At 43.4% G+C, this 576,716-nt stretch overlaps 2 protein-coding genes and 1 long non-coding RNA gene across 21 annotated transcripts; 2 read left to right on the plus strand and 1 right to left on the minus strand.

Moving 5' to 3' along the window:
• Positions 1–1,681: 1,681 nt before the first annotated feature.
• On the minus strand, positions 1,682–338,471 carry DOCK9 (dedicator of cytokinesis 9). Of its 15 annotated transcripts, none has more exons than XM_049853240.1 (55): positions 205,032–205,113; positions 196,370–196,538; positions 189,748–189,864; positions 164,882–164,971; positions 160,931–161,013; positions 158,759–158,828; positions 156,436–156,531; positions 155,283–155,417; positions 144,638–144,812; positions 143,267–143,334; positions 130,576–130,650; positions 129,659–129,799; positions 128,970–129,173; positions 128,440–128,562; positions 122,804–122,886; positions 122,117–122,239; positions 113,449–113,528; positions 113,176–113,363; positions 112,937–113,002; positions 111,055–111,147; positions 110,200–110,323; positions 109,757–109,878; positions 108,457–108,543; positions 108,020–108,109; positions 105,498–105,613; positions 105,163–105,232; positions 104,136–104,261; positions 103,206–103,277; positions 92,701–92,847; positions 92,308–92,391; positions 91,311–91,422; positions 87,573–87,751; positions 87,217–87,330; positions 85,360–85,480; positions 74,442–74,575; positions 72,308–72,422; positions 64,721–64,787; positions 63,454–63,501; positions 60,641–60,777; positions 50,963–51,078; positions 43,738–43,875; positions 43,423–43,605; positions 40,022–40,135; positions 39,687–39,902; positions 36,140–36,197; positions 35,110–35,184; positions 33,214–33,320; positions 24,593–24,715; positions 23,287–23,400; positions 21,612–21,758; positions 17,997–18,207; positions 14,631–14,821; positions 8,449–8,549; positions 8,200–8,338; positions 1,682–6,228 (listed from the first exon to the last, which is right to left on the minus strand). In XM_049853240.1, the coding sequence occupies exons 2-55, from the start codon at positions 196,508–196,510 to the stop codon at positions 6,106–6,108; spliced, it is 6,372 nt and encodes a 2,123-aa protein (XP_049709197.1). In that variant the 5' UTR covers positions 196,511–196,538; positions 205,032–205,113; the 3' UTR covers positions 1,682–6,105. The 15 variants fall into 15 exon arrangements, with proteins under 15 accessions (XP_049709197.1, XP_049709191.1, XP_049709189.1 ...); XM_049853232.1 differs by lacking the exon at positions 196,370–196,538 and adding an exon at positions 213,031–213,838 and having other exon boundaries at positions 1,684–6,228; positions 205,032–205,154; XM_049853235.1 differs by lacking the exons at positions 60,641–60,777; positions 196,370–196,538 and adding exons at positions 60,005–60,048; positions 213,031–213,837 and having other exon boundaries at positions 1,685–6,228; positions 205,032–205,154.
• Positions 89,401–92,314, plus strand: LOC126058261 (uncharacterized). 2 transcript variants are annotated; one of them, XR_007513154.1, is made up of 3 exons: positions 89,401–89,584; positions 90,916–91,040; positions 91,560–92,314. It is a non-coding gene; the product is annotated as an uncharacterized LOC126058261 (long non-coding RNA). The 2 variants fall into 2 exon arrangements; XR_007513155.1 differs by having other exon boundaries at positions 91,940–92,314.
• A 170,341-nt stretch (positions 338,472–508,812) lies between the features above and the next one.
• Positions 508,813–545,348, plus strand: LOC126058253 (zinc finger protein OZF-like). 4 transcript variants are annotated; one of them, XM_049853267.1, is made up of 5 exons: positions 508,813–508,870; positions 516,504–516,735; positions 541,172–541,298; positions 542,574–542,724; positions 543,334–545,348. In XM_049853267.1, exons 2-5 carry the CDS (start codon positions 516,733–516,735, stop codon positions 544,865–544,867), a joined length of 1,815 nt encoding a protein of 604 aa, XP_049709224.1. In that variant the 5' UTR covers positions 508,813–508,870; positions 516,504–516,732; the 3' UTR covers positions 544,868–545,348. The 4 variants fall into 4 exon arrangements, with proteins under 4 accessions (XP_049709224.1, XP_049709225.1, XP_049709223.1 ...); XM_049853268.1 differs by lacking the exon at positions 508,813–508,870 and adding an exon at positions 508,881–509,038 and having other exon boundaries at positions 532,945–541,298; XM_049853266.1 differs by lacking the exon at positions 508,813–508,870 and adding an exon at positions 508,881–509,038.
• The last annotated feature ends 31,368 nt before the right edge of the window (positions 545,349–576,716 follow it).

Here is a 576,716-nt window from a genome sequence, read left to right on the forward strand (position 1 = left end):
TTCAGGTCCTTTGCCCATTTTCAATTGGGTTGTTTACCTTTTTCTTGTTAAATTGTGGGAGTTTATATATTCTGGATATTAGACCCTTGTCTATTATATAGTTCCCCCCCCTCCAATTTTTTCCCATTCTGTAGGTTGTCTCTTCACTTTGTTACCAAAGTCCCTTGATGTACAGAAGTTTTTAATTTTGATGAGATCCCATTTATCTATTTTGTCTTTGTTGCCCATGCTTTGGTGTCATGTCTTAGAGCCAATATCTCTTTTAACAGCTTAGCTTCCAGGGGTCCCTGCAGGGCAATACCCAGGTATAGAGAATAGCGTTGCATTCAGGGAAGCTCAAAGATGGGGCTTCTCACCAGGTGTTTCAATTTACTCACCAACATCCCAGTCCAGAAGCCATTTCTCAATAAGAAGTCACGATTAACCATTACATTACAATATTGTCTGGTTACAGAGCTGACAACCTCCTTCATCCGGGTTCCAGAGAAATGGTTCTAGAATAGAAAACCAGGTTTAGGAAGGAGAAAGTGTTTTGTAATGCTTTACTCACTTTGGAAAGCACACTGATTACATGATTGTTGTTGGTGTTGAGTCTGTTGCTACTCCTAGCGGACCTTATATATAACAGAACGAAATGTGTCTGGTCCTGTGCCATCCTCGTAACCTTTGCTATGTTTGAGTTCACTGTTTCAGCCACTTTGTCAATCCATGTCATTGAGCGTTTCCTCACCTTCACTGACCCTTCACTTTACCAAACATGATGTCCATTTCCAGCAACTGGTTTTTCCTGGTAACGAGTCCAAAGTAAGTGAGTCCATCTTACCATTCTTGCTTCTAAAGAACATTTTGGTTGTATTTCTTCTAAGACTGATTTGTTTGTTCTTCTTACAGCCCACGGTATATTTAGTATTTTTCACAATACCACAATTGAAACGCATCAGTTCTTCTCTCTCTCTTTTTTATTGTCTAGCCTTCGCATGCATGTGAGGCTATTGAAAAGACTATGGCTTGGGCCAGGTGCCCTTAGTCCTCAAAGTGACATCTTTGCTTTTTAAAACTTTTGAGAGGTCTTTGGCAGATTTGCCCGATGCAGTGATCATCTGCATAAACGTATGATTGCACTTCTCCCTTTGTTCTGTTTAAGCTTTTCCCGAAGTGTGGTTTCTTCAACTGCGGTCTTCAGGCAAACATGTGACATGCTCCTTAAAGGGCCAGTTTTCTGGGCATCGCCCAGGACTCGCTGAATCAGATATCTGAGCTTGTGGCCCTGAAGTCTGAAATTCTAACAAGCTCTTCTCCAGGTGTGTCTGAGGTATGTTAGAGTTTGCAATTCTGCTGTAAAGGAAAAACATAATTGAAGTCATGCTGGAAAACTGGCATCCTAAGGATTTTAAAAGTATTTTTATTGTGGAAAGATACCAGGCATACACAGAAGTGGAAAGGACAGTGTAATGAGCCCCAGGCACCCTGACCCAGCTTCAGTAATTATCAGCTCCTGGCCAACCCCCTCACACTTTCACCTCCCCAGTTATTTTGAAGCAAATTCCTAATATTGTATCATTTTACTTGTACATATTTAAGTATGTATCACTAATAAAGACCAGTTTTAAAACACACAGCTATAATACCAATATCACACTCAAAAGTGAACATAATCCCTTAATATTCTCAAATGAAGCCATTATTCATACATCCCTGTAAGTATCGTATGTATGTGTTTTAACAGTTTGTTCAAACCAGGATCCAAATCAGGCCTATACAAGGCACCTGGTTGACATGTCTCAGGTCTTATTTTTTTTAATTAAAATTTTCATTCTGAGATAATTGCAGAGTCACAGGCAGTCGTAGTACAGAGATCCCATGTACCCTTTGCACAGTCTCCCCCAATGGCAACATAGTGCAAAGCTATAGGACAATATCAGGACCAGCATATTGACGTTGATACTGTCATAATAGAGCATTTCCATCCCAGAAAGGGTCCCTCATGTTGTCCTTTTATGACACCCACTTGCACCCTGCCCCTTTTCCCTACCGCAGCCCCTGGCAACCACTAATCTGTTCCCCATTTCTATAGTTCTGTACTTTCAAGAATGCTAAATGCTACGTAATGGAAAGGAGCCCTGTGATGTGATGGTTAAGCCAAAAGGTTGGCAGTTTGAACTCACCTAGTGGCTCTGCAGGAGAAGGACCGGGCAGTCTTCTTCTGTAAAGATTACAGCCTAGAAAACCCTGTGGGGAAGTTCTTCTCTGTCACATGGGGTTGCCATGAGTAGGAATCAATTTGACGGCACACAACAGTGTATAAATGGAATCATACAGTATGAACTCTTTTGGGATTGGCTTTTTTCACTCAGCACAATTCTGTGGAGATTCATCCAAGTGCTGTGTTGTTAGACGCCATCAAGTCAGTTCTGACTCACAGTGACCATATGTACAACAGAACAAAACAGTGCCCGCTCCTGTACTGTCCTCACTATTGTTGCTGTGTTTGAGCCCATCGTTGCAGCCACAGTGTCAATCCATCTTGTTGAGGGTCTTCCTCTCTTTTGCTGACCCTCTACTTTACCAATCATGGTGTCCTTCTCCAGGGACTGGTCCCTCCTGATAACAAGTTGTGTGTATCAATAATTTATGCCTTTTTATCACTGATGGTGTCCCACAGTATGGATACATGACAGTTTAACCATTCACCTACTGAAGGGCATCTGGGTTGTTTCCGGTTTGGGGCCACTATAAATATAACTGCTATGAATAGTCATGTAAATGTCATTCTTGGATGTGTCCTTGGATGAGTGCCCAGGATTGCAATTTTTTTTTTTTTTTTTTTTAATGAAATTAACCTGCTCATGACTAGAGAAGGAGCTTGGGATGGCTGTGTGCAACTGTTTTGACAGAGGTTCCCCTGGAATGGATCCTCCCTTTTTTTTTTCAGGGGACACCAACTAATCACAGTCACGTTTTTTGCACATTCTTATATATATATCAGGAGCCAAAGCAGAAGGCCAGCCTGCAAGCAGTGTGATGCTGATGAAGAAACAAATATTGAGCGTTTCTCCACTGAGTAGTTCTGTTCCGTGGTTAAACAGTCCCTCTGATGGTCTTTCTTCATTTGTAAGTTATCTTCCCATTTTGCTTCCCTCCTACTCGGCTGCCTTGTCCAGTGTAAGATGCTGCCTCAGTCTGTTTACTACCTGGACACAGGGTTTCATGAAGGTGGTGCAGGACTGAGCAACATTTTGTTCTGTTGTACATAAGGTCACCATGAGTCAGAGCCGACTTGATGGCAGGTAACAGCAGCTACAAGATCTAGACTTAATTTTTTCCGGGCAGGAAATGGCTCTTAATAAGGTACTGGCAAGAGTTTTAGTTCTGAAGCTACTTCAACGTAAGCTTTTCTCGAGGAACTGCCATCTGATTGTTACTTTATGTAGAAATTAAAAAACTCTACCTAAATTGAGTGGTTTTTAATTGATATAGATTTGCTTCATTGCAGGGTCAATAGTAGATGTCCTCAACTTAGAGATGGCTCCTTCCTCCACTGTTTTAACATGCGAGGGTTGGCCAATTTCCACACTTCATCTCGTCTGAGATGGCGTCTGTACAGCTGCTCTCCAGGTTCTATGATGAGATCAAGTTAGCTTTCTAGACTTAGATTTATCTTTCTACATGATGATGTATTCGATGGCTTTTCCATGAGGCATTTATCCAGTGCCGTCAATTCCAACTCATAGCAACCATATAGGACAGAGTAGAACTGCCCCATAGGGTTTCCAAGGCTGTAACCTTTATGGAAGCAGTGTGACACATCTCTCTGCCGAAGAGTGGCTGGTGGGTTCCAACTTTTGGTTAGTAGCTGAGAGCTTTAACTACTGTGCCACTAGGGCTCCTGTGAGACAGTTAAGACTAAGAAATCCAGCTCAGTGAACAGGAGGCAAACACTTATGCCCACCCTTGCTGATGTTACAGTTTAATACACTGGGCTGCGGTGTCAGAGACTCATGGTATAAGTCCATACAGAGAATTTTCTTAAGCCCTAAGTCCATATGGACCAATGAACGGCAGCTGGGCCAGCAACTCTGGTGAGTCACCTTGACCCACCACCAGGACGCTTCTCCATCTGTAAAGTACAGCCTGATTGTGGATGGAGAGAGGGTGTTTCCAAGGTGCCACAATACCCTTTGTTTCCGGGTGCTCAAGATGTTGGCACCATCACTCACACCTTTCTGAACTGGTTATGCAAAAACACAGCCTTTGAAACCCTTCTAGCAGGAAAACTAGCTACCCTATTTTTACGCAAATAACACATGCATTACATGTTTTTTTGCCAACTGTGCAGCCCCCCATATTATGCTGTGCGTTTTATGTGTGGGCATGTTACTTGTGAAAAATACCATGTTTCCTTTCTTATAGAAACACTCCTCCTGCTTCCATGACGAACTCAATGGGGCTAAATATCAAAGAACTGACTCACCTGCTGGGACCACCAGGTACATGAGAGCAGGACCAGCCCCTGCAACCTGAGCTGTCACCTGACCCAGGTATGATGTTTCTGAGGATGTGGGCTGACTAGGCATTGCTGGGAAAAATAACCACCTTCTCCCAGAGTATTCATCTCAAAAGCAGGTACCGCAGGGGATAAAGAAGGAAGCTTTGATACTGTCATGGAGGGAAAGCCAGAGGTAAAAGGCATCTCGGTGTCCTGGGGAATAACAGGGATGATTCAGAGCCAGACCACAGTGCTGCAAAACATTTACCCAAATCTGTCAAAAGATCTGACCCCTAGCCCTGCCTTTCGAAATTTGTATCACAGAAACACAAACATAGAAAAACTGGTATAATGGCTCTCCGTGTACCCAGCCTCAGCTTCAGAAATTACCAACATTTTGTCAATCTTGTTTCATCTACCCATCCCCTCTTTTTTTTGAGTATTTTAAAGGAAATCACAGACTGCATGTTATTTTGTCCCCAAATACTTCAGTAGCCTCCCCCTCTTAGGCTGCTAACAATAAATACCCAGCATCCACTACCAAGAATTCAGCCATGTTGTTTTTAATACAGACGTGGTACAGACTGTTTAATTACAGCAGGGCAGTGGTTCCAGTTAAATAAAATTAAAAACCTTTATTTCCCCAAATATAAAATTACTAATGTCTTCAAAGAAAATATAACATGGTGAAAGCGTCAACTATCCCACCGTTCACCACAGGATTTATGATTCACCGCTTACATACTCCATCACTTTGGCAAAAGGATGAAATTTTTAAAACAGTTTATAAACCTAACATAGCAAAGACTGTATACACCTCCGTATTGCACTTATTTATGTACAAGGATAAAACAGTAAAGTCAAATGTCTTTTGCATATACCGAGAACACCACAAATTCGTCACAAACTCAACACAAGCTGATGTACTACAGATGTATAGAAATGTAATACACGTCTGTACAGAATCCCCAGACTATTAACAAATGATATGTACATAACAATTTACTACCTTTTCATTTTTAGCATAGTAAAGTTTATTAATACAGGCCTTTGGTTCTAAACCGCTTGACTAGTTTTAAGCTCACATAGTTTCTTAAGCTTTCATAGTTTTTAAATGCAAGTAAATGAGTATAAAAGCACTAAACCTCCTGGCTCACCGGTACAAAAATTACATTGGTCAATTCCCTTAGTCATCAAAAACTAGTCACAAAAATAGTTCTCGTATTCAACCTGAATGTGCCACAGGAAAAAAAAAATATTTCAAGATTTTCCAGCTTAGCCTCAATTTCAGTGCTCCTGTAGCTGCTATGTACATTAACACCTGTGTTCTTTAGGCCATTTCTTTTACGATGACTCTGCACAGAAGGTAACATTTTACTCCAGCTGAGAGTGCCCACCACACACCTCTGCTAAGACACAATGAAAACAGATTTAAAAAAAATATGTGTACCCTCTTTTTACATCTATAGAGAAGCTGCTCTGAAATAACACAGTTCTGTGTCTTTCTCTCCCCTTGTGCTTAGCCTTCGTGTCTTGCACAATCGCACTGATTGGCATCGGAAATCATCCTGAGTTTGCAAATGATACAGTGAGTCCACACCCCAGTCCACGAGGCCTGGTCACACCACTGAAGAAGAGCTGGTCATCCCATGAACCGTCGTGCTTGTTGGAGTCCCGCTGATGGCGTTGAAGATGTGAAGTGAATTCGGTAGGACGCTTGACTTCTCCTCCAGGGGGCAGATCTCGAGACACAAACAGCACGACCAAAGCGTAGTGTCAAAAACAAACATTTCTCAGGCCAGTACCTTTAACGTAACATAGCTCATCAACCTGAGACTGCTCGGGTATTCTGTGGACAGAGGCTGTTACAGCTCGTCTAGTAAGTGGCTGTTTTTCAGAGCAGGACGAGGAGAAGTCCGACATGCTCTGTTCCCTTTATGGCAAGTGGAGAGCCTTTTAGGTTCATGGGAATTAAGGAATGAGAGTGAGATCTATCTTGCACGTACTTGATTTGGACAGGACTTAGCCTTGTGCCTCAATAAGTCTTTTAAAATGAATTTGGAGCATCTGTGTTTCTCTAAGAGAAATAAACAGAAAAACCAAACCCATTGCCATCGAGTCGATTCCGACTCATAGCAACCGTATAGGACAGAGGAGAACTGCCCCTAAGGGTTTCCAGGGAGCAGCTGGTGGACTCGAACTGCTGACCTTTTTGGTTAGTAGCCGAGCTCTTTACCACTCCTCCACTCAGGGTTTTACAGATTTCCATCCTGGGAAAGAGAGTAGCTACCACTCTGACCCTAAACAAGTATCTTTTCACACCCAGTGACTCCTGGGAGCAATCTGTGTGCAAGACTTCACCTCTGGCCAGATGGAAACTCAGAAGAACATACATTCTCAAAGGCTCTCCTTGGAAACAGAAAAAGCAAGTCTACCCCAGCTTCTGACCCTTTTTGCTTAATGGTTCAGAGGAGTTCAGTCCTCATGGTTGTTAAGATACTGGGAAGTTCACTAGAGCACAGCACTCTGTATTAAGTGCCCATAAATCTGATGGTTTAACATTTTCGGCCCATTAATTTTTTTTTTTTCCTGGTTCCATCCATCAAGCTCTCTGTTATACAGGAATCTGGGGGGGGGGGGGGGTCTCATGGGAAAGACCGTGAATTTCTCTAAACATCTCAAACACTTTTCTACTTTCCTCAATGTCTACAAGAGGGTTGCAGTCCTTGCCACATGCATTGCCATCATGCCAGTTGCTCAGACTCAGTAATAACTTGGTGTGAGTCACTTGATCAAAGTTCAGAAAAATAAAACTGAAAATGATATTACCATCCCATCTGAACATGGCAGCATGGAGGAGAAAAAAGCAAGTGAGTTAAAACTCAGATATTTCAGTTAGTTTCTTATAATAGAAATTTCCTAAATCATCACAGAATATGAAAACTGACCCAAATGGCTCTGGTTTCCATTTTACAGAACTGACAACAATGTAGGGAATATACAGAAGCAGTTACGTGTTATCAGGGTGCTAACATTAATGACAAAATCTGGCAGTGGCTTGGAAGAAGGCAGACTAGTTTATGGGGGATAGGCACCTCAAACAGCAGTAATGTGGGTTCTGCTCCCTGAAATTTACTTTGTCCCTGGCCCCCTCCCCCCATGACTACTGAGCCCCCGTATGGAAAGGAGTTAATGTAGGAAGGAGACGACAACACTGGAGCCATGAAAGATGCCCATAATGACAAGGAAATTAGAAGAAGCCATGAGTATACTGGGGCAACTAGGTCGGCTATGAACAGCCCTATTTTTTAAAATGGCAACAGAAATTCCTTAATCTAAGCTGGTAACCCCTATTCTTTCAAAGGACTGGATGACTAAAGACAGCTGTAAGATGAGTGTGGGTTTTTTTTTTTTTTCTTCTGAGTAAGGAGAGACAAAGTTTATGAAACACGGCCACCTGCTTCTGAGAGCAACAATGAGGCAGGTGGCACCTTCTAGTTACTCTAGATCATGACAGACTGAGGATTCATCAGCTATTTCCCAAGTAACCTGGGTAACACAGTAGCATGACTAGGGCACGCCGTATCACTTTTCAGAAATAAAAATTCTGGACGTTGAAAGGTCTAGATCATTATAGGGTGTACTGAAGACCCCAATTAATGCACGTCCCCTAAACGAGAACTCCAAGTTGCCAGAGCCAGTGGGGCACTCACCTGCTCATGCATAATTTCAGAAAGCTCTTTTGCCATTTCCCTGTAGTTGGCCTTCATTTCTTCCTGATACTCTAACTGGTCTTCTTTAATCAGACGTTCATTTACCGCTAAGGCTTGACCACAAGCTTCCACAAATTGCCTGAGATAAGGCATGTTGAGAACAAACAGTGAGTCCAGCTGATAGTTTCTCTTTTCTGAATGATCACAGGCATTATCAATACTTGAAAAGACACTTTCAGTGTGCTTTACCTGAAAACTTCCTTAAGCAACTTCACTTTATTGTCAGGGTATCTCTTTGTGTTTGTGTCATCTAAGAAAGCTCGGGCATATGCCAGTGGACCAGCGTTGACCTAGATAAAGAACCACGAGCATACGTTATGAAGAAAGTTACCATTATCGTTTATTCACGGGCTAAAAATGGCGTGCACGTGAATTAGTCATGACTCTTGCCCTTGAAGGACATACCACCTGAGAGGAAACCGTGAGTAAACCTTATATAGTTATGTCATTTGAATTTTATATCACCCTATGCTATATATATACAGCTCACTTTTGATGGTTCATTTTACATAACAAGAAATAAGTGCTTGGAAAACTGAAGGATCTGTTCAAGGCCAAACAGCTAACAAGCAAAAACATGTGGGATCAGAGCCCAAGTCTTCCCAACTGCACGTCAAGGACTCTGGCTACTGAAATCGGTGCCACACTACAGTGCGTGGATTACACCTCAACGTGAAGCAAACAAAAACCCTCACACCTAGACCAAAAAGCAACATCGTGATCAACGGAGAAAAGATTGAAGTGAAGTTGTCAAGGATTTTGTTTTACTTGGATCCACAATCAGTGCCCATGGAAGCAGAGGTCAAGAAATCAAACGACATATTGCACTGGGCAAATCTGCTGCAGAAGACCATTTTACAGTGTGAAAAAGCAGAGATGCCACTTTGAGGACTAAGGTGCTCCTGACCCAAGCCATGGCGTTTTCAATCGCCTCATATGCGTGCGAAAGCTGGACAATAAGGAAGACCGAAGGAGAAGTGACACATTTAAATGATGGTGCTGGCGAAGAATATTGAATATACCGTGGACTGCCAGAAGAATGAAAGAGACTGTCTTAGAAGAAGTACAGCCAGAACACTCCTTGGAAGCGAGAATGGTGAGACTTTGTCTCAGGTACTTTGGACATGTTATCAGACTCTGGAGAAGGACATCATGCTTAGTAGGGTACAGGGTCAGTGAAAAAGAGGAAGACCTTCAACGAAAGGGATTGACACAGTGGCTGTGACAGTGGGCTCAAGCATAGCAAAATTGTGAGGACGGCACAGGTCCGGGCTAGTGTTTTGTTCTGTTGTACACAGGGTCGCTGTGAGTCAGAATCAACTTGATGGTATCTAACAACACCACCACAGTGAACCAACACGTTGATCTGGTGAAGTCAGTGCTAAACTAAAACTAGTATATGTGCCAGTTTTTAAAAACCAATTGAATATATGAGACCAAACAAACAATTACTTTAAAACAAAGACCTTAGAATGTATGGCGGCAGGGAAGCTAGGCTAACGGAAGTGGAACAACCAGAACAGACATACTGAGAATGTTCACTTATTGTGAAGAATGTAATGAATGCCACTGAACAACTAGTATAGAAATTGTTGAATGGGAGCCTAAACTGCTATATAAACCTTTACTGAAAACAATGTTATTTAAAACAAACAAAAAACAGTTGAGGGGGAAATTGGTCTACAGTAAGTCAGACTTTAATCCACCACTTTTGATAATGGATAGAACACTGTTAACCAGGTAGATGTAACAGACACGTACAGAACCCTGCACCCAACGACAGCACAATACACATTCTCCTGCAGTGCACATGGACCATTCTCCAGGATAGACCATAGCTTAGGATACTAAGCAAGCCCCAAGAAATCATACAAAGTATCTTTTCTGATCAAAATGAAATGAAACTAAAAATTAGTAACAAACAAAAAAACCTGGAAAATATACAAATACGTGGAAACTAAACAATCATTTGGTCAAAGAAATCAAGAGAGAAATAAAAAATTGAGTTTAACAAGAATGAAAACACAACATACCAAAACCTGTGGGTTGCAGCAAAGGCAGTGCTCAGAGGGAAATTATAGCAATAAATGCCTACATTAAAAAGATACCAAATCAACAGCCTATCTCTACAACTCAAGGAACTAGAAAAGGCAGAGTGAACTAAGCCCAAAGCTACGGAAAGAAAGAAAATAATAAACATCAGAGCAGAAATAAATGAAAGTAAATAGAAAAATGTAATGAAACCAAAGTGAGTTTTAGGAAAAGATCAATAAAATCGACAAACGTCTGGCTAGACTGACAAAGAAAAAGAGATGTAAAGATCTAAAATTAGAAATGAAAGTGGGGACATTATAGCTGACCTACAGGAATAAAGATTGTAAGGGATACTGTGAACAGTTTTATACCAAAAATTAGATAAACAGGAAATTGACAAATTCCTTGAAACACAAACTCCCTAAATTGACTCAAAAAGAAATAGCAGATCCCAACAGAGCCATAACAAGTGAAGAGATTGATTTGGTGATCAAAAACTTCCCAATAAAAAAAACTCCTAGACCAGATGGCTTCACCGGAAAATCCTACCAAACATTTATAGAAGTAACTCTAATTCTACTTAAATTTTCCCATAAACCTTCCCAAAAACTAGAAGAAGAGGGAATACTTCTTAACTCATTCTATGAAGTGAACACTATCCTGATACCAAAGCCAAAGACACCACATGAAAACTACAGAGTAAGACCGCATGTGAATACAGATGCAGAAATAGTCAACAAAATACTAGCAAACCGAATCCAAACACACATTAAAAGGATTATAAGACATGATCAGGTGGGATTTATCCCAGGAATGCAAAGGTGGTTGAACACTAGAAAATCAGTGTAACACGCCACATTCAGAGAACAAAGGAACCACATGACCACCTCCGTTGACGCAGAAAAGGCATTTGACAAAATTCAACACCCATTCATGATTAAAAAAAAAAAAAAAAAATCAAGCTAGGAATAGAAAGGAAATTTCTCAATATAATATAGGGCATTTCTGAAAACCTCACAACTAACATCATACTCAGTGGATGAAGACCAGGAGCAGGACAAGGACGCCCACCCTCACCATTGCTATTCCGTGTCATCCTGAAGTTCCAGCCACAGGCAACAAACAAACAAACAAAGGTATCCAGACTGGGAAGGAGGATGTAAGACAGGATTATACAGAGAAAAACCCCGAAGATTTCACAAGAAAGCTATTGGAACTCATAAGGTCAATACACAAAAAATCACTTGGGTTTCTATACATCAGCAGTGAGCAAGCTGAAAATGAAATTAAGGAGACATACCATTTACAATAGCATCTAAAAGAATAAAGTACTTAGGAATAAATTTAACCTGGAAAGTGAAAGACTTGGACACAGAAAACTATAAAACATGACTAAAAGAAACTAAAGACGACCTAAATAAATAGGACATTCCATGTTCCTGGACTGGAAAGCTTAATATAGATGTCAGTATTATCCAAAACAGTTTATAAATTCAATGCCATCCTCATCAAAATTCCAATAGCCTTCTTTGCAGAAATAGAAAAACCAGGGCTCAAATTTATATGGTGAATGACATTTAGAAAAACGTCAAGCAACAACCCATGGTCCTTTAGTGTGGATCTTATGAAAAGGTGACCAAAAAGGACCGCCTTACATGTTACAATCTATATGTAACTTCCATGAACATACTCTTCTTAAGATTTCAGAAAAAGACAAGACCGTGATATAGGGAACTATCCAGAGCTCAGCTGCTAACCAAAAGGTTGGCAGTTCGAATCTACCAGCCACTCCTTGGAAACCCTATGGGACAGTTTTTACCCTGTCCAATGGTTTTACCCTGTCTGAATCGACTCGATGGCAACAGTTTTTATTTTTTTATGGGTGACAGAATTATTTATATACACTTAAAAATACCGATAAAGCAGAAGGCATACTGGTCACTGGAGGGAGGTGCTATAGCATTAACACTTACTGAGGAAACCATAGGACACCTTTTTAAAAACCTGCTCTTGAAGTTTATAATATACAAGCAGAAAGCAGATTACAGCTGATGAGTTTTCACAAACTGAGCATATCTGTGTAATGTGTACCCAGATCAAGGATGATCGTCTCAAAAAAAACAAAAACAAAACCAAACCCATTGCCATCAAGTCGATTCTGACTCATAGCAACCCTATAGGTCAGAGTAGAACTGCCCCATAGGGTTTCCAAGGAGTGCCTGGTGGATTCAAACTGCCAACCTTTTTGGATAGCAGCCGTAGCTCTTAGCCACTACGCCACCAGGGTTTCCTGTCAATAAATAAATGGTGAACACTAATTAGTACCCTGAGCCCTTTCTGACACCATACACAAAAATCAATTCCAGATGGACTGCAGATCTGAATGTCAGTGCTCAAGAAAGGAGGAAAACATAGGTAATCATCTCTGAGACCTCAGAAAAGGACAGATTTCTTGAGGGGACACAAAAATGCTAGCCATAAAGGAAACACGGATTAACGGGGCCATTATAAAGCAAAGAATTTAAACAAAAGATACTATTACGAGAGTGAAGCTTAAGGTGTTTTTTCAGATACAGTTTTCACAGAAACCAGAAAACTATTGTTTCATAAGACAATCTACTACTAGTCACACTTCATATTTAAAGGAGTCTCTGCTGCCAGTTAGGGACCTATACCCGTTGCCATCGAGTTGACTCTGACTTATTGTGACCCTACTGGAGCCCTGGTGGTGCAGTGGTTAAGAGTTCGGCTACTAATAAAAATGTCAGTAGTTGGAATCCACCAGCCCCTCCTTGGAAACCCTATGGGACAATTCTACTCTGTCCTGTGGGTCACTATGAGTCAGAAGTGGCTCAACGGCAGTGGGTTTTCATAGACCAGAGAGCTGCCCCACAGGGCTTCCAAGGCTGTCATCTTCACAGAAGCAGACTGCCACGTCTTTCTCCCACAGAACGGCTGGTGGGTTCAAACCACGGACCTTTCTGTTAACAGCCAAGCACTTAACAACTGCACCACCAGTGTTCCAATTAGGGACCTAAAAAAAAAAAAAAAAAATCCACTGCTGTTGAGTGGATTTCAACTCGTAGCAACCTGGACTTCCTTATTATTACTGAAAGATCAAGTTAGTAGACAGCTTGGTGAGAATGACACATCTTATAGGCAGGGCTGCCTGAGGTTCCCTAGGCCAACCCTCCCTCTGATTTAACTGTAAAGACACTGGGGGAGCCTACTGGGATTGAGGAGGTGGCGTCGTCACTCATTGGAGTAGGTGAATGGTGTGCCCAAAGCCGAGGGAGCAGAGTTGCTGTCCCAGTGGGCCTGGAGGCAGGGCTGAGGGGCCTCCACCGAGAATCTGAAGAGCACAGCCAACACCCAGAGTCTGGAGGGCAGATCCACTGCTCCGATGGTCCATGGGAATGGAGGATTATTTTCCAGCCTCGGGTGCTAATGTCATTTATTCTGCTGGGTTTTGGAATTGCTTGGTGCCTGTTATCCCTTCTTACCCTCCAATTTCTCCTATTTGTAATGGAAATGTCTACTCTGTGTTTGTTCCATTATTGTACTCTGGAACATAACCTGTATTCTAGATTTCCCAGGTTCACTGATGGAGAAGAATTTTGCCCCAGGAAGGAACATGCTCAGAGTCTCCACTGTAATTGATTTAGACGGTCCAGAAGATGAGGTTTTAGGGTTAGAATTGATGCTGGAATGGGATCAGGTTTGGGGATGATGTGAATGAGTTTTGTATGTGGGAAGAACATGAATTTTGGAGGGCCAAAGGGTAGTATGTTATGGATTGAACTGTGTCCCTCAAAAATGTGTTGTAAATCCTAACCCCTCTACTTGTGGATATAATCCCATTTGGGAATAGGGTTTCTTTGTCATGTTAATGAGGCCATATCCATGTATGGTGTGTATTAAACCAGTCATTGTTGAGATATAAAAAGACTGATGAGGCACAGAAAAAGGACACATAGATGGGGGAAGACAGATGCCACACCACATGAAGACTGCCTAGGAGCCAAGGAACAGAAGCTGAAAAGAGATAAGAACCTTCCCACAGAGCTGACAGATAAAGCTTTTCCCTGGAGTCGTGCCCTAAAGTCAGACTTCTAACCTCTTGAAATGTAAGAAAATAAATGTCTGTCCATTAAAGCCACTATATATATATATAAAAAAAAACAGATACTGGGGGAAGGTGACCTAGGAACCACCTGGGGAAACCCAGGATGGATCTATACTAGGCCTCACTGGTCTGAATGTCTGGAGATTTCCCAGGGTGCACAGGAGCCTCCCTGTCCATTGCCTGGGCTTGCCTCTTCCTGGGGGGCACTCACCTGAACGCTCACGCTGCCCTGCAGCTTAAGCTGCAGCTTGATCATGTCCACCTCGGCTGAGGCACACACTTGCCGGAGCTCAGCCACCTTCTTGCTCATCTCGTCGATGGCCACCTCGATGGGGTTCAGGTCGGTGTGGTGCTGGTACATGACGGGGATCCGCTTCTTCACGTAGGGGAAGCAGTGGATTGCTGCGGGGGCGGGTGCCAGAGTTACTCCCCAGTGTGCACAGTCTGTATAATCATAGCTGACGGCTGTAACCAAGCGCTTGCTAGGGACCAGACGCTGGGCTGAGTGCACTCTGGGTATTACTTCATTAATCCTCTCAGTAAAATTGTTAAGAAACTAATTATTCCTATTTTACAGATGAAGAACCTGAGGCCTGTGGTGGAAAAATGAAGCAAACTGACCCTGGAAGGTAGAAAACGCGCTGACTGAGCAAGCCACTGGGTTATTAGTAAATGGCCCACAGTGACCATCCTCGTCCTTCAGGAAGGAGAATCAGGGCAAAATGCCTGGTTAAGTCTGGGTGATTGTGTGGTCTGCTAAGATGGAACAGAAGATATGGGGCAGAAGGGTATTTCTAATTTGAGTCGCTGGCAAAAGATGGGAGTGTGGACCTGTCAAAGGCAGGCTTGGAATAGTGACTAGGAAGAAATGTCACGACAGACGTCCACGAAAGCAGGAAAGGAGAGCAACATGTTGGAGGCAGACCGAGAAATGTACATCTGAGGAGCCTGGAGGGTGATCACTTGGTTTTTCGAATGTTCACACAATTGCAGTTACTGGCTGTGAACTCCCCAGGAAAAGTGACCCTTGGCTGGGCGGGCCAGGGAGGGCGCTCCTGCAACTTAGAAGGCCAGAGGTCGGATTTGAAGCAATGCAATGAAGAAGAACTGGAGGGATTAATAACTTAAGGGAAAACTCTCAAGTTCAAAGTCTACAGAATGCCCTCATCTGCTTATATGGAACTAAAGGTTGATAGAGAGCCGACATGCCTTATTTTTAGTAGCACTTTAACACCCCCTTCTTCTCTAAGTTTGTATGCCGCATGGTAAAAACCCTACAGTAACATTAAGATCTTTCAGGGCAAAGACTGCACCTTGTCTGTGTTTTTTTGGTCCGTAACCCCCTTCGCTCACGTCAACCTCAAAGGGCAAGGAGCTCACGGTGCTGTTTGTTGTAGCTGCGGTTTGTTGTAGCTGCCATCGAGTCAGCCCTCAGCTCCCCATAAAGAAGGGGATCGGGGTGTGGTGGGCTACGGGGTTTTCTTTTAGTGGCCGACTTTTCAGAAGTAGACTGCCAGGGCCTTCTTCCTAGTCTAAGGCAGTCTGGAGGCTCCTCTGAAGCCTAACCAGCATCATAGCAACAAGCAAGCCTCTTCTGACAGTCAAACCAGGGTCTCCTGCACGAAGGTGAGAATTCTACCACTGAACCACAACTAGCAAAATGAAGACGTGCTTTCCCTTCCTGGTTATAATTTACAAATTATACAGTGCAGGCAGATGGGTACCATAACTATCATTTTACAGATGAGGAAACTGAGGCACAGTGAGGTTATGGGACCAGCCCAAGGTCACAGAGAGGATTTGAACCTAGGTCTGTGGGACTCTCCAGGCTCCTCACTGCCCCACACCGTGCCTTGTTGGCCTGTGGCTGCTTCCCTAAGCCAACAGCACGTGGCCCCCCTTGGCCTCTCTGTGGTGGACTTAGCCTTTGAACCCTTCTGTTCTGACACACAGAGTTCTGTTCACATCCTTTATCTAATCTGAAATACTGTACCAAAATAGTGAACAACAGCCCTCGGGGAAACCACCCTGTGGTAACTGTTGAAGAATCAGCATGTTACTATAACAGAATAATAAAAAATCCAGACCTTGACTCAGCAATGAACTAGGTTTATCTTAAGCAGCAGTTCTCAAACTTGAGCGCGCATCAGAATCACCTGGAAGGCCGAGCCCCACCCCCAGATTGATGATTCAGTAGGTCTGGGGTGAGGCTCGAGAATTTTCATTTCTTACGAGTTCCCGGGTGATGCCGTTGCTGTGGGTCCTGAGACAGCCCACTGATAATTAGCGACCGAGGAATCTGAAGTAAGGGCATCCCAGCTTATAGGAAGAGTGACAGCTTCCCTGGAATATGCTGTTCTGGGCTGAAGGGTCGCTATGAGTTGGAATCAACACAGTGGTAACGGGTTTGGTTTGCTTTTTTTCTGGGCTATTCTATAATTACATACATACATACATATATATATATTTTGCTAACAGCTTTATTGAGATGTAATTCACTCATGTAAAGTGAATCAATGGCCAGAGCTGAGCCTCCCCTGAAATCCAGCGTCGTGACAGTCTTCCTTTTGCTTACTTTGCCCAGGTGGCAACTCCTTAGCATGGACTCCCAGAGCAGCACCGGGAGCGTCCTGTTCTGCTTAACTAAGGCCATTCTTGGGAAACGTGCCTAAACAGTGGGTACTGACACACTCAGCCCTCCAGACAGGTTCTCGACCTATTTCTTCAACTCCACCCCAGGCACGCTGCTGACCTAAGTGTGGAGGGGTCAGGCTCCCTCAAGAAGGTAAAAATCACTCCTAGAGGGTTCTAGCCTGGTCAGGAGCTGGAAAGTGATGAAAAACACACTTCTGAGGATTGATCACCCATCGATAAACAGTGACAAAGAGACCAATTAAAACCCTTCAACAACTGAAGTGCCAAGCGCTGAATGCAGTGAGCTTCCTGGCATTGGAGGAATTCAAGCTGAAGTTGGCCAACCTTGATCAGCAATGAGGTAGAAGGGATCCAGCTTCCTGTGCCATTGGCTCCCTCAGCCTAAAATCACCAGACAGGCCCCAACCAGAGCCTGTGGGAGGCAGGGCTGTGTGCAGGGGCTTTTCACCTGGGGACCACAGCCCTACAGAGGGGACCACCTGAATTTCAGAGTGGTCTGTAAGTCACCTGAAATTGCGTGCAGAAGCTTTTGGGGAGAGACTGCACAGTTTTCATCAGGTTCTAAAAAGGGGAAGTGACTTAACATCTAGGACATGAACTTATAATCTAGTGGAAGAAAAAACTGTAAAATATTAAAAAAACAAAAAACAAAAATAAAACCAAGTGTTAAAAGATAAGCACTTGAGAAATTTGCAACGGAAATGGACAGGTGGGGGAAGCTGAGTGAGCCCTACGGCCCCTTCCAAATCTAAAAGCTTGTTCAGGCCTTACAGAGAAGGCTTTAGCACAGCGCCGCGTGAATGATGTCTGGATGTGACCCGAAAGGTCCAGCAGAGCTTCTCCTCAGGCCCTGAGCAAGTGTACCTGTAAGGATGCTCCTGAGTGAGCCAGTGCACCTGCGAGGACGCCCCAGCTTGCGTACCTGTGAGGACTGTGCGCCGCTTGCACTGCTCCGCGACGCCCCCCTGCCTCTTTCCTGTCTGCGTGAAGGGCATCTCGAACATGAAGCGACGGATGTTGTGCGATCTCTCAAAGTCGGTCTTCCTTTCTTGCAATTCTTTCTCGTCAAAGAACGGGGTCACATGAGTCACCTGTATATATGCGTACTTGGAATCCAGGTCCTTGGGGTTGACCTTCAAAGGAACGAGCAACACTGGAGACTGGTGCCACCTGAAGAAACCTTTTAAACCTGCATAAGGTGTGTTTGTTTCCAACTCTTTCCTAATAAAGGTTTTTGAAAAATTGAAAAAATAGAGCGAACATCTATATACCTACCACTTAGGTCAACAATTGCTACTCTTTTCCTACATGTTTCAAATACATATACACGTGTAATATACGCATATGTATACATGCTGGACTAGTTCAGAGTGGTCCACATCGTGACGTCTCAGCAGGCATCTCCTAAAAACACAGACATTCTCTACGTAACCCGAAAATCATCACTGTACCTAACAAAGTCAGCAACAATTCTCAAATATCACCCAACACTCAGTCTACATGAAAGTTTTGTCAAATGTCCCCAAATGTCACTCATAGCTATTTGTGTTCAGACCAGAAACTAATCCGTGATCACACTTTCCGTGTAGTTGTTGTATCTTTTTAGTTTCTCTTAATGTAGAAGTATCCCCCACTTTTTTTTTTCCACGACATTCATGCTTTTGAAGAAAGATTAATTTTCTTGTTTCTGGATTTCTGTTTCCTAAACTGCATTTTTATACGTTTCATTAAGAGAGCAAAATATTTTTTTAATAATAATATTATTTAGTAATAATATTATTATTTAATAATAATAATATTATTATTTAATAATGTTTGAAAACCAGGTCCCTTGATTATAATTCATATAGCTATAGATTAAATAATAAGGTACAGAGGCAAAGACTATAAAGTTAGTTCCTGATGAACAACACAGAAATGCTTTCAAAGCTACGTTTCAGGATAGAAGATAAACAGGCATTTTCATACAGAAACAAAAGCTAATTAATTTATTGGGGGGGCAGATAAATTTTGCACATCTGAATTATAGTTAACCTTTTTTTTTTTTGAGAGCAATACAAAGGGCCTTGAAGAAATGGCTGAGGAGAGAACGTAGAAGACTGTCGTGGCGAAGGGCAGGCAGATGAATGAGAATGTGACGGCTTAGTGGCCTCAAAGTAGCATGCACCTCTAGGCCCTTAGGAGATTTTTTTTTTTTTTTTGTGAAGAAAAAGGAAAAATAGATGTGAAGGTGCCTTAAACCTTAGGAAAATAAATGAAGTCATGAAGGTATTATTTCAATATTTAAAAAAGGCCATCTAGCTAACCATTATAACTTAAATTTCTTTAGCAGAAGCAATTTAAAAGCTGTGAGAATAAACGAAGTCATGAAGTTGCTATTAGAAAAAACTATCTAACCATTGTAACTCAAATTTCTTTAGCAGGTAACAGTTTAAACTCATTGAAATGAAACGTTCCTGCCTATTTCTCAGTGGTATTTCCTAGTCTTCATTTTCAAAGTAGTATGCATGTGTGAGTAGAAAGAAAGGACCTGTACATGGGGGAAGGAGAAAGTCTAGCTTCCTCTCTCAGCTGCTGTGTCCAGCGCCACACATGAAGGGGGGGGAGCAGAACGCGTGAGAACCTTGAGAGAAGGCTGTAATGGGGAAGCCCTGACTTGACTCGGACAAAAGTTTCAGTTTCAGAGCTAAAAAGACACATTGGACCTGCGTAATTTGGTCTAAGAATTAAGAAGGTCTTAAATAGGGTTGTGTTGAGTTTACCCTTAAAGATGGACCAGCAACATGTTTATTCCTTTTCAAAATGACCATAGAGAATTAACCCACAAGGACCCAGAAGAGAACAGGAGACAAAGTGAATGAGGGATTTCAGTGAATTTTTGGAAGACAGAGGCATGGAGGTGTGGTGCCTACTTGGCAGTGTGGAGAAGGTTACAAGCCATGTGCCCACCGAGACGGGTAACAACAAGCAGTGAGCTGGTTCACCCCTCAGATGCCTGGGAGGACCAGCATCTGCAGTTCCTAAGATAAATGCTGCTACGAGTCTGAAGTGACTAGATGGCAGTGGGTTTTTTTTTTTTTTTTTTGAAACCTAAAGCTGATGGGGTGAGGTGTGGGGCTGAAAACAGGGCAAGTGGCTGAGAGTCTCTATCCGGAGTGGTAAAACCCCAGCTTCCCTCCCTGAACCCCTACCCTATAAGAGAACAGAGTTTGTACTCTGGAGAAGTTGGTCTGGATGAGCTCGGAGTGGTCTCAGCAGAAAGGAGGGGCCGGGAATGAAGCCAACACAGGCAGTTCTGTGAGAGCTGCAGGCCGACATGGCACCATCAGGCCCTGCTCCTCTCTGGTGGCTGGAATCAGGTAGGCAGATGCCTGCCACCTTCCTTGTCCCCTTCCCTAGCTCCCTGTGCACTTGGATAGGACGCTGAAGAATTCTTCTCTGGAGAAAATAAGAGAGCCCTGAGGAAACATATTGCAGATACTGGGGACCCCAAAGCAGGGCACTTACAGTGGTGGAAGGCTGAGCAACAAGAGTATCTGTAATGTTCTCTCTGTGCCTGACTTTTCAGGGTAGAGGGGTGCCCAGCTGCCAGGAGAGGCTGAGGGGAGTGGGCCAGTGAACGTGCAGGAAAACGTGGGCTCAGAGGGGATCTTCATGAGCGTACAATACCGGGGGGCAGGGTCTCAGCATACAAAGAAGACCTCATCACACAAGTCTGCTAGCTAGTTAGTCCATTCCTTGGTCTGTCTGTCTGCCTATCCATCTGTTCTTCTGTCCATACATCCAACAACCAGTCCTACAGAGTGCCAGCGCTGTGCTAAGTACAGTAAGAGAACTGTCAAAGAAAGTGACACTGGGCACCATTCAGCAGGTAAGGATGACTTCACTTACAGGCTACTGCCAGAGGGGAGAGGCCAGAACTAGGTGTGAATTCAACTCTGCTGAGACAAAGGGCTGGGGTGAGCTAGGGGCAGATGACTGGAGGATCTTAAGGGGTTCATCAGGAAGATGGGCGAATGACTGGCTGAGTTTGCAGTTAGGGTCACAGGGCTCGGGGTGTTTTCTCTGTTGTGAATAGGCACCTGGATCCTGTAAGGGTAGAGGAGAGGGAGAGGAGACAAGGAACGCCTTAGGCCCCTGGGTAATGCAGGGCTGAGGAAGAGGCAGGGGGCCTAGTCAGAAAGTCTGTCTGAAGGTTTAGTCGGGCAATGAAAAAGCTGTCTTGGTCAGAGCCTGGGACCCTCTTACAGCGTTTCCAGATACCCAGAGTCAAAATGCTATCTGCTTTCAGACATCAATTATTTTGTGAAATAATCTCTTGAAAATTGTAAAGACTTGCTTAATGAAAGAATTTGGAAAACAGAGGAAGTTATTAAGAAAAAAAATAATCCTGCCACTGAAAGCCACCCTTAACTTTTTCCTGGGTCTTTTTTTTTTCCCCCTACACACACTTAGGAATAGATAATATATGACCAATCACACACAGTCAATTAAAAAATAAATAATTGCTACGGAACTTAGCCAAACACAGGCATACCTTGCCAGAGTCCTGTATCATCTTGACATTTTCAGAACCAAATTTGTCAGAGTAGAGTTTAAGAAGTCTCTGAGAAATTTCTGACAGAGGCGTGAGTTTGGGTTCTTTGTAAATATACTCCTTTCCGTCTTCATCTTCAAAGAATCCCTGCGACAGAAAGCACGGTCACAGCTGCCCTCAGACACTCGCCCGAAGCTTACCACCCAAGGAGGGTTCTTTTGTTATAAGACATACACACAAACAAGAGTGATTCTAAAATAAAATCCTACATAAACAGGCTTTCCTGATGGGAAGGAAAACGATAATTATGTGAAGTCTGGGTGGAAAATTAAGAACATAAAATGTCAAACTTATTCAACGACGTTGTCATTAAGTGTCGAGTGAAAGATTTCAGATTCAAGGCTGTGTTCTCTCGGTCAAGTCTAATGCAGGGATTCAGCCTGTTTCACGTTCCCAAGAAGCAGAACCCAACAAGACGATTTGGTAGCCTGCTGGAGGTGGGTCTCAGAAATGCCACAGGAACCCTTCTCCCGGACGGCACCCGTTTACACAGGGTTCTGACGGCACAAACTGAAGCGTTCAGGGCTGGAGGACTGTCAGCAGAAGTGAAGTCAAGTCTGTGAACTTCTGTTTGGTTGACTGATAAGAAAAGAAATTAAAGCCTGGTGGTACAATACCAGAAACTACTTTCATCCTCACCAGTCACCATCTGTTTTAGCACCAATCTTGTTTGAATACAACAAGGCTTAGAATTACGTGGGAAGTGAAAAAGGCTGAAAATTTACAAAATCCAGACCAGGGTTAATATTTGAAATACATTAAAAAAAAAAAAAAGTTCTCATCTAAAATGAAAGAAAGAAAATGGTGCCAAAAAAAAAAAAAAGGGCAAGCTAACATGAAACAGAAACACCCACATCAAACTGAGTTTAGATGCAGTCATTTCGCTCCGTTACTTGCTTTTTAGGCATTGACTGTAATTACCTCCACGTCTGTCTCACTGTCTGTAAACTGGTATTGCTATAAAGTTATAAAGACAATAACAGAATAAACTGAAGTTACATAGTGCTCACAGAAGACCACACGCTCTAAATAAATGGATTTTAATTTAATACCATTTAATCATGTTAGCGATTTGAAGGTTAAACTTGAAGTTAAATTTAAATGAACCCTTCCATACAGGGTTCTGAATTGTGACAATGGTAAATGTACTTGTGGAGATATTGTATTACACAGATAAAGCTGTACAGGCAAAGGAAACCAGGAAGTCTTAATTTTGGTTTAAAACATGCAGTACAGATGTTTAAGGAAACGGGTGATTCGCTTCTGTAAATAGAATAAGATGTTAATTTTTTTTTTTTTGGAGTTTGTAATGACTAGACAGATATACATACAGACTTGAAAAGGAAACTTGCAAACCACACTGAGGTATCAAAGATGCTGCTAAGACTGTCACACGGAGGGAGCACTTACCGCTGCCTTAAGAAAGTAATAAAGACGGAAGAAAAAAAAAAAAAAAAAGCAGAAAGTTTACTGAGGAAGATGAGAATCATACTAAATATGACAAGTTCATCAAATTCGCATTTATAGAAGTTAAAACAAAAAATTTATAAGATAACTTTATAGAATTTAACAAAAAAGAGGCACGCAGCTTACAGGGAGGAGAGGTGCAGCTCACCTGTCCGAAGAAGGCCACCCGGAAGTAGGTGCCCAGGAGCCTGCGGCCTGAGTGCATGACCTCGGTCACCTTGCTGTAAGCCCGGTGCAGCGTGTCATACAGGTGGGCCAATCTCTGGAAATGAGAACACCACCATGTCTTCCCATTTGCAGAAAAGTACAGTCGATTTTAAGATAATGTGATAAGGCCGGTAAAAATTCCTTCCCTGTTCCCATCGAGTCACAACAACCCTACAGGATAGAGTAGAACTGCCTCATAGGGTTTCCAAGGAGCGCCTGGTAGATTTGAGCTGCCGACCTTTTTTGGTTGGCAGCCGTAGCACTTAACCACTATGCCACCAGGGTTTCCAAAATTTCCTCAGATTCGAGTAAAAACATCAAGAATATATTTTTGACTGTGAAACTTGCAGCGATTTTTTTACATGTGGTAAATATATATGTAATAAAACATTTGCCATTTCAACATTTTTTACATGTATGATTCCCTGACGTTATGTTCATCATGTTGTTGAACCATTGCGACTGTTTCCAGAATTTTCTGTGGCCCTTACAGAAGCTTGCGCCCTAAGCAGCCAGCCCCCCTCTTCCCCCTCATGCCCAGCTGCCCCTGGCACCCACTAATAAACTTTGGTCTGTATATACCTGCCTATTCTAGATGCTTCATACAAGTGGAATCACACTAGATATTTCCTATAAGTGGACTCATGATATTTGCTTCTTTGTGACTGACTGACTTCATGTAGCATCATGTTTTCAAGGTTCATCCATGTTATAGCATGTATCAGGACTTCATTTCTCTTCATGGATAGCTGTATGTCTGTACCACATTTACCCATTCATCTATTGCTGGACATTTTAGGCTGCTTCCCCTTTGGTTATTGTGGAAGAAAAAAAAAAAAAACCAAACCCATTGCCATTGATTCCGTCTCATAGCAACCGTATAGGACAGAGTAGAACTGCCCCATAGGGTTTCCAAGGAGCACCTGGTGGATTCAAACTACTGACCTTTTGCTTAGCAGCCATAGCTCTTAACCACTAAGCCACCAGGATTTCTGGCTTTTGTGAAGGGTACTGCAAATGAGCACTGGTGTAAATTTGGGGTGATATTTTTGAATTATAATATTTCCCATCAAAGGTCCTGCCTGCATATGATGACCCGTCAACCCTGGGAGTGTGGTGGGACAGAGACCCCCTCCCTATTCATCACTGAACCGTGGTCTGCTTGCTCACTTTGCACAGAAGTACATCTGGAAGTGTGTGTCACTCCACTGTCCTCTCAAAGGGGAAAAAACAAATCCCTCAGGTACCTCAAAATCCCTCCGCTTCTCGTAAATGGGGATGATGAGTTTGTAGATGTCGGCAATCAGCTCGTAGCGCTCAGCCTTCCAGAGCCCGTCTGCACACTGTTCTAGAAGTTCCATCAGCACATCCTAATCACAGAGGAAGAGCGTTAGGAAGGCGGGGAGCTCAACAGCGGATTCCCTTCAGAATATATAACTTGTAAGGAGGCTGGGAAGATGATAAAAGTGGAAAATTTCAAAATATACAGTATTTTAAAACACTTAACATCCACACTTTTAAGAATTCATTATGTTCTTTTCTAAGGAGCCATTTTTTTAAGTTATGTTTACAAGTGAAAATAAAAAGGGGCCCCGTTACAATGACTGTTGAGGAGTGACTTTCAGGAACAAAAGCTGACATTTATACCTCCACACAGGCTCTCAATTAATCTTTAGTTCTCTTTTATGGAGGTCAATAGAAAAAAAATTTCTTTCTGAGGAACAGTGACCACGCTGACACATGCTTACTAAGCATATGACTTCAGCCCTAACTAGACAACTCACAGAAGTTTAGCGATGGAGAAGGCACTGTGCCTGCCGCCCCGCCCCGTTCCTAGGAAGTGCCCCCATTGAAGTTGGAGCTGCTACCCCGAGGGCATAAAGCCCTTGAACTTTTGAGGAAGCTAACACTACCCTTGGCTCAGGGGTTAAGACATAAAGGTTAAGACATGTGGCTCAGGTTTAAATTAATCAGTATGATCCTATTTCCTGACCACAGATGTTGCTTCCTCATGGGTGGGCCTGTGACCTACACTGGGCAAGCAGGGTGAACTCTAGGAGCTCAGAGCTTGGAAAGCTGGGACACAGTGCTTCCACCAGAGGGACAGCATGTGGCTGTGACGGGGGCTGGCACCCATCTCACGGTTGTCAGAGGGCTGGAGTGGAGAGGACAAACCCTCCTCCCCCCCACCCCCCACAAAAAGAAACTATTATCGATAACTTTTTAAACCTTTGGCTTCACCACCACTGATGTCCTTCTCTTTATGGAATCTCCTGATGGAACACCACATTCAACCTTTCTCGTTTAAGCCCTCTGAGTGAGGTTTCACTAATGATGAATAACTTTTCACGTGTTTGTCATCTGTATATCTTAGTGAAGTATCTGTTCAAATCTTTTGTTCATACTTCTATTGGGTTATTATTACTGGGTCTTGAGAGTTCTTTATTTATGTTGGATAAAAGTTCTTTATCATATATGGGCTTTGCAGATATTTTCTCCCAGTCTGTAGGTGGTCTCTGGATTTGCTTAATAGTGTCTTTTGAAGTGCAGTAGTTTTTAATTTTAACGAAGTCCAATTTATCAATTTTTATTTTGTGGATTCTGCTTTCTATACTATATCTAAGCAATCTTTATCCAACCCAAAGATTTTCCTGTGTTTTCTTCTAGAAGTTTTATGGTTTTACACTTAGTTTTTTGAATATGGCACAAAGTATGGGCTGCAGTGTTCTCTTTCTGCATATGGATGTCTGATTGTTCAGCACTGTCTGATGAAAGACTATCCTTTCTCCACTGACTGCCTTTCAACCTTCGTCAAAAAATCAGTTGACAAGGTATGTGTGGGTTTATTTCTGGCCTCTCAATTCTGTCTCACTGATCTGTGTGTCTATCCTAGTACCCATACCGCCCTGCCTTGATTGCTATTACAGCTTTACAGCAGTTTCTCTGCAGTGACTTGACATTTGAGCAGGGCGAGTCTTTGTTAGGCAGGGCTGTCCTGTGCACTGTAGAATGTTTAGCAGTATCTCTGGCTTCCACTGATCAGATGCCAGGAGCAGCCTCCTGCTCCCCCACATAGTGACAATCAAAAATACTTCCAAACATTGCCCAATGTCCCCCCTGGGGGGGCGGGTAGCAAAATTGTGTCCAGTTTAGAGAACCACTCATCAGGTAAGGTGAGTCTTAACTTTTTCAAACTTGTTTTGCCTATTCTGGTTCCTTTGCTTTTTCATGTAAATTTTTAGAATCAGTTCATCAGTTTCTATAAAAAGTCTAGGTGAAATTTTCATTGGGAGTGCTCTGCATCTATAAATCAATTTAGGGAGAACTGATCTGTTAACAATATTAAGTCTTCCAATTCATTTATTTAAGTCTTCTTTGATTTCTTTCATCAGTGTTTTAGTACATAATCTATGCAGATTTATACCGAAATATTTCACGTTTTCTGATGCTATTATAAATAGTGCTATTTTAAAATTTCTATTTTTTTTTTCAAGGAAAGAGTTTTGTTTTGAATGAGACTGAAAGTCATTCATCATATCTGTTCCTAGGAATTATACAAAATAATTATTAACAATACAGGGGAACTGTGGTACAAGAATCTCTTAAATGTGAAGACTGATTGATTTTTGTATATTGATCTTGTATCCTGTGACCCTGCTAAACTTATTAGATTTAGCAGCTTCTTTGACACATTTATTGGGATTTTCTATGTAGACAATTATGTCTTATGTCAATAGACAGTTCTGTTTCTTTTTCTTGCCTTATGACACCAGCTGGAAGCCCCAGGAGTGGTGGAAACAGACTTTTTTTGTCTTGTCCTTGATTTCAGGGTGAAAGCATTCAGTCTTATTAAGGTATTCTCTCTTTAGTTTAGGGTTTTTTAGGTGTTCTCTCTCTCTCTCTTTAGCAGTAGTTTTTTTGTAGATACTGTTTTTCAGGTTGAAGAAGTTCTTTTCTGTTCCTAGTTTGCAGAGATTTTTTATGATGAATGGATATTGACTTTTGTCAGATGCTTTTTTTTTTTTTTTGCATCTATTGAATGCTCATATGGTTTTTCTTTTTTACTCTGCTCATAGAGTGAATTATACTGATCGTTTCCAATGTCGACCAAACTGTGCATTCCTGGGATAAACCCCGCCTGGTCGTAATATATTTTTCTTTTTATATATTGCTAGATTCATTTTACTGATATTTTGTTAAGAGCATCATAGTTGCTTTTTAACATGTTTGTGTTCTCCCAACACAGGACCTGTGATTTATTCCTTACAGGCCTAATGCCTGTGGTTATTGGTCCGAAGAAAATAAACATTTTTAAAGCAGTTACAAATCATTTTACCAGAAAATATTGTCTAATTGACTTTAAAAAGCCATCTTTAAAGCAAGGCCATTTAACTCCTATGTCAGACTTACAATATACAAATCATAAAACTGTCATTTGTGTAACTGAACTCTGTACCAATGCTTACGAAAGGCGTACTAGTCATCTCCTGCTTTTGTTGGAGGGGCCGTTAAGTGAAGGCACCAGACAGACGGATGCAGCAGCCACCATAACAGCCACGGTCAGAGGTGGAATTAGAAAAGGTTCTAACACCATCTCCGGCCCTTGTGCACCTGTGTTCTGAAGATGCATCTCTTTCTCGGGTTCTACTTATTATTTACTTTGAATTCTCAGCAATCACTGCACCTGAAGACCAGAACTAATCCAGACAGTGGTCAAACAGTGACGACCTTGAAAGGTAATCCCTACCAGGCCTGAGGGTAAACACTTTCTGAACGGTCAATATATCCAGAGAACTGTAAGTAATAGCTGGTTAAAACAACAACCCCCCCGACTGACTTTATGTGTCCGGAAAGTACACATTTTATGATATTAGACTAGCCTTAAAAAGATCTCAGTGCACCAAGCTCAGAAGCCACCGAGGAACCTGATTCACACGGATTTAGCCACTTCCGTTTTTAAATGTGTCACGGCAACGCGATGGTGGGCGCTGAGCAGCTGTCTGCAGAATAGCACATGAGTGCTGTGTGTGAGTGTGCAGGAGAAAGCCCGTGTCTGTGTCTGCACAGGGTATTTTTAAAATTTTCACTTAAATGCCGTTTGCCCCATCTTAGAATTGACTAATCAACCTTAGTATGTGAAGCTAGGCATTGTATCTATCATCTTCCATTTGGGAATAACTGCAAATCTGTGTCCTGGCTTGGGCAAAAGTATAGTATCACGGCAGAATTCGGTGTTCCCACTGTATCGTCATTTCTCAAGATACAGCTGAGGACCACCTGCATCAGAATAGTCACCTGGGATGCTTGTTAAAATATAGATTCCTGGGCCCCCACACCCACCCAACTGAGTATGGCGTTGGGGGTGAGGGTGGGCAGCTATAAGAACGGGGCTCTATGTGTTAACAGGAATCCAAGTAACTGCTAAGTAGGCTAAGGTACGAGGATGACTGCACTAGGTGAAACTCAGGCAGGCACCTCACTTACGTATCCCCAAGCTAACACATGGTACACAGCTCATCTACAAAACGAAACACTCATGTTAGTACAGGAATTTCGAGATCACAAAGAGCTCAGCCAACTCCCAGCTCAGATTCTAAGGGACTGGGGAGGAAAGCCTGAGAAGCAGCGGGTTTGTCAGAGTAGAGACGACTTCTTGCTCACCATGTGTCTCCAGCACCTGGCTCAGCACCTAGCTCAGGAAGTATTTGCAAAAAGAAGCAGGGTGATGTGTCCCGGTATGAGGCAAAGGTAGAAGCGTTAGGCTAGCCTCCTACCCGTGCTGCTCTGGACAATCACTGTAATAGTGAACATGTGCCACGAATGTCTATGGCTCCAACAAGAGCACCTTCCATCAAGGAAAGACTGTCCAGTTAAAGATGATCTCCAAGGCCTGGATGAAATACCAACAGAGTCATCACTGAGTTAAATTCTCTTGACATCACTCTCTTGGGATGTTCCGTAGATGTAAACATTTTGCCTATTAACAGCAATTATTTCTTTGAATAGAAACGGTCTTGGCTAACAGAAGCCACAGACTTTCCCGGTTAACTCTGTGTAAGACACATTTGTATCAGACGTTAAACTCATGGTGATTTTGCAGCAGTGACAGCAGTTGCTCAGTAAAGCAACAGTTTACTGCACAAGGTATTTTCCATTTTCAGTGGAGATTCCCGCTCTGCCCTGCCCCCCACCCCCCGCCCCTGGCTCTGTGCTCTGCAAGGCCACCACACATGGGCTGCTGGGCTACGTGGTGGGCTCCCCTATCCTCTGGCTCCTGGCTCAGTTTGCCCCCTGGAAGGCACTGGTTAGAGATGGAAGGGCAGGAAGGGAGCAAGGATGGGCGGTGATTCACTTGGCTCCTCTCTGCCAGGATGATGTGTTCGACTGAGTCCTTTTCTAGAGCCCACAGGCCCTGTCAGGTGGCCCCCTCTATAGGGTTACTTTCTCTCCTTTGCTCCTTCAGGTTGAGGGGTGGCAACCCAGCTGTTACAAAGTTGGGGGTACTGTAACACCTCTTGTTGGTTTCCCTAAACCCTGACTACACTTCCTAAGAAGTTCCTTTATCAGACTTTATTCAATCCTAGCTTGAGTGTGCCCTGCATTTCCTTCCAGGTAAGATCTCAAAGCAGCATGGGCTGTGTGGAAAGGACTCAGAATTCAGTCTACACAGGCTCACACTGTGAAACAGAACTGTCTTCAGCAATCAGATGTTCCTCTTTGTCTAACCAAAAGCAGCTGGGAGGGTGTCTGCTCTTCAGATCAGAGCTGGAAAAGATGGATTGCTCCCAGTCAAAGCTTCTGAGGCCTGCTGCTAGGAAAACTGTGTGTTTTTATAGAAATCCTCTACAATCATTCTAGGAGAGCATCTAAGGCACTTAATTATATCTAATGAGGCCAGAATAAAAGGCGGTGATTTTAATTAAGCTAAACACTAACTCTTATTTCCACCAGCTTTTTCTAAAGCTCCTCCCTCTGCAAAAATGGTCATCGCCCATAGTGAAACACCCTGTTCCTTGAAAAAACCTTGTAGCTAAAGCAAAAACATACGTGGCAGTTTCTGGTTTCCCTTCTCCTAGAACACAAACATGCTGCTCTTCCTCTCCCCATTAGTTTCCTCTTGATGTGTGTGGCTTGCTGGTGCTTTCTAACCTGACTGTGTCACAGCCTAATCGTTACAGAGTGTCGTGGACCATGGACCTCATTAAAGATTTACCAGCTTTATGCTTCAAGGACAGGGCAGCAGAGCCATAGTCCGAAAATAACTGATAAAAGGGTCCTTGTCACGTGTTAGTTATTACTCAGAGTGGGTACCACTGAGAAACTTCCTTGACGTTCTCTGTGCTAGCTTTCACTGTCATAAATTCATTAGGCTGGAGGGAGTATTTCAGCCTATTACTTAATCAGATGAGCAAACTCAAGCTTCATTTTATCATCCCTGCAGGACAGATTACAGAAAAGTGATTACTTTAAAATCTTTAGTCACTCTTGACCGTCTTTCTTCCCTTACATAATTGCAAATAAAATGCTACACTCAGGAGGTCTGACTTGGTACATGGGTGCAAGGGTGGTTTCCCCAAGGAGGTGGTACAGCTGTACCTCTTCTCAGGGAGAAACCCAGTCAAAACTCACCTTGGAAGAAGTGAGGAGTTCAAAACCGGGTTACCCCAGCAATCAAAACACAGAACTACCCTCTGTCCAGGCATTTCACGGGGGAGCTACGACTGAACAGTTAATGCCATGTAAGAACCAACATGCTTTTTTTCTCCCCATGAGATAACTTAGAAACTTTTATCTATTGTGGATAAAATTATTTCAGCTTTAAACATGAAGCGCTAGCACTTGCCTGGTAATTTGTAGGCACGCCATGTACTGTCGGATTCTTCCTTTCTCATATTTAATTTTTAATTTCGAGGGTCATTTTAGGGCTAGGCAATTTATGGGGCAGTTCTCAACCTTTCTGGTCATAGGACCCCTTTAGATTCTTAAAAATTATTGAGGACCCCGAAGAACTTTATATGAGTTAGCTCTTTCAGTATATACCATGTTAGGAATTAAAACTGGAAAAAATGTAAAAATATTGATTAACTTAATTAAAAATTATTACGTTAACAAAAATATTTTACTTAAAAAAAAAAAACCAAAAAACTATATTTTCCAAAGAGAAATTAAAGAGTGGCACTGTTTTACATTCCTGCAGCTCTCTTTCTGTCTGGCTGAATAGAGGACAGCTTTAGTCTCAAGTCTGTCTCTGCATTCAGTCCGTGTGATTCATTGTTTTAGTTGATGTGTACAAAGAAAATCCAGCCTCAGGGATACTCAGCCACGCAGAAAAACTAGGGGCTGTTGAGCAATCCTGACTCTTGGTGACCCCATGTGTGCAGACTAGAGCCGCCCCATAGGGTTTTCAAGGCTATGATCTTGCAGAAGCAGGTTGCCAGGCCTGTCTTCTGAGGCACCCCTGGATGGACTGGAACTGCCAACCTTTTGGTTTGTAGCTGAGTGCTTAACTGTTCGTGCCACCAGGGACTCCTAGTTGGAAAAGGGAGGCCCTCAAAAACTTCCTGAAAGGGTCTTGGAGACCCCAGAGGTCCCTGGCCCACATTTTGGTGTTAGATGTTTGTGTGTGGGCCCTATGTCCTGAGAAGAAAATGGCTAAAAAGCCTTAATGTTAAGTCTCTGCCACCAAACCATTATGTCCTATACATGTCAACACAGAAACAAGTAAAAACAAGGCAGGAAATATTTTCCCCTTTCTTTTGTCACATGAAGAAACAGACAAGTTTATTTTTGCCTAGAAGATGGGAAGGGTTAACAAGCTTCCCCTTTCATGTTCCATTCTGCCCTGGACTGAGAGGGGGGCAGGCAGGCGTGAACAACTCTCCCTGGCAGATAGTCACGGAAATGGAAATACAGTCAACACCAGCAGGAAACTGGCATTTGGTCAAATTCCTAGCTTCATTTAAAAATTACAGATAAGTGGCTGCAAGATTATCTTGTTTTGGGAAGAAACATGCACAAATTGCTACTATTATTTAATGTCAAAATGTTTGGTCTCTATCAGGGGTGGGTAGAGTGGTCATATGTACTACAGGTGCCCAGAATGTGGGTGAAAACACACAGCGGGAGGTAGGGAGCAAAGGCATTGCACAGGGGCCACTCCAGCCATGAGTCTAGTCACACCTCTTGCGGCTTTGAGTGACTGGCTAGACTGGGGAGATGTTGAGAGTTAGAGACACTAGTTTAAAAACATTCACACAGCAATCAAACTCATGAACCAGAGAAATTAATTGCTGGAAAGAATGAGAAACCATATAGTCAATGCATTGTACCATTTATTAGAAACACTCGAGTGCTCAGCTGCACTTCACCACTCACTGGCCCCTCAAGCCCTTTCTCCAGAGAAAGGAGGAATTCCTAGACAGGGAGAATGGCTGAGGCTTTTGTCTGGAGAATGGGTGGTGCAAACGGCTTGTACTCAACTATTAACTGAAAGGCTGGTGGTTCGAATGCACCCAGCGGTACCACGGAAGAAAGGCCTGGAGATCTGCTTCTGTAAAGACTATAGCCAAGAATACCCTAGGAGGCACAGTTCTACTCTGGAGTACACAGGGTTGCCACGAGTCAGAATCGTGGCAGAGGCGTTTGGTTTTTCATTTTACTTACAGCACCTAGAAGACAATGTGAAGCGTGGTAATATTAAGAGATACATTAACTTTACCATGAGGGTCAAACAAGCTTACATTACAGTGTATTTGGAGATTGATCTTGGCAACAGCTAAGTGTGCAGCCACAGGGAGAAAAGGCCTGGTCTGCTGGCTGGCAAGACAAGCAGCAGCTCCGAGATGCCCAGGTACGGCCGCGTGCTTACCTCGTTGAAATGGACATCCTGCATGCCCACGTCTTCCATCATGGAGGCCTCCTCATCTATGTTTGGGGTAATTACCCTGAAGGCTGTACATCCTTGTCTAAACATACCTAGGAATTGAGAGATCAGAGAGGCAACGTCGTTAGCCTGAAAGTGGGTGAGGCTTGAGGGTTCTTCCTGCCTGTACACTTCTGCGCTGAAGGAAATAACCAACCCTGAACTCTGTCGTGCCTCAGGCCAGCATTCACAGGGGGTGGCCAGAACCACCATGTGCTTTTCTTCATCCCTACCCCACACCCATATCTAACCCTCCCCTCCCTCAATTTTTTTTTTGCCCACCTTTATTAAAACTTACATAAGAAATAAGTATGACATCAAATGAAAGGTAAAATGATAATAAACTATAATTGGATTTGGTGAGATGACCTGTGCGCAGACACCAAGAGAAGTAAAGAAGCCAAAGCCAACTAGGAAGAAATATGTGACTCAGAAGTAGCTCTGTTTCCTTCAAGCCCATCTCACCACTCGGGCTAGGGGTAACCCCACAACTCAAAACACGTCCCCCCTCCTTAATGAGCCCATCTATAAAATGAAGGTGTAACTCAAGGGCCCCAGCATGAACTGAGGGGTGCTGTCATTAGTTCCCATATCAGCTGCCTAGAGGGTAAGAGGAGTCCCTGAGTGGTGCACACGGTTAACGTGCTCGGCTGCTAACCAAAAGATTGGAGGGACCAGTCGACCCAGAGGTGCCTTGGAAGAAAGGCCTGGCAATCTACTTCTGAAGAATCAGCCACTGAAAACTCTGTGGAGCACAGTTCTACTCTGACACACATGGGGTCCACTGTGAGTAAAGGGTAAGAAGAGGCCTTTTCCTCCACCCAACTAAGGAGCTTGAACACGTCAGTGGCCTAGGCACCATGATTATCTAAGGAGATTCTCTAAGGCAAAGCAGGACGGTGTAAGGTTGGAGCTAGCATAAATGTTTGGGGTCAAATTCCTTAAACAATAACGGCCCATTCGCGGCATTCACTCATTTTGTAGTCACTAGGACAGAGTGTTTTAGGTCAACTGGACAATGTCAAAAATTATGCAGGAAAGGAGGCCCAGATACATTCTGCTACTCTATCTTGAGATGGCTGCTTACAGAAAAAAAAAAAAAAATTTTTTTTTTTGTTTTTTTTTTACAGAGGCCTGCTTGTAATAGAACCAACTGAGAGCCTGCTTATTTCAGGCAAAGAGAGGGACACAGAGCACTCTGAACTCAAGCTTTGAACAAGCAGACCTTTTAGTCAGAGACTTTTCTGCTGCATATAAGTCAAGGGTGACAAGCCAGTCCTGGGTTATCTAGCGTCTCTGCTACTGTCCTAGGCAAGCCTTGCTTTGTTACATGGAAACGGAAAATTTCCCGATGAAAAGCATTAATCTAGGAGCTTGAGGAAATGGTAAAAGCCAACCACCCAGGCTTTAGGCTACCTAAACCAAAAAATCAAACATGCGGCTGTTGAGTAGATTCCGATTCATAGTGACCCTACAGGACAGGGTAGAACTGTCCGACAGGTTTCTAAGGCTATAATCTCCATGGAGGCAGGCTGCCACATCTTCCTCCCGAGGAGCGGCTGGTGGGTTAGAATTGCTGACCTTTCGGTTAGCAGCCAAGCGCTTGACTCCTGTGCCACCAGGACTCCTTTAGGCCACCGAACTACATTTAAATAAAAAACTCGGCTCCTGTGGTGCCCTGAGCACCTTCCACTCATTGCCCACACAAACAGACTGCCAATGAATGGGAGAGCCCAGGAAAAGGAGGAGGCAGGAAAGTCAAGTCCATCCATGCCAAGTTGAGAGAGAAAATCCCTGCGCCACGAGGGGCATGTGAGGAGCGGTGTGGCGCTGGTGGCTCACCTCCCCGGCTCCTCCTCTGGCCGGTGCTGTGGCTGTGGGGGAGGGCTGGCTCCCGGCGCAGTGGTGTGTCTGCTTCTAAACACGAGGAAACACATTACCTGACGAGCGGGCTCCACGGGAATCAGTGCTGTGTTAACTGAGCCAAGACCCCGCCTTTAATGTCTTTCCGTTTAGGGCTCTGATAGGACAAACCCAACACCAAAAAAACCAAACCCGTTGATGTCGCATCGATTCCAACTCATAGCGACCCTACAGGACACTTTAACTGCCCCATAGGGTTTCCAAGGAGTAGCTGGTGGATTCCAACACAACCACCGCACCACCAGGGCCAGACACCCTTAAGATTCCAGCCTGAATGGTCTGATTTATCAGAGAGATACATTTCTTGGTCTTGGCCTTTGAGACTTTATAGCATGTCTCCCTTTTTACATGTACTCGTTAGCCCAGATCCAATGTGGCCGTTCTCCAGGACACATGCTCAGACCACCATGAGTTTGAAACGAGCGACTGATGTTTCATCAAAAGGAGCCCGTGAGAGAGTCCCGGGTCTGCTGATCTGGGGACAGATACGGAAGGTCCACGCGGCCTGCATTTTTCCTGCCTGCCTCCCGCCCGCCAGGCCGGCTTCTCACACAATACTGGCACATAGGCTGTGTCCCAGAAAGGCTGACTGGTAGTCTCCTGGTTGACAAACTGCTCCCCTGGGAAACAGCCTGGGTAAAAATCAGGTCTTTTCAGCTCTAGGTTGGCCCGTCAGGGACCCAGATGCAAAGCTCATTAACTAGTGCCTGCAGAATGAGCCGTCAGTAAGAGGTTATGTAACAACACGTCACCTACCTTTCTTCCCGGCATTTCTGCTGTGCCTACCACATCAAGTCAGGGAATAAATAAAACAATGAACCTAGTTCTCACTCAGACATGCAATCCCCGCCTCCAAATCTTCCCACTCACAGAGGGCCGCTCTGCCTCGCCTTGGCTGCTTTGCACAGTTTTCTATTCGTTTCACAAAACACAGGAAATCATTTCTTACCTTTGCGTGTGAGATATTCGGCCACCAGGGCTGTGACGTGGACGTAGCACATTGCTGCCTGCAATGAAAGACGCGTGCCTCAGAAGCGTCACTTATAACAGAATGTCAGGTACTCACAATTAGATGGAAATCTAATGAGTCTATGTACTTACATTAAATTTCAAGGCACCAATCAGTGTTTCTAAAAATTTAATGGCTGGTATCTTACCTTTTGAAGGGTAAGTTAAAAAAGGAAAATTGCTTTATGTCTGTGGAGGCTAAAATTTTACAACTAGTTGTTGGAAACAATGGCTGATAGGTTGAAAAAGGAAATTCAAAAGGTGTATCAATTAATTTCCAAAGGACCAACTTAGAAAAAGAAATCACAGAAAAAATGTATCACTGCAATGCCCTGTACTGTGTAATAAAAGGGCGGTCTTAACATAACTTGAAAAAAGTGAAGTAATTCATACAAACCGAAATTTTAATACAAATTTGGAATGTGACAAAAGGCAGTAAAATTTCTAAGGCTCATTTCTATTTAAATTCTCTATTAAATTTTAAAAGATAAAGGCTTTTTTTTTGTTAAAAGACCTGAGATTTCTACATCGTTTTTCTTAAAGTAAAAAGAGAACCATTTGAAAAGAAGGCACGCTCACTCCCAGAGTTTTGAGAGATTCGGATTTTCGGGTTCTAAAATATATATATTTTTTAATATGTTTTCTTACCTCGGCTTAAAAAAGGACGAAGTTGTAACTTTTTCCCAAACTAAGAATTCTGAATCACAAAATCCTAACTCAGTCTAAATCTCAATTTAGTCTTAATGTTAAAATTACCAATACCTTAAAAATAAAACATTAAAAAAGGTATTTTTTTTACCAAGTAGCCTTGGTATCACAAAGATCAGAAACAGCTGTTGGAGTGAACCCACTGTCAGGCTGTCGTGCAAGACCCTCGGCTGCTGTGGCTCTTGTCACCAGGGTCTGCCACCTCCCCCGCAGCGTCATGGCCGAGGTCTCGCCCTCAGGCGGCGGCCACCCCATGTGCGTACGTGTGAATCTTTAAGTTGTGGGCGTAACACTAGGACCTGTGCCTAACGCGTCCAGAGAAAAGGCTGCCTGGTGTATGGTTCCCCAGCCAGCTGTCCTCAGAGGCCGAGTCCACAGCTTACGTCCTTGTTTCTCCCCACAGTGCCCGTCAGTGAGGATGCACAAGACCCATAAAACCAAACCTGTTGCCATCAAGTGGATTCTGACTCATAATAACCCTATAGGACTGAGTAGAACTGCCCCATAGGGTTTCCAAGGAGGGACTGGTGGATTTGAACCACCGACCTTTTGGTTAGCAGCCTGAGCTCTTCACCAGTGTGCCACCAGGGCTCCTCCTGTACGCACAAAACAGGCACCCCAATATTTGAGTTATTGATCAGCGACACAAAACCACAGAGGGCTGAAGCTAAAAGAAACCCTGTGAATTATCAGCTTTAATCCCTTATTTCTGGAGGAATGACTCAAGCTCAGTTTTTGTTTGTTTTGGAGACCCCGGCCACCAAAACATTAAAAAAAAAAAAAATTCTGAGAGTGATAGAAAAATTACTCCTTCTAATACAGAATTCATTTTTATTCTGGTTAATGTACTGTTTACATGACACTTCAGGATAAACAGAACTAGGATGTGTGTAATTTCAGCACATTGGACCCCTTGTGTAATCAACAGGTAACAATGGTGACCTAAAGTTTTCAGACTTAGAACGTAATTTTACTGATTTCAACAAATACAGAAGTTTAAAGGTAAAGTATGCTTGCTTTAATAATCGTGTTACTACTTAAATGTCTTAGGAGCAAAGCCTGAGCAGTTCCTGTGGAAACACAGAGCCGACTTTACAGCTACTATCTTCCTTGGTTTTCTGTTTTACAGATGGTGGCACTGAGGCACTGAGCGGTGAAATGCTTGCCGCCTGTCCCCAGGTTAGTAAATCCTGGGTCTGGGATTCAAAGCCTGCCTCTGGAATCCACACACTCAACTCCAGGGCCGCCTGGTCTCCACAGACACATACACGCACGTCCCCTGTGTGCAAGAGGGAACGTTGAGTATCTACCCCGTCCACAAACGGAGAGGTCTACCTCATAAAGGGAAAGTGGTGCCTTATCATTAGTGACAGGAAAAATTTATTTTATCATTAAATAACTGAACTTTATAACTGGAGAGGAGTTTTGATGCAAAAACTGATGTGTACTTTAATTAGCAGGAAACTAGATGAATACCTGCAGCCCTGGTGGCACAGTGGGTAAGAGCTACAGCTGCTAACCAAAAGGTCAGCAGTTCAAATCCAACAGCCACTCTTTGGAAACGCTATGGGGCAGTTCTACTCTGTCCTACAGGGTTGCTATGGATTGCAATCGACTCGACAGCAACAGGTTTGATTTTTTTTTTTGGTTAGATGAGTATGTATACTTTTTAAGAGCTTTCAAACAATGTTCCTTTGTATCCCCTTACAATCTGTTTTAAATTACTGAAATGCTTTGTTGCTGTTGTTAGCTGCTGTGTAGTTGGCCCCTGACTCTCGGCGATCCCATGCACACGGGAACAAAACACTGCCCGGTCCGTGCCATCCGCATTATTGGTTGCAGATCAGACCATTGTGATCTATGAGGTTTTCACTGGCTGATCTTCAGAAGTAGATCTCCAGGCCTTTCTTCCTAGTCTTAGTCTGGAAGCTCGGCTGAAACCTGTTCAGCATCACAGCAGCACACAGCCTCCACGGACGGATGGGTGCAGCTGCGTGTGAGGTGCCCTGGCCGGGAATCAAACCTGGGTCTCTCTCACAGAAGGTGAGGATTCTACCACTGAACCACCACTGCCCCCTATTAAAACGCTTAGATAACTATAAAGTAACCCTGAGCCTAATGTGGAAGGGCCAAACATACCAAATGGGCTTCTTTTAACTAATGGGACAATTTTTCTCAAAATCGGCTTCTTTGAACTAATGGGACATAACTGGTGTTACGGACTGAACTCAGTGTCCCCCAAAATGTGTGTTAACTTGTCTAGGCCATGATTCCCAGTATTGTGTGATTGTCCACCATTTTGTCATCCGATGTGGTTTTCCTATGTGTTGTAAATCCTATCTCTATGATGTTAATGAGGCAGGATTAGAGGCAGTTATGTTAATATGGCAGGACTCAATCTACAAGATTAGGTTGTGTCTTGAGTCAATCTCTTTTGAGATCTAAAAGAGAGAAGTGAGCAGAGAGGAGAGGAACCTCATGCCACCAAGAAACCAGAGCCAGGAGTGGAGCGTGTCTTTTGGACCCAGGGTCCCTGTGCTGAGCAGCTCCTAGAGTAGGGGAAGATTGATGACAATGGCCTTCCCCCAGAGCCGACAGAGAGCGAAAGACTTCCCTTGGAGCTGACGTGCTGAATTCAGACTTCTAGCCTCCTACGCTGTGAGAGAATAAACTTCTGTTTGTTAAAGCCATCCACTTGTGGTATTTCTGTTACAGCAGCACTAGATGACTACGACAACCAGCTACTTCAAAAACCCAGATCAAGAGGCTCACAAGGCTACCTCTGAGAGATCCCCGTTTTTGACGTGGATTCTGGCCATGCTGTCAAGCCATGTCTTCCTGAGCTCAGGGGTGCTTGCGTAGGACTTGGCCAAGCTGTACTGGAGGTCCACTAGCATCTCCGGGTCGTTCTCGTGCTCCTTCATCTGAGCGGTGGCCATCAGGACTGTGCGTATCCTTTTGGTCAAATCCTTCACATCCGAGGAAAAGGTTGTGTGCTGCAAAATGGGTAGAAAAAGGACACTCGTCTTTCGTCTGCTTTCTGCCTGTACGCATACGCATCAGGACGCGAGTCAGAGTCTTGGGAGGAACACACACACCGGGCTGGGCCACCCACCTTAATAAGCCTGTCGCTGTTGGCACAGTTGTTGATGATAGACAAGGACTGCTGGAATCTGGTCCCCCCAATGCCAACAACGTCTGCTATCAGCTGGCTGACAGAGATGATGACCTTAGGGATACACAAACAGGGGAAAACCAGTGAACAGTCAAAGGGCTTCCCAGGCTGGTTTTCAGTTAGGACGTGTGTGAGGCCAGGGCAAAAGTGTGACGTTCTCAGGAGCGGTTACCGCAGCATAGCAAACGAGGCCTGAGTCATTCGTCTTTTTCACCTTTTAGGGGCTATTCCAGAAGCTGATTTTGCCATCTTTAAGTATTTCCTTCACAAAGTAAAAATGCTGATCAGGGGAACGCAGAAGAATGACTGATGGGCCTGCGTCACTTGGGTACTTACGTCTCCTTTCTCTTGGAAACCCCACAAGGCAGTTCTACTCTGTCCTGTAGGGTAGCTGTGAGTTGGAATCGACTCGACAGCAACAGGTTTGGTTTTTTTTGGGTTTTGCATTCTCTAATGAAAAGGAAGCCCTCATTATTTACCTCCTCAAGTGTTTGGTTTGAGCTTGTATGTATTAAGCATTCAACAGGTGGACTGTCCTTTGCATTTTTTATTTGAACATATACACATTAAATATGTAACCAGTAAAAACCAGCTGCTGCCAAGGTGACTCCGAGTCACGGCAACCCGGTGTTGAGTAGAACTGTGCTCCACAGGGTTTTCAGTGACTGTTTAATTTTTCAGATACAGATCACCAGGCCTTTCTTCTGAGGCATTTCTGGGTGGACCCAAACATCTAACCTTCCAGTTACCAGCTGAGAGCATTAACTGTGTGCACCACCCAGGGACTCTATGCAATGAGAGCTGGGTTTTTCAGGTCTGTGAACAGCACCATCACCACCCTGTGCTTCAGGCTAAAACCAGAGATGTCATCCTTGTTCCCTTGTTTTCCTTCACCACACCCAGCTACAGTCAGTACTGTCAACTCGGTTCCTCTTACTTCTAACCCACCATCCCTAGTCCAAGACATCATCGCTTCTGGCCTAGACCTGACCACAGTCTCCCCGAAAGGTCTCCCCAGCTAGGGTCTCCACTCCCTTCAGTGCATTGTCCATGTGGCGTCACATGGTGTCCAGGAGATCCCTGCAAATACCCCATGCTCCCCTCCCCAGCCGTACTCTAAGGAGCTTCTCCAGTTACCAGACGGGCCTTTCCATGGTGCACCCAAGGCCTGGAACATGCCTGCCACCTTCACCTGGTAACCCTTCTTGACCCTCACTTCCTCTGGGAAGCTCCTCCCCAGGCTCCCAGAGCCCCCAGCCAGATGTCCCTGCTCAGTGTTCCTATTGCACTCAACCCCCGCCCCAAAAGCCAGACCCACTGCCGTCAAGTTGATTCCAACTCATGGCAACCCCATGTGTTAAGGGGTAGAACTGCTCCATAGGGTCTTCTCGGCTGTAATCCTTACGGAAGCAGGTTGCCAGGCCTTTCTTCCGTGGTGCTGCTGGGTGGGTTCACTCCACCAACCTCAGGTTAGTAGTCGAGTGTAAACTGCTTGCGCCACACAAGGACCCTACTGTGCTCAGGTTCCTATGTGAGAGCTCTTGTTACTCTGCATCGTAGGAGCTTCAGTGTTTACCTGTGTCCTCCACTAGGCTGCACGTTCCATGAGGACCAGGGGATGGCTCAGTTTGTCTGTGGTTGTATCCATGAATCTTAACACACAGTGTGCAAACATTAAATACTTTTTTAAAAAAGAGGTTTTTTAAAATTCACTGATGGGGAAGAGACTGCTATCGTGCGTTTGTAGAAAAAGAGAGTCTACAAAAATGTACCAGACCCGTCACTATCTTGCCTGGGTTTCCAGGGCAGAGGATTTAGGGTGTTTTAACTCGGGAGCAACCGCAGGCCTGTCAGTAGATGAAGACAGAAAGGAAGAGCTCTGGGCTTTTTCCTTTCTTACCTGAGATGTTTACTGTTCTCACATAGGTACTAATATTTCTTGATTCAGTGGAGTTTCTGTTGGCCCAACTACACTGATTCAATATATTTAAATGGCAGCCGTCATGGATTGAACTATGTCCCCCCCCCCCAAAATATTTGTCAACTTGGCAAGGCTATGATTGCCAGTATTGTGTGGTGTCCTCCATTTTGTGATCTGATGGAATTATGTATTGTAAATCCTAATCTCTGCCTGTGGTTACTGAAGCAAGATTAGGGTATGTTAAAGAGGATTAGGGTGGGACACAACACTTACTTGGGTCACAGCCCTCATCCAATGTAAGGGAAGTTTCCCTTGGGTGTGCCTGCATAGCCTTTTATCTTAAAAAGGAGAGAGAAGCAAGCAGTGAGATGTGGACCTCATACCACCAAGAAAGAAGTGCCAGGAACAGTGTGTCCTTTGAACCCAGGGTCCCTGCGCTGAGAAGCTCCTAGACCAGGGGAAGATTGATGACAAGGACCTTCCCCTCAGAACTGACAGAGACAGGCTTCCCCTAGAATTCTAGCCTACTAGACTGTGATAGAATAAAGTTCTGTTCATTAAAGCCATCCACTTGTGATATTCCTGTTACAGCAGCACTAGGTGACTGAGATAGTAGTTTACCAATAGAACTGCATATTAGACCCAGATCTCATACCAGTAAATGTGACTTTCCAATTTTCCATCTTGGGGCCAGATCTTGTAGTATTTATGATGAGATAAATTAGTAAATGTGATAAAATTTTCCTGCTAAAACAGAATAACTTATGATAAACTTGTACTAAAAAGCTGTGGGACAAAGAACAAGAATCGGCCTTTTGTCTCTAGAAACCCCAAGGAATCAAAGTGCCTTTTGTTTTTCTAAAACAGCCAGGTGACACTTAAACTCATGCAAAGGCCTTGGGAGTCCTCAGGTCACCACCTGGCAACAGGCTTCAGAACAAACCACCTCCACCTCCTGAGTGGACAGGTGGGAAGAACTACATTGCACTCCATGTAGTCTGTCACGTAGGCTCTGGGGTGTAAGAAGGTTTGGGGGAGGAACTTTCCGGGTCCCTTGACTATGATGCCTGGTGGGAGCACGCGGAGCAGGTTTTTTCAGGCTGCCTGGGAGGAGACTGGCTGGAGGCAGGACCCCTTTGAGCTCCTCGCCTCCATTACCAGGTGGGGTACACATAAAAGATTCCCTCCTGGGAAACCGGCTTGGAAATGGGTCTGCACTTGGTTCTGGTGCGCTGCCTGCTTTTTTCTGTAAGTGATAAACTACTTTCCAGGTGCTAACACTCTGGGAGTGTCCGGTGTGTTCAGGCTCTGATTGGAAGGACGTGACATTTGTAGAGGAAACACTATTAGTGACCGGGGCCCTTCTGGTTATTTAGGAACCCGGGACAACCTGTGAGCCTCACAAAGCTAACCCGCACACCTGCAGGTGGGTCCGCACGAAGGACTTCTTCCCGGTGTAGTCGAAGTTGTTCCTCATGAGAAAGTAGAGCAGCTGGGAAGCCTCAGTTCTGACGGAGCTCAGCTTGGAGTTGCAGCACTTGAGGGTCTCATAGCACAGGGCAGCACACATGTCCGCTCTCCCTTCATAGAACGTCGACGGAAACTGGACGGAAGGAGAGAGGCAGACAGGCCCAAGGAGGGTCAGTGCTCGGGAAGGAGCTCGCCAATGCCAGGTGCAAAGAGACTGAAGGTGTACACACCATCTGTTGTTGTGACCACGGATGAAGGGACTCACCTTATAAATCAATGACCTTAAGGCAGTGAAGACATTCTTTAAAGCGGTTTCTGACTGATGTTTTTGAAGAAAACACAGGTAAACGTCAAAAACTTTTTTCATGAGAGGGTTATGTCCATGGTCAGCCAGGAGCTGGTTCTTAAAACACACAAAGATCGCTCAGTTAGTGCGACAGACCAGACACTCGTGATAGGTTTTAGACAATTTATAGGTTCAAAGGGTAAATATTTCATGCACTAAGACAACTTTTTAAACAAATTCTGCCCTGAATCCTCTAGGAAAGCACAAATTTTCTTACGTAGTACAGATAAACTTATCAGTAAATTTGTACTCTGACGCATTAATTTTTTTTTTCTAGCAAGGGAGGAACTACTTATAAAACGTCCCAGCAAACCATAATGTAGTTTAAAGCACCGCTGTCCTTTAGTACTGACAGAACTTGTATTTCTTTATGTTTTACTGCAGACCAACAACTGATAGAGAGGTGGCGTTTGTGGCATCTCAGCTCCAGTGAAGACACGCCATTACAGGTGCTAGCTAATTAATGGGTGGGGGAAAAACACTGAAATGAAGTATCTGAAACAGGCACTCTAAAAGTGAGGCAGCTTTTGTCTTTCAGGCTGATAAGACACTCTGCTAATCTACGAATAACCAGGTGGCGTGGGATGGTGGGAAACAGACAGGCTTTGAGGTGTGAATTTGCACAAGTTACTAAACTGAGGCTCAGCATTCTCGTCTGTAAAATGGGATGCTGAGCTTGCACAGCTACTGCGAGATGAAGCACAAAGTGTGTGACACTGACTTGATCCAGCTTAATAAGTGGCAGTGTGTAGGTACTTGAACAATTCATGAATTTTACTTCATAGAAAAAAACAAGGGAACCGCAATTAAGTGCTTCCCAACTTTGGTCAAGATTTTGTCACTCCAGTAGTCAGTCACACTAATCGAACACTCTGTATGCCTGGCTGGCAAAAAATTCACATGAATTGCTGAAGACACGGAGTTTACAGAGCATGGTGCAGCAAGAGGCCAGCGCGGAGCCTTCGAGTTTACGGGGGCATGGCACTGAAGAACACCGTCTCAGATACAGATAGGCCTGTTTAAATAAAACTGGGCGTTTGGGAAAGGACCACAAGTGCATTTTGCACAAATAGGGAAAAATGACTAAAGGAAAATGTCACAAGTCAAAAGGTATCTCAAAGCAAAAATTTATAATTTGGCCATCTGAACAAAGAACATAAGTTGATGTCCAAATAATTTTGTTAAATCACAGACTATGGTTGGAGCGATAGGTTCAGAGCAAGAATTACCTCATCTTATTGTTGGGGAAAATTTTTACCCAGGGGATAAGTTAAGTCCAGTGACTCTCAGATGTACTCACAGCTGGCGGCACATCTGGAATTCACAGTGCTCTTTAGGACCTACTGCCGTCGAGTCAATCCCGACTCATGAAATAGTGGTGTAGGGTACTGAATTCCACCATGTGAAGGAGAAGCAATTTAATAAGCAGAAAATATGACTTTGTTTAATGAATATGATACAATTCCCAACCATGAGCAGCTGTTTGTTCACCAGAAAAAGGCTGTCCCCCGTGTTTTGGGAGCTGCTCATGTGTTTTGTTGTCTGCAAACACTATTTTCCCAGGAGCCACAGCTTTTCACGTCTACTTTCCTAAATATGCTGGGAGTCCCTGGGTGGTGCAGTTAACACGTTCAGCTGCTAAACAAAAGGTTAGAGGTTTGAGTCCACCCAGAGGTACCTTGGAAGAAAGGGCTGGTGATTTACTTCCAAACTACAAGCCGCTGAAAATCCTGTGGAGTATAGTTCTACTCTGACACACACAGGGTCGCCACGAGTCAGGGTCAACTCAACAGTAATCTTTTTTTTCTTTAAGTGCTGAATGAATCTGAAAGTAGGCTTTTATTTTGCCAGCACTTTGCCAGAGCCATCCAGAAGGGAGCGTTTATGTAGAACCGCTGAGATGCCAGCCCTGCCGTGGGAACTGGCCCTCGTCTCCATGCTCTCACTCCCTCACTTCCTCCATTTTCCCTCCTTTTGCCCTCTCTGGAATTGACTCGACGGCAGTGGTTTTTTTTTTTTGGTCAAGCTTTTGCTTCCCGTTTTCAGAATATAGTCCTCTTGGGCTGTGATTGGTGGGTGTGTAGCTCAGCTCTGTAGCGCATGCTTTGCAAGTATGACGCCCGGGTTCGATCCCTGGCATCTCCAGAACTTTGGAAACCCTGGTGGTGTAGTGGTTAAGTGCTACGGCTGCTAGCCAAAGGGCCGGCAGTTCAAATCCGCCGGGCGCTCCTTGGAAACTCTATGGGGCAGTTCTACTCTGTCCTATAGGGTCGCTATGAGTCGGAATCGACTCGATGGCACTGGGTTTGGTTTTGGGCTGTGATCTCAAAACCAGCCTGTAAGAATGAAATTGAAACTCATTTACGCTAAGAGCTGCCCCTTTCAGTGACCACTCATCTTGGACCCTCCCTACTGTGCCTGCTGCCTTCCTTTATCTGCCTGTCTTCGCCATCTACTGCTGCTGCAACAGAAATACCCCAAATGGGTGCCTTTAACAAAGAGAAATTTATTTTTTCACAGTAAAGTAGGCTAAAAGTCCAAATTCAGGGTGTCAGCTCCAGGGGAAGGCTTTATTTCTCTGTCAGCCTTCTCATCAGTCTTCCCCTGGTCAAAGAGCCTCTTAGGCACAGGGACCCTGGGTCCAAAGGACATACTCCGCTCCTGGCACTGCTTTCTTGGTGGTATGAGGTCCCCCTGTCTCTCTGCTTGCTTCTGTCTTTTATCTCTCAAGAGATTGCCTCAAGACACAATCCAATCTTGTAGGTTGAGTCCTGCCTCACTAACACAACTGCTGCCCATCTTCCCTCATTAACATCACAGAGGCAGGATTTACAACATACAGGAAAATCACACAATACAGGGAATCAGGGCCCAGCCAAACTGATACACACATTTTGGGGGGGACATAATTCAATCCATGACACTGCCAGTCGAATCTCTTCCCCTCTCTCTCATTAAAGCAGTAATATACACTAAATAAAAAAAATGCTTCAACATTCAGAGATGCCTACAAGGGGAAAAAACAAACATCACCCTTAAACTCTCCACTCAGAAGTAAGTACAGGTGACATACGGTGTGTCTCATTTCCTCTTCTATAGGGTCTGACTGAGGGTAGGAAAATCTCACTCCGAAATAGAAAGAGGCATTAGAGTAGCGTGAAAGCCATGATTTATTTCTAGCAGTTACGTGGGGAGGAGGTCATCAGCAGTTCCCCAGGAGCTAAGTGTGGCGTGAGGTTCGACTGTTCTTACACAGTCTCGTAAGGGACTTATTAACCTGTGACCTGGGTCTTTCTGGGATGAACCCTCCACCATCAGTATTTGTTCAAGATCCAGGAACACAGGAAAAATACATTTAAACCTTGGGTGCCAAAATGAGATGTTTGGATCAATGTTATTTAAGAAAGCTAAGTCTTTAACAAGGACAAGGCGTTTATTTTTATTTACATGATGATTTAAAAATCACTTGAAATGTTCAGCGTAGAGAAGAGCTGTTCCCGCTTCGGACGCTCATCCATCACTAAGGTGACCTAAACCTAACACGTCTTTGCGGACCCGGCTCACTGGTTTGCAAACCAGCTCACACACTTCCTAGCAACGACTCTCAATTATCTAATTGATTTTGTAATTCATTTTGCCCCTTATTGATTAGGTATCAGTTCTCACAGCGCAGTTCACACTGAGAAAAGGCACTACGGAGAATTGCTACAAATGCGTCAGGTTAAATCTGTGTATACGTTAAGTATCGGATAAAATATTTAACGGCCAGCACTGGTTTGGGAGTGTGTTAATAATAGACATTGTAAAATGGCCAAAGAGTTATGTTTTTGTTCACGCATCTACCTTAAGTTTACAAAACACACCCTTTTATATGCTAAACAACATGCGTGAAGGCACCCAGCACAGTACCTGGGCCCTGATACAAAAGTGCCTGATAATTTTCTCGTTTTTCTTAACGAGAAATCAATCATTCAACCACCTTCATAGTCACTAAACTGACTATTACACACACACACACACACACACACACACACACACGGCTGCTTAGTGGAGAACGAGGGCTTTGGACAGGTCAGTTGTATAGGGATCTTGGGAGATCTCATCGTCTGTCTCAGCCTCAATTATTCTCATCTGTAAACAGGAGGATAAGACCTACCTAAGCAGGGTTTTGAGAAGATTACTGCCTGAAGCACAGGAAGTACTCAGTAAATAGCAGGAAGCTAATTTTTTTTTTTTTAATCTATTAATAACCAGAAGAGAAAATTCAGGGCTTAAATCTTTTGCAGCATTGTATCCTGTTAAGAAATTGTCTTCTGGGTTGTTCTGACAACTTAGACATGGTCAATTAAGAGAGTCAGTAACGATGGCGCTGTATCTGTGGAAGATGATTTTTCTGTCAGAATTACGTTAGCAAGCTTAGTATTATAATCTAATTTTTCTGATAAGCTCCAATTGATGCCTCGGTTGAGTAAATATTTGCAACAAAAGACCCCGGTGGCTGCTGAGCCAGTGTGCCTCATGAACTGTGGATCCAGGCCAGGTAAGCCTACTGCTTGGCACCACATCCCTTAATGACAGTGCACCCCAACAATTATCCCACCTTCTTCTTTATGGGGGGTGCTGAGCATTAAACAGCAAACACTTTTGCACACAGACCCAAAACCCTTTGCCCTCTAGTCAATTCCGACTCTCAGTGACCCTATAGGACAGAGTAGAACTGCCCCATAGGCTTTCCAAACCTGTAATCTTTATGGAAGCAGACTGCCACATGTTTCTCCCGCAGAGTGGCTGGTGGGTCCAACTGCCGACTTTCTGATCAGCAGCTGAGTGCGTAACCACTGTGCCACCAGGGCTCCTCTGTTATACATAAGCATGTAACTTGATCAGGGATCGTCTCAGCTCTAAAAAACCCCATTGCCGTCAAGTTGATTCCAGCTCATAGTAGAACTGCCCCTTAGAGTTTCCAAGGAGTGCCTGGTGGATTTGAACTGCCAACCTTTTGGTTAGCAGCCATAGCTGTTAACGACTACACCACTGGGGTTTCTGTCTCAGCTCTAGAGCTCTAAGTTGTTCCTTGTTGTCAGGAGATCAGATCCTCAGTCATAGATCAGGGAGGCATGAACACAGGTAAGTGTTTATTGCTAAACTACAGTCTACAATTGGACGCCTATTATGTGCCAGAGACGGGATAGGTGTTTTCGCGTACTTTGTATCAATCCATTCACACGACAACCTTACAAGGTAGGCATAATCACACGTTCTAGGTAAGGAAGTCAGGACTTAGGGACGTCAAGCAGCCCCAGGCCAGGGCTGAAAAACTGGCCGATGGTGGAGCTGGAATGTAGACTGGCAAATCCTTTCAAGAGTCATCTCATTTTAAAACTCACAACAGCACTGTGAAGTAGAATATTACTTTTTCCAATCTTATGAATGAGAAATCTTAGACCCAGAAACATTAATTTTCCCAAGGACACTCTGCCAATAAAGGTTAAAGTGAGCTTTCAACTTAGAAACCATGAGCTTTCTTTCTGGGAATCAGGACCTGACTGGTGACGAGACATTAGGAGATCTGGGGGCCTTGACAAATACTATTCTTTCACATCAGGCAAGGACTCTAAAGAGGGCTGAGTAAGCACTGTAGGCTGTTGCTGTTCTCATGGCGCCTCCCAGACCGTCACCTGTGGCCGTGTGTCTGCGCCTGCTCCGCCACCCCAGATTTCCTTATTTACACGGTGGGGAACAGGCAGCGTGCAGAAGAAACTTTACGACTACGGTTCTGAACTTAAGGGTTCACGTTTATCGCTGATGCAGGTATACAGGGCAATATTCATATCCAAAAATGTCACTGTCTGTTTACATAACGATTTTTAACTAAAAACATCCAGAAGAAAACAGAAAGGGGTTCCAAGCACGATTCTGGTGGAGCATCCAGGTCCCACCCCCAGAGTTCCAGAGTCTGTAGGTCTGCGGTGGGGACTGAGAACCTGCAGCCCTAACGTGTCCAGGTGCTGCTGCTGCCAACCACACTTTGAGAACTACTAGTAGAGGCTCCGTGTAACCAGACACTGCGCTGCCCCATGTTCATTTTATGTGTGTCTTCATTTGCTCACCTGCCACGTGGGTGCCAAGCTACCACGATTCATAGGGACAGAGTGGCATGGCTGCCCAGAAGAACACAGGTACACTACGTGATGTGCTATCAGGACAGCCATTGTTGCTCTAATGAGGAAACGTGCTTTGTGCGGAGTGCAGGTGAGTAAAGCAGAGAATGCTGGTAGTTTTCCAAAATACTCTTGAAAATAAACGCATTGTTTCAATGACCACTAACCTAATGTCCCCTTTTCCATCCTGGAGATGAAAGTGATCATTTAGCAGGAATGTGAAGCGGTGGAGCCTTGGTGACGCAATGGTTAAGAGTTCGATTGCTAACCAAAAGGCCAGCTGTTCGAATTCACCAGCAGCTCCTTGGAAACACTATGAGGTTGCTGTGAGTCTACAGCAACAGGTTGGTCGGGTTTTGCTGGGAAGTGTTGGTTTCCTAAAAGCTAGAACGTAGCTGAAGACTCCATCCACACCTGCCTGGACACTGCTTTCTAAACCTCAAAAACAAGACAAAAAAACCCTCCATTTTCTACCCCTGAAATTTCTTACATTTAATTTAAAAACAGAAAAAAGTATATATAAAAGAATGTGTGTGTACTGAATGTTCCTTTACATATAAAAATTTAAATTGCTACAACATTTGCATAGGCGTAAAGACATTATAGTCAGAAATGCCAGATTAGGTCTGCATGTTTATCACCCTCAAGGTAAACAAAGAAACATTTCCCCTGGTAAATAATGTCTTCTAGCCAAGGGTTTGAGCCAAGGGTTAGTGGCCTCCAGGGACCATGCTTCCACCATTTCCAAGCACCCGGCACATGCTAAAACCAGCTTAGCTTCATTATATTTCAGAGAATTCAAGTCACTAATTGTGGAACGGTTTCATTTAAAGAGTTTATGGATTAATGGTTTCCTTATGGGGCAAAAGCAGTCACTGAAGTGAATGAACAACACGGTAAGTTCCCCTTGCTGGCTGAGTTAAATAAGCGGAATGAATTTAAAAGGTAAAAATCTGACTGTACAAAGCTTATTCCATACGGACCTTAAATGCCAGTGTAAACAGGGAGAGCGTGTCGAGAGCCGTCAGGCAGACCTCAGTAGCGATGTTGGCTTCAAGTAAGGACTGGTGAAGAACATCCGCATCCGAGTGGCCATAGCCTGCGTGAAGGACAAGACAAGGTCACTGCCAAGCAGACACAGACAGGAGGGCTGGCGGGCCAGTACAGTCACAGTCCACTTTTGATTATTTAAGAAGGCCTACTTCGGGCCCTTGTCTCCCTATTTGCCTTGTTTTGGGCGCGTGCGTGTGTGTGGATATTAGTGATGTTTCCATTCCATTGTAACTCTTTTTCAACTCTGGAAAGGAAATAAAAGCAGCAAGTATTTATTGTGTGCTTGCTACGGAGCAGTTATGCCCTGTAACACATGATCACCACGAGGTGGCATCGCCTCAGTGGGCCACGGGCTCGGTTGGTATGTGCCGGCCACAATTCTATGAACTTTATATATATTACTTCATTTAATCCCTCAACAGCCCAGTGAGGCACATTTGTTATGAAGCCCTTTTTTACAGTTAAGGAAACGGGGTGGGGGTGGGAAGGCACAGAAAGGTTAAGCAACTTGTCTAAATTCACACAGTTAGCAGACAGAGGAGCCAGGGTTGCCATCCAGGCAGGAGTCCATCGGTTCGATGCGGTACTTGACCAAGGGTTAGAATGGCGGGGTGGGGAAGGCAGCTGAGATTTCTGAAGCTTCCCATGTCGCGAGGGTCAGCAGCACAGCATAGGGGTCAAGAGGATAAGCACGAGGGTCAGGCTGCTGGTTGCTGAATCCAGCTCTGCCACTTTCTAGCTGTGTGACCTTGGGCAAGTTACTTGACCTCTTTGTACTTCAGTTTCCTCATCTGTAAAATGGGTTTAATAACTGTCTACCTCAGAGGGTTGTGGTGAGCATTAAACTCATTAAAATATCTGTGATGCTTGTGGAATAGTGCCTGGGACTCAGTGAACACTCTGGAAGTGTTAATCCAAAACCTAACGACCAGTATAATCAAGAGTTGACTGCGCTGCTAACAGTATTCTAGCTGCTTTAATCAAAAGTTAGCAGCCACTCTGTCTGAAAGAAATGCTTAAGGAAAGGACAGGACTTTAAGAATCTGTCGTTTAGATTTAGCTTAACTGCACGTAATTTAAATCTGAACTGCCATCTTTTTTATGTGGCTACAAAATCAACTCAGTACTGATATAAAAAGTAGCTTGACATAAAAGTAGAGGTATTAAGTTATAAAATGATATGCGTTAGCGGAAATACTTATAGGGATGCAAAGATGTTAGCATCTTGATCTAGATTATAAAGAAAGATGGCACTGTAATAAAACACCAGGTAATGTCTTTCTCCAAGGAGCAAAAATAAACCAACACTGACTACTTGGCGATTTTCTCAATACTCCAGAGAGGAGGACATTTTGTATGTAGAACAGGAAAATGAAGAACAGAGAGCTGAGGGAATTTTCTTGAGACTAGTAACGGGCTAAAAACAGAATCTACACCCCAAGTTCCTTACGCAGGCCACTGTATCACAGGCAGTATTATCAGGGCACAATAAATTAACTAGCGTGAAATCTTTGTGATTTTAATAAATGTTACAACTACAGAATGACTTTTAAAAGACTGCAAAAAGTTTTTTAAAGCAACAGAACTGCTTTTTAAAATATGATAAAAGCATCATTGTGTGCTTTTATCCAACTGTGCTCTTTTTAAAAAGGCGGCTCTGAGGTTTTGTGTTTGTGGAATGCGTTACTTTCACCCTGCGAGCGATGCCTCTCGTTAGTGAGGATACGTCATACAATTTGGCATCATGCTAGTTCTATTTCTTTCTGCTTTTTTGGTAAGAAATCTCCCAGAGAAAAGAAAGATGGATTTTTTTTTTTTTTAATATTAACGTATCGCCTTTATAAGCACGTTATTCCTTTGTTCAGTGAGGCCTGTTTGGCAAGATACAGAGACAATGGAAGAGGAAAACCAGCAGGTCAATGATGACTGCTGAAGTGAACACAAACCATGGCAGGAGCGGGCAAAACAGATACAACACCTGTTATCAGACCAACCAAAATGATGACACGCAGGTCAAAAGGACCCTTTATTGAGGGCTGCCACTTACCCCAAGTCAGCTTCAGTCTGGGCTAGGCTTTACCAAGAAGCTTGCTTTGGTGACGGTTTTCAATTCTCTCTCTGCGCACACATCCATATCCATCTATCATCCCTCCATAGTTATCAATCTATGTCTCTCCACCATTATCTATCGACCCATCCATCATTATCTATCTACACTTCTCCACTATCTACCTGCCTACCTACCTACCTGTCATCTAGCTATCTACTATCTCCTTCTAGATAACCTACTGGATAAGTGTACTGCAGGTGATCGTTCTGAAGAGCTCCCACAGAGCTTACTGAGTCCTGGCTCCTGCCTGTCCCTGGAATGATTCAAGAATTAGAATTTGGCGGTGCATTGTTTTAGAAACCTATAATCAATGGGCCATGCGCTAACTCAGTTATTATACGATGATGTATACATGTGTGAAACGTGGGAATGACAACATTTCTCTGAGCTGTCACACCACCCGCAGTCATCATACCATCTATCTACTTTAGAGCAAGAGTCCGATTCAAATAGACCTCTGTCTGCCTTTGTCTGAATCATACAGGAATCTGGAAAAATTGGTCCCCTTAGCCACAAATTTTTATACTTGACTTTTCTTTACACTGTTTTATCTCAAAAACCACAGGATTCCTGAGCTAGAGTTGTTATTATTTTTCAATCCTTAAAAATAAATGACAGTCTGAGGAGGTACCCCGAGTCATGGAGGCTGCTTGGACAGTTCACCAAGTGATACCTCCGTGGGGACCCCGTGTTCAAGGCCTGGAAACAGAGCCGTGCCTCAGGGAACATTTTAAACAGCAGTCACCATGTCAGAGGCCAACGGAGGAAAATCAAACTGAGCTGCTAAGTCCAAGAAGGGTGTCTTAAGACACAGAGCTGAGAGTCAGCAATCTTTTGAAAGCAGCTCTGACCTGGGCAAGTGACGCGTGCGGTGTCAACCACACTGATTTCCACTAGGGGGCGGTGATGCCTGGAGCACAGGGCAGGGAGTCTCTGCACCCCTGCTGCTCGGGGGCTCAGGGGCAGGAACTTCTCAGAAGAGGCTTTAGCGTCCTTAGGATTCCCTGCTCAAATCTACAGCTTTCATTCTGCTGTCACTCTGATAAGAGGTTTATTCTAAAACCAAAAGTCTTTTAAACACTCAGGGCAAAACGACCAACAAGCAGACGTTTTTCTATTTTTCTACGAGTCATCTGCTATGCTTCGACTTAATTAACCTTACTCTAGCTAACAAATTCATGCTACCCGACAAGCTCGATTTAATAATGCTGAGTACGCCTGGGGACTATCCCTCTCTCCCTGCCACTCGGCATCAGTGGTGACGTGGTGGAGGACGGAAGTCCCACCCACAGCCACAGACCTTTGCTGAATGTCGGGACGTTTGGGATAGAAGAGTAAGTCACGTACATATTCTCATAGCAGCAAGTCCATTTTGAAAGCTGCCTTGATCCTTTATGAAGAAAAAAATGATGTTTTATGAGAAAATATAAATACTGAACATGGACTTTTCTAGCTAGAAGAAGTCCCCAAATAGAGAAGACCTGACTTTCCAGACCAATGAAGGCACGGTGTACGGCTTTACTGGCTGCAAACATTCAAGTAAAACATCAACCCACCCACACTCTATTATTCATCTTCATCTCATTTTTACTGCTAACTAGGTTTTCCTCACAGATGGAGTAGAAAGTGCAAAAAGATTGATATTCCATGGCAAAGATCAGATGACTCGCTATTGACTCTCTTCTCTTTCATTCAACCATGAAGAAAACAAATATGCTCAAAATGGTTTGCAGAAAGAGTCTATAATTTCAGAGTTTATTCCGCGGAAATGGTTATCACATCATCTGTTCTCCTCTCTCTTCAGATCACCTCAGCCTAATGTTTAGCTGTGTCTAAAAAACGGCACCTAGTATGGAAGATAAACCCAAAAGTGTGAAGACACTTGGGTTAAGCATACGATCCACTAAAACAAGTCCCCTTTAAAGACATTAAAATGGGCACTGAACCACACTTCCTCAGTTGTGAGACCCCCACCAATCAGTGACAGACCATTACGTCAGACAGGCAATCTAATTGTAAGACAGACCTTGATTTCAGAAATGCTAGCAAAGGTGCAAATCTGAGAAGCCAGGAAACATGGGTTCGAAAACATCTCATTTCTGTCTCGAGTATATATATTTAAAGCATTTGAGCACATTTTACCTATTTTTAAAGATATGCTATACACGCCTAGAAAATTTAGAAAAACATTAACTCAGAGAAGATATACATTCTCTATTTTTCATATTAATTCAATATTATATACTACGTTGTTGCTGGGTGCTAACAAGTCGATTCTGACTCATAGTGACCCCATGTGACAGAGTGGAACATAGGCTTTTCTAGGCTGTAATCTTTACTGAAGCAGATAGCCAGGTCTTTCTCCTGCAGAGCGGCTGGGTGGGTTTGAACCGCTGACCTTTTGGTTAGCAGCCTAGTGCTTAACCACTGCACCACAGGGCTCCTTATTATATACAATAAAATTATCTAGTTATCACCTATATTCACGTTCTTCCTTACACTTCATGGATATCAAAGCATTTCAGAGTGAGAAGGGGCCTTACAAGCCATCTAGCCCAGCTCTTCATGATGCTGAGGTGATGGACAGTGTCCCCAGTGGGCCTTCCTCCAGTCTGTATGATGCTGAGGTGACGGACAGTGTCCCCACTGGGCCGTCCTCCAGTCTGTATAATGGTGAGGTGACGGACAAGGTCCCCCAGTGGGCTGTCCTCCAGTCTGTATGATGCTGAGGTGATGGACACTGTCCCCAGTGGGCTGTCCTCCAGTCTGTATGATGCTGAGGTAATGGACAATGTCCCCACTGGGCCGTCCTCCAGTCTATATGATGCTGAGGTGATGGACAGTGTCCCCAGCAGGCTGTCCTCCAGTCTGTATGATGCTGAGGTGAATGGACAGTGTCCCCAGTGGGCCGTCCTCCAGTCTGTATGATGCTGAGGTAACAATGTCCTCACTGGGCCGTCCTCCAGTCTGTATGATGCCGAGGTGATGGACAGTGTCCCCAGCAGGCCATCCTCCAGTCTGTACGATGCTGAGGTGATGGACAGTGTCCCCAGCGGGCCGTCCTCCAGTCTGTATGATGCTGAGGTGATGGACAGTGTCCCCAGAAGGCCATCCTCCAGTCTGTATGATGCTGAAGTGACAGACAGTGTCCCCACTGGGCCGTCCTCCAGTCTGTATGATGCTGAGGTGATGGACAGCGTCCCCAGCGGGCCGTCCTCCAGTCTGTATGATGCTGAGGTGATGGACAGTGTCCCCAAAGGGCCATCCTCCAGTCTGTATGATGCTGAGGTGACGGACTGTGTCCCCACTGGGCCGTCCTCCAGTCTGTATGATGCTGAGGTGACGGACAGTGTCCCCAGCGGGCCGTCCTCCAGTCTGTATGATGCTGAGGTGATGGACAGCGTCCCCAGCGGGCCATCCTCCAGTCTGTATGATGCTGAGGTGACGGACTGTGTCCCCACTGGGCCGTCCTCCAGTCTGTATGATACTGAGGTGACGGACAGTGTCCCCAGCGGGCCGTCCTCCAGTCTGTATGATGCTGAGGTGACGGACAGTGTCCCCACTGGGCCGTCCTCCAGTCTGTATGATGCTGAGGTGACGGACAGTGTCCCCAGTGGGCTGTCCTCCAGTCTGTATGATGCTGAGGTGATGGAAAATGTCCTCAGTGGGCCGTCCTCCAGTCTGTATGATGCTGAGGTGATGGAAAATGTCCTCAGTGGGCCGTCCTCCAGTCTGTATGATGCTGAGGTGATGGACAGTGTCCCCAGCAGGCTGTCCTCCAGTCTGTATGATGCTGAGGTGAATGGACAGTGTCCCCAGTGGGCCGTCCTCCAGTCTGTATGATGCTGAGGTGATGGAAAATGTCCTCAGTGGGCCGTCCTCCAGTCTGTTTCACACTTGCAGTTGCAGATGCCAGGTTAGCCCTGGAGGCAGCTCTGCCCATTCCGCTTAGGGGCAGTTCAGTCAGAAAATGCTTTCCTGTACTGACCTGAAATCTAACTCTAACATAATCGGTGATCTTAAACTGCCTCTTAACTTTGATTTACATGAAATACAGGTTTTCTTCAAGTGCTTCTACCTCTTAGCTGGCTTTACCTCTGTGACATTAGTGGAAAACATGAATTATCATGCAGATGAATGTAAGATCTTCCTAGAGTAACACGTAACATCAAAGAAATACAAGGTGTTACTTTACCTTTTTTTTTTTTTTTTTGCAAATAGATGACTTATCTGCAAACACATCACTTAGCTTCCCTCCCATAATGTGCCTTATGTAAGATATCCTACGTGCAGCAAGCACCCTGAACTCTGTCATTTGACACAGTTCTTTTCTAAGGATACACAGTGGGTGCAAGTTATAGTCAATAGGTCCAGGTTCTAATGCTCTAAATGTTTCCTTTTCATACATGCCTGGGCAGTGACTCAAACAATAAACAACTTCCTTCAATGGCATATTTGAAATAGTTAAGACTGTTTTGCCATTTTCACTATTTCCTATCCAAATCCAACCCCACTAGAGCTACAAGCACAGTGCACATGACAACTTTTCCCACGTCCTAGTAGGTTACTGGGAGCTAGGGCTGGTGGGGACGGAGCAGCAACAGGCCCTACAAGGCACTGAGTTCCTCACAGTCCTCTGCTGCCCCCTGCTGGTCAGACTGAGGTCTGCCAAAGTCCTTCCTCTGACAGGATGAGGAAGTGAAAAACACAGTATTACAGAACTCTGCCTATTTCTAATCTTTCCTGAAATAAATTCATTGTGGACTGTGGGGTGTCCCTGGCAAGTCCCTCACATATTGGCTCTACATCATATTGGTTGGCCCAACAGAAGGTACTGTACTCATTGTTAAATAGGCATTTGGGGGTGGAGGGAGGGACAAATATGGCTACAAATTTCCCATAGAACACCTAGCTACAGACACAAAAAGGAAACCATGTGTGCATGTATACGTACATGTCCACACACGCACCTACATGTAGTAGGCACTCTGTCTGTGGCTTTGGACTGAGTTATGATTTAGTGCTCAACAGCTAGTAGAGGGAAAGGCTGAAGCCACCCAAGTCCAGAAGCAGAATCAGAGAGGTCAACGAAGGCTGTGTTCTAGGGGACGATGCGATGACTTGTGAGGCATCAGAACCCATTTGGGATGAGCAGGAATAGTGGGGAGACAGGTGGAGGCTGAAGATCATCTCCCCACTCTTACTGACAATGTAGAAGGGGAATTTGATCGGAGATGGTGTCAGCGAAAACTGACTGAAGCAAAAACTATCGGATGAAGGAGGTGACAGGCTGGAGGGGTGGGGCTCTCTGTGGGTAGCGGGAAGAGAGAACGGAAATCAACCACGCTGACAGTACAGCTTTGGCAGCAGAACACAGCCAGCTGTCTCTCCCCTCCAGTTCTAACCTCCACGCAAAATCCATCTGCACTGGGAGGGGCTACATCCCTTGGTGGGTTAAGGTTGTTTGTTCATGTGTCAATTATTCATTTTACTTTTGTTTCTTTTCTGTTTCTTAAATGATTATGTTTGGAGGTAGGGGCCTTTGTCTGCTTATGGTTTTTAAAAATGTACTTCAAAGTTCAAGCATTTATTTTAACTGATAGTGAATTATACTCATTGCCATTGAGTCAATTCCGATCGTAGCGATCCTATAAGACAGAGCAGAACTGCTCCATAGGGCTTCCAAGAAGTGGCTGGTGGATTCGAACTGCCGACCTTTTGGTTAGCAGCTGGGCCCTTAACCTCAGCAGCACCAGGGCTCCAATAGTGAATTAGTCTCATGTTTTTTGAAAGAAAGGTCTGGTGATCTACTTCTGAGAAATTGCCACTGGAAACCCTACGGAGCACAGTTGTACACTGATGCACATGGGGTCACCGCCAAGTCAGAATGACTCCAGGGAAGCTGTTTTAGTTTTTTTTTGTAATGTAAATTATCTGGACAAAGGGCGTCCAACAGGTCCTGCCTATTGGGTTTGCATATCATTAAAGGTTTAATTTCTGTATGCTAAAAGAGAAAAAAAGTAAAAATGACACTTTTTGTTTTATTTCAACCCCTTGTCTAAAGAGCTAGAAAAAGCCCTAACAGACACGGTGCTGAGAAGTCAAACATCTTGGCCTGTGTCACCAAAGCCTATTCTGCAGCTAAGTGCAGAGCCCGGAGTGGGCGTTTTAAGGCTGCTAATGCAGTGCGTGGCAGACTGACTGACGCTGAGTTACATTCAGCCCACGACCCTATAAAGACAGGCTATGCCAACGACGGTTAATGTTGTTGGGGTGGAAGCGTGGGAAGCTGTTGTATTTTGATTCCTCAACCTTCTTACTCTGAACTATTACCAACAGAAGGTGTTGGGAAGATTGCCTTTACTCTTAGCCTGTATTATGAAGTAGGTATGAAAGTCACAGTGGATGAATTCTTACGTTTAAAGATGATGGGAAGATACTAACAACCACGTATTAAAACAGTTCTTGGAATGAGAACAAAGAACATTCTAGATGAGACAGTAACATTCGCTATGTCAAGCCTGGAGAGGAGATGGAAGGACCCAGGGGATGCACCACTAACAGGGAAGGTGTTTGTTATAAATGGTCATGTTAGTTTTTAACATGTTGCATGGCTGATGTCTTTTGGGTTTTCTGCTTTGTTGAAGGTGATGAAACACACTTAAATTTCTAGAAAGCGCACTCAATGCCATGTCCCCCTGGTGACTGATAAAAGTAAATTAATAATATGCCCCCACGTTCTGGCAGAATCTCTATCGTGAAGTTAGAAAGCCCCGAAGTTAGGAAGGCAAGATGAACAAAAAGGTCTCGGTTTGCAAGTGAAGCGGCCTCATAAGCAGACTTCAACCTGATTAAATCTTACCATTGTCTACAGAAATTCCAAGCACACTTGATATCTTTCTCACGCTGAAAACAGAAAAAGTCACTTTGTTATTGGACGCTTTTCCACACCCTCACAAACTGATTCACGGGCTTTCTGTTTTCACAGTTGTTTAAGGATTCAGACACACTCAGAGCGGGAATGGCAGAATGTGGCCACGTGGTCAATTACACGCATGGTATCAGACAGCAATCTGCAACAGATGTTCTCAGGCGTCGCAGGGGGAAAACCAACACTGAGATCAATACGCTGAAAAGCTAAATATTCGCAAAGTACTGGCCACAGACAATGGACCCAAATAGTAATTAAAATACTGGAGAATGCTTGGCTATCCAACCTGCCAAATTTTGTCTTAAAGATACCAAGCAGAGGGGATGTGGCAAAGGGTCTAGACATTCGGGTTTGATGCCATAGTTGACCAGATACCACATTCTGTCACTCCCGCGTGCCGGGTCCTCTCCTCCAAGGAAGGAAACCATGCCACGAGCTCTTCACCCTACTTGCTTTGAGCTGGAAGAAAAAATCAAGTGGTGCCGTGGTCTGGTGTGGCCTGCGCTCGCCCCGCCTAGACGCCGGATGAGATGGCTGGCTGTCAGGCCGGAATGGCATGGGACTTACTGTGGTTAAAAGTGAGAGCGTTATCCAGGCTGCTCAGCTGCTGCAATCTGGCATGCATCATCCCTGCTCTGTTACGGGAAACGGGCAATGTCTGAGACTTTCGATCATGAACTATGGGTCCCAACCCCTCTTGGTTCCTGCAATGTGAGTGAAATGGGATAGAAGCAAAAGTTAGACTGGTTACACTGCAGCGAGACGGGGAGCGTTAGTAAAGCTGTCACAGCACAGGGGAGACTGGCCACGCAGGGACTGGGTGCGGCCCAGAGGCCTGCTTGGGGCCCCGGGAGGGCCAGGACAGAAACAGGCAGCAGCTCTAACGTATGAGCGCGCAGCAGAACATCTGACAGAGGAAAAGCAAAAACCAAGCCAAAGCAGAGCGACCTCGCCAGTTTGGAAAGTACTTTACAGAGAATACTTAAAAAAAAAAGGGAGCCACCACTTTTGTGGTGCTGAAGGCTAAGGTTCTGAAAACTGTCAAAACATCGCAAACCTTTTGGATTCTATGTGTCATAAAAGAGCAATTTTTTTTTTTTTTAAGTTAAAAAAATGCATTGGGAGGAACAGAGAACAAACATGCAACGGAAGGTGTTAGATGAGGCAGCTTTACCACCTTTGCTCTTACCCAGGCAGGAAGGAGAAGAGCCAGACCCTTTGTTAAACTTGTCAGCAATCAAGTGAAGAAAACAGAAAAGTGACCTGGGTTAGCAATCAGACAGCTAACTTCCTGCTGTGTACCATCACCAGAGCAGATGAAAAACGCCACCAGCGCTGGAGTCACACCTGTCCCCGCCCAGAGCCGACCGTTCCCCTGGCTGCGTTACTGTGTGGGGTATTATAGGACATGCGTGGATGGTCATCAGACAGCATGCTGCCGGGCGGTTTAAAGTGACGCGATGAGAGGCACAGTATTTACAAAACTGGACCACGTGGGTGGCAAACACTGGCAAAGGTTAAGAGTTCAGGCCTTTTGTTTTTTTCACATGCAGCAGAGACCACGGCAATTTTCCACAAAGCAGGACATATCTTTCCACCGTGCACAGAACAGAAGCACACCATCCTCACACCTGTCTTCCCATGATTATTTAATTCCAGGGCAGTCAGATGGTACGTACCTACATATGCAAATATATACAGGGTGCTAATGAAGGTTTGGATGGATGGTGCTAATGAAGCTAGCTGGAAGGTTTTCTTGAAAAACCTTACATTTATATCCACTGAAAAAATAAGCTAACCGTTTTGCAAAGCCCAATTCTAAAATATTTTGTTGGGACAGAATCTTCAGCTTCCCACAGTCACCATTTTAGGCTCTGAGGCATTTGATGCTATTGGCACTACTCTCCAAATGCCATCTTGTGACGCAGGCAGCAGTTACTGCAGAAAGGGTGTGAAGCTCACCCAGCACGCTGCTGTGGTCTGTTATAAAATAAGCTGCTCGCCGGTCTCCACGGGGTGAAGTCAATGAGAAGAAATTAAAGGAACGAGACAACGAGGGTCTAAGAACTCACTGTATACACTTGCATATGGTAATCATGTATCAAATATAAAAGTTTCTGTTACCATAACAAAGTACCACCAAATTTCAATAAACATTCGAAAATACACTTTAACAGGAGGAAAAAGCAAAATGTTTTCTCTAAAATTTGCTTTTCTTAAAAGAAAACACATATTTTTATTTCTTAATACAAAATGTAATTCTGAAAATTTCTCCAGTAACCCCAAAGAGAAGGCTAACATATAAAGCAAGTCTTCACGTTCAAATAGTGGAGCCTGTTAAAAATCTCTTTCCTATCCTCATTGTTATAAAACAAAATTAGAGATAAGATTAAAAAAACTCAATTACAATTAAATTTTAAAGCTTTTCTTAAACATAAATATAAGTTCACTTATAATTAAACTGTTAAAAACAAAACAGTAGAAAATAGGATACTTAGACCAACACCCATAAATAATACAGAGTGAATGGCTCACAACACAGAAAAAACAACAATAACAAACAAATACTGATACACAGAATGGCTACAAGGAGGGGCAGAAGTAAGAACTTGGCAATGGACAAGATGTACTCTGAGGAAATACTTCCAAAGAAAGGGCTGTTTGGGCACATATCGCCCAGGAGTTTCTAACTCTCCTTGAACTCAGGTAGAACCAAGGAAGTACATACGGTCTTGGAGAGGGAAGTGAGGCTTTATGACACTAAGCAGGGTTTTGGTTAGATAAGAAGATAGGGCATGTGGAGATTCCTAAGAATAAGGGGAGAAAGAGCTCCATTTTAGAGAAGGTTTTTGTGGAAGTCCAAACAACTCTGAGGTGGACTGAAAACATTCCTTCATTAAGAACGAAGTGGAAATGTTTAGGTGAGAAACCAGAGTCTTTGTAGTTGGGAGCAAGAATGTTAAAAACGACTCTTGAAAATGAAACACGGGAAGAGAAATCATTGAGGAAGGTGAAGAGAGAGAGAAACACAAGAGGAACTGGGGAGAGGAGGAAGAGAAGACGGAACTAACAGGATACGAGGAAGAATCTGGAAGGACTACAGAAGTACGGCAACAGGCCACTGCAGAATAGTGTTCCAGGAGAGACGTAGGAATTAAAACAAGACAGGAGGGATATAGGGATCCAGGAGGAAGATGCTACCAGATTTTTATGGTGACAATCCAAATGCCTGCCAACTGTCTTTCTTCACGGCTGTGTCTGTGAATTCCAACTGCCAATCACCAGAGATGACAATTTCCACACATTCAGATCCAAGTAATACAGAAGGGGGCGGGGGGGGACAAGCGACACAAGGTTTCAAACTAGAACGCCCACAGTACCTGGCTATGTATCGTTTTCCCATGTACTGGAACTGATGCAAGCAGACTCTGCAGAAGAGATGAAAAGGCATCGGGGAAATGTGAAGACAAAATCACCTTCAACGCATTGTCTTATTTAAACATATCAACAACAGCAAGTTCAATAAATTCTTATTTCTACCACTTACCTCTTACTTAAACAAACAAACAAACAAAAATCCTGTTGCCGTCGAGTCGATTCCGACCCTATAGGACAGGGTAGAACTGCCCCATAGCGTTTCTAAGGAACAGCTGGTGGATTCGAACTACTGACCTCTGGGTTAGCAGCTGACCTCTTAACCACTGCGCCACCAGGGCTCCAACTCTTACTTATACCCAGTGAAAAGTATTAACCTGGAGGGTTAATAGAGAAGGCCTCGTATTTCGCGACTATCGGTACTGTAGTGAATTGCTTGAGGATCACAAAAGAAAGGCCCGTGACCAATAGGATTTTCCATTTCCTCAGAATTGGGGTGTATACTCCATGGCAGTTGACCTTTGAAATCACGCTGGAAACCATATACACTGCTCTCAGTTGCTTAATTTTCATTCAAAGTTACACAGAGGAGCACTTTCTTTTGGCACAAATATGCGGACTGGTCCTTTACAGACATCAAATACGTAGTTTTTTGTTTTGTTGCTTTAATATATCCACACACAAAAAATGTTAAGTAATATGTTTTCTAAGTCATATATTTAATGAACCCTGGTGTCACAATGCTTAACCACTCAGCTGCTAACCGAAAGGTTGGTGGTTCAAACCCACCCTGGGGCTTAGTGAGAGAAAGACCTGGCAATCCACTCCCTTAAAGATTTATGCCAAGAAAATGCTATGGGGCAGTTCTACCCTGTGACATGGGGCCGCTAAGAGTCAGAATTGACTTGCTGGCACCCAAAAATCCACCAGTCACTCCTTGGAAACTCTAGAGGGCAGTTTTACTCTGTTCTATAGGATCGCTGTGAGTTGAAATAGACTCAACAGCAATGCATTTTTGGTTTTTTATACACATAAGTAATTATCTCTGGTTTATAACAACCACATATCTGCAACAATTTAAGGCTGGCCACAGCCCACTGGGTCATGAGCTGCTGAGAGTAGGGTCAGGGTCAAGGTCAGAAGCAGGAGAAAGAATGAGCTTAAGGAGCAGGTGAGGATGACAGTACTGTACACCCAGCTCAGTGAGGCAGCCTTCTTCACACTCTTACTCAGCAGAACGAATCAAAAGGCAACAAAGAAAAAACTACTTACTCAGATATCGTAAAAAAATCCATAAGTTCAGATGTTGAAGCCTTGTTCCAATAGGTAAATAAAGCATCTAGAAAACAAACATTTATTTGGTCAGAATCATGATGTATGTTTTGTATATCATGGAGAGCCGCCTATCATTACAATGGGAAGAGGACAGGCCACGGGCACTAATTAATACTGGATAACACACCCAACAGGCTTATTCAACTTAAAGAAGCTACATTTGAACATGTGACCTTCAATTTTATCACGTCATCATCTACACATAATGTGTTCTTAAATAGACCAGAAAATTCAAAGAATATGCTCTCTCTTCTACGACAGAAAACCTCTCTAGCAGAGGAATCTGTCAAGAATTCTTGTGTGTGTGTATAAATACATATACATATACATACACATACATATACATACACACATGTATACATATACACATATATACCCCGTTCCTAACACACACTGAAATGGAGGCATGTCTACTATACGTTTTACCGTTTGGGTATTTAATTCGATACAGCTTGGAGAAAGTTCTATGACAGCACATTTGGACCAGCCTCACACTTTGTCAAGCTGCGTAATATTCCACTCTATGGATGTACCATTACTGATTTAACTAGTTCCCTACTGACTGCCATCTAGTGTTCTTTTTTCCTCACCTTCTAATCATTATAAACTGTGTTTCAATGAATATTCCTTTATGTGGGCCTCTGTATGTATCTCTGAGTATATTAATAGAAAAATTCTTAGGAGGGAAATAGTTGTGTCAAATGATATCAGCATTTAAATTCTTGACAGGCCTTGTCAGACAGTCTTCCAACCAGGCAGTGTGTGAGAGCTCGCTCCTGCATCCTTATACTACGGCGGAATGTGCTCAGGGCTAACAACTCACGCCTGTTCTTAATCAAGAGCAACACGGCATATTTAAACCTAACATCTAAAAACGTACTCTCTGTGTACTCTCAGCCATTTAGTATTTTTAACATTTTATTGTGTTTTAGGTGAAAGTTTACATAGCAAATTAGTTTCCCACTCAACAATTCATACACAAATTGTTCCGTGACATTGGTTACTATCCCCGCAACATGTCAGCGCTCTCTCCATTTCCACCCTGCCTGCCCCGTTTCCATCCCTCCAGTTTTCCTGCCCCTCCTTGCCTTCTCATCTTTGCTTTTGGGCAAATGTTGCCCATTTGGTTTCTTATTGTAGATTGCTCTAAGGAGCACATTCTTCATTGGTGTTGTTGTTTATTTCATAGGCCTATCTATTACTTGGCTGAAAGGTGACCTCCAGGAGAGGCTTCAATTCCAGGTTAAAAGGGTGCCTTAGGGTGACAGTCTCGGGGGTTCCTCCAGTCTCTATCAGTCCAGTTAAATCTGGTCTTTACGAATCGAAGTTTTGTTCTACATTTTTCTCCCATTCTAACTGGGACCTTCTACTGCGTCCCTGGTCAGAACGGTCGGTACTGGTAGCTGGGCATCATCTAGTTCTTCTGGTACAACCATTTAGTTTTGCACAAAGGGTATTACCGCATTTAATAGTTTACACTGCATTTTAACATTTTACAATGATGTTGAGAAATAGGTAAAGAGATTTCTCTCAGGGAAAAAGAAATTTAGTCTTTGGGGCCTGACAGGAACTAGGGTACCAAAGAGTCGAGAGGGTGTCTGCTGAGGTGCCGACTTCCCCTCTACACTGCCAAGAACAGCCACAGGCAGGGGAGGAGGTGGGGTATTTACTGAGATCTGTTCTGCGCCGGGCCCTGTGCTAGGCGACCTCATGTTCTCACACGCACTGAGGCATTTACGCATCGCCATTACCCTGTGAGACAGATGTTGTGGTTGTGTGTCCTCGAGTCGATTCCAACTCACGGCGACCCTAGAGGACAGGGTAGAACTGTCCCACAGGGTTTCCCAGGCCGTAACCTTCATGGGAGCCAATCGCCAGGTCTTTTCTCCCGTGGAGCTGCTGGGTGGGTTTGAACTACTAACCTTTTGGTTAGCAGCCTAGCACTCAACCATTGCACCACCAGTGCTCCCATATTCAGTGTACCTAAATTTTAGTTTATTTTTCCTAGAAATATAATTTCTTATAAGTTTGGAAAAAACCAAACCCACTGCCACTTCCAACTCCTAGCGAACCTACAGGACAGGGCAGAACTGCCCCATAGGGTTCCCCAGGCTGTAATCTTTACGGAAGCAGATCACCTGGTCTCTTCTCCTGTGGAGTGGCTGGTGGGCTCGAATTGCCAACCTTTTGGGTAGAAGTGGAGCACTTTACCATTGTACCACCAGGGCGCTAAGCTTAGCAGGACAGAGAGATTCCCCGTTCACAGATGAGCTAACTGAGGCAAGAGAAGTTAATTCTCCCAATTACCACCCTAAAGAATCGTGGCTGAATGGGGCTTTAAATTCAAGTGCATCTGACCCTAAAAACCTTATTTGTCCTATTATACCAGAAATGAGTGGGTCAGGGAACATCCATTGTCCATTGTTTAGGAGCTTTGAGCTTAGAATCCACAGGAGCAGGTTCTGGTTACCTGAGGCTGGCTGGTCATCGGGTAAGGTGAGCACCCAGAGAGCCAAGTGAAAGCTGGAGAGCCTTGTGAGTCAGCTCCAGACACCTGTGGCCACACCACGCCACAGAATCCAGCCCCTGGGACACCTGTGGATATCCCACAGCACAGAATCCAGTTCCTGGGACACCTGTGGCCACACCACACCACAGAGTCCAGCCCCCAGGGCACCTGTGGCCATAGCACGCTACACAGAGTCCAGCCCCCAGGACACCTATGGCCACAGCACATTACATAGAGTCCAGCCCCAGGGACACCTGTGGCCACACCACACCACACCACAGAGTCCAGCCCCCAGGACACCTATGGCCACACCACATCACAGAGCCCAGCCCCAGGGACCACTGAGCCCACAGAGCAGCACTAAACCACCTTTCTCAGACTAGTGGCTGAGGTGAGTGGGGGACACAGCCCTAGACTCTGAGAAGCATGGAGGAGGTGCACGAAGACAGAGAGCGAGGTGCCTGGCCTGTAGAAGGTGCTCATGGGGTGTGTGATAAATGGGCAGCTAGGCCACAAAGAGTGGCTATAATGCTACAGATCTGAGAAGTCTGGTTGTTTGTCTGGTAAACTATCTCTGGAAGCAATGTCTCCCCCACCCATTCCACACACAGGAATCAATTACACCTAGATTTTTAGATCTAAAGGTAAAATAACAGAGATGTTAGAAAAAAAATACAGGAGAGTATCTTCATGACCTTGGGGGCAGGTAACGATTTCTTGAACAGGACACACACAAAAAGTCTAATCATAAAGGAAAGCATCAGTAACCTGAAGGCAATAATTAAAAAAAAAAAAAGATTTTGTGAAACTGTCCTGAAAAGATGGTTGCATTTTTAAAAGATGTGCGGTGCCTTCAAAGCAGCCGACTCTGAAGGGCAGCTCTTGCTTGGGTGTGGAAGTTCTGGTATATTCGTCTTTGAAAAGGCGTTACATCCTAGTTATGTATCATGTTCAATATTTAAAACAAAATATTCTTTAAACAAAGGAGAGATGGGGTTACAATGCTAGCTAACATTCACTGTCCTAAGACAAAATCTAGAACTTTTGACTTAAATGGGAAGACTTTCAATGTGATAATTCAAAATATCCAAATAAGTGCTCTATACTTCTGTATGTGGTCATCATTTGAGGAGAGTTTTGTTTAATTGCTCTTCTTTAAAAATAGGTATCTTAAAGTAATAAATTGACAGAAGAATAAAATGACGATTAACTTAAGCTCATGAAGGCCAGGCCTGCCGTTCCTGACACCCGAGCCACGAGGGCAGGCCTGCCATTCCTAACACCCGAGTCACGAGGGCAGGCCTGCCATTCCTAACACCCGAGCCACAAGGCCTGGGCTGCCGTTCCTAACACCCGAGCCACAAGGGCAGGGCTGCCATTCCTAACACCCGCGCCACAAGGGCAGGTCCGCCATCCCTAATACCCGAGCCACAAGGCCGGGGCTGCCGTCCCTAACACCTGCGCCACGAGGGTAGGGCTGCCGTTCCTAACACCCGAGTCACGAGGGCAGGCCTGCCATTCCTAACACCTGCGCCACGAGGGTAGGGCTGCCGTTCCTAACACCCGAGCCACGAGGGCAGGCCTGCCGTTCCTAACACCCGCGCCACGAGGGCAGGCCTGCCTTTCCTAACACCCGAGTCACGAGGGCAGGCCTGCCATTCCTAACACCCGAGCCACAAGGCCTGGGCAGCCGTTCCTAACACCCGAGCCACGAGGGCAGGGCTGCCGTTTCTAACACCCGAGCCACGAGGGCAGGCCTGCCTTTCCTAACACCCGAGTCACGAGGGCAGGCCTGCCATTCCTAACACCCGAGCCACAAGGCCTGGGCAGCCGTTCCTAACACCCAAGCCACAAGGGCAGGGCTGCCGTTTCTAACACCCGAGCCAGGAGGGCAGGCCTGCCTTTCCTAACACCCGAGTCACGAGGGCAGGCCTGCCATTTCTAACACCCACGCCACAAGGGCAGGTCCGCCATCCCTAACACCCGAGCCACAAGGCCGGGGCTGCCGTTCCTAACACCCGAGCCACAAGGGCAGGGCTGCCATTCCTAACACCCGCGCCACAAGGGCAGGTCCGCCATCCCTAATACCCGAGCCACAAGGCCGGGGCTGCCGTCCCTAACACCTGAGCCACAAGGGCAGGTCAGCCATCCCTAACACCCGAGCCACAAGGGCAGGGCTGCCGTCCCTAACACCCGAGCCACAAGGGCAGGGCTGCCATTCCTAACACCCGCGCCACGAGGGCAGGCCTGCCTTTCCTAACACCCGAGTCACGAGGGCAGGCCTGCCATTCCTAACACCCGAGCCACAAGGCCTGGGCAGCCGTTCCTAACACCCGAGCCACAAGGGCAGGGCTGCCGTTTCTAACACCCGAGCCACGAGGGCAGGCCTGCCTTTCCTAACACCCGAGTCACGAGGGCAGGCCTGCCATTCCTAACACCCGAGCCACAAGGCCTGGGCAGCCGTTCCTAACACCCGCGCCACAAGGGCAGGTCCGCCGTCCCTAACACCCGAGCCACAAGGCCTGGGCTGCCGTCCCTAACACCTGAGCCACAAGGGCAGGGCTGCCATTCCTAACACCCGCACCACAAGGGCAGGTCCGCCGTCCCTAACACCCCAGCCACAAGGCCGGGGCTGCCGTCCCTAACACCTGAGCCACAAGGGCAGGTCCGCCGTCCCTAACACCCGAGCCACAAGGGCAGATCCGCCGTCCCTAACACCCGAGCCACAAGGGCAGGGCTGCCGTCCCTGACACCCGAGCCACAAGGGCAGGTCTGCCGTCCCTGACACCCGAGCCACAAGGGCAAGCTGCCGTCCCTAACACCTGAGCCACAAGGGCAGGTCTGCCGTCCCTAACACCCGAGCCATGAGGGCAGGCTGCCGTCCCTAACACCTGAGACACGAGGGCAGGTCCGCCATCCCAAACACCCGAGCCACAAGGGCAGGCTGCCGTCCCTAACACCCGAGTCACGAGGGCAGGCCTGCCATTCCTAACACCCGAGCCACAAGGCCTGGGCAGCCGTTCCTAACACCCGAGCCACAAGGGCAGGTCTGCCGTCCCTAACACCCAAGCCACGAGGGCAGGCCCGCCGTCCCTAACACCCGAGCCACAAGGCCGGGGCTGCCATCCCTAACACCCGAGCCACAAGGGCAGGTCCGCCGTCCCTAACACCCGAGCCACAAGGGCAGGTCCGCCGTCCCTGACACCCGAGCCACAAGGGCAGGTCCGCCGTCCCTGACACCCGAGCCACAAGGGCAGGTCCGCCGTCCCTGACACCCGAGCCACGAGGGCAGGTCCGCCGTTCCTGACACCCGAGTCATGAGGGCAGGTCCGCCGTCCCTAACACCCGAGCCACAAGGCCGGGGCTGCCATTCCTAACACCCGAGCCACGAGGGCAGGTCCACCGTCCCTAACACCCAAGCCACAAGGGCAGGTGCGCCGTTCCAGACACCCGAGCCACGAGGGCAGGCTGCTAAAGCTGCTGAAACGGAAGGAAAACAAAAAAGAAACATGATTTGTAGGCAGAAATCCTTTCCACCGGATTTTGAATGCCCACATGTACGGACACTGAAGAACCGCAGCCAAAGAGGCCTTCAGGTTTGCAAAAAGCGAGATTTTGTTTTCAAAAGAGTTCATCTTAATTCAATGACCCTAATGAAGCTCATATACTACCTTATAATTTGTTGCAGGAAAAATGAGACAAAATTTTGACAGAGATAAGCACTTTGACCTTGTACTATGACAAACTGTATGTGACTGGCTACGCTACACATCAGAATTGCTACTCTCCTGCCATACATGCTTAAAAATGTTACGTGGTATGCACAAAGCATCAGTCTGTCATTTTTGTTGTTATTAATTGCCATCAAGTTCATTCTGACTCAGGGCAGCCCCATGTGTGTAGAGTAGAACTGCTCTGTAGGGTTTTCAAGTCTGTGGCCTTTTGGAAGCATAACACCAGGCCTGTCTTTCAAGGTGCTTCTGGATGGGTTTGAACCATCAAACCTTTGGGCTGGGAGTCGAACATTTAACTGTTTGCACCACCCAGGGACCCCCCCAAAGCATCAATAGCCAATTGCCATTGAGTTGATTCTGACTCACAGCGACTGCCCCATATGGTTTCCAAGGAGGGGCTGGTGGATTCCAACTGCTGACCTTTTGGTTAGCAGCCAAGCTCTTAACCACTGTGCCACCAGGACGGTTATTTCTATTAAAAAATATAATTGTCAAAACCTAAATCAGAAGCAATCTATCATGACACCACTATTTCTATTAGAAAATCTGAAGTGGCCTGCCCTCCTTCTGAGTAAGCCAGGACTGTCACACACGGTCTAAATGGAAGGAATGCGTAGGTCCCCAGACAATACAGTTTCTAATGTAAGAGACTGACCAATACAGTTATGCAAGCTGCAGTAAAGCTGAGGTTGTTTGGACACATAAAACCTATCTCTATTATCTACTTCTGTCCCCTTTAGCCAACATGGTAGGTTCAAGTTTACTATGAACTCAAAAAATAGGCCCATTCACATTTTAGACTTATTTTCTAGAATAAAATAATTAACAGAAGTATTTTCCTCCAAAAATTAAGGCTTTTATTTCTACTCTTGTTGTTAGTAATTAGCTGCCTGTCAAGCTGGCCCCCCGACCCATGGCGGCCCCAAGCACTACGCGGGCCAACCGTCGTGATCCGTGGGTTTTCACTGGCTGATTTTCTGGAAGTGGATGCCCAGGTCTTAGTCTGGAAGCTCCACTGAAACCTGTCCAGCATCCCAGCAACGTGCAAACCTCCACTGATAGACAGGTGGTGCTGCATGCGAGGTCCGCTGGCTGGGAATCAAGCCCGGGGCTCCTGTATGGACGGTGAGAATTCTACCACGGAACCACCACTGCCCCCTTCTACTTCTAGTACATTTAGTAACTGAACATGCACTTTAGAAAAAAAAGGGAGACAATTATTTTGAATCTTTGTAACCCTTCAAGAAGGAAAGTAAAACCGGAACCTCCATCCCCACCTACCATCAGACATGCTTTTTAGGATGTACAGGAAACACATCAACAGGCTCTTGATCTCAGACTGGTCAAGCTTGTCACACCGAACCACAGCATTTCCCAAAGTGCCACTTTGCTGGTGCTGAAAAGGAAACACAGGTGGTTTTCTCTTCAAGTACAAAAAAAAAAAAAAAAATTACAGCTTCACTTTTCTCCCCTGAAAGAAGGACTCTCAGGATTGAGACAAATCATATAAAGTAGAAGTCATAAGCAATTTATCAGCCATTAGAGTACAGACACCCTTCACCCGAACACACACAAGTGCCGTTTCACAGGAGCTCTGGCCTGTGCTCTTTGCCTACTTCCCTAAGGGACAAGCCAGAAGGCACAAACCTTTCAAACTGGAGAACCACAGTTTTGGTTATCAGCTTAGTTCTGAAATGCCAAATAAAACCTCATGCAAAAAGGGATGTGCTCTAGGGCCATACACAGAAAGGACGATCCAGAAGATACCGTAGAACTAACCATAACCTCAGGAAAACATGAGTGGCTGAAACGGCAAATACAAAGTTCAAGATGCTGCTGTGTATCGACCACAATTGCCGGGAGGTGAGTCACCGCCATTCAGTAGACATCACGGGGCACTCTTGGGCCATAACAGCCGGCATGTACCCGATAGGAACAGCTGGGGACACCTGAGCACAGCACTGCCAAAGACCCTAAGCGGATGAGGTCATGCCACCATCAGCTTAGCGCAACACTGCAAACGTCAGAAAGCTCAGGGCGGAGGGAGAGAGCGGTTTTGCCACCAAGCAATAGGTTCACAGGTTTAAAGGTTCACATTTTAAACAACAGAACAAGAATCTCCAGTTGTGATAAAACACACGAGATTTAAAAATCCTCCAAGTTATATTTCCAATTGAAATCAGAAACTTTTTGTTTTGCCAAACCATAAGCTAAAAGATCAGTGAAAAAAAGATGCCTCAGTCAAGGTGTTGGTGGGCCAGTGAAAAAACATACCTAGAAAACAGTCTCAACAACGAGCACCAATATTTTCCTTTAAGGAAGAAATGAAGGTGCGATTAGTGGCAAAACTGCAGCAGACCCGTTGCCTCGCCCTCCCAGCGGGCTGGACCACGAGGAGAACTCAGTACTTCTCGCAGTGAGAGGGAAGGGGCAGCATGCAGAGCTTCCTCGGGCAAAGATGGGTTTGTTAGAAGGGAGAAATCCACAGTGACCCGGTGGCTCCTGGCTGGCCGCCAGCTCTCCTCCTCCTCTGTGGTGCTGCGTAGGACGCAGGCAGAGTGCCTTCTGAGCAGCTTCTCCCTCTGCGTGGGAAGGCATGTCAGGACCAAGGGGAAAGTTAAAGGCATCACCCACAGCCAACCAGGAGGCTCGTGCCTCCACAGAACTGTGTCCACAAATCATCAGGTCAGTGTCAGCTGTGGAAACAGGTGTGGAAACAAGCCTGAGGCCGCAGGAAGGAGGCTTCCCCCACTTCTGAGAACTAGGAATACACCCCTGAATGGGTCACCCATTCACCGGTGAATTTGGGAAGTTGTGTGTGCTTACATGAAGCTTAAAATATCCTAACGGTACCCAAGATGATACCAATCTATCATGGATGCCAGGTTTAAGCCCAAGTCCTTATCGTTTCCTACAAAGTTCCTAACAGTCTGAGTCTTGGTCGTTTCAAGAAGACAGGCTGAATAGGAAGGTGGTGTGCTGGGGGAGGGGCAACATGAACTGAGCAATTTCAAATCAAGCTTTATCCCCGGAATCACCTACATGATCACTTCTCTTTTTTGGAGTTGACTTTTGACGTAACACACATTTGCCTAGGTAAGTGTGGCATAAATGGTGTTCTCCTGGCATAAAGGCTATGCTGGTTCTAAGTGAGTGGCATTTCGTTTTCCCTACCTGTCCAACCTGCCAGAACCGTTAACGCAACGCGTTCCGTGGTAAACGCTACTCTGATCCGAAATCCTGGAAACAAGATCAGGGAAATCCAGGAATGTGCCCCATCTTTCGATAATACTCTAACCATCTACTCCAGGTTAAATGACTTGGTTTTTAAAAAGGTCACACTTAAACATCAGAACATGTTTGAGTTAAATCCATTAGTGTAAAGAATCACTTGAGTTACCTGAAAACAAATTACCTTATCCAGGGAGTTGGTTTTTTCACTATTCCTTTCTGGAAGGCTGTTCCCCGAATCTGTGCTTATGAGGGAGCCTCTCGAGTCGGCGTTCCTTACACTACTGATATTTGGGGTTGAAGTCGTATATGGAGAAGCTGAAAGGGAATGAAGCCAAGACCATAACTTTAGTAAGACAGAACATAAAGATAAGCCCTGGACTTTAGGGGGAAAGGCTTATATGGCACTTAGTATTTTCTCTTAGGAAGCTGGTTCAAGACGTGCGTTCAACTACCTCACCTTTAAGGAATTAGGGCATAAAGAGATAAACTTTACTCTGAAACATTAAGACATAAACATGAACTCATTTATTAGAAAACTGAGATTGCTAAGACTAGAAGGGCGCACACTGGTGTAGAATGGAGACTTAAGAAATAAAAAAGATGAAGCCACCTACGATAACCAAATAAAAAAATTAACCCATACAATAAATTCACAGCACTCAAACTATGCTGAGGTGGCCTTGCCAACTCAGAGGTGCTGTGGGATATTTCTCAATTTCAAGGAAAAGAGAGACACTGACATCTGTCGACACTGCCGTTCCAACGTGAGATTCTGGCTACATTCTTTCTGATGACATCATGCTTTTATGAAGCTGGGTCGTTGGCGGCTGCTATAATTAAAAAAGGCAAGTGCTGGGCGAAATCACTGTGGGACAGGAAATGAAGGCGACGGTGTCTGATCTGACTCCAAACTTTGAGAAGGTGCACAGTGCCCAACAGGCAGATGAATCAAATGAGTAAATAACTATAATTATTTAAGACTGAAATAAAAAGATTTTTTAAATTTACGTGCATTTTTTCCTTTCAAATGGCTACTAAGTCACTGGGATATAAGTACTTACCAAGTTATGTGGACCTCAAAAAAAAAAAAAACCCTTTGCCTTTGAGTTGATTCCAACTCCTAGCAATCCTATAGGACAGAGTAGAACTGCCCCATAGGGCTTCCAAGGGGTGGGGCAGTTCTACTTTTGGTTAGCAGCCGAGCTCTTAACCACTGCGCTACCAGCACTCCTATTTGGACCTACCTGCCTAATAAACAGAACTGTAGGGTGTTTCTTTCATCTTAGGGAGCCATGGAAAAGTTACTGTGATGACTAAGGGTGCTGTGAATGGAAAGCATTTGGGAACCTCTGCAAGAAACAGTTCAGAGCAAAATGGAAATCTAATTTGGAAATAAAATTTGTGACGTCCGTGAAAAATAGCACTTGAAGGCAGATAACAGCCCCATCTCAGTACTATTAAACTTTTTAAGATTGATAGATCGGCTGCTTGCTCAGATAAGATTTAAGTAAATCACATAATTGAAAATGACTTTTCAGAACTGTACACTCTGTGCTGAGCCAGAAGAGGCATGCCTGCAGCTGAAGGGCCTGGCTGTTTTTACAAACAGCACAAGGAACCTTCTGGCACTGGCTCAGCAAGCTGTAAGCACGGCCTACCCTACCCCAGCTGAAGGCGCGCTCAGCCGGAACTGCACAACAGGCTGGTCCCTTTTTGGATTCCAGTAGGCAACGCAGCTGCCATGGACTGAAACAAGCACTCCGGGCTTCCACTCTAAAAAATAAATTATATGACTCGCTCTAGGTCACACCAAAAGTATCTTTTTAAGTCACTCCATCGTTTCATTTTTATTTGATGGATAATAACATAAATTTATCATTTCTCAGGCAACGGCAAGAAGTCTTTAACCTCAGAGGGAGACTTGCCACACCCTACCTAGCACTCACATTTATATCTACTGCCATCCCTGAAGCAGATTCAGTGCACGGGCGTCAATTTAAGATCAAGAAAAGAAGAGCCGGGGAACAGGCAAACCCCTGGGCCTTACTGTCGACCACAGGCTGACGGTGGTGGGGTGGACACTGCGGGACAGGTTAGAAACAGCGTTATAACCCAATTATAATCCTGGTAATAGGACCATAATTCATACTCGATGTGTAACACAGAACTTAGGAAAAAGGGGTCCTCGGTAAAGGAAAACTAGATCCTAAATTCTCAGAGTTTTAGGCCTGATTCCAGAACTAGGGTCCTGATCTAAGGCAAACAGATGGAAATGCAATCAATCAGAACCACCACGCTTAACAGAGCTATGTCGCTGTGTGTGTGTGTCTGTGCATGTGCGTGTGTGTGCGCGTGTGCATGCGTGTGTGTGTACGTGTATTTAAAATATCTGGCCCAGTGCATAACCTTTAAAAACCTTAAATAACATGTAAGTAAACTGAAAAGGAGCCCTGGTGGCTCACTGATTAAGCACTTGGCTACTAAGCCAAAGATCAGTGGTTCGAACCCACCCAGCTGCTTTGTGGGAGAAAAGACCTGGCGATCTGTGCCTGTAAAGATCACAGCCTAGGAAACCTTATGGGGCAGTTCTACTCTGTCATATGTGACGGGGTCCTCATGAGTCAGAATCTACTCAACGGCTCACAACAACTAACCTAATCTCAGAGTAGTTTTTATTCAGGTAATGAAGCAGTTTTAGAAAATCCTCATGTATCATATTTTCAAAGACATAGAAACAAATACAAAACCTATGCATGGAAATGGCATTTCTTCTAAACGGAGATGAAGAAGGATAAGCATTCTTGAAGGGTAAGTACGGGAAACACTTTGATGACAGAAAGTGGTTCCTAAAGGTGCCAGATAAGAGGTAGAAAACCTAGTTCAAACATAGGGCTTCCCCGGAAGGCAAATCTAAAAGGGAACAAGGATTTATATTTATTTTACAGTTTTATTTATTTTGTTGTTGTTGAGGCTATACAGAGCAAAACATACACCAATTCAACGAGGGTTTATATCTTTAAAGACAGGGAAGTACAGACAAAACCTGAGTATAAATAAGCCTGTGGTGGTGGAATCGTTTTGAAAAGTTGAACTGAATCTTGAAATTCAAGTAAAAAGGGACTGAATTAGTCTTGAGGACTTCTCATAACTCCACCACCAACGCAGAGCAACCAAAGGCCACCTGTCACATTCAGATCCTATGAAAGACACCTGGTGGCTTATTTCTAGGTTCCCAAAGAATCCCAAATCCTAAAACAAGGTAAATTCTGAGCTGGAGAAGAGAGTCAGATAGTGAAACCATCTGTTCATTCTAGTCTGATCATTTACACAAAGTCCTGACCGCTTTTCTGTGACATCTTTTCCTGCAGGGTGCTAGCCAGAGGGGATGGAGCTTTGTGATTCCCCAAGGATTCCTGGGCTTCAGGGCTCATCCAGCTGGTTTCCGAGAGTATGTCACAGAGCGTCAATAACGTCAGCGACCTATGCTTGTTAGGTTAGGTTCCATCAAGTCAGTTCCAAATCATACTGACCCTATAGGACAGAGCAGAACTGCCTGATAGGGTTTCTAAGGAATGGCTGGTTGGATTTGAACTGCTGACCTTTTTGGTTAGCAGCCATAGCTCTAAACCACTGTACCATCAGGGCTCCATGCCTGTTATAATGGTCATCAAATAATAATACTTGCTGTTGTTAGCTGCCATTGAGTTGGTTTCGACTCATAGCGACCCTATGTACAACATAACGGAACACTGCCAGTCCTGTGCCATCCTCACAATTGTTATGGTTGAGCCCATTGTTGCAGCCACTGTGTCAATCCATTTGGATAAGGGTCTTCCTCTTTTTTGCTGACCCTCTACTTCACCAAGTATGATGTCCTTCTCCAGGGACTGGTCCCTTCTGATAACATGTCCAAAGGACATGAGACAAAATCTCACCACCCTCACTGGTAAGGAACATATTGGTTGTGCTTCTTCCAAGACAGATTCCATTTGTTCCATCTCCGGACACTCCATGGTATATTCGATACTCTTCGCCAACACCACAATTCAAAGCCATCAATTTTTCTTCTGTCTTCCTTATTCACTGTTCAGCTTTTACATGCATATGAGGCAATGAAAACAGCATGGCTTGGGTCGGACGCATCTTAGTCCTTTAAGTAACATCTCTGCTTTTGAACACCTTAAAGAGGTTTTCTGCAGCAGATTTGCCCAATGCAATGTGTCCTTTGATTTCTTGACTGCTGCTTCCGTGGGCATTGATTGTGGATCCAAGTAAAATGAAATCCTAGAAAACTTCACTCTTTTCTTCGTTTACCATGATGTTGCTTATCAGTCCAGTTATGAAGATTTTTGTTTTTTTTATGTTGAGGTGTAGTCCGTACTGAAGGCTGTGGTCTTTGATCTTCATCAGTAAGCGCTTCAAGTCTTATTCACTTTCAGCAAGCAAGTTTGTGTCATCTCCATATTGAAGATTATTAATGAGTCTTCCTCCAGTACTGATGGCCCATTCTTCTTCACAGAGTCCAGCCTCTCGGATTATTTGCTCAGCATACAGACTGAATAAGTATGGTGAAACAATACAACCCTGACGCACACCTTTTCCTGACTTTAAACCACGCAGTATCTCCTTGTATTATTCAAATGGCTGCCCTTGGTCTAAGTACAGATTCCTCATGAGCACGATTACGTGTTCTGGAATTCCCATTCTTCACAATGTTATCCATAATTTGTTACGATCCACATAGTCAAATGCCTTTGCATTGTCAATAAAACACAGGTAAACATCTTCCTGGTATTCTCTGCTTTCAGCCAGGATCCATCTGACATCAGCAATGATATCCCTGGTTCCATGTTCTCTTCTGAATCCAGCTTGAGTTTCTGGTAGTTCCCTGTCAATGTACTACTGTTAACCGCTTTTGAAAGATCTTCAGCAAAGTTTTACTTGTGTGTGACATTAATGATATTGTTCAATGATATCTGCATTCTGTTGGGTTACCTTTCTTTGGAATGTGCACATATATGGATCTCTTCTAGTCAGTTGGCCAGGTAGCTGTCTTCCAAATTTCTTGGCATTGATAAGTGAATGCTTCAGCAGTGCATCCGTTTATTGAAACATTTCAATTGACATTCCATCAATTCCTGAAGCCTTGTTTTTCGCCAATGCCTTCAGTACAGCTTGGTCTTCTCCCTTCAGTACATTGGTTCTTGATCACATGCTACCTCCTGAAATGGTTGAATGTCAACTAATTCTTTTTGGAACACTTACTCTGTATGTTCCATCTTCTTTTAATCCTTCCTGCATCGTTTAATACTTTCTCCGTAGAATCCTTCAATATTCCAACTCGAGGCTTGAATTTTCTATTCAATTCTTTCAGCCTGAGAAAGGCCGATCGTGTTCTTCCCTTTTGGTTTTGTATCTTCAGGTCTTTGCACATGTCATTACAATATTTTGTCTTCTTGAGCCACCCTTGGAAATCTTCTGTTCAGCTCTTTCATCATTTCTTCCTTTTGCTTTAGCTACTCTACATTCAAGAGCAACTTTCAGGGTCTCTTCTGACATCCATTTTGGTCTTTTCTTTCTTTCCTGTCTTTTCAATGACCTTTTGCTTTCTTCCTGTATGATGTCCTTGATGTCATTCCACAACTCACCTGGTCTTCGGTCATAGTGTTTGAGTACTTAGTGTTTGAGTATTATTGGTACATATATGCAATAGTACTCAGCCACAAAGAGAAATGACATTCTCATATATGCTGCAACATAGATGAACCTTGAAAACATTATGCTGAGTGTAAGAAGTTAGTCACAAAAGGACAAATATTGTATGGTCTCTGATATGAACTACCTAGAATAAGCAAATATATAGAGAGATCAGAGTTTAATAGTGGTTACCAGGACAACAGGGAGGGTGGACGGTGGAATTACTGTTTAGGAAGAAGCACTGGGCTTTTGTTTATGGGGATGAAAACCTTCGCAAAGGACACTGGTGATGGTTGGACAACCTGACTGATGTAATTGATCAGCCTCATGAAACTGCATATGTAAAAAATGTTGAACTAGCAAATGCTGTGTTACCTATATTTTTACAACAATAAAAAAACACTGACTGCATGCCAAGCACTGTACACATCACAGCAGCTCTTTACCCCTCACAGTAACAACACTGGCTTTAGTGATGTAGACACAGAGGTTGGGGAAAATAAACTCCTTGCCACGGCAATGAGTGAACGGTGGAGTGTAGATTCAAAGCCACATCTGTCTGACATTAAGACCAGTGCCCTGAACTACTGCATACAAAAACTTCTGCAGATACAGTAGCCCCACAAAAGATAAAATACTTAGGGATAAATCTAACCAGAGACATAAAAGACCTATACCAAGAAAACTATAAGACATTACTGCAAGAAACCAAAAGAGACCTACATAAGTGGAAAAACATACCTTGCTCATAGATAGGAAGACTCAACATTGTAAAAAAGTCTATGCTACCAAAAGTGATCTATAGATACAATGCAATTCCGATTCAAATTCCAAAGATATTTTTTAATGAGATGGAGAAAGAAATTACCAACTTCATATGGAAGGGAAAGAGGCCCCGGATAAGTAAAGCACTACTGAAAAAGAAAAACAAAGTGGGAGGCCACACACTACCTGATTTTAGAACCTATTATACCACCATGCTAGTCAAAACAGCCTTGTACTGGCACAACAACAGACACGTAGATCAATGGAACAGAATTGAGAATCCAGGCATAAATCCACCCACATATCAGCAGCTGATATTTGACCAAGGCCCAAAGTCACTTAAATGGGGAAAAGACAGTCTCTTTAACAAATGGTGCTGGCGTAACTGGATATCCATCTACAAAAAAAAATGAAACAAGACCCATCTCACATCATGGACAAAAACTAACTCAAAATGGATCAAAGACCTAAATATAAAATCTAAAACGATAAAAATCATGGAAGAAAAAATAAGAACAATGCTAGGAGCCATAATGCATGGCATAAACAGTATACAAAACATTGCTAACAAAGCACAAATACCAGAAGAAGAACTAGATAACTGGGAGCTCCTAAAAATCAAATACCTATGCTCATCCAAACACTTCACCAAAATAGTAATAAGATTTCCTACAGACTAGGAAAAACTTTTTAGCTATGACATTTCCAGTCAGCATCTGATCTCTAAAATCTACATGATATGCAAAAACTCAACAACAAAAAGACAAATAACCCAATTAAAAAATGGGCAAAGATATTAACAGGCACTTCACCAAAGAAGACATTCAGGTAGCTAACAGATACATGAAGAAATGGTCACGATCATTAGCCAGTAGAGAAGGGCAAATCAAAACTACAATGAGATACTATCTCACTCCAGCAAGGCTGGCACTGATCGAAAAAACACAAAATAAATGCTAGAGAGGTTGTGGAGAGACTGGAACACTTACACACTGCTGGTGGGAATGTCAAATGGTACAACCACTTTGGAAATTGATTTGGCACTTTCTTAAAAAGCTAGAAATAGAACTACCACATGATCCAGCAATCCCACTCCTTGCAATATATCCTAGAGAAATAAGAGCCTTTATACGAACAGATATATGCACACCCATGTTCACTGCACTAGTGTTTACAATAGCAAATAGATGGAAGCAACCACGGTGCCCAACAACCAATGAATGGATAAATAAATTATGCTATATTCACAAAATAGAATACTACACATTGATAAAGAACAATGATGAATCTGTAAACATTTCATAACATGGAAGAATCTTGAAGGCATTATGCTGAGTGAAATTAGTCAGTTGCAAAAGGACAAATACTGTATGAGACAACTATTATAAGAACTCAAGAAATAGTTTAAACTTCGAAGGCCAGAGTAGCAGGGACAGGGGTCTGGGGACCATAGTTTCAGGAGGCATCTAAGTCAAATGGCATAATAAAATCTATTAAGAAAACATTCTGCATCCCACTTTGGTGAGTGGCTTCTGGGGTCTTAAACACTAGCAAGCAGCCATCCAAGATGCATCAATTGGTCTCAAACCACCTGCAGCAAAGGAGAATGAAAACTGGTGAAAAACATTGAAGATTCAAGGTAATTATGGGCCCAAGAGACAGTAAGGGCCACATAAACCAAAGACTACATCAGCCTGAGATTAGAAGAACTAGATGGTGCCCAGCTACAACCGATGACTGCCCTGACAGGGATCATAATAGAGGATCCCTGATGGAGCAGGAGAGCAGTGGGATGCAGACCTCAAATTCTCGTAAGACCAGACTTAATGGTCTGACTGATTCTAGAAGGACCCTGAAGGTTATAGTCCCCAGACCTTCTGTTAGCCCAAGACTGGAACCATTCCCAAAGCCAACTCTTCAGCAGGGACTGGACTGGACTATAAGACAGAAAATGATACTGGTGAGGAGTGAGCTTCTTGGCTGAAGTAGACACATGAGACTATGTGGGCCACTTCTGTCTGGAGGGGAGATGAGAAGGCAGAGGGGGACAGAAACTAGTTGAATGGACGCGGAGAATACAGGGTGGAGAGAAGGAGTGTGCTGTTTGATTGTAGGGAGAGCAACTAGGAATATATATAGCAAGGTGTATATAAATTTTTGTACGAGAGACTGACTTGATTTGTAAACTTTCACTTAAAACACAATAAAAATTAAGAAAAAAAAATAGCAATAGAAGATCTTGAAATACCCAATCAATTAAATTAAAGAAATAATCACGGAATTCTATGAGCAAGTTTGTAAAAACAAGAGAATGAAAGTATCATCAACAATTCCCTGTGGAGCAGCCAGAGTCCACGGACCTGCAGGGGCTGAAGCACCTGCCACCTTGCCTGCGACGGCCAGAGCAGAGCAGAATCTGGCTCTCCATGTGGCCAGGGGAGAGAGTCTTCAAAGCGGAGGTGCGTGAGGGGCCTGCCTTGTCAGAGGCTACATGTGCGTCTCGGGTGTTCCTTTAGGGGCTGGTGGGCCAGACAAGCAGGCTCCCAGCCCCTGTGTCCCGGAAAGCCAGTAAGGAAAAGCGAACCAACAAGTCCCCAGCAGGAAAGGCTGAGGCTGGTGCTCTGAGGTGGATACTAGCTCACGGCTTATACCTCACAGCCCGAGTTCATGCCATATTCTAAATGTGATCGACGATATAGTAGGGATAAAAAAAGACTAAAGAGGTTTATGCTCTGACTAGCCCATAAAATGTAACTGGACCCCAATTATTCTAATATTTGTGAAAGAGCTGATTCCTTTAAACTACTTCTCTCAGAAAATAAATAAATAAATAAATAAAACCTTTTGCAGGAGAGCCCGCTCCCTACTCCTCAAGTGGTGGGCAGGCACAGGGGCACAGAAGGGTGAAGGCTGGGAGAGGGGCAGATGGACACTCCCAACGGCGGCTAACACTGACCAAGTGTTTACCAAGTGTCAGGCTCTGCTCCCCAAGTTTTCCATGAATTAACTCCTTCAGTCTTTACAAGAGCCAAATGAGGCCGGGATGACATGAAATTAAGGGTTGATGCAGTAGGATAAATCTGGTTGTTAGCGTGGGGTTTCCAATTTTGTATACTCACCTATCTCATCACCTACATGAAACGGTACACTAACAACAACACAGAAGGTAAGGTGATAAACTCAAAGTGAAGGATAGTCCTGTGAATGAACTGATTAAAAGGACTGCCCTTTAAGCCACCCCATGAATTGGTCCCATTGTTGGGTAGTCTAAGCACTAGGTGGTGGTGTGTTAGCTGCTGGCCAGTCAATTCTGACTCACAGCAATCCCGTGTGACAGCATGGAGCTGCCCCGTAGGGTTTTCTCGGCTGTAATCTTTAGTGGAGGAGATTTCCAGGTCTTTCTCCCGTGGAGCCACTGGATGAGTTTGAACTGCCAATCTTTCAGTTAGCAGAAAAACTCAAAACCAAACCCATTGCCACTGAGTTGATTCTGACTCATAGAAACCCTACAGTAGTGAGCTCTCAGGTGTTGTGCCAGCAGGGCTCCTTTCTTAGGCGGAGCATGATGCTTCATTTCTTCCAAGTTTGGGAAAAGACAGTGAGAAATGAAAGCGGAAGATGCCTGGGAACGTCTATGACAACTCTGTCAAGGTATTTTTTTGTACCCTATCTTACAAAGGAGTGGGCACAGGGGCTCAGTTAGTCAGAATACTAATAAGGACATTTCTCAGGCATTTTCTTATGGAGAAACGACTCAGTTTCCGTTTTTATTTATGCGATCTGTTTTCCTCCCCCTCAGGGGAAGCTCTTACATTATTTCAGACAGAAAAAATATTCTAGGGGAAAGGAGATTTAAAAAAATTGATTTTAGGATTGGATTCTAACAACGAAACGCTTTCTCCTTCAGGCATTTCCCTCTCAAGTTTCATCTACGTCACTACCACCACAAATGAATCCTCTCTCCATCCCCACCTTTCTAAAAGCATAGACAATCCAATTTGAAGATTTAAATGATAAATTAACTTAAGGGTTAAATGAAAAGCAGACAGTACCATGTACTGTTATGTATTAATGAGGATTTTGGAACCTCTGTTTTAGAGGAGCCCTGGTGGCACAGTGGTTAAGTGCTCAGCTGCTAACCAAAAGGTTAGCAGTTCAAACACGCTAGCTGCTCCACGGGAGACAGACATGGCAGTCTGCTTCCATAAAGATTTCCCCACTGCTGTCGAGTCGATTCCAACTCATAGTGACCCTACAGGACAGAGTAGAATTGCCCCACTGGGTTTCCAAGGAGCAGCTGGTAGATTTTGGTTAGCAGCCACAACTCTTTAGTACTGTACCACCAGGGCTTCTCCATAAAGATTCACAGCTTTGGAAACCCTATAGGGCAGCTCTACTCTGTCCTGTAGGCTCATTAGAAGTTGGAATTGATTCGATGGTAGTGGGTTTGGTTTTTTGTGGGTATTTTAGAGTAAATCAAAGAATTTCAGTCATTTAAGTATCACAAAAAGGAAAAAATATTCAATGCAGAGACTTGGGTTTTAAAATTCTAATTCACAAGTTTGGGGCATTGGGTAAATATCTGATTGAAGGCACTTTGAGAGTTCACCCAGTGAGAAGCAGGTAAGAGATATTACCGATGCCGGAGATAGCACCAAAGAGATCTTTGTGCAGGTTGTTATCCAACGTGTTGCCAGACTTCTGTGGTGTCACTAATGGGTTCGCAGCTGGCAAGCTAAGTGACTCATCCTTCACAGTCTGTCAAAGGGGGAAAAAGAAGAAATAATCAAAGATGATTCAGAAGGACTCATCAAATGTTCTTGGAAGTGTGAGGGTAAATGTGAGCACAAGACAGAACAACCTGACATGCTAAGAACGCCTGAGTGGGAGAAGCAGCCACACTGTCATGTGTGGAGAGGGAAGATGGCAGATGGATCCAAGCAGGGCAAGGAGGGAAGAGGACACAGAATATTTCAAGCTTCAAAAAAAAAAAATTTTTTTTTTACATTCCATAAAGCCATTGTTTTTCTTTCCCCAGCTGCTCTTGCATCTTTTCCTATCCTGAATTCTAGGTTTAGATTATTTCAGGGTATTTTTTCCTTCACAGAAAGCCTCACATTGTCTCTCTAACTGGGACATGGATGCTCTCCCAAACGAGCAACAGTGAATTACAGCAGTACCAAATAAAAATCTCCGCAAGTTTAAAGCTTCATGTGAGCTCCCAATCAGTGGAGAAATTATACTAATTTTGAAGTTGATATGTCAAAACTGGGATATCACTTTGTAGTGAGTTCATTTATTTATTTTATTGTGGTTTAGATGAAGGTTTACAGAGCAAATTGGTTTCTCATGGAATAATTAATACAGATATTGTTTTGTGACATTGGCTGCCAACTCCATGACATGGTCACTTTCCCCTTCTCGATTTCTGGTTCCCCATTACCAGCTTTCCTGTCCCCTCCTACCTTCTTGTCCTTGCCCCTGGGCTGGTGTGCCCATTTAGTCTTGTCTTAAGGGCCTATCTAATCTTTGGCTGAAGGGTAAACCTCGGAGGTGACTTCAGTACTGAGATAAAAACATGTCTGGGGGCCATACTCTTGGGGTTTCTCCAGTTTCTGTCAGACCAGTAAGTCTGGTCTTTTTTTGTGAGTTTGAGTTTTGTTCTACATTTTTCTCCAGCTCTGTCCAGGACCTTCTCTTGTGATCCCTATCAGAGCAGTTAGTGGTGGTAGCTGGGCTCCATCTAGTTGTGCCGGACTCAGTAACTTTATTAAAAATTAGTTTAATAATTGAAAAGCCTCATGCAATTCATGGAAACTGTAAATGACAGTGATAATGCTCTGACAAAGCTGAATTGTAAGATGACAGCAAGAATCTTTTCAAATCACAAGATAAATCAGCACGTAATCAAGGATTGAGTAAAACCTAGAACAAACTCCAACCGAAAAGTTTTGAGATAAGTCCTGAGGTCATCCTTCAGGGAGCTTAATTTCCAATGCCATCTTTAAATGGTTGCTCAAAAAAAAAGACAGTATCAATTAAGGCAGTCAGTTCTTGGAGGGTGTGACCTCATGTAACTCACTTGATATCCCTGACATTCACTAGAACTTGCTGATTTTACAGACAGGAAGAAAATACAGCTCAAAGAGGTGGCTTGTCCAAGACTGCTTAGTATATCACCCTCAGAGCTGGGCTGAAAACTGAGCTTTCATGACAGACAGGTTCAGGCTACGCTCTTGTTTACCACCCTCTGCCTCTGCCTCTGTCTCCCCTCCACCCCATATATTTTTGTTGAATGCACAAATGAAGGTGCTGAGATCTTACAAGATACTGGCCCATCAGGGAGCACGCATGTTTCAACAAGAGCTTAAAAAGCGTCCTGACTGGTCGCACCTGAGCCAGACGTGCAGTTTATCAGGAGCACTGCAGGTGATTATGGTTTCACTGGCAAAAACGAAAAGGAAGGATGTGTCTACATGACTCTGCTTACGTACACTGCCGGGGTTCACAGGGAAGGGTGACACATCCCTCACATTGATCCGCTGGACATTTTCAATAAGCAGACCAAACAGAGGTAGGTAGAGAGTGGCTATCCTTGCTTGATGGCTCTGAAACAAAGACAATTTGTAAGTTTTCCCATAACTGTGAGTATTTAATGACAGCCTGAGTTGTCACTGGTCATCATCTTTAGTTAGATCCTTCTTGTAAAGACGGACATTTGATTTTATTGCTTAAATTGGGAAAAGTCCTAGTGCTGTACCACTAGTTTTCCAATTGGTTGTGTTCTTTATATTACCTAAAATAAAGAATGTTTCTTAATTCCTATTTCCTTCCACTGGGAACCACTCACCCTTGAAGCGTATCTGTCATCAAAAGAATGTTTTATCAGCAGGTTCTTGAGCACGCTGATGGCAATCAGACGGACTTCTCTAAACTCCTGAAGAGCAGTCCCCACCTCCCTCAGCAGTAGCCCCACCAGGAAGTGGTTTCTGCAGAATTCATCTGTTAGCGAGTAATCAAGCTGGAGATCTGAAAGGACAGAGACTGCTTTCATCAGAGTGGAGGTGACACTGTTTGAATAAAATAAAAACCAAAGTCCCTTCTGCACTCTTCCCAACCTGTGTGTCCCAGCAAATGATCAGACTTGGCTTCAAATATGAAAGGGTTGGTTATCTAGACAATCGCTCTACTTCTCGACACGCCTAACTCGAAAGTGAGAACAGAATCTGAACACAAGTAATCACACTGGCTTGTGATTTTGGAACACCCTGCATTCTACATAATTATTAAGTTAATTAATAGTTTTAGTACCAATTTTTATAATCAAGAACAGCATATGTTACATTACTAATGTAATTTGTTACTGACGTTAAGTTAAAAAAACAAAGTTATTGTTCTAATTAATAGGATTATAGAGGAGTAATTTCTGCATAACAAGTATGTAATTAAAGAAAGAAAATAAATACACAGTCTATTAACAAGTTCTTTAAAAAAAAATTTTTTTTTTTTTTTTTACTGCAGGAATTCCATGTATCCATTTACTGGTCATAAGAGCTCGGCTGCTAACCAAAAGGTGGGCAGTTCAAATCCACCAGCCGCTCCTTGGAAGCCCTGTGGGGCAGTTCTCCTCTGTCCTATAGGGTCGCTATCAGTCAATCTACTTGATGGCAACGGATGTTGGATGCCTATATACTCCCATTAAAATCCAAAGCGTTTTTAAAGAGTTATCACATCATCTATTCAGCTCCTGCTGAATGAAGAACTTATTTAATGCAGTATTTTCTAAAAGTCTTAATACTACTGCACCTCTAAAGGCTGATGAAAAAGCAATATAAACTAAAACTAAGACAGGCAAAGCACCGAACTGTACTAGTGAATCATCGACAAGCTAGATGACAAAATGAAAAGGCTTTCAGGAGAAAAAGCAGCAAACATGAACTCTACTCAGGAAGGGTTAAAAGAAAGCAGCTAAACATTTAGACTCTAAAGCCCACATACAGGTTTGCAGTCAACTGTAGCTACGATTGGAGCTGCTACACTGAACCCATCAGCAAAGGAACCTCTATCAATTCCCTGATCTCTCCTCCGACTTGAACCCTGCATCAGAAAGCTGCGTCTAAAGCTCTCCAAAATACTGATCCAAGTCCTATTAAGCCCTTCAGCAGAAGCAAGGGGGAGTGTTCATTTTCCAGAATGGTCATGTTTACTCTTTACGATTATTAAGCCCAGTTCTTCCAAAATACAGTTCAGAGCTTGAACCCAAATAAACTCTTTAGAAGAAAACTATTTACGGGTTTAACTGCGTGTGTGTGTGTGTATGTGTGTGTGTGTGCAAGAGATACACAGACAGAGCAGCAGGTAAGAAGGGAGAGAGGAAGGTGAATGCTTAAAAGTAATATTTATTCTTATCAGTATGGAGTCCCTGGGTGGTATAAATGGCTAACGTGTTCAGCTGCTAACCAAAGGCTGGAGGTTCAAATCCACCCAGAGGTACCTCTGAGGAAAGGCCCGGCGATCTACTTCTTACACATTAGCCACTGAAAGCCCTATGCAGCACAGTCCTGCTCTGACACACATGGGGCTGCCAGGAGTCAGAATCTGCTGCACAGCAAGCGACTGGCTCCTGTTTGTGTAGTGCCCACGCCCACTCATAAGGGCAGCCTCTCTTGCTGCAAATACCCCGGGGAGTTCCTAAGAGGTTGTGTAAACTGTGGCTGCAGTCTGCGGGCATTTGAGGGGTTCTCATTTCAGACCGCTCTACAGGATAAATCACTGGGCCCTGCCAGGCCAGGGGGCAGAACGGGCATGAACACGTTCAGTGAGCAGCCATTCGGGTGAAGCAGTGCTCTCTGCACCTGCCAGGTAAAAAGGGAAAGCCACAATTCCCAAACACAGCAGGCCAGTAACTCACTGTGTGTGTGTTGGGGGGGGGTGGTGAGGCTTGGGGGTGCAGGGTGGGGATGAGGGGGGAAGGGAGACAGAGCAAGTAACTCCAGTTGGGTTCTGGGGAGAGGGAGCCCAACCCAGGAGCTTTTGAGTGACTGGCCAGGAAGGACGAAGAGGACCCCACAGGCTATTTAAGGGCGAGGGGGGTCGTAGGTGGGCCTGAGTCTGCTTGCATGTCATGTCTGAGGAGCTGGGAGTAGGCAGGTGTGTCTGAAATATGGGGAATAGTGGGGACTGAGGCCAGAGAAACAGGCTGGGGTTGGAGCCAAGATCTCTGAATGTCTCGCTGTTCCTGGCCCAGAAAGCTTTCTCCCCAGACACACACGGTCCATCAGGCCCTCACTTTCTTTAGACTATTCTCCCAAAGTCAGCTTCTCGGTGAGGCTTTCCCTGGCAGCCTACTTCAATGGCAGCTGGCACCACCCTCTCATACCCCCTTTACTTAGCACCCATTGCTATCTAATACGCTCTGTATTCTCCTCATGCCAAACAGCCAGGGGTTTTCGTCAACGTCGTCCATGACAGTATCGCAGAGGCTAGGGCAGTTCCTGACACACAGTGGGTGCTGGGGAGGTGTTTGCTGAACACAGGAATGCCAACTCCAGGGTTTCATCTCCCCTCTCTCTCCTCAAAAGGAGGGGCAGCCTGCTTTGGAGCAGAGAAACATGCCTCTTAGTTCTGCGTGTTTCTCTGAATTTCACAGGTGGTTGATCAGGTGTTATAAAGAGTTTGGTGGCATCTTGCCCGCTTTCTCTCTCCTTGAGCACAAATAATCCTGAGCACATTCAACGCTCTGAACTCAGTAGATATTACTTGACAGACCTTTAGCTTAACTTGGTTAATTTTATTTACTCAGTGAAGACAAAGAAATCGCTATGAGCTCAAGCTTAAAAAAGAGGACACAGAACAGTTTAAAGACTCAACATGCAAACATAAAAAGCCGATGAAAAGGCTGTGCTGCCTGTGATTTAGGTGTCTGCCACCACCATAGACAATGGCTATGACGAATTCTTTGGGTGAAGCAGGGCTTTTTGTTTCTTTTCCTTCTTAAAGAAACATTCTAGAGGACCTGGTAACCCCAGGAAAAACATACCAGATGCCTCCCAGGATGGTACAGCCAGGTCTTAGCTGCAGGGCAAACAATCCGCTGGTTTATCAAGAGTGTAGACATGGATCAAGGGAGCTAGGAACTGCCCGAGCGAGCAGCACACGTAGGCACTTGGCAACCACTTGCATTCTTTGTAAAGGAGGAAAATGCAAGAAAGCTGGCATCGCACCCACACCTACCTACAGGAGCGTCATGTGACTCCTCAGCTGGTGAAAGAAAAGCTAATTTATAAGAAAAAAGTGGAACAAATAAAAATAAACTACGGTAAGTAAAATGGATTTCTATTGTTTAAGCAAAGGAATTTTTCAATGAAAAATAGTCATATAGGCATAATCTGTAGTCTGCTAAATTCGCTGAAAAGTTCTCCACATAGCATTTTCACCAATACCTTTTAAAATGGAAATGTAATAGGAAAACTTTTCAATTCATGAAAAAAAATTTTTAAAATTCTAATGTCATGTTTGGATCCATCCTCTTTTCTCATAAAATATAAATGGCTCTATGAAAAGATTAATATAAAGGAAGACATATTACCTTGATATCTTTGAATTCGGCCTTTCCCAAATGGCATTGGTAAATTCAAAGGAATGTAATGTTCGTGATTGCACACCACACGGAGAAATTCAAATTTGTATTCAAAAAGGGTCTGCAGGAAAAAAAAGTCATAAATTAAACATCTCCCTGGTTATCTTATTCAGCACCCTCAAAAACCTACGAGGAATAAGGGCACCCAGTCTTTAGTTCACTGACCCTCTTGGAATTGCATTTTCCTTTCCATTTTAGGGATTCGAGAATGGCTGGAGGAATTTGTTTGAAAGGCGAGAACATATTTTATTAAACAATGTCTTCTACTGACTCTTAACGTATTTATTATTTATGCTCTTCCAACTTCAGTAATTGATTTCAGACAGCTTATATTTATAGACAGAGAAGCAATACAATAAGAAAATTAATTAGAAAGAAGTTTCAAAAAAAAAAAAAAACCCAAGGGAAGAGACCGGAAGAGATACCTCTACCAGAGAAAAGCTACATGGCTAAGTCTGTTACCTTGTTAAGTAAACTGTGAGTCACAACACCTATACTTCAGTTTTGCCCCTGAGAAGTCATTTCAGGTAGGTTCAGTTCTCATTTGGGGTGAATGTGTCCCTACTATCTCACACCAGACCCTGTTGGTGCGAATGGCTGATCACCAGGCGCTCAGCTGCTAACGGCAAGGTTGGAAGTACAAGCGCAACCAGAGACGCCTCAGACGGTGGCGATCTGCTTCTGAAAACTCAGCCACTGAAAACCCTGTGAAGCACAGTTCTACCGTGACATGCACGGGGTCCCCATGATTTGGCATAGACTCCACAGCGACTGGTTTAATATCTCAACACTAACACAAATGTAAACACTAGTGTCACCCAGAGAGGAGGGTGAGCTGTGCCTCCGAGACTCCAGGGGTATCCTGACGTGAACCACCGGGACAAACAGGCGGATCTCCAGAGGTAACACGAGGGAGAAAAGGCAGTGTGTGCAGCGTCCGTATTACCTTTGGGTCTCCAGGGGCAAAGCAGCTGATGTAGTTGTTGATCTGCTTAAAAACAAAGCCCCTGTCCATGAAGGTGAAACATCTCTGTGGAGGAAAAAGCCACCAAGGTAAGTACTTCAGGCCCAAGACTTTTGTAAAGTTGGGTTCAAATCAATGTTTATTGTTAATAAGTTTATACTTTGGCATGAAAACATGCAATTGACATTGACTGAACATCTACTGTATACCAGTCACTCTGCTGTACAACCAATGCTAACGCCTACCGTATACCAGTCACTCTGCTGTACAACCAGTGTTGACTGAGCACCTACTATGCACTAGTCATTCTGCTAGAGAGCTACTTACAAGGAACCTTTTAGTCATCTCAGTGACATCATCACTCTTGAGACTCACCTTGATGAAACCAGCAAGGCTATGATTTGCGTTCTTCGATGCGTCTGGGTTATCTCTGAACTTCTGAGTGATGTGTGGCATCAGCATGTTAACGACAGTTTCCACTGCGTGGTGGTAGGATGCAGGGAACCTCTGGTTTCGCAGTAACTAAAAAGAATTTTAAACAGTTATTATCTTTGGAGTTACAGCCTTTGGGAAACAAAAAATTTTACCTGAGTCCATTTTGAAAACCTAGGATTCTAATCTTTTTGTCTGAAACAAAGAGTTGTTCCTTCTTCTTTGGAAGTACTATACACACACGTGCACACACACACACCAGCTGCCGTGGAGTGGATTCCGACTCATGGCATTCCCATATGTCATAGTAGAACTGGCTCCATACGGTTTTCAGCGGCCGATTTTTCAGAAGTAGGTCCGAAGTGCTTTCTTCTGAGGTGTCCCTGAGTGGACTCGAACTTCCAACCTTTCGGTTAGCAGCCCAGTGTGTCACCTGTTTGCACCACCCAGGGGTTCCTTAAGGTACTATACACATACTCAAATACTTTAAACAAACGCTATGGATTAGACCCAGGGCTCTCAAACCTCAGTGTAATAAATGCCTTGGAGGTGTTTGGAAAAACGTAGATTCAGCCTCCACTCCAGAGATTCGGACTCAGGGCTCGGCAGGGGGCAGGGGCAGAAGGTGCAAGAGCTTGTATTGTTACTGGACACCCTGGATGATCCTGATACCTGTACCTCCCAAATCTCTCCTTGAAAAACACTGGCTTGGGTTTAAGCTTTAAGCATTGAAACTGAAAATATACAGATTGATGATTGTACATAACTGGACAGCTTAGAAGTAGTCCTCTTCAAAAATAAGTGTTCCCCATCAGGAATGTTTTCATAAGAAACAGAACCTAGGCTACTTAGCAATCAGTTACCATGTAAAATGTCTTCCACGTGCCAAGTGCTGTACTAGGTAGCTCTTACGTACTTTTTCATTAAATTCTTACATGATCCCTCATGAGTCTAATCGTCATTTTTACAAAGGATCAGAGAGGTATGGCAAGTGTGTGCTTGTTGATACAGCTAACAGGTGGCAAACTTGGATCTACCGCGAGACTGAGGCCAGTGCTCTTTCTGCCATGTGATGCCATGCTGACCCCTCCACCCCGTTCCCAGAAACTGGAACAATTTATTGAGACCCTGCAATGTGCAGCGCACTGCACCAGGTGCTCCCTTACATTTACGGCTTCCCGTTACATTTAAATACCCAAGAGAACTGAAAGCAAGGCGTCAAACAGATACTTGTACACCAGCGGTCACTGCAGCATTATTCACGTGAGCCAAAAGGTGGAAACAACCAAGTGTCCATCAACAGATGAATGGATAAGCAAACAGTGGCATACATGGACAATGGAATATTTTTTTTACCATAAAAAGGAACGGCATTCTAATAATGCTACAATATGGATTGACCCTGAAAACATTATGTGAAGTGAAAGATGCCAGACACAAAAGGACAAATATTACATGATCCCATTTACATGAAGCATCCAGAACAGAAGGGGGCCTGGTGGCGCAATGGTTAAGCAGTTCAAACTCACGGGAGAAAGCTGTGGCAGTCTGCCTCCGTAAAGATCACAGCCTTAGAAGCCCTATGGGGCAGTCTACTCTGTCCTATAGGGTCACTGAGTTGGACTCGATGGCAACAGGTTTTCATTTATTTTAAATCTAGAACAGGCAAATGCGTAGAGACAAAAAGTAGATTAGTTGTTACCATAGGCCAGGGGAGGGGCAATGGTGCTTGATTTTTTAATGGGTACAGAGTTCCGTTTGGGGTGATGGAAAAGTTCTGGAAACAAACCATGGTGGCTGTACAATGTGTGAGTGTGACCAATGCTGCTGGATCACACACTTACAAAGGGTAAATGTGACATTATGTACATTTTACGACAATCAAAACAAATGGACACAACAGTACAAGTTTTGAAATGCCAAAGGGATTTTGTTTTTTGTACAACCAGTACATCTACCTCCTGAGGGGTCAGCTCAATGAACGATCAGCTTCTAGGACCCCAGTTAAAGCCAGCTCTAACCACCAGGAATGACCGCTCGCTACTCAAGCTGGCTGCTCCTGAAAAAGAGGTCTCCCAAGAAATACCTTTAGTCTTCAGAACAGGAATGAGCCAATGAATGCTAAAACCGTTAGATGAAAACTGGAGGGGGACCTCTGTAATGAGTGATCAGGCAGACACTGTGAGCCTACTGCTGACTAGCGGGGTCTGCTGAGACCAGGGACGCATCACGCCATGTCCTAGTGTTGCTGGGCTCCAACAACGGCTGCTGACCAAATCGCTAAAGCCTTTATCAATATTACCATCATTAAGAGTGGAACAACCAGGCCTCATGTGCCTTCTGATGGGATGCGGAGTGCCACCTACGAGGTATCCTTGCCAAAAAGAAAACTAAGCTTGGACCTAATCCAGCCTCAAGATATAACCACAAATTCACAGGAAAGGCAAAGATATAGGAGTTAGGATTGTGCCCGCAAGGTTACAATCAGCCAAATCTAGAACGTGGGAAATGCTACAGAACAACCTACTTTCTTCAACAAATACACAGTAATAAAAAAGTGAAACACGGAGAGGGAACAGTTCAAGATGAAGAGAGACTTCCAGAGACATGTCAACCAAATGCTATGTGTGGACCCTGTTTTGATCCGATTCAAACAAACCAACCGTAAAACAACATTTTTGAGGCAACTGGGGAAAAGTGAATATAGACCAGACTTTAGATGATAATAAAGAAATCTTGTTAATTTTGTTGAGTGTGATGACCGTATTGTGGTTATGTTTCTTCGCTGTTAGATGCATTCAAGCAAAGTTGTAATGTTTGGGAATTGCTCTAAAGTCCTCTAGGAGAAAAAGTGGGGGTGGGGGTGGATATTTGAAATAAGAAAGGCAGAATGTTGATAGCTGTGGAAGCTGATGATACTACATGAGATTCATTATATTATTCCTTCCACTTACATGTTTACTTGAAAATTTCTGTAATAAAAGAGTTTTATTAAAAAGAAAGCAAGCGTGGGGAAGAGAGGCGCTGTCCAGGGATTGAGCTGACAACGCAGTGCCTCGGAAGGCTGAGATTAAGCTCCCCCTGAAGGACAAGTAGTTACTATGAAGAGTCCTAACGTGGCAACAAAACACACACAAGCCTTTTTGTGAGCTGAGGCACACATCTCAGGCAAGAACACCTAAGTCATTAGCTGTCTTGATGGGGATTACTGTAAACCGAGATAGAAGAAGAACGTCTGGGTAATGGGCTGATGCCAGGGGGGTGAGCAGATGAGAGCTGGCTCAGAGGACGAGACACAGGCTCTGTGAGACTTCTCGGCCCATCAAAAGCCCACCCCTGCCCCATGTCCTGAGGCAGCCGCCCCACTGGCCCAGCCACCGCCATCTGCTCCTCCGACAATGCTGCTGCTGTGGGGTCTGCTGGCCCAGCGCCTGTCCATGCAAGGTCAGCCTCCTCCAACTGACGTGCTGTGACTGCTGTCCCCTGTCCTGCTGTGAGCTGGACACCTACGTGCTATCCTACCTGCTCAATTCCTGCCACCCAGTGCCGGGACCGAGTGGGATTCACCTGACCACACATGCTCAGCCTCGCTGTGAAGACCCTGTGAACCTGCTGCTGACCAGTGGTGGGTGCACAGACCAGGGATGTGCCCCACTACGTCCTAGTTTGTCGGGCTCCAGCAACACGTTCTCATTACAACTTGACCTGAAGCCTTAGTTTCATTTCCCCCCTCACAACTGGAGACCTGGTGGCATCGACCAAAAGGTCAGTAGTTCAAAATCACCAGCTGCTCCTTGGAAACCCTATGGGGCAGCTCTACTCTGTCCTATAGGGTTGCTATGAGTCAGTCAGAATTGACTTGACAGCAACAGGTTTGGTTTGGGTGGGTTCTTTTACGTAACATAATACTTTGCGATTCATTCATGTTGTTATAAGAATCAACACTCTGTTCCTTTTTTATTGCTGAGTAGCGATCTCATTGTATGGATAGACCATAATTTGTTTATTTATTCAACTTGATGGGCCTTTGAGTTGTTTTGAGCTTTTAGCTGAACACTTGCACACGGGTCTTTGTGTGGACATATGTTTTCATTTCTCTTCAGTGAATACCTAGACGTGGGACCTGCTGGGTTGCATTACTGGCTCTTTTCTTAATATTCTCTCTTATTCATTCATAATGCTCCCCACTCTCATCCCATATCCCACCTCAGCCCTCACAACGCTAGCTCTTTATCAGCTTTTCTCTAAAATGTCATCTCACACTACTGTAGTTAGTTTAAAAAATATTTTAAAAAATGACAGTCCCAGACAAATAACAAGACATATGATGCATTTAACGGTAAGTGTTGTGAGAGGAGAAACCATTAAAGGATCCAAAAGGAAGACATCGCCACCTAGTCCACAGGTAACTCTGTCCTATTACTACGTAAACACATGGGAAAATAAGCTTAATACATTTCTTGAAAACTCCAAGTATGAAGGCAACTATCAGATTTTAACAGATTCCAAACTTGGTCCCTGATAGTTGGACAAACTACTCGTGATTATTCAAATTGTTGAACCTTTTGGATAGTTATGGAATTAAAATGAACAAAGAATTCTTGAGTGGTAAAAAAAAAAAAAAAAGAAAGACAGTCCCATGGGTCTGTTCCATAGGCTATTTAGGCCAAGTACCCAGGATATCTTAACATAATAAGCTCCAGAGGGTGGGTGGACTCATCAACATAAAAGCGTCCAAGTCATTCGCTCACCTTCCTGTCTCGTCAGCCTGCTGAAGAACCTACTCTGCCTCTTTACGGCCTCCACCAAGTCAGGTCCGCCGTTTGGCTCTCAAAGTCCCTGTGATCTCCTCCGCTCCACCACAGAGCAGGCCAGAGGTCCTCACCTCCCAGGAGCTGCTTCCTCTGCCTAAGACTCATTTCCTCTCCCTACATCTCGGCATCCTCCAAGACCCAGGCAAGGTTCCAGCTCCATCTGCACATGAAGCTCTTGTCCTCCTCGAAGCTTGGACATGCACCTCCCCACATTCTTGTCTAACTGTGTCATGGCTGAATGTCTTCTTTCTCCAACAACTACACCAGGTGCAAAGTTGAGGATTCACACCCTGTCTGTGTTCTTGCTCAGTGCTCTGCAGATAGCGAACAGTTGCTCAAGGCACTCAGTCACCAATGTACGTGGGAGCATTCTGCCTTCCATGTATGTACAGTGCTTACATAAGTTCCGCTTAGGGGAATTCCAAACAGTACATTTAGAATATATAGCCTACCCCCTTTCTTCTACTTTTCAAAATGAAAGCTTTCTTTGCTCACTGAAGCCAGATGATAGTTGAATGCTAAACAAGTCACTCTTACTTAAGGGTTTATACATACTCTGTCCCCTGCCAGGTTTCCCAACCTCCTTTCCTGAAGGACACCTGTGGAACGCTAGCAATTTGCCTGACTCAGTGTGGGAGGAAAGGAAATACAAGGCCAGTCTGCAGAAATTACAGCTGCTAAATATAATGAGGAAAGAAATACCTAAAGAATGTCGACCACAGGGACAGAGAGTGGGGGAGAAGGGGCTCCCTAGATGAGGTCCGTTTCATATTTTCCTCAAAAACCATTTACTGTAAATTTCAAGTCAGGTCACCTATGAAATGCCGGAGTTTGGCACCGTCAGACAGGATCATTCCAAACTGCACAGGTCCATCTGTTTTTAGATGCTAGTCCAAAGAGACGCTCCGGTTCACACCCTTCCCTCAGCAAAGGTAGCTAGGTGTGGCTTTACTGCTGGGGCTGGGAGGTGGTCACAGGTGGCCACCTCCACATTCCGCATGCCTGCAGCACTAACTGCAAGCACAACGATGTGCAAATTCACCCCTCCATGTATACGTGCACCCACTGGACTCACGCCCCTGACAATGGGACTGTGTGCTGAAGACTTCAATTCAGTATCCCACTACGCATTGCAACACTTCTAGACGCTAGACATCCTTGGGAGGTGCCTACGTGCAAAGCTGAAAGTGTTACCTGGCTTCTCTGTGAGATTCTGGCTTAGTTGCACCTACAGACTAGTGTGCGTCTTCTCAATCCCACTTTAAGAAGACTCACCAACGAGGAAAAAATTCAAGGCCAGGGCTTTAAAGACACCAGAATAAACCAATTATCTTCAGCCTCAAAAGCAAACAAAAACTAGCTCTGAGGGGATTTGATGAAAGTTTTAGACATCATGAATGGTAGAGGAGTGGTGAGTACGAATTTGTTTCCTAAATTCAAAACAGTAGAATATGGGACTGGAACGTCAAGTTCTCAAAATGGAAATATGAGACAAACGTAACAACAGTTCATTCAAACACACCCAATTCATTGCTCTGAAGAAATCAGGCAAACTGAACGCAGGCTTCAGGAGACTTCAGAAACATTCACAGATCAGGAATGTGTGACTTGGGGGAAGAACCGGAGGGTATCTGCAGTGACAAGGTGCACCAGCCATCTCAGAATTCTTCACTCACCCCGGGGGGGGTGGGGGAGGGGGCACTCTAAAAGTGAACATTTAGATTCTCCAAAGCTGTTCATGTTTAAAATCTCTATTTAAAGTAAGTTATGTTATGGTTAAGTTTTCCCCTTCTGGATGCCAGTGTTTGTTTTTAAGCACAGCTGGATAACAATTTAAAAGTAAACCACCTCTAAAAACTCAGAATATTGTTTTCGCACCGAGATATAATTAACTTACGGAAAAGGTTATGCACGGTAGCATTTTAGCAGTTTGTGTAGAGCTCCAAAGACACGTTAACTACTCCCCTGAGGCAGTGGAGAACTAAGTAACTAACAGGGCTGCAAACTGCAGAACACCCGGGAGAGGCTGGCTTTCATGCTGGCATTAGTTCTGGGATCTGCTAAGTTGTATGAGCCCAGGCAGGTCACTTCCTGGGTCTACACTCTGCCTCCACACCTCTAAAATAAGGGAGGAGGGGGGCCAGAAGATACCTCCCAGGTGGTCCCTACCATCCCTAAAGTTCTCTGGCTTAATTTGGCATCTTGAGAAGAGAACACATGCAATTAAATTCCTTTTATTAATTTTCTAATAAGCACTTGGATGCTTCATTTTGTCACTGGTACTTGAGTCTGAATATATTTCTTGTGGGTGTTTTCTGAAGTGTTAACAACCTCTCTAGACAATCTCCCTCGTGGTCCTCGCTGGGGTCACAGGAGGGAAGGCACCGTAACAGTTCCCCGACGCTATGGTGCTGGGTCCTGAGCTTTTTGCCTTTACAGTTCTCTTCTCTACCTAGTGCCCCCATTCACCTTCTCCATCTAGCTAACTCTTTAGTCTTCACACCCTTCTCAGCCCACACCTCCTCCAGGCAGTCTTCTTTTACCCCCTCCCCACCCACAGCTCCTGGAGCACCACACATCACCCCTGAGCCTGGCACACAGCAGAGGCAATGGATATTTTCTAAATGAGTCAATTATATTTTAAACATAATACAGTCACTTTTATCTCTGAAATCAAGTTCATTTAGGCGACAGGCCAAAACAATAAAAAATCCAGTGGGGCCTTCAGCCTATCCTGTATCTGAAAATGTTTTAACTGAAAGGTAATAAACTCAAAGGATGTGTGTGTGCGCGAGCACGTGTGTGTGTGTGTGCGCGAGCACGTGTGTGTGTGTGTGTGTGTAGCTGCATACTGCCAAGTAGACAATCTGCTAGATTTTTCTTGGAAGGCAGTTTGGGCATTATTTAGACGGTGCGTTACTCTGTGGAAAGTGGAGCCCACTTCCATCTGGCATCTACTTGGGCACTAAAATCAGAAACGTTAACCTGGATTTAAAAGTTAAAAAAAAAAAAAAAAAAAAGGCAACCACCTAGCCAGGCCCCAGCACCTGCTCTAGTAGAGCAAGTATGGCTTTTGCTTCTGCATCACCAACCCTCTACCTGGCAAAAATCCACAGGCTTCCACAAATCTTCCACCTGGCAAAAATCTACAGCCTTCCACAAACCTTCTACCTGGCAAAAATCCACAGCCTTCCACAAACCTTCCACCTGGCAAAAATCTGGCAGCCTTCCACAAGGCTTCCTCAGAGCCCAGCTCCCTCGCCCTGGAATCCTACATCTCCTCATTGCTCCTGGCCCTTACCCGCGAGGACCCACCAGCACAAGCATTCATGAGGGGAGCGTCCAGCACCAGAACCAACATCCGCCGCACAGGTTCCTCCACTCCCTGCCAGCACGCCTCACAACCCAGCCTCCACACAACTACAATACGGCAAAAATTCACATTCATAAGGACCATTCCAGGACACTGAATGTCTCAGGAGGAACTCCGAAATCACCAAGACAAAAAAGTTACATTGCCACCTGTGTTTACTACATTTGAATTTCATAAAAGTTTATCAATGTTCCCACCTCAGACAGCCAGAGGAGGCCGGTCAGACCTTGACAGGACATGTCCAGACAAGACCAGTGATCTTGTGGCGGAAACTAGTGGGAACCAGGGGACACTCACAAAGTCACACATACCCAGACACCACCTCAAGGAGCCACTGAAGGAGAGAGAGAAGAAATCTAAAGTGAGCATTTACCTGAAAGAGCCTGAGTAATCTCAGAGCCCATTAATTGGTCATAGATGACGAGAGACTTGGATCAGATACTCTCATCCAAGGCCCAGTGTAGGAATGTCTACACGAGTTAGGATGCTTAATAAACACTGGGTGGTTTTCTTTTTTTTTAAGAGGACTCCTGGTGACCCAGTGGTTAAGAACTTGGCTGGTCACCAAAAGGTCAGCAGTTTGAATCCAACAGCCACCCCTTGGGAACCCTATGGGGCAGTTCTACTCTGTCCTATAGGATTGCTGTGAGTCAGAATCAACGCAGCAGCAACAGATTTGGTTTTTATGGACAGGAAAAGAAGCCCTGGCCATGCGGCGTTTAAGCGCTCAGCTGCTAACCAGAAGGTTGGCGGTTGGACCCCCCAGTCACTCTGCGGGAGAAGGACGCAGCAGTCTGCGTCCGTAAGGATTACAGCCTTGGAAACCATTGGGGGCAGTTCTACACTGTCCTATAGGGTCGAGAGGAGCTGGAATCAACTCGATGGCAGTGGATTTGGTTTGGCATTGCATTTTTAATTAATGCTTAAACCACTGTTCTCATTTCAATAAACTTGAAATTTACTAAGCTAGTAAAGAAGCCCTTTGGTGCAATGGTTAAACGCTCAGCTGCTAATTGACATGTCAGTGGTTTGAACCCACTCAGCCGCTCTGTAGGAGAGAAGGAACTGGCGATCTGCTTCCATAAAGATTACAGCCGAAAACCAATGACACAAGAGAAAGATCAGTCCAAAGGACTAACAGACCACAACTACCACAGCCTCCACCAGGCTGAGTTCAGCACAACTAGATGGTACCTGGCTATCACCACCAGCTGCTCTGAAAGGGATCACAAAAGACGGTCCCAGACAGAGGTAGAGAAAAATGTAGAACAAAATTCTAACCCCCAAAAAAGACCAGCCTTACTGGTCTGACAGATACTGAAGAAACCCTGAGAATATGCCTCCCGAACACCCTTTTAACTCAGTAGTGAAGTTACTCCTGAGGTGCACCCTTCATGTAAAGATTAGACAGGCCCATAAAATGAACGAGACTAAATGGGTACACCAGACCAGGCGCAAGGACGAGAAGGCAGAAGGCGACAGGAAAGCTGGTAATGGGGAACCCAAGGTTGAGAAGGGGAGTGTGTTGACATGTCGTGGGGTTGGCAACCAACATCACAAAACAACATGTGTATTAATCGATTAATGAGCAACTAATTTCCTCTGTAAACCTTCATCTAAAACACAATAGAAAAATAAAAAATGATTACAGCCCAGGAAACCCTAAGCGGCAGTTCTACTGTCCCATGGAGTCACTCTGAGTCAGAATGTACTCGACAACACACAACAACAAGAAGAATTAAAAGGAAAAGACATTTTTTTCTCATCGAATTTAATAATATAAGTGGCTCAGGAGTGCAGGCTTTGAAGCCAGACCACCTGGCTCCTGCACTCATTGGCAGTGTGACCTTGGGTGAGTTACTCAAGCACTCAGGCCTCCGTCTCATCTATAAAATGGGGGTCAGAATAGTCCTTCCTTCAAGAGGATTGTTAGGAAGCTTAATTGAAGTATGACTTCTACATCATATAGAAGGGTCCCCAGGTGATGCAAATGGTTAAGCATTCAGCAACTAGCTGAACCCCTTCAGAGGCACTTCAGAGGACAGGTCTGGCTACCTGATTCTGAAAGGTTACATCCTTGAAAATCCTATGGAGCACACGTGGGGTCTCCATGGGATGGGATTAACTTGACGGCAACAGAGCACTTAGGACAGTGCTGTGATTGGCACACAGAAAGCAATCATAAATGTTAGTGACCGAACACAATGAAGGAGAATTGTCCCTAAGAGCTGCCACACAGACCTTGGTGTGAAGTAACATACCTTAACTTTGGAGTTCTCTATCAAATGCTGAGCCATGGATTTTATCAAAACATCAAAGAAGAACCATGAATACTGAAAGAAGATAAAAAAAAAGTGCTTCAGTAAGAAAAACCAACAAGAAGGTGAGACATATACTTTCTCAGCTGTCAATGTTATTGACGTGAAACAGGTGTGGCCATAAAACACGGTGGAACCTCTCCGCAAATGATTATCAGACCAAAGAAAGAGGTGCCTGGCAGGTGTTCTGCTTTCACATGTTGAACAACAAATAACCCCATTCCACCAGGAAACTGGGTGCCTACACTGGGCATGCCTCGACCCAACGGGAGGCTCTGCTTCTCACAACCACAGGTGCAGTCTTTCCTCTCAGGGAGTCCGTTGCCTGGCAACACCTGTCCTTATAATCTCTGTATCAGTTTCCTCCGGGAAATTTTAATTTAAATATAATAACTTATTCAAGAACAAGTAAAACTGTGACCATAGTAATACTTCGCAGCTCTGATCTCAAGACCCACATACTTTGAGCATGTTATCAGGAGGGACCAGTGCCTGAAGAAGGGCATCAAGCTTGGTAAAGCAGAGGGTCAGGAGATAAAGAGGAAGACTCTCAATGAGATGGACTGACACAGTGGCGGCAACAATGGCCTCAAGCATAGGCACAATTGTGAGCACGGAGTGGGACTGGGCAGTGCTTCATTCTGTTGTATGTGGGGTAGTTATGAGTTGGAATTGACTCAATAGCACCTAACAACAACATCTCTAGACCCACATAGTAAACCTGGGATCGGAGAGCTAACTCTGCTGCCCCTTTCGAGGGGTGGTGACCGTCTCTTAGAGCAAGTAACAGTGGTGAATTGATCAGTCTGTGGGGTCTGAATTTTCTCTAATCAGTTCCAATACTGCAGAGCCACACTGGCCCTCCCAACTTACCTTAAGTAGTTTGTTGCTGGTGAGGAAATCGGCAGAAGGCTTGAGAATTGTGGTCATGGATTTGGTCAGTTCTTCGTGCACTGTCTTATATTCAGAGGCAACATATGGCTCAGCCTTATAAGCATACTTTGAAGAAAAGGGAAACATACTTTAATGCACTAGTTCTCTAAGTTGAGCTGAAAGTTCGAGAGGCTCCAAAGACTGGAGATCAGGGACAGAGGTACGATTTCATGGGTGGGAGAGGAATATATGGAAACGGAAGGCAGGAAGGGTGACTGTCATGTGATGGAACGAGGGAGACCCATGATGTCTTCCAGGAACCCATCAAAATACGTGAATCCCCCAACTCAGTCAGATTGGTGGTCGTCCAGCCCAATAATTCCATCTCTACCAAAGACTCCAAGGAATGAATCATATGATACTCAGTAACGGATACCCTGAAGAACCCCAAACTTTTTTAAACTAACATATAGTTATAATTCACAAAGGTATCTAAATCTTATTAGAACTTGTGTGTGACTTTTTAGAACAGGAAGTGCCACCATGTTTACTGAATGTTGTATTAAAAAAAAAGCTCATTGGTATTTATCCTAATGACATCACTTCCTGTTCCTCATAGTCATCTAATTTGACTGTAGCCAGAACCTACCTTCCTATCTGGGGACAAGCAGTTTCACTAAGACTTCTAGATGTGAAAAAGACAGCTAGGTATACCAGTGGCCTAATCAAGAGCAACGTAAGATTCCTTTTCAACTTCAATGAGATTAGGGTTACGTTATTTGCAAAACCCATTAAAAGAAATGTAGTTGAAAGAATGAAGCTCAGTAAATAAATGAATGATTGCCCCCCTTCTTGGGACTTCGGCTCATTCAGGTACACGCACTAGCTGTAAGGTATAGAAGAGAAAACATAGGCATTAAGTTTCAAGCACATCCCCAAATAACTAAACTTTAAAAAAAAGTAAGTCCTTACAAGGAAAATTGGAGAGCCACAGATTTAAATGATCGGGACAGTTTATTTTACATACCTTAACATATGACCTCAAGTGGCTCTCCAATCCTTCCTCATGGCACTGGGCAACCACATGAATAATGACCCTACACACCACAGGAATGAATAAAGCAATGAATAATAAGGTGAAAATGGAAACATTTCATTATTATCACAGTAGAAGTAGAACAATGACAATGCTATTGGCACCACAGGAAACAAAGAATTAGATGTGGTCCCTAATAATGGGATCAACAGAAATTTCTTAAATATAACGTTCAACACACACTAGCATCTCAGATATGTATGACTGTGCTCCAGATACGGACAGACTGAAAGAGAAGAGTGCATCCATCTATCCACCTATCTTACCGAGTCACGTTGACGGCGACCTCCTCCTGGGTGGCTCTGGTGAGGACTCGGAACAGCTGGTTTAAGATGGTGGGCAAGAAGGCAATCATCACGTGGCCTTCCATTGCGTGAAGACTCTACAGACACAGAGTGGCAAAGTTCCAGTTATCTTTAAAAAAAGGACACCCATCCAAAGTAATTTCTGCTCAGTTTCAAATAAGGATGGAAAAATCCCATCTAAAATGAATGAAAGCCTATGGCAGGCAGGATAATGGGCCTCCAAAGATGTCCATATCCTAATCTCGAGAATTCAAATAGGAAATATATAACAAAGGAGGCCTAAGTTTGCTAATTAGCTGACCTTGAAATGGGGAGATTGCCCTGGAATAGCTGGGTGGGCCCAATGTAATCATATTGCCACCACCCCCAGCTGCCACGGAGTCGACTCTGACCCAAGGTTACCCCGTGTGTGTCTGAGCAGAACTGTGATCCATAGGGTTTTCAATGGCTGATTTTTTGGAAGTATATCACACCAGGCTTTCTCCCAATGCCTTTGGGTGGATTCGAACCAAGACGGAGGCAGAAGAGAAGTCAGAGGGAGACGTGACTTAAGAAGAATGGTCAAACTGATGCCCTGCTGCTGGCTTTGAAGATGGAGTGAGGGGTTGTGAACCAAGAAATGCAGCAACCTCTAGAAGCTGGAAAAGGCAAGCCTGGGTTCGCCCCTAGAGCCTCCAGAAGGGAATACAACCCTGCTGACCCCTTCATTTTTAGTCAGTAAGTCCTATGTCGAACTTTTTTTTTTTTTCCCAACTGTGCTTCAGGTGAAAGTTTACAGACCAAATTAGTTTCTCATTGAACAATTAATACACAAATTGTTTTGTGACACTGGTTGCCAAACCTGTGATGTGTCAGCCCTCCCCCCTTCTCCACCCCAGGTTCTCTGTGTCCATTCGTCCAGTTTTCTTGTCCCTTCCTGCCTTCTCGTCTTTGCTTTTAGGATGTCCAATTCTGACCTATAGAACTATACAAAACTAGGTTTGCATTGTCGTAAGCCAGTTTGTGGTCATTTGTTACAGCAGCAACAGAAGACGAATAAAGAGGCTCTTCTTAAAGTCACAGGGCTCTCTGTGAGGTAGCTGAAAGGCCATGTGGCAAAGCAGTAAATGAAACCCCCACTCCATTTTCCTTGCTTGAAGCAAACAAGTCTATCCCATTTCTCATATTTCATGTTTTGTCCCAATGACTAAAATGTCCTTTCAGCTACTCTCCTTGCTCAAAACATTCCCCAGAATCACACTCTGGAGGAAACTCCCCTAAACAAACTCTATCTTGAGCTCGTTGCTCAGTGACTTCGGGAACCTCCCTAACTGCTGCCCAAACCCGGGACTGGTCATGTGTATGATCCGTTTTTGTTTTATCTATCTAGCATGCATTCACCAAGTTTATATTACCTCTTACAAGGAATCAGCATTCCTAAGAGGAGGGACTTCTCATGTGTTCGCTACCAGTCTCTGTACCCAGTGAACACTCCAACAGGCACAGCCTGTGTAAAGTGAATGATTTTATATGCATGGGGAAGAGTGTGTTTCAGAGGTCTGGCCTGAGAAAAATATACGTGAGGCTAGGATGAAGGCAAGATTAGTACTCTCTAAGTCCACCTAGAAGCAAATGATGCCTTCACGTCCAAGTAAGAGTATCCTCATGTATGGTTTCAAAGGGGCAAGAATAACATTCTTGGCCAACAGAAAACCCAACCTACTCTGAACTCCTTAAAAAGTCGTCACTTCTTTAGAGTCTCTGTTCTACCTCCTAGTTCACTCAGTAGTGCCTGGGGTCTTAAAACCTTGCCAGCAGCCACCCAGGATACAACAATTGGTCTCTATTCACCTAGAGCAACAGAGGAAGGAAGAGACCCAGGAATCAAAGAAGGAAATGGACTGCAAGGCTAACTGCCTCCATGAACTACTGTCTCCTTCACCATGAGACCAGAAGAAATGGATGGTGCCTGGCTGCCATTACTCAACGCTTTGATTGAGGACCCGATAGATGAATCCTGGTCAAAAGGAGAAAAACTGTGCAACAGAACTTCAAATTCTCCTAGTAACTAGGCTTACTGGATCCACTGAGATTGAATGAACCCCCAAATCTATTGCCTGGAAACAATTTTTAAATCTTGAACCAAAACTATCCTGTGGAGTCATTTTTGAACTAAACAACAGTTTAGCTCCATTGATAAGGAATGCTTCCCTCAAGCAATAAGCTCTTTTAAAGAATTATTTATTTCAGATCAAATTGGCAACAGTAACTCTAAGGGGCGGACGAGGACTTAAAGGGACAGAGAATCTACGTTAACGGTGGTGAAACAATACGGGTAGAGATAATTAGAATCATGGAACAATGTGAAGTGTGTCACGTTTGTCACTGAACAGCACGTGGAAAATTTGCTGAACGGGTGTAGGCTTTGCTGTGCATATTTTCACCAAAAATAAAATAAAATAAGCACAAGTAAAAATATGGTTACTAAGAAAGCCATCTGATACCTTAAGGTATTTTACAAGTTCATTCCCTAAGGCCTGGGCTCCAGATTCGGTTTTTTGACAGTACTGGAAAAAATTATGTAAATGCTGATCCTGAAAAAGAGAAAGAAAAAAAAACCTTATTAACACAGATGCTAAGGAAAGAAAATATTTGCTTCTGGTAGCACGGATATTTTTGTGAGGACTCTGAAATTGATCACATAGAAATGACAGACAACACCGAAGACTGGAAAACCCTACAACAAGAGGGGAAACTTGAGAAATGTTACTTGTATTGTTTATTTATATCAGTACATATGAACACCTCATATGTACGTTCTTAAAAAAAAAAAAAAAGACTTATAGGAAAAATGCATCCATAGCGTACATCAATTAGGATTTCATCTTGCAAGCTTAGTCACAGAGAAATCACTATTAATTTTAACAGATGGGCACCGTACCTGAGTGTACACTGTAGAAACCAGATGAGTTGAAACTTTCAACAGTGGCTTGCCTCCATCCACCCATTTAATTTCTGGACCATAATGCTGAAAAAAATATGATGGAAAACAACATCGCAACAGATTAGCTATCCTGGCTTCAGACATGATCTAGTCCGGTAATGAGTGTACTGATGAGGTATTGACAGCCCAAACAGCTTCGGTGACTTGACAGTTACACCTGGTCCACAGGAGAAATGCAACTGATCTTCACTCCTGCCCACTTTCTACCCCAAGTACAACGCTCTTCCCACTGTATTTCCTCAGTCATCCTTCCATCTAGCTGCAGCTGGATGAGTTACCATGTATTTGAGAGGAAAGGAATCCTATCCCATCGGTGACTTAACTAAACCTGAGGTCAGGGCTGTGCAAGAGATGCCAGAAGGTACCAATAAAACAAACAGGACAATAAGTACGTCCTGAACAGGCAAAGACTCATTCATAAATGATGATTTTAACTTCTGAAACCTCTACATTCTCACGTTAAGACTCAGAATTATCTGGAATATTTTAAGTATTTGTCCACAACATGAGTCTAAATTTGGCACTATTTAAATGCAAAGAAACATTAAAATATTTTTCAAAACAAAGTGAAAACGATCTTATCTAACATTGTAAAACTGAAGTCTGTAAAATTCACAATGGCTTAAAGGATACAAACCCAATAAACCTACTGGAGAAATCTGAGTGGAATCAGGCTTTAATGAATCAGAATGGTATCATTAACTGGCTACCAACCGAATGGAGGATTTGCCTACTGGACTTATAAGTCAGAAGGAAATTCCTGATAGCTTGCTGGACCCTAAGAACTCATCTTGACTTGGGCCTCGCACAGTTGTCTCCACAGACAGACTACTACCTCATGTAGTATCTCCACGTCTTTCTCGCCCTGCTGAGGTACTGCTAGTCCAGGGCTTATAAGACATCCCAGCTGTAATTCTGAGACTGTGATAACTGCCTTTCAATGGACTAAGCTGATGTGAGAAGGAATTAAACCAAAACCAAACTCACTGCCATCGAGTTCATCCCAACGCACAGCGACCCCACAGGACAGAGTAGAACTGCACCACAGGGCTCCCGAGGAGCGGCTGGTGGATTTCAGCTGCACCACCAGGGCTCCTGAAAAAGAATTACCAAAACTAAAACGTCGGAACTAGCAAAAATGCTGGGAAGGTTTTTTTTGGTGGTAGTGGTGTTGTTTTAGTTGTTCTTTAATGTTTTCTGAAGGGATTGGGATAAAGCGATCTTAAAATCCATATACCTTGCCCATCCCAACCTCCTGGTAGCCAAGGTAGCCAGATGGAAGATTCGCCGACACAGGAGTCTGCTGCTCATTCGTCACCACCCTGCCATCTTTCAGGAGAGGGAGCCAGGAATATCCAACTGTTGAGAACAAACAAAAAAATCTACTCTAAGTGTGTGGAAACTTGGGGAAAAAAGCCAACATCACTAAACTGCCTGAACTTTAAGGACGGTCCATATGAATCAGAGTAAGACGTTTAGAAAGGTCTCTGCAGAACACCGACTAAGATGTTGTTTGCCCTCTTTGGGATTAGAATTCTAAAACGACCTTTTATAAAAATCTACATGTGCAACTTAAACATGGTCCCTTCACCCCTTAACAAGAGGGTGCAAAAACAGAACCAAAGAAAGAATCTAATGTGAGTGTTATTATAAACATCGAAGGAAGATTACGTGCCAGACCTTGTGTTTCAATGACGTCCTTCTTCTTTGTGCTTCCTTTACTTGAATTATCGCAGCTGACGTGGAAGAACGTGAACAGTAAGTGGTGCTTTTCGTGTAGCTGGGTAGGTAATTCTATTTTAATCTGCAAGGAAGACAGAATAACCATCTTTCTAATACTCCAAAACCATTAACAAAAATTCTCAGTGAGAGCTAACGATGCAATGTGTCACCTAGTGCACAAGCGTGCAATTGTTCTCCAGAACGATGGTAACATTTGCGCCTAAGCCATCTGAGACTGTAAATCCTGCTAAGGAAGAAATGGATCCTTGATTCATGGAAGAGAAACAGGAGGAGGGTTGATGCGTATTTCAACTCTAGAAAATATTAGAATGCAGATAACAGAAACCACTACGCTAGCTTGCCCCAGCTAAGGTATTATCGAAAACCAGAACAGAATGTTTCCGGGTAGGATTCAGATAGCAGTTTTAATGAACTGCATTATAATTCTATATAAGCCAGACCACTGGTAAGAAAGGAAGAGTCTCTGGACCAACAAACGTAACTATACTTAAGTATGAATTTCAAAGTAAATATGTCAGAATATTAAATATGGTAGAGATAATGATCATGCTGGGGAGTACGGCTTCTTTTCTATAATATCTGTATTTTCCAAATTCTTTTTACAATGAACATGTTACTCTTACAATGAGAAAAAATTTTATGTAAAACAGATACTTCAATATTTAGTTCTATTACTGTAATTTCCAGTACGGTGCATTGAAACGTCTCTTAAGTTTTCCTTGACCAAGCAAATAATTTGGAGTCATCCTTAGAACTGGTTACACTGGGTTTTCCCTTGAAAACATCACTTACCTCATCATAAAATTCTGGATTTTGGTGATGGTGTAAAACCGCAGCAAAGGCACTTCTCACGAACACTGGCCCCCCAGGTCTACCGTAAATGCACTGAAACAAGAATGAGCAAAGGGAACCACTAGTATTCACTTCGTGAAGAAATTAAACTCAGGAGTACTGTACAGAAAGAGGCACTCCCACAGAATAAGCTCAGCATAACCACCTCAGACGGATTTTCTTTTGCTCACGGAGGCTCCAGGCCTGCAGGCCCCCTGACCACTGGGTCGAACCCACCCCGAACTCAGCTCCCAGCCCACCCTCCTCTCCTGCACGCTCCAGCCTTGGACTGCTACTCCCTACTCACTGTTCGTCTCCAAATCTTTGTTATGCTGTCCCTGTCTGAAGCACCTCCCGCTATGGGCACCAAGTAAACTCATCAGCCTTCCGGAGCCAATTATCTTTCCTTGAGGCCACCAGTCCAAAAAAAGAGGGACTAACTCCCATCTCTGTGTTCTCTCAGCATTTTCTGTATGCCCTTCTATAATAATTATTCAGTGTGGTCAAAAAAAATTTTTTTTCAGTACCTTCTGTGTTGTCAATGGATTAATTTATTACATATCATTTTTTCCATGTCTGTCTTTCCCACTAAACTGTGAATCCTTATGGACGGACGCTGAATTTTATTCTTCTTTGCATCTTTGTGTGCTTCCCTTCTTTGGCAGTCATTTTAACACAGTTAAAGAAAATAGGCTCTGGAGGCCATTAGTCTGTGCATTAGTCTCCTCATTCAAAAAATGCTAAAATGATAGGACCTCACTCAAAAGACTACCAGGAGAATTAAAAGGGTTTCATACACATAAAGCACTAAAAGAAGTGCTTGGAATATAATAAGCGTTCAAAAAAATGTCACCTATAATCTACCGCTATCATTGTTGCCCTGGTGGCACAGTGGTGAAGAGCTCAGCTGCTAACCAAAAGGTCAGCAGTTCGAATCCATCAGCCACTCCTTGGAAACCCAATGGTGCACTTCTGCTGCCCTATAGGGTTGCTGAGTCAGAAACGGTTCAATGGCAAGGGTTTTTTTTGTTGTTGTTGTTTTGCTTTGTTTTTATCATTATTACTACAATAAATATTTAGTAAATGTCTACGGTAAATCTGAAGGCCCTGAGTGGTGCAAATGGTTAACCTAAAGGTTGGAGGTTTGAGTCTACCCAGAGGTACTCTGGAAGAAAGGCCTGGCTATCTACTTCTAAAAAATCACCACTGGAAACCCTATGAAGCATAGCTCTGCCCTGACACTGACACAGCTGGGTCACCACGGACAGGAGTTGACTCTGCGAAACTGGTTTGGTTTGGGGTCCTCAGGCGGTGCGAATGGTTAATGTGCTCAGCTGCTAACCTAAAGGTTGAAAATTCTAGTCTACCCAGAGGCATCTGGGAAGAGAAGCCTGGCAATCTACTTCTGAAAAGTCAGCCATTGAAAACCCTACGGAGCGTAGCTCTACTCTGACAAACGTGGGGCCTTTGTGAGTTGAAACTGACTTGAAAAGGCAACTGGTTTATTGTTAATCTTTTATTATTACTATGATCAATATTACTAATATAATTCCTAGCACCGTACACAATGCCTGGCTCATAGTAAGTGTACCGTAAATATCACTGAGTTGAATGTAAGAAACCTGCATCCCTAAAGAGTCTAACAGAACAAATAGTTGATAAGAAGCAAGAACTTAACTATTCCATACTCCATAAGGTTCAGCCCACGTGGCCATGTTACGTGTGATGTTACATGTTTTTGTGTCTGGGTTAATTAAAATGTGCTGAAAATCCCTTCAGTTGGACAATGTAGCTTTTAAAATGTGAAAAAGCATGTTGTGAAGAACACACACGAAAAACAAACCTTCAGCGGCTGAGCTTCTTCTTCATCAGAATCTTTAAACTCAACACAAACAGCAATGTTTCTGGCCTGCAGCAATATTTAAAGGGGGAAGAAAAAAAGAAAAGAAAATGAAAATAAACCCAAATGAAAAGCCAGAATACATAAAAAAAAAAAAAAAAAAGTATCTTTAAAAGAGCAGGGGAAGCCAAATCCTAAGAGAAAGTTTGATATCAAAAATGAACCCCAATCTTTGCACTCACCTTGGCAAAAGACTTTTGACTGTCATATTTCAAGCACTTCGGATAAACATAGAAGTGGTTATTGTAGATGGTGTACGGCTGAGTATGTTTGGGTATGCAGGGCACAAATTCCTCTACTTCAAAGGTGATTGGAGTTTTAGTACTGGCTTCAAATTGCTTCATGGGAAGGTAGGACGAATTAACATAATCTGAAAAGATACAAAACAAATCAGATTGAAGTAAAAACCAACCAAACAAAATTGTGTCTGTTGATTGCATAGAACTCACACTTACTAGGAAAGTCAGAGGAAACGTTATCAATTGTAATGTCTAGGTTGCCTAAAATCACTGGAAGCTTAGCCATCTTCTCAGGTCTAAAAACAAAAGAAGAGAAAGTCACATGCTTGCAAGTTAGGTTAGCTCTAAAACTTGAATTCTAGAGCATCATTTCCAGGACAAATGTATGTAAATCACAAACCCAAAAAACCAAAACCAATCCCGTGGCTGTCAGTTCCGACTCACAGCAACCCTACAGGACAGAGTAGAAATTGCCCCATAGAGTTTCCAAGGACAGCCTGGTGGATGCGAACTGCCCACCTTTTGGTTAGCTGCATATTCTAGTAGCCACATTAAAAAAAGGTAAAAACAATTTTAAGAATACATTTTGGGAAGCAGTCTAAGATGGTGGTATAGTCAGACACCTTATAATGTCTCTCTGACAACAAAGACAGGAAAAAACAAGTGAACAGGATATAGATGACAACTTTGGAACCCTGAGCATCACAAGCAAGGCTGAAGAATAGGGCCGGCGGCCAAGCAGAATGAAAGGCTGTACAGAATAGCAGACATGGAGAATTAGGGATCCCCAGTGCCCTGCCAGCCAAACCTGCACAGTGTGGCCATACTGAGACAAAGCAAGCAGTGATCCCAGCTGAAGCCCCCATCACTGGTGCGGCCAGGCAGGAGCGAGTCTACACTCACGTCCAGAGCCAGGCAGGAGTGCTTGCTCCCCACCCTGCCGAAGTTAAGTACACCCAGCTCACCCATCATGCCACCCCACCCCCCCATGCCGGAGGCCTGTGGGTCTGCAATGTACTCCCCGCTCGCAATCACGATCCAGCGGCACCCACCACTGCCCCACACTCCAAGCCAGGGGCCCACAGGCCGGCAGTACCCACCTCTCTGCTAGCCACCCGCACTGGGGGCCCGTAGACTGATGGCATTCCCTCTTCCACCCACCCAACCATGCTGGCAGCCCGTGGAATGGCGGCACCCACTCCTAAGCCCAGCATCCCAAGCCATAGCCAATGGACCAATGGCATTAACTTCTCCACCTGGCTGCCAGTGCCAGGGAGCAGTGGTACCCTCTCTTCTGCCCAGACAACTGCATCAGGGGGCCAAGGACTGGTGCATCCACTCCTACACCCAGCTGCCTGTGCTGGAACCCACAGACCAGTGGGGCCTCCTACTCTCTCCAGCCACATGTGCCGAGGTGGGGGGCCAGAGGACCAGTGGCACACCCTCTGCCGTGTCATGTTCTAGTGGACAGGGGTATACTCTCCTAGCGGGTACCTATGGACTGGTGGCATCCCCCTTACCTCAGCCCGCACACCACTCCCCCCTGCAACCAGAGGCTTGTGCCATGCTCTGACCACCCCTGCATAGCCCTGCCCACCCGGGACCATCAGTGAGAGTTTCTGCATCACACAGCTGGTGACTGATGACTCAGGCACCCTCACACCAACCACCTGGCAACCGGCAGTATACACACACAACACCCAACCCTGCGACCAGTGAGGATGCTTCCTGTACCCATGCCCAGGTAACCAGCCGGACAGACACATCGCCTCACCAACACCACCAGCTACATCGTCAGCTACCCACAAGACTAGTGAATAGAGACTCACACTTACACACCCACCCAGAGACAGGTGAGAGCTCCAGGGTAGGCAGACTGGCCACCAGAGTAGTACAGACACCCCACTACTCAGATATATCAAAACAAAACAAAAATCAGGACCTAGCAAACAAACATGCAATAAATAAATTAATATAACAACACCGTAACGCTTCAGAGACAACAGACAATACTAAATCACATAAAGAGGCAGGACAAGATGGCTCCAGCAAGTGACCAAAATAAAGAACCAGAAAACCTTCTTGAGGAAGAAATGGTAATGAACTACCAGATAAAGAACTCAAAAGACCGATATCAGGGTTCTCCAAGAGCTCCAGAAAGAGAGCAGTAAAAACACAGACAAAATCAAGGAAAGTAGAGAAAAAACAATAGAAGAATTCAGTAAAACAATACAACAGCAAAATGACAAAATAACCAGAAACCATACAAAAACAAACCAACAAACCAAATCCACTGCCATCGAGTCAATTCCGACTCATAGCAACCCTATAGGACAGAGTAGAACTGGCCCATAGAGTTTCCAAGGAGTGCCTGGCGGATTTGAACTGCCGACTTCTGGTTAGCAGCCTCAGCACTTAACCATTACACCACCAGGGTTTCCAAAACAGCAACCAGAAATCCAAAAGATTAACAACAAAATATCAGAAATACACAACTCAAAAGAGGACAAATCCCTTGATAGCAATTTGTTTGAGGAAAAATAAATAATGAAGAAAAACGAAGAAAGCCTAAGAATTATGTGGATACTATCAAGAGGAAAAATTTACACATGATTTGAATTCCAGAACAGGAGCAGGCAAAAAAACAAAACAAAAAAACAGACCTGCCGAAGATTTACTGGAAGAAAACTTCCCTAATACCACGAAAATGGGAAGACATTCATCTGAGAAGCTCAACAAACCCCATACAGGATAGATCCCAACAGAAAGTAACTAAGACATATCATCATCAAACATGCCAAAACCAAAGACAAAGAAAATCCTGAAAGTAGCTCAGGAAAAGCAAAAAGTCATCTACAAAGGGGAACCAATAAGACTACACTCCGAGCACTTGGCAGAAAACATGCAGGCAAGAAGGCAATGAGATGACACACATAAAACCTTGGGGCGGGGGGGACTGCCAACTAAGAATTACACACCCAGCAAAACAGTCTCTCAGAATGATGGCAGCATTACAACATTTTCAGATAGATAGAAATTAAGACAATTTATAAAAACCAGATAAGAAACATGAGAGAGAGTGCTTTGGACAGAAAACCAACAATATCACATAACAACCTCAGATTAGGAAACAGGACAGCTTCAGCCAGATACAAACCCAGATAAAGAATTCTCAAAAATAAAACAAAGCTAAAACGCTAAAAAACAGGGAACCAGAGATATCAATCTGTAAATGACAACAACAACAAAGTGAAAAGAGGAAATAAATGGACCTTTCGTATGGAGAGAAAGTCAAGGTGAAATCAAGAAATAAGAGACAGCCTTAAAAAAAAAATTTTTTTTTTTTAAACTTAGGAAGATAAAGGTAAATTTCAAGGTAACCAAAAAGAAAGCTAACAAACCTATTCATCAAAAAAGAAAAACATAAGGACTCACAAAACACAGAATCAACAACAAAGAAAGAAAAGAAAATCCATCAAAAAAAGAGCTCAGGACAGAAAATTAAGTGCAACAAAGAAACTGTCAATACCACACACACACAAAAAAAAGGGCACAACAAAATGAGAACAATAAACTTATACCTATTGATAATCACACTGAATGTAAATGGCTTAAATACACCAGTAAAGAGACAGAGAGTAGCAGAATGGATTAAAAAAAAAAAATCAATAGGCTGTCTACAAGAGACACACTTCAGACACAAAGACATAAAGAAGCTAAAACTCAAAGATGGAAAAAATATATCAAGCAAACAACAACCAAAAAAGAACAGAAATGGCAATATTAATCTGATAAAATAGACTTTCAAGCAAGATCCACCATAAAAGGAAGGACATCATATAATGATTAAAGGGTCAATCCACCAAGATGGCACAACCATAATAAATATATACACACCCAATGATAGGGTTCCAAAATACATAAAATCTAACAGTGGTGAAAAGAGAAATAGAGTTTCCTGTATTGGACTGAGGTTAGACCAAACACAGAAACAAATATTCACTAAGCACCTGCTTTGTACCCACCATTTTGCTAGAAACTCTATTAGCAACAAAGCACTTAACCACTACACCACCAGGACTCCTTCATCACTGAAGCTTCCATTCATCAGTGGGCCTAGTTATGCACCTCTGTGTAACACCTTTCAACCAATTAAACACAATTATTATATCTTTCTGAAGTCTTCTGTTCTCAGCTCTTTTGCAGCTTCCTCCAATACCATTTCTCTACTACAACAAAGTCTCATTTACATCACGATACCCAGAATTGCACAGATTATGCCCAGAATGGTCTGGCCAGCTTGGGATAGGGAAGCTGACTGGCTTTGAATAATATGTTCTATTAATACAGCCAAAATACTATTAGTTTTGGGTAGCAGCACCACTCTAGTGATCTACATTAAATTTACATCCACCTAAAATTTCTAAATATTTTTTCATATGCTTTGCTAAAATTTCTAAATATTTTTTCATACGCTTTGCTAGTATGCTACCTCATTCCATCTTGTATTTATACAATTATGGTTTTTGGATCTCAGAATAGGATTTTGTTTTTGTCTTTATGAAACTTCACCTTTTTAGATTTGAGCCATTTTTAGTTTGTCAGAATCTTCCTAACTCCAGATTCTAACATCTAACATATTAGATATTCCTAATAGCTTTATGTCATGAAGACATTTAATCTACAAGTAATATTCTCATAAATGTCATTGATGAAAATATTGCACAGGATATTGCCAAGAACAGGCTCCTTCTCAAATCCCTCGAGAGCCATCTCCAGACTGATAAAAGCCATTAATCACTTGTCCTTGCATCTGCTCACTCTAGCAGTTGAACAACTGTCTTCTCATGGGTGCAGCAATTCTCTAACTCGTTCAGAGGATATCATTGTACGTATACTCTGTCAAAGGCTCTATTCTTCTACTGTACTGGCTTAACAACCCAATTAAAGAGAGAGAAGCAGCAATGTGGTTAGGAGGACTAGTTCAACATGACACGGCTTATTACCAGAAAACAGAATGTTGCCGCCTTATGGTTTTCCATAAGCCATCTGTTTCGCAATTTCTTTTAGGACATTGCCAAGGACCATCAAGACTCAGCGGCCTATAGGTTCAGCATTTAATTGTGTTCCAATTTTTGAAAAGTTGCCACCTCCAGTTTTTAAGATTCCTCAGACATTCTTGTTATCAGTCTCACATGTAACTTCTCAGCGTATCTTGGAATACTGTTCATCTGAAACAGGATTTCCCTAAAAATTCTACATTCTTGTTTTCTTATGACTAGAGACCATGTTCAATATATCCACTTTGCCTATCACAAGCCCTAAGTTGCAGAATCACTTTCTCTCAAGGTTTCGCTCATTTCCATTTGTCTTTTGTTTATAATTGAGTTTAAGTTGGCAATTTCCACCATAAGAATTTCAGGGAAAAAAATGTTTTTTTCTCATCTAATATTGAATGACATTTCGAGACAATAATGGGGAAAGAAATAATAGCTTTGGATTCAATCTGTGTGCCCAGGCCACTGACATCAGACAATTTCCTGTAAAAAATAAGAGGAAAAAAAAAGAGCACAGCTGAGATTAGAAAAAAAAAAAAAGGAAAATGAATGGCCACTTCCCTAACTCTACTGTGAAGAAAACAGTATAGAGACATTGACATTTCTCTGGATTGTGACAGGGAAGGCTGCTGTCTCCCCACTGCCGTGTGTATTCGAACGCTGTTGGCATCTGGCCCTTATTTTCTGCTTTCTGGGTCTTTCACTAGCTACCTGAACACACACATCCCACTAAATCCTTGTTAGTGAGCTCAGGCAGGAAGGTGTGCTATGCAAGGGAACCCACACCCAGCTTTTCCCTGTGTTCTCAGCCAACGAAGGTCTGTGCTCCTTGCTGGCTGGCTGAGGCTTTGCGCTCAGATCACTTTTTGATAATAATCTTGTGCACATCACCCTCCAGCCTCCACTGAAGAAGACAGAACCCTGAGCTGGGGCTCTCTGAAGAGCCACCGCTGGAGGTGGGGCGGGGTGGAGGGTCTCAAGCTAACCAGCTTAGGGGGTAACTTTAAGACAGGGCTTCCAACCTCTGCCACTCACATTGAAAAACTCCATTGTCTGTTCATTATGAATATAATAGCAAACATTAGTTAAAAAAATTTCATGGAAAATATAAAGTGGAGAATGAAAAATCACCCACAGGCCCACTGGTCACAGGTAACCGTGATTAACACCTTGGTGTGTACCCTACCTGACTGTTTTTGTCTGTTTGTCTCTCCATGTAGCTAACTAGCTACCTATCCATTCATTCACTCACACACAAAGAGAAATATGTGACACACTTTCTTTTAAAAAAGTAGGTCACATAGATGTTATTTTTCCTCCCTAGTCAAACAGCGTGTTTACTTGCCTAAGTGAGTACATGGAGACCTATGTCACTGTTAATATTTGTTACACATTCTAGAGACAGAAAATATTTTAATCTATTTAGCCAAGGTGACTAGGTTTCCAAAAAAAGTAATTTTTATTCTACAAATATCGCTGAAAGTTTCCTGGAACTCAAATAAAAGAATGACAATAATTACTGTATACCAGTACTATACGCACAACTATGTATTCCCATTATCAATAAAAGAACGTTTTTCTAAAGATGTTTGGCATGGCTATACTTATAATCCTGAAAAATCGTTAATACTGTAAATGTCCTAAACTAGAGAAGAGTTAAATAATCCATGGTCCATCTGCTCAATGAACTATTATAGAGGCATTAAAAATGATGTATAAATATGTGTTAACACCTTCAAGAAGTATTTATGCAAGGAAATATACATCTATCTATAGTATTTATAGTATGACCACAACTACAAAAAACCAACTAAAATACACAGAAAGGAAATGCCCCCAAATATTCAGGATGATCCTCCTGAATTAAGGGTAGAACTAAAGGTGAGCCATTCTTCTGTACTTCTCAAAATTTCTATAATGAGCATGCATTACTTTTAAGCAAAAGAACTTCTATTATTTAGAAACTAAAAGTAAAGATATTTCATTTTGCCTTCCAAGAACAGTGACAGATTCTCATACGATCCAGGAGTACTTCTGACCAGGCCTCCTTCCTTACCAGGATGCACGACAGTCAGACATGTGCCAGCAATTAGGGACACCACATGGTCCAGGAACACAGCGAGGCCAAACCCAGCGAGGACTCATCCCATATCCCGCATCCTGCATCCTCATCTACCCTGCTCTAATTACCTAAGCTAGGTGGAGAATGATTTATTCACAATCAACCCAGCAGGTGTGCCCTTGAGCTGCTATGCTGAACTGCAAAGCTCACTGGTACAGGGAAGTAAATCAGCAAAGGGAAAAGTAGGGTTGCTCTTCCATTGAAGGCCCAAAATGGGAAGGAAAAAACCCAAGACAACCAAGAATTATAAAATCACAGAACTGGACGGAACCTTGAGAATCCTTCCTCGGTTTCATAAAGACCCACCTTGATCCACCTAAAAAATTCTTTTCCTCTTTCCCCCTTTTAAACCTCTGGATAAAGGGATTCCACATCATCTTTAAAGCTGTAGATGCTTGTTGACATGCAAAAATTATAAGAAACTATTAGAATTCCCTAAGTTTTTGTAATTTATTGAGGCTGTTCCTATGACTCCTGCATGTCTTTTACTTCTAGTCTTACCACTGAAGAAAGAGAAGTTAGAAAAAGGTAAAAATGAAGTTAAGTAGAGCTAAACAATCATTCCTAAGTTCTAGGCAAACTGATATTGTTTTTATATTGATGTACATTTAAAAAAAAAAAAAAACACTGAAAGGGGTACATATGGCATAGAATAGTTAGCTCCTGCTTCTTAGCTGTTCATTTCATTAGCTCCTAATACCCTCAGTTACTTCTCATTCCCAGAGCTTTCCCAGAAATTTCTAAAATCCGTATCCCTAGCAAAGCAAATCAGTTTTATAGGTTAAGAAGTGAACTTGTTAAGAGAGGCAGAATAGCATAGCAGTTAAGAGCACAGATCCTTGGGACAGACTGACTTCTACCTACTACTATCTGTGTGACGTTGGACACACTGTTCTACTGCTCTGCCTCCATCTCTTCCTCTGTAACATGGCGTAGCAATATTATCTACCTCATAGGCTTGCTCATTAATATGGGTGAAGCCTTTAGAACAATGTCTGAAAATAGCCCTGCTGGCCCAGTGGTTAAGAGCCTGGCTGCTAACAAAAAGGTCAGCAGTTTGAATCCACTAGCTGCTCCTTGGAAATCCTATGTGGCACTTCTATTCTGTCCTATAGAATCACTATGAGTTGGAATCAACTTGATGGCAACGGGTCTGGTTTTGGGTTATATGAGTTTCTATCTTCTCCCCCCAGTCACTCATTCAGTTAACGGTACCATGAGTCAATCTATCACGCAAGTCAAAAGCCTGGGAGTATTCATCTTAGACTACCATCCACTTCTTTCTCTTTCTGCTCTCACACCCAATCAGAAAACCAGGGCCCAATATTCTGGTTCTTTGGCATGACCTGAACATGTTCACTTCTCCTGTTTCCACTTGCAGCGGCTTTGCTGAGGCCATACTCATCTCTTGTCAAAGGCTTCTCAAACGCCTTCTTCCTCCCTGGGCTCATCTCTACCCATCCTTCACAGCACCATGGATAAGGTTCTTTATGGAATTCAGGTTAACCAGGTTAAGGTTACTCTTCTGATTTTAAACCCTTTCTTCCTTCCCAAGACTTTGAGGAAAAGTTCCAGGCTCCTTAGCATGGGCTGTTCTCATTCCAACATCTCCCATGATGATTGAGCCAGACATTTCAAAGACTGCTCCTTCCCACACCCCACGGCTTCAGTTTTTCAAGTGTGCAAATAAGACCTTGAAACTCACTTCCGAAAGTCTGCCAGTAACTTCAGCATATCATCATTTGATAGTTTATTGCTGTCCTGCTTGTAAAGAGCAGAAAACCTGGCGTTCTTGTCAAGGTTTCCAGATGCATCCTTAAACAACGTCCTGAAATATCAAAGAAACATTTCTAAATCGCGTTCTCAAAAGACCAAAATAAAGCCATAATTTAACTCCAGTTTCTATGTGACGACGAATTATTATTCCATTGGCCATCGCCAAGAAAAATCTCATTATCTAAAAACACGGAAGATATTTATGAAGATGAGCACAACTAACTCAATTTACATAGAAAATAGTTGCAGCAAATGGCGTATGCTTAGGAAAAAACACACACAGTCAGGTAATTAAGAGACCACGACTGCAGGCCTCACTGGGCTGCCAGCCCACTCCTGGCTGGAGATGTGCGGCTGGGATCTGGGATCTCAGCTCTGCAGCAAACACTCCTGTCCACGCTGCTCGTTCCAACATGGCCACCCTCCGGCCATCATCTTTCCAGTATGTGACTCTGATAAATGATTTCTTCAGGTTTGGGGGCTACTGATTTTTCAATTTTACACACTCTAATCCTCTTTTTCTCTGGCCAATTGGAACAGAATAGGTTGGTCTGTCTATCTACCTATCTATCATGTACCTATATCTATATAAAAGGTAGGAAAGGTGCCCCCTTACCTTGCTGCCCAAGCAAACGGCATTCGGTACTGTCCTAGTCTTTGGCATGCCTGCTTGGCATTCTTCAGCACCTTCTGGGCAACCTTGAAGACATCAGAATAAAATGATGAGTTGCTGCATCCCACTGATAGCAGAATTATGATGTAAAGAGCCATCATTACACATTCATTAAACAAGCAGCTTGCACAGAGAAATGCATGTTATGGCAATGAATACGGCTAGAGCTACACTCAGTCCAGGGTTTTTTGTTGAATGTATTTCCCAGCAGTGACTCTCAAAGAATAGATCACAACCTGGTATCCCAAGACACTCCTCTTGATAGAATGAGGACTGTTGCCAAAATGCACCTCTTTTCTTCAGTCTTCACAGGCAACAGGAATACTATTTCCAGGCTTTCATTGTTCTTTATGGCTGAGGCTTATCATTGGCTCCCTGGGCTATTAATAATTATTCATGTCAAAATATTTAACATTACTAGAGTTTTATGAGAACAATAAAAATACTAAGCTTCTGCAGCTCCTAATGTGTGCTGACTTGTGCAGATTCTCACAATTTGGAGAAAAATCTTCATTATTAAGGCTGTCTTAGTTATCCAGTGCCGCTATTACAAAAATACCACAAGTGGATGGCTTTACCAAACAGAAGTTTATTCTCTCACAGTATAGGAGGCTAGAAGTCTGAACTCGGGGCACCAGCTCCAGGGGGAGGCATTCTTTGTCAGCTCTGGAGGAAGGCCCTTGTCATCAATCTTCCCCTGGGTCTAGAAGTTTCTTGGCACAGAGACCCCGGGTGCAAAGGACGTGCTCCCGTTGTGGTTCTTCATTCTTGGTGGCTTGAAGTTCCCCTGTCTCTCTGCTTGCTTCTCTCTTTTATATCTCAAAAGAGATCGATTCAAGATACAACCTAATCTTATAAATTGAGTCCTGCCTTATTAGCATAACTGCCTCTAATCCTGCCTCATTAACATCAAAGAGGTAGGATTTACAACACACAAGAAAATCACATCAGATGACAAAATGGAGGACAATCACACAACACTGAGAATCACGGCCTAGCCAAGTTGACACACATTTTTGGGGGACACAGTTCAATTCATGACAAAGGCATTATAGGTGTTGACTTAAGTTGGCCAGGGTGTTCAACTGCTATGTTCTTGCTTTTTAAGCATAAATTACTGTTACTTTCACTTCCTCATGACTAACTTTGGTTTGTTGTGGGTTGACTGATTAACCCTGTAGTGCACAGCGAGGCATATTTGCTTTTGGCCCAAGGCACGTATGCCTGACAGTTCCATCATCGATCGACTACATCACTACTGCTAAAGCAGAGAACACCCAATGTCCCCCAAGTTTGCCCGTACTGTGATACTGCATTGTTATCGATACAAAATTTGATTCAGAGTCAGAGCGGTGGCTGAAGGGTCTTTCACATTAAGGAAGTACATCAAGGTGTACCCAGGTGGTCCAAATGGTTAATGCACTTGACTGCAAACAGGAAGGCTGGAGGTTTGAGTTCACCCAGAGGTATGTCAGAAGAAAGGCAAGAGCCTGGCTGTACTTTCAGTATCTCCCAGTTACGGAACTTTGCAATGCTGTCATAACCATGCTGTGGGAAGTGCTGCCTTTGTGACTGAACAGGAAAACCACATCTCTACTGAAAAGAATGTCAGGAGAGCATCAGGTCCTTCCCTTCCAAGGAGGACAGGCTCATGTCTCCCCAGAGTGACAAAGGGGGGCCTCTGGCATACATGGTCACCATGTAAAGTGGTCTGTCTTTCTGGAGCACCAATTTAACATTGTCAGGTAAAAACTATTATTTTTAGGCTTTAACAATAATGAGCATGTTGTAGAGTAAATACCGCACTGAAATACTTGCATAAATCTTAAAGTTAAAATACAAGGTTTCAGTTAAGTTTCACTCTTCCTGTAGCTAATATGGGCTGAGCACTCAGACTTACCAAGGGTACAGACAGAACAAAATATGCATGAAAGTTGGAATTTTTTTTTTTTTCATTTCCTTCCCTCCTTCCTTCCTTCCCTCCCTTTTCCCCTCCCTCCCTCACTCTAGTCTATGCATGGCAGACACATACAGGGACTTTTCATAAAAATTTCCTCCAATGCAAAAATTTAGTCCAAATGATGTTCTAGGCCATCCTGGAAAACATGAAAACTTGGACATAAAGGAAAAAAAAATCCTTCTGTAACATCTTCTTCCTAGTCTGATGTTGAGTCTTAATGGCACCATTAACTCAATGCTTTAGAGGTGACAGGAAAACAAATGCATGAATAATGAACCCAAGAAGGAGCTCCCCACTCCATAGGTAATGAGGGGAAAGCTGACTTCAACAGATGCCCAACGGACACTGGGAAGTGGACAGTGTCAAGTCTAACCCACAGCGACAGCTGCTTTTTGTACCAATATGAGATGCCAAATTTGAAACTGTGCACTGGGCTGGCAGAGCTAACAGAAAAAAAACAAAAAAAACAGAATTGGTTCATACAGGCTTTGGAAATATGCTGCATACACAGTCAGCAGAGTAGATTTTATCTTGTGCCTTCATTGGCTATTAATCAAATCATAAAAGAGCTTCTCAGTCAAGGTTTCATAGACCTGGTTTAAAAAAATGAAACAGCTTATCTCCAGAGATCAAACTTTAGTCAGCTTTCAATAGCCAAAAAACCAATGTGCCTAGGTAAACAGGCATTAACTTGACTACAGCTATAATAAATGACGACATCTTCCACGCAGTCAGTGCCTTGACGTTTCCACAGCGCCGTCTGTTTGCACATTCTATGTTTGCTCCTAACATGGTCCCTGTGAGGAAAGCAGAGACAGGCAGTAACACCATTCTACATTTACAGATGGGACATATGGGGCCCAGAGAGGCGAAGTGGTTTGACCAAAGGACCCAGGTTAGTTAGGCACTCAGCACCAGGTCTTCTGCCTCCGAGAACCTGTTTCTTAAAGACCACCCTGCATGGTGGTGGACAAGTGTGATGTATGAGTGACCACACAGATTGACAGACAAAGCTCTGAATCCACTCAGTAGACCCAGGTGAGAGCCTGAGGGCTGTCCACTCTGACAGCTGACCATCCCCTGGTCAATGTATCAGCGCCATCTCCAAGAGGGCCTCTCACAAAACATAAAAACAAAAGAACTAAGCGCATGTGAAACCGGTATTGACAATAGCACTCGGGAGCTCACACAAGCCGGGTAGCACACGTGGTAAGAAGTGACAGTCAAGAGCCCTCTGGCCGCTAAGCTGTGTGACACTAAGCAGGTAACCACACCTTTCTATACCTCAGCTTTGTGAAGTATATACGGAGGTATAATATCCTTTCTAGTTCTAATATTCAGTAATTCTATGGTATGTCTATATCCAGGCACTCCCCCAATTAAGAAACACTACTTTGAAAATACATCATACGTGCACCTTGCCTGTTTCCTTTCCCTTTTCTACTCAAGCTTATACCACCTCTGCCACCAAAACCCTGCCCCCTCGGGACAAAAACCAGTGGCCCTGAGTCGCTGACTTTACTCGGCCAAACCACCTGAGACAAGATTGTCTCCCAGTCTGTGGTCTCCCCACGTTTCTTCTTCCACTGTTCACATCTCGGTGATTTCAGTTCAGACAAACGCGCACATGCACGCAGGCACTCAAGCATTCACGCGTTCTCTCTCTGTCATCCCCTTTTTCAGTCCTTTCACACTTCTCCTATTATCACTTAGTTTCCTTGAAAGAATTTTTCTCCCTCTTTCCTTTCCATTTGTCAGTTAAAAAAAAAAAGAAGAAAAACCCTACTTATAATGGAAAGTGCAAAGAAAATTCAATTTCAAGTGGGAAAACCACTGACTTGAAATATATCTAGGCTTCAGAACCATTCTGCTAAAGTTCTGGGCCAGGTCCCAGTGCCACTTCAGTTCAGAAGCAGTAGCGCATTCTACATTTTCACTGACCTCTATTTAAATCTAATTAATTCCACTTTTTTTCTCAGTAGTTGGCAGTAAAAAAAAAAAAAAAAATTATCCATGTTCTATTCAATTATTTAGCTTCTGTGCTACCTTTTTCTTATCATGAATATGTAACACTCCGTGTCTTTATAGAAGGGAAATTCTATTTACAATACTGCTCCTCAGAACAGAACTTCTGAGTTCCACGTACCGATGATAAACCCCTATGTCTTATCTTTCTCGTGTTTACAAAGACCTCTAGCATGAGTTCCTGGAAACATGAAGAAGCACCACCCTTCCTTATTACAGGTATAGTATATGAAGAACAGTCTTAACTTGGAAAGCACTTTTCCTTGTAACAGCATCATGTAACCTTTGTAAAATCATGCCTTTTAGATTTGAAACACAAATGTCTAAACCAATAGACACTTCATATCAAAGATATGATGGAATAAACTCCTCAATTAGTGTAAATGGACCAAAATAGAACTGCGGAACCCAGAGACACAGCCAACATGTGCAATGAACTCTGTGAATATAACGTATTTTTCTTTTAATGGCAGATGGTCTACTATTAAGCTAGCAATTCCTTTACAAATTATTTTAAAATTACCAGGGTTGACAGGTGAAATGAAGCATTTAGTTTATACACTGGACAGCTTTTCATTGCAAATCAGATACATAAATATGTGTACTCTACATCTTTTAGGCTATAAATATAAAGCTTAACTTTGCTTTCTTCAAGCAGTAATATTTTGGCATAAAGCGAGTAAAACATCAACTCTTTTTTCAGATTGCTTTTAATCATCATATAGCATAAAGGACCAAGAACAAAGCATGAGGCATTGGTGGGTCAGTGGTAAAACTCTCACCTCCCATGTGGGAGATGCGGGTTCAATTCCCAACCACTGCACGTCATGCACACCCCACCACCTGTCTGTTTGCAGAGGCTTGTGTGTTGTTATGACCCTGAACAAGTTCCGGCAGAGCTTCCAGACTATGGCAGACTAGGAAGAGAGGCCAGGTAACCTACTTCCAAAACCAGCCAATGAAAACCCTATGGATCACAACAGAACACTGTCTGATCCACAACCAATCACGGGGATAGTGCAGGGCTTGTCATTTTGTCCCATTCTGCATGGGGTAACCATGAGTCACAGCTGACTTGACGACAGCTAATAACAATGACAATGACAAAAACAACGTATAAATCCAACAGATTACACCTAAATGGAAAGCAGATTGATAAGCTGACCCAACAGATGAAGAAACACTGAGTAACTTCCCCCATTTGCTTTTAAAGAGTCATTAGGTACTGGCAATTTCAGTTGTGGACTCTCAACTCCCATGCAGGAGACCTGGGTTCAATTCCTGGCCAATGTGCCTCATGCCCAGCCACCACCTGTCTGTCACTGGTGACCTGTGTGTTGCTATGATGCTGGAAGGTTTCAGCGGAGCTTCCAGACCAAGACAGATCAGGAAGAAAGGCCTGGAGATCTATGCTGAAAATCTGCCTGTGAAAACCCTGTGAATCACGACGAAACACTGTGTGATCCACAGCCGATCACAGGGATGGAACAGGGCCAGGCAGCACTGGTGACCTTTTGTGCATGGGGCTGCCATGAGTCAGGGGCTGACTCGATGGCAACTAACACCGACAACAAACCACGAACGTCAGTCGTACCTTAGAGGAGTCCGAACTCTTCATGTATGGCTCAGCACAGTGTGTGATGCTCCCCTGGAGGACCTTCTCGATCCTGGCCACAAGAAATATATCTGGATGAGGACAGGTGACTGAAAATACCCCCTAGAGGAGAGACAATTTCCTTCAGTAAGTAGGATCCGCAGCTGTAGTAAACAAACCCCGTGAGCATGCACGTTCTAGACAGTGTAACAGTACAGCTACTGAGAAACACCAGGTGCCTAACCGGTTAGCTGATCGAGAGTTCGTCATCTCGAAAAAGCCATTCAGTAGGGGAGGCAACTAGGAGAAAGTTTAGAAACAAGAAATAAAAAATCATTTCCCTCTCAGCTTGCTTCTACAGTCTAATTACACATAAAAAAAAAAAAAAAAATTACACATACTGCCAATAAAATCAACAGTTTAAGTTGCCCCAACGGTCATTACAAAGCCTCATTGGGCGTTTTCAATATATTTACATAGCACACGCGAGACCATTCTTAGCAGCTCTGCCTTTGGGTTTGTGCCCCCACCTGCTTGGGATACTGCATGGCGGCTTCCGGAAGGACGTCCTGAAGCCCAGGTGAGGTCTGCCCGCCACCGTTCACCAGGGCCGGGGGCATGGTGGCCAGCATCTGCCTCACTGAGAAATGGTTCAGGTCCACGTGGAAATCAGCAGAAATCTTTCGGTTGTATTTTATGTCAAACAGGGATAGGGTAACAAAGAAAGGCTCTACCTGGATGAAACAAAGTAATCCAGACCATCAATAGCACTCAAACTGTCAGGGAAAAAGTATGCTGCTATCAAAGGAGAAACCAGACCTATTTATGATCACTGCTATAAACACCTGCTAAACAGTCTTCTCCTTTGCCCCAAAGAGTATCAGCTTATAAAAATTTTAGGAGACCAAAGAAAAATTATATTACTGTTTAAGTGCTTGGCTACTTAATTTATGCTCTACAGAAAATGGACAGTTGCTCTCTTTAAGTATTCACGATAAAAATGGTCTCCTGGAACGCCGAGCATAAGCCCACCATCCTTACCCCACCTCAAAAGAATCCTGTTCCTGAAGGCTGACTGGCTCTCCGCAGAGCAACTTAACCCTTGGACCTCTGTGAAACCAAAAACTAGAATTTCACATCCTGACTGCACTATAACCGCCACCTCAGAAAAACTAAAAAAAAAAAAAAAAAAACTTTTATTCTGTAAAAGGAAAATTACATTTGTAGTGGGTCCTTCTTCATTTTCAGCGACACAGCATTGCAAATTGAAAGACAAATCGTTGCACCTGACCAGAATTTGTTTTCCAAACTTCTCCTTAAAGGGCTTCACTTCTGGCTCGGCGGATGGATAGTCGAGCTTCTTTAAAAGAAAATGCAAATATACACAGATTACTCTTCCATTTAAACAACTCCATCACAAACGTATCCTAAAGGAAATGGTCTAAAACAAGTAAAGCTATATGGATGCATTTATTTGTAATAGTGTTATTGCTAATATTAAAAAATGGAAAACAACCTAATTTTAGATTATTGGCCAAGTAAATGATGGTCTAGCTACTTGGTGGATGACCATACAGAGCTAACATGAAGTCTATGGAAAAGCAGTGAAAAATACTCATGACTCAAGTAAAATGGGGAAGAGGAGGTCTATAGAAAAAGACAACACATGAATAGGGAGAGAACATGGGGGAATCTTTGCCTTCTTCAAGTAACTCATGAACCTTGTGGGCAACCCTGAAGGGCCTTGCCACACAGGAGTTTTGGGTTTTGCTGGGACACAAATGTGTACTCAGGCACTGGAAGGCTTGTGTCCAGGATGGAGTCTGGGCTAGGCAGAAAATGTCACTGATTATGGGGCACATACAGTGATGGGTATTCATGGAGCATATTGTATATTCTTGTGGACCCGAGGGGGCCTGAGAATGTTTTTGAATAAATGTCTCTTGATTTTCAAGCACCAATTAATTATCAAACACTAACTATAGTTGTGCTGTGGTGATGAGGTTATAGGTGGTTTCTATCTTTTCCCAATTTTCTATATTGTTGTTATATTGCTTATCAATCCGAAATACATAAACAATCCAGTCTGAAGTTTTCTTCCTCCCACTCAGTTAACAATTTTAAAATATTTCTTACCTGGGCATCAGGGTCCAAGTGAAAAAGCTTAACTCTGCTTTCACTTTTCAGTTTGATTTCTGCTTCTCTGGTACTCTGATGACAAGATAAATAACAATTACACTTTAAAAATCCTTCCTTTATGATCTTTTTTTTTATTGTACTTTAGATGAAGGTTTACAGACCAACACAAGTTTCTCATTAAACGGTTGGTACATACATTGTTTTGTGACACTGGTTGCCAACCTCACGACATGTCAACACTCTCTCTTCTTGACCTTGGGTTCCATATTACCGGCCTTTCTGTCCCCTCCTGCCTTCCAGTTCTTGCCCCTGGGCTGGTGTGCCCCTTTAGTCTTGTTTTGTTTTATGGGCCTGTCTAATCTTTGGCTGAAGGGTGAAACTCAGAAATGACTTCATTACTGAGCTAAAAGGGTGCCTGGGGCCATACTCTTGGGCTTTCTCCAGTCTCTGTCAGGCCAGTAAGTCTGGTCTTTTTTTCTTTTGGTGAAAAAATCCCTTTCTTACGGAAGTGTCCAAATATGTGCCCCGTCCTGAAGAGTCTGGCTCGAGCCGCTCTACCTCGTCGTCTGAGTTAACCATCAACGGACAAATACAGACCATCAAGTATGCAGCACACAATGTAAGCACAGCAGAAAGAAAAGACAGGATCCTTGTCCTTAAGAAGCTGCTGTCCAAATGGAGAGTCATTAGCAACACAAAGAAAGCAAGAGAATCATTAAACACTGAACAGTTTTTAAAAAAGGCTTTATAAAGTAAAGGGAAAAAGGATGACTTTGGATGAAGGGGTTGTTGTTAGGTGCCGGTGAGTCGTGTCCCACAAATGAAACATTGCCCAGTCCTGTGCCATCCTTACAGTCGTTGTTATGCTTGAGCCCATTGTCGCAGCCACTGTGTCAATTCATCTCGTGAAGGGTCTTCCTCTGTTTTGCTGACCCTCATCCTTACCAACCATCACGTCCTTCTCCAGGGACTGGTCCCTCCTGATAACATGTCCAAAGTACCTGAGACGAAGTCTCACCATCCTCACCTCTAAGGAGCATTTGGGCTGTACTTCTTCCAAGACAGATCTGTTCATTCTTCTGGCACACACAGGCAGTCCTCATTATATTCAATATTCTTTGCCAACACCACAATTCAAAGGCATCAATTCTTCTTCAGTCTTCTTTATTTACTGCTCAGCTTTTGCATGCATATGAGGGGACTGAAAAGACCACGGCTTGGGTCAGGCACACCTTAGTTCTCAACATGACATGCTTGCTTTTTCACACTTTAAAGACGTCTTTTGCAGAAGGAAAACATAAACATCCCAGGCTTAAGGGATCCCAGGCTTAATGGAAAGGCTACATGGCACGAACAGAACACTGTGGCTGGAGATGATTCCAGATGGCTGGAAGGACATAGAGCCCTGTCTAGACTGAGAGTGTCAGCAAGAGCTTAAGAGCAATGACCTTTAAATGGGGGGGAGGGAACACTATGGCAGATCTTAAAGGACCGTTTTGTGTAGGACATACAGTTAAGTGCTCGAATACCGAATGAAAGGTTAGCAGTTTGAACCCACTAAGGGGCACCTCAGAAGATAGGCCTGGCAATCTGCTTCCAAAAGGTCACAGCCTTGAAAGCTCTATGGAGCAGTTCTACTATGCAACAGATGGGGTCACCATGGGTCTGAATTGACTCGACAGGGACTGGTTTAGTAGAAGGGGCATCACTGATTCATTTGATAAATTTTTTGAGAGTGGATTGTGTTCCAGGCACTACTGGCAATACAAACACAAATGAAACGAAGTTCCCAAGGAACATCTGCTGGAGAGACAGGGCATAAACGGGCAATGAAGAGGAGAAAACAGAGCCTCAGGGACAGCGGGAGCCAACCTGGACGAGGAGGTGGTAGTCAGGAAAGATGTCCCAGGCGAAGGCCCATCTTCAAGGGCAAGGACTATCTGGACAGGAAAGGAGAGGGGGCCTTCTGTGAGGACAGTACAGCAGGTACAAGGGTGCAGGTCACACCTGAGCAATGGCAAGTCATTCAGGATGACTAAATGGTTGAACATGGGGGGAAGCGAGGAGAAATGAGTCTGGGATTTGTACGCTAAAGATGGGGGATTCATTCAGAATAATAAAAAACTCTGCAAGGGAATGAAATAACCAGATCTGCATTTCAGAGGCACCATTTGAGTGGCAGTGAGGCAATGGATTAAATAATGGTGAGACCAGAGGCTGTTGTCATGAGCCAGGAGAGATCACAAGGGTCTGAACTACTTAAAGCAGCATCCACAGGCCTGGAGAACGAGGGAGAGATATAAACGTGCAAAGTAAGGAGACAGTAAACCAAACCACTGCCGTCATGTCAATTGCAACTCTTTGTGGTCCCATGTGTTACAGGGTAGAACTGCTACATACGGTTTTCTTGGCTGTAATCTTTATGGAAGCAGACTGCCAGGCCTTTCTTCCGTGGTGGTGCTGGGTGGGTCCAAACTGCCACCCTTTAGGTTACTAGTCAAGCACAAACTGCACCACCCAGGCACCTAAGGAGATGGTAAGACCCCTAAAATTCCTACTACCTTTCTAGTTTGGGTTACCTGTTGAATGGCTCATCTACTAACTGAGACAGGTAATTCAGGAAGAAGAGCATGTTTGTGGAGTAGATGATGAACAAAGTGGGGTTCATCATTTGTGGGGCTCCCAAATGGAAACATCCAGTAGGCAGACAGATGGGACTTGAGCACAAGTCTGGAATTACAAATTTGGAAGGCATCAGCGCAGACGTGGAAAATTTAAGTCTTGGGAGTGGAAGAGATCCCATGGAGGAAAGTGTGAAAAGGGAGTCTGAGACAGAACCCCAAGGGCCCCAACACTGAAGGGATGGGCAGAAGAAGAGACGCCATAGCTGGAAAAAGACATGGTGGCAGACACGGGGGCCAGAGATCTGGGATTTGGAACAGAATGAAAGAGTAGAAAAGGAAAAGCGTCTAAGACATTCATAATACAGAAATCATCCCCAACCTCATTATTTCTCGTGCCTGGTGCCCCTAAACCTATTGTCCTGGTCTTCTTGGCAGGCAGAGCTCTGTTACTCTCAGTCTCCACTGTTAAGTCTACAGAGTCAGAACAGAACGGCCTCTGTCATCTGGTACTTTCCCCAAAGACCATGAGTCACATCCCAGCCACCCGGTGGGCGAGTGACAGTCACAATACAGAAAGTGGAGAAGGCATCTTGTCTTCTCTGTTGGTGATGGTGAGGGGTCTACTGTCAGACTTCTAACCACGGCTAATGAGAAATTAAACATCTCCTTAATTTTCTCTGCCATGTAGTTGTTCTAATAGGCTCATAGCAATGAACCAAGTTCTCTCCTGGCTATGTCTAACCAACTGTCTGTCTAGCAACATGAAATGACCACCAGAATGGTAACTGAGAAGCTGGCTTCCAGTTTTGGTTCAGTTATTAACCAGCTGAGGTGGCTTGGGCAAACCATTTAGCCTCCCTGAATTCCATTTCCATTTCTGAATAAAAATGTTGAACAGACAATGGCTCTAGTCTCTTGCCACAACAAACTTTATCTGGCTGGGTACTATCCATGGGACTTTCAAATTTAGGGAGGTTAACAGACATTCCTACAAATCTTCTGTTCATGCTTACAGGGTAAAACATGTGGCTGGGACAGGTTATACATGGACTGAGGTGTGTCCCCCAAAAACATACACTGAAATTCCAGCCTTTGCACCTGGGAACGTGACCCTGTTTGGGGAAACAGGGTTTTTCTCTGCAGACATGACCAGTTAAGGAAGTCATACCAGAGTAGGGTGGGTCCTAATCCAATTCCTTCTGAGTGGGGTCTTATAAAAAGAAAAGGATAGACATGCAAGGAGGGTCACAAAGGGGCAGGACAGCCTGTGAGCACCCACCTACAAATCAAGGAACGCCAAAAAACACCCGGGGCTGCCAGGAGCTGGAGACAGGAACAAACCGTGCCCTAGAGAGCCCAGAGAGAGCGCAGGCACAGCCCCGACTATACCCTGAATCAGACTCCTAGCCTCCAGAACTGTGAGAACATGAATGTCTGCTCTTCAAAGCCATCCACTCCGTGGTATTTCCGCTACAGCAGCATTAGGAGACACAGACGTGGGCTCTCTTCATACAGGAGATGGGACCACTTCTTTATCCTGCCTTTCACCTTTCCAAATTTTTCATATTAAAGGAGCTAGAACCTGGGCAAGTGGAACCTTCCAAACAGACCCAAAGGAATTAGCTCCACATGCCTACTGCTGTGATGGTTCCTATCAGTACAAGGTGCTACAAGCTACCAATAAGTGTAACGCATTCTACTTCTTAATTGTCTGCTTCAGTACTTTAACAAAGGCAAATACTATGATCTCAGAGACTAGAATAGAGCAATGGGTTCTCACGAAGATGTAATTCCTGATGCCCTTCTAAAAGATGCTTGTTGTCTCAAGCAGACTGTGCTAAAGAAACTAACAAAAAAGCCAACAAAAAAACACACTGCTGTGGAGTTGATTCCGAGCCATAGCAACTCTCTAGGATAGAGCAGAACTGCTCCGTAGGGTTTCCAGTGCTGTAATCTACAGAAGCAGACTGCCACTTCTTTCTCCCATGGAACAGCTGTGAATGTGAACCACTGACCTTTTGGTTAGCAGTTCCTTTGACTGTGCTTTAAAAAAAAAAAAAACAAACCATTGCCATCGAGTAGATTTCGACTCATAGCGGCCCAATAGGACAGGGTAGAACTGCCCCCCCATGGTTTCCAAAGAGCAGCTGGTAGATTCAAACTGCCAACCTTTTGGTTAGCAGTCGAGTTCCTAACCACTGGGCCACCAGTGCTAGCAGTTAAGAAATGAACAAGGTGAGAATGACGGCTGTAAGCTCCATATAACTAAAAGGATAAACAGCGACACAGATACACACATTTTTTCATTTCTCTCTCTGTATGTATATAAACATACACACATATATAGATTGAAAGAGAGAGAAGGCATGCTGGTGGTGCAGCGCTTAAGCGCTTAGCTGCTAACCAAAAGGTCAGTGGTTCGAACCCACCAGCCGCTCCATGTGAAAAAGACCTAGCAGTCTGCTTCCATAAAGGTTACAGCCTCGGAAACTCTATGGGGCAGTTCTACTCTGTCCTATAGGGTCGATGTGCGGTGAAATGGACTCTTCAGCACCCAACAACATACACAGAGAGAGACAGATGATCCCGAGAGACATTTATAAAATATTACTAACAGAACAAGTTTCAGAGCAACGGATAGATTGTGAGCATATTTTTTAAAAAACACATACAAACATATATAGGTGTGTGTGTGTGTGTACACCTACATATGCATCTGCATCTACGTCTACATACCTGTATATGTAACTAGACAAAACAGACACAGCACTTCCTGAAGTTGCCACTGATACTCAGGGGGTATATTATTCACTAGAGAGATCTTTTAATGGAAAAGAAGAGACAGCTTTTGATTTGAAAATAACCCAAAAGCTTATAATCTACCACACATTCATTGATGGCCCTGCAATGAGATAGATAAAAAGGAAATTCATTGTCTCAGCTCCTGCCGTCCCTCCCAAGGCCTAGCAAGAGGCATTAAACAGAGGGGGCGCTCAATAAACAGCGGCTGAAGGAGTTGCCAGAGTAATACCTAAAAAACCCAGTCCATCGAGTCGATTCCGACTCATAGCAACCCTACCTAGGAGGTAAAACAGTGTGGCTCAGGAAGGGCAGGGCTTTGCCCCAGAGGAAGGGGGTAATACATATCTGAAAGAACAATGTGAAAACTAGTATTGATTGATAATAGCTGACATCTATGTGGTAGAATTTATCCTAAGTACTCATTTAAAGTTTATACCAACCTGGGGAGGTAAGTACTACCGTTATCCCTGTTTAACAGAGGAGACAGGGAGGCATGGGGGTTAAGTACCTTGCTCAAGGTCTCACAATGTTACACTGAGGCCTGGCCTCTAACTCAGGCTGCCCGGCTGCACAGCAGTCTCTTAATGACTACACTAAGCATGGGGAAAAAATCAGGTAGAGGATATGAACAGGCATGCCAGAGAAGAAGAAGTCCAAATGGCAAACATATACACAAAAGCATGAAAAGTGTTACCGCTAACATGTGGGACACCATCTTCCACTCCTCAGCCGAGGATGCAGAGAAACAGAACTCATACACTGTGATGTGAACGTGAATGGTCACCTTCTGGAAAAATAATCTGGCAATATTGAAAACATTAAAAACACAATAACCTCTGACCCAGAAATACTCTGGGGAATGTATCCCATTGAAATAAGAGCTCAAGTGTTTAAGGTTGTAAATATGCACGGATGTCCGTGGCCCACTGTGTGCCGAGACTAAAAGTTGTAAACCACCTGTATGGTCACGAATGGGAAGACGGCCAAATGCGCTGGGTTATATCCATAGTTGGAATATTATGTTGCCAGGAAAATGAGTAAACCAGACCCTTTATCGACCCTGAGGGATATCTATGAGATTACTGAGTGACAGAACAAGCTTCGGAGTCATGTGGAGCATGCGTTCAAAAAAAAAATAATGCCTAAAAATTCCTGTATTTATGTATATATATGTTTTTTGTGAGCATACAGTTGAAGAAAGAGCAATCACAACAGGTCATTAACATTGGTGCTCTCAGGAGCATGGGAACTCTGGATTTTTTTTTTTTTTTTTAATTTACTGTGGCAAGCACAAATCTGTCTTGTAAGAAGTACAGCCAGAAAGCTCCCCAGAAGCGAAGATGGTAAGACTTCATCTCACATACTTTGCACATATTATCAGAAGAAACCAGTTCCTGGAGAAGAACATCATGCTTGGTAAAGTAGAAGGTCAGTAAAACAGAGGAAGACCCTCAATGAGATGGACACAGTGGGTGCAACAATGGGCTCAAGGATAATAAGGATTGTGAGCATAGTGTAGGACCAGGCAGTGTTTCAATATGTTGTTCACAGGGTCACTATGAGTTGGAATCAACTCGACAGCACCTTACAACAACAAGAACATAGTAAGCACAAAAGGAGTCTATGTGGTACAATCGTTATAGCGCTAGGCTGCTAACCCAAAGGTTCACGATTTGAACACACATTCTGTGAGAGAGAGACCTAGTGACCTGCTCCCATAAAGATTTCAGTCTAGGAGACTCTATGGGGCACAGTCTTACTCTGGGGTCACCATGTGCTGGAAAGGACTTGACAGCACACAACAACATAGCAAGCACATGTATTTTGAATTGAAATTTTTAGAAAAAACAAAATAAATAGTTCTAATATGCACTTTCACAAGCTTAAAAAAAAAAAAAACCTGTTGTTGTGAGTCAATTCCCACCCATGGTGACCCTATAGGACAGAGTAGAACCACCTCATAGAGTTTCCAAGGAGCGCCTGGTGGATTTGAACTGCCAACCTTTTGGTTAGCAGCCGTAGCACTTGACCACTATGCCACCAGGGTTTCCTTTCAGAATCTAAGAGCCCACAAATACAACTGTAAAAAAAAAAAAAAAAAATCCCCAAAACTATGTGGCTGAGCACTTCTCAAAGTGACAGTGACAGCTCAGTTCCTAAAATAACCTGTGGTCAGTCCCTACAGTGAAGGTAGGAAGAGCTGGGCTGGCTTTTCCCCAAACCCTGTTGTCACACTACGCACAGCTCACCTACTACTCCGGGTTTAGTGTAGAGAAAAGCAAAAGAGAAACAAGGAAAGAAAACGGAAACAATGGCGGAGACATCGTCTGTAAAAAAGGACACTTCTCAGAAGTCAGAAAACAGAATGATTCTCTCCTAAAGGAAAGGTTATTCCCCGACTCCCTCAAGCTCTGAGTCGAATCACTAAGGACATACCTTGAACGTATTTTCTTCTGTGTCTTAAGAAAGAGTTACGGACAAGCGCTCAAGAGTTTCCAGAAGGACTGGCGTTGACTTTAGGCACATTCTGTGTCTTAAGTTCATTTGAGAGCAGGCAAAATGATGAAAAGCCAAAGGCTATGGCTAACAGTATCTTTTTTTGAGGATGAGTTATCAGAAAAATATTCTGTTGACTATTGGGTCATTAAAACAGAATTGGTTGGAATACGAAGACTTAGCAAAATCTTTTGAGGTCAGAATACATATTTTTTAATTTAAAGAGCAATGATTTATAAAGAGACATGATTTATTTCCACTACTTCCCAGATATCAAACTCTCCAGGATCATTATCTCATCCCTTATGTTACAAAGCTATAATAAGGAGTTACAGGATAAGGAGGTCAAAGAAATGGAATGCCAGCTGACCTCACAAGTGTAATCCCAGCCAATTCCTTGGTACTGTTAGGCAATGACATCATTTTCTGGATTGAAGTATCAAGAAGAATGTATTAACAGAGTAGGTTTTAAAAAAATCAGAAAAGGTATCTATGAAACTGTATGGGCTCCAGTAAGTCTTGCTGGATTTTGCACTCTGGCCCTTACTCATCCTTAATGGGACTAGAAAGTTTGAGGCACCATAGTTTGTCCTGTGTTCCACTGTGGAAAGGTTATCTAGAAAGATTAAGCTCATCAGCTCCAAAGAAAAGTCACACAGTAATAATACGTCGTGACGAATTCCGGATTAACAAGAAACTCTGCTTGTCTTTCAGAACCACATAGGGAAACTGAATTAAGGGTGAGCTGCTGTTTTTCGATTACCAAAGCTACTCAAAAATGGAAAAGCTGTGGTAAAGAGTGAGCTGAGGATTTTCCTCAAATTACCTTTATATTTCAAGGAGGTGATATACACGTATGTTCCAATGTCACCTAAGATAAGTGTAACCAGAGAAAGAAATTACTAAACAACTAGTAACGGGGCTTGCAAAATGGACCACGTTAATTCCTTGACTTTCTAGGGAAGAAATCAATTAAGTAACTTTAACTGCAGTTTGTGTATTTAATTTAGAAATTATGTTTATAAGACTATGTACTCTGATGCTATAAATCCTGTTACCTTTATAACAAAATGTTTGGTTCATATTAGACAACAGGAGGAAAAGAACAGGTTTTAGGGTAAATACATGTCTCCTAATATGAAAGCGACAGAAATGTTCAGTATTAAATGTACAAACACAGGTTCCAAGAATACACAAAATGTTCCAAAAACCTAAGTCCATATCCTCAAGCCATAAGTAAAGGGTCTCTCCATAATACTGCAGAATGAGACACCAGTTATTTTTGTACTAAAACAACTTCCTGTCAATCGTATCCCGTTTGGTTATGGCTCAGTCACAGTGGAAAACAAAAGGCAGGGAAACAGGAAGAGGGAGGCAGAAAGAGGGGTTGACCAGAGAGGAGACTGCTGATTAAATTACACCTTCAACTACGTTCTGCCTTCTGCCATTGTTCTAATCCTTTTCTCTGCAATTCTTCCTTAACTATGGCTCAGCCTCCCAGGGTTACAGCTTCCTTCCCAGGTACTTGACCCTTTACCCCTTTACCCTCAGCTAACGCTTCCTCCCTGCACAGATGTGTGCCTCCTGCCTCTCTCCCCACCCCCTCCCCTTCCTGCTTCAATCTCCAATTCTGTAACCACAGAATCCATTCCTTCCAAAAGCTGGATGACCAGTTACCAGCCAAGCTCCCATCCCGGTGAACAAACGATGCCCGTCCCAGACATGCCAGTGGAGAACGATATACAAGCAACACCACATTCTTCCCGGGGCCCCAGCTGAAAGCACAAGGCGTCACCACCCGAACAGCCCACCAACAGACCACCCCTCCCACTAGGAAAAGGACATCTTCATTTTTTCCTTTGAAAAATTACTTCCTGGATTTTCTACCTTCCTTCTTAAAAAATGTTTTTAAAGCCCAACCGCTGGTGGAGGGGAAAAAAAAGTACAGACCCTTAAAATACTGCAATTTTCAAACTCTGATCACGATCCACAATAAGAAATGTTTTATATCACAACCCAACACACACACACACACACACACATGATTACTAAAATGCTATCTGTTATTATTGGGAACCTGGTGGCCCAATGATTAAGCATTTGGCTGCTAACCGAAAGGTTGGCAGTTCAAATCCACCAGCTGCTCCCTGGAAACCCTATGGAGCAGCGCTACTCTGTCCTAAAGGGTTGCTATGAGTTGGAATCGACCGGATGGCAACAGGTTTTATCTATCATTAATACGGGCAATGTACTTGGATTCACTCTGTTCAGTTCTATTCCATTTAGTATTTTTTTAAAATGTGGGTCACACCCTGTGAAGCTCAAGAAGCCTGACACAAAGATGCACATTGTACGACTCCACTTACAGGAAGGTCTAGAACAGTCAGGACTAGTCTGCAGTGATGGAAGTCAAGATAAGTGGTATCAGCTGCGAGGGGGCGGAACCCAGTGTGCTGAAATGCTGGCAATGTTCCCTGTCTTGATCTGGGTGGTGGTTACATGGGTGTAAAGGTACGAAGTCCATTGAGCTGCACAGTTAATGCTTGAGTATTGTACTCTGTGTAAGTTATATGCCAATAAAAAAAAGGAGAAAAACCAAAACAACAAAAAAGGTAAGAAATGGGGGCTGGAACCAATTAATTGATTTTACCAACTAAAGTGACTTCAGCTACCGTGGCTGTAGACCACAGGTTGAAAACAGCTCTACATGTAAGTTATACGGGCACTCTTTAGATTGTCCCTAGGTCTTAGAATCCAGGACGGCTGACTGCTGTGGGCCAGGTAGCGGCAGGCAGTGAGACAAGAGAAGAGGCCCCAACGCCTGTATGTCTTCACAGGAAAAGAATACAGGTTTCCGAATCATCAACAGCAGGATGGAAAACTCCAAGTCTGCTAGGTGTCTGTTCTGTTCAGTTAGTAAATGGAGAAAGCTACCTTCTAAATTCTTGATTGAATCACACAGATTATTTGCTCCAAAAAACTCAAATCAAAAAGGTTCAAATGTTTTGCTCTGAGAAAGTATGCACCCTAAAACATCTAGAAACAAAAAGCAAGTCTCAATGCATAAAAATGATACACGGAAGTTCAAAACACCAACAGCACAAACACACAGGTCAAAACTCTTCCAGCCTACGAGGAGGTTACAATTTTCTACCTTCTTTCTTAGAAAATGACACCAAGATTAGCTTTAATAGGCAGGTGCTAAAAAGACACTGTGGTAGCAGTCAAATTCTAAAGAAAAACAACGCTCTGAATTCCTAGCCAGGGAGGGAGAGTTTGTATTTTAAAACAGCCATGATGTCATAAAACAAAAGTCAATGTCAATGCTAGTCTATTTATAATTGTGTACAGATAAACCAGGTTTCTATCACAGTGGTTGAAATGTGGGTGTTGAGGGCTACTGTTTCACTATAGTCTAAAAAAACAAAAGGACTAGAATGGCAATAATGGAATAAGAATAAAAAGGGTTAGATAGGGAAGACAAAGGTATTTCTCTCATTTAAAAAAAAGAGTCATTCATAGATGCACCCAATGAGATAAGGACAAGGATATTCACTGTAGCATTGTCTGTGACAGAAAAATAATGGAGATAATGGAACGGTGACAATAGAACGTTTACATAACGCAATAAAATGGATGAATAAGATCAATTTCTAAGCTTGGCTAGATCTCAAAAGCAAGGATGAACTAAAAATAAAAGCAAATGCAGACTAATACATCTCTTAGCACTTTATGTAACATTTTTAAGACACAAAGCGCCACCATATATATTGTTATGATACATGATTTGTGAAGATGTAAAAGTGAAATGGGGAAAACGCGTAACAGTGGTTGTCTCTGGCTGGGTTTGCAAGAGAGGCAAAGAATGGAATTAGGATGATGCTCAAAAAGAACTGCCCGCATAACTGATGTTTTATTTTGTTTTTTTTTAAAAAGGAAGCTAAAATAACAACATAGTAACTGATAATGAATCTGGGTAGTGGGAATAGGCTTGCTTGTTTTTCTTTGTGATTTTCAGTAACATTTTATGTTTCTCAAAATTGTAAAAAACAGGTATAACTTTTTTTTTTTCTCCCCATCAAGAATGACCCAGGAAATACGCTGTTAGTGAAGCCTCTGTCAGTAACATTTTATGTAACTCAGGCAACCTAGTGACAAGATTATTACGGTCCAGCCTCTTTGGAATTTTATCTATTAATTTGTATAAGCAGGAATATATATGCAAGCATGGTAAGAACCATGTTACTATAGAAACATTTTATCTCTGTATTTTGGTTATTTCTGCAAAACTTATGCAGTATTAAATATTATGGAGAAAAAAACACCTAAAGAATAATAAAAAGACAATGCTTTGTATACTTCCTGGAAAACACACCGCTTTCTGACTCAGCTCAGCAATGTATCTCACAACACCTCACACTCAGGTCAGAAAATAGAGTTAATTATAAGCATAATTATTAATGATTTATTAAATGTACGGTAAAACCTTCAAAATCCAGAATCCGCGTAAGGTGGAAACCTGTCATAGAAGAAAACTCAAATATTCTCCACTAATAGAGAGCCATAGAAAAGTGTTAAGACTGCACCCTGTCAAAGCAGAAAACTTGTGAGATGCGGAAAAATGAGGCATTCCTGTCGGGTTCTGGCTCTCACAGCTTTCACTGTAATTATTAATGAACTTCAATAGATTCCATTCTGGACAAAGCTATGAAATGAGAACGATTTCAGTATCGCTCTGAAGAGCAGAAGATTTAAGACAGTGTTACCTTGGCAAGCTCAGGCAGGTAGCTATCTAAGCCGGAACCAGAACCTTCCAATTTGTTTTGCTCGTCATCTAAAACGGAGAAACAGATCACCCGAGTCACTAGTTATTGAAGCATTTTCTTTAAGACAGGAGAACTAAGTTGCCTCTCTTTTGTGCTGTCTACTGCAGTAGCTTTTCAATCCTGGATGCGCAGCAGAAAAACCCAGGTGAGTAGTGGCAGGTAAAACATTTAACAGGTTGGATAAGCATGGCCATTGTCTAATTAGAGCTGATGGTGGTGGTAGGCGCCAAGACCATTTCAGACTCACAGCAACCCCAGGGTTCAGAGTAGAACTGCCCCGTAGGGTTTTGTAGGCCATAATCTTTATGGGCTCTATGGGGCAGTTCTACTCTGTCCCATAGGGTCGCTACGAGTCAGAATCAACTCAACGTCACTGGATTTAGGAATCTTTATGGCAGCAGATCACCGGGTCTTTCGGCCGTGGAGCCACCGGGTGGGTTCAAACCGCCAGCCTTCCAGTTAGCAGCTGAGTGCTTAATCGTTGTGCCACCAGGGCTCTTTAATTAGATCTGATATAAGCTATAAGCAACTGGCTATAAACAGCATGGCCATACCCATCACACCTGCTGAAAGTCAGACCTACCCAGGCCCCACCCCCGGTCAACTAAATTAGAATCTTCCACAAGGCCAAGGAAGCAGGGCACTTTAAAAAGCTCCCACGTTATTTCTAGTGTGCAGCCAGGATTGAGAATCACCTATCTAAGGGCTTGAAATATCACATGCGTTGTCGAGATTCTTCCTGCCAGTTTAATCTGAGGCTTCTACGCATTCTTTGTCTTGAAAATTCCAAAGGACATTATTAAAGAAACAGTTACTACAACTACTGTTGTAAGTGCTGATTCTATGCCAGCTACTTGAGATACATTATCTTATTTAATCTTCCTATCTGACCAGGAGTTTTGTTTTACTTCCATTTTACAGGTGAGTAAACTGAGGGTCAAAAACTTAAGTAGCTTGCCCAAGGTCACACAGCTGAAAAATGGTATTGCTAGGACTCGAACCCAGGTCTTCCTGCCTCCAAAGCTGTGGCTTTTCCCATTATATATACCACCTCCTTTACAGAATTTTGCTTATAAAAATGATGTCAGGGTAATAAGTTCTAATGTCACAAGATCACATACGCTGATAAAATATTTGTAGAGTTGACATCTTTCTCATCTCTCATGTACGTGTGGTGTATGTGTAGATAGATATACGTGTATATACATATCTACACACACACACACACACACACACTTCCTAACCCACTTAGCAAAAATAAAGGCTCCCCTCCGAGTATGCACCTGCCTGGGGAAAGCACGACCTACCTACCTTCATGAGAGTCTCCATTCCGCTTTTCTTGCATCGCCGCTTCAAAGTTGAGCTGGAGAATCTTGTTCAAAGTTGTGATCCATTCCTCCATCTCCATTTCACTGTCTGCTGCCAAAAGATAACTGCTTTTGTCTTGCATCTTTAGCTCAAAAGCAAAACGCCTGACTTTGTTGTTCTGAAATGTAAAAATGGTAAAGAGACATATTTTTAAAGAATTGGAACTGTCTTAAATAATTTCTCTTTATTATTTGCTGATGGCTGCTAACCAACAGGTTGGCAGTTCAGATCCACCAGTCGCTCCTTGGAAGCCCTACGGGGGCACTTCTACTCTGTCCTATAGGGTCGCTATGAGTCAGAATCAACTCAACTGCAATGGTATTACTTGCTGACGGATGCTGTCTCATTGGCATTTGGGACCACCCTATTTATAACTGCAAGGTGCTCTGGTGGCGCAGTGGTTAAGTGCTTGGCTGCTAATCGAAAGGTCGGCAGTTCAAACCCACCAGCTGCTCCGCAGGAGAAAGATGTGGTGGTCTGCTTCCCTTAAGATTTACAGCCTTAGACACCCTACAGAGCAGTTCTACTCTGTCCTATAGGGTTGTTACAAGTCAGAATCAACGTGAAGACAATCGGTTTGGTTTTTTTGGTTTGGTATTTACAACTGCAAGTTCTCTCCCTCATAAGCCCCATCACCATCCAGCTTCCCTGCTTTATTTTCTCCGTAGCTCTATTTTTCCATCTGACACATTTTTACATATTTTACAGATTTATTTTATTATCTGTCCCTCCCAATAAGCTCCCTGAGGGCAGAGACTTTCCCCCTTCTTTTGTTCACTATCCTTAGTCTCTAAAACAGTGTCTGGCACATAATAGGCACATGAAAAGTATTTGTTGAATGACCAAAATTTCATTGAAAATTGTCTTATTCCTCTACCTCAATGAATATATTTCTTAATGAAACAGTATGGTATTATATTTTTAAACATAAGCCATTATCTGTCAATATATTTGACTTATTTGGAACTTCCTAATCACTCAGAAATCCCAAAAGGTACTTGGACTCTTATCCCCAGCCTTCCCTGTTTTCTACGCTTGTGAAAGTGTCTCGCTAAAAGTACAAAGACAGCCCCCAGACGCCCTTCCAGCTCAGTAATGAAGTCACTCCCGAGGTTCACCCTTCAGCCAAAGATTAGACAGGGCCATAAAACAAAACGAGACTAAAGCGGCACACCAGCAAAGGGGCAAGGACCAGAAGGCAGGAGGGGACAGCAAGGCTGGTAATGGGAAACCCAAGGTCAAGAAGGGAGATTGGTGAAATGTCATGGGGTTGGCAGCCAATGTCACAAAACAATGTATGTATTAATTGTTTATGAGAAACTAATTTCCTCTGTAAACCTCCATCTAAAGCACAATAAAAAACAAGAAAGAAAATAAAAAGTCCAGCAGCATTAAGTGATGGAAGATGAACGCGTGCTAGACCAGGCTTTCTCAGCCTCAGCACTACTGACATTTGGCGCCCACAGTTCTTCGTTGTGGTGACTGTCCTGTGCACTGTAGGGTGGTTAGAGGCCTATCTGGCCTCTAACCACTAGATGCCAGCAGCATCCCTCCCCAGCTGTAACCACCACAGTGATTCCATGACATTGCCAACTGTCCCCCCAAAACTCATTGCCGTCAAGTCGATTCTGACTCATAGCAACCGTATTAGACAGAATAGGATTTCCAAGGAGCGGCTGGTAGATTCGAACCGCTGACCTTTTGGTTTGCAGCTGAACTCTTAACCACTTCGCCATCAGGGCTCAATCAATTTTCCCCCAGGTGGGCAAAATTACCGGCGGTCAAGAATTATTGCAATAAAAAGAGGTTCAGCTCTGAGAACAATGCCACAAGAGTACACACAGGTACACACAGGTTAAGAGGCACGTGATCAAACTCCCCCCAACCCGCAGAACAGCCCCTAGCCACCCACCGACTGAAATTCTAGACAGTTGTCCACAGTGCCTGTGGCAGCCCCTCAGCGTGTCTCAGGGACGAGGTGGCCCTTTCAAACTGCAGGGCGGTTCTCAGAAACACAGAGCAGAGCACTGCCCTTGGCAAAGCTACAGACTATTGTACACAGACCGCCTGCTGTGGGTTCAGTAATTTTAGACCTCACTTCACTTCAGCGGGAGGCAAAAATCAGAGGAGGCGTCAAAAGTCTAGAGATGAAATGAGTTTTCTCCTGGTCCCGCTCCACCCCAACACACTCTTCACATACTCATGAAAATCTATAAAAAGGGAAACGTTAAAGACGGGGCAAGAACATTAGACCTTGATGCTAAGTTATTTACCCTTCTAGGCCTCAGTTTCCTCATCTGCAAAATAAGTGGAATAAATTTCAAAAGTTCTGAATTGCTTTTGGAGCTTGAAATTCTAAACTGTATTTCTTTCAGGTCTACTTAAAAATTTTAGTTTAGGTATCTCCCTGAACTGATTGCATTAATAAACTAATTTTTTTTTTCCACAATGGCCAGAAGTAATTTAAAAAAAACATTTAAATCACAAATTTTGGAGCTTAATTTATAAACAGACACGGATGAAAAAGTAAATCATTTCAAACTTTTGAAGCCTTAGATTCATTAAATGTTAAACACTATCGACCACACCCTGCAAAAAAAATGTGAAGGAAGAGACTTCCATTCAAGTCAGAACCTTACATTTTGAAACTTACTCCAGAGAGTAAATGACAGCCCTGCTAATAACTACAGGTTCGCTGTACGCGGAAAAACATCTACAGGCTGTGTCAGACTCACGTGTAACAAAAGTCTCCTATACAACAATGATTACTTCCTACTTGAAAAACTGTATTGCCAAATACCATACTTAATTTCGCTTTAAATGTTTTTTTAAGCCAACGCTAGAAAATTCAGTTTGAAAGTAACTTAAAAAGTTCCTTAATTTAAGAATATAATTGAAACTTCTACTTCAGAGTCCCACGGAAGTGATGCTCTGTCACTTACAATTCACTCAGGTTCTCCTTACTTTATGCCTGTGACTCGGGCATTCACAGTGGTGGCTTTCAGCTGGGGGCGGGGGGGCTGCTAGCTGTGAGGCACACACATGCTGATCAGATGCTGATCAAAAATCATTTTTAGTGAACACTGAATGGGACTACAGTCTTGATCTAGGGCCCCAATACACTGTTCTGAGCCAAGGTTTATGGGCTGCACAGCAGGCCTATCTTCTCCTGGGGCAGAGGCTGCAAACTTGGAGGCTTCCCTACATGTGTCTTTTCCACCCACTGCCCTATGCCCACCCCCTTTTTTTTTTCAGTCCTGCACAGTGCAGGGTTATTTCTTTTTAAATCATTAGTATTGTTGTTCTGTGCTGTCAAGTTGATTCTGACTCATAGTGACCCAACGGGACAGAGTAGAACAATCCCATAGGGTTTCCTAGGCTATAAAAGACCTCTTTCAAGTGTTTAAAAGGAAACCCTGGTGGCGTAGTGGTTAAGTGCTACGGCTGCTAACCAAAGGGTGGGCAGTTCGAATCTGCCAGGCGCTCCTTGGAAACTCTATGGGGCAGTTCTACTCTGTCCTATAGGGTCGCTATGAGTCGGAATCAACTCGAAGGCACTGGGTTTTGGGTTTTTGGGTTTAAAGTGTTAAAAAGCAAAGATGTCACTTTAAGGATTAAGGCGTGCCTGACCCAAGCCATGGTGTTTTCAATTGCATCATATGCATGTGAAAGCTGGGCAATGAATAAGGAAAGACCAAAGAACTACTGATCCCTTTGAATTGTGGTGTTGGCAAATACCATGGACCGCCAAAAGAAGGAACAAACCTGTCTTTGGAAGAAGCACAACCAGGATGCTCCTCAGAAGCAAAGATGGCGAAACTACATCTCACGTACTTTGGACACGCTGTCGGGGGGGTCAGTCCCTGGAGAAGGACATCACGCTTGGTGAAGCAGAGGGTCCAGCGAAAAAGAGGAAGACCCTCAACGAGATGGGCTGACACAGTGGCTGCAACAACGGGGCTCACATGTAGCAACGATTGTGAGGGTGGTGCACGACCAGTTTCAGTTCTGTTGTACATGGGGTCGCTACGAGTCGGTAACAACGATAACAACAACCTTCAGGGAAGCAGACCACCAGGTCTTTTCTCCCGCAGAGCTGCTGGGTGGGTTCCAGCCACTGACCTTTCAGTTAGCAGCCGAGCACTTAACCGTTGTACCACCAGTGCTCCTCCTTTTTAAATTGGTTACTAAGAATTAAAAATACCAAGATTTAGTGCAGTTCTACTATGCATACAAGGGGTCACCATAAGCTGGAATCAACTGGACAAGCCACTGGGGTGGGGGGGACAAGATTTAACTAAAAAACCTGTATTTCTGGCTTTCTTGAAAAAACAGACAGATGATCTGGCAAAACTGAGCTGGTAGCTCCACAAGGCGATGTCAGCTAGAGCTGAGAAGCAGCGTCTCTCTTTAAACCAGGACCTGTGCTCCATCACAGCTCTCAGCAGCCCCAAGGCTTTACACCCCAGACTCTTCTTTCCCTTAATTTACCTGCTTGATCCCTGCAGACACTTTGGGCTCCTACCTTATACTTCTGGCTAAGATGAAGTAACAGGGTCTGGACTTAAGCCTTCCACCATAATACCTAGGAAACTGGACCAAATAGATGAAACAACTGTTTTTAGAAACTGGACAATGGACAGTGCAGGTCTGTCATCCCTGGTAAAAACCAAAACCAAACCCATTGCTGTCAAGTCAATTCCGACTCACAGCAAGCTTGTAGGACACAGGAGAACTGCCCACAGGGTTTCCAAGGAGCGGCTGGTGGATTCGAACTGCCGACCTTTTGGTTAACAGCTGAGCTCCTAACCACTGTACCACCAGGTTACCAGCAGAAGAGAAGTAAAGGAGACAAGCCCTACCATCACCTTGGCTTTCTGTCTGGAGGCAATTTCTGGACTGTGGTACAGGAATCGGGAACCTAAACAGAGTCCTGGGTCTCACTGAGTCGAAGAGACCTACCAGAGTTCAGGAAGACCAAGGTGACTAGAACAGGTGGGACGCAGAACTCAGAGGAGAAAGCTACACAAAGAAAGAGCTCCCACATATGCACAGAGTACCCTTTGAGTTTTTTCTTAGTACTAAGCCAGGAGCACGTAGAGTGAAGCTCCATGAGGCTGGGTAAAGAACCACCACCAAGGAATGAATGAATGTTTCACACGTTCAGTTACAGGGAGAACATATTTCTGATTTCAGATAGGGCTTTCAATTACTTGAGTTCCCATTGGCCTGAGTGGACAGACCTCATTAATTGCACGACGTGGGCATTCAACAGAGATCCCAGAAGGTCACCCTTTTGCAGTAGGACTAACCTTGCCCTCAGGTAAAGGCTAATCAATTCATCTTAAAATAGCTTAAAAACAAGCCTCAAAGGGGACAAACCAGCCTAAAGTCATCTTAACTTCCTGCCAAAACAAAGTCCAATGTTCTTTAAAGGAATACAACAAGATCCAGTGCCTCAAAACATGAAAGGGATACTATCTGGCATCCAATAAAAAATTATCAGACATGTGAGAAGCAGGAATATGTGATCCACAATTAGAAGAAAACCCAGTCAGCAGAAACATATTCATAAAAGACAGAGGATGACAGAATTAGCAGACAAGAGCACTGCCTTTATCCATTGCTGTCCATTCATTAAGACCTTTATTAAAAATATTATAAATATACTCAAGAAAAATATGAAGATAATGTGGACAGAAACAGGAGATATATTTTTTAAAAAACCAAATGGAACTTCTAGTTGAAAATTATAGTATCTGAAATGAAAACTTCAGTGGCTGGGATTAACAGCACTTAGACATTGCAGAAGGAGAGACTACTGAACTCAAAGACACAGCAGGAGAATTTTCCCAGATGAAGCACAGAGTGAATTCGGATCCTTGACCCACGGTGCTAAAAAGTGCCATCAACAGATGGGCAGACACTTCACTCAGCTGTACCCTACAAGATGACATGCTATTTTCTAGGGAGATAAACAGCTGACATGCCTCCTACTTGAGGCCTTTAGATGAGCAAGTGAGATGTTTGGTTCTATATTTGCCTACCGATTCTTTCAAATGAGTTGGTCATAAAGATGTAAGAGTAGCCTGAGTCCACATTACCAAAAACCACCAAATCCATTGCGGTTTCAAGTTGATTCCAACTCATAGCCACCCTGTAGGTTGGAGCAGAACTGCCCAATAGGGTTTCCAAGGAGCAGATGGTGGATTTGAACCGCTGGCCTTTTGGTTAGCAGTCGAGCTCGTAACCACTACGCCACCAGGGCTCCGAGTCCACATTAGGCTCCTTAATTCTTCTATTTATCTAAGTGTTTAGGTGCTCTGGTTTCAATCACTAACAAAAAGAAGATTCTTGTCAAGAAGCAAATTCCAGAATCCATGGCTACCAAAAATTAACAAAAACCCAGGTAAAAGAAACAAATGTCAAGATAAAACGGCTGAAGGATATGCAGTCCATATTTGAGAATGTACCTGAAGGCTTCTGGTGTAAAATGGTGGAGCAACGAAGGTTCTGACATTTTTCCTCTCAAATATCACCCCAAAACAACAAGAATATGAGAAAGACACATAAGCTCCACCTCTGAAGAAAGCAGGTTGCGTATACAGCACCGAGCCACAACAAGAAAAAGCAGCAAGAGGATGGTGGAAGGGTGGACCACGTGTCAGGGCTGAGGGCTCTCAGCTGCATTTCCACCTGGATGACACACAAGCTGCTTACAGCTCATGTGCGTTCCGATCGGTCAGGGCCATGCAACAACAGGTGTTAAATATTTTAAATATCACCTCAAGTCACCCTAAGTGCCTACAGAGGAGAATACCATGAATTAAAGGCAGGTAATGCTTTTTTTTTTTTTTTTTTTTAATGCTTAAGAGCCCAGGGAATGGAGGCAGCAGGCGGCACAGAAGGTGGGGCTGCAGAGGGCAAGGGGGGCCCTGAAAACTATAATGTTTGGTTGAAAGTCTCTATAAAAAGCTGTGTGGCACAGGATTGTGACTTTCCGGAAAAATTGAGCTAAAGAGCCTCCAGACCCAGGCCTAAGAGGTACAGAGAAGGGCAGAGATGAGGAAAAATGGAAAACAGGAATTAAGTCTGCTTATTGAATGGTGGGAATCCCCGGGGCATACAAACAGTTAACGCGCTCAGCTGCTAACCAAGAGGTTGGAGGTTCACATCCACCCAGTGGCACCTTAGAAGAAAAGCTGGGTGATCAATTCCCAAAAAATCAGCACTAAAGATTCTACGGAGTACAGTTCTACTGTGACACACATGGGATCACCAGGAGTCAGAATCAACTCAACAACAACTGATTTTACTGAATGGTGGGACGCCCAGCTCAGCTTTGGAAGGCCTGCTGTCAAACACAGATCAGAGGATCCTGCTCTGAATATCCCTAGTGAAAAGACCTACAAGTACAGGTAGGAGCAATAACCTAAAGAAACAATTGGCTGGCAGTCTGGTCACTTTAGACAGCAAGGCCCATCAGTCCACAAGACGCGTGCACACACAGCAGGCTTCCCACTGGCTTTCTAGTACCTCCCTCTTAAACATAAACACATGGCCGAGGGTTCCTAAACTTCTGGGAAAGCCTCCACCTTGAAACGGATGGGCCTAAACCAAGACGGAAAAAAGACACATCAAGTAAATGACAGGTAGTAAAAAAAAAAAATTACTCTTCCCCCAAAAAGCTCTCGGAAATTATATATAACAGCGGATTTTAAAAATTCAACAGACGGATAAGAAGATATTGAAGAAACCTCCCAGGAAGCAGGACAAAAAAGAAAAAGGGATGAAATTTTAAAGAACATTAGAGAAAAGCCTAAGAAATCAAACATCTAACAGAAGTTGTACAAAACAAGCATGGAGAAATGAAGGGTTGAAAATTGTTAAATAAAAAAAAAGAAAATTTCCCAATCTCCAGAATGAGAACTCCCCCAGAGTTCTCAGCACAAAAGATAAAAGAGATCCAAATTTAGTAAAAATTCATTGCACTACACACTATTTGTGTATTTTCTATTTGCAAGTTAAACCTTAACAAAAGAAAAAAAATTATCAAAAAAACCAAAATTAGTACACATGAAGTGAAATTTCAGAACACTAGAGATACAAAGAAGATTCTAATTGTTTCCAAAGACAGAAAAGTCAAGACCAGGGAACAAGAATGACATCAGACTCCTCAAAACAATACTAGCATCTATAAGATAAGGGAACACCTTCAAAATTCTGGGATAAGGTGGTTTCACCTTGGACTTCTACATTTAGACAGACTATCAGTCAATTGTGAATGCAAAAATGAAGCTATTCGGTAGATATGCTAAGTCTCAGAAAATGAATACCTTCCGTGCAATTTTTCAGGAAGCTACTGGAGGATGTGCTCCTCCAAAACAAGAAAGGAAACCAAAGAAGAGGAAGATACAGGGTCCTGGAAACGAGGAAGTCAACACAAGGCGAAGGCAGTGGGGGTTTCCAGGATGATGGCTGTGCACAGGCTTAGAAAGCAATTACCCCCGATTAGAGCAGAAGAAAGGAAACAGAGGCTAAAATCCTCACCTACCATCGTAGCAAGTCGTTGAAATAAGGCCCAGAATTAATGAACAAAGAAACAGCACTGAATGCTCGTTATTCAGCAGTACGGAAGCAAATACCAGGAGAAACGGTGAAAAGGGTTGTCTCGGAGTGGGGAGCGGCTGAGATGGGGGTGATGCAGGCAGAAATGTGCTTCTAGTGCTGCCCTTTGGCACCACTTGACAGCTTCCACTAGATGAATGACTTTGACGAAAATACTATTAAATTTTAGGTAAACATGGACATACATAAACAAGTAAACCTGGGGGTCAGACCACAGAGCTGTATCCCCGACTTTAAACACAGTGCCCCCACAAAACTACCTTCCTTAGAGAACCGAGCTTCAGGCCAGCGTCATCAGCCAACATTGAATCGTTTTAAGCAAGAATTCGCTGATAATGGTGACTCTTATCTACTGTGGGGGTGTTGTCAAGGAGATTGTTCATGAATCACACAGTGCCCTCTTTGTGGGGGCCCCTGAGATAAACGCCTGAATGATCTTCAGTCCCAATTACTTGGGCTGCTTCTCACTAATTGCGTAGTTTTTAGTTTATGTGTACTGTGAACCCTGAGGCTCAACAGTTCTCTAAGCAAGGGAGCTTAGTGCCCCTGTGACCCACCCACAGCTTGCGTTAGGTCTCTAAGGCCCGTGGGTTTTTTTTTGTTTAGTTCAAGTCTACTTTATCTCCCCCACCTCCTGGCCCTTGTTCATCTTCTCCTTTCACTCCTACTTTACATTTATGCTGTTCTTATAGAGTAAGGATATGCCAGGCTATATACCTGCTATACAAAGGATTTAACATATGTTATGCTAAGTTTTCTCAGAGTCCCTGGGTGGCACAAACAGTTAAGCGCTTCATTACTAGCCTATAAGTTGAACTCACCCACAGGCACCTTGGAAGAAAGGCCTGGAGATCTGTTACTAAAAGGTCACCACCTCGAAAACCCTACCGAGCAGTTCTACTCTACGCACTTGAGGTCGCCATGAGTCAGAATCGACTCAATGGCAACTAACAAACACACGTTATGTTTTATGTATCCTTGTAAGTTGCTGCTTTAAATCTTCCTGGAAAATGGCAGGGGAGCAAATGGGCAGGTGGATGGAGGAAGGAGGAAGCTGGAAAATGCTTTCAAAGACAATTCTAGAAGTATGGAAGGACACCTATTAAACTGGTAACAGCATCTCTCTGGGAAAGGAGGAGATGGGGGCGGGAGGGGGAGAATCAAGAGCAACTTTCCCTTTGTCCGACTTTTTTATCAAAAGAATACACCCATATAGTATGTTTCTGATCAAGGTCACGTTTAGGAAAAACTCTACAACACTGTGATAAAAATATGTGATCCTGACTGACTGCGTCCGTGTGCCAGCACTCACCCAAGCACTTGTACTAATTTCTTCCTCTCAATAACCGTACGTGATCCTGTCATCACCCCTGTTTAGCAGGTGAAGAAACTGCGGCATAGAGGGGTTAAACAACATCTCTAAGACATTCACAGGTGGTAGGTGGTGGAGTAGGGATTTGAAGTCAGGCAGTCTGGCTCTAAAACTCTTAAAACCAATGCACTACACTGCCATTGGTACTGTAATGGTGGTGATGAAAGTCATCACTTACTGAGCCCTTATTAGAGGCTAAGCGCTGTTCTAGGTCTTTTTTCGCATCAACTCGTCCAATCCTCTCAAGTAGCCTATTCAGTAAATATCATGATTATCGCGACTTTGCGGATGAAGAAACCTGAGTAGTCCACCCAGGGTTACACAGTTGAAAAGCCACACAGCAAGTTTTAAACACAAGAATTCACGCACCAGGGCGCACTGTGCTTACCACAACACAGTTCTGCCTGTGTTACAAACGCCATCTTCTCAGCTGATGAAAAGCAAGGCTTTACTGATTTTAAAGTTAGATGCTGTATTTCTCCCACTAACATTCACAGTTTTCGAAGTGTTTGTTTAAGCCTGCTATTGATCATATACAGTTCTTTCATAGATAAGAAAACTTGACGATATAGCTATTTTCATATTTACCTGGACCACACCCATGCAGGAATCCAGAAATATTGATCCTTTTGGTTCCTTGGAGATCTTTTCGTCTTTATAAAAATTCAAATTATAGGATCCATCACCAAGTTGAATCAGGTGGAAAAACCGCCTCTTAAATGACTGAGAGAAAAACACAGTTATTCTTTCAAAATTAAAAGAGGCACAATTTAACTGACTTACAACTATGCACACATACAAAAACAACTTCCACTCCCTCCAAAACAAATTTAACTCTAGCCAGTTCTCGAGGTAACTGGATACCTTGGCTCTCCGTCACATCCAATACTTGTAATGCATTTCGGTTCTGAGAAGGTGGCTCACTCACATCCATGGGTCATTTTTATAACCCACAGAATATAAGATTTTGCATAACCATCCAATCTGGGATGGCACACAGAAGGATGGAAAGTTTCTACAATCCCCAGGGTTTCCTGCTCACGCAGAAGAGGGACTATTTTCTGCCTCGCGATGTGAATGGTTTTCCAGCCTCAGGGTTCTGCCAGTCAGCATTTCCACTGGCTGAATTTTCATCTCCCTCTTCGTCCTACCTCCTTCCTCTCCACAGTTTCTCCTCTCTTTATTAATGCTGGCCTTTCTCTGCTCCTACTTCTCTCTTGAGTAGCTTTTCCACTACCTTTACCTTTTTTAAAAAAACTTTTTGTAATCCTCTTCAAATTTAACCAATTTTCCTTAACTCTCAAATTTGGCTTTACGTGGCTTTGTCACGGCATACCTGCACAGAAGTGCTTAGGTTTAGCTTCAAAGATAGGTTCTCGGTGATGCTCTGGGAGTGGCAAGCATCATTGTTGTAGTTAACAGAGAACAAAGCTGGAGTCAATGGCCACATGGTTCACATCAGCCAAATGAAGGTCCCTTCATGCCAGCAGTCAGAGGCCAGCGCCAGCGGTCAGAGGCCAGCGCCAGCGGTCAGAGGCCAGCGCCAGCAGTCAGAGGGCATGAGGAGAAGCGACTGGAAGGGTCTGCACCAACAGTGGTGCCATCACCAGGAGGCACCTTACTAACCAGACAGGGTCCTATTTGTCAGGAAGAGCAGCACACCCATTCTTCTTGAGCATTCATCTCAGGCCTACAGCAAAGAGGGTTTAATAACGGGGTGCAGAGTGGCAAGCCTCCTTACCCTCATGGTCACACTTATCGCGCTGTTCATGTTGCCTTTGTGCAGCCAGCCGTGCTTGGTGATCCCACCTTTCTGAGAACCGAGGGAGGCAGCATCCTAGGAGAGAAGGACACCACCACCACCGTCAGCCTCCCCTTGTTGCTGTATGTTATTCGCGGTGAATCTGGACAATGAGACAATCCCTTCAACCCGTGCCAAGCTACCTTTTGTCTTTTTGCTGGAGTAATTACATGGAGCTAACGCCCACAAGTCACTTTAAAGTCCCTTAGCTCCTGGTAGGTGGTATTTTCTTCTCGGAGCCCTGGTGGCACAGTGGTTAAGCACTACAGCTGCTAACCAAAGGTCAGCATTTCGAATCCATGCGCTGCTCCTTGCACACCCCATGGGGCAGTTCTACTCTGTCCTGGAGGGTTGCTATGAGTCGAAATCGACTTGACAGCAACAGGTTTGTTTTTTATTTTTTAGCAGGAAAAGAGAAGAACCAGTTTAATTTCTGAAAACCCTCGTCCGGCAGAAGGCAAAGTTAGCTACAGTCCAAATTTTAAGTGTTTAATGAACCACAGAAAGTACATACCATGCTAGACCACTCAAGTTGTAAGGTCTCAACTGGTTTCAGGAAAAATGTTTTCAAATTACACTCCCCTAGAGTTGGAGGACAAAAGCAAATTCCTGGAAACCGTCCCAGAGCTTAGTTCAGGGAAAGGTGAATAAAGAAAGGAAGGAAACGTGAGGAAATACAGAAAGGAGAGATAAAATGATGTGGAAAAGAACAAAAATGAGAGCGGGGAGACAGGCAAGAATGCAAACAGGAAGACAGGAAAAAAAGGGGGTCGGAAAAGGGAACACAAAGCAACTAGAGAAGTAAAGAAACATCTTTCTTCAAGTTTTCACCCCAAGGTGTGAGAGTGGGGTTTTAGAAGGTGGACACAGAGCTGCCAGCTGCTGCTACAAATATGTTAGGCATACGCACCATAAACAATCTGTCATATCCACCACACCCTGACCTCAACCCCATCCACACACACACTACAACTACTCCCTGTGACTCCTCTGTGCCTTTAAGGTTGTGCCTGGTACATATACTTCAACAGGTACCATGGGAACAGACGGCTACTAGGAGACCCAGCCCATATGTCCTAAGACTGGCCTCTGATTATAATCTTTACCTTTGTAATCAATTTCAGAAAGACCAGTCTCAGGCTTTATCTTGGGAACTCTCAATACAGGTAGCTTTCTTGTTTCTTCCATTATCACTGGAAATAGTAGAAATAATGTACCCATCTAGGATTCTACAGCTTATTGTGTGCCTTTATGTGCATTATTTCCACTGGTCTGCCTGCTACTATTAACCATCACCAAGTTCTACTAACCATCACCAAGTTCTTAATACCCTGTCACTCATTTTGAACGACCACTTAGTCTTCCCAGAATTACTTCATCTAAAATATTTTGCTACCGTGGACACTTAAAGTTTAAGAGTGTCTGACATTAGGGCCCTGGTAATAATTAAGAAAAGGAGGAGAGGACCTAACTCAGAATGGGGTACCCAATACCAAGAAGGTGAGAATGAGAAATGTATCAATGGGCAGCATTAACTTTTTATTAGGCGTCCCTTGCTCGGTGGACATACTCACCTTAATGCCCTATATACACGCTTCTCTAGCCATAATCACTTCACCAATAGCAGGAGCCCTGGTGGCACAATGGTTAAGTGCCCAGCTGCTAACTGAAAGGTTGGCAGTTGGAACCCACCAGCTGCTCCATGGGAGAAAGATGTGGTAGTCTGCTTCCATACAGACTACAGCTTTGGAAAACCCACAGGGCAGTTTTACTCTACGACATAGAATGAACTCGATGGCAATGGGTTTCGGTTAGGGGGTGTGAGCTTATTAAAACCAGACCTTCTGGATACTGTAGACCTCACTCAAAGCAATCACTGAAAAAACACTATTTTTAAAGATTTACTGGCTGCCTGTTTGTTTCAAGATATCCTGTTGAAAAAACAACCTAAACTTAAAGTCTAAGTAATCTTGATATATTTTAACAATGTAACCAAATCTGATCCAAGTCTTTGAAAACGTTCTCAAAAGAAATAAACAGGACCCAAAGAACTTGAAATGCTAGGCAGTCAAGTTGAAGCAGAGACCGTATTTCAATCAATCAAACAATACATTTAAAAAAATTCTTCCCGTTTCAAGAAACATTGCAATTCCTGTTTCAGCTAATGGTTGGTAACTTTCCCATTTATTTTCTACGTTTGTAAAATAAACTACTTTTTAAAATGCAAAGTGCAAAGGAAAATAACAGTAAATGATCATCCCACCTCATCTTTGTCAGCCTCCTCATCGACTTCATAGACGTGAACGGGAAGCTTCTCCAACTTTGCCACTTTGCTTTAAAAGGGAGACAGAAACCATGTTTTACAATCACCCACGCAATGAAGACTCTTTGCATTTCTTCGTCCATCATTGGAATCTGTATTTAATAAATCCAAAGCTGGCCCACTCAGAGGAAGAATAAAAACACTATACCACCGCGTTTCAAAGAGGGTGGCCCGAGAAATGAGCTGGAGAGCTCCAAAAAACTATGTGGAAAAGACAGCCTGGCTTGTAGGGAGTTTTGAAATATGGGAAAAGTGGATTAGTTATCATTAAAAAATAAAGACTTGGTAGAATAACTTTTAATATGGGATTTATGAGATAAAAATGGAAAACGGAGTCACTGCATTTAAAGTGATTGGGAACCACAGTCGTTAATATGAGGGCATGAGCAACAACAATACAACCTCAATAATAATAGAAGCCAATATCTATTAAACAGTTATGATGTACTAGGAGCCCTGGTGGCGCAGTGGTTAAGAGCTCAGCTGCTAACCAAAAGGTCGGCAGTTTGAATCCACCAGGCACTCCTTGGAAATCCTGTGGGGCAGTTCTATTTGGTTCTGTAGGGTCACTATGAGTTGGAATGGGCTTGACAGCAACGCATTTCGGTTTTTTTAAATTATGTATAAGGCGGGACACTGGGTATAAGGCACTGTTATGTGTACCTTACGTGTGCTACCTTACTTGATCCTTTCGATGGTAGGGACTATCATTAAGATCACCTAATAGATGAAGAAACAGGAATACGGAGATCAAAGAGAATAGAGGTTACACAGAATAGGTTTCACAGAATCTATGTGTTAGCCATTGTTCCAGTCCTCCCTCCTTTCTCATCACACAGTTGGAAACTCGTGCTAATGTCAAACGGTAAAACCCACCAGCAGTTGAAAGTATATATCTTAAAGCACACTGTATCTTACAACCTAGATTACTTTCTGGTCATGAGAATAGTACAGACAAGATGATCAACGAAGATGGGTTAACCCAATCAAATTTTAAAATTTTAAAATCCCCAAATGAGTATTGAAGTAAATATAAAACTAAAGAGCAAACTCATCTGGAAAAGACAATGCTAGGAGGGAGTTTTCTCTGCTGAGGTTTAAAAAGAAGACACGTGGGAAGTTGGCTGAACACCCTTAAGGAGTGGCTGAACCACACAAAGAGGAAAAACAAACAGCTAGGTCCACTGAGAATAGGATAAAAGGCTCCCCCGAAGTCACAGATGCAGCGGAGACAAAGGAAAACACAGTAATTGGTTCTCAAGTAAAATTTCCATTAGTGATGCCCACTTTTTTCACACAACCCATCATGCTTTCAATTTTCATTGTCAATGATACTTAAACGTGCCAACTTCGCCACTGAAGAACGTACACTTTTATAGCAGCTATCCTCTCAAGTCAAGACCTCCCCCTGGCTCACTTTAACTACCACTAATCAATCTAAACATACTTGGCTTTTGGTACATTACAGAATGACTTAATACTGTATAGGGGGCAAAGAAATTTGCCTGGGAAAATGTTTGTTCCTCAATTTACTATTTTTTTAATACAAAATTTACATAAAATGGTCTTTAAAAGTCTCTTCAAAGTATTTTTTTAAAGATAAAGCATACTGCGCCATATTTCAACATGCTTCCGTTTCCTTTGCTTCCTATTTCTCACTGAAGAAATTTCATGTATTTCTATTTTCTCAGTGGGTGTAATTAAACTATCCATGTGTTTATCACCACCTACTAACACTGGGAAAACCCTGGTGGCGTAGTAGTTAAGCATTTGGCTGCTAACCAAAAGGTCAGCAGTTCAAATCCACCAGCCACTCCTTGGAAACACTATGTGGGCAGTTCTACTCTACCTTACAGGGTCGCTGTGAGTCGGAATCAACTCGATGGCAACAGATTTTTTTTTTTTTGGTACTAATACCAGAGTACAAGGTTTGATTCCTATAATTAATGGCCATATAAACAGTAACTATACCATATATACACAAATCACCTAGAAATATTTTCCCCAATTACACTGATTGTATATGAAGTTACATACCTCCCTAAGCACTTCAGTACAAAGATTTTTCTTTACGTGTATATGCCCATGTTGTGTGGTCTAACATTTACTCACTTTGGCAGCTGCCGAAACTCTCCTGAGTAATCTTCATATTTATAATTCACAACGTGCCAGTCGGAGTTATAGGTTTTGATGCACTATTAGAGTGGGAGAGATAAAAAAAAAAAAAATGAAAAAGAAAGTATAAGTGGCAAAAGAAAAGAAATGCAATACTGAGACTATGTAAACGCCTACGCACTGACTTCTGGATAACATCTGAGAAGGTTTGTGGACGCACAGCCATACAAGTGTCAAACAGTTCTTCCCCATCAACCAGGACATTTCACCATCAGAGACTCCTGTGAAGCGTAACACCCTGATCCCTTGAAACATTACCCTTGGGAGACGCATCGCTTTATCATCATAAATGACCTGAGGGCAGATTTTACAGGAAGACAGTTTACCAAATCTTGCTTGTGTTTACATAAGGATGTGCTGTTTCTGACTTACAAGCACTTGGTTCTTAAGAAATCACATGGCCTCACTAGAACATGAAAGCGAATGGAAAATTTGGAGAGAAAGACACTTTCATGGTATTTATTAACACACCCACTCCTCACTTATTGACACAGTTAGGTTCCAAAGACCACGTTGTTATGGGAAAATGGAGGATGACCACATCAGATCACAAAATGGAGGATGACTACATCACTACATAACTGCCAAATTGTATTACTACGCAAACCCCTGAGAATCTTGGCCCAGCCAAGATGACACATAACCTTAATCAACACAGCCAGTGTTACTCTGACCTCCAACCTCAGGGCTCGTCACTGCCAGATGTACATTGTTAATGTGCAAAAGACACAGAGTGAGGCTACTGGGAGGAAAGTTTTCTCTATTTCACAGTGACACTATGGCTTTTTCATATATATATGTGAAATTACATATACTGTATAACGTACAGTGCACTCCAAGGATTGCCAAGGGTTCTATTAACGACACTAAGCTACAGAGACTGCATGTAAACCACCTCAGTACATGATGGCTTCAATGGGCCAGCACGGTGTTTTTCACTCATCTACCCATGAGGATCCTTCAAGAAGTGTGGAGAATCTTAAGATTGTAAGGAAGCCTACATTTACCAGATCTTCAAATACAAATGAGTCCAAATCGATAGGTGAGTTCGGTTTAGTTAATATCAGCTTAGTTTAAATGATTTTCTGTATGGTCAGTTCTTGAGTATTTAAACATATGCAGACTTCAGTGCAGGAAAAAAAAGAAAGAATGGATAAATTAACACAGAGGTAGCTAAATGAACTTATGCCTTATCTAGCTTATTTGACTTTGGCTGTAATTAACACCAAGAGCAAATTCTCTGCTTACGTCACTTCATTGTTTATATTGCCAACATTTTTATCTAGTTCATAGCCTGGACCTAAAGTCCTTCTGAAGCACTCTCCTCCACACTCAAACTCATGAAAATAACAGCCTATGAAGTTAGATACACCCCTAAGCATCAACAGCCAGCTGCTTACTTTGTACCAGGCTCTACGCTCAGCACTTCACCAGCAAGGCTGCAGAGGGAAGGTAGTGTACACTTTTTATATGACCATTCTGAGAGGTGGAATAAATAGCAGAGAAGGGTTAAGAGCAAGGTCAGGTGTAGGAACTGAACTTTTTAATTTCTTTGCTATGCAGTTACAAATACTGAAAACAGTATTTTCTTTTGGTAAATGCAATTTTAATTTTTCAAAGCATTTTACATTTAAGAACCTCAGGCACTCACATTTAAAATTATGTTCCCAAACCAGTATGATTTCAGAATTATCCCTGGTGTGGGACTGTCCGCAACTACCTCTCTGACCATTCGCGCAGCTAAGTGAGGTCTATGAGCGGCCCAGCCTTGTGGACATTCTCCTCTTCCCCTCGTTCCAGAGGCCAAAGCCAAGCCCAGGATGGTTTTGCATCAATCACTACAACTAATTTCTGTGGTGTGGTAAGTTGTACTCCCAAAGTCTCCTGCAGGACATTAAAACCATTCTTAACACCAAAATGTACCTGTCCAATTAGAAAATAAAGCATAAACTTGTATATCACAAATGCATTTATAAATGGAACAACTGAGTCCCCAGATTTTTAGTATCATAGGCAAAATGGGTAAGAAAGACAGCTATAATGCCTAAACATTTAAAATTATAAGAAACCACAAAAATATGATTAACCAGGTTAAGTACCCAGAGATTTACCCATTTAACAAGCCATTGCTGACCAGGGGTAGGCACCCACAAAGGTACAGAGTAAGGCAAGCCCCTGCCCTCTGGGGATATAGAAGGTCCAGGAGATCCTGGGTTCCATCAAAAACCAGTATACAGAGAACTGTGTGCATAGAGACGGGGGTCTGACTGACTGGTTTCATAATTAACCTTTCAAACCTTTGAAATTCAGTAATATTTTGAAGTTGCACTGAATAGTTTTTGAAGACTTTTTTTTTTTTTTTTTTTTTTTAAGCCATTAGGTAATTCTCCTCTGGACCAGGGAATGGAGAGGAAGTGTTGTTTCACTCCACCCAAGTGGAAGAGTCCCTAGGGGGTTCAGCTATGTTGGCTCCAGCAGCAGGGGATGAATCAGTTATTGCTCAGCCTACAAGGATTAAAGAACTTAACGGAGCACTAGCTGCACAGATTGTGTCTTTCAATCAATTGGGAGAAGCGAGTTAGTAATAAATAATTTTGCTATGTGCTTTACACACAGGGATCAATGAACTTTCTGTAAAAGACTGGATAGTAAATATTTTCAGCTTTGCAGGTGACATGGTCTCTGGGACAGAAGCCTTAGACGATATGTAAATGAATGGGCTTGGAGTGCTGCAATAAAGCTTTATTTACAAAATCAGGCTGCAGGCCAGACTTTGCCCCGGGGACAAAAGTTGCCCACTTTGTGCTTTAAAATAAACACTTAAAAAAACCCAGCGCCGTCCAGTCGATTCAGACTCATAGCAACCCTACAGGACAGAGTAGAACTGCCCCATAGAGTTTCCAAGGAGCGCCTGGCGGATTCGAACTGCCGGCCCTTTGATTAGTGGCCGTAGCACTTAACCACTATGCCACCAGGGTTTCCAATAAACACAAACTTTTCTGGCCGTGTTTTACTGGAATTAATTTTACTAATACAGTGGCATAGAAGGTAAGGCAGGGACTTCCTTTTTAAGGACAGAGAACATAATCTTGAAACATTCAGTACATATTCCATTTTTTCCAATATCTCAACAGAAACTATTTATTGTTGTTTTAACTGACCTTCAGTTCTAAAAGCACAGCTTCCTGTAGTGGGCAAAGTTACTGATGGGTGTACTTATCATCTAGATATTAACTAGGAAAATGGGGATAAAAATCTATTCTGTTTAAATGTGGGAGCACTTGAGTGGACAAAATTCAAGGTCCTGATTAGTTCATTCTACCAAAAACACCTGGAAGAAGAAACACACACATTATTAAGAAAGAACAAGTAATCTAAATGCAATAATTTCCCTTTCCTCCTTAACAAGATAATTATTATTTGTATATTCAAGCAAGGGTAAGAGTCATTACACACCGAGCAGGGGTAGTCTGACTCTTATCACCTGGCACTTCATAAAGATTAGAGCAGTCTTAAAAATAATTTATAAATACAACACATAAATAAATACATAAATGTGTGTGCTGGGTCCCTATTAAAAATAGTATCAATAAAGCTTCCTACAGAGATAGCCAGTGAGTTCAATTACAAGGTGCCCCTTATTTTAAACCAATGAGGTAAATTTGGTAGAATTCATGTTTTGGAGTTGAAAATGATCCCTGTTGACATTTCTGTCCAAATTTCAAACTCTGAGAAACCCTTGTTATGCTTATATTTAAATTTCCATCATAAAAAAGTAATTACCTCTTTGACACTTCCTCGAAGATAATCATTAAGACTTAAAGAAAAGGGGGTTACAGAAAAAACGACCTTAACGGTACGCGCAGATCAGCATAGAAGAGAAATTACCTCTCTAACGAACAAGCTCTGGGCTTCCTGCTCGGCGTTGGCAGGAACCGTGGGGCACATGTATCGGCCCTGCCGCCTGAGGGTCGCAGTCTGTGGACAAAAGCACAAGGAGAACGGTAAGATCAAACGGAGCTAGCCTCAAGTGTAGCCCAGGCTCTGCAGCGGGATCCGGCGCTGATACAGTCACTGCACTTCTGACCAGCTGGGGCCGCGTCCTCCTGTGTCCCATATGAAAGGCTCTATTTGTCCCCCATTTGCAGGGTAATGGGTTCCACTTTTTTCTAAATCAAAGGCACAGTAATCCCTTTAGGGAATTTTTCCTACTAACGTAGGGCAGGTTTAGGGGCCCCTTTCGTGGTCCTTAACTCCCCTCTCTTCTTCCACATGCTTGATCTAGTCCCTCGGTATTAGCTTTCACCAAATTTTTCACCAATAACGTTCCCACGTAAATATCAAACCCCGCATACAATGTGCAAAGCACGCCTAGGAAAATAACGTGCCAGGAGGCTCTGCAGCTAGCAAAATGTATAAAAAAAAAAAAAAAAAACTAGTGCCAGGTGTTATTTGTGTAAAATATTATACTTGTTTTAATTTGCCTTTTACATCCAGCGTTCTTCACTGCCATCTCTCTAGTGCCTAAGACCGTGGTACCCAGACACTTTGGGTCCCCAGTATTTGTGGAATGAACCTATTAACTGCGAATTTGTGAATGTTCTCTCTTCTTCTGGAAACCCTGGTGGCGTAGTGGTTAAGTGCTATGGCTGCTAACCAAAGGGTCGGCAGTTCAAATCCGCCAGGCACTCCTTGGAAAGTCTATGGGACAGTTCTACTCTGTCCTATAGGTCGCTATGAATCGGAATCGACTCGATGGCACTGGGTTTTTTTTATCTCTTCTCTTATCAACATTAAATTGTTTTTGTTGTGTGTGGCTAAAATATTTATTTTTAAATAATGAAATGCCTCATGACTTTAGGTAGCAGCACATCTACCCCTTGAGTGGCGCAGAGGGTTAAGTGCTCGACTTCTAGCCAAAAGGTTGGCAGTTCGAACCCACCCAGAGGCGCCTCAGAAGGAAGGCCTGGTGATGTACTTCTGAAAGGCCACAGCCTTGACAGCCCGATGGCGCAGTTCTGCTCCGCACACATGGAGTCACCGTGAGCTGGCCGCAGACTGACAGCAACCAATAACAGCATCAGTACGAGGAAACTGGGCTTCAGGCCTCAGAAGGGTAGGTTCTAGAATATTCCTCCAGTGGACTATAATCCTTGGATACAAGCAACAGATGACAGTCATAAAGACAGCATACATGAAGGCATTTTGCTAACAGAGCCTCTCCTGTTGGCTCTCTGTGGCGAATTAACCGAGCTGGGATCTCACAGCATCTGTTATGGCTGCTTCCCTTTCTCCTCTGGCTGCAGGCAGCTCTGAGTCAACTCCGTGGCCCTGCCTCTGCAGCAGAGGGAGCACGTCACGGTGTGGAGTTTGTGTACATCAATTTCACTTCCTGTCCGTTTTCTCTCTGTGCTGTGTCTGCTTCGCCTGTATTTACCCTTACCTTACTATACTATGTGTATCTTTCAAAGCAATCTTAAACTCTATTTTTAGGATAAGGCTCCCTCATTCTAAAGAGGGAAAAGAAGGAACTCCATTCTCCAGCAGAGTCCTTTGCCGATAAACTGATCCATTCAGTTCTAAAGGAGCTTTCAAAACTCAAGGTCTTGGTTTCTTTGGGAATATCATAAACAGACCAAAAGATCAGCTGCTGTCAAGTCGATTCCAAGCCACCGAGACCCTGTGTATGTCTGAGTAGAACTGTGCTCCATAAGGTTTACAGTGGTTAATTTTTTCGGAAGTAGATGTCCAGGCCTTTCCTCTGAGGCACCTCTAGGTAGACTGGAACCTCCAATCTTTTGGTTAGTAGCCGAGCGTGTTAACTATTTGTGCCACCCAAGGACTCCGCCATAGACAAAAGGTGACAACCTTTACTACCCACCTGGTCTCATGAAAGCCGTGGGGATAAGTGACCCTAAGCACTGAACAGGGGCACGATCTACTAAAAAAGCTACAAAGCACCATACTAGCTAAATTGTTATGAATCAGATGTGATACCAGCTAAGAGGAATTGCTTAAGATATTCTGTACACTTCAAGAAAGGATATATTCTATACCACCACTTACTGCATCCTTGTCTTGATTTATTTGGGTCTTTCAAGGTTTTTGAAACTGATGATTTTATTGTTTAGACATTTATAAAATGGCTCAGGTCAAGAAACAGGGATCCTGGGGGGTCATTTCTAGCCCATTTCCCAGAGCAGCGCTATGAAGGAGGAAAATTTAGTACAAAGCTTTCACAGTGGACTTACCAACTCAACAAGCTTTGACAATGTGACATGTTTCCAAACACCCCTCTGAGGTGAGAAGGCTAAAAGGAGATGGTCTTTTTGATTCTCATGAGTCCAAGTGCTATTACACTCTCACTTTATAAAGAAAACAACTTTAATAATTAAAGAGACTTGCATTTTAACAGAGTTTCTCATCTTAGGTTTACTCACTAATCAATACCGATCAATTCCTAACCCTGATTTGGACAGAGCATAGTCTTCTGACCAGACTGACCCTTTTTTCCCCAAGAGACTTCAACCAAATAAACTTAATGCATTTCTTCAAAACCAGCCACTTAAGCCAAACATGCGCCTTTAGTACACACCTAGCTTAAATACTAATTTTTCATGTGTATTTCTTGAACCACATAATATCAACTCTTCTAGATATCCCCCAAAGATGGTGGCCATCCCTCCCTGTATGTGAATGCTGCTCCTCACACCAAAAGATGCAGTCTACTTCTCCTCCCCTGGAACCTGGGCTGGCCTTGACCGATAAAATCAGGTGGCAACTATGCTATGCCAGCTCCAAGCCTAGCCTTGAAGAGAACTAGCAGCTTCCACTTCCTCCCCCTTGGAAGTGAGCCACCATGTAGGAAGTTCTACTGCCCTGAGACCATGCTGTGAGGAAGCCCAAGGTATCCATAATGAGAGGCCACATAGAGACAGAAAGATGGTGGCCAGCCATCCCAGCTGAGGCACCACAATGTGAGTGAAGAAGCTGTCTCAGACATTGCAGCCTCCGCAGACATCAAGTAAAGCAGAACTACCCAGCTGAGTCTTGGCCAGATTTCAGAATTGAGAAAAATAAGAATTTATTGCCTTAAGTTACTAGGCTTTAGGGTGGTTTGTTACTCAGCAACAGATAAACAAAATAAGATTGTAAGAGACTAGGAACACCTCCAAATTAAAGTACTGAAGAATAATGCTATTTTCATGAAAACAGATTTCAAATGCTAACCACAGTCCAGAGGCAGGGCAGAAGCACTGAGGGGATGTGCCTAGCTGCAATCTGGTATCCTTGTAACCCAATCAATCCCCTAAGAGAGGTCAAGTAAGACAGAGGAAAAATCTGTTGGATCTCCACAGTAGACTACAGCAGCTTCTCTTACTGAAAAGCATTCTACTGATCATTTAAGGCTTCAACATAAATATCACTCCGTCCGTCCGTCCATCCATCCATCCCCCCCACCCTCCTTCCCTTTTATCACTCCATCCAATCCTTTACTGGGTCCCTACTTTCTATCAGACACTGAACTAACAGCTGAAGACGTAAAGTTTAGTAATATGTAGTTGCTGTTCTAACAGAGCTTACAGTCTGACAAAAGAGGAAAGACAAGGAAATAAATTATTACAGTAGGGGTAGGCATAGGATGGTATGAGGGGAGAATAGCGGAGTTAAGTCTGACTGGGAGGAGGAGGGGACATCAGTAAAGAGTGAACTCAGGAAAAAAGTGTTCAAGGGAAATTGTACAGGAAGAATATAAGTTGTATTCAGTACAAAAGGAAAAGAAAATGGGAGATAAACTTACCCTTGGAAAATTAAAAAAAGCAAAAGCAAGACATAATAAATAAGACTAGCTCTTTGCAAAAAGAGAAAAAAAAATAATTTAAACCCTAGAATTAAAAATATTTCCTATGTCAAAGGAAAAAATTCCTAGACTCTAGTTGAAGTTGAATTAAACAACAACGATAAAACCCTATTAGTCTATAGCCTAATCAATGGTTTTAGCTCTCTAGGAAGACAGGGCCTACAGGAAGAACAGGGCTTGCATGACTGGAAAAAGTTTGTCAGTGTCTCTCTACCATTTAAAAGACAAGGCCAGGACCAAACAGGCTGAAACCTACTGGGGGACTATTTCAGCCCCTTGGCACCAATGAAGTAGAGAGCAGTCACCGTTTGATGTGAACCGCTGCCAAGGGCTTCCAACTCATTGCTCTTGCTCTGAACACAGCCTCACCAAGCCTCTTGTTTAGCATGTACTTCCCATTGAGGCTTTCATTCTCACCTTCCAAGTGGGACACGGGGTTTGACTCCCAACCAATGTACCTCGTGCGCAGCCTCCATCCATCCATCAGCGGAGGCCTGTGTGTTGCTATGACGTAAAACAGGTTCCAGTGGAGCTTCCAGGCCAAGTCAGACTAGGAGGAAAAGCCTGAAGATCTATTTTCGAAAATCTACCAATGAAAAGCCTATGGATCACAATAGTCCGAGATGTAGCCAGTTACGGGGATGGCTCATTTTGTTTCTTTCTGCACAGGGCTCCCGTGAGTCAGGGGCCAATTCAAAGACAGCTAACAACAACAGGAAAAAATGCACAGTCAATGAGCGCACTCTTATCTGCTCGTTAATTATAGTCCTCAACGCACATTAATAAAATGGTGTTCTGGCTGCTTCTCTCGTGAGGTTGGCTGCTACACGTCAGACCTCCTAAGCCTGATCAACTCTGGTCATGCTGACCAAATCCAGTCCCTGGACTTGAACAATGGAGATCTAATCCTGGATCTTGTGATCTTATAACTCCCACCCCTGCCACACCACAACCAAAACACCAAACCCATTGCCATCGAGTTGATTCTGACTCACAGTGACCCCTAAAGGACAGAGGAGAACTGCCTTATAGGATTTCCAAAGAGCACCTGGTGGATTCGAACTGCCGACCTTTTGATTAGCAGCCATAGCTCTTAACCACTATGCCACCAGGGCTCCCCCGCCCCACACACAAAGCCCTGCCTAAATTCTTGTCAGCCTTCCACTTTGATTCCATTATCTAAAATTCTCCTGTGAACACATGTCCTTTTCTTCATACTATCACATTGCCAGTTCCTTTGAGGGCAGGAGACAAATCTCTCTATTTGCATCTCTGTGCTAAGTACTCAATAAATGTTTCAAGAATGAATGAATAAAGTGGTCAGTGGAGATAAAAATAGGAACCTATTGCTAACCAGCCATTACTTGCCTATAATTTTTTTTTTTCCTTTTCTATTATTAGAAAAAGTTCTCTAGTCCATTAAGGAAAAGGACAAGGGAAGACTACGGCATAAGTAAACGTTCTATTTTAATTTCTCCGTAAATTTAATGTATTAAAAGTCACATTCCACTAACAGTCTATGCTAAACCGATTCACATTAAATTTCTGTAGTTCTGTCTATCTGGCTTATATCAGAATCCAAATCAATACCGAGAGATTTATCCTCAATGGACAAGAAAGCCCTTCTCAACAGTGAGCTTACATTTTTTTTTTTTTTTTTTACGGGTTTGGTGTTGTTTTCTATCTTTCCATCAGTTAAAATCATACTCCACTAAAGCGTCTGTACTCACATCATGTAAATCAGCATCAGGGGGACGTTCATGGATACCATTACTCCTGTGTTTGGGATAAATTATTGCCATTCTATTCGGAAAGCTGTACATTTGAAAGGGGGAGGAAAAAATATTTCACACCATGAAGTGTGATAGGGACCTGAGAATTAAATCTAAACATAGCTAGCATCTCAGACAACCACTGGGATAGGTATCTCACGGCACAAGACATAATTTAGAAATGAAAGCCCCCGAGTGGCTGTTTTGGGTGCAAGATTTGCACTGTTCACTTTAAAATGGCTAATTTATGTCCTGTGAATTTCACCTCAAAAAAATAATTAAAACAAAAGCCCTCTTGTTGCTCCTACAATAGGGTCTACATTATTTTTGGTCAGTTCAGTTACCTTAGCCTAAACACTAGTAGTCTCCGACACAAAGAAATTTTGATTTCTCTTAGCTTTGTACTCTGCACGAATCTTATCAGGACTTCCACAAAAATTAGAAAAGAGTAATTCAAAGGGAAAATGTACAACTGCTAGAGGAGAAGAAAGGGCTGAAGGCTGCTCCCAAAGGGCTTTTATCCAATGATCCGTACACCTGACAGCCCCAGGTCAATCTTTACCGGACGTTTGTTGTTGCTGTTACAGGAATGAGTTGAAGAAGTGCAGACTTTCACCTGGACCAAATACAAGGAGTAAAATTTACAACCATCTCTAAGTCTACTTCAGAAAAACAAATTTCAAAGAGAGTATATTTTAAAAACTTTTTTTCTCTTGGTTGAAATAATCCTAAAATATGGGATCACTTTTATGGCTATGAGCCATCCATGGAGAGCAACTAAATGTGGGATCCTTGGCCCAGGGGGGCAGGGCGGCAGTCACCTGAACGGGACATACCCAGGTACCACACTTACGCCCCTGGGGGCCAACTCCTGGGGCTTCCTGGCATTTCTGACCCCTCTTCTTCATAAATCCCTGCGTTGCACAATGGTTTGCACTTGATTACTAACCCAAAGGTTGGCAGTTCGAACTCACCCAGCATCATCATAAAAGAAAACCTTGGCGATCTGCTTCCAGAAAGGTTACAGACAAGAAAACCCTATGGAGCAGTTCTACCCTGTAACACATTGGGGCCACCATGAGTCAGAATGGACTCAATGGCAATGGGTTTGGGTTTTCTTCATCAGTTGCTCTATTCCCTGATGGCCTCCAGGAACCTTGTTTTTCCAGCTTTAACTTGAAATGCTTCTCAACTAACTAAATTCCTGACCCTAACCTGGCCAGGGCTATACCTTCCTTCCACCAGTGCCAGCTACCTTGACCCCACTGGAGCTGAGAACACGGAATAGCTCATGTTTCAAACCACAGGATACATCTATCGAATAATTTAATTACGTTCCCTAAGGAAGAATTTGAGAAGTGATATTCGAAAGAGTTTTGAATGAAGAGCCAGGAAACCCCAGTTCTCATCTGAGCTCTGCCTCTAATTAGCTCTGTAATCTTGGGGAACCCTGTAACTTTCCACATCCATACAGTGAAGAGTTTTCTAGGATCTCTGAGTTTCCTTTGTGGTTTAAAAATTGCACAGTTCTGTGAACATGCAATTCTAAGTTTTTCTGTCTCAAATGGTTATCGGAGTGCTATGAATTGCTTTGTTAGAAACAAACAAAAAAATACAAGGTGTCCAGAAAACTTTTTTAGGAAGGAAAACTGTTTTGATTTAAAGTCACATTACCTCAATTTTTCTTTTTTTTTAAAAAGGAATTGTTGGATTAAAAAGAGGGAGAGATTCACTACATAGATTTAACTTAGTACAGGAGTATTAACAAAGACACACTTTTGTGTCATCACGTCTTTCTTTTCTAACCCTCTCAGCCCATATGGCAAGAAGAGTTTTGTAATCATTTTACAGTGGGCATTAAACTAAAATACAACCACCCTCTTAGTTCCTGGTGGAAACTATACATGCACACTGTGTGTTTAAAATGTTATATTCTATAGGATTTTAATTAAAAGACTGAAACAAAAGTCCCACCCTTCCCCTGGGACCATCTGAACAAGGAGCTAAGGAAACATCTCAGAGAAGTGGGTGGGCTGTACCCTGAGCCAGCCTGTGGAGCTGTCCAAGGCTTGTCTCCCCATCTCTACTGTTCAAATGAGCAGCTGGAGTGTCCTCCCTCAGACAGAAAAGCAAACGTCACAGACAGTCCAAAAGGGAGTGTGGGCTTTGCAACAGAAGACATGGGGAGTAGGCGGCAGCATCTCCTCAGGTCTCCTAACTAGAGTAACTGAGGGAAGGCGAGGCCGTAGAGCTCCAGCTGAGGCACCGAAGTTAGAAATGAAGCAGCTTCTCTTCAGCACAACCACAGAAATGGAGGGGGTAAGGGGGAAATTGTCCAGGTACCTAGAGCCTTACTTCTAAAACGGGCAGCCACTCAGGACTGAAGGTGGCTGGAAGTGAGAGAAGAAGAGGCCTGAAGCCCACACTCTGACAACTTTCCAGAGCAGGGAAGCCCACCAGGCCCCACAGACCAACTCCAATCCACCCTTGGGTTAACACGTGGACAAGCTCTGCTTAGCAATCAACCTTGCCCCTGTTTGTAATTTCATAGAAAGCATTCCCATGCTTTGGCTTGTTTTTGTGTTTCTTTTAATTTACTTAGTGAAACTATTCCTTTAAACTTTGAGGGTTGTATGCATATCAGAGAACTAGCATTTATTCTGCCACAGAAGGGCAACTCTTGGAGGTAAGGGCAGCAGAGATGAGGGAAGATCAGGGAAGGGAGGGAAGTGGGGCCATCCAAAAGGCAAACCCCAGGGGGTGTGAGTAAGATGAGCTCTTCAGACTGGTTTTCCTGGGGCCTCATCCATTTCCCTCACTAAATGAATAAACCCCAGGCTGAATTTTTATTGTGTTCAGCTGGGCCAAATGGAGACAGCGTTCACTTTCATGTTCTAAAGTTATCTCAGATTTTGAACTATTCTGTGTTAGATATGCGTGTCCCAACAACACCTTCCTTTCCTCTGCAGGACTGAGCCAAGCCGCGTGGTGCCTCACGTGTCTGTAAGTTATGTCCCTTTGATATCTGCTGGAAACTCCACTTGGTGGCATTTGTCTGTACATCAAAAGTTTTGTATCTAGTGCAATATAAAACATTCTTATTAGACAATCTGGGAACTCTGCTCTGACTTATTGAACACAGCAGTAATGGAACTTTTCCAAATATCTGGCAGGTCCATTTGTTTTAGAGCCTATGACTGACTTTTGAGAGGCTTCGGTACCAAGCTAAGCTGGAAACGAAATTCATACAGGGCGTTCCCCACATCTCACCAAGCAGTTCATGCTTTGGCAGCTGACCCGCTGTGTTCTATTAACATCAGGCTATTCCATTTTCAGGGGAGTAGTTTCCTATAGGGTCACCATGAGTCGGCATTGACTGGACGGCAATGGGTTTGGTTGTTCTTTTGGTTTTTAGTTTCCTGAGGACTGTCTGAGTTTAATTGGCAAATAATTGAGAACATGAACAAACGACAGGACAAGACAAGGGTCTGCAGGAAGGAATTCCTTTTATGTTTCTGGAAGGATTTATTGAAAGGAAAAAAGAAAAAACTCCCAAGGAACTAAGTAATGTTACAAGGGCTGAACCTTGATATGGGCAGAGAAATGTATTATTTCTCACATACTCTGTGAGCCTAAACTCACATGACAAGATTCTACAAACCCACTGCCTTAGAGGGATTCTCTTTACTCTCCAACTGTTCCTCTGTGCAAGTCCCCCAATCTTCCATCCTTGGCTACCTTCCTCTGTTCATTTTGCTTTTTGTTTTTATGCGCTTTTTATTGGTTTTGGTTTTTGCATGCAAACAAATCGTGTCTCCCCCTCTCCCACTCCCTTCGTCTGCCACCTTGGGATATGCTGTTATAATCCCAAAGGCCACCGGCCCCCAAAGACTTTGCCGCCTGTCCATCCCACTACAACACACCCAATTTAGGGCTGTCTCTGTGAAACATGTGGAGCATCCTGGCTGGTATACACACCTTCCCTCTGTGACCCCGCTGCCCTATTCACCACACAGCTGCCAGGCATCTCACAGCTGACCACCTCACTCCTCAGCTCCCATTCTTCCGTGACTCCCCAGCACCACCAGGATGGAAACGTCACAGCCTGACCTTTCATGTCTACTTTTCTAGACCCTCCTTCTGCCCTTGGAGTACTTCTGGAGGACTGGAGTTCTGATTCCCTAAAGAGCCGGTCCCTTCCTTCCTGGCTACAGAGCTGCTCGTATGGACCTCGGTGGCCCCTGCAGCACACGGGCCATGTCAATGAAATTCCTCAAAAACATTTCTGTATTTCCTACTAGACGAGAACCTGGGTCTGTCTCAGACATCTTTGTTTCTCCAATACCCAATACTAACACCTGGCGCAAGATAAATGTTGAGTGAATGGGCAGTAGGGATTTGAAAATGGGGACTGTTCCTGGTTATTTGTGAGATCACTTGAAATTCCAAAGGAGGCAGTATCTCAGCAACTGGGAAGATACCAGGTGGCCTCTGTCACCCTATAATAACCTGTTTCCTAAGATGTTATAGGCATTCACAAGTTCCAGTAGACCTTTCGGTAGTCATTAAAATTTTGTTCCGCTACCTTCTCAAACTCCAGCATTTTCTACTTCCTATTCAAATACAGGAAACCCTGGTGGCGTAGTGGTTAAGTGCTACCGCTGCTAACCAAAGGGTTGGCAGTTCGAATCCGCCAGGCGCTCCTTGGAAACTCTATGGGACAGTTCTACTCTGTCCTATAGGGTCGCTATGAGTCGGAATCGACTCGACGGCAGTGGTTTTTTTGGTTTATTCAAATACAGGAAACTATGACTAAAAAAGTTAAGTGTTCACAACCCTTAATGACTAAATGCATAATTAAGTTCATTTTTAAGATTTGTTTGTCTTTTGTTTTATAAAGAATCCAGTTTCCAATCACTAAGTACCACTGCACAAGTCAGGACAGTGGAGTATTCATTAAACAAGCATGGCCTTGTGGTCATTCAGGGACCAGGTGGCAGGTCCGGCCTCCGGACGGCAAGTGGCTCAGCCTGCTCCACACCAACCTTGTTTTGCAACTAAAAACTGCCATCCTCAAAAATAAAACGATGTTACCTAGCGGGGAGAAAAGAGGCCCTACTAAGCCCCCTAGTCACTCAGCTCCGGCCCTGCCGACTGAAAGACAACGGCGAGAGTGTGCACAGAGCTTTCCTGAGTGGATGGGGGATTGCTGTGGATTTTCACAAATCTAAGAGAATCCAAACATTAGGGCAAACGGTATCCTTGAATTACAGATTACAAATATCAAATATTAGGGATCTTCATCATTTACCAACAGACCCAGATTAGTAATAGCAACCTGGGGCTAAAATCTACAAGTCATACAACTAAATCTTGGGTCTTGCCGCTACCCCAAGTGTCTACCCAAAAAATCAAGTCCGTGTTGTCAAGTCTGACTCATGGAGACCCCACGTGTCACAGACTAGAACTGTGCCATACAGTTTTCTTGGCTGTAATCTTTACAGAAGCAGATCGCCAGGCCTTTGTTCTGTGGCACTGTGAATAGGCTCAAACCTCCAACCTTTTGATCAGTGGTGGAGCACAAATTGCTTGCACTACCCAGGACCACTGAGTGTCTGCAGCACCCACCAGCCTCTGATTTATTTGCTTTACATTCCATTCCATAACATAACCTTGAAGAAGGTGTAAGCAAGCGGACTTTCTTTAGTTTCCTAGCTGTCTATATATGTCTCTGCATGTCTCTCTTTAGAAGGCACACTCCCTCATATGCCACCCACCGCTCATGTCTAAGCCTTCACTTACGCATTGCAGACAAACCCACTGAAATGTCTCTGTGCATTTATTGGTACCACACTGGTCTTGTCAGAGCAGCATTTCAGCATCTTGGAGGCCATCCAAAGTAGAGCAGAGATTGCACTTTGCAGATAAAAGGCTAAGCAAAGGCGAAACGCCCTCTGATCTGAGGACTTCTGACACCAGAAATTCACTGCACCTTCTGACTGCGTCCTCTCTGGAGCTCAGGCACACTCCAGGGCGTTGCTGACTCAGGCTGTACAAACCCACGCAGGATACCATCAGCCACACCCAGCTTCACCAGGCAACCCTGGCAGAAAAGGCGAGATACAGACACCAGAACCTTTCCTAGTGTAGGATATAAAGATTCTGTGCCTGGTCATATATGAAACGAGTAGCCCTGGTGGCACAGTGGTTAAAGTACTCAGCTACTAACTGAAAGATCGGTGGTTTGAACCCACCAGGGCCCTGTGGAAGAAAGATGTGGCAGTCTGCTTCTGTAAGGATTTAGAGCCCTGGAAACCCTCAGGGGTATTTCTACTCTGTCCTACACTGTTGCTGTCAGTCAGGAGAGACTGGATGTCACACAGCAACAAGAAGTATGTTTAACAGCATCTGTTAACTCCGAGGCTACAACCTCAATTTTCTTTTTCTGTGAGGACCTTTGGAAACCCTGGTGGCGTAGTGGTTAAGTGCTACAGCTGCTAACCAAAGGTTGGCAGTTCGAATCTACCAGGCGCTCCTTGGAAACTCTATGGGGCAGTTCTACTCTATCCTATAGGGTCACTATGAGTCGGAATCGACTTGACAGCACTGGGTATAAGGACCTTTTATTTTTGATTTTTCATTTTGTTTTTTTGAGCTTTTTATTGGTTTTGGTTTTTGCATGCAAACAAATCGTGTCTCCTCCTCTCCCGCTTCCTTCGTCTGCCACCTTGGGATACGCTGTTATAATCCCAAAGGCAGCTACTGCCAAGATCCCAAATCCATCCATTTATTCAAAACATAGTAAGCACCCGTTGATGGTGGTGGTGTGTGTCATCGGGTCAATTCCGACCCCTAGTGACCCTATGTGACACAGTAAGACTGCCCTATAGGGTTTTCTAGGCTGTGAGCTAACGGGGGCAGATCACCAGTCTTCCCACATTTCAACATTATGGCAAGAACTTCAGGGAACGCAAAAATAAACTTCCAAAAGCCATGGTTTGTAAGAAAAGAAAGGTTACAGTTTGCTGTTCTCATGGAGATTTTGTTCTTTATTTGGGGAGAAAATATTTTTTTTTTTTTTTATAGTTCTAAACAGTCATAATGAAGAAGGCTATGTGATTGATGCTACAGATAAAACACACACCTCAGAAAGGTCATCCACTCTAGCTTCCTCTGACTGGAGATACCGTCCTTGGTTCAAATCTTTCTCTATTCGTGCCTTCGGTCTTCTTTACTATTCTAAGACACAGACATCAATCATATACATAATGTTGTCCTTCTGTCTCTCATTAACCAGCCCTGGTGGAACAGTGGTTGAGTGCTCAGCTACTAACTGAAAGGTCGGTGGTTCAAATCCACCAGCCACTCCTCAGGAAAAATACGTGGCAGTCTGCTTCTGTAAAGATGACAGTCTTGAAAATCCTATGGGTCAGTTCTACTCTGTCCTATACCGTCGCTATGAATCGGAATCAACTCGAGGGCAATGAGTTTGGTTTGGTTTTTCCCTCTTACCAGTCACAAGTATTATGGTTGTTAGGTGCTGTCGAGTCAGTTCTGACTCACGCGACTGACCCCAGGCACAACAGAACGGAACCCTGCCCGGTCCTGCGCCACCCTCACAATTGCTGCTATGCTTGAGCCCATTGTTGCAGCCACTGTGCCGACCCATCTCGCTGAGGGTCTTCCACTTTTTCGCTGACCCTCTACTTAACCAACCATGGTGTCCTTCTCCAGGGACTGGTCCCTCCTGATAACATGTCCAAAGTGTGTAAGACATAGTCTTGCCATCACTGCCTCTAAGGAGCATTCTGGTTGTCCCTCTTCCAAGATGGCATATTCAATATTCTTCGCCAACATCATGATTCAAAAGCATCGATTTTTCTTTGGTCTTCTTCATTCATTGTAGAGCTTTTGCATGCATATGAGGCGATTGAAAATATCATGCCTTGGGTCAGCCCCGCCTTAGTCTTTAAGGTGACATCTTTGCTTTTTAACACTTTTAAGAGGTCTTTTGCAGCAGATTTGCCCAATGCAATGTGTTGTTTGATTTTTAACTGCTGCTTCCATGGGTCTTGATTATGGATCCAAGTAAAATGAAATCTTTGACAACTTCAATCTTTTCTCCATTTATCATGATGTTGCTTATTGGTCCAATTGTGAGGATTTTTGTTTTCTTTATGTTGAAGTGTAATTCATATTGAAGGCTGTGGCCTTTGATATTCATCAGCTAAGTGTTTCAAGTTCTCTTCATTTTTAGCAAGCAAGGTTGTGTCACCTGCGTATCTCAGGTTGTTAAAGAGTCTTCCTCAAATCCTGATGCCGCATCTTCTTCAGAGTCCAGAATCTCAGATTATATGCTCAGCACACAGATTGAAGAGGTATGGTGAAAGGATGCAACCCTGACGCATACCTTTCCTGACTTTAAACCACACAGTATCCCCTTGGTTTCTTCAAACAACTGCCTCTTGATCTATTTACAGATTCCTCATGAGCACAATTAAGTGTTCTGGAATTCCCATTCTTCACAGTGTTATCCATAATTTGTTACGATCCACACAGACAAATGCCTTTGCATAGTTAATAAAACACAGGTAAACATCCTGCTGGTATTCTCTGCTTTCAGCCAAGATCCATCTGACATCAGCAATGATATCCCTGGTTCCACGTCCTCTTCTGAAACCGGCCTGAATTCTGGCAGTTCCCTGTTGATACACTGCTGCTGCCGCTTTTGAATGATCTTCAGCAAAACGGTACTTGCGTGTGATAAGCAGTCTACATTGATCAAATTCTACCATCTGAAGAACTTTTACCATTCTCTCTTACCTACTTAAAATGTGAGCTAAACGTCATTTTTTGAAAAAAAGAGATTTAAAAAAAAGGGTGTGAAAAGACACGGGGAACTGAAGCATGCAGTGGTGGAATATGGATTCCATCCAATATCCTTTACTCTGTCTGGTAAGAAGGTAAAACTTTAAACTTATTTCATTTATGCAGGCACTATTTTATGTGTGTGTGTTCTAGAGTGTCCAGTTATTTACGTAGGTTATCTCAACTCCCCACTTGATAGTAAGCTTTCCTAAGCATTGAAAGGTGTTTAGGGTCACTACGAGTCAGAACTGACTCAACGCCAACAGGTTTGTTTGGTTTGGTATAGTACGTCTATCAAAAATCATGTTAACACAGTGTCTGCTACAGTGGAGGCAAAAAGCTGCTTCCCTCAGCAGGTTGTCTTGAGGCAGAATGAAATGAATGGCTAAAGTGCTACGTAGACGTAAAAATGAATATGACGATCTTTTGTGTAACTGTTCTAGTGGGAGACACAGAGCTTCCGCTGACTCCCCAGCTACAGAGGGGACCATCACATTGTATTCTGCAGGAATGTCCCAGCCCCCCAACATAACACAGACTGCAACAGGAGCCCTGGTGGCACCTACAGTTAAGTACTCAGCAGATAGCCAAAAGGTTAGTGGTTCAAACCCTCCTACATGCTCCGTGGGAGAAAGACCTGGCAATCCCCCTCCATAAAGATTAAAAAACCAAACCAAACCCATTGCCGTTGAGTCCATTCCAACTCATAACAGGCCCTACAGGACAGAGTAGAACTGCCCCATGGGGTTCCCAAGGGGTGGCTGGTGGATTTGACCTGCTGACCTTTTGGTTAGCAGTTGTAGCACTTAGCCACTGTGTCACCAAGGCTCAGCCTGGAAAACCCTATGGGGCACTTCTACTCAGTTCACACAGGGTCGGTACGAAAACTGACTCGACAGCACGTTCCAACAACAACACAGCATGAATGGTGCCAATCTACAGTTATATGCTTTGGAGTGGGGGTGGGGGACATAGCTACCCATGTGTTTCTACTGAGAATGACCTCCTCTGCCCAGGGACACCGTCCATCTGTGAAGAGGATGGCAGCACCCCCTAGGAGCACATCAGATGACCCTCACCCAGGGACAAGAGGGGTCAGAGCCGGACCACACTCCTATCCTACATGGCTAACGCCTTTATTTAGGAAGGATGGCACAACTACGAACTATTGTTCCTCAGTGTATTTGTGCGTTCGCTAACCTAGAATCTGGCATGTGAGTTGTCTTCGCCCCTGCTAAGCACTCCTCTTCCTTCAGTTAGGAAAACACTGAATTGATGCAGTCCAATGCTGACATTTTTTGAAGCTTGGTGAGCTACAGTTTTAGTTAAACAAATCATCTAAGGAACGAATGAAACATTCAGTGTAATAATAATAACCAAATGTTCCTTATTCACTTCTTTTCCTGGTGCATTTATGAGAAAGAAATGTTGTACCACACAGTGAAACCTGTGAGAGCTGGAAATCGCCAGGACTGCCTTGTTTTTCCAGGTCTCACAAGTCTTCTGCCTTTGACAGCAGTCTTACTACTTTTCTAACACTGGTTTTAGTGGAAAAGAGTTGGGTTTTCCTTCTCTGACAGGTTTCCGCCTTATACAGGTTCCAGTTTTCACAGGTTTTACTGTATATCTTCAAAGGACCTGAGTCTATCTCTAGCTTAGATTGTTGTTGTTAGGTGTCACTGAGTCGGTTCCAACTCATAGTGACCCCATGAACAACAGAACAAAACACTGCCCAGTACTGTGCCATCCCCACAATGGTTGCTATGTTGGAGCCCGCTGTTGCAGCCACTGTGTCAGTCCATCTCGTTGAGGTTCTTCCTCTCTTTTGCTGACCCCTCCTTTACCAAGCATGATGTCCTTCTCCAAGGACTGATCCCTCCTGATAATATGTCCAAAGTACGTGAGACAAAGTCTCACCATCTTTGCTTTGGCTGTACTTCTTCCAAGACAAATTTGTTCGTTCTTCTGACAGTCCATGGTATATTCAATATTCTTCGCCGACACCATGATTCAAAGTTATCAATTCTTCTTCGGTCTTAGATTAGATGTTCAAAACAGCCACTTGCCAAGCTTTACCCATAAATTTGTTTCTTGTATTTGATCTTATATATCAGTAGATCCAGTAGTTGAGCTAAAAGTTTTTACATCTATTAGTTTTCTGAATGTCTATTCAACTATTTCATGCTTTGTTATATGCTAATTCCCCTTACCTATGATCCATCCAGAGGTACTCACTCCATGGGTCATATAACCTAACACAAGTTCCTTCTATGAGATCTTCTTTTGAAGTGCCACTTCCTATGCCCCAAGACTTTTCTACACCCCAGACCAAGCATTTCTGCTCATCCATGTTCAGTCCAACATCCATCTCCAGAGACTCCCTGCCCAGCCACAAGGCCATGGGATTCCATTTTACTACCTCAGGTCCCTCACTCTTGGGCCCAGCAGCTGTCCCCCCCTTGCCACATGATCCTCCTCCTTTGTCTTCTCTCCTCTGTTCCTAGGCTGTTGACGTTCCCAACAAGGCTAAGTGGTTTCACCAAAATCTTAATGGGAAGGATCCTGCTCTTGCTTGGTAATTCACATTTGTTCACACATTCACTCATATTTTCTCTCTCATCCACTCATTCCTACATTATCTTCTGTGAGCTTAGGAAATTATCAGTGAACAGAACTAAGATTCCTGTCCTCGTGTAGTGTACATAAATAAAAAATAAACATAGTAAGTATGTTAGAAGCTGATAAGGGATACGGGGAGGTGAAAACAATTAAAGGAGCCAGGAATGCCTGGGGGAGCAGAGGGGTTGGCTATCAGCAAGAGCCTTGGGAAGCACTTGGGAAAAGGCTTGTGATAGATGGAGTGAAGCTCAGTAAAGAACACAAGGCTGAGCCACAGCCTGAGAAAGGGCCTAAGGCAGAAGACTGCCTGGACTGATGGAGGAACCACAAGGAGGCCAGTGTGGCTGCAGCAGAGAGAGCAAGAGGGAGATGAGTGGGGGAGAAAAGAGGAGAAGGGCAGGTAGTAAGGGGTACACAAGATCGCATGCGGCTTTCCAGGCTAGGGAAGGAAATTCTGAACATGGGAGTGGTGTCATCCGACTTCTATTTTAGGTTAGTTACTCTATCAAGGATAGATTGGAAGAGGACAAGGATCAGGAAGGCCTGATAGGAGGCTCTTGCACTAACCCAGGCTGGCCCAGTACACCTCTAAATTTCTCAATATCAAATCCTCTCCTGCCTCTCCAAGAGGAAGTATCTCTCCTTTCTAGCTTAAACTCTCTCCGAAGACCCTTATTCCGTCCCCCAGACATGCCCCTAGAGAATCTTGCTTTAAAATGCATTCCCGTAACATTGTATCTTCCTACATCTTTAATCTCTTCCTCATTGCTGGATCTTCCTCCTTAGCCCATTCTCAAATTTCCCCAATCCTGAAAAAATCTTTCGGAGACCTTGTTATTGCTCTAAACCAGTTGTTGTTGAGTTGGTTCCAACTCATGGCAACTCCACGTGCATCAGAGTAGAACTGTGCTCCACAGGGTTTTCAATGGCTGATTTTTCAAAAGTAGATCACCAAGTCCTCTTCAAAGGTACTTAAGGGTGGACTCGAACCTCCAACCTTTTGGGTAGCAGCTAAAGACGTTAACCATTTGTGGCACCCAGGGGCTGCTGCTATTGCTTTAAGCCACTATGATTTCTTCTGTCTCCTACCATTTAACTCTAACCTCTGTGCTCCACCCACTCACTTCTTTACCTCTGGCTAGAAACTATCTTCATTGGTAATGATGTCCTCGTTATGGAGTCTGATGGCCTTGTCCTGGATCTCACTCACTGAAGCAGCAGGACGTGACTGCTCCTATCTGCTTCAAACTCCCCTCTCTGGCTTCCATGACCTGCAGTTCCCTGGTTCCTTTCCTTGCTTTCTGCCTCCTCCCATCTCCCTTTGCCCAAAGTGAAGGTGTTCCCCCAGCTTCAACTCCCATGAAGGCAGGATCATGCTCTTGGTCCCTTTGCCTACTGTCTACACTTCTATGGTGAGTCATGACCTCTTTCTTCAACCCGGTGTCACGGACTGAACTATGTCCCCCAAAAATATGTATCAATTTGGCTAGGCCATGATTCCCTGTATTGTGTGCTTGTCCTTCATTTTGTGATTGATGTAATTTTCCTATATGGTGTAAATCCTAATCTCTGCCTGCATTAATGAGGCAAGACTGGATTATGTTGAAGAGGATTAGAGTAGGATGTGATACCCTTGGCTCAAGTCACATCCCTGATCCAATGTAAAGGGAGTTTCCCTGTGCCTGTACCACCTTTTATCATATAAGAGATAAAAGAAAAGGGAAGTGAGCAAAGAGTTGGGACCTCATACCACCATAAAAGCAGCACCAGGAGCTGAGGATCTGCAGTTCCTGCACAGAGAAACCCCTGGTCTAGGGGAAGATTGATGAGAAGGACTTTCCTCCAGAGCCCACAGAGAGAGAAAGCCTTCCCCTGGAGCTGACGCCCTGAATTTGGACTTCTAGCCCCCTAGGCTGTGACAGAATAGATTTCTCTTTGTGGTACTTTTGTTGTAGCAGCACTAGATAACCAAGACAGAATTTGGTACCAGGAGTAGGGTGCTGCACTAACAGATTCCTAAAATGTAGAGGTGGTTTTGAAACTGTGAATGGATAGAGGACTCAGAAGGAAATGGGGAGAACTGTTACACTGGAGACAGCACAGACGGCAAGCAGCAGCAGCCGAGAAATGATAGTGGTGGAGAAGCAGCGGCAGCAGAGAAATGGCATTAGCAGAGCCAGGAGACCAGCACCAGACAGTACTGGAGCCGACCCACAGAGCAAGAGAGCTGAGTACATATGCACAGGAGGCCTCCTGGAGAAGTAGGGTGCCTTCAGGCACTTATTGGTGGAGCTGGGCCTGCCAACTCACAGAGCAAGAAAGCCGAGTGCCTTCCGGCCGAAGTTTACTGGTGGAGTGGAATACCTCCAGGCACTTATTGGTGAAGCTACAGAGCTTTGGAACACTTGCTCCAGCAGGGCAGACACAGGCTGAGAGGCCCCAAGGGCCAAAAGGCCAAGAAACCAAGAAGCAGAAGCTAGAGAGACAAGGAACACAGGGAGCGGAGCTGCCTCAGTCTCAAAAGGTATGGCTACAACCTCTGGGATTTCAAAGGGTGGAGCCATGGTCTCTGGTGTTTCTAAAGGTGGAGTAGGAAAATTGTGCACCTAAAGCCGAGTGAGCAGAACTGCCTCATTTTCAAGCACTTAGAGGGCTGCTAGAAATCCCTGGGTGGCACAAATGGTAAAGCACTCAACGATGACCTGAAAGGTTGGAGGTTCCCATCTGTCCTTTTCAAAAAGAAAACATTTCAAAAGGAAAACCCACCCAGCAGCACCTCGAAAGACAGGTCTGCTTATCTGCTTCCAAAAGGTCACAGCCTTGAAAACCCTATGGAGCAGTTCTACTCTGCACACGTGGGGTCACCACGAGTAAGAAGTGAGTGATTCAAGGACAACCGACAACAAAGAGCTGCTAGTATCTGGATTTCCCACTGATACCTCAAACTTGGGAAACGCTGGTGGTGTAGTGGTTAAGTGCTACGGCTCTTAACCAAAGGGTCGGCAGTTCAAATCTGCCAGGCACTCCTTGGAAACTCTATAGGGCAGTTCTACTCTGTCCTACAGGGTCGCTATGAGTCAGAATCGACTCGACGGCACTGGGTTTGGTTTTTTTTTGGTTTTTTACCTCAAACTTAGCATTACTAGACTAAGCTCCCATGGGACGTGGTTTATGTCATGATACTGATCACATTCTCTGCTTCATTATTAATATTAATACATGGCTGTATCTTTTCCCCTAAGTTCTGGACAATCTTAGAATCTTTACAGTCCCAAGCACTTCACAAAGCTGAGCCTCTTGCACAAAGGAGCATAACTATAAACATAAGCTAAATAAATAAACTCTTCAACTCACCTGATCAGTGCTATCTAGAGGGAAAAAAAGCTTTTCTTTTAAAGGAATGTTTGAAAATAAAGCATCTATCACTGTTTGCTGTAAAAGGCATTATTACTACTTGAACTAGAGTTAAAATTCTCATCTTCTGAAGGTCTGGCCAACGTCAATTGAGAAATATTATTTACCCAGATTTTTCAGGTAGGTCCAACCTTAGACGTGAATTAATATCTCAGAAACCACACTGTTCATGGAAAGTTACATGGTTGGCCGCTGAATTTCAAATGGCAGAAATTTCGAGGAATTTATAAAAAGAACATTTTTCCATAAGAAGCCAAAACGAAAGTATTGAGATTATTTTTTGGCAGCATATAATAAAAGGCAAAGATAAAACACTGTGAAAAAAAATGGTTTCCTTTTGAAAAGGACAGATGGGAAACTAGATAGGGGCTTGCGGGCCCTTTGTAAGTAGCGGGGCTTGGCTTCCTTTTCAGGTCAGCGGTTTGTAGATCATTATTGTCTCATGTAAGTACAAGAGGAAAAATAAAACTCAGGATGTTATTTAAAGGGAGAAGGATTAACCACAGTTTTCCATACAATGCTGAGAACACTCTTAAGATTCTCCTCTATCTAAACATTTTCCAAAAGTGAAATTTTTTTTAGGATTTGCCAATTATAAATAATCTTCACTACGCACTCCCCTCTTCTAAGTTCTCTTGCCAACAGATTTGCTATTGATAACACATCATATATTATCAGTAGAGAGAGTACCTCAGAAATCACTGCTCACCCCGATTTCACACACCACTCTAAGGATGACAGCAGAGTTTCACACATACACAGCACAGAATTCCTATAACGGCATGCTTTTTACTCCTTCCACATAAACGCTGTCCTTTGTTAGTTTACATCAGACACCAAAGTCTATTTTTTATAAAATATTAATGATATCCATAAATTGCCTACCAACATCATTTTTTACTACTTTTTTTAGCCAGCTGCCCTTGAGACAAGTCCAACTCACGGTGACCCCATGTGTGTGAGGGTAAATGGCGCTCCACAGGGTTTTCAATGGCTGCTTTATTGGAAGTAGATTGCCAGGTCTTTCTTTTGAGGCACCTCTGGGTGGACTCAAAGCTTTATCCGTTCAGTTAGCAGCCAAGTGCGTTAACTGTGTGCATCAGCCAGGGACTCCTACTACTTACCGCCTTTTTATACTCTGTCACTTTAGCTGAACCGTGTAACAAGCCAGAATACAAGGACCCTAAAGGCCTGATGCGGATTCAATGGATACGCTGCAACAGCTAAGAATGTCATCACCAAAACCACCTGCTAAAGGCCTTGCACTTGAAGGAGAATCATGATTTGGTATCAATGGCCAGGCCCCACCCAGAGTTCCATGACTGACAGGAAAGGTACAAGTCCTGGGCATTACGTTCAGTGGTGCAGGGATGTGTTATTTCTGAACTGACAAGTCCACTTACATTTCCTGATCTAAAGAAAGGTCATCCATCACCTGTCTCACTGCCTGTTAAAGCCTACCCACGATTTTGCACATGGAGAAGTAAAATTTCAGGCTTATGTCAAGTGAGCGTAAAGTCACATAACTTTAAGAATAAAGGTGCTATGACCACCATAGAAAGTACACTGTGTGTAAGACTCTGTTTCACCTGAATTTTTCTATTTCAGAAATTACCTAATTTCCACCAAACCAAAACACTGATCCACCAATCAGTTTTACAAATATAGCAACAAGCTCAGTGTACGTGACCTAACCTGGCAGGAGACGGCATATAGAAGGAAACAAACAATAGCACCCAGACTTAACTGAGGCCATCACATTTCCTGCGATGGGAATCCAAATTCCTGAAAACAGAAAACACTTGCTCCTTCATCCTTGGCCAACAAAATGCCGGCAAGTTCTTTGCCTTCACTAGAATATGTGTGCCTAGTATCACCGGTTGAGGTAGTTACAGGCGAGAGGGACAGAGGGCCTTCCTCAATGCTTCAGTCACCTGATTCCACCACTGCTTAAAACACCCAGGTTCCTTGCTCCTGGGATAAAAGATGATACGAAATTAATTGTATCTTGTTTCTTTGGTTTGTTTTTCTAAAGCAAATTTATCTTAGGCCTACAAATAAAAACTCTGCATTCTAGGTTGTAAAATTCAAAATAACTTTATTAGCTTAATTAATACCAGGAAGAACGCATATTGCATGCTCAAAGAAACTTGAGATACCCTTTAGCTTCCTCAGAGCACACTTCAGGAAAAATACGTCCCCGTAATACAATTCGCGGTCATCCGATTTTACTGCTCATGCCGGTAAACGCGTAGCCAAAATCCCAGGCCAGCCCTGAGTCCCCGTTAATCTCTCCCTCAGCTGTGTGCTTATCTGCATAACGAGGTTCTCGGAGCACGGCATTTTTGGGCACGATGTCAAACTTTGCCAGAGAAACATACTTTGTAGCAACATCACACTACTGGTCAGTTTCCTTCCCAGGACATTTTTTTTTTTCCCCAGAAGAGAATTAAATCATCGTTTTTCTGTACATGTATCTCTAACAAGTTAGAAAGGGTAAACGTTTGTGAAAATTCTCACTTCTATTTTAAACTGGAGTCTCTTAAATTTGGTAGGATAAAAAGCTTCAAAGGTTATAATTTAACATGGAAGCTTTTAAAGACAATTGTGTACACACAGCACTGAAAGAAACTGAACATAGTAGGCTGTGTTCTGGGGAGTGAGATTAGAGAGAGGGTGGAGGGGAGGCTTTTGATGTCAATTACTTCAGTATTTCTTGTTTGTTTTTTTACAAGTATGTAGTATTTTTTTAAATTAAACAACAAAGGATCAATTAAGCTTTAAAAATAAGACAGCTTAGTTCACAGAAAATAGGTCTGTTTTCCAGGGCTTGGGTGGTAACAGCATCAGGTAGAGAAACGTACAGGTAAGAACATCCACTTAGAGGAGAATGCACAATCCAGATTAGGTCCCAGGATAGCAAGGGAAGTAGCCAGAACTTCCTAAGACACCTAGGTGACTCTGGGTAGCCAGGTATCTTAGCCATCTAGCACTGCTGTAACAGAAATACCACGAGTGGATGGTTTTAACAAACAGAAGTTTATTCTCTCACAGTCTAGGAGGCCAGAAGTCCAAATTCAGGGCATCAGCTCCAGGGGAAGCCTTTCACTGTTGGCTCTGGAGGAGAGTCCTGGTTATCAATCTTCCCCTGGACGCGGAGCTTCTCCACGGAGGAAGCCCGGGGCCAAAGGATACACTCTGCTCCCAGTGCTGCTTTCTTGGTGGTATGTGGTCCCCCCATCTCTCTAGTCACCTCTCTCTTCTATATCTCAAAACAGATTGGCTGAAGACAAAACCTAATATTGTAGATTGAGTCCTGCCTCATTAGCATAACTGCCTCCTAACCCACCTCATTGATATCACAGAGGTAGGATTTGCAACACAGCGGAAAATCACATCAGATGACAAAATGGTGGACGATCACGCAATACCTGGCATCAGGGCCTAGCAAAATTGATACACGTATTTTTGGGGGACACAATTCAATCCCATGACACCAGGTATCTGACGAAACTGGGCTTCCTGGGGGAAGACTATTATTCCCGCTTCTCAAGAGCCTCAAAGCCTCTTGCGGGTCAACTAGCCATAGGTCCCAACCTGAAGGACTTCGAGCATCCTCTCTGGAGAGCAGCTCTCAGCAGCACCTGTGTTAAGTCTGCTGCTGGCTACTTCAAGAAATAGCTCTTTTGGGAAACTATTCACATGCACCTATCATTGTTAGAGGGGCAGACTTCAGGAAGTTCCCAGTTAGCCCCTAACCCCACCTCTCCAAGCCCAGATAGGTCAGGGCCTCTCTGATGGCACAGTCTCCCCAAGTATCATCCTAAAAGAATACATTACAAAATACTCCACTTCTCCCAGGCAATGCCATCTTTAAGACTCTAAGGCATTTGGCAAAAAATCTAAATTCCTCTTTAAATGAATCTCATAAGACATAGGAGGTAGTTTTGCCCAGTAAATCAGCCCGGGGCAGAGTATCTTGTTCAAGATAAAACCTGCACACACACACATACTGGAATGAATATATACCATCAGAAAAACCGAGTCATGAAGGAATGAATACCTGGAGGAATATAATGGTGTAACTTCATACATTTTCTCAAATAACATTTTCTTTCATCTTTTAAAAATCACAAATCAACTAGCCAAATAAATAGAAAAGAACTGTTTGTAGAGACCAACCACATGGTTCTATTTATAGAAATTTAAAGGTTATTTACCTGAAAGTCATCATAAGGGAAAAGCAGCATCTCCCTCAAACAATCGTTCAAGATCTGCGTCTTCTTCTGAACAATGACATTTTCATAGTCAAGTGGCTCGATTAGCTTCGGTTTTGCCTGGAAGGCAAAGAAATAATTGAAATATTGTTATAGATAAATGTAATTTCTTAAGATTTGAGAACTTTGTAACACTATGTTTTTGTATTTTCCAACTTTTCTAAAATGAGAGTATGTTAGTTTTGTTATCAAAAAGAAACAGAAACAAATAAAAGTTGTTTTCAAAGGAACAAAGAGAAGTTTTATGTATGCTGCCTACAGACAGATCACGTTGATTCAGGAGCACTGGCTCTGGCTCTGGATTCCTTTCTTGGGGCACCCCCCACCCCAGGTTAGTCTCATTTCAAGTCTTTTAGGGGTCCAGCCATGGTCTGACAGTGAAGGCTGAATTTCTAGAATGGTTCTAGCCACACTACCAACCCCTCTTGGGCCTGGGCCCTTAACACATCCACCAAAACCAGTAAACCAGTTCCATCAAGTCAGTTCCAACTCATGGTGACCCCAACACATCCAAGAACTCACTAGCTCGTACAAGGTTCTATGGGACCCTCCTTGCAGTCTCAAAAGATCCCCAAGTGTCCAGATACATCTAAAGACTCAAATGTGTTGTAATACCTAAACACAGTAAAGTACGAGTACAAAATTTTTCAGAAAAATGTGAGCTGGACCCAAACCAGGCAAACAGAAAAAAAAAAAAAAAAAAAAAACCACTGCTTAAAGTAGGGCTTGTGAATGAACCTCGGCACACACTGAACAGAAGAAAAAGTGGGAAAGAAAGGAAGGTAGATTTCCAAAGTTAGACTTCTCAGTAAACATCTCTGTCATCTATCATCGGTCATTGCCACAGTGTTTACTGGGCACAGGCCGGGATTTGTTGTTGTTCACTGCCGTCAAGTCACCTCCGACTCATGGCAGCCTTGTGTACGACAGAAGGAAATGCTGCCCGATCCTGCATCATTCTCACAGTTGCCAGTATGTTCGAGTCCACTGTGGCAGCTACTGTGCCAGTCCATCTCCACTTCATCAAACGTGATGTCCTCCGCTAGCAACTGACCCCTCCTGATGACTTGTCCAAAGCAAGCGAGCTGAACACTGTTCTGTTGTGATCCATAAGGCTTTCATTCAGTAGATTTCCTCCTAGTCTGTCTGAGTCTGGAAGCTCCACTGAGACCTGTCCACCTTGGGTGACCCTGCTGGGATATCTGAGATATTGGCGGCATAGCTTCCAGCATCATAGGAACATGCAAGCCACCACAGTACAGCAAACTGACAGAGAGGGGGTTAAACGGCCTAGGATAGGTTGGGGATAAAGCCACACAGTAGATAGCTACACGGCAGTGTGCAAAGTGCTGAACAGGTACATCTATGTATCCCCAACCAAACCTGCTACTGTATGTAAATGTTATGTTATTGAAAGTAATTAATCCTATTATATCAATAGTCACTGCAAGATTTTTTTTTAATTATAATCATCTGATACAATCTCAATAAATGCTAAATATATATTAAAATGACAATTTATATACAGTATAGGAAATATTGTAAAGACTTCTGATATTTGGCATCTAAATTGGGAGTGAGGACTGAGGATGCTAGGTGTTCCCCAAACATGCCTCCTTTCCTTCCTAATACAGCTAGACTACAATTCCCAGCATCCCTGTGGTTAGGTGTGGCCATGTGACCGCCTTCTGACCAATGACATATGAGTGCAAGGGATGTAGGCACTGCCAAGCCTGGCCCATAGACGCCTCCCACATGACCTTCATTCTCTCCACAGTCCACTCTTCCAGCCACATGCACAGAATCTAGCTATGGGCTCGGGCCTGAGGAGAAGACGGACTCCAAAGACAGACAGAATTAGCATCCCTGAATCACTGTGCCAAAGGCTGCCTGCTTAGAACAGAAACTGAACTACCCCTTGAACAAGAACTAAACCATCTACTGTGTTAAGCTGCTGAGATGCTGGAGTTGTCTGATGGAGCAGTCAGCTTGTCTTGTCTGATACAGGTATATATGTTCTTCTTTAACTTCAATTACTTGATTTAAGTAAACTCTATAAAAACATCTTGGCACGTTAAGAAAAAAACCAGTAAACAAACAAATGCACAATTATTACAATCAGGTAAATTATGTTTAGGGACAGAGACTAAAAAATATGCAGAAGAGATATTAAGACTCTAATAGAGAAAGTGTAGAAAACGTCTTCCTACAAAACCTTTGTAATGTTACATTGCTTTACATTCAGAAGGGGGGGGAAGAGGGATTTATACAAAGTATTTTTAAAGTAAGAATTGCCACCAAACCCAAAAACCAAATCTGTTGCTATCGAGTCGATTCCGACTCACAGCCACGCTAAAGGGTAGAGTAGAACTGCCCCAAAAGAGCTTCCAGGGAGCATCTGATAGATTCGAACTGCTGCCTTTTGGTTAGCAGCTGTAGCTCTTAACCACTATACCACCAGAGTTTCCAGAATTGTCACAGAAAAAAAATTTTTTTTGCAAAATATTTTAATTCAATTTAAAAACAATCCATTCCTTTATTGTTACACTGCATACAGTAATCAGTCAATAAATACTTCTTAGCCGAATGAATGGCTGTCATGATTAATAACATTCTCCTTAGGAACCATGACCATATAGCTAATAAACCCAATTTAGCTTCCTTCACTAACAGAGTGCAGGACACTGAGAGCTAAAATTTCATTACAATGGTCCTAGATGGTGCAAATGGTTTGCACTTGCTGGCAACCAAAAGACTGGCGGTTTGAACCCATCCAGTAGCCCCTCGGAAAAAACAAGACTGGCCATCTGTTTCCATAAAGATTACGGAGCCCTGGTGTCACAGTGGTTAAGAGTTCGGCTGCTAACCAAAAGGTCGGCAGTTCGAACCCACCAGATGCTCCCTGGAAACTCTATGGAGCAGTTCTACTCTGTCTTACAGGATCGCTACGCGTCAGAATGGCCTCAAAGGCAACAGGTGTTTTGTTTTATGGTTCACACATGCTTACTTTCAGTTCTTCCCTTGGCAACATAGTTCTAATAGCAAAGTGCTTGACTTCCTATCTTCAAAAGAAAACCAGAATTCCCCAAACCAACCAGCAGCCATGGATGGAGTCACTTCAGGCCATTGTGACCTTGTTTTGACCATTTAAAAGTATGGGGAACTCTAAGACGTCACCAGTTTGAATTTTAAATATTCAAGGTGGCTGTGCTTTCCCTACGCATGACGGGCCTTGGTCTACCACGCTGAGAACATGTACAGTGCACGACTGTGTTGCCTTTACAGTGTGTGAAAAATGGAACTCCATCTCTACACAAATCCTTCAGCTTTCTGCCTTATGTGGAGGTTTAAAGAGTCCTTATCCATGAACACTCATTTCTCAGGTTGAATGTTGCTAGTGAAATCTGAAAAGGGAGAAGGCCTTGCAACTTCCAGTAGACAGTCTACAGAGTCGGTCTCAAAGAACAGTAACATAGTAACAGCATCACCTGCAACCCTGTTACAAATGCAAACTCTCAGGCCTCCCCCGTCCTCCATCAGAAACTTCATGGGTGTAGACCAGCAATCTGTGTTTTAACAAGCTCTCCAAGGGATTCTGATGTGTTCTAAATCTGCAACGGTCTTCAGTGGCACCTAGTAACTGTGTTAGAAATTCAGAGAGGAGCTAGGGAGGACCTTGCCCACCAGTCTCGAGCTGCTTAATCTCCGTGGGTTTATAAATTCCCTTGAGAATCTGGGCTCTCTCTCTCCCCAGAAAGGATTTACGTACGTGTTACTTTCCAAACTTTTATACATAGTTTTGGGTGGAAGGTTGTAATTCCCTGAAGAATAACCATGAAACTGAGTGTAAGAAGCCTTTGACCGGTGGGAGAGGCAGGCAGGTAACCCGTTGCTGTGTGCCGTCAAGTGGATTCCGACTACAGGCAAAAAAAAAAAAACAAACAAACAGGCAAGGCGCTGGCAAATTACAAGCAGAACTAAGGGGGAAAGGTGAGCCAAGCGCCATACCGGGGCTGTAAAGCTTCCTCACTTCACTAAAAAAGTTATACTTTGAGAAACACAAGAAGTCTTCAGGTTGGCAAAGTTTTGAATTCCCTAAATTGACAACGGAGCCCTGGTGGCACAGTAGTTAACAGCTTGGCTGCTAACCAAAAGGTTGGCAGCTAGAATCTACCAGCCACTCCTTGGAAACGGTGGGGGCACTTCTACTCTGTCCTATAGGGTCGCTATGAGTCGGAATGGACTCCACAGCAGTTGGTTTTTTGTTTTTGGTATCCCAGAATTTGGATCTGCCTCAAGAGGGCCACATGTACAACACAGACGCTGATCAAATAAGGCCACAGAGTGCAGTGGTTCAGAAGGGCGAGCCGTGCAGTCACGCAGGTCTGTGAGGAGACTCAAGGCGTGTAGAGTGCTTGGCGCAGAGGCTCACAGTGGACACGTAACAAATGTGGCTGCTGTCACTACTGTTGTTACTGAGTGTACTGCTTGCGAGACAGTGAGTACTTAAGTCATTTTCTTTTCAGTGCTCCGCATACATTCAATTTCACCAATCTGTTTACATGAACTTTCCTCCACCCCCCAGGAACATATGAAACAGAACAGATAACAATGGCAGGGACATCAACAAAGAAGGAAAAACAAAAGACCAAGCACAGAGGAAACTGTATAATAAATAATGATACTGAGGTTGAGGGACTGAGCCCAAAGAAAACATGAATAGCTGCTTATATTATAGACTGCGCTGGCCGTGGTGGAGGTTGTGTCAGGAAGAGCTGAGAGGAAAAACACTTGGAGGGGTCGCTGAATGTATGGGGAAGCATTTTAGAGTCACCCCATCAGGGTCATCTCCCCGAAAGCAGCGGGATTTAAGAGGACTGTGGAGGAGAAGAAAGAAGCAGAGACATGATTCGCGGAGGGTTACGTGGAACTCAGCCCAGGCAAGAAGACAGCGGCAGGCTCAATGGGGAAGTCTGGAGCCCCAGGGTCCGCAGAAGGTTTCATGACCAAGAATTGAACCCTGTGGAGAACCTCAGGGAAGACTTAAGGAAAGGGGCCATGGGGTCAAAACGGTTGGGAAGAAAAGACTCCTAGTCTTACTGTTGTTAGCTGCCATCGAGTCGGCCTCTACTCATGGCAACCCCACGCACAACAAAAACGCTTGCTGTGCGCCATCCCGGTGATCAGTTGTGGGTCTGACCATTGTGACCCACAGATTTTTCACTGGCTGACTTCTGGAAGTAGGTCTCCAGGCCTTTCTTCCTAGTCCATCTTAGTCTAGAAACTCCTCTGAAACCTGTTCGGCATCACAGCAACATGCAAGCCTCCACTGACAGGTAGACTGCGCATAAGGTGCACCGGCCAGGAATGAAACCTGGGTCTCCCACATGGAAGGTGAGAATTCTACTACTGCCCCACTGAGACTGTCATTCTCACATTAAGAGGAGGTGCTAAAACAATGGCCTAGCACAGATACAGCGTATTCGCTGATATCCAGGCCGCACCAGGCCCCGTCTACTGGGCTACGGCAGCTGATGGCACAGTAAACCCCCAGTGATCTCACTCGACTACAGCTCCCACCAGGGCAAGAGGGTGACTGCAGTGTCTCAGCCATTAACCTGCCCTCCAGGCTCTCGGAGTCCATGTTCCCCTGCAGCATCTGCTATTTGGTCTGGCTGCCCAACATTCATGCAAATTGAAATTCCAGATCAAAAGGCAATCAGAAGCCAGAGAATCTTCTCAGCGCCAGGAAAATGAGATTCCTCTGGAATCCGGCAGACCTGGATAGTGTTTGCCCACAAAATGATTTCAATTTTGGCCCAACATGTAAGAGACCTCAAAAACCTTGGGAAGAGCTAAGCTCAAAGCCTGACTTATTCCATTGCTCTTCCCGCAGACATGATAGCTTCCTGTGAACTTTCCAATTATTTCTTGTCCTTGCGCCTCTGGTAATTAAATGTTAACACAAGCTGAAATCCCGTGTGCCGCTTCTCGAAATAGCAAACTAAGGGAATGGTCACGATTGGAGCGTTCTATTTTAAGAAATGAGAAGCTCATCGTGTCTGCGTATAAAGAATTTAGGACTTCCTTGATTTATCTGCAGGGCTATAAATGCTACTTGATCAGATGAAGGATAAAAATCCTTCATGGATATTTAGTCCATTTCCAAAATGATGCATTCCTCAATGATGCCAAGAGGACCTCAGCACTGTTGCTGGGGAAGGGGGGCACCATGAGGAGGATGGGGCTCCTAAAGCCCGGTGCTAAGAGCATGGGCCACCCGGCATTTTCCTGTACTACTGCCTTCAGGATGACTCTCACTACTTACTGTGGGGGCAAAATGTACGTCAACTTGGCTAGGCCGTGATTCCCAGTATTGTGTGGCTGTCCACCATTGTGTGATCTGATGTGATCATCCTATGTGTTGTAAATCCTAACCTCTACAATGTTAATGAGGCAGGATGAGAGACAGTTACATTAATGAGGCAGGACTCAATCTACAGGATTAGGCTGTATCTTTGCAATATAAAAGAGAAGTGAGCAGAGAGGTGAGGGACCTCATTACCATCAAGAAAGAAGAGCCAGGAGTGGAGATCGTCCTTTGGACTCTGGGTCCCTTAGCTGAGAAGCTCCTAGACCAGGGGAAGATTGATAACAAGGACCTTCCCCAAAGCTGACAGAAAAAGCCTTCTCCTGGAGCTGGCATCCTGAATTCATACGTCTGGTCTCCAAAACTGTGAAAGAATAAATTGTGCTGTTTGTTAAAGCCATTCCCTTGTGGTATTTCTCTACAGCAGCACTAGATAAATAAGATCACCTTATACACATGTAAATGCTCGGCAATGAGTAAGGAAGACCAAAAAAGACTTGACGCCTTTGTAATTATGGTGTTGGTGAAGAATATTGAATATACCACAGACTGCCAGAAGAAAAAGTAAATCTATCTTGGAAGAAGTACAGCCAGAATGCTCCTTAGAAGCATGGATGACGAGACTTTATCTTGCACACTTTGGAGGGATCAGTCCCTAGAGAATGACATCATGCTTGATAAAGTAGAGGGTAGGCGAAAGAGAGGAAGGCCCTCAAGGAGATGGACTGACACAGTGGCTGCAACAATGGGCTCATGTGCGACGATTGTGTGGATGGCTCAGGATCCGGCAGCGTTTCGTTCTGTTGTACGTAGGGTCGCTATGAGTCAGAACTGACTTGACAGCGCCTAACAACAGATAACTAAGACAACACACCATGCAACTTTTTTGAAATTGTCATATCTGAAGGAAGAATCCTCATTTTTCTATAATTAAAGTGAGCACAGGACATTAACAGGCGCCTCCCTCATGTACAAGCGTTATTAGCAGTTACCACATTTTTACGCAAATAACGCACACCTTTTACACTTGTTTGCCAACTGCGCCCTCCCCGTGGGGTATTTTCATAAATGCTCCTATGCCAATTTTTTACACGACACTATAAAAAAAAATCAGCATAGAGTGCTTATGAAAATACCTTGCGGGGGGTGGGGGGAGGGTGTGGTTGGCAAACATAGAAGGCATGTGTTATTTGTGTACAACACAGTACATGTTTACTCCCTCCACGGATATTTACTGAGCTTGTCCATGTGCACCATGCAGGTGTTTGGGACAGCAGGGTGAAAAGGAGGATGGCGAGGCCTGCCTCAGAGATGGGCCATCCAGAGGGAGACAGCTGTGTGAGCAGTAAGAGCAACAGGAATGTAGGAGGGCACCTGGCCCACCAGATGGAACCTGAGTTGCCCCAAGTAGATCATAAATTCCACAAGAGGGCAAAGACTTCTGTTTTATCCAATGCTGGCTCCAGCACCTGGCATACCATAGGCAGTTAAATGTATGCTGGGTGAGTGAAGGAACCCAACGATGTGGGGTGCTTGCTAAAGGAGGAGCCTTGGTGGGGCAGTAGTTAAGCATTTGGCTGCTAACCAAACGGTCAGCAGTTCAAATCCGCCAGTCTCTCCTTGGAAGCCCTACAGGGCAGTTCTACTCTGTCTTATAGGGTCACTATGAGTCAGAATGAATTTGATCACAATGGGTTTCAGGTTTTTGTTAAAGGAGGCTGTCAGGGCTGCATTTAAAAGATGAACAAGTCAGCCAGGACTGAGGGTGGATTGGGAAGTCCTTGCAGAAAAAACAAAGATAACAAGGAGCATGCTCACAACAGTTTCAGATTTTGCAGGGCCCAATTTTTTTTTTAAAACTTCTAAAATTGTGGTGGTTGTGGGACTAAAAAATACAAAATTATGAATATAAAATGGCTGGGGTCCAGGGCCTTGGAAGGCACCCTGAAGCTTAAGTTTTATTAGTTTTATGGTAAATCTCATCTAAGCATGGTGAGTTCAGAAAGTAGTATTTCACAACACCTGGAACAAAGCTGCAAAGAGGGGTGGATGGTGGGGTGGCCAGCAGGCCAAGGGCTTGGAGCACCAGTCTCTAGGGGAACCATAGCATCACTGAAATCCAAGGACAGAAGCTATATTTACAATAACTCCCTTCAGAGAGGACACTGTACAGGAATGCGTTAATACGCTACATGGTGAGCAGGGACACTCCCCAACGAACATGGCTGAGAAACAATGTGCAGTTAAGCCACAGGGCCTTGGATTCTCTGAGAGGGTGGGCAAGCCTGCAGACAGAGTGGAACTGCTCTTCACCAGGGGTCGCCTGCTCCACCTCTGCCCCCATGCAGTCCGCTCAGTCTCTCATTCTAACAAACAAATATTTGAAGAAGGAGCCACGGTTGCACAATGGTTAAGCGCTCAGCTAACTAAAAGGCTGGCAGTTTGAACCCACCCAGCAGCTCCACATGAGAAAGGCCTGACAATCTGCTCCTGGACAGATCACAGCCAAGAAAACCCTGTAAGGCAGTTCTACTCTGAAGCATGCGGCAGCTATGAGTTGAAGTCAACTCTACAGCACCCAACCGTGTGAGGGGGTGCCAATGATGAACTGACATGGTATGTCTGCATGTCTCAGAGCCATCCCCGACCACAGCCTGAGCCCAAGTGGGGAGTGGTGGACCATGAGCCAGAGCTGCAGTGGGCCATGTTGACAAGGCCCGTTGGTAAAAAAGCCAGCAGAAGGAAGGGACAAGGGACTCAGATCCCACACCATCCTCCTACCAGAGCAAAACAATTTCCTGTTGTCTTATAACATACATGACCTTCTGTTAACCCCCAACACTCAAACTTAGGAGATCACAATATCGTTAGGTGCCGTAGAGTTGGTTCCAACTCACAGTGACCCTATGTCCAACAGAACAAAACACTGTCCCGTCCTGCGCCATCCTCACAATCCTTCTTATGCTTGAGCCCACTGTTGCAGCCATTTTGTATTCTGGGTGTCTTCCAATCTGAGGGGCTCATCTTCCAGCACTATACCAGACAACGTTCTGCTGCTATTCTAAGATTTTCACTGGTCAGTTTTTTCAGAAGTAGATGGCCAGGTCCTACGTCCTAGTCCATCTTGTCTAGAAGCTCCACTGAAACCTGTCCACCATGACTGGCTCTGCTGGCATCTGAAATCATCGGTGGCATAGCTTCCAGCATGACTGCAACACACGAGCCGCCACAGCACGACACACTGCCAGACGCGCGGGGGGAGATCACGATAATCAAAATAAAGTCAGATCCTCGTTCAGTAACAGAGGTTCTTTCCCAGACCGCTCGTTAGTGTGCGCAGGGCAGTAGCCTCAGCAGCTGTTCAGAAGCGTGCTTTTTTTGTTAAAAGGCAGGGTTAAGTAACACGAGCGCTACAAACTTGTGCAAACATCAGAAGCTGGGATTATTCAGTCTAGTCCCTTCATTTCACAGATGGGGACCCCAGACACATGACAGGGCAGTGACTTTCCCAGGGTCCCAGGGAGAGGTGCTGGCTGAGCCCAGGCTGGACCTCAGGTCTCCCAATCCCTGGTCCAAGCCCATCCTCTCAGTCCCTGTCAAAACAGTGCCTAGGTTTTAGTTTCTGCGCTTCCATGCACAATGTGCACAAACACCCAATATAAAAACTGGAAGGAAACAAGAAACTTCTCTAAGCTTGGACTTCGAAGCAGGCTCCAAGTTCCTTTTCCTGAGGGTTAAACCACCAGTTAACGATTTGGAGACATGTTTAAAAGAATGCATCATGACAACCAAACTCTGAGACATCTAAATCTACTTCTCACGCTGAAATGTGGTGTCATCCTCAGAACAGACTAACGCCAAGAATGACTCACTTATGAATACCGTGTTTTACATTATAAATACTAATAAGATGTTGAGTTTGCTTTTTATACGGCACTAAAAGAAGCATGCAAGTCGAGAACTTGTCACTGAAAGAAGATTTTACTTCATAAAAATGTCATTTATTAAACTTGGGCACTCAAGTTCCATCAGCTTGAGGGAAGGCAAAGATTCTGGGTTCCATATTTGTCATTTTCAAAAACAACTGTGGCTTCCCAAAATTATTTTCCTATTACTGAGATGAAGAGATCTGAAGACTCTATGAAAAGCTGTCCAACCAATCAGTGGCATCTAGAAAATGGTGTAACAGAAACATAATAATGGAAATTGAGGAGATAATAAAGATGATTAATACCAATTAACTAAAACCCACGAACTGCCTGCCTGTAAGCTGTGCTACATGGGGATCCTCAGAGAATGTCAATGAAGAGAAGACAGGAGAGAGATTTAGGGAATGGCTCTGCGCCCTGAGCCATGTGGTCACAGGAGACTGAGCCGAGAGGAGTGGGATCCTCCCCCACAAACACAGCGCCCCAAGGGCCTTCTTCCTATGATGCCATGGGGGAGGGGCTGAAGAGATGCACAGAGGGTGTCAGAAGGGAAGAGACAACAAGACAGCCAGCCTGGGGGAGAGCAGAGCAGGGGCTCACGCACACCTGGCTCCTTCCTGGCTTCTAATCCTGCCTGCCGTTTTTTCTGTACCTGAAAAGCAATAATGAAAGCAAAAAAGAAAAAGATGACAGTTGTGTAAATAATTCTGTCTCAGATCTACACTTCACCCCAGACTCTCTTCCAGCCTTTATTATATGTGTATGTGTGTGTGTGCGTGTGTGTGTGTATGCACATATACATATATATAATTTTCCCCCTTTTTTGGCATTGTGTCCTGAAATTACTAATTCTTACTGTATCAACAAAAGCTACTTTTGGAACACTGAAATGAAAAGGTCAAGTAATTAAGCTAAACAGTTCTAAAAGCTGGATTTAGTCAGATTTCAAAACAACTTACTTTAAGCTACTTATTTTAAGATATTGGGGACAGGGTGTGGAATATTCATAATACATAGCTAGTTCACAAAACAGTTTCTGCATACCTCACACCAGAAAGGCAGTGGAGAGACCAGTTCAGAGCAGGTGTTGAGAACTAGAATTAAAATCCTGGCCCCAAAAGTCTTCAGTGCTGTTGGAGCTGCGTGACAGCACCTGGGGGCTCCTGAGACCAGTGGCATCAGCATCACCTTGAAGCTGGAGGACATGCCACTTCACCCCAGGCTGCCCCATCAAGCTCCAGGGTTGTGGACCAGTAGTCCGTGTTTTAACAGACCCTCCAGGTGATTCTGATGCATATTTATGTCTGAGAACCACGTACAAATCTGCCTATCTTTTTAAAGAGGCTTGAGAATTTCTATTAAAAAGTATTTTTCAAAAATCCTGGCACCATTACGTATTGGTTACGTGGCCTTGGGGTAGGTTAGTTACTTAACCTCTCTGGATCTCTGTGTCTGTGTCTGAAAATGTGAACAGTGGCACTGTCCCTTCATCAGCATCACAGGGCTACTGCTCGTTTCAATACGTGGTGCCTGGGGCAGAGTACGCGTCCCTAGGTGGCACACAGCTAAGGGCTCAGCTGCTAACCAAAGACCTGAAGGGTCGTGTCCACCCAGAGGTCACTCAGAAGAAAGGCCTGGTGACCCACTTCAGGAAACCAGCCACTGAAAACCCTGTGGGGCCCAGCTCCACGCTGACACACATGCAGTCCCTTCACTGACAACCAGCCACTGAAAACCCTGTGGGGCCCAGCTCCACGCTGACACACATGCAGTCCCTTCACTGACAACCAGCCACTGAAAACCCTGTGGGGCCCAGCTCCACGCTGACACACATGCAGTCCCTTCACTGACAACCAGCCACTGAAAACCCTGTGGGGCCCAGCTCCACGCTGACACACATGCAGTCCCTTCACTGACAACCAGCCACTGAAAACCCTGTGGGGCCCAGCTCCACTCTGACACACATGCAGTCCCTTCACTGACAACCAGCCACTGAAAACCCTGTGGGGCCCAGCTCCACACTGACACACATGCAGTCCCTTCACTGACAACTGAAAAAACCAAAAACGAGCACAGAGGAGGGGCTCACCAAATAGTGGTCGTGAGGGTCACACATTGTTGTTATCTGTGGTCCAGACTCCACAGAATTTCAGCCCCGAGCATGCACACGGCTTGGGTGAATCACACACACCACCTTCCTAAAGCTCCCCCAAGCTCTGTACGGTTACATCATTGCCACTTTACAGGTGCGGAAACAGAAGCTCCGAGGGGTTACCTGACTTAATGAAGGTCACGCAGATGGCACTGCAAGGACGCAGACCCTCAGGTTTCCTGGCCCCCAGCCCAAGACCTTTCCCATCACCCAGCAGCGGTCAGCACGATGGAATTTCAGATGTCTAGGACAGGGCACTCCTCCCTCCCCAGTGCCCCTATTTCTCTCTGCAGGAGACACACACAACATTTCATTTCAAAGAGTTACCACTGCTCTACACCATGGACCTTCAGCCTCCACTCCTCCAGAGCAGACAGGGGTCTGAGGCCTTCTGCCCAGCTACCAGAGCCACAAGTGTAAACTGAATTCAGCAGTCCCTTCAAGAAAAATACTCATTTTCTGCCTCAAGAATATTAAAAGTCATATCTCAGAATACTAAGCCTTCCTGAAGAACCAGGTTTGGATGCTTGGATCTATATTAGTGCCATTAGGACATATTTTATTTATTTTACCACTAAATATCTCAAAGACATGATCTTTCCAAGAAAAACCCAATCTTCTACTTAAATCACGCATTCTTTCCCTAAACCAAACCAAACAAAACCCATTGCCATCAAGTCAATTCCCACTCATAGGAGCCCTATAGATAGTAGAACTGCCCCATATGGTTTCCAAGGAGCGCCTGGTGGATTCGAACTGCCAACCATTTAGTTAGCAGCCGTAGCTCTTAACCACTATGCCACCAGGGTTTCCATTCTTTCCCTACAGATTCACAAATACGCAACACTATCCAGTGGCCCATCCTCAAATCACAACTTTCTAGTTTGAGGCTTTACAAGCTCTGGAATGCAGGGTTTATAGACCTGCACTATCAGTACAGTAGCCACTAGCCACATGTGGCTACTGAGCACTTGAAAGTTGGTCTTTCTGAATCTAGATGTGCTATAGTATAAAACACACACCAAGTGTCAAAGACTCAGAATGGATAAAAGGACACAAAGTATCTCAATTTTTTTAATAAGGATTACAAACTGAAATGATAGTATTTTGGAAACAATGGGTTAAAATGTATTATTAAAAATAATTTCACCCATTTTTTAGTTTTTTAATGTGGCTACTAGAAAACTTAAAATCACATACATGTCTCCGTTTCTGTTATTCTGTGCCATTGAGTCGATTCCGACTTAGAGACTATATGGAAACATAACAGATAATTTTCTTAAAATTTACAGCAAAACAAAGGACAGGCCCCCTTCCTGAAATGTCTACTTAGAGGCAGGGGAGACAAAGCTTTTGCCAAGTCTTGTGAGGTAGGTCATGAACGCAGGTGCCCTGTGTGTTCCGTGTTTCTAACAGGCCTCACCTCTGCTGTCTCTCCCCGTGGAAGAGCTATACTCTTTGACCTGGCATCTGTGGGTCTCCGCTGCCGTTTCCACGTATAATCCATTTACCAGGACGCTGCTGCTAAGGTCACAGGATGATTTTTCCTGATGAACTACAACCATCAAAGCTGATGTTAACTTTTCATGCTTGGCTGAGTGGAAGAAGGTAGTATTGGTAACAGAGAGGGCTGCTGGCTAAAAAGCGGGGAAGGGGTTAGTTTTGGTCATGTGTGTTTTGCACTCCTGCACTCAAATACTCACATAAAATGTTAGCTACCTTTTTTATTTAGATCAAAAAATAGGAGCAGCACAGGAGAGCTGGGGTCACAGTTCCTGCGTCACACGTGAGCGGTGCAGTAAAACTTTACCTTCACGAGGCAGGTAATGCACATGGAAGTCAAGCCGGTAAAGGCAGCCAGTTCACCACTTTTTACTTTTGGCAATTCAACACGTTTGGGCATTGGTGGCTGAGCCTCAGAAGGTGTCAGAGGGGAAAAGGAAGGAAAGCCATCCTCAGATCCAGTCTCCGCTGGAGACCCTCTCTGCTACCCATTCTTTGTCACAGCATTCCCCAAAAGTGACCAGGACCAGGCTGGGAAGCAAACACGGAGCTCTGACATCATGTCAGAGATGAGATACAACGGTAACAAAACCATGGCTCCTGCTGGGCATAAGCCCCCTCGTTAGTGAGGAGACTGGAGGATGAACCTCAACTACAATAAGGCAGAGCTGTGGAGTAACATAACACGCCGGAATAAAGATACCACGATGGGCCACAGGAGCAGAGGCCCACCAGAAAATGTGTCGAGGGCCTTCTTGGAGCAGCTGGCATTTGAGCTGACTTGAAGGATAAATGGGAACTGCCAGGCAGTGGAGTGATTCCAGGCCAAGGAAGAGCCGTGCCCAGGTGTGAAAGCACACCAGCTGGAGGAATGGCAGGGCCAGGACTCAGGACGCATTCTGCAAGCTGCAGGAGGTGAGGCAAGCCAGCAAATTCAGGGCCAGCCTGTAAGAATCAAGTAAGCCTTGTTATTTACACCTTCTCTGCAATGGTAGGTCTGAGAAGAGTTTTCAGCAGGAAATTAATGATCGCACCCACGTTTTGGAAGGAGCAGTCTGGGAGCCTGATGGAGCATGGCTCAGAGAAGACTGAAAACTAAGCTGACAGGGACAGTCCAGGTCACCTTGGCAGGTGAGGAGTCTAAAGGGCAAATACTACTACTACCCCCATCTGACACACAACGCAGTCTCCGCAGAGAAATGCTAGGTGAGCTTTTAGACACACACTAACAGTCATCATGGAGCCGGGGGGACTAGAACCCAGGTCTACTCACAGCGAGTCTAGGGCTTTCTGCACCGCTGGCTTCTGGCTTTTCTCTTGGTAGTGATAACTCTCCACAGCGAGGAGATCCCAAAACAACTACCGGCCTGCCTCCTTCCCAGGAACCTGGAAAAGTCTTTGGAAATCCATTGTTAAATGTAACACGCTCCTCTGGAAAAGGGAGCACTAAAAACTTCTGAAGATTCAAAACTTTATGAGAAACTTAGGACTAGCTATATCACATTACAGGGATATTTCGACCTTCTGGAAAGCTGAGTATAGACTATAATTTCCAAGCATCTTGGTTCAAAGATTACACTCAGTAATATGTTATCTGCAGGCTCATGCCAGGTCTCCTTGCATCTCCCATGTAGCATTTCCTGCTTACTCCAAAAGCTGCTACCACTTTTACTTATTTTTAGGTTGACCAACCCATTTCACTCATGTTACTTCTTACATTGGATGGAAATCTAGTATCCTCTGTTTTAAAGTTCCTGTAACTCAAAACCCATACGATTTTGAGTCAACTAAACTTAGAACCTGAAGCCAAAACTCCAGGGTCAAACTGACTCTACCACAGTTATTTTGGTAAAGCTACTAACCCTGAAACATGCCGCTTTGGCCCCAGAAGAGACCTTGGAGGTTATTTACTACATGCTTCTCATTTGACAGATGAGAAAACTTAAACCCCGGGGGAGAGAGGGTGACTTGCAGAGATTTAGTGGCAGATCTGGGACCAAAATTAGGCCACTGAACCCTGGTGGCATAGTGGTTAAGTGCTACGGCTGTTAACCGTAAGGTCAGCAGTTTGAATCCACCCGGCGCTCCTTGGAAACTCTATGGGGCAGTTCTACTCTGTCCTATAAGGTCGCTATGAGTCAGAATCAGACTTGATGGCAACGGGTTTGGGTTTTTTTTTTTTTTATTATTCCACAGTGCTCCTATTGGCCCACCCAGCCACCAGCCACCTATAACATATTTCTGCTGCCTTGTATGTACTTTCCACAGAAAAGGAGCCCTGGTGGCACAGCCATTAAGAGCTACAGCTGCTAACCAAAAAGTCAGCAGTTCGGATCCACCAGCTGCTCCTTGGAAACCCTGTTGTGGCAATTCTACTTTGTCCTATAGGGTCTCTATGAATTGGAATCAACTTGATGGCAACAGGTTTTTGGTTCCAAAGAAAATAACACACCTGGGCAAATGGCACGTGCTTCTGTACACTACAGGGGCAGCAGTGCCTATTTCACTAACAAGGGTTCAAACATTTCAGGAATGTCCTGGATCATGGTGTAAATTAACGAAGACAACAACTGCAGTAGGGAGAGGAAACAAGACACCTCCAACTGCGAGATAATCCACCAGACTATGACCCTATGTAACCTTCTGCGAAGATGACAAAATGTTGACACCCAAAATAAGAAGTGAGTCCTACCACCAATTCTGCTTATATTTCCAACTTCTTCAGGCGTGACCATCATTCTCTTCATCCATCTGGTTGTGCTGGCCAACCACTATTGTTCTGTCACTTATAACTTGGCCTTTCTCCGGCAATTTTTAAGAGCCTTGGTGGCACAGCAGTTAAGCTCTTGACTGCTAACCGAAAGGCTGGCAGTTTGAACACCTAGCGGATCCAGGGGAGAAGATGTAGCAGTCTGTTTCAGTGAAGATTTACAGCCTTGAAAACCCTGTGGGGCAGCCCTACTGTGTCCTATAGGGTTGCTATGAGTTGGAGTTTTTTTCCCCCCCTAACAATTTTTAAGTTTTTTTAAAAACAGGAATGTTTTCTTTTTCATCTTTATAGTCTCATGACCAAGCACGAACATGAGTTCATTTTCATGCATAAATTATACATATTGTGTATGTATATACAGGTAGGATTTTTTTCATCACTCCCTCTGGGCTTTGGGAACCTGACTAGATGTCTGCATCCTGGCTCTGCCGCTTATTAAACGTGCAAATTTTTTTTTTGAGTAAGTTAGCTAACCACTCTGTGCTGCGGCTTCCTCATCTGTAGAAACAGGGACGATAGTGTCCATACCTCCTAGAGCTGTGAGAATTAACTAAAATCATGTGCTTAAAAGACGCAGCTGCTGACCAGCTGATTCCAGCTCATGGCGACCCCGTTATGTGTCAGAGTAGAACTGGGCTCAACAGGGCTGTTTTTGGGGTTTTTTTAGTATTTATTTTACTTTTATTTTGTTATTGTTGCTGAGAATATACACAGCAAAACCTGTATCGATGCAACCGTTTCTACATGTTCAGATCAGTGACACTGATTACATTCTTTGAGCTGTACAACCATTCTCATCCTTTTTCCGAGTTTTCCTCCCCAATTAACATAAACTCACTGCCCTCTGAGCTTTCCTATCTAAACTTTCAAGTTGCTGTTGTCGATTTGATCCCACACATATAGTTCTAAAAAGAGCATAATGCTCAGGGCAGACTTTTTTTTTTTTTACTAATTAAGCTAAACTATTTGTTTTAAGAAGACTTGAGGGGACATTTTTGGTTTAAAACCTAAAGATTTACCTCAGGGCAATAGTTTCAGGGGTTCGCCCAGCCTCCATGGCTCCAGAAAGTCTAGAGTCCGTAAGAATTTTAAATTCTGTTCTGCATTTTCCCCCAGAGGGTTTTCAATGGCTGATTTTTCAGAAGTGGGTCATGAGACCTTTCTGCGAGGAGCCTCTGGGTGGACTCAAACCGCCAACCTTTCAGTTAGTAGCCCAGGGACTCCCATGGTATTCTTACCGGGCTTAAAACAAGTGTGTGGCCCAGTGTAAGGCACTATTTAAGTATTTTTGCTATTTTTACTCCTGGAGCCCTGGAGAGCCCTGGAGGCATAGTGTTTAAGAGCTTGGCTGCTAACCAAAAGGTTGGCAGTTCAAATCTACCACCCCATCCCTGGAAACCTTATGGGGCAGTTCTACCCCATCCTATAGGGTCACTAAGAGTTGGAATTGACTCGACAGCAATGAGTTTCAAGGTTTTTTTTGTTGTTGTTGTTACTATTACACCAAAAAAGAAAGAAATTAACATTATTATTATTACTTTTTATAAAAAACAGTGACTAACCACTCTACTTCCAAGTTGATAACAGAACATGGAAAAAGAAACATATCAGACCTGGACTGATTTTAGTTTTCTATATAATCGATAACTTTAGAAGGTAAAGTGAGTGAGTTCAACCTCATAATGTATTACACAAGTTACAGAAGCTCGTTCTCTGTGGAGGCCTTGACAGATGGGATCATTTCCCACGCACGGCATGGTTATTAAATTCAACCTGACCCTACCTAAGAGTGCACCCTCCAGAGATTCCTTCAGCTGACTTCTCCACAAATTTGTGTGCAACAGCAGGGAGCCTCACTCCTGTGGACTGCTCATCAGAATGTTCAGGGCTCACGATGCCTTCTTTAAAGCAGGGCTATGCCTGCTTTGGAAACCCTGGTGGTATAGTGCTTAAGTGCTACAGCTATTAACCAAAAGGTCGGCAGTTCAAATCCACCAGGCGCTCCTTGGAAACTCTATGGAGCAGTTCTACTCTGTCCCATAGGGTCACTACGAAGTCAGAATCAACTTGACAGCAATGGGTTTGGTTTGTTTTTTATGCCTGCTTTGTCCCTGGACGTCGCCAATGGTTAACGCGCTCAGCTGCTCATTGAAAGGCTAGAGGTTAGAGTGCACCCAGTGGCACCTCAAAGAAAGACCAGGCAATCTACTTCCCCAAAAAAGCAGCCACTGAAAACCCCATGGAGCATAGTTCTACTCTGATACCCACGGGGTCACCATGAGTCAGAAATGACTCAATGGCAACTTGCTTTAGGTGCTAAAAAAAAAAAAAAAGGAAAGCCAGAGAATGCAATCCTGGCTGGTGCTGCTGCCGATTTAAGTGTTGTTTGCATAAGCGAGAAAGGACGAGGGAGATTTTAACACTCGCTGCGCCTAATAAGGGCGGTCTGTCTGTCGCAGAGAGTTGCTGGGAGTTGGAATCCACCCGACAGCAGTGGGCTTGGTTTGGTGGGTTTGTGCCTAATAAGTACCGTTTGAGAAGTGTTAGTGAGGACTGAATCCCCCTCCCCAGCCAGACCTCGGCTGCTTGGTGAAGGGCTGGGTCTGCCTCACTCTGTATCCCCAGTAAGCCTGCAAATTTCAGCATTTACAAATGTGGGTCGAATGAAGGAACGAATGAATGAACAAATGAAGGGGGAAAAAACAAAGAGCAGAGTGAAGGCTCGTGGCTCTAAATAAGTGAAATTCCCGGTTTTTGTCATCTGGGAACATGCCACTACATAAAGCCTGCAGTAACTTCTTTTTTTTTCACCACTTGATATTAAAAAAAAAAACAAAAAAAACTTATTAAATACCGTCAATGAAATATCATTAATGTTTCTAAAGAAGCCTTGTGGCAGAAAGGTTTTCTGCATAAAAACTTTAATTCACTCAACCACGGTCACGTGATCGTTTTCCACAGCATGCATCTTAATTCACGTATTCGTTTTTTTACCACTTCTAGAATAAAAAGAACTTCAGGGATGGGAACGTTTTCTACTTTCATCACCTCTCTCTTCGAAAGAGACCACAGGGTTCTCGAGTAATGTACTGACTTGCCCAACCAGAAGCCAAGTCTCCCACTCCTTACCACTTCAGGCACACACACCGCCTCCTCACATAGGTATTCACCTAAAGCAATCATTCAAATATTGACATATTCCATTTCTAACACTTGAAGATCCCAGGAACATATCAAAAATAGAAAAAGTGTCTCTGAAAAGACACTTTTCAAAAAATACCTAGTGAGTATACCCAACCTGTGAAGATGCAGCTTTTCTGTCTTCAAACCTTTCCACCTTCAAAATCCTGTGCTATCATGCTTACCTGCCTCAGGAAAGGAACAAAATTAAAGGGCCCCATAAACTCCAAGTATCCTAAGCAGTTTTGACTCTTTTGAGGCCACGCCCTTTTCCTCTGCATAGCTGTGCAGTAACTATTAGAAAAAAAATGACTTCCAGTAAAGGCAGCTTGGGGATGGAAATACGTATTCAAATGCAAGCAGGACAACTGACACGTAGACAGGGAGAATACCCTGATTGTTCCCCTGTTAGTCATTCCCAGGCACAAAGTCCTTGTCAGGGGGTTTGGCAGGGAGCCTGGGACGGGAATGAGGAAGTTTTGCCTTGCCCTTCCTCCTCCACACACAATGCAGGGGACACACACACCTACACAGTTGTCTGTAAGTTCATCCTTGCAGCCTCCAACACACACTTGCTGCGGCAGTGTCACTAATCACAAAGGACTGAAGACTGAATCATCATCAAATGGTGGTATAGCTATAAAACTGAAATACTATACAGCCCTTAAAAATAATGGCATAAATTTACACATGGTGATGAAGCAAGATGTTCTTGGAGTGTTTGGGGAGAAAAATCAGCTTGCAGAAATTCATAGTACTAGTACATTTTCCAAAAATACACACACAAATTAGCTTTTACATACACAGGAAACAGTCTAGCAATATATAAGACACCAAATTATTAATAGTGGGCACCTTTCAAGAACAAGGATATGGGTGCTTTTCTCCCCATATCAGCACTATCTGTAAGGAGTCCTGGTGGTGCAGTAGTTAAAGTGCTCAGCTGCCAACCTAAGGTTGGTGGTTCAAACCCACCAACCACTCTGCAGGAGAAAGACATGCACTCCCTCCATAAAGAGCACAGCCTTGGAAACCCTACGGGGCAGTTCTGCTCTGTCCTATACGGTCGCCATGAGTTGGAATCAACTCAACAGCAATGAGTCTTTTTTTTTTTTTTTTTTTTGACGCTATCTGCATTTCTTATTATATGCATTAATGACTTCCAGGCTTTCTAAACTACTATTTTGCCCAAGTACTGTTTGTGTATACAACTAGCAAAACCTGATTTCTAAGTGCTGCCTCTTGGATAAAGGGCATTTTACCTAGATTTGTGTCACTCAGTAAAATTCACTTCTGTTATCTACAGACTTGAGGTTTCTGACCAAGTACATGGCTCACTGACACAATAACGTTAGGCAGCACTACACCAAACAGATCTCATGGCTGCGTATGCACGCTTTTAACAAGTCACCTTGAGAAACAAGTTACACGGCACACAATTTGTTAAATTCTCGTTGGCAAGACCGGGATAGTTACGGCCAGGAGGTCCGCCCTACTTGAAAAAACCAAAACCCCTTTGCCAATGAGTGGATTCTGACTCATAGCTGCCCTACAGGACAGAGTAGAACTGCCCCATAGGGTTTTCAAGGAGCACCTGGTGGATCTGAACTGCTGACTTTTTGGCTAGCAGCTGCAGCTCTTAACCACTGCTCCACCAGGGTGTCTGCCCTATGTTAAGGCCCTGCTTAAATATCCTTCTTCTCTAATCTGATATTAGCTCTCTTATCTCACTATCAGATTAGAAAGAGTTCCCAGCTGTATCACTGCTGCCTTCACCTCCCCCCACAGGTGCAGAGCCAGGACTTCCTGCACGCTGCCAGAAGCTAAAGGGTCCCGAGAGGGCGCTCGCCAGCTGCGGGGGCAAACAGCCCAGTCTTATCCATTACAGGGGAGAAACAGCTCCCCATGGCACTGGATGTAGTGAGATGTGACTGAAACAAATAACTAGGACAAGAGCAGCCTATTTTTTGAGCACTAAAAGAGAGCCGAGTTTTTAGAAGTCATTTGGCATGATTTAAAAATAAAAATCACCATGCACTTTTTTTTTTTTTTTTAACAGTGTATTTAATCCTCTGGACAAATATTTCTACACATCTGGAGAAACACTGACAAAAGGTTTTTAAGAAAATTCACTAGGGAGCCCAAACCACACAACTTCCTGCAAGAAAGTATAAACTACATCAGCTGAGAGCTACGACCAGTTAAACCTGCGCAGCACATAAGCTGTTCAAGCTACTCAATAGATAAATAAGCTATTGTGCTGGCAGAAGGAATCCAAGAAAATAAATAACATCTCTGAACAATATACCAGAGAGTGAAATGTAAACCTAAACCTCTAAGACGAAAACGTGCAGTGAGAAAGACGATCACGGTTTACTGACTCTCTCGGTCCAGAGTCAGGAACATAATTTTTAAGGCAAGCTAGCATAAGTCAGTCACACATGTTGCAGAGGAAAGCATTTGTTTCAATATGAAACAAACCTGTTATTACGGAAGTTTTAAATTCAGATTCCTAATGACATTAATTGAAAATTACCTAAATTAGTAACCAAATCCTTTCTGCTAATAGCCACTGAGCCTCATGAAGCGTAGCGTAACAATCCCTTCAACAGATCGTTTGAAAGGCTCAATTGTCTCCTCTGCTGTGTGTGTTGGTGGTTTTTGCAGCTTGCTTAAAAAAATTATGTGCTTTTATTGTACTGAAGAAATTCCAAAAGAGAAGCACAACCTACTCATTGATGCTAACACAACCATTTTTCACATTCCTTGCTGAGAAAGTCCACTGAAGCACTTGACTTTATAGCTAATGTTAAGAAGAGAAACTTCCCTGTGGGGTGATTCTAAGTTTAGGTTTTCTTACTTTGTTCAAGGCAAACCAGAGCACATTGAGACTTCAACAGTTACATTCTCAAAGCCCCCAAATGTCTCCTTCCTAATTTTCCTAATAACATAAATAATGTACTTTGTCACAATTTAAAAAATTTTACATCTCTTTTCAGCCCTATGAAGGCAAATAAAACATGTCTTCCTGGGGTTGTTTGGAAACTCTGCAGCTAGGTGGGACATACTTTTAATACATAATTGTTTTACAAAGAAGCCTCCTGGAAACCACATTCACTAACAAGATGCCAACATTTCTTTCTTCACAAAGAAGAATCAAAGTGGAACTTAAGTCAGTTTACAGAAATAGAGAGGAAAGTTCCCAAGAGGTAAGCAGAGCCAGCTTTAACATCAGGAAGAGGGTGAAAACGCACCTACTGCTCAGACAACGAGAACACCCAGTGGCAGAGACACATCACAGCATTGGAGAAGACCCTCTTACCGGCACTGGACCCGGGCTCTCCACTTCCACTTCTCCCTGAGCTGCATCCTTGCACTGCACGGGGGACTCGATCACAAGCTCCTTCTTGACACTTCTGCTGCTTGTCCTGCATTTATCAGCCTGCATTCTCAGCTCAGAAGGCAAGTGAGAAAGCCAGCAACGGGGACAGCTGGGAGCCCCTGGCCGGGTGAGGCAGATGCATGCCAGTGGCCCACAGAAAGAAAGGAAGCTGGCCTCCCAGGCACAAGTGGTCAGCTGGCTGACTGGGTCTGCTGTGGTGGGAAAGCATGACAGCCAAGGCCAGCCTCCAGGAGTGTTACTATTCCCCGGAAAATGGGAGGTTCCTACTCCCGGCCAAACGAAAACAAACCCCAAATTGTCCAATACACAGTGTGCTCCCTCTCCGATAAAGACGGGCCTCATTGTGTCTAGTCCACACAGCGTGGGCCAAAGCAACCCAAACCAAAATAGTGCAATGTTTAAAAGAAAACGATTCACAGTTAGACGCCTTCATCATTACTTTAAAAGTGAAGCTCACAGAACTTAAGAGAAGGCTAAGTTGTCTGGTTGTTCTAAAATTATCAAAGGTCCTGAATGCTTTCATTTGTGTTATGGCTAAACACCAAATGCTTGGCTGATCATCAAAGCAGGGAAGACCAACCAGCAAGCGTGTTCCTATAGCCACAGCCAGTCCAACAGCCTCATGGGTGCAGGTATAGGAAGAGTGGCTTGTTCTGCCTGCCTGACAGACCCGTAGCATGCAACTCCACAGCCTTTGCAAAACTTAACCCATCTCCCAGTGAATGCCAGAAAGACAAGGTCAAGCATTTTCCTGTGAAGCCACGTATGATGGGAAATGCTTCTATTAAACAGAATTTTACTTTACTTTAAAAGCACCAACAGGTATGGGGTGCCTTTTTGTGCCCAGTACTAGGTACTGAGGGGATCACAGTAAAAATATAAGGCAGAGTGTCACTCTCCTCAAGGAACTTGGATAGTCAGGAAGGCAAGATGAACAGATGGGAAATAATAAATGACAAATTAGTAAATTAAAAGATACACAAAAGCACAGGAAAGCGATTTACCATCCCATGATTCAGTGGTGACAGCACCAATAAACATTAACCTTCACTTCCGGGATGCTGCAGATCTTCACCCAATTAGTTACTCTGCTTATTTTCTTGAAATTGGGGAATATTTAGTAAATAGTAGAGGTTGTTGTCTCTACTGGGTACATTTCAACTCATAGTGGCCCCATGTGTGTCAAGGCAGAACTGTTTTCCACAGGGTTTTCAGTGGCTGATTTTTTGAAAGTAGATTGCCAGGCCTTTTCCCAGGTTCTTATGGGTGGATTCAAATTTCCAACCTTTGGTTAGTAGCCAAGCACATTAGCCGTTTGCACCACCCAGAGTAGTAGCAGTAGTAACAGCAGTAAGTAAACAATGAAACTAGTTACCGTATAGCAACCATAGGTGGCATAAGATACACCACCAAGGATAATACAGAAACCAGAAAGAAGGTGGTTTATCTGTGTTTTATTTAACAGCGTGGATCATAACAAATTATGGGTAACATTGTGAAGAAAGGGAATTCCATAACACTTAATTGTGCTCATGAGGAACCTGTACATAGACCAAGAGGCAGTCATTCATTTGAACAGAACAAGCGGATACTGCGTGGTTTAAAATCAGGAAAGGTGTGCGTCAGGGTTGTATCCTTTCACCATACCTACTCAATCTGTATGCTGAGCAAATAATTCAAGAAGCTGGGCTACATATGAAGAAAAATGTAGCACAAGGATTGGGGGAAGACTCATTAACAACCTGTGATATGCAGATGACACAACCTTACTTGCTGAAAGTGAAGAGGACTTGAAGCACCTCCTGATGAAGATCAAAGACCACAGCCTTCAGTATGGATTACGCCTCAACAAATCCTCACAACTGGACCAATAAACAACATCATGACAAAAGGAGAATAAGACTGAAGTTATCAAGGATTTCATTTTACTTAAATCCACAATCAACACCCATGGAAGCAGCAGTCAAGAAATCAAAGGACACACTGCACTGGGCAAATGTGCTGCAAAAGACCTATTTAAAGTGTTGAAAAGCGAAGGTGTCGCCTTGAGGACTAAGGTGCACCTGACTCAATCCATGATGTTTTCAATTGCCTCATATGCATGTGAAAGCTGGATGATTAATAAAGAAGACAGAAGAAGAACTGACACCTTTGAATTGTGGTGCTGGCGAAGAACATTGAATAGACCGTGGACTGCCAGAAGAACGAACAAATAAATCTCTTGGAAGAAGTGCAGCCAAAATGCTCCTTAGAAGCAAGGATGGCTAGAGCACAACTCACATACTTTGGACATATTATGAGGAGAGATCAGTCCCTGGAGAAGGACATGACACTTGGTAAAGTAGAGGGTCGGCAGAAGAGAGAAAGACCTTCAAGGAGATGGACTGACACAGTGGCTGCAAGAACAGTCTCAAATATAACAATTGTGAGGGTGGCGCAGGACTGGGCAGTGTTTTGTTCTGTTATATATAGGGTTGCTATGAGTCAGAACCAACTCAACGGCACCTAACAACTTTATAGAAACATAATCTAAAACATTACATAAATCTCAGATCCAAGTACAAGCCTCCCACTTTCAAGGCAAAACACTCTGCCTAGCAAGGCTCAGAACAGGTAGTGAGGAGCCCAGCCCCACCCTGTGCTGCCCGGCTTTTCTCTCCACAGGGCCTGCTGCAGCCCCTCCACCTCACCAGCTAAGTCCAGCCTCTGTCACTGCAAACACCAAGAATCCTTCTGACTGAGTACGGTTACTAATTACGTAATGAAGCACAGGGTTTAATGAGTTCACACACACACACAAAAAAGCTACTGATTTCTAGAATAAATTTCTTTAAAACCAACCCCATTTCTCAACCTTGGGTCATCGTTCATGATAGATATACGTTCTCCTACCAAATCTCTGTTCTAAAATAATATGGTTTATGAACTAAAAAAAGTCTGACTTTGTAAAGTTACAAGAAGATGGGGAAAAAAGATTAAGTTTTAGTTATACAAGCAGAGAATCGTAATGTTGTATCCAAACTTAGAAACATGCTATACAGGTGACATCTAGCTCAACTGGCCTAACAGTTCATAAAGAAAATGTTGCACATCCTACTTTAGTCAGTAACATCTGGGGTCTCAAAATCTTGTGAGCAGCCATCTAAGATACTCCATCGGTCCCATCCTGTCTGGAGCAAGGGAGAATGAAGAAAACCAACAAGGGCAAGATTAGTCCAAAGGACTAATGGACCACATCTACCACAGCCTCCACCAGACTGGGTCTAGCACAACTAGATGGTACCCAGCTACCACCACTGACTACTCTGACAGGGATCACAATAGAGGGTCCCTGAAAGAGCTGGGGAAACCCCAGTGGTGTCCTGGTTAAACTGCTACAGCTGCTAACCAAGAGGTCAGCAGTTCAAATCCACCAGCTGCTTCTTGGAAACTCTATGGGGCAGTTCTATTCTGTCCTATAGGGTTGCTATGAGTTGAAATTGACGTGACAGCAGTGGGTTTGGCAAGAGCTGGAGAAAAATGTAGAACAAAACTTTAACTCACAAAAGAAGACCAGACTTGCTGGTCTGACAGGGACTGGAGAAAGCCCGAGAGTATGGCCACCAGACACTCTTTTACCGTAGAACAAAGGTCATTCCTGAGGTTCACCTTTCAGCCAAAGATTAAACAGGTCCATAAAACAAAATGAGACTAAATGGGGATACCAGCCCAGGGGCAATGACAAAAAGGCAGAAGGGAACAGGAAAGCTGGTAATGGGGAACCCAAGGTGGAAAAGGGGAGAGTGTTGACATGTGGTGGGTTTGCCAACCAGTGTCACAAAACAATATGTGTACTGTTTAATGAGAAGCTAATTTGCTCTGTAAACCTTCATCTAAAGTACAATTAAAAAAAAAACTACACTTGGTTAGATAAAAAAAAGAAATGTGCTATAAAACAAAGATGAGGGCAAAAGTCAAAAGCACTCTACAGACCAACTAAGCATGACTACAGTACAGTACAACCAATTCCACTCGAACCTTTTCTGAAGTGGCTGGAGAAGTTCTACAAAGCCCAGTTTTTCCTCAAATCACCATTGCCATTAAGACCTCTGAATTTCAGGCCTTTAAGGAGAGATGTGCTATCCTACTTGCTGGGTCAAAACAGCCTCATATTTTGTAAGGAACTGGAAGGAACTTAGGTTATTTATTTGACAAACACTATATATGGAAACCCTGGTGGCATAGAGGTTATTAAGTGCTACATCTGCCAACCAAAGGACTGACGGTTCGAATCCACCAGGCGCTCCTTGGAAACTCTATGGGGCAGTTCTGCCCTGTCCTGTCGGGTCACTGTGAGTTGGAATCAGCTTGGTAGCTATGGGTATGCCTAATGAGTATGAGTCAGAACCGACTCATTGGCAATGGGTTTTGGTTTTTTTACACAGTGCTCACTGTGGGCCAACACCTGTTCAAGCCCCTTACAGGTCCCAATTTATTTAATTCTCATTATCACCCTGTGAGAAAGGTAATGTTATTCTCATTTTACAGATGAGGAAACTGATGCACAGAGAGGTCAAGTAACCTGTCCAAGGCCACACAGCGAGAACTGGCATCTGGATTCAGTGTGCATACTATGCTGGACCAGTTATCTATTCCAACTATGACCAAACCGCTAAAAAGTACAAGCATGTAAAACTCACCATTGCCAGCTAGCGATTAAAGGTAACAGCAATGTCTGGGTTGAAGGTCATTTAAAGTAACCTAGTGAGGAAGTAAATCCTTAAATGGTACAGCACAGCACCTGGTATGTAGTGGGTGTTCATTTAACAGCAATACTGTTATTGCTGCTGCCATCGTCAGTCCAACCTGAAGAAGTTAGTCTTAAACGCAGGATTTTGGCCAGGTTATCGATAAAGACAATTCCACCAACTATGTCGCTAAAACATTACAAAGTTCTTCATCAATTAAAAATCAACTGTTCTTCCCTCATTGCTGCTTGACTGTGATAACCAAAAAGAAAACCAAATCATCACCGTGGAGTCTATTCCAACTCAAAGCGACCCTATAGGACAGAGTAGAACTGCCCCATAGGGTTTCCAAGGAGCACCTGGTTGATTCAACCTTTTGGTTAGCAGCCAAGCTCTTAATCGCTGTGCCACCAGGGCTTGACTATAATAAAAAATAATAATATATTTATCTTGAACCCATGTTCATGCCATGAACCAGGCATCTCAAGTTTTTTTATATTTTTGAAGTTTGTAGCAATGAATCTGTATTTCTTTTGTAATCAAGAAAAAGTTGTCATTGGCTCTGAGTTTTCAGAAAGCCAGGACAAAAAAGGCAAAAATGATCAGTTGTTATTAGTTGCTGTCAGGTTGATTCCAACCCATGGCGACCCCACATATGCAGGGCAGAACTGCTCCATAGGGTTTTCAAGGCTGTGATGGGAAGCAGATTGCCAGGCCTGTCTTCCAAGGTACCTCTGGGTGGGAACTGAACCGCCAGCCTTCCAGCTAGTAGTCAAGCACTTAATCATTTGCACCACCCAGGAAAACATGCAGTCAAAAGGTGAAAACCAGCAATGTGCAAAGCAAGTAACTGTTTTAAAAATTTCTCACATGGGTACTTACATAAAGGGGCACTGATTAGTACACTGGGACAAAGTTCTCAACACTTACAGGAAAGTTAGTAGCAAAATTCTCATCACCATCTCTACAGCATAATAGTAAACCCAGATCAAGGAAAGCACTGACGAGGAGACAGTCGTCTAAGTATCACCTTCAAGTGGGGCCAACTTGATGAAAGAGGGGAATTCTGAGGATTTAGAGGAATGGGGAGACTGTATGTCAGCTCTCCTGCTACAGAACTGCTCAGGCAATTTAAAGTGCTTGGGTTCTCTTATTGCTTGTGTAGGACTGGCCAACGCTTTAGAAACCTGATGACCAGAAGGAGTCACATGGTACAACTTTTAACTTTAGAACTCAAACCTCTGAGTAGGATGTGGTTTCTCTATAGGGTTCATGAGATCAGAGTCCAAGGACGAGAGAATGGCAGGTGGTCGGTACAGCCACAAGAGGAAATGCCATCTTGGAAAGACAGGAAGTAGCTGGCCAAGATTTCCTTCATGACATTGCAGGAAACAAGGAACATGTAAGGACCTTTGGATGCAAAGCCCACAAACGATTATTGAGCCCCTACTACCTACCAACCTCAAGTTCTTTCACACATTGTCTTGCTTAACTGTTAAAATAACAAGCAAACCTGTTAACATGTATTAAGGTTGCCTTACTCGCTGCTGTGGAGTCAATTCCGACTCATAACGACCCTGTATGACGGAGGAGAACTGCCCCATAAGGTTTCCAAGGCTGTCATCTTTACAGAAGCAGATTGCCATGTCTTTCTCCTGCAAAGCGGCTGGTGGGTCAAACCACCAACCTTTCAGTTAGCAGTCAAGCAGTTAACCACTGTACCACCGGGGCTCCTTATTAAGGGTATAGAGGCTTAGTATTAAAATCGAAAGGAGTAAACCCTGTAGGGAAGAGGAATACTTTCAAAGAAGAATGGAACGAATGCTTAGGTGCTTTAGTTCTCAAGTTTTAATATGCATATAAAATATTATAGAGGTTGCTTATACGAAACCACGAAAGCTTTACAGGAAAGTTACAGAATGTTCTAGAACACTGAGGATGGCTAACTTGAGACCTGAAAACCCACATGATATCTCCCTCCCACCGCAAGATGAAGTCCCATCACATGCTGACAAAAGAGAAGCTGACAGAGCCTTCCCACAAGACCCAGTTTAAATGGCACCTTCCCCTTGAAACCTCCCTTAGTTCTTCGGGCCAGAATTAATCAGCCCCTCCTCTGTTAGGAAACCCTGGTGGCACAGTGGTTAAGGAAACCCTGGTGGCACAGTGGTTAAGCTCTATGGTTGCTAACCAAAACACCGGCAGTTTGAATCCACCAGGCACTCCTCGAAAACCCTATGGGGCAGTTCTACACTGTCCTATAGGGTCGCTATGATTCAGAATCAACTGGACAGCAACAGGCTTTTTGTTCTCCTGTTAACCCCATGGACACTGCTTTTACTTCTACCTTTCATTAACCTTGTATGTGTCAAACTCTCAGTGAGTCTGGAAATTTACCAAGGGCAGGGACTGTGTCTTAACCAACTCTGAGGATTCCACGTCTTAGGGACTGTAAGCACTCAAATCTTCTTTGCCAAACCGAACGTTTATATAGACTTTATGTCACTGGACATCTTCTGACTACAGTGAGACGCAGCAGTTGTAGAAATACTCAAACATTGTCATCTGTTAATGGCCCAAATTAAGGCAGAGACTTTCACCGGTTCATAAACTGAAACACAATGGACAATTTACTGTTAATTCAAATGTTCCTTTCTCCCAGCTAAGAAAAATGTTATTCTGAAAGTTCGCCAGATATTTCTGGAGACAAAAGTGTACTTGGAAACAGTACAACTAAGCCTTTAAAAAGTGCAAATAAGTCAGTTCTTAGCAATGAATCTACATAAATTTTGAAACTATATTTGCTATAGCTAATAACCATATAATGTATAAAGAATAAATAATTTTCTTGATTTGAGCTCTGTGGCACAATGGTTAAGAGCTCAGGCTGCTAACCAAAAAAGGTTGGCAGTTCAAATCCACCAGCTTCTCCTTAGAAATCCTGTGGGGCAGTTCTACTTTGTCCTATAGGGTCACTATCAGTTGGAAATGATGTGACAGCAACAGGTTTGGTTTTTAGTTTATTTTCTCAATTTAATGGAATTTTTTTACTCCCTTTATAAGCGGCTCTTGGCACATCAGAGGGACACACACACACACACACATATGCATTTTTTAAAGTCTCTGCTCCCAAGTGGTCATTTCTCCTATTTTGGGGAATTAAGAAGTTTTCTTTTTTTTGTAAGTACAGACTAGCAAGAAAAATTACAAAAGGGAGCAAATGACTAAAGATTTTCCACAATGCATTGTTACTGGTCAGTTTGCTAGCCAAAGAAAAGGTGCCAGGAAAACGACCTGTCCTCCAAGAAAAATAAAAACATGGTAGACAGAAGTCACATGGAGCAGCAAAACAAAGAACAGACAGCACTGGAGGCAACAGGTGCACAGAGCAAGGTGACAAACAGTCAATTACAGCAAAAAGACAGAATGGATGTGGGGGACAAGAAAAGGTGGGAGGAAGAAAGGATTTCTCTATCAGAACTCTCCAGGGACTCCTAGAAGAATTAATATCAAAAACAAATTCCATTTTGCAAGAATAACAACAACCAAAAAGGGGGGTGGGGGAGGCACTACAGATGCTAATGCTAAATAGACATAACCTATCACCTTATGGGATTAGTTCTCTTGGTTTGGGGGCTTAGGGTTGTGGTCTGGTGGGACAATCCAGACAATTGATATAGTACAGCTCTCAAAGTTTATGTTCTCCCTCCTCGTGTGGTGAGTACTATCTGAGGCCTTAAAAGCTTACGAGTAGCCATCTAAGATACAACTATTGGTGTTTATTCATCTGGAACGAATGAGAAAGAAAGAAACTCAAGAATGGGAGAAGGAACTAGACTACAGGACAAATCATCTGTATGAACCATGGCCTCATCCAACTCGAGCCAGAAGAACTAGATGGTGTCTGGCTGCCACTGCTGAACATTCTGATCAGAAACATAACGGAGAAAATTCTGACAGAAAGGGGCAAAAATGCGGAAGAGAACTTCAAATTCTTAAAGAATTCAGGCTTATTAGACCTACTGAGGATGGAGGAGTCCCCAAGACTATGGCTCTGAGTTGTTCTTCAAACCTTGAATTGAAACTACCTCCTGAAGTCACCTTTAAACTAAATAACAGCTTAGCCCAAGGAGTAAAGATTGTCACCCCTGAGTATTGCATTACTTGGAAAATACATGTGTAAGACCAAAGGGTCAACAGCTATCTTAAAGCGTAGATGAGATGGTTGGGGGCAGGGAGATTAAGGAAATGGAAGCTCAACAACTAGAACAGAAATGAGAATATTGACACAGTGTGAAGAATGTAACCAATGACACTAATCATTCTGTCTATGAACTGTGGAATGGGAGTGAGTATTTTAAAAAACCCACTGCCGTCGAGTTGATTCCGACTCATAGCAGCCCTGCAGGACAGAGTTGAACTGCCCCATAGGGCTTCCAAGGAGTCGTTGGTGGATTTGAACTGTGAACCTTTTAGTTAGAAGTCAAGCTCTTCATCAGTGCACTACCAGGGTATATTTTCACACAAAAAGAGTAAATAGATAAATAAAAATCCTATGGAGCACAGTTCTACTCTGCCACATGGGCGGTTGCCATGAGTCGTAGTTTGGTTTTTTGTTTACTGTATGTCTATGCTGCATAAACATATCCAGTGACACGTCCGTCTGTGGTACATAGGGTCGCCATGAGATTGAATCAACTTGACAGCACCTAACAACAACAAGAAGTGACGTGTCTATGCATATACAAACATATCCATTGATTATGCCTATGCATATATAAACATATCCATTTCTATGTCTAAATATATAAAATATCCATCGATATATCCATACATATATAAACATAAAAGTTTTAATGAGCTCATGCTCAATCTTTTGGTCTAAGAGTAGCTTTTTCATGTTCTGGTAGATCACCATGGTAGTCAGCATTCTAAGATGGCCCCCAAAATTCCTGGCTCCTTGTGTTCAAACCTTCTCCTAGTTACTCAACTGAGTTTGAATCTAGGCATTGCTGTGAAGGATTTTCACAAATGTAGTTATGTTGGAACTCTCCCCAGCTGACAACCAGCAAGGAAATGGGACTTCAGTACTCCAACCTCAAGGAGTTTAATTCTGCCAACAAGGATGAGGCTGGAAGCTGACTCTTCCCCAGAGTCTCCAGACAACAACTCTGTCAGGTCAATACCTCCCTTTCAACCTTGTGATACTGAGCAGAGAATCCAGTCACTCTGTACTGGGGTTTTGACCCACAGAACTGTAAGCTAACAGGTATTGTTTTAAGCTCCTTTACAGGAAAAAAAAAAAAGGTAAGAAACTAAGAACAAATACCAGTGATAAAGTCTGATGCTTACCTCAATTATTTTTATCACCAGAGATTTAATCAAATATTCCCAGAAATGTAATCTGAATCACCATCTAGTCTAGTGTTTCTTAGCCTGTGTGATGGTTCATGTTACGTCAACCTGGCTAGGCTATGATTCTCAGCAGTCTGACAGACACTGCAACATTGGACTGATTGCTCTTCCATAAGGTAATATCATGTAATCGCCACAATGTGACCAGCCAATCAGGTGACAGGGGAGGTTCCTTTGGGGTGTGGCTTGTCTGCAGTATATAAAGTAGATGGTCCCACAAGGCTGGCCCCTGGCTTTTTCTTCACCCTGCACTCCTCTCATCGTCTGGCCTCCAGTTCTTGGGACATAAGCCTGCAGAGGTTTTCAGCCTGCTGCCTGATCTGCAGATTTTGGGTTTGTCAGCCCCTGCAACCATGTGAGCCAGCAGAAGCCTTCAATCTGCTGCCTGACCCACAGATTTGGAACCTGCCAGCCCCCACAATTGCATGAGCTATTTCCTTGAAGTTCTGCTCCTCTAGAGAACCCACACTAAGACAGCCTGGAAGCCAAAATGACTTGGGAGGAACAGTGAACATCTCCTGGGGTCTGTGAACCCTCTAAAATTACAAATTTTTGTGTGCCTATGAGTTTCCTGAGAAACCTATAGAGTTCATCTGGTTCTTAGAGAAGAGAGCAGTGGAAGACCCTCCGCTCACCGAATAAGAAAACTGAGGTCCAGAGAGATGAGGTGCAAAACCAACTTAAGTTTTAAGATGCAAACCTCTTCCCTGTAGCAAGTTCAAATTCTATTTACGTAGGGATAACAACAACTATTTAAACACCAGGCACCAGTTAAATAAACCATTAGGTGGCAATCAGAAGTATCAACATCTGCACAGCCTACTCATTTGTTGACTGATGGCCGAGTCAGTAAATGGATAGTTACACAAAGCCTAACACCTACTGACAACCCAATGAACTACCTCCAGAACAAGGCAAATAATAAAACCGATAAAAATATGTACTCCCGTAACTTTTAGTTACACTGAGAAAATGCTGATTAACACACACATACAAGACTGAAAAAAAAAAAATCCCCAATATGTGACTCTATATCCTCTGGCATACGGGATTATTAAGTGATTTTTTCCTTCTAAAAACCCTTTTATGTTTTGCAAGTCTTCTCCAAAAGCACTTATCACTTCTGTAGTTAGAAATACATGAATGAGAGACATTGTGAGAATGGTAGAGAAGATGACACTGGGGTTCTAGCCTGCACTATGCCACTCGAAGACTGATAGTAGAGAAGTCACTTCACCTCTCTGGATCCCACAAACTTTACTATCAAAAGAAGGACATCAAAAGATCCTTCCAGCTCTACATGTCTGTAATATTGATTATTAGAACTTCCCTTATCGATATCCATTTGGGGGAAAATGGCCCATCCCAACGGGATGTTAAACATTTCCAAATCATATTGACCTACTAAGCACAAGAGAAATACACAAAAACTAAAAAGTGGATGTGTCTCTAAAGGCGTTAGATTCTCATTTGCAACGGAGCAGGGGCACAGCTGAGAGGCTGACTGATGAGAACTACAGAATGCTCTATAGGTGAAGAGGGTCACTGCTCGCGCTGGCACAGAACGTATCAGTGGGAGGCCTGCTGCTGCCCCTCTACATGCTCTGGGTAAGTCCACGGTGCTGGGACGGCAGAGGGCAGGCTCTGAAGAATTCCCCCAGTAGATGATGAAAGTAAGATGGGGGTAGTTCTTCTATTTTTAGAGAAGGCTATCTGCTACTGGCTGTGTGCATTTAGGATAGTGACTTCACCCCTCTGGGGCCCAGTTCCCATAACGTCTACCGTCACAACCCTAACTAGATCTTCTTCATTCCTAAGACCCGTGTGGAGCCCTGGTGCTGCAGTGGTTAAGAGCTCAGCTGCTAACCAAAAGGTCAGCTGTTCAAATCCACTTGCTGCTCCTTGGAAACCCTATGAGGCAGTTCTACTCTGTCCTATAGGGTCGCTATGAGTTGGAATCGACTTGACAGCAACGGGTTTGGTTTTTGGTTTTAAGACCCATATGGATATGGGATGTGCTCCACTGTGTGGAGAAAGCTTTGCCTGCAACTACGGAATGTGTACAAACTTCTCAGTAAAGCCAGCCCCACCCTTCGCGTGACATCTGTCCCCTTTGCCTGCTTTATTTTCCCAAAGCCTCTATCACCATCTGGCATTCTATATTTTTTATGATTTAATGTCTAACTCCAATAAAAAAGAAAAACAAGAACCTCCTGAGGACGGTTTTTTTGCCTGTTTTGTTCACTGCTGTCTCCTCAGGTGCTAAAACAGGATAAGCACTCAAAGGACATTTTGAGTGAATTTATCGAAGGGTCAGAGTCCCCTCAGGATGGATAGAAAGCCCTTAATTCTGGACACCATGAGTTTTTCTGTGAGCTATCCATTTATTTTGATCATGATGATGATAATTCAGCCAGCAGCATCCATTTATTTTAGACATGGAAACTTACGAAGCCAAGAAAAACACAATGTGCCGGAGATTTTTCTCAGGAAACTAAATTCCCGGTATGGGTTACCAAAACTCGGTCTGCCACAGTCGCTTCAACCTTGTTTTGGAGTCATCTGGGCATGTTTTATCTCCCTGGTCAGCTCCAAGCACTGGATGGGACGGGCTGTGCCCTCCACGCCCCATATGGCCTTGGGTACACAGCAGGCAACGCATGAAGGTTTGCTTATAGAATAAATGATGAAACTGCCCTGCCTTGGCGGAAGTTATCAAGACCTAAACCTCATAAGCGCTCACGTGAGCCAGAATTTTATAACTTTCCTCATTACATAATAAATTTTGAAGTGCCAGAAAATGTATTCTTGGTGAGAAAATAAAAATTTTAAGAAAAAATAAAGCACTACAATAAAATGCATTATTCGATGGAAGACACAGGTTCGTCCTTTCACCTCCCCCTATGTTCACCTTCCGAAGCACTGGAATGAAAACCTAAAATAACCACCCTCCAAGTTTATGTTCTTTAAAATCTTTATCATATACGTCAATTTTACTTAAAGAAAGTTTCATCTGTGTTTACAAGGTGCAAAGCCAGTAGAGCATCTACCTTGATTTATGGATGAGGAAATAAGTTCTAAGGAGCCTGGGTGGCACAAACGGCGTGCGATCATCTGCTAACCTACAGGCTAGCAGTTCAAACCCACTACCCACAGCTTCAGGGAAGAAAGGCCTGGCAAACTGCTTCTTTAAAGATTACAGCCAAGAAAACTCTATGGAACAGTTCTACTCTGTAAAACATGGGCTCACCATGAGTAGGGGGTGAACCTGACAACAGCAAAACCCAAAACCCGTTGCCCTTGAGTTGATTCTGGCCCATGGTGACCCTATAGCTAACGACAACAAATAAGTTCTAGAGATGAAACAGCTAGCAGGGCTGTGCGGCTGATTACTCTCAGGCGTCACGGTTTATGCCAATCAGCTACCTAACATGGTCAAGTAGAGGACGAGCCTCCAGGCAAACTCTGGCCACCAACTTCTGCAAAACAGAAAGCACCCTCAGGCTAGAAGGGGAAGTCCACAATGTGGAAATTCTGCAAAGGTGAGCGTACTTTCCGCCAGCACTTCTGGCTTAATTTAGCTTGCATCTGAGAGACAATGATCATTTACATTAACACGAGTTCCCTAACAATAATTGGGAAGTCCCCTGTTTTGGAAGACAGTAATTACATCCCCTCCATAAGTAATTACCATCAGCAGCAAAAATGACTGTATTTCTTCTCATCCTGCTGCCTAAATCAGGGCCTTCTGTTTCTTTCCAGCTCATTGTAACTGATTTCCTATATGAAATTAGAGAGGGCCAAGGGATAGAAGACAAAGTCAGACAGTTTAGGGAGCTCACACACATCATGGAAAACACATCCCGAGAAGTGAAACTTTTTCATCTGAGTTCTTGTAAAAATGTGTAACTAAACCAAATGAGCTTCTTCACATTTATGCTGCAAATAAAGTCAACTAGAGTTGGTCTGTGAGAGATGGACTGACAAGCCACAATGGGCTCAAGCATAACAACGATCGTGAGGACAGTGCAGGACCAGGCAGTGTTTCGTGCTGTTGTACATGGGGTCACTATGAGTTGGAACCAACTTGACGGCATCTAATGCCAACAACAACAGCTAGACATACAAATGCGATAGGTGGTGAGGCTCGATGTCAAGGAAGGCTATCAAAGCTTCTCTTGTCCTCACCGTAAAATCAAAATATACACATCAAGAAGCTCCCGTTCTGGGCTATGTGTAAACTGGGCAGGGCAGTCTCTCCGTGTACTAAACTGCAGTCATTTCTCTGAATCAGCTCTTCACCCCATTGTCTTCGGGTCTACCACAGCACACAAGACCCTTTGTGATCCTCCGCTGCTCCCCTCTTTCACGAGGACCTCCTGAATACTTGGTCCTAAAGAATGTCTTCCTTCTCCACACCCCAGGGCTGGGAACAGCTAAATGAAGTAGGTATTTTCTGTCTTACAGGGATTCCCAAAGCTAGTTCTGCATTGGTCACTTTGGGAGCTTTAAAATAATAACACAGATGCCAGGACCCCAGCCAGAACTTCTGAATTGGACTCTGAATTGGCTGGGGCCCATGCACCTGCATTTTTCACAGCTCCCCAGGTGATACCCATGCTGCAGGCTTCCGCCCACCCATGCTGGAGAATCACTGATCTTAATGTCATAACACAAAAGGTACAGGAAGGGCACCACAATGTCTAAACACAGACCCCACACGGAAGGAGGCAAGGGCTCCCAGGCAGCACCTCTGCAGAGATGTGACACAGATGAACGAATGTACTTGGCTGAGAGCTGGGAGCAGGGACAGGTGCTCAGGACTGACGTCAGAGCTGATTATCCTCCACAGGCTGGAACACACACCTTAGCCTTAGTGAAAAGGCCACAGTAGATTTTGACTCATTAATTACCGATTATATAAGATTTAAGGGAACTTTTTGGGAAAAAAACAAAACATCGTGGCTGGGTTCTGACCCGAGTCACCCTTCCCCAGCCTTCCTTTCGCCTGTTCCTTCTGGCCCTGCCCAAATAACGCCTTTCCATGTCCAGCCAATAACGAAGGCCCTACGCAGCATCCCAAGCTTCATACATCTCTCTAGTTCCGATGGTGGAATCACGTACCGAAACACGCACTTAGCAGTATCCTTTCCTAAAGAGAATATAGAACTAAACCGACCCCAGAGGTTTGTCATCTACAATCCCTTCACAGACACGTGCCTGCCAGCGGAGTTACAAGCTATCCCTGAAGTCCACATCTGTGACTGCTATGGGACAGTTCCTAACCAAAGGCAATGAAGTCATCTGTTTGGAGGAAAGTGCATTTCTAAGGATTTCCTCTGTCCCTGCTGTCAGAGAATGAAATGCCAAAGCTACATCCCCCACATGCATCCTCCATAATTCACTGCAATTAGGCCGGTAATGAGAAACAGTCCCTATCTGACAGGGCAGACTTCATGTACTGTTATTTCTCTTTTAAACGGAACCTTTTACTCAGCTTACACACAGTTTTGATATTAACTTTCATGAGCTCACCTATTTCCTGATATAAGATTTGAAGAAAAAACAGTAAAATAAACAAAACAACAACAAAGAAAGTTAAACAAGCTCCGTTTGGTAGTTGTGATGCTGACCCCCCTTCACCCAGGGCTAGGTCGGCGGGCACTGGCCCCTTCTCTGTTTCTGAGGTCTGAGCATCCATTAAAACAACTCACAAACTACAGAGAAAGGAGGATCTTTACTCTAGAAGGAAAAAGGATAGGAACACAAGGGTGAGGTCCACAAGGGATCCCAGCAACAAGCTTCCTTATCCCAGGGGGACACACTTACTTACCCTCCCATGAGCAAACGTTCCCTCTCCCCACGCTGGAAGCTGAGGGTGCGTCTCTGTCTGCTGAGGCTTTTACTGGCCTCTTCACGTGGCCCCCTGGTGTTGGTCACATGGCCCCCTGAGGATTAATCAGGCCCCCAGGTGATCTCCCTTGGCCAGGTAGCTCCTACTCACTGGTCTCAGGTGTGGTCCTGCTTGCAGGAACCAGGGCTGAAGGTCAAACAGTTTACCACTCAGAGGTTCCACACCTCACAGAAGTATTTTTAAAGCGAGGCTATGTTAAACAACATTCTCCCAACATCTCATTCTGAAATAACTGCAGCATATACTACAATATGTGCCCATCGATTTAGGAAAAACACAAGATTTCTAGATTTATAGCAACCAATACAGTTAAATCAACCAAAAGGCCTGGCAGACCCAGCTCCCCAGAGCTGGTAGACCACCTCCATCTCAGGGACCCAAACCGTCTGCCATCGAGTCAGCTCCAACTCATGTCACCCCCGAGTGTGTCGCAGCAGAACTGTGCCCCAAAGGGTGTTCGAGAGCTGAGTCTTTAGGAGCAGGTCACCAGGCCTTTCTTCTAAGGTGCTTCTGGGTGGACTCGAACTTCCAACCTTTCCGTTAGCAGCCGAGCACATGAACCGCTTGCACCACCCAGGGACTCCAGCTCGGGGACACAATACAAAAAACGAGGACACCAGATTACCTGGTCATCAAGCTCTCTTCAGCGCTAACTTCCTGCAGTTCTGTGACACATACCAGCGCCACAGTGAACTGAGCCTACTCTGCCCTGCTTCAGCACTGTCACACTCTGTGCGGCCCCCCCAGTTACCACAAAAGAGAACGTCTTAGAAACTTTCACCAAAGTAGTCAAAAGAGCCTAGAGAGTACCACGTCATACCTACTCACTAATCCGTCCATTAGTGAGCTGACCGATGCGTTAGCTTCCTTGCCTACTCACTCACTCACTCACCCACCAGCCATTTCTCATCCACAGAGCAGTGTACCAGGGACGAAAGGTGAGGAACACAACGTCTACTGGGGAAGCGAGATATAAACAAGTTATTTCTAGAGCCAGTGTGGCAGAGAACGGCTAGGCCTACACTGTCCAATAGGGCAGCCGCTAGGCCTAAGTGGCTCCCGAGTGCCTGAAATGTGGCACGGTGAACTGAGATGTGCTCTAAGTGTAATAAAATACACAACGGAATGCAACGATTTTGAATGGAAAAAAAAAAGATACAAAATATTTTATTGACTTTTTTATTGATTACATATTGAATCATATCTTTGATACACTACATTAAATAAAATGTTATGAAAATTAATTTCACCTGTTTCTTTTACTTCTTTTTTTTAATGTCTGAACCCAAAAGCAAACCCAGTGCCGTCGAGTCAAATCTGACTCCTAGCAACCCTATAGGACAGAGTAGAACTGCCCCACAGAGTTTCCAAGGAGCGCCTGGCGGATTCCAACTGCCGACCTCTTGGTCTGCAGCCGTAGCAAAATGTAAAATTATATCTGTGGCTGGCGTTATACTTTTGTTGGATAGCAACAAGCTAGATGCCTCCCAAACCTGTTTCTTCGTCCTGGGCATATATGTAACAGCAGTTTGGGCTGAAGCTATGTGACCGAGTTCTGGCCACAGTAATGGAAGAAAAATGATGTGGCAAAGTCTAGGCACAGGCAGAAAACATCGTGCACAGCCATCCTGACTCCTCCCTCCTCACTCGTGGGGCTGCTGACTGCAGAGAATTCAGCAGGGGACCCGGAGGAGGTCCTGGGCAACAGTGTGAGAGGCTAGATTCCTAAATCATCCGTGGAAGGTCACCCAACGTGCACCCAATGGGATCATATCATGACTGAGAAGTAAACACTTACAGTGTCAAGCTACTGCAACATGGAGGTGTTGGTTACAGTGGTTAGTCTACCTTGACAAATACACTAAGAGCTACCACGTCAGGATGGATAGCTACCACTCAGCATTTTTAAGACAGGCTTCAGAGATGAGGCACCATCTGAGTGGTGTCTAAAACAGGGCTTGGAAGGGTTCCTTCTGGATCGAACCTCTGCTGAGAATTTACGTGTCTAACAAGTTCCCTGGAAGTTATACATAAGAATCACCTAGGGATCCTGTTAAAATGTAGATTCTGATTCAGTATATCTGGGGTGGAAACGCAAATTCTCAGCAGGGAAGTTGTCAGACGTGCAAATTCTCAGCGGGGGTTTGAACCAGAAGGAACCAGACCCAAGCCCTGGTCTAAAAGCTGTGGTTCTCAAACATCATCACATCAGAATCATACCCAGAGAACTGGTTAAAACACAGACTGCTGAGCCCTATGCTAATTCTCTCCAGGATGACTCAGCGGGAAGGGAGAGCTGTGTGAAGCCTCCACCCCCTAACGGATCCAGGTCTCCCCCCAGGCCCTCCTCTGAGCTGCCTTCAGTCTCACAGGTACGGGTCTGGTGTGACCCCCCATTCTTACTCCCTTCTCCCAGGCCCTGATTCATAAGGTCTGCACTACAGCTGAGAATTTGCATCTCAAAGAGCTCCCAGAGTCCCTGCTACCATTAATGGTGGAAATCATTAAAGCACTGAACTGCTACCCAAAAGGTTAGAGATTTGAGTCCAACCAGAGGGACCTAGGAAGAAAAGTCTGGCAATCTACTTCCCAAAATATCAGCCACTGAAAACTCTATGGAGCACAGTTCTACTGGGACACACATGGGGAGGCCATGAGTCAGAATCAACTTGACGGCCACTTTTTTTTCAAACCAGCTCCCAAGTGCTGCTGATGCTGCTTGTCCAGGGACCACACTTTGATAATCAGAGTCTTAAAGGAAAAGCAAGATTTTGTCAGGCAATGAAGACACTTAAAGGTATTTGAGGGAAGAGAAACTACATATTCAGAAAGGTTTGGAGTGATGGGAGAGCCCAGTGTGTCCGGGGACCAGCAAGACTTGCAGTGAAGTAGAATCACAGGGGTGGAAAAAAGTAGAGAGAGGAAAAGCGGGAAAGGTAGATGGAACCAAAACGAAGAGACTCGTATTCTGCCATCAGAAGCTTGGATTCTGCCTCTTCAATGAGAACCTTAAAGCAGAGTTTTCCTTTCCACAACACATTGTTGTTATTGTTAGGTGCCGTTGAGTTGGCTCTGACTCAGAGCGACCCTATGTACAACAGGATGAGATACTGCCCGGTCCTGCGCCATCCTCACAATCGTCACCATGGTTTGAGGGCCTTCCAACCTGCGGGGCTCATCTTCCGGCACAAACAATGTTCCGCTGCTATTCATAAGGTTTTCACTGGTTAATTTTTTCAGAAGTAGACTGCCAGGTCCTTCTTCCTGGTCTGTCTTAGTCTGGAAGTTCGGCTGAAACCTGTCCACCATAGGTAACCCTGCTGGTATTTGAATATCAGCGGCACAGCTTCCAGCATCACAGCAACACACAATCCCCCACAGTACCACAGACTGACAGATACAACATACTTAGTAATAAAAATAATTACGGTAAAGCAAATACGTATCTGCTAACCCTGGTGGCACAGTGGTTAAGTGCTACGGCTGCTAACCAAAAGGTCGGCAGTTCAAATCCACCAGGCGCTCCCTGGAAATTCTATGAGGCAGTTCTACTCTGTACTGTAGAGGAGCTATGAGTCAGAACCAACTAGATGGCAATGGGTTAACACTCCAGTTACCCACAAAGTACGCGGGAAAATGACAAGAGTATAGTTTGGTAGCTCGGTCATTATGAAGAAACCTCTAAAGTCTTAATTATTAGATCAACCACCTACTTATCTTGTTATGTGACCTGAGAGACAATGTGGCCACCGTGTATCACCATGTTTGGTTACACAGTGACACTGGGCTTTGGGAGACTGCTGTTGTTGTTGGGGGCCAAGAGCCTATATGACAGAAAAGAACTGCCCCATAGAACGTTCTAGGCTGTAATCTCCACAGGAGCAGATTGCCAGGTTTTCTCCAGTGGAGCCACTGAGTGGATCCAAACTGCCAACCTTTGGTTGGCAGCTGAGCGCTTAACCACTGTGCCACCAATGCTCCTTTTTGAGAGATCAGACATGGAAAAAACAAAAAAATTCCTAGGAAGAGGCATATAATTTACATGGAGAGAGTACCTATTATTTTAACCAGGCACTGCTCAATGTGATGTGACATGAATGACTAATTGCCTTGGAGAGAAGCGAGCAGGACTGACAAATGCTAGGATGAAGAAAGGGTCAGACAGGCTCTGCTCATAAGGAAGATCGTGACAACGTGCGGAATAACGTGAGCCACCAGGAATCCTTTCCAGTCGTCCAATTCTCAGTGCCCCCCTTTCTACTACTCAAGAGACCCCCACCCACCCAAAAAAAAATACATCACTTCCCAATTCACTCAACTTGCTTAAAAGGCCACGGTTAGTACCCTCTGTAATATATGGGGGTGGGATAGACAGCCTCTAATATCGCTGTGAACAATATTCTGCAAAACCATACATAGCCTAGTTTATGACTACACCAAATTTCCAGCCTCAACAGATGTTTGTACAGCTAGGCAACGTAACGATGAAAGAGTGAAAACCAATTGCTAGGTACAAGGTGCTGAAATAGGCGTGCTATTTTTACTGCATCCAAATGAATGCTGGGGAAAAGATTTTAGTACATGTTTTTGTTTCTAAAAATGCTAGGAGAGAAAGTTTTGTTTGAGCTAAATATATTCTTCACTCTCTATAGGAATCTAATAGTCCCTTTGTGGTCACTGAAAGGGAAAAGAAGTGATGAAAAGAGCTTATTAAAAGTTTTCTCTCACTATAGTTAAACTTAGACGGGATATACATGGAATCTGCTTATATCAAAGATCCAGATGAGGAAATTGGTTTTATCTCAAAGAGAAAAAAAAATTCTGACATTCCTTTCACAGTATACTTTAATATCATCAAGGCTCAGTGTGAGATGCCATTAATACTTCTCATTTACATCCGACTTTTTCAAAGAATTTTCCCATATATGATCAATTAATCTTTGTCAGGGCACTGATATAAACTTTCCAACATTTTATCCTGCAACCATAATACTGAAACGTAAAACCCAAACAAAGAAAACCAAGTAACACTGACCACTAGTACTGTTTCATTTAAAATGGCTACACACACACACACACACACACACACACACACACACTTAAAAATAGGAAGGGCAACCTTAAAACTTAAATGGGAAAAACAAAAAGCTTTTAAACAAAAATTTTAAGACCTCACTACATTTATTGTTTTTTTCTCATTTCTGCACAGACCTAAGAAAGCTTTGTCATGGTCTGAAGACTAGCATTTGGGAGCCAAGAAGGGAGGCAATCAAATGCTCAAAGGGGTAAATGAGTGATCAAAGGAAGAGTTCCTTGCAACAGGGGGTTTGAGTTGGGTCTTAAGGTAAGATTAGGATTGGTGCCCAAAAAATCCAATGAACTAGACTTCATGTGCTTCAGAAAAGACCAGGTGAAGGGCTGCTGGCTTAAATCCCAGCAGAAGGTGGGGAATGCCCACTGTCCCCTAGGATGGGAACTCTGACCTAGAGGGCGCTCTGTTCTGCCTATCTCAGGCTTGTTTTGAGCACTCTTTGTACTGTAGCTTCAGATACTCCAACCTAGTGGTTCTCAACTTGAGGTGATTGCATGCGCCCTTCCCCAGGGGCCATCTGGCAATGTCTGGAGACCGTTTTAGTTGTCACAACGAGGGGAGGGGAACTGCCACTGGCATTTAGTGAGGAGAGGCCAAGGATGCTGCTAAACATCCTACAATGCACAGACAGCCCCCTACAAGAAAGGATTATCCAGCCCAAAGTGTCAACAGTGCTGAGGCTGAGACACTGCACCCATCCTGTCACAGCAGGTACTTGGCAAATGTATAAACCTTCTTCTGACACATGGAAACGTGTTTCCAAGGAGTACAGTGTATTCACCCCATAATTCTATCTATAGGTAACCACAGCGACATTCCTGATACATGATCCTATGTGTGCATAATGTATATACATATATAATTGCAATGATGCCTCAGATGAAGGTCAATTAACTGCTTTCCTTTCTTCTCAATTGTGTTCCTAATGCAACGTCTTTCCTTTACGTATATAAAGTGCTAGTTCCTCTTCCCTTCCCTTTTCCTTCCGTACTTTCTTTTATGTGACTTTTGGAAAAAAAAATTAGGGACATATTTAGCGAAAATCTAGGTCCTAAACATAGTAATTTTTTGTGCCAAAGATTATATAACTATTCCATTTTAGAATAAGACATTCTGGAAGTCCAACAGTACTAAGCCCTAAGTTTTCTGCTTCTGCTCACTTTAAATTTTAAATAAGTGAAAAACCATAAGAAGATAGTGAAGTATGCTTACTACCACTTTATAAATAGGCAGTTGTGCAAAAGCTCTGCAAAGACATCTCTCAAGAGCCATGATAACACACTGCTGGGTGACCACTAGATTCCTATTTCCCACATCTGGAATAAAAGCATATCTGCAAGAATTTAAAATAGGTTTGCCTCCCAAAGCACCCGCTCTGCTGATACCCTTCGTCATTCAACACTTCTGTCCCTCACTCGGCCCACAGTGCCCGGCTATGTGTCCTCAGACTATTTTCCTGGTATTTCCTATGCTCTGTCTTTACCGTTTCTTTCATGGGAATTCATTTTTCCTGCCTCTGTGCACAGCCGATTCACAGATAATCATACAAGACATTTAATATCCTGATTGGTAAAGGGTATAAGACCAAAAAACCCACTGCCATGGAGGCGATTCCAACTCATAGAGACCCTACAGGACAAAGTAGAACTGCCCTCCAAGGCTGTCATCTTTATGGAAGCCACCTGCCACATCTTTCTCCCACAGAGTGGCTGGTGGGTTCCAGCCGCCAACCTTTTGATCAGCAGCTAAGCACTTTAACCACTGTGCCACCAGGGCTCCTTGGTAGGGGACATTCCCAGGTTTTGTGCATCTCTTATGTAACAGAGGACACTTCATTGTGGGGACATTGGGAGAACTGTCATAATGTAGGAGCGGCTTGCTTTGCTCTGCCTTACTGTGGTATTGACCCAGCCCTGCCCTCTACTGACACAACAAATCCCTGCTAAGTCCCCAGAACCCCTTGGCAAAAGCCCTGAGGATTCTCCCCAACCAGGAGGCTGAAACTGTTGTGCTTTTCCAGGGCGTGCTGCAGCCCCCCGGAGAAGCCCCAGGTGATAATGCCACAGCACAGTGCCATACCTGACGTCCTCTCCAGCTCTTCCTTCACACTCGATAGGCCCTCTGTGCTCAAGTCCTGGCTGGGCAGCCACAGAGAACAGCAGGTGTGGACCTGGGTATACAGTGGAGCCACAGGGCGGGGCAAAGGCAGCTTCCAGGGACGCATCATCAGAGAAGAGCCAAACAGGGCCTGACGAGGTCTGGGTTACCCACATGCCCCCCACATGTCTCATGTCCTCACCACGTGACCTTCACACTATGCTCAGCCTTTGGGCATCAACTAAGGGTCGATCGCTAGGCCTTGACTGACAGACGAATGGAGAAAGCCTGTCACCAACCTGTGATGAGCACTTGAAGGCCCTTTTTTGACCCCAAGTACACTCAGAGCACTCCTGGCCTCCATTTGAAGTACACAGAGCCCCAATCCAAGCATCCAAAGTATCTGAAGAGTTCCCGATTTAGGAGCGTTAACGAAGGAGGAAGACTAGTGCAGCAGAAGGCAGGCTTTGGTCAGCATCTCCTCTTGTTCAACCCACCCTCTCTAACTCCCACTCTTTACCCACAGGAGCTCCTTCCAATCCACCCCCACCCCAGCACGGTAAGAACCCATACCTGTTGTCATCCAGTTGATTCTGACTCATAGCGATCCTACAGGGCAGAGGAGAACTGCCCCACAGGGTTTCCAAAGAGCAGATGGTGGATTCAAACTGCCCACCTTTTGGTTAGCAGCCGAGCTCTTAACCACTGCGTCACTAGGGCTCCATGCAATAAGAACAGCACTCTCAAAAGGAAGGTTACATGTCTGCTGATAATGGAACTGCTTAAACTTTAGGCACGCAAACTCTTCTAGAAGATTCCGAATATCCTCCATTACTTTGAAGACAGTACTGGAGAGATGCAAAGGTGCAGACTGTCCGTGGTGGTGGACAACCCCAAGGCCATCAATACGTGTCTGTGGATCTAAGCAACCAGATTCACCTTCCTAACGACGTTTTACTTTTGGCTATTATCAAAATGAGTTGGCAATCCCAAACACAGAGTGAGTGGGTGGTGGAGGAAAACAGTGACAGTGTGTCTGGGGGGGGGAGAGAAAAGGGAAATGGGAAGCAAGCTCGGAATCACGGTGTTGCTCTGTGAGTCTTCCCACCAGAGAGGACAGGGTGGGTAACTAGTCAAAGATATGGTCGCTTCCCCTTTACTGCTATGATGAGAAGACCTCAACCAGACTCAGATTCCCTGGCACTAGAAGTCCACACACGGTATATTTTGGAAATAAATGACCTAAGCGTTCTCTAAGACCTGGTGTGGCAATTCCCTACATTCCTTCACAGTCTTTCCAACGAATTAATCTTGTTTTTCACCAGACATGCTCAGAGGGCGGGTGTGTGGCTCAGAACAGGGTCACGGGAGCAGCTTACACACACACACACACACACACACACACACAGAGAGAGAGCCAAGAAGATACCAAAACAATTCTTTTTCAATAGCCAAGGAAGCAAAAATAGTTTTAAGGTATTTTTTTTTTTAATGCATTTCCCAAGAGAAGTATTTCTTAAGTGATGAATTATCTTGCTTGTTCCAAGATCATATGGCATTCTCCTGAATTCTCTAACTGCTCCTTCTAGCCAAGTCCTACATGTCTGGGACTGCGGAACATACAACATTAATAGCCCTAAAATGTATCCTCGGTGTTTCTTTTTTTTCCTTAATGTTTCTTTTTTAACAGAAAAAGGGCGATTATAGATGTTATAAAAATGAAAAAGGTTTTAAATTTCTGAGGCAGTGAGGAGTTGTTTTTAAAATTAAAGCCACTACTGCCTGCTTTGCCTTTGGATGGTGTCCAGCATTTTTCAAATAAACACACATCTGCACAAACGATCAGAATTTCCACTTGTTTTAATACACAGGTCACAAGAGGGCATGATCAGGACAGCGGCCTGCTTCCCTCTGTAACACAGCAGCCCAGGCTAAAAGGTGGTTGAACTCAAAGGGTAAAAAGTGAAAAGGGAAATTCAGCGGCGACAACTCTCTTGCGTTAACACTCCCAGGAAGCATTCGAGGCACCCCGCTGATTTGGCAAAGAAGAATGGGTGAAATCCTCCTCCAGTTAGCAGAAAAGAGAAAACCAAAGGTGAGACAACGATGTCCACCTTTCTAAAAAAAAAAAAAAAATTTTTTTTTTTTTTTTTTCTAGTGTGGCTAAAACGTTCAGCACTCTGCCTTCCTTCCATAGGCCATGCCCCTCAGCCCCCCAAGTCAGAATAAAGCAGGGTGGTCTGGTCTGGCTTAGGCCTCTGGGAGGGCACAAGGGGAAGGGGCTCCTGCCTCCCAGCTGTAGGTTATAAACATGCAGTGATCCTTTTCACGGCCCCTCCCTAGGTTTCTCTTCCCCGTGAGGTCCTTCCTTAAGATGAAGGACCAGTTCTGCACATAGAATCCAGAACACCGGAAGGTCATGGATTTAAACAAGCAACAACTGAGGGCCTTTTCTTCACAAGGCCCCCGGATTTTAGGTCCAGCAGCGCCATTTGCAGGTATTTCACAAATCAAGGAGGCAACCTTTCAAGAGCAATGTGTTAGATTCCCAAACTCACCTTCCTGAGATCTAGGTAGTGGACTGGGTGGCTTGCAGGTAGCATGACACAGCAGAGAAGGCCACCCACAGAAAATCTCATGATCCCTCCCCCAATAAAACATTTAAAATTTGCTCAAGAAAACTGCCATCTACTTGGAAAAGAATAAAAATGAGGCAAACGGATTTGCCTCCTAAAATCAAAACAAAAACCCAAATTCAAACGTCCACCACCCACCACCAGTTGCACTCAAGTCAACTGTGTCTCATGGCGCCCCCACGTGTGTCAGAGTAGAACTGAGCTCCATGGGGTTTTCAAAGGCTGATTTTTCAGAAGTAGATTGCCAGACCTTTCTTCCAAGGCACCTCTGGGTGGACTGGAACCTTCAACCTTTCAATTAGTAACCAAACATACTAACCACCTGTACCACCCAGGGACTCCCATGATACACTTAACAGGTTTAAAACGGTGTGTGCCCCACAGCAAGTCACTGCATAAGTATTTGCTATCTTTATTATTACACCAAAAAAGAAAACAATTGGCATTAACTCTTTATAGAAAACCACTGGCCTCCATGTTGATAACAGAACATGAGAAAAGAAACAAGCCAGAGCTGGACGGATTCCGAATTCGCACGCAGACTCACAAACTCCATTCATTCTGCGTTCAGAGAAACACATAACAAAGCGGCTCCCAGACCTTCCATGATCACCTCCAGTGCCACCCTCGGTGAATAGATTCCCTTTAAGATGCAAATACCCTTTGGCAGATACCAGTCTTTCAGCTATTTATGCCATGGTGCCAATGTTTTTCATCAGATAAGAGCCTAACACCTAGCTGAGATCATTTACAGGCAGGAACTGTAAGTCATGACAGCAAGAGGAAATGGGGGTGGGATTCCGGAGCACTGTGGGTAGATGGCTACCCAGAGGATGAGGCACTACTGGGGTTCCAAAGGTCAAGGCAGAGCAGAAAGCCAGTGGGCGCTCCAGGAGAGAGAGGACAGTGGAGGAGACAGGAGGGACCTCCACGCATCTTACCTAAGTATAACCTTCCCCGTGGCAGTGTCAGCAATTACCTACTTCCCTGCAAGGAAAGGCCTTTCAGCTTGAGTTCTCAAAGAAACAGACTAAACAATTCTAGGATTCAATTCTTCACTCCCACCTTACAACGAAAGAACTCATTTTGTATTATTGGGACAATTTTCTAAATGTACTGCCTTATATTTACTCACTAGTATGAAACCACTTTTAATCTCTAGAAATCACTCAAATTTGGTTTAAAAGCTTTTGTTTCTAAGTGATGTGCTTAGGTACATGGCTTTAGGTAAACAGCTCCCCTAACCTCTTTCATAACAGGGAAAGCTATGAGTCAAGTGCTCTGGTTCAGTATATACACGGCCACAAATTCCTATTGATAATCTAAATGGTTGCGGCAGTTGTGTGCCGTCCAGTCAGTGTTTGACTCATCGCAAGCCCATGTGACAGACTAGAACTGCCCCATAGGGTTTTCTAGGCTGCAGCCTTTACGGGAGCAGATCACTAGTCTTTCTCCCATGGAACCGCTGGTGGGTTCAAGTGCCAACCTGCTGGTGGGCTCAAAGTGGCAACCTTTTGGTTAGCAGCCCGGCACTTAACCACTGCACCACCAGGGCTCCTAAACAGAAGGGTGCGTTTTCATCCCCTTTCGGCCATGGGTAGTGAGGATAGGATGGAGTCCTCATACTATATAAGCTCTTTGTGGCTTTTTCTTCGAGTTTCTTTTGTGTGTTAGGCAGACAGAGGAAGCAGGGTATTATGGGTTGAATTATGTCCCCCCAAATGCTTCACTTGGCTAGGCCATAATCCCTAGTATTGTGTGGTTGTCCTCCATTTTGTGATCTGAAGTGATTTTCCCAGGTGTTGTAAATCCTAACCTCTATGATGTTACTGAGGCAGGATTAGAGGCAGTTATGCTAATGAGGCAGGACACAATCTACAGGATTAGGTTGTATCTTGAGTCAATCTCTTTTGAGATATAAAAGAGAAGCAGGCAGAGAAGAGAAGGACCTCATTACCACCAAGCAAGAAGAGCCAGGAGCAGAGCATGTCCTTTGGCCCTGGGGTCCCTGTGCTGAGAAACATCTAGACCCAGGGGAAGACTGATGCCAAGGACCTTCCCCCAGTACTTACAGAGAAAGCCTTCACTGGGAGCTGGCACCCAGAATTCAGGCTTCTAGCCTCCTAAACTGTGAAAAAATAAACGTGTTTGTTAAAGTCATCCACTTGTGGTATTTCTGTTATAGCAGCACTAGAAAACTAAAACATAGGGTATCTTTTCAGCAAAAAAACAAGAAGGCACAGCACGGGCCTTCCTAGACATGGCATTAAGATACCCCTTGAGTTAACTTTAATTAGCTCGAGCAGTCTAAACAAGAGGATAACCAGCCTACGGCTGAGAGAGAAGAACCTGGGGACTTTCTGACAACAAGGAAGACACACTATTGCAATATCACAGAACGAAAGAAATTCCAGACAGCCAAATGGCCCTCAACATCTGTCATGATGCAGGAGTAAACTGACACAAAGTTAATGAAGCTGAAGCTTCGGGACTCTCCCTTGCAAGGGACCCCTCCAAGGTCCTACACCTAAATTTGTGTTAGTAATTTTCTATAAGATTTCTTAGAGACTTAACTAGCTGTCATCAAATCAGCTCTGACTCATGGCAACCCCATGTGTGTAGGAGTAGAACCGTGCTCCACAGGGTTCTCAGTGGCTGCTTTTTCAGAAGTAGACTGCGAGGATTTTTTCCCAGGCACATCTGCATGGATTCAAACCTGCAACCTTTCAGTTAGTAGCCGAGCACGTTAACCGCCTGGACCACCCAGGGATTCCTTTCTTCAAGAACCTGTTGCTGTCTAGTCGATTCAGATTCATAACGACCCTATATATGACACAGAGTAGAACTGCCCCATAGAGTTTCCAAGGCTGTAGTCTTTACAGGGAGCAGAAATCTTTTTGCCGTGGGGTGGCTGGTAGGTGCAAACTGCCAAACTTTTGGTTAGCAGCCAAGTGCTTATCCACTGTGCCACCAGGACTCCCTTTTCTTAAAGGGCACCAAAGGTGTAAATGCTTCAGGGTCCTACAAAAGCTGGATCTATTGCTGACCTCAAGGTTCCTCAGGCATTCAAACTCAATAAGACCAAAAGTGAACTCATTCTCTCTCTGTCCTCCTCGTTCCTCCAGCCTCAGCTCCCCAACACTACAGCCTGCCCTCCTTCTGGGCCCCCATTTGAGGAAGGGCCTCACCCTCTCCCAAGTCAGAATACTGAGCGCTGTTGTTCCTGCTCCCTCATCCACACCCAGCCATTCAACAGTCGAGTAAATTCGAGCTCCAAAAAAACTCTGACCCTTTCCCTTCATCCCTCATTCTTAGGGTTTGTTTAGGTGACCCTTTCCCTTCATCCCTCATTCTTAGGGTTTGTTTAGGTGACCCTTTCCCTTCATCCCTCATTCTTAGGGTTTGTTTAGGCATTCAGAGCTTTTCGCCCTGGCTCCCCATCTCTCGTCTCTCCCTTTCTGATTTTGACATCACTCAGATGTAAGAGGGGTGGTTCTAAAATACCCCACAATGGCTCCTCAGGTTTGCCAACTTGAACACAGATCCCTTAGTACACAGGGCAGCTTTTCACAGTTGGGTCAACTTCGAGGGGCTCCCTCCCAGCACCCCAGCTCTGAACCTCTCACTCTTCCTGGAACACCTCTGAACATGCTATTCTCCTGGGCTGCACCCTCTGCCCGCCCCCCCACTCCCACACCCCACCCTGCTCATCAAGGGTGTTTATTCGTCAAATCCAGCTCCAGGGTCATCATCTCTGAAATTCTTCATCTCCCCCGGTCAGCTGGTGGCTCCTTTCTCTGCGTTCACACAGCCCTTTGATGATGTATGGAGTTCAGCAATTTTTTTCCTACTTTTTTTTTTTTTGCCTCCCAAACTAGACCAGGTTCCCTATTCACCTTGGTCTCCTCTTTTTCTCGCTATTCCACTGTTGTGAGGTTCATTCACTTCTGCACACTATTCCACGCACAGTCCTTACGTAGCCTTGAGTAAATTTACGCTATGTTGAAAGACAGGGCCCTGCGGTACAGTCGTTAAAAGCATAGGACTCTAGGACTAAATGACTGGTTTGAATCCTGGCTTATGCTACGTACTAGCTGTGTGACTTTAAACAGCATTTACCTTTTTCTTTGTTCCTTGGTTTCCTCACCTATTAAATAAAGGTAACAACTGTATCCACTTCACAGGGTTGTTACAAGGATTACATGAGTAAACGGACAGAAGGAGCTTAGGACAATGCATGATACCTAGTGAACAATCAATGGTAGCTATTCTGATGATGATGACGATGATGGCAACCGTGACTGGAGAAGAAGGAGAAAGGCAAGGTTTTATTCAATGATCAAGTATTTCCCCCACTTCACTATAAGTTCCTTCTAAAGGGCAGAGGAAATAATTGCCTTAAAATTCTATTGTGCCTAGAACAATACGGTGCACGTAACATATCTCAACAAATGTTTCGGTGAACAATGAAGATGACAGTGTTGGTGTGCTAGAGGCTTAAACAAAGTTTATGGTAAAGTTCTTCAAGCTCTGATTGTTTAGTATGTGACCTTGTTTCCAAACACAAAGCAGGCTAGCCTCTACCTCCCTGATCTCTGTGATCTCCACACATCTTTTCCACTCTTTCCTGGGCCCTTCCCAGGGCCCCTGGCTCTCTGTATTCTGCACTCTTCCAAGGAGACCTCATCCACTCCCATGCCCTCAACACCAAACATCCTGCTGATTTATGGATGCCTCTATTTTGAGGTGCCAACCCTCAAATACAGGATGTCCCCATCTCCATCCCAACTCCCCCAACCTCCTCCTCTTAAAATGTCTCCCCAGCTCAACGGATGGCACTATGCGGGCGCCCAAATCAGAAATGTGGACATCCTTGCCTCCTCGCTCCATTGCCGTTCTGCCAGTTCTCTCATCTAATTATCTTTTACCTCCATCTGCTTCTCTCCACCTCCACTACCACCTACCTTAACCCACATCACCATCGCCTAGCCTCCTACTGCTGCGACCTCCTCACTGGTGTTCTTATCTTTAGGCTTCTTTCTCCAGTCCATTACCCACTCTGCAGTCTGAACGCTTTCTAAAATATGAATCTGATCGTGTCTGTCCTTGTTTACAACCTTCAGTGAACGGCTCCCCTCTGGTATCAGAATGAAGTTCAAACAAGGCCCACAATGATCTGGTCCTTGTTTATTTCTCTAGCCTTATACACCAGTGTACTCCCACCACTGTCTTCCAGGCAGACAAGCCCCCACTCACCTCCAGTCTTATGGAATTACTCAACTCTCCCTCTCTGGGCCTTTGTTCCATCTGCAGAAATGTCCCTCTCCTTCCCCTTCACCTGGTTAAATTCTTCTGCTCCTTCAGACTTGAGTTAGACGTTACCTCCTCCAGGAGCCTTTCCTGATTCTCCCAAAGTTGAGCTAGGAATTCATAATACGTTCTCTCATGACACCTGTGTTTACCCCATCACAGCTTGCACCACACTTGGGAGCTCTCCAGCCCTCTGAGGGTGGGGATTATGGCTCAGTTACCACAGTCCCACCAGGCATCTGGTGGATATTTGAGAACTGAAGAAAAGATGAAAGGGAAAAAAATTTCAGGGTTCTCATCAACAATAATGAAAGAAATCACAGAGGAAGAGAAGGCTACGCTTACTATATACATTTAAAATTCTGTTAGTAAAACAAACAAGCATAGTAAAGAAATAAGGCAAGACTAAACGATAACATGCGGAAATAACTGAAATGAATATGACAGGATTTGGAGTTTGAAAGGTATATCTTCTATCTCTCAAACTAGGAAAAATGATGCTGGTGAAATAAGAACAATTTATAAGACTGATTCTTTGATGATGCTCTTATTTATTCATAAATCTATAGAACATAAAGGGAATATCAAATAAATACATAAACAAGCAAGCACGTCCTCAGATGGTGCATAAGGGTAAAGCCATTTAACGCACAGGGCTGCCAGCAAGCTCACACCTTGGAATTCTATAAGCAAGCTCTCACCACAGGACTCTGTAAAGGCAGAACCTACTCAAGGAGAGAAAAGAAAAACCTATCTGCAGGCAACTAGTTCCATGTCGACCTTCTGCTTCAGTTCATAAATCACATCTACTTTAGTTTTTTAGGATCTGTGTTTTTGTTTCGCAGGAAAACAACCCTTTACTGAAACACATCCTGGGAAAGGCTTTGGTTGCTCGTTAACACTGGGGAAAAGTAAAGCACTTCTTTATTCAATATTCCAGTAAAGAATTGACAACAAAACTTATGCACACATAGAAAAAGACACACAGGCACACACACATACATACTCCAATACAATCTTTCACAAGCACCGATAAAATCTAGATGAGGAGGGAGATTATCTCCAGAATTCATATAACGTATAAAAGGAAAAATAGAATATACTCTTAATCTCTAAAGATACAGATATATTTCCTGCAGACACCAGTTGTTTGGAAACTCTGGTAGCACTTGTGCTTATATTTCGCTGGAGTTCCTTTTGTTAGCAGAAACCGGATACACAAAAAACGTAGATTCCAATCAACGTTGCCTGAGGATGCAGCTGCCACACTGGAATTTTTCTTTCCTCAAAATGCACCAGGGAGTCCATATAAAGACAAGTTTGATCTACTTCATGAACAGGCTATTTCCCAAGGAAACAAATTTACAAATATACCTAACTCCACACGGACGCCTTAACCCTGAGCTCCTGAATCTTAACTAATGAACCTTGTAAGAGTATTTAACTTAGCGACTTACATAGCTAAGCCTCTGTTTAATCTATCTGAAAAATATAGAATTTGTGCCTCTTTCTCCAAATTCCTGGTTTCCATTTTTACTCAATTGTAAAAATGGAACTGACAGCTGGTGAAGGAATTTGTTTCTAAAATGGACATAGAAATTAGAGGCACAGAGCAGACACTGCTAAACAAAGCCTAACATATAAAAGCACATTAAATATGGTAAAAGTAGCATCTCCAATCAGTGAATAAGAAATGGATTACCCAATAAATGGGACTGGGAAAAGTGAGTATTGGGGCTGGGGAGGGAATCAAGTTAAGGACTCAGCCAAACTACATATACTCAACTAAATTCTCGACCCAGTAAAGCAGGGGCTGGCAAACACTTTCCGTAAAGAGCCAGCTGATAAATATTTTAGGATCTGTAGGCCATGAATCTCTTTTACAGGTACTCAATCCTGCCATTGTGAGAGTAACCATTACAGCTGCCACTGAGTCGACTCCAACTCATGGCAAGCCCATGTATGTCAGAGTAAAACCGTGCTCCATAAGGCTTTCAGTGGCTGACTCTGGAAGCAGATTGCCAGGCATTTCTTCCAAGGCACCTCTGAAAGCAACCACATTGTTGCTGTTGTTAGATGCTATCAAGTTGGTTCAACTCATAGGGGCCCGATGTACAACAGACAAAAGGCTGCCCGGTCCTGCGCCATCCTCACAGCTGTTATGTTGGAGCCCACTGTTGTAGCCACTATGTCAGCCCATCTTGTTGAGGGTCTTCCTCTTTTCCGCTGACCCTCTACTTTACCAAGCATGATGTCCTTCTCCAGGAACTGATCCCTCTCCTGACAACATGTCCAAAGTATGTGAGACAAAGTCTCCTTATCCTCGCTTCTAAGGAGCATTCTGGCTGTACTTCTTCCAAGACAGATTTGTTCATTCTTTTAGCAGTCCATGGTATATTCAATATTCTTCCCCAACACCATAATTCAAAGACATCAACTCTGCTTCGGTCTACCTTACCCATTGTTGGAGCAGCCATAGACAATGTATAAATAAATGAGTGCGGCTATGTTCCAATAAAACATTATTTACAAGAATAGGTGACAGGCCAGATGTGATCCACAGGCCATAGCTTGCTGACCCCTGAACAAAAAAGCCAAATAGCAAATAAATAAATCCCATAAGACAATATTGGTGAATATCTGATCTTAGATCAGACAAAAATTTCTAAGCACAAAAGTAATGAAAGAAATCACAGAGGAAGAGAAGGCTACGCTTACCACATACATTTAAACTTCTGTTAGTAAAATAAACAAGCATAGTAAAGAAATAAGGCAAGACTAAATGATAACATGGGGAAATAACTGAAATGAATATAACAAAGGATTCGGAGTTTGAAAGGTGTATCTTCTATCTCTCAAACTAGCAAAAACAATCCTGCTCAGGATATATAAAATACACACTAATATTGACTGCTACTGGGAGTTCAGCTTAGATCAACCATCAAGCAATAAAATAATATGTCTTAACGGGTCTTTAAAAAATTCATTCTTGCCTTAACAAGTTCACTTTTATGAGTCTAGCCTATGAAAGTAATTACAGGTCACAGAAAGACTTTTGGTTAAGGATGTCCTCTGAGAGCTTAATCCGTAACAACCTCACTGCAGGACAACAGGGAAGTACCTAAAGAAATTCTGGTACATGCATACGATGTCCTATTATGTACATATTAAAATCATGTATTTGCATAGGCAGGAAAAAATATTAGAAAAAATACACTACATGTTAACCAGTAATTATTTCTGGGTGCAGGCTTATGGGTGATTTTGTTTTTCTTTTTATTCCCTGTAGTCTCTAAATTTTCTACAGTAATTATGTATTCTAAGTATGAAAGGCAACAAATGTCAGTTTTAAAAAGCAAAAAACTGCCATTGCTTCTTACTAAGGCTGTGGGTAAAGCTTAAGTCAACAACCATAAACGTCTAAAAAGTAGGGCTTGAGTGAAATACTGACAGCTTCACTCATCTGTTTCTACTTAGCATTCCTGCCGCTCCTTCCTTTCTGAAGTCTAAGTCATTCCAACCCTAAAAGGGTGAGGATCTCCCAGAACAAACACATTCCAGCCCCTACTATGGAACATTCCAGAATTCTCCTGGGGTGTTTAAGAATGCTAGCAGTCGTGCTTCCAGGAGTTGAGGCAAAATTAGTGATAATTTTGCCCCAGGATGACTAAATTACTTGCCTAAATATACAGCTATCTGAGCACTCTGTTTAGCACATAATCCTGTCAACAGCTTACGGACGAGTGACGCCGTCATGAAGAAAACGGCTTAATGTCACAAGGAGAGAAAACCAACTCTCTTGTCTTCCATTTGTAAAAATCTCAAAATAATCTTTCTGGAGGGGCAATCTGGCTCTCCAGAAATGTATCAGAGATAAACTGTATATAAAGATCCTTTAAAAGGTAAATATACTTTGACCCAGCTATTCCAGTTCTAGAAATTTGTGCTCAGAAAACAAGCTGACAAGTGTTTCAAGTACACCTTTATGGATGTTTATCATGTTATTTTCACTCAGAAAGCAAATATGGAATAGTGGGTATAAAAAAAAAAAGAAAACCATTCCATCCAGTCAGTTCCAACTCATGGTGATCATATGAGTTACAAAGTAGAATGGCTTCATAGGGTTTTCTTGGCTGCAGTCTTCACAGGAACAGATCACCAGGCATGTCTTCCACAGAGCTGTTGAGTGGGTTTGAACCACCAACCTCTAAGACAGCAACCAACTGCAAACCCCTTGCACCCCCCCCCCCCCAGGCTCCTACAGTGGATACGAGTTAAACACATTACAACCATACAATGAAATGAAGCCACTAAGAACGAGACACAGATGTGTATTTACTGACATGGGAAGGTGCTTGTGATGCACTGTGGGGTCTTTTTAAAGTGAGTTCTAAGGCTTTATAATAACTTTCTTGTTATACTTAGTGTTTGTTTATAAACAGCACTACACATGTGTGAAATTTTTCAAGATTTTATCTCAGTGGTTATCCCTGTGCAGTGGACATGGCAAGCTTAATTTCTACAATAAATGAGTGTTCCTTTGATTATTATTTCATAAATGTTAAAATTAATGAATCTCACTGACATGCGAGATGGACAATATAGGAAACCATCAGGGAACAGTCCAGGTCTCTCACTAACGTGCTCTGGCTGCATTCACAAAACGTACCATCAAAGGGGCAGTGCGGCCTCAGCTATGATGCAGGAAATGAATCTAGGAATCAGAGCAGAGGCTCCTGGAAAACATCAGCCCAGTTTATTGTCATGATTAAAACAGATAACGCAATTCGCTGGGCATCATTAGGAGGGATATTAGAAATAAAACAGAAAACACAGTAACCTACAAAGCCATAGTCTTGTGTTTTCCTTATGTCTCAATGCAGATATAACAAAGCAAGAAAAAATTACGAAAACAACTACAATTATCAAGCTCCACCTTTCACTTCTCACAACGGCCGCAAGCTGATAGGTGTTACATATAACATCGCTCATCTACCACTTATCATTGATTTTACCACGTAGCCTACTTCCACCACATCCCACCCGTCCCCACTGCCAAACAGACACATGGATCCACACAAGCAGGCTGGGGACTCTTCCAGCCAGAGCTCATAGGGCCTTTGACTTCATTCCCTTCGCACAGCACACGTATTCAATCAAGGACTGTTAAGTATATAATAAATCAAAGGACTTTCATAACCAAGAGGTTTTTAAATTAGGAAAGACTGTGTGGCCTGGAAAGACTAAAGTGAAGCGAAAAATTCTATACAGTAACAGAGCTAAGAAGGCATTGAACAAGTTTACCAAATCTTGTAATAGTGGAACCATGAAAAACTTCAAAGTCTTAAAGGGGTAAGACAATAAAAAGATTAAATATTAATTTTATAATGGATACAATTATAGCTACATTATTCCAAGATATCACAAAAGTAACCGATAAACATTTTCCAAAGGGTTTTAGATAAAATAATGAATAACAGCTCTAAATCAGTTATTAAAGGCAACACGAGAGATTTCTAGAGAGTCACAAACATTTTGAGGCCAACAAAATGGACAAAAACTTCCACAAAATGTGGGCAATCATTTTTTAGAGAGGAAACAGAAAGCACTTACTATAGCTTTTTAAAAAATCTGTAAGATGGACTTCAATTAAAATTTAAAACTTCCACTCATCAAAAAGTAAAATAAATAAACAGGCAAACCACAGGCTGTGAGAAAATATTCACGGCACATAACCTGACAGAGGACTCATGTCTAGAATGTGAAGAGGTGCTCAACATCATCAGTTATCCGTGAAATGCACAGGAAGGTCACCAGGAGATACTACTACACACCCACTTAGAAACAAAAAACCCCACTGCCATCAATTCCGACCCACAGCAACCCTATAAGGACAGAGTAGGGCTGCCCCAGAGGGCTTCCAAAGAGCAGCTGGCGGATTCCAACTGCTGACCTTTTGGCTAGCAGCCGAGCTCTGAAAGACTGCACTACCAAGGCCCCATACACCCACTAGGATGGATGAAATGAAAAAGACTGACCATGCTAAGTGTTTTAAAGGACATGGAGCAACAGAAAGTCTCCTACACTACTGGTGGGAATGTAAAATGGCACAACCACTTTGGAAAACCGTTGGAAATTTTTTAAAAAGCTAAGCCTACATCTCCCATAAAACCAAAAACCAAACCCAGTGCCGTCAAGTCAGTTCCTACCTATACAAAAACCAACAACCAAACCCAGTGCCATCAAGTCGATTCCTACCTATACCAAAACCAAAAAACCAAGCCTACTGCTGTCGAGCTGACTCCTACCTATACCCAAACCAAAAAACCAAACCTACTGCTGTCGAGTCGACTCCTACCTATACCAAAACCAAAAAACCAAACCCAGTGCCGTCCAGTCGATTCGTACCTATACCAAAACCAAAAAACCAAAGCCAGTGCCGTCAAGTCGACTCCTACCTATGCCAAAACCAAAAAACCAAACCCAGTGCCGTCAAGTCGATTCCTACCTATACCAAAACCAAAAACCAAACCCAGTGCTGTCAAGTCGATTCCTACCTATACCAAAACCAAAAACCAAACCTACTGCTGTCGAGTCGACTCCTACCTATACCAAAACCAAAAACCAAACCCAGTGCCGTCTAGTCGACTCCTACCTATACCAAAACCAAAAACCAAACCCAGTGCCGTCTAGTCGACTCCTACCTATACCAAAACCAAAAACCAAACCCAGTGCCATCTAGTCGACTCCTACCTATACCAAAACCAAAAACCAAGCCTACTGCGGTCGAGTCGACTCCTACCTATACCAAAACCAAAAACCAAACTTACTGCCGTCAAGTCAACTCCTACCTATACCAAAACCAAAAACCAAACCCAGTGCCGTCTAGTCGACTCCTACCTATACCAAAACCAAAAACCAAGCCAACTGCCGTCAAGTCGACTCCTACCTATACCAAAACCAAAAACCAAACCCAGTGCTGTCACGTCGACTCCTACCTATACCCAAACCAAAAACCAAACCCAGTGCCGTCTAGTCGACTCCTACCTATACCAAAACCCAAAACCAAACCTACTGCTGTCAAGTCGACTCCTACCTATACCAAAACCAAAAACCAAACCCAGTGCCGTTTAGTCGACTCCTACCTATACCAAAACCAAAAACCAAACCTACTGCCATCAAGTCGACTCCTACCTATACCAAAACCAAAAACCAAACCCAGTGCCGTCTAGTCGACTCCTACCGATACCAAAACCAAAAACGAAACCTACTGCTGTCGAGTTGACTCCTACCTATACCAAAACCAAAAAACCAAACCCAGTGCCTTCAAGTCGACTCCTACCTATACCCAAACCGAAAAACCAAACCTACTGCTGTCGAGTCGACTCCTACCTATACCAAAACCAAAAACCAAACCCAGTGCCGTCAAGTTGATTCCTACCTATACCAAAACCAAAAAACCAAACACAGTGCCGTCAAGTCGATTCCGACTCATACAAATTCCACACCCAGGTATTCACCCAAGAGAACTGAAAACAGGTGTCCACCAGAAGCCTGCTAGAAGAATCGACACAGCAGCTTTACTTGTAACAGTGAAAACTGGAAACATTAACACCGTGTGCCTCTTGACAGGAAGCACTGGGAAAGACACAGCATCATTTCTGTGGTATTTTCACCAAAATGGCATAACCTGAATTTAATCATGAGGAAACATCAGATACACCGGATTACGACACCTTCTTCAAAATAACTGGCCAGGACTCTTCAAAAGCGTCAAGGTCATGAAAGACAAAAAAAGACCGAGGAACAGCCCCATCCTGGAGGAGACTAAGGAGTCCCTGGGTGGTACGTACGGATGGTTAAGCGCCAGACTACTAACTGAAAGGCTGGCTGTTCATACTCATTCAAAGGCACCTCAAAAGTAAGGCCGGTGATCATCTGCTTCCGAAAAGTCACAGCCTTGAAAACCCTATGGAGCACAGTTCTACTTTGCACACTTGGTAACTAATTTAATAACTAATAACAATAACAACAAGGATACATAACAACTAAAGGTAATGTGGGGTTCTGGGCTGGATTCTGAACCAGAAAAAGGTTATTAGTGAAACAATTAGAAAGAATTTTACAAGATTCATAGTTTATTTAATAGTAACATATCAAGGTTGATTTCATATGGTGCTATGGTGATGTTCTAGATTACTATTTGGGAAAGCTGCCGCAGTTGTTAAGAGCTCAGGCTGCTAACAAAAAGGTCAGCAGTGTGAATCTACCAGTCGCTCCTTGGGAACCCCTATAGGGCAGTTCTACTCTGCCCTATAGGGTTGCTATGAGTCAGAACTCACTCAACAGCAATGGGTTTGGTTTTGGTTTGGATGGCAGGTATATATGAACTCTTCCTACTATTTTGGTAACTTTTTTGCAAGGCTGAAATTATTTCCAAACAAAAGTCAAAAATACTGGGAAATAACCCACCTGTTCATCAGTAGGAGAGGAGACCAACAAACAGTGCTACACTCATAAAGTGGAATGCTACTCAACAGTACAAATGAATGAACTATGATACACACAATAACATGGCTAAATCTCCAAAACATTATGCTGAGCGAAGGAAGCCAAACATAAATGCCTCCATCTATGTGAAGCTCTAGAACAGGCAAAGCTAACCTGGTAGGTGTGTGGGAAGGACTTGCTGAGCAGAGGCCTGAGGTGACTTTCTGTTTGGTGGAAATGTTCTGTGTTTTGGAATGAGTATGGTTATGGATACTGACCAAACTATACACTTAAGATATGTACTTAAGGTGTACTATGTTGTTTTTGTTTGGTACTGTCGAGTCAATTCTGACTCACAGTGACCCTGTGAACAATAGAACGGAACACTGCCTGGTCCTGCGCCATCCTCGTAGTCGTTGTTATGTTTCAGCCCGTTGTTGCAGCCACTGTGTTGGTCCACTTCGTTGAGGATCTTCCTCTTTTTTGCTGACCCTACTCGGAATTGACTCAATGGTAACACATTTGGGTTTTTTTTGGTTTTGGTTTCTATTTTACCAAGCATGATGTCCTTTTCCAGGGACTGATCCCTCCTGATAACATGTTCAAAGTATGTGAACTATGTAAGGTGAACTATAGGTAAGTTATATTTTAAAATAAAAAGAATGGGAATATATTTTTATCAACTAGAGTTACCTGTTTTAGTATATAAGGTATGATACCTTTTGGGAAATAAAAATTAAATCTTTCTTGAAAACTGAGGACAAAAAAATCCCGATCAAAGCCTTTTATTACCACTGTCTGAAAAATAACACTGGGCTACATTTATTGCAATTGGGCTCAACAGAATATTTCCAAGGTTTTATTACAAATTACACCTCTAAGGAAACTGACCAAGAAGGATCTTCACTTTTTTAAAGGAAAAACCAACTTTTTTCCCAGTGGCAGTTCTAATTTATTCTTTCATTAGCTCCCTCCTGCCGCCAAATCCCCAAACTTGGAGAGTCACTCCCAGTAATGCTAATTATTATAAAAACTAAGCTCAACGGGCAACCTTGACTGATCAATCGCATCCTGCTCCACAGTTCACTAGAGATGGTGCTCAGGAGCGTGCTAGTCCACCTGTACCAGGGGATCCCCGCGAGCAGATCCACGAGTGTAACAGGTCAGACTAAGGGCTTCTCCCCTCATGCAGCAGGTTAAACGGAGTCCCCTGAGAACCTGATGAATCACCCTTTTGGGTCCTATGGTATAAGCTGCAACTGTAAAGTCAGGACAGGGCCTAGCTGCTGTCAAGTTATAACAGACAACAAGCAACCTCGTCCACGTGGTCTAATCAAGCAAAAACTGAACATGCTACAGAATAATTCAACAACTCCTCAATTCTTCCACAGAAATGTTAAGAAAGCAGAACGTTATGTTACTAACTATAAGTAAAATAGGTCATGTCCTAGTAAATGAAGGCTGGGCCCATCACAAACCCTTAAAAAAAAGGAAAATATAAGCATCTTGTTTCCGTTCGAGCTTCCTCTTCCTGGAAGGTCCCCAGGCCGAGCTGTGGGTTCCTCTGTCCTGACACTTCCTGACCTCTCTGGATGTCACTCTCCACCGACTGCAATGTGAACTTCCTAATCATTTCTGCATGCCCAGTGCCCAGCACAAATAAGCACTCAAGATTGCTTCTTGAATGAGCGGAACTAATAAATTCGATTAATTAGAAAAGGGAAACCCTGTAGAAAAATCTATACCAAGAAGTAAACTCACTCCCAACTCGGTCCTGCCCCTCCATTGCGGTAGAATTTCTAGTCAAAATTTCAGCGTGGTATATGGGAAATTTGAGTCCCTGGGCGATGCAAATGGTTAAAGTACTCAGCTGCTAATCAAAAGGTTGGAGGTTTGAGTCCACCCAGAGGCACCTCAAAAGAAAAGCCTGGCGATCTACTTCCAAAAAATCAGCCATTGAAAACCCTATGGAGCACAGTTCTACTCTGACACACATGGAATTAACTCAATGGCACTGATTTTTTTTTTATAATTGAAAGTCATAGTCAGTCCATAGGGTGTTAGATAAGCCCGTTTCTCTGTCTACCCACCCGCCCACCATGGGAATGATTCATTTCCTTTCAACATAAAAGAAGCTTCCCAAAAGAGAGAGCACAATATCAGTCTCACACAGAGCTAAAAGCTGCTCTCACGGCATCTGCACTTTACTTCAGAATCACCCTTAATGATAAGGAGGCTTTTTCTTCACTATATAGTTCTCTATTTGCTTATTAGTTTTTTTTTACCCTGCCTTGTTCCTAAAAGCCCACTGCCATCCAATCGATTCCAATTCATAGCGACCCTGTGGAAACTGTGGTGGCACAGTGGTTAATAGTTCAGCTGCTAAACAAAAGATCGGCAGTTCGAATCCACCAGCCGCTCCTTGGAAACCCTCGGAGGCAGTTCTACTCTGTCCTATAGGGTCGCTATGAGTTGGAATCAACTCGACAGCAACGGTTTTTTTTTTCCTAAAGGATTTAAAGTGATTTACATAAATGCATACAAAATAAGATTAAGAAGTATTTTAATAAGCAGGTGAGGAAAACCGCGCTGTGGTAAAAGGATAATATAGGAAAATAAAGGAGACCCAAAATTTAAGGGTAATATTAAAAAAAAAAAATCATTTTGAAAGACTGGGTCATACATTTGGAACTAAGTTTTCTAATAGTCAACTCAAGAGGTGGCTGAGATCAGTTACATGAAACACAACATATATAATAAAAACAAAGTTGCTCAAGAAAAGCATAACTATTCCCTGTACGGAGAGAAGAAATTTCTCATTTATGAGGGTTCCTCATAAAGGAGACACTGAAAAATAGAAATAATGACAAAACAATAGCTAGCACGTAGCACTACGTGCCAGACATATCCACTTGTTAAATAGCTCTGAGGTAGGCACTGTTATTATCCACACATAACAGATAAGGAAACTGAAAAATAGAACAGTTAAGTAAATGGCCCAAAGTCACACGGCTGTTAAGCTGTGGTTCTGGGATTCAAACCCAAAGGCTGTCTCAAGAGTTGCACTCTTAACCACTATGCAATACTGCCTCTCAAAATGAGCAATGCCCTCAACGACATCCTTACAGAAGATGTCACTTTCCTAAGGACGTTTCTTATGATGTCCTTCAGCGTCAGCCAAGATAAAAACACCAAAGCTCCATTAGGAGAAGAAACTTCACTGAAGTGGAACTGAGGCAGTCCAGGCATGTGGGTCTCTGACTGATGGGCAGATGGTTCAGGTATTTAAAGTCTCGAGAAGAACGGTGGACCTCCAGCCCCTCAGGCTTCCCCCCACAGAGGTTTGGTAAGTGCCACATGGCTGGGGGCAGGGGGCCCTGCTCTACGAGAAGCAGCTGAAGTCCAGCCCCCACACTTAAGGCAGGTCCCCAGGCTAGTCACCTGAGCTGCAGCTAGGACAGTCACCTTCCTGCCAAGGCTGAGGAGCCTGACAAGGACTCGCATGTACCTGAGGAAGGCAGCTCCCTTTGCATGGAGGTGCCCCAAAGGAGTGCCAGTGGGCTCGGCTCCCCTAAGAGAGGCTCTGAGTGGCTTGAAACAAAAGACATTTAAAAACAAAAAGCTACCGTTGGGTTTACAACAGCTGGTTTTTTGGAAGTAGATCAATAGGCCTTCCTTGTGAGGTGCCTCTGGGTGGACTCAAACCTCTAACCTTTCTGTTAGCAATTGAGTGCGTTAATCATTTGTACCACTCAGGGACTCCCAAAGGACAATTCCAAACCAAAATCAAACCAACTGTCGTCAAACTGATTCCAACTCACAGTGACCTATTGGAAAGACAGAGTAGAACTGCCCCATAGGGTTTCCAAGGAGTAGACGGTGGATTTGAACTGCCGACCTTTTGATTTGCAGCCAAACACTTAACCACTGTACCACCAGGGATCCCCCAAATTTCTACACCATGGAATAGGACCCAATAGCTAGGCTGGATAATATTCAAAGATAGAACAAGCAATTGTCAATTGTGGCCATGATGAACCCACGCAATATTTAGTCTTGAACCTCATTAACTTACTGGTGTAGCCCCGGAATAATAAGGTTGGAAAGTATAACTTTAGGAGGCTGAATGTGTGAAGAGGCTGGGAGAAATTATCAAAGATGAATCAGTTATTGTTTGGGTGAAACCACCAAAATTTTTTTTTCTTAACGACTTTGGAGAAACAGTGTTTATAACCTATCTTCTCAGTAGCTATTGGCTACCTTCTCCAAGTTCAAGTTCAGGACAATGAAACTACTTTTCATCTGAACTCAATCCTTTTATTGAGCATTTACTATGAGCCAGGTACTGTTCTAGTTGTTAGGGACACAGTGACAAATAAAACAGACGAAAATCTCTGCCGTCATAAAACTTATTGTTATATTTATTACTGTAACTACACTTATGAGGACTAATTACTGTTACTATAAAAAAAAAATACCAAACCTGTTGCCATCGAGTTGATTCCAACTCACAGCAACCCTACAGGACAGGGCAGAACTGCCCCATAGGAGCCGTGGTGGCGCAGTGATTAAGAGCTCGGCCACTAACCAAAAGGTGGGTAGTTTGAATCCACCATCTGCTCTTTGGAAACCCTAGGGGGCAGTTCTACTCTGTCCTATAGGATCGCTATGAATCAGAATGCACTCAACCCAACAGGTAACCTTTGCGGAAGCAGACCACCACATCTTTCTCCCGTGCAGCGGCTGGTGGGTTCCAACGGTAGCCCCTTCAAGAGTTAGCAGCCAAGCGCCTATAGTGAAGCCGATATTACTGAGTAACAGTGTGTCAGATGGAGATCAATACTATCAAGACACGATGGCAGGGAAGCAGGAAGGGCACGCTGAGGCTGCTGGAAGATTAAACAGGGCTGTCAAAGAAGCCTCACTGAGAACGAGGTCAAGGAATGAGCCGTGTAAGTACCTCCACAAAGGCTGTTCCAGGAAGAGAGAAGGCAGTCTGCGTGGCTACAGCAAGGTGAGGACTGAGGAGAAGAGAGAGAAGTAAATGGGGCAAAGGGGGTGCCAGGGGTGGTGCCAGGGCCAGATCTGGAGGGCTTTATGAGGCCACCGTAAGGATTCTGGATTTGAGTATGTGCTCCTGAAGGGTTCTGAGCAGAGGCGTGGCAAGGTCTGGATTTCTTTTTAAAGGACCACCCTAGCTGGGGTGTGGAGCAGAGACCAGTGGGCCAGGACAGAAGCAGGGAGACGGGTTCTTTCCGTTCAGCAGCACTTTGTCACGTGCACGAACAGTGATGTCAGCTTCCCCTGCAGCTAGTGCAGGGAAGGGTGGTGGGCAGAACGCGTGAGACACAACGCGTAGGACCTGGGTGTCTGAAAGCAACCTCAGCGCTCCGACAAAGCCCCCAGCAGGGTATTATTCCCTCGTGCAATAAATAATAATAAAATAAAAATAAGCATAATCTCTTAAAGGCAGGTTAGCCAAATTCAAGTCAGTTTGGCCTGAGGGAGCAGACGCTTGTAGCATGTGAGAGCCATTGGAACTAGCGGCCCAAGTAGGTGCTCGGGGCTGTCGGGGTTATGGGCAGCACTGTCTAATGGGACAGAATGCCATATTGAGCCAGTCCTTCTAATCTTTGGTACAAGTTACTCTCAAAAACATGTCCCAAATTACATTAGAGTTTTAAAATATTTAACAGTTAATACAGCACCACTTAAGTCCCACACCCACACGTAACACTGACTTCCAAAATGCCTCTGCTGCTTCGAATGCCCTCTCTGCTTTTCTTCCTCCCAAGGACTTTAAGTGCTAACGTCACACAAGCTCTTCTACAATACGCATCCTCTCTGTGGGCCCCTGCCAGGCTGAGACCACCCAACCCCATCCCCAGGTGTGTATATGGCACACTACCACTCACTCGCAATCTGGGATGACAGCCTCACAGCCGGGGAAGGTTTCAGGGTTCCCGCATGCGACGCTGCCATACCCAGGGGCTGCTGGCAAGGCTCGCACACAGAAACTCTCACATTTATTAATCCCCACTCATTCTGACAAAAACGGCAATAAGAACAGAAGGGGAAAAGGCAAGGCATCCTAAGGGAGGAGGCAGCCAACGTGTAGCTTCCTCAGAAGCCTGGTAGTTGTCAGGAGGCCCTCAGAGGCACACCCATCTGGGCCTCTCCACTCCTCGCATGGCAAAGGCAGAAGAGAACACACTAGCGTTGCAGCCAATTAAGCTTCCTTTGACACTCGAGGGCCTTCACCCAAAAACATGACAAACAGTTGGATTTTTTAAAAAGAATAATACTATAAAGGTCTTTCTCAGGCCCATACAGTTTTCTTTCATGCTCTCTTTAAGTTTCCCCCTGAATGGTAGCACTGACCACAAGCCTTTAGTAAGAAAAACCTAGCCAAGTAGGAGGGACTGAATAATTCACCATCCTGGTAGGGAATCCAAATATACAATATCCTAAATACACACTTGGCCAACTAATAGCAAGATCATGTACATTATAAAGCTACCTTAAAAAAAAAAAAAACAACTCTTCTGCAACAGAACGTCCTCCTCAAGCTCCTCTCCCTGTAGGTATTTGCCTTTAACACACAGCATTCTCACACACACAAACAGACACCTAATGACCTAAGCTCCAGGCCCCAAGTCCCCACTTCTACACACAGACTGTGCACATACAAGTATGCTGAAATATATAAATACATCTGCTTTACCAGCAGAGACCGGTTCATTCACGCGCTATTAAACTGCTTGTTAGTGAAGCGAGAGAAGATTTACCAGAGGGGAGGAGATCAGTAGTTCTGAATCTTCTTTTGTCCAGTTGGATGCTGTGTATTCCAGGACATTATTCTCTCCTTGCTGTTTGCACATATACGCACAGTTCCTCTCACACACGGTGTGGATGCCTTTGAACAGAACCACGCTAATAGTGCAACCCATCCCAAGGCGTGGATGTTCAGAGCGCCAGCAACCTCTACTTCATTTCCACATCACCTTCCTTGGCTCTTCAGACGCAGGCTCCCACCGTGGCACCATCTTCGACACAAGCAGTCACCGGTACCATAACAGAAGGAAGCACCGAGCTGCCGTACTAGAACCGTCTCCCTGCCCAACAGCCTGACAAAAATCCAGGCTCTGGGTGTCAGGCGGGAGGGGTGGTGCAAAAACAAGATGACACACCTCGATGCACCAAAACCTTTAAAGTGTCGTTTTTCCAATAGGCAGCTTCACTGTTCATACCAAAGCACAAGCAAGCAGAAGATTTACGTGGGTTACTGGAAAAACGGCCAGCTCCGGTGATCTGCTCGGGAGTGTTCTGAATCTCAGAACCTGCCCAAAATGAAAAAGACAGTGCCAGACAGCCACCCTGCTGCAGAAGCTGCTGGGAGGCACAAAGAGCGCTCATCGGCTGCAAGAAATCTCTCTCCCAGAATGCTCAGCCCAGCATTTATATTAGCAAACATCTCCTTCCTTGACCTAAATATGCTGTTTGTTTAATCCTGCATCAGCGAGAAACAGAGAAGGAGAAAAAAAATCCAAAAACGAGTGAAATCATTAAGACGGCTGCTGCTATGGAAACACAGGGAAGCCCACTTCAAACAACCTTTTGCATGTATGGGTAACAGCTTGCTGACAGCAAACCACAAGGGACACAAAATTGCTGTGTCGATCTTGACTCCTGCCCACCTCCACTCTTGCTTTGCTAGGGAAGATGCCTAGCAAGTCTGCACTGCTTAAGAGGGGTATCTCACGAGAGCACGGCTAAAGGGTTACCTGTTCAGTTAGACATACGCTTTCTGAGGCAGCGTTCCAGCATGCAACATGAAACGCGTGCTCAAGCCCTGCAGCCAACACAGTTGTTATATTCAGTGCATAGGAACCCAGTCTCTCCATCACAGACTGAGCTACATCTCCTGTGAATCTTTGAGAATGACTAACAGGGAAGCTTGTAGTTGAGAGAATACCAAGCTGACTCTTGCCATTTTCCTTCCTTAAAAACGAAAGGCTAACTATATAAAAAGACCACGATCAACACACAAGGAAACCCCTCCCACCCACAACATACATCTACCAAAAAAGTTACTGCTCTTTATATGATCTGCTGTGATGTTATTCCATATTTCACAAGGCAACAGATAGTCTTCATTTTCTACCTTTAGATTCCAACCCATTGCCATCGAGTTGATTCTGACTCATAGCGACCCTATGGGAGAGAGTAGAACTGCCCCATAGAGTTTCCAAGGAGCGCCTGGTGGATTCAAACTGCCGACCTTTTGGTTAGCAGCCGAACTCTTAACCACTACGCCCCTAGGGTTTCCAGAGATTTCAAAGTTAGAGTGGATTGTAATGATTGAGTGCCTGGAAGATGGTAACATAAACTTGTATAACATAGTAAAAGCAGACCTTCATCCATCTCATAAGCCCAAAATTTCTGTTTTCTACAGTTAGTTTAGCCATAAGGTCCCACAGAAAAGCAAACATCTAGGTTTAGTCCATCTCCTGCATTTTTATGCAAAGTATACCTAATAGCTACCTGAGATCAAGAGTGGCAATGCTGGCCCACGGCACAAAACAGAGTGACTCTATGTGATCTAGAGCATTCTGCTTCAGAACAAAGATTCTGTTTAAACAGAGCTATACAGTTCAAGGGGGCCCTGCTGGAGTAGTGGCTAAGACCTCAGCTGCTAACCACAAGGTTGGTGGTTCAAATCCACCAGCCGCTCCTCGGAAACCCTGTGGGGCAGTTCTACTCTGTTCTGTAGGGTCGCTATGAGTCAGAATCGACTCTGCGACAATGGGTTTACATGGTTCAAGATTTGTACCCAAGTTCTGACACCAGAAGAGCTAGGTCTTCATGTGATGTCACAATATTTTAGGGCATAAATAAGATAACATGGAAACTCATCTACACAATGTTGGAGACTATCCAGCACTAAACACACAGGTAAACTGTCCGCATTGAGAATCCAGAAAAATCAACCAGTTAATACCAATACCGGAAGGGAAACATTTTTAAAAAAATAATGGTTAATTCAGGATAAATAAAGGACGTACCTAAAAATTTAAAAGTGATTTATTATTGTTGTTGTCCTATGGCATCTAGTCAATTCTGACCCACGGTGACCCCATGTGCTACAGAGTAGGACTGCTCCACAGGGTTTCCTTAGTTGAAAAAAAGTCCCCACGTTGTGCAAGTGGTTAAGTGCTCAACGACTAAGTGAAACACTGGTGGTTCCAACCCACCCAGAGACGCCTCAGAAGACAGGCCTGGTGATCTGCTTCTGACAGATGAAAGCCTTGAACACCCTATGGAGCAGTTCTACTCTGTAACACAAGGGGTCACCATGAGTCGGAACTGACTCAACAGTAACGAACAATAACAATTTTTTAAAGCAAATCACCAGGCCTTTCTTCCGCAACATTGCTGAGTAGGTTTGAACGACCAACCTTTTTGGTTACCAGCAGAGTACAAACCGTTTACAGCACCCAAGGACCTAAATTTATTATTACCAAAATAAAACCAAACCTGTTGCTGTGGAGTTGATTCTGATTCATATAGACCGCACAGAACAGAGCAGAACTGCCCCATGGGGTTTCTAAGGCTGTAATCTTTATGGAACCATTACCTATTTCAGACATGCTGGGTGGTGAAGTCAAGGAATATTTACTTGAAATACATTTGTTTGAGCTTTACAAATGATAACCAAGCAAATTTTAAGCCACTGGCAAATTCTATTTGATCTACTTTAAAACCCTAAATTAGTATTAAGAACAATAAGAGAGAACCCAACAATTCCCTAACAGTTACTGAGAGGAAAAAGAAATGTTCTCTAGAGATATATAAGTAAGCATTTAAATAACTTGTATTAATTTTGAACATTCACCATTTTCCAACCAACAAAATTTGTAAGCAAGAAAAAAATAAAATACTTAGAGCAAAGGATTTGACAAGGCCCAAAACTGGAAGTCATGCTGAAAGAAGCAGGACAGAATGAATAGTTCAAAATATGCATTTGGTTTCCCTGAATTTTCTGTACCAGAATGATCTTGATTGGTCTAAGACCAATGATCACCACCATGAACTTCTTGAGCATACGCAAATAGATAAACAGTATCTATCAGGGACCAGTTCAGCCATCTACAGTATATATTTCAATTTGGAGATCACATTTGCTCTCACGTCCTTAAATGTCACTCTTATTTACACCACCTCCCAAGGCTGGATGTCCACCCTTAACTCCCTTTTACAATCCAGGCTCTCTCTTGCTAAAAACTGACATCTGACCCCTCCTATCACCAACTCACCCTCAGAGGTTCCAAGTCAGTCATGTTTTGATATGACAAGCTAGCTCCCCAATGGTGCTCTTCTTGTTTATTCACTCATTCTCTCTTCTTCTCTTTCCAAGCCCCACCAATTTATCCTACTTTCAGTCTGCCACCAGCCCACCTCCACAACACCAAAACCAATGAGCAAAACCAGTTGTCACTGAGCCAATTCCAACTCATGGCAACCCTATGTGTGTAGAGCAGAGCTGCACTCCATCGGGTTTTCAAGGCTGTGACCTTTAGAAGCAGATAGCTGGGCCTTTCTTCCCAGGCACCTCTGGGTGGGTTTTTACTGCCAACCTTTCAGTTAGCAGTCGAGTGCTTAACCATCTGCACCACCCAGGAGCTCCCCACAACACAGCAAATATTAGATTTCTCTAAAGGAGAAGTTCTTAAACTTGGATTCCAAGGACTCTCTTAATGACAACGTTCTTTGTATAAGCACATGTTCCATTCTCCTGGGCAACAAATCCATAATTACCCAACAGATTCTCAAAAGGGTCCATCACCCAAAAATAGTTTAGAATTGCTGACCTAATAAAACTGAGACCTCTATCAGCTCTCTATGGCATATGTGCCATAATTCTATTTACATCACAGAATTTTACTGTTCACTGAAGAAAATGAGAGAAAAAAGGAACCACATATACATGTATCTGTGTGTGTCTGTGTATCTGTGTGTGTATACACATAAACTAAAAAAAAAAAAACAAAGCCATTGCCATCGATTCCAACTCACAGTGACTCTGTAAGACAAAGTTGAACTGTCCCACACGGTTTCCAAGGAGTGGCTAGAGGATTCGAACTGCTGACCTTCTGGTTAGCAGCATAGTTCTTAACCACCACACCACCATATATGTGGATACATGTATATGCGTATAAATATATATAACGATAAAACAATTCACCAAAAGACTAAATCCATCACGCTAAGAACCAAACATTTGATGAGGCATATTTCTGTAGAGGAAATAGCTTAACACTTTAGGTCGACCCCAGGACTTTCTTTTAATGGAAACATTAGTGCCAATGTTCATCCCCACCATTAATAACACTGTTTAAGTGAATTGTTAAATAATTACAAGTACCACCTGTATGTCCTATCACTCAGATGAAACCATCTACAATTCTCCAGGCCATATATTGATCTACGTTTTCCTGGTCCCTCACTTTGAGCTCTATTCCCTCCTTTCCTCTATGCCCCAGTGCCTCTCCCACAGGGCAAGCCCTCATCACCTCACTCCTGATTTGTCCCGGTAACCTCCATCCTTATCTCTCGGCCTCCAGAATCACTCTGCCCTATTAGCTCTCCATGCCTCTACCGGGGGGACTTTTCTCAAGAAAGATCTGATTACATCATCCTCCAATTCCACAGAGGCCTTGGGTTGTTCCCCTTTGCCTACAGGGAAGTTCACATTCCTTTCATGAGCCAGACCCAGATGTTTCTCCAGTCTCATCCTTAACATTCCCCTGAATTCCTCCACTGTAGCCACAATGATCTATTTACAATTTCCAAATTGCTTCATGCCTCTGTCCCTTTGCACAAGCTAATCCATCCACCTGACAAGCTTCTATTCACCTTTCAAGCTATCTTCACTTTTGCTAAGTCTTCACTGACCTACCCTTCCCTGAACCTTCACAGTACACAGAAGGTTAACACTGATCATTTTTCAAACTCTTGTTCACATATTGATGTCAGTCCTATTCAAGTCTAGAACCTCAGTGCCTGGAACAGCACTCAACAAATACTTAATGAATAAAGATATATGTTTACTCGGCTATAAAAAGGCATGATGGCCTTTTCAGCAAGTGGTGTTGGGCCAACTGGATATCCACATGCAAAAGAATGAAGACAAACTCTTACCTCATAGCATACGGAAAAATTAACTCAAAATGGGTCACAGGCCTAGATATTAGAACTAAAACTATAAAACTCTTACAAGAAAACATAGGCATACATATTTGTAATCTTTGATTGAGCAATGGTTCCTTAGATATGACACCAAAAGCATAAACAACAAAGGGGGAAAAAAATAAACTAGACATCATTAAAATGACAGTTTTATGCTACAAAGGACACCATCAAGAAAGTGAAAGGATAACCCAGAGAGTGAGAGAAAATATTTGCAAATCATATATCTGATAAGGGACATGTACCCAGGACTTACAACTCAACAATAAAAAGACAAATAACCCAATTTAAAAATGGGCAGACAATGTGAATAAGCATTTCTCCAAAGAAGATGTTCAAGGTAATTAGTCACTAGGAAAATGCATATTAAAACCACGATGGGATACCATTTCACCCCCACTAGGATGGCTAAAATTAAAAAAGACAGACTATAACAAATATTACAAAGGATGTGGGGAAATTTGAGCCCTCACATATTGCTAGTGGAAATTGGTAAACTGGTGAAGTCACTTTGGAAAACAGCTTGGCAGTTCCTCAAATCGTTAAACATCAAGTTACCATATGACCCAGAAATTCCACTGTTAATCATATACCTAAGAGAAATGAAAACATATGTTCACACAAAAACTTGCAACACAAATATGTACAAAGCAGCATTATTCATGAGAGCCAGAAAGTGGAAACAACTCATATGTCTATCAACAAATGAATGGATAAACAAATTGTGATATATATTCATACAACAGAATATTACAGCCATAAAAAGGAATAAAGTACTGATACATGTTATACCACGAGTGAACCTTAAAAATATTGTTCTAAGTGAAAGAAGTCAGACACACAGGGCCACACACTGTATAATCTCATTATATGAAATGCCCCAAAACAGGCAAATCCATAGAGACAGAAAGTAGATCGGTGGTTGCCAGGGGATGGGAGGCAAAGGAAATAGGGAATGACTGCTAATAAGTAAGGGGTTTCTTTCTGGGGTCATGAAAACATTCTGAAATTAGATAGTGTCTATAATATATACGGAAACCGTTGTGGCACAGAGGTTAAGAGCTACAGCTGCTAACCAAAAGGTCGGCAGTTGGAATCCACCAGGTGCTCCTTGGAAACCCTATGGGGCAGTTCTACTCTGTCCTATAGGGTCTCTGTGAGTCGGAATCGACTCGACGGCAGTAGGTTTGATTTTTTTTTTTTTTAATAACATATATACCAAAGAATACTCTCTACGAATATACTAGGAAGCACTGGATTGTACCCCTTAAAAGGGTGGATTTTATGGCATGAGAATGGCATAAAGAATCTGACTCCATTTTTGACGTTTGACTGCTGACACTTTATAAGCTTCACCCCTTTTTCTTCCCCTTCTGTCCTGCATCTGGACAAACTGAAAAGAAGTTGCTCCCTTCTACAGCATCAGCAGGAAGCACACACCACTTGTGGAAACAATGACACCCCTTAATCCCACCCCCTAACTTCCATTAAAAACCCCAAGCCCACCTCCTTTCCCTGCTCTCTCAAGCCATTCTGGTCCTGCTTGTGAGCTGCCCCGCTCTCCCCAGAAAGCCTCATTACGTCAGTAACAAACCTTCCCGCAACCTCTCGGTGTATGTCTGGTCTTATCAGTTTCAACATCCAAACCAAATTCCGGGTGGAAGGTACATTCTATTTCTTGAGAGTGACAGCAACAGCTAGGTGCATCTCAATAAAGCTGTTATTTTAAAAAGGGAAGATGCTGTCATCCACTTTACCCATCTAATAAAGTTGTGAAGTTCAAATAAGATAATGAAAAGGAGAGAAATCAACTCAAAAATTGCTATAAACATGTAAGCAGTTACTGTTTTATATCCCACAAAGGATTTACTCTCCTACTCATCTAGTGCTGCTATAACAGAAATACCAAAACTGGATGGCTTTAAAAAAGAGAAATTTATTTTCTCACAGTCCAGTAGGCTAGTAGACCCCCATATGTCTGTTAGTTTGTCGTACTGTGGGGGCTTGTGTGTTGCTGTGATGCTGGAAGCTATGCCACCGGTATTCAGATACCAGCAGGGTCACCCAAGGAGGACAGGTTTCAGCTGAGCTTCCACACTAAGACAGACTAGGAAGAAGGACCAGGTAGTCTACTTCTGAAAAGCATTAGCCAGTGAAAACCTTATGAATAGCAGTGAAACACTGTCTGATATAGTGCTGGAAGATGAGCCCCCCAGGCTGGAAGGCACTCAAAAGATGACTGAGGAAGAGCTGCCTCCACAAAGTAGAGTCGACCTTAATGACGTGGATGGAGTCAAGCTTTCAGGACCTTCATTTGCTGATGTGGCATGACTCAAAATGAGAAGAAACAGCTCCAAACATCCATTAATAATCGGAACCTGGAATGTACAAAGTATGAATCTAGGAAAATTGGAGACATCGAAAATGAAATGGAACGCATAAACATCGATATCCTAGGCATTAGTGAGCTGAAATGGACAGGTATTGGCCATTTTGAATCGGACAATCATATAGCCTACTATGCTGAGAGTGACAACTTGAAGAGGAATGGTGTTGCATTCATCGTCAAAAAGAATGTTTCAAGATCTATCCTGAAGTACAATGCTGTCAGTGATAGGATAATATCCATACACCTACAAGGAAGACCAGTTAATACGACTATTATTCAAATTTATGCACCAACCAATAGGGCCAAAGATGAAATAGAAGATTTTTATCAGCTGCTGCAGTCTGAAATTGATCGAACATAAAATCAAGCTGCATTGATAATTACTAGCGATTGGAATGCGAAAGTTGGAAACAAAGAAGAAGGATCAGTAGCTGGAAAATATGGCCTTGGTGATAGAAACAATGCTGGAGATCGAATGATAGAATTTTGCAAGACCAACGACTTCTTCATTGCAAATACCTTCTTTCACCAACATAAACGGCAACTATACACATGGACCTCACCAGATGGAACACAGAAATCAAATTGACTACATCTGTGGAAAGAGACGATGGAAAAGCTCAATATCATCAGTCAGAACAAGACCAGGGGCCAACTGTGAACAGACCATCAGCTCATATGCAAGTTCAAGCTGAAACTGAAGAAAATCAGAGCAAGTCCATGAGAGCCAAAATACGACCTTCAGTATATCCCATCTGAATTTAGAGACCATCTCAAGAATAGATTTGACGCACTGAACACCAGTGACCGAAGACCAGACAAGTTGTGGAATGACATCAAGGACATTATCCATGAAGAAAGCAAGAGGTCACTGAAAAGACAGGAAAGAAAGACCAAGATGGATGTCAGAGGAGACTCTGAAACTTTGCTCTTGAGCGTCGTGCAGCTAAAGCAAAAGGAAGAATTCATGAAGTAAAAGAACTGAACTGAAGATTTCAAAGGGCTCTCGAGAAGACAAAATAAAGTATAATGACATGTGCAAAGAGATGGAGATGGAAAACCAAAAGGGAAGAACATGCTCGGCGTTTCTCAAGCTGAAAGAACTGGAAAAAAAAATTCAAGCCTCAAGTTGCAATAGTGAAGGATTCCATGGGGAAAATATTAAATGATGCAGGAAGCATCAAAAGAAGATGGAAGGAATACACAGAGTCATTATACCAAAAAAAATTAGTCGATATTCAACCATCTCAAGAGGTGGCATATGATCAGGAACCGGTGGTACTGAAGGAAGAAGTCCAAGCTGCTCTGATGGCATTGGCAAAAAACAAGGCTCCAGGAATTGATGGAAAATCAACTGAGATGTTTCAACAAACAGATGCAGCGCTGGAGGTGCTCACTCGTCTATGCCAAGAAATACTTGGCTTCCTGGCCAACTGACTGGAACAGATCCATATTTATGCCTATTCCCAAAAAAGGTAATCCAACCGAATGTGGAAATTATAGAACAATATCATTAATATCCCATGCAAGCAAAATTCTGCTGAAGATCACTCAAAAATGGCTGCAGCAGTATATCAACAGGGAACTGCCAGAAATTCAGACCAGTTTCAGAAGAGGACGTGAACCAGGGATATCATTGCTGATGTCAGATGGATCCGGGCTGACAGCAGAGAATACCAGAAGGATGTTTACCTGTGTTTTATTGATTATGCAAAGGCATTTGACTGTGTGGATCATAACAAACTATGGATAACACTGCGAAGAATGGGAATTCTAGAACACTTAATTGTGCTCATGAGGAGCCTTTACATAGATCAAGAGGCAGCTGTTCAGACAGAACAAGGGGATACTGATTGGTTTAAAGTCAGGAAAGGTGTGCGTTAGGGTTGTATTCTTTCACCATACCTATTTCATCTGTATGCTGAACAAATAATACTAGAAGCTGGACTATATGAAGAAGAACGGGGCATCAGGATTGGAGGAAGGCTCATTAACAACCTGCGTTATGCAGATGACACAACCTTGCTTGCTGAAAGTGAAGAGGACTTGAAGCACTTACTAAGGAAGATCAAAGACCACAGCCTTCAGTATGGATTACACCTCAACATAAAGAAAACAAAAATTCTCACAACTGGACCAATGAGCAACATCACAATAAACGGAGAAAAGACTGAAGTTGTCAAGGATTTCATTTTACTTGGATTCACAATCAACAGCCATGGAAGCAGCAGTCAAGAAATCAAAAGATGCATTGCATTGGGCAAGTCTGCTGCAAAGGACCTCTTCAAAGTGTTGAAGAGCAAAGATGTCACCCTGAAGACTAAGGTGCACCTGACCCAAGCCATAGTATTTTCAATCGCATCATATGCATGTGAAAGCTGGACAATGAATAAGGAAGACTGAAGAAGAGTTGACGCCTTTGAATTGTGGTGTTGGCGAAGAATATTGAATATACCATGGACTGCCAAAAGAATGACAAATCTGTCTTACAAGAAGTACAACCAGAATGCTCCTTAGAAGCAAGGATGGCGAGACTGCGTCTTACATACATTGGACATGTTGTCAGGAGGGATCAGTCCCTGGAGAAGGACATCATGCTTGGCAGAGTACAGGGTCAGCGGAAAAGAGGAAGACCCTCAACGAGCTGGACTGACACAGTGGCTGCAACAATGAGCTCAAGCGTAACAATGATTGTGAGGATGGCGCAGGACCGGGCAATGTTTCGTTCTGTCATGCATAGGGTTGCTACGAGTTGGAACCGACTCAATGGCACCTAACAACAGCAACAACAAGTAGGCTAGAAGACTAAACTCAGGACATCAGCTCCAGGGGAAGTCTTTCTCTTTCTGTGGGCTCCGGAGGAAGGTCCTTCTCGTCGATCTCCCCCTAGACTAGGAGCTTCTTTGCACAGAAGCCCCAGGTCCAAAGGACACACTCTGCTCCGGATGCTTCTTTCTCTCGGTGGTATGAGGTCCCCACTCTCTGCCTGCTTCCCTTTCATCTCTTGCAAGATAAAAGGTGGTGTATGCCATACTCCCTTTACATTGGATATGGGGTGTGACCTTAGTAAGGGTGTTACAATCCCACCCTAATCCTCTTTAACATAAAATTACAATCACAAAATGTAGGACAACCACACAATACTAGGAATCATGGCCTAATCAAGTTGATACATATTTTGGGGGGATACAATTCAATTCATGACACTGTGTATCTTTAAACAGCCACCTTGATTGATGAATCTAACAATTTAATTTCTGAGTGTTGCTTTAGTTCCACTTCTCGAGGATACACTAACGATATAACATTGGGGGAGACTGGGGCCACCCTCAGGATGTGCATTTTAGACTTGGGGCAGAGGCTCCACACTATACAAAACATCACCAGGTAATAAATTCAGACTAGGATTTGCTGGCCCACTCAGAGGCCAAAACAAACCTCAGCCATGTAGCTACAGAGACCACGGCCTATAAGTGCCAAGCTTTGAGCCACTTCGAAGCTTACCCATCTGGAGCTACTGCTCCCACTTGCAGCTCTCTCCTTGCCAATATCTTTCTGTTCTAAATATCTTCTAAAAGTCAACTTCATTTGATTTGTAGATTTACTTAATACTCCCTCAGAAAAATGTGGATAAAGAGAAATCTGAAGTGACACCTAAAAAATCTACAACTACTACAAGCTGGAATTAACACTGCATCTCACACAGATGCGTCTTCGATCTGGGTCGAACTTCGGGTCTGCCTTAAGGGGCCGGGAAAAACCTACTGCTGTCTAGTCAATTCTGACTCATAGTGACCCCACAGGCCAGAGTAGAACTAATGCACAGGGTTTCCAAGGAGCAGCTGGTAGGTTTGAATTGTCAACCTTTCGGTTAGCAGCCACAGCTCTTAACCACTGCACCAGCAGGGCTCCAAGAGGCCAGAAGGGGAGGGAGATTCTCTCCATCCCATGGTGGCTGAAAAGAAGAGCTCACATAAGGACAATACATCACATGTGATGTAACCACACTTCATACAACCTGAACAAACGGAGTGTGCGTAGAATTCAGCTTAACATCTCATTCGTCCCACTGAAGTGCCATTATGATGGCCAATCCATATGAAGAGGTGATTTCCATCCCTTCATAGTCCATATTTCATACATATTAACGTAGTGAATTCTGCTGACCAAGGAAACTTTATGTAAGCTGGCCTCTCAACACCCTGTCCGTTTTATATTCCACCAACGTAATAATCAAAGGCGAGTAGCGTCCGGAACAAGGCCTAGTATATACCAAATGTTCAATATATCTGGGTCTCCCTTTTGCCTCAAATTAAGTTTTTTCTTCCTAATATTAAGAGTGAAGAGTGGAGCAATTTCTCCAGAAATGCAAGCATCTCTTACACAAAATTCAGGCATATGGGAATTTCAGACCTAATAAACCCAAACTACGAATTACTCCAGATGATTAAAAGAGGGAGATGGGGTGTTGGAATAGGAAAAGGGAGTTGAGAGAGTTGGTGTGGAAGGGGTGGAGATTATAGCAATGACCATTAGAGAAAAGAAAGACACTCTGAAAATTAAGCAAATATTATTAAATAAGGCCCTTTAAAAAAAATAAAAGGTGAATTTTCCTAATACTGTGGGTTTCAAGGACAGACACATCAAGATGGAAGGGGCAAGAGTAGACTTACTGCCCACCTAAGTGTGTCCTTTGTTTATTAGCCCTGCTCAAAACAGTAACAACAGAGTTAGTATGGTTAACTTTAGGTGAACACAGATGACAGGTGGGCCAGAGGACAAAGGCACAGAACAGGAGATGAGTACCCTGAGAGAGCTCAAGTCTGCACTCCATGTGCTAACTGTGCCACTGGCTGTGAAACAAATTAATTTTGCTAAAAATGTATCCCTAAAGTCTTAACCACATACAATATTGGGGTCAGGTCTGCTTCCGATGTTCTCGAAAGTAAAGAACACTAGCTTATGATTCTCCATGCTGGAGCTAGAATATTTGGGAGGCAAACGGTCCCTGTGGGCTGTTCTCAGTGACCAGTGCTCCCATGTGAGTGACCAAGTAAAACGAAGTGGAAACCAATAACTTTGGCTCCACAGAGCTAAAGGCAGTTGTCTTCCAGAGATGACCAGAGAGTCTCAAATAAAAAATTTTTTTAAAAAAAGGAGCGAATCCTCCTTTTGTGGTACATTGTCATTGTTGTTATTAGTTGTCATCGAGTCAGTTCAACTCATGGTGATTTAATATATACCAGAACGAACATTGCTGGGTCCTGCATCATATTTGACTCCATGTTGGGTCTATTGTTTGGCAAGAGACCAAGTTAAATAGCTTATAAAATAAAACAGATCTCCAAAAGGAAGGTCTGTTTGAGTTAAGAAAGCCTATTTACTTACCTGGCATGGCTTTCCTATCTATCGTGTCCGGGAACCAAAAAAAAGACCCACTGCTGTTGAGTCAGCTTCAACCCACAGTGATGAGTCTTCCAGAAGCAGGGGGGGTGAAATAGCAGACAATCAGGGAGGGTAATCAGTCTCTTGTCCCTCTCTCTCCCTCCATCCCTTACAAAGGGCAGAGGAACCCCAAGAACAGACTTCGCAGTATTTATTCTCTAATTATTTCTCGGTCTACTTGGTAATGAACTTCTGGGGGAAAAAAAAAACAACCCTTAGAACGAAGTACCATCCTAGAAAGAAGATAGCTGAGATTTAAATTTCTGATTCATCGCCAACATCCACTCTTCCCTCGAGAGCTATCCTATGAATGAACCAATGGAGTTTCTTGGGGTTCTGACTTACCCCCCTGCTTAGGAAGGGGCTGGCAGAGTCAGAACTTCACTTACTGCTATGGGAAGTCACGGAGCAAAACTGTGGTTATCAGAGGGGGCTCAGTTCTTAAGAAAAACCAGTAAGTTCATAAATATTGTTCCTAGGTAAAATAAGAAGAGCTCCCAGAAGAGCTTACATATTTGCAAAGGCTCATAACCTCTCTGAACGTATCTCTAGGGAGATGCCAAGTGGAGTGGTGGTGGAAAACTGACAGCATAAAATATCACAATGGGGACAGCAAGCACCAAAGGACCATCTGCAAATGAAACACTCAATGAAAAACAAGAAAGCAGAGCAAATTCACAATGGCATAATGAAATCGGAACTAACAGTGACCTCATCTTGGCCTCTACCGATCTCGTCCAAGGAATTCCATTCTTGGCACACATCTGAAAAGATAACTTGACAGCAATTTAAACAACAGGAGATGTACACAACCTAATTCATCTACAAATGCACCCATGAAACAGCTAACGTTCTTCAAATACGGAAGTAAGGCTACTGAAAACCGTTCTTACATGTGAAGAGTTAGACTAAAATGCACATTCTACAGACTTCAGTTACTTGTCCCTTACATTTTAGCAACCAATTATTTTAAATCTTTTACTATCATGGTGTCAGTACTGGAGTACTGCCCCAACATAAATTAAAAAAAAGCAAAATATAAACATAAAAAATTTGAGTTTATCATTTTTAAAACTATTGCAAAATAATCAAGAAATTTTAATTTTTCAAAATAGTCCTATGTTTTTGAGAAAGCAGAGTAAAAACTGTTGTTGTTTAGTGCTGCTGAGTCGATTCCAGCTCGAAGTAACTACAGAACAGAGTAGAACTTCCCCATCAGATTTCCTAGGCTGTAAAAAAAAAAGGAAAAAAAATTTTTTTTTAATCTGTACGGGAGCAGATCACCGGGGTCTTTTCTCTCACGGAGCCACTGATGGGTTCGAACCATCGACATTTCAGTTAGCTGTCAAGTGCTTAACCACTGCGCCACCAGGGCTCCTTAGGGTAAAAATATACAAAATTAAAGATGTGCTTCCTTGTCCAAGCTGCCAGCCAAGTCAAAAAGGAACTAGATTTATTAAATTTCTCTACTTATAAAGCCCATATTACTTCATTCTCTATCTAACCCCTTAAAAGACTTTAATTTTTTTATAAAGATGACATGCAAAACCTCCGTAAGCTTCTCTTTATAGACAGCCACAGTTGGGTTATGGCTTAACTGTAACTGTGTTTTAAAATGTCACTTCAAACCAGCAATCTCTGATGCTTAAGCTGCTGTGGACCCAGCTCCAGGTCACGCGACCCCATGCCTGTCACAGTAGAACCGTGCTCCACGGGATTTCCAACGGCTGATTTTTTTTTTTTTTGGAAGTACACTGCCAGGCCTTTCTTCCAAGGTGCCTGTGTGGACTTGAACTTCCAACTTTTCGGTTTGCAGCTGAGTGCGTTAGCCATTTACACCACCCATGGACTCCTTAACTAGGTCGAAGAGGTGGAGAATTTCTAGGGGAAACCACCCTCCATGGATCATATATACTGTCAACCTTTTTGCAAATTAAATGCAGATGAGACCCAAAGAAGATACACAGACCAATGAGCACGTGAAAAGACAGCTAACATCATCGGTCATTAATGAAATGCAAATCAAAACCACAATGAGAAACTTTACACCCACAAGGTAGCTATAATCAACAAGACAGATGATAACAAGTTTTAGCAAGGATATGCAGAAAGTGGAAGTCTCTTACATTGCTGGTAAAAGTGTAAATTGGTACAGCCCCTTTGGAAAACATTATGGTAGTCCCTCAAAACATTAAACATAGTTACCGTATGACCCAGCAATTCCACTCCAAGGTATATGCCCCAGAGAAATGAAAACATGTCCACACAAAAACTTGCTCACAAATGTTCACAGCAGCATTATTCATAATAGTGGGAAAGTGGAAACAACCCAAATACGTGCTACAACATGGATGGACCTCAAAAACAATCTGCTATGTGAAAGAAGCCAGTCACAGAGGACCATACAGCATATGATTTCATCCACATGAAGTGTCCAGAACAGACAAATCTATAGAGACAGAAGGTAGTCTGGTGGCTGCCTAGGGCTGCAGGGAACAGGGAGATAGGCATAGTGGCTAAGGGGTACAGGGTTTCTATCTGAGGTAGTGACGATGTTCTAAACTGATTACGGTGAAGGATTCACAACTCTATGAATATACCAAAAGCCACCGAACTGTACACTCTAAATAGGTGAATTGTGTGGTATGTAATTTATATCTTAACAAACCAAAAGAAAAAGCCCAAACCTGTTGCTGTTGAGTCAGTTCCAACTCATGGCGACCCCACGTGCTACAGAGGAAAACGGCTGCTTAGGGTTTTCTTGGCTATAATCTTTACAGAAGCAGATCGCCTGACCCTTCCTATGCTGCACCACTGAGTAGGTTCAAACCACCAACCTTCAGGTTAGCAGTCGAGTGCAGACTGCTTGCACCACCCAGAAAACTATGTCTTAATAAAGCTGTTAAAAAAAGATAGGACATACTAAGGAGTGTACCTATAAAAAGTTGAATTCCTCTTGAAGGCACTCTACCCTCAACAGTTATCTCCCCAAAACATATCATCACTGCCAACACAATTAATTCCCAAAAGTACTTCTGGCACTGTATATGCAAAGGGGCCCTGGTGGCACAGTGGTTAAGCAGTTGGCTGCTAACCGAAAAGGTCAGCAGTTTGAATCCACCAGCCACTCATTAGAAATCCTGTGGGGCAGTTCTACTCCGTCCTAAAGGATCTCTATGAGTCAGACAAGCTCAACAGCAAAGGGTTGTGGTTTGGGTACATGCAAAAGACAGTACGGAAGAATGGTAAATGATTTCTTCCCAAAAGGCCAGTCAAAACTCTTCTGCCTGAAAGTTCTACAGCAGGTAAGGGAAACCATGTTGGGTCAATAGCCTTGGCTCACTCACTATGCTGGGCAAGGTCTAGGTCCTGAGGCCCCAGCCATCTAACCCAACTCATTCCAAAAATTTACTTTGCAGATATTTTCCCACAAAATTTTCTTCTTGGCCTTAACAAAGTTCTCCAGATCCAAGAACAAAATACCTTTTGGAAAAAAAAGTCAGAGGAGGTTGAGAGAGGGATAGATTACTAAGAGGGGATGGGAAACTTATTCAATCAAGGAACTGGCTCTATTTAGGCCATTCTAGTTACCTGTACAATGTAGGAGACTTAAATTTTACATGTAAATTTTAAAGGTAAATGTTATACAAATAACACACTGCTGGGTAGTCTTTGTTTCTCCAAAATGCTTAACAGAGTGTGCTGCACGGGAACTAACTTCCGCGACATGCCAGACACTGAGCACAGGCTCTAGTTACATGGTCTGATCTAATCCTCAAAACAACCACAAAAGTTAAGTATTACAGGGGATCCCACTTATGACTAGCATCCTTTGACTTTGCTACCATAAATAAGATCTCCACAGTAAGCCACCTTGTTTACTGCCACTGAAGTACTGTAACCAACACTGACACCATGTGGAGCGGGGCTGAAACATCAACCCCTGTAAAATCAACAAAGGTTGAGAACGAGTAAACCACAAGCTCAAATGTTTCCTTAGACCAGCAGCTTTCAAAGTACTTTCTCGATGAATTATACTAAGAAATGAATTTTTAAATCATGATACTTACGCGAGCAGCATGTGATACACTGTTATTTTCTATTCCAGACTCTATGTTCTAGCTGGCTGGAAGGAAGAGAGGAAGGAGAAAGAGACAGAAGGGCGGGGTAGAAAGGAAGCAAAGAAGGAGGGGAGGAAGGTAGGGAGGGAGGACGGAAGGAAGTAGAGAGAGAGGAAGGAAGGAAAGAAAGAAGGAAGAATAGAGAGAGAGAGGAAGGAAGGAGACAGAGAAGGAAGAAAGAGAGAATGGGGGGTGGGTGAGTAGAAACCAGTCATAACCCAGTAAACTGGTTTCAGAACCCACTAAAGTTTCAGGGCCTGCGGTTTGAAAAACACTACATATACCAGTTATTAAGTAGCTCTCTCAGCATTTGGGATTCACTGGTCTCACCACAAAGCCCATCACCTATAATCAATAGGCCTAAAACAGAATGGAATGGCCTACTGAAGACAACAGTTACAAGATAACATTCGGGAAGGATGGAGGTCTATCTCACACGTATGCTTTGAACTGGTCCAGGAATCAAGGGGTAGAAATGGGAGTGGTCTTCTCACTATTACCCTCATTATTAACTTCTTGGCATAGGGGCCCTGGTGTTAAAGGCAATAATGCTTCCATCACAGGGAGATAACAATGGTGCCAGTGAGTTGCAAGTGGGACTGCCACCTGGCCATCTTGGGCTCCTCAAGCCACAGAGCTAAGAGGCAAACAAGGAAGGCACACTGCTCGCTGGGGCAAGAGGAAATTGGGTCACTGCCTCCCATGGAGGCAGAAAGGCCAACGGCTATAACCATATGGGTAGAGTCTTCAGAGCATCTCTTAGTACTTCCATCTCCGAGAGTAAAAGTTAAGGGACAACCACAGTAATCCAAACACACACACACACACAGGAACACAGAGAATTCAAAAGTTCAGATAAGAATATCAATCAGTTGAGTTCCTGACTGAGGGCAAAGGAAATATGGAATGAGTAATTGGAGAACAACAACAAAAAAAAAAACTATAGGGTTTCCAAGGAGTGGCTGGTGGATTAGAACTGCTGACCTTTTGGTTAGCAGCTGAGCTCTTAACCACTGCATCACCAGGGCCCCCTCTGTTAAATAACGTGTGATTTCTGTTTCCTGGCTGGCCCCCGACTGCTACACTGCACTAGATTATAAACAATTTTAAAAAAGATTAGGATCAATAAAGAGGATATATGAACGATAAAAGAGGATATAAAGAACACGAAAAGATGTTCAACATCATTAAAAAACCTACTGCTATTCAGTCGATTCTGACTCATAGCGACCCTATAGGACAGAGTAGAACCGCCCCAGAAGGTTTCCAAGGAGAGGCTGGTGGATTCAATCTGCCAACATTTTAGTTAGCAGCCAAGTTCTTTAACCACTGCTCCACACACCTATTAAACCCGTTGCCACTGAATCAATTCCAACTCATAGCAAACCTATAGGACAGAGTAGAACTGCCCCATAGGGTTTCCAAGGCTGTAATCTTTACAGAAACAGATAGCCACAACTTCCTCCCAAGGAGTGGCTGGCGGGTTCAAACCACCGACCTTTCAGTTAGCAGCCAAGTGCTTAACCACTGTGCCACCAGGACTCCTTACACACTACTAGAAAGGCTAAAACTAAAAAAGCCTGGCCATACTGAGCATAGAGGGAACCAGAACCTCACACATGGTGAGTGGTGCCCCTCTGGGAAACATTGTGACAGATCTTCAAAATGTTAAGGAGTTGGCATACGATGGAGCAATTATAGTTCCAGCTATCTACCCAAGAAAACAAAAACACATGTCCACACAAAGCCTCGTACACAAACGTTCCGCAGGCGTACCATTCATGATGGCCGAAAGCAGCAACAGCCCAAATGTCCATCGGCTGGTGAAGAGATAAACAAAATGTGGTTCACCTACACAGTGGAATGGAACACTACTTGATATAAGAAGAGGTGAAATACTGATACGTGCTACAACACTGATGAACCTCAAAAATGTTAAGCTAAATGAAAGGAGCTAGACACAAAGACCACATATCGTATGATTCTGTGTATGTCACATGTCCACAAAAGGCAAATCTGTAGATAGGAAGCAGCTTGGTGGTAGCCTAAGGCTTGAGGGTGGGAGCTGAGAGTGACAGCAAACAGACACGAGGGTTCCTTCACAGGTGACGGAAACACTCTAAAGTCAGCCTGTGGGGATGGCTGCACAACTGCGCAAATTTACTAAAACTCCTTCAGGTGTACACCTAAAATGAGGGAACTTTACGGTATGCAAATTACACATCAATAAAGCTTTTAAATAAAACATGAGGAAAAATATTTGAAGGCAGCCTAGTGTCACAGGTCAGTGAAACAAATAAGAAACCAGAACATATGACAGGTAATATCGAACAGCTACATCTGGATACATACATAATCACATGTGATAAACACGGGATGCTGAGAACCAAACAATTTCAGCAAGTGGAACACCTTTCTTCCAAATGCTGAAGGACAGGTTTGGTGTGAGGCATTAAAGAAAATGTCCCGCTTGAGTAAAAGATGATTTGATCGATCGTTTCAGAAACAAAACAGACGGGATAGCGCCAGCATTCAGATTTAGCTGAAGTCACTAAGGAGAAAGATACTTCTTTGAGGGTGAGAAAATTCTCTCGTGTAACTGGCCACGGCTTCTTGTTTTTTTTTTTTTTGAGGTAGAGAAGAGGAGTGAGTAACACTGAGTAACACTGCCTCACTGCAAAACAGCAGAGACTGACTGACCACTAACATCAGATACAGCTAAATACATCAGATGCTTGACCTTGAAAATTGGCTTGAACTTGAACACAGGAACACGTGTCATTACGACTTAAAAGTAAGGGATCTCTGAAGATGAGACACTCCTCCCACTAGACCAGCCATTCAAAGTCAGGTAAAAAAATAAATAAATAAATAATACATAGATTTTTTTAAACGAATGGCTCAGGTTTTGAACCCATTTGCTGGTTCCTGGATAGTGAAGGATGTCTACATTTGCTAGAGTCGAACAAGAAAAGAACTAATCTTTAGCCCAAAATTCAGTGGATTCATATTTTTAATAAGCCTCTTCTCCAGAAATCCACGTCAAATATCTCAAAAAGGAATACCGATAACATAGATTTTATAATAAATACTGTTTTCCATAATTAATGTTTTTAAGGGCTTTATTATTATTGTCACCTTAAAAAAATAATTTTTAGTTCTTCTATAATATAAAATTATTTTCCGCAATAAAATTCCAATTTGTAACAATGTGCCTAAAAGAAGCACGAACTCAATTTAACAGACATCACTTCAAAAGTCACCCAGGCACTAATTGGGCCATGAGACATGGGTCCCCTGTATTACTCTCCCTTGACAGATGAAGAGTCAAGGCTCAGAGAGGTAAATGAACTTGACCAAAGTCACACAGCTGGCATGTGGGATATGAACCCAGGACTCCCTGGATTCTAGTCCTTGTTCTTTCCACTATGTCCCATTAAATCCCATTAACAATAATGATAATGCAAGGAAGAATTAAAAATTAAGTATTTCTACATGTGCGATTCTGAAGAAGAACACGAACTCAGTGTTCTTTAGTTATATCATCTCCTTAAAACAGATCTGCTTCTCTATCTAGGAAACGTGAAGGCTGGGGCTAGATGTTTCTCATAAACCGAAAGAGGAAGTACAAACCACAGAGCCGGACAGCAGCACTGATAATGTCCAGTAGGTGGCCAGGTGTCATTTTGATTATCCCAGGCCCTGATCACAAACCTAAAATAGCAAAGGAGGTTCGTGCCCAGCCAATGTGCCTTCTCGGTTTTAAGCGTCTGTTCCATGTGCTACTCAGAACATGAATCCCTCGCTCCCATGGGATGAGGGCTTGTTCCCACTGTTCCTGCTGAGAACCACAGGAAACTGAGGATGACCTCACAGCTACCTGCTTACAACACTGCAGAGCACACCTCCGATGGGAGGAGGAGACTAGGTTCTTCTCACTTCCACAAGGGAGCAAACTCAGGATGGCTTCTCAGAACATATTTCTTAATTTCTCAATAACCAATAACCTAATTACATCTATTATGTGGCCAAAGAAATAACTTGATGATTCAGTGTTTCCTGGGAAAAACTAATGTGCATTTCCTTCTTTTGACCCCTCAGGGCTGCCAGTATGTTTCACTGGCTGGAGGTCACCGAGGTCACCAGGAGATGGAGGTACATCCTTACGCTGAGAGGCTGCAGTCCTAATAGTGCCACTGAGAATACAACAATGGAGATGACATCCCCAAATCCACTCACAGACAGCATCCTAAAGACATAAATTATAGGGTGGGCTTGGTGTTTTGTTGCTTTTCCACTGAGGACACCAAACCAGTCCAATTTAAAAGGGCCTCTGTTTTTTTTTTCTGAAGAGTCTCCTTCCAAATATCACAAACTCTTTTGTGCTTGACAGCCAACGAGAATGTCCACCTAGATAAAATTCTTTGATCAGCCAATATCTATTTAATCAAAAGTCAACAGAAATCAGGAATAGGAAAATTTCACATTCCCATAAAAAATTCAAATCACCTAAAAATGAAAGTTTCATTTCAGCTTTATTAAACATTCAGTAGCAGATCCCAATACTCTAAAATATCATTGGTTTTTAGGAACCAGTGTGTCCACAATGGTTAAAGAACAGTTCCTTGTTAGGAAAGCAAAAACTTTTACAACAGATATTTTAATATATCTGAGTACAGATAACAGGTTTAAATATATATTGCTACCTTCCTCGCCATTGGGTGAGCACTAAAAACTGAAAATTATTTTTATGATACTTTTTATTCTTTCTAGATCATCTAATTCAGCCAGAGCCCAGCAGTCGAGAAGGCAAAGGCACACGTTCCACGTTGGGTCTAAAGCAGAAATGGGAGGCTGGAGGCTAGATTAGATGTACAAGACCTAGACTGCTCTGGAGGGAGAGCCAGAACCAACAGAGAAGCAATCTCAAATCCCCAGTGTTGCCTAAAATGAAATAAGCTATTTTCGGGAAGAAATGCAACCCCTTCTTCAGGAGGTGTTGACCCGTTAGTGAGAATGTCAGTGAGTGACAGCAACGCTGCAATGACAATTCAACAAAGTATCATCAAAGGTCCCTTCGGGTCCCACAATTTGATGGACTCTCCACTTTATAGTTACTGGCCGTGAGTGTAATTTTGGTCGGGCAGAAAGGGAGCTAGTGTGTCTGTGGCCACAAGGGATGGCACGGAAGATTTTAGAGCCTGAAACTATCTTACACATCACCTGGTACAACGTCATGACAGGTGAGGACATCAAGGCTCAGAGTTTTAATAATGGCATGACCAAAGTCACAGAGTACTGAGCAACTAAATTGGGATATCTAGTTTTTAGTTCCATTACCTAGGCTTCCACATTAGAAATCTTTCTACCCTGTTATGGTGCTTCTCTGTCGGGCCCCCAGAGAACCTCACATATTCCTTACATACAGAGTGCTGAGTGATTCAAAGAAAAAGTTTACACTTGTAGAAGGAAAAACTGATTTTAAAAAAAAGGCTGGCTACCTTCAGGGGGTCTGCAACTTGGTTCTGATGTGAACGTCAAGTCTTTTCCTCAAACATCTCATCAGGAGATATATTCAGACCATGTGCTCCCTCTAGTGGATTCATGGAAGACCCTCAGAATGAATGAAAGCACATTTTTAAGACTGTTGAGTTCACACGGAAGGTCTCGTTTGCTATCACACCTCTACCCCAAACAGTGGTGCTGAAAAAGAGATGATAAAGATTACAAACTTCCAGGAGCCAAGGACGAATTCATTCCAACTAGTTCAAAATAAGCTCCACTTTTGCTTCCTCCCCCATCTTCCCAGTTTCCCCCAAGACAAGCAAAGAGTCAGCAAGGCAGGTCATAGCATCACAGTGAAAGCTCTCAGGTGGTACACACCCAGCAGGTGTAACTCACATCCGACTTTGAAGCTCAAAGAGATTGGAGAGCCCTTCAATATTAACGCATTTACTGATCCTCCATTTAAGCCAAAGAGTATACCCTCCTCACAAAGGAACTACGAGACGTGGTGGAAAACTCCCCGTGCAGAAGTCATGCGGAGTCCCTGGTTCTGCAAGTTTCTGACTGCTGTAACCTCGAGCGAGTCATTTCACATGGCCCGCAGTTCCTCACGTGTAAAACGCAGACATCATACAGCCCTCACAGGGTGCCAGGAGGAAGAAGAGATGGTACATAGAAAGCACCTGGCACACTTCCTGGACTCTCCAAGAACACCATTAACGGCAGAGACGGGCAGATGAATCTAAGCAGACTCACCACTCCAATTTACCGGCCCAGAAGGACCCCGGATGGCACAAACAGTGTGTGCTCAGCTACTAATGGAAAGGTTGGCGGTTCGAGCTGAGTGGTGCCGCAGAAGAAAGGCCTAGCAATCTACTTCTGTAAGATCATGGCCACGGAAAACCCTATAGAGTGTGGTTCTACTCTGTAACGCACGGGGTCACCATGAGTTGGAATCAACTCTAAGGCAATGGGTTCAGCTTGAGTTTTTTTGTTTTTGATTTTGTCTCCTTCACCTCTGAATTTCTATTAAAAAAAGGTAGTAGAAATGGGAGGCCAAGGTGCTAGAGACATGGAGGTCCATGCTAATAAGGACCTGTCCCTCATTCAGGGTGGCCAGAAACGGGGGATAAGGATAAATGCCAGGAGTCACGGTGACACAAGCAGCTGGGTGCTTGCAAACCATGAAGCCACTTGGATTTCAACCACAATCAATGTGGAGCCACCGGATTATCCTTCCATGACGACACTCCCACACTCCTCTAAACCTTTCAGTCAATCCACTTCCTAAAAAACAAAAATAGAATACTGGTAACAAGGCAGGTTTCTGACCCTGTGTTCCTGAGTTCTGCCTCAGCTTCACATTTTGTATATGAGCTTTCATGCTCACATTCACCCAAGACTTGTATTTTAAGTGCTGAAGAAAGAGCAAATTCAATAACATTAATTATGAACCTTTTGTCATAACTCTCAATTTTAAGTGAAAAGATTTACTACCAGCAGCAAATACCCTCAAATCCAATAAAATTAACCATAAATTAACACAAAATATAAATGAACAATGTGAAAGGCTGATCATACCCCTGACCTCAACATCTATCCTCCCCTTTTAACACAGTAACGTAAGTTTTAGTGGGCTTTTATGGCTACCCAACCAAAGGATACACTTCCCAGCCTCTCTTGCAGCTAAGTGAGTCATGCACTCATCTCCTTAGCAGACAAAGAGTAGCCATCTAAGTCTACAAGAAAGAAGCATTATGTTGAAGATGGCAGAGCAACAAGATACAAGGAGAATGAGGACCCAAATGGTAGTCATCAACCAACCCTGAACCATTGACAACTGGCCTATTATGGAAGAGAATTTAACTTCCATCCTTCATCCTTTATCACTTCATCCTTTATAAACCAGTTTCTTGGTCTTTGTTAAAGCAGACAAACTTACATCCTAACTAAAGACTACAAACCTGAAAACAAACATTTTGTCCATCAACAAATATTAATTAAAGACCTGCTATGTGCCAGGCGGAATCCCTGGTGGCATAGTGGCTAAGAGCTATGGCTGCTAACCAAAATGTCAGCAGTTTCAATCCACCAGGCGCTTCTTGGAAACCCTGTGGGGCAACTCTACTCTGACCTATGGGGCGCTAGAAGTCGGAATCAACTCGATGGCAACAGGTTTGGTTCGGTTTTGGTTATGTGCCAGGCATATCGTAGGAGATACAACTGAGGATAAAATGCAGTTCCTACCCTCCCATTACGGTGGACTCTTTAGGACTTTGGACTACAATATTTAGGGGAACCAAAAAAAGAAGAAAAAGAAAATTTTTTCAGAAGAAAACAAACTTTTAACTCAGTGATTTAAGGTTTTCAAATCACATATCTGATAAAGGACCTGTACCCATAATATATAAAGAACTCTCAAAGCTCAATAAGGGGAAAAAGGTAATTTAAAAAATGAAAAAAAAAAAAGAGTGGACGTTTCACCGAAAGCAGAGATGGCAATAAGTATAAGAAAGGAAGTTCAACATCATTAGTAATCTGGAAAATTTAATTTAAAACACAATGAGATACTTCTACACACCTATTAGAATGGAGCCCTGGTGGTACGGTGGTTAAGAGTTTGGCTCAGCAGTTCAAATCCACCAGCTACTCCTTGGAAACCCTATGGGGCAGCTCTACTCTGTCCTATAGGACCGCTATGAGTCGGAATCAATTCAACAGCAAGAGCTTTGGTTTTTTGGTTTTTTTGGAATGGGTAAAATAAAAGACTGACCTACTTCGTGTTGGTGAGAATGTGGAGCAAATGAACTCTCATACATTGCTGATGGGAATGTAAACTGCTACAACCACTTTGAAGAACAGTGTGGCAATTTCTTAAAAAGTTAAATATATACCAACCATATGACCCAGCCATTCTACTCCATGATATTTACCCTAGAGAAACTAAAACATATGTCCATACAAAGAGTTGTATATAAATGTTCATGGCAATTTTATTTGTAAGACAGGAAGTTCCTGGGTTACACACAAGATCCGTTCCTAAGTCTGTCCTTAAGTTGAAATTGTAGGTAACTCAGAATGTGTACGTATGGTTATTACTCAGGGCATTTGTCAAACGTTTTAGTATATAGTATATATTATACCTTCCTACGCACATAAAACACTTAAGAAACACTTCCAAACCTCGCGATGTTTTCATGAGCATCAAAAGCAGTGCATGCATTTGTTATTACGAACAATCATATTTAACTCAAGTTTTTAATGTAATAGGCTTTGTGGCAGTCCATTTTTAAGTACAAGTTGTCCGTAAGCCAGACGTTCGTAACCCAGGGACTGCCTGTAACCAAAAACTGGAAACAACCCAAATGTCCTTCAACAGGTGAAAAGATAAATTACGGTTATATCCATATAATCAAACGTTACTCATCGATAAAATGGAATAAAGTACTGATACATACAACAACATGAATGAGTCTCATGAATTACGCCAAACAAAAAGAGTTCATGCTGTATGATTACATTTTTATAAAAACTAATTTATAGTAACAGAATGCAGCCTGTGGTTATGTAGGGATGAGAAAGGTGCCAGAAGGAGCGGGAGGGATGGATTACAAAAAGGCACAAGGAGACTTTTGGTGGTGATAGGCACGTTCATTGTCTTGAATGTGGTAATGGTTCTACAGGTATATACATACGTCAAAATATGTATCAAGCTGTATTGTTTTCAATATGTGTAATTTACTGTATGTCAATTATCCTCAACAAAGCTATTTAAGGGGAAAAACAGGCTTTAGGGTAGCAGTGATTTTCATGTGAACCAAAAACCAAACCCATTGCCATCGAGTCAATTCCGGTTCACAGAGACCCTACAGGACAGAGTAGAACTGCCCCATAGCGTTTCCAAGGCTGCAATCTTTACGGAAGCACACTGCCACATCTTTCTCCTGTAGAGTGGCTGGTGAATTTGAATTTGAATTCATCAAATCACCAACCAGGGCTCCTTATGAACACCCAACTTGTTTTCACTGAACCAATTTAATTCAAACTTTGATCCAAAGTTATCAAATGCCCCATTCTTCATCATGAACTAGAAACAACTACTAAGCCACTTTTAACTCAAAACAAAACTGACTTCTAGAAAAAGGGAAGAAGAACCTGCATTTCACATTCTACCTCCCTTGAAAAGAAAAGGATTTCAGTTTTCCCTCTTGCCACTTTTGGCACCTTCCGCGGAAAAGCACGTTAACACTCAAACCTGTGCATGTGTGTAGTCCTTAAAATGAGGATTAAGGAAGGAAGGAAAAAGTAATGCCTAAAGTTATCAAACATTAATTAGGAAACCAAGGTTCTAATTCCACTATGAGAGTGTCTCAAAACACAATGAAAAATTCACAAGTATTTTATCTACTGGGTGTCTTCCAAGCTATGACCATTTGGCAGGTGACCTCATTAGTCTACTTCATCCTCCGAATGACTGTAAAACATTAAAAAAAGTGATTTAATCTTTTAACCCACTTAGTTTATGTCGATTTCCTTTCCTAGAGAATTTCTAAATACAAAGCTGTGCTACCCCATTTACTACGCCCAACACAGAGCACAAAAGCTTTCAGGAAGCGTATTTTTTTAATTAATTTTTTAATGCATTATTTAAAAACACAACATCTGTTTGGGCGATAGACCAAGTAAATGAAATACTTGGCTTCTGAAGTTAGAAAATTTATTGTTCTGTACACATAATAATTATGTTAATAAATTCTCCAGTACGTAAGACAGGAGTCTTAAAATTATAATACTCCAGTTCACTAAATAACCCCTGTAATTTATGGGTGTTAAAATGGTCCTACAATCTAAGTTTTAAATGACATTATTGTCAACCTTGACTCATGGGAAGAAAAAAGTGTTTTTTATTTCTTAACACTTGAGGGTTGTTTTACTTTTAAAATACTAAATTAAACCTCATTCTCAAATGAAACTGGAAAAATGTTATAAGGAAGAAACCTTGGTAGAAAGCCACACATGTAATAACCATAATTCATTGTGGTTCTATAAAATAATGACATCAGCAGGGGCGAGTTATCTAACAGGCAAGGTAAGCACAGTGCTTACCCTGCTTACCAGATCATCTGTAGTGAACAATTTCACATAAGCAAGCACAAGTAAGCCCGTGCTTACCTTGCTTACTGGGTCATCCACCCCTGTCACATGGATTGTGAAGTTGAAAAGAGGCTTTGATTCTGTAGAAGGGTGCTGTGGGTTGGGAGAGAGACAGGTGCCAGCCATACCCAGAAGCAGTCTTTCATGTGCTGAAAACCTGTGAAATTATTCACTACAGGTGATCTGGGAAGCAAGATAGGTACCATGCTTACCCTTACCTTTTGGATAATCTGTCCCTGAACATCAGGTTATTGGAAACAGACACTATGCTAGGAGGTAGAAATATAAACCAAAAAACCAAACCCATTTCTGTCAAATCAATTCCAACTCACAGAGGCCCTACAGGACAGAGGAGAACTGCCCCATAGAGTTTCCAATGAGTGGCTGGTGGATTCGAACTTCCAGCCTTTTGGTTAGCAGCTGCAGCTCTCAACCACTGGGCCATCAGAGCTCCAGTGGAAATATAGTGAAGAGGAAACAATTCATTCCTATAAGGGTCCAACAGAGTAGATTTCTAATCTCCATGTAAGAGGTGAATACCAGCCCATTTTGGTAACAGGCATTGTTTCCTCCTCCATGTTTGTGCATTCAGCCACACACCAACACCCACCTGTAAGGAGGCTGAGCACCATCACATCTTGATAACAAAGCCCTGTCTGGAACTGCCTCACAGGAGTTACTCAGATATTTTTCGGATAGTACTGGGCAGATGCTAAGCTATCACTAACTGCAATATCACCATCTAGGGCTAGAATCAAACAGCCCTAGTTTTAAAAGAGTTCCAGCTAGTTTTAGAAGAGTTCCAGCTCCACCTCTTACTGGCATGTAATCCTAAGCAAGTTACTGAAGCTCTTTAAGGATCAGCTTTCTCATCTGTTAAAGGGGCACAATAATAGTCCCTATCTCTAGCATATTAAGTACTCCACAAACCTTACTGCTATTGTTGTTAGGTGCCATTGAGTCGGTTCTGACTCATAGCAATTCCATGTACAACAGAGCGAAACACTGCCAGTCCTGCACCACCCTCACAAACATTGCTATGCCTGAGCCTACTCTTGCAGCCACTGAGTCATTCCATCTCATTGAGGGTCTTCCTCTCTTTCACTGATCCGCTTCTTTACCAAGCATGATGTCCTTCTGCAGAGACTGGTCCCTTCTAACAATACGTTCAAAGTATGTGAGATCAAGTCTTGCCATCCTTGCCTCTAAGGAGCATTCTTGCTGTATTTCTTCTGAAACAGATTCATTTGTGCTTTTGGCAGTCCATGGTATATTCCATATTCTTCGCCACACTGTAATTTAAAGGAATAGATTGTTCTTTGGTCTTCAACGGTTATTCAACGTCCAGCTTTCACATGGGTATGAGGCGACTGAAAACACCGTGGCACACCTTAGTCCTCAAACTGGCATCTTTGCTTTTTCATATTTTAAAGAGGTGTTTTGCAGTAGACTTTCCCAATGCAATACATCGATTTCCTGACTGCTGCTTCCATGGGCACTGATTGTGGATCCAAGCAAAATGAAATCCTCAACAACATCAAACTTTTCTCCGTTTATCACGATGTTGCTTATTGGTCCAGTTGTGAGGATTTTTGTTTTCTTTATGTTGAGGTGTAATCCACACTGAAGGCTCCACAAATACAAGCTGTTATTACATAGTTCTGCTTACATCCCAGCCAGCAGGAGGGTCATCTACAGGTATTGCTGAAGCCTGACTGACAATTTTAAAACTGACATTGAGTTTCTAAGAAACCAAAGGCATCATAATCAGAAATACATACATTTCAGGGAAATGTGCACATTGTGACTATAAATAAAAAGAGTTGTGTTTCAAAACCCAACCCAAATTTTGTACCGGAGATTTAGTGGCAGCGTAAATCATTCATGGGCCCCCAAGATTTATATATTCATTCTCCAATCACAGACAGCTCCTCTGGCGCTCCAGAAAAAAGGGATACTTGAAGAAAGACCTGCTTCCCACCCTAAAGGAGCCCAGAAAATTAGGGGGAGGAAGAGAGGACACATGTCATTATGACATACATATCTGCACAACTCCTCCCTGCTCCACCCAGGGCCCGGGCATGATGGAATGTGACCACCTTACCCAAGTCAGCAGTCCAACAAAAGATGGCTTTACTCCTTTAAAGCAGGGCTTTGAACCGTAATTTTTTCTGTTCCAGTCATCGTTCTGGTTCACAAAAAAAAATTTTCAGGACGAGGACTCTTTACTCATTTCTGTGCGTGTGTGTTTTAGGTGAAAGTTTACAGAGCATGTGAGTTTCTCATTCAACAATTTATACACAAATTGTTTTGTGACATTGGTTGCAATCCCCACAATGTGTCAACACTATCCCCTTCCCCACCCTGGGTTCCCCACATCCATTCATCCATTGTTCCTGTCCCTCCTCGTCTTGTCATTGCTTTTGGCAGGTGTTGCCCATTTGGTCTCAAATATATGACAGAACTAAGAAGCACGTTCCTCACATGTATTATTATTTGTTTTATAGACCTGTCTAATCTGTGGCTGAAGGGTGAACTTCGGGAGTAATTTCAGTTCTGAGTTAAAGGGTGTCCAGGGGCCATAGTCTCAGGGGTTCCTCCAGTCCTTTGTCCAATCAGTAAGTCTGGTCTTTTTGTGCGTGTGTGAATTTTAATTTTGTTCTATATTGTTCTCCCACTTTGTCCAAGACCCTCTATTATGACTCCTGTCAGAGCCGCCGGTGGTGGTAGCTGGGTACCATCTAGTTCTTCTGGGCTCAGACTGGTGGAGGCTGTGGTACTGGTGGTCCTTTAGTCCTTTGGACTGATATTTCCCTTGTGTCTCCTGTTTTCTTCATTCCTCTTTGCTCTGGACAGGATGGGACCAGTAGGTGTAACCTAGATGGCTGCTCACAAGCTTTTAAGACCCCAGACAGTATTTTCTTTATAAACGTTTTCTTTATGAACTATATTGTGCCAGTTCAGTTCTGTTTCGGTTTTGCTTCGCAGACCATGGCTGAACCACTTTGACGCTGTTTTTTACTCTCCGATCTCAAATTTATGTTCAGCAAATGGATAACCTGGAGTAATTTCACCTGAAGAAATATGGCTACCAAATCCATACTTTACACTGCAAATACTATTGCATTTTTATATTAGCTCAAATTTTGTTCATCCCAAGACTTTATAATTAGTTTTGAAAATAGTAATATCAAACTATTTCCTTATACACTTTCATGGATAATTAAATCTAAAGTGACAATGATGTCCAATTTTAATCTGTGTCAAAACATTTCAATAAAAAAACACGACATAAAATATTTTTTAAATATACTAGAATTCACTGCACCACTGAGTCACTTTAAAAATAGTACTGTGATAAAAACACTCTTAACATATTGTATACGTATTAAATTGAAGATTTAAAATGCTTTTTAGTAGGAAATTCTCAACTTAACGCCATAAAATACAATGAAAACAAACAATGCTGATATACACGACATTTCACTACTAACATGTAACAGTCACGTAAAATTGGTAGGAAGTTAATCATGAAATACTAGAAATACGAAGTGTGCTATCATACCTAATACATCAATACATAAAAGCAAACAGCAATAAAATATTTAATACTTTAATATTCACCAGAGTTCTAAGCTGAAGAATTACCATAACACTACATTAAATCAACATTTTATTACAAATATAGATTTATAATAAAATGCAATTATAAAGTTCATTAAGAAAACATCATTGTAATAAACCATAATTTAAAAAAAAAACATAATTACACCTAATTAAAAGAATGTTCTCTGATATTTTTTCATTTAAGCTCTCCCTGTGGTCTCACAAGATGAATTTAAACCTGAGAAAGCTTTCTCAGCACTAACCTGAGTAGCTGGTACCCCAAAACTACCACAGCAATTCCACATAACTGGGTGAGATGGTTAAGACTGTGTGTCAACTTGGCTGGGCCGTGATTCTCAGTGTTTTGGCCGTCATATAATATTGTGATCACTTTCCTGTTGAGATTTCATACGTGATACCCCCACGATGGGTTCTGCGGTGAGTGGCACCGGCAGGAGCGGGGACTTGTGGCGGCTCACCACCCCCTCAGCCTTCTCTCTGCCCTCCGCCGCCTAGTCCTTCCTACTCTCCTTGCCTGGACTTTCGCTTGTTCTGGATCCTGCGGCTGGCTTCTTTTCATCTGACCTCTGGTTCTTCAGACTTGAACTAGCAACTTACCTGCGGTCTTGCCTGCTGATCTTGAGATTTGTCAATCTCCAGAGCCTGTAAGCAACAGCCCTGCTCTCCAGCCTGCCAACCGTGGGTTCGCCAGCCCCTGTGGCTATGTGAATCAGAAGCTTCTTTCCTGCCCAAGGACTTGGGATGTTACAGCCTCTAAAACCGTGTGACCCATTTCCTTGATACAAAGCTCTCTCTCTATATGTATATGTTTATATGCTTTATTGGTTTTGCTTCTTTAGAGACACTGGGGATAATGTGAACAGTTTTCTTCCCAATATTCAAGAATACGTTTTTTTTTTTTTCTCAACTCTTTGTACACCATCAAAGCTTGTCAATATAGTCAATATTAAAAATACAGTTGTTTTTATCTCAATTTTTTTCTTTCATTTTGAGACATAATTCCATCTCACCAACATCATCATTTGAAATAAGAGTATTCCTGAACTGCTGTTCTTTGTTACACTGTCAGTATTGCTCCTGTTCAGATTTTCTGTCATTTCCCAAATGCTTTTTAAATGCAATATGGCCTTCACCTTAAGTTCAGAATTAGAATTTGATAATGAGGATCTAGATAATATCCAGATTTTAATTTAATTTAATTTAATTTAATATCTCTTTCCCTGATATTAAATTTTTCAATGTGTTTCCAAATGCATTATGAAGAGTTCTTAATTTTCACTTAGTTTCCAACCACAAACCAAAAACACTGTTCATGGTTAATTGTTCACTCTGCAATCTTACTGTAACTTTCTCTAAAGATTTTAAAGTTTCCAAAATTAATTTGATACATGCCCATTTGTCAATATTTTATATTATTCTGAGCTAATTCATCGCAGAGGTTTCTAACATGGTATATACACTGTCATCTTGTTGGGCAACCCGGTACAGGTTTCCTTAAATTATTTTCTGAAAATTTGGTAGACAATGTCAGAATATAAAATATTCAAAGAAGTTCACAACAGTCTCCTAAAAATTCTTCCAGTTCAGCATCCTTTATTGCCCTGGTGGCACAGTGGCTAAGAGCTGCAGCTGCTAACAAAAAGGTCTGCAGTTCGAATCCACCAGGCGCTCCTTGGAAACTTTATAGGGGAGTTCTACTCTGTCCTATAGGGTTACTATGAGTCAGAATTGACTCGACAGAAATAGGTTTGGGTTTTTGTGTTTATTTTAATAATTAATTGAAGTGTGTGCACAGCACTTTCTACCAGTCGATCTTTTCTTAAAAACCTTGTTGCTTTCACCGCTCTGTGATGGTTAGTGTCTGCAGGTCAGTGCACTAAGTAAGAGTCTTCAAAATTATCATTTTGCCCTGACATATGCCATATGATTTCACTATCATTTCTGAGCAAATCAACAAAGTTAATCATATTACAGCCATTATCCGTGGTAACAGAATAAATCTGTTACAAATCATTATTGTACTTCTCTAAAATTTGATACACAGTGGTTTTTATGTACAGACCTGTGTGTCTTTGTTTTCATTCCCAGTGTCAGCAGACATACCTCACTGTCTTGTATGAACTGAGTGTTAACTCCTACAATTGACCAACTCAATCTACTGGCAACATCCACTTTCAAAGAGAATATTCATTTTTCTAGATTATTTCTAATTTTGGAGCTAAGTTTTAAGGCCAAATGGGGCATCACTTCCCTGATACACCTACTCCTCACTTATGTTATCTGACGTTTTGCACTTACGGCAATAGTAAAAATCTACCATTCGACCTATCACATTTACGACAACAGTAAAAATCTACCATCCAACTATTTTGCACATTAATGACTCTGCCATCCCACACACTCTTGCCGCACACAGCTCAACTAGGGCACACCGATGGAGCAGCAGTGCTGCCCCCGGGGTTTTAGCCCCAGTCTGGAACCCATGAGGCTCCAGCTCCTCCCAACTGGCACCTCCCTTCGTCTTGGCTCTCTCCCGGCACGTCCCACCCTCAGCCCCACACTTGCCTACCACACAGGCACCATCCGGAAGGTGCTAGGAACAGAGCGCGGGCAACGGCTGCCATACACCACCCAGCCCACACCACCGTTTCCCGCGCCAAGGGAACATGGCACCCAAGCTGGGATGCCAGGCAGCTAAGGACGCCCAGCCAGCAGCTCAAAGCGCAAATTCAGATTCCAGTGAGTAGAACAAGGGTGACCCAGTGACCGGTGTAGCTACAGAGGGTCTGCAGCCACCTGAGGGCCGCAGCCAGGGAGGAGGGGAGGCCTAGGCAGGAAATCGTGAGTATTTTGCATAGTGCCAGTTTTCGCATAGTGGTCTGGTTTTAGAACCTAACCACCTTGATAAGGAGAAGTAGGTGTATTCTCTCCATTGACTGAAAATTTTGACCAACTGAAGCAATAATTGGACTTAAAATTTTACAGACTCCTGAATATTCAGTTAACTCAAACAACCATTAAAAAAAAAACCCCGTTGCCGTCGATTCAATTCCGGCTCACAGCGACCCTATAGAACAGAGTAGAACTGCCCCATACGGTTTCCAAGGAGCACCTGGTGGATTCGAACTGCCGAACGTTTGGTTAGCAGCCATAGCTCTTAACCACTATGCTACCAGGGTTTCCAAACAGTAACTAATTCAATACATGCGTCAACACCTATTTATCTAATTTCACCTTAAGGCACTCTGGAATGGCAAACTCCGTCTAATGTTTTTGTTGCTTGTTCACAACACTTCTGACACTTTCTCCAGCCGTTTTTGTCTTCTCGCTTAGCACTGCATTGTATTCATCCATGTGATGACGCGTCAGGTGCCTGTTTAAATTCACTTCATGGTCTCCAACCATATCTCTGTTGACAATTTTACATGTGCTTTTATTTTCAATCTTTTCATACTTGAAAAATTCTCAACATGGATTTTCTCTGGTTCATCCCAATTCAGGGAATAAGAAAGAATATTAACATTAGGGCATATTTTATATTACATTATGGAAACCCTGGTGGTGTAGTGGTTAAGTGCTACAGCTGCTAACCAAAGGGTCGGCAGTTCAAATCCACCAGGCGCTCCTTGGAAACTCTATGGGGCAGTTCTACTCTGCCCTATAGGGTTGCTAGGAGTCGGAATCAACTCAACGGCACTGGGTGATATTACATTACGGAGCCCTGGTGGCATAGTGGTTAAGAGCTATGGCTGCTAACCAAAAGATCTGCAGTTCAAATCCACCAGCCGCTCCTTGGAAACCCTGTGGGTCGGTAGAGCAGTCAGAACACGGACATTTCTCAATTAAGTTCATCATCTTAACATGAACATGGTTTGTGGCTCCCCAAAACAATCATGATAGTAACATCAAAGATTACTGAGGACAGATGATCAAAATAGATATAATAATGAAAAAGTCTGAAATATTGCGAGAAATACCAAAATGTAACACAGAGACAGGAAGTGAGCACATGCTGTTAGAAAAATGGTACCGATAAGACCAGCTCATCCCCTCTTTGAAGCCCTTCATGACGGCAACAGTGGACTTGGGTGCTCGCCCATCCCTGCTCCACCACCATCTGCACAACCTCTCTTGGACAGCTGACAGTACTGCTGTGACCATCCCTCCACAGGGGCAGCGGATAGGCAGACAAGGGCACCACACACACTGCCTGGCGCCAGAGGCTCTAATAAATGTTTGTTGAATGAACGTGAGCCACTTACTTACCATTTAATTACCATGTAACCCAATTGTGATTCTTATTTATATGACAGACTGACACTGCTATAAATATGTTTGCTAACAATAGCTCAGGGACGTCCAGTCTTGGTGTGCTGACCACATAGCATTTCACTGCTCATACAGCATTACTGAATATTCACAACTGGAAAGCCGGGGCCAATCCTGACTGTTAGCTGCTCCAAGTTTCATTAAGCACACTGATCTTACACACAGGCACTAAGAAACCGAACAGCCCTCCAACAACTGTTTCTGTGAGAGTCATTCAACCCAGAGCCCCGCAGGCAACTCAGCAGCACACCATGGGTCTTGTTTATGTTCCCTAAGCAGCCAGCACTGAGTCCCGGATGGCACAAAGGTTAAGTGCTTGGGTACTAACCAAAAGGTTGGTGGTTCAACTCTAACCAGAGGTACTCTGGATGAAAGATCACAGTCACTGAAAACCCTATGGAGCACAGTTCCACTGATGCACGTGGGGTCACCATGAGTCAGAACTGACTTGATGGCAACTGGTTTATTTTATTTTTTCAAGCAGCCAGCAGGGTGCCTAGTATACAGCAGGACATTAATAAATGCTTATTGTGAGGTTTCCCGCAGCAGCAGATGATTTCTACAGCTCAGGTATTTCAGCCTCTGGGGACAACAGATGTCCCCTCACCGACGTCTCCATGCCATCCAGGACCATCACATGGTGGTTACTAGAAAGGCACAAGATACCATTCTTTACAAAAACCAGGATTACTTCCTAGCTCTTTATTGTAAAGTAATACAGCATAACTACTCGCTAACACACTACCCAAGGACAAATTTTGCCACCAAAAAATGAGTCGGTTTTTAAAATTAATAAGTTTAGAACGAAGAACAACTGGGTTAACGTAAAAGCCACATATTCTTGCCTCCCTTAGAAATCACTTCCCTGTTGACAATGGGTTGAAGACAAAACAGTCATTTCCCCAAACACAATACCGTTTTTAAACCATAAACACAAGTAAAACTAAAAGAACAATTGTCAGATTCTAAAACGCAGCTGCTTCTGTCACACACACAGCCCTCCACTGCCTTCTGCACATGTTCTCCAGGGGCAGGACGGGATTTTACCATGATGGAGAAAAAATTCCCACCTTAATTCCAGCCCACAAGCCGTGTGGTAGCACGCAGGTCTATGGGCCTTCCTCAAGAGATAGCTCACTACATTAATTCTCGTTTTTTGAAACTGTGCCAATGTGTCTGTCAGGGACAAAATGATCAGGAAATATCTAAAGCAAAGATAAAAAAGGCAGGCGCTCAAGTTCCAATGCTGGGCCGCCCAGACTCAGCAGCACAGGGCAGGAACAACCTGAGTGACCTCTCTGCCTTGCCTCTCTCCACTGGGAAGGTAGGATGCACACCAACCAGTTATACCAGAATGATTCAAATCTACTGTGCGTAGGAGGGTCCTGGCCTGCAGGGCCACAACACATTACATAACTACACACACAGCTTTGTCATTGCCCAGAGGAGATTAAGAAAGGAAGTCATTTGTTGGTTTTGAGGCTTCCAAAAAGAGTAAAGGATTTTACACCCAGTATGCTCATCCCCTGAGCTGTACTCCGGAAAACAGCAATTACAGTGCTGCACAATTTGAAGGGCCTATGCTAGCAGCAAACACCCCATCAAACACCCCATAGAACCATTAGGAGGTGCACCTGATGGTAAAATCGAGGGTTCACAGATGGGTGGTGCTAAAAGGACCACTGTGAATCATTGCTTTGTTATCAAATACTGTGTGTGTATATGAAATACACACACACACACCCTCAAAACTTACTTTATTCAGAATACAAATGCAGATATTGATATTTGACTCAGCCTGAATCTGTCATTTCCTTTTTTATTTTCACTCTTATGGCCAGCTCCTGACCCCTGTTATTGTTGCTATAAGGTGCCACTGAGTCAACTTCAACTCATAGTGCCCCCATGTGACAGAGTGGAACTGCCCCATAGTGTTTTCTAGCCTGTAATCTTTAAGGGAGCAGATCACCAGTCTTTCTCCTGCGGAGCCACTGGCTGGGTTTGAATTGCCAGCCTTTCGGTTTACAGCTGAGCGCTTAACTGTTGCTCCGCCAGGGCTCCTAATTATGGTGTTGGTGGAGAATATTGAATATACCATGGACTTCCAGAAGAAAGAACAAATCTGTCTTGGAAGAAATACAGCCAGAATGCTCCTTAGAAGCAAGGATGGCAAGACCTCCTCTCATGTACTTCGGACATGTTATCAGGAGGGACCAGTCCCTGGAGAAGGACATCATGCTTGGTAAAGTAGTGGGTCAGAGAAAAAGAGGAAGACCCTCACAAGATGGATTGACATAGTGGCTGCAACAATGGGCAGAAGCATAACAACGATTGTGAGGATGGTGCAAGACCGGGCAGTATTTCGTTCTGTTGTACATAAGGTCACAATGAGTCAGAACCGACGCGACGGCACCTAACAACAACAACCGCTCTCCTAAAGACGTCACCAGAAATAGCTCATGCTCCATGTGCGCACTGAAGCTACAAAGGGTAGCTCTGGGCCTATCCCTTAAAGGCTCCTCTTTAGTTTATGCTCCAAGCGGGAAGCCATCTTAAAATTGCCTCTAATGAGGATGAGTATGAACACAGAGCAAAAATGGATGGAGCAAAGTTTTAATCTCTTGTATTTCTAATAATTAATGGACAGAATTAAAATAATACCAAAAAGCTACTGAACTCTGTGCCATTTCTGGTGGCTGTGGTGGACATATACACTGGAGCCAAATAAATAAAATGAGCCAAGCCTGTATGTAAACCATGACATTTTCAAGATGACGTGCTAATTACATTTCAGCTGACCCTGGAAGTGAAGTATGGCCTACTGACCAAAAAAAAAGTATATTTTTTATTTCCTCAGAAAGCACAGCCTTTCCTATGGGACCAACTTAAGGTGAATAACTACAGATTCAGAATCTCCCTGGACAGGCAGAGAGCCACGAGACTGAGAAAAACGGAGCTGGACGAAGCCCCATGCCATTCAAGCACTCAGGTTTCAAATAAGCATTTTTATGACTACCAGTGTCCTGGAATTAGACAACAGGAGTTCTTTTTCTACTTTTAAACCTTTTCAGATCTAAGAATGTCTTCTTTGTCACAATGCCTTCCACTCCTGGGGTGCTGTCTAAAAGAAATCAAACAAAAAATGACACATCAACTCCACAGTCAAACTTTTTTCTTAGAATCAGCGGTTCTAGGCAGCACCAGCCTTAAGCAACCACCTTCCCTGCAAAGCTTGTTGTTGCTGGGTGCTGTCGAGTTGATTCTGACTCACAGCGGCCCCATGTGACAGAGAAGAACAGCCCTAGAGGTTTTCTAGGCTGTAATCTTTACAGAAGCAGATCGCCAGGTCTTTCTCCCATTGAGCCAATAAATGGATTCAAACCACCCACCTTTTGGTGAGCAGCCAAGCATTTAACCGTTGCACCACCACGGCTGCTCCTGCAAACCGTACCTGCACACAAACTCAGCGTGCCCCTCCACCTTCCCTGACCTCGCCTCGTTGGAGCACAGCTTTTCTTTCTTTTTTTCTTTTTGCCTTCCCATGAAAGCACTCATCAACAGCACAGCTCCTAATAAGTCACACGGCCAGCCCTGACACAAAGCTGCAGCCAGGCAAAGGCCCCGGTTAGCGGGTGGCACGAGAGACCACAATGGCGGCAAAATCATTTCTCAAACATGGTCAGCGACAGCTCTCACTGATAGCACATTCCATTGTATTTCAAGGTTCTGGAAAATCCCGCATGGTGCTAGAAAGCATTCATCACTTTCCATTTCTTGGTTTACCGCTTTGTTTTATTTATTTGTTTGTTTTGTTTTCTCCTGGTTCAAAAACGCCCTGCCAAGATTTTCAGCAAATTTTAAGTGTTGGAGAAAGAAGCAAACCTGGAGACAGCTCGTGAGCCGGACTCTAGCTTGTCCTGATCATCACTCCTTACTCCTCCTGCTTAGCTTTTCACCACTTTGCTACTATCTGGTACCTACTCTGCAAAAGAAAACGGAATTTTTAAAAATACATGTTTTAAAAATACACACATCACTGAAAACACAAATTAACAAAAGGACGTATCATGGAAAGTAAGCGTAGCCTGGCTCACCCACTCCATCCCAGCCCTGCTCCTTGGAGGCAAATCCTTCCAATTATTTTGGCGTGTCCTTCATCTCTCTAAATAATACATAGCTTTTCCTAAATTGGAGCCCTGGTGGTACACTGGTACAGAGCTCGGCAGCTAACCAAAAGGTAGGCAGTTCGAATCCGCCAAGCACTCCTTGGAAACCCTGTGGGGCAGTTCTACTCTGTCCTATAGGGTCGTTATGGGTCAGAATCGACTCAATGGCAACAGGCTTGTTTTTTGTTTGTTTGTTTGTTTGTTTTCTTAAATCTATCCTTTCCAGACATTTCTGAGTGATTTTCTGCTTTGATAGACGAGGACACCTCACATACAACACTCTCGCCCTCACAAGTCCAACGTCACCATTTCCTGTGCTTTCTCCTTACCCTTGTAGCTCTAACATACTCCCACCTTCACTATCCCATCAGTGACAGTTTCTCTTGCCCTCCCACCTTGTAAGGTAAAAATACCAGCACCCAAAGTGAAATTCAAATCTCCGAAATTTATCTTTGAGCCTGGTAACAGCTGATAAATGGTATAACTGAGAACGAAATGAAAATGATCAGTTCACAATATGTTTTGGCATTGTATGAGCATCAATAAATCACTCTGCTCCCTGGCTACAACTGATAGCATAATCTATGGTTATCCTCATGCAATTGTCCCATTACTTAAAAATTTTGGAGGTCAGGCGTAACCGTGAAGCGAAAAACCCACAAGCAGTAACACTGGGTTAACCCGAGTACGTCTGCACTCTCTCTGGACTCACACACCCTGCCTGTCCCTCACTTTCCAACCTCACGATATCTGGCTGAGGAGGAGATCGTAGGAGATATTTACTGAAGGTTTCTCATCAGAGCCAGGGCCTGCTGGGTCGTCCTGGTGTCTCAGGAAGCCTGCCATGGCTGTGGAGTAAGAACGTACTAGAAAAAGACAGATCTGGTTTGAGGAAACCACCAAAATGCTTCTGATGGAACTGATAAACTTCTGAAACACTGCACATACTATACCCAGATTTAAAAAAAAAAAAAAAAAAAACCTGTTGCCGTCGAGTCAATTCCGACTCATAGCAGCCCAATAGGACAGAGTAGAACTGCCCCACAGGGTTTCCAAGAAACGACTGGTAGATTCAAACTGCTGACCTTTTGGTTAGCTCTTTACTGCACCACCAGGGCTCCAGATGAAGTATTAAAAAAAAACCCTTGCCCTTGAGTCAATTCCAACTCATAGCAACCCTGTAGGACAGGGTAGAACTGCCCCACAGGGTTTCCAAGGAGCGCCTGGTCGATTCAAACTGCCAGCCTTTTGGTTAGCAGTTAACAATCCTGCGCTTAACCACTACACCACCAGTGGTGGCAAAACCCACCACTGTCTAATCAATAGCAACCCCATAGGACAGAGTAGAACGGCCCATAGGGTTTCCAAGGCTGTAAATGTTCAAAGAAGCAGACTGCCACACCTTTCTCCCATGCCCAAGGAGTAGCTGGTGGGTCTGAACCATCGACATTTTGGTCAGCAGCTGAGCACTTAAACACTGCAACATCAGGGCTCCCATATTCCCAGATAATGATCCTTAACACATAAAACTGAATTTCATTAGGAAATTATTGATCATCCCAGATAATCAATGCTGGGGTCACTCTCTTAGGCCAACATCCCCATTACACCTAAAAATACAAGCAGCAATTACAGTACAAGCAGGAAAGAAAAAAAAAAAACTTTTATTCCAATATGTAAATATATTTAAATAACCTATGATGGTCTCAAAGTTCATAGAGATATTTAGGTTTCATAATGTAAAATGCAACCTGATTACATGTTTGAGCCTGTCTAAAATTTCAAACAGTAGACAGCAAGTAAAAACAAATCAAAAATTCAAACAGACCTGGAATGTGTGGTTTCTATGTGTCACAAAGCAGAAAATGAAACGTCAGTAAACGCTTGAGTTGTAATCAAGTGCCAGCAGTTCATCCCACATTTCAGGCCTGTGGGAGAAAAGCAGAACCGCTTCCCCTTGTGGTGAGAGACCAATGGAAACAGCTGAGAGACAAGAAGCCTGCAGCGGCTACAAAGAGAATGACTCTGAATGACTCACTTATTCCCCATTCATTCAACGTTCGCTCAATAAACACTTAATCAGCACCCACCGTCACAAGTCCCATAGATTCTCTGTGCCCCAATGTCTCCATCTACACCCCTAAAGCAGCAGCACCATCAACTCTAAAGTGCTTTTCACTCTAAAATTAGATTACACGTCATATACAAGACCTCTCAAAATGCTGGTTCCCCTTTGATCCAAAGATGACTTATTCTCAAAGTCTAAGATCAAAACTTTTCAGAGACAGCTGCCGGTATGTCAACCAGCCACAATAAACTCCCCAGAAGTGGATGTGAGAAGGATGGGAACCAAGCAGGATACCACTCTCTCCACCGTCCCGCTCGGCGTCCTGGCCCACCTCTTCAAGGGCCCTCTATCCAGCAACAAAGGGTTGTGGGAGCTGCAGTACTGTGTGTGTGATGTACAGTTCCTTCATTACTACCTGAAGCAACACAGGAAAGAATGAACTATGATGCTAAAGAGAAATCTCACCTGTGTTCTCTTTGCCTAATTAGTCAGTTTGAGACTTCCCTTTGCTAAAAGACAATTAAAAATTGTTGATTCTCTGATGTCATTGAATTATACACATAAAAATTGTTGCAATATAGATGGTGCCCGGCTACAACCAATGACTGCCCTGACAGGGAACATAACAGAGAACCCCTGAGGGAGCAGGAGACCAGTGGGATGCAGACCCCAAATTCTCATAAGACCAGACTTAACAGTCTGACTGATACTAGAAGAACCCCAGTGGTCATGGCCCCCAGACCTTCTGTTGGCCCAGGACAGGAACCATTCCCAAAGCCAACTCTTCAGACATGGATTGGACTGGAAAATGGGCTGGAGAGGGATGCTGGTGAGGAGTGAGCTTCCTGGATCAGGTGGACACTTGAGACTATGTTGGCATCTCTTGCCTGGAGGGGAGATGAGAGGGTAGAGGGGGTTAGAAGCTGGCAAAATGGACAGGAAAAGAGGGAGCGAAGGGAGAGAGTGGGCTGCCTCATCAGAGGGAGAGTAATTGGGATTGTGTAGCAAGGTGTACATGGGTTTTTGTGTGAGAGACTGACTTGATTTATAAACTTGCACTTAAAGCACAATAAAAATTATTAAAAAAAAATTTTTTAATTGTTGCAATGACAAATGTTTTGATACACACACACACACTCCTCGTGGCTCAGTGGTTAAGGGCTCAGCTGCTAACTGAAAGGTCAGCGGTTCAAACCTACTAGGCACTCCACAGGAAAAAGATGTGGCAGTCTGCTTCCATAGAGATTTCAGCCATGGAAACCCTATGGGGCAGTTCTACTCTGTCCTATAGGATTGTTATGAGTCAGAATCGACTCAACAGCAATAGGTATGGTTTTTGGTGTATATATATATATATATATATATATATATATTCACAATAAAAATTTAAAAAAAAGAAGAATGCATCAATTTAGAGCCCGATTAAAAAAAAAAAAAAAAAAACCCTATGGATTCTCCCAGAATTTTCTTTTCCCCTAATCCTAAAATCTGAAGCTTAATTGTTGATTTAATTCACTGATCTCCACACGTGTTCGCTGTTCACGTAACCACACCTGCAGCTTCCTCAGAGTCCTGGAAGATGAGAGACTCTTAAGGACACACATCCTTACCCAAGTCTAGGGCCAAGTTCCCAAGGGCTCTGGGGCTCCCCTTCCCTGCCACCCCATGACAGGGACCAGAGGTCTGCAGCTTTCACACCAAAGAAAATATCACCCAAACAAGAAAACTATGTTCTTTCCTTAACACTCAGAACTTAGAATTGTCAAAGGGCTTTACGAATTAAAAAAAGGCAAACAATCCAATCAAAAAATGGGCTAAGGATTTCAACAGAATTTTCAACAAAGAGGATATTCAGCTGCTGAGCCATTAATAAATAGATAAACAAATAAAACCTATTTCTGTGGAGTTGATTCCAACTCACAGTGACCCTACAGAGATGAAAATCAAAACCACAATGAGATATCACCTCACCCCTATTAGAATGACAGTGATCAAAAGAGGAAAAAGGAAAACAACAGGTGTTGGCCATGTTGTGGAGGAAGTGGAACCCCCATCCATTGCTGGTAAGGACGTAAAACAGTTCAGCCACTGTGGAAAACAGTTTGGCAGTTCCTCAAAAAGTTGAACACTGAACTACCATATGACCCAACAAACCCAATCCTATAAATATACCCAGAAGAAGTGAAGGCAGGAACACAAACAGAAACCTGTACACAAACGTTCATTTCGGCACTTTTCAAAGCAGCCGGGGCAGGTTAACCAGTCAGCACATACGCACCGGCTTATATTGAGCAAGGTGTACACGGCTTTAATTGTCCTTACTTGCTAATTCTATGGTGAGCAATTTCACACGGTTTCACCACGTTTGACATGGTAGAGGACAGGTGAAATTATACACTGTAGACTGATGGAAAGGCACAGTTGGGCCTGTGTGTACCATGCTTATTGGGTAATCCGGCCCTAACCCAGTGAACTCAGTGCCGTTGTGTCGATTCCGACTCATAGCAACCCCATAGGATAGACTAGAGCTGCCCCATAGAGTTTCCAAGGAGCGCCTGGAGAATTTGAACTGCCAACCCTTGGGTTAGCAGCCGTAGCACTTAACCACTACACCACCAAATCCAGCCCTAACAATACCCAAAAGGCGGAAACAACCAAAATGTCCATCAACAGAGGGACACACAAAACACAGAATATACTACTCTGCCATAAAGAGAAATGAAGCCCTGATACATGCTACAGCATGGACGAACCTTGAAAGCATCACGTTAAGTGAACTAAGTCAGTTGCAAAAGGACAAATACTGTATGATCTCACTTATATTAAATAAGCAAATACATAGAAACCAAAGATTATCAGCAGTTATCAGGAGTGAGAGGGAGAGGGAAGGGGGGTTTGCTTAGGGGCCTTGAGTTTGTGTTAACGGTGGTGGAATGATCTGGAAAAGGACAGCGAGAATGGTTGCACAGCTTGAAGAATGCGCCAATGTCACTGGATTGTACTTGTAGAAATTGTTGAGTTGGCATATGTTTTGTTATGTATATTTTCACTACGATAAAAAGAAAAAATGCTTTACAAGTTACTCACTGATAGACAAAAGTACAAAGCAAACGAAGGAAAGCAGAAACATGTAGGATGAACACAATCTACACAGCACTTGACCCCGCTAAAGAATTTAGACCTTCACCATTGTAACAGTCATCCTTTACACCTGTAACTACCTCAGTACAAAGACAAAAGTGGCCTCGGTTACTACGGGTAATCCACAGAAGTACATAAACTACTCCTCCAGTGGCCACAAAAAGCAGGAACTCACAATCTACTGAATTTCCCTCGTAATAAATTTGCCCACAAAAACACAAAAACCACAGGAAATGCCTCATAGGAAAGAGAAAAGGGTTGGTTTTTTGAAAATAGAGAACAGCAACAGAAGCCAAACCGATATTCAGCCAGGGTACCGTTCCTGTATAAAGAGTCAAAACATCCTTACGAGCCGTAAGTCATTAGCATTTGGGATCTCAGCGTTTTTCTCTATTGAAATGCTTGAACTACCAGCAGAACTGGGGCTTAGAGTGACGATGACAGGCACAAGCCCACAGCCTGCAGGGAAACATCAAGGGACCTCCAGGGTGTAGCAGATACTCAGATATTCGGCAAAGTGTGCACTGCCTACCACCTCCACTGTCACCATCGTCTTGCTCCACAGGGACCTCCACCCCTCGCCCACCTCCTGGACGTGGAGGAGGACAGGAGAATCCCACATTAAACACGAGCCAGCACAGAGTTTACTTTCTCTAACTGAGCTCTGCTCCCCATCACCCCAGAGTCCTTGAAGGAATAATGATTTACCTTTAAAATATTCTACTACCCTAAAACACTTCAGAGTCTCTGTTTCTCCACATACTTTCTTGCCCCCTCTTCAGGGAAGAAAGACTACAGGTTTTGTTATATTATTTGTACACAAGAGGCCTTTGCCTTTCATTCTGAAAGCTGTCAGAGTGTGGCACTATGTTATTAGTTATTGATAACTACCAGTAACACACTCTAAGAGCCTTCATAAATTCAGCCTACCGTGTGCTGAAGCTCAACCTAGCTATTTCATTCACATCCTCTTTCATCAACTCAGGTTAGAAGAGAAAATCAGTGGTAGATAAAAGTCACCCTGGATCACTGTTGACCCATTCTTGCCAGAAACAACTGCCCTGATAACACGGTGCCCAGTCTTACTGCCATCTCAGCTACCAACAAGGCCTAACTATGAAGCTCACGGAGTTGCTTTCACATTCTGTGCCCTTTTCCTGTATTTCCCGTCAAATCTCAGAGGAAAGCTATCTCACAGAAAAAGTAATTCATGCTAAGATAATATTGAATTAAGACATTATTGCTCTAAGAGATATATGCCTAATAAAAGAAGATCTCAGGAAGATAGCCATGCTTCACACAAACAAATGAGTTACTAAACAGTACATTGTTCAGGTCACAATGAGGATGGTGGGGGGGAGAAGGCTTTTGCATTACCCCTTAAGTCAAACCAGTTCCAGTACCCTATTTCCTGTTCTCTCCAGAAGCCTAGTTCCTTAGTAGTCCTGAAAATACAACCCTGAGCAGCAACCTCTACGCTGGCAGAGATTACAACTGACATTGTCACTACTCCTGCTCTCAGCTTCCGCTCTGCTCACTTTCCTACTGTCTCCTCTCTGTTAAAATCAGGCAAGAGTCATGTTAATAAGTTAAACCACATAAATTATCAGAACTTCGTTACGTGAGAAAAGTGAAATTCACAAGCCTATAAAAATTTGCAAAAAACAAGACCTTGTCACTTTTGTATTGCTCAAAACCCACAAGAATTGGTTCTGTAATTTCTCAAGACAAATCACGTATGTCAAGAAGGAAGGAAAAAGCCTCAAATATATTTTATGACATTATAACACACATGTAAGTAGAACTCAAGTCTAACATACGTGTAAGTGAAGCCCAAGATATAAAGGACATAGACTAGAAGAGGAAATAATAATAATAATAATGGCAGAAAGATTTCCTAGTTTAATGACAAAATATCAACTCACAGATCCTGACACTCAACAATTGCCAAGAGGATCAAACAAAACCACATCTAGGATTGTTCTAGTCAAATCGCTGAAAATCAAAGCTAAAGAGAAAATCTTAAAAGCATCCAAGGAAAAAGAGACAAATTATATATTGGGGAACAAACAGAAATATTACCATTGACTTATCATCAGAACCAACATAAATCTGAGGATAATAAAATAAAAATTCTACTGTTAAAAAAAAAAAAGGAAGGAAAAAAATCCCAGCAACCCTGATACATATTTCCAAAATCTCACATTATGCTTTTAGGGGAAAACTTAGAACATAAATTCAATTATTCAAATTCAATTTAACATTTTCCAAGATATTCTTTCTATAAGCCACTTGAACCAAGAAAGCCACCTGGTTTTATTTAAGGCCAACCATTAAGAACTTTTTCCAAGACAAGCAGAAACCTCTGTGACTCAGACACTTCACAGAGAAATAAGGAAATGAAAATGGTGTCCCAGGTTTCAGTATCTGGTAAAGGATTCTGCTTCCTGCCACAGCCTGGAGTCAGGTTCAGTTACTGTAAATAAAACACCTCAGACTGTTACCTGGGCCCCGGTGACAGTGCCACGTGTGGCCTAAGCCCATCAGATAGCACCAACTTAGGGAGCTACTCCAAGAGGAGCGAAACACCCTGAAACCCTCCACCTCCACTCCCCACATCAACAAAACACCAGGTGGTTTAGGAGCAAGGTTAATTCTGCACTGAAGAAACATACAGCAGATGGAGCTGAGCCAACAAAAAACCCATTGCCATCGACTGGATTCCGACTCATAGCGACCCTATAAGACAGAGTAGAACTGCCCCACAGGGTTTCCAAGGAGCACCTGGTAGATTCAAACTGCAGACCTTTTGGTTAGCAGCTGAGCTCTTAACCACTACGCCACACACTGTAAACACCACACCTCAAAGATCACCCTCTCTAACACATTAAGCAAGAAATGGGGCAGCATGGAAAAGCCAAAGTCAAAATCTGGGAAGAATTTCTATATAGATCATTTCTCACCTTCTTCTTTTTCACCTTAAAAGATCTTTCAATGCCACATTTCAAAGGATGCAACTCTTCTGGTAGTTTTGTTCTGAAATCTATTTCATGAGGATGATCCAGGGCTATTTATAAACCCCAATGGCTGCAAAATGACAAATATAAGTGTTCTCTCCCAGAAAAAAAGAAGCCCCGGTTCTAAAATAATTATAGCATAGAAACGTTACTCTCCATTTTCTGAGTCCCTTAGGGTGGGTTAACTTTTGGCCTGGCTGGAAGTTTGAGAGAAGGTGGGCCCATGTGGCCTATTATAAACTAGAGCTCTAGGCCAAGTAAGCTTAACCCAGAATCTCCCAAACCTAAACCCACTGCTGACTCCTAGCAACCCTATAGGACAGAGCAGGACCACCCGATAGGGTTTCCAGGGCTGTCATCTTTACAAAAGCAGACCATCACATCTTTCTCCCATGGAGCCGCTGGTGGGTTCAAACCGCCAGCCTTTTGGTTGGCAGCTGAGGACTACACCACCAGGGCTCCTGAAATCTTAGGACATCCTAAAAAGCTGACCAGACCCTTAGCTCACAGTAAGCAGAAGTAATACAAGTCCTGATACAGCAGGTTTTAGAGAATCACTAGGGAAGCCACGCCAGCCCATATGAAACGGTTAAGTTCCCAACCGTGGCAAACCTAAAAACGGGCTTTTTTTTTTTTAATTACTTTTTAGTTTTTTTACTAGTGTTTGTTTATTGGTTTGTTTGACAGGGTTTAAGGGCAAATAAAAAAAAGAAGGCACAGGTTTGGAATAACGTCATTTCTTTTATTGCCGTTATTTTGCTCCAGGCACAAAGCATAGCGCTGATGGAGCCTACTCCTCTTTTTACCTAGCTACTTGTGTTCTCTCTCCTCTGCAGGGAGACTCGTAACTGGGCCAGTATCCCCCACAGAACAAGGGTTACCAATGACACCAACATTCTGAAGTGAAGGGTGAGGCTGAAGGAGAGAGGAAGAAAAAACCAGAGCCCTTTCATCTGAGCTTGCCTTTACTGTGAGTCACAGGTAAAACCAAAGACCTTGTTCTACACACCAGCACGGAGATATGCACACTAGCACAGAGAAGACAAATAGCCGGGGCCTCAGAATAAGACGGTGCCGTCTCCACCTACCTTCTTACCTTGGGAGAGAGGTTTTCATCCATCCGTTTCACAGACTGAGAAAATAAATTGCACAGTCGTGACTTGCTATTAGTAGGCATAAGAAGGTTCTCACCCATTTTTTTATACAAAAAGGTTCTGCTATAAAAATTTCTTGAGTGAACATATGAATGAATGAATGTCCCACTAGGCCATTTCTTGGGAGCTCAATGGCTTAGCTGATTCTGTTTAACTTACATAAGAGATGTGTAAAGAGCTGGAAGAGGAAGGTGGGGACAGAGCTCTCTGGCTACCTAAAGCAAATTCACCCCAGCTGCAAAGCCAGGTGCCCCATCTCTCTTCCAGGCCCCTCCCTTCTTCCTTCTTCCTGACCAAGGCCACGCAGAGTAAGGAGGAAAAGAAGTAGCCTGATTCACACAGCTCCCCACAGTCTCCTTGTTCATTTCTGCAGCCTGGCCCACAGAGGCTGCATGAGAAATGGCATGCTGAATGAGCCAATGGGAGAAACCGGACTTAATAAGAAAAATCATAACCACATTCAGCTACTTATTAAGGTTCTTACCAGCCCTGTGCTGGGAGCTTCAAAGGACAAAACTTAAATACCACTTGATAGAACCAAAACCAAACCCACCACCGTTGAGTTGACTCCAACTCATAGTGACCCTCAGAACTGCCCCGTAGGGTTTCGAAGGACTGGCTGGTGGATTTGAACTGCCGACCTTTTGGTCAGCAGCCGAGCTCTTAACCACTATACTACCAGGGCTCCATTTGATACAAGCACACCAATAAATATAAGAGAACTTTTTACAAAAGCCTAAAGCACAGAGAAGTCATAGGATCTCATGGTAAAGAAGAAATCACACCTGACTCAGTCTCTGTCCGTGTGCTTTTAGGAAGATCAGTAATAACTTCTCCAAATGCAAGTAGGCAGGGTACCTGGGTAAAGGGTACCACGGCCTTCCTCACGCTTTTAGGAAGATCAGTAATAACTTCTCCAAATGCAAGTAGGCGGGGTACCTGGGTAAAGGGTACCACGGCCTTCCTCACACCACTTCTCCTTTTTGTGTAAGTTTGAAATTTAGTAGAAAGTCCCCAAAAGAAAATTAATTTTCCCTCTGTGCGGGTTAAGGTTCTACTGGAGAGCAACACTGAAGGAGCTTCCTACAAAGTTTCAAAAATAAAATCCGTATCCCCACGTAGACCTGGGAAAAGGGGTCCCTCCTAGGAGGAATCCGAAAGGAAAGAGGCAAAGTCCATGCGGACAGGAGAAGGAATGTTCGCTTTGGCTAGGGTGCGGCAGCGAGTGGAAGCAGGTGACAGCCAGCCGCAGGACAAGGCTGCACCTAAGAACACCACTGCGTGCTGAGGGAAAGGTGAACGCAGGGGTTATGCCAGAAGGGACAGCTTGGCAAGTATGCCATCAGTCCAAACCCCAGGGACAGAGGTAGGGCAGGAAAAGAGACGTGAGGAATTCAGATTTGGGTCTTAATGGAAAACTGTATGTAACTGTACATAACAAACTGTATGTAATTAAGTATACAGTAAAACCTGCAAACGTGGGAACCTGTGTAGGGCAAAAAATTTTCAGAAAAGAAAAAGTTAAGCATTTACCACTAAAACGAGCCATAGAAAAATGGTAAGACGCCACCCTGTCAAAGGCAGAAAACTCGTGAAACCCGGACAAGGCAATCCCATCGTGATGCAGCTCTCCCAGGTTTCATTGTATTAATTAGTATCCACACAGTCCTAAGCTTTCCTCTAGGCTTCCAACAGACTGCCTCGTAGGCCTGCACAGCGTCTCTCCAGGCGGAAAGGAAGACAGATGCCAGATACTAGCAAAGACAGCTTGTAACATACCCTACAAGTCTGCAGTGACTAGAGCCATGATCTGAAAAAAAAGATCTGAAGCCTATTGTAAATTCCTTACCCAAGGCATCTGGGCTTTTTCCTAAATCAGCAAAGTTTTCCAAAGGCACCTTTGGAACCAAGTATCAGCTACACTTGCATTACCCAACCAAAAACCCATTGCCATCAAGTGGATTCCAACTCATAGGGTCCCTACAGAACAGAGTAGAACTGCCCCATAGAGTTTCCACGGAGCACCTGGTGGATTCGCACTGCCAACCTTTGGGTTAGCAGCTGTAGCACTTAACCATTTTACGCTACCAGGGTTTCATTACAAAAAAAAAAAAAACCAGGACCGTGGAGTCGATTCTAACTCATAGCGACTCTACGGGACAGAGTAGAACTGCCCCAAAGAGCTTCCAAGGAGCGCCTGGCAGATTCAAACTGCCGACCTTTGGTTAGCAGCCATAGCGCTTCACCACTACGCCACCAGGGTTTCATTACAGGGGCGTGGAATTTGAGTAATGAAAAGAGCCTTTACAGCTGAAGGCAACAGAACCTGATCTGGTTACTGTTATACCACATCAAATGCTTTGAGGATAACAAACTTAAATTCCAGAAGTTCTTCTTCTCAATTTAGTGGACACAAAGTATCTCCCTGGAAAACTTCTTTTCCCCCAATAAAAAAGAGTCCCAGGTTACTTTAGAATATAGGTGTACAAACTACTTTCCAAAACACTATTGTGAGGTCTGTTTTGCCACAAAGACGAATAACCGGCAACTCCAGAGCCCCGGGCGTTCAGTTGCTGGCTTGTCTGACTTTGTTTTGGCGCATTAAATGGCGCTGATGAAGTTGTTTGAGGACTTGTCTTTTAATACACTCTTAACTGAGAAACATCATCAGAGTGAGATTTAAACATTAAATGTACAAAAGTTTATGAAGATATGCTAAATATCCTTATAAATCATAACTAAAGTTATTTTACATGTTATTAACTCTAAGGAGCTATGGTGGTGCAGTGGTTAACCACTCGACTGCTAACCAAAAGGTCAGCGGTTCATTAACTCCAGGGGCGAAATGTTATGTCTGTAATGACTCAGCGAGGTGTGGCCCAAGCTTCCCTACAAGTAAAATCAGCTTCTAATCACCCAGAACAAAGAAATCAGTAATCCCAAAGTTATTTCTCAATGGATTTACATTTTGGGGCAACAAACTTCCCTCCCCAATTCTGTTTTTCTAAGTTAAAATAAACTCCATGGAGTGAACATCTATTAGGGTAACAGCCAGGCATCTCTTTTTTCCCATAAAACCAAACCAAACCACCTGCCATGGAGTCGATTCCAACTCACAGCGACCCCATGTGTTTCGGAGTAGAATGGCACTCTGCATAACACACCTGTTCTTCTGGTCCAGTAGTAGGGCTCCCAGAAGTGATATTCCTATAGACGACCCCACAGCCCCAGCCTCAACAGAGAAGTCTGGATGTTGGGGCATTAGACCCACGCTAAATCCCCTCCCTGGTGGTACAGAGCTGGGCCTGAGAGAAGGGCCAGTCTCCTGACAGGTAACAGGACTCTCTGAAGTCTCATTCCCCACTCTATAGATTGGAAGCAGAGAAAGGGAGTCTCCGGGAGAGGGAAGGCTTGTGAAAACATAAGGACAGCCGGAGAGAGACGGGACAGAGCCGAGAAGGCTGAGATGCCCCGAGATCCACTCAGCTGCACCCTGCATCCTTATAATACATTTCGCTTTTTTGCTTAAATTACTTGGATGAAGTTTCTGTCACTTGCAACCAAGAGTCCTAATTAATACATATAATCCCTAACATGCGAACCAGACAAAGAAGTGGGCTCAAAACATTAGGAGTTGACACAGTGGGCCTGATACCTTGCAGCACAAAATAGATAATCCATGCATGGACTAGAAGGCGGGGGACCTCTATTTTTAAGTTCAAGGAGTCCTAGTGGTACAAATGGTTAAGCGCAGCTGCTAACCGAAAGGTCAGTGGTTTGAACCCACTAGTGGCTCCATGGGAGAATGACCTGGCAATCTCCTCCCATAAAGATTACAGTCTAGCAAACCCTATGGGGCAGTTCTATTCTGTGACATGGGTTGCTATGAGTCGGAAGTGATTTCACAGCATCTAATAACAACAGTGTTTCTAAATTCTAATTTTTAAGCAATTACCTTGCCACACAGGTAGGGAAAGCTCTCACTGAGCTGGATTTCATTTTACCTCAGAGTTCTTGACTTAGCCACTGACTCAGGGTCAACTTTGCATTCAGTGGGCCCCCAGGTCTTACGGTTGCCCGATATTCCCTACGGAAAACAATATTTATTTTAACACCTAGAAGTTTCCATAACACTAATGGGTTACCTTTCATAACTATTATTGTTGTCAGGTGCCTCCAAGTCAATTCCAACTCATAGCGACTCCCCGTGACACGGCAGAACTGCCCCACAGGGTTTTCTTGGCGGTAATCTTTATAGGAGCAGATGGGCAGGTCTTTCTCCCAAGGAGCCACTGGGTGTGTTCAAACCATCAACCTTTCAGTCATCAGCCAAAAGCTTAACCATCTGCACTACTGGAGCTCTTTAAATAAAAGAATGTTTATTTTAACACCTAGAAGTTTCCATAATACTCATCTGCTGCCCTTCATAAAGAAAACAGTAACTACAACTTAGAGAATAAAGGTTAAAAGTGTAAATTATAAATTTATAACTGGAACAGCTTCAAAGCTCTTGGAAACAATAACTATGCCCTCCTTAAAGAACAGTCATTTCAAAAGCATAGATAAGCAGCCCTGGAGTCCCACACTGCCTTACAACACAGGAAAAGATCGGCAGGCACTCTACTTAGACCATAAACTAATTGACATGCACTTAACTGAGTCTGAAGATACTGTAATTCACATTTATTTTTCTTTGACTGATAAATACACTGTAATTTTGTTAAGCTGAAATCTGGTGAGTCCTCAATGCACAATCCTAAGAGAATTATATAACTTTTACTAGACAATATTTCAAAAGGCAAAAGAATGTGCCAAAAGGGACGGGTGGAGCTATTACTTCCAAGTGTTTGTACGATCGCTCTTTCAAAACTGTACATAAACAACATACCAAGAAAAACATGCAACGCTTCAACTTCAAAACCTCAGGCCTCAGTGATTCAGATCCCCAGCACAACATACTCAATATCTTGACACAAACAGTGCCGGGGGCCCCGAAGCGGAGCCCTGGGCTCTGCTACTCCGAGTGAAGAACTAGACGTGACATCTGCTAGGTTCAGGGCCCTAACTCTGCACTTCCTCTTCCCCGCCCAGCCCTGCCAACACCCTACCAGACTGGGCCACCCACCAGGGGTTCCCCGCACTCACCCTGGACGGGTACTCGCCCGGCACAGGCCCTGGAAGCCCTTGTGCTCAAATGAGGCAACACCATGGAATGAGGCAGAGTCAGGGAAACCTGCTGGGCAGCACTGCCCATCAGCATTGCGAGGACTCAGGGGCCAACCATGGCGGTCACACGCCAGCCCTGCTCTGAGGGCATCTCTGTACCATCCGTGGCCCTTATCAAAGCACACTTTGCAACTCTTATGCTACTTAACCTCTCAGAAACTTATAATACCCTGGGGCACTCTCATTTTTTTTGAAACAGGCTTCCCTTGGCCTCCCTGACACCTCACCCTTTGGATGCCTCTTATCTCTCTGGCTGCAGGACCCAGACTTGTATGAGGTTTCCGCTATCACTGATGGGCCCATGAATGGTGATGCAACAACTTCTGTCTCCCCCTGCACACTCTCCATAGGAAATCACAGCCACGTCTACGGTTCCAAGGAACCCCCACAGGAGGCTTCAGATTTTAGGTAGGTTCACCATAATCAGGGATTCTGACTCATCTCTGGAGTGAAGCCCAGGAATTTACATTTTTAACCAGTGCCATGAGGTTTTGGGTTCTGGGCTCTGTATCAGCTTCCTACTGACCGCCTGTGTGCCTGGTCCAGGGTCATCTCAGTGAGTTCAGCTATGGACACACTCAGGTCCTCCTTCTTCCCTAGCCTGCTCACTCCTCCCATGTACCCCATCTTGGAGCAGGAACGTCCACCCAGGGCTTAAGATGGACATACAGGCATCACCCCGATTCTTCCCTCCCTGCCACGTCTAACCAATCGCCACACCCTGCTGAGTTTTGTATTTTCAGCCCGTCCACTTCCTGCCATTCCCAGTGCCATTTCCCTAGTTGAAACCCTCATCCCCACCAGTACTGCTGTAGCAGCCTCTTAGTGGGATCCCTGCCTCCAGCCTTACCCCTGCCTCATCACTCTGCCCACTGCAGCCAGAGTGGTCTTCCTAAAACCCAAACCCACCCATGTCACTGCCCTGCTGAAAATTCTTCAGGGGCTCCCAAACGATCTCGGCATAAGGTTCACAATTATTTTTTAATAGCTTTACTGAGTATAATTCATATAACATAAAATTCACCCTTTAAAAGTATACAATTCTATGGGTTTTTTTGTGTGTATATTCACAGAGCTGCACAACCATCACCAATATCTAATTTTAGAACATGTTCATCACCCACAAAGGAAGCCTCGCCCCCATTAGCAATCGCTCCCTCTTCCCTGCTCTCCCGTCTCCACCCTCCGTCTCTATGGATCGGCCTATCCTGTAAATCCCACAGAAGTGGAGTCAAACAACAGCACACGCAGCTCCCTGTGTCTAGGCCAGCTTTTCCCTGGCCCTTCTGTCTGGCTCAGTCCTCTGTATTCCTCAGGCCTCAAACTCTGGTCCAGGGGAGGTGTTTCTCCCATGTTAACACAGGACACCCTGCATGTCCCTCTCTGAAGTCTTTATCCCACAATATTGTAAATGCCTGATTATTTATACCCTGACCAGACTGCAGCCTCTGAGGCCAGGGACCGTGTCTGCCCTATTTACAGCTATATCCCTGGGGTCTGGCTCAATGGCTGGTATATAACACGTACTTAATGAATTAAATAAATGAGTTATCAGCTCAACAAATTATCCAGTTCAAGCATCCACTTCCCATTTTACATGTTAATCCTACATTATATAATAAAACAACTAGTGAATTTGACGGTAAATATGTTTTCGCAGATAAAAAAAAGGCCCAGATACTCAAGTCCACACCTTATAAGGGCCTCTCACTATCTTTACAAGTTAAAACTGACGGAAAGTATGCTCTGCTGACAGCTGCTCTATAAACGTTTACTGAGACAGGACACACAGCCCAAGCTTCTTCATGCCACAGAATACGGGTTACCCAGTAAGTGCGGCAGACACGCGCTTATTCGTGCTTACTTACTAACCCGGGCCGCACAATTTCACCACATCAAAGATGTGGTAAAACCCACGAGAAGCTGTGTACTCCAGATTAGTAGGTAAACACAAGTAACCCCATGTGTACCTTGCTTACTGTATGCCTGTGTGTACCTTGCTTACTGGTTAACCTGCTCCTGAGAATCCCTAAGCATTATGGAAAGACGTGGAGGAACGAGTGGGTGAAGACGGCAAAGAAAGATGGCACCAGCAATTGTACGTTTCCTCTCTCCCCCCAAAAATTTATTTTACTCTTCTGCATCTTCTCTTTTATATTCTCTTTCAGTCTCTTACAGCTGAGGTTCTCAAAGCTTCTCATTCTTTCTCTCTCCCTCTCTCTCACACACACACCAGTTGCTGTCAAGTCATCGCTGACTTAGGGCAACACCATGTGTGTAAGAGAATTGTGCTCCACAATGTTTTCAAAGGTTGATCTTTCAGGGGTAGATCATCAGGTCTTCCTTCCAAGCCACCTTTAGGTGGGCCCGAACCTCCAACCTTTCAGTTAGCAGCCAAGTACATTAACTGTTTGCACTACCGATGGTCTCCACACACACACAACACTTACTCACTGATAGAAATCCCTCCCCAGGGACTCTCCTTGCTTGGCGCCTTCCCCTTGACTGACAAGGTGTAAAACACAGTGAGTTAACTGGCCTTTCAACTTGTCATTACACAGTTTTCTAGTTCCAAACAAATTTGGAATGATCAGGTCTAGACGTGTGGTAGGCTGGGGAGGCCTACTTCAAAGGGTAAAAAGTCACAACAGAAGCTGTGAGAGCTTTCAGAGGAGAGCCTTCCCTGGGGTTCCAGGGGAGGTCTTCCCTGGTCCTTCCCCCAACCCCACAGCTCTCAGAAGGCCCTGGTTTTCCTCCTCCATCACACTGCTCTAATTTCCCATTTCCATGTCTTTCTAGCCCATTCCTGGACTACTCAGCTGCCTGTATGTGTTTTCTAATTTTCCTATAATAAACATGCACTGCTTTTGTACCAAAAGGAAAAAGGTTAGTTCTTTTCGAAAAGTACCAAGGAATGGTCGGTCCCTAAGAGCTCCAAAAAACCATTTCCTTGTAAATCTAATTCAGCAAGAATTTTGGCATTTCCAAGTGATTTTTAAATTTTAAAAATAAATACGGCTTGGAGAGAGTTCACATTGACTTTTACAGATCGCTGCCCCTATTCGGGCAAACTTAACATGACCTCATGGGAAACACAGGAACTATTAGGTTTTTATAACTTCTCATGTGCTGCAGATCTCTGGGTCTGACAAGATTTTACATCACAGAACACACTCTCACAACCTTCTCATGAAGCACCATAAACACGAGGAGAACCACGCTGACCCGGCCCGCGGGGAGGCCGATTTCCTTCCCATCTCCTGGTTTTCCTTCAAGACCGAATGTGGCTGTGCCGGCTGCCCCGCGCCTCCCAACAGGATATCTCCATCCGCTGCCTGCTTTTTGTTCGCTGCTCCTAACAGGAAAACTCGCTTTCCTGCTTTCTCAATACCAAATGGGTTAGTCCTGTGAGGGAAAACATCCCCTGAAAACCCACCCCAAGGCTACACAGGAGGCAGGAGAAACAAAAGCTAGTCCATTCTTTCCCCACATATTCCGTTGGCAGGCGGCCGAGGGCTGCGCCACTTCGGTGGTTTAATATCCTGCCTCTTCAGGGGAAAAGAGAGAAAGAATTGTGAAGTTGCCAGCACAGGGCTCCGGAATCTGCTCGGCTGTATTCAGATTTGCTGCACAACCATCACGACACCATCTTTCACAGAAAGAAAAACCAGCCGCTGGCAGACAAGTGACAGAACTGGGAAAAGGCCTACAGCTCACAGACAAGAGGTGACAAAAGCTGTCGACGGAGAAAGCGTTCCTCACACCAGAACTTCACAGATGGGCTCAGGAAACCAAAGGGAAGAGTCCAAGTGACGGCTGTGCAGTACGTCTAGGCAGGGTCACCAGGCACGAACAGGGAGAAACAAGTCAAAAAGCGCCCTGGAAGATGGGATACACTGCTCCTGTCAAGTAAGCCAGGAAGCACACTATTGGTGATGACCCAACAGCCCCGACTCAAACTATGCAGACCCCTCCCCAGCCTAGAAGGCCCCGAGCAGGGCAGTACACACATTCCTACCACCAGCCGGGCTGGCCCTCATCTGGGTATGTGCACCCGAGATCCAAACACCTTCCTCTACACTCTAACTCCCTCAAGTCACAAGGCTCTATTTCCCCAAACCAGTTGCTGTGGCTTGGGGCGGCCCCGTGTGTGTCCGAGACCCCAACTCATGGCAGCCCCGTGTGTGTGCGAGACCCCAACTCATGGCGGCCCCGTGTGTGTCCGAGACCCCAACTCATGGCGGCCCCGTGTGTGTCCGAGCAGGGTTTTCAGTGGCTCATTTTTCAGAAGTAGATCACCAGGCCTTTCTTCTGAGGTGCCTCTGCGTGAACTCGAACTTCCTACCTTTCAGTTAGCAACCGTACAGGTTAACCGCTTACAATACCTAGGGACTCCTCCATCTCACTGAGGCGCCCTTTTCCTGGAGTGCTAAGATGCACACTCACTTCCCTCCCAACCCTGGCCACCCCTTGTTCCTGCTGCTCAAACCAACCACTTCTAAGAAAACATCTCCCCAACAATAATAAAACAACTCCCATAAACTGCAACTGGACTTTGCAAACTGGTTGTGGTTAAGGTCCCTTTCTTCCCCAATTCACCGGGGACCAGTAGTTTTATAGAATGCAAATAAATAAATTGTTAAACAATGAAATAAAAAACAAAGACATGGAAAATTAAACCCCCAAATTTTTATTAGATTCAACGAACTTAAAATTGCCCTGTCAACTTGCTAAAAGTTTCTATACACTCACTTTCAATTTCTAAACTTACATCATTGTAGGTCACTTATAAATAGTTCACTGACCAACCCCCAGCCCTGGATGGCATTTAGAGCTGCACTGCCTTACACTGTAAAATGAAGGTGCAATACCTTCCTACCCCCACTTCCACGGCGCTTCTGAATTCTGACACCTTCCAGTAAGACCTGTGGATCTTCCCCCGTTTGGGCAAACCCTCATTTATCCTCCTCCTTCACCATCATCTCCCTTCACCAGCTGGCTTTCTCCTGGCGCTCACAAACGTCTTGGTCAAGGCTGGAAATAAAGACTTGGGAGTCAGTCTCGAAATAGAGAGATGAGCTAAAATCTCTGAAAAGGTGAGGAAGAAGGACATCAGGTACTCATCTTTCTACCGGATGGTGGCAGTCAGGAAGCTGAAACAGCGAACAGTGAAAGCGAAAGACATAAAAAATAGTTACCACTATTACCACTGTCATCACATTGATTAATAACTAAGTAGTAATAACAGTCTTGGGATATCAAAGGAAGATGGAGTTTCAAAGAGGAGAGATCAGTGGTCATATGAAGCAAAGAAATCCAAGAGGAGGGCAACTGAGAACACTTCTCCATCTATAATTTATCAACACACGCAGTGACTTAGCTTCTAGTCGGAAATGCTAAAGAAGCTCACATCCAAAAATGAGCTGGGGCCCCTGCTACACAAAACACTCACAGCTATTTTCTCCCACCTAGGACAAGAAAGCCATAAAAACATGCATGAAAGGGAAGCAAAGTAAGTTGTCTAATTACATATTGTGTCCTTAAATAAGTGTTCGTGAGCCTACCATTTTTGAGGACTTCTTTAATTTTTCCCTGAAAGACGGAGGAGAGAAAAGGATGTTTCAGAAAATTGATCTAAAGTTAAACTGTTGGCCTCGGGGACATAGTGGTAGAGAAGGCAGCTGGTCTGAGGCCTTCACAGTTAAGCACACAGTGATTATGATTGCGTATTTTGATGAAGACTAGATGGTTTTTCAAGCTGTCTGCTCTACCCTAAACACTCTCTAAAACATGAGGGGCCCTCCCAAGCTCACTGTCACCCCTTTCCCTGGTGGTGGTTCATAAAGGAGATGATCCTCTCATTGGTCTGCAGTGGTTTATCTGAAAGCAAGGGACTAGGTAAATTCTGTACTCCCTCCAGGCTGTGTAACGGGTGGGTGTCCTCAGATTTCTGCGTCACCACCCTCCCAGTCACACATCACATACAACTGAAACCTAAGGTTATATTTAATGTCCCCAGCTACCCAGCCTCACCTAGCCACTGCACTCTAAGCTCACCTGGTATGGGGGCCGGGTGTTATTAATAAATATTTACTGAGTAAATAAATACCCTAATCTAATCAAGCTCAGATGCACATCGACTTTATCTCAAACTACTTCTTATATGGAGCCCTGGTGACTCAATGATTAAGAGCCTGGCTGTTAACTGAAAGGCTGGTGGTTGTAACCCACCTAGCGGCTCTGTGGGAGAAAGACCTGGTGATCTGCTTCCAAAAAGAGTTTAGCCTTGGAAACCCCATGGGGCAGTTCTACTCTGTCACATGGGATCTCGGTGAGTCAGAATGGACTCAACAGCAGTCAACAACAACTTCTTATACGTAACCTCTTTCTCTACTTCAGGCCCTCCTCATTACCTCTTGCCTAAATTACGGCAAAAGCCTCGTAAATTATAGACAAACCCCAGCCTCTGCCTCCATCACGTCCCAGCCACTAAGCTCCATCAACACAGCCACCCTGTGCCACAGCAGAGGTCTGCTCTTGAAGCTTTTCAGCTCAAAAACCCCGTGACTCTTCAGTCAACACCCCAAGCCTGGCCCTCTTCCACCCTCTCCCTCCTTAAGTGGCCCTACTCTGTGCACCCTGACCCTCCCCAACTTCACCAGGCTCTGCTCACTGTTCCCTAAGCATAGCCCTTGACTAGCGCAGGTCCCTCAACCTGGAGCTCCCTCACCCCGCTTTCCTCTCTCAGGTCTGCCTTCAGCTCAGACTGCCACCGCCTTCACTGACCTGTCTCTAAATTGCTCAACTGGAGGAAATCTCCCTGAGGTCCCTGTAACGCTTTACTTATAGCTCTCTAATGACACAATCTTCTACTTACATGTGCATAAATCTTATTTTGCAATCTTCTTTCCCTAGCATGTGGGATAGAATCTGCTTTACTCATCCTGGTTCCCAAAGCACCTGGCACAGTGCTTGGCTCACAGCAGAGATTCAACAAATGTGCTCAATTCATTTGCTGTGTGTGTGAGATTAAAAACTCATCTGTTCAAGACAGTGGTAAAGGTTGCACAATATGATGAAAATAACTGATATCAGTATATTTTATATATATATATATGTAAACTGTTGAATTGGCAAATGTTTTGTTATATTTTTACCACAATAAAAAAAAAAAACTATTCAAATACACGTGGGAAACTGTTTTCAAGCCTCTTTAATACACACGTACATGTTTATCTACTTACGCTTTAAAATAGATGGCCAGTTGTTTTTAAATATTTACTCATTTCTTTTCCCAGGGGATCATTAACGTGATCCACACATGTCCTTAGCGGCAGAAAGCCAAGAGAGGAAAAAAAAAAAAAACACACAGATAAAAACTGAAACTAAACCAAGTATTAAACAGCAAAGATGTCACTTTGAGGACTAGGGTGTGCCTGACCCTCAAGCCATGGTGTTTTCAGTCTCCTCATATGCATACATATGGAAACACTGGTGGCATAGTGGTTAACAGCTATGTTTGCTAACCAAAATGTTGGCAGTTTGAATCCACCAGGCGCTCCTTGGAAATTCTGTGGGGTTGTTCTGCTCTGTCCTACAGGGTCACTATGAGTCAGAATCAACTCTATGGCAGTGGGTTTTCATATGCATGCAAAAGCTGGGCAATGAATAAGGAAGACCAAAGAAGAACTGATGCCTTTGAATTACAGTGTTCACGAAGAACACTGAATACACTATGGACTGCCAGAAGAACGAACAGGTCTATCTTGGAAGAAGTACAGCCAGAATGCTCCGTAGAAGCAAGGATGGTGCGACTTCATCTCACATACTTCAGACAGGTTATCAGGAGGGATCAGTTCCTGGAGAAGGATATCATGCTTGGTAAAATAGAGGGTCACTGAAAAAGACCCTCCACGAGATGGACCGACACAGGGGCTACAACGATGGGCTCAAGCATAACAACAATCATGAGGATGGTGCAGGACCAGGCAGTGTTTCCTTCTGTTGTACAGAGGATTGTTGTACATAGTGTTGCTGTGAGGTAGAACCGATTCGGTGGCACCTAACCACAACAAACCAAGTGGATTCACCTTGACGTAAGAACTAGTATTAGCATTTTATGAATAGGGTGTCTCCTCATGCTCAAAAAGTGGAGCTTTTCTAGAAAGAATGGTCAATACTTGTATCAATCATGTCATCGTTAGCCCAGATGCGATCGGCAGAGCACCGTCTAGCTTCTTGGTTCCGAGAGCTCCCATGCTAAGTACTCAGTCTCTTGTACAATCACTAAACCCCAGGCAACAGCACCATGCAAATCTGTGTTCCACAGACCTTAAAGTTGCTGATGATTTTGCATAAAAAACTGAGTTTTTCTTTTCCTGCACAGGTCTCACAACCAATTCAGATTATTTTTAATCTGGAGCTTCAGAGAAACTGGTTTCATTATCAGTTCTGAAGAAAGCAGAGTTTTTACAGTTCTTGTACCGTAAACTATGGCACATAAAGAACTATGATAACATGTCTCTGCTTCCCAGAAAGCTGACTTCAATCTTCTCGCCACCTTCCCTGGAACTCTGTCTGCCCTGGTCATAATCTCCCTTCTTCCTCCCAACAGAAAGGGCAAACAGCCAAGGGCACGAGGCTCTGACAGAGGAAGGAAGCCCACACGAGAGCTCCCTGGGTCCCTTCTGTGCTCCTTCTTTCCCTCCCCTCAAGACTACATGCTTCTTGAAGGCAAGGTTTGTGTCTTAATCAAATGTTTAGCCTTCAGTGTTTGCTGAGTGAGTGAATGACCCCTGACAACTGGGGGTCTATTTTAAAGCGTGACAGCTTTAAAAAAAGATAATAACACTGCATTTTTGTCTGCTAATATCATTGTTACAAGAAACACAAAAGTGTCTCAAGATGTGCTAAGATCCTCAACTAGAAGATAAACAACAGGAGACAGAATCCTCATAAGGCTTCAGCTCCTGGCCTGATGATATGGAAAAGGCCACAGAGAAGCCAGGAGCAGAGAAGGCTGGGGTTCCATCCCACCTTTGCCCTCCCCCTCCCAAAGGCCACTGCTGACAGAAACGAGCTCCAGGCCTGCACCGGCCAGACTCCAAACCCAAGGATTTGGTCAGAATGCAGCAGCTTACATCAGCTGTGGGGTGGTCAGCGCCTCCCCCACTGCACAGGTGACACAGCCTGGGCAACAGAGTGAGACCACGAAGGAGTGATTGTCACGGCAGAACTCAAGGTTCTCACATTAAGTATAATGCTCACAAGCAGATGCTGGCTTTCCCTGAGAAGGACCAGGGAGACCGTGGAGCTGGGTGTGTGTGAGGCTTACGTCCCTGAGTAGAGGATATTAGACGCCAAGGCTCCACACTCTAAGGACAGAGGTCAGCATTCTTTTTCATCATTTCTAACAAATGAAGCCAGGAAAAAAGTAATTTTGGTATTTTCAAATCCTGGGCACTACTCTGAAACCCCCTCTCTCAGATGGAGCTGCCCATGTCTACCAAAGGAGCCCATCCTCCACCGCCCCACCTGTGGGGCCAGCAGAAGCCCAAAATCTTCAACCCTCCTGCTCCCCAGCTTTGAAGCTCTAGACCACAATAGACAGCTTACCATGTGTTGTTGCTGTTGTTAGTTGTCATCAGCTCATGGCCACCCCATGTGCACTCCATAGGGTTTTCAAGGCTGTGACCTTTCAGAAGCAGATCACCAGGCCTTACTCCCAAGGCATTCCTGGGTGGGTTTGAACCACCAACCTTTTGGCTAGTCGTCACCTACAGATTCCACTATCAAACGTGACTGTCCCCAATTCAATGTCCCTAGTGGTGTACTGGGTACAACGCTCAGCTACTAACCAAAAGGTCAGCAGTTCAAACCTACTAGCCACTCTCTGCAGGAGAAAGCTGTGGCAGTCTGCTTCCATAAAGATTTACAGCCTTGGAAACCCTATGGGGCAGTTCTACTCTGTCCTATACTGTCGCTACGAGTCAGAATCAACTCGACGGCACTGAGTTTTTTTTGGTCATCTACCACTGGCGATCCCTCATCTCTCCTGTCATCTCTTACACATTATGGAAATCTTAACACCAACATGCCTACTCAGTCTGCCCAATACGTTAACAATTCCAGGAGAAGCTAACACGGTGTCAGGAATCTCTGCCCCTCTGAGTTTTAAGTGATGAGCTAATAAACCAACCAATCCAAACCCACTGCCGTCAAGTCAATTTCAACTCATGGCGGCCCCTTGTATTACATAGTAGAGCTGGTCCATAGGGTCTTCTTGGCTGTAATCTTAACAGAAGCAGATTGCCAGGCCTTTCTTCAGTGGTACTGTTGGATGGGTTCAAACTGCCAACCTTTAGGTTAGCAGCCAATGGTGAACTAATAAAGTACCTTTAAAAACTTGATACATTAATTGGTTTTTCACAAAGTCACCTCCAGAGAAGTCAGTAAAGCACACATTCTTGATTTCCCAAGGAAAAACATCACATAACAAGCAGTTACTTCTTATCTTCTAGGAGGAAAAAAAAAATCAATCATCACACAGGAGGACATAGGAGATTTTCTTAAAATAATAAAGTAAAATAAAAATGATTAAATGAACATACCAAAAGCCTGGAAAATATCAAATTCCACAAAAAATAAAATAAACCCTGCTGGGAGGGAAGAAAAAAAAGCCTGGTAAGAAAAAGCTAACCTAAGAGATTAAGTATCCTGTAAATTCTAGCTAGTGTAATAGTTTATAAATGAATCTAATATACTATAAATATTATGGCCCCTCGGCTATCACCATAGGAACTCTGCTCTCCACCTAAGAAAACAGTGACACTGTGTTAGGGTGACAGACAAAGTAAGTCGTCGAGACAATCGCGGACACGCAGCGCTTCCCATAATCATGTTATTCGAACCAGATTGCCATTTATAGCTGAATATTTATTCTCATCAAGGCAAAGCAGCCTGAAAGGTAAAATGACCTAGATTAACACAGTTTATTCAATCCTAAAGGGTCTTAGGTTAGTAGGACCAGGAAGGTCTTCTGAAGCCACATAATTATTTTAACCAAAGTACACATAAAACCATGATCTTCTACCTCCTAGATGACATTATTTGACTACTAAATTCTTCCTTCTTGAATATGTTATTACTGAGATCTTTTTTAGATTAATTTTTAATCCTTGTTTCTTATTTCCTCCTCCTTTTCCTCCAAATACCCCTAAACAGAATTGCAGAGGTCCTTCCTTGGCATACAGAAAAATAAATGTCTGCTTCACACAGGAGCTGGCCAAGAAGGACTCATGAAAGAGCCTAGCAAAGAGATGCAAGCTGCAAATAGATGTTTCATGTTCCTTTGTTAGCTGGTTATCAAAGTCTGTAAAGGTATTTGTTGAAATTCAAGAGTAAACAAAGTCAATTCAGTTATTTCCTGCGGCCAGTGGAAAATACACTGGCCTGAGAGCCAGTCAGCGAGATTTTGTTCTTGGCTCTAATGCTGACCACATGGCCACAGACAGTCATTCACCACCATGGACCTCATGTTTCTCGTCTGTGAAATCAGGAAGCTGGATCAGATCATCTCTAAAGACGCCTTTCACCTCCAAAACAGTATGACTTCATTTCCAGGTCATGCGTTTCTATCAACCTAGAGAATTCATGGTACTTTCCAGAGAGGCATTTAATAATTCAAGTTAACCACTTAAATTTCCGAGAAACTAAATTTTTTTTAATTTGCTATATCTGAGAGTATCAAATCATATTTGATAAGCTTTTATTCAACTTAGCATGGTAAACAGCTTTCCTTATGACATTTTTATATGTACATAACAGAATATGTATTTCTGCTAAGACAAAATATGTGAAAACAGAGCAAATGAAATTCAAACCAAGTACATAAGAGTTTTAGAATGAATATAAGGGGTCAGTGGAGTTCCTGGGTATTTCGTGGCGATCTGCCTATCTCTCTGTGTGTTTTTGACCCATTTTCAGGCTAACACTCAATCAGTGAGGGGTGTCTCTCACACATGCATTGGCCCAGCCTGCCTCCCAATGCTGACAGGACCAAGCACTATCTTAATTGCATTCATCCCTGCCAGCTTCAAAGAAAGGGGCCTAGGGAGATCCAAATAAACCATTTGGTAATACGGAGCTCTGATCAGATAGTAAGTCTCCTTGCTATCAATCAAGTGATAAGAAAGAGCAGATTAAAGAGAAAGTGAAAGAGATGTAGAAGAAACAACACCGCGTCTAAGCCTTCTTGATGGTCCACAAAGCTCGCCGTTCATCTGGGGAAGGTCTTCCAGCAGTTGGTATTATTTGTGGTTTTGTTTTCTAAATAAGAAATTTATTTTGACCAAATGACATTTATGAAGATATTTTAAACTATCAGGTTCTATTCACACAAAATGTATCTTTATCATAAAGTAAATGTTCTCAATGTAAATGGCACCTAAAATGAGAAAGAACGAGGTTCCTGTAAATAGCATGTCTACATAAAGCGGAAACCCCGGTGGCGTAGTGGTTAAGTGCGATGGCTGCTTACCAAAAGGGTGAGCAGTTCAAATCCACCAGGTGCTCCTTGGAAACTCTATGGGGCAGTTCTACTCAATGGCAACAGGTTTGGTTTGGCTTTTGGTTTTATATAAAGCACTCATAAAATCTTCCTGTGCTTTAAAACTAGGTTGTAAGTATAACAGAAAAATCTGTAACTAGTAGTTAAAAGCAGGTTTCTTAAATTTAGGACACCTAGAATATATCATTATACACAAACTTACTTTGGGGTAAACGAATTACTAAATAACACAAGAGTTAGGCCCTGGTGATTCAGTGGCAGAATTCTCGCCTTCCATTCCGGAGACCTGGGTTTGACTCCCAGTCAGTGCACCATATGCAAGGCCACCACCTGTCTGTCGGCAGGGGCTTGCGTGTTGCTGCGCTGCTGAATAGGCTTCAGAGGAGCGTCCAAAGAGAGACAAGGAAGAAAGGCCTGGTGATCTACTTCCCAAAGTCAGCCAAGATAACCCTGTGGATCCCAACAGTCTGATTTACAACCAATCGTGGGGATGGCGCAAGACTAGGCAGCATCATGTTCAGTTGTACCTGGGGTCACCGTAAGTCAGGGGCCGACTCATAACGACAACGATAACAACAAAAGAGTTAGACCAGTGTATTCTTTTACACACCAAAATTCTACAGAGTTAGTGAAAACAGAAGTCCATAAAAATTAATCATACTTTGTATAAAATGTTTGGCTCCTTGCAAATATTATTCAAAGATCACACAGATTTCCTGACAATCTAACCAGCTTTTTCTAAACTAGCAAACATAGGGCCAGTCCCAAAATGATACATTCTTATGTGTGGGAATATCACTGAATTTATACCAGAGATGGCAGTGAGGAACTGATGATATCACAGAAGTTGTGCGTCAGGAAAATTAACATGGTAGCGGGAAGCGGGCTGGTGCAGGAGACAGAAATTACTTTATTTCAGGACAGACACTGTGAGAACCTGCGTCGCTGCATAAGACAGAAATTATTTCAGGACAGACACTCTGAGAACCTGCATCGAGGCAGGAGAGAGAAATTACTTTATTTCAGGACAGACACTGTGAGAACCTGCAATGAGGCAGGAGAGAGAAATTACTTTATTTCAGGACAGACACTGTGAGAACCTGCCTCGAGGCAGGAGAGAGAAATTATTTTATTTCAGGACAGACACTGTGAGAACCTGCATTGCTGCAGGAGAGAGAAATTATTTTATTTCAACAGACACTGCGAGAACACGCGTCGCTGCAGGAGAGAGAAATTATTTTATTTCAGGGCGGACGCTGTGAGAACCCGCATCAAGGCAGGGCACCAAGGAAGGAAAACAGCATGAAAAACGAGACAGGTCAGATGCAGAGTCTTCAGGATTCACTCGTTTATCCAAAAAATATATACTCAGCCCCTGCTATGTGCCAGGCACTGGATAAACAGTGGTGAAAAAACAGGACAGAGAATATATAAAAGAAAAAAAAAATTCATTGGAGAATACGCAATTTTGCAACAAGAGTAATAACTAAAAAGTACGTGTTTGGTAACATGGACATGTAAGTACATATAAACATGTAGAGGAAGGCATATATGAACAACTATGGGCAGAGCACGTTATGTCTGCTACATAGATTTCCAAGCCTAAAATCAAGGACCCAGGGAGCACAGTTATGGATACTTCTTAGACAAAACCAAACACCTCAGGAGAGCAGTCGACTGGATTTGAGGGCTTAGGACAATAGTCTCGGAGGCAACTCATTCAACTGGCATAATACAGTCTGTAAAGACAATATTCTACATCCTAGTTTGGCGAGTAGTGTCTGGGGTCTTAAAAGCTTGCAAGCAGCCATCTAAAATACTACTGTTGGTCTCCACTTGTCTGGAGCTGAAGAGAAAGAAGGAAACCAAATACTCAAAGGAGAAGCTACTTACACCCAACAGTCTCCATGAACAACGACATCACCTACTTTGAGGCCAGAAAAACTAGATGGTGCCTGGCTACCACTACCAACCATCCTGACCAGGGTCCTAATGGATGGTCCTGGACAGAAAAACGCAGCACAAAACTCGAATTCCTAAAACAGAAAAGGCCAGGCCTACCGGGCCGGTAGAGACTTGACGAACCTCTGAGGCTATCACCCAGGGGTAACTCTTTAAACCTGGAACTCAAGTTTAAACTTAAGAGCCAGTGGCTCAGAGGTCACCGCTCAGCCAAATGACAAACTGGCCCATAAAATAAATAATGTCACCCGTAAGTAGTCTGCTCCTCAAAATAATCATCTAGATGAAACCAAATGGTAAACATCTACCTCAGACCAAAGAAGAGTAAGCAAGGGAGAACAGGGAAGCTAGATTAATGGGAACAGAACCACCAAAATGGAAATAAGAACGCTGATGTATTGTAAAGAACATAACCAAAATGTCACTGAACAATATGTACAGAAATTGGTCAATGAGAACCTAATTTCCTGTGTAAACTTTCACCAAAAACACAATAAAATATCAGGGGAAAAAAACAGACCAGAGAGGGAGACAGGCATTAAACGAATACACAAATAAACATATAAATTGAGCTAAGTAGTACAAAGGAAAAGAACAGGAGGGGCCTGTTTCAGTCTGGAGGGGGGCTGGCCTGGCAGATGCGGGGGAGGCAGGGGGATAAAGATCATCCCAGGCAGAGGTAAGAGCTTCTGCCAAGGTCCTGGGGTATATATGTAAAACAGCTCACCAAACATGACGGAGCTAAAAAAACTGGCCAGAGGGCAACAGCTGGGTGGTGTGTGATAAAGAGAGCACCTTACAACTAAAGGGAAGGGGTTTTCACTCCCAGGGCAACACGAAGTGCTGGTGTCTTAAGGATTACAAACTGAACCCTGAAGGATGGTGTAAGAATGGAAGCAAAGGACTACAATCAGCCAATAAAGAGCAAAAAAAAACATTGTTCAGCCTAACTAATAATTTTTAAAAAATCATTAACTAAAAAACAAGACACCATTTTTGCCTTTGAGGAATTGCCTCTTAATGTCTTTTCCCATTTTGCTACTGGAACGTTTACCTTTTTTAATTGATTGGTAAGAAAACTTAACATATTAAGAAAAATTAACACTTTGACTAAGAGAGAAATAAAACCAGATGCCAGTCAAGTCCACTGAGACTCATGGCGACCCTGGGTGTATCAGAGTAGAACTGTGCTCCAGAGGGTTTTCTACAGCTGATTTTTCAGAAGCAGATTGCCAGGCCTTTCTTCTGAGGAGCCTCTGGGTGGACTCAAACTTCCAGCCGTTTGGTTAGCAGCCAAGTGCATTAGCCGTCTACACCACTGGGACTCCTAAGATAAAGACTGATGGAGGGTTGATATGGTTTCTACGCTTCCTGTTTGACTTCTAAATTGATAGTATTTGTGACCTACAAGCTTTAGTGTTTCCTCTGCTGACGCAGGGGTTAAGGGCCCAGCTGCTAACCAAAAGGTCACCAGTTCAAATCCACCAGCTGCTCCCTGAAAGCTCTGTGGGGCAGTTCTACTCTGTCCTACTGGGTCACTGTGAATCGGAATCGACTCTAAGGCAACAGATTTGGTTTCTTGTGGGAAGACAATAGGCAAAGTGGTAGGAGCATAGGATCTGACGTCACTGTCCAGGTTTAAGACCCAGCGCCTCCACTTACAGCTGTGCGACCTCAAGGTGACTTCACCTCCCATATGTAAAGCCCTCACAGAGATACCTGGTGGCGCAACGGTTAAGCACTCGGCTGCTAACTGAAAGGTTGGTGGTTTGAACCCGCTCAATAGCTCCACAGTAGAAAGGCAATCTGCTTCTGTAAAGATTACAGCCTAGGAAACCCTATGGGGCAGTTCTACTCTGTCACATGGGGTCACTGTGAGTCTGAACTGACTTGACAGCACCCAATAACAACACAGATCCTAGGACATAATAAGTGCTCAATAAATATTTGTCAAGATAATCCATCTTTTTCTTTATTAACATAATAAGAGCTTTACATTTGTTAAGCATTTACTATTAAGTACTTTGGAAACCCTGGTGGCGAAGTGGTTAAGAGCTACAGGTGGTAACCAAAAGGTAAGCAGTTCGAATCCACCGGGCACTCCTTGGAAACCCTATGAGGCAGTTCTACTCTGTCCTATAGGATCACTATGAGTTGCAAACAACTGGACAGCAATGGCTTTGTTTTGTTTTGTTTTTTCCATTAAGTACTTTACATGTAGGGAGCCCTGGTGGTGCAATAGTTAAAAGCCTGGCTGCTAACCAAAAGGTCAGTGGTCTGAACCTACCACCAGTTCCGTGGGGGAAAAGATCTGGCAATCTGCTCCCCTAAAGATTACAGCCTAGGAAACCATATGGGGCAGTTTTAGTCTGTCCTATACGGTTGCTATGAGTCAAAATCCATTCAACAGCACGCAACAACAACACAGTTTTACATGTATTATCTCATTTAATCTTTATAGAAAACCTCTAAGATATCATCTAAAAATCCCAATTCTCAGATGAACAAGCTGAGGCTTAGGTGATGGCCTAAACCAATCAGTGTCCTGTGCTCTAAGTCCTCAGCTAATGAGCAAAAAAGCCAAGGCTCAACTCTAAAGCCCAGGCCAAACCGGTTTCTTCCTCCACTTTCACGCTTTAAAAATTCCTCTCCACATCAATAAAGAACGATGATGAATCCATGAAACATCTCATAACATGGAGAAATCTGGAAGGCATTATGCCGAGTGAACTTCGTCAGACACAAAAGGAGAAATATTGTATAAGGCCAGCATTATAAGAACTCGAGAAATAGTTTAAACAGAGAAAAAAATACTTTCATGGTTGTAAGGGTGGGGAGGGAGGGAGAGAGAGGGGTACTCACTAATTAGATAGCAGACAAGAACTACTTTAGGTGAAGGGAAAGACAACACACGACACAGGAGAGGTCAGCACAACTGGACTAAACCAAAAGCAACGAAGTTGCCTGAATAAACCAAATGCTTCAAAGGCCAGCGTAGCAGGGACAGGGGTTTGGAGACCATGGTTTCAGGGGACATCTGGGTCAACTGGCATAATAAAATCTATTAAGAAAACATTCTGCATCCCATTTTGGAGAGTGGCATCTGGGGTCTTAAAGGATAGCATGCTGCCATATAAGATGCACCAATTGGTCTCGACACACCTGGACCAAAGGAGAATGAAGAACACCAAAGACACAAAGTAATTATGAGCCCAAGAGACAGAAAGGGCCACATAAATCAGAGACTACACCAGCCTGGGACCAGAAGAACTAGATGGTGCCCGGCTACAACCGATGACTGCCCTGACAGGGAACACAACAGAGAACCCCTGAGGGAGCAGGAGAGCAGTGGGATGCAGACCTCAAATTCTCGTAAAAAGACCAGACTTAATGGTCTGACTGAGACTAGAAGGACCCTGGAGGTCCTGGTCCCCAGAGCTTCTGTTAGCCCAAGACAGGAACCACTCCCAAAGCCAACTCTTCAGACAGGAATTGGACTAGACTATAAGATAGAAAATGATACTGGTGAGGAGTAAACTCCTTGGATCAAGCAGACACTTGAGACTATGTGGGCAGCTCCTGTCTGGAGGGGAGATGAGAAGGCAGAGGGGGACAGAAGCTGGCTGAATGGACACAGGAAATACAGGGTAGAGAGAAGGAGTGTGCTGTCTCATTAGGGGGAGAGCAACTAGGAGTATATAGCAAGGTGTATATAAATTTTTGTATGAGAGACTGTCTCGATTTGTAAACTTTCACTTAAATAACGATAAAAATTAAAAAAAAAAAATCCCTCTCCACCTTTACATTATTCACCCATGTTTTCTGTGGTTTCTTTATTTATTTTACACATACTCTTAAAGTTAGCTTTATACTTTATTCCACCATGTGATATGAGGTTGGCCTATAACTTTTTTTTTTTTTTTTTTTTGCAACACCGTTTACTGAATGGTGCACCCACCATTTTTGACTGCTACTCACAAAAGGAGACCCTAAATGCTTAGACACACAGAGAGGCCTGTTTCCGGGCTTTCTTTGCTATGCCATAGACCTTGCTTTCTGTTCTTGGGCTTACACGACTAACGGTCACATTATTTACTCCTGGGATTACCCTCAGAAGACCTCGCTAAGAAGCATATGTTCACGGGCTGGTGTGAACCTCTTTCCTAAAATAAGTTTCAAAAAGACAAGAAAAAAAAATCTATTTTATGATTTCAGCCAATCATTGAAGCGCTCCCAAATTTAGCAACTGTATTTCTCAAAACTCTCTCCCTTCCTCCTAAAACTTGCCCCTTTTTGCCCAAACTCCCCTGTTCTTTCTTGGCCTACCAGGGCCTACTAAACATTTGTTCAACTTCTTAATTCTTTTCCTGGGTGGTGGGGAGAGGGAGGAGTCTCACATTTCTTTGCATCTTCCAGGTCCAGTCTGATTCTTCATAAACCCCTTCCCAAGTACACCAGTTCTCCGTTATGACTTCCTCTATTCTCCGAAGCACACATGTGACAACTCTTTATATGTGCTCTTTTGTACACACAGACATCTTTTTGTAAACTGCTGGCCTGTCTGCCTGTTTAGATCATACATTCTTCAAGGGCAAGGGCCTGATCTAACAATACAACATCATACTCTCAGCACCCATCAGAAAGTTCTAGAGCAGAGCAGACCCTCAATAAATGTGAATAAAGATTTCACAATTCCTTCCCTCCTTTTCAAATTCAAAGCATTACTAATACACTCCTCTCTCCTAATATTCAAATGAACTAGAAACTAAAGAAATAGAACCTGTTGTTGATTATCTAGTTGGAGATGGGACTACACCCTGCTTCCTGTATTTTGGGACATTTCTGTTTGTTAAGGCTCTAGGAGGGTGGACAAAGACAGTGAGGTGAGGCTCAGGCCAGTTCAGTTGTCAGATTACTAACATATCTGATTTAAAATTACAGCCAAAACGAGGTTTTACGTTACCTGAGGATTTCAAAGAACACCACACTTGGGTCTCACGTTACCTCAGATAATACCGGAATCTTGAGTAGACTGAGCTGGGAGGGTGAGGGAGGCCACAAGCTCATACTCTGGGAGATAGTCATCCTACCTTCTGTCCATCCCCCTCCAACAACACAAAGGAAAATTTAGTGATGACTTGGTTCTCCTTCATTTCATATTGCTGCTTTCAAAGAGGTATCACTGGCAGGGCCTTGACATTCAATGAGAGATTGAAGCTGAGCATATTTAGATTAGATCAGCAAGGAAGCCAGGTAGTCAGATGACTTCTACATTAACACCCAAGTGCAATACAGCTGACAAAGCCGTGCAAGGGATATGTCAAAATATTTAACAATATTTCCACACATCTTTCGGAGAAAGGGTATTTTTAGGCCTTGCGTGGTACACTCCTTTAGATCCAGGACAGTATGACAGCTGTCTTTAATACATTTGAAAGACCTGAGGTAAAATTCCCGCAGGGGCTACAAAAGCAATCACCACTGATTTCTGCTCAGGGAATTATTTCCAGCTTTTCTTCCGAGCATATATTTTGAAGGTGCTGACCTTCCCGACTATTCTAAATCAAGTAATTATGAAAGTGGGAGGATTATAACCAAAAATCATAAGGTTTTTATTCCCACAGTTAGAAATATTACTAGTAGTACCTTCATTACTCTTAATAGAAGTGGTCTAGCCTGTTGGTGGGGAACCAAAACCAGAACCAAACCCACGGAGGCACTTAGAAATAATCTAGTGCAGCCCCTCACTCAACCGAAGAGGAAACCTGAGGTTCAGAGAAGTGACAGCCAAGGTGACTTAAGTAGCTGGTGGCATATGTGAGACCCAAGTGTGGTAGTCTATGAAATCCTCAGGTAACATAAAACCTCATTTTGGCTGTAAATTTAAATCAGATATATAAGTAAACTTTACATGTATTACTCAATCCTCACAACAACCCTGTAAGGTAAATCAGATTATTATCTGTACTTTACAAATGAGGAAACTGAGGCACGGCAAGGTTAAGTTCCACGTCTAAGGATGCTGTGTAAAAAGCTGTGCTAGGAACGCAACCCTGGCGGTCTGACTCCACAGCCCATGCTCTGAACTGCTAAACCTCTAGGATTAAAGTCCAGGACGCCCTAGCCCCATGCTGGGTTTCTCTCTATCATGAATAATTCTAAGGTTTATGAAAGAACTAAGCACATTTGAAAAGCCCCACAAATCTTGTTTGGATCCTGATGAAAACAAGCCAACAATCGAAGATCTATTTTTAATAATTTAGGAAATGTGAATAGTGTATCAATGAATTATTGTTAATTATATATTGTAGTTATATAACAAAATATCCCTTTTTTTTTGGCAATACATATTAGGTATATCAACAGTGAAAAGACCTGAGGCCTGGGACTCTCAATCCTAAAAAAAAAAAAAAGAAGAAAAAAAAAGCGATAGATGAAGCATGTTTGGCAAAATCTTGATAATTATTGAATCTGGGTGATGGAATATAAGGGTTCATTATACTATTCTTTTTTTTTTTTTGTATGTTTATTTTCAAGTTTCTCAAATAAAATTATTTCTAAGGCCCACAAACCTCTGTTTATGAATAAAAATATCTACGAAGCAATAAAAAAACGTGTGAGCACGTGCCATTTTTATATTTCAAAGCCTGTTTAACAGCAGTCTTATTACCCACTGAACTATCTAATTTCATTATGTTACTGATCTTACTACCATGGGCTCATCCATACTTGAAGCTTGCGAAGAGCTAGTTAAATCCATACACCATTAGTTTTTTGTTTTTTAGCCCAACAACAGAAATACTTTTATTAGCCAGCTAGTTTGTTTACTATGTTGAAGGCATTGGACTAGTGCTGACCCAAGTTATCAAAGACAAAGCAGAATGCTACTTCCATCCAAGCAAAGACAGAGAGACCACGGGATTCTGGACCCTGGCGTCAGTTCTTCTCTGAGTCCTGTAAGGATCGGGATTTCCCTCTTAAGTCCTCACAGAGCAAAGGCAGACCAGAACCTATATGGCAGGCAACGTGCAGCGATTCCTGGCAAGCACTAGAAAGCACCAAGAGAAGCAGAAGCGGCAGAGTGAGTACCTGACAGGAGGTGACGGGGGTGAGGCTTATGGGTAAGTTTTAGTATCTGTAAGCTACAGACCCCAGTTCCTCCTTCTGCAACGCAGAACCATGGCCATGCAATTCCCACTTCACATTCAGCCTGCCAAGCAGGCCCACTGACCTTACGGCATTTTGTATTTGTTTAAGCACGGGTTTCATCACACCAATGACCACATACAGACAAGAATAAGCAGTTGAGGCACCAGCCAGGTATGTGGCTCTTCATACTTCAGGCTATCATAGATGCCACAGTGATTTTATAAGAGTATCCCGGGTAAACAGATATGCTGTTAAAGTGTCATGAGGTGGCACAGTACAAGTATGTCACAGGCAGGAATGGACACTAGGTCACTATCAGCAGGCCATCTCTGACAGGAAGGACAGATATTCAAGCAGGATGGCACATCAGTAATTAGCAGTCTGTGTTGACACTTCTGTGCTCAATCTAATGGCTTAATTAACTAGTACCTGTCTTCAGTTAGGATCTGTCAAGCACTTTGGAAATCATGACAATGTTTTATTTACTCTTCTTTTGTTTCAACTCCTTTATAAGGACAGCAGCCCCCAGTTAAAAGAACCAAATTTGGCATGACAACAGAAATGACACCAGAGATGTTGCGGGCTGTATCCTTAACCAAAAGTTAGAAAGATACAGGAAGTTGTGCTAATGCCAAGGCAACAGAAGTTGGCATTCAGTTCTGGAAGTGACCGCCAGGCTTTAGTCTGTTCCCGCCTTCCTCTTCCCTTTCACGTCAACTGGTCAACCTTGATGTAATGAAAAAATAAAATCCGCATTTATTATCAATCAAATCGAAGGCTAGACTAGCACAGTTTGAGGAATCTGGAGTGAGCTGGCAGGGCTGACAATCTAGAGAAAACCCAAACTGAGCAGACTGGATATGGAAATTACGAAGCTTCTCTTCATTCATGCAGCCTCCACGCTCGTTCATGCAATCCTGCCACTGAAAAGGTACCTCAGCCCATGTGTTAAGGGGCCACCGGGTACCCACACAACCCCTCGCCCACAGAGCCACGAAGCCCAGACAATCAATTCCAAGGCCCATCTTCTTTCGCCGTTCCAACAAACAAAACACCACAAGTCACCCACCCACAAACAAGCCCCTTTCAAGAAAACAAATGCCTGCAACACGGCAAGGAGCTGCTACAAGTATCCCGCTGCCCTGGGGAGCACGCTGTGCAAACCCCGCTCAGAAGTCGCAGCCCCGCTGGCGCGCCATGCAAGCGAGGCCAGTGCACCACGGTTCCAAACATGCAGCCCTGGCTGGGGAAAGTTGACTTAAAACTTTGTCTTCCTCACGCCCAGAGGTCTGCTCTCTTCAAGACTTTCTGTCGCGGCCAGGTTAACCAGGGGGATGCTGGCTTCACATCCCCAAACTTGGTAGCAATTTGCACCAACGCTGAAATTACCAAAGGTTCCTTCCTATCAGGCCCCCGACCCCACTTCCCAGATGAGGCCAAATCGCAGGTGGGGCGACGCCGAGCCCTCCCTCCCGGAGTCGGACCCCCCAGAGAGCCCACTGGGCGTTCTCCCACCCTGGGCTCGCCGGCTGCACGAGGAAGCCCCCGCCCCTAATTCCCCGGCACCCTCCGAGGCCACAGGTGCCGGGCCCCTCCCGCGTACGAGAGCGCAGGCTGCGGAGGTCAGGTGAAGGAAGAGGGACCTGCCGGCGGCCAGGTGCGAGGTGAGCTGGCGGAGGCTGGCGATCTCACTCCCGGGACACGGGCCAGGCGCAGGGAAGGCATGCCCGCACGCAGGGCGGGGGTCTGGGAGTCGCTGCCCCCACGGGGCCTCCCGTCTCCCCCGTACGCGCCCCCCGCCCCCGGCCCACCTGCCAGCCGGCCAGCCCAGGAGCCCGCGCGAAGGGGGCGCGCGGGGAAGGAAGGGGACGCGCCGGGCCGCCCTCCCGCCGGGCCGGGCCGCCCTCCCGCCGGGCCGCGGGCCACCTGCGCCGCCTCCCGCCCTCCGCCACTCACTCACCAGGAGCACCGAGCCGCGCACCACCTCCGACACGCTCTGCCGCAGCTCGGCCGCCGTGCCCGGCTTGCTCAGCGCCCGGGTGAACTTCCGAGTCTCCGCCGAGGCGGGGAGCAGCGGCGGTAGCGACATCCTGGCCGCCGCCGCCGCCTCCCCCAGCTCCCGCGGCCCGGCTCGGTCGCGCGGCCGCCAGGTGCACCCTCCGCAGCCGGCCAGCTCCGCCGGCCGATGCCGGCCCCGCCGCCCCCGGCTCTTCCGCCGCTCGCGGGGTCCCGGCGGCGCAGCCCGGGCCGCGCCCTCCGCGCCGCTGTCACGCCCTGCGGCTCCCCGGTCGGCGCCCGCCGGCCCCCGCGCTCGGAGCCGCTCCCCGGCTCGCTCCAGGCGACTGTGCGTGTGGCGGCGCCGGGGCCCCCATGCCACCGGCCTCCCTCCGCGGCCGCTCGCCGGGCCGCCTTCTCGGGGCGGGGTGTCCGGCGCGGCGGGGCGGGGCGGGGCGCGGCGGCCGGGCAGAGGCGGGGCGGCGGCCGGGCAGGCGGGGCGGCGGCCGGGCGGGCAGGGCGGCCTGCTGCCGCCGCTCGGGAGAGGGCTGGCGGGACCCGGCGGGGAAGCTGGGGCTCGGCCGCTCGGGACCGACGTCTCTCCGAAGCTCCCAGGCGGGACCGCTCGCGCCGCCGGGAGGGCGCACAGCCCCGGCGCCGAAGGGGCTGGGGACCCCGAGATGCTCGGCGGGACCCCGGCTCGGGGGCACACGGAGTCCCCGGGAGCCAGGCGGGCCTCTGCGAGGACAGAGGTCTCAGGAGGGTGGCGTTTGTGCTGCACCCGAAGCTCCGGGCGCCTGGGAAGCCGCCGCCGTGCGGGAACGGGCTGGGCGCCCCTTCCCGGGACGGAGCGCGGCGCGTCGCACGCACCCCGGTCGTTTTCTCGGCCCCAACCCGCACCTCCTCCCCCAGAGGCTTCGGGCTGACGGCGGGGCGGCCTGAGAGGCCAAGCGGACGTCCCGAGACGAGGGACGGCGGACGGAGGGGCGGGCGTTTGCAGCGACAGAGCGTCGCCGGGAAGGCTCGCCGGGGCAGGCGGCTTTGGGAGTCTCGGACCCCGGCCCGCGAGGCTGAGCGGCTGCGTCACCGCGGGCGTCGTGTCCGCGGGCGTGAGCGCAACTTCTCAGCCTCGCTTCCCTCGTCGGTCCCTTGAGGAGCCTCGTCGTGAAACGGCTCTGAAGGGCACGCGTGTCCGGGAAGCGCTGGGCAGCGTCTGGCCCACAACGGGCTCACGGCGCCGGCCGAGCGGCGGGAAAGCCCCACGAGGCTGGTGGCCGCCGCCACTTCTCAGGAGCGCCTTCCTTACACAGCCTCGGCCATCGTCCCCACCCTAAGGGCCCCCACCACCATCCCCGCCATGGCTTTCTCTTTTTTCCTCTTTTCTGAGGAAACTCTGAGCAACCTGACGCCGACAGAGCACAGGGACCAGCGATTTGGCTGGCCTAACCAGGGCTGTGGCGCATGCGCAGTGGTTTCGGTTCCGGCCAGTTCCCGGGGCGGGAGCCCCGCCTTAAGGGTGGTTCCGCTGATTGGCCGGGATGCTCAGGCCACGCCCGCCGCCGGCTGACTGACAGCGCCTTACCTGCCCGGTCGGCCGCCGACGCGCGCGCAGTGATTTCGTGAACGGAGTTTTAGTGGGAATCCCAGGCGCCCGTGCAGCTTAAGTACCTTGTGGCGCAGTAGCCGCTGTCGCCATCGTGGAGGAGGCAGCTTTTTGCGTCCCACCCCACCAGAAAGCCAGACGCTGGCCTTAAGTGTAATCTTAAAGCGAGAAGAAAAATAACGATTCTCCTAGTCCAAGAAAGCAAAACACCACGTTGAGAACTTAATGGGCAGATCTGATACCTAACACAACTGGAGGTTAGGCATACAGTCAGCGCTCAATAAAGGCCTCCTGGATGTTTTCCTAGGTGGTTGGGACTGCAGGATGTGGCGCTGAGTGAGCCTGACAGATTGGAAGATAAATAAATCAAGTAGTGTGTGAGAATAAAAACAATTACACACTAGCCCATTTCCTCCTCCGTGAAATGGAATGGCCCAGACGATTTCCCAGGCCTCTAACGGTGGGGCTGGGTGACCCCAGTAGGGTAGGGTGGGTGCAGGCCAGCCTGACTCTGCCTTGTGCGTTTGGATGACCTTCCACAGCCCACGTTTATACCTTCGCTCTATGCTGGTGTGTGTCAGGTTCTTTTCTGGACTGTTAGATACTAAGCTGAGGTTTATAAATGAAGGCTCCCTTTAAGTTTCAGACTCCTTAAGTAAGAAGTTCCAGACGAAACAAACCTTTCCCCTGCTCAGTTACCTTAGTTCTCTAGACCATATCTATTTTCAAAGAAGGCAAAAAAGTTTATTTTTTTCTTTTAATTAAAAACAAAAGCAAAAATGGCACCCAGAGTGGTGAAGGTTTATTTTCCTTTTTCGTTCTTTCCTTTTTATTTTCTTATTATTTTAACAGCTATATCAAAAAAGGAAAGGAAAGAGCATATACCTGGAAAGTGAAAAGTTCCCTTTACCGTCTACTAATGTCAATCCATGTCTCTACCACACCTAAATTGTGTAATTGCTTGCTGAATCATTACATTCTAGAATTGGCAGGTTTTCACTTAGGAAGCAAGGCGTGAAGCACAATGTGTTGACAGTCGTCACTGACAATGTCTAACCAAGCAGAAGTCCTGACAGTCAGAAAACAAGACACTGAAATATGAACAAAATCCAGAGGATAAGTTAACCCAGCAAGCCATAGGTAGGCCTCCTCTTCCTGGTGAAGTGTTGCTGATAGCAAATGGCACATGTCTCGTTGTTTGAGAGGAAACTTGGTCTTTACCGAAGACTATTTTAAAAATCCCCACCAGAGTAGCCCAGAATTGTGAGCTCTCACACGTTTTTGGAAGGACAAGAATCTGCACTAGTAAGGGTATTTCTTGGGATGAGGCTGACCTCTGGGTGGGCCAGAATAAATGGTGTTTAAAGTATGGTAGAACATGTAAGGTGTGGTAAAGTTACGTATGTCTGCTCTAGCTTGAGGGAGTAGCTCCACCTTTGTTTTTCCAAAGCTACAGGAAGAAGCTTTCCTTTCTGTTGAGGATCGTCCTAGTAGGTGGTGGAAATGAAATATAATCATAGTGAGTTTTGAAAATTTGCATATAAATGACTATACTACACCCAAGTATTTGTAATTCAAACATTACCTATATTTTAATAATAACCTCTTAGCACATCATTTCCTTGTTAGGTTTGCTTTAGGATTTGTGTCTTAATGAAACAGTTAGCTTAAAATCTTTTCCAGCTATATCTTGAAAGAGTATAACTGTTTTTAGCAAAAATAAAAAGTAAGCCCTAAAGAATAGTCACTCCTTTGGAGTGGAGGGCCCAGGGAAGTAGGGAAGGGGACTTTCTTTATTTGATGCTTCTGTTGATTGCATTAATTTTGAAAAAGCATTTATTACTTTTGTATTTCATTTTCTAAATGTTTGTTATAATGCTTGTTTTCTAAAATTAATCAACCAATTCTTAAAAGGCTTTGGCAAAAAGATGGAAACAACCAAGGTGCCCATCAGTGTATGAATGGATAAACAAATTACGGTATATTCACACAGTGGAATACTACACATTGATAAAGAACAACGATGAGTCCGTGAAACATCTCATAACATGGATGAATCTGGAACGCATTATACTCAGTGAAATTAGTCTCAAAAGGACAAATATTGTATGAGACCCTATTATAAGAACTCAAGAAAAGGTTTAAACACAGAAGAAAACGTTCTTTGATGGTTATGAGGGTGGGAGGGAAAAACAGGCGTATTCACTAATTAGATAGTAGACAAGAATTATTTTAGGTGAAGGGAAGGACAACACACAGTACGGGGGAAGTCAGCACAAGGGACTAAACCAAAAGCTAAGAATTTTCCTGAATACAACCAAACACTTCAAGGGACAGAGTAGCAGGGGCAGGGGTTTGGGGACCATGGTTTCAGGGGACATTTAGGTCAACTGGCATAACAAAGTGTACTAAGAAAACATTCTGCATCGCACTTTGGTGAGTGGCCTCTGGGGTCTTAAAAGCTAGCAAGCAGCCATTTAAGATGCATCGATTAGTCCCAGCCCACCTGGAGCAAAGGAGAATGAAGAACACCAAAGACATAAGGAAAATGTGAGCCTGAGATTCAGAAAGGACCACATAAGCCAGAGACTCCATCAGCCTGAGACAGGAAGAACTGGATGGTGCCTGGCTTTGACCAATAACTACCCTGACAGGGAACACAAGAGAGAATCTGTGATGGAGCAGGAGAAAAGTGGGATGCAGACCTCAAATTCTAGTAAAAAGACCAGACTTAATGATCTGACCGAAACTGGAGGAACCCCAGAGATCATGGTCCCCAGACTCTCTGTTAGCCCAAAACTAAAACTATTCCTGAAGCCAACTCTTCAGACAAAGATTAGACTGGACTAGACGACATAAAATGATACTGGTGAGGAGTGTGCTTCTTAGGTCAAGTAGACACATGAGACTATGTGGGCAGCTCCTGTTTGGAGGTGAGATGAGAAGGCAGAGGGGGACAGGAGCTGGTTGAATGGACACGGGGAATACAGGGTGGAGAGAAGGAGTGTGCTGTCACATTGTAGGGAGAGCAACTAGGGTCACATAACAACGTGGTGTAAGATTTTGTACGAGAAACTGAATTGTAATCTTTCACTCAAAGCACAATTTAAAAAATATATATTGTTGAGAAGAGCCAAAAGAAGTAGGCTTTGTTTAATTCCCGAGTAACATAAATGGAAGATACAACCCTTCGAAGAAGAACGGTTGGGGGAAAGGTAAACAATCAATCTAACACTAAGTTTACAGATATCACTTAGGGTTAATGTTACCAGAGGAATTGAATTCCCTTTTTCTCACTTCTGTTTTATTCAGGAGAGTTCTCAGAGGAGATTAAAAAATAAGTCTTTAAAGAGGAAGTTCAGAACTGGGCTTCTCCAGCTTTATTGTGCATATAAATCACCTGGGGCTCTTGTTAAACTATAGCTTTAGGTTCAGAAGTTGGGGCCCAAGATTCGTTTCTAACAAGGTCTCAAGTGACATTAAGCTCCTAAATCATGCAGAGGCTGCCGATGCAGAGACCACACTTTGAGTAGCAAGCATTGAGACTTCCATTTCCAGAACTATGGGCGCACTGTTGGCCCTGAAAAAATCTTCAGCTGGCTTTTAAAATCTAAGGGAAAAGAAGACCAAGAACCCAAAAGAAAAATGGACGAAAGTCATGAATGAGCAATTCACCACAAAAAAAAAAAAAAGATATAATAAAATTAAACATGTGAGATGTTTGACCTCATCTATAACAAAAGAAATGCAAATTAAAGCTATTCTGATATATAATTTCAAACTAATCAGACCGGGAAACATTTTAAAATATAACATTTTTTGGAAAGGCCTGAGAGAAGCAGATACTCTCACACAAGGCTGTAGAAATGCAAATTGATACAACCTTTATGGAGAGGATTTTGGTAATATCTACCAAAACTATACCTGTGTTTATCTTTTGAGCCAGCAGTACCAAATACTACCCACAAAGTAACTCATTGCAGAATTATTTATAATCTCAAAACATTAGAAATCGCCTAAGTACCCAAATATTGGTGATTGGTTAGTTATGCTATGGTATGTATACACAAGGAAACCCTGGTGGCCTAGTGGTGACATACTACAGCTGCAGACCAAAGGGTCGGCAGTTGGCATCTGCCAGGCGCTCTTTGGAAACTCAATGGGGCAGTTCTACTCTGTCCTGTAGGGTCGCTATGAGTCGGAATCGACTCCACGGTGCTGGGGTTTTTTTTGTTTGGTTTATACACAAAGAGGGATTATGCAGCTTTAAAAATGAATGAGGAAATCCAAAAGTGAATCCATACATGTATGGCCAACTGATTTTCTGCAAGGGTGCTAACTCCATTCAGTGAGGAAGGAAGAGTCTCTTCAATAATGGTGTTGGGAAAACTGGATTTCCACAAGCTAAAGAATAAATCAGGATCTATGCCTCCCATCATTCACAAAAACCAAAGTGGATAAGTCCCTAAATGTGAAAACTAAAACCATAAAATTTTTAGAAGAAAATATAGGGGCATGGCTGTGGGGTCAGGTTTTTACAATGGATTATCAGATTAAAAAAAAAAAAAATTTTATCAGATAGGACAACAAAAACACAAGTAGCGAAAGACAAAATAGATAAATGGGATGGACCGTTATCAAAATTAAATACTTGTGGTCATCAAACAACTTTATCAAAAAAACTTAAATAACAACTACAGATTACGAGAAAATTTTCAGGAACCATACATCCAATGGAAACCCTAGTGGTGTAGTTGTTAAGTGCTACAGCTACTATCCAAAAGGTTGGCAGCTCAAATCCACCAGGTGCTCTTGGAAACTCTATGGGGAGTTCCACTCTGTCCTATAGGGTCACTATGAGTTGGAATCGACCCAACAGTGTCTAGGAAAATACATCTAATAAAGTTCCAATACCCAAAATATATTTTTTAAAAATGGCTATAACTTAAAAACAAAAAGATATACAACCCAATCAAAAAACAGGCAACAGTTGGAATCAACTCAACAGCAATGGGTTTGTTTTTCTTTTTTGTTTTATCCATTCAAAGGACCTACAAGCAATGCCACCTTAGTAACACTGAGCACACCAAATACTTAGAACTTGATTTTTAAAAAGCATTTTCCACTAAAAGGAACCAGGGATCCTTGGGGGGGAAAAAAATGACTGATTCCAGGGCGGGGGCAGGGAAAGCACAATGCAGGCCTGGAACATCTTAGCCAGGTGTTATAGAACACAGCCCTGCCAGAAGTCATAACTGTTCTAAGTCCCAACATTTCCCAGGGCTCGTTCATGGTCTTGCCCAGGGGCTTCCCCACAAGGGCTTTTGTGAACTCTGAAGGAAATTGAAGCACAACATGACCCAGAGACTCTGTCTAGCTTATTCTCTCCCAAGAATAAGCTAACAACAGCAATATTGCCTTACAAAAACCAAAACCCGTTGCCATTGAGTTGATTCCAACTCACAGTGACCCTACAGGATAGAGTAGAACCGCTCCATAGGGCTTCCAAGGAGTAGCAGGTGGATTTGAACTGGTGACCTTTTGGTTAGCAGCCAAGCTTTTTACCACTATGCCACCAGGGCTCCAATATTGCTTCATCTAACAGTGGCACTATTGCTATTTCCTTACCCACCTGAATGTATGCTTGCTACTCAGTTTTTACATTAATCACCATTCAGAAATAGTTTCTTGAAAAAATAATAAAACATTTTTTGTTGTTGAAAATTCAATAGGTTAAACAGATTAGAGGCTGCTAAAGAAAGAATTTGTGAAACAAAAGCTATATTAGAAGATATAACCTGTGGGTAGACACAGATATGCACCACCCACACCCTCCTTCAAGGAAGAACTCGCTCCTTGACTAAAGGGAGTGTAGTCAGCAGACGCCTCAGCTGTCAGCTCCTTCAGAGTCTGCCTCATCTGAAGAGGGTGCCTGGCTTGAGGTCACACTCTCACTAGGGAAGCTCCGATTAGGTGAATAAGTGAGGCAGGGGTATAAGTGCCTGGCCATTTTGGACTCATGTGGGATAGCTCTGGTGGACCATATTGATTCTAGAGCTGTCTGCTGGGTTGGCAAAAGCTTTGTCAGGCCAGTATCACTGTTCGGTTTCTCCTTATGGCCAAATCTGCGCCATCCACCTTCCCTTCATAAGTGCTAGTCCCTAATAAACGTCTTACGCCCAAACCACATACCAGTATCTACTTATGAATAATCCACTCTGCAACAATCTAGAATGTAGCACAGAGAATTCAATGTAAACTATAAAAGAAAAGTTAAAAAGGAATAGAGTGTTTAAAAAAGAACAAAAAAACCCTAACATGAAATTCTAGGAAAAGAGAAAAGAAAAAGGAATAAAAAGGAATCCACACCTAGCCATACCTTAATGAAACTGCAGAAAAACAAGCACAGAGAGAAGATCACGAAAGCAGCCAGAATGAAAAGATGGATTACTAACAAAGATAAGTGACAATTAGACTGATTCAACAATAACAATGGAAATTAGAAAACAGTGGAATAGTAACACCAAGGTACAGAGAGAAAAAGTAACTGAAAACCTAAAATTTTATATCCTGTAAAACTTTCAAGAATACAAGTGAAATAAAGACATTTTCAGGGGAAAAAAATTAGTTTTTTTTCATCAACAGAATTTCAGTAAATAAACTTTAAAAATGTACTTTAGAGAAAATTCTGGAAAAAGAGGCAGACTCAAGAAGAAATAGAAAATCTAAATAGACCTATAACAACTAGAGACTGAATATATATTCAAAAAACTTCCCACAAAGACATGACATGGTTCGTATATAGAAAATCCCAAAGAATACACACACACACTAATTAGCACTAATAGATGAGTTCAGCAAGACTGCAAGACAAAAGTTCATTACACAAAAATCAATTGTATTTCTATACACCAGCGAAGAACAATCCAAAAAATTTATGAAAGCAATTCTATTCACAGCAATAAAAAGGGCAATACACTTAGGACTAAATTTAACAAAAGAAGTCTAAGACTTGTACACAGAAAACTACAAAACATCTTTGAAAAAAAATTTTAAAGTTCTAAACAAATGGAAACATCCCATGCTTTGTCTTGCAAGACTTAATATTAAGATGGCAATACTATCCACATTAATCTAAATTTAACACATTCTCTATCAAAATCCCAGCTGCCTTTTTTGCAGAAATTGACAAGTTGATCCTAAATTTCTTATGAAAATGAAAAAAAAAAAACTCGGAATGGCCTGAAAAGAAGAACAAAGTAGGAAGACTCACACTTCCCTGTATCAACTTACTACAAAGCTGCAGCAAACATGACTATGGGATATTGGCATAAAGATAGAAATATAAATCAGTGGAATAGAATTGAGAATCCAGAAATAAAACCATGTATTTTAGGCAAGGGTGCCAAGGCTATTCGGCGGGGAAGAAAAATAATCTTTTCAACACATGGTGCTAGGACAACTGGATGTCCATACAGGATGGACCTTTACCTCATACCATATACAAAAATTAACTCAGACTGGATCAAAGACCTAAATATAAGGGCTAAAACTATAAAACCCTTATAAGAAAACATAGGCATAGAATTTCGTGACTTGAATTAGGCAACGGCTTTTTTTCTTATATATGGCACCAAAAACACAAGCAACAAAAGAAAAAGCAGTTTAGAAATTCTTCACAAAGTTAAACATAGAGTTACCATGTTATTGTTGTTGTTAGGTGCCACTGAGTCAGTTCCAACTCATAACAACCCTATGTACAACAGAACAAAACACCACCTGGTCCTAACACTGCTAAAAAAACACTGCTAGGTACATCTAAGTCCCAAACCCATTGCCGTCAAGTCAATTCCAACTCATAGTGACCCTATAGGACAGAGTAGAACTGCCCCATAGGGTTTTCAAGGAGCAGCTGGTGGATTCAAGCTGTCAACCTTTTGGTTAGCAGCTGAGCTCTTAAACACTGCACCATTGGGGTTCCATAAAACCGCAACAAACAAACAAACCCATCGCCATTGAGTCGATTTCAACTCATAGCGACCCTATAGAACAGAGTTAGAACTGCCCTATACGGTTTCCAAGGAGCACCTGGTGGATTCAGACTGCTGACCTTTTGGTTAGCAGCCGTAGCTCTTAACCACTACGCCACCAGAACTCCATAAAACCTAGCAATTCCATTCCTTCCCAAGAGAAATGAAAACATGTCTACACAAAAGCTTGTAAGTGAACATTCATAGCAGCACTATTCATAATAGGAAAAAGTAAAACAGATAGCCAATGAATAGATAAACAAAATATGGTATATCATTGCAGCGCAATATTATTCAGCCATAAAAAGGAATGACGTAACGATACATGCTAAAACATATAGGAACCTTGAGACCTGTATGCTAAGTGAAAGAAGTCTGACACAAAAGACCACATATCGTACAATTCCACTTACATGAAATGTCCAGAATAGGCAAATCCATAGAGACAGAAGTAGATTAGTGGTTGCCAGAGGCCTGAGGTAGGTGGACATGGATAGTGACGGCTAAAGGGGAAGGGGTTACTTTTTGAGGTGAGGAAAATATTCTGAAACTAGACAGTGGTGATGGTCGCACAACTTTGTGAATATACTAAAAACGACTGAACTGCATGCTTTAAAAAATTGGATATTGTTGTATGTAAATTATTTCAATTTTAAAAACAAGAGAGAATGTAATTTAGACAAGACAAAAATGACCTCAGATGAAAGACCTGAGATGCAAGAAAGAATGGTGATCAGATAAACTATCAACTACATCAAACAACAATAGTCACGTCTAATGTCGGGGACTTAAATAAATGATGGTATTTGAAGGCTCTTGTATTGTTCATGAGGAAGATATTGATTAATTATAGAATTTCATAAATATAAATACTAAAATGACTAGGGTACTCATAGTATAGACACAGAGTGTTTCTTTTCCAAACTAATAATATGAAAAAATAGAATATGAATGGAAAAAAAGATCAATAGAAAAGGAAGAAAGGAGAAGGGTAAAAACAGAAGAAGGACCAACAAATAGAAAGCACAAAATAAGCTGGTAAAAAGTCACCGAATCGCACATGCAGAAATTGAGGTGGTGTATATTTCGCTGTGTATACTTACACCACAATAAAAATAAATAACCTGGTAAAAAGAAATCCCAACTAATTAGTAACCACAATAAATATAAATGGACTTAACACCTCCATTAAGAATCAAAAATTGCCAGTATGGATAAAGAAACAAAAGCCATAGGGCTTTATAGCTTTTGTTTCTTTATTCATACTGGCAATATACATACATTATTCGGTTTCTAAAAGACACACCTAAATCATAAAGATACAGAAGGGTGCTATATAGAAGGATGCAAGAAATTTATATAGGCAAATACTTACCAAAATAAAGCTTAATAGGGCTGTATCAGTATCAGGCTAAAGATATTTGGGGTAGAAAGCATTAGGTGTTAAAGAGGTTTACTAAATAATAAAAGAAAAGCTCAAGGCTTCAATTCCCCCAGAAAAGTACAGTTCTAAACCTGCATGCACACAACGATATCTTCCTCAAAATATATGAAGTGAGGGGTTGTCCAGAACATTTCGGAAAGAACAATATTCCCCCCAGATTAGCAAATATATTTTTCCTGAGGCTTTACATTCAGATTATATATTTTTAAAATCAGTCAACAAGACCAAGGTGTTAATAACATTTTTTAAAATATTTTTTAAAAAAGGGTTACAAAATGTTTCTGTATACTCTGAAATGTGATGTCAATGAAACGGATTTTTTTTTTAAGCCAAAAAGGAATACTCAAAAGGTTCATTCAATACCTTCCAAATATGTAGAAATTATGACCATATCCAATTGTCTCTTATATTTCTTACAATTGTTAGTCTTCATAATTCAACTATTTTAGACTTATTAGCATAGAGTATCACTTCGGGTTTGAACTATCCTGTTTATAGTAAATATGTGGTTGCTTTGTGACAAAAGTAATAACAAAGGGGAAAGTTTTGAAACTAGCCCTTGTTACCAGGCTGTAAACAGCCAAATTCATTTTATCCATCTTTCTTAAAAAGGCCAGGAGCCCTGGTGGTGCAGTGGTTGAGTGCTCAGCTGCTAACCGAAAGGCTGGCAGTTCGAACATACCGACCACCCTGCAGGAGAAAGACGCGGCCGTCTGCTTCGGTCAAGATTTACACCTCAGGAAACCCTGCGGGGCAGTTCCACTCTGTCCGACAGGGTCACTGTCAGTCTAACTGGACAGCAGCAGTTTTTTGGGTCTTAAAAAGGCAGCACTGGTAGTTTACCATTATTTCCCTAAGAAAAGGAATACAAATTGCATTTATTAAAAAAAAAAGTTACCGTCAAATCAGCCCCAACTCATGGCAACCCCACGTGTGTCAGAGCAGAGCTGTGCTCCACAGGGTTTTCAATGGCTGATTTTTTGGAAGTAAGTCACCAGGCCTTTCTTCTGAGGTGCCTCTGGGTGGACTTTAACCTCCAACCTTTCAGTTAGCAGCCAAGCACTTAGCTATTTGCACCACCCAGGAATGCCTTTGAAGAATAGCAGCTCAAAATACACATTTTCCAAAGTTTAGCCAGATATTTGCTCTGAGATTGTGATGAAAGGCCCAGATCCTACCCTCCACCTCTATCATAAATAACCAGGAATGAATCCAGACTAGATTCAGGGGTCTTCTAGTCTAGTCTACATATCGGGGGTAATCCTGATGCTTCCAAACAGAAGTAGAGACCTTTGTCCTTAAGCCCTTAGAACTTCCTTTCCTCTCCAGAAAATAAAGATAGTTCCAGCCCTGGGCACGCAAATGAACTCAGAAGAAAAGTAGGGTTGTAGCTCATTCTTGTGTCTTCCGAATTTACTGTAACCTGTGCTATCTGTAGTGGTGGATAAACCCATTGCTGTTGAGTCGATTCCAACTCGTAGCAACCCTACAGGACAGAGTAGAACTGCACCATAGAGTTTCTAAGGAGTGGCTGGTGGATTCGAACCACCTATTTTTGGTTAGCAGCTGCAGTTCTTAACCACTACGCCACCAGGGTTTCCAATGGTGGTAGCGGATAGTAAACAAAAATTTTCTAGAACAAGCTTATCTCATTTCTAAACTTCTGGGTGTGGTCTGGCTGATGAGGAAACATCAGAGAAGCAGGGGACCTGAATATGTTCCCTGGCCTGTCTTTATCATCCCACTTTGGGAGCTCTCTACAGACTGGACTGGAAATACCGATAAATATCAAAGCTAGAGGCTGTCCTTTCATTTACAGCTTCTTAGATACCTGGCATTAAGTGAAACACTGGTGCATACTAGCTCTTTGCAGACAACGGTAGTTCTGGGGTCAGATCCATCATGTCCACTCATGTAAAGGACAAAACATGGCCCCAGGAAAACATGACCGAAGATGAAAAAGACAGAGAGAGAAAAGGAATTACCATGTATTAAATAGAAAAATACGGATATTTTAAATAAGAGATGGGGAAAACAACCTTGCCAGACCAGTCTGGTTACTAGCTTCATATTTGTCAAACTTCCCGGACAGTGTCCATCTGCAACCAAATATTTACATACAGACAGTGCATAGAGTGACCTCCGTTTCTACGGTGAACGCAGTGGGTGTTAGCCTGATAGAAATAGTGACTCGATATTTTTATCTTACAGCTTGTACTCTTTAATTCTTTAAACCGCATTTATTATAAACTATTTTCACTCAACATAAACTCATTGACTGCTCTGGCACCTACTACTGTAGTTTCTCTCTGAACAAAATTCCTGCGGGCATGGAAGAAGCACAGCAGCTGTTGAGATCTCAGTGCTGTAAGTAGACTTCCTGACCTGGCCGGTTCTCCTCCCTCTGCAAAGGTGCAGGCAGAGGCAAGTTGTTAACCAGCACCTTTTCTTCACTTGCCTTGACATCGCAATCTCATTGCTTTTGCCATCCGACAAGCAGAGAAAAAAATCCAGCTGCATCCACACCCTACTCTGAATAAATAAAAACGTATCATTGAGGCAAACAAGTCATTAAGCTGTAATGTACAAACAAAATGTAAAGAATTGTTAGTAGAATTATTCTATTAATTGTAGAGATTGTTTTTAAGTTAGTGATCTGGGTCAAAAAAAGGGGCAACCACGTGGGATTTCTTGGTTCAGATTACCTTTTTCTTCTTCTTTTTACTCTTTCCCCATCATTGAAATGCTCATTAGATAATTTAGAATGTTCTGTATTTTTCTAACACAGATATAAATACAAATTATTACTCTTTGTATTGTCTTCCCTGTATGAAATGTCTTTAAAATGATAATCAGAAATAGCAATAAGAAGTACCTATCTCTGTGAAACATTCAATGTATTCCTGTCTTTTGTTAGGCAACACAAACTTATTCATTTGACAAATATTTGCTGAGCATCTACTACACGCTAGGTACTATTCAAAGTACTAAAGATTCAGCACGATTAAAAAAAGACCAAAATTTTTGTCTTTATGAAGCTTACATTCTAGTGTAGGAGACAGTCAATAAACAGGCCACATTAAACAAAATGTAGAGCACTTTGATAAAAGCAAGCACCAAGATTAAAAAAAAAAAAAGGCAGGGAGTGGTCTATGAAGTATTGGGGGTGAAATGGGATTGAAATTTAAGTAGGGTGGAGGAAGAAGATCTCAAAGAGAAAGGAAATATTGACCCTTGGGTCAGTCACCCCTGTGCTTGGGCAATCATTGTCAATGACAAAATGATTATTGAAGTTATAATGGTATTAAATTAGAGCTAATAACTTAGAAATTTTATATTTGGCTGCTCATGTAACTTTAGCCCTCAACCAAGCAAGTATGATTTTCTTCTTCTTCTTCTTCTTCTTCTTCTTTTTTTTTCCTTTTGGATACCGCCATAAAATATTTGGATACAGGAAATGTTGTGCTGTTCTTGCAGCCTTGATGTTCAGGGTGGATTGTAAAATATAAATTTTTGTGAGATTTCAAAGATTATTTTGATAACATTACATACAGATTTAAAAGATGTGGCTATCACAAGTCTGTTATGAGGGAGAAAACTGCATAAAAAACTAACTTGGAATAAATATTTTGCATAAGTTAAAAAAAAGAAAGGAACTATTGAATAAAGACCTGACGCAATGAAGGAGTGAGCCATATGGGTATCTAGGGGAGGAATGTCAAAGGCCAAGGAAATAAAAGTGCAAAAGCCTGAAAAGCAAGAGTGTGCCTGGTGTATTAACTGTTGCCACTAAGTCGATTCCCACTTACAGAGACCCAATAGGACAGAGTAGAACTGCCCCATACAGCTTCCAAGGCTGTAATCTTTATGGAATTAGACTGCCACATCTTTCTCCAGTGGAGCAGCTGGTGGGTTCGAACCGCTGACCTTTCAGTTAGCAGCTGAGCACTGAACCACTGTGCCACCAAGACTCCTCCAGTGTGGCTGGAGTGGAGTAGCAAGAGTGAATGCGTGGAATAGAGGATATGAGGCTAGAGGTGTAAGACAGAGAGGGTGAGCAGATTAGGCGATACCTTATAGACCATTGTTAGGAGCTTGGGCTTTGACTCTGAGTCAGCTGGGAAGCCACTGGAGGGTTTTGAGCAGAAGAGGTGATGCCACTAGATATGCATCAGTCCTGCTTCCTCTTCCTAGGCACTCCAAACCCATTGCCATTGAGTTGATTCCAACTCACAGTGACCCCATCTGTTAAAGTAGAACTTCTCCATTGGGTTTTCTTGGCTGTGGTCCTTACATAATTAAGGCAACAGGCCTTTCTTCTGCGGCAATGCTGGATGGGTTCAAACCACCAACATTTGAGTTGGTGGTGGAGCACAAACTGCTTGCACCACCCAGGAACCCCCTAGGCACACAGGAGAACTAAATTTCCCACTCTTCCTTGCAGTGAATTGGGATTGTGTGATGACTGGGTTCTAGTCAGTGGAATGTGCATCCAAGTGATATATACCACTTCCAAGCTTAGCCATAAAACTCCCTGGGTGACCCTCCATATCCTTTCTTCTTTCTTCTACAGAAACCATAATAAACGGCCACATGTTGAAGATAGAAGATTGTTGTTTACAGGAGAGCTCCTTAAGATTGCTGCCTGACCAGGAACAACTATATTGGACTTTGTGTGATCAAGAAAGAAGCTTTCATTGTGCTAAGCCACTTGGATTTTGAGGTTGTTATAGCTGTGTTAACAGTAGACTGGATATCTTCAACAACTAAAGAAGTGCAAATCAGAAGAAAATTGAGCTCTTATTTTGCTCACTTATTATCCCTCTTCAAAATCTGACACTTCGCATAGCAGAAGAACATTGACCTATAAATGCATTTTTTCCAGGCTCTGGCTCTGGAAGAACATTGGCACGGATGAACAGTAGAGGAGCAGAGCCAGAGGGAATCTGTGGTTGGCAATACATGGAGAGGCCTGGCGTGGCGTTCCCGCAACACCTGAAGGCAAACTTAAGGCAGAATCTCTTTTCCATTTGGGGAAAAATCTTCAGCGTTTAAAAGGACCAGGATTCTGTTCAAGTCTGGCTACATAATTTGTGGGGCCCAGTGCAAAATGAAAACATAGGGCCCCTTGTTCAAAAATTATTAAGAATTTCAAGATGGCAACAGCAGAACATTTAACCAACGACCAGGCCCAAGCTCAGTGTGGGGACAGGCTCTGGAGAGTCCCTCCCCTCCCCTTCCCTCCCGCCAAACATCAGCCATTAACTCTTTAGATGCTGAATCATGGAGGGGTCTCAAGGTGTAGGGGGGCGCTCAGGTTTCAAAGCAGTAGCTATTTATCAAGCAGTAAGGGCAGCTCCTGCTATACCAACTTTAACCTCAGCCGGAAATAGAAGCATCACCATTGAATGCATAGGGGAAAGATCAGGTCAGACGGTAGGATGAGTAGTTATGCTGAATAGGTTCTCTTGACTGATGGAGTAGAAACATATGGATGTATGTACAGTTAACTCTGAAACCAAAATAAACAATACACCCACAAACCTGGGATCTGTGATATCACCCAAGGCAAGCATGGCAAAGCCAATGTCAAGGACCTCAAGAAGGAGCAAAGGAGAAACTGGTAACTCCTGACTGAGGAACAACAGTGAAACTGAGACTGAGCAGTCATAGAAAAACTTCGTGAAGCTGAGTTCTCACCACAACCACAGAGGTGGCCACAAAGAGAGCTGATACAGCAGAGAAGTCGGATGCGGTGTAAATGCTTGCCCAGAAACCAAGTCCCCACCACAACTTACACATACATGAAGGGGATCCAAACAGGGAGGAGCAGTCAAACAGAAAAGTTTGGGAATGTGAAAGTCACTTTCCAGAGGGTATGGAGAGGTAGTGCTCTGAAGGCAAGACATGTAGAAATCATACACAAAAACAAATTCTAAATGGATTAAAGGCCTAAATGTCAAAACTGAAACCATAAAATCCTTAGAACCAAGCAGGAGCAACACTATCAGGCCTAGCTTTTGACAATGGATTATCTAATATATCAACAAAAGCACAAACAGCAAAAGACTAAATAAATGGAACCTCATAAAAATTAAAGATATTTGTTTACCAAAAGACTTTACAAAAAAAGTTGAAAAGACAAGCTATCGATTAGGCAAATGTCTTTGGAAACCATATATCTGACAAGAATCCAATAACCAAAATATATATAAAACTTCAACAAGTTAACAACAAAGAGACAAATAACCCAATCATAAAATGGGGAAAAGACTTGAATACACATTTCACCAAAGAGGACATTCCGATGGCCACCAAACATATGAAAAGATGCTCAACATTATTAACCATCAGAGAGATGCAACTCAAAACCACAATGAGATACCATTTCACTCCCACTAGGATGTCTAAGATAAAAAACAAAAACAGAAAACATCAAGTGTTGGCAAAGATGTGGGGAAACTGGAACCCTTATCCATTGCTGGAGGGAATGCAAAATTGTACAGCCATTGTGGAAAACAGTGTGGCAGGTCCTCAAAAACCTAAAAATACAACTACCCTATGACCTAGCAACTCCCCCCAGGTATATACCCAAGAGACTGGAAAGCAGAGACTCAAAAAGAGACTTGTACACCTATGTTCATTGCAGCACTATTCACAACAGTCAAAAGGTGGAAACAACATCACCAGATGAATGGTTAAACAAAATATGGTGCACACATACTGTAGAATCCTACTTAGCCAGTAAAAGAATGAAGCCTTGATGCGTGCTACAGTATGGATGGAGCTTGAAGACATTAAAAAAAAACATTACGCTAAGTGAAATAAGCCAATCACAAAAGGACCAGTATTGTCTGCCCTCACTTATATAAAAAGACAAGAAAAGGCAAATGTATAGAGGCCAAAGTATATTAGTGGTTACCAGGAGCAGGAGGAAAGGGATTAACGGTGACAGAAAAATCGTATTGATTAAGCTTGGTGTACAGATGATGATTGTAATTGTTGTCAATAAGTTGTAACCTGTAAAAAGTTAAATAGGCAAAAGTAAATAAAGACATCTAGAAATCAAAGCGGTGGGGGAAATCTTAGTGCCGTATGGCCAGAAGCTTATTCAGTTTTGAGGGGCCCTCTTTTATTAAAATAATACAAAATTATAAATATCAACCTGGGTAGGAAAGTGAATATTTATTTAGTGTAAGAAAAATCACACAAGTTACGTTATAGCTAATACCACAAACATCGCAAAATTCAAAAAAATAAGTTTTTTTTATTAGCTTCTTTACACATCTCTAAAAATTTTTTTCCTATAATTTTTGTCTAAACCCACTCTGGTAGCCTCTTCATAAGACAATGATTTTCTAATGTTTTCTGTAGAGACAAGAGAAAGAAAATTCCATCTTTCGTTAAGCATCGTTAATTGAAAATTTTAAAATACCAATAGTATAGAAAAGTTGCTTTTGACTCTGCAACAATTATTAGCAATGTCTTGTAACTTCCTTGGATTTTGTCAGAATTGCAGAAAACACGAACGAGTTTCTGTCACATAGGAGTTGTAATATATCTGGGAACTTCAAGTAGCTTTTTTGTCATTGACTAGCCTTAATCCCCTAACTGACAATATTTATTAGCCAGTTCATCACTGAAGTCCTCATTATACTGGAGTATTAAGAGTTTTATGTTAGCTTCATCAATGTCAAGTGTTTCGTAAAAATTTAGTCTTTTTCCAGTGAGTTCATATGATTCAAAACTCTTCATTAGATTTTCAAGTGTCCAAGATACCATTTGTGATGGATTGAATTGTGTCCCCCCAAGATATGTGTCAACTTGGCTAGGCCATGCTTCCCAGTATTGTGCAGTTGTCCTCCATTTTGTGATTGATGCATTTTTCCTATGTGTGTAAATTCTAATCTCTGCCTGTGGTTAATGAGCCAAAATGAGATTATGTTAAAGAGGATTAGAGTGGGATGTAACACCCCTACCTAATCAGGTCACATACCTGATCCAATGTAAAGGGAGTTTCCCTGGGGTATGGCCTGCACCACCTTTTATCTTACAAGGGATAAAAGGAGAGAGAAGGGAGCAGAGAGAGGGTGACCTTATACCACCTAGAAAGCCGCCCTAGGAACAGAGCACATCCTTTGGACCCAAGTTTCCTGTGCAGAAGAGCTCCTAGGCCAAGGGAAGACTGATGACAAAGACCTTCCTCCAGAGCTGACAGAGAGAAAAAGCCTTTCCCTGGAGCTGGTGCCCTGAATTTAGACTTTTAGCCTACTAGACTGTGATAGAATAAACTTCTGTTTGTTAAAGCCATCCACTTGTGGTATTTCTGTTATAGCAGCGCTAGACAACTAAAACATTATTCATTTCTTCTAATGAAAATATATCCCTGCCTCTAACTGAATGAACAGTTTTGGTGTGATCTGAAAATTTTGTGTGATACTTTGCTTCTCAATGTCAGAATGACTTCTATTGGCTTAATTATTCATTTTAACTCTTTTTTCATATTCCATTGATTTTTACCTGAATTTACGCTCAGCGCTTTAATAAATAACGAAGGCAAAGTAACCTAAATAGGAGTTTATGTGTGTCTATTGAAATGTTCCAAAATATCTTCTAAACTGCAGTCAACACAGTGTACACCTAACACAACTACTTCTTCTTCTTCTTCTTCTCCTTCTCCTTCTCCTTCTCCTTCTCCTTCTCCTCCTCCTCCTCCTCCTCCTCCTCCTCCTCCTCCTCCTCCTCCTCCTTCTTCTTCTTCTTAGCTGCCATCAACTCCGACTCACGGGTACCCCATGTATAACAGAACAAAAACGTTTGTTGCTTGGTCCCTTGCCATCTTCACAATCATTGGTATACTCATGTCCATTGATGTGGCCACTGTGTGTTTTGAGAGCCTTCTAACTTAGGGTCTCACCTTCCAGCACCATCTCAGACAATATTCTGTTGTAATCCATAGGGTTTTCTTTGGCTAATTTTCAGAAGTACATCACCAGGCCTCTCTTCCTAGTCTGTCTTAGTCAGGAAGTGCTGCCGAAACCCTGCTGGTGTTGGAAATGCCAGTGGCATAACTTGCAGCATCATAGGAACTTTCCCTTAGCAAATTCCAAAAATATCCACGAGGGCAAGACGGGATTGAACGACATAGTAGGCTTAATCGATTGCAGCTAAAATATCTTACTTCCACAAATTTTGTAAAACTTTAGACCGTGTGAACACATTGCTGTGGCCCTTCCCAGGGCCTAGAAAAAGCTGTGCAAAGAGGGGTCCTGAAGTTTAGGCAAACCCGCTTCTGCTACCAGCCCCATTGAAGCTGCACTCTTGAAGCATTGTTCAGGGACCAAAGTCGGCTGTTTGCCAATTGTTGTACTTTCCTTAATTGTTTTCTTTTGTTTCATGAGTGCCTCCTGCCAAGCTTCCCCTACTACTGCTGGAATTGGGCATAATTAAGAGTTATTTGCTTCTTCCTCTCCCCTCCTCCCTCCTTTTGTTGGCTGCTTTTCTGCTCCTCTTGCATTCTGGGAGAACATGTTCTGGATCCCTGCTGTCGCTGACAGGTCTCATTAGCCTGATGGAAATGTTTCTCCTTCCCAGCCCCGCCTTTGGCAGCAGCCGAATTTCTCTCATCCTCTCAGCTTGCTGAGTCTCCGCTCAGGTCTTCACCTTCCCGAGCTGCTGCGACTGATGTCCTTGTATCAGCCCTCACAGGCAGTGGGCACAGTCAGTGGAAATCCAGCCACGGACCCTCCTTCATCCACACAAGGAGAAAATATATGTTGACCAATGAGCATAAAAATCCAGTTTCTCATGCCCCACATTTGATCTCTGTTCTTTGACCACCTCTTGTCCTTACACATGTCTTTGATCTGAGGTGAGTGAACTAAAGATTCCGGGGTGTACAGACTTTAAAATAAGGCACTATTCAAACCGTCAGGTGCATCAACACCTCTAATCACAGTTTTTAGCATGTGTGAAATGCGATGCCAGGAAGTGGTGTTTTCAAAAAGCAGTCAGCTCAGAGAAGAACTGTGCTTTCTTATTAAGCTTCAGTGTAAGTCCCCTGAAGAGAGGCTCTGGATAGGCTCTAGCTAGAGATGAACAAATATTTTTTCACTAATGTGAACTAAATCTAGGAAGCAATAAAATACGATTCATTGGAGTATGAGTGTAATCTTATATATAAAAAAAAAATCTTATATAGTTGCCTTAAAATAGGCAAGATAGTCAAAAGTCAACTAGATCAGTAGTCAGACACTATGTAATTTTGGAGATGACTTCCTGAGTCACATTTTCCTTGACTGTGAAAATGAGAGGATTGCTAAAGTCCTTCCAACTCCAATATTTCAATTCTAGACCGTTCTAGGAGTCCTGGTGGCATTGTGGTTAAGAGCTTAGCTGCTAACCAAAAGGTCAGCATTTCAAATCTACCAGCTGCTCCTTAGAAACCCTACAGGGCAGTTCTACTCTGTCCTATAGAATCACTATGAGTTGAAATAGACTCAACGGCAATGGGTTTTGTTTGTTTGTTTTTGCTTTTTAAATACCATTCTATTAATGCCACAGTATTCATCTTTCACCTGGCCTCCCTCTTTCCACTTTTACATATCACAGCAGGAAAAAATGTTAAAGACCACGTTGCATCAGACCTAGATATGGCTCAACAAGAACCCTTGGGCAGGAATGGGAAATTCCAGCCAATGGCTGTAGTTCTAGGCTTGATTTTTCTGAGGCCTTCAGGCAATAATTTTTCAGTCTTTGCTACAGTCTAGACTAGGGGATAAGAGGTTTCTTTTTGGGATAACAAGAATGTTCTAAAATTGCAGTGATAGATGCATAACTTGGTGGATATACTAATAGCTATTGAATTTAAGAAAAGAAGATCTCAGATAAAAAAAATCTAACCTTCCACTAGGACACTGGAAAAAAGAATAGCAAACTAAACCCAAAGGAAGCAGAAGGAAGGAAATAATAAGGATTAGAGCTGAAATTAATGAAAAAGAAAATCAATAAAACCAAAAGTTGGTTCTTCAAAAAAAATTTCATGTCCATAGAAAATATACCAAGATAGACTATATCCAAGACATAAAACAAGAAATTTAAAAAATTTGAAACCATACAAAGTGTGTTCTGTAACTACAATGGAATCAAACTAGAAATCAGCAATAGAAGATAATAAGAAAATCCCTAAATGCTTGGAAACTAGACAACACACTTCTAAATAATTTATGGGGCAAAGACGAAGTCCCAAATGAGATGAAAAGATACATTAAATGAATGAAAATTTAAAAACAACATATGAAAACTTGTAGCCCACAGCTAATGTAATATTGAAAGGAAAATTTATAGCAATAAATGCACACATCAGAAAAGAGGAAAAGTCTCAAAACAACAATGTAAATTCCCACCTCAAAAACCTAGAAAGAGAAAAGCAAAATGAAATCACAGTAAGCAGAAGGAATGAAATAAAGAGCAGAAATCAATGAAACTGAAAACACAGACAATAGAGAATATCAATGTGACAAAGAGCTAGTTCTTTGCCAAGATCAATGAAATTGACAAACCTGACAATTCAGCAAAACTGACAAAGACAAAGAGACAGCACACAAATCACCAATATCAGCAACAAGAACAGAGGGTACAATTACAGACCTTACAGGCATAAACAACTCTGTTGTTGTTCCAACTCACAGAGATCCCACGTACAGAATGGAACACTGCCCAGTTCTGCACCATCCTCCCAATCGTTATTATGCCTGAGCCCGTTGCTACAGCCACTGTGTCAATCCATCTCGTTGAGGGTCTTCTTCTTTTTCTCTGACCCTCTACTTTACCAAGCATAATGTCCTTTTCATATCCAAAGTATGCGTCCAAAGTACATGAGATGAAGTCTTGCCATCCTTTCTTCGAAGGAGCATTCTGGCTGTACTTCTTCCGAGACAGATTTGTTCATTCTTTTGGCAGTCTGTGGTACATTCAATAATCTTCACCAATACCATAATTCAAAGGCATCAATTCTTCTTCAGTTTTCCTTATTCATTGTCCAGCTTTCACATGTATATGAGGCAATTGAATATACCATGGCCTGGGTCAGATGCACCTTAGTCCTTAAAGTGACATCTTAGCTTTTTAACACTTTAAAGAGGTCTTTCGCAGCAGATTTGCCCAATGAAATGCATCGTTTGATTTTTTGACTGCGGCTTCAATGGGCATTGATTGTGGATCCAAGGAAAATGAAGTTCTCGACAACTTCAATCTTTGATAAACAAGTCTACACACATAAATTTTACAACTTAGAAGACATGGACCAATTCCTCAAAGACACAAATTACCACAACCCACCTCATATGAAATAGCTCATTTGAATATCCCTATAACTATTAAGGGAATTTAATTCATAATTTAAAGAACTTCCCCCCCCAAAAAAAAAAAAAAAAATCTCTAGGCGCAGATTGTTTCGTTAGAGAATTCTACTAAATGTTTCAGAAAAATTAAAAGTAGTTCTATACAATCTCGTCCAGAAAAAGAGAAGAGGAGAGAACATTTACTAGTTCATTTTATGAAGCCGATGTTACTCTGATATGAAAACTAGACAGAGTACGAAGAAGAAAACTACAGATCAGCTCTTCAGGAATGTAGACGTAAAATTTCTTAAAATAGTAGCAAAGAGAATTATCAATATATAAAAAGAACCACACATTATAAAGAAGTGGATTTATTTCCTGGGATCAAGGCTGGTTCAGTATTTGAAAAATCAATCAATGTAATCCATCATATTAAGAAGATAAAAAAGGAAAAGTCACACAACTGTATCAGTTAATGTAGAAAAAGCATTTGACCAAATTTAGCTCCTGATAAAAACTCTCAGAAAAATAGGAATAAAGAGGGTTCCCATCTCATAAAGTACATAGTGTTCCATAAAATGCTTACAGATTATCTAGTAGAAGTGCCATTTAAGTCTAAGGTATAATTATAAATAATTGTGTGGAACAAAGATAATTACAAATAAATGTATATTTTACATACACATCATTATCTATTTACAGGGTTGTGATTTTATCATTTGAAGTCGCTACTGCAGTAGGCTTATTAAAAAGAGAAGTATTTTAATTTTATAGCTTTAAACATGAATGATTAAAATCAACCCGAGGCCTAATACATTCAACTTTTATTTATCTGCAGTTTATCAGAGATCAGTTGACCTTTGAAGCTGGTATATAATAGACACTAACAGCTTCTGCTTCTGGACATAAGGAGGAAAAGATGTTCCTAAGCCATTTGGCAGGACCAGCCCTATGAGAGGTGGGTGATGGGATTTGTAAGGAATGCGAAGGTCGTTTCCCAACTCCTCCTTTCCTAGTCAAAAACATAGCTTCTACTGGCCCACCCTAGTGCCTGAAATTCTGTTTGCTCTTTAAGACTATGACATTTTGCCTATGGGAAATCTTAGATTCCTAAAACTATAGCTTTAATACCTCCATTTATTGAAAGTGCATTACGTACCAGGCCCTGGGCTGGGTGTTTACATTTAAAGTACAAGTAACCCAAAGAAATGCTGGTAATGAATTAGTTCAAGGAATAGCTTTCTAACTTGATAACTAGTCCTGTGCAAGTCCTTGAGGAACCAGGATCAGTGTTCTCAAGGGGCGTTATTCCAACCCTTTAAGACATTTGGGAAAGTAAGGGTCAGCAAAAATGAGGGAAACCCTCAATGAGATGTATGAACATAACAACCACAACAATGAACTCAAACAGACCAACGATCCTAAAGATGGCACAGGACCAAGCAACATTTTGTTCTGTTATACGTAAGGTCGCCATGAGTTGGAGTTTACAGCAACTAACAAAAAGAACTAGGTTAGATTGGGGATGTTGCTGACATTTAGAAGGCAAGAGGACCAAGAGAAGCTAGATGCAGAGGTGTCCCATACGGATGTTTACCTTTTGTACCACACAAAGGTAGCCAGCAATGGAGTGAGTGGGGCTGAAATCCAGCCTGTGTTCCTCTTACCAAGGACAGAGTTGTATCCTTTCTGGAGAAGGGTGCCGTACTGTAAATCTTCTTAGAGCACTTTTTTGTAATTTGCTCAAAAGGGAAATACTTTCACGATTCAACTATAGCTGCCCACATGTGCTAGCTGTAGTCCTGGCTAGACATTCCTCAATGTGCCAGACCGTCCACCACAACAAAAAATTACCTTTAACCCCATAGAACTTTTGAACTTCCCACTGGACATTCATATAGATAAAAACAAAACAAAACAAGCAAATGAACAAAAGCCAGTTTTTAATCATCTGACCTTAGACTCTAAGTCTGTATCACATATAAACACGGGTAATTTATTTTCTGTTACTTTTAACAGTAAAATTGACTATGTTTTGGGTGTAGAGTTTTAACACGCGTATAGGTTTGTGTAACGGCTGCCACACTCAGGATACAGAAGTTTCATTACCACAAAAATCTCCTTCCAGTTATCCATTTGCAGTTATGTCTTCCCTCCATCCAAAACCCCTGGCAAGTACTGATGTATATTCTTCTTCACTGTAGTTCTCCCTCATGTCACTTAAGAAAATTAACTTAAAATTGATCCATGACTGGGATACAAGAACTAAAACCATACAACTATTAGAAAAAATCACTGGGGTGAAGCTTCAAGACCTTGTTTTTGGCAATGGAGTCTTAGATGTGATACTAAAACCATGAGCAACAACAACAACAAAAAAAAGAGATAAACTGAACTTCATCAAAAAAACCTTTTGTACATCTAAGGTCATTATGAAGAAAGTGAAAAGACAGCCTACAGAATGGAAGAAAATATTTGGAAATCCTATATCTGAGGAGGGCATAATATCCAGGATATATAAAGAACATCTGCAACTCAACAACGAAGACAAGCAACGTAATTTTTAAAATGGGCAAAGGACTGGAATAGGTATTTGTCCAAAGAAAATATATAAATGCCCAGTTTATTGTTGTTAGTTGCCACCGAGTAGAATCCAACTTGTGGTGATCTTGTAACAGAACTAAAGGTTGACTAGCCCAACGATCTTCACTATCTTTGGTATGTTAAAGTCCATTGTTGTTGCTACCTTATCCGTCCATCTCATGGAGGGTTTCCCTTGTTTTCTCAAAATGCTCAACACGATTAGTCATTAAACCAAAATCAAACCCATTGCTCAATTCTGACTCATAAAATGCAAATCAAAATAACAATGTGATACCACTTCACACTCATTAGGGTGGATATTATTTAAAAAAAAAAAGTGGGGTGGAGTGTAAGCATTGGTGAGAAGGTAGAAAAATTGGAATGCTTGTCGACTTCTTCTGAGACTGGAAAATGGTACAGCTGCTGTGAAAAACATTTGGGAGTTTCCTCAAAAAGTTATCATATGACCCAGCAATTTCACTCCTAGGTATACAGCCAAAAGAGTTGAAAACAGGACTCCAACAGATACTTCTACACCAACGTTCATTGCAGCATTATTCACAATAGCCAAAAGGTTCAAACAACGAAAGTGCCCATCAACAGATGAATGGATAAACAAAACGTGGTGTATCCATACAATGCAATATTATTCAGTCATAACGACAAAAGAAGTTCTGATACATGCTACAACGAGGATGAACCTTGAAAACATTATACTAAGTGAAAAAATCCAGACAAAAAAAGGACAAATATTGCATAATACCACTTATATGAAATATTTAGAACAGGCAAATGATAGAGGCCAAAGTTTATTAGTGGTTACCAAGGGCAGGTACAAACAAATCTGTATTGGAAGAAGTTTAGCCAGAATGTTCCTCAGAAGCAAGGATGGTAAGACATTGTCTCATGTACTTTGAACATGTTATCAGGAAGGACCAGTCCCTGGGGAGGACATCATGCTTGGTGAAGTAGAGGGTCCTGGAAAGATGGGAAGACTCTCAATGTGATGGACTCACGCTGTGGCTGCAACAATGGGCTCAAGTATAGCAACAATTGTGAAGATGGTGCAGTATGGGGCAGCATTTTGTTCTGTTGTACGTACGGTAGCTATGAACAACAAGGGCAGATGGGAGGGGGAAATGGAAAGTGTCTTAGTTATCTAGTGCTGCTATAACGGAAATACCACAAGAGGATGGCTTTAACAAACAGAAGTTTATTCTGTCACAGTCTAGAAGTCTGAATTCTGAGTGTCGGCTCTAGGGGAAGGGTTTCTCTCCCTGTCGATACTGGAGGAAAGTCCTTATCATCAATCTTCCCTTGGTCTAGGAGGTTCTCAGCACAAGGACCCCATGTCCAAAGGATGAGCTCAGCTCCCTGTGCTTCTTTCTTGGTGGTATGAGGTCCCCCTCTCTCTGCTCCCTTCTCTCTCCTTTTCTCCCTTGTAGGATAAAAGGTGATGCAGGCCATATCCCAGGGAAACTCCCCTTACATTGGATCAGGGCTGTGACCTGAGTAAAGGTGCTACATCCCACCCTAATCCTCTTTAACATAACCTAATCTTGCCACATCACCCACAGCTAGAGATTAGGATTTACGACACATAAGAAAATCTGCATCAATCACAAAAGGGAGGACAACTACACAGTACTGGGAATCATGACCTAGACAAGTTGACATATATTTTGGGGGGACAAAATTCAATCCATGACACTGAGGTGTTGCTTAATAGATGCTGAAAAAAAAAAATTTTTTTTTTTTTTTTATTCTTTTTAGGGTGATGGAAAAGTTTGGAAATAGATACTGGAATGGTTGCACAATATCATGAATATAATTAATGTCATTGAATTATACGCATAAAAATAGCTAAAAGATAAATTTTTTGTAATATATTCTACAACACTAAAGAAATCTATTGTGTTTTTTAACTATAGCAATTACAATATGCAAACATAAGCAGTCTACTTAAAACCAGCATTTTACCACTTCAAGTGGAATGTAAAAACCTTACCACCAAATAGGTTCCATTTCCCTGCCCTCTTTATATCATCATTGTCTTATATACTACATCTACATACATTGCAAAGCTCATCAAACAATGTATAATTTTCCTTCTGTTTGTTAAACATATTTTAAAGAACTCAAGAGGAAAGTAATAGTCCATTATATTTACCCAGGTATTTTCCATTCATTTCCTCTTTCTTCATTCCTGGTGTTTGGAGTTTTATCTGGTATCATCTTCCTTTGGCCTAAAGAACTTCTTGTAGCATTTCTTTTTAGACCAGGTCCACTGCAAACAAATTCTCTTTGTTTCTCTTCGTCTGAGAATATCTTTATTTTACCTCCATTCCTGAAGTAGATTTTCACTGGACACAGAACTCTGGGTTGACAGCTCTTTTTTTTTTTTTTTTTCAGCACTTTAAAAATGCTATTCTATTTCCTTCTTGCCACCAACATTTTTTTTTTATTGTACTTCAGATGAATGTTTACAGAACAAAGTCGTTTCACATACTGTTTTATAACATTGGTTATACGCATCATGACATGTCAATACTCTCCCTTCTCAACCTGAGGTTCTCTATTACCAGCTTTCCTGTCCCCTCCTGCCTCCTAGTCCTTGTCCCTGGGCTGGTGTGTCCCTTTAGTTTCCTTTTGTTTTATGGGCCTGTCCAATCTTTGGCTGAAGGGTGAACCTCAGGAGTGACTTCATTACTGCGCTGATAAGGTGTTCAGGGGCCATACTCTTAGGGTTTCTCCAGTCTCTGTCGGTCCATTAAGTCTGGTCTTTCTTTCTGAGTTAGAATTTTGTTCTACATTTTTCTCTATCTCTCTCTGGGACCCTCTATTGTGATCCCTGTCAGAACAGTCAGTGGTGGTAGCCAGGCACCAGCTAGATGTACTGGACTCAGTCTGGTGGAATTGCCTCCAACATTTCTAATGAGAAATTTGAAGTCATTAAAGTCTTTTTTACCATATAATGAATGAGTCATTTTTCTTTAACTGCTTTCGAGATTTTTCTTTGTCTTTAGTTTTCAACAGTTTGATCATGGCATGGATTTCTTTAGATTTATTCTGTTTTGGGTTTGCTGAGCTTCTTGAATACAGTACATGTGTTTATGTCTTTTTCCAAATTTGCAAAGTATTCAACCATTGTTTCTTCAAATACTTTTTCTGTACCACAGTCTATTTCCTCTCTTTATGAGACCCCAATGACATGGATGTTAAACTTTTGGATATTACCTATAGCCCACACACATTTTGTTCATTTTTTTCAATCTTTTTTCTTTTATTCAGATTGAATATGTATTTATCTATCTTCAGATCTTCTGACTTTCCCTCTTTCATCTCTATTTTGCTGTTGAGCCTATTTCGGTGAGGTTTTTTTTTTTTTTTATCTTTTATGTTTTGTTTTGTTTTTGTAATTGTATTTTTCAGAACTTAAGTTTCCGTTCAACATCCATGGAAGCAGCAGTCCAGAAATCAAATGACATATTGCATTGGGCAAATCTGCTGGAAAAGACCTCTTTAAAGTGTTAAAAGCAAAGATGTCACTTTGAGGACTAGGGCGTGCCTGACCCAAACCATGGTATTTTCAATCATCTCATATGCATGTGAAAGCTGGACAATGAATAAAGAAGACCAAAGAAGAATTGACGTCTTTGAATTACGGCATTGGCAAACAAATCTGTCTTGGAAGAAGTACAGCCAGAGTGTTCCTTGGAAGTGAGAACTTCATTTCACATACTTTGGACATGTTATCAAGAGGGACCAGTCCCTGGAGAAGGACATCATGTTTGGTAAAGTAGCAGGTCAGCAAAAAAGAAGATCCTCAATGAGATGGATTGACACAGTGGCTGCAACAATGGGCTCAAATATAGCAATAATAGAGAGAATGCTGCAGGACCAGGCAGCGTTTCATTCTGTTGTCCAAAGGGTTGATATGAGTCAGAACTGACTCAACTGCACCTAACAATAAAATTTCTTTGCTGAAACTTACCTTTCCATTTGTTTCAAGAGACTTCACCCTCAGTTACTTTTTAGAGCACTTTTGGAGCTGATTTTAATGCTTTTCTGGTATTATAACATGTGTGGTAACTTGGCATTGGTGTCTTTTCCCTTGCTAGTTTAGATTTTCCTGGTTCTTCATATACCCAGTTATTTTAGTTTGTATCCTGAACTTTTCTTTATCATGTTATGAGTTGCTTGGTTTTGTTTAAATTCCATGGAGAAATTTTTATATTTTTCCTCAGCATGCAATTGTCCTGATTGGGTCCAGGCTGCAAGTTCTGACCAGCTTTCTATGGGTTGTTGTTTCAATGTTCCTTTTCAAAGATTTCACAGAGTTCTTCAGATCTGCCCTGTGTGTTCACCATCCAGTGGCCAGTCTGGAATTGAGCTGGTGGTAGCTGTCCTGTAGTTCAACTCTCAAAGACTTTACTATGTTGTTGGGGTCATATCTATGCATGTGCTGCTCAGAGGTGAGCCCACAAGTTCATGAACTTTCTTAAGGCGTTCCCTCTCTACAATCTCCATGATACTTTCTAGTTCCCCGGATTGCCTTTTTTTTGGTCCTCCATCTAGAAAACTGGGGCTTTAGAGTCATCACGCTTTGCCACATACTTCCCACAACAGCACCCATGTTCAGCGCCAAGAGGTGAGAGGACAGAGATAAAGGAAAGCAGCAGGGGTGAGCCCCCCGACCACCACCTCCTTGCGATCTCAGCTACCCTAGTTGAAGAGATCGGTTTCCCTTTTGCAGACGTTTAGTGCCTATGGTTAAGGACTCAGCTATTAACCAAAAGGTCGGCAGTTTGAATCCACCAGGCGCTCCTTGGAAACCCTTTGGGGCAGTTCTACTCTATCGTATAGGGTCACTATGAGTCGGAATCAACTCGATGGCAATGGGTAGGCTCCCACGGCTGCCGCTATGGCTAGGATTGCCTGGGGGCTAGGGCTCCAAGAATAAAGAAAAGAAGAAGAGAAAAAAAAGGAAATTAGGAGTTTCCCCAATCTCTGACTGCTAGAAGTCTCTTTTCCAGTTGCTTCAGCCGAACTCGAGAGCCTTTCTTCAAGCTCTTTCTGTCTGTGCCTAGTGCCCACTCTGGGGTTTTGAGTCCAGGCCTGGGGGCTGTTGTTGTTGTTAGTTGCCACGGAGTTGATTCCGGAGGGGAACAATATAGGAAACTCGCCTCTAGTTCAGTGGTAGTTAAGATTCTGGTCTCCTTTCCCTATCCACCTGCTCCATTTACTTTTCACCTGCTACCATTTCCTCAGCTGCTCCATGCAGATTTTATAGCTGCATTCAGTGTGAGACTGAGACGGGGGAATATGCCTTCTCCATCTTACCCAGAGTCAGAACTCCGAAACACAAGGCATTTTTACGCGGTTGTAATATATACTGAATTTTCCAGGAATGCACATAACATGTAAAATCAGAAAACATTGTATTTCACTTTGTTTGAAATTTTACAAAAACATGTTCATTATCTTGTAAAGTGACCAAAGGCAATACCGTCCATGACATTTGGGTTGTCAACACCACACACCTGTTTGAGCCTGCATTTACAGCACACATATTCTCCAGTGATTTTATGTAAGTGTGCATTCTTCTTCATGTCTGCTATTTTGTGCCTTGCCTAAGGCTTTGAAATAGTGAAACACATGATTTTATTATAAATTAAAAAAAACTGCTGTCGAGTCGATTCCAACTCATAAACGACCCTAAAACACAGAGTAGAACTGCCCCCATAGGGTTTCCAAGGAACAGCTAGTGGATTTGAACTGCTGACCTTTTGGTTAGCAGCCGAGCTCTTGACCACTGCGCCACCAGGGCTCCAAGTTGTATAGGGCATATCATATTGATCTTTTTTGAAAATATTTGTTTTGGAAGATTAAAGATGGCTTTAGGTCTTTTGACACTCCTTCTATTGAGGGAGCTAGCTGGGCAGCTCCCATTTCGTGTAATTTCAGGGCTTCCCATGTGCTTTAACATGGGGGTCTCAGCTGGACTTCTTACATGGCAGCTCACAGTTCTATGGGTGTTCCCAGGATCCCAGGAGGTGGCTGCAAATCTTCTTATAACCTAGCTTTGGGAGTTCTAAAATGTTACATTCTATTGAGCAAGCAAGTCACTCGACCAGCCCAGATTCAAGGAGAGACCAAGGTGCCAGGAGGACTGGTGCCAGGAATGACTTGTAGATAAGGTAATGACCAGCAGACCAAGGCTCCCCAGACTCCAATCAATAAACAAACTGCTTAGTGTTGGGTGAGCCTTGATGATTCAAGACTCTTGATAAGTCAAACAGAGAGGAAATCCACTGGGTGTACTGGTGTACAGTAAATGTGGTATGTTTCTTGCCCTTGAACACAGCTGCCAAGGATGTCCTTTGAATGCCTATATGCACATAGCAAATGTATATTTATTCAATATCACACTGCTAAACATTGTGGGTGATAAAAAGCTAGTAAGTCTATGCCCTTCAAGGTTACAATGTTGTAAAAAACATGCATATAAATATCTATAAATTGAGCAGTATGCAAAAATTGCCATAAAAGAGGTTTGAAGAGATTTTATGAGTCTGGGGGAGAGAAATATCTATTTTCATTTCTAACCCTCTGTGACTTCAATCCTGAATTCACACTGGAATCACCTGGAGAACTTTAAAAAAAATAATACCCCTCTCCCCCAGATTCTGATTTAATTGATGGATGGGACCCAAGTATCAATATTTATAAGGAGCTCTCCAGTTGATTCTAATGGGAAGACAAGGTTGTGATCACTATCAAATTTCCCTGCTTTTCCGATGGTCAGACTCATGTAGGTTTCATTGCTAGTGGTCTGGCTTTCCCTGCTGGAGACAAGAATCCAGCAGGTCTGAAAGGGGCCAGGAATTTGTAGTTTTAACAATTGCCCAGGTGATTCTTATCATCAGGGAAGTTTGGTTAACACCGCCTTGTTCCAATTCCTTCCCCATACTTAATGCAGACTCCACTCTGACTCAAAAGTCTATCTCAATCTCAAATACAGAGGCAATCCTCACCCTAAAGCTCTAGATAAAATCTTAACTTCCATGACAGAGTTCACTGAATTGAATCCCAAATTGAATTTAATTAAAAATTCTAAGTTTAACCTAATCTAAGAATTTACTTGAATTCCAACCCTGACACCCACTTCAAATTTTAATTCTCAAATCCATCCATGTACATCCTTGGAATTAAGGCCCTATTTTTAACAGGGCTTTGAACAGGTTCATTCTGGTGTCCTTTGAATTATGCTGCTGGTTAGGAACCAATTCTGAGAACCACTAGTAGAGCAGTTGTTCTCAAGATTTGTTATACATAAGAATCATCTGGAGGTTTTGTTAAAATGTAGATTCTGATTCAGTATACCTGGGGTGGAATCATTAGCATCGCTTGGGAACTTGTGGAAATGCAAATTCTCAGCAGGGGTTCCAGCTAGAACCAACTAGTTCCAAGCTCTGATTTTTAATCCAGCTTCCTCCATCTTTATCTCTACCATTATCTCTATCAGCTTGTTTCAGTTCTTTCAGCTTGAGAAATGCTGAGCATATTCTTGCCTTTTGGTTTTCTATCTCCAGTTCTTTGCATATGTCATTATAATACTTTACTTTTTCTTCTTGAGTCACTCTTTGAAATTTTCTGCTCAGCTCTTTAACTTCATCATTTCTTCCTTTCATTTTAGCTACTCAACATTCAGAAAAAAGTTTAGCGTCTCTTCTGACATCCATTTTGGTCTTTCTTTCCTGTCTTTTTAATGACCTCTTGCTTTCTTCATGTATGATGTCATTCCACAACTTGTCTGGTCTTCAGTCTTTAGTGTTCAACGCTTCAAATCTATCCTTGAGACAGTCTCTAAATTCAGGTGAGATATACTCAAGTTTGTACGTTGGCTCTCACGGACTTGTTCTAATTTCCTTCAGCTTCAATTTGAACTTGCATGTAAGCAATTGATGGTCTGTTCTGCACTCGGCCTCTGGCCTTGTTCTGACTGATGATATTGAACTTTTTCGTTGTCTCTTTTCACAGCCTCAAGTTGCAATATTGAAGGATTCTACAGGGAAAATGTTAAATGACGCAGGAAGCATCAAAAGAAGATTGAAGGAATACACAGAGCTACCATACCAAAAAGAATCGGTTGACATTCAACCATTTCAGGAGGTAGCATATGATCAAGAATCGATGGTACCTTAAGAAGAAGTCCCAGCTGCACTGAAGGCACTGGTGAAAAACAAGGCTCCAGGAATTGATGGAATACCAACTGAGATGTTTCAACAAATGGATGCAATGCTGGAAGTGCTCACTTGTCTATGCCAAGAAATTTGGAAGACAGCTACCTGGCCAACTGACTGGAAGAGATCTATACTTATACCTATCCCCAAGAAAGGTGATCCAACTGAATGCAAAAATTATTGAATAATATCATTAATATCACATGCAAGTAAAATTTGGCTGAAGAACATCCAAAAGCAGCTGCAGCAGTGTATCAGCAGGGAACTGCCAGAAATTCAAGCTGGATTCAGAAGATAATGTGGAACCAGAGATATCATTGCTGATGTCAGATGGGCCCTGGCTGAAAGCAGAGAATACCAGAAGGATGTTTACCCGTGTTTTTCTGACTACGCAAAGGCATTCGGCTGTGTGGATCGTAACAAATTATGGATAACATTCAGAAGAATAGGAATTCCAGAATACTTAATTGTGCTCATGAGGAACCTATACATAGATCAAGAGTCAGCCGTCCGAACAGAACAAGTGGATACTGCATGGTTTAAAGTCAGGAAAGGTGTGTGTAAGGGTTGTATCCTTTCACCATACTTATTCAATCTGTATGTTAAGCAAATAATCCAAGAAGCTGGAGTCTGTGAAGAAGAACAGGGCATCAGGATTAGAGGAAGGCTCATTAACAACCTGCGATATGCAGAAGACGCAATCTTGCTTGCTGAAAGTGAAGAGGACTTGAAGCACTTACTGAAGAAGATCAAAGACCACAGCCCTCAGTATGGGTTACACCTCAACATAAAGAAAACAAAAATCCTCACAACTGGACCAATAAGCAACATCATGATAAATGGAGAAAAGATTGAAGTCAAGGATTTCATTTTATTTGGGTTTACAATCAACACCCATGGAAGCAGCAGCCAAGAAATTAAAAGATACATTACATTGGGCAAATCTGCTGCAAAAGACCTCTTTACAGTGTTGAAAAGCAAAGATGTCACCTTGAAGACTAAGCTGTGTCTGACCCAAGCCATGGTGTTTCAAATTGCTTCCTACACATGTGAAAGTTGAACGATGAATAAGGAAGAGAGAAGAATTGATGCCTTTGAATTGTGGTGTTGGCAAAGAATATTGAATATACCATGGACTGCCCAAAGAATGAACAAATCCCTCCTGGAAGAAGTACAACCAGAATGCTCCTTAGAAGCAAGGATGGGGAAACTACATCTCACACACCTTGGATATGTTATCAGGAGGGATCAGCCCCTGGAGAAGGATATCATGCTTGGTAAAGTACAAGGTCAGCAAAAAAGAGGAAGACCCTCAACCAAATGGATTGACACAGTGGCTGCAACAATGGGCTCAAACATAACAATGATTGTGAGGATGGCACAGGACCCAGCAATGTTTTGTTCTGTTGTACATAGGGTCCTATGAGTTGGAACCAACTGGATAGCACCTAGCAACAACAACATGAGCTCATTTAAACCTGCATGGGAGTCATTTGGTACTTTTTAATCCAGCAGACCTCCCCTTAAATCTTAGTTCCACTTTCAGCAAGTTGTTTAATCTTTCTAAAACTCACCTTTCCTTATCTATAAAATGGGATAACAATACCTGCCTTATAGGTATGTTTGGAAGATAATGTCTGTGAGGCACTTAGGGTTAATAGATGCAATTAACATTCTTAAAACTATATGGTGATTCTACTTCTGGTCTCAACCCCAGAAATGTCAGTCTAAAATCCTGCTCTTGAAAATCTAAATACAATTTATTTGACAGTGTTCTAAAGGTCAAAGAAGGATCTTATTTTATTCAGAAAGAATGAGAAAAATTTTGAGACAAAAATGGCTTGCTGAGATTTCTGGTCTTTCCCTTCTTCCTGTCAACAAAAGTTTAGAAAGCAAGTTTAAAAAATTTAGACCTGTTCAAAGTCACCATGAGTTGAAATTGACTCCATGGCAATGGGTTTGGTTTCTTGGACTTTGGAAATTTTTACCAAATGCTTTTAGGAGCTTTTTTTTATCAATAGACATTTCATATTCTTTCTCTTCTGACCTCATTTGTAAATCCACCATAGTTTGCTCTGTTAATTTTTTGGAAGAACATGCTTTTCCTTTAAATTGTTCACACCTTTTCTCTAAGCTTTAGGTGTCAACATAAATCCACATTTCTCTAGTCTAGAAGAAGCAAAATCAGGTATAGGGATGGTTTCAGCTTTAATAGGATAATTTTCAAAATTTTAGAAAATAGAAAATGACCTTTCTTTCTTTTTTTTTAAACTGGAACTGCCTTTCTTATATTCTTCAGCTTGCATACACACTCTCCTGAAAATAGGACATGACCTACTTTTATGTCAGTTATTAAGAAGAATTAAAGGAAAAAAATGATTTCTAACCTAACTTTAAAAATGGTTCCTTTTTTTGTAGAATTGGAACGAATGGAAATGGAGTCCCTTATGAAAATGGAAAGACAGCAAAGATCATTTACTAAGAAAAAATATTCACACTAGCTACACTTAGAGAGAGATTCAGGGGCAACAACATCAAGGAAAAGAATATGTTTATCAAAACAGATAAATAGATACAGAGAGGATATAGATATACATGTAATATATAAAGAATTCAAGTCTAAGGTTTTAAACTTCCATTGTTAATGGAAGCTCTGATTTGACGAGTCATTGCTTGAGATGCCTAGTGTTTTTAGAAATTCTAGAAAATGAATGAGAATGGGGGACAACTACATACGAACTAAAAGGAAAAGGATGTTGTCTATGGTGGGAAAGCCCCATTTCTTCTGACTTCTCTTTTCAGCTGTGCAAGAAAAATAACCCTATTCCTTCCTCTGAGCTTCTTTCTTGTGGAATTCTCTTTCTTGCTCTTTTCCTGTCCTTGGTGTGGCTTCTTCTTTCTCTTTGGTGTGGCTGCCTGCTGTAATAAGAATGTGTCATTTTTAATTTCTCAGAAACCCATAAACGTGAAACTAAAGTAAAATCCTAAAATGTGCGGCTCAAAAGACACAGGCTCTTCCAGCCACACTTTTCAGTTCCCATCTTCTGCAACTTCCAGGTTCATCTGTCTCCTCTCTACAGTTGGGTTTTAGCATCTGAGTCCTACTATAAAGCAAAAACCCAAACCCATTGCCATTGAGTCAATTCCGACTCATAGCAACCCTGTAGGACAGAGTAGAACTGCCCCATAGGGTTTCCAAGGAGTTGGCTGGTGGATTAGAACTGCTACCGACCTTTTGGTTAGCAGCCAAGCTCTTAACCACTGAGCCACCAAGGCGCCACTATAATGCAAAGTGAACAATAAAAGCCCTGTTTCGGTTTTAAAAGGAGCAAAATTTCAATTTTGAATAAATATAAGAGTATAATTTATACAAATTTGCCCAAGTCACCACATGGCAGACTTGTCACTATGTTTGCATCCTTGTCGTTAATCCTTAAAGATGCTGCTGTAGCTAAAATAATGGTGTCCTCTCCCCACTTCTGTTTGAGTAGGGCAGATGGCAGCTTTATACTTTGTTATTGTATGTTTTCACCTAACACATAGAACATTTCAGTCTAAAATTCCTTATGCTTTACATTTCAGATAACATAAACTGAATGAAATCAAACCAAAAACCAGTTGCCGTCACGTCACCTGCTACTTATCGCTACCCCACGTGTATCGGGGTAGAACTGCATTCCATAGTGTTACCAGGTTGCCCATCTCAATAGGGTTTTCAAAGGCTGATTTTTTGGGAGTAGATCACCAGACCTCTCTCCCCAAGTACCTCTGGGTGGACTCGAACCTTCAACCTCCTTGTTAGCAACCAAGTGTGTTAACTGTTTGCAGCACAGAGGGATCCAAACTGAATTAAAGCCCTTCTTTATCAACATGGCAGGTTCACACTGTAGTAAGATATGTTTCTATCAACAAGAAATGAACAAATGTTGAGTTCACTTAATATTCTATAGAGGGAATGGCATCACAACAGGGGGAAAGTCCCAGTGATGGATATGTAATGGCAGACCAAAAAGAGAGAATGAAAAACATATCTGTTTGAGACAGCACCTTGAACAGTGAGCCTGAGATGGAAAATAAAAGGTCAGGGATGAGATTGGCAGAAAACACTACACAGTCACGTGTCCCTGGCAGAGTTGCCAGAAAATACATGGACGAGAGCAGTCTAACCGAGACCAGGAGAGAAGACGTTAGCTGCAACATTCCCGTCGTAACGTTTCCAATTTCTCATAGAACATGAACACCTACCCAAACGGTAACTTGTTGGGTGTTGTGGGTCCAGGCACTATGTTGAAAAACTTCCTTGGGACTGGTCAAGAAATTCCAAAGGACAGCTTTAGAACCAAGGAAAAGTTTGAGGGAGGTAGATTTCAGTCCAGCCCTGAGAGAGACCTCCTAACAGTTGGATAGGTCACCCTGAGCTGTCCAGCTTGGAGAGTCAGCCGTACCTGTCCCAGCACTTGGCTGCCTCTAATCACTTCTGACTTTTTACAGCTCCAAAACCCACTGCCGTCAAGTCGATTCTGACTCGTGGTGACCCCACGTACTACAGAGCAGATCTGCTCTATTGGGTTTTCTTGACCATAATCTTTACTGAAGCAGTTGCCCAGGCCTTTCTTTCATGGCACCACTAGGCGGGTTCCAACTACGAATCTTAAGGCTAGCAGTTGATCACAAGCCACTTGTGTCAACCAGGGACATTTCACAGGCCCAGCCCTGCCCAATCTCATAACCAAAAAAATACTACAACTCAGCTGGATATTGGTTGCTGCTTCCTGCACGCAAGTGGGCTTAGACTACATTTGTCTCAGTGCCAGGTCCAGTGGAAGCATTGCATCCTCCCTGCCCCTAGATTTAGCCTGCCCCATTGGCCCTGGCTCCCTGACACTCCTACTTTCAAATAGTTCTCCTCACGGAAGGTGGAGGAGCTTGAGGCCCTGCCAAAGGGTTTGGCTTCCTTCCAAACCCTTTGCCCAAGGCTTGACTCCGCAGTAGGCTTTCCTTCCCCTAGGGAACAGGTATATACCTAGCTCAGCCAGACAGCTGGTATTTCTGCATCGTTCCTAACAATCTGGGCTACTGTCATACAGGGACGGGTTACCCAATAAGCAAGGTACACACTGGCTTGCTTGCTAATCTGAAGTGCACAGTCTCACCTGTTTACGTGGTGAAACCATGTGAAATTGTGCACTACAGATTAGTAAGTAAGCACAATTAAGCCCATGTGTATCTTGCTTACTGGCTAGCCTGCCCCTGGTCACGGCCTGATGGCACCTCCAGCTATTGCTCTTACTCACTGCTCATCTGCACCCAGCTTGACTCAGGTTTTGGACGTTCCCTCAGACTTGTCACCTCTGTCACTCCAGTGTTTTCATCCTGTTCACTTGTATCCCTCCCACCCTGGACACCACTGGGTTCAAGGAGGGGGTGTGCTGTGCACCCCTTCAAGTTAACTGTAGGGAGGGGATCTCAGTTACTTCTGTCTTCCTGAACGTAGCAGGTGCTATCGGTACCTTCCCTTCCCCCATGCACACTCCTTAGATTTCACTTCCAAAGCCAAAGGCTACTTACGGCTGGCACCTGAAAATCTCTATCCGAGAGCTTTCTTCTGGTCCTGGGAGCACACTGGGCCCATGCATACACAGGGAAGCTAGAAGTGCTGGACCACTGATTCCCCAGAGCAGTCCTGAACCAATGACTGATAGGGAATCAGTGGGTAAGCACCCTAGCTTCCTTGCCCCTTGGGTGGGCTATTCTGAGTCACAGTTTTCAGAGTTCCCTGGTGGGAGTGGGCTCAGTTTTCCACAGTGGTAACTTGTTTGATACTGAACTCTTTCTTGGCTTCGCTCCCTTTCCTGTCTTGCTTCCCCGTTTTCAGTATTCCTGGGATCCTCTCTCAAATAAACTACAGGCAGTCCCAGACTCATGATTTATTGCAACGAGCTGCACTTAGGACAGTCTTTTTTTTTTTTTTTTTTGCTACATCTTATCATTAGTAATATGTACCATATACAATGTCACAGCACATAAATTGCTGATGTTATCATTCTCGTGCCAACCCCTAAAGACAAATAAAGATTGGATTTCTAAAGACACTGATAATAGAAGGCAATAATAATGAAAACTAAAGAAAAAAAGGTATCTGACTTACATGAGAACTGATTTATGACAGAGTTGTAGGAATGGAACGCTGTTGTAAGTCGGGAGCTACCTGTACTTGCACTTGAATCCTTATCTCAGGGTCCGCCATTGTGACGGCCTAGCACAATGTCTAGCACATAGTAGGCACTCAATAGACAGGCGAATGAATGAATGAATCCTTTGCAGGTCATCTGTCACTTTTGTAGATAGCATTTCTGCATTGGGAGTGGGGCTGCACTGTAGGACCCTGAAGGATTCTCCCAGGAGCAATAATCTCTCTACGCAACTAGGAGATCTAGAAAAGGGGTTGTGAGATGAAAACAGTTAAAAAAGAAAGAGAGAGAGAATTTTCTCCCCTCTGTACCAATGTGAAGGGAAGAATGAGGATCACAGGTTAGTTATGAAATCATTCAATTTCTCAAGCCAGCACATTGCCTTATATGGACACCACAGTTCAGAGTGCTGTACGGGGAGTGATTTTCCATCATGTTCTATGTAGTTCACAGCTTCTAGTCACAACAAGCAGAGCCAAAAATAAGATATTCAAACCCTGGAGGATTGTGTTATAAACACATAAGGTCAGAATCATGTATGGAATAACATTTTAATTACTCTATGATCAGCATTCATGGTCTCACCCTTTCATGGTCAGTTGGCACTGCATTAGTGTTTCTGGGTTACAAGTGAGGAAATGAGTCATAAAACCTGTAAAAATGACATGCTGAAGACTCGGTCTGCTGTCTGAGCAGAGCTGAAGAAAATGTTCCTGACCACCCTCCTCATGCGTTAGGGTAACACTGGGTTTTCATCAGTTTCAGATGCAAATTTTTTTCTGGTATATTTTTTATAAAAGAACAAAACTTCCTGGTTAATGAGCCACGTAGGGGTCAATGACAGAGTAAAACTGCCCCATAGAGTTTCCAAGGAGCGCCTGGCAGATTTGAACTGCTGAATTGACTCAACGGCACTGGGTTTGGTTTTTTTTTTTTTAAAGGGCCAATGGTGAAGGGGAATTTGATGAAAGTATGCATTTTAGAGATAAAATGAGGATGTGAAAATCAGGATTTTTTTTTTTTTTCTTAACAATTAAGAGGTTAATATTGTTGAACTCATAGAAAATGAAGGTTTTTTTTTATCAGAACAGGAGCTTAGGAATCAGGCTGATGAGACAGGACAGACAGATGCTTGGGGGGAGGGGACCCACACGGAGGCAGCTCATCATCCCCTGAAAGACCACGACTGGCAATGGACTGGTCAGTGCTCAGGACTCAGAGGTCTAGAAGAGAAGCGTAAAAGGGTGTTCTGCAGACAAGTGAGGCCCAGCAGCAGGGAGCAAGTAACCGGTGATGTGAACCGCATGCCTCCAAAACTTGTGTCAACTTAACTAGGCCATGATTCCCAGTATTGTTGGATTGTCCGCCATTTTGTCATCTGATGTGATTTTCCCACGTGTTGTAAAACCTGCCTCTATGATGTAATGAGACAGGATTGGAGGCAGTTATGTTAATGGGGTAGGACTCAATCCACAAGATTAGGTTGTATCTTGAGTCACTCTATTTTGAGATATAAAAGAGAGAAATGAGCAGAGAGACAGGGGGACCCCATGCCACCAAGAAGGAAGAACCAGGAGGAGAGTGCGTCCTTTGGACCTGGGGTCCCTGCACTAATAAGCTCCTAGGCCAGGGGAAGATTGATGACAAGGACCTTCCCCGAGAGCTGACACAGAGAGAAAGCCTTCCCCAGGAGCTGGCACCCTGAATTCAGACTTCCATCTTCCTAGACTATGAGAGAATAAATTTCTCTTTGTTAAAGCCATCCACTTGTGGTATTTCTGTTATAGCAGCACTAGATAAATAATAAGACATCTGGCAGCTCAGGACTGGCTAAAAGGACAATTACTTATTAAGACTACAAAAGTAAGCTCAGCATTCAAAAGGCATTGAAACTGTACTAAATAGGGCTGAGGAGCTCAGTCATTAGCACTAGAATCAAAGTTCAAGAAAACCCAACAACACGGTAGTGTTGATGGACATTCGCTTGCTCTACTGCAACGGGCTTTTAAATTTTCTTACAGCTAAGAATAGGATTAGCCCAGAGCTGAAGGTGGCGGACTGAAGTTATTGGGCTTCTAAAGGAGGACAATGTAATTCCATTAGAAGATTGGGGATGGGGTGGGGGCAGGGAGGTGATACAGAGGCAGGAGACCTGGCAGTCCACCCTACAAATAATCCCCAAGAAGGGAAAGCGATTTCTAAGAAGTAAAGGAAGGGAGAAAGGAGATGCTCCTTTCTTAAAAATCGAGACCGTGAGGAAGGGGCCACCAAGTTTCCTAAAGCAGATTGAGAACAAAAGTAAACTTACCTTCTAATTTCTTAGGAAAATGGAGATTTAAATAAAAAATTAATTGAATTCTTGAGAGATGGTAGTTTCTGCTGTCTATTCTTGGCTCTTTGAGCAGTGGTTAAGAGCTTGGCTGCTAACCAAAAGGTCAGCAGCTTGAATCTCCCAGCTGCTCCTTGGAAACCCTATGGGGAAGTTCTTCTCTGTCCTGTGGGGTCACTATGAGTTGGACTCGACCCGATGACAAAGGGTTTGGTTTTTCAGCATGTATTTATTCAGGATCTCCTTTCTAGTAGGGCCCAGTAACATGGCAGGAGCAGTTTTTCAACAGCAAGTAGCTGCCACAGAAGGCTTGTCTTGTTCCAGAAAATTAGAGGTCTAAAATTTAGATGATTTATTCGTCTTTTCAAAGAATCAACTTTTGGCTTTTGGATACTCTTTAGTACAGAGTTATTTTATATTTCATTGACAATTATCTCCCTCCGTTGAATTTATTCTACTGTCTTTTCCTAACTTCCTAACTTGTATGCTCTACCAATTACTTTTTAGCATTTTTTCCTCCCAAAAGTAAATATTTAATGTTAAAAATTTCTTCTAAGTATCACTTTTAGCTGTATTACACAGGTTTAGATCCATTGCATTTTCATTCTCTTTCAGTTGAACATATTTTCTATTTACCATGATAATTTCTTGTTTGATCCGTTGCATTGATTGATGTGATTATGTGAATTTTCCTTCTTTAGTCTGTTGATATGGGTTAGTTATTTGGAAGTTAATATCTTAATTTCCAGGCAGATGGAGGGTTTCTAGAATTTTGTTGTCGTTGCTGTTACGGAGTTCTCAACAGGTTTGTTGAGCTATGATTCGCATATCACACAACTGAACCATAATGTGAATCATAGCTCAACAAACCTGATGGGAACTCAGTAGCCGGTTCCCTCTCTCCTTCACCCCTCCTTAATCCCTGACAATCACTAGTTGTTCTCCAGTTCTATAATTTTGTCATTTCAAGAATGTTATATAAATGGAATCATACAACATGTAACCTTTGGGGGCTGGAATTTTTTCCTCAGCATAATTCTCTCAGGCTGTTGTGTGTACGGATAGTTTGTTCCTTTTCTGTGGGTGAGGGCTGTATCGTAGTATGACTGTACCACAGTTTATTTAATCACTCACCCATTGAAGACCATGTGGATCGTATCCATTTTGGGGCTATTATAAATAAAGATGTCATAAACAGTCATGTACAGGTTTTTGTGTGAACATAAATCTTCATCTCTCTGGGATAAAAGCCAAGAGTGTAATTGCTGGGTCCTATGGTAGTTGTATATTTGGTTTTTAAGGAAACTGTCAAACTGTTTTGCAGAATGGCTCTGCCATTTTATACAAGTGATGTATAACTAGTCCAAGCTTTCCATATCCTTGCCAGCACTTGATGGCGTTGCCTTTTTTTTTTTTTTTTAATCTTTTAACCATTCTGATAGGTACGTATCTTTAATTTGCATTTCCCTCATGGGTAAGGATGTTGAGCATCTTTTCCTGTGCTTATTTGCCATCTGAATATATTCTTCATTGAAATAGCTCTTTACGTTTTTTGCCCATGTTTTGACTGTTGAGTTTTAAAAGCTCTTTATGTATTTTAGATGTGAGTCCGTGGTCAAATATGTGATTTACAAATATTTTCTCCCACCCTGTACCTTGTCTTTTCATCCTTTTAAAAGGATCTTTCCCAGAAAAAAAGTTTTACACTTTGTTGAAGTCCAATTCAGGATTTTTTTTCTTTTATACATCATGTTTTCAGTGTCAAATCCAATTCCTCCAGCAGTGTTTGTTGAGAAACCTAGCTTTTCTCCATTAAATTGCTTTTGTGCCTGTGTCAAAAATCAGCTGTGCATATTTGTGTAGGTTGATTACTGGTTCTTTATTCAATTCCATTATGCGATGTGTCTATCTCTCCTCCAATACCACATAGTCTTGATTACTGAAATCGTGTAGCCTGGCCTCTCCCTTTACACATTTTTTAAACGAAATTTTAAAATTGTTTTTAGCTATTTTAGTTCCTTTACTTTTCCATATAAATTTTAGAATAATCTTGTCTATAGCCACAAAAAATCTTGCTGAGATTTAGATCAGAAGTGCATTAAACCTGTGTACAGAGTTTCCGGAGAATTACACCTTTGCAAACATTGAATTTCCTAATCCATGAACACCATATGTCTCTCCATTTATTTAAGCCTTCCTTGATTTCTTTCATCTGTGTTGTGTAGTGTTCAGTATACATGTTCTGTACATGTTTTCTTAGATTTACACCTGTTGGTGTTTTTAAGTGCCGTCACGTCAATTTCTACTCACAGCAACCCCAAATGACAGAGTTGAACTGCCCCACAGGGTTTTCTAGGCTATTGGACTCGATAGCATTGGGGTTTTTTTTTTGGAGGGGGGGCTTAATCTAATAGAACAGAATGAGGGGATACTACATGGTTTAAAGGCAGGAAAGATGTGTGTCAGGGTTATATCCTTTCACCATACTTATTTAATCTGTATGCTGAGAAAAATGCCAAGAGGCTGGCTACGTGAACCAGCCTTGTGTCCTTGGAATAAACCCCATTTGGTCATGGTGTGTAATTCTTTTTATTTATTTTTTAATAATAATAATTTTATTTATTTTGTCATCATTGAGAATATACACAGCAAAACATACACCAATTCAACAGTTTCTACAGGTACAATTTAATGACATTGTACATGTACAATTCTTTGAGTTGTGCAACAATTCTCAGCCTTGTTTTCTGAGCTGTTCCTCCCCCATTAACATAAACTCACTGCCCCCTAAGGTTCCTATCTAATCTTTCGAGTTGTTGTTGTCAATTTGCTCCTGCATAGATAGATAAATGAAATAAACCAAACACATTGCCATTGATTCTGCCTCATAGTGACCCTATAAAAAAAAAAAAATTCTTAAAAAAGCATAATGCCCAAAGCAGAACTTTTTCACTAGTTAAGCTGGACTATTTAAGAAGACTTCTGGTGATATTTTTGGTTTAAGATTTAAAGATTATCTCAGGGCAATAGTTTCAGGGGTTCATCCACCCTCCACGGCTCCAGGAATTCTGGAGTCCATGAGATCTTGAAATTGTGTTCTTCATTTTCCCCTTTCAAACAGGATCCTTCTATGGAATCAAAATGTTCATAGGGTTTCCAAGGAGCAGCCGGTGAATTCAAACTGCCAACCTTTTTGTTTGTAGCCATAGCTCTTAACCCATGCCCCCAGGGCTCCCCTGTAATGGTAGCCAGACACCATTCAGTTCTTGTCTCATGGCAAAGGAGGCAGTTGTTCACGGAGAAAATTAGCCATCCATTCCGTACCCTCTTCCTATTCCTGACTCTCCTTCTTCCTCTGTTGCTCCAGGTGAATAGAGAGCAAATGTTGTGCCTTGGGTGGCTGCTTGCAAGCTTTTAAGACCCCAGGCACTATGCAACAAACTAGGAGGTATAAATATATCTATCATAGATTTGCCAGTTCAACTTTTCACAGGTATACAACTTATTGACAGCAATTAGAATAAGTGACCGTGCAACCCTACCCGTAATCTTAATCAATGCAATTTTTCCATCACTGTTAATTCCCCTTTTTCCCCTCCCTCTCACCCCTGGTAACCACTAATAAACTTTGGTTTCTATACCAAAGCGAGGTCATACAATATATGTTCTTTTGCAATTGGCTTATTTCACTCAGCATAATGTCTTCAAGGTTGTGTCAAGACTTCATTTCTCCTGAGTAGTATTTGCTTATCCATTCATCTGTTGATGGGCATTTAGGTTGTTTCCACCTTTCTACTATTGTGAATCGTGCTAAAACGAACACTCGTGTACAAGTCTCTTGTTGAGTCTCTGCTTTCAAATCTTTTGGGTATAGTCATAGGAGCGTAATTGCTGGATCATATGGTACTTCTATGTTTAGTTTTTTGAGAAACTGCAACATGGTTTCCACAATGGCTGTGCCCTTTTGCATTCCCACCAGAAATGGATAAGGTTCTAGTTTCCCCATGTCCTTGCTGACGTTTGTTATTTTCTGATTTTTTGTCTCAGCCATCCTGTTGTTGTTGTTGTTAGGTGCCATCAAGTCAGTCCCAACTCAGAGTGACCCTACATAGCACAGAAAAACACAGTGTCTGATTCTACATCATCCTCACAGTTGTTGCTATGGTTGAGCCCACTGTTGCAGCCACTGTGTCTATCCATCTCATTGAGTGTCTTGCTCTTTTTCACTGACCCTGTACTTTACCAAGGATGATGTCCTTCTCCAGGAACTGTTCCCTTCTGATTACATGTCCAAAGTACATGAAACGCAGTCTCACCATCTTTGCTTCTAAGGAGCATTCCGGCTGTACTTCTTCCAAGACAGATTTGTTCATGCTTCTGACAGTCCATGGTTTATTCAATATTCTTTGCCAACATCGTCATTCAAAGGCATCAGTTCTTCTTCAGTCTTACTTATTCATTATCCAGCTTTCACATGCAGATGTTTGAAAATACCATGGCTTGGGTCAGATGCACCTTAGCCCCCAAGGTGACATCTTTGCTTTTTAACACTTTAAAGCGGTCTTTTTTTGCCCAGTACAATATGTCCTTTGATTTTTTGACTGCTGCTTTCATGGGCATTGATTGTGGATCCAAGTAAAATGAAATCCTTGATAACTTAAATATTTTCTCCATTTATCATGATATTGCTTATTGGTCCAGTTGTGAGGATTTTTGTTTTTCTTTATGTTGAGGTGTAATTCATACTGAAGGCTGTAGGCTTTGATCTTCATCAGTAAGTGCTTCAAGTCCTCTTCACTTTCAGCAAGCAAGGTTGTGTCATCTGCATATCGCAGATTGTTCATGAGTTATTCTCCAATCCTGATGCCGCGTTCTTCTTTATATAGTCCAGCTTCTTGGATTATTTGCTCAGCTTGGCGTAGTGGTTAAGTGCTACAGTGCTAACCAAAGGGTCGGCAGTTCAAATCCACCAGGCACTCCTTGGAAACTCTATAGGGCAGTTCTACTCTGTCCTATAGGGTCGCTATGAGTCAGAATTGACTCGACGGCACTGGGTTTGGTTTTTTTTTTCTTTTTTGGACCCTAGTGGGAGTGAAACGGTATCTTACTGTGGTTTTGATGTTCATCTCTCTGATGGCTAATGATGCTGAGCATCTCGTCATGTGTTTGGTGGCCTTCTGAACGTCCTCTTTGGTGCAATGTGTATTCAAGTTCTTTGACTGGATTCTTTTATGACTGGATTTTTTGTTGTTGTTAAGTTGTCGAAGTTTTGGTTATTTGATTCTTGTTGGATATATGATTTGGGTAATTCTTTTTAAATGTTGTTTAATTCTATTTGCTAATATTTTGTTAAGGATTTTTGCATCTATATTCATGAGGAATATTGGTGTGTACTCTGTCTTGTTTGTACTTTTTTTTTTTATTCTCTGTTTGGTTTTGGTATCAGGGTAATAAAAATTATTTGAAGAGTGTTCCCTCCTCTTCTATTTTCTGGAGGAGAATGTGTAGCATGGATGTTAATATTTCCTTAAATATTTGGAGGAATTCTCTAGTGAAACTATCTGGGTCTAGAGATTTCTTCTTTGGCAGTTTTAAAATTAAAAATTCAATTTTCATTAGGTAAAAAAAAAAAAAATTTTTTATAGGGATATTCAAATGATGTATTTCATATTGGGTGGACTGTGGTAGTTTGTGTTTTTCAAGGAATTGATCCATTTCATTTAAATTGTTAAATTTATGTGTGTAGAGTTAGTTTAGTATTCCCTTACTATCTTTTTTTATGTCTGCAGGGTCTGTAGTGATATCCCATGTCATTCTTCATTTTGGTAATTTGTATTTTGTGTCTTTTTGTCTTTGTCAGTCTTGCTAGAGGTTTGTCAATTTCATTGATCTTTTCAAAGAACCAACTTTTTGTTCCCTTGATTTTCTGTATTGTTTTTCTATTTCAGTTTCATTGGTTTATGGTCTAATAGTTATTATTGCCTCCCTTTTACTTCTTTTGGTTTAATTTGCTCTTCTTTTTATGGGTTCTTGGGGTGGGATCTTAGATTATTATTTGAAATATTTCCTCTTTTCTAGTGTATGAATTTAAAACTCATTACCGTAGTGTCAATTTTGACTCATAGCAACCCTATAGGACAGAGTAGAACTACGCTATAGGGTTTCCAAGGCTGCAAATCTTTGCAGAAGCAGACTGCTACATCTTTCTCCCACGTATCACCTCATGGGTTTGAACCACTGACCTTGTGGTTAGCAGCTGAGTGCTTAACCACTGTGCAACCAGGACTCCTTGTATGAATTTAGTGCTATAAATTCCCCTCTCAATATTATGTTATCTGTGTCCTACACGTTCTGATGCGTTGTGTTTTCATTTTTGTTCAGTTCAGTGTGTTTTTTTAAATTCCCTTGGGACTTCCTCTGTGACCTATGGGTTATTTAAAAGAGTGTCATTTGCTTCTGAGTGTTTGGAGATTTTCTGTTCTCTTCCTCATATTGATTTTTAGCTTGATTGCATTGTGGTCAGATGTATCCAAATGATGTATTTCCTATTGGGTGAACTGATTTATTTTAAAATATTGAAATTTCTACTTATTTGCTGAGTTACTCTGTATAATTTAAGATCTTTTAACTTTCTTCATCTTTGTTTTATACCCAGGGTTTAGTCTATCTTGGTATATGTTCTGTGGATGCTTGAGAAAAATGTGGTTTTGTTTTTGTTCTTGTTGCGTGCAGCGTTATGTGTGTAATGCTTTCATGACATATCATTTTTCACCCTTTTGCTTTCAACCAGCCCATATAATTACATTTGAAGTGAATTTCTTGTAGATAGTGTGTAGTTGGTTGGTGTTTTTTAATCCACTCTGCCAATCTCTATCTTTCAATTGTTAGTTTTAGACCATTTACATTAAATGTAATTTCCTGATATTTTAGGGCTTCAGTTTGCCATTTTATTTTTGTTTTTTCTTTGTGTTTTTCATTGCTGTTTTCATTTTATTGCCTTCCTATTGGTTATTTGAGCCTTTCTTTAACATCACTTTAATTCATTTATATGCTCTAGCTATATGTGCATCTATTTGTATAGTTTTTTAGTGGTTGTTCTCGGTTTACATTATATATATAGTTTATCACAATCTACTACTGTTATGGTTTTACCAGTAAAAGTGAAGTATAGGGACCTTACCTGTCCATATGTCCCTTTACCCTCCTCTGTTTATAATTGTTTAAAATATTTCCTCTACATACATTTAGAACCACATCAGACAGTGTTAAAAGTTTTGCTTCAAATCTTAAAAATAATGTAGAAAACTCAAGAGGAGAAAGGAAGGCAGTTTGTGTATTCATTTTTGCTTACTATGTTCTTTCTTCTTTCCTGATGTTGCAAGGCTCCATCTTGTATTGTTTATTTTCTGTTCAGAAAACTTCCCTTAGCCATTCCTTTAGGGTGGGTCTTTTGGACACAAATTCTCTTAGTTTCATTCATCTGAAAATGTCTTGATTTTTCCTTCATTCCTAAAGGGTATTTTCACTGGACATAGGATTCTGACTCATAGCACCTCATAGATTCACTATGAGTCAGAATCAATTCGACAGCAACTGGTATAGGATTCTGGAGTTGACAGTTCTTTTCTTTCAGCATTTGAAAAATATCTTGCCATAACCTTCAGTCCTCTGTGGTTTCTGAAGAGGATTCTGCTCTTATTTCAATGGTTTTTCACTATAGGTAAGATGTCATTTTTCTCTGCGGCTGTCTTTAAGGGTTTTGTTTTGTTTTGTTTTGTTTCCTTTGTTTTTAGTTCTCAAAAGTTTGGTTATGATGTCTCGGTGTGGATTTCTCTTTGAGTTTCACTCAGTTTCTTGCATTCTGTAGGTTTATGTCTTTTGCCAGATTTGGAAAGTTTTCACCCACTATTGTTTCAAGAACTTTTTCAGCCCCTCCCTCTTTCTTCTCTCCTTCATGGATTCTAATCACATGAAACTTAGATCTTTTGTTATAGTTTTATAGGTCCCTGAGGCTCTGTTCATTTTTTTTTTTCAGTCCCTCTTCTCTCTATTATTCAGAATGTGTACTTTCTATTGCTGTCTTCCAGTTCACTGATTCTTTCCTCTGTCCCCTCCATTCTGCTATCGAGTTTTTTATTTTGGTTTTTTAATTTTCTTTTTCTGTTCTATAATTTCCATTTGGTTCTTCTTTACATCTTATATTTCTGTGCTGAAATTTTCTATTTATTTGCTGAAGCATTCTTTTTTTCCCCCCATTTGTTTCCGGCATGTTCATAACTGCTTGTTGAAGCACTTTTATGATGGCTTCTTTAAAATCTATGTCAAATAATTCTAACATCTCTGCCATCTTGGTGTTAACATCTCTTTTCTTTCAGTTTGACATCTTCCTGGTTCTCTGTATGATGACTGATTTTCATTTGAAACCTGGACATTTTGGGTTTTGTGTTATGAGATTCTGAATCTTATATAAACCTTATTTTAGCTGACTTTCTCTAATATGTCTCAGGAAAGTGGGAGGATGCCACTTTGTTAGTGTCAGGTGGGACTAGAAGTCCAGGTTTCCTGTTCAGCTTCTGTTCTCCCGAAGTCAGGGGCTCTTTGTTACTGCTGGGAAGGGGTAGGAGTGCCTCGCTAATGCTCCTCACATGCCCTCCTCTGGCGCCATCCCAGCAGGGAGGGAAAAGGGTGATTCATTACTCCCAAGTGGAAGTGGATATCCAGGCTCCCCATTTGACTTTTGTTGGCACAGCTACAGTTGGGTCCACATTTTTTCCATGGTGTTTGGGTTGGGTAGAGCAGTTACTGTCTAAAAGTTTTCTGCCTTGCTAAGCAGACCCTTTCCTCATCCTCTGGCTAGAGAAAGCACTTTTTTCCCCTTCTTTTGGAGGCTTTATTATCTGTGCCTTTGGCATTTCTGTGTTTCCAGCTTGTTCAGCTCCAGGTCTGGGCTACTTGAGGGAAATAGAAAACCCGGTGAACTCTTAGCCACGTTATTACTCAGGTCCTGAAATTCCCAGCCAGTCTGTCTTCTCTCAACCTTTCAGTTTCTTCTTATGTTTGCTTTATATGTATATCCAAGGTTTTCAGTTGACTTAACAGGAGGAATAGCGAAAAGCAAGTCTACTCCAGTACACATATATTATAAAGAGGGATAAACACAAATTCTAGTCAATTATTCAAGTTCACAAGAGTCAGGACTGCAGCCTAAGTTTTCTGACACCTGATTTCTTGCTACCTGCTTTTTGAATGCCTATTTCATGGCTGATAGCTTGTTACCAAATCATCATTTTATTATATAACTGTCCTTATTTGTACTTTGGCATTTTAAAAGAACCAAGAGTTACAGAAAAAAGGAGCCATGAACAAAACATACAAATGGTCAAAACAGCAATTTTTTAAATAAATAAACCTTTAGATTGAGAACACAGCTGGCCACTAGGAGGAAGGTGTTAAAAGATCCATCTCTAAAGACAAAATCTTCACTATTTAATTAACATAAATGCATTAAAATATTAACAAGAGGACTAACTAGGAAGGGAACTCGAAAGTCACAAGCTGATGTAACAAAGGGTAATTTGAAAAATCAGTTTTTATTAACATTTTTTTTTTTTTATGACATTTTTCAAAGGAAAAGAAGCCAATTTTGGTTAAACCGTAACATGAAAAAATGCCCAAGAAATTGTGCGTGTACTTTTTGGTAGTGCTCAGTTTGATCATATAAAGTTCATTAATAACTTTATGTCTCTTGATTCCCAAGCCAAGAGGGACTTGATGTGCAAGTAGGTGATGCTTTTACAAGAGAACAGCCCTGCTGCCATCAGCCCCTCACTTTCTCTAAGCCCATCTCAGAGCACAGACCAGCTGCTGGAACACTCAGAATGAAAGTAACTGCCCCCAAGAGAAGTTAAACTTTGACAGCCAAAACACAGAAGAGGTCTTCTAGCCCAGGTGAAAGAGGGTGTGGAGGAAAGGGGTAAATGAAGGGGAGCTGTGAAGTTTAATAAGAAGTGAGAGCTATTAAATGTATTTACTTATTTTAATTACTATTTGTCACTTTGGCCTCATAACTAAGACAGTAAGGTGTTCACCAAGACACTGAGCATTTGAGTGAAAGGTCATCATATTTAATGTGAAGCAGAACTCTGATTAAGGAAGAAGAAAAATCAACACTTTGAAGAATATGGAATTTACTTAAGTAGATATTAATTAACTTAGGAAATTCACTGGAAAGGCTCTATGGGAAGAAGATATAAAAAATGAGGTGAAAAGGAAGCAGTGTTTGTTTTTCAGGAATCTGTCAGCCCTATTTCTCATCATGGCATCAGGGCCAGCAAACAATTTTCAAACCTTACAGTTTGCTGGGAGTGAAGAGCTCCTGAATGTGGAGTGTGGAGGAGCTGTGACGAGCTAGCTGGTATCAGGAAAGGATCAGGTAAGTGACAGCAACTAGACCAGCTCCGTCCGAGTGAGTAGGTGGTTAGTCCAGGCTGTTTCAACCAGACCCCTTGGTGGAAAATCAAGGGAAATAAGATAATGTGTTTAGAAGGATTGCAAATGTGTGTGCAAAATGGTGTGTGTGTGTGTGTGTGTGTGTGTAAGTGGATGTTTGTGTGCAAGTGTAGAAAGCAGGATGGGGCGTGGCCAGCTGGAGATAGAAGTGTCTGAATCATTCACAGGCATCAGTCTAAGATTTCAGGACATGAGGTTGAGGAGAGTCCGGTCATCTAGAAATAGGCTCAGAAATAAGGCAGAAAGCAGATTCCTTCCCTGTGGTTGAGCCACACGGTGTGGCTTCCCTCAGGGCTCCCCAGCATTGGGGAACACATTTTCTAAGCCCCAATCTGAGACATGTGCTTTGATAAGAATGTTTGAAAATGAATCCATCCCAAAATCCAGGAGTCGGAATCAACTCCACAGCAATGGGTTTGGTTTTTTGTTTTGTGATTGCCATGTTAACTGGGTTTCTCAGCCTTGACACTATCGGCATTTTGGGGCAGGATAATTCTTTGTTCTGAAGGGCTGTCCTGTGCATTGTAGGATGTTTAGCAGCATCCTTGGTCTCTTCCTACTAGATGCCAGTAGCACTCCCCTCCCAGTTATGACAACTAAAAATGTCTCCAGACATTGCCAAATGACCCCTGAGGTTAAAATCACCCTGGTTGCGAAAAACTGCTACATCTGTGTTATATTAATTGCCACTTCCAACGGCCCCAATCCTAATCCTACTTAATCTCTGCAGCATTTAACATTATTGTCTGGCCACACCCTCCTTTTGTAAACCCTGTCTTCTCTGGCCTCATGAAGCTTTCTTTATTGCCTTGGTTCTTAGCTCCCTTCACTGCCAACTTTTTCTCAATACCCCCAGAGTAGGTAGAACCCAAGAATCAGTCATTTTTTCCTTGATGATTTAGTCTCATCTCATGACCGCTCCCTCAAAGTAGCCAACTCCCAAGTCAATGATTGATACTCTAATGAGTTGGAACCCGGTATAGCTCAGGCACTGGCTGGGTCACTGGTGCAGTGCAATTAGCTCCTTCTTTGACCCTGAACCCACCTCTGAACTTCATACGCACACTTCTGAATTCCTTCTCAGAACCTCCATGTAGTTATACCTCTGAAGACTTAAGATGAAAATATCCAGCAATGACTTCTCTCCCTGCTCCAGAATGTGTTCCCTAGCTTTATTGATGGGATCATCATCTTTACTGTCTCAGGGGTTAGAAAGCCCTGGAAGACTATTGTCTTCTTCCCCTAAACAAGCATTTGGTCCTCAAACCAGAATCAATCTCTCTACTGTGAGTGCATTTGATTCTTCCTCTGTAGAGTCTCTATATCAATGTGTTCCTTTCCACACCACAATATTGTCCTAGGTCAGATCCTCTTCTTTTCTCAACTGGTTGCCTTTCTGTCCCCCCATTTCCATTTTCTCCCCAGTACACATCCATCCTGGAGCCCTGGTGGTGTACCAGTTAAGGGCTCAGCTGCTAACCAAAAGGTTAGCAGTTTGAAACCCTATGAGGCAGTTCTACTCTGTACTGTAGGGTCTCTGAGTCAAAATCGACACAACAAAAATGGGTTTGGTTTGGTTTTTTGAATTTTGGAAAGGTGATGGGATATTACTGCTTAGATTAAATATATATGTGTATGTTGTTATTGTTAGGTCGAGTAGATTCTGACTCATAGCGAACCTATGTACAACAAAATGAAACACTACCCAGTCCTGTGCCATCCTCACAATGATTGCTGTGTTTGAGCCCATCGTTGCAGCCACTGTGTCAATCCATCTCGTTGAGGGTCTTCCTCTCTTTCACAGACCCTCTATTTACCAAGCACGATGTCCTTCTCCAGGGACTGGTCCCTCCTGATAACATGTCCAAAGTACATGAGACGGAGTCTCATCATCCGTTCCTGTAAGGAGCATTCTGACTATACTTCTTCCAAGACAGATTTCTTCGTTCTTCTGGCAGTCCACGGTGTATATGCAATATTCTTCGCCAACACAATAATTCAAAGGCATCAATTCTTCTTCAGCCTTCCTTCTTCATTGTCTAGTTTTTGCATGCATGTGAGGTGACTGAAAATACCATAGCTTGGGGTCAGGCACAGCTTAGTCCTCAAGGTGACATATTTGCTTTTTAAATCTTTAAAGAGGTCTGTTGCAACAGATTTCCCCGAAGCAATATGTGGTTTGATTTCTTCACTGGTGCTTCTATGGACATTGATTGTGGATTCAAGTAAAATGAAATCCTCGACAACTTCGGTATTTTCCCTGCCTTGCTAACCCACACTAAAGAGACTCTCTCCATTGTTGGATCTAAAGAAGTAAGCTGCCATGTTGTGAGAGGATGTCTTGAGAGGGCCATGTGGCACCGTATTACTGGTGGTTTCTAGGAGCTGAGAGCGGTCCTCAGCCAAACGTCCTACAACGGTAAGGAGATGAATTCTTCCAACAAACTGAGGGAACTTGGATCTTTCTGCAGTTGAGCCTCTGATAGGCCCGTAGCCCTGGCCAACACCTGGTTGCAGCCTGGTGAGATCTCAATCAGAGAACCCAGTTAAGTTGTGCCCAGATTTCTGACCCTCAAAAACTGTGAGAGAATAAATCTGTGCTGTTTTTAGTTGCTAAGTTTGTAATCATATCTCACACAGCAGTAGAACAATAATGTTGTTTGTTGTGTGCCATACAACTAATGTGACAGACTTGTCACCTGGGGCTGTAATCTTTACAGGAGCAGATCACCAGGTCTTTCTCCTGCCGAGTGGCTGGGTGGGTTTGAACCACCAACCTTTTTGGTTAGCTGCCTAGTGCTTAACCACTGTGCCACCAGGGATCCTTCAAAACATGGTAGGTCCTTCAGAGCAGGAACCAACACTGCTTTTATCTGCAGCACCAGGCAGGGTCTGGCATACAAAAAGTGCTCAAAAAATATTGTTGTCTGACTAAGTAAGTAACTGAACAACTGAGTGAGTGAATGCAAGGCCTGCTTTTTGGTAGTGGAGCAGTCAACCACTGTTGACCACCCTGAGACATCTCAGACCTTCTGTCGTCCTTGTGTTTGATGCTAACGTGGTTATGTGCTTTGATCTATCCTTCTCATTTCTATGCCCAGTCTAGGCTTCCTTCCATATTCCAGAAGGCCTTGTGTCTTTACAATGTGTCTGACTCATGCCGGTTTGCTGATCCAGGTGTTCTGAACTGTGCAGCAATCTTGCGAGGTCTCCTTTCACACTATGTCCTGGATGGAGCCCAGCTTGGAGCACTTTCCTGGGCAACACAATGTGAGTGACAGCCCATTTCAAGGAGCTTCTCCTGTCAATTGCTTTACACCATTTCCTGAACCTCGGAACAATTTTCTGGCTCTCTGATGCCCTCTAATATCTCCTGGCTGTCCTGAAACTTCTGAAACACAGCACTGTCCTCAAGCCATTTTTTTAATTTTTTTAATGAATTCATTTTTTGCACTTAATGCAAATTTCAGACCTCAGGTTTGACAGAAATGGAGGCCTGTATTATTGACAAATGCAAACACCTGTGTAACCCAAATTCCTGTCAAGATACAGAACATCACCATCTCCCAGAATGTTCCCAGATGCTGTATCCCAGTCATTCCCTGCCCTATCCCACCCTCCCGAGAAAACCCTAGATTCCTTTTGCCTGTTCTAGAACTTCTTATCAATGGAATCATACAGTACATACTCTTTCGTGTTTGGTTTCTTTTACTCAGTATGTTTTTGAGATGCATCTGTGCTATTTCATGGGTAAGCAATTTGTTCCTTTTTACTGCTCAGTAGAATTCCATTGTGTGAACGTACCACAGTCCATTTATCTATTCTCCTATCCATTGACCCCTTGATGGTTTCCAGGTTTTGGCTACATTTTCAATAAAATTGTGCATTTCTTTAATAATTTTTAATCAAAGTTTGTAATATATTTTTGTTGTCTTAATCAATCATAGACAAAGAATAATTATAATATCAATTCAATCCAGCAGAAAATCTTTAACACTTTCAATTTTATAGTCACAAGAATGCAAATTAAATATATACATATATTGGAAACCAATATATATATATATTGGAAACCCTGGTGGCATAGCGGTTAAGAGCTATGGCTGCTAACCAAGAGGCCAGCAGTTCAAACCCACCAGATGCTCCTTGGAAACTCTATGGGGCCATTCTACTCTGTCTTATAGGGTCGCTATGAGTGTGAATCGACTCAACAGCACTAGGTTATAATGAAAAAAAATTACGTGTTAACATAAACATATGGAAGGGAGATCATAGCCTCCCAAATTATTTCAGGAAGGACAGAAGCACAATAGTTGGAAGATCATGGAGTGTGTTGTTTACAGCCTTTAGTTGCATTGTTCCAGTTACTATTGCTGCTTGACAAATTACCCCATAACTTACCGCTTAAAACAACAACCATTTCACTTGTGCTCACAGGCTCTGGGGGTCAGGAATTTGGACAGGGCAGTGGGAATACTTGTCTCTGCTTCACTATATCTGGGACCTCAAGTGGGAAGACTGAAAGGTGGGGGTGACTTGAAGGCTGGAGGCTGGAACCATCTGAATGGTCACATGGTCACATAGTCTAGTACCTGGACTGGAAGGATTTGAAGACTGGGACTTCTGGCCACAGAGCCTGCCGTGCCGTCAGGATTGCTGGACTTATTGCGCAGCTTCTCAGGGCTCTGAGCGTGAGGGCACCCATGAACGAGGAGTATGCTGCACCCCCGTTTTTGTCCATCCTCAGAAGCAAAGCCACGTCATTTCTCCACCCCCTATTGGTTGAAGCAGTCCCAAGCTTGCCAGATACAATGGGACATGAGAGGACAGTGACAATTTTAACCTCCATAGTCACTGTAGAAAAAAATGAGTGACTGTATTTTTCCAGCACTTATTATACTGCTACTCAATAGATAGCTCATAATTAAACTATAAGTGGAAATAAATCTTTTTGTACATAAAAGAATTTCGAAGCCTGTTCAAAATACCGTGAAGAAAAATGTGGTTCTTTTCCCTAATGCCTGCTTTTATCCTAAATTAGATCCTGGGCTCCAGTTAATCCCTCTCTGACTGCACTTGTTATCTGTGAATCTCCGAATGCTTTGTGAACACGACCAGTTAGGCGATCTTGGGGCAGGTTTTGTTCGTATTTTGTATCTTGGGAAACTGCAACTGCGGTAAGCACTCAGGCCAAATGCAACCCAGATGGACGATCAATGTGGTTTCATTAAAATGCCTGCCTTCTTGGTCAGCGGTCAGGCTCTGACCCCCAAACGAAGCTGAATTTTCACCTCAAACCCTCACACTGGGAAGAATGCAGGCCTTCCAGAGTCTTCTTTTCCGGTTTCCCACCAATGTGGCTTGGAACACTCCTGAGGAAACCGTAGGTGTCTCTGAATTGGTTATGTTATTTTCCCTCTGAGAAAATCCCTTTTTGCTGGAAACTAACACACCACATACCCTTTTACAAAAAGCAGTGATTGCAGAATTTTACGTGTTCCTTGTGCATCTATGTGCACAGTGTGAAAAGCACTCATTAATCTGTGAAAAATAGAGTAAAAGTGATGGGAACCACATAAACAAAACCACTGACTGAGGAATCTTTTACTCCTACCCCTGGAGCCTTTCATGGATGGGCTAAACTGAAAGTTAACACTGCACTCAAGTATAGTTTTTTATAATTGTTTTTCCAGAAAATGTTTACTTTTTATATGTACAGTTTAGTGTGTAATTATTCCTAATTATTTCATTTGTGTTTGTCTGCTCCTCCATTAAGTCATAAGCCTCTGGAAGGCAGGAATTGTCTAATATGTCTTTTCTGTCTCTCGCAGTTCCTATCAATGGATTAGGTACATAAAAAAATAGCAGGTGCTTAATCTGGGGCCGACATTTAAAATCTTGAACAACTGACCAATCAGAAAGAACACTAGTGGTAGCATTGGAGAGTCCCCTAGCTGTGCCAGCTACTTCAGCTGCTGAATGGATCAGATGTGGGTCCAGGGGTGCTGCAGGGAGGGAACCAAGGTAATGGCAGGTGGCCTTTGGGAACCTCAGGCGGTGGCTATTTATTACCCAGTATAGCACAATTTACGTAGTATTTTAAAATCAGCGTGCAGCTATAGCAGCAGACACCAGCTCAGTATCAGCCCTGAGTATATCATTATCTCCTTTTAAACAGAAGAGTCAACTGAGGCCCAAGATGCAAAGCTATGTTCCCAAAGCCACCCAACAAACAGAGCAAGTCAACAGCAAGACTGGACGTCAGCCTTCAGTATTCTCGACTCCAAATATCACAGATCAGGCAATTTTATGGATCGGACGATGTCCCTTGGATCCATTTTAACCCTTTTTTTTTTTTTTTGTCCTCCCTCCTTTGGAGTTCTTTTGATCCCAACAACCAATGTTTAGGAGAACTACCTTCTAGTTACTAGAGGCTCCTTGCCTGCAGGTGGAAGTAGCTAGAACAGACAAGGGAGCCAGGTTCCCTGTCCTCTACCCCATCAGTTTTAGGCTATAGACCACCCTGGCTCCCTTGCCTAGAATGAGACTCTCTGAGGCACTGCTTGCACTCCAGCCAGAGTTCTCCCTCCCCCTGCAGGGTTGGGTCACATTATCCTGGCTGGGAGATGGTCTGGATCACACCCTTGCTTGGCTCCCTCCAATTTCCTCTTCGGCTTCCCTTCTCCCTTCATGGCTTCACCCGGGAGCGCTTCCTTACCAAGTCACTCCCACTCCACTCTGTTTCTAGGAAACCTGACCCAAGACATTTTATTGTTTATTGCTTTAAGGTTTCGTGGAAATCAAAAATATAAACCCAAAAGACAGTGTGTAATGCATATATAATACTGTCTTAGTCATCTAGTGTTGCTGTAACAGAAATACCACCAGTGGATGGCTTTAACAAACAGAAATTTATTCTCTCACAGTCTAGGAGGCTAGAAGTCCGAATTCAGGGTGCCAACTCCAGGGGAAGGCTTTCTCTCTTTGCTGGCTCTGAGGGAAGGTCCTTGTCATCAATCTTCCCCTGGTTTAGGGGCTTCTCAGCACAGGGACCCCAGGTTCAAAGGACATGCTCTTCTCCAGGCACTTCTTTCTTGGTGGTATGAGGTCCCCCTGTCTCTCTGCTCGCTTCTCTCCTTTATATCTCAAAAGAGACTGACTCAAGGTACAACCCAATCCTATAGATTGAGTCCTGCCTCATTAACATAGCTGCCTCTAATCCTGCCACACTGACATCACACAGGTAGGATTCACAACATATAGAATAATCACGTCAATGACAAAATGGAGGAAAACCACATAATACTGCGAACCGTGGCCTAGCCAAGTGACACACATTTTTGGGGAACACAATTCATTCCATAAAAAAATTCCATAACAAACACCAAAACCAAAACAGTTGCCACTGAGTTGATTCCAGCTCACGATGATCCCGTGTGGTTCCAAGTAGAATTGCACAGAGAGTTTTCAACGGCTGTGGGCTTTCAGAAGTAGATCCCCAGGCCTTTCTCCTGAGATGCCTCTGGCGGATTTGAACCACCAATCTTTTGGTCAGTAGCTGAGCACTTAGCCATTTGCACCACCCAGATTCCTATACATAATAAGCCAAAAAAACAAGCCCAGTTTTTATAGAGTAAAAACTGTGCTCCATAGAGTTTTCTTGGCTTCGATCCCTACTGGAGCAGATTGCCAGGCCTTTCTTTTGTGGTGCCACTGAGTGGCTTCTAACCACCAACCTTTAGGTTAGTAGTCGAGTGCAAACCGCTTGAGCCACCCGGGGATCTCCCTCGTCTGTAATAGGGAAACAAGAATGGCATTGTTGCTATGACACATTTCGCCGTGTTTGCTCATTGTAAACACTCACTAATATTAGTTATTATTTTGTCACTGAAGTATCAGTTTGTATATAATAATTCTAAAAATGGAAAGACATAATAGAAGCAGAATTTTAACTCTTTAGGTAAAACCTAACACTTTTGCAGAAAAGTAATACTAACACTTTTTTAAAAGTAACAGAATGTAAGTACTTGTTTTCTCTTTGTCTTTCTGACTTGAACTTCCTATCACCAAGGTAAAGTTACTGTCATTCCAACTTCTTTTATGAGACATTTTTAAGCAGTTATATATAGTGGTTTTCAAAACTTAGGCAATTTTTTGAATATGGTACAAATTCAAACATCAGGAAAGGAAATGTAATAAAAAGTAAATTTCCTCTTCCTTACCCCAAATTCTAAGAATACCTTCCCAGAGGCAACACCGTTACCAGTTTCTCGGGTAATTCCAGAAATCATCTATTCATATGGAAGCAATATATGTACATTTCCCCGCTCATATTTTTACCCATGATAGCATATTATACACAGCATTATGCACGTGACTTTCCTTAATTTAATAACACATGGAGGCTATTTTCTCGGATCGATACCACGTAGTTTTGTGTCATTCTTTTCACTGTTGCACAGTATCCACAGCTTGGCTTTACCACGATTGATTTAATAGTTCCGTATCAATGGACACCTGGCTCCTGTCTTTTCTACCACAACGCATATTTGTGTCTTCACACTCATGTGCAAATGTATCTCTACAATGAACTCCTACGTGTAGAATCGCTGAGTTGAAAAGCATATGCATTTTAAAATTCAACAGCTCTTTTAGGATTGCCCTCCAAAGAGGATGTGCCAGTTTACCCTCCCATCGGCAACGGTGCCACTTTCCCCACCATTCCATCAGTGCATTATGAAACTCGGAATTTTTCCAGTCTCGTGTCAACAGCATCTCATTAAACTTTGAATCTGCATTTCTCCAATTAGAGTGGGATGGAGCATTCATATGTTTATGAATGGTTTATATTTACTTTATTATAAACTGTTCAAATAATTTTACCATATTTCTATTTCAGTGTTTACTTTTTCATAATAATCAGTATTCCAAAAACCAACCCATTGCCATCAAGTTGATTCTGACTCACGGTGGCCCTATAGGACAGAGTAGACTGCTCTATAGGGTTTCCAAAGAGCAACTGACTGGTGGATTCAAACTGCCGCCCTTTGGATAGCAGCTGAATGCTTTAACCACTGTGCCACCAGGGCTCCATAATCAGTATTAGCTCTTTATATACTAAAGAATCTAGATCTGGTCACATGTGTGGCAGGTATTTTTCAAGTTTAGTCGTTTGTCTTTGGTTTTGTTATGTTATATTTTGCCTTGTAAAAATTCTTAAATTTGGGGGAGTTAAATTTATCACTAAGGTAAGAGACTCTTACAGCTCTCCAGCCAGGAGGTGTCAGTTGGCTTGCACTAGACTGGGGCTAGTGAACGTGGTGAGGAGTGGTAAGTTTGAGGATATAGATGTTGTGAAGCTGGAGTCAAAAAGCTTGGCTGATGAATTAAATATGGAGGGTGGGTGAGGTAAAGAAAAGAGACAATCAAGGGTGACTTCAAGACTTTTAGCCTGAGTAACCAGGTGGACAATGAGCCACTGACTGAGATGGGAAGACTTTTGGAGGAGCAAGTCTATAACCTGTTTCAGAAACATGCTTCCACACGCCTGGTTTCATAATGGAATACGCATCCAAGTCTTGTCCATTCACTGTCTACTGAGGTTCTTGCCATCAAAGTGAAATGTCGAGTCAGACTAACCATTCAGCATGTTTGAAACAGTCATTACTGTGTTGCATGTACTCATGGGTGACTTAAAGACCCAGAGAGGTGAACAATACGTGCAGTGCTGTGGCCTCACCTTGTGTCTGCTTTTGATCTCTTACAGAGACTTCAACATGCACTCTGCAGTAAATGGGGAAAAGGCTGACCCATTTCTGTGTCTGGGACTCACCTAAATGAGTTCGACTAGTTTTGGCCTGATTCCTGGGTAGTTTTGTTGTCTGAAAAGTCAAGTTAGTCAAGCAATTTGGCCTGGTAAACCCATTTAAAAAAAATCAGACTGGTTTATACATGTCCAAAGGGCCATGATTTGTAAGCTCAGCTGGGAGAGGGCAGGGAGAGGGTTGGTTTCCTAAGAGACTTTGTAAATATAGAATTCCACATGGATGATTATACTTGTATGCAACCTAACGAGCGCTGGCACACAATGTAGAGAAAATCTTTTTGAAATAGAAAAAAACAACATTATGGGATGATCCCCTCTGGGGTTTTAAGCCATCTCAAGGAAATATTTGAACGTCTGTTTTAATCCCTGCTTTTTGTTTTTTTTGTTTGTTTGTTTTTTTTTGGGGGGGGGCGTCTCCTTTTGACAATAAAATTAGCACATAGCATTATTGGAAATGTCTAAGATCAGCTAAAAATTTGGTTCAAGGGCTGAGGTGAATTGTCAACTCATTTTGCTATCATTTTGCCTGATGCCTAGTTGTTCTAATAAAGTCTACTTTATTTCCCGAAACACTGCAATATTTAAAGCAACGTTAAGTACAGGAGCAGCCACCTGACTAAGCAGAGTGAAGGACAGGAGTGGCAGAACTGACCTTAGGTAGACAGAGAAGTAGTTCCCTGCGGCGGAGATACCTGCTGGCTTCCAAGACTTTTGTTCCCTGGGTTGAAATGATGACACCATTGGGATGACTCTCTGCACGAAGGAGCCATCTGTAGATGGATACTGTGCAAATGCTTTATTTTAACTAGAGGTTAGGAAGGCCTATCAATTCACATAGCTACATAACCACATTGACTGGAATTGACCCTCGCCTTGCCACGCAGGTTACAGGACACTAAAAAGACCATGGACCTCAGGCCACGGACTGGCAGTTGCAGGTGGAGAACACTGGACAGCAGCCTCTGCTAGACTCTAAATGCCTCAAGGACAGGGACACTGCCTTAAACGGTTTGCACTCAACTACTAACGTAAAAGATTGGTGGTTCAAACCTACCCAGTGGTATCTCAGAGGAAAAGTCTGACAACCTGCTTCCATAAAGATTTTTGTTGTTGTTGTGTACTGTCGAGTCTATTCTGACTCATAATAAGCCATTATGACAGAGTAGAACTGTCCAGGAGGCCTTCCTAAGCTGTAATCTTTATGGCAGCTGATTGCCAGGTCTTTCTCCCACGAAGCCACTGGTGGACTGAACCGCCAACCTTTCAGTTAAACAACTAAGCATTTAACCACTGCGCCAGCAGGGCTCCTTTCTGTAAAGATTACAGCCAAGAGAACCCTATGGCACTCAGTTCTACCCTGTAGCCCATGAGGTCGCCATGAGTTGGAATCAGCTTGTCAGCAATGGTTGTTTTTTGTTTGTTTTTGGTACCCTCAATAGCTAAAGCCATGCCTGGAACATTCTAGTGGTCATTCTTTAAACATTTGTTGAGTGGAAGATACCTGAACTGGACATAACATGGGCAGTGAGTGTCCACGAAAGAGGCAGACAGCACAGGGTGGTTCTCGATGCCAGACCCACCTGCTCCAAACCTTCCCTGAATCCGGGGTCTGACGAGCAATCTGTTTGGGTTAGAGGGAATAAGAAAAGGGCACAATGACATCTTCTGGGAAATTAAAAAAAAAAAAAAAGGCAGGAAAAACAATTGTAACAATATTTTAATTTTTCACTTTCATAATAAGTGAGGTAAACATATACAGAGTGCATTTATCTTCAGTGTACAGTTCCATGAAATTTGTTTAAAAGTTATATTGAGTACTTGCTTGCTTGATTTTACAAATTTCAACTGAAATTCTCAGTTTTAGAGTCCAGCAGGATGGGCCACCTTATCCTGTGGCTTTAAAGATGCCTGCATACTTCACATTTAGTTCTCCTTTCAACAGGTGTTTACAAGAAGCCTTGTATCTGCCCAGCGCTGTGCTTGATGCTGGAGCTATAGCAGTGAGTGGGCTCGAAGGCCCCGGCCTCCCTTGGGGAGCCTGCAGTCAGGATTCGCAAAGAGGGAGACTGGAAAGGAGGAATCAAGCAGAAGATGAAAAGCAGAAATCCCCAGGAGCAAGGGATCCAGATGCAGGTCACCAAGAGCCTGAGGGACTGCAGCACAAGAAAAGGCCGCTTGTAGAGGGCAAAGATTATCTAACACTTGACTCAGGAGCTCCCTTCCCAAGCCTGTGTTCTTCCCACTACCCCCTCCCTCAGGGAAAGGCACCCCTAGCTACTCATTATCTAAAAAACCAGGAAATAACCTTGACTCCTTCATCAAGTCCTACGTATCTTCTAAATATCTTTCAAACCCACCTTCTTTCCATAGCTTAATGAATACACGTGCAATCACCACTCAGATCAAGATATCAAACACTTCCAATAATGTCTTTAAATAAGTGAAAATTAGAATAATTGCACTAGGCAGAGTTTAGATCACCTAGTTATGACACTCACTTTGCTATTTAATTAGTTCTGAGACACTGGATGCTTTCAATTCTGATCACCCAGCTGGCTTTCCTAACAACGTCTTAAAGACATACCCAGCTTCCAGGAGAGCAGAACATATACAAAAAAACCAAACCTGTTGCTGTCGAGTCGATTCTGACTCATAGTGATCCCATAAGACAGAGTAGAACTGCCCCATAGGGTATCCAAGGAGTGGCTGGTGGATTCAAACTGCTGACCTTTTGGTTAGCAGCCGAGCTCTTAACCACTGTGCCCCCAGGATTCCTGGTTCCAAATATGGACCCCTAATTCACCTTTGCAGGAGTCCTGGTTGCACAGTGGTTAAGCACTCAGCAACTAACCAGAAGGTCAGCAGCTCAAACCCACCAGCTGCTTCATGGGAGAAAGACGGGGCAGTCTGCACCCTTAAAGATTACAGCCTTGGAAACCCACTGGGGCAGTTCTACTCTGTCCTATAGGGCCGCTATTGAGTTGGAATAGACTCAGTGGCAATAGGTTTTTTTGTTTATTTGTTTGTTTTAATGTACCTTTGGGTTATCATACCATTTGTACTCTCAGGGTATATAGGTTTAAGGGGGGACCTAACCCCATATCTGGCTCCTGACCCAAGCCAATGATTGGTTGAGAGATGGGCCCACAATCTATACCAGGTCAACCAGAGTCAGGAAACATAACTTCAGGAATTTTGCTAGCACTATTGGAAAATCTATTGGAAAAAAGAAATATTCTTTCCCACTAGGCTTGCTAAGGTGCTAACACACGAACCAAAACATGTGGGTGGGTGACTTGGCTCCAGTTGAGGACAGCCAACACAAAGAAAAGCAGAGTGAATGATGGGATGGGGGGGGTGATTTCTGATTAATATTATCTATTTAAGGGCTTACCTGAAGGTGGCTTATTCTGGGCAGTGATCCCAAGGAACAAACGTGAGGGGCTAGGGAGACTGAAGCCAGGAAGGAGTCAATTGGAAGGTTTTTTTTTTTTTTTAATAATTTATTTTGTTGTTATTGAGGATATACACAGCAGAACACACACCAGTTCAACCATTTCCACACGAACAATTCAGTGACATCAATTACATTTTTGAGTTGTTAACCATTCTCGCCCTCCTTTTCTGAGTTGTTCCTCCTCCATTAACATAAACTCGCTGCTCCCTAAGCTTCCCGTCTAATCTTTCAAGTTGCTGTTGTCACTTTGATCACATATAGGTAGATCTTAAAAGGGCATAATGCTCAAAGCAGACCTTCTTTACTAGTTAAGCTAAATTATTGCTTGGTTTTAAGAAGACTTCAGGGGCTATTTTTAGTTTAAGGTTTAAAGATGATCTCAGGGCAATGCTTTCGGGGGTTCATCCAGCCTCCATGACTCCAGAAAGTCTGGAGTCCATGAGAATCTGAAATTCTATTCTGCGTTTTCCCCGTTTTGATCAGGATTCATCTATAGAATCTTTGATCAAAATATTTAGTAATGGTTGCCAGATTTTATTGAGTTGGTCACTGATGTGTTCAACCGAGGCTAGCTTCCACTGAGACCTTCTAAGGAGCCATACTGAGTGCCTCAGAATGGTTCAGAAGGGGGAAGCGTGTAGCTAAGGTTCTAGTGCCCATGGGTCTTTAACTCCCTCTCACCACTTCACACATCCTGCACATAACTGCGAGCCAAGCACACAATTCCAGGGCAGGAAGCAGGAAGTGTGAGGAGCAGCTGAGGCAAGGGGCTGCCAGTTCATACTTGCTCGGGCTGTTGCTTCGGTAGCGGCCGCAGGGATCAGACTTGGGCTGAGAGGACGTGGGGCTGTGCACACGAAATCTCTGATATAACCACCATGCTTTCTTTTTTCCAATACTGAAGGAAAAAAGATGTTTGAGACAAACCAAATACTCCATTTGGTTAAATTTACATTTAGAGACTAAAAGGAAATCTGTGTGCAAACAACTGTTACATAAAAGCAGGAGAAAATACAAATTTTCTAATACAATTTCAAAGAAAACTAAAGCTAATCGTTCATTTTTAGTAAAACTAGAGAGGACTACCCCTAAAAGAATCCTGAGACTTTCAACCAGTTAACTTGGCCCATTCGATCTGATGTGAGAAAGAAACATATGCTCTTCTCAGTAAATACTCTCCCACACTGGTACAGAAAGGGAGAAAACAAAATTAAAAAAAAAAAACAAACTTCTCTTTTTCTAGAGATTGAAGACATCCCAGATTTCTTGGGGTATTTCTCTCTGACTAGAGAGTGAACCATCTTAAGAAACCCCAAATGGTACTAGCCCGTGTTGGCGAAGAGTTTACATTTACACAGAGCTTAATTCCTCATAAACTCTGCAATCCTGCTTTCAGCAAAAAAGGGATATTTACCCAGGCATTTGGATCAACTCAGCTGACTCACTTCATCAAATATGTGTAAGACATAACAAACAATACTTAGCCTTTTTTTTTTTTTAAAGAAAAGAGCTGATTTAAAATATTTACTATAGAAAAACAGCCATAATGAAAGATTTGGGGGTTTCATTGTCTCCTTGGCCATGACTAGATAACAAGCTTGATGATTACCCCTGACTGACAATAAAAATCAACCGGGAAAAGGAGTATTGCTGTAGTTTGTATAATAAAATGTAAACCTATTTTCTGACTTGCTGACGAAACAAGATGTGGTTAAGAGAATGCTCTTAAGGATCAGAGGTCAGAAATGTGACCTGTGACCTGTGTTCATACCCGGAAGCATGCGTGGCAGGGGAAGACTTCTCAGAGAGAAGGAATTCTCTACAATTTCCCTTTAAAGACTAGTTTTAAAAAATGGGTAATCAAGATTCAATGAAAAAAAAACAATTTTTATGTTATGGGCATTGTTATTGTTAGGTGCCATCGAATCAGTTCCGACTCGTAGCAACCCCATGTACAACAAAATGAAACACTGCCAGTCCTGCGCCATCTTCAGAATCATCTCTATGCTTGAGCCCATTGTTGCAGGCACTACGTCAATTCATCTTGTTGACGGTCTTGCTCTTTTTTACTGACCCTCTATCAAGCATGATGTCCTTCTCCAGGGACTGGTACCTCCTGAAAACATGTTCAACGCACATGAGACAAAGTCTTACCATCCTTGCTTCTAAGGAGCATTCTGGCTGTGCTTCTTTCAAGACAGATTTCTTCTTTCTTCTGGCAGTCCATGGTGTATTCAATATTCTTAACCAACACCATAATTCAAAGGCATCAATTCTTTGGTATTCCTTATCATTGTCCAGCTTTCACACTCATATGAGGCAACTGAAAACACCATGGCTTGGGTTAGATGCACCTCAGTCCTCAAAGTGACATCTTTGCTTTTTAATACTTTAAAGAAGTCTTTTGTAGCACATTTGCCCAATGGAACGCGCCCTTTGATTTCTTGACTGCTGCTTCCATGGGCATTGATTGTGGACCCAAGTAAAATGAAATCCATGAGAGCTTCAATCTTTTCTGTTTATTATGATGTTGCTTATTGGTCCAGGTGTGAGGATTTTTGTTTTCTTTGTTGAGATGTAATCCATCCTGAAGGCTGTGGTCTTTGATCTTCATCAGTGTTTCCATGTCCTCTTTACTTTCAGCAAGCACGGTTGTGTCATCTGCATATCACAGGTTGTTAATGAGTCTTCCTCCAATCCTGATGTCACATTCTTCTTCATACAGTCCAGCTTCTCATATTATTTGCTCAGCACACAGACTGAATAAGTATGATGAAAGAACACAACCCTGACGCACACGTTTCCTGACTTTAAACCATATGTGTCCCTTGTTCTGTTTAAACCACTGCCTCTTGATCCATGCTCAGGTTCCTCATGAGCACAATTAAGTGTTCTGGAATTCCCATTCTTCACAGTGTCATCCATAATTTGCTATGATCCACACTGTCAAATGCCTTTGTGTAGTCAATAAAACACAGGTAAACATCTTTCTGGTATTCTCTGTTTTCAGCCAAGATACATCTGGCATTGGCAATGATATCACTCATTCCACACTCTCTTCTGAATCCAGCTTGAATACCTGGCAGTTGCCTGTTGATGTACTGCTGCAATTGCTTTTAAATGATCTTCAGCAAAATTTTACTTTTATGTGATATTAATGATATTGTTCGATAATTTCTTCATTAGGTTGGATCACTTTTTTTTAGAATAGGCATAAATATGAACCTCTTCCAGTCAGTTGGCCAGGTAGATGTTTTCCAAATTTCTTGGCATAGATGAGTGAGCACTTCCAGAGCTGCATTCGTTTGTTGAAACATCTCAATTGGTATTCTTTCAATTCCTGGAGCCTTGTTTTTCGTCAATGTCTTCAGTGCAGCTCACACTTCTTCCTTCCACACCATCGGTTCTTGATCATATGCTACTTCCTGAAATGGTTGAACGTCGACCACTTCTTTTTGGTACAGGACTCCGTGTAGTCCTTCTATTTCTTTTGATGCTTCCTATGTCATTTAATATTTTCTCCATAGAATCCTTCAATATTGCAATTGAGGCTTGACTTTTTTCTTCAGTTCTTTCAGCTTGAGAAATGCTCAGTGTGTTCTTCTCTTTTGGTTTTCTAACTCCAAGTCTTTGCACATTTCATTATAATACTCCATCTTCTCAAGCTACCCTTTGAAATCTTCCGTTCAGTTCTTTTACTTCATCATTTCTTCCTTTCCCTTTAGCTACTTGACATTCAAGAGCAAGTTTCAGAGTCTCTTTTGACATCCATTTTGGTCTTTTCTTTTTTTTCTGTCTTTTTAACGACCTTTTGCTTTCTTCATGTATGATGTCTTCGATGTCATACCACAACTCGTCTGGTCTTTGGTTATTAGTGTTCAATGCATCAAATCTATTCTTGAGATGGTCTTTAAATTCAGCTGGGATAGACTCAAGGTCGTACTTTGGCTCTCATGGACTTGTTCTAATTTCCTTCAGCTTCAGTTTGAACTTGCATATGAGCAATTGATTTTCTGTTCAGCAATTGGTCCCTGGCCTTGTTCTGACTGATGATACTGAACTTTTCCATCATCTCTTTCCACCGATGTAGTCAATTTGATTCCTGTGTATTCCATCTAGCGAGGTCCACTTGTATAGTTGCCGTTTATGTTGTCGAAAAAAAGTATTTGCACTGAAGAAGCCATTAGTCTTGCAAAATCCTATCATGCAATCTCCAGCATCATTTCTATCACCAAGGCCATATTTTCCAACTAGCAGTCCTTCTTCTTTGTTTCCAACTTTTGCATTCCAATCTCCAGTAATTATCAATGCATCTTGATTGCATGTTTGATCAATTTCAGACTGCAGAACCCATTGCCATTGAGCCAATTCCAACTCATAGTGACCCTATAGGACAGAGTAGAACTGCCTCATAGGGTTTCCAAGGAGCAGGTGATGGGTTCTAACTGCTAACCTTTTGGTTAGTAGACTGCAGAAGCGGGTAAAAATCTTCAATTTCTTCATCTTTGGCCTTGGTGGCTGGTACATAAATTTGAATAATAGTCTATTAACTGGTCTTCCTTGTAGGCATATGGATATTATCCTATCATTGACAGCATTGTACTTCAGGATAGAACTTGAAATATTCTTTGACGATGAATGCAAAACCATTCCTCTTCAATTTGTCATTCCTGGCATAGTAGACCATATGACTGTCCAATTCAAAATGACCGATACCAGTCCATTTCAGCTCACTAATGCCTAGGATACAATCTTTATGTGTTCCATTTCATTTTTGACGATTCTCAATTTTCCCAGATTCATACTTCATATACTTCACATTCTGATTACTAATGGACATTTTCAGCTGTTTCTTCTCATTTTCAGTCATGCCATATCAGCAATAGAAGGTCCCAAAAGCTTTACTCCACCCACGTCATTAAGGTCGAGTCTACTTTGAGAAGGCAGCTCTTCCCCAGTCGTCTTCTGAGTGTCTTCCAACCTGTGGGGCTCATCTTCCGGCACAAACAATGTTCCCCTGCTATTCATAAAGTTTTCACTGGCTAATTTTTTCAGAAGTAGACTGCCAGGTCCTTCTTCCTAGTCTGTCTTAGTCTGGAAGTTCCGCTGAAACCTGCCCACCATGGGTGTCCCTGCTGGTGTTTGAAATACCGGTAGCATAGCTTCCAGCATCACAGCAACATGCAAACCACCACAGTAGGACAAACTGACAGACATGTGGGGGTCATGGGCATAATCAATGAGAAATCTATTCCTTGATTTTATTAGTTGTCACCTCTCCATATGTGGTATCATTTGAACTAATATATACTGATTCTTTTAACTACAAATGTACTTTATATCAAAGTATTTTTTTAATTAAAAAATTAATTAAACATGAGTTTATCTTAATAGAAAAGTTTACATTTTATTTCCTCAGATACTTTACTTAATCTTGGAACTTATACATTACAAATTAGTGAGATATTAAGAATCGTACATAAAATAGCCAAACAAAATAAGTACAGGTATTATTTATACGGAGATATCTACAAGACAATTAAATGAGACAATGCATGAAAATCTCTTAGAACAGGGTCTAGCACATATTAAGTGCTCAATAAAAGTTGATTTTTATTAACAATATTGATGTCTTAAGTTTACTTTATGAATAAATGTATACTAAGAAAATCATCCGGCTATGTTGTATGGGGAACAGAAATTTGAATGAGAGATAACACCCTTGAAAGAAGCATCGCTTCTTCTAGGGGTGGAGAGAAGAAATCACATAAATAACAAAATATTTGACTAAAGGGAGGCTACCCACATGTGATGGAGAGTCAGAAAGATCAGGAAAATTTCTTCAAGAAAGAGACATTCATCCCGGACCTGGAAGGAGGGATGGGCTTTCAACTGACAAATATAGAGATGGAGGTGAGGGGCACCCTAGGTGGAGGCAGCAGGAGAGCCCAGATGCAGGGGAGAGTGAGAAATGAGTGCAGGGAACAGGACTATCCAGTCTGCCTGGGGCACAAGATGGCAGCAGGAGAGTTCCTGGACGTTAGCCTAGAAAGGCTGGTTAAGACCACAACATGAAGATCTCAGAGGCTGAGAGACAGGGAATCCTTCAGTGTGTTTGTACATGTACATGAAAGAACATGGCCAGAGGAAGTTTCAGGTAGATTAATCGGAAGCATCCTTTATCTGCTGTATTGAAGTAAAGAGGAAAATTCCTTTCGTACAGGAACATAGTCAGTCCTCATTTCACAGATGTAGTCACTGACTTGCTTTAGGCCAAAACCAAACCTTAGTTTTCTGACTTGAGGTCCAGTGTTTTTCTTTTTCCCAATTTGCTATCATTTTGGAAAGATCTTGCTGTTACTACTAATGTTATCTGGAAGCTGGAGAAAACTTGATAAACAAAGCCAGCAGGGATACTTATTTCTAAAAATATTTTGTGTTTAAGATCCTGTAACTGGGAGAGGTCAGCACGACTGGACTAAATCAAAAGCAAAGAAGTTTCCTAAATACAACCAAACGCTTCAAAGGCCAGAGTAGCAGGGATGGGGGTCAGGGGACTATGGTTTCAGGGGATATCTAAGTCAATTGGCATAACAAAATGTATTAAGAAAATGTTTTGCATCCCACCTTGGTGAGTGGTATCTACAGTCATAAACACTAGCAAGCGGCCATCTAAGATGCATCAATTGGTCTTAACCTACCTGAAGCAAAGGAGAATGAAGAACACCAAAGACAAAATGTAAACATGAGCCCAAGAGACAGAAACAGCCACATAAACCAGAGACTACATCAGGCTAAGACCGGATGGTGTCCAGCAACCACCGACGACTCTCCTGACATGGAACACAACAGAGAACCCCTGATGAAGCAGGAGAACAGTGGGATGCAGACCTCAGATTTTCGTAAAAGGACCAGGCTTAATGGTCTGACTGAGACTAGGGGGACCCAGGTGGTCATGGCCCCTGGACCCTCTGTTAGCCCAAGGCTGGAATCATTTCCAAAGCCAATTCTACAGACAGGGATTGGACTGGACTATAAGACAGAAAATGATACTGGTGAGGAGTGAGCTTCTTGGCTCAAGAAGACACATGAGGCCATGTGGGCAGTTCCTGTCTGGAGGTGAGATGAGAAGGCAGAGGGGGACAGGAGCTGGTTGAATAGACACTGGGAATACAGAGTGGAGAGGAGGAGTGTGCTCTCTCACTAGGGGAAGAGCAGCTAGGAGTACATAGCAAGGTGTGTATATGTTTTTGTATGAGAGACTGACTTGAATTATAAAATTTCACTTAAAGCACAATAAATAAAAATAATAGTAATAAAGATCCTGTAACTGAAGCTGTGGAATCTATAACTTTAGGTAGTAATTTCTAGTGTATAAATATGTAGTGCTTACTATTGTGCCAGGCACTACTCTAAGCATTTAAAAAATATTAGTTTATTTAATTACCATAAAAAGCCCATGAAGTAGATATTACTATTATTGCCATTTTAAGGCACAGGCAATCTGAGACTTGAAAGGTTAAGTAACTTCCCCAGGGTCTTACAGCTGGTGGAGCCAGGATTTGGACCCCAGCAGTCTGGTTCCAGAGTCCCTACTCAAAGGGTCCAGAAGGACCCACAGGGTTGGAAGGGTGCCAGGAACCATACATGAGATAGAAAGAGCCATCTTCCTTCCTTTGGAGGAGGCCAATTGTTAGGGGACCCTATGTTGACCAGAGCCTAGAGGGTGAGGACCTTGTGATTTGGAAGCATCTGGGGTAAACCTCACTTACCCCTTCTTACGCCCTAAAATCTCTGTGTATTAAAGATTACTTTGGGTAAGCAGGTTCCCTTTCAAAGATTGAGAATACCCCTAGGTAGATTAATTTATGTTTGTTGACTGATACCTTCCAGAGAATTATTTTAGACTTTCCAACTGTATAAAAGCTACAGAACTCAGGGCATATTCTTTTGAATATACCAAAACCAAAAAAAAAAAAAAAGCCAAACCTATTGCCGTCGAGTCAATTCCGACTCACAAACGACCCTATAGGTCAGAGTAGAACTGACCCATACAGTTTCCAAGGAGTGCCTGGTGGATTAACCAATGACCTTTTGGTTAACAGCTGTAGCACTTAACCACTACGCCACCAGGGTTTCCTTGAATATATTGAACGATCAATAAATTCAGTTCCTTGAGGGTTAGCTTACACCAGTGTGACCAGGAAGAAATGAGCTTCCGCACTGATTCTGAGGCAAGTGCCAAGAGTGGAGAGCCAAAGAACTTTCCTGAAACAGGCAGCGCTACTTGAATAAAAATATGACCTCTTACAGAACCTACTTTGAAGGTCAGACCTGTTTTGTTTAGTTATTTTTAAATTTAACATGTTTTTTTAAATAGACTTTATTAGAGCAGTTTTAGGTTTACTGAAAAATTGTGCAAAAAAGCACAGTGTTCCTGCATAACTCCCCATATACTGTTCTCCTATTATTAACACCAACATTGCATTCCAGCGGTACATTTGTTACAATTGCGGGACCAATATGGATACATTATTATTAACTGAGGTTCATAGCTCACATTAGGATTCACTCAGTGTTGTATAATCCTATGGGTTTTGCCAAATGCATAATGTCATTACGAATCCTACGTAATATTTTCGCTGCCCTAAAAATGACCTCCCTCACTCCCCCTGAACTCCTGTCAATTACTGATCTTTTTTATTGCCTCTCTATTTTTGCCATATCCAAATGTCCTATAGTTGGAATCATACAATATGTAGCTTTTCCAGTTAATAATATGCATTTAAGATTCCTCCGTACCATTTCATGACTTGATAGCTCATTACCTTTCATCACTGAATAATACTCTATTGAATGGAGTTATCACAGTCTGTTTATCCATTCACCCACTGAAGGACATCTTGGTTGCTTCCAATTTTTGGCAATTGTGAATAAAGCTTCTATAAACATTTGAGTGCAGGTTTTTATGTGAATACACATTTTCAACTCTTTGGGTAAACCCTAGGAGCACAAATGCTGGATCATATGTTAAGTCTATGTTTAACTTCGTAAGACACTGCCAGGCTCTTCCAAAGTAGCTGTACCATTTTACACTCCCACCAGCAATGTATGAGCATTCCTGTAGCTCCATGTCCTCACCAGCATTCGGTGTTATCAGTGTTTTGGACTTCAGCCATTCTAATACGTATGCAGTGGTATCTCATTATTATTTTACTTTGGAACTCCCATATGACATATGATGTTGAGCATTCTTAATACACTATTTGCCATCTGTATATCTTCTTTGTTGAGGTGTCTTTTTAATTTTTTGCCCATTTTCTAATTGGGTTGTTTATTTTTTTATTGAAAGTTCTTTGTATATTTTGTATATTTTGGATACATGTCCTTTATCAGAATATGTTTTGCAAATATTTTCTCCTAGTCTGTGGCTTGTCTTTTCATTCTCTTAACAGTGTTTTTCACAGAGCCCATAACCTATTGCCATCAAGTCAACTCCAACTCATAGCAACCCTGTAGGATAGAATGAAACTACTCCGTAGGGTTTCCAAGGAGTGGCTGGTGGATTCAAACTGCCAACCTTTTGGTTACTTAACCAATGTGCCACCAAGGTCCCCTTTCACAGAGAATAAGTTTTTAGTTTTAATGAAGTCCAACTTAGGAATTTTTTCTTTTATGGATTGTGCTTTTTGGTGTTGTATCTAAAAAGTCATCACCAAACCCAAGGTCACCTACATTTTCTCCCATGTTATCTTCTGGAAGTTTTATAGTTTTGCATTTTAAACGTAGGTCTGTAATCCATTTTTAGCTAATTTTATGAAAGATGTAAGCCCTGTGTCCAACTTATTTTTTTCTCCTGTGGATGTCCAGTTGTTCCAGCACCATTTGTTGAAAAGATATCCTTTCTCCATTGAATTGCCGTTGTTTCTTTGTCAAAGATCAGTTGACTATATTTGTATGAGTTTATTTTTGAGCTCTCTATTCTGCTCCACTGATCTATTTGTCTATTCTGTTAGCAGTACCGCACTGTTTTGATCACTGTAACTGTGTAGTAAGTCTTGAAGTCAGACACTATCAGACTTCCAACTTTGTTCTTCAGTATCACGCTGACTATTCTGGATCTTTTGCCTTTCCATATACACTTTAGGATACCCACAAAATAACTTGCTGAGATTTTGATTGGGACATTCCGATCTGTGAACATGGCATACCTCTCCATTTATTTTGATTTTTTAATCAGAGTTTTGTTGTTTTTTTATACAGATCTTGTACATATTTTCTTAGATCTATACCAAAGGTTTTTTTCTTTGTTTGATGCTAATGAACATGTCTTTAAAAAACCGGTTCCATATTTCTATAATCTATAACAGCAGTTATTAGTGTTCACTAATATCACGTTATCTTCTCCTTCCTGGTGACACAAGTAGACAGCATTTTCCAGGCCCTGTCGTCTAGGTGGGGCCATGTAACTAGTCTTGTCCAGTGGAATGTGGAGGAAAGTGATATATGGCACTTTCAGACTTGGCCCTTAATCCCTTTGTAGGGATTCTCCATGCGTCTCTCTTCCTTTGTCTGTTGGTTGGATGCAGAGAATCTTCTGAGAACTCTAGGTCTCTAGATGCTGAAAGGACCACTAGATGGACGGAACCTGGTTTCCTGAGTGACTCTATGGAGCAAAGTTCCTTCCCTCCAACCCGCAGTGGACTGTGTCTTTTTACTGGGTTAAGCCGCTGAGATTTGAATGATACATATTTTAGTAGTAAGCCTCTCCTGACTAATAAACTGTCATATATTCTTAGACTACTGATGAAATTGTTGAGACTCTGGAGGTAACACCTACCCTTAGTCTGAATCCCAGATCTGTAGAGCATTGGACACACTTGCTACTCTTGGGTTTATCTATACTAGTCTCCAGGGCAAGCCATTCCTCTTGATTTAGTTTCCTGTTCCATTGTTAATCAATGGACTGAATCCAACCACCTTAGCAGGAGATTTCCACTGAGGGGTGGTTAGCTCTGTCCTGATAAGAGGCTTTGACTGTCCAGGGTTCCCTGGTTTAAGCAGCGTGTCAGCCCCATCTGCTGTAGCTCTGTCAACAGGACTTAGAGTTTCACTGCCCCTGAAAAGGGCCTGGAATTCTTCCTATACTTACTTGAATGTGCGCTTGGAGATTGTGAGCTGTCAGTACCTAGTGGAGCCTGACTCACAGTGCCAGACCTTTTGATGACATTATTTGCTGGTTGAGTTCCCAGATAATTAGAAATCTACTTTAACATCAGCCTGGAGCTCTCATTTTGTGCCCTTAGGGAGAAATCTGAGCAAGCACATTCTATTTGTTTTGTGGAATGTTGTAAACCAGTAATTTGAACACAAGTGATCAAGTTCTTATGTATTAGGCTCAAAAACACTCAGTAGACAGTAAATAAATTAATTTTTCCGGATGCTCAAACTTGCCAAATCTGTGTCTTTACCGACCTAGCTACAAGGATTTTACTAATTTAGCAATGCTGTAAGGTGGACAGAGGTCTGGATAGTGTTCTCTGTATGTCTCCCGGAGGGGCCCTGAAGCAGAGGCCACATCTGCTAGATAACACTGCTTGTACATGTGGGCTGCGGTCTGGGAGTCAGATGCTGACAGTTGTGACTAAGAACATTTAGTCATATTTTGCTTCCAGCAAAATTGTTTATGGTTTCATCAAAATCCGGGTGGGCCCATGGGCATGTATTCTGGATAAAAATAAATGATTGAGAGCTGCTGATTTAAATAGCCCTGGATTTCTTGGGACTTTGTACACGCATTAATTTGAATGGCTTGTCACTTTATCAGAATTACATTCCTTTTATGTGAAACATTGAATGACAGACTAGCATGGCCTGAAGCCATCTGAGAAACATTATAATTCTACGTCTTCGAAAGACAGACTCACACACATACGTTTGTATGCAACTGAGAATAGAATCAAGAATTTTGAGTCCAAGCGTTGAAGAGAACACCAGGGAAGGAGATGTCACTGCTCTGATACTCACAAGCATAAGCAAAATTATGCTTCTGAGGATTACACTGATTCTAGGAAGAACATGATTGCACAAAAAAGGTCTTTATGAACTCTGAAGTGCTACATAAACAAAGGTTACTATTGCTTCTTTTACTACAAATATTTATCAGGCATCTATGATGTTCCAGGCAAGGTACTTAGTCGTTTAGATACATTAGCAAACAACACAAATTCCATGAAGCATATATTCTGGTGCTGGACAGACAATGCATAACAGATTTCTAATATAAGGTCAGGAGGTGACTCATAATGCTTTGATATAAAATAAAGAAAGCTGAGTGTATAAAGTGTGATGTTAGTGTTAGATGCCATCGAGTCGGTTCTGACTCATAGTGACCCTATGTGCAACAGAACGAAACACTGCCTGGTCCTGCGCCATCCACACAATCGTTGCTATGTTTGAGCCCACTGTTGCAGCCGCTGAGTCAATCCATCTCGCCAATGGTCTTCCTCTTTTTCACTGACCCTCTATTTTACCAACCATGATGTCCTTCTCCAGAAACTGGTCCCTCCCGATAACATCTCACCATCCTCACTTCCAATGAGTACTGTGGCTGCACTTCTTCCAAGACAGTCTTGTTCATTTTTCTAGCAGTCCGCTGTATATTCAATATTCTTCGCCAACACCATAGTTCAAGGGCATCAATTTTTCCTTGGGTTTTCTTATGCATTATCCAGCTTTTGCATGCATGTGAGGCAATTGAAAATATCATGGCTTGGATCATGCCAATCTTAGTCCTCAAAGTGACATCTTTGCTTTTTAACACTTCAAAGAGATCTTTTCCAGCAAATTTGCCCAATGCAAGACCGTTTGATTTCTTTTTTTTTAATATATAATTTTTATTGTGCTTTAAGTGAAAGTTTACAAATCAAGTCAGTCTCTCACACAAAAACCCATATACACCTTGCTACACACTCCCAATTACTCTCCCCCTAATGAGACAGCCTGTTCTCTCCCTCCACTCTCTTTTTTCGTGTCCATTTCACCAGCCTCTAATGCCCTCCACCCTCTCATCTCCCCTCCAGGCGGGAGATGCCAACATAGTCTCAAGTGTCCACCTGATCCAAGAAGCTCACTCCTCACCAGCATCCTTCTCCAACCCATTGTCCAGTCCAATCCATGTCTGAAGAGTTAGCTTTGGGAATGGTTCAAGTCCTGGGCCAACAGGAGGTCTAGGGGCCATGACCACCAAGGTCCCTCTAGTCTCAGTCAGAACATTAAGTCTGGTCTTATGAGAATTTGGGGTCTGCATCCCAAGCTTTCCTGCTCCCTCAGGGGTTCTCTGTTGTGTTCCCTGTCAGGGAAGTCATCTGTTGTAGCCAGGCACCATCTAGTTCTGGTCTCAGGATGATGTAGTCTCTGGTTCATGTGGTCCTTTCTGTCTTTTGGGCTCGTAATCGCCTTGTGTCCTTGGTGTTCTTCATTCTCCTTTGATCCAGGTGGGTTGAGACCAATTGATGCATCTTAGATGGCTGCTTGCTAGCGTTTAAGACCCCAGATGCCACTCTTCAAAGTGGGATGCAGAATGTTTTCTTAATAGATTTCATTATGCCAATTGACTTAGATGTCCCCTGAAACCATGGTCCCCAGACCCCTGCCCCTGCTAACGTGGCCTTCGAAGCATTCAGTTTATTCAGGAAACTTCTTTGCTTTTGGTTTAGTTCAGTTGTCCTGACCTCCCCTGTATTATGTGCTATCTTTCCCTTCACCTAAAGTACTTCCTATCTACTATCTAATTAGTGAGTGCCCCTCTCCCACCCTCCTTCTCTCCCTCTCCCTTCTCATAACCACAAAAGATTGTTTTCTTCTCAGTTTAAACTATTTCTCAAGTTCTTATAATAGTGGTTTTATACAATATTTGTCCTTTTGCAACTGACTAATTTCACTCAGCATAATGCCTTCCAGGTTCCTCCACGTTATGAAATGTTTCACAGATTCCTCGCTGTTCCTTATCGATGTATGGTATTCCATTGTGTGAATATACCATAATTTATTTATCTATTCTTCCGTTGATGGGCACCTTAGTTGATTCCATCTTTTTGCTATTGTAAACAGTGCTGCAATAAACATGGGTGTGTATTTATCTGTTCGTGTAAAGGCTCTTATTTCTCTAGGGTATATTCTGAGGAGTGGGATTGCTGGATCATATAGTAGTTCTATTTCTAGCTTTTTAAGGAAGCACCAAATGGATTTTCAAAGTGGTTGTACCATTTTACATTCCCACCAGCAGTGTATAAGTGTTCCAATCTCTCCACAGCCTCTCCAACATTTATTATTTTGTGGTTTTTGGATTAATGCCAGCCTTGTTGGAGTGAGATGAAATCTCATTGTAGTTTTGGTCTGCATTTCTCTAACGGCTAATGATTGTGAACATTTCCTCATATATCTGTTAGCTACCTGAATGTCTTCTTTAGTGAAGTGTCTATTCATATCTTTTCCCCATTTTTAAATTGGGTTATTTGTTTCTTTGTTGTTGAGTTTTTGCAGTGTCATGTAGATTTTCGAGATCAGGCACTGATCAGAAATGTCGTGGCTAAAAACTTTTTCCCAGTCTGTAGGTAGTCTTTTTACTCTTTTGGTGAAGTCTTTGGATGAGCATAGGTGTTTGATTTTTAGGAGCTCCCAGTTATCTAGTTTTTCTTCTGCATTCTTAATAATGTTTTGTATATTGTTTATGCCATGTATTAGGGCTCCTAATGTTGTCCCTATTTTTTCTTCCATGATCTTTATCATTTTAGATTTTATATTTAGGTCTTTGATCCATTTTGAGTTAGTTTTTGTGCATGGAATGAGGTATAGGTCTTGTTTCACTTTTTTGCAGATGGATATCCAGTTATGCCAGCACCATTTGTTAAAAAGACTGTCTTTTCCCCATTTAACTGTTTTGGGGACTTTGTCAAATATCACCTGCTCACATGTGGATGGATTTATGTCTGGACTCTCAATTCTGTCCCATTGGTCCATGTATCTGTTGTTGTACCAGTACCAGGCTCTTTTGACTACTGTGGTGGTATAATAGGTTCTAAAATCAGGTAAAGGAAGGCCTCCCACTTTGTTCTTCTTTTTCAGTAATGCCTTATTTATCCGGGGCCTCCAGTTTGATTTCTTGACTGGCGCTTCCATGAGCATTGATTGTGGGTCCAAGTAAAAAGAAATCCTTGAGAACTTCAATATTTTTTCCGTTTATCATGATGTTGTTTATTGGTCCAGTTGTGAGGATTTTTGCTTTTTTTTACGTTGAGGCGTAATCCATAATGAAGGCTGTAGTCTTTCATTTTCATCAGTAAGTGTTTCAAGTCCTCTTCACTTTCAGCCAGCAAGGTTATGTCATCTGCATAATGAAGGTTGTTAATGAGTCTTCCTGCAATCCTGATGCCATGTTCTTCATATAGTCCAGATTCTTGGATTATTTGCTCAGCATACAGATTGAATAAGTATGGTGAAAGGATACAACCCTTATGCACACCTTTCCTGACTTTAAACTACACAGTATCCACATGTTCTGTTCAACTGCCTCTTGGTCTATGTACAGGTTCCTCATGAGTACAACAAAGTGTTCTGGAATTCCCATTCTTTGCAGTGATATCCATAGTTTGTTATGATCCACGCAGTTGAATGCCTTTGCGTAGTCAATGAAACACAGGTAAACACATTTCTGGTATTCTCTGCTTTTAGCTAAGATCCATTTGACATCAGCAATGATATCTTTTGTTCCATGTCCTCTTTTGAATTCAGCTTGAATTTCTGGCAGTTCCCGGTCAACGTACTGCTTCAATTGCTCCTGAATTAACTTTGGGAAAATTTTACTTGCTTATGATATCAGTCATATTTTTCAATAATTTCCATGTTCTGTTGGATCACCTTTCTTTGGAATGGGCAGAAATGTGGATCTCTTCCAGTAGGTTGGCCAGGCAGCTGTCTTCCAAATTTCTTGGCATAGATCAGTGAGCACCTCCATCGCTACATCTGTTTGTTGAAACATCTCAATTGATATTCTGTCAGTTCCTGGAGCCTTGTTTTTTGCCAATGGCCTTCAGTGGAGCTTGGACTTCTTCCTTCAATACCATCAGTTCTTGATAATATGCTACCTCCTGAAATGGTTGAACACTGACCAAATATTTTGGTACCGTGACTCTGTATATTCATTCCATCTTCTTTTGATGCTTCCTGCATCATTCAATATTTTGACCATAGAATCCTTTAATATTGCAACCAAGGCTTGAATTTTTTCATCATCTCTTTCAGCTTGAGATATGTCAAGTATATTCTTCCTTTTTTTTTTTTTTTTCTTACTCTAGGTCTTTACCCATTTCATTATAATACTTTACTTTGTCTTCTCAAGCCACCCTTTGAAATCTTCTGTTCAGCATTTCTTCCATTCACTTTAGCTACTCAACATTCAAGAGCAAGTTTCAGAGTCTCTTCTGATATCCATTTTGGTCTTTTCTTTCTTTCCCAAGTTTTTAATGACCTTTTGCTTTCTTCATGTATGCATGTCCTTGGTGTCATCCCACAACTTGTCTGGTCTTCAGTCATTAGTGTTCAATGTGTCAAATCTATTCTTGAGATGGTCTACAAATTCAGTTTGTCATACTGTGGTGGCTTGCATGTTGCTGTGTTGCTGGAAGCTATGCCATCAGTATTTCAAATACCAAATATATACAAAAAGTGATAGTTGGTGCTATTTTACATTGTAGTCAGGGCAGTCCTCTCTGAGGAGGTGACATTTGATCAGAGACCTGAGTGCTGAAAAGGGGTGACCTTCATGGATATCTGAAGGAAGAAGTAAAGATATGAATGTGGGACTCTTCAGTATAAAGATGTTATTTATAGCTATGGGCTTGGGTGACGTTATCTAGAGAGGGAATGCTGAGAAGAGATAGAAAAAAGAAGAAGGGCGCACACTCCATTGTTTAGAGGGTAGGAAGAGGAAGAAGAGCCAGCAATAGAAATCAATAAGCAGCAGCAAGACAGGAGGAAATCAGGAGTGTGTGAAGTCCTTGAAGCCAAGTGAAGACAATGTTTCAAGAAGGAGGCTTGAGTAAGTGGTCATCCCTACGGAAGCAAACATTATAATTTGATCCCCACCTTATCCAACAGAGAAAAATAGGTTTCACGTGGATCAAAGACCTAAATGTGAAGAGCAAAACTTAAAAAGTTTTAGAAGACAGTAGGCAAATGTATGATCTCCATGAATGAAAGCATACCTTTAAAAAGACACACGCAGCAGAAATCACAAAGAAAAATAAACTAATGAATTTAAAAATCCTATTCACCAAAAAAGACGATTAAAAAAGTAAGCAGATAAAGCACAAACTGGGAGAGAGAAGACATTTGCAGCATATATAATCAATAGAAACTTAATAATCAAGATTATATAAAGAACACCTACAAACTGGTAACACAAAGACATAGAAAAACAGGCAGCTGCAAAATAGATAGCAGGGTTTCTCATTAGAGAAATGTGGAATGGGCAATGAACATATGAAAAGCAGTTCAACTTCATTAGTTATCTGAAAAAATGCAAACTGAAATCCCCAAGAGATATCATTTTATACCCTCCAGATTGTCATAAACTTAAAAATCTGATAATACCAAGTATGAAGAGTGCAGACATGGATACTATCACTCTGCTGATGGGAGTATAAATTGGTACAACTACTTCGAGAGCAATTTTGGTATTATCTAATAAAGTTGAAGACTCATATACTTTATGGTCCTGAGTCACCTTTTAGAAAAAGTCTTGCACTTGAGCACCCAAAAAAAAAAAAACAACCCATTGCCATCGAGTCGATACTGACTCACAGTGACCCTATAGGATAGAGTAGAACTGCCCCATAGGGTTTCCAAGGAGTAGCTGGTGGACTTGAACTGCTGACCTTTTGGTTAGCAGCCTGAGCTCTCAACCACATCAGGAGTCATAAATGAGAATGATCATAGCTGCACAGTTTTCAATAGCAAAAGGAAAAAACAATACAAATATCGCCAAGAAGAAAATAGATAAAGTATGATACGGTCATTGTAATAGCCGTCCTCCAAGAGAGCCTCCAGTAATCCTCACTTCCTGGCACTCATGTCCTCATGTAGTCCCCTCCCACGCTGAATAGGGGTGACCCATGTAACCAATAGGGTATTTTAGAAATGACAAGGTCTGACTTTCAAGGCTAGGTTATAAAAGACATTGTGACTTCTGCCTTGCTCTTTTGGATCTCTCTCTCTGGGGGAAGCCAGCTGCCATATTGTAAGGATATTCAAGCAGCCGTATGGAGATATCCAAATAGCAAGGAATTGAGGCCTTCTTCCAACAACCAGCACCAACTTTGCAGCCATATCAGCATGCCATCTTAGAAACAAATTCTCCAGCCCCAGTCAAGCCTTCAGATGACTGTATACTTCTCTGACATCTTGACCGTAACTTCCTAAGAGACACTGGGCCAGAACTATCCAGTTAAGCCTCTCTTAAATTCCCAGTCTACAGAAACTATTTATTATTGTTTTTAAAATGCTAAATTTAGGAGTAATTTGTTACACAGCAATAGGTAACTAATGCAGGCACAGAATGGGAGACTAGGGCCTTGGGTGGTGCAAACAGTTAAGCACTCAACTACTAGCTAAAAGGTTGGTGGTTCGAACCACCCAGAAGCCCCTTGGAAGATAGGTGTGGCGATTTGCTTCTGAAAGGTCACAGCCCTTGAAAACCTACGGAGCACAGTTCTACTCTGCACACATGAGGTCACCACGAGTCAGAATCAACTCAATGGCAACGAACAACAACAACAGTAATTGAAGACAAAACAACAGTAAAAACAAACTCTGGAGTTCTCTCGGCCTTAGTGCCATGTCGTTACAAACCTCCGAACCATGAGAGCCAAGTGGAGGAAGAGGCTAATGTGCAGGGTGAAGTCAGAAGAAGAAAGATAAGGCAAAGTCCAAGCAAATGTGAGCGTGTGCACCGACAGAAGCCACAGCAGCGGGAACGCAGAATGCCAGAGGCCGGGGGTGCTGGGGGAACGCGGAGTGCCAGAGGCCGGGGGTGCTGGGGGAACGCGGAGTGCCAGAGGCCGGGGGTGCTGGGGGAACGCGGAGTGCCAGAGGCCGGGGGTGCTGGGGGAACGCGGAGTGCCAGAGGCCGGGGGTGCTGGGGGAACGCGGAGTGCCAGAGGCCGGGGGTGCTGGGGGAACGCGGAGTGCCAGAGGCCGGGGGTGCTGGTACAAGTTGTTGACTGCATGCTACTGTCTAGAACTTGTCTCAACAGATCTAGAACTTCCATCACTGCCAGATCACCGTGAACACCTCTGAGAGGCCCACCTTGCTCGTATCAAATCAGTCCCTTTTGATCCTTTGCCCTTGGAAACCCTGGTGATATAGTGGTGAAGTGCTACAGCTGCTAACCAAAGAGTTGGCAGTTCGAATCCGCCAGGTGCTCCTTGGAAACTCTATAGGGCAGTTCTACTCTGTCCTATAGGGTCGCAATGAGTCAGAATCGGCTCCATGGCACTGGGGTTTTTTTTTTTCCCCCTGGACCTGTGGCAGCTGGACTAGTTCTGTCCTCAATTGTGGCTGAGTGTAACGTGCAAGTAAACCATCTCTTCTACTGTCTTAGCTGAAGAGTCAGAACAAACCATGGAACAAAGAATAGAGAAAGGAAATTCAGGAAAGGCGTTATATTCCTTTTTTTTTTTGACAGACTAAAAAAAAAAAAAGACAAATCCATTGCCGTCAAGTCAATTCCAGCTCACAGCAACCCTATAGTACAGAGTAGAACTGCCACATAGGGTGTCCGAGGATTCGAACTGCCAACATTTTGGTTAGCAGCCATAGTTCACTGTAGCTCTTAACCATTGACCCACCGGGGCCTCCGTTTGACAGATTAGGTGTTTGAAATTAGATATTGGTTGCCTGGATCTTTTAATGTCTAGTCTACCGTACTTCAGTCTGGTTGGGAAGCAAGTAGGTTAAGAATCGCTACTTCCATTTACCTTTTACCTTTCTACATTACACAAACCAGTTTTGGGGGCACTAGAAACACTTCGCTGGTTTTACGATATTTTAAAAGGATTTTCTTATCATGTATCTCTGTTGCTTCAAATTCCTCCGACTAGAATCATTGCAGTGCCCTAAAACGAAACAAGGTCAGTCCACAGGGAGTGTTTGTTCTAAAAATTCCCGGCAGCTTCTATTCCTGCTCCACTGGTGGGGGGTCTGAATGTGGGGTCCTGTTAGCTTTTTTTTTTTTTTTCATGTCATAGCCTTTTTCTGCCTCTGAGCCAGAGAGAGGAAAGACAATGTAATATAAGTTTGGTCACAGTGCCTTGGAAGACAGGCCTGGCGATCTCCTTCCCAAAGGTCACAGCCTTGAAAACCCTGTGGAGCAGTTCTATTCTGCACACATGGGGTCACCATGAGTCAGACTCAACTCAATGGCAACTGACAGCAACAGCTGCCTCCACTGAGAGAACAGAGTTATTTCTCGGCCGCAAAATATATCCAGTCGTGCTTCTTCAAAATGCCCTCTAGTCATTACTTTTTGGGAAGAGAGAAGAGATAACCGTGAATGGGGTGATCATGGTAACAACAGACCACAAGCAGCCGTTGGAGAAGGCAAGAGGGAGCACAGCCCCAAGCAGAAGGCCTGGGCTTGCCGCCCCTGCATAGCCTGCTTACAACGGGCCGAAAGCACTCTGTGGAATTCAGGTTAATTGCTGCTAAAATTATACTGGATTATCCTTTTTTTTTTTTGTCTGTAGTGTCATGAGTAAAAATGTAGGAAATTCTGCAATTAATTGCCTAATGAACAAAATACAGTCCTCCAAAAAGGAAGTCGTTAGCGCTCGTCCTCAGCAAGCCCTGTGAAGGGGTTTTCTTCACTAGAAGGCTGGGGCCTGGCCAAGTTCTAAGTCAATATTTATAAGGGCATCGTATCTTCCCTCACTTCCAACACCATCATTACCAGGTCAGGTCAAGAATTTGCTGTGCTGCTAAAGACCTGGTTCTCCTGTGTGCAGCCAGACCTCCAGGTATTTGTACCTGCCAAACCACAGCTATTCCCCTCTCTTCTTGTTTAACGTGCTGATATGAACGGACTTCTGACAGGAATGCTCTCTGCCCTGAGCCGTCCCTTAAACTAGAGGTCAGCAAACTTTGTTTTTGTAAAGAGAGCAATTCTGTCTTAGTTACCTAGTGCTGCTGTAACAGAAATACCACAAGTGGGGGGCTTTAACAAACAGAATTTTATTTTCTCACAGTTTTAGGAGGCTAGAATTCTGAATTCTGGGTGCCACCTCTAGGGGTAGTCTTTCTGTCTATGTGGGTTCTGGAAGAAGGTCCTTGTCTCCTCTGAGCTTCTGCTCCAGGGCATCTCTCTTCCCCCATCTCTGCTTCTTAGCTTGCTTGTTTAATCTTTTTTATATCTAACCCTACACTAATCCTTCTCCATTAACGTAACAAAGACAACCCATTCCCAAATGGGATTATAACCACAGGCGTAAAAAACCACTGCCAGCAAGTCAATTTTGACTCAGAGTGAACTTATAGGACAGAGTAGAACTGCCCCATAGGGTTTCCAAGGAGCACCTGGTGGATTCAAACTGCCGACCTTTTGGTTAGCAGCAGTAGCTCTTAAACACTATGCCAGCAGGGTTTCCACCACAGGCATAGAGGTTAGGATTTACGGCACATATATTAGGGGTACACAATTCAATCCAAGGCATTGCCTCAGGCTGTTGTTCTGAAGACACAATTAAAGCAATCATACAGTGACCTGGAAAAAGTATAACGAGAATGCTCCTTAGAAGCAAAGATGGGGAGACTTCATCTCACATACTTTGGACATGTTATCAGGAGGCATCAGTCCCTGGAGAAGGATATCATGCTTGGTAAAGTAGAGGGTCAGCAAAAAAGAGGACGACCCTCAACAAGATGGATTGACACAGTGGCTGCAACAATGGGCTCAAGCACAGCAACAGTTGTGAGGATGGCGCGGGACAGGACAGTATTCCCTTCGGTCGTGCACGGGGTCGCTATGAGTTGGAACTGACTTGATAGCACCTAACAACAACAGTGGCTAGAGGAGGGGGCAGTGGTGGTTCAGCGGTAGAATTCTCACCTACCATGTGGGAGACCAGGGTTCAATTCCCAGCCAGTGAACCTCATGCAAGGTCACCGCCCGTCTGTCAGTGGAGGTGTGCGTGTCACTACGATGTTTCAATGGAGCTTCCAGACTAAGATAGACTAGGAAGAAAGGCACAGCAATCTACTTCCAAAAATCAGCCAATGAAAACCCTATGGATTAAAATAGTATGTTTCGTTTCTTTGCGCAAGGGATCACCGTGAGTCAGGGATGACTGGACAACAGTTAACAGTGACTAGCACAAAGAAGTTACTCAATAATTTCCATTCGCTATTCTTCAGTATAATATATGGCATTGTTGTTGTTGTGTGCTGTCGAGTCGATTCTAACTCACGGTGACCCCGTGTGACAGAGTAGAACTGCCCCATACAGTTTTCTTTACAGGCACAGCTGGCCAGGTCTTTACAGGGGCCTCTGGGTGGGTTCAAACTGCCAGCCTTTTGATTAGCAGTCAAAGGTGTTAACACTTTGCACCACCCAGGGACTCCTTATTATCGTTAGGGGATGAAAAACTTGATGTTACTCTCAGCCACGCCATTCTACCAAAAAAAGCAAAAACCTAACCCGTTGCCACTGGGTCAATCCCAACTCATAGCAACCCTACAGGACAGAGTAGAACTGCCCCACGGGGTTTCCCAGGCTGTAATCCTTTCGGAAGCAGATCATCCGGTCTTTCCTCCATGGAGCAGCTGGTCGGTTCAAACCACCAACCTTTCCGCTAGAAGGTGAGTGCTTAACCACTGCACCACCAGGGCTACTTTTCAGAACATCCCCACACAGACAAGAAGACCCTGCACGTGACACCGCTTTTCACTGTCCGCAGAGATATGCAGAAGACAGAGAATGACAGGCCTTAGGCAAGTGTATCAGGAGCCCTGGTGGCGCAGTGGGCAAAGTGCTCGGCTGCTAACCGAAAGACTGGCAGTTTAAACCCACCACCCACTCCGATGGAGAAAGATGTGGCAGTCTGCTTCTGTAAAGATTTACAGTCTAGGAAATTCTGTGGGGCAGTTCTACTCTGTCCTATAGGGTTGCTATGAGTCTGATTTTTTGCCATTTTCTTTTTTTTTCTTAAATAACATTTTGTTGAGTTTTTGGTGAAAGTTTACACAGCGAGTTAGGTTCCCATTTGATAATTTCCACACAAGTTGTTCAGTGACATTAGTTACATTTGTTCCAATGTGTCAACATCTTTTTAGTTGCATTCCGGTTGTTCCACTTCCAGTACTCTAGTTTCCCTGCCCCCTTACCTTCTCATCTTTGCTTGTGAGTAACTGTTGACCTTTTGCTCACACTGGTGATTTGTAAGTAGGGCACCAATCTTATGGGGAGGAGCCTTTATTTTGTGTGCCACTCTGCTATTTCACTAGAAGGTGATCTCAGGGCATAGGCTTAGTTCTAGGTTTAAAGAGTATCTCAGGGTGATAGTCACAGGGAGTCCTATGTTCTTTACTGTTCCAGTTTGGCTGGCTTTTTTTGTTTTTTACTAAGAATTTAAGTTCTGCTCCATTTTTCTCCCATTCTATCCAGGACCAATTATAGTGACCCCAGTCAGAACAGTTCGTGGTAGCCAGGCACCATCGAGTTCTTCTGGTCTCAGGGTAGAGGAGGTTGTGGCTCGTGCAGACTTGCTTCTCCTGTGAGCTTTTGGTTACCTTCTTACTGTTTTGCTCCTGGCAACTAGAAATCCATTGTTGTGTCTTAGATGGCTGCTCGCAAGCTTTTAAGACGCCAGATGCTACTCACTTCGCTAGGATGCAGAGCATGATTTTTGTGAACGGTTATGCCATATTGATGAATTGTCCCATGAGGCTATGGTCCTAAGCCTTCAAACCCAGAAAACCAATCTTGGAAGGTATTGGTTATATCTGAGGCATATCTGTATTTGCGTCTTCAATGAATATGTGTGCCTGCACCCACATATTTGTGCTTACATGTACCTATAGACACTTCTGGAAACCCTAGTGGCGAGTGGTTAAGAGCTACGGCTTCTAACCAAGAGGTTGGCAGTTCAAATCCACCAGGCACTCCTTGGAAACTCTATGGGGCAGTTCTACTCTGTCCTATAGGGTGGCTATGAGTTGGAATGCACTCAACGGCAATGGGTTTGGTTTTTTACAGATACTTCTATCTGTTCTCATCTAAGTACACACCTGTACCTACCCATATGCCAACGTTTAACATATGAACAGCTAACATACAACTTTTATCAAAATAAATCTATTCCTGATATGTTCCTCCCGCCCCCATTTGTTATTGAGTCTCCGTTAATAACAATACACAACCTATATTCGATAAGTTTACTTTGTACTTCTTACAAACTTGATATTGTATTGTCTGTAGGATTTAATTAGTGAGTTTATTCCCTGAAAATATCCTATACTTGTTCCTAACGACTGCCATGTTGTGTTTTGGGGAGCGCTCTCCTGGTATCTTCTCCAGAGGACCGCTAGAGGGCACTCTTGTCCTCAGGTTTTTCCAGGGCTAATTCAGGCGTTCCTGAGGCTTGCGCGCTGGAATCCAACAGGCATGCGCGGGGGCGGGCGTTAGCTGATCGCAGCCGCTGACTTAAGCGGTGAGGCTCGACTTTCCCGTGGCGACGGTGCGGCGCTCGCTGTGTCTCCCTCACGGGCGCCCTCCACAGGCTCACCCGCGCTGTCCCTCTGTGGGCCGTTTCTCTCGGGGTCACCGGGGTCACCGCGCCAGTCTGAAGCACTCCCCTCGCCCTGCTGCCCTTACTGTTCCTCTGGGTCCTAGTGCGCGTCCGCCAGCGGTGGAATTGGCTGAAATCACAGTTTTCCTAGCATTTGGCACCACCCTGGCCGGTGGGGGTTTACACCCGGAGGCAACGCCCCCAAGTCAGGAGCCCTGGTGGCGCAGCGGTTAAAGCGCTCGGCTGCTAACCGAGAGGTCAGGGGTTGGAACCCGTCAGCTGCTCCTCGGGAGAACGACCTGGTGGTCGGCTTCTGTAAAGATTAGCTTGGGAACCCGTGTGGGTCAGGTCTCTATCCTGTAGGGTCACTGCGAGGCAGAAGGGACTCAGTGGCAGTGGGTTTAAGAGTCTTTGGTAAAGCGGGAAAGGAGAATTATGAAAGGGTTTTTTTATGGGAAAGAACCTGCAGCATAAATAGGCAGGTTTGTTCTCAGGGAAGTGAATTTTAGGAAAGAGCATATTTAGAAATTGAGATCTGAAACTTGATTTCTGTAAAGCATAGGGTCTCCGTGAGTCGGAATCGACTCCACGGCAAAGGGTTTGGTTTTTAATTTGTGCTGTGTCCCCTTCGGAAAACCTTCCCGGACCTTCAGTTACTCCAGTTTGCTTTAGGACCACCGTCCTAAAAATAAAAATTATTTTTACCGTCCTACATAACCCCAAATAGCCAAATGACAGATAAAATAGCCAGATACCTAAATCCCTCCACCTTCCAGATGTTTGGCGCCTTACAGATATAGCAACCTGAATCTACACAGTCCTTTTTTAAGTATTAATATGAAAATTTTTAAATTTACACAATAAATCCCCAGCTACCCCCTGGCTATGCAAATCATCAACACATGGGCACACAAACCTTTCCCACTGAGTTATTTTGAAGCTAATTCCAGTCCTGATAGTATTTCAATTTTAAATATTTTGTATGTATCTCTAAAATACAAGAATTTATATACAGGTAGTTCTGGTGGTGCAATGGCTAAGCGCTCGGCTGCTAACCGAAAGGTGCATGGTTCAAACCCGCCCAGCTACTGCTCAGGAGAAAGAACTGGTGATCTGTGTCTGTAAAAATTACAGCCTAGGAAACCCTGTGGGGCAGTTCTGCTCTGTCACATGGGGTCACTATGAGCTGAAATCGACTTGATGGCACCCAACAATGACAACCACATATAATGATACCATTATGGCACCTTAAAAAATATATATTTTTTAGTATCAAATATCCAATCAGCATTCAAATTTTCCGCAAATGTCTTCTAATTATAAAACAGATAAACAAAAAGTTGGTTCAAAATTGAACACAAACGAGGCACACACATGGGTTGGTTATTTTGTCTCTTGTCCAATTTAATCCACATGCTCCCCCTCTTTTCCTCCTCCCGCCCCCCTGACAATTTGTTTGTTAAAGAAACAGCATCGTTGTTTTGCATTTTTTCTGAGTCTATCTCCATCATGGTCTTTAAAATATTTCTCTTTTTACTACATATCCTGTAATCTGATATACTGAAGACTTCATCTGACTCAGGTTTGGTATTCTGGCCAGTGTACTCAGTAGGTGGTGGTGTGTACGTCCATTCGAAGCACTTATTACCTGGAGGTCCCTCTTTTTGAGCTGTGAGTTACGTGTTGATTGTTGACCGGGTGTATTATTTCATTGTTGTTGAGGGGTGCCATCAAGTGGATTTTGACTCATAGCGACTCCATGTGACAGAGTAGAGCTGCCCCATAGCGTTTCCTAAGCTGTAATCTTTATGGGAGCAGATCACGAGGTCTTTCTCATGTGGAGCCACTGGGTGGGTTCGAACCACCAACCTTTCAGTTAGCAGCTGAGCATTTAACCATTGTGCCACTAGTGCTCCTTATTATTATTTCATTAAAAACACCAAACCAAACCCCTTGCCGTCAAGTTGATTCTGACTCATAGCGACCCTATTTGACAGAGTAGAACTGCCCCTTAGGGCTTCCAAGGAGCGGCTGGTGGATTTAAACTGCCAACCTGGCTAGCAGCCATAGCTCTTAAGCACTGTACCAACAAGTCTCCATTTAGGGGTTTGCAAAAACAGAGATATCCTAATTCCTGTATTTCTTCTTTTTGTTAACTGGAATACTTACATAGAAAAAAAGAAATTTCACCAACTATTTGGTTATGCTAAGGTATAGTTTGTACAGGAGAGTACCCAGGTCCTAAAATATTAATAAATTTCAGATTGTTTCATTTTTAGACCTCCCATACTTTTGTTAAGAATACCTTAAAATACAGGATTTTTTTCTTTTTAGGGGACTCTGGAAATTAAATTATTCCTGGCATCAAGTCTCAATCTTTAAAAATTCAATAAGTGAAATTATTTGACACATGGTATTGTGAGATTTTGCATTTAATCTCTTACTCTGATTTCCACTGTCTTTTTTTTACAATCAAAAAAGTATCAGACGATTAAAACCAAACTAAGCCGGTTGCCGTCGAGTAGATTCTGACTCATAGTGACCCTACAGGACAGAGTAGAACTGCCCCATAGAGTTTCCAAGGAGCGCCTGGTGGATTCAAACTGCCAACCTTTTGGTTAGCAGCCATAGCACTTACCACTATGCCAACAGGGTTTCCAAATATACTGTAGGGAGACAAAAGTTAAAATAGGGAAACCAGCTAGGAGGCTATTGCCAAAATCCAGGTGAGAGGCTTGTGCTTGGATGAGGAGGTACTGGCAGAGAAGGTAAGCAATGGTTGAATTCTGGGTATTCTTCAAAGGTAGAGCCAACAGGATTTGCTGGTGGACTGAACGGGTGAGAGATAAAGAGGGGAGTCAAAGATGACCCCAAGCTCTTTGCCCTAAACAACTGGAAGAATGGAGCTGCCATCTGAGGTAGGGTAGGCAGGAAGGAGAACAAGTGGGTAATCCAGGGTTCTTTTTGGACATGTATGCCATTCAGTTGAGTCATGATAATTCTTCATTGTTCTCTGACTGGGCAAGATGATAAGAGAGTTCTTTTATAATTGCTGTTGATGTTGGGTGCCATTGATTCCGACTCATAGTGACCCCATGTGACAGAATAGAACTGTCCCTTAAGGTTTTCTTGGCTGTAATCTTTATGGGAACTGAACGCCAGGTCCTTCTCCTGAAGAGCCTCTGAGTGGATTCGAACTCTAGTTTGAATCTAGTCAAGCACTTAACCATTGCACCACCAGGGCTCCTTCTTTTAGTAATGCCAGCAGGAGACAAGCCACCACCACAGGCAGGGCTCATCAGCATTAGCTGCTCCCAGCAAGAGCATAGCAAGGTTCTCTTCATACTGTGTCTCTCTGATCATTAGTAATTGCTACAGAAAACTGAACAGATGGGGTTCCAGTCAGCCAAGGTGTCACTGGGAGGTTCTCCTGTCTGACAGGCATGAATTGGAGAGGGAGAAGGGTAAGTTCTGCTTGGGATGGTTGGAAACACCTCATGTTGAAGCAGGCAGTCATGAAAGGGTTATTAACCATCCCATAATAGTTGTTTTTCAGAAAAGTCTATTCTTGCTACATTTTTGTTATAATGTTTATAGCACTTCACCATGATTGGTCCAAACCCCAAGTTTCTTGTCTTCTCCTGGCAGGAGGCTGAGATGGAGGCCCACTAACTCCAAATCTACCCACCATATGACCTTGTTGGGGTGGTAGTAGAGCCCTTGCCATTTTTTTTCAGGGCTGTGTGTGGGTGCACATTTTTAGAGCCGTGAGCAAAAACCCATTCACAGAAATTACGCAGACTGCACCTGCATCACAAGACTGAAGATCCTCCCCTCACTGTCCATGCATATGTAGGTCACTCCCTATAAAAAGAGCAAATCTGCCCTGGTTCAGGGAGCTGGCAGCCTTAGGTCACTAGACCCTGCCAGTCTCCCAGTTTGCAAGCTGTGAATAAACCTTTCTGTTCTTGCAATCCTGTGTCTGGCTGACTTCTATTTGCTAGTCTGCTTGATAAGAACCTATTAGTTGATGGCCTCAATGTTAACAGGTAAGGAAAAATCATCATTCCTCTTTGCCTTTTTTTCCGCTCACAGAATGTTCTAGAATTCTGTGAGCTCAGGGTACAAGCAGAGAGCTGTTTGCTGTAAAAACGGTGTTATAAGGGGACTGTTTACATTGTCAAGGAAGTAGAGTCTGCTCAGAGGAGGAAGGTGGAGGGAGGCTGACCCCATTCATTGTGGGGCCTGACCACACTCCCACTGGGCCCAGCACAGACAGTGGTTCACAGTAATGCTTCAGGCTTCAGTGTGTCTCACTGGCTGTTGCTGTGGAATTTTGTCCTTGTAATCAGAGCTTCTGCCGTGGTAACTTAATCACGCTTAAAAAAAAAACCTTGAATTTGAGTAAATCCCGAGAATATTATGAGGGCTCTTGATTAATGTGGAATTAAAGCTCTTTCTGAAGCATTAACTGCGTAAAAAGAACACTATACAAAGAACTGTAAGGACTTCCTGAACCATTTGAAGGTACAGACTCTACAGTCATTATCTTAAAATCCGGTTAATTAAGGTGCCAAGTGTCATTCCAAACAACATTTTGACTTAAGGATTCTTTATTTATATTTTGGTTTCTATCTGATCTTCTTCTTGTCCTGTCCATTCTATTTTTCCCCTCTCACTTCACCCTATTATGAATCTTTTCTTTTCCATTTTAGCAGAAAAATGAGGCATAGAATATTTCCAACTCACTCTTTCAACCCATCCTTCTTACTGGGAGAGAGTTGATGAGATATCTCAATCAAAAGAGGTCCACATCCTCTGAGATGAGTAAGATAAAACGTGGTTTTTGCTTTGCAGAATTTGTTTTTTTGCCGTTGAAAGGAACAAATTGTAAGCATAATATTAAGATCATATTAAGATTGAGAAGGATCCCTGGTAGCACAGTGGTTAAGTGCTTGGTTGCTAATGGAAAGGTTAGCAGTTCGAACCCACCAGCTGCTTTGGGGAAAAAGATGTGGCAGTCTGATTCCATAAAGATTACAGCCTCAGAAACCCTTATGGGGCAGTTCTACTCTGTCCTATAGGGTCGCTGCTAGTTGGAATCAACGAGATGGCAACAGGTTTGGGTTTTGGGTTTTATTAAGATTGAGAAACAATGTATTTAAAAGATTGGGTAGTTGATATCTCCCCAAATAAGGTAAAATTACCCGTTGAGGTATGGGCTGAGAGAGACCCCCCAGCCCTTGGCATTGGCATGTTAGCCCACGGCTGTGCCTCATCCTCCTTGTTTTCTCTTGTGGAACCACAGGGAACAATTAGGATGCTTTTGGCTGCAAGTCATAGAAGGTTCCATGTGTCTACACATTTAGGAGATTGACTATCCTACAAAATAAATGCGGTGGTATGGAGCTATCCAAAGTGGGTTAATTCAAGGATTCAAAGGTGTGATTAAAGACAAGCCTACTTTCTACACTCATTGTTGGGTTTTTGTCCTTACGGTTGTCATCGCTGCAAGATGGCTACAGCATCTTCACCCAGAGGCCACATTTGAAGTCGTACTATGCTGGCTGGTGTGGTGCTATGATGCTGGCGATCTCTCCCATAAAGATTATAGCCAAGAACACCTTATGGGGCAGTTCTACTCTGCCACACGGGGTTACTATGAGTCAGAATCGACTATGGCACTCAACAACACAATCATGAGCACTAAAGTGGTGGTGGGGATGAAATCTTACAATTTGCTTGGGGTTTCCCATCAATGCACTGGCTTCCAAGGCTCCTGGTGGCCACACCATGTTTGATGGGGCAGCACACAATAAGGCCCAATGGGAACTGAAATTCTAATGTGGGATCTGGTTTTCTCTCAACAAGTTTTGTGATCAGGAGGTTGTTCTGGTCTTTTCAGCTATTATTGGTGCTGATTGCCATGATGTTGGAAAGATGGAGGATTCTATCAGCTACTGCTTCATAGCAAGCACCTACACACTCTTGGTGGCATACTCCAATGAGCATTTATTTCACAGCATCTACCGGTGATGGGGTGGCTCATCTAGGCTGGGCTTTGCTGGGGCAGGTCTACAAGCTGCAGATCTGGCTGGGCTTCCAGGGGTGGCTCATCTTCCTTCACTCCAGGTCCAAGGCTGACGGGCAGTAGCTATCCCAGGAAAGCTCATGGTGAAGACAAAACACGAGAGGGCGAGTGGGAATGCCCACAGCCCCTGAAAGCCTAGGCTCAGAACTGGCCCACTACTGCTCCTGCCAATTAGCCAAGGCGAGCTACAGACCAAGCCCAAAGTCAAGGGCAGTTCACAGTGCCTTTGTGGAAGGATCCACAGAGTTGTATGGCCAAAAGCATGGATATAGGGAGAAGTGACAAACTGGGGTGAATACTTCCATCTTCTCAAGGACGGAAACTGAACCAAAACCAAACTCATTGTCCTCCGGTCAATTCTGACTCATGGCAACCCCATGTATGTCACAGCAGAATTGCTCCACAGGGTTTTCTTGGCTGTAGTCTTTATGGAAGCAGACTTCCAGGCCTTTTTTTCACAGCTCCACTGGGTGGGCTTGAACCTCCAGCCTTTAGGTTTGCACCGCCTAGGGAGCCTCTCAAGGATACACTATGCGTAAACAAACAAAAACACACACAAACTGTAGAACCAGAAGTGAAAGCCTGGGGCTCAGTTTGAACCGACCGAGTTCAGGACGGGGCCGCATCACCCCGCCTGTCTGCTTCTCACTTTAATTCAGACTACACTTTACAGCCTCTTTGGATTGGACCACCCGACACAGGTTCCATCTTTCCCAAATTCCATTCCATTTGCTACTTATTCAGGAATGCCCTGACCCCTTCCCCAGCCTGAGCCCGGGACGTAGATCCTTCAAACATGGTTGTTACAGGAAACATTTCATTTTGCATCTGCTGACACAATTTGCTGTCTCTCTAGAATGAAAAAATTTTAAAAAGAAGAAAGAGAGAGCACGGCTCCAACTCTGAGGGCTGTAAGGATAATGAGTCATTTATTCAGAGCTACATACAAATCAGATGACCATCTTCCAAACAGAATCAATAATGCAATTTTAAACCCACACACATTTACAAATGCTAGCCCTTCAGTGCAGCTGGGTTGCCATGGGCAACCAGGGCATGCCAGCCAGGGATCTGAAGCAGCCCATGTATCCTCAGCTTCAAAAGCACATTGTGCAGACAGGATTCAAGGGGGCTGAGGACCTTCACTCACTTTGGCTCTGATCAGTCACCACTCAAATGCGCTCCTGTGATGGTTTGGATTAGCTCTTGCCTAAACTACTTAGCTTTATTCAGACCAGGGCTTCGAACTATTGCTAAATGGTTCAGTCGCAGCTGATGGAAACAAGGGGAACATACGTGTTGCATAGCAGCCAAATCTCCTGTGCCCATCGGCTTTTGACCTGAGAAGGGAGCAGGCAGCAGTGTACCACTCAAAGATGGCAGCGACCACGCTTCTTTGAATGTGTGCTTCTCTTCATGGTGCTGCCGATAATCCAAACTCCCGCATCAGGAAACTTTCAGGAGCCAACAGTCCTGTCCACTTTGCTAAGAGAGGCCTGGGTTATGTTACCACGACAATTAAGGAGCCCTGGTGGTGCAATGGTTAAAGCACTCATTTTAGGTTTGAACCACCGACTTTCAGTAAGCAGCCAAGTATTTCAGAACAGTGCAACCAGGTCTCCCATAAAGACTGTTGTTAGTTGTTAGGTGCCATCGAGTCAGTTCCAACTTAAAGCGACCCTATGTACAATAGAAAAAACACTGCCCTGTCCTGCACCATCCTCACAATCATTTCTGTGTTTGAGCCCATCATTGCAGCCACTTTGTCAATCCATCTTGTGGAGGATCTTCCCCTTTTTTGCCAACCCTCTACTTCACCAAGCATGATGTCCTTTTCCAGGGACTGGTCCCTACAGATAACATGTCCAAAGTATGTGAGATGAAGTCTTGCCATCCTTGCTTCTAAGGAGAATTCTGGCTGTACTTCTTTCAAGACATTTGTTTGCTCTTCTGGCAGTCCGTGGTATGTTCAATATTCTTTGCCAACACCATAATTCAAAAGCATCAATTCTTCAGTCTCCCTTCTTCATTGTCCAGCTTTGACATGCATTATGAGGTGACTGAAAATACCACGGCTTGGGTCAGGCGCACCTTAGCCCTCAAAGTGACACCTTTGCTTTTCAACACTTTAAAGAGATCTTTTGCAGCAGATTTGCCCAATGCAATGGTCGTCTGATTTCTTGACTAATCCTTCCATAGGCATTGACTGTGGATCCAAGTAAAATGAAATCCTTGACAACTTCATTCTTTTCCCTGTTTATCATGATGTTGCTTATTGGTCCAGTTGTGTGGATTTTTGTTTTATATTTAGGTGTAATCCATACTGAAGGTTATAGTCTTTGATCTTCATCAGTAAGGGTTTCAATTCCTCTTCACTTTCAGCAAGCAAGGTTGTGTCATCTGCATATCGCAGGCTGTTAAAGAGTCTTCTCCAATCATGATGCTGTGTTCTTCATCATATAGTCCAGTTTCTTGGATTATTTGCTCAGCAAACAGATTAAATAAGTATGGTGAAAGGATATAATCCTGATGCACATTTTCCAAATTTTAAACCACACGATATCCTTTTGTTCTGTTCGAATGACTGCCTCTTGTTGTATGTACAAATTTCATATGAGCACAACTCAATGTTCTGGAATTCGCATTCTTCACAATGTTATCCATAATTTGTTATGATTGACACAGTCAAATGTCTTTGCATAGTTAATGAAACACAGATAAACATCTTTCTGGTATTCTCTGCTTTCAGCCAAGACTCATTTGACATCAGCAATGATATCCCTTGTTCCACGTCTTCTTCTGAATCTGGCTTGAATTTCTGGCAGTTCCCTGTCGATGTACTGCTGCAACTGTTTTTTAATGATCTTCAGCAAAATTTTACTTGCGTGCGATGTTAATAATATTGTTCAATAATTTCTGCATTCTGTTGGATCACCTTTCTTTGGCTATACATATATATGGATCTCTTCCAGAAGGATGGCCAGGTAGTTGCTATCTCCCCAAATAAGGTAAAATTACCTGTTGACGTATGGGCGAAGAGTCACCCCCCAGCCCTTGGCATTGGCATGCTAACCTCTGGATGTGCCTCGTCCTCCTTGCTTTCTCTCGTGGAACCAGAGGGACCAGTTAGAATGGTTTTGGCTGCAAGTCATAGAAGACCCCAAGTGTCTACACATTTAGGATACTGACTGTCCTGTAAAAGAAATGTGGTGGTGTGGAGCTCTCCAAAGTGGGTTAATTCAAGGATTTCAAGGTGGATTAAAAACAAATCTACTTTCTACCCTCATTGTTGGGTTTTGTCCTCATATCTGCAATGGTCGCGAGATGGCCATAGCATGTCCACCCAGAGGTCGTATCTGAGGTCATATTGTGCTGGCTTCGGTGTTAACCTGTGATGCTGGAAGCCATGGCACCAGTATTTCAGATACCAGGAGGGTCACCTTTGGTGGACAGGTTTCAGCGAAGCTCCCAGTCTAAGACTAGGGAAAAAGGCCTGGCAATCTAATTCCCAACTATGACAGGCTAGGAGGAAAAGCCTGGTGATCTACTTCCAAAAATCATCCAGTGAAAACCCCATGGATCACAACAGAACACTGGTACGGTGCTGGAAGAAGAGCCCCCTGGATTGATAGGCATTCGGAATACACAGCGACCACAACAATGGGCTCGAACATACCAACAACCACAGCAATGGTGCAGGACAGGAAATGTTTCCTTCTGTTGTACACCGGGTCACCATGAGTCAGAGCCCACTGGAGGGCGACTAATGACAACAACTTGCTTTACTGGCTTTCAAGTAAAACAAAAGAGATGTTCCAGGTAGCTGTCTGGAGAACGGCTGGAAATGTAGGGACAGCCCTGGAAAGCATTCCAGCCACACTGAGGGGGAGGTGGCACCTCTGGCTTGCCTCACAATAGGTAGGGGAGGTTCCTGTTAACCCCGCCAGGAGGGAGGAATCTCTTCTCTGTTTTTTGTTTCCCAATTAGAAATAAGGCTTAAATGCAAATTCCCCCAGGAGTGGAGGCAGAGGGATGTAAGCAGAACTAAAGTCTGGTGATTGGATGTCCCAGAATCTTGCTGAAGGGCAGGTGTCCACAGGGGTAAGGCAGAAGAGAAGGGCCTTGGTGGTACAGTGGTTAAGCGCTGAGCTGCTAGCCAAAAGGTTGGAGGTTCAAACCCACTCTGCGGGAGAAAGATGTGGCAGTCTGCTTCTGTAAATCGTTGGGAACCTTGTGGAGCAGCTCTACTCTCTCCTATAGGGTCGTTATGAGTTGGAATCTACTAAACAGCAACGGGTTTGGTCTTTTTTAAGAGAGAAAAACATCAGCATCCATAGGTGGTGCAAATAGTTAAGGTGCTCAGCTGCTAACAGAAAGATTGGAGGTTTGAGTCCACCCAGAGGAACCTTGGAAGAAAGGCCTGGAGATCTACTTCCAAAAAACCAGCCATCGCGAACCCTATGGAGCACAGTTCTACTCTGACACAAAGGAGGGCTGAGTGAGCGGGAGGGGGCTCCACCTCAGCCCTCACTCTTTCAGACAGAACCTCAGAAGGGCACCAGAATCGGGGAGGGGGATCCAGGAGAAATCAGAAGGGAGACCGCAGACACTGAAATCAAACCGACCCCAATTCCTAGCTCTGCTGAGGTGTTTGTTGCCTTCCTCTCTACTTTACCAGACGCATTCTTAATGCAGATGCTTTAAAAGCGAGGCCCCTGGGGGAGAGCGGACGGGCATGTCCAGGGACACCCAGAGGTGCCCGCGTGGTGGAGCGGGGAATGGTCTGCGCACCGCCGGACTCTAGGGGGCGCTGTTCACACAGCCCGCGACCCGGATGGAGCCCGGAGTGTGTGCTGCGCTGCCGCCAGCTGGGAGCCCCAAATGGGCACCGGCGCAGGGACGCCGTGAAGAGGGTGCCCTCGTCGGCCCGCCGTGCACCCGTGGCTACCAGCCCCGGGCGATCGTGTACACCGGGCTGCACCTTGCAGCTCTGCTGGGCGCTGCTGTCCACGGGGAGTCGGGGACACACAGCAGAGGCAAACGCGGGAGGTGCTGCCTGCTCGTTAGAATGCAAGATCATTGCTAAAAACGCAACGCTAGTAGCGACAATCGACTGCTCCCCACACCTGTCATCGTAGCGGCACGGCTCCCTCTGTGTAAAGCCTGCCACCCTGCAGGTGTGTAGGCAGCAACCGTCACTACGTCCCTCCGGTGGCGACGCCGTCACTCACTGCCCCCTAGTGGAGGGCGTGTGAATGAGCCGGGAGACTGCGCTCCCCTTTTGTCTAGGTTCTCAGCAAATGTGCTTTGCCTTTTCCTGCAGAAGGAGCCCTGCTGGTGGGGAAGAGCTTGGCTGCTAACCAAAACGTTGGCAGTTTGAATCCACCAGCCGCTCCTTGGAAACCCTACAGGGCAGTTCTACTCTGTCCTATAGGGTCCCTATGAGTCAGAATCTACTGGACGGCAATAGGTTTGGTTTTAGGTTTTTGTTTTTTTTTAATTGCAGGAAGAGTTTGCTGCTGCTTCTGCTTTAATCTCTGTTGATAGCGGCTGGGGTTCTTAATTAACAGCACTGTAGTGAAATAAAAAGGAGTGCTGGGGGTACAAAGGTTGAGCACTCAGCTGCTAGCCGAAAGGCTGGCGGTTTGAACCCACCCAGCCGCTCCGTGTGTGGGAGAAAAAACCTAGTGATCTGCTCCCGTAGAGATTACAGCCGAGAAAGTCCTGTGGGGCAGCTCTACCCTGTCACATAGGGTCACTATCTTTCGGAATTGACTTGATGGCACCCAACAACAGTGGAATAAAATTGTAACCTGGTCCTCCTAAGGCCAGGAAATTTCCATTAGTCCTTAAACCAGCCCAAGCCAGATTTGGCCCACCCCCCAGGCACAGAAGGGCCAGCTGTAACGGCTAATTGACGGCACCGGTGGATGCAGCAACGGGTGGAATGAATCAGAAGGAAAATCATCACTCAGATGTCACCTCCTGTTTCCTAGCTGCCTTCTAGAATGTTCCCTCTCAGTATGCCTGTGCAGCCACCATCTTGCTGCCCAAGTCACCTATAAGTCCTGCTTCCGCCTAAGTTGCTAAGCCGGATCTGGGGAACTTCCTTCCGGTTTCTTGCTCTGTGCATTGCAATAAAACTACTTTCTCAAAGACCCGTGTTCAGATAATTGGCAAGTCTGAACGCGATGGACAAGGACCCACCTTTCCAGGTTCAGTAATAATTTCGGCGCCCAACGTGGGGCTTCCATCTGGAGCCCAGCACCCCCTTGACCTCCAGCAGAAGCTCCACTGACCCTCAGCAGGCACTGACCCTCTTGTTGGGGAGGACGGATGGGTCTCCTAACCGCAGTGACTGGCCTGAGGCGGTTTTACTTTTGATTTAGGAAGGGATATCGGAGTCATTATTCCCTGTCCTTGCACATAGAGAATGTGACCCAGCTGGAGCTGGGCTCACAAGGGCACATCAGCTGGGCCCTGAAATAGAGACAATAGCTAGGACAATCTTGGAAATACATCTTTTAGGGAAACTTTCCCATAAACCATTCAAACAGAACACAAAAAATTTCCACTCATCTTTTTCTATTATCATTTAGTGAATAGAAAATTTCTTGGGCCAATGAAGACCCTCCTGACTGTGGTTACCGAAACCTGTACCAATGATTGAGAAAGACAAATCAAAATGTAGGATCACAGTTCCTAGCCAATCTGTGAAAAGGTGAAGCTTTCAATGGTTTTGCCCATTTCGTAATGTAATATGTACTGATGACTCTAATATTCTCTGGACTCGGGCAGACAGCGCTGTGGCAGCGTGTTTGTCCATTTTCCCACTTTCATCTGTTCTGTAATTTCCTTGGATTCGGGCAGACATGGCAATGGCAGCATGCTTGTCTGTTTTCTACTTTTGCCTCTTTGAATAGATGCCGAATAAAACTTTCTTTTTGCTTTACTAATCTTTGTGATGTTTTCAGCCTACAACACTTTGAGAATTAGAAACTTACTCTGGTATGGACGTCCACTAGGTAAGTGCCCTAGGAATTTCTCTTATAAAGTTTAAGTGCTTGGGACTGGAGGTGGGGGGGTTATCTCGAGGTGATTTAGAAAATAATATTGGAATCATGGTTCCCTGTCCTTGAGCAAAGAGAAGTGACCCAGCTGGAGCTGGACCCACAAGGACTCACAAGGACACATCAACTGGGCCCTGAGATAAAGGCAATAGCTAGGACAATCTTAGAAATTACCTTTTAGGAAAGAAAAATATCTTTTAGGGAAGTTTTCTCATAAAACCAATCTAACAGAACACAAAAGACTTTCCACTCTGATCTTTTTCTCTTAACATTTAGTGAATAGAAATTTGAGACCCTTCTGACTGTTCTTACTGAAACCTGTACCAATGATTGTTGAGAAAGACAGTTCAAAATGTAGGCTCTCCACAACAGAGAACCCCTGAGGGAGCAGGAAATCAGTGGGATGCAGACCCCAAATTCTCATAAAAAGACCAGACTTAATGGTCGGACTGAGACGAGAGGAATCCCGGCGATCATGGTCCCCAAACCTTCTGTTGGCACAGGACAGGAACCATTCCCGAAGACAACTCATCAGACACGGAAGGGACTGGACAGTGGGTAGGAGAGAGATGCTGATGAAGAGTGAGCTACTTGTATCAGGTGGACACTTGAGACTGTGTTGGCATCCCCTGTCTGGAGGGGAGGTAGGAGGGTAGAGAGGGTTAGAAACTGGCAAAATTGTCATGAAAGGGGAGACTGGAAGGGTTGACTCATTAGGGGGAGAGCAAGTGGGAGTAAGGAGTAAGGTGTATATAAGCTTATATGTGACAGACTGACTTGATTTGTAAACGTTCACGTAAAGCTCAATAAAAATTATTAAAAAAAAAAAACTAGGCTCTCAGTTTCTAGCCAAAGGTGAAGCTTTCAATGGTTCTGCCCATTTTGTAGTAGTGTTAATATATCCTGATGACTGTAATATTCTCTGGACTCGGGCAGACATGGCTGCAGCAGCGTGCTTGTCCGTTTTCCTGTTCTTGCTTTTTCTGTAATATTTCCTCGGTCTTGGGCAGACGCTAGCTTTGGGAGCATGCTTGTCTGCTTCCCAGTTTTGTCTTTTTGAATATATGCCAAATAAAACTTTCTTTTTGCTTTACTAAACTTTGTGATTTTCTTCCCTGCAACAGAGGATTGAAGTAGTATGAAGACATCCCCACTGGGGGGACTGGACCCCTACTAAGATCACCCTCGTTACTCCCCCAATTGCCCTAGCCGACAACGGCAGAGAATGGGCACCCTAGTTTCTGGTTGACCGCGGTCCTGGTTCTGGTTCTGAGGTGGGGAAGTATCCAGAGGATTGAAGTGGGACTAAGATATCCCCCATTATCTTGCCCCACCACTACCCCAGCCAACAGCAGAGAACAGGCAACCTAGTTTATGGTTGATGACTTGGTTAAGTTCAGGTTGTTTCTGGTGGTGTGCACATTTGTGAGTGAAATCACAGGAGCCAACCTCATGTGCCTTTACTGGTGCTCTTTATTTTTTCATGTGGGTTCCAATTACTGTTTGGGGTCACTGAACTCTGACAAAAAAGAGGGAAATGGGATAAAATCCCCTATGTACAGACTTCTGTCTCTCTGGCAAAATGAAAACCTACAAAAACAGGGTAAGCTAATGGTGCAGGGGAGAAAAGCCCCAACTGGAGAGACCTGGGGCCAAAGCCAGGCCAGATAAATGGAATAACTGGTAGGGGGCCGGGGGGGTGACTGATAGGGGGCCGGGGGGATGACTGATGGGGGCGAGGGGCATGACTGATAGGGGACCAGGAGGGATGACTGATAGGGGGCCAGGAGGGATGACTGATAGGGGCCAGGGGGGTGACTGATAGGGGTCAGGGGGGATGAATGATAGGGGACGGGGGGGGTGACTGATAGGGGGCCGAGGGGGTGACTATAGGGGGCCGGGGGGGTGACTGATAGGGGGCCGGGAGGGTGACTGATAGGGGGCCAGGAGGGTGATTGATTGGGGGCTGGGGGAATGACTGATAGGGGGCAGGGGGGAAGTGATTGATAGGTGGGCAAGGGGATGACTGATGGGGGCCATGGTCTTCTGGTTCCACCTGGCCAGAGGCCCAAGGCCATATGCATGTAAATGGGAAGATAGTTAGGGTGTGAAGAGAAGAGAAACCTGGAATGTTTTAAAAAGCATTCTGTGTTACGCTTCTATCTGAACATACCACAGAGAGCAGGTAACTCCGCCTTCAGCCAGTACATAATTGGATATACTAAAAGGGGAACTAGGATTTGCCTTAGAGAAACACAGGCTTTTTGTTTAAAACCTGAACCCCACGCAGATTTGCATTTATTCATACCCCTTCCACCTGGAGCTGTAGGCCTAGTTCCCCACCCGACAGGCTGCTAGCCCTTTGGTGGAACCATCCACCACCCCTCTGGGGAATTGCTCGCTGCTGGCCCCTCAGGAGTCAGAAATTCCTTGTCCTGCCCTGGGAATAGTCTCCCCAGCGTACACCTGCTAAAAAAACACCTGCAGTGGGCTGCAATTTGGCCAGGGATCCACCCAAGTTTCAGGACAATTTCCACCCAGACAAATGCCTGCCAGACTGGATCATGAGGCCAGCCTAGAGGGCTTGTCTGGGCCCAGATGCTGTTCTCCACCTCTGACCTGTACAATTGGAAGAACAGAGCCACACATGACCTTGACTGGGCTGTCAGTCACTCTTTTAACTCTTGAGGAATGGAAGATGGTCTTAGAAAAGGCCCAAGAGGCCAACAGGTTGCATAACCTCAACCCTCAGGATGGTCTTAGACTCCCGGCAGCCCAGGCTGTACCTGCTCCAGATAGCGGCTAGGGGGAGACCAGCTAGAACATTATAAAAACTGTTTGACACCAAGAGGCCCCAAAAGAGAGGAGCCTTAGAAAAGTTTAGGATGTACAACAAGGCCCCAAGGAAAATCCCTCCAGCTTCCTAGAATGGGTTTACGAAGCATACTGGCAGTTTACTGATATAAACCTTGAAGACCCAGAGAATGCCACGTTCATAAATGTGACCCTTATTAGCCAGAACACCCCCTATACCAGGCAGAAGCTTCAAAAGTTAGAAGGAAGTCTAGGAATGAATATGTCACGATTTGTTGAATTGGGCCCAGGTACAAGGAAAAAGGCCAAGCTCCTGGCAACGGCTCTCAGAGGTACCCACTGCCCAGGCAGACCTCGTGTGGGGTAAGTCCTCAAGGGGCCCAAAAGGGCCAGTGGCCAACCCAAGGCCCCCTAAAGCTAGGCCCCAGAGAGTGTGCCTACTGCAAAAAAGCAAGGCCACTGGAAACAAGAGTGCCTCTCAAGGCAAACCCAGTAAACCTGTAACAGCCCCCCGCAGCTGTCCGCTGATGACTCAGACTGACAGGGCCCAGGGGCTCCCTTGCACCTAGCCCCTGGCTTATGGTCACTCTCCCTCCTTTCATCCTGCAGTGCATTTGCAAGGATGACTAGATTGTGGGAGTGGAGGGAGAAAAGACCCACAAGGAGCCCCGAGTTACAGTGACCGTGGGTGGCCAACTCAATCAATTCTTAGCGGACATGGGTGCAACCTATTCCTTCGTGCACGTCAGACCAGAGAGCTGGAGAACGTGGCTGCTGCTGGACCAGGCACATCGGGGACCCTCCAGCTGCCCCAGGCAGGGACGAGCCTGTAGTCATAGCCCTCAGCCAGCTTCATTGGCCAGATGGAGAGCTGCCACATACAGGCAGAGTGGGTACACAGCTTCAGGGCCTGGCGAGATGGTCACCATGCTTACCTCGCCCCAAACCCTGGCAGGCCCATGACAGCAAAGAGCACTCAGCTGGTGGGACTGGAGGAAAGAAAGCTGACTGGACATGCCTTGTTGAATAAGGTACTATGGTCAACAGAGGTGGCAGTCAAACCCTGCGTTGGACACCAGAAAGGAGAGTCTTCAGCTACCAGAAAACCCCCAGTGCACTGAATGTGATATAAACCAGAGCTTGTGAATGGGGCCTTGACCTTAATAACAGAGCAGAAGACGGGTGGTTGTACAGTTTCCAAGGATAGGTGTCAATACCACAGCACCTGAGGCACCCAATAATAAAGGCAGGTCATGAGAGCACACATTACAGTCGGGATGCTATGTGTCACTGGCTAGCCAAACCGATTAAAGGGCCTAATCTACAAAAGATTCAACAATGTTGCCTGTGTGAAGAACAATCCAAAACAGGCCCACAACCTCCCATGCCTGGGGTACGAGCCCATGGGACTGGACCTGGAAAAGACGGGCAAGTGGACTTAATGGCTACAGACACTTTCTAGTATCTTTGAGTGTATGTAGAAACCTTTAATGGCTGGGTAGAGGCCTTTCCCTTCTGGATGGAAAAGGCAGCTGAGGTAAGCAAAGCTCTCCTCAATGACATTGCCCCTATTCAAAGTGATGACGGAGGAGCCCTTGTATCCAAAGTCAGGACATTTCAGGAATTGGGCAGAAGCTACACGCTCCCTGGAGACAGCAGTAATTATTGCACTGACTGTGTGCCTCAAAGGCCTAATTAGAAACCTGAGCTAGTGTGGACAAGGGGGGTGAAGGCTTGTATTCTAAGAGAACGATCTGCCCAATTGAGCGCCTACGAGATGCCGTATGGGAGACCTTTCTTTAAGGCAGCCTGGGGATGTAGTTTTTCAGATGACCCTTAAGTAGTCCAGGATCTCAGTGTTTCCAGGTTTCTCAGGTAAAGGTTCTTCACCAGTCGTCAATCTCCTGGGCCGGGGGGTGAGGCCAACTTGCATTTCAGTGGTTACTGTCGTGTGTTCTGCTTACACAAGCAACTTTCATCGGCCATTCTCTTTGTCCTCCTAAATCTGAGGGGTGGAGCAAGGCGGCAGAAGCTGGCGAGTAGCACTGGTGCCCAGAAGGTGGAAGCCATCGTGGGTGTACAGTGTTTACCAGGAGGTTGTTAATTGGATTGAAGGGAAACTCTGACTGTATGAAAAGGGCCTGGCAGCAGGGGAAAGCCAACAAAGCTTCTGGTGGCAGTGTAACAGAGGGGGCCTGGAGACCATCTGCCTGGGTTCAAACCTTGGCTCTGTTAACCTTGGACTTTTGGGTCATGGGGCTTCAATTCCAGATGGCTCAGTTTTCTTCTCTGCAAAATGACGGTACACAACAGTGGCTGCTTTATAGGGTTATTGTGTAGCTCACTGCATGGCATATATTTTCTTTTTTGAGTTTAGTCAGGAGGGTAAGGGGATATAGATTGTACCTCTGTATAATAGTTCTCCTTTCTACCTTCTAAGTCGTCTTTGCCTGCTACCTGCTACCCCCAGGAGCTAATCATTCCTTGCCTGTTCCTAGGTCCCTAAAACTTTGCCCCATGTCAGCAGGATGTAGCCAGATGAGTAACCGTCATGGATTGAATTGTGTTCCCCAGAAAACGTGTTTATCAACTTGGTTAGGCCATGATTCCCAGTATTGTGTGGTTGTCCTCCATTTAGTGATTGTAATTTTATGTTAAGAGGATTAGGGTGGGATAGTACCACCACCCTTCCTCAGAAATTTCCCTGGGGTGTGGCCTTCACCACCTTTTATCTCTAAAGAGATAAAAGAGAAGTAAGTAGAGTGTTGGGGACCTCATACCACCAAGAAAGCAGCACCAGGAACAGAGAGTGTCCTTTGGACATGGGGTCCCTGCACCTGAGAAGCTCCTCGACCATAGGAAGATTGAGGACAAGGACCTTCTTCCAGAGCCAACAGAGAAAGAAAGCCTTCCCCTGGAGCTGACGCCTTGAATTTGGACTTTTAGCCTACTTTACTGTGAGGAAATAAATTTCTCCTGGTTAAAGCCACCCACTTGTGGTATTTCTGTTATGCCAGCACTAGATGACTAAGACAGTAACCAACATTTATCTCTTAAGGTTAAGAAATTGCTACAACTCAAGGGGGGGATTATAACCTGACCCTACTAAACCAAAAAAAAACAAACCCAGTACCACAGAGTCGACTCCGACTCATAGCGACCCTATAGGACAGAGTAGAACCACCCCATAGAGTTTCCAAGGAGCGCCTGGTGGATTTGAACTGCTGACCCTTTGGTTTGCAGCTGTAGCACTTAACCACTATGCCACCAGGGTTTCTGACCCTACTAAAGCCAGGAAATTTCCATTAGTCCTTAAACTAGCCCAAGTCAGATTTGGCCCACCCTGCAGGCACAGAAGGGCCAGCTGTAACTGCTAGTCAACCTCACCAGAGGACGCAGCAACAGGTGGAACGAATCAGAAATAAAGTCATCACTCGGACCTATTCCGAAGCAAGAGGGCCAACAAGAACCACGTCACTTTCTGTTTCCTGGCCACCATCTAGAATTTTCCCTCCCTGGTACACCTGGGTGGCCACCATCTTGCTGCCCAAATCACATGTAAGTCCTGCTTCCCTGTAGGTTGGTGAGCCAGATCTGAGGAACTTTCTCCCAGCTCGTCGCTCTGTGCATTGTAATAAAGTTACTTTCTCATAGACTGGCGTCCAGGTAATTGGCAGGTCTGAACGTGCCAGACAAGGACCCACCTTTCCGGATTTGGTAACAAAATGCCAATCAAGGGTAGCTCTTCTTGGTGCTATATTTGAATGTAAAAGTCCCACCACTTTCAAATAGTATTTTTTAAGGCCTCATTAGATGCCCATTTTAAAAATCAAATTTTCTTAAGGCTGGAAGAAGGCTTAGAGTGAGTGTAGCATTGAGAGGTGCCATTGAGTCGATTCTGACTCATATCAACCCCACGTGACAGGGTAGAATTACCCTATAGGGTTTTCTTGGCTGTAATCTTTATGGGAGCAGATCACCAGGTCTTTTCTCCCACCGAGACGCTGGGTAGGTTTGAACCTCCAACCTTTCAGTTAGCAGCCAAGCGCTTAACTGTTGCACCACCAGGGCTCCTAAAGAGCTCCCGCTGCCATCTAGGAATGCTACAGGTTGCAGGTGTGACAAACACATTTGTTCATAAGGCAGGAGCACCGATTCCATCTGCCCTTTCGCCTAACCTGTCACCTGACCTTTGGCAGCTTCCCGGTGTTTTATTTTGTGTACTTGCTTGTCACACATGGCAGGAATTGGGGGGGCCACCTTCGTGATATGCTGACAAAGGCAAGAGGGCCCTGGTTCACCACCTTCAACTACAAAGGCTATTTGGATGAGTGACTGTCCTTGGGACTTCTCTAGATCTCTGCCCCTGGTTTAGGATCATGCACTTAAAGACCATAATATTTGTCCATCGACATGTTAGGGAGCCTGTTTTTTAAGAAGGTTAAAAAACCAGTTGTTTTTTATTCTGATTCATGGGGACTCCATGTGTGCCATAGGGTTTTCAATGGCTGGTTTTCTTTGGAAGTAGATCACCAGGCTTTTCTTCAAGGCACCTCTGGGTGGACTCGAACCTCCAACCTTTTGGTTAGCAGCTGAGCATGTTAGCCATTTGTACCACCCAGGGGCCCCAAGAAGTTAATAACACCTTTTTTACCCTTTCTGAGTTCCTTATTGCTTATCCAGCACACTTGGAACTACGCCAGAGCTGAGTGACTTCATTGCTCTCCCAAGTGTGTGCCTGAAAGGCTAGAACAGCTTCCTCTCCACAGCCTGGGCTCTTGTGACTTCACCGCTGTCCCTCGTGTGTGTCTGAGGCTAGAACAGCTTCCTCTCCACAGCCTGGGCTCTTGTGACTTCACCGCTGTCCCTCGTGTGTGCCTGAGAGGCTAGAACAGCTTCCTCTCCACAGCCTGGGCTCTTGCCACAAAGAGCTTCATCTATAAGGCCTGTGCCAACATGCCCTGAGGCATCCCGTGTATGTGTGGATGCATGTGAATGGTACCAGTTCTGTGCCATTGAGAAAATGGGACCTCAAATCACTTTCTGTGCTTTGTGGTTCAGATGAGGAAACTGGATTGAGAACAACTGCAAAAGGCGTGTAACTGGGCAAGATGGGTGGAGGGATGATACTGTATCGCCCTCTAGGACAGTCCTGCTCGTTTCTTCATTTGTTGATTTCAGGCTGAGTATAAGGAGCCCTGGTCGCTCAGTGGTTAAGCCCTCAGCTGCTAACCAAAAGGTTGGCAGTTCAAACCCACCCAGCAGCTCCAAGGGAGAAAGATGTGGCAGTCTGCTTCTGTAAAGGTTACAGCTTTAGAAACCCTGTAAGGCAGTTCCACTGTGACCTACAGGGTCACTATGAGTCGGAATGGATTTGAGGGCAATGGATGTGGTTTGGTGGGTTTTGGAGAGGGGAGACTAGGAGTCCCTGGGTGGTATAAGCAGTTAACAAACTCAGTTGCTAACTGAAAGGTTGGAGGTTCAAGTCTACCCAGAGGTGCCTCAGAAGAAAAGCCTGCTGGTCTGCTTCCAAATGATCACAACCATTAAAAACCCATGAAGCAAGCTGTACTGTGACACACACGGGGTGACACCGTATGGGGCAGTGCTACTCTGCACACATGGGGTCGCCGTGGGCTGGAGCTGATTCAACCGCAACTGGTCTTTTTTCGGGCAGACTTAGCCCAGATGTTAGGAAACTTCTAAGAGGGAAAACTTCCATGTATCGGCACAGAGCAGGACTCAAATTTTTCCACCCTGTGTAGGTCAAATCTGCAGTAAGGGAAGCGTGAGTTGTCCTAAGCAAACAGCAGTTTTCCCCAGAATGCCACAGGAAGTCCTGCTGGTGGTTCATCAGGTTAAACTTTTCTTCCTGAGCGAAGCCAGCAATAAACGGAAGCCACTGCCCCGTGCAGAGGGTGAGGTCCTGGGTCTGGGAGGGCAGGTCTGCACACTAACAGGCCACAACTTTCCAGGTGGGACTCGAGTGGCTGCTGGAGAACAGTGAAGCCTCACCCACGGAAACTTTTTAATAAAATAATTTGGAGGTACAATTTACCAGAGAGAAGCAGGTAAGCAGAGCTGCCTTTCTGTGGGTCCGATCTCATCCCAATGAACTGCTGTGGTCCTATTTCATTGCTGCTGCTGTTATTAGTGCTGTCAAGTCAATTCTGACTCACAGCGACCCCGTGTGTGCAGAGTAGAACTGCCCCATAGGGTTTTCGAGGCTGTGACCTTTCAGAAGCTGATGACCAGGCCTGTCTTCCCAGGTGCCTTTGGGTACACATGAACTGCCAACCTTTCATCTAGCAGTTGAGTGTTTAATCATTTGCACCCCCCAGAGATGGTTAGAGTTTGCTCTAACCTGTCAGTTTGTCATACCGTGGTGGCTTGTGTGTTGCTGTGATGCTGGAAGCTATGTCAATGGCATTTCAAATAACAGCAGGAACATCCATGGTAGACAGATTTCAGTGGAACTTCTAGACTAAGATGGACTCGGAAGAAAGGCTGGTGATCTACTTCTGAAAAACCAGTCAATGAAAACCCTATGGATCACAACAGAATATTGTCTAATATGGTGCTGGAAGGTGAGCCTCCTAGGTTGGAAAGCGCTCCAGATCCACAGTGGCTGCAACAATGGACTCGAGCACCAATGACTGTGAAGATGGTGCAGGACGGGACAGTGTTCCCTTCTGTTACATGGCGTCACGGAGTCTCCAAGAGTCAAGAGCCAAATCAACAGCAACTAACAACAAATTATTTTAAGAGCTGAGCCAAACGCCCAAAGGGTGACTCCATTTTACCTTGCCCATCTTTTAAAGGAGTCCCTGGGTGGTGGAAATGGTTAACGTGGTTAGAGGTTTGAGTCCATCCAGCCGTACCTTGGAAGAAAGGCCTGGTGATCTACTTCCAAAAGAGCAGCCATTGAAAACCCTATGAAGCAGAGTTCCCCTCCGAAACACATGGGGTCACCATGAGTCAGAGTTCACTGGAGGGCAACTGAGTTCACTGGTTGTTGTTGTTAGTTGCCGTCAAGTTGACTCCGACTCATGGAGACCCCATGTGTACAGAGTAGAACTGCTCCATGGGGTTTTCAAGGCTGTGACCTTTTTCAGAAGCAGATTGCCAGGCTTGGTTCAAACCATCAACCTTTTGGTTACCGGTGGAGTACAAACCATCTGCGCCACCCAGGGACCTTTGTGAAATGGTTATTAAATGCACATAAAAAAAACACACGGAACACGGCCAGTATTTCTGCTTTCTGATGGGATACTGTTGCCTCATCCTTCTAAGATCGCCTGTCCCGGCACCTGGGAGGTGGGTGAAGTGATACTTTAGGCAGACATGCACAGAGATGACCGTCCCCGACTGAGAGCTGGCTTTCCTGAGGCCCCCACGTGCCATGCCGAGCACAGAGACGACCGTCCCCAACTGAGAGCTGGCTTTCCTGAGGCCCCCACATGCCATGCTGAGCACAGAGACGACCGTCCCCGACTGAGAGCTGGCTTTCCTGAGGCTCCCCGCTGCCTCCCTGGCGATACTGAGCATGCGTTATGTAAGGCTTTCAAAGCTGCTGCCAATGCCACCACTTCCCCTGCAGTGTCTAATCTGGCCTGTCGTGTCTCCTTCAGACAGATGCATGACTGAATGTAAGATTCCTCCAGCCCTAGTGTCACATCGGCAGTCTGGGAAGTGGCCAGCCACTCATTCAGCAAATTGCTCCTTTTAAATACAGCCACTGTGTCTCCGCGTTGATGATACCAAGACATGCCTCTCGAGCCCCTTCGTGTGGTTAATTCAGCCCTTCCTCTCAGTCCACCAAGGAAGTTAAAAAGGCTGTTAATACGTGACAAAGCACTTGACCGAGTGATTCCCACGCTCAGGAGAGGAAGAGCGGAGTCTCAGGGTGGCTTGTCCTTCCTCAAAATCGAGGGCACCTTGCCTTAATGAAGTCCGTCTTATTTAAGAATCCCAGGCAGCTCTGCAAATACGCAGTGGGCCTGGTGGCAGAGGGCTTGCGCTGCTGGTGGGAAGGCGGTCTCAGTCCCCAGGCCGCTGTGGCTGCTTGGTGCCCTCTCCCTTTGGAAAGATGGATAACAATGAACTCGCGGGGCTTTACCCCAGGTTTCTTCCCCACCCCCCCAAAGGAAATGGAAGCTGGATGGACCACCGAGATGGAACATTTTATGGTCAGGGTACCACTGATCACATTGGCCTGGTGCTAGTCATTGTCTATCATTTATCAGGACAAACAATCCTGACGTGACAACCGCTTTCATAAACTACCTAACCCATTTGGGGTCAGGATACCATTAAGCCTGGAAGCCAGAACTCAAAATCAGTGAAAAACAACCAAACAACAACAACAAAAAGAAAAAACTGTTGCCATCAAGTCAATTCCAACTCATGGCAACGCCAGGTGTATCCCAGTAGAACTATGCTCCACAGGGTTTTCAACGGCTGGTTTTTTGGAAGGAGATCACCAGGCCTTTATTCCACAGCTCCTCTGGGTGGACTCGAACCACCAACCTTTTGGTTAACAGCCCAGTGCATTAACTGTTTGCACCCCCCAGGAACTCCAAAATCAGTGCGTTTATTAAATCAATACCATGTGCTCAGCCCTTAACTGAATTTATTAGAAAAGAAACAAAATAGCAAAGTAAATTATCTTTGCCATTGCAAAGCTTAAATTCTTTTGGGAGACAATAGGAAACAAATGAAACCCCCACGGATCACAACAGTGTGATCCCGTTGTATGTAGTTGCCATGAGTCAGGGCCAACTGGACAGCAGAGTCAACAACACAGGGTATTTAATCTGGGCATTAGTGAGACAAGTGGGCTCTGGAGTCAGACTCCCTAGGTTTAAATCCCACTTGCAACTTTGGGTAAATTCACCTTCTGGACCTGTGTCCCTGTCTGCAAAATCAGGTGGACATTTATCTCTTGAAGTTATTTTCAGAGCGATTGAATCAATCCTTGCACAGTGTAAGAACTCAGCATGTTGTTGTTGGGTGCCATCGAGTCGATTCTGACTCAAAGCAACCCCATGTGACAGTAGAACTGTCCCATATGGTTTTCCAGGCTCCCATATGGGAGCAGATTGCCAGGTCTTTCCCCCGAGGAGACCCTGGGTGGGTTTGAACTGCCAACCTTTAGGTTAGCAGCCAAGCACTTAACTGTTATTCTACCAGGGCTCCTTAAGAACTCAACAAATCCTACCAATGGTAGTTAATAGGGCTTATGGTTCTGACTATAAATACTATAGGAATTCAGAGAAAATAAAGAACTTTTTCAACTGAGGTGAACAAGACACTCTTTATAGACCAGCTAGATCCTGAAGGAAGTATATACTCTGGGTGTTATTGTTGTTGTTAGGTGCCACTGAGTCAATTCCAGCTAATGGTGACCCTATATGATGGGTTTTCTAGGCTGTAATCCTTCTGGAAGCAAGTTGCCATTGTGCCGCAAGGGGTCTTTACGCTGTGGGTAGGGGAAAGTAGTATCTGATGCAGGGAACAGTGTGAGCAAGACGGGGAGACGGTCGGCAGGGTAGGCGGGCAGGGGGGCGGGTGGGGGAAAAGAGCCCACATTCCAGTGCAGTGGCGGAATTGCTGAGTAAAGGAGGGGCCCACCAACCAAGGACCTTGGAGGTCAAGTTAAAGAGGTTAGACCTAATACAGTCCCCAGGTGGTGCAAACGATTGAGCACTTGGCTACTAACAAAAAGGACTGGCAGGTTAAATCTGCCCAGAGGTGCCTCAGAAGAAAGGCCTGGTGACCTACTGGAAGGTCAGAGCCCTTGGAAATCCTGTGGAACGCAGTCCTGTTCCATCCCACACGGGATCGCCACGATTCTGAGTAAACTAACGACCACTGGCTTAGCTCCTGCAATTCCTTTAACCGGAAAGCAGCACTGTGAGAGCCATGGCTTAGGATGATTTACCTGGTGCCAGTGAGCAGGACAATTCACTCAAGAAATGGAAGGCTGGGAGATGGGTTCTAGGGCCATGGTGCAGTTCCAGGCCTTGTGGGATGAGGGAGGGAGGGAGGGAGGGAGGGAGAGAAGGAGAGAGGGAAGCAGGGAGGGAGGGAGGGAGAGAGGGAGGGAGGGAGGGAGGGAGGCATGAGATAAAGCTGGGGTCCGCTTCCTGCACTAGATGGATGTCGTGATGCCTTCATAAACACCGGGTAGGCATTGAGGCCAGATGAACCCCCAAAGCTATTGTCCTGGGATAATCTTTAAACCTTAAGTCAAAAATATCCCCGGAATACAGGAGAGGTCAGCACAACTGGACTAAACCAAAAGCAAAGAAATTTCCTGAATAAACTGAACACTTCAAAGGCCAGCGTAGCAGGGGCAGAGGTTTGGGGATCAAGGTTCCAGGGGACATCTAGGTCAATTGGCATAATAAAATCTATTAAGAAAACATTCTGCATCCCACTTGGGAGAGTGGCTTCTGAGGTCTTAAACGCTAGCAAGCAGCCATCTAAGATGCATCAGTTGGTCTCAACCCACCTGGTGCAAAGGAGAATGAAGAACACCAAAGACACAAGATAATTATGAGCCCAAGAGAGAAAATGGACGACATAAACCAGAGACCACATTAGCCTGAGATCAGAAGAACTAGATGGTACCCAGCTACAACGGATGACTATCCTGACAGGGAACACAACAGAGAACCCCTGATGGAGCAGGAGAGCAGTGGGATGCAGACCTCAAATTCTTATAAAAAGACCAGACTTAATGGGCTGACTGAGACTAGAAGGACCCTGGAGGTCATGGGCCCAGACCTTCTGTTAGCCCAAGATAGGAACCATTCCCAAAGCCAACTCTTCAGACAAGGATTGGACTGGACTATGGGATAGAAAATGGTACTGGTGAAGAGTGAGCTTCTTGGATCAAGTAGACACATGAGACTATGTGGGCATCTCCTGTCTGGAGGGGAGATGAGAGGGCAGAGGGGATCAGAAGCTGGCAGAATGGATATGAAAATAGAGAGTGGAGGGAATGGGTGTGCTGTCTCATTAAGAGAAGAGGAACTAGGAGTATGTGGTAAGGTGTATATAAATTTTTATATCAGAGACTGACTTGATTTGTAAACTTTCACTTAAAGCACAACAAAAATTAAAAAAGAAAAAAAAATCCCCTGGAGTCTTCTTAAAACCAAACAATAGCTCAGCTTAACTAGTAAAAAATGTCTGCCTTGAGCACCGTGCTCCTTTAAAGGTCTATCCATATGGGATCAAATTGATATCAGCAGCTCTAAAGGTTAGATAGGAAGCTTGGGGGGGCAGAGAGTTTATGTTAACAGGGAAGGAACAATTCAGCAGAGGAGGGCCAGAATGGTTGCACAACTCAAAGAACGTAATCAGTGTCACTGAACTGTACATGTAGAAACTGTTGAGTTGGCATATGATCTGCTTTGTATATTTTCAACAACATTAAAAAAATTATAGCTTAAATAATTATAAAACATTATAACCCATTTTAAAAAACTGCTGCCATCGAGTCAATTCTGACTCATAGCTACCCTATAGGGACAGAGTAGAACTGCTCCATAGGGTTTCCAAAGAGCAGCTGGTGGATTCAAACTGCTGACCTTTAGGTTAACAGCCAAACATTATGGTCAGGGAAAAAGAAAAATTAAAAAACAAACAAAAACACTGGTCAGGAAGAGAAGGGAAGGGAAGGGGACACTAGCTTTATGGAGCACATTTTCCATGCCAGACCCTGGGCTAGATGCTTCCACAATGGTTTCTCAGGGACCCAGATCCAAGTGTAGGGCCCTGTGAATGGCCTGCTCTGGCAGGAAATGGAGCCACTCAAGAAGTGAACCGTTTTCTAGCTGGCTAAGCAAGGTCATGTGCTTGGTGTTATGTATGTTGGCAGTTAAGTGACTTTAGAATGATTATGCGCAGGGGTCCTGTCAGAAAGTCCTGATTTAGAGTCTACATCAGCCTGAGACCAGAAGAACTAGATGGTGCCCGGCTATAACCGATGACTGCCCTGACAGGGAACACAACAGAGAACTCCTGAGGGAGCAGGACAGTAGTGGGATGCAGACCTCAAATTCTCGTGAAAAAGACCAGACTTAATGGTCTGACTGAGACTGGAAGGACCCCAGAGGTCATGGTCCCCAGACCTTCTGTTAGCCCAAGACAGGAACCATTCCCAAAACCAACTCCTCAGACAGGGATTGGACTGAACTATGGGATAAAATGATACTGGTGAGGAATGAGCTTCTTGGATCAAGGAGACACATGAGTCTATGTGGGCAGCTCCTGTCTGGAGAGAAATGAGAAGGCAGAAGGGTCAGAAGCTGGCTGAATGGACACAGAGAATACAGGATAGAGAGAAGGAGTGTGCTGTCTTATTAGGGGGAGAGCAACTAGGAGTATATAGCAAGGTGTATATAAATTTTTGTACGAGAGTCTGACTTGATTTGTAAGCTTTCACTTAAAGCACAACAAAATTTTTTTTTTAATTTTTTTATCCAAGTGAAAAAAAAAAGAAAGTCTTGGTTCGGAGTTCAGGGGGGAGATGTCGGCTGGAATAGCATTGGCTTAGGGGACACGGCTCAGCTGTGAGACTTGAGGGGCACTCGAGGGAGGGAGCACTGGGACAACATGCCCCACGTATCTCAGAATGGAACTGTGCTCCACAGGGTTTTCAATGGCTGGTTTTTAGATTACTGGGCCTTTCTTCTGAGGCTCCTCTGGGTGGACTTGAACCTCCAACCTTTGGGTTAGCAGCCAAGCATGTTAACTGTTTGCACCACCCTGGGGCCCAGGGCGTGGGTTGGCTGGCGTTAAAGGCTCAGAGAACATGAACCTCTCATTCACACCGAGAGCCAAACACACAAGCTGCCAGGCCCTGACTCCAGCTTCTCCCCAAAATGGAGAAGGGTCCACTGTCAAAAAGCCAAGCTGCTTTCCATCTGACAAACAGCCTCTAATTACCTTCAAATGCATTAAAGAAAATGTCTTCCACCTGCAGAACATCGTCGAGGTCCTGGCACGTGGCCACAGTAATCGGTTCTCTCAAACAACTGCTCTCAATCAAACTGCCATCATCCTTCTCTCCCTGAAGCCTCCATCTTGGCCCAGACGTGGAAATGGGCCTTTTCCCACAACATAAGGGTGTTACTGGCCTCCAAGTTTTTGTGTTGTGTGTGTGCTTGATTTTCCCTGCGAACAAAGAGGTGCTGTGATGGGAGCAGAGGGGGAAAGGATCCCTGGTGGTGCAACAGTTAAGTGCTCAGCTATTAAAGAGAAGGTCGGCAGTTTGAACCCACCCAATGGCTCCATGGGAGAAAGATGTGATGATCTGTTCTCATAAAGATTCCAGCCTAGGAAACCATGTGGGGCAGTTCAGCTCTATCATGTGGCGTGGCTGTGAGTTGGAGTCCACCTGATGGGACAGAGCAACAACAACAAGGAGCCAGTGGAAGATAAGGACAAAGGAGAGTGAGAGGGATGAGGTGATGAGCAGCTGAAAATCCAGGGCTCCTGAGAGAGACCGAGAAAACCCCATTAGGTTTATTAGAAAGGGAACCAGTAGTGAAGCCAGATTGCAGGGCTCACACAAGGAGAGAGAGAGGGAGGAAATGACACCATCAGCTAGGAGGAGAGACACAGAGGGAGGGACGTATACAGTGATTCCTTGAAATGAATCGAGTTTCTAAACGGCACTGTGACAGCATGAGAAAGTGACAGAACCCAGTGAGGCTGATGTCAGTCCCAGTAATAGCTTATGCACTGAACAGTCTTACATAAGACACACTTGACATAGAGTTTTTGGTGTATGTCATACTTAGGTTTAAAAAAAAAAAGAAGACATAAAAACAGAAAGCAGTGGACTGAGATGCCATCTGTACCCAGACTGGGGAAGTTAAGCAAGGAAATGACACTATTGTAGGGTAATGCTATTCAGCTATAAGCATCCCCTCCCTAATGGAATCAGCTTTGCTCTTCCCTGAAGCATGCTGGGGATAAATTCGGGATGGACTCGGGCTAAGGTGCAAGGCTGGGAGTGCCATGACTGGGCCAGCGGCCAAGGCCGAAGAATGCCTTAGCGACAAGAAGGAAAACATCTGGGCCTGGATGTGAAGTCCCTGGGAACACTGACTGCCCAAGGACGTGGGAGAAAACAATGAGCCTTGGTCCCAGGTGGAATGGTATATAGGCTTGGGTCCCTTGCTAGGTGGTTGCAGAAAATACCCCAGCCGGCCGCCCCTGGAGAGAGCAGCTGCTTGCCTGTGTCAGTAAGTTTCCCTGAACCCATGAATCTGGAAAGGGCTATGTGTCAGTTCTTCGGATTATCTGCCAGGACGCACAGTGAAGGACTTTCCTTGCTGGGGCTGTCCCCCGACAACTATATATTATGAACTCAGCTAAGACCATAGCTTGTTCCAGGGTGAATCTACCTGAGCTTCTGTTGTTCGGTGCTATTGAGTCAATTTTCGGCTTGCAGCAACCCCATGTGACAAAGTAGAACTGCCCCCATAGGGTTTTCTAGGGTGTCATCTTTACAGGAGCAGATCTCCAGGTCTTTCTCTTGTGGGGCCGCGGGGTGGCTTCAAACCGCAGACCTTTTGGTTCGGAGAGGAGCACTTAACCATTGTCACCTGGGCACCTTTGCCTGCGTTCAGGCACATGGAATTTAGCCACTGCAGCTCTGCCACTGGTAATTTAATTTACCTTACGCATGTCATCCCACCTCTCTCTGCCTCAGCCTCCTCGTCTATAAAATGGGAATAATAAAACCGCCCACCCCATCAGATTATTGTGAAGATTGAATAATGCGGCAAACCATGTAGCTAACGCAGTGCCTGGCACTTAACAGATTAGCAGAATGTATTTCATGCAGGAGACAGCAAGCTTTGCTATTATACACACCCCATTATTATGCCCATGTTTTCCTCCGTATCAACTGCTGTTCCAAGTGCAGGTCACGGTGAGAAATTGTTACCCAATTGCCAATCTGACACAAAGGGTCCTTGTCTTTTCCTGAGCAAGAATACATGCGAAAAACAAACTTTATCTTCAGCAAGCTTTATTTTGCTTGAGTCAAGCAAAAGGAGTCATGGGGGATCTAAGCCTCTCCAAAAGACTGACTCGAAAAGGGAAGCAAGGCTAGGGCTTATATGGGTTCTGTGGAGACTACAGAGTAATGAATATTTAGTGGGCCTCTTTCAAGGGGTGGGTACTTCTCAGAATGTTGGTGCATGTTAATTAGGTTGCATGGGCATCTGGAAGCCAAGATGGAGCAAGGCTGATATTCAAGATGGAGTCCTCTCGGCAGCCCTTGGCATCACTTATTATGGGTTTTAGCTCAAGTGCACTGATCTTCGTCACTACATTGCTATCTTCGGACGGCTAAGGAAGGTCAAACAGCAGTCACACTCTGCTCCTCTGCACACAGGGGACCTGCAAAGGAAGAGGGGGCTAGAAAGACACTAAGAAGGAGATAGCTGCCCCAATCCTATCTCATGCTGACAGGGTGGGTTCCTGTTTACCCAACTGCTAGATGGCAATATTTTAAAAGCTCTTTTGTTCAACCACTGGCACAGTTTACCCTATCTGTCTCAAAATGTCCTGGAGTGATCAAGGTTCTCCAGGCACAGTTGCATGCAATTGGAAACACTCCCTCCCCTCCCCACTTCCCCCACCCCACCCCGACTCTGGGTCCTGGCATTTGTACAGTGTGGTCTGGCCAAGCTCATTCCCCACTCAAGGTTATGACAGCTCCAGTTGCTCTTGAACGTGAAAGTCCATCTACTTGGGAAAAAACAGAGAAGCCTGAAAAACTCTCCACTCCATTTTAAATGGGAAAATATTGCTTGTTTCTGCCGAGAGAGCACAGGCTTTTAGTGCACAGGAAATAAGCGAAATGTGTTGCCTTTTTTAATTCTGAAGGAAATTTCTTTTCTTTTTTTTTTTTAGTTCTATTGCAGGGATGTGTGAACATTTTGGTTTTAGCTTCTGTAGGTGAACTATTAAGGTAAAGGTTGAAATTTAGATGGAATTTCAAAACAAGTAGAAGAGCACATTTTTAAAGCAAAGACAGTCTCTTGTGTCCTTTGCTGTAGGGGTAAAAGAAATGCTCTTAAGATAGATTAGGGTTTGGATTTTCTTCTTTCTTATCTTCTCAGATTGTCATTTCACATTCCCACCCCTGGTACACTCATTTTCTTTCTCTGCTCTGATACCCCATTGAGACAGATACAGTTAACTCTGCTGGGGGAACAAAAGACGCTTTAAAGATTACCATGTAGAAGTTGGGTAAACAGGAATCACACCCTGTCAACATGAGATAAGGTTGAAATTACTATCTCCTTCTTAGTGTTTTTCTAGTCCCTTCCCCCTTTACATACACAGAAGAACGAAGTGTGACTGCTGTTTAAACTTCCTTAGCCCACCAAAGATGGTGGATGGCGATGTAGTGCTGAAGACCAATGCACTTGCGCTATATCCCATAATAAGTGATGCCAAGGGGTGCCAAGAGGACTCCATCTTGAATCTCAGTGGGTTCCATCTTGGACTCCAGATGCACACGCAACCTAATTTAGTATGTACCGCCATTCTGAGAAGTGCCTGCACCTTGAAAGAAACCTACTAAATATTCATTACTCCATTGTCCCCACCAAACCCATATAAGCCCTAGACTTGCTTCCCTTTTCGAGTCAGTCTTTTGGAGAGGCATAAGCCCCCACTGACTCCTTTTACTTGTCACAAGTAAAATAAACCTGTTAGAGCTAAACCCCAAAATTGTCTCCTCTGTGTATTCTTACAAGAAAAAGACAAGGACCCATTGATTCCAGTGGGCCTCTGTTCCCTCGGTGGTAACACCATGAGGGCTGTGATACCACTATGGACCTAGTCATTCAAGAAATGTTTTCTGAGGATATACCAGAACATTCTGCTCAGTTCTCAGAATAGAGTGGTAAGACCAAAGTTAGTCACTGGAAAAGTCACGATGAATGTTGCAACTAAACGTAAAATGTTCAGAGGACTAGGAATAATGAAATTAACCTGTATTAGTCAAGATAGGTAAGCCGCTGTAACAAACAACCCCCAAAACCCAGTGGTTTATCACAATAGAAAGGTATCGCTTGCTCACGTCATAGTTTATTGCATGCATTTAGTGGGTGGCCTCCATGTGGTAAAAGAGCCCTGGGGGCTCAAACAGTTCAGTGCTCGGCTACTAATTGAAAGGTTGGCGGTTCAGACCCACCCAGCAGCTCCTTGGGAGAAAGGCCTGGCAATCTGCTCCCATAAAGATTACACCCAAGAAAACTGTATGGAGCAGTTCTACTCTGTCACATGGGCTGCTATGAGTCGAAAAACGACTCTATGGCACCTAACAACAACACATGTGGTGATTCGGAGACCCAGGCTCCCCTAAGGCATTGGGTTCTCTCCATCCAGACAGCAAGGTGGGGAAGAAATAGCACAAGGGGTCACACAGGAGGTTTCTAGGGGCCTGGAAACACTGCACATCTCTTTACCCATACTCCGGAATTCAGTCACATGGCCCTCTAAGGGCAAAGGAAGCTAGGGAAGGAGAACAAGCAAAGAAAAAAAACTGTGTCGCAAATCACTAGCCAGCCTTTGCCATGCAGCCTGAAAAGTCAGGTATCAAAGAAACTGCTGTCGGCCTCAGCCACTTGCCTAACTCTGCCTCTGTGTCCTCATTCATAACTGAAGACGGTGACACCGCACCACCTTTCCTCACAGAGGGGCTCTGAGATTCGAATGAGGCCGTGCCAGTGAGGCCCTCTCAAGTGTCTCAAGGAGGAGATTAGTTATCTGCCTCACCCCAACAGGGAGGCCACATATAGGGTTGTCGTGGGGATGTGGCTCAGGTGTCGGCCCAGCATCTGTCAGGGAGGCAAACAAAGCCCTCCGCTGTGTCTGCAGACAAGAATTTGAAGGCCTGGCTGCCTGTGGTGCTTCTTGGAAACTAGAGAAGTTTTCTCGAAGTGAATAGGAGCAGCGGGCAGAGGAACGGCAGGGCGGGAGTGCACATCCCTGGGTTTTGGCTTTGAAGTTCACGAAAGAATACCTTTTCAAACAAAAAGAAATGACTAGTGAAATCACTCTGTGGTGGCAAGTCAGAGCTCTGCTTACAATCGTACATTAATCCCCTACAGGTAAGTACCAGGGCAGTGGTGGGTCAGCGGTAGGTAGGTCCTCGCCTTCTGTGCAGGAGACGTGTTGGAGTCCCAGCCAATGCACCTCACGCGCAGCCGCCACTCGTCTGTCGGTGGAGGTTTGCATGTTGCTCTGGTGCTGAACAGGTTTCAGCAGAGCTTTCAGACTAGGACAGACTAAGAAAGGCCTGGTGATCTACTTCTGAAAGTCAGCCAGTGAAAACCCCCTGCCCCCTGCCTCCCAAGAGTCCGCTTGGCAACAGATCACGTTTTACCCAACCGCACCCTCCAACCTCCCCCAGATTAGTTCTGGACATGACAAGTTTGTGCTTTTTTGGCTGAGACTTTTGTAGGTGTGCTCATATGTACCCAGGAATGGGGGTGAAAACCCACACGACACATGCCCACACACCTGGGTGTGAGCAGGACCGCCTCTGATTGCTCCTCAGGAGAGAGTGATACTGTACCCACTTGCTAAAAACAACTCCCTTCTTCCCCTTCTTCAGAGCTCCCAGATGGCCACCAGCTGGTTAGGGCTATTTCTTGCATCCCACTCCCTTTGTGGGTCCTTTTGGCTTCTTTTCCATCTCTGATCCTCTCCCCTCCTCCTTCTAGCCTCCACCAGCCTATGCCCCTTTCTGGAAGCACCTGTTTCTTAAGGGAACCTGGTAGAGTTTTGGAGGCATTACAGCTCGCTCTCTCTTTCGTTAAAACTTTTTAAAGGAAAACCAGCTGCAGAGCCATGTGGGAGGCCCAACTCCAACTCCATCGGCACTGGGAAGGCTGCCTCTGAGGGCAGGGTGTGTTTCTTGACAACGCTTTGTTGTTGTATGCCATTCAGTTAATTCTGGCTCATAGCAACCCTTTATGACAGAGTAGAACTGCCCCTAGGGCTTTCTCAGCAGTTCAAACCTATCAGCCGCTCCTCGGGAAAGATGTGGCAGTCTGCTTCCGTAAAGATCGCGAACTTGGAAACCCTATGGGGCGGTTCTACTTTATCCTACAGGGTCGCTATGAGTTGGAATCGACTCGATGACAATTTTTTTTAATCTTTACAAGAGCATATTACCAGGTCTTTCTCCCTTGGAGCTACTTGGTACGTTTAAATCCCCAGCCTTTTAGTTAGCAGCACAGCTCCTCTTGATACAGCCAAACCAAACCAAACCAAAGCCCAGTGCTGTCAAGTCAATTCCGACTCATAGTGACCCTATAGGACAGAGTAGAACTGCCCCATAGAGTTTCCAAGGAGCGCCTGGCGAATTCAAACTGCCAACCCTTTGGTTAGCAGCCATAGCACTTAACCACCACGCCACCAGGGTTTCCCTTGACATGGCAGTTGGGGACAAATGGGTCTGGCATTTTCCAGAAGCCACACCTCAGTCTTCTAGTTGTGTGCATCATTCTTTATATTATATATTACACACATATAAAAACCAAAAACCCATTGCTGTCAAGTCGATTCTGACTCATGGTGACCCTATAGGACAGCATAGAACTGCCCTATAGGTTTTCCAAGTAGGAACTGGTGGATTTGAACTGCCAGTCTTTTGGTTAGCAGCTGAGCTCTTAACCACTGTGCCACCAGGGCTCCTTGGGCAAAGAACAGGAGAGAGCCAATTCCTAACAGGAAGGAGAGGCTGAGAAAGGGCACCTGGCTGGAATGGGTGTGATGGGAGAGAGCATTCGTGTTTATTCTTTTGAGATGTTTATCTTTTTTTCCTTCGAACTTGGAAGAAGCTGTCCAGAGTGGAAAACAGCCAAACATTAGCATTGATAATGTGATGGCCTCTCCAAATGTAACCTGTACCTCCTGGAAGGTGCCTGAAGGATGGGTTACTCAGGTAAACAAAAACAAAATTTAAATAAAACCAGTTAGCCTGTGCCAACCTGCCCTTTCTTTCCAGGTGTATCATCTAAGCAATCAAATAAATAAGAACAGCCCTGGTGGCACATACAGTTAAGCTCTTGACTGCTAACCAAAAGGAAAAAGACCTGGTGGTCTGCTTCTGCAAGGATTACAACCACGAAAACCCCATGGGGCAGTTCTGTTCTGTCACGTGGGATCGCTAGGAGTCAGAATCGACTTGACGGCACCCAGCAACAACGATATGCCACCACATGCTATGCTTGAACATGGTGACATTCCTTATGTCTTAGATTAAAGGCGTCCTGGTGATGCAATGGTTGAGCACTCAGCTGTTAACCAAAGAGAATGGTGATTCAAACCCACCCAGTGGCTCTGTGGCACAAAGACCTGGTGATCTGCTTCTGGAAAGATGACAGCCTAGAGAACCCTATGGAGCAGTTCTACTCTGTCGCACGGGGTCACTGTGAGTCAGAATTGACTCAACAGCACCTAACAACAACACGTGTTCTTTAATAAGTCACCCAAACCAAAAAAACCCACTGCTGTGGCATCGATTCCTTATAGGTGACCTTATAGGACAGAGTAGCACTGCCCCATAGGGTTTCCAAGTCTGTAACCTTTACAGAAACAGGCTGCCACATCTTTCTCCCATGATCACTGGTTCTTAGATAACTTTATTAACCTGCCTGAAAACACATGAAAATCAATGTTACAAGAAATACAGAGAATGGTACAAAGAATGATAAATATCTGATTTCCAGAAGACAGTGAAATTTAAACAATTGAAACTTCTTAACATGTTTGTTTTGGGGGTCCTATGGATTAACACGGAGCCCTGGAGATGCAGCGGTTAAGCGTTTGGCTGCTAACCAAGAGGCCGGCAGTTTGAATCTACTAGCTGTTCCTTGGAAACCCTATGGGGCAGCTCTACTGTGTCCTATAGGGTCACTATAGGTCAGAATCAACTCGATGGCAACGGGTTTAGTTTTTTGGTTTATGGATTGACACAGTGACTGCAACACGGGCTCAAACATACCTACTACTGTAAGGATGGTGCCAAACTGGCCAACATTTCATTCTGCTACACGTGAGGTCGCTATGAGTTGGAGCCAACCTGACTCGATGGCAACTAACACCCCACCCCCCGCCGGATCTTTGGGTCTTACAGGAGTAAGAGCCAAATCAAACTACCTCAGTGTCTTAGGACCAATAATGGGACGGTGGACATGAGAGCTGTTTCTCCGAGGAGCTATATCAGTGCTTCTCAAGTGCACAGAAAAGCAAGACACAGTGCTTTACATGAAGACAGCCCAGGAAATGCACGCTGAGTGTACAGTACACGCTGCCTGAAGAACAGGCAGACCTACTCCAAAGTCTCTGATCTCGTTCACAACACATTAGGCTTAAACTAAGTGGTTGTTGTCGGGTGCCATCAAGTCCATTTCAACCACAGCAACCCCATGTAACAGAGCAGAACTGCCCCAGAGGATTTTCTAGGCTGTAATCTTTGCGGCTGTAATCTTTTTTGGGTTTTTTTTTTTTTTTTAATCTTTATGGAAGCAGATCATCAGATCTTTCTTCCAGGGAGCCACTGGGTAGGTTCAACCTTTCAGTCAGCCCTGAACACTTAACCATTTGCGCCACCAGGACTCCTTTTAAACTATATAGAGGAGATTTTAAAAAAGAAAACATGTGAAAAAAAGGAGAAGGAGGAAATATCATTGAGAGAGAGAAAAAAAAAGGAAAACAACCAAGTGTATTTGGTAAGTGAAAAGGAAAATTATAGGGGAAGAAAAATTGGTCCTGGAAAATAGCATTCATCTAAAAGATTAAGACCAACATATTCAACACAAAGAAAATAAAATAGCAATTCTGTAGTAGAAAGAAAACGTGAATTAAAAAAAGAGAAACTAGATACCAAAAAACCAACCCAATAATCTGAATAAATGTGCTATTAGATGCCATCCAGTTGACTCCAACTCATGGTGACCTTATGTACAACAGAAGGAAATGCCGCTCTGTCTTGCGCCATCCTCACAATTATTGCTATGTTTGAACCCATTATTATACAGCCGCTGTGTCAATCCGTCTGGTTGAGAGTCTTCCTTTTTTTCATTGACCCTCTATTTTACCAAGCATGATGCCCTTCTCCAGGGATTGGTCCCTCCTGATAACATGTCCAAAGTAAGTGAGATGAGTCTTACCATCTTTGCCTGTAAGGAACATTCTGGCTGTGCTTCTTCGGAGACAGATTTGTTTTCTCTTCTGGCAGCCCATGGTATATTCAATATTCTTCGTCAATGCCACAATTTGGATGCATCAGTTCTTCCTTTTTCATTGTCCAGCTTTCAAATGCACATGAGGTGATTGAAAAGACCATGCCTTGGATCAGACGCATCTTAGTCATCAAAGTGATATCTTTGCTTTTAAGACTTTCAAGAGGTCTTTTGCAGCAGGTTTGCCCCATGCAATACCTCATTTGATTTCTTGACTGCTGCTTCCATGGGAGTTGGTTGTTGATCCAAGTAGAATGAAATCCTTGACAACTTTAGTATAAATAAATACATGCACGCAAAATCTCTACATGGAATATGTTTCCCAAGGGTGGTTGGAACAGTGTTTTCTATTTTCCCTTCTTCAACTTTATTAAGGTACAATTTGCATATCATAAAATTCACCCATTTTAAGTGTACATATCAATGATCTTTAGGAAGTTTGCTGAGTTGTGCAACTATTACCACAGTCTAGCTTTAGAACATTTCCATTGCCCAACAGATCCCTCAAGCCTATTTACAGTTAATCCCTGGTCCCGCCCTCACCTCCAGGCAACCATTAATTTACTTTCTATCTCTGTACCAGTAAAACCCAGTTGCTGTCCAGTGGACTGACTCATGGTGACCCCATGTGGGTCAGAGTAGAATTGTGGTCCATCGGGTTTTCAGTGGCTGATTTTTCAGAAGGAGATCATCAGGCCTTTCTTTCAGGGCATCTCTGGGTAGACTAGAACCTCAATCCTTTCGGTTAGCACCTGAGCGCTTAATCATTTGCACCACCAAGGGACTCTGACTGAGCTCAGCATAAAAAACCAAACCCACTGCCATCAGGTTGATTCCGACTCCTAGTGACCCTATAGCGACTCCATAGGACAGAGTACAACTGCCCTATAGGATTTTCAAGGAGCACCTGGTGTATTCAAACTGCCTACGTTTTGGTTAGCAGCTGTAGCTATTAACCACTACACTACCAGGCTTTCCTTGAGCCCAGCATACTGCCTGGAATATAGCTAATATGTTGTTCTTTCAACACTATCATGGTTTTATCCAATTTAAATGCTTATCTTCTCAATGAGGACTTCCTCCAGGGAAGAAAGCAGCCTGAGAGCACAGGAACTCCTCTAATCTCACCAAATCTGCTTCTTTACATCTGAGACATGCCCTACCCCCCAGTCAGAGTCCTGCCCAGAAGACCCTGGGTCCCCCAGCACTGTCCGAGCTTCCTTTCAGAGTCCAGCTCCTAAGGAAGCCTGGTGGCGCAACACTTAAGTGCTTGGCTGCTAACTGAAAAGTTGGCGGTTTGAACCCGTTCAGCGGCTCTGCAGAAGAAAGACCTGTAGAGATTGCAGCCTATCCCGGGAGACATCTATGTCAACTGGCGTAACACAGTTTATAAAGAAAATGCTCTACATCCTACTTTGGTGTGCAGCATCTAGGGACATAAAAGCTTCTGGGTGGCCATCTAAGATGTATCTATTGGTCTCATGCCGTACAGAGCAAAGGAGAATGAAGAAAATCAAAGACACAAGAAAAATAACCCAACAGTATCATTAATATCACACGCAAGTAAAACTTTGCTGAAGATCATTCAAAAGCGGCTGCAGCAGTACATAGACAGGGAGCTGCCAGAAATCCAAGCTGGATACAGAAGAGGACGTGGGACCAGGGACATCACTGCCGACGTCAGGTGGATCCGGGCTGAAAGCAGAGAATACCAGAAGGATGTTTACCTGTGTTTTATTGACTATGCAAAGGCATTCCACTGTGTGGATCCTAACAAATTACGGATACCATTGTGAAGAATGGGAATTCTAGAACACTTAATTGTGCTCACGAGGAACCTGTACATAGATCAAGAGACAGTCATTTGAACAGAATAGGGGGATACTGCTTAGTTTAGAGTCAGAAAAGGTATGCATCAGGGTTGTATCATTTCACCATACCTATGCATCTGTATGCTGAGCAAATGATTCAAGAAGCTAAACTATATGAAGAATGGGGTACCAGCATTGGAGGAAGACTCATTAACATAACTACAGATGACACAACCTTGATTGCTGAAAGTGAAGAGGACTTGAAGCACTTACTGATGAAGATCGGTGTAGATTATGCCGCAACATAAAGAAAACTAATGTCCTCACAACTGGACCAATAAGCAACATCATGATAAATGGTGAAAAGACTGAAGTTGTCAAGGATTTCTTTTTACTCGGATCCACAATCAACACCCATGGAAATAGCAGTGAAGAAATCAAAGGATGCGTTGCATTGGGCAAATCTGTTGCAAAAGACCTCTTTAAAGCGTTAAAAAGCAAAAATGTCACCCTGGAGACTAAGATGCCCTGACCCAAGCCAGGTGTTTTCAATCACCTCATATGCACGTGAAAGCTGGACATTGAATAAGGAAGCCTGAAGAACTGACGCCTTTGGATTGTGGTGTTGGCGAAGAATATTGAATATACCATGGACTGCCAAAAGAACAAACATCTATCTTGGAATAAGTACAGCCAGAGTGCTCCTTAGAAGCAAGAATGGCGAGAGACTTCATCTCACATACTCTGGACGTGTTATTAGGAGGGATCAGTCCCTGGAGAAGGACATCATGCTTGGTAAGTGGAGGGTCAGTGAAAAAAAGAAGACCCTCAATGAGATGGATTGACACATGGCTGCAACAATGGGCTCAAGCATAACAACGATTATGAGGATGGTGCAGGACTAGGCAGTGTTTCATTCAGTTGTACATATGGCTGCTTTAAGTCAGAGCCAACGCGATGGCACCTAACAACAACATAAAACAAATGGTAACACACCTGAGGAATGTGCTTCTTAGTTCAGTCAAGTATACAAGACCAAAGGGGCAATTCCTGCCCAAAGACAAGAAGGCAGGAAAACTGGACAAATGGACACAGGGAAACTGCGGTATAAAGGGAAAGAGTGGGGACACATTGCAGGGGTTGTGACCAATGTCACAAAACAATTTACATATAAATTTTTGAATGAGAAAAAAACAAGATTGCGGCCTAGAAAACCCTACAGGGCAGTCCTACTCTGTCACGTGAGTTTGCCGAGAGTAGAAATTGACCGAGCGGTACCTAACAACAACAACCAGTATATTAAAGGAAGAAAAAGGAATAACATGTATGAAAATCAGAGTCCAACTCCTGATTTGCAGAAACAGGGAAACAGCCTTTTACCCTTCCTGGCATGGTACTAAGCGTCACTTCCACTTTAAACACAATTTCTAAGGAAGGAGAAATTGTTTTCTCTGTAAAACCCCTGCAGCTGTGCGCGCAACATTCAGATTTTTCCCAGAAAAACCTAAAGTAGGTCATAGAAACTTCAGTCTGGTCTGTCCGACAGGATGCCCAGGGATTGTTTGTTCTGGTTTTAGCCTTGAGCAAGCGTTGAGAGAGGAGACCGCCAGGCACCCACCAGTCCACCCACAGCTGTCTGCCCACAAGCCCACATGTCTTCATGTCCCTATGCTCTGAACAAGGGGCTCCTTCTGCCTGATGAAATGTCCCTAAAGGATGCTTTAGACACTGTTATAAACTCGCGCTTGCCCTTGTGCACGGTCTTCACAGTAATCAGCATTTTCTCCTTTTCTTTCTAGCTGAACCTACGGTTCTATTAAAGCCCTCATTTCCAGCTCCAACCCTGAGCCCACTGCTCTCATAATAGGTGCTGCTTATGCTTGTATCTTACCTCTGCTGTGTCTGCTCAGCTTTTCGTGGGAGTCAGATCCTTCGAGGGGCTCCTACCTTTATAATTGCTGAATTGTAATGGGCACCCCACACTCTGCTCATAATTCAACGTGCAGCTAAAGAAAGGGAGTGTGCCTAGCTTGCCTTCAGTTACATAAGCCTCACTCCAATAGGCTGCTGGCGAGGCCAGAGAGGGCACTGCTGTCATGGGGCTTTGCACATCCTAAGAGCTCAATCAGTATTTGCTGAGTTGAAATAAGAGCAAAACCCATTGCAAATATTTCAGGCTACAGTTTGAGTAAAAAGAAACCAAACCAAACCCATTGCCATCGAGTCAATTCTGACTCATAACAACCCTATAGGACAGAATAGAACTGCCCCATAGGGTTTCTAAGGAGCACCTGGTGGATTTGAACTGCTGACCTTTTGATTAGCAGCCGTAGCTCTTAACCACTACACCACCAGGGTTTCTGCAGTTTGAGTAGAGTGGCTATAATGTGCTTGCTTCTGCTATGGCGTGATGTTGAGTCAATTCCAACTCACAGCTATCCTATTGGACAGAGTAGAACTGCCCCACAGAATTTTCTTGGCTCTTATCTTTATGAGAGCAGATTGCCGGGTCTTTCTCTCACAGAACTACTGGGTGAGTTCAAACCTCCAACCTTTTGGTTCACAGCCAAGCGCTTAACCTATTGCACCACCAGGGCTCCTTTCTAAGGTGCTATATGATATTAAATGTACAGTAATATTGTCACGGAACAGTGGCCCTAGAGCATTTTTAGGAGCTGGAATTTGTTTTTAAGAGTTCAGAAGAGATGCTGGATGTAACAGGAAGCCCCAGAACCTAAAAAAGACATTTGGATTTTCTTTAAGCTGGACTTTGACCAAGTAACTTCAGAGTAAGGCCAGGGGAAAACCCAGCTCCCAGTGCAATCCTCACTTTTCCAGCCCCTCATGCACAGCCAGTCTGGGATGAACTTGACCAAGCTGAACTTGGGTAGATGGAGTGGGGAGCGTGGGGGGAGTGAGTCTGTGCCATTCACTTGGGAGATGGGCTGTGTGGACTAGACTGAGTCCACTGGGTGGACATCAAGTCTGCATCTAAGGAGTTCCTAGCAAAAGAAAACCAGTAAGAAAGGTGTGTGTGTGTGCGTGCGCGTACATGTACGTGTAGATGGGTGGATGGATGGATGGACGGATGGATGGGTAGGTAGGCAGGTAGGTAGGCAGATCAGTAGATAGGCAGACACACGTCTGTATGTGTCTACAGATCGATAGACAGACAGACAGATAGATTTACTATAAGAAATTGGGCCACACAATTGTAGGGGGCTGGCAAGTCCAGAATCCATAGGCCTGGTGAGAGGCTGGAGACTCCTGCAGGCTTACATCCCAAGATCCATAGGTCAGATGAAGGAAAAAGTGTAGAGTCAGGAGAAAGTGAGAGTTCCACTGAAATATCCATCTGTAGTCTGAAGGCAGAACACACCCTAGGGGAACTCCCTTTTCAAATGACTGATTGGTTATATTACATTAGATTGCATTATAAAAAGTGATTCCATTCCATTCCATTACACTGCATTACGGAACAGCACTAGACTACTGTTTGGCCAAATCACTGAGAACCATAGCCTAGCCAAGCTGACATACAAAATTAACCATCACAGTCAGGTTAGTCCAAATTTGAACTAGGAATTCCAGTCCCCTTTACAATGGACCATTGCCTGGATATCCACTAGTGCTCTGAAATAGATGAAAGCTTCTGACTGGCTCTCAGTCAGTAGGATTGTGATTGGCCCAAAGATGGGTGAAACTGGTCCAGTTGGGCCCATCTAACTAGAACACTTCTTAGTGTCTGGCACTGTAGCAATGCCTTACCTGTATTACTGAATTTAATCTCCATAACAACATTATGGTTTATGTCTTCCTATTAGCCTCATCTTACAGATGAGTAAACTAAAAAAAAAAAAAGCACAGAATAATTAGTCCACTTGTTCTAGGGTATTGTCAAGTCTTTTTTTTTTTTTTTTTAATTGCACTGAAAGAAACCCAAGTCATACTGACTTAAGCAAAAAGGAGAATTGTTTGGATGGCTTCTAACATGGGAAGGGCAGGAAAGCAGCTTAGCATTAGGAACCACTGGGACCAGGGGCTCAGGTGCTGCTAGAACTTTCTCTCCCATCTCTGATTCCCTCTGCATGCTAGTTCTCACAGGTGGCAATGAGCCCATGCCTTACACAGATGTGCCACCTGGTGGAACTGGCTAATGCCCTTGGTCCCCAGTCCAATCACCCAGAGCAGGGTTCTGATTGGATCACTTTGGCCCCATCTTTGGGCCAATCACAATCCAACTGACCCAGGAGGCACAAAGGCAATAAGAACCTTGCAAAAAGTCCTGGAAATCTACTTTCAAAAAATCAACCATTGGAAACCCTACAGAACACAGTTCTACTTTGACACACATGGGGTCGCCATGAGTCGGAGTCAACTCCACAGCCACTGATAGACTACTAGTAGTCCCATTTTATAGTTGGGGAAACTTAAACCTAGATAAGTTTGCCCACCAGGGTCACTTAGCTGGAAGTGGAATTGGGACTGGTCTGAACTCCAATTTTTCTGACTCCAAAGCTAGTAGTAGACCACTTGCCATCTCCTGGAATGAGGGTCATTGAGCCCCTCCCTTCAGGACCTGGAATTCGTTTTAGGACAACCTAGTTTCAAAGGGCAAATCAACTGTAAAGGGCCTCTTTAAAGCGTTAAAAAGGAAAGATGGCACTTTGAGAGGACTAAGGTGCTCCTGACCCAACCTGTAGTATCTTCAATCGCCTCACGAGCACGTGAAAACTGGACAATAAATAAGGAAGACCAAAAAAGAATTGATGCCTTTGAATTATGGTGTTGGCAAAGAATACTGAATATACTACGGACCGCCAGAAGAAGGAACAAATCTGTTTTGGAAGAAGTACAGCCAGAATGCTCCTTAGAAACAAGGATGAAGAGACTTCATTTCACATACTTTGGATATGTTATCAAGAGGGAGAAGTCCCTAGAGAAGAACACACATCATCCTTGGTAGAGGATCAGCGAAAAAGAGAGAGCCTCAACGAGATGGACTGACAAAGTAGCTGTGACAATGGGCTCAAACACAACAATGATATTGAGGATGGCACAGGAATACCAGAGGAACATTGTCTGATATAGTGCTGGAAGATGAGCCCCCCAGGTTGGAAGGCACTCAAAAGATGACTGGGGAAGAGTTGCCTCCTCAAAGTAGAGTTGACCTTAATGACGTGGATGGAGTAAAGCTTTCGGGACCTTCATTTGCTGATGTGGCACGACTCAAAATGAGAAGAAACAGCTGCAAACATCCATTAATAATTGGAACTTGGAATGTAAGAGGTATGAATCTAGGAAAATTGGAAATCATCGAAAATGAAATGGAACACATAAACATTGATATCCTAGGCATTAGTGAGCTGAAATGGACAGGTATTGGCCATTTTGAATCAGACAATCATATAGTCTACTATGCTGGGAATGACAACTCAAAGAGGAATGGTGTTGCATTCATCGTCAAAAAGAACATTTCAGGAGCTATCCTGAAGTACAACGCTGTCAGTGATAGGATACTATCCATACGCCTACAAGGAAGACCAGTTAATATGACTATTATTCAAATTTACGCACCAACCACTAGGGCCAAGGATAAAGAAATAGAAGATTTTTATCAGCTGCTGCAGTCTGAAAGTGATCAAACATGCAATCGAGATGCGTTGATAATTACTGGCGACTGGAATGCAAAAGTTGGAAACAAAGAAGAAGGGTCAGTAGCTGGAAAATATGGCCTTGGTGATAGAAACAATGCCTGAGATCAAATGATAGAATTTTGCAAGACCAACGACTTCTTCATTGCAAATACCTTCTTTCACCAACATAAACAGCAACCATACACATGGAACTTGCCAGATGGAACACACAGAAATCAAATTGACTACATCTGTGGAAAGAGACGATGGAAAAGCTCAATATCATCAGTCAGAACGAGGCCAGGGGCCGACTGTGGAACAGACCATCGATTGCTCATATGCAAGTTCAGGCTGAAACTGAAGAAAATCAGAGCAAGTCCACAAGAGCCAAAATATGACCTTGAGTATATCCCATCTGAATTTAGAGACCATCTGAAGAATAGATCTGACGCATTGAACACTAGTGACCGAAGACCAGACAAGTTGTGGAATGACATCAAGGACATCATCCATGAAGAAAGCAAGAGGTCACTGAGAAGACAGGAAAGAAAGAAAAGACCAAGAAGGATGTCAGAGGAGACTCTGAAACTTGCTCTTGAGCGTCGAGCAGCTAAAGCAAAAGGAAGAATTCATCAAGTAAAAGAACTGAACAGAAGATTTCAAAGGGCCTTTCGAGAAGACAAAACAAAGTATTATAATGACATGTGCAAAGAGCTGGAGATGGAAAACCAAAAGGGAAGAACATGCTCTGCATTTCTCAAGCTGAAAGAACTGAAGAAAAAATTCAAGCCTCGAGTTGCAATAGTGAAGGATTCCATGGGGAAAATATTAAATGATGCAGGAAGCATCAAAAGAAGATGGAAGGAATACACAGAGTCATTATACCAAAAAGAATTAGTCGATATTCAACCATTTCAAGAGGTGGCATATGATCAGGAACCGATGGTACTGAAGGAAGAAGTCCAAGCTGCTCTGAAGGCATTGGCAAAAAACAAGGCTCCAGGAATTGATGGAATATCAATTGAGATGTTTCAACAAACAGATGCGGCGCTGGAGGTGCTCACTCATCTATGCCAAGAAATATGAAAGACAGCTTCCTGGCCAACTGATTGGAAGAGATCCATATCTATGCCTATTCCCAAGAAAGGTGATCCAACCGAATGTGGAAATTATACAACAATATCATTAATATCACACACAAGCAAAATTCTGCTGAAGATCATTCAAAAACAGCTGCAGCAGTATATCAACAGGGAACTGCCAGAAATTCAGGCTGGTTTCAGAAGAGGACGTGGAACCAGGGATATCATTGCTGATGTCAGATGGATCCGGGCTGAAAGCAGAGAATACCAGAAGGATGATTACCTGTGTTTTCTTGATTATGCAAAGGCATTTGACTGTGTGGGTCATAACAAACTATGGATAACACTGTGAAGAATGGGAATTCCAGAACACTTAATTGTGCTCATGAGGAACCTTTACATAGATCAAGAGGCAGTTGTTCGGACAGAACAAGGGGATACCAATTGGTTTAAAGTCAGGAAAGGCGTGCGTCAGGGTTGTATTCTTTCACCATACCTATTTAATCTGTATGCTGAACAAATAATACGAGAAGCTGGACTATATGAAGAAGAACGGGGGATCAGAATTGGAGGAAGACTTATTAACAACCTGTGTTATGCAGATGACACAACCTTGCTTGCTGAAAGGGAAGAGGACTTGAAGCACTTACTAATGAAGATCAAAGACCACAGCCTTCAGTATGGATTACACCTCAATGTAAAGAAAACAAAAATCCTCACAACTGGACCAATAAGCAACATCATGATAAACAGAGAAAAGATTGAAGTTGTCAAGGATTTCATTTTACTTGGATCCACAATCAACAAGCATGGAAGCAGCAGTCAAAAAATCAAAAGACGCGTTGCATTGGGCAAATCTGCTGCAACAGACCTTCAAAGTGTTGAAGAGCAAAGATGTCACCTTGAAGACTAAGGTGCACCTGACCCAAGCCATGGTATTTTCAATCGCATCATATGCATGTGAAAGCTGGACAATGAATAAGGAAGACTGAAGAAGAGCTGACGCCTTTGAATTGTGGTGTTGGCGAAGAATATTGAATATACCATGAACTGCCAAAAGAATGAACAAATCTATCTTAGAAGTACAACCAGAATGCTCCTTAGAAGCAAGGATGGTGAGACTGCGTCTTACATACTTTGGACATGTTGTCAGGAGGGATCAGTCCCTGGAGAAGGACATCATGCTTGGCAGAGTACAGGGTCAGCGGAAAAGAGGAAGACCCTCAATGAGGTGGATTGACACAGTGGCTGCAACAATGAGCTCGAACATAACAACGATTGTAATGATGGTGCAGGACCAGGCAGTGTTTCGTTCTATTGTGCATAGGGTCACTATGAGTTGGAACCGACTCAACGGCACCTAACAACAACAACACGGGATCAGACAGTGTTTTGTTCTGTTGTACATGGGGCCATGGGGTTGCTATGAGTTGGCACCTAGAAACAACAACAGTTTCAAAGAGAGATTCTGACCCCGGAACAGAATAAATCTCTGACCTCAGAAAGGAAATGTTATCATTCACCCTTAAGGCATTGAGGAAGTTGTAGGCAGCAAAAGTGTCCTGCGCTACTACCTTCGATGTCTCTGTGATCTCTGGGTGGGCTCCCTGCAGCAGCAACCTGGAAATCTGTGAAGAGTACAAACACAAATCCTCATCTCTGCCTCACAACCAGGCCCACTTGAGGAAGAGGTGGAGGAGGCAAGAGTTGTATATTGTGTGTTTATCAAGACATGGGTTGTGTTGTGTGTTGTATATTTATCATGACATCGGTTTGTGTCATGGATTGAATTGTGTCCCCCAAAATATGTGTCAACTTGGTTAGGCCATGATTCCCAGTATTGTGTGATTGTCTACCATTTTGTCATCTGATGTGATTTTCCTATGTGTTGTAAATCCTGCCTCTATGATGTTAATGAGGCAGGATTACTGGTAGTTATGTTAATGAGGCAGTACTCAATCTACAATATTAGGTTGTGTCTTTAAAAAATCTCTTTTTAGATATAAAAGAGAGAAGGGAGCAGAGAGACATGGGGACCTCATACCACCAAGACATAAGATCCAGGAGGATAGTGCGTCTTTTGGACCTGGGGTCCTTGCTCTGAGAAGCTCCTTGACAACCTGTGGAAGATTGATGACAAGGACCTTCCCCCAGACCTGACAGAGGGAAAGCCTTCCCCTGGAACTGACACCCTGAATTTGGAGTTCTAGCCTCCTAGACTCTGAGAGAATAATTTTCTCTTTGTTAAAGCCATCCACTTGTGGTATTTCTGTTACATCAGCACTAGATAACTAAGACATGTTGTGTTGTGTCTTATGTATTTATCATGACTTGGGTTGTGTTGTGTGTTATGTACTTATCACTTAGTTTGCATTGTGTGTCTATCATGTCTTGGGATGTGTTGTATGTTACCATGATGTGGGTTGTGTTGTGTGTTTATCATGACTTGGATTGTGTTGTATGCTGTGTGTTTATGTGACTTGGGTTGTGTTGTGTGTTTATCATGACTTGGGCTGTGTTATGCGTTGTACATTTATCATGACTTGTGTGTTAAGTGTTGTGCATTTATCACGACTTGTGTTGTGTGTTATGTGTTGTGCATTATCATGACTTGTGTTCTGTGTTGATCACAACTTGGGTTGTGTTGAGTGTTGTGTGTTTATAGGACCTGGGTCTCTTCCTACATGAGATCTTCTCTAGATACTTCATTCACTGGGATTATCTTCACCTTTTCCTGCTGGCCCTCCTAACTGCCCTTCACCTTCCCTCCCTCCTCCTCCCAACTGCACCCCCATAGCCCCACCCATCCCTGGACTTTAAAGACACCTTTTTAAGCAACTCTGAAGTTAACCACCCACGTGATGATACCAACCCTTTCTTTTTTGATGTGTTCCCGCCTACCTGTGCCTGTACAGTTCTGAGCCTTTGCAAAGGCGAAAATCCTAGTGGGTTTTTTCCCCCTTTTTTTATCCTTTAAAATTGAGTTACAATTGCCACTGAACATGGAATATCAGTAGTGATTCATCTCCCATGAAATACCAGCTTGCTTTCTTCTTGATCAGAAGCTGCCCTGGCTCCTGATTCAGAGCACAAGAGCACACATTATCCTCCAAGAATACTTCCTTATGAATTCCTGATTCACTGACATTTAGATCACCAAAGTGTTAGAAAGAAATGAGCAATGGTTCAGAAGTTTCTTGACATTAGACTTTCTTAGAACTAGGAGATTGTGGTTTCCTAGAACCGTAATGGATATGAATCTGAAGAAAGTAAAAGTTAGCCCTCAAAAGCTGCTCAAAATTCAACGTCTGGGCAGATCAGATTCAGTGGGCCCAGAACAAGGTGCCCTGAATTCTAGGCTTAGACCTCAGGGTCCTCTCCAGCTCAATAAGGAAGTTGCATCTGAGCTCTTTTTTTTTCTGACTCTGACCTCAAAGATTCTTCATTTGGCTGTAAACCCCCCATCCAACCCTTTTTCCTCCTAATGTTGCAGGAAGCGGGGGTCTCCAAACTTTCTTACAGCTCTAAACTAGTATTCATCAAGTAGGTTTCTCCAGAGGTCTAAATAAGGAGCCCTGGTGGCACAACAGTTAAGCACTCGGCTGTTAACCAAAGGTAGGCAGTTCAAACCCACCCAGCAGCTCCACAGGAGAAAGACCTGGCAATCTGCGCCCATAAAGCTTACAGCCTTGGAAACCCTATGGGATGCTTCTACTTTGTTGCACTGGGTTGCCATAAGTCAGAATCCATTCAAGGGCAGCCAACAACAACAGAGGTCTAGATAGTTATAGAAAGTATTAACCCATCTACATAATTACACTTACTTTTGGGGGGGGTATTTATAATGTGCCAGGTATGATGCTACCATCAGAATATTGAGGCTCAGAGCCTTTGGAGTGAAATCCTGAAAAGAGTTGCCTATACTTGCCCTTTCCAAGTCTTTCCCTCCCATTCTCTTAAATCTCATCCCAGTCTGGATTTTGTCCCCACCATTCTACCAAAACTGCTCTTGTAAGGGTCACCAATGGCTCTCACGTTTCCAAATCCAGTGTCTAGTCCTCATCCCTCTTGCTCTCTCAGCATCTGAAGCAGCTGCCCACTCCAGCTGCCTTCATATGCTGCTCTCACTTGGTTCAAGACCTGCCCTCTCTTCGTTTTTCTTCCGTCTCACTGGTTGCTCCTTCTCTGTCTCCTTTTCTTGTTCCGCCTCATCTCCAGTCCTTGGTCTCCTTCGCTTCCATAGCTGCATCACTCCAGAACCAATCCTATCCCATCAATTCCCGCATTTACATCTCTAGCCCCGCCTCCTCCCTAAACTTCAGTCTGACATTCCCAACTGCCTTGGAATTCTATGAGGAAACCCTGGTGGCATAGTGGTTTAGAGCTATGGCTGCTAACCAAAAGGTCGGCAGTTTGAATCCACCAGGTGCTCCTTGGAAACCCTATAGGGCAGCTTTTCTCACAGAAGCCAGAAAGATTCCGTATAACTCTAAGTCCAAAAACCCCATTGCCGTCCAGTGAATTCCAACACATAGCAACCCTCTAGGACAAAATAGAACTGCCCCACAGGGTTTCCAAGGCTGTAATCTTTACAGAAGCAGACTGCCACATCTTTCTCCCACAGAGCAGCTGGTGGGTTTGAACTGCCGACCTTTCGGTTAGCAGCTGAGCGCTTAACCACTGTGCACCAGGGGTCCTTGACTATAAATCAGATGTGTCCAAGCCATCCCATCACCCCCATCTCACTCAGGTCCAAGTCAAAGTCCTCCACAGCCCTGTGTGAACAACTCCCGACTCTCACCCCTCCGCTGCCTCGCCTCCTTCCCTTCCACATTCACTCCATTCTAATCACACCTATCTCCTTTGAGCATATTTAGGGTTTCTCACACGTTCATCCCTCTGCCTTGAAGCTTCTTCCCCCAAATGTCCACACAGTTCACTCCCTTGCCTCCTTCAAGTCTTCACTCAAATGTCACTTGTCAATGAGGATTGCCATGACCATTCTATTATATGCCCAATCTTGTGAGAGCCGGAACTTGACGGGACTGCCTTGTTGTTCTGGGTGTCTCGAGTTTTCCAGCTTTGACAGGGTGCAGTCTTAAAACAGTGCAATGCTCAAGGCAGACATTCTTTATTAATTATGCTCTACTCTTTTTAAAATCCAGAAATCTAATCACCATCTAATACACGACATGATTTACCTATTATGTTTGTTGTTTCGGGCCTGTCTTCTATCATCTGAGGTCGGCCCTACAAAGGAGTTCTGTCTGTTTTGTACACTCTTATATCCCAAGCGCTTAGAACAGCGTGTGACGCTGAACATTGCCAATAAATCTTAGTTGAATGAATTTATTTATGACGGCATAAAATTAATAAGCTGTGAGTTCAGAATTCAAACTCTCGCCTGTCTCTCTCCAAAAACAGTGCTCTGAAGCAACAGACCAAAAGCCAAACCAGCTGCCATGGAGTCGACTCCTTCTCATGGTGACCCCAGGTATGTCAGCGTAGAACTGTGCTCCAAATGGTTTTTAATGGTGGAATTTTCAGAAATAGTTTGCCAGGCCGTTCTTCCAAGGCACCTCTGGGTGAACTCAAACCTTCAACCTTTTGGTAGACAGCTGTACACTTTAACCATTTGCAGCACCCAGGGGCTCCTCTGAAGTATTATTACACCCCAAGAATGCTAAGCTCCTAGAGTGTCAAGCTTCTCCAGTGTTTTTTGTGGTGTCCTTCATTGTTCCGTCTCCTCATCCAACCCCAATATGTCCTCACAGTTCACTATGACCACATCACTGCTACACACACACGTGCACACACGTATTTCCATTATGTTCTATAGCACCAGCATCATCAGCCCTGAGTGGTTGCTGGGGAGTCTCCACCCTGTCAGGAGACAAGTGAGGTAGTTCACCACATTCCTTCAGACTTCCTTTGAACTTTTCTATTCTCCATCTCTGGTAATGGCCCCTCCCAGGGCCTGGCTGCCATTACTGAACATTCTGATCAAAGATTTTATCAGAAGAATCCTGATAAAAAGGTGGAAAATGCAGAACGACATTTCAAATTCTCGTGGAATCCAGACTTTCTGGAGCAATTGAAGGTGAATGACCCCTGTCTTTGGTTATCCAGAGCTGCTATCACAGAAATACCACAAGTGGGTGGCTTTAACAAAGAGAAATTTAGTCTCTCACAGTTTAGGAGGCTAGAAGTCCAAATTCAGGATGTCAGTTCCAGGGGAAGAGACTCTCTGTCTCTCTCTCTGCCTCTCTCTGTGTCTCTGTCTCTCTCTCTGTCCCCCCCACCCCCCACCCCGGGGAAGGTCCTTGTTATCAATCTTTCCCTGGTCTGGGAGCTTCTGAGTGCAGGGACCCCAGATCCAAAGGACACACTACATTCCTGGCTCTTCTTTCTTGGTGGTATGAGGTCCCTCTCCTCTCTGCTTGCTCCTCTCTTTTATATCTCAAAAGAGATTAACTCATGATACAACCTAATCCTGTAGATTGTGTCCTGCCTCATTAACATAACTGCCTCTAATCTTTCCTCATTAAGATCATAGGGGTAGGGTTTACAACACATAGGAAAATCACATCAGATGATAAAATGGAGGACAAACACACAACACTGGGAATCATGGCCTAACCAAGTTGACATTGATTTTTGGAGGATACAATTTACATAGCACATCCCAAAACACCTGCCCTAAAATAATCTGTAAACCTTAAACCAGGGATTCTTCTTCACATACTCCTGGATTTAAAAACTCAGATGAAGGCCAGACACCTCTTTCCCAGCCGGCCTACCTCAGGCGAGAGGGAGAAACCATGACATAAGAAAACTAACAGTTGCATAGAGGGCTCTGTGGTTTATGAGGTGCATTCAAGTGCCTGTGTTTATTTAAGGGGATGGAAGACAGGAATCCTTGACTCCATTTTGGTCATTAATAAGCATTTAAGGGGAACACACCTGGTCAAGGCCATGGAAAAACCAGGCCTAGGTCTTGAGTGTCTTCCTTCCCACAAACCTGAGCAGGGTTCCGTATTGTGACAGCAGACCATGGGCTCCCCCACACCAAGGAGACAATGGAGGACGGTGAGTAAGACATAGAAAATAATGATGCCCAGCTACCACCACTGAACATTTTGATCAAATATATACGAATCCCGATTAAACAAGGAAAATGCAGAACAGAATTTCAAGTTCTCATGGAATCCAGACTTTCTGGAGACATGGAGGCTGGATAAACCCCTGAAACAATTGCCCTGAGATAATCTTTTAAACCTTAAACCAAAAATATTCCTTGAAGTCTTCTTTAAACCAAGTAATAGATTAACTTAACTAGTAATTAATGTCTTCCTTGAGCATTGTGCCCTTTTTAGAACTATCTATACTGGGTTTTTGTTTATATGGGATCAAAGTGACAACACCATCTTGAAAGATTAAATAGGAACCTTAGGGGCAATGAGTTTATGTTAGCAGGGGAAGAACAACTAGGAAAAGGAGGGTGAGAATGGTTGTAAAACTTGAAGGATGTAATCATTGTCAGTGAACCGTACACGTAAAGATGGTGGAATCGGTGTATGTTCTGCTGTGCGTAGTCTCAACAACAAAAACAAAAAATTGAAAAGAAAAAGATATAGGGAAGAATGGGCAGGAGAAGCCCCAAGATCTGCCTCCCAACAGAAAAAGTGAAAGTCTGAGCATTTGGCGCAAGGGAGCATGCCCATCTTAAGGAGCCCTGGTGGCACTCAGCTGCTAACCAAAAGGTTGGTGGTTCTGCAGGAGAAATGACCTGGAAATCTCCTTCCATAAAGTTTACAGCCTAGGAAACCCCATGGGGCAGTTCTACTCTGTCACATAGGTTGTACAAATTGAAAACAACTCGATGGCCCCTAACAACAACAACAACACACCCACCTTGATGTTGACTTTCGGGATGTTCTGACCCCAGTACTGCAGACATGGGGTATCTGGGCCAGCGCTGCTTCTAGAGGCCACTGTCGACAGTTAAAATGGACCCTCCACATGGACTCCAGTTACCTAAGACTAACCTGCCTGTTAGTGTGCCTTGAATCTGCTCTAGGTTTCCATGGCGATGACTTAAACTTTTCACCTTCTTTCAGACCTTGGGGGAGAGCTTGGCTCTCTGGTTTCCATAACAACAACTTAAACACAAATCTCTGTCTCGCTTCATTGGAAAAGAACTGCTAGAGATCTTTTCAATGAACTGGCTGCTCTACCTGTAGCTTAAAAAGTAAAAATGAAATCACACACCAGCTTGAAGTTTTAGATCTCTGCTCCTAATGAGAAGGTGAAAAGTCTCACACTCGTGTTTGGGGATGGCTGGTTTCATGGCTTTGACACTTCGTGTGTCCATCCAGATACACTGGCTGTCCGCATCTTCAGGAATTACCTACACTCCACACTTCTCCTCCATTCCCCTTTGCCTGGCAGGTGAAACAGCTGCACGTTCAAGGCCGTTTGCCTTCCTACAGCGTGGTAAAGAAGGAAGGGAAGGACAGGGCCAGGGAGACTAGCTAGCCATCCTGCCCAGCCCAGCCCTTAGGACCAGGGAAAGAAGCCATGAAGAACAGGGGTGACCCCTCAGTTCATTGTCAATAAACTGGCCAGCGGCAGCCCAGGACTCAGATTACCAGGTGCCATCAAATCAACTCCAACTCGTGGTGACTCCATAGGGTCTGCAGCGACTGATTTTTCAGAAGTAGATCGCTAGGCCTTTGTTCCAAGGTGCCTCTGGGTGGGCTTGAACATGCAACCAATCACTTAGCAGCCAAGCACATTAACTGTTTGTGCCACGTTGCTTCTATTTTGATTCTATTTTTGTGTAGATTCGTAAACCAACAAGTTACTTGACTTATGATCTGTTTTGGTGGCTCAGTGGTTAAGAGCTATGACTGCTAACCAGAAGGTCAGCAGTTTCAATCCATCAGCCACTCCTTAGAAATCCTATGGGGCAGTTCTTCTCGGTCCTATAAGGTCACTATGAGTCAGAATCAACTCATCAGAAACAGGTTTAGGTTTTTTTTGTTGTTGTTGTTCTCTGTTAAAATAATTATAGGACAAAATTGTCTGGTTGGGTGATAAAACTGATAGGTCAACTCGATGGGCACCGAGGTAGGAGTCAGGCAGTGCGGGGTTTGATTCCCGGTCCCACCATTTCCTGGATGGGAAGCATTTCAACCTCTCTAAGTGCTTTCTTACCTGTGAGGTGAAGTGATGGTGCCTTGTCTCACCCAGTTTCTGTGACACGCAAATAGGATGGTCAATGAAGAAGCCCTGCCACAATGCCTGGTACTTGGTCAACAATTCATAAAAGTTAGTTTCCTCTTTCATGCTTCCTCTTTTCCCCTGGTGCTCTTCTTGCTCCTTTCTAAAAAAAAAAACTAGAGACCAAAAAAACAAAAAACAAAAAAACACATTGCTGCCAAGTCAATTCTGATTCATAGTGACCATATAAAACCAAACCCACTGCCATGGAGTCAATTCTGACTCGTAGCCACCCCACTGGGTTTCCAAGGCTATAAATCTCAATGAAGCAGATGGCCACATCGTTCTCTCGAGGAGCCCCTGGTGGTTTGAAACCACCAACTTTTTAGTTAGCAGTTGATCGCTTTAACAACTGCGCCGCTCCTTAGTGACCCTATAGGTAGGGCCGATTACCCTATAAGCAAGGTATGCACAGGCCCAATTGTACCTTCCCACCAATCTGCAGTGAACAATTTCACCTGCCCCCCACCACGTCAACAATGTGGTGAAACCCGTGTGAAACTTCTCACCACAGATTAGCAAGTAAATGCAATTAAGCCCGTGAGTACCTTGCCCAACACAAGCTGGTCCATACCATACTTACCGGTTCACCCACCCTTGGCAATAGGACAGAGTAGAACTGCCCCATAGGGCTTCCTAGGCTGTAATCTTTACAGAAGCAGACTGCCACATCTTTCTCCTACAGAGCAGCTGGAGGCTTCAAACCACCGACATTTCAGTTAGCAGCCGAGTGCTTAGCCACTGCGCCACCAGGGCTCCTCTTTCTAAGGGAGGAAAAAAGTTTTGCTTTTCTTCCATTCTTTGATGGTTTAATACCTGAGGGTGAGGGGAGGAGAACCATTAATCATTGCTGAAAACAAACCTGGGACCTTTAAAAATATGCAATGTCTCGGAAAGGAGACTGATCATACTAAGAAACTGCGTTTTGTTTTCATGTTGATATGTCTAGGGTGCACCTCAGGACCAATAAACATCAAGTAAAAGATGAAAGAGATGAGGAATGTTGGCAAAGATGTCACAGCAAGAAAAGACCGAGCATGCCTCATTTTGCCCCAAGGCGGGCAGGATGCGATTAAAGGGTGTTTTCATCTATAAAGGCCGTCAAGGCCTTTTTGTTCTGTGAGAGAAACAGCTTGCCGCTGACAGGTGGGCTGGATCAAATCACTGAAATACATAATCCTTGTCTGCCTGGGTAAGTTTTTTTTCTGTCTCCCACAAAGGGCACCATTGATGTGGTCAGGTGCATGGAAGCAGAAGGGGGGTTGCTAATTCCTTATTAGGATAATTTATGGAGCCTTAGTAGCGCAGTGGTTAAAGCAGTTGGCTGCTGACCCAAAAGTAGGCAGATTCAAAACCTCCAGCGGCTCCGTGGACATGGCAGTCTGCTTCCATAGAGATTTATAGCCTTGGAAACCCCATGGGGCGACTATGAGTCAGAATCGACTCACTGGCAGTAGGCTTCGGGTTTTGTCCAAACTTAAGGTGTCTGAGTGGCTCAAACATTTTCAGCTCGGCTACTAACCTAAAGGTTGGCAGTTCGAACCAACCCAGCAGCCATGGAAGAAAGGCCTGGTGATTTGATTCTGTAAAGATTGTTGTTGGGTGCTGTTAAGTCGATTTTGACCCATAGTGACCCCATGTCACAGAGTAGAATTGCCTCATAGGGTTTTCTTGACTGACTCTTTATTGAAGGAGCCATGGTACTGCAATGGTTAAAGCACTTGGCTGCTAACCAATAGGTCCACAGTTCGAACCCACCAGGTGCTTAACAGGAGAAAGATGTGGCAGTCTGCTTCCGTAAAGATTATAGCCTTGGGAGAATGAAGAACACCAAAAGACACAAGGTAATTATGAGCCCAAGAGACAGAAAGGGCCACGTAAGCCAGAGACTACATCAGCCTGAGACCAGAAAAACTAGATGGTGCCTGGCCAAAACCGATGACTACTCTGACAGGGAACACAGCAGAGAACCCCTGAGGGAGCAGGAGACCAGTGGGATGCAGACCCCAAATTCTTGTAAAAAGTCCAGACTTAATGGTCTGACTGAGACTAGAAGGACCCCAGTGGTCATGGCCCCCAGACCTTCTCTTAGCCCAAGACAGGAACCATTCCCAAAGCTAACTCTTCAGACAGGGATTGGGCTGGACAATGGGATAGAAAAAGATGCTGGGGAAGAATGAGCTTCTTGGGTCAAGTAGACACTTGAGACTATGTTGGTATCTCCTGTTTGGAGGGGAGATGAGAGGGCAGAAGGGGTCAGAAGCTGGCGGAATAGACAGGAATAGCGAGAGTGGTGGGAGGAGTAGGCTGTCTCATTAGGGGGAGAGAAATTAGGAGTATATAGCAAGGTGTATATAAATTTTTGTATGAGAGGCTGACCTGATTTGTAAACTTTCACTTAAAGCACAATTAAAAAAAAAAAGATTACAGCCTTGGAAAACCTATGGGGCAGTTCTACTCTGTAACCTATTGGGTTGCCTTAAGTGGCAATCGGCTCGACGACAATGGATTTGGTTCAGTTTTGTCCAAAATCAATGTCCCCATGCATCCGGCCTGGGAAACCTCTTTGTAGCCTTAAAGATTCATGTTTGGCCATCTACAGATACAATGTAATCCCAACCCAAATTTCAATGGCATTTTTTAATGAGATGGAGAAACAAATCACCAACTTCATATGGAAAGCGAAGAGGCCCCAGATAAGTAAAGTGCTACTGAAGAAGAAGAACAAAGTAGGGGGCCTCACTCTACCTGATTTGGACTACCACCACGGTAGTCAAAACAGCGTGGCACTGGTACAACAACAGATACATAAACCAATGGAACAGAATTAAGAATCCAGAGGTAAAATCGTCCACCAACGAGGAGCTGATATTTGACAAAGGCCCAAAGTTCATTAAATGGGGAAAAGACAGTCTTTTTAACAAATGGTGCTGGCATAACTGGATATCCATCCACCTGCAAAAAAACGAAACAAGACCCATACCTCACTCCATGCACAAAAACTAACTCAAAATGGATCAAAGACCTAAATATAAACTCTAAAATGATAAAGATCATGGAAGAAAAAATAGGGACAACGCTAGGAGCCCTAATACATGGTATAAACAGTATACAAAACATTACTAACAATGCGCAAACACCAGAAGAGAAACTAGTCAGCTGGGAGCTCCTAAAAATCAAACACTTACGATCGTCCAAAGACTTCATCAAAAGAGTAAAAAGACAAGCTATACACTGGAAACAAAATTTTGGCTATGACAAATCCAATCAACATCTAATCTCTGAAATCTACCAGATGCTGCAAAACCTCAACAACAAAAAGACAAATAACCCAATAAAAAACGGGCGAAGGATATTGTGTTAGTTATCTAGTGCTACTGTAACAGAAATACCACACGTGGATGGCTTTAAAAAAGAAATTTATTTTCTCAAGGTAAAGTAGGCTGAAAGTCCAAATTCAGGGTGTCAGCTCCAGGGGAAGGCTTTCTCTCTCTGTCTGCTCTGGAGGACGATTCCTTGTCATCTGTCCTCCCTGGTTGAGGAGCTTCTCAGGCGCAGGGACCCAGGGTCCAAAGGATGAGTTCTGCTCCCAGTGCTGCTTTCTTGGTGGTATAAGGTCCCCTTGCCTCTCTGCTCATTTCTTTCTTTTATATCTCAAGGTTGTCTCAAAACACAAACCAATCTTGTAGTCTGAGTCCTGTCTCACTAGCAACTACCACCCATCCTCCCTCATTAACATGATAGAGCCAGGATTTACAACATATGGGAAGATAACGTAACACAAAGTCCACACACAGCCAAACTGATACACACATTTTTGGGGGGATATAATTCAATCCATGACAGATATGAGCAGGCACTTCAACAAAGAACACATTCAGGCAGCTACCACATACATGAGGAAATGCTCAGGATCATTAGCCATTAAGGAAATGCAAATCAAAACTACAATAAGATAGCATCTCACCTCAACAAGGCTAGCATTAATCCAAAAAACACAAAATAATAAATGTTGGAGAGGTTGTGGATAGACTGGAACACTTCTACATTGCTGGTGGGAATATAAAATGGTACAACCACTTTGGAAATTGATTTGGCACTTCCTTAAAAAGCTAGAAGTACCATACGATCCAGCAGTCCCATTGCTTGGAATATATCCTAGAGAAATAACAGCCTTCACACGAATAGATATATGCACAAACATGTTCATTGCAGCAGTGTTCACAATAGCAAAAAGATGGAAATAACCTAGGTGCTCATCAACGGACGAATGGATAAACAAATTATGGTCTATTCGCACGATGGAATACTACGCAATAGTAAATAACAAGGATGAATCCACAAAACATCTCATAACATGGATGAATCTGGAAGGTATTTTGCTGAGTAAAATTAGTCACAAAAGGACAAGTATTATATGAGACCACTATTACAAGAACTCAAAAAAAGGTTTAAACACAGAAGGAAACATTCTTTGATGGTTACAAGGGTGATTATCAAGGGAGAGGGGTATTCACTACATAGTAGACAAGAATTACCTTAGGTGAAGGGAAAGACAACACACAATACAGGGAAGTCAGCACAACTGGACTAAACCAAAAGCTAAGAAGTTTCCTGATTACAACCAAACACTATATGGGACAGAGTAACAGGGGTAGGGGTCTGGGGACCATGGTTTCAGGGTACTCCTAAGTCAATTGGCGTAACAAAGTTTATTAAGAAAACGTTCTACATTCCACTTTGGTGAGTGGTGTCTGGAGTCTTAAAAGCTAGTGAGCAGCTATCTAAGATGATCAATTGGTCCCAAACACCTGGAACAAAGGAGAATGAAGAGCACCAAAGACACAAGGAAAATTTTAGCTCAAGAGACAGAAAGGGCCACATAAACCAGAGACTACATCAGCTTGAGACCAGGAGAACTAGATAGTGCCCAGGTACCACCAATGACTGCCCTAACAGGGAACACAACAAAGAGTCCCTGACAGAACAGGAGAAAAGTGGGGTGCAGAACTCAAATTCTAGTAAAAAGACCAGATTTAATGGTCTGACTAAGACTGGAGGGACCCTGGAAGATATGGCCACCAGACTCTCTGTTAGCCCAGAACTGAAACCATTCCTGAAGCCAACTCTTCAGACAAAGATTAGACTGGACTATAAGACATAAAATGATACTCATGAAGACTGTGCCTCTTAGCTCAAGTAGATACAGCAGACTAAATGGGCAGCTCCTGTCTGGAGGCAAGATAATATGGAAAAAAGGGGCAGGAGCTGGCTCAAAGCACGCGGGAAATCCGGGGTGGAAAGGAGGAGTGTGCTGTCAAATTACAGGGAGAGCAATTAGGGTCACATAACAATGTGCATTTAAATTTTTGTATGAGAAACTACTGTAAACTTTCGCTTAAAGCACAATTAAAAAAAGAGATTCATGCTTTGGCGTTAATAAGATTCCTTCAAAACGTCAATGCCAAAATACGTGAGGCAGAGCCAAGATGGCGGAATAGACAGATGCTTCCGTCGAGCCCTCTTTCCAACAAAGAACCGAAAAAACAAGTGAAACGAGTATATTTGTGACAAGCTGGGAGCCCTGATCATCAAAGGCAAGCTTAGACAATGAACTGAGGGGCAGGGGAAGGAAGAGACCATTCAGAAGCAGAGAGAAGTTACCGGACCTGAATCATGGGGAGCCCTCAGGCACCATTCCCAGAGCGGCGGTGGCGGCGGCGGCGGCGGCGGCGGCGGCGGCAGTGGGCTGGTCCTAGCGTTTGGCCACAGTTTCCTCAGGGAGAAGCAGCAGCCACACAGCCCACTCACACCTCCTGAACCTGAGGAGAAGGGCACTCTCGGCAAAAGCTAAGTACTTGCGTATATTTTACCGTGTCCCCCCCACCCCCAAGTCGGCTTCAGCGGCTGAACCCCTGGGCCTGAGATAGACCCTGGTGAGCACCTAGAGCCATCCTCCCGGCCTTGGGGAAGGAAAAAATTTGCAACTGGGAGGAAAAGATAATTTGCTAGCTCCATTAAGCGGGGGAGCTCAGGACAGAAGCAGCTCTTGTCCAGGCATAAACCGTCTGTAGACCTTGAGCACCTTTCCCTTCTGCATGGACCTGCGTGGGCCTATTTCGGGAGAATAGGCCCTTGTTGGCAAACTCCAACCATTTCAGCTATACGGTGGCGAGGTGGGTGTTTGACGTTTGACATTGCTTTGCCTATTCAACAAGGTCCTCACCTACCCACATCAGGGACCTAAGGACTGGTGGCTCCACTTGGGTTGCCCAGCCACCAGAGACAGGGGGCCAGGGATAACTGGTACCTCCCAGTCCTTACAACAAAAACTTTGGGTACCCATGGTCCCTCTGCAGAGTCCACCCACCAGCACGCTCTAGGGAACAGAGGCGCATTTTCCTCAGAGACACGTGGGAGTTGTTTCTCAGCCCCCTGCCTTGTTCAGAGTGAGCCCCCTGCTGCAATCAGATACGGGTATATACGCCAATCACCCCTGCCCCTCTAAGACTCTAGGACAGATCCTGTACCACACACTTGATATCAGCTACCTGGAAACCTGAGCTGAATTCATACAAGAAAACTGAATGGACGCCTAGACTGATATACTTGATAACGGCTCTAGCCAGCTGGGGACAGGACACAAGAGCTCCAAACGCAAAAATAATTAAGCTAGCTCACTCAAGCAACCCATAGGGGTATACCAAAACAAAATAAAGCAAGTAGCTATGACACAATAAGCAAGCATAAACTAATACAATAACTTATAGATGGCTTGGAGACAACAGTGAATATCAAGTCGCATAAAGAAACAGGCCATGATCACCTCAACGGGCTCTCAAAACAAAGAATCCAGGGATCTTTTAGATGAAAGTGCTTTCCTGGAATTACCAGATACAGAACACGAAAGTTTAATATACAGAACCCTTCAAGACATCAGGAAGGAAATGAGGCAATACGCAGAACAAGCCAAGGAACAGACAGATAAAGCAACTGAAGAAATCAGAAAGATTATTCAGGAACATGATGAGAAGTTTAATAAGCTGGAAAAATCCATAGACAGACAGCAATCAGAAATTCAGAAGATTAACAATAAAATTACAGAATTAGATAACTCAGTAGAAAGTCAGAGGAGCAGAATTGAGCAAGTAGAAGCTAGACTTGCTGAACTCGAAGATAAATCACTTGGCACTAATATATTTGAAGAAAAATCAGATAAAAGAATTTAAAAAAATGAAGAAAACTTAAGAATCATTTGGGACCCTATCAAGAGAAATAACCTACAAGTGATTGGAGTACCAGAACAGGGAGGGATAGCAGAAAATACAGAGAAAATTGTTGAGGATTTGTTGGCAGAAAACTTCCCTGATATTGTGAAAGGTGAGAAGATATCTATCCAAGATGCTCATCGAACTCCACATAAGGTAGATCTTAAAAGAAAGTCACCAAGACATATTATAATCAAGCTTGCCAAAACCAAAGATAAAGACATAATTATAAGAGCAGCAAAGGATAAACAAAAAGTCACCTACAAGGGAGAGCCAATAAGAATAAGCTTGGACTACTCGGCAGAAACCATGCAGGCAAGAAGGCAATGGGATGACATATTTTAAAAATTGAAGGAAAGAAATTGCCTGCCAAGAATCATATATCCATCAAAACTGTCTCTTAAATATGAAGGTGAAATTAAGACATTTCCAGATAAATACAAGTGGAGGGAATTCGTAAAAAGCAAACCAAAACTACAAGAAATACTAAAGGGAGTTCTTTGATTAGAAAATCAATAATATCAGGTATCAACCCAAGACTAGAACACTGGGCAGAGCAACCAGAAGTCAACCCATACAGGGAAATCCAAAAAAACAAAGCAAGATTATTAAAAAAAAAAAAAAAAAGCCCAACACAGGGTAACGGCAATGTTATTATATGAAAGAAGATAACATTAGAATAATAAAGAGGGACTAAGAAATGTAATCATACACCTTCCATATGGAGAGGAAGATGAGGCGATACAAGGCAATAAAAGTTAGTTATAAATTTAGAAAAATAGGGGTAAATAATAAGGTAACCACAAAGGAGACAAACTATCCTACTCATCAAAATAAAATACAAGGGCAAAATACAGACTCAGTGGAAACAAAATCAACAACAACAAATATGAGGAAAGGACAATATATAAAGAAAATCTACTCAGCACATAAAATCAAGTGGGAAAAAGAAACGGTCAACACACAAAAAAAGACATCAAAATGATAGCACTAAATTCATACCTATCCATAATTACCCTGAATGTAAATGGACTAAATGCACCAATAAAGAGACAGAGAGTGGCAGAATGGATTAAAAAACAAGATCCGTCTATATGCTGCCTACAAGAGACACACCTTAGACTTAAAGACAAACTAAAACTCAAAGGATGGAAAAAAATATATCAAGCAAACAACAATCAAAAAAGAACAGAAGTGGCAGTATTAATTTCTGACAAAATAGACTTTAAAGTGAAATCCATCAGAAAGGATAAGGAAGGACACTATATAATGATTAAAGGGACAATACACCAAGAAGATATAACCATAGTAAATATTTATGAACCCAATGACGGGGTGCAAGATACATAAAACTCTACCAGCATTGAAAAGTGAGATAGCTCCACAATAATAGTAGGAGACTTCAACACACCACTTTTGGTGAAGGACAGGACAACCAGAAAGAAGCTCAACAAAGACACGGAAGATCTAAATGCCACAATCAACCAACTTGACCTAGTAGACATATACAGAACACTCCACCCAACAGCAACCAACTATACTTTCTTTTCTAGCACACGTGGAACATTCTCTAGAATAGACCACATATTAGGTCATAAAGCAAGCCTTAGCAGAATCCAAAACATTGAAATATTACAAAGCATCTTCTCTGATCATAAGGCCATAAAAGTGGAAATCAATAACAGGAAAAGCAGGGAAAAGAAATCAAACACTTGGAAACTGAACAATACCCTGCTCAAAAAAGGCTGGATTATAGAAGACATTAAGGATGGAATAAAGAAATTCATAAAATCCAATGAGGACAAAAACATTTCCTATCAGAACCTTCGGGACACAGCAAAAGGGGTGCTCTGCGGCCAGTTTATATCAATAAATGCACACATCCAAAAGGAAGAAAGGGCCAAAATCAAAGAACTATCCCTACAGCTTGAACAAATAGAGAGCAACAAAAGAAACCCACAGTCACCAGAAGAAAACAAATAATAAAAATTAGAGCTGAACTAAATGAAATAGAAAACAGAAAAATAATTGAAAGAATTAACAAGACCAAAAGCTGGTTTTTTGAAAAACTCAACAAAATTGATAAACCACTGGCCAAACTGACAAAAGAAAAACAGGAGAGGAAGCAAATTACCCAAATAAGAAATGAGATGGGTGATATTACAACAGGCCCAATGGAAATTAAAAGAATCATATCAGACTACTATGAAAAACTATATTCAAACAAATTTGAAAACCTAGAAAGAAATGGATGAATTCCTAGAAACTCACTACCTACCTAAACTAATACAAACAGAGGTAGAACAACTAAATAGACCCATAACAAAAGAAGAGATTGAAAAGGTAATCAAAAAACTCCCAACAAGAAAAAGCCCTGGCCCAGACGGCTTCACTGCAGAGTTCTACCAAACTTTCAGAGAAGAGTTAACACCACTACTACTGAAGGTATTTCAGAGCATAGAAAAGGGTGGAATACTACCAAACTCATTCTATAAAGCCACCATATCCCTGATACCAAGACCAGGTAAAGACACCACAAGAAAAGAAAATTATAGACCTATATCCCTCACGAATGTAGATGCAAAAATCCTCAACAAAATACTAGCCAATAGAATTCAACAGCATATGAAAAAAATAATTCACCATGACCAAGTGGGATTCATACCAGGTATGCAGGGATGGTTCAACATTAGAAAAACAATTAATGTAATGCACCACATAAATAAAACAAAAGACAAGAATCACATGATTTTATCAATTGATGCAGAAAAGGCATTTGACAAAGTTCAACACTAATTCATGATAAAAACTTTCCGCAAAATAGGGAGAGAAGGAAAATTTCTCAACATAATAAAGGGCATTTATACAAAGCCAACAGCCAACATCACCCTAAATGGAGACAGCCTGAAAACATTCCCATTGAGATCAGGAACCAGACAAGGATGCCCTTCATCACCACTCTTATTCAACATTGTGCTGGAAGTCCTAGCCAGAGCAATTAGGCTAGCTAAAGAAATAAAGGGCATCCAGATTGGCAAGGAAGGAGTAAAAGTATCTCTATTTGCAGATGATACGATCTTATACACAGAAAACCCTAAGGAATCCTCCAGAAAACTACTGAAACTAATAGAAGAGTTCAGCAGAGTATCGGGATACAAGATAAACATACAAAAATCAGTTGGATTCCTCTACACCAACAAAAAGAACATCGAAGAGGAAATCACTGAATCAATGCCATTTACAGTAGCCCCCAAGAGGATAAAATACTTAGGAATAAATCTTACCAGAGATGTAAAAGACTTATACAAAGAAAACTACAGTACACTTCTGCAAGAAACTAAAAGAGATTTACATAAGTGGAAGAACATATCTTGCTCATGGATAGGAAGACTTGATATTATAAAAATGTCTGTTCTACCAAAAGCGATCTATACATTTAATGCAATTCCAATCCAAATCCCAAGGACATTCTTTAATGAGATGGAGAAACAAATCACCAATTTCATCTGGAAGGGAAAGAGGCCCTGGATAAATAAGGCATTACTGAAAAAGAAGAACAAAGTGGGAGGCCTTACTTTACCTGATTTTAGAACCTATTATACCGCCACAGTAGTCAAAACAGCCAGGTACTGGTACAACAACAGATACATGGACCAATGGAACAGAATTAGATCCAGACCTAAATCTATCCATATATGAGCAGTTGATATTTGATAAAGGCCCCAAAACAGTTAAATGGGAAAAAGACAGTCTTTTAACAAATGGTGCTGGCATAACTGGATATCCATCTGCAAAAAAATGAAACAAGACCCATACCTCACTCCATGCACAAAAACTAACTCAAAATGCATCAAAGACCTAATTGTAAAATCTAAAACAATAAAGATCATGGAAGGAAAAATAGGGACAGCGTTAGGAGCCCTAATACATGGCATAAACAGTATAGAAAACATTATAAAAAACGTAGAAGAAAAACTAGATAACTGGGAGCTCCTAAAAATCAAACACTTATGCTCATCCAAAGACTTCACCAAAAGAGTAAAAAGGCTACCTACAGACTCGGAAAAATTTTTTAGCTATGACATTTCTGATCAGCGCCTGATCTCTAAAATCTACATGATGCTGCAAAAACTGAGCTGCAAAATGACAAATAACCCAATTAAAAATTGGGCAAAAGATATGAATAGACACTTCACTAAAGAAGACATTCAGGAAGCTAACAGATATATGAGGAAATGTTCACGATCATTAGCCATAGAGAAATGCAGATCAAAACCACAATGAGGTTTCATCTCACTCCAACAAGGCTGGCATTAATCCAAAAAACACAAAATAATAAATGTTGGAGAGGCTGTGGAGAGATTGGAACACTTGTACACTGCTGGTGGGAACGTAAAAGGTACAACCACTTTGGAAATCCATTTGGCGCTTCCTTAAAAAGTTAGAAATAGAACTACCATACGATCCAGCAATCCCACTCCTTGTAATATATCCTAGAGAAATAAGAGCCTTTACATGAACAGATATATGCACACCCATGTTTATTGCATCACTGTTTACAATAGCAAAAAGATGGAAGCAACCAAGGTGCCCATCAACGGATGAATGGATAAATAAATTACGGTATATTCACACAATGGAATACTACGCATCCATAAAGAACAGTGAGGAATCTGTGAAACATAACATAACATGGAGGAACCTGGAAGGCATTATGCTGAGTGAAATTAGTCAGTTGCAAAAGGACAAATATTGTACAAAACCACTATTATAAAAATTTGAGAAATAGTTTCAACTGAAAAGAAAACATTCTTTTGTGGTTACGAGAAGGGGGAGGGAGGGAGGGTGGGAGAGAGGTATTCACTAATTAGATAGTAGATAAGAACTACTTTAGGTGAAGGGAAAGACAGCACACAATACCGGGGAGGTCAGCACAATTGGACTAAATCAAAAGCAAAGAAGTTTCCTGAATAAACTGAATGCTTCGAAGGCCAGCTTAGCAGGGGCAGAGGTCTGGGGACCATGGTTTCAGGGGACATCTAAGTCAATTGGCATAATAAAATCTATTAAGAAAACATTCTGCAACCCACTTTGAATAGTGGCGTCTGGGGTCTTAAACGCTAGCTAGTAGCCATCTAAGTTACATCAATTGGTCTCAACCCACCTGGATCAAAAGAGAATGAAGAACACCAAGGACACAAGGTGATAACGAGTTCAAGAGACAGAAAGGGCCACATGAACCAGAGACTACATCATCCTGAGACCAGAACAACTAGATGGTGCCTGGCTACAACTGATGACTGCCCTGACAGGGAACACAACAGAGAACCCCTGAGGGAACAGGAGAGCAGTGGGATGCAGACCCCAAATTCTCATAAAAACACCAGACTTAATGGTTTGACTGAGAATAGAAGGACCTCAGTGGTCATGGCCCCCAGACCTTCTGTTGGCCCAGGACAGGAACCATTCCTGAAGCCAACTCTTCAGACACGGATTGGACTGGACAATGGGTTAGAGAGGGATGCTGGTGAGGAGTGAGCTTCTTGGATCAGGTGGACACTTGAGACTATGTTGGCATCTCCTGCCTGGAGGGGACATGAGAGGGTGGAGGGGGTTAGAAGCTGGCAAAAAGGACATGAAAAGAGAGAGTGGAGGGAGAGAGCAGCCTGTCTCATTAGGGGTAGAGTAATTGGAAGTGTGTAGCAAGGTGTATGGAAACCCTGGTGGTGTAGTGGTTAAGTGCTATGGCTGCTAACCAAAGGGTCGGCTGTTCAAATCTGCCAGGTGCTTCTTGAAAACTGTATGGGGCAGTTGTACTCTGTCCTATAAGGTCGCTATGAGCTGGAATCGACTCGAGGGCACTGGGTTTTTTGGGTAGCAAGGTGTATATGGGTTTTTGTGTGAGAGACTGACTTGATTTGTAAACTTTCACTTAAAGCACAATAAAAAAAAAAGTCAGTGCCTTGCAAGGAGAGAGCCTGAGAGGAGCCTGAATTCTCTCACACCGCCTTATGATTTTCTTGCAGCAGATTCCTGTCTTCTCTAGAATGAGCCAGGATCAGTAGCAGAGTGATTGGTGACTTTGATGTGTTACCAATGGACTTTCAATATGCCTTGCTCAGATGGCATCAACCAAGTTCGTGGTCTGTACTCCACTGGGTTAGATGGCCCCATCGTAAGTAGTGACTGTACCATTTCTAAGGTTTACTAGAATTGACGTAAGAAGGCAGGTATAATTGACATAAGACATAGGGATTGTTCTGGAAAGTCTGACGTTGGGAGAGCACAGTAGCATAAAGTTCAGTCATTGAAGCCACGCTGGCATCACGTCCTAAACAGGTAATCACTGTACCGCGTAGAACAGGCCCTACACCTTTCCTGGGTGTCCTACAGGGCAGGCGCTCAGTACGACGTGGTCGATAACAACTATCACTTTATGGAGCACCTGCTTTGTACCAAGTCCTGGGCAATACCTACATGATCTCTATCTTCACATCAACGCCATCTTACAGACAAGGAAACTGAAGCTCAGAGAAGTAACATGATTTATTGGAAGGGATGGCAGAATCAGCATTGGCTTTGTCATTTCCACTGAGAAGTCTTGACTCTCGGAGTGGAGTAGAGAATGGGGAGGTGTTTTGTCACGGGTGGACGGCGAGGGCTTAGGGACAAGCACAAGTCACAGGTCCTGGGATTTGTAGGCTCTGCACAGGTCCCAGCCGAGCATCCGTGTTGGGCATCAGTAGCGCGCCTATAAGTTGAGCCCACAGTCCTCTTGGTAGCCTCAGGTAGCAGCCGAGGCAGCATTCCGTAACAGGTAAGCATGTGGGTTCTAAGTCTGGCTCTGGACTTTGTAGCTGTTTGAACCTGAACAAGAGCTGTAGCCTCAGTTTCCTCATCTATGATGGTGATAACGAGAATACCCCACTCCCTGGACCACAACTCCCACAGCCTCCACCAGATTGAGTCCAGTACAACTAGATGGTGCTCGGTTACCACCACTGACTGCTCTGACAGGGATCACAATAGAGGGTCCCAGACAGAGCTGGAGAAAAATGTAGAACAAAATTCTCGCTCACAAAAAAAGACCAGACTTACTGGCCTGACAGAGGCTGGAGAAACCCTGAGAGTATGGCCTCCAGACATAAGGGGGCATACCAGCCCAAGGCAAGGACAAGAAGGCAGAAGGAGACAGGAAAGCTGGGAACTCAAGGTCTGAGACGGGAGAGTGTTGACATGTCACAGGGCTGGCAATCAATGTCACAAAACAATGTGTGTACTAATTGTTCAATGACAAGCTAGTTTGTTCTGTAAACCTTCATCTAAACATAATAATTAAAAATTCTAATTCACAAAGAAGAGAAAACCAGACTTGCTGATCTGACAGAGACTGGAGAAACCTTGAGAGTATGGTTCCTGGAAATCCTTTTAGCTCAGTAATGAAGTCACTCCTGAGGTTCACCCTTCAGACAGAGATTAGACAGGCCCATAAAACAAAACGAGTCTAAATGGGCACACCAGCCCAGGGGCCAGAATGAGAAGGCAGGAGGGGACAGGAAAGCTGAAGATGGGGAACCCAAGGTCGAGGAGAGAGTGTTGACGTGTCACAGGGTTGGCAACCAATGGCACAAAACAATATGTGTACTAATTGCTTAGTGAGAAACTAGTTTGCTCTGTAAACCTTCATTTAAAGCACAATAAAAAAAAAAAAAATACCCAAATCCTGTTGTTGTCAGTTGCCGTGGCGTTGATTCTGACCCCTGGCAACCCCATGTGTGCAGAGTGGAACTGTTCCATAGTTTTCAAAGCTCCGACCATTTGCAAGCAGATTGCCAGGCATTTCTTCCTAGGCATCTCTGAGTAGATTCAAGCTTAAAGCCCACTTCCCCAGGGCTCCCCTCACTCTGCTGGGCTCTCCCTTTCCCTCATTCTGCTGTCCTTGCAAACCACGCCTTCTAACGTGTTTGTCTAGAAGGCCAAATCTTTGCGCGTGCGCATGCCAAGGCCTTGGCACATGCGCAGATTAAGAGACTCAAGTCTTTACCTGACCCTGGACCTGAGCATCACCGGAAGGGAAGGTATTCTCCAGCGCACAGTTCCACCTGAGCTCCTTTGGGAAGCGAGAAGTCTCACAACTCAAACTTCCTATAAAGAGTGACTAAGCATGACTCAGGGTCCAGATCTCCAAATTTGGGCACGGGAGGGCTCGGGATGTAGGGTTTCAGGCACCAATCCTTGCCTTCTGGGGAGGAGGACAGAAGGGTTGGGAGCATTTGGTCTTTTGGCCACTAGGCCCCACGTTGCTCCTTGTCTGTGCAGACAGTAAGTTTGCCACTTTCTGTTTCCCTTGCAATTGGTGGTCATCTTATTTCAATTGGCTAATAGGACAGGACAAGAACCTGAGAGGCAGTTGGTTACAAAGCCACCAATCTTTCGGCTAAGTAGTCAAGCAGTTAACCGCTTGCGACCCCAGGGACTCCTGCCCATCTCCTAAAACCTGCTGTCGTCATCAATTCCAACTCCTAACGACCCCATAGGGCAGCGTAGAACTGCCCCATAGGGTTTCCAAGGAGCAGCTGGTCGATTTGAACTGCCAACCTTTCAGGTAGTAGCTGAGTGCTTAACCGCTGTGCCACCAGGGCTCCTTACCCATCCCCTGGAGTAGCAATAAAGATTAAAAATGAGATACCCTGTGAAGCACTCAGCATAGCATCAGATGCACGGTCAGTAAGAAAAATTTTCTCCCTACTTCCAGGACATCAGACTCCTGTTTGCCTGGTGTTTAAGAAAGCTTTGCTCCTTCCCAGGGTCTAGGTTGACTGAAGGTGCTCTGATCACCCCTCTCATCCCAGCCCCATCCCTCTCCTCCCACCCCGACCACATACCCAATCCAGAGACCCTGCTATGGCACTGCGATCCCTCCAAGCATCTTAAAATAAACTGACATTGAAGATGGTGCCCGGCCACACTCGATGACTGCCCTGGCAGGAGCACATCAGAGAACTCCTGAGAGAGAAGGAGATCAGTGGGATGCAGACCCCAAATTCTCACAAAAAGACCATACTTAATGGTCTGACTGAGACTAGAGGAATCCCGGCAGTCATGGTCCCCAAACCTTCTGTTGGCCCAGGACAGGAACCATTCCCGAAGACAACTCAACAGACATAAAAGGGACTGGACAGTGGATAGGAGAGAGATGCTGATGAAGAGTGAGCTAATTATATCAAGTGGTCACTTGAGACTGTGTTGGCATCTCCTGTCTGGAGGGGGGATAGGAGGATAGAGAGAGTTGGAAGCTGGCAAAATGGTCAGGAAAGGAGAGACTGGAAGGGCTGACTCATTAGGGGGAGAGCAAGTGGGAGAAGGGAGTAAGGTGTATATAAACTTATATGTGACAGTCTGACTTGATTTGTAAACGTTCACTTGAAGCTCAATAAAAGTTAATAAAAAAATAAAAAATAAATAAACTGACATTGAAAAGACATTCTGTGAGATTTTAATTCTGTTAACTCCTGCCTAAAGGATCCCTAGTGGTGCAATGCTTAAGTCCTCAGCAGCTAAGCGCAAGGTCGGTGGTTTGAACCAACCAGCCACTCCAAGGGACAAAGATGTGGCAGTCTGCTTTCCTAAAGTTTACAGCCTTGGAAATCCCATGGGGCAGCTCTACTCTGTTCTTTAGGGTCGCTTTGAGTCAGAATTGACTTGAGAGCAACAGGTAACTCCTGTCTGCCTAAAGCTCCAAAAACGCCTTGGAATGTATTCCAGCCCCACCATTTGTTCCCTTTATGGGGACACAGTCAGCAGTTGGAGAAACAACTAAAAGGGTGTTATTTGCCTCAGTCCTTTTTACGACATGAGACATCTACCTGCATGATTTCAGAGGCAGGCACAGACCTCCCCCAGACTGAGTGAAACTGCCAAACCCCAGCCAAGTTTAGTCTTGCATTTTTTATTTAGAAATAGCAGATAGAACTTTCTGTTCATGTTCTTCTTCCATTCAAAAAAACCAACAGGTACGCGGAAAGACCACACAGCTCCAGAGATTTACACCCACACATCTGCTGAGGAGAACAAAATATTTTTTATTTTTAACACCATTAAGATCTTTAGCTTTTTTATTTATTCTATTTTGTTGTTGTTACGAATACACACAGTGGAACGTACACCAATTCAACAATTTCTACCTGTACAATTCAGTGACTACATTCTTCAAGCTGTGCAAGCATTCTCACCCCGCTTTTCCCAATTGTTCCTCCCCATTAACGTAAACTCACTGTGCCCTCCCCCCAAGATTCCTGTCTCACCTTTCAAGTGGCTATTGATCCCATATAAATAGTTCTTTAAAAGAGCACAATGTTGAAGGCACAGGTTAAGTTAAACTGTTGTTTGGTTTAAAGATTTCAAGGGATATTTTTGATTTAAGGTTTAAAGATTATCTCAGGGCAGTAGTTTTGGAAGTTCATCCAGCCTCAATGGCTCCAGAAAGTCTGGATTTCATGCAGATTTAAAATTCCGTTTTACATTTCTCCCCCTTTTGATCAGGATTCTTTTGTAGAATCTTTAATCAAAATGTTCAGTAATGGTTGCTGGGCACCATCCAATTCTAGCTGGTCTCATGGCAAAAGAGATCATTTTATCTTTTTAGGTTTTGATACCTATATCCAATACAGTTCCAGATAGAGAGTGTATACATTTCAGGTTCATTTTTCCTCTTTGACAGCAGTTGGGATCTCTGCATAAGTAGAGATGTTACTTGAATTTATGAGTTTGCTTTGAACAGGGAGGACATGTAGGCAATTGAAGGGTAGCCTCTTAGAGAACTTTCCTTACCTGGTGTTTGTTGGTAGGATGAGTAGGCCTTACAGCATTTAGGCACCTGTTGCCCCCTGTCCTAATATTCCCTGTGAGAGTGTGTGTTGGGGTGTCTTAATTGCCTGGGACTGCTGTAACACAAATACCACAAGTGGGTGCCTTCAAATAACAGAAATTTATTTTCTCACAGTTCTGGAAGCTAAAAGTCCAAATCAGGGTCTTGGCCCTGTCGATTCCTTCCTTGTCAGTAGCCCTGGGTGTTCCTTGGTTCCTAGGCTCACAGGCTACGCTCACATCATTTCTTCTTGTGTGTGTGTATGTCTTCTGGTCTTTTTATAACTCAGAATTGATTAGGTTTAGGACCCACCCCACACTGGTATGACCTCATTAGCATAAAAGAAGAAAATCTCTATTTCCAAACAGGATCACATTCACAGGTAGAAAGCCAAGAATTCAACTCACATTTGGGGAGGGGGGAGGGTACACAATTCATAACATAGAGGATGGAGAAGATGAGTGGAGATGGAATACCAAAAAAAAACCCAAAGTCGTTGCCATCAAGTTGATTTTGACTCATAACGACCCTATAGAACAGCCCCATTGAGTTTCCAAGGCGCAGGTGGTAGATTTGAACTACCAACTTTTTGGTTAGTAGCTGTAGCACTTAACCACTGCACCACCAGGGAGATAGAATGGTAGTGTAAAAAGAGGCAATGAACCCTTGCCACTAGAGGAGATCTGGTGGGTTACTCTTGTGTGTGGCCTTTCTAGCCATGGTCTTGTAGCTCCCACCCACATGATTGTGTGATGGAGTAATTGTGGCCTATCAAGGGGATTGGTCAGTTTTGCCTTAAAAGAGAGCCAATTCCAAAGCAGGAAGTGGAGCCCACCACCAAGGAAGGAGAGCGCAGCAGGAAGAGATGGCCTGGTGGGCTTCCAGGCCATGGAGAGAGAAAGCTGAGTGCCTTTGGGCAGAGACTGCAGGCCAGAGACTGCAAGCACAGCTGGGAAGAGGCTATCTTGATGGAAGAACTGTATCTTGAGTGTTCCTGAGCCTGAACTGTAAATGTTACTTAATAAACCTCGTAATTGTGAGTATGGTCTGTGAGTTTTGTGTGGCCATTTCAATGAGTTATCGAACCCAAAGCAGAGGCAGGAGGCCTGTCTGACCTCCATTTCATAGGAATCAGCGTTGGGCTGTTGATCTTGGTTCTTCTTCCCCCTAGTGGGATTGGAGGAGGTCTGACACTGCCCCAAGCCATTTTTACAATTGGTTTCAGAAGCAGGATTCTTTGCAGTGGCTCCACACTCCTGAAAGCATGGAATTTTCTAAAAGAAAGAATGAAGGGGCTTAGGAAGTGAAACTTTTGAATGGTTGCTTTGGTTGTTACCTATATTTGCTGAAAAGCCTCAGCTGGAGAGGCCTGGGGACAAAGCCAGGCCAGATAAGGCTATGCTGCAGCAGAAGGGCGTAAAGCCCCACCTGGAGTGGCCTGGAGCCAAAGCCGGGCCAGATAAGCAGGATGGTTGATAGGGGGCCAGGGTCTTCTGGTTCCACCAAGTCGGAGGCCCAAGGCCACATGCATGTGAGTAGGAAGATAGTTAAGTCCCAGAAAAGACCACACCTTTAATGCTTTAAAAGGGTTGTGTTTAGGATTATTAGCTTATCTGAATGTACTATGGATATTGACTGTTTCTCCTACCTAAAGTTGGAAAAAAAAAAAAAAAGTTGGAAAGCAGACCTAAATGTATGCTGGAAATGAATATTGAGTATTATAGATTACAGAGTGTGTAACTCCGCCTACAGCCAAAACTTAATTGCAGTAGCCCTGTGTATGGAGCGGAGGCTGAGGTCAAAAACCTGAGCCCCACCCAGACTTGCATTTGAGAAGACAAGAAGAACCACCGAGAACTGCTGAGAGGACTGGCAGGAACCCTCCTCCAGGACTGGAAGTTAAAGGGAGCTGGGGAGTAGACAGCCTGGTCTGCTCACTTGTGGTGACCACCTGGTCCGCTGATGAGTGGCAGTGGGGGAAGTGCAGCAATGAAGAGATGGGCTGAGTTTGGACATGTTCCACTGGCACCCGTTGACCTAGCCCATGGGAGCTAGGGACTAGAGACAGGAAGGGCTGGCTGGTCAGAAGTAAAGGGGATTGTGTGGATTTTAAGTTTACGGGTGGGCCATTTTTATGGATCATCTTATTTTGCAATATTTTGTCCTTTTTGAAATTTCATCTCTGAGACTTAGAACTTACACATTTTTGGCCCTGGTGGAAGTAGTAATCTTACCATGTTCATTCGGTCTGACTTCACTGTTTTACTTAAGGTCCTGTTTGCCTTTAAAATTCTGCTACCCTGTGGTCTTCAAAATGCACTAGTTTTTATGCATAAAGAAGTCTCACCGGTTTGCTTCATCCATCATTCCATTGCTTTTGCAGTGAATAGGACGGGTGTTAAGGAGCCCCGGTGGCTCAAGGGTTAAGCACTCAGCTGCTAATCTGGGAAGATCTGCAGTTTGAACCCACCCAGAGGCTCCTTGGAAGAAAAGACCTGCTCCAATAAAGATTACAGCCTAGAAAACTCCATGGAGCAGGCCTACTGTCACGTGAGATTGCTATGAGTCAAAATCGACTAGATAACAGCAAACAATACAATATGATTGTTTACCATTCATCCACCTCTGGTCTAGACTACAATGGAGGGCCAGAGAGGAAGGGGGTTTGGAGTGGTTTGAATCAAAGGCACTCCTCGTATGGATGCATAAACCGCTCCCTGACTGTTCACATAACTCAGGAGTGGCGGATGTGCCTACTCTGTGATCACAAAGGAACTGGTCTGTTACGGATTGAACTGTGTCCCCCCAAAACATATGTTGTAAATCCTAACCTCTCTGTCTGTGGTTATAATCCCATTTAAGAATCAGTTGTCTCTGTTGTGTTAATGAGACAGGACTGGTATATGATGTGTCTTAAATCAATCTCTTTTGAAACATAAGAGGTTAAACAAGCAAGTAAGCAGCAGAGACAGGGGGAAGAGAGATACCAGGCCACATGAAGGTCACTAAGGAGCAGAAGCTGAAGGGATAAAGACCTTCCTCCAGAGCCAACAGAGAAAGCCTTGCCTTAGAGCCCAGATTTCTAGCCTCCTAAACTGTGGGAAAATATGTTTGTTAAAGCCACTCACTTGTGGTACTTCTGTTATAGCACCACTAGGTAACTAAGAAAAACACCATCAACCATCTTGACCTAACTGACGTTTATTGAACACTCTACCTAACAATGGCATCCAAAACCCCGCTGCTGCTGAGTCAATTCCAACTCATAGCAACCCTATAGGGCAGAGTAGAACTGTCCCATAGTTTCCAAGGAGCACCTGGCGGATTCGAACTGCCTCCTTTTTGGTTAGCAGCTGTAGCATTTCACCACTACGCCACACCAGGGCTTCCAACAATGGCATAAGACACATTATTTCTACGAACTCATTAAGTATTCATCAAGACAGACCATATGCTGGCTTATAACACAGACTTTAACAACTGAATAAAATGAATGAATAAATGAAGAAAAACTGGTATATTCATCCATTGGAATAAAACACAGTGACAAAAACATTAACAAATTGTTGCTATGTGCAACAACATAGATAAAACCTTAGAGACAATATTTTAACTGGGTGGAGTCAGGCACAATATGATTTTGATTATATGAAGTCCAAGGCTGGGCAAATTTTATCTCTGGCAATAGCTGTCAGAATACCGGTTACTCCTAGGGTGAACAGGAGGGTATCTTCTCTCGTGCTGGAAAATTTCCCTAACTTATCTCAGAGGAGGTTGTTTGAGCGTATACCCAGATGTAAAAATTCATTGCGTTGTACACTTAAGATTAGTACACTTTATGCACTTTATTATATGGCTCAGTGGTTAAGCATTTGGGTGCTAAACCAAAAGGTATGCAGTTCGAATCTACCACCCGATCCTTGGAAACCCTATGGGGCAGTTCTAGTCTGTCCAGTAGGGTCGCTATGAGTCAGAATCGACTTGATGGCAACAGGTTTTGTTTTATATATAAGAAAAAAGTAAAAAATGTTTATAATTGTCATTTTCAAAGATATTTCATCTTTTACCTACTGGCCCCCAGAACGACGGGTACCTTTCTGCCTCTCACCCTGGAAAACTCCTCTCTGCGGAGTCCTCAACACTTGGAGAGGTCAGATGGGGTTTGCAGAGCCTGTACCCTGGGATTAAGGGCACTAAAATTTATAATCAAAGGTACTTGATGTGTTTGAGGGTTCTGTCTACAGTACAGGCCTGACTCCATATTAACCGGAGTTTATCAAAAGGCAACTTTGGCTTGCTAATCTCAGAAAATGTACTCACAAGACGATTGCAAATTGTTCCAAGGAAACTTACTGAAACTTGTGGTTTTCTGTAAAGGCATCAACTAATCAGAAACATGTTAACTCATTGCGGTTTCTTCTTGGAATCTATTTAGCATGTTTTATAATATTCATGATCTTTCCTGTAACTTCTCTAAATATTTACAGTTGTTACTGTAATGAGTTATCATCTGCCCATATCAAGATAGGATTAGTACAACATTCATCACATTTCCATAGTTCGTTCCTGTTTTCTGTGTAGCATTACCCCACATTTCCCACCTCCTCCTCGGAGCGCTGGTTTCATTCGGTGAATTCAGTGCTTCCCCAATTTCTGAGTTGTTCTCGTGCTTCAATAAAATCTCTTTAAAACATTATTTTTACAGATTGATTCTTTAGCCGCTTAGCCACTTCGACACCTGCTCATAGGGAAAGATACCTGATATGCAAGAGACGACAAACCATGAAACAGAGGCCAAACTGTAGATTTGAACAATTCTAAAGATGGGAAAATATCTATGAGGAGCAAACCAATTATTTCTCTAAAGAAGCTAGTAACATTTTTCCAAATGGCCAAATATGCAGATACCAACCTTCTCTGCTCCCCAAGGATATCTCTGATTACTGAAATTCGCGTTTCTGCTCATATAGCATTTAAGGAAACCTAGATTTTTCCTCTGTAGAAGAAATAAGGGCAGCGCTGGGCAAATGCCAAATACAAGAGGGTACCACCGGACCACAGGTCACCAACTAGAGCGCTCTAGGTTTCCGCACCGACACCTCCCCTGGGGCACCGAGCGGCCCGGAAGCGGAAGTGTACGTCCTCAGGTCAGCTCGGCAACGACGTTCGTCGCCGTCCTGCTCTGCCGTGAGGTGGGTTTGCCTCTGTCCCCGGGCGGCCTGACCCCCTCGGGTCTGAGGGCGCGGCACCTGGCCGCCTGCGCACCCCCGCTCTCCGCCTCCCGGGCCACTTTTGGGACTCCCCCGGCTCCCTGCGCGACCCCGGCCCAGCGGCGTTCCTGCTTTCTGGAGGCCGCGGAGGTGGGACCTGCGTCGGGGTGCGAACAGCTGACAGCGCGGGAATCCTCGCCGAGCAGAGGCCTGGCTGTCAGAGCAGCGCTTCGGCGTCCGGGAGCGCGGCGTCCGCGGAGCGCGGGCGGGCGGGCAGGCGGGCGGGCGGCGTCACGGCCTCGGGGTCGCCGGGTCGGAGGTCAGAGGCTGAAGGCCGGCGTCCGCCCCCCGTCGGCCGCGCCCCTTTGCTTTTCTTCTGAGTTTTACGGTGTAGCCTCCGCCGGGCTCCGGGGCTGCCCCCCCGACACACCCGCTGCACCGCCCTCCCCGCCGACACCCTGCACCCTCCCCGACACCCCGCACCACCCCCGCAGACACACACCCCACACCACTCTCCCTGACACACCCCGCTGACACCCGCTGCACCGCCCTCCCCGCCGACACCCTGCACCCTCCCCGACACCCCGCACCACCCCCGCAGACACACACCCCACACCACCCCCCGACACACCCCCTGACACCCACTGCACCACCCTCCCCGCCGACGCCCTGCACCCTCCCCTACACCCCGTACCACCCCCGCACACACCCCGCGCCACCCTCCCTGACACACCCCGCTGACACCCGCTGCACCGCCCTCCCCGCCGACACCCTGCACCCTCCCCAACACCCCGCACCACCCCCGCAGACATACACCCCACACCACCCCCCCCGACACATCCCCAGACACCCACTGCACCACCCTCCCTGCCGACGCCCTGCACCCTCCCCTACACCCCGTACCACCCCCGCAGACACACACCCCGCACCACCCTCCCCAGCACACACCGCAGTCCCCTAGAGCTCCTGTCGGCCCGGCCACCGGCCTGTGTGTGTTCCTACCGTTTCCTGAGCTGTCTGGGAAGGGCTGGGCGTCCTGCGAGTACACACTGCACCTCCTATTCACACTACGACGCTGAGCTAGGGAGTCTTGGGGCATTTCCCAAAAGTACCAGTCTTGGAGGAGTTAAGGAGCTCGCCCGGGGACACGTATCTAGTAAGTGGCGGTGTCCTAACTCACATTCAGGTCTGTTCTCACCTGAAGGGGCATATCGATCCCAATTTCCCTGCCCAAAATGGCCCCTTTCTGTTTTGTGCTTCATCAGGCAGGACTTTTGTGCTGGTCATACAAAAATGAAGATCTTGGTGAGGAATAGATCCCATCTCCTTTACTGGTTATAGGTATTTAAGACAGATGAAGAACTAGGAAACAGGAATTGGAAGTAGTGCGTACATTTAGGGCCATGTTTATCCCTATGTGCTTAAGCCTTTAGCTGCTAGCCGACTGCTAACCAGAAGGTCCCGTGGTTCAACCCCTACCAGCCACTCCACGGGAGAAAGATATGGCAGCCCGCTTCCCTAAAGGTGTACAGCCTTGGAAACCCTGTGGGGCAGTTCCACTCAACAGCAGTGGGTTTGGGTTTTTGGTTTTATACCAGTTTTGGGATTTCTTTGGCTGTAAGGCAGAAACATTCATCACGATTGTGTGAGAAACTTTAGGGCCGGTCCTGGTTGGTCTGATGTAAAATGGGATGTAGCTGAACAAGCTTAATAGAGGCGATGAGGGATGTACAGAGATACACAGCCAGTGTGTGTGATCTTGCTGGATTGGATGCGGGTGATTGAACCCCAATTTTTGCTGTGAAAGAACCCTACTCCTTCAAAGGTCAAAGGCTTCTTTGAGCAAAAAGTGTGCATATTCCCAGTGTCCAAAGAACAAGTCCTAGGAATGAGGGCAGAATGGGAGGGCTGTGTAATGAAACTTTTGCTTATACTTCAGGGAATCCTAGAGGATCGGCCACACCACAGTGTTGCAAAATGTACCTCATCTTTTGTAGTAATTGTTTTACAAGGTAAAAGTCAGGTAGGGAGTACCTGGGTGGAGGAAAAGGTTCAGATTACTAGCCGGAAAGGTAGGCGGTTTGATCCACCCAGAAGTGCCTTGGAATACAGGCTTCTGAAAGATCATAGCATTGAAAACCCTATGGAGCAAATTTAAAGGGTCTAAATTTATTAATTTTCTGTTTGAGAAATCACTGGGAACTCCAGTGCCATTAGCGTAATCTCTCTCTTTTTTTTACTTAGAACTATAATTCATGTGAATTTTTTGTGTGTGTGTGGTGGAAGCAGTTCTGTTTTTTGTTTGTTTTTTCTTCATATTAATAACAAAGCGATCTGACCCAATTACCTTTAAAAGTCCATTCTTTACGCACTGCCGTTCCTCAAATGTGATTTTATTTCTCTAGGTTAGTACAGCCTAAGGTCGATGTGAAACCTTTGCTGTCTGTATCCCCATACCAAAAACAACGTGTTGCCCTTCAGTCGATTCCGACTCATAGTGATCCCATAGGACAGAGTAGAACTGTGCCATGGGGATTCCAAGGAGCAGCTGGAGGATTTAAACTGTCAACCTTTTGGTTAGCAGCCGAGCTCTTAACAGCTAAGCAACCAGGGATCCGCTGCAGTGAAGAACATTGGTATGAAGATAACCTGCTTTCGTCCCTGCTTTCCAGTCTTTTGGTGATGTACCTGTTGTTGTTAGGTGCAGTGAAGGCAATTTTAGACTCATGGCGACCCCATGTGACAGAGCTGTGCCGTAGGGTGTTCTTGGCTGTAATCTTTATGGGAGCAGATAAGCAGGTCTTTCTCCTACAGAGCCGTTGGGAGGGCTCCAGCCACCGACCTTTGGGTTAGCAGCTGACAGCTTAGCCACTTTTGCCACCGGTGCTGGTTTGTAGGGTAAATTGCACGTTTAACTTTTTGAAGAACCGCCAAGCTTTTCCACAGAGGCTGTACCATTTCATAATCCCACCAGCAATTTGTCCACATTCTCTCCAACTCCTGTTGTTTTCTGTTTTTCTGGTAGTCACCGTCCTCGGAGGGATGAGGTGGTATATCATGTGATTTTGACTGGCATTTCTCTAATGACTAAAGGCATCAGGCATCCTTCCATGTGCTTATTGACCATTTGCATATTGTCTTTGGTGAAATGTCTATTTTTTTGCCCATTTTTAGAATGGCTTGTTGGTATATTGGTGAGTGGAAAGAGGTCTTGACATACCTTGAGTACTAAAGCCTTAAGGGTATGTGATTCCCAAATGCAGTAAAACCTGTGGAAGCTGCAGCCTGTGTAAAGCCTGTCAGAGAAGGAAAACTCGTGTATTTTCCACTAACACGAGTCATAGAAAAGTGGTAAGATTGGATCCTGCCACGGAAAACTTGTGAGACCTGGAAAAACAAGCTGGCCCCGTCTAGTGCCGGCTCTCAGAGGTTTCTCTGAGTTTTCTCCCATCTGCAGGTTGTCTCTTCGCTTTGTTCACAAAGTTCTTTGATGCTCACGATTTTTAATTTATCTGTTTTGTCTTTTGTTGCTTGCGCTTTTGGTATCATATCTGAAAATCCTTTATTGAAAACTTGTGTATCGATAAAATATTCTTATTTTTTAAATGATAAAAATACTGCACCTGTCAAATATCTAAGTGGATAGAGCAAAAATGATCATTAAACACCACTTGTGACCTAAACATCAGTAGAAACATGTTGTTTCTTTTTATTTTTCCCTTTCCTTCTCTAGAGATGAAACCCAGTGCCATCGAGTCGATTCCAACCCATAGCAACCCTGTAGGACAGAGTAGAACTGCCCCATAGAGTTTCCAAGGAGCGCCTGGCGGATTTCAACTGCAGACCCTTTGGTTAGCAGCCATAGCACTTAACCACTACGCCACCAGGGTTTCCTCCCTACAGGTAGATATTCTAAACGTACTCCCTCTTTGGACCAGAGTTCCCCTTGGAGACATGACTGGTAGTATAGTCATTTCACATCAAATTCAAACTTCCATTCAAAACTACAGAATTTCCTAGTTCAGAATCTAAGAGTTGCCCCTCTGGTAACAGCAGGATATCAATTTAAACATCACCTAAAGGCCTAATACCTGCCAAAGCTGTGCTCTTCCTTCCCTGAGCTTGGAGCTTCAGGAGTACAAGTGGAGCCTGTTTCAGAGGTCAGTTTGATTCTTCATGGCCAGGAGGAGACAACCTTCAGGTTGAGATATGGGCTCTTGGGTACCAGTGGACTCAGACACCACACCCTTTCCATAGTCCACCTGGGGCACTAAGGACCGTGTGGCTCCAAAACCTAACACGTCCAAGACAGAGCTTTTAAAATCTCACCTGAACAAATCTGCTTCTTGTCTGGCTTTCCCAACCAGTAAGTGGCATCAGCATCCGTTCACTAGATTAGGGGAAGCAGCAGTCCAAGCTACCCTGAAAAAAGCCTCTCGACTTCCTTGTACTTTTTCTCTTGTCACAAGACGGTATAATCTCCATTCAGCAGCAAGAAGCATATTTCAGAAATGCAAACCAAGTAGGCTATCAATCACATAGAATAAAATCCACGTATTTTACTTTGACCAACAATATTGTCTCCCATGTATCTGTCAGTTTGTCATACTGTGGGGGCTTGATGTGTTGCTGTAATGCTGGAAGCCTCACGAGGACTGGTCTTTGTCTTCAGGGACTGGTCCCTTGTAATAACATGTCCAAAGTATATTTATGTATTCCATTTCCCTAGTGTTCAATGCGTTAAATCTCTTGTTGAGGTGGTCTCTAAATTCAGGTGGGGTATACTTAGACTCAACAGCACTGGGTTTATACTTAGGGTCGTACTTTGGCTCTTGTGGACTTGCTCTAATTTTCTTCAGCTTCAACTTGATCTTGCATATGAGCAAGTCTGTTTCCCAGTCACCCCCTGGCCTTGTTCTGACTGATGATACTGAGCTTTTCCACCGTTTTTTTCCACAGGCTTAGTCGATTTGATTCCTGCGTCTTCCATCTGGTGGGGTCCACATGTACAGTCACCACTTATGTTGTTGAAAAAATACATTTGCATTGAAGAAGTCATTGGTTTGCAAAATTCTATCATGTGATCTCTGGCATCCTTACTATCACCAAGAACATATTTTCCTTCTACGAGTCTTCTTTGTTTCCGCCTTTTGCATTCCAATCGCCAGTAATTATTAATGCATCTTGATTGCATGTTTGATCAATTTCAGACTGCAGAAGTTGGTAAAAATCTTCAGTTTCTTCATCTTTGTCCTTAGTGGTTGGTGTGTAAATTTGAATAATAGATGTATTAACTGGTCTTCCTTGTAGGCATGTGGATACCATCTTATTACTGACAGCGTTGTACTTCAGGATAGATCTTTAAATGTTCTTTTTGACGATGAATGTGACACCATTCCTCTTCAAGTTGTCATTCCCAGCAGAGTAGACCATGTGATTGTCTGATTCGGAATGGCCAATACCAGTCCATTGAGCTCGCTACTGCCTAGGATATTGATGTTTGTGCATTCCATTTTGTTTTCGAGGACTTCCAATTTTCCTAGATTCGTACATTATACCACGTGTCTGTCAGTTTGTTGTACTGTGGTGGCTTGGCTGTTGCTGTGATGCTGGAAACCTTGCCACCAGTATTTCAGATACCGGCAGGGTCACCCTTGGTGGACAGCTTTTAGCAGAGCTTCCAGACTAAGACAGACTGTGCAGAAACAGAACATGTCTATCTTCACAGAAAGTTCCCTTGGATAGTGCTGCTCAAGTGTGTATACAACAGGTGGTGATCTGTGTGTGGTTATTCTGTGTGTGTCCTCAGTGATTGGTATCATAGGCCAGGAGGAACAAGAAAACAAAGTACATAGTGTCTGTTCATAGATTGACAGTCTAGCATGGGAGACAGTTTTAAATAAATAATGAAAAACCAGGGACAGCTGATACCTGTAATAAAAGAACCTAACCCGAGAGTCAGGTTAGATGGCTTGAAAGGGAAAATGATTTAAGTGAAGATTCAGAAAATTAGTTTTGTTTAACTACATGCCTGGTTGTGTAGGGCTGATAGCACGGGGTATGGGTGGGTGTGGAAAGAGTACTTCGGTTGGGAAAAGTGAGTGTGTAAATCCCTGAGGCAATAGAGAACCCCCAGTATCATCCCTTCCTTCGTGAAGGTCAGAGATGATTGAAGCAGATGAATCCAAGTGTGTGTGTGTTGGGGGGTGGGGTGCCTGTGAGGCAGATTGGAGGAGGCGGTTCCAGCAGGGCACCTAGAACCGTGTCGACTACTCTGGGCTCTTTGAAGGCCAGTGGACAGCCACTGACGGGCATTAGGCAGCTCCTTTGCTGCAGATAGATTTTGGAAATGATAACCGTGATTGAATGACGCTGGGCAAGAGCTTGTTATGAACAAGTTAAGGAAGACTGAGGAGGCCTAGGCATGGAGATTGGTTGTGGATCAGGAAAATAGAGCACTGATATAATGTAGAGAGTTCAAAGGGCATTCGTTGATAGAGTGCTTTTTCTTTGAGTTACAGGCTGTAGATCAGTGAATGCTTCTCATGGTTGAATGTCAGTGTGGATAAACCCGGGGAACTTGTTAAAACGTGGATTTGGACTCAGCAGTTCTGGGTGGGGGGCTTGAGATTCTATGTATTGAATCAGCTCCTGGTTTATGCTGGAAATAATAAGGATGTGAATTAAAATTAGAGAGTGCTGTTGAAGAAAATAATAAAAGGAAGGGTAACGCTTAAAAGGGATTCACTGATGTAAAAATCACGAGAGAGAGAGAGCGCACATTGACGCTGAGACCAGTGTCAGTGAAAGAATAGGAGTCGGCTTGGAAGGGAGCAGGTTGGGAAGAAATGGGAACAGAGGTGGGAGGTGGCTCTTTAGAGAAAACATAATGGTTTTCTGATTTGTTTGTTGTCTTTCAGCCTTGTAATAACCCAAAGTGCTCAGGAATCCTCCCCGGTTTTCCAGAAGCCTAGGGCTGGTAGAGCCCTGGTTTGAGAAGGAACTAGAGCCCTGGTTTGAGAAGGAAGGGGAGCACGGGGGGAGGGACTGAAGGGGAGAAAAAAAATGTTAGTTTCAAAAGCAACAGGAAAAATACCAATCCGATATTAAAGTGCTAGAAATGAAGTGAAAAATTGTTTAAAAAGCACAGTAGAAGGGTCTTAACAGCACAAATTAAAAATGAACAATGATGAGTTTATTGACAAAACTTGAAAGGCATGCTCTTCCTGAAAATTCACCCATGTTAATATCAAATAATAGTGCGTGTGTTGATCTATAAGGGACAGAGCTACAAAGGTGAACCCACAGCTTCAACATTATTGGACTCCTGACTCCCTGGAGGAAATGAGGTTCACGTTTTGCAGCCTGGCCAGGTCTGGTTGCTTCTTATGCTCTGGGATAAGTAAATTCCTCCATCTGTGATCTTGTTGCAGAAAGACGAGCCTGCGGAGCTGCATGAAGAATGCAGGCGTGTGCTCTGGGTGCTGCAGTCTGTTCTGCCTTCTGTGCAAATGCCCTCGGGGTGGAGCATTGCTCTGAGCCTGAGAGGAAGCCAAAACCCTGTCACCCCCTGCTTCCTCAATACTGTTTTCTCCTCATCCTCCTTCCGTTCCAGGTCTCAAGTGCATTGCAGGAAGAACTAATAGGACCTAGCGCAACTGTCTCGCACATCCGTAAACGACAAGGAAGGATTTCAGCTGCTCCGACTGGTGTGTGGACCAGACATTATTCACCTACTTCCAAGCTGCCCAGTGCTCTGCATCCAGTCCCATTCCTCTTCCTGAAGTAACTTCTTGGGCTTAGAGACAACATTCTCTTAGACCTCCAGAAGGTGGAGCAAGGAAATGGTGAGTTCTATGGAGAGCTGAACCATTCTTACCGTAAGTGGGTGAGGCTGGAATTGTTGGGGGAGCAGCTGTGTGCTGCGAGCCTGTGGTTCCTCAGTGAAGAAAAAAGTGGCAGAGGAGGCCAAGGGACTGAGCCCTAGGAGCACGCTAAGGCCCTGCTCCGCTGTCACTGGGCGCTTCCACTATACACATGTGGTTTCTCAAGATTTGGATGCCTGGGGTCACCTTCCTTATAGGACTCTCAGAGCTGGCACCACGTGGCCTTAAATCCCCACCCTGGGCCTTGGCACTCTGTGTCGAATGGCAGAGTTGCCTGACCAGAGCCTGAAGACAGAGCAGCTCTGGGCTGTGGAGGCTGAGCCCTGTCCTGCAGAACCATCCTTGTCCCATCTCTCTGACCAGTTTTCTTGACTTCCCCAGGCACTGGGGCATTTCTGTGCAGTTCTAAAACTACAGCTCCCCTTCTCACACTGTGTTACGGGTTAGGAAAAGGGGGAAAGAGTCATCGATGAAGGTTCTGACTGTTTATGGGGTCCTGGGTGATATTGGTGATCTCCTAATGTCACCAAAGGTATGAAGTTGGCAATGGTGAATCCAGCTGGATCTTGTGTGGGTCTCCCGACCCATTTTTCCCCCCAGTGGAGAACGCTTTTGTCTTGAGGCTTTCAGGTGTATGGAAAGCACGAATCCCCAGTCTAAGTCCCTGTCCTCCCATCTATGCCTAGAGCTGGTATTTAATGCCTGTAATTTTTGACTGTTCTCCAAAGTCTTGAATTAGAATCTAAAATTTTAAAGTGTTCTCTTTGCTAGAGAAGCTCAACACATGAGATGTGTGTATTTACGTTATTGTGTTTACAGTTTCCACTGGAAAAAAATTCTAGATCATTTGGTGTGTTTATTCTGAGAATTTTTTTATTTAGTGGATATAAACTTCTCAAATGTGGAGTAATGCCTGTTTTATCTGATGTAAAAGTTACCAGAGCTTACTTAAATCTTGAGAAGATTCTTAAAGACTCCTGTTACATTTAACAAGACCAGACTTTAATGGTCTGACTGAGACTGGAAGGTCATGGTCCCCAGACCTCTGTTACCCCAAGACAGGAACCATTCCCAAAGCCAACTCTTCAGACAGGGATTGGACTGGACTGTAGGATAGAAAATGATACTGGTGAAGGGTGAGCTTCTTGGCTCAAGTAGACATATGAGACTATGTGGGCAGCTCCTGTCTGGAGGGGAGATGAGAGGGCAGAGGGGGACAGAAGCTGGCCAAATGGACATGAACATAGAGAGTGGAGGCAAAGAGTGTGCTGTCTTATTAGAGGGAGAGCAACTAGGAGTATATAGCAAGGTGTATATAAATTTTTGTATGAGACACTGACTTGATTTGTAAACTTTCACTTAAAGCACAATAAAAATTAAAAAAAAAAAAAAAGACTCCTGTTATATTTAACAAGTCACTCCAGAACCCTTAATATGTTAAATATTTTAGCCATTTTAGAAACATCTTCCTGCGTGAGACAAAATAGATGTGCAGACTCTGATATCCGTGGTTACTGGGTTTAGAAAGAGAGCTCGAATTTATACTTCTGTGATTTGTACAAGTGTGTTGGACTGTTTATTAACAGTTGGGTCCTAAATGATTAAATTTTATATGTGTTTATTATCATTACAAATATGAATTTCTAGTCAAAACACTTAATACCCCATTTGACTTGTGTTTGAAAGTATAATGTAGCTTACTGAAATGAAGCTTTTCCAGTAGACGGCACCTTTAGGGTTTGGAACGCAGTGCGAGCTGTAAACGCATACTCTATGAAGACTTCGTCCTGCTCTTGTCCTGGTGCGGCCCATCCCTCTTCCCCCAGCTTCCTGTAAATAACCAGTTGTATTACTCTTTGAAGCATCTTGCCAGTCAGTGTTTATGTAGAAGCAAGCAAATAGGATTTTTTTAGTTACTCCAGTTTGTTACACGAAAGATAGCATGGGATTTACACTCTTTAACAGATTGTCATGGTGATCTCTTCATAACAGTACATGTCCAAGCCTGTTGCCATTGAGCTGATACACACTCACAGTGACCCTCTAGGACAGGGTAGAACTGCCCCACAGGGTTTCCAAGGAGTGGCTGGTGAATTCGAACTGCCAGTTTTTTGTTTAGCAGCCAAGCTCTTAAGCGCTGTGCCCTGCAAGTCCAGCAATACATAGAGAGCTTAACTGCACATTCTTATAAAACTCCAGAATACTACATATGACCGATGGTAGTTTTTTGTTGTTGTTGTTTTTAATTATATCGCCATAAATAGACACTTTGATTGTGGCCATTTTTTGCTTTTACAGTGCTTGTTTTAGTAAATATAAATGTAAAGATGTAAGATTCAGGAATCAATAGTTTAGGTATAAAAGCCCTTCAGAACTAAGATAAGTAAAATCAAAATGAAAGGGTTTCATAATTGGTACAGTAAAATTACATTTCTTTTGTTTTTTAAATAATGCTTTAAACTTTCTATTGTCAACTCTATCATTATCAAGGAGTGCATAAACTTATCCTGTATAATTTAGTAATCCGAGTTCCTGATAATAAATAGGCCTTGGTCAGTTTTTATGGACTCCCCGTGTGTCCCTCCCTGATCTCTTCTCCTGCTGCCTAGAGACTGTTACTATCTGTATTTGGAAGTTTATGACAATTACCAGTATTAAACCATTGCTGTCGAGTCGATTCCGACTCATAGCAACCCTATTGGACAGGGTAGAACTTCCCATACAGTTTCCACGGCGTGCCTGGTAGATTTGAACTGCTGAACTTTATGGTTTGCAGCCTAGCTTTTAACCACTGCACTACCAGGATTTCCATTACCAGTATTAGTGCTAGCTATTACTATAACCAAAAAAACCAAACCCAGTGCTGCCGAGTCAATTCCGACTCATAGCGACCCTATAGACAGGGTAGAACTGCCCCATAGAGTTTCCAAGGAGCACCTGGTGGATTCAAACTGCTGACCCTTTGGTTAGCAACTGCACTACTTAACCACTACACCGCCAGGGTTTCCAGCTATTACTATAGCTTTATCATATTTACTTTTGCCTGTTTTAAGCTTTCTGTAAATTCTGTTGTTACTCTGAGTTCTTCAATGATTTGTTTCCTCAGGATGCTTTTGAGTTCTGTATATGTTGATGTTTGTAGCTGTAGCCTACCCAGGGGCCTCTGTATGCATATTCCCATCCTATGAATGGGCCACAATCTACTTACCCATCGTAAGCTTCAGGATTTGGGTGATTCAAGTGTAATTTTTGCTCCTGTGAGTCGTGGTGCTCTTCTTTTTTTTTTTTTTTTTTTTTTTTTTTATGTGTTGGTTGCACAATATTGTGACTATAATAAAAGCCACTGGATTGAACACTTTTTTTTTTTTTTTTTTTTTTTTTATAATAAATTTTATTAAGCTTCAAGTGAACGTTTACAAATCCAATCAGTCTGTCACATATAAGTTTACATACATCTCACTCCCTACTCCCACTTACTCTCCCCGTCTTGAGTCAGCCCTTTCAGTCTCTCCTTTCTTGACAATTTTGCCGGCTTCCCTCTCTCTCTATCCTCCCATCCCCCCTCCAGGCAAGAGTTGCCAACACAATCTCAAGTGTCCACCTGATATAATTAGCTCACTCTTCATCAGCATCTCTCTCCCACCCGCTGACCAGTCCCTTTCATTTCTGATGAGTTGTCTTCGGGGATGGTTCCTGTCCTGTGTCAGCTGAAGGTCTGGGGAGCATGGCCGCCGGAATTCCTCCAGTCTCAGTCAGACCATTAAGTTTGGTCTTGTTATGAGAATTTGGGGTCTGCATCCCACTGATCTCCTGCTCCCTCAGGGGTCCTCTGCTGAGCTCCCTGTCAGGGCAGTCATCGATTGTGGCCGGGCACCAACTAGTTCTTCTGGTCTCAGGATGATGTAGGTCTCTGGTTCATGTGGCCCTTTCTGTCTCTTGGGCTCTTAGTTGTCATGTGGGCTTGGTGTTCTTCATTTTCCTTTGCTCCAGGTGGGTTGAGACCAATTGCTGCATCTTAGATGGCTGCTTGTTAGCATTTAAGACCCCAGACGCCACATTTCGAAGTGGGATGCAGAATGATTTCATAATAGAATTATTTTGCCAATTGACTTAGAAGTCCCCGCAAACCATGTTCCCCAGACCCCCGCGCTTGCTCCGCTGACCTTTGAAGCATTCATTTTATCCCGGAAACTTCTTTGCTTTTGGTCCAGTCCAATTGAGCTGACCTTCCATGTATTGAGTGTTGTCTTTCCCTTCACCTAAAGCAGTTCTTATCTACTGATTAATCAATAAAAAACCCTCTCCCACCCTCCCTCCCTCCCCCCCTCGTAACCACAAAAGTATGTGTTCTTCTCAGGTTTACTATTTCTCAAGATCTTATAATAGTGGTCTTATACAATATTTGTCCTTTTGCCTCTGACTAATTTTGCTCAGCATAATGCCTTCCAGGTTCCTCCATGTTATGAAATGTTTCAGAGATTCGTCACTGTTCTTTATCGATGCGTAGTATTCCATTGTGTGAATATACCACAATTTATTTACCCATTCATCCGTTGATGGACACCTTGGTTGCTTCCAACTTTTTGCTATTGTAAACAGAGCTGCAATAAACATGGGTGTGCATATATCTGTTTGTATGAAGGCTCTTGTATCTCTAGGGTATATTCCTAGGAGTGGGATTTCTGGGTTGTATGGTAGTTCTATTTCTAACTGTTTAAGATAACGCCAGATAGATTTCCAAAGTGGTTGTACCATTTTACATTCCCACCAGCAGTGTATGAGAGTTCCAATCTCTCCGCAGCCTCTCCAACATTTATTATTTTGTGTTTTTTGGATTAATGCCAGCCTTGCTGGTGTGAGATGGAATCTCATCGTAGTTTTAATTTGCATTTCTCTAATGGCTAATGATCGAGAGCATTTTCTCATGTATCTGTTGGCTGCCTGAATATCTTCTTTAGTGAAATGTGTGTTCATATCCTTTGCCCACTTCTTGATTGGGTTGTTTGTCTTTTTGTGGTTGAGTTTTGACAGAATCATGTAGATTTTAGAGATCAGGCGCTGGTCGGAGATGTCATAGCTGAAAATTCTTTCCCAATCTGTAGGTGGTCTTTTTACTCTTTTGGTGAAGTCTTTAGATGAGCATAGGTGTTTGATTTTTAGGAGCTCCCAGTTATCGGGTTTCTCTTCATCATTTTTGGTAATGTTTTGTATTCTGTTTATACCTTGTATTAGGGCTCCTAGGGTTGTCCCAATTTTTTCTTCCATGATCTTTATCGTTTTAGTCTTTATGTTTAGGTCTTTGATCCACTTGGAGTTAGTTTTTGTGCATGGTGTGAGGTATGGGTCCTGTTTCATTTTTTTGCAAATGGATATCCAGTTATGCCAGCACCATTTGTTAAAAAGGCTATCTTTTCCCCAGTTAATTGACACTGGTCCTTTGTCAAATATCATCTGCTCATACGTGGATGGATCTATGTCTGGGTTCTCAATTCTGTTCCATTGGTCTATGTGTCTGTTGTTGTACCAATACCAGGCTGTTTTGACTACTGTGGCTGTATAATAGTTTCTGAAGTCAGGTAAGGTGAGGCCTCCCACTTTCTTCTTCTTTTTCAGTAGTGCTTTGCTTATCCGGGGCTTCTTTCCGTTCCATATGAAATTGGTGATTTGTTTCTCTATCCCCTTAAAATATGACATTGGAATTTGGATCGGAAGTGCGTTAAATGTATAGATGGCTTTTGGTAGAATAGACATTTTTACTATGTTAAGTCTTCCTATCCATGAGCAGGGTATGTTTTTCCACTTAAGTATGTCCTTTTGAATTTCTTGTAGTAGAGCTTTGTAGTTTTCTTTGTATAGGTCTTTTACATCCTTGGTAAGATTTATTCCTAAGTATCTTATCTTCTTGGGGGCTATTGTGAATGGTATTGATTTGGTTATTTCCTCTTCGGTGTTCTTTTTGTTGATGTAGAGGAATCCAAGTGATTTTTGTATGTTTATTTTATAACCTGAGACTCTGCCAAACTCTTCTATTAGTTTCAGTAGTTTTCTGGAGGATTCCTTAGGGTTTTCTGTGTATATAATCATGTCATCTGCAAATAGTGATAACTTTACTTCTTCCTTGCCAATCCGGATACCTTTTATTTCTTTGTCTAGCCTGATTGCCCTGGGTAAGACTTCCAACACGATGTTGAATAAGAGCGGTGATAAAGGGCATCCTTGTCTGGTTCCCGTTCTCAAGGGAAATGCTTTCAGGTTCTCTCCATTTAGAGTGACATTGGCTGTTGGCTTTGCATAGATGCCCTTTATTATGTTGAGGAATTTTCCTTCAATTCCTATTTTGGTAAGAGTTTTTATCATGAATGGGTGTTGGACTTTGTCAAATGCCTTTTCTGCATCAATTGATAAGATCATGTGGTTTTTGTCTTTTGTTTTATTTATGTGATGGATTACATTAATGGTTTTTCTGATATTAAACCAGCCTTGCATACCTGGTATAAATCCCACTTGATCAGGGTGAATTATTTTTTTGATGTGTTGTTGGATTCTATTGGCTAGAATTTTGTTGAGGATTTTTGCATCAATGTTCATGAGGGATATAGGTCTATAATTTTCTTTTTTTGTAATGTCTTTACCTGGTTTTGGTATCAGGGAGATGGTGGCTTCATAGAATGAGTTGGGTAGTATTCCGTCATTTTCTATGCTTTGGAATACCTTTAGTAGTAGTGGTGTTAACTCTTCTCTGAAAATTTGGTAGAACTCTGCAGTGAAGCCGTCCGGGCCGGGACTTTTTTTTGTTGGGAGTTTTTTGATTACCGTTTCAATCTCTTTTTTTGTTATGGGTCTATTTAGTTGTTCTACTTCTGAATGTGTTAGTTTAGGTAGGTAGTGTTTTTCCAGGAATTCATCCATTTCTTCTAGGTTTTCAAATTTGTTAGAGTACAATTTTTCATAATAATCTGAAATGATTCTTTTAATTTCATTTGGTTCTGTTGTGATGTGGTCCTTCTCATTTCTTATTCGGGTTATTTGTTTCCTTTCCTGTATTTCTTTAGTCAGTCTAGCCAATGGTTTATCAATTTTGTTAATTTTTTCAAAGAACCAGCTTTTGGCTTTGTTAATTCTTTCAATTGTTTTTCTGTTCTCTAATTCATTTAGTTCAGCTCTAATTTTTATTATTTGTTTTCTTCTGGTGCCTGATGGATTCTTTTGTTGCTCACTTTCTATTTGTTCAAGTTGTAGGGACAGTTCTCTGATTTTGGCTCTTTCTTCTTTTTGTATGTGTGCATTTATTGATATAAATTGGCCTCTGAGCACTGCTTTTGCTGTGTCCCAGAGGTTTTGATAGGAAGTATTTTCATTCTCGTTGCTTTCTATGAATTTCCTTATTCCCTCCTTGATGTCTTCTATAACCCAGTCTTTTTTCAGGAGGGTATTGTTCATTTTCCAAGTATTTGATTTCTTTTCCCTCGTTTTTCTGTTATTGATCTCTAGTTTTATTGCCTTGTGATCTGAGAAGATGCTTTGTAATATTTCGATGTTTTGGACTCTGCAAAGGTTTGTTTTATGTCCTAATATGTGGTCTATTCTAGAGAATGTTCCATGTGCGCTGGAAAAAAAAGTATATTTTGCAGCAGTTGGGTGGAGAGTTCTGTATAAGTCAATGAGGTCAAGTTGGTTGATTGTTGTAATTAGATCTTCCGTGTCTCTGTTGAGCTTCTTGCTGGATGTCCTGTCCTTCTCCGAAAGTGGTGTGTTGAAGTCTCCTACTATAATTGTGGAGGTATCTATCTCGCTTTTCAGTTCTGTTAAAATTTGATTTATGTATCTTGCAGCCCTGTCATTGGGTGCGTAAATATTTAATATGGTTATGTCTTCCTGATCAATTGTCCCTTTTATCATTATATAGTGTCCTTCTTTATCCTTTGTGGTGGATTTAAGTCTAAAGTCTATTTTGTCAGAAACTAATATTGCTACTCCTCTTCTTTTTTGCTTATTGTTTGCTTGATATACTTTTTTCCATCCTTTGAGTTTTAGTTTATTTGAGTCTCTAAGTCTAAGGTGTGTCTCTTGTAGGCAGCATATAGATGGATCGTGTTTCTTTATCCAGTCTGTGACTCTCTGTCTCTTTATTGGTGCATTTAGTCCATTTACATTCAGGGTAATTATAGATAAATAAGTTTTTAGTGCTGTCATTTTGATGCCTTTTTATGTATGTTGTTGACAATTTCATTTTTCCACATACTTTTTTGTGCTGAGGCGTTTTTCTTAGTAAATTGTGAGATCCTCATTTTCATAGTGTTTGACTTTATGTTAGTTGAGTCGTTACGTTTTTCTTGGTTTTTGTCTTGAGTTATAGAGTTGTTATACCTTTTTGTGGTTACCTCATTATATACCCCTATTTTTCTAAGTAAAAACCTAACTTGTATTGTTCTATATCGCCTTGTATCACTCTCCATATGGCAGTTCAATGCCTCCTGTATTTAGTCCCTCTTTTTGATTATTGTGATCTTTTACCTATTGACTTCCATGATTCCCTGTTATGTGTATTTTTTTTTTTTTAATTAATCTTAATTTGTTTGTTTTTGTGATTTCCCTATTTGAGTTGATATCAGGACGTTCTGTTTTGTGACCTTGTGTTGTGCTGATATCTGATATTATTGGTTCTCTGACCAAACAATATCCTTTAGTATTTCTTGTAGCTTTGGTTTGGTTTTTGCAAATTCTCTAAACTTGTGTTTGTCTGTAAATATCTTAATTTCGCCTTCATATTTCAGAGAGAGTTTTGCTGGATATATGATCCTTGGCTGGCAGTTTTTCTCCTTCAGTGTTCTGTATATGTCGTCCCATTCCCTTCTTGCCTGCATGGTTTCTGCTGAGTAGTCAGAACATATTCTTATTGATTCTCCCTTGAAGGAAACCTTTCTTTTCTCCCTGGCTGCTTTTAAAATTTTCTGTTTATCTTTGGTTTTGGTGAGTTTGATGATAATATGTCTTGGTGTTTTTCTTTTTGGATCAATCTTAAATGGGGTTCGATGAGCATCTTGGATAGATATCCTTTCGTCTTTCATGATGTCAGGGAAGTTTTCTGTCAGAAGTTCTTCAACTATTTTCTCTGTGTTTTCTGTCCCTCCTCCCTGTTCTGGGACTCCAATCACCCGCAGGTTATCCTTCTTGATAGAGTCCCACATAATTCTTAGGGTTTCTTCATTTTTTTTAATTCTTTTATCTGATTTTTTTTTTTCAGCTATGTTGGTGTTAATTCCCTGGTCCTCCAGATGTCCCAGTCTGCATTCTAATTGCTCGAGTCTGCTCCTCTGACTTCCTATTACGTTGTCTAATTCTGTTATTTTATTGTTAATCTTTTGGATTTCTACATGTTGTCTCTCTATGGATTCTTGCAACTTATTAATTTTTCCAGTATGTTCTTGAATAATCTTTTTGAGTTCTTCAACAGTTTTATCAGTGTGTTCCTTGGCTTTTTCTGCAGATATCCTAATTTCATTTGTGATATCATTAAGCATTCTGTAAATTAGTTTTTTATATTCTGTATCTGATAATTCCAAAATTGTATCTTCATTTGGGAAAGATTTTGATTCTTTTGTTTGGGGGGTTGGAGAAGCTGTCCCGGTCTGCTTCTTTAAGTGGTTTGATATGGATTGTTGTCTCCGAGCCATCACTGGGAAACTAGTTTTTCCAGAAAATCCGCTAAAAAAAAAACTGCAGTCAGATCCCTATCAGAGTTCTCCCTTTGGCTCAGGCTATTCAGATGTTAATGAAGCCGCCTGGGAAGGGTGGGGGAGGGAACAGAGAGATAGGAGAGTAGCACCTCAGAATATAGCCAGAGTTGCTTGTCTTGCTTGGAATGACTGTTATATCTGAGATTCCCGCGGGCGCGTCGCCTATGTGTGCTGGCTGTGTGGAGATTGCCCCCGGGGGGTCTGGCCCGCTGGAGTCACGGTCAGATCCTCCGCTTCCAGCCCCACGCCCAGCGTCAAGGCTCCCCTACTGGGACGGTGCACTCTCAACTCCAAAATCAGTCGCTGCCTCCCGGGGACTTCTCGTCTCTCCAGCCGCGTGGCCGTGCCGCCCCCGTGAACTAGGTGGGCCCCCTCCCGGGGTTAGTTCAGATGGGTGGAGTAGCTCCCTGTGCTTGTGCCGCGACCGAGTGTCCTGGCTGGAACGCTGTTCTCCCCACTCCAATACCAGTCGCTGCCTCCCGGGGACTTCTCCTACCGGCTGCGTCCCACGCCGCCCGCGTGACCCGGCTGGTCCCCTTCCCGGGGTTAGTTCAGGGGGTGGAGCAACTCTCCGTGTTTATGGCGTACCTGCGTGCAGTCCTAATCCCTGCAGGACGGTTCCCCGGCTCGGATGCTGCTCTTTCTGCTCCAAGATCAGTCACTGCCTCCCGGGGACTTCTCCTACCGGCTGCGTCCCACGCCGCCCGTGGAACCAGCTGGTCCCCCTCCCGGGGTTAGTTCAAGGGGGTGGAGCAGGTCTCTGTGCTTGTGCCGTACCTGACTGGTACGCTGGCTCCAGGCTCTGGAAACAATCGCTGCTTCCCCGTATTAGTTCGTTCTCCGTCTCTAAATCTGTGTTTGTTGTTCAGGGTTCGTAGATTGTTATGTATGTGATCGATTCACTTGTTTTTCCGTGTCTTTGTTGTAAGAGGGATCCGAGGTAGCGTCTGCCTAGTCCGCCATCTTGGCTCCGCCCCGTGGTGCTCTTCTGTTCATTCTCTTTCCAGGCTCTACGCGCTCCTGCACGATAACTCTGCAGTGGGAAAACGGCTGAGTTGTAGACCATAGCCGTGTTCAGATTCACTAGGAAATACTGATGCATTTTACAGCTTGTTCCTTTCACAAAGTATATATACATCTTATTTGTTCCATCTGCTTATCTGATTAGTTTTTGCTGTTGTAAAGATTGTGAAATGGCATCTTTTATTTTATTCTGTAATTACCTTATACTACTTTACTACTGACAAGGCTGTGCATATTTTCCTACTGTTAATTTATATTTCTATGACTTTTTAGGTCTTCTTTATAAACTGTGATGGTTATGTTATATGTCAGCTTGCCTAGGCCATGATCCCCAATATTATCCTGTATTTTGTGATCTAATGTAATTATCCTCCATTTTGTGATATTATGTAATTATCCTCCATTTTATGTGTTGTAAATCCTGACCTGTATGTGTTAATGAGGCAGGATTAGGGTGGAATGTATCTTGAGTCACACTCTTACGGGAGGGTCACACCTTAGGTTGCTCCCTTCCTCAGGTCACAGCCCTGATTTGATGTAAGGGGAGTTTCCCTGGGATGTGACCTGCATCCATTATATGTGGATGATTTGACAAAGCTCACTTGCCCTTGATCCTGCATCCAACTTGTCCTCATCTGACCTTCGGTTCTTGGGACATGAGCCAGCAGCATGCTGTCTGACCTGCCGACATTGGGTTCATCAGCCCCTACAGCTACATGAGTCAGGAGAAGTCTTCGGCCCGACGTACGGACTTGGGAGTTACCAGCCTTTACAACAGTGTGAGCCATTTTCTTGAGATAAATCTCAGTATCTGTCAATTTCTCTGTGTATATACTCTGTACATACACACACACGCACGCACGCACACGAAAGCACGCACGCACACTTCAGTGGTTTTGCTTCTCCAGAGAACCCAGCCTAAGATATGACTCAAACTTTGGGAATTTTTCTCCTGGTATGTAACTTATCTTTTCACTCACTTTAAGAATTTTTTTCTCTATTCTGATGCCACAAAGTCATTTGCTTATAACTTCTGAAAGTATTATAATTTTATTTCTTCATATTTAAAACTAATCTACCTGGAGTTGATTATTTTACATATGGAGTACATGGGAATAGATGAATTATTCCTATTACATAATTAATTGATTTTAATAAAAAGCTAGTTGCCATAGAGTAGGTTCTGAGTCATGGTTACACCATGTGTTTCAGAGTAGAACCGTACTCTAGGGTTTTCAGCAGTTGATTTTTGGAAGTAGATTGCCAGACCTTTCTTCAGAGGTGCCTGTGGGTAGACTTAAACCACCAACCTTTCAGTTTGTGGAAGAGCGCTTAACTCTTTGCACCACTGTGGGACTCCATTTAGGTGATGCTACCACATATATTGAAGTGTCTGTGCTTTCTGTCGCTGCCCTGCGTTGCTTGCCGTGTCATGAACAGCTTTATATAAATCAGTGGGCCTTATCCAGGGCTGTTTGTTTTTTTCCATTGGTCTATTTGTGTATTCCTATACACCCTCTCCTCACTTATTGACATGGTTAGGTTCCAAAGACCCAGTCATTATGTGAAATTAGTGTTAGATGAAAATGGAGGATAACTACATTGGATCACAAAGTGGAGGAAAACTACATCATTACATAACTGCCTAACAACTCAGAATCATGGCCCAGCCAAGTTGACACATAACCTTAACCATCAAAGTTGCCGTTACTCTTGCCTTGCACCTCAGTGTTTGTAACTGCCAGACATATATCATTAATGCACAAAATAGTTAGTAGATTTTTTTACTGTTGTCAAATGCCGTATGGCAGACAACAAGATAGTAAGTCAGGAGAAGATGTACTGATACTACACTGTCTAATATATTAGAGCATTGTTTACAAAGTAGGTATACATAAAATTACACGTATGACATGTTCATGCCTTTTTCCTTAGAACATGTTGGCTATTCGTGGACATTTGCACTTCCGAGTATATTTTTAATGTATTTTTTTGTGGAGTCCTAAATTGTTTGGAATTTTATGGAAGGATATTGGAAATAATAGTCTCCCTGGGGAGAACAGTTCTCTAGGAGCATGTTCTTCCTTTTTGTTTATTTCACCCTATTTGAATGTCATTTAATAATGTCTTATAATTTTTTCATTAGGATCTTTAATTTGCTTAGTTACACTCCTTTTAGGTACCTTTTATTTTTACTAAAATACATGTTATGTTTTAAAAGTTAATTTCTCAACTGCTTGGTACTAGTGTATATAAGTGAAATACTTAAACCTTTCTGATGTTTACTTTGTAATCTGTAGACTTACTAAAATCTCACAGGTTACAATCATCTGTACCATCTTTTGGGGGTTCTACATATACAGTTATTTAATCTATAAAATAAATTGGGGAGAGGGTTCCACCTCCATTTAACATTCTTTATTTCTTTACCTTTTTATTCTTTCTTGTTCTTTTTTGGCATATACCTGCTAGAACCTTTAGGATAATGTGGTGTAGGAATGAAATAATGGGTATCATTGTTTTCTATCTGCTTTTACTAGGAAAATGTGGAATTTTTCAGTATGTATGTTCTTGGGGGTATACTTTTTGTATATGCCCATTTTCAGATTGTACATGTTTCTTTCCATTTCTGAATTTCAGGAATGCAGGAAAATATAATATATGTACATGTTTCCCCCATCCGAAAGTAGAGTGTTCCTTTGAAACCTTTTGTGACCGAAATGGAGTAAAGCTAAGAAGCAATTACCATTAGCTTAAGCTTGTTGTCCTTGAGTTGACTGTAACCTGTAGTGACCCTATAGGACAGAGGAGAACTGCCCCGCAGGGTTTCCAAGTAGCAGCTGGTGGATTCCCACTGCTGACCCTTTGGTTAGCAGCCAAGCTCTTCACCATTAACCACTGCGCCATCAGGGCTTCACCATTAGTTTACATGAAAAAGTTTTTGAGCGTTCCCAGACCCAAAAAATAACCTACCAAATTATACCAAATAACAGTATAAAACCTAAAATAATGGTTAAATATGTCTAGTTTTACACCGTTTCACACCCTTACCAGCTCTCTTAAGCTTTTCTGATAGCTTAGGACACATTTTGCTAACGGATAGACAAGATAAGTCAAGATAAAGCACAGATGTTCACAGACACAGTTCAAAGCTATGGCTGCTTGATGCCGAGATGCTGAGGGTCCTTCCTGGGCGAGGAGCTTGGCAAGGCCACTCCCTGCTCGGGGCGTGCCCTACCTCCTAAACGTCTCTCTGCAAAACTAACGCTAAATGCTATTTCCGCTTTTCACCTTTTTTTTTTTTTTTAAAAGAGAAAATCCCCTTCAGATTTCTTTTTGGGTAGCGAAAACAGGTACTATTTCAGGTCTTTCATAAAAGCAAAGTGGCACATTGGAAAAGCAGGGGGAACCTCTACAGTTGAGGGATCTATAAAATGAACATCCCTGTCATAGAGGCAGATTGCTCCTGACATACCCGCCCCCGTGAGTTGATTTTCCGTCACAATCTTCACTCTGCCCTTTTGATGTAATTGGTATCTTGACATAATTGATGCTCATTTATTTGCTTTCCTTTATACTTTTATCACCTATATCCAAAAATAAAAAATAAAAAACCAAACCCATTGCCATCAAGTTGATTCTGACTCATAGCGACCCTGTAGGACAGAATAGTACTGCCCCATAGGGTTTCCAAGGAGTGACTGGTGGATTCCAACTGCTAAGCTTTTGGTTAGCAGCCGAGCTCTTAACCACTGCTCCACCAGGACTCTATCGTGTATATATTTAAAAAAAAAAAAAAGGCATTGCTGTCGATTCCAGCTTATATGCGTCCTTAAAACCCAGCCCAGTGCTGTTGAGTCGATTCCGACTCGTAGCGACCCTATAGGACAGGGTAGAACTGCCCCACAGAGTTTCCAAGGAGTGCCTGGCAGATTTGAACTGCCGACCCTTTGGTTAGCAGCCTTTGCACTTAACAGCTATGCCACCAGCATTTCTGATACGCATCCTTAGATCAATATATTTTCTTTTTGATGGTTTTTATGCTGTAAACAAATAGAATAATACCTTATGTACTTTTTATATGAAGTCCTTCAGTTTAAATTCACATTAGAAAAACTCTGTCATGAATATACTGTTTTTATATATCTTTCCCTCTTTGAGGTCTTATTCTCATTTTGGTCTCAACATGCTGTAAGTGACCTCTGCATCCTCTCCATAAAATGTACTCCCCTTGTCAACTTCCACATCTTAAGTTGATGGCACACCATCTGTCTTAGTTTTCTAGCGCTGCTATAACGGAAATACCACAAATGGGTGGCTTTAATAAATACAAATTAATTTTCTCAGTTTAGAAGGCTAGAAGTCTGAATTCAGGGTGCTGGTGCTGGGGGAAGGCTTTCTTTCTCTGTTGGCTCTAGAGGAAGGTCCTTGTCTCTTTTCAGCGTCTTCATCCTTGGCTTCTTGGTAATCATCATGTCCATGGTATCACTCTTCTGTCATCTCTGCTTTCTTGCTGCTTGCCTAATCTCCTTTTATGTCTCAAAAGAGATTGACTCAAGACACACCCTCCCTAATAGAGCCTCATTGATGTAACAAAGACGACCCATCCCCAAATGGGATAATAACCGCAGGTAGTGTAGAGTTAGGCTTTACAACACGTATTTTTTTGGCGGGGGGGGAGTGGGGGACACAATTCAATCTATAACACTCTTCTTCCAGCTTTCAGGGGAGGAAATCTTGGATCCATTCTTGTCCTCTGTTTCTTTCACAGCCCAGCCTTCGGTACGTCAGGAAGTTCTGTTGCTTCTACCTTAAGTCTAGGACCGTCTGTCGTACACCGCCACCAGACGGTGTACAGCCGCCACCCCAGTCTCAACCATCATCATTTCCAGCCGCCACCCCAGTCTCAACCATCATCGTTTCTTAGCCGATTTTTCCCGTAGCCTTATAACGTATCTTCCTGCTTATTATTTCCCCCCACACACCAGTTCTTTGAGAGCTGTCATATCAGTTTCCTCCTGTGCTCAGAAGCGTAAAATTGCTCTGCATTTCACTCATATTAAAAACCGGGTTCTTTTCAGTTGCCACCAAGCTCCCCAGACCATGGTATGCCACTGTCGTGGGCTGAGTGGTACCCCCCAGACCATGGTACGCCACTGTCGTGGGCTGAGTGGTACCCCCCAGACCATGGTACGCCACTGTCGTGGGCTGAGTGGTACCCCCAGAAGAGCTGTCAACTTGGCTAGGTCGTGGTTCTCAGTGTCGTATGATTGTCTACCATTTTTTGTCATCTCATGTGATTTCCCTCTGTGTTATAAATCCTATCACTATGACGTAATAAGATGGATTAGCAGCAGTTATTGTTGAGATCTGTAAGATTAGATAGTATCTTAAGTCTATCTCTTTTCAGATTCAAAAGAGAGAAGGGAGCAGAGAGACAGGGGGACTTCATACCACCCAGAAAGCAGTTCCGGGAGCAGAGCGTGTCCTTTGGACCTGGCATCCCTGTGCAGAGAAGCTCTAGTCCAGGGAAAGATTGATGAGAAAGCCAACAGAGAGAGAAAGCCTTACCCTGGAGCTGATGCCCTGAATTTGGACTTTTAGCCTACTTTACCGCGGGGTTTTAGCGGGTTTAGTGTGAGGAAATAAACTTGTCTTTGTTAAAGCCATCCACCTGTGGTATTTCTGTTACAGCGGCACCTAAGTGACGAAGGCCCTACCACATCACTCAGCCCTAACCACTAGAACTGTCTTACATGTTTTAGCTTATCTGATTTTCTGTTTATTCATTTTTGTTTTTTAATATCTTTTTTTAGAGCAGTTTTAGGTTTTCAGATGAATTGAGTGGAAAGTACAGAGTCCCTATATATCTCTACTTTGTCCTGTCCCCGTATTTCAGCTTTCCCTACTATATAGCATTTTGTATTAGTATGCTAAATTTCTTAAGATTGTTCAACCAATATTGGTGACATTATTATTTACACAAAGCCATAGTTTACATTAGGGTACACTCTTTGTGTTTTATACTTTATAGGATTTGACAAATGCATAATGTCACATATCCACCATTATAATATCATTCAGCATAGTTTCACTGCCCTAAAAACCCTTATGTCCCACTGTTTCTTTCTTTCCCTTCTACTCTGAAACCTGGCATACACTGGTCTTTCTGCTGTCTGTATACTTCTGCATTTTCCAGAATGTTAGATAATTGGAACCTTTTTCAGAGTGGTAGAGTGGTTTCTTTTACTTAATAATATTCATTTAATGTCCTGCCGTGTCTTTACACAACTTGATAGCTCATTTCTTTTTATTGCTGAGTAATATTCCAGTGTATGGACGCACCACACTTTGCTTATCTGTTCACCTGTTGAAGGGCCTCTTGGTTGCCTCCCATTTTTGGGGTAATTATGAATAAAGCTGTTATAAATATTTGTGTGCAGATTTTTGTGTGGACTTAGGTTTTCATCTTGTTTGGATAAATTCCAAGGAGTACGATTGCTAGATCATATGGTAAGGGTATGTTCAATTTTGTAAGAAACTGCCAAACTAGGTGTGTACCATTTTGCATTCCCACCAGCAGTGACTTGAGAGTTTCTGTTGCTCCACCTTGTGGTCGTGTTGTCAGTTGTTTGGAGTTAAGCCATTCTAATTAATATGTGGGAAACCCTGGTGGCGTAGTGGTTAAGTGCTACGGCTGCTAACCAAAGGGTCGGCAGTTTGAATCTGCTAGGCGGTCCTTGGAAACTCTATGGGGCAGTTCTACTCTATCCTGTAGGGTCACTATGAGTCAGAATTGACTATCAGTCGGAATTGACTCTACGGCACTGGGTTTGGTTTTTTTTTTTTGGTAATCAGTATGTAATGGCATCTTATTGTTATAATTTGCAGTTGCTTAATGATACGATGTTGAGCATCTTCTCATAGGCCTGTTTGTCCCCTGTATATTTTCTTTGGTGAAGTGTTTGTTCACATGTTTCGCTCATTTTCTAATTGGGTTTTTCCATTCTTATTGTGGAGTTTTAAGAGCTCTTTGTATATTTTGAATAAAAAACCAAACCTGTTGCTGTCGAGTCTATTCTGACTAATGGCGTCCCCATGTTTTACAGAGTAGAACTGTTCTGTGGGGTTTTCTTGTAATCTTTATGGGATCAGATCACCAGGCCGCTGGGAGGGTTCGAACTGCAACTGGGTGGTACACAAACGGATTGCTCTACCCAGGGATCTTATATTTTGAATATAAGAAAAAAAAATTTTTTGAATACGAACCCTTTATCACATATGTGTTTTGGAAAGATTTTCTCCTAGTTTTTGGCTTGAATTTTCATTTTCTAAACAGTGTCTTTTGCAGAGCAGAAATTTTTCGTTTTGTTAAACTATTTTATTGTAGTTAATATATAGGTAATAAAACATCTGCAGAGATTTTTCATTTTAATGAAGTCCCATTTACCCATTTTTTTCTATTATGGATCATGCTTTTAGTATTGTGTCTAAAAAGCATCACTAAACCGAAGTCTTGGATATCTAGACTAAATCCCACTCGGTTGTGTATAGTTCAGTGTATGTTGTTATGTTTTGTTGGGGAGTTTTGCATCTGTGTTCATGAGAGATAATGGTCTGTAGTTTTTCTTTCTTGTAATGATGTAATATCTTTGGTGTTTGGTATTTGGGTGATACTGGCCTCACAAAATTAATTTGCAAGTATTTGCTCTGCTTCTGTTTTCTGGGAGAGATAGAGGATCTGGTATACTTTCTTGATTAATTGTGTGGTAGGATGAACCCATCTGAGCCTGGTGCTTTTTGTTTTTGCATGTTTTTACTTATTGATTTAATTATTTAACAGATATAGCCCTATCCAGATGATCTCTTTCTCCTTGTGTATATTTTGTTAAATTATGTCTTACAAGGAATGGATCCATTTTATCTCGGTTATCACGTTTGTGGGCATAAAGTAGTTCATAATATTCCTTTAATGTTGATGGGATCAATAATAACGGCCCCTCTTTCATTTCTGATATTAGCTGTTTGTGTCTGCTTATCAGTGCTCTAGATTTTTTTTTCCCCCTAAAGAAACAGTTTTGGTTTTGGTGACTTCTCTATTGATTTCCTATTTTCGTTTTTGTTGATTTGTTCTCTCATTTTTATTATTTCTTTTCTTCTGCTTACTTTGGATTTAATTGGCTCTTCTTTTTCTTGTTTCCTAAGATGGAATCCAAGGTGATTGATATTAGCACTGTCTTCATTTTTACCGTGTGCTTTCAGTGCCGTAAATGTCCCTCTCAGCATGGCTTTCTCTTCATCCAACAAATTTTGATCAGTTGTATTTTCATTTTCACTTAGTTTAAAATATTTTGTAATTCTCTTAGAACTTTTTTGTCCTGTGTGTAATTTAGAAGGGTGTTGTTTAATCTCCATGTATGTTGGGATTTTCCAGGTATCTTTCTTTTACTGGTTTCTAGTTTAATTTCCTTGTGGCCTGAGCACATACTTTGTATCATTTCTAATCCTTTAAATTTGTTAAATTGTGTTTTGTGGCCCAGAATGTGGTCTACCTTGGTGACTGTTCCCTGTGAGCTTGAGCAGGCTGTGTACTGTGTTGTTTTTAGATGACATTGTACAAATGTTAGTTAGATCCAGTTGATTGACAGTGTTGTTACTTCAGGTGTGACTTTTCTGAGTTTCTGCCTGTTGGCTCCGTCAGTTACTAACAGAGGAGTGTTGAAGTCTCCAGCTATAAAAGTAGATTTGTTTATTTCTCCTTTCAGTTCTATTGGTTTTGGCCTCACTTATTTTGGCACTCTGTTTTAGGTACATACAAGGTAAGGCTCATTATGTCTTCTTGAAGAATTGGCCCTTTTATCATGTAATACCCCTCTTTATCCTCATTGTTTTTTCTTGCTCTGGAATCTTCTTTGTCTGAAATTAACACAACTACTCCATCCTTCTTTGAGTATGTTTTGTTCATCCATTCATCTGTTGATGGACATTTGGGTTGTTTCTACATTTTGGCTATTGTGAACAGTGCAGCTGTGAATATTGGTGTACAGTTTTCTGTATGATTTTCTGCTTTTAATTCTGGGTATTTGACAAGGAGTGGGATTTTCTCTTTGATTTTGTGCAGTTTAAATAGGATATCACTAGATGTAGTTTTTTTGTGTTTATCCTTCTTGGTGGTCCCTGAACTTCCTGAATCTTTGCTTTGGTGTGCGTCATTAATTTTCTAAAATTTTCAGTCATTATTACCTCAAATATTTCTTCTGTTTCTACTGTCTTTTCTTTCTGGTATTCTTAATACATGGATGCCGCCCCCCCCCCCTTTTAGTGATTGCCCCACAGCTCTAGAATATTCTGTTCATTTTTTTCATTCTTTTTTCTCTTTGCATTTCAGTTTTGAGAGTTTCCTCTAACATATCTTCAAGTTCACTGATTCTTTCCTTGGCTTTGTCCTGTCATTTGATGGACTTGTTAAAGGCATTTTCATTTCAGTTACAGTGTTGCTTATTTCTAGCATTTCCTTAGGTATCTTTGTTACAGTTTCCATCTCTCTGCTTATATCACTCACGTGTTGTTACATGTGACATACTGTATTTATTAGCATCCTCAGCATGTTGTAGTTATTTGGAATTTTTTGTCTGATAATTCCAAAATCTGTGGTGTATCCTAGACTGACTTTGGTACTTGCTCTGGCTCTTCCAGCTGTGCTTGTCTTCAGTGTGCCTACTAGTTTCTTTGTTGAAAGATTATGTACTAAATAAAAGGAAATGAGGTAAATAAATAGGCCTTTAGTGTGAGGTTTTATCTTTATCTTGCTAGAAGTTAGGCTGTTTACTGTTTGCTATAGTTGTCAGCTGCTCTGATGTTCTTGTGTTTTTTTCTTCCCTGTTTGGTTTTCCTAGGGAAAAAAAAAACCAAACCCACTGCCATGGGGTCGATTCCAACTCACAGCGACCCTATAGGACACAGTAGAACTTGCGTCCACAGGGTTTCCAAGGAATGTCTGGTAGATTCAAACTGCCGACCTTTTGGTTAGCAGCCGTAGCTCTTAACCACTAGGCCACCAGGGTTTCTGGGTTTCCTAGAGACTTCTTAAATCAGGCCTGAGACTTGGAGGTCTTTCTATTGTTATCGCGCTATTATATGAGATCTATGGATGTCATTTTTTTTTTTTTTTTATGGATGTCATGGTAAGGGTGGACAAAGAGGAACCCTGGTTTAAGTCTCAGTCTTTTAGTGAGCCTGTGCCCCGGAGCAGTAACCGTACAAGAGTTTCTCTGCTTCTCCCATCACCCACTTTGGTGAGATAGGAAGCCTCGATGGGGCTGGAGTTGGGTATTACACTACTGCAGGTCGGTTAGACTCTGGTAAAATAGGTTCCCTTGAGGGAAGGCCTTGTCAGGAAGAACAGAATCCTCTGGGAGATTTTTGAAATGGCTGCTTTTTCTCATCCCTCTACTGGAAGAAGGAAGCACTGAGAGATTTTTCTCTGACGGTTATATTGAGGAGCTGATACAGTTCCTACAGGTAAAACCAAAAAAAACCTCTGTGGGTCTTCTTAAGACTGGGCCTCCCTGGCATTTTTAACCCTGAAGTTTGTCCACATCAAGCGTCCAGCAGTTCAGCGATTACATATTAAGTTTTCCTGTGCTGATACTGAGCCTAGAGGCGGTTGTGGTCCTAGGTTTTTGCTCTGGTACGAGCCTCTGTATCTACTTATGTGTCTCTCCAGTTCAGGGGCAGCATTTGTCTCTGTGACCTCAATTTTCTGAGTTCGGTGTGTTCACATTTTTTCTTGTGAGGATGGTGATGACGACTTCCAAGTTCCTTATATATCAGACTAGAAACTGAAAGTCTTCATATGAGTTTTGTTTCGTTATCGTGGTCTTTATTTTCATGTTACTTTCTTTATACTATTCATTTATGCTGCTTTTGTTTTTCCAGTTTCCCAAATTTATACGTTTAGCCTACTACTAATGACCCTTTCTTTCCTGGGTGTAAGCAGTGTATCTTCCCTTTCCCAAGCGTGAAGGTCAGTGGAGCCCTTTGACTCCTGCCTCTACTTTGGGACTTATTGATGTAGACAAGCCTGTGAAATTTGTATGGGTGTTTGCAAAATCGCCATAGTCTGCATCCAAGTTTTTAGAATTGAAAGTGTGACCTTTTTTTCCTTACCAGCCAGGTTTCACTCGCTCATGTTTTCTAAAATGATTATTGTCCTCCCTGCGCAAACTTGCTCAAGATAAACTTGCTCGTGTTGCTTGCTGCTTACCCCCTTACTGCGCTGCGTTTTCCATAGACTGTATCGGCACTTGACGTTTCATATGTACATGTATACATTTTTTAATTTACTGTCCACACTCAAAGATTTTATGATCCAAGTTCATCAGATATTTCTGTTTTGTTCACTGCTGTATTTGCTTTGGCAACATGAAGTAGGCTCTGTGTCAGTACTACTTAAATCAGTTTTAAATAATGAAGGTAGCCATAGTTAAGAGGAGCTCTGGTGGTGCAGTAGTTAAGAGCTCTAGCAGCTAACCAAAAGGCCGCAGTTCAGATCCACCAGCTGCTCCTTGGAAATCCTATGGGGCAGTCCTACTCTGTTCTTTGGGGTCGCTATGAGTCGGAATCAGCTTGACAGCGCACAACAACAACATAGTTAAGAGGCTGAAGGGAAGAGGTCTTGTCTGAGACACAAGGCTTTGCCAGGAGAAGTAGCTGTGGGTTTTCAAAATTGCCTGGGTGTTTCCTTTGTCTCCTCTCCCTAGCATCCAACAGGGCTCTAGATCATCCATGGTGTTACTGGACAGTAACAGCCAGAATAACAAAACTGTATGCATATGAACAAAAATTTACTTGTCAGGAATTTAGGTTTCAAAGGCAAATTGGCATGCATGGTGATCCTGGCTGAGCAATATTCCATGTGGGCAACGTTGAGCGTGTGACGAATTGATTTTTCTAATTTTACTCAGCTGTGAACTGTGTGAAATAAGATCTGCTTCGGAGAGTCATGAGATACAAAAGAGGTAATGTGTCAAAAACTTTTTGCAAAACCGTTCAGAAATTGTAGTTGCTCAATGCATGAACTATTTCGTCATTACCATATTGTATTTTGAATGTTAGGGTTTTTGATGACTTTAAAATATGTAACCTGGCCCACTATAGTGGAGGAGAGTTTTGGATTTTGGCTCTAGCTCAAAGTTTTTTGTGACACCATCATACCAGCATTGATTAGACATGACGTAGCTGACCTCACCCGTTCCCTGACAAGAGGAGTCTTCTTCTTCTGAAGCTGCTCTGTTTTAGCCCCCAGAGTGTGGCTTAGCAGCCCCTTTTCCTCACTGCATGGGGAAGCCAGTGGATTGGTGCTGTTTCACAGAAGTCACTCTTACAGACCAGGGGATTCCAGTGGTCAGGGTTCAGGTAGTCATGGTTGGGTGCCTTCCAGAGGCTACAAATGTGAGAGAATTTTGAAGTGGACCCTCTGGAGGGCTGGTGTGTAAGTCTCTGTTTCCTAGGCTTCATGGGCAATTTAACAGGTAAACCATCTCTACCTCAACTTACTTAAAAAATTAATTTTTATGGTAAAAATTATATATAACAAAACATTCATGAATTCAGCAAGGTTTACCTGTATAACTTGGTGACATCGATTACATTGATCATGTTGTGCAGTCATTTAAAAATGCGAATCATAACCTCTGTTCATGGTCAGCAAGCCTAAGGGCTTGCTACTCTTGTTTCTGCAGAGAGAGTGCTCTTTGTCTTCTTATAATATTAGACTGCTTGTGTGAGGCTTAGGTTAGTTGAGAGGAGCAGTCACTAATAATTGGTATATGGAGGTATCAGGTCTTGAAATTTGAGAATTATGGGGAGACCTGGATTCTTGTGTTTCCTGTCTGCTGCTTGAGCTCTTTATAACTTGTGTTACTTTTGCCTGTCTCTAAGAAGGGGGAACAGAGTGAATGACAGAACAACTGAGTTTTTTGAAAAATAAGTGTTTGACATGTAACAATTCATAATTCTCAAAAAAAAAAAATACTCTTTTTTCAGCAGGTGGGCCTGTCACCTCCTGATCTCCTAGAGTTCACGAAAATATGATCAGGTCAGGGCCTTGGGTTGCCAGTTTGTGCAGGCCCCTGGTCCTTCCATGGCTGTGAGGAGCAAAAAGAAACACTACCATTCTGCAGTTTTTTCCCAGTTGCTTATACCTTATCCTGCCTTTGCCCTGTGCTTTATGTTGAGTATTCTGGTGAAACACCTCTGGAAAGAGGTGAAATTGTTCATAAGGAAGCAAGAATCTGAATTAGAGCATTTCTGTAATTTCTGCTGTGTTTTCTAACTGTTCTAGACCATAAAAAAAGAGGAATAAGACTGCAATTGGTCACAGTCAAACTGTGGAGAGATGATTTCAGTGTGTTAGAAGTCTGTGAGACAGAATACAATCAGTAAGGTAGCAAGCGTAGTTAGTGAAGGGATGAGGCTGATGGCTATACCTTAGAGTAGACCCTGGTAGAACACAGAACTTTGTGTCAAATCCCTGTGAATTCTCAGTTTCCTAGGACTGTCAGCCTCATCCTTCATTCTTGTGTACATTGGAGTACATGGTACCTTGCTGATTCAGAATGTGTGGGGTGTTTTAGGACTCAGTGGTCGTTGAGGATGTGGCTGTGGTCTTTAGCCAGGAAGAGTGGGCTTTGCTGGATCTTGCTCAGAGGAAACTCTACAGAGATGTGATGATGGAAACCTTCAGAAACCTGGCATCAGTAGGTAAGAACGGCATGGTTTTTTTTTTTTTAATTTCCTTTAGTAAACAAAAATATTTTACTCATTGTACCCTTCAGCAAAAAATTAGACAGGCCCATAAAACAAAATGAGACTAAATGGGCACACCAGCCCAGGGGCAAGGACGAGAAGGCAGGAGGGGTCAGGAAACCTGGTAATGGGAAACCCAAGGTTGAGAAGGGGAGACTGTTGTTGTGTCAGTGGGGTTGGCAACCAATGTCACAAAACAATATGTATATTAATGGTTCAACGAGAAACTAATTTTCTCTGTAAACCTTCATCTAAGGTGTATATATATATATATATAATTTTTTTTTTGTTTTACTCATTGACTTTGCTCCAGTATTTGGGCTGAGGAATGGGAATAAATTTTTCAATAAAACAGGAACAACATGGTCCCTTGGTCTGTGGAGCTAACTCACGTATCCTGGCTTCCCCGTGAATGTAAAGCTTTATGTATTAAATTGGCTTTCATTTCTCTTGTGATTAAAAGCCCTGAGGCTCTTCAGTGTTTCAGGTGTAAGCATTGGCTTCAGGCGTCACTTTGGAGCACTGAAAGGTTTGTGTTTTGGGACCTTATAGAGAGTTTTGCTATGTTTATTACCAGTATGAGATGATTATTTTGCTGGAAATAAACATACACCTGTCCATCTTTAGAGACCCCAAAGAGCAAAATATTGGCTCAGTGTCAGGGAAATGTTCATCGCTCTGTACTGTCTTGCCTTATGATATGCATTACTTCATAAACACCATGTCAGCTGTACACGTTTGTCTTCCCAGAGAAGCAAGGACAGTGGAGATAGGACTCATCCAGAGCCACTGTCTCGGGGAGCACCAGGAAACAAATACTGTTTTGAAGGACCAGCCCTGCATGGAGGGAATTACATTTGAGTCAGTCAACTAGAAAATGTCTCTTTTGGGTTGAGAACAGAACTTGACAGATACCTAAGATTAATTTTCTGATTTTTGCAATCCTCTCACACCTGTGGTCATGGACACTCTTTTCCTCTTTTAATGTTACATGTGTATTGTGTCCAATATCTTTCTGCTTAGCTCTCCTAATTGTACCTGTTTATGTCACCATCACTGTCAATCTTCATGCATGTATTTCCTGGTAAGTTGCTTTTTAACCATTGCCAAAGTGCTGAAACAGGGAAATGTGGCTAAGTCTTTCTTTGTTCACAGCAGCCTTTTTTTTTCCCCCTGATAATTCCTTTTTTTGTTTCATATTGTGAACCTTAACTTGAAATAATGGATCAGTCTCTCGAAACCTTAATGATGGAGAAAAGTTACCCAGTGAACATATAATGGTGCGATTCATGAAGAACAACATCTGGTCCTCCATATCAGGAGAAATCTCCAGATCACATGACAATAAAGAGCAGCATAAAGGCCCAAAGAGACATTTGAGGTGAGTGTCATTCATACTAGAGAAAACAGTGCCTAAGGTTTTGTGACATTATATACTTACATATGCATATACATGTATATATATATATATATATATATATATACACACATGTACATGTTAATATATATAATACTTGGTAAAGTTGAAGGTCAGTAAAAAAGGGAGACCCTCAACAAGATGAGTTGACACAGTGGCTACAACAGTGGGCTCAAATATAGCAATGATTGTGAGAATAGTGCAGGACCAGGCAATATTTCATTTTGTTGTATATGGGGTCGCCATGAGTCAGACCAACTTGAAGGCACCTAACAACAATAATTTATATAAACCTAGCTGTAAAATTATGTTTTCAGAGAATTTTCACAATATCACATTTTCATAAACGGGAATCAGATACTGAGTATTTGAAACATACTTTACTTGGACACAATTACCGGAAAGCCACATATTTTAGAAAAATAGTGACAGTAATGGTAGTATTTCTGCTAGATGATTTACCTTGTGAAGCACGAGACAAGTCAGGGCAAAAACCATGCACATTCACTGTGTTTGGTAATGGTGACATGGGAACAAATTTATTTCCAATGGCATGTTGCCTGTTTTTAACAGAAGTCATACAGTAAAGAACCTATGTGAAAGTAATGAAGGCAGTCGGTGTGGGAAAACCTTCAACTGGATTCCAAATCTTACTGTGCTTAAAAAAAGTCCTTCAGAAATAAACCGTTTTGAATGCTGTGAGCATGGAAAAGCATTCATGGATCACCCGTCACATAAGCATCGTACCAGATCTCACACTGGATGCAATACCTGTCAGGGTAAGAAATGTGGAGAAGCCTGCAGTTGTCCCTCTCAGCTAACCACTCCTGTGAGAACTCTTACTAGAAAGAAACCCCATAAATGTAAGTTATGTGGGAAGGAGTTCATTTGTATCTCATCGCTTAAGAATGCTGTGACAATACTCACTGGTGAGAAGCGCTATGAATGTAATGAATGTAGGAAACATTTCTGTACTTTCGCATCTTTTCAGACACATGTGAGAAGTCATAAGCATGAGTGTAAAGAGTGTTGTAAAACCTATAGTCATCCTTCATCCCTCAATTTACATGAAACATTTCCTAAAAGAGATAAGCCTTATGAATGTAAGGAATGTGGGAAAGCCTTTAGTGAAGCCTCATCCCTTACTAAACATAAAAGAACTCACAGTGGAGAGAGGCCTTATGAATGTAAGGAATGTGGGAAAGCCTTTAGTGAGGCCTCATCCCTTACTAAACATAGAAGAATTCACAGTGGAGAGAGGCCTTACGAATGTAAGGAATGTGGGAAAGCCTTTAGTCAGTCATCACACCTCACTATACATATAAGAGCTCACAATGGGCAGAGGCCTTATGAATGTAAGGAATGTGGGAAAGCCTTTAGTTATGCCTCATCCCTCACTGCACACATAAGAACTCACACTGGAGAGAGACCCTATGAATGCAAGGAATGTGGGAAAGCCTTTAGGCATGCCTCACACCTCACTACACATATAAGAACTCACAGTGGAGAAAGACCTTTTGAATGTAAGGAATGTGGGAAAGCCTTTAGTGATTCCTCAGCCCTCACTTCACATATAAGAACTCACAGTGGAGAGAAACCTTATGAATGTAAGGCATGTGGGAAAGCCTTTAGTCATGCCTCTTCCCTCACTATACATATAAGAACTCACAGTGGAGTGACACCTTATGAGTGTAAGGAATGTAAAAAAACCTTTAGTGACCCCTCAGCCCTCACTTTACATAAAAGAACTCACACTGGAGAGAAACCTTACGAATGTAAGGAATGTGGTAAAGCCTTTAGGTGTTCCTCACACCTTACTGCACATAGAAGAACTCACAGTGGAGTGAGGCCTTATGAATGTAAGGAATGTGGGAAAGCCTTTAGTCGTTCCTCACACCTCACTACACATATAAGAACTCACAGTGGAGAGAAGCCTTATAAATGTAAGGAATGTGGGAAAGCCTTTAGAGATACCTCAGCCCTTGCTTCACATATAAGAACTCACACTGGAGAGAGGCCCTATGAATGTAAGGAATGTGGGAAAACCTTTAGTCAGGCCTCACACCTCACTACACATAAACGAACTCACAGGGGAGAGAAGCTTTAGGAATGAAAGGAATGTCTTTAGGCAATCCGTAAACCTCACTGCACATATAAGAACTCGCCATGAAGAAGGCCTGTGAATGTAAGAAATGTGGGAAAGCCTATAGTCATTCTCACACCCATTTAACATAGGAAAATTCACAATGGAGAGACTACTGTATGTCAAGAGTGGGATGCTTCATTCTTACTGCTTTACTTACAAACAGCAAATTTCCCAAAGTCTGTGATTAAAGAAAGTTTCTCAGTGTTAGAAAGCAATAGCAACTCAAAGAAGGGGGTCATTAGAGCTACTTTGTGCCTTTGGGACAAATGACAAGTTTCATTGTAATTGCGGGGCTGTCCTCATCAGTGTTTGTTACTTTCACAGTCCAGGCTAAATTTTACCTTTCTTAAAGTCTTTGGCTATTATAAATAAGGCTGCAGAGAATAACCTTGAGCAAATGTGATTTTATATTTTTAAATGTTTTATTGATGTTATTTTGCACACAATAAAATACATTGATCTTGTATTTAAGAGTGTTTTGTTTTGTTTCCATGTTTATCACATTTCCTTTCATTCTCTCCTGTTATAAAGTTAGCTATTGTACCTTTTATAATTACTTTGAGACTACACATTTCCTGTTTTTCATCATACTTTGGCCTACTAATTTTAATACTCATTGATAATTATTACCTATGATTATTATTACTGTGGTGTTTACCAAATGGTATCTTCCATCCCAGTCATTTCTTCTATGTTTATTAATTGGAATTCTGCAAGAAATAGCTTTGCCTTCTCACCCCTTCATTTCTCAAATTGTTTATACCCGTGTATTACCTTTTTTTTCTTTTTTTTTGTGCATATTGTCCCGTTTGGTTATTAGAAGCTCCCTTTCATAAATTGTGTCCCCCAAAAATATGTATATCAATTTGCCTAGGCCATGATTCCCAGTATTGTGTGATTGTCCTCCATTTCGTGATTGATGTAAAAAAATTTTTCCTATATGTTGTAAATCCTAATCTCTGCCTGTGGTTAATGAGGCAAGATTGGATTATGTTGAAGAGAATTAGGGTGGGATGTAATTCTCTTTGCTCAGGTCACATCCCTGATCCAATGTAAGGGGAGTTTCCCTGGGGTGTGGCCAGTACCACCTTTTATCTTACAAGAGATAAAAGGAAAGGGAGGCAAGTAGAGGGTAGGGGACCTTATACCACCAAGAAAGCAGTGCTGGGAGCAGAGTGCATCCTTTGGACCCAAGGTTCCTGCACAGAGAAGCTCCTAGACCACAGGTATACTGATGACAAGGACCTTCCTCCAGAGCTGACAGAGAGAGAAAGCCTTCCCTGGAGGTGATGCCCTGGATCTGGACTTGTAACCTACTAGACTGCAAGAGAATAAATTTCTTTTTGTTAAAGCCATCCACTTGTGGTATTTCTGTTGTAGCAGCACCAGATGACTAAGACACTCCCTTAAATAGGTTCCTGTATTTTTTTTTTTTTTTTTTACATATCCCCATTATAATTTGTTCATTACTTTCTGCCAGTGTTTGAGGCTCATCTTGTCCTTTTCCTTCCCAAGCCCTGGATCAGACTTACCTCCAAGAAACCATGGTCCCTTTTATTAGAGAATAATAATTAGAAACAAAAGACCTGGGCATGAAGTATGCTAATAGCTACTGGGCCCTCAAAGTAGGAAGAGCTAGGAAATACATGTGTGAGTGTACTCATACAAAAACATATTTATACCAGTTTCCCTATGGATCTGTATATATTTTTAAAACCATCTGTATATATTTCAAAATACTTATATCTCTGATTCTAGTCCAATACCACAGGGTTCATTTTAGCTTTTTCCTTTTCATTATGTGTTACTCCTTTCTCTAATAGTAATGCTCCTGCCCTCACTATTCACAATACACTTCTTGCTGAACTTTAGAATATTCATAGTTGCAGAATTGCTAACTGCGAGGTGATGAACTACCTTGCAGAAAGCGATTTGGCCTTTGAGGTTCCTGAGAGTCGGACTGCAGCTGAGGCTAATGAGTGAAGGCAGGTAAGATCAGAGGGACCACCTGGTGGCCTGATGCTAACCTCTTGAGGCATAATTTAGTTTATCATGAAGAATTGGCCAATAAAAGCCCAGAAGTCGGAGGCTTAAGGGAACTTCCCAGTTGGTGAAAAATCTCCTTTCATGTGGAAGGTAGCATGTCCTAGGGACATAGAAGCTCTGCACTGGGATCCTCCCAGACTTTGTCCCATATCTCTCTTCATTTGTATCCTCTTTTAATATTAAAGTTGGTATTGTGAAGATGGCCTTTTTGTGAATTCTATGAGTCATTCCAGTGTATTATTGAACTGAAAGGAGAGTCAGAAGTAAGTGGGCTGGGAACCCATAACCTTGAGGCTGGTATTCTAAGGGGGTTAGAGGGAACCCTCAGACTTTTAGCCGGCAGATCAGAAGCTGGGAGTTGTTCAGATTCCCAGACTTGCAGCTGGTGTCTGCCTGTTTGGCAGCCTGAAGGACAGTGTCCTTGTAACTTGTGAGGTCTGGCCTAGCCCTGGGTGGCTAGAGTCAGAGGGAGAATCCTGCATGGATGGCTGGTGTCAGAGCTAAACAAGGACAGGAATCTGAGATTTCCGCATGAAGCAGTTGGCATGTAAAGTGGGATTTCTTAGTCTCTTGGTGTCATGGATTGAATTGTGTCCCCCCGCCAAAATATATCAATTTGGCTAGACCATGATTGCCAGTATTGTGATTGTCCACAATTTTGTCATCTGATGTACTTTGTCTTGTAAATCCTGCCTGTATGATGTCAATGAGGGGGGATAGACTGCAGTTACATTAATGAGGCAGGACTCAATCTACAAGATGGGATTGTGTCTTGAGCTAATCTCTTTTGGGATATAAAAGAGAGAAGCAAGTAGAGAAACAAGGGGACCTCATACCACCAAGAAAGCAGCATCAAGAACACACTGATTTCTTAGGACCCAGGATTCCTGCACAGAGAAGCTCCTAGTCCAGGGGAAGATTGATGAGGAGAAGGAACTTCTTCCAGAGCCAGCAGAGAGAGAAAACCTTCCCCTGGAGCTGATGTCCTGAATTTGGACTCGTAGCCTACTAAACAGTGAGAGAATAAATTTACCTTTTTCAAAACCATCCACTTGTATTTCTGTTATAGCAGCACTAGATAACCAAGACACTTTGGTATTGAGAGAGTGGGGTGCTGCTCTAACAGATACATAAAACGTGGAAGCGGTTTTGAAACTATAAGCGGATAGAGAACCAGCAGCAGCAGAACCAGGAGACCAGCACCAGACAGAACTAGAGCCAACCTACAGAGTGAGAGAGCTGAGTCTCTGTGTACAGGAGGCTTTCTGGTGGAGTGGGGTGGCCTCTGGGCACTTATTGGTAGAGCTAGGCTTGCCAACCCATGGAGCAAGAGAGCTGAGTGCCTTCCAACTAAAATTTACTGGCAGAGTGGGGTGCTTCCAGGCACTTACTGATGGAGCTACAGAGATTTGGAACACTTGCCTGAGCAGGGCAAATGTGGGTGTGAAGCCCAAGGGGCTGAGAGGCCAAGGAACCAGGAACCAGAAGCTAAAGATTCAAGGAACACAGGAAGCAACACTGCCTCAGTCTCAAAAGGTATGGCCACAACCTTTGGGGTTTCAAAGGATGGAGCCATGGCCTCTGGTGTTTCTAAGAGCAGAGTTGACACCCAGATGGACTAGAAGAATGGTGCATCTAAAGCTGAGGGAGCAGAGTTGCCGTTCCAGTGGGCCTGGAAAGCAAAGCTGAAGCCCAAGGCTGAGGGGCCTCCACTCAGAATCCGGAGATTGTGGCCAATACCTAGAGTCTGGAGGGCAGGGCCATCGTTTAAATGGTCTCAGAGAACAGAGGAGTATTTTCAAAGCCTTGAGGGCTAATGTAATGTGTTCTGCTGACTTGCTTGGTGCCTGTTATCCCTTCTTTGCCTCCAGTTTCTCCCATTTGTAATGGAAATGTCTAGCTTGTGCCTGTTCCGCCACTGTACCTTTAGAAGCAGATAACTTGTATTCTAGATTTCACAGATGAAGAGGAATTTTTGGATTTTGGACTTGGACTTAAGACTGTTGCTGTGGTATGATGGGGTGAATATGTTTTGCTTGTTGTAAGGACATTTTTGGGGGGCCAAAGGGTAGAATGTCATGGATTGAATTGTGTCTCCCCAAAATATGTGTATCAATTTGACTAGGCCATGATTGCCAGTATTGATTGATTGTCCACCATTTTGTCATCTGATGTGATTTTCCTCTGTGTTGTAAATCCTACCTCTATGATGTTAATGACGGGGGAATAGGTGGTAATTATGTTAATAAGGCAGGACTCAATCTACAAGATTGGATTGTGTCTTGAGCCATTCTCTTCTGGGATATAAAAGATAAGGGGACCTCATACCACCAAGAAAGCAGCTCCAGGAACACATCGAATCCTTAGGACCTGGGATTCCTGCGCAGAGAAGTTCCTAGTCCAGGGGAAGATTGATGAGAAGTACCTTCCTCCATAGCTGACTAGAGAGAGAAAGCCTTCCCCTGGAGCTCACACCCTGAATTGGACTTGTAGCCTACTAAACTGTGAGAGAATAAATTTCTCTTTGTCAAAGCCATCCACCTGTAGTATTTCTGTTACAACAGCACTAGATAACCAAGACGTCTGGGCAAAGATAGTAAGAAGTTGAAGCCATTAAGCTCCATCTAAGCTTAAAACTGTGTCTCAACTACTGTATGTGATGATTGGTGGAATTTTAGTGCGGGTTGGAAAATGAGTTGAACCAGACTCATGTCTGTGCACCTTATGTCTGTACACAGTAAGGACTCAATACATAATTTTTAATGAGTGAGTGAATGAGTAAATAGATGAATACATTTAGAGGCAATCAGGCAGGGACTTCTTTGGTTTCCTGCCTCTCCCTACAAAAATGTCTGCCCCCACACCCATCTACACCTCCATACTTCGAAAAATTTGGCCCTCTCAGTCAGTCTGGGTCACCTCCTTTTCTGGTCCATCACACCATCAATCATTTACTCTCTCTCCCAGGCCTTCAATATCTCCTGTCTCCTGTTTGCCCTTGATAGCAAATCCCTCCAACCTAACTGAACCATCTTTTAGCTGTGTTTCAGCTCTTTCCACAGTCTTCTTGTGTAAGCTTCTTTGAAAAGGTGCTGCAGCCACCTGTGTTCTTGGCTTCAACCACCAATCCAGTCAACTCCCATATGTCCACATCCCCAGCAGAGATCTCTTTCCCAGGCTTAAGTCCTAAATATCCTGTAATCATTACGATAGCCTACAAAGAGTTTATCTTGTCATAATTGTATCCTTTAGCCACTGTACCACTGAACGATGTAGTTCTGTAGATAGAGACCAAGCTCACGTGATCTGTAATGATGCCGAATTCATAACCAAATGAAATATTTTAAATGTCCTGGTTTTTTTTAACTTAGGAAAAAAACGTGATTTAAAAAAAAAAGAGCAGAGATTCCCTAAGAAGAACGTATTCACAGTACACTAGATGTCTGTATCTTTTAAACAAAGTTCACTGGTGAGTGGCAGGGAGCATTTCATGGGATTTCCAGGGAGATAATGTGTCTTGATTTCAGAACAGCATTGGATACGTGGCATGATTATATTCATGGTGTCTGATAGGAGAAGAATCCCTGAGAAGGAAGAGATGGGAGAACTGTACCACTCTAGGTTTTACTTAATCAAGGACTGAATATGGGTCAAGCTTTAAGGAGGTGAGCATATGTTTGAAGAGAGAGTCCTTGATTTCACAGGCACAGAGCCCTTCGGCGTGACCACCAAAAAACAAAACCCACTGCCATCGAGTTGATTCCAACTCATAGCCACCCTGGATGACCACAGGTCTGTGGAATTGGTTATCTAAAGTGGAATGTAATGGAAAATTCCCAACAATAAGATCAACGAAACTAGAGGCCAAAGTAGTAGCTAAAAATCCGCACAGACACTAAAGCCCTCAGAAGTGATGCAGAATTTAGGAGTGAATGTAAGGATGAGCCAGCTTCCAAAGTCATTAGTGGAGTAAATGACTGGGAGGTGGACAGACAACAGTAATGTGGATGGAGAGAAACTGGTATAGTCTAAAGGCAGTAAAAGGAGCAAGGGATTTTACATGTGAGTGGAGGAAGGTCAGACCCCAAGTGGTACTAGGGATTGAGAACAATTCTGATCTCACTCCTGGAATCAGGTACAAAGGCCATGCGACAAAATTCAAAGTGCTGAATCTGGATTTTTAAAAATCCAGAAACAACCTGGAGAAGGGAGACTTTCACACAAAGTAGATTGTCTACAAATGAGGATTGGGAATTACTAGAAGAAAGGTTAGCCCACTTCCACCTCTATTTTCCTTAGGAGCTCTTTATCCCCCTTTGCTTACCAGCCCTGCAGTGTTTCCCAGCTCCCATAGTTCTGCTTTATTCTGCTTGGTTTTTTGTACCACTCTTTAAGTTTGCGAAATATACCCCCTTCCGTGTATCGGATGAGATGAAACCCATCTACCACCTCTAATTTTGTAACTCTCTGTTTTAGTACAGAATTTCTGGGTGATTTCTCTCAAATCTGCAGTGTCATTTGTAATTGTTTCCAGTTTCTGCCTTTTATCCTCATGACCACGGGAAGCATAGGTGTTTTACATCTGTGTGTCTGTTTCTATCGTCTGTGCTTCTTCATTCTCTGTGTGCCTGATAATTTGTTGTTCTGTGATAGACATTATATTCATTGGGTTTTCTTATTTTTCCAACAGTTCTTAACATATACTAAATAAAATACAACAATCGTGAATATGTTTGTAGTCAAAGATCAACAGCTGTCAATATGTTAGATATTTTTAGTTAAAGACATAACTGAAGATACAGTTTTTCTTCCAAAGAAGGTTTTTGTTGTTACTTTTGCTATGCCAGATGTCTGGAGTTGCTACCAATCTCAGAAACCTTAAAACATTCAGAGCTTGAGATTCCCATTAGGATGGCTCGCAGCCAGGCCACGAAGTCCTTGTGCTGTATTGCTATGGCTCTCACTTTTGTTAATCTGAGCTTCAACTTCTTTCGCTACGTCTGAAGCTTGTTTATGTAGTTATCTGTCTGAATCAGCCTCCTGTTGCTGAAGTTCACCTGAAGTGCTTGGCTCCTCTCTCATCCCATGTTCTTCTGAATTGTGTCCAGCAATTCCTTGATATCTTACTTCTTGAATAAGACTTTTTAGGTGTCTTCACTGGAAGACTTGGTTCAAACGAGTGAAAGTGAAGTCTCGTTTGTCCTTTGAACACTTACTGAAATTCAGCTTATGTATCTGTTGTTAGATATTTATTGCTCTCTGGATGGATGGAGGAAACCCTGCTGGTGTAGTGGTTAAGTGCTGTGGCTGCTAACCAAAAGATCGTCAGTTTGAATCCACCAGGCGCTCCTTGGAAACTCTATGGGGCAGTTCTACTCTGTCCTACAGGGTTGCTATGGGTCGGAATTGACTCAACGGCAGTGGGTTTGGTTTGGTTTTTTTTGAATCTTTACTGAAGCAGACTGTCACATCTTTCTCCCACGGAGCAGCTAGGGGGTTTGAACCGCCAGCCTTTTGGCTAGCAGCCAAGCTCTTAACCACTGTGCCACAAAGCCTCCTTCAGATAGACAGACAGTCATATATGCACTTGTAAGACATGAAGAAATGTACCAAACTGTATGACTGGGGAGATAAAACATGTATTTCAAAGGAAAGAGTCAAGATTGAAGGAAATGAAATCTCTCTAACCTTTAAAACTGCTTTTTCCTTTTACAACATTAATGACACTTTGTTTCTAAGACCTGGAGATGAATTTCAAGGAGAAATAGATAAAACTGTTTTGGTATAAAAGAAGAGTGTATTTAATAAAAAGCTGTGGCAATGGCACTGTGCCACATAGGGCAGGGCCCTGGCCAGTGTTGTAGCATTGGGCCATTGAGGTGTCAGTGAAGGGGGCGGCTAGGTGTCTCCTGGTGGGTTGCTGTCCCGGGGCTGCTGAGTTATCTTGGGTCATAATCCTGCACTGTTACACCCGCACTGTGTTCCTCCCTGGGGCTGCACGCTCGTCCTGCCCTCTGCCCACGAGGTCCCCCAGACCAGTCCACACCACTTTACTCTGCCTGGATTTTCCTGGGGTTCCCGATCCTGTGTGCGTCTCTCTCAGGTCTGCCTACTCCCAGTACACACCTTGTCAGTCCTTCCTGGCCTGTCTCAGTCAGAGTCCTCTGTCTGGTGAGCAGGGTGTAGACGGTCCACCAATCTCCGCCTTTCTGCAGTCCTTGCTTCAGCACTTCAACTCTCCCCTAGTTTAGTGCTCAGCCTGGTTCTCCGACCCTTCACTTGGCGTCCAGAGCTCCAAGATCGCTGGTTGCACGTGTTGTTACTTGTTTTCTTTGTCATTGTCTTGGGGAATTGTTAGGGTGCTGCTACCTGGGCTGCCATCTTGCCCCTCCTCCTGACTTCTGTTTTGATCCCTGCAGACAGATTCTAGAAGAAATAGAAGGGTGAGGGGAAGAAAGTCTCACTTTTGACAAAGTGTTTCATGGTACGCGTTCCCTCGGGTACAGTCATTCGCTGGGTGTATCTGGGGTAAGCACATTCACATATTTAAACAGACGTGACAATTTTCTGGGTACATACACAGGTAGGGTGTTCCTTTCTAATAAGAAAGTCCACTTTGGAAAAAACATCCATTCCAGACAGTGATTTAGAGCAGGCTCAGCGAACATTTTATAAAGGGCTAGAGAGTAAACATTTTAGGCTTTTCAGGCCATAGGTTCACCTCTGTGAAGACTTAACTCTGCCTTTGTAGCTTGAAAGCAGCTGTAGACAGTACATCCGTGAACAGTCGTGGCTGTGTTCCAGTAACATGGTATTTACAAAAGCAGCTGTTGGGCAGGTTTGGTGTGGGCTGTGTAGTGTGTTGTGTGGACCCCTGATGTAGACTGTAGACTCAGATCTAGGGAGCAAGCAACTCTAGAGGACACGGTAGAGTTAATAGAAGAAATCACCTGCAGCTTCCTAGGGCTTCACCCAGCAGAAGGTCCAGGATGATTACATTCCTCAGCCTCTGCCTGTGTCCCTGGCCAATGCTGGTCCGTCATCCTGACCTTCCCTTATAACCTACCCAATTTAAAAAAAAGGTGCCTTCCAGCCAGCTGAGACTCATGGCAGGCATTGCGGTTCTTCTGTTCACGGCGATGGAAAACCTGGCAGCGGGTACTGTGATGGTCGCTCAGCAGCGTTAGTGTAGTGGATGCCAGTAAATTGGCCAATGTTGGGTTACCTGTGTGTTCACAAAAAGAAGAACGAACTGAACTGCGGGGCAGGGCTGACAACTGGATTGTCAATTTTTTTTTAAAAATTCCATGTACTTTATTATTCCTATTGTCTGTTACATTTGGAAAAGGAAATGCAAACCCCTGATAAAATACATACATTCAAGTAGTACAGGGTGTACAGTGAAAAGGCAAGTCTCACTCCTGACTCCAGTCATCCTCCCCAGAGGAACCCTCGTCATCATTTTCTTTGTGTATCCAGAAATATTCTATGCAAATGGTGCATTACCATACTTATTATTTGCACCTCACTTTTTTGTCTTTTTCACTTAATATGTCTTGGAAATCACTTCACACAGCACATGGGGAGGGATTGGCCTCTCTTTCTAACAGCTAAAAACAAAAAAATCAAACCCATTGCTGTCAAGTTGATTCTGACTCATAGCAACCCTACAGGACAGAGTAGAACTGCCCCACAAGATTTCCAAGGAGTGGCTGGTGGATTCAAACTGCCAACCTTTGGGTTAGCAGCTGAGCTCTTAACCACTGGGCCACCAGGGCTCCCTCTGACAGCTAATGATGCATATTGCCCAGATGGACCATAAGGCATTATCCGGTTGTCTAGTGAAGACGGTTCCTTTCTTTCGTTCCTATAGACAACGTTGCTAGCCACATTCTTGCCCTTCCTGCACACGTGTGAGTAGTATCTGTAGAATAAATTCCTAGCTGTGAATCTTTTTTAAGCCACCGGATGCAGTTTAAAACGTACACTTCAAGTTTTGATAGACGCTGCCAGATTGCCTTCTGTAGGAACTGTGCCAGTATAAACTCTACCAATAATATTCCCCATACCATTGCCAAAAGTGTTAATGCTGTGATCTTTGCCAAACCGGAATGTAAAAAATAGTATTCCGTGGGAATACCACTTTAGAAGACATTCCGGCAGTTTCTTAGGCCTACCCTTCTGATCCAGCAATCGCACTCCTAGGTATTTACCCAAATGGGTCAAAAACATATGTCCATGTAAGAGCCTGCATGCAAATGCTTACAGCTGCTTTATTCATAATTACAAATTGGAAGCAACCAAGATGTCACTTGACAGGTAAATGGGTAAACAGGTAGATAATGGTGCATCTACTCAATGGAGGATTATTCAGTGATAAAGAGAAACAAGCTATCAAGCTAAGAAAAGATAAGGAGGAATATTAAATGCATACTGCTGGGTGAGAGAAGCCAGTCCCAAAAAGCTACATACCCTGTGATTCCAAGTCTGTGACGTTCTGGAATAGTCGAAACTGTAGAGGCAGTACGAAGATCAGGGATTCAGGGAGAGAGAAGAGGCATGAATTTCGGGGCAGTGCAGCCATTCCACAGGATGCTGTGATGGTGGACACATGATGTTATGCATTTGTGAAAAGCCACAGGACTGTACAACACAAAGAGTGAACCCTGATGCGAACAATGGACTGCAGTTAATAGTTTGTCAGTATTGATTCGTCAGGTGTAACAAGTGTACCTACAGCCCATCACCGGAATGCAAGGTGTTACCAGTAGGAGAAACACTGTGTGGGTGTAGATGGTGTGCGTGGGGACTCTATGCAGAACCTTTCTGTAAACATAAACGTCTCTAAAAGTAAAGTCTATTTAAATACAACAAAAAATATGGTATCCAATTTGTTTTTAATTTATTTTTTATTATAACAAAGGCTGTGTAATCTTTCAAAGTTCCTTATATTTTGATTTCTCTGAACTGACTAGACATCATTTGGTTTTGGGTTTTGTTTTTTACAATTGAATTTAAGGAAGATTGTGGTAAAATACATGTAACGTAAACTTTGTATTTTAACCATCTTAATGTGGCATAGTGGTTAAGAACTACGGCTGCTAATCAAAAGGTCGGCAGTTCGAATCCACCAGGCGCTCCTTGGAAGCTCTATGGGGCAGTTCTACTCTGTCCTATAGGGTCGCTGTGAGTCAGGAGTAACTCGATGGCACTGGGTTTGGTTTTGGGTTTTAATGTACAAATGCATTCGTCACATTCATAGTGTTGTTCAACCATCACCCCATTTCAAAAAATTTTCATCACCACAAACAGAAACTCTGTACTCATTAAGCAATAACTCCCCATTTTCCCTCTCCCCCAGCCCCTGGCTGCTGTTGTTGGCTCCGACTCATAGCGAGCCTGTGTACAATAGGACAAAACGCAGCCACTAATAAAGCTTGCTCTCTCTGCATTTGCCTATTCTGAACATTTCATGTAAATGGAATCATACGATACTTGTCCTTTCATGTCTGTCTTACTTCGCTTGCCATCATGTCCTCAAAGTTCATCAGTGTGTAGTGTGTACCAGAACTTCATATCTCTTTATGTTTGAATAATATCCCATTGTATGTATATATCATATTTTGTTTATACATTCATGTTTTGATGGGTACTTGGGTTGTTTTTACCTTGTCTATTTTGAATAATATTTCTGTGAACACTCGTGTACAAATATCTGTTTGAATCCCTGTTTTCAATTCTCTTGGGTATATACCTGGGTGTGGAATTGCTAGGTCACAGGGTAATTCTATGTGACTTTGTTTTTCACTAGTTGTAAAAAAAAAAAAAAATCCTAGACCACACCAAATACCTTGAGGGACCGGATTGCTGGGGCTGAGAGTGGGGGACCCATAGTCTCAGAGGACATCTAGGTCAATTGGCATAACATAGTTTATAAAGAAAATGTTCTACATCCTACTTTGGTGAGTAGTACCTAGGGCCTTAAAAGCTTGCAAGCAACCATCTAAAATACATCTGGTTCCATACTGTCCAGAGCAAAGGAGAATGAAGAAAACCAAAGACATAAGGAAAATGTTAACCCAAAGGACTAGAGGACCACATGAACCAGAGCCTCCACCAGCCCTGAGCCTGGAAGAACTGGATGGTGCCTGGCTACCACCACGGACCGCTGTGACAGGATCACAACAGAGAGTCCCAGACAGAGTGGGAGAAAAATGTAGAATAATATTCAGATTCACAAAAAAAGACCAGATATGTTGGTCTGACAGAGACTGAAGGAACTGCCTAGATTATGGCCTCTGGAAACTCTGCTAACTCAGAACTGAAATGACTCCCGAAGTCCACCTTTCAGCCAAAGATTAGACAGGCCTATAAAACAAACGGTAACTCACGTGAGGAATGGACTTCTTAGTTCAGTCAAGTATACGAGACCAAATGGGCAACTCCTGCCCAAAAGCAAAATGAGACGGCAGGAAGGGACAGGAACTGGATGAATAGACACAGAGAACCCAAAGTGGAAAGTGGGAGTATGCTGTCACATTGTGGGAATTGCAACCAGTAGCACAAAATAATATATGTATTAATTTTTGAATGAGAAACTAACTTGAGCTGTAAATTATCTCCTAAAGCACAATAAATACATATGAATATATTTGCACACTACCAAGTGTCTGCCAGTTTGTGATACTGGAAGTTTTGCCAACAGTATTTCAAATACCAGCAGAGTCACCCTTGGTGGACAGGTTTCAGTGGAGCTTCCAGACTAAGAGTAGGAAGAAGGACCTGGCCATCTACTTCTGAAAAATTGGCCCGTGAAAATCTTATGAATAGGAATAGAACATTGTCTGATATAGTCCTGTAAGATGAGCCCCTCAGGTGGGAAGGCACTCAAAATATGACTGGAGAAGACCTGCCTCCTCAAAGTAGAGATGATCTTAACAACATAGATGGAGTCAAGCTTTCGGACCTTCATCTGCTGATGTGGCACTACTCAAAATGAGAAGAAACAGCTGCAGACATCCACTAATAATTGGAAAGTGGAATGTACAAAGTATGACTAGGAAAATTTGAAGTTGTCAGAAATGAAATGGAATGGATAAAGATTGATATCCTAGGCATTAGTGAGCTGAAATGGACTGGTATTGGCCATTTGGAATCAGATAAACATATGGCTTACTGTGCCAAGAATGACAAATTGAAGAGGAATGGTGTCACATTCACCATCATGAAGAACATTTCAACATCTATGCTGAAGTACAACGCTGTCAGTCATAGGATAATACCCTTACACCTACGATGCCGACCAGTTAATACGACTATTATTCAAATTTATGCACCAACCACTAAGGCCACAGATGAAGAAATTGAAGATTTTTATCAACTTCTGGAGTCTCAAATTGATCAAACATGCAATCAAGGTGCATTAATAATTACTGGAGACTGGAATGCAAAAGCAGGAAACAAGAAGGATTACTGGTTGGAAAATACAGCCTTGGTGATAGAAACGACACCAGAGATGGCATGATAGAATTTTGCAAGACCAGTGACTTTTTCCTTGCAGATACCTTTTTTCAACAACATAAATGGCAACTATAAACATGGACCTCTCCAGATGGAACACAGGAGTCAAATCAACTACATCTGTGAAAAGAGACAATGGAAAAGCCCCAAATTATCTGTTACAACAAGGCCAGGGGCTGACGCAGAACAGACCATCAATTGCTCATATGCAAGTTCAAGTTGAAGCTGAAGAAAATTAGAACAAGTTCATGAGAGCCAAAGTATGACCTTGAGTATATCCCACCTGAATTTAGAGAACATCGCAAGAATAGATTTGATGCATTGAACACTGATGACCAAAGACCAGAAGAGTTGTAAAATGACATCAAGGACATCAGGTTGTTAAAAAGACATGAAAGAAAGAAAAGACCAAAATGTATGTCAGAAGACCCTCTGAAAGTTGCTCTTGAATGTCAAGTAGCTCAAGTGAAAGGAAGAAATGATGAAGTAAAAGAGCTGAACAGAAGATTTCAAAGGGCAGCTGGAGAAGACAAAGTATTATAATGAAATGTGCAGAGACCTGGAAATAGAAAACCGAAAGGAAAGAACATGTCTGGCATTTCTCAAGCTGAAAGAATTGAAGAAAAATTTTGAACCTCTAGTTGCAATATTGAAGGATTCTATGGGGAAAATATTAAATGAAGCAGGAAGCATTAAAAGAAGATGGAAGACATAGAGTCAGTGTACCGAAAAGAATTAATTGGTCGACGTTCAACCATTTTAGGAGGTGGTATATGATCAAGAACTGATGGTGCTGAAGGAAGAGGTCCAAGCTACACTGAAGGCACTGGCAAAAAACAGGGCTCCGGGAATTGACAGAATACCAGTTGAGATGTTTGAACAAATGGTTGCAGAGCTGGAGGTGCTCACTCATCTATGCCAAGAAATTTGGAAGACAGTTACTTGGCCAACCAACTGAAAGAAATACAAATGTGTACCCATTCCAAAGAAAGGTGATCAAGCAAAATGCAGAAATTTTTGAACAGTATCATTAATATCACACACAAGTACATTTTTGCTGAGGGCCGTACAAAAGCGGTTGCAGCAGTACATCCACAGGGAACTGCCAGAAATTCAAGCCAGATTCAGAAGAGGATGTGGAACAAGGAGCATCATTGTTGGTGTCAGATAGATCCTGGCTGAAAGCAGAGAATACCAGAAGGATGTTCACTTGTGTTTTATTGACTATGCAAAAGCATTTGACTCTGTGAATCTCAACAAATTATGGATAACATTTCAAAAACTGAATTCCAGAACACTTAATTTTGCTCATGAGGAACCTGTACATAGACCAACAGGCAATGGTTCAAACAGAACAAAGGGATATTGTGTGGCTTAAAGTTAGGAAAGGTGTGCGTCAGGGTTGTGTCCATTCACCATACTTCCTCAATCTGTGTGCTGAACAAATAATCCGAGAAGCTGGACTATATGAAGAAGAACGGGGCATCAGGATTGGAGGAAGACTCATTAACAACCTGCGATATGCAGATGACACAACCTTGCTTGCTGAAAGTGAAGAGGACTTGAAGCACTTACAAATGAAGATCAAAGACCACAGCCTTCAGTATGGATTACACCTCAACATAAAGAAAACAAAAATCCTCACAACTGGACCAATGAGGAACATCATGATAAACAGAGAAGTTTGAAGTAAAAGATTCCATTTTACTTGGATCCACTATCAACGACCATGGAAGCAGCAGTCAAGAAATCAAAAGATGCATTGCATTGGGCAAATCTGCTGCAAAAGACCTCTTTAAAGTGTTGAAAAGGAAAGATGTCGCTTTAAGGACTAAAACGTGCCTGACCCAAGCCATGGTGTTTTCAGCTGCCTCATATGCATGTGAAAACTGGACAATGAATAAGGAAGACCAAAGAAGCACTGATGCCTTTGAATTATGATGTTGGCGAAGAATATTGATTATACCATGGATTGCCAGAAGAACAAACAAATCTGTCTTGGAAGAAGTACAGCCATAATAGTCATTAGTAGCAAGGACAGCAAGACCTCATCTCATATACTTTGGACATGTTATCAGGAAGGACCAGTACCTGGAGAAGGACATCATGCTTGGTAAAGTAGAGGGTCAGTGAAAGAGAGGAAGACCCTCAGCAAGATGGATTGACACGGTGGCTGCAACAATGGGCTCAAACACAGCAATGATTGTGAGGGTGATGCAGGACTGGGCAGTGTTTTGTTTTGTTGTACATGAGGTTGTTAGGAGTTATGACTGACTCAATGCACCTAACAACAACAACAATCTATATGGGATCAAATTTGTAACAGCAGCTCAAAAGGTTAGTTAGGAAGCTTAGGGGGCAGTGAGTTTATGTTAATGGGGGAGGAACAATTCAGAAAAGGAGGGTGAGAATGGCTGCAGAACTCAAAGAAAGTAATCAGTGTCACTCAGTTGCACATAAAGAAATGGTATGTTTTGCTGTGTATATTTCAACAACGAACACACGAAAATGAACTGAAAAACTGGAGCTAGATGGACTGAGTGGAATGTTAAAGTTAAGGGTTCAGAAGATAGAGCCCCCCCAAAACAGGTCACCTTTCTCATTCAGCTTTGCCCTGACAGTGAATATATTTTGCTGCTCAAGATCCAATCCACACCTATTTTCTGTGAGCTTAGAGGGTCAGGATGTTTTTACCCTATGATTTCTAAATCTTCTTTTCTCAATGAGATGAGCCAGCTTGTTCTGGAAATACAGACGTTTTGGGGTTAACGTTTTATCTTCGGTTCCTATGGCACTAGGGTTTTAAGTGTCAGTTCCCTTTATTTAATGTGATAGCAAGTATCTCTAAATCAAGAGTCTCTGGGTGGTACAAACGGTTACTGCTCAGCTACTAACCAAAGGGTTGGAGGTTCAAGTCCACCCAGAGGTGCCCCGAAAGAAAGGCCTGGCAATCTTCTGAAAAATCAGCCTTTAGAAAACCCTGGAGCACAGTTCTACTCTCGACGGCAACTAGACAACCTCTAGATCACTTTTTTTTTTTTTTTTCAACTTCTTGATACAGGTGATTTAAAGTGTGGGCCTTTGGAACAGGGAGACTATTTTCTGAATTTATTGGGGTCCATGGCAATGCAGGAATCATTTGTCTGACCTTCGACTCCAGCGGAAGGAAGTACGTGCCTCCTCCAGGATCTTCAACCATTAGGTGGTGTGACCCCTGACTCGCCATCCTAGCGGGCAACTCTGTTTCCTTGGCTAGTGACTGTGTGAAAATACGGAGCTACAATAGCAGGCATTGTCTGCATACCCCAAAACACAGCAAGCTACTTCCTGTCAAGTGGTCCCCACAAAATAAGGATGCAAGATTCGGCATCTGTAGTAAATGTTGAAGGAATCAAATGAGAGGGGCAAAGGACACGTGCAACAACCCCACGTCTTTGTTCTCTGGAGCTCTGTTTCACTACCAACTCTAAAGCTCTGTTAGGCCAGGATGCGTTCTGCGTAGCTCTGTGTGCTCCTGTGGTGTTGGCAATGGCTGATGGTTCGGAACCAGATTGCTGGGCCTTCTTCCAAAGTGCCTCTAGGTGGACTTGAACCTCCAAGCTTTCTGTCAACAGTTGAGCACATTCACCTTTCGCACCCCTCCCCAAGGATTCCCACTGCAAACCCTATGGAGCTCAGTTCTACTGTGACACACACGGGGTCACCATGAGTCAGGGGCCAACTGGTACGGACTCCCTGGGTGTGCACACAATTAACATGCTCGGCTGCTAACCAAAGGTTGAAGGTGGGTTCAGGTCCACTCGGGTGCCTTGGAAGAAAGGCCTGGTGATCTACTTCCAAAAAATCAGCCATTTAAAACCCTGTGGAGCACAGTTCTACTCTGACACACATGGGGTCGCCATGAGTCGGGGGCCAACTGGATGACAAAAAAATACCAACCCGCTGCCATCAAGCCGATCCCTACTCATGGTGACCTGGATGCAGAAAACCACATGTACGCCCAGCTCTGCTGTGTGCAGTTGGTCCTTCACTACCTGGTTTATGTCTACTCTGTTCTTTCATTTGCTGTGTCCATTCTCGGGAAATTTTCCCCAATTCTGCTTAGTAAAACTTATATAGAGAATCTAAGCAACAAAGATTTTTCAACTATTAGAAGGGATAATTGAAGCCAAATTTAAAAAAAAAAAAAAAGAAAAATTTCTGTTTTAGCCTGGTTCTCCAGAGTGAGCCAAACCAGTGAGACATGTTATGTATGCATGTATATATATATGTATTTATTAATTTATATGTATACACACACACACACACACAGATTTACTTGGAGGAAATGGCTTACACAGTTGTGGGGACTGGCAAGTCCTAAATCTTTAGGTCAGACGGGAGGCTGGAGACTCCTGCAGGCTTACGTCCCAAGAGCTGGAGGTCCAGCAATGAGAAGAGTGCAGGGTCGAGAGAGAGCAAGCTTTGCCAGAACACCCGTTTATACATCCTGGATGCAGGCCACACTCTCACGGGAATTCCCCTTTCAACCGATTGGCTCTTACATCAGATCACATCATGGAATGTGATTACATCATATTACATATGGAAAAGCAACCAATCTAGTGTCTGCCAAACCACTGAGAATCACAGCCTGGCCCAATCGACACACAACATTAACGGTCACAATTACTCAAAGTCGTGAAACTACCATCATGAGTCAGCGATTCTCGGTTGTGCCTGTAACCTGCCTGCCTTCACTTGTTCATTCGCTCACACAGGAAGTGTCGGCCAGTACGCAGGATCGTCTCAGGAGAAGTGGGTCCGGTTCCCAGAGCTGAGAAATGGCAGAGTCAGCTTTCTAGGAACAAGAGGGTGGCAGGAAGTCATTAGTGCTTTGGTGGCTTGAACCTAAGAGTGGTTTGAAAACTAAAAAGTATTGAAGTTTCCCCTCCAGTCATCAGTTAGATGAGGTCAGTATATGTAAACAGACTAAAGAACAAGTAAAGAAAAAATGTTAATATAAAATGATGATTATTATCACCCTTCCAGATGAAAACCAAAGTGAGGTGTGTAATTGTTTCTACGTGGAGGTGAAATAAAGTAAGTCATTCAGCTTGAACATAAGAGGGGCCGTATTTAGCAGGAAAGGGCTGGGTGTGCAAATGGTTTGTGCTCAGCTGCTAACCTAAAGGTTGGTGCTTTGAGCCCACTCAGTGGTGCTGCAGAAGAAAGGCCTGGTGATTACTTCCAAAAACGATTAAACGTGTTGCAGTCAAGTCAACCCTGGCTCAGAGCAGCTCTACGGGACAGGGCGGAGTGCCCGCAGGGTCTCCAAGGCCGCCGGCCTCGCGGAAGCAGACTGCCGCCACATCTTCCTCCCGTGGAGCAGCTGGTCGGTTCAAATCACCAGCCCTTCTGTTAGCAGCCGAGCGCTTAACTGCTGCACCACCAGGACTCTGTCCGTAAACAGCCTAGAAAACCCTAGGGAGCAGTTCTTCCCTGTAACACACGGGGCCACCAAGAGTTGGGATCAACTCCAGGGCAGTCGGTTTGGCTTTGGGCTTTGGTGTTTAGTGGGACATCTTCCATGCCAACTCTGTCCTGGGGGGACTCCGAGACAGTGAAGGGAATTTTCCAGAGGGAGGTGTCAGCGTGTTCCCGAGGACGCCAGTTGCCCACTGGTGGTAACGTAGGCGTCTGGTCTCCTCCAGAGCACCGGAGGGAGCGCTGCGCATTGTGGTAGCTGCGTCGCTAAAGAGCACATCCGATGCTTTCTTTAAGGCGTAATTCAGGGCCTGCTTTCCCTAAGGAATAAACGGGTTCAGCAGCTGTACTCAGACCCAAAATCCGATAGTTTCCGTCCTGAACACAGAACAGGTCAAAGCAATTCCCAGGCAAGTCCTGTCTGCGCCCTTGGCCCGTGGTTCCATCGCGCTCTTAGAACCGGGCAGCCCTCGAGCAGCTGCTCAGGGGCAGCGTCTGTGGACCCCAGAAGTTATGGGGTGTCCTGTTACTATTTCGTATTCTTTAAACCAAAAAAAAAAAAACCCGTTGCCATGGAGTCAGTCCCGACTCACGGGACTGTGTGTCAGAGTGGAGCTGCGCTCCGTGTGATTTTCAGTGGCTGATGTTTGGGGGAAGTAGGTTGCCAGGACCCTCTTCTGAGGCGCCTCTGGGTGCACTCAAACCACAAACCTGTCAGTTAGCAGCTGAGCCCGTTAACCTTGTGTTCCACCCAGGGGCTCCCTCTTATCCTTTAAGCACCATGATCCTAGCTTATCAAATCACATTTTATCTTGTTCTTCAAAACGCACGGAGGAGAGTATTTTCTTCCTTCCTTTTCTCATGTGGGTAATCATGTGGCGAAATGCAGCCGCAGGATTAATTCAGACGGAAGGTGGAAGCATCGCAGTGTGAACTTCTGTTATTGTTCTAGTTGTATCATAGCCGCTGCATGGGACAGAAGAATGAACGTGAGTTTTGTAAGTGAAACACACAAAATGACGCCTTTTGAAAACCCTGTTTGGGATTAATACCCTTCTCCTTTCTCTGTGTGGATTATTTTGCTTTTAAACAGATTTTTGGAGAAATTCTTTATGCCCCTGCTATAAGTCAGGCAGCGATGTAGACAGAAGTTTCCACCATCCCTCCTTTCCTTATTTTTTAGCATCTTTCCTTTTTCGTGGGGGAGGGGGACCTGATGGCACAGTGGTTAAGAGCTCGGCTGCTAACCAAAAGGCCGGCAGTTCGAATCCACCAGCTGCTCCTTGGAAACCCTATGGGGCAGTTCTACTCTGTCCTATAGGGTCACTATGAGTTGGAATTGACTTGACAGCAACAGATTTGGTTTGGGATTTTTTTTTTCCTTTTTTATTTTTGTTGAAAGTATGCATGACCAAAGATACTCATTTCAACCATTTCCAAATGTACCATTCAGTGACACTGGTTACATTCTTCAGGTAGAGCCACCATTGTCACCATCCTTTTCCATGTTATCCCACCACTGTTATCTTAAACTCACTGCCCCCTAAGCTTCCCATCCAACCTTTCCAGTTGCCCTTGTCAGTGGGATCTCACCGAGGTAATTCTTTAAGAGAGCACAATGGAATCCAGGCTTTCTGGAGCCATGGAGGCTGGATAAACCTCCGAACCTATTGCCCTGAGATAATCTTTAAACTTTAAACAACAATATTCCTGGCCCGAAGTCTTCTTTGAACCAAAAAAATTGCTTAGCTTTCTTCTTTCCTTTTAAAAAGCCTTTCACCTAGTCTGTTTCAGAGTTCCTTCCCTCCCGCGTCTCTTCTATGGAAAGCAGTGCTGTTCAAAGGGCTATCGGGGCTGAGACGGCATCCCTGGGAGCCCAGCCAGGCTGTGCCAGGGACGCCTGTAGCTCCTCACCTGGACTCTCACACCTGGCCCATCTCCAGACCTGTTGCGCAGGTGACAGCGCCGCCTCCACCCCAGCATGCAGCACCGCTAACTGAAGCTAACCAGTCCACCAAGTGACAGCCATTTATTCTCTTCCTTCCTCCTCCTGACTTGTCTTTACGTTCTGTCGTTGTCGTTGGCCACCGTCAAACCAGCCCCCGATCGTGGCGGCCCATGTACCCAGAGCAAAACGCAGCCTGGTCCTGTGCCATCGCCGGTCAGTTTCAGATTGGACCCCTCTGGTCCCTGGGGTTTTAGTTGGCTGATTTTCGGAAGTCGATCACCAAGCCTTTCTTCCTAGTCTTAGTCCGGAAGCCCCGTTGAAACCTGTTCAACATCCTAGCGCCACGCAAGCCTCCACTGACAGACAGGTGGCGGCTGTGCACGAGGTGAGCTGGCCAGGAACTGAACCTGGGTCTCCCGCATGGAAGGCGAGGAGTCTACCGGGAAGCCCTCATCCCTCTTCAAAAAGAAAGGGGAGGTGAAAGCCCTCTGTGGGCAGTTCCACAACCGAGATTTAATTTTTAGAGTGGCTTACAGGTGGGAAAGGGTTAAAGAGACGGGGGAAGCTGAAAGTGTTGACTGCAGCGAAGTTTAAATCTGTCGTCAGGTGCCCGGAGTCGGTTTCCACTCATAGCGACCCCTGTGCCAGCTGAACTGCCCCACAGGGTCTTCTAGGCTGTAACCTTTACGGAAGCGGGTGGCCAGGACTCTCTCCTGCGCAGCCACTGAGTGGGTTTGAAGCACAGACCCTTCAGTTGGCATCTGAGTGTTTAACCATTGCGCCACCCAGGCTACTTGTCTTAAGTGGACTTGTGGCCTTTCCTTTCCCCTGTGTACTGTGCCGGGAACCCACCCAGTGCCAGAGGGACATGGACTACTGAGTGTCTGTCAACACTGTCAGTCCTTTATTCATTTGAAAGTGCACTGTGTTTCTCAGCCTAGGCCCTGCATCCTCAGCAGTACTTTGACAGCTGTGTCCTGGGAGTCCTTGGCGGGAGTCTGCCCTTTGGTGTTACAGGCCCCTGTGCTGATGGCCCTTGTTTCCCTGCCAGCAGCAGCAGCTCGGCGGGGTCTGTTACAAGGCGAGGCTCCGCAAGCCCAGCCCTCCGAGCTTGTTAGCCGAGGTATGATTCGCTGAGACGCAGTCACCCAGGTGGCAGGAGTGGATTGCTTTTTATCCTCCACTTTGACATTTTGAACATCTACATTGCGATGAGGCTGGGGGGAGGGTGATAACATGCGCCGACTCCTCTCGGAGGAAGTTGTGAGGGTGTCGGCAGCTTACTGCATTGTTTGCTCCAGAGCTCCTGTTTGGATGTAAGATAGGCTACATGGCTCTCCTCACCTCTGCCGACGATGACCTGGGTCACCGTCTGGCACTCAGCCCAGCCCATGGGGGTTCACGAGGGTCTCATTCACTCCAGGCCTGCCCAGCGTGGGTAAGGCACCTCAGGAGCCCAGCTGGGTGGGATTCGCGCTGGGGACCCGGGGAGAGCGGGGGCATCGTGCTCCAGGAGGAGTGGGGGGCAGCGTGCTGGGATTGGGGTGTGGGACCAAGGACCCGAGTTTGTGCTGTGTTCTGTCAGCCCAACCAGGAGCCCGGTGGTGTGGATGGGCAACACGGGGTGGGGATGGGCGGTGGCGCTCCTTAAGTCAGCACCCAGTTCTGCTCCTCTTGCCAAGCCGCACGCAGCCACAGCTCCTACCTCACCCACCGCTGAGCCCAGGAGACGGCTTTCCTGCCGCCCTGCTGCTGGCCAGGGGCCCAGAGCCAGGGAGCTGCTTGGGATGCTCACTGGGACTCGAAATGCTTCCAACCTGTGGCAGCTCCCAGGACTGAATGACTTCTCTCAGGACTGATGCCAAGCCAGACAGACAGGCATTGAGGAAGCAAGGTCACTGTGCCCAGCCGTCTGCCACCGCCCCACCCTGCCTTAGCCGGACTCTGGCTCATGGTGATGCCGTGTCAGAGGAGAACTGTGCTCCATAGGGTTTTCAACGGCAGACTGGACGTACCTCACCAAGCCTTTCTTCTGAGATGCCTCTGGGTAGACTCGGACATCCAAACTTTCAGTTAGTAGCCAAGCACATCAACCGTTTGCACCACCAAGGGGCTCCACCCTACATTATAAAAAAACAAACCAAACCCAGTGCCATCAATTCCAACTCATAGCGACCCTATAGGACAGAGTAGAACTGCCCCATAGAGTTTCCAAGGAGTGCCTGGCAGATTCGAACTGCCAACCTTTGGTTAGCAGCCGTAGCACTTAACCACTACGCCACCAGGGTTTCCACCCTACCGTATATCCCCTGTAAATATTCCAAAATGTGCCAGTTACTAGAATACAGACTCCAAGAAGGCAGACCTTGTCTATCTTTTCACCATGGTATTCCCAGGACCAAAGAGGCATGGTTAAGTGCTCAGCTGCTAAACAAAAGATTGGAGGTTCACACCCACCCAGCAACTTCCAGGGAGAAAGGCCTGGCAATCTGCTCCTGTAAAGATTACAGCCCAGGAAACCCTATGGGGCAGTTCTGCTCTGTCACATGGAGTGGCTGTGTGTCAGAATTGACTCGATAGCATCCAGCAATAGAAGGCAATCCTGGAGCATATTGTTTGGAGGGGGGTGGTTATGAAATGTTAGAGGGTCTGGAGCATCAGGTACAAGAGGGAAGCATGGTTGGAAAGGTAGAGCATGAAAGCCGTGCTCAGGCGTGTAGACTGCATTCTGCAGGCAGTGGGGCTGTGGAAGGAGAGACAGACGTAACGAGTAACCAGTTGCTACCCCACGTGTGTCAGAGTAGAACTAGGCTCCCTGGGGTTTTCAGTGGCTGTTTTTTTCAGAAGTAAATTGCCAGGACTTTCTCCCAAGGTACTTCTGGTTGTACTTGAACTTCCAACCTTTCAGTTAGCAGTCAAGCATGATAACCATTTGCACCACCCAGGGACTCCACATAGACGTTAAAAAAGAAAAAATCTGTTGCCCCAAACTTGTTACTGTGAGTCGATTCCGACTCATGGCAACCCCATGTGTCAGAGTAGAACTGTGCTCTATAGGCTTTTCTTGACCATAATCTTTTTTTTTTTTTTAATTTCTTAAAAATTTTTATTGTGTTTCAAGGCAATTACGAGCCCAAGAGACAGAAAGGGCCACATGAACCAGTGACTACATCATCCTGAGACCAGAAGAACTAGATGGTGTCCGGCTACAACCGATGACCGCCCTGACAGGGAGCACAACAGAGAACCCCTGAGGGAGCAGGAGAGCAGTGGGATGCAGACCCCAAATTCTCATAAGACCAGACTTAATGGTCTGACTGAGACTGGAAGGACCCCGGTGGTCATGGCCCCCAGACCTTCTGTTGGCCCAGGACAGGAACCATTCCCGAGGACAACTCTTCAGACATGGATTGGACTGGACAGTGGGTTGGAGAGGGATGCTGGTGAGGAGTGAGCTTCTTGGATCAGGTGGACACTTGAGACTATGTTGGCATCTCCTGCCTGGAGGGGAGATGAGAGGGCGGAGGGGGTTAGAAGCTGGCGAAATGGACACGAAAAGAGAGAGTGGAGAGAGAGAGCAGGCTGTCTCATTAGGGGGAGAGTAACTGGGAGTGTGTAGCAAGGTGTATATGGGTTTTTGTGTGAGAGACTGACTTGATTTGTAAACTTTCACTTAAAGCACAATAAAAATTATAAAAAAAATTTTTTATTGTGCTTTAAGTGAAAGTTTACAAATCAAGCCAGTCTCTCAAAAAAAAAACTCATATGCACCTTGCTATATACTCCTAGTTGCTCTTCCTCTGAGACAGCACACTCCTTCTCTCCACCCTCTATTTTCATGTCCATTCAGCCAGCTTCTGTCCCCCTTGGCCTTCACATCTCCCCTCCAGACATGAGATGCCCACATAGTTTCATGTGTCTACTTGATCCAAGAAGCTCACTCCTCACCAGTATCATTTTCTGTCCCATAGTCCAGTCCAATCCCTGTCTGAAGAGTCGGCTCTGGGAATGGTTCCTGTCTTGGGCTAACAGAAGGTCTGGGGACCATGACCTCCAGGGTCCTTCTAGTCTCAGTCAGACCCTTAAGTCTGTTGACCATAATTTTAATGGGAGCAGATCGCCAGGCCTTTCTTCCATGGCACTGCTGTGAGTTCACAGTGCCAATCTTACGTTAGTAGTCGAGTACAAACCATGGTCCCTGGGTGGCACAAACGATGTGTGCTCAGCTGAGTCAGAATCAGCGAGTTTGGTTTTTGGGTTTTTTACTACCTAAAAAGTCAGCCATTCAAGTCTACCCAGTGATGCTGTGGAATAAAGGCCTGGCCATCTGCTTCCATAAAGATTATAGCCAAAAAAAGCCTCACAGAGCACAACCCTACTCTGTAACACATGGGGTCGCTATGAGTCACAGTAGACTCCATGGCAACAGGTTTGGTTTTTGGGGACATCATACTGTGGGGTTAAGACCTGGGGCTGCTGGAAGCCAAACCGCCTTGGTCAGGACTTGTCTTCCATTGCACCGTTTCCATCCCCACTCCTGCCCCAGTGAGGGCACCTTGTGAGTAGTCTGCTTGCCGGCACTGGGGTCAAATTCACAAACCACTAGAAATGTTACTGTCCTGGAAAACGCAAGGCTCTTAGAGAAGATAAAAGTGAGTGTCATGGATTGACTTCTGTCCCCCCAAATGTGTGTCAACTTGGCTAGGCCATGATCCCCTGTATTGTGTGGTTGTGTGCCATTCTGTGATCGGATGTGATTTTCCTATGCGTGGTAAATCCTGCCTCTATGATGTTAACGAGGCAGGATTAGAGGCAGTCACGTTAATGAGGCAGGACTCAATCTACGGATTAGGTTGAAGAGTCAATCTCTTTCGAGATATAAAAGAGAGAAGCCAGCAGAGAGGGACCTCCTACCACCAAGAAAGAAGCACCGGGAGCAGAGTGCGTCCTTTGGACCCAGGGTCCCTGTACACAGAAGCTCCTAGACCAGGGGAAGGTTGATGACAAGGACCAGAGCTGATAGAGAGAGAAAGCCTTTCCTGGAGCTGGCACCCTGAATTTGGACTTCTAGCCTCCTAGACTGTGAGAGAATAAATTTCCCTTTGTTAAAGCCATCCACTTGTGGTATTTCTGTTATAGCACCACTAGATGACTAAGACACTGACCCAAGCCAGTAAAATCTCCGGCTGACCTACAGACAGACTTCTAGTCACATGAATGTTTCTGATCCACTAGGCTGGGCCCCGGAGGTTCCAGGCGAGTCCCTGAGGTGGGCAACCAGGGAAGGAGGGGCCCACTGTGTCCTCTGTCTCAGGGGCCAGATGAAGGAGGTGGGTTGTGCGTATTTGGAATTTAATCTCATAACTCTGTTTCTCTCTTTCGCAGAACCACATAAAGAAGACATCCTCTGTGTGGCCCAATGCCCAACATTCCTTCTTGCCAGCTCCAGTTACAACAGGGCAGTCACTGGAATGTCATCTCAGGCCACATGTTCTGCAAGCTCAACAGTCCCATCTCCTCCCATGACCCTGTAGGTGAGAGAGCGGGCTCCACTGGCCTGGCTTGAACTTCCAGGCCAGGAGGTTGGAAAGAATCCCAGTTCTGGACTGCTCCCTGGTTGTAAGGGGTTGGCGTGGTTTCCAGTGGACATGTCAGGTGGAGATTCCCCGGGCTGGACAGGAGCGCCAGGATTCAGCTGGCTCGTCATCTAAGCCCATCTCCCATCCCAGCCCACTTCGTCCTGGAGCCCTTTCCTTACCCACCCCAACCAGGAGGTCTCTGCTCCCACTGGGCCCCTCTGCCTGTGTCACCTGCGTGCCAGCCTGCTCCCTACCCACCTCAGACTTAGTCTCCTCTGTCATGTGTCTTTCTGTTCTGTGAGCTTATCTGCCACCCTCACCATCAGACTCTAGGGCCATGCCCCCCACATTCCCCACCAGAGTCTGTCCTTATGGGGTGCATCGAGTGGATTCTGACTCATAATGACCCCATGTAACAGAACAGAACTGCCCCAAAGGCTGTAATCTTTACAGAGCAGATCTCCAGGTCTTTCTCCCGTAGAGCTACTGGGTGGGTTTGATCCGCCAGCCTTTTGGTTAGCAGCCAAGTGCTTAACGTCATGCCGCCAGGACTCCTTAGGGTCTGTCCTTACTATCTGTACACTGCATTGCACATTTTTCCCTGTTCCTCCCACTCCACTCCCTGAAACTTCTCCATCCCAGTTCCATTTCTTCCAGGCCTTATTTCTGCTAACGTGATCATAGATTCACTGAATTCAGTCATGGTGAGCACTATCGTATGCCAGGCAAGGCTGAGTGTTGGGGTTTAGGGTGATAATCACACTCCTAGGAGTCCCTGGGTGATGGAAACAGTTGACACACTCAGCTGCTAACTGAAAGTTTGGCAGTTTGAGTCCACCATGAGGCACCTTGAAAGAAAAGCCCGGTAGTCTACTTCTAAAAACTCAGCCATTGAAAACTGTGTGGAGCACAGTTCTCTGACACACATGGGGGCGCCATGAATCAGAACTGACTCCACAGCAGCGGGTCGGTTTTGTTTTTCAATCACATGTCTTCCTGCAGGTCCTGAACCACTTGATAAATACCTAGAGACAGACGAGGACAGCTCTCCTTTTCAGTGTGCCCCAAACCCAGTCACGTGGGCCTCCTATCTCCTCCCCGCCAACTTCCAGAGTCTCAGCCCATCCTTCCCAAGCCACAGCCTGCAGGTCCTCGTCATGACAGCCAGACACCCATGGGGTCCCAGTGGGGAGACCAGGTGGTTGGGCATTTTGCAGCAAGTCAGGGAGTTCTTGCACCTCCCAGCAAACCCTTAGAGACCCATGGCCCCAGGTTACCACCCAGCAAACCCTTAGATGCCCATGGCCCCAGGTTATGACCCCTGCTTCTGACATTTGTTTTTTGGTTAAAGAAAGATTTTTCTTTAAAAAAAAAAATTTTTTTTATTGTATTTCAGATGGATTACAGAACAAATTAGCTTCTCGTTAAACAGTACACATATCGTTTTGTGACATTGGTTGCCAACCCCACGACATGTCAACACTCCCCCTTCTTGACTTTCGGTTCCCCACTACCACCTTTCCTGTCCTCTCCTGCCTTCTCGTCCTTGCCGAGGGCTGGTGTGCCCATTTAGTCTCATTTTGTTTTATGGGCCTGTCTAATCTGGCTGAAGGGTCAACCTCGGGAGTGACTTCTTTACTGAGCTATACGGATATCTGGGGGCCATATTCTCGGGTTTCTCCAGTCTCTATCAGACCAGTTAAGTCTGGTCTTTTATGGTGAGTTAGAATTTTGTTCTACGTTTTTCTCCAGCTCTGTCCAGGAACCTCTGTTGTCATCCCTGTAAGAGCAGTCAGTGCTGGTAGGAGGCCGTGGTAGTTGTGGTCCATTAGTTCTTTGGACTAATCTTTCCCTTGTGTCTTTGGTTTCCTTCATTCTCCCTTTTCTTCACTCAGATGGGGTGAGACCAGTTGAGTATCTTAGATGGCCACTCGCAAGCTTTTAAGATCCCAGACGCTACTCACCAAAGTAGAATGTAGAACATTTTCTTTATAAGCTGTTATGCCATTGAGCCAGATGTTCCCCAAGACCATGGTCCCCACAGCCCTCAGCCCAGCAATTTGGTCCCTCAGACAGTTTGGATGTATCTATGGAGCTCCAATGACCTTGTCTTGTACAAGTTATACTGGCTTCCCCAGTATTGTGTACTGACTTATCCTTCACCAAAGTTACCACTTGTCTAGTGTTTTCCCATCCTCACCCCTCATAACCATCAAAGATTTGTTTTTGTGTGCAAACCTTTTCAAAAGTTTTTATAGTAGTGGTCTCATACAATATTTGTCCTTTTGTGATCGACTTATTTCACTCAGCATAATGCCCTCTAGATTCATCCACGTTGAGATGCTTCACAGATTCTACTGTTGTTCTTTATCGTTGTGTAGTGCTCTGTTGTATGTTCCATAGTTTATCTGTTCATCTGTTGATCGGCACCGAAGTCGTTTCCATCTTTTTGCTATCGTGAACAATGCTGCAGTGAGCATGGATGTGCCTGTGACGGCTCTTAATCTCTATGATGTATTCCCAGGAGAATTGCTGGATCATATGGTATTTCTATTTCCAGCTTTTTAAGAAGTGCCGTATCCTTTTCCAAAATGGTTGTACCATTTTGCATTCCCACCAGCAGGGCATAAGAGTTCCAATCTCCCCGCAGCCTCTCCAACATGTGTTATTTTCTGGGTTTTTTTTGACTTGTGCCAGTAGTGTCAAGTGAGATGGTCTCTAACTGTGGCTTTGATTTGCATTTCTCTTTTTTTAATGGCTAGCGATCGCGCGCATTTTTTCATGTGTCTGTTGGCCGTTTGAACGTCTTTGGTGAAGTGTCCGTATCCTTGGCCCATTTTTTAATTGGATTGTTTGTCTACTATAGAGATGTTGGATTTTACTGTAGATTTTAGAGATCAGACCTTTGTCTAATAGCCAAGAAGTTTTTCTCAATCTGTAGGTTCTCTTTTTACTCTTTTAGTGAAGACTTTTGATGAGGGTGTTTAATTTTTAGACAATTCTAGTTACCTTGCTTACTTCTGGTGTTTGTGTACTGTTAGTTTCTATCTTGTTTATGCCATGTATTAAGGCCTCTGGCATTGACCCTATTTTTTCTTCTATGATCTTTACAGTTTTTCGTATTATATTTAGGTCTTTAATCCATTTTGAATGTTTCTGTGTATGGTATGAGGTATGGGTCCTGTTTCATTTTTTTGCAGATGGACATCTGGTTTTGCCAGCACCATTTGTTAAAAAGACTCTTTTCCCCATTTGATGGACTTTGGGCCTTTGTCAAAGATCAGGTGACCGCAGGTGGATGGATTTACATCTGGGTCCTCAACTCTGTTCCATTGGCCGGTTGTCTGTTGTACCAAAACCAGGCTCTTTTGACTACCCTAGCTGTGTAGTAGGTTCTTAGGTCAGGCAGTGAGAGTCCTCCTGCTTTATTCTTCTTCAATAGTGCTTTACTTATCCAGAGCCTCTTCCCATTCCGTAAAAAGTTAACTAGTTTTCCCATCTCTTTAAAGAATGCTCTTGGTTTTTGGATCGGGATTGCACTGTATCTGTATATTGCTTTGGGTAGAACTGACGTTTTCACAATGTTAATTCTACCTATCCAAGAGCATGGTGTGTTTTTCCACTTACGTAGGTCTCTTTTGGTTTCTTGGAGTAGCGTCTTATAGTTTTCTTTGTATGTTTTACATTACTGGTTAGATTTATTACTCAGTATTTTATTTTTTTAGGGGCTACTATAAATGGTATTGTTTTCCTGATTTCTTTTTCATCGTTCTCTTTATTGGTGTGTAAAAATTCAACTGATTTTTGTATGTTTATATCCTGGAAACCCTGGTGGTGTAGTGGTTAAGTGCTACGGCTGCTAACCAAGAGGTCAGCAGTTCGAATCCACCAGGTGCTCCTTGGAAACTATGGGGCAGTTCTACTCTGTACAGATTACAGCCTAGAAACCCCTATGGGGCAGCTCGACTCTGTCCTAAAGGGTCCCTCTATGGCTCAAAATTGACTCGACAGCACCCAACAAGTCAACAATTAGAAGGTAGGTTACCTACCATCATATGCTTATGATTTATTTATTGATCTCAACTTTTCTAGGGAGCTTTGGGCAGAGGAGCCCCTGGGGTATTTCCACTCTAACTCCTGGAGCCACCCGCGAGTGCCCGATGCCGTTCTGGCCAATCCCCAGAGCATGCCAGCTATCCAGTGCCAGGAGAGAGACTCCTGCTATGCAGACAGCAAGGGGGATCAAGACTGAGGAGTAGCCTAACGCTAAGGTTGGTCCCCACATAACCTGTCTTAGTCACCTAGACAAAAAAACTCACTGCCTGAGTTGATTCCGACTCAGCGACCCTATAGGACAGAGTTTAACTGCCTCACAGGGAGTCCAAGGAGCAGCTAGAGAATTCGAACTGCCAACCTTTTGGTTAGCAGCCACAGCTCTCAACCACTACACCATCAGGGCTCTAATTACCTAGTCCTTAATTACCTAGTGCTGCTTTAACACAAAACCACAAGTGGGTGTCTTTAAAGAACAGGTATTTTATCACACTTCGGGAGGCTAAAAGTCCCCATCGGGGTCTTGGCCATGTTGATTCCTTCATTGTCGGTAACCCTGGGCATTCCTTGGTTCCTCGGCTTGCAGAGCATGTCCATGTGGCGTCACACACACACACACACCCCCGTGTCTGTCCACTCTGCTCTTTTTATAACTCAGAAGTGATTTGGCTTAGAGCCCACCCTACCCTGTTATGACCTCATTAACAAAAGAAAAACCCTATTTCCAAACAGGGTCATATCTACCAGTACAAAGAAAAAAAGTCCGTTGCCATCTATTCCAATTCATGGCGACCCTGTAGGACAGAGAACTGCCCCATGGGGTTTCCAAGGAAGAGGTGGTGGATTCAAACTGCCAACCTTTCGGGTTAGCTGCCATAGTTCTTAACTACTCTGCCACCATGGCTGCTTGTACTGGTGGGTCGATTCTGACTCAGAGACCCTACAGCCAGTATAAAACTGTCCCATAGGGTTTCCAGGGCTGTTGTCTTTACAGAAGCAGACTGCCACATCTCTCCCCCGTGGTGCTGCTGGTGGGTTCGAACCGCCAACTTTTAGGTTAGCAGCCAAGCGCTTAACCACTGTGCTACCAGGAAAAAACTATAGCCTGAAATATTCGAGGCATGGCTTACAAACAGAAATAAATACAGGAATCGAAGCACATTCCTGACATCCCCAGATAGGCCAGGAGGGCTGGGTG

Source organism: Elephas maximus, chromosome 14 (assembly GCF_024166365.1).
Source record: "Elephas maximus indicus isolate mEleMax1 chromosome 14, mEleMax1 primary haplotype, whole genome shotgun sequence".
Lineage (NCBI taxonomy): Eukaryota > Metazoa > Chordata > Mammalia > Proboscidea > Elephantidae > Elephas > Elephas maximus.

Bases quoted from the DNA above. Each gene is read 5' to 3' on its own strand.
- LOC126058253 (XM_049853267.1), top strand. The intron at 541,299-542,573 runs GTAAGAACGGCA...ATAATGGATCAG, and splicing joins CAGAAACCTGGCATCAGTAG to TCTCTCGAAACCTTAATGAT. The intron at 542,725-543,333 runs GTGAGTGTCATT...TGTTTTTAACAG, and splicing joins GGCCCAAAGAGACATTTGAG to AAGTCATACAGTAAAGAACC.
- DOCK9 (XM_049853232.1), bottom strand. From the start codon at position 213,453: ATGAGGCCCGTCTTTATCGGAGAGGGAGCACACTGTGTATTGGACAAT. The intron at 60,778-63,453 runs GTACTGTGGGCG...CTCACATTGCAG, and splicing joins GGAAAACGATACATAGCCAG to GAACCAAGAGGGGTTGGGAC. The intron at 33,321-35,109 runs GTGAGCCACCAG...CTCAATTCCTAG, and splicing joins CCAGAGGAGGAGCCGGGGAG to GTATGTTTAGACAAGGATGT.